Below are 556,721 nucleotides of genomic sequence, written 5' to 3' on the forward strand. Positions count from 1 at the left end.
CTACATTTCTATGCATGGGGGTTGACTAAATGAATTTATAGCATAGACGAAAGGCAGAATAGATGAGACTACTACAAAATGGAGCAGAGCTTCATGCACTGACTTGGAAATATCTGTAAGACATATGTTCTTTGAAAACTGAGGTCATGGAACATTGTATGGTGTGTGTTCTAGTTTGCTAGCTGCCAGAATGCAACACACCAGAAATGGAATGGTTTTTTTAAAAGGGAAATCTAATAAGTTACAAGTTTATAGTTCTAAGGCCATGCAAATGTCTCAATTAAAGCAAGTCCATAGACAATCACAGGCATCCAGGGAAAGATACCTTGATTGAAGAAGGCCGATGACGTTCAGGGTTTCTCTCTCAAGTGGAACGGCACATGGCAAACACGGCGTTGTCTGCTAGCTTCCTCTCCAGACCTCTTGTTTCATGAAGCATCCCCAGGGGCACTGTCCTTCCTCTCCAAAGGTCACTGGCTGGTGGACTCTGCCTCATGGTTCTTGTCATTGTGTCGTCCTTCTCTGCTCTTTCAGACTCTCCAAAGGTCACTGGCTGGTGAACTCTGTGGTTCCCAGTCTCACGCTCTGCTCAGCTCTGCTGTGACTTTCTCATTGTTCTCAAAAGGCATTCTCTTCAAAAAAAAAAAAGTCTCCTCTCTTATAGGATCCCAGTCAACTAATCGAGACCCACGCCTCCATCTAATCAAGTTTAATACCCACAGCTGATCGAATCACATCTCTGTGAAGATAACCTAATCAACTTTCCGACCTATAGTACTGAATGAGGATTAGAAGAAACCTTTGGTCCCACGAGATTGATTAGGATTAAAACATGGCTTTTCTAGGGTGCATACATCCTTTCAAACCAGCACAGCATGTGACTTTGTTTGTGCTTCTAAGCACACATGCACACTATAGGCATTGCACCACATTTCCCGGATGAAGAAACTGAATCCGCCGTCCGGTGTCTTTATGGAAGGAGGAGAGGACACGGAGGGACGCGGAAGAAGGTCACGGGGATGGAGGTGGAGACCAGAAACTAGGGACACCAGGGCCCCCAAGAAGCTGGAAGAGGCCGGAAAGAGCTTCCCCTGAAGCCTTCAGAGGGAGCTCGGCCCTGCCAGCCCCTTGATTTCGGACTTCTGACCTCCTTGGAAAATAAATTTCTGTTGTTTCAGGCCGCCAAGTGTGTGGAAACTTGTCACGGCAGCACTAGGAAACAAATGCAGATGGCAAATTGCTGCTGGCTGTTGGCTGAGAGCTCAGCAGGTGGGGGCCAGCTCCTCTCCCGAAGGCACTGGCCCTGCACTTCTCAGAGCTCCTCACGACACAGCTGCGCTCTCTGCACCAGCCACGGAAGCAGTACTGCCTTCTGTGACCTAGGCTCCAAAGCCACCGAGCATCACTCCCACCGTCATCACAAGCCTGGATACAGGGGGAGGGAAGGGAAACCCCACCTTTCAGCGGGAGTGTGGGGGTTCAGAGCTATGTGCCCCAGAAAAAGCATGTTCTTAAACTTAATCCACTCCTGTGGGTGTGACCCCATTGTAAGGAGGACCTTTTGATGGCATGCTTTGCTTAGGGTATGGTCCAGCCCAGGCAGGATGGCTCTTAATCCTATCACAGGAGTCCTTTATCAAGAGAATGAAATTTGGACAGTAATGTGAAATCCACAAAGAGAATAGCTAGAAGCTGACCATCAGTGGAACGCGGATGAGAAGGAGAGGCCACCCTATGCACTGCCATGTGACAGTAAAGCCAAGAGCAGGGGTCACCGGCAGAGGGCCCCAGAACGCCAATCTTCAGGAAGAAAGCATCGCCTTGAGGATACCTTGATTTGAATTTCAGCTAGCCTCATAACCATGAGCTCATAAATTCCCATTGATAAAGCCAACCCATCGCATGGGATTTGCTTTGGCAGCCAGAAAACTAAAACACGGAGGAAAGGTCGAATCTCATGTACCCAATGATAAGGAGAGGGTGTGGGTTGAAGATATTCCTGATGTCATCTTTGAACAATATGATCTACCATAAGGAGGATTTCTCTGGAATCTCTTTGCCTGTCCCTTTTTCTCAATCTCTCTTTTTGGCTTGATTTTAAATGTGGTTCATGGAAACAGCTTGATAGACTGATTATAGCTATGACCCCAATGCTCCATCTCATGGGGTATTCACACCCTATGCAATCGGCTGCATATCCTCCCATCGAGAGAGAGAATCTGCTTCCCACCCTTTGGATCTGGGCTGGCCTTATTACCTCGTTTTGACCAATAGAAGGAAGCCAAACTGATGAAATGCAACTAACAAAAGCATCAGCTTCAAGAGGGCTTGTGCATATCGCTTTCTATCTTAAAGCCCCTGACTCTAGCATGAAAAGAAGCCCCACTTAGCCTGCTGGAAAATCAGAGACCCTGGAGGGGAAAGCTCAGTTATCCCAGCCAACACCATCCTAAACCAGCCTACTGCCAGCCAGCCTCCAAAAAAACAAAAGATCAGCAGAGCTGCCTACCCAACCCACAGCAGGCCACAGATGCAGGAGTGAGCTCAGATGAGTTCAGAAGAACCATCCGGCTGACCTACAGATTCGTGAACAATAATAAATACAGGCTGTTTTAGGCCACTGAGTTATTTTTGTGGGGATTGGAGGTGGGGGTGGTTTGTTAGGCCATATTAGCTAACTAATACAAAAGTGTATCACTGGATTTTTTTTCTTAATCCCTATGGACTCTCGCTTCTTTTAATGAAAAAGTACAATCCATTGATAGGTAGTGTGACTAGTGATATATTTTATTTTAATCTTTCAATACTACTTTATGCTTGTTGTATGGTTTTCTTTTTTTTCATTTTTCCCTGATTTGACCAGATTTTTATTGACTTTTCCTTTCCAAGTGTCCATAAATAGGTTTCACTGCCATTCTATGGAAACAGGATGCCAATTCTTGCCCCCACTAAGATTCTTTCATTATTCCCTTGCCTGCCCTCCTCTTCCCAACAAGATGAGGCCTTTGGAATAGTCTCTCCACCTCTCTTTCACCACACTCCTAGTTTTGGTGAGAAATGTTTTCACTGGAACTACTAGAGCAATAAATTTGTAATTTACTATTGTCTCCAGTATCTTAGAGCAGCTAAATTCTAAAATTGAGGAATCGCAACCCATACCAAACTCTGAAACCTGTCCTACAACTAATTGTTGTGCTGTGTTTTGAAATTGATTGCTTTTTTGTATTTATGCTATTTTTCACCAAAAAAAAAGAAAAAAAAAGTTGAGTGTGATAATAAAAAAATATTGATTCCTTCTAGCTTCCAATGTTCTGGAGCAGCTAGAAGGAAAAACCTGAGATGATGGCATAGTAGCCATGACAAACTCTGGGATCTGTCCCATAACTGCTTGTTGAAGAGTGCTTTGGAAACTATTGCTTTTTGTTTTCTTTGCGTTGTATATATGTTATAGTATACGATTTTTTTTTTAATTGCTATTGATGTATGTGCCCAGGAAATTTGAGAAAATGGCCCTAACTTCTGGCTTAGCTGGATCCAGGTTCAAGTAATGTTACCAAGGCCCTGTATGTCTCCCTTCATCTCTTTTTTTGCCACTCGTATTTGTTTGCTTCTGGACAAACTTTATCTAGTAAACTCAAGGCAGCAATTCACAGCCCCAAGCCTATAGTCTACATACAGCTCTCAATGCCAGCTTAAGAGAAAGGATCTTCTTCAAAACCTCTACAAAAGATGTGGAAAGCCACCATCAGCCCCATTTTTAATAGATGCCCATTCCTCAACCAATCTACATGGCCAACCCTCTGATTGGACAAGCCTGAGCCATGTGACCATCCAAGTCAGAGAGAGCAGTTCCCCCAAGGAAGAGGTCCTGACCCATCCACTGAAACCAGTGGTCAACAAATGGTACCTGAGAATCCAAGACATCACAGGAGTTCTAAGAAGGTCACAAAGACTGATGCTCCAGGACACCAAAACTTCTAGGGAAGTGGCAAGGAAAGAGTACTCCTTAGCTTTTCTCAGCCAGGGATCCAAGAACTACAGTCAGGCCCAAATTCCGAAAGACAGCTAGGTGGGCTAATTGTTTGTGCTGATTTAGCAAAGATGGGAGCTCCAGGATCCTTTGCAAGGCTGGCAGATAAAGAATTGCATGGTTAAAACTCATTCTCAGATTTCACAGTCACGACAAACCCAGTTGTGGTCTCATAAATTGGGTATCAAGACGCAAGTCATCTTTCAGCAAGTTTGAAATCTCACCCGGTGTGTTTCTCTCAACTTTGCCACTAGACCTTCAAATTCAAACCGAAGTCTCTCCTGGGTTAGTGGGAAACTCAGGAATATTTCTTCCAGGGCCAATCCTTGTATTTCAGCTCCAGCTGTTTCTGGGAATGCAAGGTGATGCCTTATTGGGAAAATACTGCATTTGTCCTTTCCCGGACAAATCCAAAGTAAGAGAAATATGTCCCCTTCGCTCTATAGCCCAAGAAGAAAATAAAACAGCTTCTCACAAATAAGAGAAGGTTGAAGTGTGCTTGTTATTCTCGGCTTCGAGCTGCCTTGATTACTCCTAGACACAAAAAATTCCCATTTCTAATATACGGACACCCACATCAGATTGATATACTTGAATTTAAAGGAAGCCACGTAAAGTTATCTGTTCTTGTACCTGATTAACCTCAATACACAAAGCCCGCAAATCAATAGTTAATTAAAAATGTGGCAGTGCCTATGTAGTAAAGTTACCTCATCCTTCTGCAAACACGACTCATCTTGCATATTATTAAGCTAAAAGTCACACAGGCTTCCCTCTAGGGCTATATAGAATTTCAGACAAGAAAATATACAAAGTTCCAAGAAATATATTTTTACATGGAATGGCAAATATACTAATTTGGTCAGGTCTTAGGATCATTTCCTCCACGTACACAAGGTTTGTGAAGATGCTCCGTGGTGCTCTGAAGTGCTGGACTTTCATTTGAATTTTTCTGCAGGCTGAGAGCCTAAGAACTCACCCTCACCCTGATCTCCTATTTCCCATGCCTTCAGAACTACAAATAATCAAGAACAGCAGGGCGGAACTGATTTATTTGTCGTTTCGTGGTTTCCGGTGGCTCTTTGTGGGCTTCTATTTTTTAGCTTCACTCAGTTCTGCCATAGCAGGATCATATATTTTACTGATAAATGTATCGCTACACAGCCTCATTCCAAAGAGGAGTTGAAGTGGCTAAGAAAAGAGTGTGTTGGAAATGGCTTTGGCGGCATGGCCCGGAGTTCACAGTGATTCCTCCCCATGGTGACAGTGCCCCCAGCACCCGCCAACACACACACACACACACACACACACACACACACACACACACACACATACACACACACACACCGCCCCGCCCCATGTATAGAAAGGCTCCAGCTGGGCCAATCACGGCATCGCAAAGCTCTGGTCACATGATCTGTCCTAGGGTGGACATGTGACCTGAGAGGGCCAATCACAACGCTTTCCTGGGAGTTTTCCCCCTGGACCTGGGAAAGGGAAGTCAATTCATTGCTGGCCAGGAAGACAGGAGGATGAGTCTCTGAGAGATCTCTGCTAGGATCCCTAGCATGTATAAAACGCCTTTCCATAATGGAAGAAAAGAAAACAAGATATAAGGATGAGAGGTGGGGAGAAAGCTGGAAAGAGAGAGCCTCCCCATGGGCTGATTATGTCAGCCAATACATTTCCCTTTGCTGCTGGCATGCAGAGTCCTCAAAGAATGTCCCACGTAGAGGTAAAGGCAAGACACCCAGCACTCTGGCCTTTATTGAAGTCAGTGTTCACATTTTTTTAACAGATCTCCTGCACCCAACTGGCCGACAGACCTCCCTTCTCTCCTCTAGCTTTTCTCTTCCTGAGCACCAGATGTCCCAAAGAACACTCTAGCGTCCAAAAGACCAAGACTCACACCGACCAGTAGCAGAGGTCGAGGTCTGGAAACATGCTGTGGCACTTGGGCAATAGGGTAGCTGAAGAGAGGCAGCATCCTGGGATGCAGGCAAGCAAGCCAAGGATCCAAAGAGTCTAGGCAGAGGGAAAGGATCTGAGGATACTAGGAAAGGGGGTTTCAAAGAAGAGCAGGGGTGGAAGGGAGCCTAGAGGGACTGCCTGAGGAGATAGGAGTATGGCTGCAGCCATTTTCAAGACAGCTTGCAACCTCAGGCATAGGCACTGAAAACGTCAACCCACTTTGGACAAGCAAACTCAAGTGCACCTGCCAGTGTTTCCTAGAAGCCATCTTGCTGCTGTAAAATTATTCAAAGTGGTCTTGGGATAAGCTCCAAAGACCTGCCAGCATACCCACCAAGCCATAATTTCCTGAGTCTTTATTAACAATAGCTAATGTGTTTTGAACACCTTCTTATATAGAAATGTGCTAAGAGCTTTGTAAGCATTATATGATTTGATTCTTGTAATAATCTTATGAGGGATGGATTCAAATTTTATCCCCATGTTACAGATGCAAAAACTAAGATTCAAGGAAATCAAGCCATGATCACAAGGTGAGGGGCACAGCCAGAGTTCCAAGATGAGTTCTTTCTGAATCCAAAGCTACCCTGCCAGGATGCCCTTCTGTCTGGACACCTGGAAAGACTGGACTCTGTCTCCTACACTGTTTTAGTTTCCTTGTTGCTAAAGCAAATACCAAGCGATGGGCTGGCTTAAGCAACGGGAATTTATTCACAGCTTTGAGGTTAGGCGGAATCCAAACCAAGGCTATCTGTCATCAAGGTGACACTTTCTTCCGGGGCTGGCTGCGGCCATCCTTGGTTCTGGGCTCCTGTCGCACACAGTGGCCTCCCCCAGCCTCTCCCTTCTCTTCTGATTTCCACCGACCTTCAGCTTCTTGCCTCCTGCAGCCTTCTCTCTGTCTGAATTTCATTCTGCTTATAAAGGACTCCAGTAATAGAATTAAGATCCATCCTGGGTGGTGCAATTGTGGCTCAGTGGCAAGAATTCCTGTCGGCCAAGCTGGAGACCCAGGTTCGATTCCCAGAGCCTGCCGGTGCCAAACAAAAAGATGCATCCTGACTGAGGGGCATCGCACCTTAACTAACTTCCTTAAAAGGCCCTACTTACAATGGCTTCAGGCCCACAGGAATGAATTAAGCTGAAGAACATGTTTTCCCTGGGGTACATAGCTCCAAACCCCCACATACACCCATACCTTCAGGCACTACACGGCACCTTATCCCAATTCTCAGCTCACCAAAATGAGATCAAGGGTCAACACGCTTTCAAAACTGCAGCTGCTGGGCCACACGCTCACAACTGGACCACCAAAGCCAGCCCATCTCCTCCACGCCCTCTGCACTGCTTAGCCCTCACCCCCCCCACCCCCAGTCTCCTGCCCTTCCCCTTCAGCCCACCCCAGGGAGGTCCATGGTTTTGACAAAAGGGGTCACCCTCTCCCATCTCAAGTTCAGAGCCAAGGCCTGTGTGCTGAGCTCAAAGGAGAGCGCACTTTGGCTTAGTTCCGGTGCAATGAAAGTGCAGCGCAGAGGAGAAATGAGGAAGGTCAACACCGAGGCTGCACCACGTCCCATAAATGACAAATGCTGCACACGCGAGTCAGGAAGCCAAGGCTATAAAAGCAGCGAGTGAATCCGGATGAGGTCCAAAGCAGTGATGTCATGTGAGAACATCTTCATGGGGCCACTGCCTGGGAACGAGACTGGCATCCTCTGCCCCCCGCCTCCCCCCACCCCCACCCAAGAGTGCTCAGAACCCACTGGAGCTTCCCATCAGGAGAAGGTGGGAATGAAGCAGAAATGAATTCTGGAGTTGCTGCTTCTCTCACAGAAACCAGAGTGGCCAGGAAGTACAGCCACCCTCTTGTTACAAGGACGATGTGAGAGCAGACATTTGTCGGTCTGCTGCTGTCTAGAATCCTCTACAAAGCCTCATCCCTGTTAGATCCTACTCTGCCTTTGGGGAGAAGATGTCATTGCATGCACCCGTAGCAGGGGGCAAAGCCCAAGGCCCATTTCCCACTGCCAGTCCCATTCCCAGATACCCGTGTCACCAGAGGGACCAAATCCTTCCTGGTGCTGCAGGAGGTAACACCTGGGCTCAGCCACCCATTCACTTGCTCCCAAGGCTTTGCCTCCCGAGAAAGGGTTGCAGAGACACGAGTCAGCCACATCCCAATAGATAACTGCAGCTGGCCAGCCCTACCACTCCCGCATTCCTACCCTTTCCCCAAGCCTGGGCCTGCAGCTGGCTGTGGACTCTGTGAACCCCCCGGAGAACCTTCCAGTGAACTCCCTGCGGGCTTCGCAGGCAGGGTTAGTTGCCGCTGCTTGCAGCCAAGAATCCACATGTTAAGAGCAAATTCACTGTGCTTGTGTCCAGAGCCAGTGGGGGCTGATGCAATTCTATTCAGAGGAACCAGAAACCATTTAGATGCTTGCCAGGAAGAAGTGCTTACAGATGCTTCAGGAAAGAAAGATGCAAGAAAATGACATCTTCAGTGAGCCCTAGATTTGGGATCCAAGTTCTCTCTTTCCTGCCTCAGTGCCTTGGCACGTGCTTTTCCCTGGGCTTTCCATCTGGCTAATGTGCAACTCCCCATTCAGGCCTCAGCCTAAATGTCACTTGCTCATATGCCATCGCGTGTTTAGTTACTCTTTATTCGTTTAAGGTCAGTGTGCCCCCCTAGACTGTAAGCTGCCAGAGGACAGGGACAGGGCTATTTTCCTCACCACTCTCTCCCCAGTGCCTCCCATCGCCTGGCATGTAACTGGTATTCCATAAATATCTGTGCCAGAATTCACACCCATGGGACAGAATGCACCCAAGCCATTATTAAAGATAATCATTATTATCTTATAACCTCCTGACACCCGTAAAGTAGAGGGCATTATTATCACCTGTTTTTGCAGAGGAACAAGGAGGGAAAGGAATTTGCCATCAGTCACTGCATGATACAGGCTGGGTTTGAACCCAGGTGCTCTGACTCCAGGGTCCTCTTCATTGCTCCTGGGAGCAGGGGCTTGATGCGGAACAGGTGTTCTGGCTAGCTGCTGCTGCATACCGAGCCACCCCAAAATTTAGTGGCTTAGGAACAGAAGGACCTGTTCTGCTGACCGTCTGAATGTGGGCAGGGGTTCCAGGGACGGCTGGTCTCTGCCCTATGCAGGGGTAGCTGGGACGGTTCTCGCTGGGGGCTGGAGGAGCCACTTTCAGGACAGCTCGTTCACAGGCCTGGAGAGGGACAGCCGGCTGTGAGCTGGGGGCCCAGCCGGGGCTGTGGCCGTGTGGCCCCCGTCCCCGGGGCCACTGGGGCTTGCTGAGGCCTGGTGTGCGGGGAGAACCAGACCTAAGCTGAATGTGACACCAGGGTCACAGGGTCACTGGCCCTGCATCCTACAGGAGGACACGGTCTCGGCCTGCTCAGACTCTCGGGGAGGGAAAGTGTCCTCCGCAGCGAAGCGACGAGCCTCTAGAGAACCCCCAGATGGGCGCCACGTCGGGGCTGTCCTTGGAAACTTCATCCTGCCAGGGCGGACAGTAGACGGCTGGCATTGCAGGACGTCAGCCCCCTGGCCTAACCCACAAATACCCAACTTAAGAGCAGCTGCCCCCCAGGACCCCGCCGAGGCTAGAAGATCTGTGGAGGCCAAGAAAAGAAGCCAGGAAAAGTTAAAACCAGAAATTGGTGGGGGAACAGAGACTCTCCCCCCAGGCCCCAATATTTACATAGTTTCACTTCATTTCCTTACAATGCCTGAAGCTCTACTAATTAGAGACTCATTTGAGGTAACTGGAGACCAATTTAAACATGCAAACACCTCTGGGGCTAGCCAGAGTCCTCCAAACAGTAGGAAATTGGCTTCACCAAGGATTTCCTCCCCTCCACAACCCAGAGCCAGCTGCAAGGAGCCTGGGGGTGGCCCGGAGGGGACATGATCCTGGGAAACAGAATCGGCTCTGGCAGAGGACCCAGGAAGGTGAACTTATTTTTAAGCCTGAACAAGTGTGTCCCGGGTTTTGACTCTGCAAATATGGCCCCAACTACGCTATAAGATACGGCGGCTTTTCAAAAACCCCTTCCACACTGTGCAGGGCAGGCCAGCCCTAACAAACGCCCGCTGTCACCCGGCCCCCAGCCCCGGCTGTAGACACTTTGAATACCTGCAGCAGGGATCAGCAGGCGCTGCAGGGTGGGAACGTGCAGCTAGAAACAGGGTTGCACGGAGGCCCAGAAAACAAAATCTGGCTCTTGGCAGCCACCCATGAGAGGGCTGGCAGGCCTGGAAGCCACCCCCACCCCGACCCCCCTGCCCGGGCCGGTGGCTGCCTGCATGGGCCCATCCCCCTGCCTCGGCCCCGCTCCCCACCCCCGGGTCTGCTCCTCCCTCCAGTTCATCTCCGGCCTTCAGCAGCAGCAGCAGGGCTCTCAATGGACCTTTCCAAGCACCTTGGCTCTGAGCAGACCCCAATCCCGCCCCGCAAGCCCCCAGGTGGGCTGGACTGTAGAAGAGAAGGCAGGTGGGTGGGAGGGCTATTGCCCTGCGTCCTCCAAAAAGGTACATTCAAGTCCTAACCCCGTGAGTGGGGCCTTATTTGGAAACAGGGTGTTTGAGGATGCGATTAGCTAAGATGAGGCCACCCTGGAGTAGGATGCGGCCTGGCCCAACACGCCCGGTGTCCTTGGAAGGAGGAAGAACTAGACACAGACAGAGCCAGGGAGAAGGCCCGGGGGCGGGGGTGGAGGCCCCCCACTTCACCCGAGGCTGGAAGAGCCCAGGAGGGGCTCCCCGCAGGCATAGAGGGACCCTGGGTTTCGGACGTCTGCCCCCAGAGCTGTGAGATTATACATTTCTGTTGTTTTAAGCCACCCCTGGTTCGTGGTGCTTTGTTATGGCAGCTGCAGGAAACTAAGACAGGGTGAAGTCTTTTCCCAAGCTGGGGGGCTCAACCCTTGTTTCAGTTGCCAGGACCCCGGGGGCCAGGAACAAGGCCACGGCCAAGGGTGGCAGGTGGCAGGGGCTGCGCCGGAGGCCATGTGGGGTCATGCTCCCGGGAGCCCCAAGAGGTGGGTGCCCTCACACTTCCCACTTTTTATGGAAGTGGAAATAGAGCCCAGAGAAGTCATACAACTAACCCAAGGTCACAAAGCTGGCCAGCAGTGGAGCTGGGAGGGACACAAAACCATGCCCTCCTCCCCACAAAGCCAGTGCTCACAACCGCTGTGTGATGTCCTGCAGAGAGAAGCCACCCGGCCCTGGGGAAGCAAAGAGGAAATGCAGATTGAGGACCTCACAGGAGAAGGAGCAGGGGAGCGGGCAAATCTACCACAGCGAGGGCACGAGTGGCGATGGCAGCCGCGTCCTGTCTGCAAGAAGCAGCAGGGCCCTTCCCACCAAGAAAACGATGTGCTTGTAGGTGCATGGATTCAGATCAAGGCGTACCTTGAAGCAGCAGCGGTGCGGAAGCAAAGCAGAATCACAGGGCTGCCTGGGGCTGCGTCTTGTCCCCCAGGGCGCCCCGAAGGCAGAGAGGAAGCAGGAGCGAGCCTGGATGGCAGATGAGACATTCCCAGGCTGCATCCGGGCGCTCAGACTTTTGCATCAGAATTTCTATGAGACCAACTTCTTAAAAATGCTGATTTCTGGGTCTCGCCATCCATGTCACAGATGTTTACGGGATGGCCTCTGTGCCAAACTCTGCTCTGGATGCTGGAGATGCAGGAATGAACAAAGCAGATTTAAAAATCTCTGCTCTAGTACAGCTGACATGGTGGGGGTGTAGGGGACGGGTGATAAATATATATGATGTTTATACATTGGAGATAAAAGCGAAGGAGAGTACAGTATGTGGGTATGTCTCAATAAAATTGCATTTAAAAAAAGTGAAGAAGAAACACAAGGCCGTGCAAAGGGGTAAAGAGAGTTGGAGAAATTGTGGCTATTGCCGTTTTAGATGGGAAGGCCGGGAAGGGTGCACTGAGAAGGTGACATGTGAGCAGGGAGCTAAAGAGCAAGCCCTGTTCATGTCTGGGGAAGAGCATTCCAGGCAGAAAGAACAGCATGTGTCAAGGTCCTGAGGCAGGAGCAGGTCCCGGCATGATCAGGGAACACTGAAGAGGCCACTGAGCCCAGAATGGAGGGGTGAAGGGAGAGTGGAAGGAGACGAGCACAGAGGGGTAATGAACAACCAGTCCATGTAGCAACCATCCGGACTTTGGCCTCAACTCTGTGTGAGATGGGAGCCGCTGGAGATTTTGGAGCTTGGCTTCTGCCTTAAAAGGATCACTCTGGCCGCAGCTGGAGAGCGGATGACAGGAGGGCAAGCACGGAAGCAGGCGAGAGCTGACAGTGACTCAGAGCAGACGAGTGCTAAAGAGTAGCAGATTCCAGATGTATCGTGCTGACGAGGCAACTCACTGAGTCTTTAAGAGAGGGACCCAGGACCCTGCATTTGTAACAAGCTTCCCAGGGGATTCGAATACAGTCTGAAGTTGGAGAACTCCAGGTTTAAACTAACCTTCTGCGTCATACTTGGGAAGTAGCCTCTTGGATTTTCTCCACGCCAACTCAGAAGAGGTGCTAGAAAGGACACTGCACAGTGTGCAGCAGACCTTAGGAGGCACAGATCTAGGGCAGGCCTCAGGGAATATGGGAAATGCATGCTGTAAGTCAAGTGCCAGGTGCTGGAAGCAAAACAGTGAACAACCACGGGCCCTTCCCTCAATGAACCTTGCATTTGATGAGGGAAATATTTATTTTTTTAAGTGTTTGCAATGCAGAATGGTAAGTGCTATGAAAAGGGTGAGCACGGGACAGTGGAGGCGCATAGAAAAGGCACCCAGTTGAGTATAGGTGGTCACAAACACCTCCCCATCAGAGGGCCCCCTGAGTTGAAGACTAGAAGATGATTAGGAGATAGACAGGTGAGTGGGTGCAGGGGGAAGGCAGGTGAGAGAGGAACAATGTTCCAGATGGAGGGAGAAGCATGTGCAAAGACTGAGAGATGAGAGAGTGTTTGAAAAGCTAAAATAAGTTCATATGACTGGAAGAACCAGAGGTGAGGGGTGGAGAGGTGAGTGGGAGCCAACCACGTGATACAAGATGGGGGGCTACACCAGGGCTGTGGGATGTGATGGCGGGGGGCGGGTGAACTGACTCCATTCAAGAACGCAGGATGCCCCCAGATTCTTGGAAACTTGGAGGATGATGGTGTGAATCTGATCTGATGAGCCCAGGCAGAAGAGGAAACGGGGAGGGCAGGATAAGATGACAAAGTGCAAGAGGGACATCCCAGTGGAGATGACCAAAGCACAGAATGGGGCTATGCAGAGAGTTCTGGAATGGAAATAGAGATTTAAGGACCTTGGGAGTAGGCAAAACCCCAAATAGGGATTGAAGTATGCCCCCCCAAAAAAATATATATGTTTAAATCCAAACCTCCAATCACTCGAAATGTGACCTTATTTGGAAGTCAGGCCATTGAAGAAGGAATTATGCTAAAATGAGGTCACACTGGGAGAGGGCAGACCCCTTAATCCAGTGGGACTGGAGTCCTTGTAAGAAGAGAAGAAACAGACAAGAGAGAAGTCCCTGTGGAGGTGGTCGCCGAGCCTGGAGCGAAGCATTTACACGGCAAGGAACTCCAAGAATTACCAGCCAACACCAGAAGCTGGAAGAGGCAAGGAAGGGTTCTCCCTCACAGGTTTCAGAGGGAGCCCCGCCCTGCTGATACTTCGATTTTGCATTTCTGGCCTTCAGAACTGTGAGACAACACATTGCTATTGTTTGAAGCCACCCAGTTTGTGGTACTTGGTCACAACAGACACAGAAAACCAAGGCACCTCCTGAAGAAGTTGTGGATGAGTTAGAATAGAACCCAGGGGACAGATGAGGGGGAGAAATTCATGCTGAGAACCAACCAATCATCAGACATCCTCCAATAAAACATTGCCTGGCAGCATCCTCGGTATGAGTTATTCAGGACGATATCCAAAGATCACATTCAAATATAGCTGCTGGGAAGGTCTCAGTGAAAACACGTGATGCTGCTTTCAATAATTGAACGAATGAATAAAGAGCCCAGGTACTGCACATACCCAGGAGCAGTTTTTTAGCAAGTGTCTATCCAACAAGAATCTGATCCAGTTCGAGGGGCGTGTCATACCAAGGGTGAGAACCCAGGCCCTAATCCAGGGGAAGTGATTTTCAGTTGGTTGACAGGCTGGGAATATGCACACGGTTGGTTTCTGAGACCCCTCCCCTGGGTCCTGGGACCAGCTGTGAATAATTTTCGGCGTTGAAAGCTTCCCAACTGTCAAAATAAAAATGGCACTTGGTCACGGAGGAGGCAGATTGTAGGTCAGCCACCTTGATTCTTTTCTAACCGTGAGAGGTCACTCATGTTCCAAATGAAGCAAATCTGTTTGCATAACCAGATTTTTATAGGCTACTGGGAATAAAGGTTCTACTAAGTGGATGATTTGTACAACCATAACCTTTGGGTCTCTCATGCAACAGCTCTGATGAGGAAATGTTCCTTTAATTATGGGGAAGGCCAATTACCACGTTATAGCCACATTGTCTTGCAGATTGCATATAATTTCGCCATCTCCATAGCTTCGGCACTATAATTCTGGAGAAAATGCAGGCACCAAGAAGACACTGGAGGCACATTATACTGGAGATGAAGATGTTTTAGCAAATTCAATTTAAGCTACAACATTAAAGTTATTTTGTTGAATAAAACATAATGCAATAATGAGCTTGTGTATGTCAACTCTATAGCGGAGATAATCATAGCTAGAGAGCACGTCCCCTCTCCCCTTTTCATGCTCATTAGAATAATAGATAATGCTGTGGAGAGAACTTTTCTCTATCGTGTGCTTCATCTCAGGTTAAGTGTGTTTCCAGCAAACTGTGCTTCATTAAAAAAAAAGGTAGAGGGACTAATTTGGGAGCTACACACAGAAGTGCTCCCCACTTGATGTTTTTTACCCTCTGAGACTTCTTATTCCCAGAGCCAACTGGGAAAAGGTTTTCTTGAGGAGATCAGATTTATCACTATTTTTACGTCCTCAGCGCTGAATGGTTAATAGGGAAAAACTGAAGGAATCAGAAGAGCCAAGAACAAGGAAAAAGAACGTGAAGGAGGAAAGGTAAAGCTGTTGCAATGTTGGTCTGGATTCTGCCGCTAATTAGTGGGACGCCCCCTTTCTGGGACTCAGTTGATCTTGTCTGTAAAATGGGGGAGCAGGACAATCTTCAAGCACCCCTGAAAGTACTCACACTCTATGCTCCCAGCTATCCGTAAAACACTTTTTCATTTTTACTGACTGGAATCTTGACGTCTTTTCCAAGAAGATACAATAAACCCCAAACGGCATAACCTGGAGCTATATAAGCAGAAACTCAGAAAGTCCCATGGAAAGGCAGTTAAATCCCCAGTAAGAGGAAGCGATGTTTCCCACAAACTCAGGATGGCAGAAATAAGACGGCGTTCGCTACACAATCTCCCTTCCCGGGCAGAGGAAGATACACTTCCCAGGCCCCCTTGCAGTTGGGTTGGGGCCCGTGGTTGCATTTCTACCAACGGGGATGTAAGAAATGATATGCCCCTTCCAGCCCCAAGGAATTAAAAGCAAGTGTGAGTGCTCCATGTGCCCTCTCTTTCCCATCCACGTGGATAGGAGAGAAAAAAAGCCCTTCATGGAAACACTGCACAGGGGAAATATCCGAGATTTCCAAAATATTGTTGGAGAAGAAACACCAAGGAGAGTCCCATAACTGCAGTGGACTTGTCATGTGGGTAAAAAATAAACAGTTGTGTTAAATCACTGGGATTTCAGGGTTTATTTGTCACTGCAGCAATCTGTAGTCTACCCTGACTAATGTACTAAGGTACTGAGAGACCCAGCTGATACAAAAAAGAAGAAGTTAGATTTCGGTTATGCTGGTAACAAAGTTGATTATATACTTAAGAACTTCCTCCTACAAAACAGATCACCCACATTCCTTTCATGCACACCTGGCACATTAGCAAAAATTTGATCACATATTGGCCCATAGGGAAATCTCAACAAAATCCTTTATATAATTGACAGTTTACAGACTACATTCTCTGACCATAAAGCAACAAAATTAGAAATCAACAGCAAGGAGATAACTAAACCCAAGCCTATGTTTGAGAAATAAAAAACATCCTTCTGAAAGAAAAGGGAAAAAAATCCTTCTAAATAATCCATGAGTTAAAGGGGAGCTCGATAGAAATTACTTAATTATAACCGAATATGTAACAAACATTATATATATATATATGTATATATGTAATATAAAGTCTCTTTTCAGATGGATAGTTCAGCTGTTGTCATTCTGGAAGGGAGTGTTGCTTATTCCATCCCTTCCAGCTTTTATTACCACTTACAACCAGTGAGAACATAGCCCTTTCTTCCATAGAGCTCAACACTGAGAGATGATGCTCTGACACCACCACAGAAGGAAGACTGTGTGTAATAGGATTGGGCACGCACACACTTGCAAACTTGTGCAGTGACAGACACAGACAGCCATTTGGACAGCCCTTTCACTGTGCCAAGCAACAAATAGAAAACTCGGTGCTTCAATCTGATTTTAACTTTTGGCAGCAGGTGGCAACTCAGAGAAAGAAAATAAAGGGATGAAGACATAAGATAAACATACGGATGTGCGTAAGAGCCTGGAGTGAATATCTGTCTCTTTTTAGCTTCCCAGGATCTATTTCCCCCCTCTCCTCCAGAGTCCTTCATTTCCTCTTGTCCAGTGCGTAAGAGCCTGGAGTGAATATCTGTCTCTTTTTAGCTTCCCAGGATCTATTTCCCCCCTCTCCTCCAGAGTCCTTCATTTCCTCTTGTCCAGTGTTGTTGGGATGGAAAGTCCAGCTGCTGCCCCCAGTTCGCTATGGTGGGCTACGAAGTTCCTGGAGGCTCCATCCGCTGCATCCTTCTTGCGTTGGCCCCATGACCAAAGCTCAGCCGATTGCACTGTCTCCTGGACCTCTGAATCTTGAGCAAGGGGATTCAGGAGGGAGGAAATGATTGAAAACTTTCCATTCTGCAGTGGTGCTTGGGCTATAGGCTGTAAGTTACCAAGCCCTAACTTTGTCCCAGGCATTGTTCTAAGTGCTGTTGATAGATCAGCTCATTTAAAGCTCACAATAACTCTATAAGTGATAGCATCTCCATTGGACAGACAAGGAAGCTGAGGCAGGGAGCTGTTAAATAGCCAGTTAAAACCTGACTAATAGCTGGTATGTGGTGGAGTCAGAACTCAAGCCCAGGCAGCCCGGCTCTCGGACCTAACTTCCACCCTCCGCTGCCCTCCGGATCTCTGGAATTGCCTGACACCTGTCCGCTCCAAGCCTGGCACTCAGCAGGGCCTTATTTCTATGGGCTCCTTTTGCAGCAGCCTTCCAATAGACTCCCTTTTGCTTTTAAGACAAGCAGATTATTTTTCTGTTGCTTATATCCAAAGAAGTGTAAATGATTCAGTAAAGGAGAGTTAGACTGGATATTCTTAAGGACATGTGCTTATAAGTTTAACTTGAAAATTAAAGTAGAAACTAATTGCTCCCTAATCAACTACTAGTTGGTATATGTGTTCAAGTGAATAACAAAAGCTAGCTGCAACAACGAGCAGCCCTAACATCTCAGAGGCTTAGCTCAGTCAAGATGTGTTGCACATTCATGTCACAATCCAATGCAGCTGGTGGGGGAGGAGTGAAGGGGAGAGGTGAAGGGGAAGGGAGAGGGGGAGGGGGAGGGGGGCTGAAGGGGAGGGGAGAGCCCCACACTGCTCCATGCAGCACCTTGCAGCTCGGACCTCACAGTGGAAGTCTTTGAGGCTTTGAAAAAGGAGAGTGTAGGGAATCCTGCAAGAGAGCTGCTGACGGCCAAGACTAGAGGTAGCATTTGTTCCTCCCAACCCATATTCCACTGGTCAAAATTTAATCCTATGGTCCCCCCTGAGCGCAAGAGGGCTGGTAAATGTAACGGAGATTACCCAGTGGCCAAACAGAACAGATTTGGAAACAATAATATTGTCACTGCCTTAGTTTGTTGAGCAAGAAAAATGTATCAGATGCTTATCACAGGTCCAACACGATGCTAGGCACCAAGCAGAGGGTAGAAAAACCACCTCTGGATAAATTTATGATTTACTTGAAAATACAGAATATGCACTTGTGAAACAACATGATAATTACCAAGAGAGCAAATATACCCAAAAGGACACAGGGTCATAATAAGAGAAATTTCAATGAAAACAAGCAATCATCTTTTCATATATTAATATGCAAAGCATTTTTAGATAATACTAATTAATGTTGCCCTGGGTGAAGTGAAACTGATATATGTGATTGGTGAGAGTGCCAAATAGTGCAGCCCTGATAGAAAGCAATTCAGAAACTGCTTTAAGAGTCCCCAGGGCGCGTGTTTACACACTGACAAAATGATTCCCAACAAAGGGATTTAGCTCAATAAAATGAAAGAAAGAAAAAGTGACATGCAGGAAGATGCTCATTACTGCAAGAATCCAAATAACAAACCCTGGAAGCAATCTGTCGGTTCAACAGTAGGGAGATGGTTAAATAAATGATGCCATAGTCATTAAGTGAAACCAAATGCAGTTCCTTAAAGTCGCAATTGCGAAAACCATGTAGCACCCAGGAAAAACAAGTATTCCATTAAGTGAATAGGGGATTTAAAATTAGTAGTAGATGTAGATAGTTTGAGTGAACACCATAAGTACTTGGAATCTCAGGTAGGACATGAGATTTGTTGGTTTGTCCAGAGTGATGCCCCAATAAATCCCAGAGTGATTCGATCAGTGAGTGGAAAAGTATTTGCAAGCCCCCTTCGGGGAATGGTGAGAGTGGGGAAAAATTCAACTTCCCCAAGTTGAATTCTTGATATTCTCACAAGCAGTGTGGACAATCAAAGCTATAGGCTGAGCCCCCAGTCTTGGGGTTTGTTCGTATGAAACTTAACCCCACAAAGGATAAGTCAAGTCTACTTAAAATCTAGGCGTAAGAGTCACCCCCAAGAGAGCCTCTTTTGTTGCTCAGATGTGGCTTCTCTCTCCAGGCAACACGACAAACAGTCTCACCACCCTCCCCCTGTCTACGTGGGACATGACTCCCAGGGGTGTGGACCTTCCTGGCAACGTGGGACAGAGATCCAGGAATGAGCTGAGACTCAGCATCAAGGGATTGAGAAAAACCCTAGAATGAGCTGAGAATTAACATCAAGGGATTGAGAGAACCTTCTCAACCAAGGAAGAGTGAAATGAGACAAAGTGTCAATGGCTGAGAGATTCCAAGCAGAATCGAGAGGTTATCCTGGAGGTTATTCTTACGCATTAAATAGATATCACCTTGTTGTTCAAGATGTAGTGGAGAGGCTAGAGGGAACTGCCTGAAAATGTAGAGCTGTGTTCCAGTAGCCATGTTTCTTGATGATGATTGAACAATGATATAGCTTTCACAATGAGACTCTGTGAATGTGAAAACCTTGTGTCTGATGCTCCTTTTACCTACCATATCAACAGATGATCAGAACATACGGAATAAAAATAAATAATAGGGGGAACAAATGTTAAAATAAATTTAGTTTGAAATGCTAGTGATCAGTGAAAGTGAGAGGTAAGGGGTATGGTATGTATAATCTTTTTTTTTCTGTTATCGTTTTATTTCTTTTTCTGTTGTCTTTTTATTTCTTTTTCTAAATCGATGCAAATGGTCTAAGAAATGATGAATATGCAACTATGTGATGATATTGAGAATTGCTGATTGTATATGTAGAATGGAACGATATGTTAATTTTTTGTTTGCTTGTTGTTAATTTTTTAATTAATAAATATTTTTTTTAATTAGTAGTAGCCTTGGATGGTGGCTATGTCAAAGAGAAAAAAAGAATAAACAATAATAAAAATATTTTAGGTGGGAGGGAGGGGTCTCTGTTCAATATTTTTCAAATCTTTGCAACGATTTTATAGCGCCTTTAAATGAATTTTAAAGCTACAAGATGGTACCACTTGAACAAACAAGCAAAAGAACAACCAGGTTCAACTGTAGATGAAACCTCAGAGTTCAATGACACACGCAGGTGTGGGGTTCACACTGCCCTAGATGTATGTGTGCAACCGGGAGGAAAACACCTGCTACGTTTTCAAGCAAAGATGAATTAAAACAGAGTTTCTCAGTAGGTTCTTCTAAATCCTCAAAACCATAGCTTGTTTGTAGTTGGGAGCCCACTGAATTCCATAAATGAACTTGAGGTCTTCAGCGGCACAAGGCGGGGCACCTCCCGGGGGGAGTGGGGCGGATGGGGCAGGAGATGGCCCCATCAGCAGGGTCCATGGCCGGGCCTGGAGCTCACGGGCCCTGGGGTCAAGGTGAGGTTTCAGCTCCATCACCCACCAGCCGGGCAGCCCGGGGCAGGACCCCTGGACTGTCTCTCTGGGCCTCAGTTTCCCCATCTGCAAAGTAGGGATCATATCCCACCTACCCACAGGGCTGTGGGAGCAGCAGTGGGGTGGCAGGAGGCTCACCTACCCAGAGTGGCATCAACAACCCTGAGTGCTCGACAAATGGAGGGGGAGGGGGGTTGAGTGGCTTTGCCTCCTTTCCAGAAGCTTTATAGTGCGGGTCTGTAGCTTCTTATGAACACCTGTAAGGTGCAAGGTCACCTGTGAGGATGTTGGTGGCTCCTTCATAGATTCTTCGGGAGGATAAATGAGCGACTCCACGTAAGGCACTGGGCACAGAGCCTGCCACGTCGTATGTGCAAAATAAACGTCATTGTTCGCTATTTGGTTTTGATTGAGTGGGACTTAGAGGGTCCGATAAAGGGACCACAGGCCAGTCCCATCTAGCCCTCAGCCTCTGGCCTCCTGCAGGCCAAGCCGGGTCAGCTGCAGCAGGAGAAGTACTGCTAGCGGAAGGCATTGAGCTCTGCTGCGTCACCCAGGGTCTGCCTCGGGGCTGGGGCAGCAGGGACCAGCCTCTGCCCAGCTCGGGCTGAGCGTTCCTGGACCCAGGAGCCCGACAGCCAAGGAGGGGCCACCTCCTGGGAGACGGGGACACCTGTTACCTTTCTGCAGACCCGAAGGCACTTAAGAGCTCTCAGAGTCGGACAGGGTGAAAATTAGATAAAGATGAGAATGTCTTTGACTGGGTGACTTTCACTGCAAGTCGCAGGAACTGATTTCACTCAGGCCAAGTGAAAAGGACTTTTTTGGATGAACCACAGGGTGCCTTGTGGAGCTCGAGAGCGATGGGCAGGGTGACCAACTGTCCCGTTTAGCCAGGACTCCCAGGTCTGGCAGTGAAATGAAAGCACAGGGACGAAAGTCTTGCATCCCAGGAAACCTCTCAATCCAGGGACAGTAGATTGCTCCACAATCAGGCCTCTCAGGGGACTGGAACCCAGAGCCAGAGGGGGCCAGGCCCCGGGCCTCCCTGCTCCCACAGCATATCTCTTCCATCGTTCCCCTCGGTGCTCAGCTTTCCCACGTTCCCACGTGCCCTTTATAGGCAGCCCCATGGATTTTGCTCCCCCCTCGCCCTTAGATGTGCCCAGACTGGCTGAGAACCTCTCATCCCAGGCCCAGACACCCAGGAGAGAAGACGGTGTGCCACGCTGGGACTCGTGTCCACCCAGATCTCCATCGACTGTGGTTGAAAGAGGAACCCAGGGCGGGGAGTTGGGAGAGGCCCTTCTCCACCCCCACTCACACACCAGGCAGTCATAAAGCACCCACTATGTGCTGGGTTCTGCGCCAGGGTCTGGAGATATGGTGGTGAGCAAGAGCTGCAGGAAAATAGAAAAATAAGAAATGCTGTAAGAAACAAAACAGATTGAAGAAATCGGAGAGCTGGGATGAGGGAGCGGGGATGGACTTACCTAGGAGAAGCGTTTGGGTTTCCTGTGGCTTCTGCAACAAACGTCCACAAACTTACTGACCTAGACAATGCAAATCTATTATCTGATAGCCCTGGGGGTCAGAGACTGAAAAGGGTCTCTGTGGGCTAAAATGGAGGTGTCGGCACAGCTGTGCTCCTTTCTCCCTGGGGGATGATCTGTTCCGGGGCTTTCCAGCTTCTAGAGGCTGCCTGCATTCCTTGGCTTACGGTGCTTCCTCCATCTTCAAGGCCAGCAGTGGCCGGTCAAGTCTTTCTCCCTCAGCATCCCTCTGCCCTCCTCTTCTCCCTCCCATCTCCACAGTAAGGACCCTTGTGACTTCACTGGGCCCAATCAGATAACCTCCCTATTGTGAGGTCCGCCAATTAGCAACCTTAATTCCATTTGCAACAGTTATCATTCTTTGCCATGTAATGTAACCTATTCACACCTCCCAGCGATTAGGATGCCGAAGCTGCTGGCTGACCACTCGCCTGCCTACCCCCAGGTAATAGCTGAGCACAGGCTTAAGGACGAGAAGCCTGCCCTGAGAAGAGATAGTTCAAGGGCGACCACGTGGCCCATCCCTACAAGGGGCAGAAAGCAGAGCGCACACCTGGGGCACGCAGCCCGTCCTGAACCGCGCAGGTTTCTCCAAAGCTGTCACCGCGGGGAAAGCTAACATTCACCTCTACAGGAAACAGCAGGTGTCTTATGATATCCCAGGGCAAAGGGCAACTCGCTGCTGGGGTACAGCGCCCCAGACATTCCCCAGGCCACACTTCCTAACTCCACACCAGGAGCCCCGCCGCAGGGTGGGCACATGCCTGCAGGAGCTGAGGAGGGTGGCCACCTCCGGGTGGGGTGGGGTGGGGAGAGGCAGGGACTGGGGGCGCGGAGCACAGTGGCGCGGCAGTGGTTTGCTTCCGCGACGTGATGTATCTTAACACAGAAAAGATCAGGATTAAATATTGCACCATGTATGTTGTCACGTGGGGCCTATTGTGCTGTTTTTTTCATTATCTGCTCTTTTCTGCGTGTTTGAAATATCACCCAATTAAAAAGAAAAAAGGAATTATACATGAAATGAACTGAGCAGAACGACTACACCTCCCTTCCGGCGACGTCTGAACTGACTTCGAGGTCTCTGAAGGGCTGGAGGCGGCTGAGAGCAGATGGAGAAGGGAGAGGCCTCCAACGGGGGCTCCCGGGGTGACGCTGCACGCGGCGCCCCAGCCCTGCAGCACGGGCACTGGGCGCCCGGGAGGCCCGCCTGGCTGCAGTAAGCAGAGGCTTTGATTCTAGAACTAGTGTAACTCCAGGGGGTCTGGTTCGGCACGTGTTTATAAACTCCACGGTTGATACTGCTTCCCGTGTCAGGCTGGGAGATAAAGCCCAGTTCTGGAAGGTGGACCACAGCCACCCCTTCCACAAGGGGGGTTTCCGAGGAAGGCCCCTTAACCACTACCCCCACTCCTCCAGCTGCCCCTGCTCCGGCCTGGGTTGGGGGGAGCTGCCTGTTCTCCTCCCTGCATCAGCCCTGCGGGACTCTGAGCTTGAGGAGAGCCACCCTCTGGGCCACCTGGGGCCCCAGAGAAGCCCCCAACCCAGCTGCTGTCCCCTCTCTCGTCTGAAACGTCTGATGTCATCACAAATTTCAACTTGAATGGAACGTGTCAGTACAGGTGTTCTAATTCCAGTCTTAAAACGGGCCATGTGCTTACTCAGCACGTGGTTATTAAGCACCTACTGCATGCCAAACATTACTTCACACGCAGTAAACCAGACAGACAAAAATCATTGGTTTCCTGGAGGCTGGAGGCTGCAGGCTAGCTGGAGGAGACAGATGAAAACCAGGGTAGCATATTAATATGTGCCCTATGTGTAATGTCTTAATATATAGTTGAAGTTAAGTGATGTATAGTACTGCAATATAAATATGTAACTACATATTAGGATATTACATACATTATATATACATCTAGATGTTTATGCATTGCCCAACTAAAGCAAAAAATGAATTATGAGAAAAATGACCTTGGAGGTGGTGGGTGGTTAGTTCATTAGTTAGCTAGTTAGTTAGTTGTAAGTGCTAAGGGGAAAGGTAAAGCAAGGAAAGGTACCGAGGAGCGCCAGCGTGGGCTGCAGTCTCTGGGGTGGCAAGGGGAAGCTTCCCCTAAGGTGACCTTGGAGAGGGCCAGGGTCAGGCCTGCAGGCCTCCTGGGGAACAGCCGTCCTGGTGGAGGGAACGGCGAGTGAGGATGCGCAGAGGCAGGGGGCTGCTTGGCTTATTGGAGGAAAAGCGGGGAGCCAATGAGAGAGGGCAAAGCCACGGGAGATGGGAGCCCCTGGGGGCTTTGAGCGTGGCGGACACGGGAGCCGGCTGCAGCAGAAGGGAGAGGAATGGAAGTAGGAAGGACAGTTACAAGGCACCGTGGCTGCCTGGGGGAAGCAGAGGGCGGTAGCAGGGAAGCAGGAAAATGGTGGCTTCTGGGTACATTGTAATGACAGAGCCATTGGGAATGGCTGGTGAACGGCTGCTAGAATCATGAGATTTTTTTTTCCTTTTTCTTTTTTTGCCTTGTCCTTTCACATTTCGGCGCCTTCTTCCACTAACAGAGAGTAAAGTCCTTTGTCGAGTCCTGAATGGTGGGAAAAAACACCCCCTGCCCCAGCCAATCTCCCAAGAAAGTCCCTCCTCACTCGAATGCTTTTTTGTGTGTGTTATTCTCAGAAAGGTGGTGTGAAAATTTGATAAGGCAAGATATCAAAGTTCTAGTGTAGTCACAGAGCTGATAATGTGCAGATACAGCAGGTCAAAAAGTTCTTTTTTATTGCCTCGGGGCTCTCGCTCAGTACCAGAGTTCCAAAGCAGCTGGCTGAGTCAGCCGGTTCCTAAACAGTCACCCTTCCAGAGTATCATCTCCGAAGATCTGCAGGGCTGAGCCCTGAGGCCATGCTCCCCGGGGGCAGGGACCCCGCTTTCCTAGGAACACAGCCGTCTGGAATGTAACATCCTTGAAAGGCTCCCCTCTCAGTTCAGTCCTGCCACAAACATCTCATTCACAGGTGCTGCAGTGTTCAGGGATTTTTTAAATAACTCCCTTGGAATACAGGGTGTCAGGGTTTTGCTTTGAAATGACCCAGCCCTGGGGGGACATTTCATCTATGTCCAAAGGGGTATAGATGAAACAAGATTGGCTGTGAATTGACAATTGCTATTGTTAAACTTGAATGACAGGTATATGGTATTCATTGTACTATGCTGTCTGATATTAATATTTTTGAAGTTTTCTATAATAAAAACAAATCCTAGGCAGTGCGATGGTGGCTCAGTGGCAGAGTTCTCGCCTGCCATGCCAGACACCCGAGTTTGATTCCTGGTGCCTGCCCATGCAAAAAACAAAAAGGAGTCCTAACTACTCTCAAAGCAATTTGGCAATATCTAATAAAATGACAAATGTGCATACCCTTTGACTTAGCAATTCCACCTCTTAAATTCATCCTACAGATAGAGTAGCAAATGTGAAAATTAGCATGTTATTTATTGCAGCACTGGGTAAGAGCAAAAGATTAGAAGCGAGCTAAATGTTCATCAAGAGGGGATCGATTAAGTAAATTATGGTGCATTCCAATCATGGAATATAATGTTAGCAGCTGGAAAAAAAAAAAGGTAAGAATACTCTTTATGTCCTGACCTGGAACAACCTCCAAGATAGAATCATGGTGGGTAAAATGATGGTTCCCCAAAGACGTCCACATTCTAATTCCCAGAACCTACAAACGTTACCTTACATGGCAAAGGGGCTTTGCAGGTGTGGTTAAGGTGAGGGTCTTCCCCTGGGACATGCTCCTGATTTCCCCAGGTGGACCCTCATAAGTGGGAGGTGGGAGGTGGGAGGGTCAGAGGCAGAGAGAGTGAAAGACGCTATGCGGCTGGTTTTGATGGAGGAAGGAGCCATGAGCCAAGGAACGCCGGCAGCCCTGGAATCTGGAGAAGGCAGGGAAATGGAGCCTCTTCTCGAGCCTCCAATCAGGAACACGGCCCTGCCAACCCCCTGACTGTGGCCCAGTGAGACCCATTTCAAACTGTGACATCCAGAACAGTAAGATAATAAAGTTGTGTTGCTTTAAGCCACCAAGTTTGTGATCATTTCTTACAGCAGCAAGAGGAAATGAATACATCATTTAAGTGGAAAAAAGCAGTGTGCATAGTAAAGCTACTATTTATAGGAGATGGACAGGGCCTTGGTTTGCTAAGGCTGCCAGAATGCGACATACCAGAAATAGGTTGTCTTATACAGTAGGGATTTTCTAACTTACAATTTACTGTTCTTAGGCCATGAAAACGCCCAACTCAAGGCATCAGTAGGATGATACCTGGACTCTGAAGACAGGCTGCTGGCATCCGGGATACCTCTGTCACATGGGAAGCACACAGCCAGTGTCTGCTGGGCCTTCTCTCCTGGGTTTCATTGCTTTCAGCCTCTGGCGTCAGTGGCTTCCTCTCTGTTTTCTGAGGGTCATCTCTTCGTTTCTCCAGGACTTTTCTCTAAACATGTCTGGGTTTTTCCATCTTTTATCCCCTTAAAAAGGGCTCCAGTGAGAGAATTAAGTAAGACCCACCCTGGGCCAAGCCTCAACTGAAACAAACTAAAGGTCTCAGCTACAACAGGTCTGCACCCACAGGAATAGATTAAAGAGCATGATCCTTTCTGGATCATACAGCCCCCAAACTACCAAAGATCTACACACAGATATTATTCGGAAAGAGAGATTCTAGAAAGAGAAGCAAGAAACTGGTTAACACTGGCTGCTTCCAGGAAGGGGAACTCCGGTGGCCAGGGAAAGGAGTGGACGGTGACTTTTCAATGTGTACCAGCTACCACCTTCTGAATTTTGTACCATTTGAACTGCATGACTATTAAAAACAATTAATAAAATTTAAATGTATAAGACCTCCCTTCATTATGATGACATGCAGATTGGCCAGGTTCCAGTTATTTAAAACGTGTAAAACGAAGAAGCAGGTAAACTGAGTCATCACGACCAAGAGTGCCCCCGTGAGTCCTGGGTGCCTGAGAAAGAGAAACAGAAGTGACAGCAAAATCTTACCAGGTGTCCTGGGCTCCATGGCATCCTCCAACCCATTCCAGGCTGACTCAGGGAGGACATTTTTCCCAAATAATGTGCAACCCCATATCATAAATCTTTTCCAGTAACCTCTGGATTCCCTCCCCATCCCCCAGCACACCCCAAAGTGGCAAGAGGAACGAGTTCCAAAGCCATCTTGGCCTGGGGCCTGGTCTGTCCTTGGATGCTCCAAAGAGGCCACATGGTCTATGTAAAAAAAGAAAAAAATCCTCTGTTCCCTCCCTGTTTTGCCTCAACTAGGAGAGCAGAGGAAGAACCCAATAGCCCCAAGCAAAAATGCTTCTGGACCTAAAGTGATTAGCTTTGTGGAGTCCATTGTGCAAATGTATGGCCCTTCCAATGCCATTCAGCCTTGAGGAGCCCTAGCAGGGAAAGGGGAGTGAGATTCAAAAACTTTTTGATGATCCGAGTTCACCCCAAATTCAGCTTGAATATTAAAACTCCTCATGAGGACTATGTGACTCCTGTCCCACCAGATCTTGTTAAGCTTTACTTGTTCATATCATCCTCAAAATCAAGGCTGTTGAATAATTCAAAGTAGTGATAACACAGGAACAAAGGTTGGTCCCAGGGTCATCAATCCTCAGGGTTCTTTCTTCTCTCACCTTTGAACCTGGACCACAGTGCCAGCCTGAGCTTATCCTTTATCTCTTGGACAGCAGAGATGAGGCAGCCCAAGAGATTGGGCGCTTAGACACGCCCAAGCGCCAAGATGGGGAACCAGGGTCCAGATCAAGATCCATGATTGTGAAGAGAGAGACAGATAAATATTTACTGAGCATGTGCTGTCAGCCAGACACACTGCAGAATATAACATATGTATTAGCATCTGCTGTCAGACAGATACTTCAAAATATAGTATATGCATTAACTGATTTAATCCCACTAGCAACCTTACAAAATCGGTGCCGTAATTACCAACCACATCTGCCAAATGGGGAAACCGAGGCACGGCCCAGCCCTGGCAGAGCAGGGATGCAGTCCGGTGACTCAACCTCTCTGCCACGCTGCCTCCCAAGTCAACGTGTTTCCCCTATAAAGCATATAAAGCTGGGGATTTCTTTGATATGACTTGGAGGGACAAGGGCTGTCCCCGTAGGAAGGGATCCAAAATGGTGACCCCGGCAGTGGAAGGCCTGGCTTCCAACCTCCGCCCCACAGTGCCCCTCGTGTCACCATGGGCAGGACTCTTCTCATGGTTGAGGTTTTTTTGTTGTTTCTCCTCATTCACATTTTTATTCACATACCATAATATTCACCCTTTTAAAATGTACAGTTAGGTGGTTTTTGGTATATACACAGAGTTGTGCAATCATCACCATTATCTACTTCCGGAGCATTTTCTTCACCCCAAAGTAAACCCCAGACCCGTTAGCAGTCATCCCCACCTCTCTTGACCTCCAAACCCTGGCAACCACTCACCTACTTTCTGTCTCCTGGATTTTCCTCTTCTGGACATTTTATATCAATGGAATCATACAATATGTGGTCTTTGTGTCTGGCTTCTTAAGTTTCATCCATGTTGCAGCATGAATAGTGTTCTAGTTTGCTAGCTGCCAGAATGCAATATACCAGAAACAGAATGGCTTTTAAAAAGGGGAATTTAATCAGATGCTACTTTACAGTTCCAAGGCTGAGAAAATGTCCCAATTAAAACAAGTCTATGGAAATGTCCAATCAAAGGCATTCAGGGAAAGATACCTTGGTTCAGGAAGGCTGATGAAGTTCAGGGTCTCTCTCTCAAGTGAAAAGGCACATGGCGAACATGGCTAAAGTTTCTCTCTCATCTGGAAGGGCACATGATGAACACGGTGCCATCTGCTAGCTTCTCCTGGCTTCCTGTTTCATGAAGCTCCCTAGGAGACATTTTCTTTCTTCATCTCCAAAAGTTTCATCTCCAAAAGTCATTGGCTGGTGGACTCTGCTTCTCGTGGCTGTGTAATTCTGCTCTGCTCTCTCTGAATCTCTTTCATTCTCCAAAATGTTTCCTTTTTTATAGGACTCCAAAAACTTATCAAAACCCACCCAAATGGCTGGGGACATGTCGTCACCTAATCCAGCTTAATCATTCTTGATTAAATCACATCTCCAGGGAGATGATCTGATGACAATTTCAAACATACAGTATTGAATAGGGATTATTCTACCTTTATGAAATGGAATCTTGATTAAAACATGGCTTTTCTAGGGTACTCACATCCTTTCAAACCAGCACAAATAGATACTTCATTTATTTTTATTGCTCAATAATACCCCATTGTATGGAGATACCACATTTTGCTTATCCATTCATTCAGTGGGCATTAAGGTTGTTTCCACTTTTTGACTATTATGAATAATGCTGCTGTGAACCTTGGCGTACACATTTTTTATGTATGTACGTTTTCACTTCCCTCGAGTATTGTTTTAATTTGCTAAAGCTGACAAAATGCAATGCCAGAAAGGAGTTGGCTTTTACTATGGGGATTTATTACTCGTAAGTTTACAATTCTGAAGTGTAAGAATGTCCAAATTAAGGCATCATCAGGTAATATCTGGACCCCTGTGTCACACAGCAATGCACATGGCCCGCCTCTGCTGGTCCCTCTCTCCCGGGTTTCGTGGCTTCAGCTGTTGGCTTCGGTGGCTTCCTCCTGTTTCCTGTGTGTCCTCTCTCAGCTTCCCTGGGGCTTTTTTTTTTCTGTCTTTTATCCTCTTATAAATGACTCCAGCAAAAGGATTAAGATCCACCCCGAATGAGGAGGGTCACATCTCAATTGAAATAAATTAATCAAAAGTCCCACCTGCAATAGTTCTGGACCCACAGGAATGGATTAAAAGAACATGATCTTTTCTAGGGTACATGCAGCTTCAAACTATCACAGGTACATATCTGGGAATGAAATTGCTGGGCCATTAATACTTACTATTAATACTTAATACTTTGAGGAGCTGCCAGACTGTTTTCTACAGCAGCGGCATCATTTTGCATTCCTACCAGCAGTGAGTGAGAGTTCCGGTTTCTCTACATCCTCATCAGCACTTGTTATTATCTTTTTTATTATAGTCATCCTAGCGCAAGTGAATTGATATCTCATTGTGGATTTTAAAAATTGATGCATAGTTCACATACCATAAAGTTCATCCGTTTGAAGTGTACAATTGAGTAGTGCATTCAGAGTTGTGCAGCCATCACCATGGTCTAATTTCAGAACATTCTTCAACCCAAAAGGAGGCCTCGTTCTCTATTCCTCCCTCCCCCTTGCCCATCAGTGAATTCAATGCCCAGCACTGAATTGTGCTCCCACCCCCACCCTGCACCGCAAAAATTCACGTCCACCCAGAACCTGCACGTGTGACCTTATTTGAAGATAGGGTTTTTGGAAATGTAGGTAGCCAAGATGAGTCATACTGGATAGGGTAGGCCCTAAATCCACTGCCAGGTGTCCCTAAAAGAACAGGGAAATTTGGACACACCCACAGAGAGAAGATGGCCATGTGAAAATGAGGCAGGTGTTGGAGTGATGCTTCCACAAGCCGAGAACACCAAGGACAGCCATCACCCACAGGCAGGAACCAACCCTGCCAACACCTTGGTTTCAGAGTTCTGCCCTCCAGAATGCTAAGAAAATATCTGTTGTTTTAAGTCACCCAGTTTGTGGCATTCTGTTACAGCAGCCCTTGGAAACCAATGCAATCAGCAACTGCCCATCTGCTTCCTGATGGACAAGACTCTTCTCTCTTCCTCTATGCAGATGAGCTGGTGGAACTTGACAGTAGATTTAGAAAGTTCCTGCCTCTTCGGGTTGTGGTGAGGAGGAAAGGAGATGATGCACGTAAACACATAGAACCATGATGGGACATAGTATGTGCTCAAGAAACATTTGACCCAGATCTAAATCCAGGCACTGGGCTGACATCACCTCCTCCATTCTACTCCCCATCTGTTTTAGTTTCCTTTGCCTGCTCAAGCAAGTACCAGGCAGTGGATCAGCTTAAACAATGGGAATTTATCTCACTGTCTTGAAGCTAAATGACAGTGCAAATCAATGCATCAGCAAGGCAATGCTTTCTTCCCCAACCCCGAGGCATTCGGGGGCTGGCTGCTGGTGATCCTTGGTCCTTAGCTTGTTACATATAAGTGCACATGGCTGCCTCTCCTGGCCTCTCCTTTCTCTTCCAAGGTCCATTGATTTCAGCTTCTGGCTTCTCCCTCTGTGGCTTTCTCTCTCTCTCTCTCTGTCTCTCTCTGTCTCTCTCTCTGTCTCTCTCTCTCCCTGTCTCTCTGTCTCTCTGTCTCTCTGTCTCTCTCTCTCTCTCTCTCTCTCTCTCTCTCTCTCTCTCTATATATATATATATATATATATATATATATATGTCTGAATTTCATTCCACTTATAAAGGACACCAGTGTTAGGAATAAGACCCAGTCTGATTGAGATGGACCACACTTTAAATGAAGACCTCATCAAAAAGCCATACTTACATTCACAGGAATGGATTAAGTTTAAGAACATGTTTTTCTGGGGTACATACAGCTCCAAACCACCACACCATCCATCAAGAATGATGCGAAGCTCCAAAGCATATCTTGGAAATGCAGGAGATTGACCAGCACTTTCTCTGCTTTCCCTAAGGAATGATCCCTCTGAAAGGAATTTCGTGAGGGGTGCAAACCCTGCCTGATGAGTTCTGGATCCCCTACCCAGCAAGGGCTTGGATGTGACCGTCCCAAACTGGTCTGATCATGCCACTCCCTTTTTTCAGAGTTTCAAGGGTCCCCTCACCTAGCACAACACTCTTCAATCCAGATGCAACCTGCTTCTCCAACAACTAACTGCCTATTGTCAGAGTAATTCCAGTTACTCTGGAGAAGGTCTGTTGAATTCAGACAGACCCAAGTTCACTTCCAGGTTGCTCCTCTCCCTGCTATGTGGCCTTGGCAATGGCCTCACCATTCTGAGCCTGAAGTTCCTCACCTGTGAAGTGGGGTCATGACGTCCCCTTGCAGGACTGCCGTGATCTGTAAATGGGAAGGTGATTGAAGAGCAACTGGCGCAGCTCCTGGCGTACACCAGACCAGGGGTCTGCAGACCTTTTTTGCAAAGGGCAGTGCATTAGTTAGGGTTCTCCAGAGAAACATAACCAGCAGGCTTTATGTATGCATGTATGTATGTGTGTATGTGTGTATATAAAGAGATTTATTGTAAAGAATTGGCACATGTGATTGTGGGGGCTGGCAAGTCCAAATTCCATAGGGCAGGTCAGAGGCTGGAAATTCCAGGAGTGATGTTGATAGCCCAAGTCCTTAGCGAAAACCAGAGAGGAGTGGAGGATGTAATCTTCAGGCATAATTCCTTCTGATTCTGGAACTCTCAGTTCTTTGCTTTCTAAGGTCTCCAACTCATGGGTGAGGCCCACCCACACTACCAAGGAGTCTCCTTTACATAAAGTCAACTAGTTGTAGATGCAAATCTCGTCTACAAAATACTTCCTTAGGAACAACTAGACCCGTGCTTGACCAAACAATTGGACACCATAACTATGTTGACACATAAAATGAACCATCACAGCCAGAGAGTAAATACTTCAGACTTCGTAGATCAGACGGTGTCTGTCATGATGACTCAATTAAAACTTTATTTACGAACACAGGCTGCAAGTGACATTAGGCCCATGGGCTGTAGTTTGCCAACTCCTGCCCTAGTTGATAAATACCTTATGCCTGAGCCACACCCGACTCTTAGGGTTGCCCATACACAGCCCTGCACCCTCACTCCTCCATGCATTCATTCGTGCTAGCCCGTCCTCCCAGAATGCCCTGCAAGTACATCCCTCCTCTTCCAGCAAGGCTCTCCTGACTTCCCGTGCTCTGTGGCTCCAAAGCCCTTCCCCCTATCAGGGGACGTCCACAGCATCTCGTGAGCCATGGTTGATAATCCTCTCTTGCAAACGAGAAGGTGAGCCCCTATTGACCCTGCGTCCTCAGCACCTGGCACAGCACATCACGGGTGATCGGATGGTAATAGAATAAATAGGCAGTAATCTGAGAGCTCACACGATGAGGGAGTTTCACGGACAGGAGTTCTTACTGGAGGGTTTCAGTTATACAGACTTCAAGAATAAGCAAAACTGATCAGTGAAGATAGAAATCAGAATAGATGGTTAACTCGAGTGGGGAAGACGGGTATCATCTGGGAAGGAACAGAAGGGAATCTTCTGGGTGCTAGAAGCTTCTCTACCTGCAATTCCGTCGTGATTACTTATGCAAAAAGTCATCAAATTGCACATGTAAGATGAGTGCCCTTTACTGTATAAACATACCTCAATAAAAAGTAAGCAATAGCCAGCCATTCCCACGGCTCAGAACCAGAGAGAGTCAGAAATAATACCTGCACTTATTGAGAATGGAATTATTTTAAAAATTAAAAACGAAAAACCCTTTCCTCCCCCTACGGCATCAGAAACACACTCCTGCCCCATAAAATCGGCCAGGTGTCCTGGGATGTGCCCTTTCCAGAGGTTGGGGACAAGCTGGTGGCGAAGCTGCCGTCATTTCCAGAGCACAGCAGCTTCTAAATTAGCAGGACGAGGCAGCTGCTCACTTCCCACCCTCACGTACTGCACTTGGCAGACGAGAAGGAATTTTTAAAGACTGATTACACATTCTTTTTTATTGGTGCCATGTTTGTAGTATTTGTTGTCCCCAGCTGGTGCCACAGTAGGTGACATAAAAAGATGTATGAATAATGAATACAACAGCCCGAGAGTCATCAGAGAGGCTCTCTGCCAAGGCAGGGCAGGCACGGCGGGCGGAGATAATGGATTAGAGGGGGAAGCAGGAGAAATATGCATATTCCTGCTCGTTTTCCCTGAAAACCACGAGTTATGGGCAGCTCACACGTGAGCAAGGGGCATCTTCACAGGGCCCTGGAGAAAGCTCCCTCAAGAATGCAGGGCATATTTACAATGTAAATTCATTCCACGGTTGGTAGTCCAGCCTACCCAAATATGGTATTGGGTGTACAAATATCTGGGCACAAAAATGTTCATTTCAGCATTGCCTTAACTGGGAGCGGGGGGAGTCAGAGATCAAATCTACTGTTTTGATAGGATTTCTCAAACAAAAAACCCTCGAGGGCCTGAGCCCTCCATACCAATGCTGCCTTGTAATGAGATTGTCCCTGAAATTAGCAGAAGTACAGAGGTCTCGAGTCACAAACGAGGTGATATGACTTGGCTGCAGTGCAGGGATCTGGGCAGTGACATAGAAGAGCGTAGTGGATTGCTTCGTGATTCAATTGAGAGAGTTGGAGGGTTGTTCATTCATGAGTGAACAAAAAAAGATGCTTCCTTTCCCAGCTTGCCTTGCAGCTAGGGCAGCCATGTGACCTAGTCCTGGCCAATGGGACATAAAGGGAAGTCTCCTGGGACACTTCTGGGAAAGGTGTTCCCTCCCTCCCAGGAACACCAGTCTCACTCTCTCCCTCCCTCTCTCACACACGTATGCACACCTCCCTGGCCATCCCCCAACCCCCTCACTCATGCTTTATGCTTTTGGATGTAGCTTGGGGAAGATGTCATACCTGGACTGCAGCAGCCACCTTGCAACCATGAGGGAAAAGCAAGGTAATTGCAGGATCAGCAACCCAGAGCCCGGATAGCAAGGAGCTGCTGACCCAAAGCTGAAAACGAGCCTCCAGGTGTCTCGTTGACTGTCCAGCTCGCTCCCCCAGAGCTGAGTTCTCAGTTACTTGCAGCTGGATGTACCCCAGTTGCTCCAGGCTTAGCCGATGACTGTCTCGCTGCCATAGTTATACCCAATCAGCCTCAGAAAAGGAGGGAAGTGCTGGCATTTTGCCTGGAAGAACTGAAGGTCCCAGGATGCTCCCTCCAGGCTTCTCTGTGCCCCCTACATTTGCTGGAACACACTGGTGAAGTCTCTGTGCCTCCCTGGCCAGGTGGGCTTACCCGTGCTCCTCCTAAGACCTTCTCAGGCTATGGGTGCCTTAGTTCCCTGCGACTGCCATAACAGAGCACCGCAAATCTGGGGGCTTAAAGCAACAGAAATGCATTGTCTCACAGCTCTGGAGGCCAGAAGTCCGAAATCCAGGTATCAACAGGGCTGGATTCCCTTGGAAGTTTCTAGGGAGAGAATGCCTCCTTGTCTCTCCCAGCTTCTAGGATTTGCCTGCAACCCTTGGCTTGTAGATGCACCACTCCAACCTCCACCACCTCCCCCTTCGCCAATGTGTGTCCGTCTGTGTGTGAGTCCACATGTCCTCTTCTCACAAGGACACCAGGTCCCACGCTCATCCAGTGTGGCCTCATTTGAGTCACACCTTTGAAGACCCAATTTCCAAATAAGGTCATATTCATGAGACTGGGGGTGCGGATTTGGATGTCTTTGGGGGTCACAATTCAACTCATACTAGTGGGATGGCCACCCCCCACCCCCCAGCTCAGCTGCCTGGTCAGCGAACCTCACCCCTTCCCCTGGACCTGGAATCCCCGCCCTTGCCTCCCCACGGCACCCGGAATGGCTGGAGGCAGCAACAAAGGTTTTCTCTCACCCCAGCCTGGACAGTGCGTGTTCCCTGCATAAAGGGCTCCGCAGGGGGAAAAAAACTTTCATTTAGTTCCACATTTACAACTAGAATATGTGTCTTTACCCAGATTAAATGCAGCCAAAATGGCCATCCATAGAACACAGGATAAACATATTATGGTTTATTTATCAACAGCACATTCTACTACTTAGAAAGAATGAGGTATACTGAGAGATCTATAAATGCTGTCTCTGTCTGCTGCCTCGGATTTCCTTCATATTAATGGGGAAGGGGAGAAGCAGATGGGGGAGGGTGGAACAGGCAAAATTAAGTTTAGCTGGGAGTTGGGAATTGTAGAAGTTGGATAAAGGGGGATTCATCACACTCTTCTCTCTACTTTGGTATATGTTTGAAATTTTCTATCGTAAAGAGTTATTTTTTTAATGAGGTGGTCCTTACATACTACATTGGAAAGAAGTCCCTTATCCATTCCACAGTAAAAGAAACAGTAAGTTGAAGAATAATATGTACAATACAATCCCATTTATTACATATATCGGTGTTTTATATGAACATGAGCATAGAAAACAATCTGGAAGACTAGACAACAAACCAATAATGGTTATGAAATCAGGCCGCATGCTGTGAACACACGCCGACAGGCCCGAGCACGTTAATCACACTAGAAATATTTGCCAGGTGAATCTTCAACTTCACTCCTTCCAGCTGGGGAGCCCACGGAACTCTCCAGAGCTCGCCACGCGAACAAGTGGCTCTGGAAGTCAGCGCCATTCCAGAGCAGTTGATTATTTATTTATTTTTTCAAAAATAGAAATTCTACTCTTGGCTAAGAATGGCCTGTGGGCACAAGTGCAAAATCATAACCCGAAGGCAGACCCTGGAAACCACGGGGGCAGCGGCCAACGAGATGAGAGACTGGAAATCAATCAACGCAAAAACCCTCAAAGGTCGGCATTTCACCAGGAAACATCCATTCGGAAAGAAAAGGGTTTGGCGAGGCCCAGGGGTGGGCGGCGGGGGAGGGAAGGGGCCTGCAGTGAAAATGGGGGCTGTTGACAGAAAGTGAGGACACGAAGTGCAACGGAGGCCGCAGAGGATGTCAGAGGAGTCAACTCGGGGACCCCGGCAGAACACAATCACTTCGTGATGGCAAGTACCAATGTATTTTATAAGCAAGCAAATTACCCGAAGGTGCGTGGAATGACCCAGCTGGCTTGCAAGGAGAGGCCTCTCCCCGGGGACTCAGGCGCAGGTAGGCCCAGGACCACTTCTTGAGACACTCGGTTCTAAGTAAAGCCCGAAGGCAGCGGGGCGTAGCTGTCCAGCCTTCCCAGCCAGCGCCGGTGCGGGAATCCCAGGATTGCACACACGACCGACAGCACCAACAGATCAGGCTTGCGAAGCAAGCACACACGAGAGAATCAGGCAGACTCAAGAAGTTATCAAAGAATAATTTATAAGCTCTACCACCACTGCAAACACACCCCCCCACCCCAACCCCCAACCCCCCCAAAAAAAAAACTCTTGAGAAGGAGCCAAGGTCAAGGAGACTGGGGGTAACCTGCTGAGTACGTGCCAGCCACAAGTTAAAACCGCCTGAAGGCAGATTCGATTTATGGTCCAGTTCTTCCAGGGGTGCATTGAAAAATATTTGCACAGGTAGAGAAGCCAGATGCTGCGGGCCTGAGCCGGGGGTGTGGTGCTGGGGGTAGGGGGGCAGCAGGGTCTCACCAGGTCGCACTTGGAATTGAGTGGGAGGATGGCAGCTGGCTCCTCCTATGCTGTGGTTTCCTCTCCCTTGGCCTCACCCCTTTCCCACTCCATCTTTGGAGCAAAAGGCAGTAAGAGGGGGCTATCCCACAGCCTCTGCCTCCTCCCCGCTTCTAAAGGGACGGTAGCTCGGGTTCCCACCTCCCCATTCCCAGAGAGAGGGCAGCAAGTTAGGGTCGGTGAAGGCCAGAGCTGAGGGACTTCTCTTCCCATGTGCATAGGGCTCTCACTGGGGCTTTAAATCCTCACTGCTGCAGGTGGGCGCCTGGGTTTGCAGCCTCAGTATCGCTCAGGAACTTGTCAGAAATGCCGAATCTCAGGCCTACCCTGGCCCCGCTGAAACAGAACCATCCTAAGTACTATCTCCTCTCGGTAGCTGTGTGCACACACGAGAGGCAAAGTCCCCTCCCCGAGCAGAGATGCTGCCTTATGAAGTTTGAGGGTGGAAGAAATCGCCCCACACATGTCACCCCAGGAGACGGGGCTCAGAGCTTTACTTTACTAATTTCTTCCATGTTGATGGAAAATTGGCCGATTTTATATTGCATCAAAACCCACAGAACCGGGACTTCCGGAGAAGATGGCGGCTTAGTAAGACGCGCGGGTCTTAGTTCCTCCTCCAGAAAAGCAACTAAAGAAACAGAAACAATACGAAACAGCTCCCGGAGTCACAACAGAGACCAAAAAGACAGCGTACCCCATTCTGGAACAGCTGAACGGGCAGGGAGAATCCGCTGCGGTGAGATACCCGAGGGGCGCGCCTTTTCCCGGCCGGGGCGGCTGGCGACTGGGGTCCCCTCCACGCACGTGGCTCCCCGGTCTGACTGGGAACGTTGGATAGCGGGGCCCTCCCGTCACGCTTGGCGTTTCGGGCCAGCTGGGCAATTAGGACCGGCACTCTCCCAAGCCGCGGCGGCCAGCGACCCCCGCCTCCACGCGCGGTTTCCCGGGCCGACTGCCGTGCAGACAGACGAGCGCCACGAGCGCCACCTACTGGGCAGGAAAAGAAAAACAGAGCCCAGAGATTTCACAGAAAAAGCTTTCAACCAGCTGGGTCCCACACCCAGGGAAATCTGATCAAATGCCCAGACACCAGCAGAAAATAATGGATGACGCTCGGAAAATTGAAGATATGGCCCAGTCAAAGGAACAAACCAATAGTTCAAATGAGATACAGGAGCTGAGACAACTAATGCTGAATATACGAACAGAAATGGAAAAATTCTTCAAAAACCAAATCAGTAAATTGAGGGAGGACATGAAGAAGACATGGGCTGAACAAAAAGAAGAAATAGAAAATCTGAAAAAACAAATCACAGAACTTATGGGAGTGAAGGACAAAGAAGAAAAAATGGAAAAAACAATGGATACCTACAATGGTAGATCTAAAGAGACAGAAGCTACAATTAGTGAACTGGAGGATGGAACATCTGAATTCCAAAAAGAAACAGAAACTATAGGGAAAAGAATGGAAAAACTTGAGCAGGGGATCAGGGAACTGAATGACAACATGAAGCACACAAATATACGTGTTGTGGGTGTCCCAGAAGGAGAAGAGAAGGGAAAAGGAGGAGAAAAACTAATGGAAGAAATTATCACTGAAAATTTCCCAACTCTTATGAAAGACCTAAATTTACAGATCCAAGAAGTGCAGCGCACCCCAAAGAGAATAGACCCAAATAGGCGTTCTCCAAGACACTTACTAGTTAGAATGTCAGAGGTCAAAGAGAAAGAGAGGATCTTGAAAGCAGCAAGAGAAAAACAATCTGTCACATACAAGGGAAACCCAATAAGACTATGTGTAGATTTCTCAGCACAAACCATGGAAGCTAGAAGACAGTGGGATGATATATTTAAATTACTAAAAGAGAAAAACTGCCAACCAAGACTCCTATATCCAGCAAAATTGTCCTTCAAAAATGAAGGAGAAATTAAAACATTTATAGACAAAAAGTCACTGAGAGAATTTGTGGCCAAGAGACCAGCTCTGCAAGAAATACTAAAGGGAGCACTAGAGTCAGATATGAAAAGACAGAAGAGAGAGGTATGGAGTAAAGTGTAGAAAGAAGGAAAATCAGATATGATATATATAATACAAAAGCCAAAATGGTAGAGGAAAATATTATCCAAACTAATAATACTAAAAGTTAATGGACTGAATTTCCCAATCAAAAGACATAGAATGGCAGAATGGATTACGACCCAGCAATACCACTGCTAGGTATCTACTCAAGGGACTTAAGGGCAAAGACACAGACGGACATTTGCACACCAGTGTTTATAGCAGCATTATCTACAATTGCAAAGAGATGGAAACAGCCAAAATGTTCATCAACAGACGAGTGGCTAAACAAACTGTGGCGTATACCTACGATGGAATATTATGCAGCTTTAAGACAGACTAAACTTATGAAGCATGTAATAACATGGATGGACCTAGAGAACATTATGCTGAGTGAGTCTAGCCCAAAACTAAAGGACAAATACTGTATGGTCCCACTGATGTGAACCGACATTTGAGAATCAGCTTGGAATAATATCATTGGTAACAGAGACCAGCAGGAGTTAGAAACAGGGTAAGATAATGGGTAATTGGAGCTGAAGGGATACAGACTGTGCAACAGGATTAGATACAAAAACTCAAAAATGGACAGCACAATAATACCTAAGTGTAATGTAACTATGTTGGAACACCGAATGAAGCTGCACCTGAAATATGGTTTTTTGTTTGTTTGTGTGTTTGTATCTTTTGTTTTTGTTTTTTTTCTTTTTCCTTTTTATATATATATATATATTATTAGTATTATTATTTTAATTCTCTTCTCTATATTAACATTCTATATTTTTTTTCTGCTGTTTTGCTAGTTCTTTTCCTAAATCGATGCAAATGTACTAAGAAATGATCATACATCTATGTGATGATACTAAGAATTACTGAGTGCATTTGTAGAATGGAATGATTTCTAAATGTTGTGTTAATTTCTTTTCTTTTTTTTGATTAATAAAAAAATTAAAAAAAAAAAAAAAAAAAAAAAAAACCCACAGAACCAAGTTTGGCCATTTACATAGATGATTTCACACGCATTTTTTTTAAACTTTTATTGTTACACGCATGTAACATAAAGTCTGCCATCTTAACTGTGTTCAGTGTACGATTCCGGTGTGGTGCGCCAGCCCCCGCCATCCTCTCCCACTTTCTCCTCGCCCCAAGCGGAAGCTCGGCACCCACGAGGCAGTAACTTCCCACACCTCCCTCTCCTAAACCCCATGACATCCCATCTACTTTCTGTCTCTGGATTTCACATCCTGTTAAACTGCTCCCACGGGACGCCAAACCACCGGGCCACAGCTCAGATTAGGGCTGCAGATATGTCAGGCTTCGACCACACACTGTTTTTAAGTTCTTGTAGTTAATTGTCAATATTAAAAAAATAAAACAGGGTGGGCCACGGTGGCTCAGCAGGTAAGAGTGCTTACCTGCCATGCCTGAGGACCCGGGTTCAATTGCCGGTGACTGCCCATGTAAAAAAAAAAAAAAAACAACTCTGATTTCCACATTCTACTGAAAAATCCGAATGTGCCAGCCCAGGGCGCGGAAGCTGCCTTAGATGGAGCTGGGGTTTGCACCAGGCCCCTGCCACCTGCAGACTTCCCTCCCAGGAAACGGAGGAGTGGACGCCACCTTCCAGGTCCCCTGCCCCATTCCCGAGACTGCCAGGGCAAAGCGTCACAAGCGGGGGGCTGGACACAACACGGGTTTATTCTCTCGCAGTTCTGGACACAGGAAGGTGGAAATGGAGGTGGCAGCTGGCCCCGCTCCCTGTGCAAGTCTGGGGGGCCCTTTCCCGGCCTTCCAGGCCTTGGCTTGCAGGTGCATGGCCGCCTCCATCCTCCCAGGGCCTCCCCACCCCCACCTCCTTCTGTATGTGTGTGTCTGTCTGTCTGTCTGTCCGAATCCCCCTCCTGTGTCTTAGAAGGACACCAGGCGTTGGGTTGAGGCCCCACCCTAACCCCCGATGACCTCATCCTAACTTGATCACATCCGCAAACACTCTTTTTCCAAATAAGGTCACCTGCCCAGGCACCGGGGTTGGAGCCTTGCCTACAACTTGCGGGGGACACCGCTCAACCCGCGACACTCCCAGCCTGTGCTTCCTGCCACCTCCTTTTCGCACTCTTTTCCCCACACGCCTCCCACGCCCTCCGCACCACAACCCTCGGAGACGCCATTCTGTCGCCCCGCGGGCCCAGGCTTGGGCACGTCCAGTCCTTCCCAGGGATGCTTTCGGCTCTTCTGGTGACAGTCCCCTCCCGGCCCCCTGCGCCAGCCCCGCACCTCCTCTCCCTTCAGGCCAGCCTCCCCTGCCCGACCCCCACACTGGGGCCGGGTCTCTTCCCAGGTGCTACCCCCGACCTTGGAATGGCCTTTTAACACATCTCTCTGTCACCGCACGTAAGCGCCAAGGCGGAAGGGCTGTGCCCGCCTTGTCCACCTCTCGAGCCCGGCACCGTCTTGGATACATAACAGGCACTCAAATATTTGCTGAACGAATGATTGAACAAAGGGAAGAAGAAGGAAGGAAAGGAGGGAAGACGGGAAGGGGAAAAGAGCATCTGTGCTGGTTTGAAAGGCTGTATGGACCTAGAAACGCCATGTTTTCATCTAAATCCCATTTCGTAAAGGCAGAATAATCCCTACTCAATACTGTATGTCTGAATCTGTAATCAGATCATCTCCCTGGAGATGTAACCCAATCAAGAGGGTTGTTAGACTGGATTAGGGGAGATGTGTCTCCACCCACTTGGGTGGGTCTTGATTGGTTTACTAGAGTCCTATAAAAGAGGAAACATTTTGGAGGATGGGAGATTTCTGAGAGAGCAGAGAATGACATAGCCACAAGAAGGAGAATCTACTAGCCAGTGAATTTTGGAGATGAAGAAGGAAAACGCCTCCTAGGGAGCTTCATGAAACAGGAAGCCAGGAGAGAAGAAGCTAGCAGATGACGCCGTGCCCTTCCAGATGAGCGAGAAACCCTGACTGTGTTCACCATGTACCTTCTCATAGAGAGAGAAACCCTGAACTGCATTGGCCTTCTTGAACCAGGGTATCTTTCCCTGGATGTCTTTGATCGGACATTTCTATAGACTTGTTTTAATTGGGACATTTTCTTGGCCTTAGAACTGTAAACTAGCAACTTATTAAATTTCCCTTTTTAAAAGCCATTCTGTTTGTGGTATATTGCATTCTGGCAACTAGCAAACTGGAACAGCATCTATCACACCCACATGTATCAGGAAGTGTGCTACAGCCAGAGATGCTCTAAACAAAATGCAGCCGTCACCTCGGGTTGTCAGGAAGTGCTCAGAGAGCTGGTCTCCTCCCTTAATCAATACTGCCCAGTCTCAGCACTGGCCCCCGTATGGTTCACATTTATCAATAACGCACGGTGGTGCGTGTCTCGTGCAATCATCTACCGACCCTGCATTCCAGCCTATCCAGCCCCCCGCAGAGACCAGGGCCCCTTCGATCAGCACCCACAAGTGACCCTGGGCTTTTCAATAACATCCTAAACCCAGGCTGGCTGGAGCGCCCTCCCTTCTGGGAGCACCTAAATTCTAAGAACCCTTCATCATCCAAGCCGCCGCTCCACCTTACCCTATCGTGTCACCTTTTTGGTTGCCGGAAAAGGGTGCCTCCCTCCTCCACCCTGCCTGACTGCCAGCAAGTTGCATCCATTCCGAAGGGCGGATGCTGACAACCACTGACGCCTGCAGCAGGTGTGAGAGTGAGTGGGCCCGGGGCCTTCCTCGGGGGTTTCCTCTGGGGCAGACCCCTTGGGGGAGCTGGGGCAGCTGCCAGGATCCACCCCCCTGTCCCCAAGTCTGCCAAGGAATCAGGAGGACCCTGTTATACTCGAGGATTTGCTGACCTAGAGACCTCAGGGTTAGAGGCTTTTTGGTTTTGGCTGACCTCGACTTTCACCCCGCTTGTTACCAAGTGTACCCCATGCCCGGGTTGCCTGCAGAGGTGCACGGTAGGCTGGTTCCCTGCACACGCCCCCTGCATCTCCGGGCCTCCCACTGCAGGACTGAGACGGCACTCGTTTTGTTTCAAAGAGCCTCTGACATCCAGCAGGTTCTGCGCAAAGAAATGCCATCCTTTAAAACCTGTTTCCTTGATGGGTTTTATTTTATTGGAGGTTTGTCTTCATTTGCCTTCGGCTTGCAGAGCCATTGGAAAGAAGCACCCTGGGGGTCTCTTTGCCCCGTGATTCTTACCACCCACTGCTCCCCACGTCTCTGAGAGCAGCAGCTGCTGGGCCCAGCTCACCGCTGGTGGGTCTCGGGCCGGGAGACTGCAGGCGGCGTCTCGGGAGGAAGACAGACGAAGGACTGAAACTGCCTGGCCTTTCTTTAGCCCTGGCTGGTTGGGAAGAAACAGCTCCCCAACAAAAACCCAAAAGGGACCAAGTTTTTCAGGCTTATCCCTCAGGTGCCTCCAGCCTAGCCCCTCGCCAGGCACTCAGGGCCTTTCTGCTCTCATCTGTGACAATCCCTCGAGGAGGAAGCCACAGTTGAGAGAATTCTAAGACGCCCCCATGACCATGGTGCTCCGTATGGCCACACCCCCTTTCCCTAAGTGAGGGGAGGACCTGTCACTTGGTCACGTGGCAAAGGTGAAGGCTTGTACAGATGTCATTAAGGTCCCTGTCATGGTCAGGTTCATGTGTCAACTTGGCCAGGTGGTGGTACCTGTTTGTCTAGTTGAACAAGTGCTGGCCTGTCTTTTGCTGTAAGGGATATTTCATAGAATTAAATCATGATCACGTTGGCTGCATTCACTGCTGATTCCATCTGTAACCAGCCAAGGGGCGTGTCTTCTTTAATGAGTGATGCTTACTCTAATCACTGGGAGCCTTTTAAGGAGGACTCAGAAGAGACAGGCTCTCTTCCTGCTTCGGCCGGCAGGCCCCTCCTGTGGAGTTCATCCTATTCCATCAGAATCATTAGCTTCACAGCCTGCCCTGTGGATTTTGGACTCTACGTTCCCACAGTTACATGAGACACTTTTATAAATTTTATATCTATGAATATTTCCTGTTGATTCTGTTTCTCTAGGGAACCCTAACAAAATACAGTCCCTAATCAGTGCACTTTGAGTCCATGAGTGGGCCTGACCCTAATCAGGTGAGCAACTTTAAAAGGTGACATTTTGGCGAGAGCCAACCACTGGCTTCCAAGAGGAAGCAAACAAACTGGGCTCCACATGGAGAGGGACGGCCTCCAGGAGCCGGGGGCCAACAACCACAAGGAAACGAACCCTGCCAGCAGTCTCAATGCACTCGGGAGACAAACCTGAGCCTCAGATGAGATCCCAGCCCTGGCCAACACCTTGACTGATGCCTTTTAAGACCCGAGCAGAAGAAGGAGCAGCAAGACTGGGCCTGGACTCCTGGCCCGGAGACTGTGAGGTAACAAACACTGGTTGTTTTCACCAGCTAGGCTTGTGGTAGTTTATTATGCAGCAATAGAAAAACGAATGTAGAAGCAAACCAACACTTTTGGTCCCCAGTGGAAGTTACTTCTATCCCCCAAGTGGGCTGGCTGGGGGCTTGGAATCACTGTGCCTCGGCCTTGAAAGATGGAGGCTGTTGGCCCCATTTGTTACAGATTAGACTGAGGCCCAGGGGAGTGACGGGACCCAGCAAAGGCCACCCGAGGCTTGGCGGCCGAGCTAGAACTGACCCCACACCTTTAACCACCACACCACACTGCCCTCCAACAGAGCCCTGGAGTCCCACATGCTCAAATAAAATGGTGCCCAATAATAGCTTGGAAATACATACATCGTTCATGAGAGCTAATGGATTACAGTTTTCTCCAAAACCTGGGTGGGTCACAGATTAGTAAACTATACTTAAATGAGACCTCTCGTTTAAGTGCTGGGGGTAGTCGGTGAGTGTTGTAGTTTGCTAGCTGCTGGAATGCAACACACCAGAGACGGATTGGCTTTTAATAAAAGGGGATTTATTTCATTAGTTTTTCAGAGGAAAGGCAGCTAACTTTCAACTGAGGTTCTTTCTTATGTGGGAAGGCTCAGGGTAATCTCTGCTGGCCTCCTCTCCAGGCCTCTGGGTTCCAACAACGTTCCCAGGGTGATTTCTTTCTTCATCTCCAAGGGCCTGGGCTGAGCTGTGAGTGCTGAGATGAGGTATGCTGAGCTGCTTGGGCTGTGCTCCGTTGAGCTCTTTCATTTAAGCACCAGCCAATTAAATCAAACAGCATTCATTGCAGCAGGCATGCCTCCTAGCCGACTGCAGATGTCATCAGCAACAAATGAGGTTCACATGCCATTGGCTCATGTCCACAGCAATAGAACTAGGCACCTTCACCTGGCTAAGCTGACACCTGACCCTAATACCACAGTGAGGCTGTTCACAAATATTCCAGTTCTCCTTCCAGGCACGTGGAACTTGGACCTGGCCATGTGGCCCATTTGTGCAATGAAACATGAGCAGAAGTGGCCTTGTCACTTCCAGGTGGAAGTGTTAGAAGACCTGTGTGACCTGCCACACTCTCTTTCTCCTGCAAAGGTGATCCGGGAAATGCGCACCGATGGAGCTTCCATCATCTTGGATCCCAAGTGGAAGGTCACGATGCACAGACCCCCTGGCACGCGTCGGGCATGGGACGCAACCAAGAACAAACTTTGTTGTGTTAAGTCACTGAGATTTGGGGACTGTTGTTACCACGGCATAACCCAAACTTTCCTGACTAATTCACTAGCGTAATTAGGACTCCTTACCAAAGGCAAAAGCACTTTTAAAGTTAAAGACATTGTAAATAAAAGAGCGAATATCAATATAATCTGCCACTTTGTCAGGGTAACACAGCCAACAGCCATAAGTTAAAAGAAACAAATCATTGGGTTGGAAGCAAAAACTGTCAAAACAGTCACAACTGACTGATCTAGTGACTGGTGATAAACATCAGGCAAGACAGATGTTGTCATTGTCATCGTTTATGTTTGCCTAATTGTGCATAATGTCTGACTGAGAAAAATACCAAACAATTAGGTTCATTGTCTGTAATTCAGAGAAATATCTTGCCATTTATTTATCCATTCATTTAGACTTATTTATGGAGCCACTACTACATGTGGAGCACTGGTGATACACTGATGAGCAAGGCAGGCATGTCCTGCCCTCAAGGCACTTATGAGCTACTGGGAGTGAGGAATAGAAAGTCAGTGAGTCCCATGATGGGAAGAGCAAGAGGCTGAGAATAGCAAAAACAGGGAGGGTCTGCTTTAGAGAACAGGCAGGAAAGGTCTCTCTGTGGAGGTGAGGCGTAAGCTTAGTCCTAAAGGATGACAAGAAGCTTTGGGGAGGGGTAGAGGGAAATCATTCCAGGTTAGGGGATCAGCAAGTACAAAGGTAGAAAAAAGCTTGGTGGGTTCAAGGAACTAAAAGAAGGCCAAAGTGACTGAAGCAGAGGAGGCAAAGGTGAGAGGGAGAGAGAGGAGGTGGAGAGAGGCTGGGAGGAGACTCAGGGTGCCCCTTTTATTCCACTGGGGAATGGGAAGCCACAGCAGAGCTGAGAACCAATTTACACCTTGAGATCAGTCTGGTTGCCCATGGGAAATGGACTGCTGGGGGCTGAGAGCTGAAGCAGAAAGACCAGTTGGGAGGCTGGTGCAGTATTTCAGCTGAGATTCTAAGCCTTACCTCAAGTTGTCCACTTGAGATAAAGGCTTGCTGATGGGGGAGAAGGCCCCAGAGCAAGTGGATCCATGGTGTTGCCATTTAAGGAATGGGGAAGACGTGCGTAGCGTACAGACCGGGGCAGAGGGGGGAGACGAGAAATGAGAGTTTGGCTTTGGACATGGTTAAGTGTGAGATGTCCATGAGTGGAAAAAGCCGAGAAGAAAGGTGGATAATAAGTCCTGTGTTCAAAGGAAACGTCAGAGTCGGAGCTAAAGACAGATATTCAAATGCGGATGGCATCTGAAGCTATGGAAATGGATGGAACCGCCTAGAAAGCAATTCTAGAGAGACCAGAGAAGAAAGTCCAGGACTAGACTGTGGGAACAGTCCACATTTAAACAGTGATTGTGCTGGGCAAGGGAAGACCTGTTTGAATGCCAATCCTCTACCTCCCAAATCTCTGCATCGTACCAACAGCGGGCCCCGCTTCCAGTGACTGCCAGTGAATGCCCACACATCTCTTCTTCTTCTGAGACCTTCTCTAAAATTCCTGCCCCCTCAGACTCAGTGAAATGGTTCTCATCATGCTTACCTTTGTTTCCCCATCCGGTTTAAGCAAAACCTTTTGACTCTGAGGGGAATGTGGAACCATGTAATACAGGCCTACCTCGTTTTACTCTTCTTTGCTTTACTGCCCTTCACAGATCTTGCTCTTTTTTACAAATGGAGGTTTCACGGCAACCCTATGTCAAGCAAGTCCATGGACGCCATCCTTCCAGCAGCGCATGCTCACCTCGTGTCTCCGCGTCACATTTTAATGAAGATATGCACACTGTGCTTACAGACATACTCCTATTGCACACTCAACAGACCACAGTATAGAGTGAACATAACTTTTATATACCCTGGGAAACCAAAAAATGCATGTAACTCGCTTTATTGCGGTGCCCTGGAACCAAACCCGTAGTATCCCCAAGGCTACTTGTACCTGTTTTGTGCTGCTAATTCCATCAAAGACTTCTCATTACTCAGGGGCAGTAGTTTAATCTTCTTTTGCCTCCCTCAGGACAAGTAGTAACCTTAAATACTGACATTCTCACCTTCCTAACGCCACCTCTTGTCCTCCATCCCCATTCTCAGGGCGTCCAGCTCACAGAATCATCTGCTGGGTCCTCACCTGGGGAGAGTGCTTTTCTGTAGACGCATCTATCCATCTCATCCTACTGGGAAAGTCAGGGATCTCTGTGCATGAAATAATAAACTCAGGCTTAACAGATCAAGCTTCTGGCTTCTTTCCCCCTGGCCCGTGGATTAACAGGTCAACAACCAACCTGAAGAAGATTCACCAAATCTCTCTAGGCCTGCTTTGTTTCTCCTGCTCAAAATCAGAGAGCCTTTTACGTGGCTGGTAAATGCACGGCAGAGAGATGCAGCTGGTTTGAGGGCCACATTTTGATAGAGACGGACAAACTAATGGACACTCCATAAAACGGTTACCTCCAAGGAGAAGGTCAAAGCCACACTAAACCATCAAGGGTCAAAAGACTTAGAGATGTTCAAGCTGAAAAGAGCATCTGGAACAGGGGTCTGCAACCTATGGTCCTTGGGCCATATCCAGCCGACCATGTGCCTTTGTAAATAAAGTTTTATTGGAACACAGTCATGCCCACTCATTTGCACATTGCCTTGGCTGCTTTCACGTGACACCAGCAGAGTTGGGTAGTTGCAACAGATCTAAAGTATTTATTACCTGGCTACCTAACAGAAAAAGTTTGCCAACATCTGCTCTGGAAAGGAGAGGGAAAGAAAGAGGGAGAGAGGAAGAGAAGGAGGGAGGAGGAAGGGACAGAGGGGGAAAACATGGCTCTATCTAAACATCCATTGTAAGAAAGAAGAGTTAGACTTGTTCAGCATGGCCTGAGAGATGCAATGGGGCACAAGGAATTGGAGTTACAGGACAGGGTTTCAGCTGAATGTAAGGCTGAACCCTCCAGTGGGCACTGAATCCAGGACGGCTGCCATGGAGGAGGGAGGATGGTGTCACATCATCCACACACGGCAGGTTTAATTAAAGGTGGTGCTAAAGGTCACAAACAAGCTGACTAGGGGTTGGAAGGTAGGGTAAGGTTGGAGAGAGGGCAGTGGTTCGAGAGGGCTGAAAGGAGAAAATATGGGGAAGGGAAACAGACTGATGTGGCACAGGGTGAGGAAGGAGCTTTAGGAAAGAGGAAAGGTTTTCTGGGTGGGATGCAATGTAACCTCTTCTTCCATGCACCCCTAAACCCGTGAATGAAAGCAATATATTGTCAATGTTCCCAGGTTGTAGCTATGGGGGTTTTAGAGGAGAGTATGCAACATGGTGAGATCTGACTGATGGAAACAGCAGATCAGTCCAAAAAGACCTGGATTGGAGCAGTCCTCGTGACGACATCACAGAGCTAGGAGACCATTCCCATCCTGCCAGCACTCAGGCCATAAGAATCTTTGAACACATGATCCGGTTTCACCATGGCACCTAGTCTAATGCTAACCATGCACCTGGCCAAAGGGAAGCAATGCAAAACATTTTTTTTTTTAATTTTTCTTTCATTTCAGATCCTTCTTAGGAGTTCCTGAGGCTCAATCCCCAATGTGAAAGACTCCAGAAGGCAAAATGATTTCTGAGCTTTGAGGAACCCCTGAAATGGTCTGAGTCCATGAGAATTTTGTAGAAATGTCAAACAAGAAGGACACTGAGGACATGGGTCAGCACTGGGATCGATTCTGGGAGCCAAGGAGGAGCCGGGGAAGGCGCCCTCACCTCCAGGTTCACACCATCAGGGGCTGTTTCAATGGCATCCCAAAGCTGAGACATTTCAAATGACAGCAATCCGTTCTTTCTCATGATTCTGTGAGTGAGCTGGGCACTTTCTCTGCTGGTTTCACCTGGGCTCACTGGGGCCCGCCCTGCAGGCAGAGGCCTGGCTGTCCGGAAGGCAGCTGGTGCTGGCTGTTGGCCAGGAACTTGGTTACTCCAGGTGGCTGGCTTCTCACCCTCCAGGGCCCCTCTCCACACGGCCCTTTGCACAGGATAAGCCAGACTTCCACGGAGCTGCCTTCCAAGAGGGCAAAAGCGGAAGCTGCCAGGCTTCTTCAGGCCTGGAAGTCCCACGCCATCACCTGGATCACACTCTGTTGGGCAAAGCAAGTTGTAAGGCCAGTCCAAATTCAAGGGGAGGCAACTCTTAAGGAATGGATTGCACAGTCACATTGGGCATTTGCAGGATGTTGAACTCATCTCTGGAAATCTCCCACCCAACATACACACCCTTATATGCCACCTCCCCTCCAGGGGCATCAACTGTCGTCCAGAGCCTAAATTTGACATACTCCATGGAATAAAGAAAGCAGAGTGTCCAAAAAAGCAGCTCCTTTCTTGTTTAACTTCAGCCTCAACATAAACAAGCCCTAACAGAGTTTACCGCTTTTGAGAAGAAATATAATTGAACGTGGGTTTCAACTACAAATTTATCAGGATTTGGATCCACGGTAGCAGCCTGTGCCTAGGAAATATTCAGCTAATAGTAGGTTTTTCTTTTCTGCTCTGAGAGAACTACAATGAACCTTATATTCCAGAGAAAATAGAAAATTCCAATAACTAACAGGTCTAAGAGGCTGATTCTCTAAATCCTTTCCTTTCATCACAGACATCCATTGCTTTTTTCAGCTCAGGATCCCTCCCTTCTATTGAGACTTGCACATTTTCCTACTGCAGTCACGTGGCTCTAGTGGGAGCTGCCACGTTTTTACATGAGCCCACCCCCCTGACCACAGCCGGTTGGTCCAGGGATGGGCATGTGACCCAAACAGACCAATCAGAATTCTTCCCTTAGATTTTTTTTCTGATGGAAGGAGACAGAGGGGGATTGTAGCCTCTTTCCTCACCCGGTGGAGAAAACCATTCTTACCTGAAAGAAAAATTAAGCCAATATGCAGACGGCTGACACAGAGATGGAGAGAGACCTGGTGGTGTGTGAGTCACTGGTTCCTGGTGCCAGCTGCACTCTGCCCTTCTGCAGAATGGCCACTTAATCCTTACTTCAGCAGCATGGAAAATCATCCATCAAAGGCCTGGAGTCAATTCCCTGCCCTTGGCACTCATTATTCTAGGACGTGCTTCCTGATGCATGTTCCAAGGTTGTCCCCCTGCAGATTTTCTCAGAGTTTGGCACAGGGAAGGCCTGAAAAGCCAGAGAGCGGACACCCTGGGACAAGTCCAGCAGTGAACGGGAGGTGGGCTGCAGATGCCTCCTTGGCCTTCCTCCTGGTCCCCAGTGGAACTGAGCCCATTCCCCACCGGAATGAGTTCCTGCTCATTGAGGAACTCAGTGTTGGCCTCCTTCCCTCCTCTGAATCACTTCCCCACTCTCTCATGACTCTTCCCTGGGACCATTTTTTAAATAAACTGCACTCTCATCCTTGTTTCAGGGCCTGCTTCAGGGGAAACCAAACTAAAACAAGGTCCCTTTTCTTACCTACACTAGGAAGATTTGAGTTTCTGTCACCTGCATCCCAAAGTCTTGACTATTACCTCCTTCTGGAATGATTCCTAGAATGTGTTTGGAACTTTCCCATCCCAACCTCTAGTGACTACATCATAAATATGTAGATTTCTTTACCAAGTCTAATGGGACTCTTGGACCAACCTTAGGTTTCACAGATCACATGGCACTTCCATAAGTTCCCATTGCTGATGTGCCAGCCATGCAACAGAAGGTCAGGTCAGAGATGGCTCTAACAGACTTACAATTAGAGAGTCTTGTTCAGCATAGCATGGGGGGGAGATGCTTCCAGAACTTTGGGACTGTCAAGCCTGCACAGGAGTACTAGGACAGCTTGAAAAAAATAGAGGCATCTTTAAGTAAATAAAATGGAAGAGATTTACCTCCTCCCTCATACCTCATCCTCCTACTGGATCCAAAGTGCTCAGTAAATATTTGTTAAATGAATGATCTGTTTATTCCTTCCACTCCACAACTCACGAAAAGGAGACTAAGACCCACGTCGCAATGCTGTGACTATAAGCCTCACAGTGGCAATAATGAGGATTCTCTCAGCTGCTCACCTCCACTAAATCCCACCAGCTACACCGACCATTTCACTTTGGGGGATGTTTTAGTGACCATGGCAGGTTGCTGCATGATGCCTACCTGTGTTTCTGGGATATAAAGATATGTGTGGGTGGTCCCGAGCAAGGGCCCACCAGATTAGTATTCAATTCTCAAGGGGCAAGCCACTTAGTACAGGCATTCCCATCCTCTCCCCCCACCACCCCCCGAGAATCTGCCCACCAGGGACTCAAGGTTCTGTGCAGACCAGGAAGTGCCTGGCTTTGGTACAGTCGCAGTCATGGTCTCAACAGTCATTTCCTTTTGGACCTGGCTTTCTCAGCGCAGTATCTGTTGTTCATTGTCACCATGAATGTTCAGGGACACAAACTAAAGATAATGATCTTTTATCATCCCTCAGTCATCTGTCCCTCCCATGTGCCGGAAAGGGTACCAAGTTCAATTTGTCCAAGGACAAAATGGCAACATTAGCATCATGAGATCAGATAACAAAATTATCAGTGGTAATTCATTATTATACTAAAAGTAGCTTACATCTGTTTTGCACGTACCATTACTAAGGACCTATTGAAGTGCTTTGCATGCTGCGTTGGTCAGTTTAGACCAGGTTATGCTGCAGTAACAAATTAACCCAAAATCTCAGTGACTCAGCAAGACAGGCTGATTTTGTACATTCTGTGCCCCCTCTGTCTTGGTTGGGGATTATGCTCCAGGAGGGCACTCTGAGACCCAGAAGGATGGAAATTCCACCATCTCCGTGTGTGACCTCCACAATTATTGGAGCAGGGGATGACAGAGTGGAAAGGTTATGGATCATCCCTTGAAAGCTTCATCTGGAAGTGATGCATGTGACTTCTATGCACAGGGCATCGGGTATAATTAGTCCCATGCGGCTGGGAAAATGTTGGGCGGCATATGGACATCTCATGACCAGTGTGTCCCTGCCAACAGGGGTCATCTCATCTGAGCCCACGACCTCATAAAATATAGTGTTGTCCCTATTTTACAAAGAAGGAAACAGGGGCTAATGGAGGCTATGGGACTAGCTCCAAGTTGTCACAGACAGTAAGTGACAGAGCTGAGATGTGAACCCGGGCCTGGCAGGCTTCAAAACACTGTCAGCCACTATGCTGCAAGCTTATCACAAAATTAGACAAAATTACCTCATGTAGCAAAATGCCATGCTAATTAGCAGGATAAGCCAAGTTATGCAAATATAAAATGGAGCCTCCCCCCCAACACTCCACCTCCTCACCTCAAAGATTCAACCTAAGCAAATACTTACAATAGAATTCTTGGACAATTCAGCAAGGAAGAACTGAGGTCATCTCATCTGGGTCTGAAACCCAGCCTTCATTCTACCCATATAACCTGAAAATCCTGGCAGACTGTCTCCTCCTGTGACTGGAAAAGCCATTGGTGAATTGTGGCATCTTTACACAATTCACAGATCTTTCGAAAAGTGCAAAGGTGAATGCCATCCACCTCCCTAAAAATAGGGCAAGAGTCAGTATGCTTTTTCTATTGAGGACCAGACAGTAAATATTTTAGATTTCCAAATGACATTTCTTTTTCTTCCTTTCTTCCTTCCTTTCTTTTTTTTCTTTCTCTCCCTTTCTCTTACCTTTCTTTCTTTCTTTCCTTCCTTCCTTCTTTCTTTCTTTCCTTCTTTCTTTCATTCTTTCCTTCCTTCCTTCCTTTCTTTCTTTCTTTCTTTTTCTCCCTCTCTTTTTTCTTTCCTTCCTTCCTTCTTTCTTTCTTTCCTTCCTTCCTTTTTTCTTTCTTTCCTTCTTTCATTCTTTCCTTCCTTCTTTCTTTCTTTCCTTCTTTCTTTCATTCTCTCCATCCTTTCTTCTTTTCTTTCTCTTTCTTTTTCTCCCTCTCTCTCTTTTCTTTCCTTCTTTCTTTCCTTCCTTCCGTCTTTCTTTCTTTCCTTCTTTCATTCTTTCCTTCCTTCTTTCCTTTTTTCTTTCTGTTCCGCTCTCCCTCTCTCCTTCTTTCCAACCCTTAAATATGTAAAAACCACTCTTAATTCAAGGGGCATACAAAACAGGTTGCTGACAAAATTTGGCTCACAGCCTATAGTTTGCTGACCTCAAATTACTACTGTGATTCTGCACCACATTTGACAATGTGCATACGCATTTTTACCTACAGTATTTTATTTGATCTCTATAACAACCTTTGAGACAGGTCAAGATCATTATTCCCACTTTAAGAGGGTGACCCTGAGATTGGAAAGGATAGAGTGACTTGTCCAGTGTCAGGTTGCCAAGCCAGATCCTCAGTCTCTGGGTGAGTTCTTTCCTTTTCATGGAAATTCAGACTGCCACAGGGAGGCAGGTGGTCTAAATTGATGACACATCCGAATGCCTGAAAATTAAAAATAAATGCCAGGGTGATAACATTAAAAGCCATGCCTTTTAATACTACTAGAATGAGGAAATATCACATTACAAATATTAAGAGAAAAAAATCAAGATACAAACTCAGATCTGTATCATCTTTATTAAATATAATAGAAATAAAGTCTGGCAAGATTTACTCCCAGAATATTAGGAAAGCTTTATTTGAATAGTGGCACAATGGGTGATGCTTTTTCTTCATAATTTTCTCTAGGTTCCTAAGATGCACATGTATTATCTCTATAATCAAATAAAAAGTTATGGAATGCCATGGTCTTACTACATAAGCAGGTGCTTAGCCTAGACTAATTAAGCATTGCCCACAAATGTCCGTGGGCCAAGTTTTCCTGATGAGACAAGATGCCTGTAAACCCTTCTGGCCCACAGTGCAGGTGTGTTTCTTTCTGCCCGCATCTCTCACACCACCTTACCCCAGTATAAAACAATGCGGTGGTTCAATGGGTGCCTTGTGGTTGCCTCTGGCCATACAGGAGTGAGGAGGTGACCCAGGCCTCGCCCAGTGGAGTGTTCCCATCTCCCAACCACAGTGACGGAATCAGGGAAGGACACATGACCCAACTGAGCCAGAGTCTTCCCTGGGACTTTTCTCACGCCCTCGGGAAATGCACCCTTTCCCATAGGCTGGAACTCGCCACCGCAGGAGAGAGGCTTTGAGGATGGAGGCCATGCAGTGCTGAGAAACGGGGACAGCTGAGAAGCTGAGGATGGATCTGTTCCCCGTGGGCAGTGGGAAAGGATGAGGGACAGGGGTGCAGCAGGAGATCTCAAGACATCTGTATTCTGGCCAAATTCCCCTCAGACTTCCTGTTATATGAACAAACAATTCCATATTTTGCTTAACCAAGTTTTAATTGAGTTCCTTTTCCTTGTAGTCAAAACACGTGTTCTCCCTTGTACACCATCATGTGTTCACATCACATGCATTGATTGAGCTTTTACTACATGCCACAAACGTTGTAGACCCCGGAAATTCTGAAAATGATGTTTAACAACCATAGTGATAACACCAAAAATAATAATGATGAAAAATAGCAGCTAACCGCAGCCCTTTGTCATTAACTCAGTCAATCCCCAGGAAGAGGGTACTATCCTCAACCCCTTGTTAGAGCTTGGGGGACATAAGGGAAGAGGGTTGAGGAACTTGCCCAAGGCTGATACACGGTAGAGCTGGGATTCACCCCAGGAAGTCCACACACTCTTGCCCACTTCTCCAACCCCCAGATACCCTGACCCAGCTGAGCTCCACCTAAGGAGACTGACACATCAAAAATCACTTAAAAGCGGAGCTGCCCCCAATCTTGGGGTTTGTTCATATGAAACTTAACCCCACAAAGGATAGGTCAAGCCTACTTAAAATTAGGCCTAAGAGTCACCCCCAAGAGAACCTCTTTTGTTGGTCAGATGTGGCCTCTTTCTCCAGCCAACCCAATGAGCAACTCACCACCCTCCCCCTTTCTACATGGGACACGACTCCCAGGGGTGTGGACCTTCCTGGCAACGTGGGACAGAAATCCTAGAATGAGCTGAGACTCAGCATCAAGGGATTGAGAAAACCTTCTCGACCGAAAGGGAGAAGAGTGAAATGAGACAAAATGAAGTGTCAATGACTGAGAGATTCCAAGCAGAATCGAGAGGTTATCCTGGAGGTTATTCTTATGCATTAAATAGATATCACCTTGTTAGTCAAGATGAAATGGAGAGGCTGGAGGGAACTGCCTGAAAATGTGGAGCTGTATTCCAGTAGCCATGTTTCTTGAAGATGATTATATAATGATATAGCTTTCACAATGTGATTGTGTGATTGTGAAAACCTTGTGTCTGATGCTCTTTTCATCTACCTTATCAACAGATGAGTAAAACATATGGAATAAAAATAAATAATAGGGGGAACAAATGTTAAAATAAATTAAGATTGAAATGCTGGTGATCAATGAAAGGGAGGAATAAGGGGTATGGTATGTATGAATTTTCTTCTGTTGTCTTTTTCTGAATTGATGCAAATGTTCTAAGAAATGATCATGATGATGAATATGCAACTATGTGATGATATTGTGAATTACTGATTATATATGTAGAATGGAATGATCATAAGTTAAGAATGTTTGCGTTTGCTTATTCTATTTTTTTAAAAATTTAAAACTTAATTTAAAAAAAAACAAAGTGGGGCTGCCCAGTGCCTCCCTAAGTTCCACATGCCTGAGAACTCCTCAGAAGGCTTGTGACATGCAGGTTCTGATGCAGTCACTCTGCGGTGGGGCCCAATGTCCTTGTCTGCAGCGGGCTCCCCGGTGACACTGCTGCTGGAGGCATGCGGACGTTCTGTGAAGAGCACGGGGCCGTGGGAACCTGGGGAGCAGTCTCTGGGATGTGAGTCCCACAGGGCTGAGTCACAAAGGACCACAAACTGGGCTGCTGAACACAAATGATATGCGTTGTCTCCCAGTCCCAGAGCCAGAAGTCTGAATCGAGGTGGCCAAGGCCAAGGCTTCTTCTGAAGACTGCTGGGTCCTGGCAGTGGCTGGCCGGTGACTCATGGCCTTCCTTAGCTGGTGGCATAACTCAATCTCTGTTCCTGTTCCATGCCTTCATCTCTCCCTCTCTGGGGAGCACTCCAGCCATATTGGATCAGGGCTCTCCCAAACCTGGTCTGGCCTCATCTTAACTAATCACATCTTCAAAGACCATCCATTTTCCACATAGGGTCACACTCATGGAGGGGGATTATGGACTTGAACATGTCTTTTGGAGGGGACACAACTCCATCCATCATCAGGCCTGGGAAGTCCAGAGAAGCCCCATAGGCCAGGTCAAGTGTGAAGGATACCACCAGAGAGGAATGGGGACACGCATCCCAGGCAGAGAAATGACTCGAGCAAAGGTCCGGGAGCAGAAGTCCATCTGCAGATGGATGGGCCAAGCAACAATGTCCACCTATAGAAGACAATGTAATCCAGCCATGGAAAGGAACGGGGCATGCTACAACAGGAGCCAGACACAAAAGGACAAATATCGTATGATCCCATTTCTATGAAATATCTGGTATAGGCAAATCCACAGAGACAGACAGCATATTAGTGGTTGCCCGGGGCTGGGGAGGGAGGCAGGGGGAGTGACTGCTGAGGAGCACAAGGCTTCTGTTTGGGACGATGAAAATGTTTTCAAAATCGATAGTGATGATGGTCGCCCAACCTTGTGAATGAACTTCATGTCGCTGAATCAGACGCTCTCAGGTGGTTAAACTGATCATTTTTATGTTCTATGCATTTTATTACAATATTAAAAAGTGGAAATGCATGTCCTTTCTGCAGAATGGGGATCAGCATGGCAGGAAATGAGCCTGAAAGGGCAGTGAGACCGAACAGCCTCAAATGCCAGGCTTTTGGGACTTTTTTTCTGAAGCATGGAAGCCATCGGGGTTATCAGGGGAGGGAAATTTCTAAAAAGGTCTGATTGCCCCATGGGGAAAGAAGAGTAGGAAGGGCCAGAGGCAGGGCCATGGGTTAGGGAGCTACTGTCACATCTAAACACGGGGCTGAGTGAAGGTGCTTCCAACAGGCTAATTCTCTCTGGCCTCAAAACTGAAGTTGAGTGTGACCTCCTCCGAGAAGTCCTCCCTACCTGACTTCTCTGGGTTAGACCCTCCTCCTGTGCTCCCGAGTCACTTCCCATGGCCACCCCCAGCCAGGCCCTTCCAACAATTAGAACCCTTTACCCTTCTGCCTCTCTCCTGGTGTCTGAGCCACTCAGAAGCAACAATTGTAAAATGTGCTTCTGTATCTCCAGCAGCTAGCACATAGTGTGTGCTCAAAAGGTGATGATGGGACGGTGTTCTTGTTTGCTAGCTGCTGGAATGCAATATACCAGAAACAGAATGGCTTTTAACAAGGGGAATTTAATGAGTTGCTAGTTTACAGATCTAAGGCCAAGAAAATGTCCCAATTAAAACAAGTCTATAGAAATGTCCAATCAAAGGCATCCAGGGAAAGATACCTTGGTTCAAGAAGGCCGATGAAGTTCAGGGTTTCTCTCTCAAGTGAGACAGCACATGGTGAACACAGTCAGGGCTTCTCTCTCGGCTGGAAGGGCACATGGCGAATACGGTGTCATCTGCTAGCTTTGTCTCCTGGCTTCCTGTTTCATGAAGCTCCCCGGGAGGTGTTTTTCTTCTTCATCTCCAAAGCGCTGGCTGATGGACTCTCTGCTTCGTGGTGCTGCAGCATTCTCTGAATCTCTCTCTCCAAAATGTTTCCTCTTTTATAGGACTTCAGAAACTAATCAAGACCCACCCAAATGGGTGGGGACATGTCATCCCCCAATCCAGTTTAACAACCATTCTTGACTAAATCACATCAACCAGGGAGATGATCTCATTACAGTTTCATATATACAGTATTGAATAAAGATTATTTTACCTTTAAGAAATGGGATTTATATCAAAACGTGGCTTTTCTTAGGGGGCATATATCCTTTCAAACCAGCACAGACCGGCAGGTGCTTAAGTGTGTTCAAAGCAACTTTTTCCCTCTTGGAGAATTTAACATCCCTGCTCAACCTCAGTATGGCCTCAGTACCCAGAAAATGTACAGTCAAATATTAAAGCTGCACTGCTAGCTACACATGCGCTATGTGGCACTGGGGCAGTCACAAAGCTTCTCTGATCCTCTGTTAACTCAGCTGCAAAAGTAAAAGGGTTTAATATCCAGAATACATGAAGAAATCCCACAACTCGACAACAAAAAGACAAATAAAAACCCTTTAAAAAACAAGTAAAATGATTCTTTGTCATTGTTGCCCAGTGAAAACTGTCTAAGATTAAGAGTGTTGCTGATTGTACAACCAAGCAAGGACACTGTAAGACATGGTTTGTTTATTTTGGACATGATCCATGATGCTCAATGGATGGAGGAAACCAAAGGATACAATGACTGAGAAGCATAATGGCGAACGGTGACACATTTATATGATGGAATATGGTGCAGCTACAAAAAGGAAGGATGCCAAGAGGCACAACAGACTGAATAAACCTGGGGGACAATGTGTTGTGCAAAATAAGCCAGAGAAAAAAGAACAAATATGCTTAGGTCTCTTTGAGAAAATACTTATAAGACAACAGGGGCCTAGCTGGTAAGCCCTTAGAGCAGGCAGTTTGTCTCAAGTTGTAAATGAATTTCTTAATTCTGAGACACTGAGCTATGTGTGTATCAGCTGATATTTCCCTGAATTTTGAATAACTCCATTACACCTAAGACCCAGAATGGAGAGCTGCAGCTGTGAAAGTTAGCGTAGCTACATACAATAACAATTAAAGTAACCAAAAGAGAGCTCAGGCCTCAATTCGAGTCCAAAACAAAGCCAGTCTTGGCTGGGTGTAAGGTGAATTAGAATGCAGGGTAAAAGATGATTGTGTATGTACTCCAGACCTTCAGCTGCTGTGTGAGATCAAAGGCAGAGAGGTTTATTATGTCTAGAATCTAAATTTTCTGTAACACACACTCTAAGTCAACCTGTCTGGACAGCTCATTTAAACAACCCAAACTCCTGGAGTCCCAAATAGGAATGTGGCCTTGTAATTCTCTGTACCGTAATATAAAACCAGGATCCACCTCAGACCATGGTGGGCTGACAATCAAAAAGTATTAGTAGAGGGCGGGCCACGGTGACTCAGCAGAGTTCTCGCCTGCCATGCTGGAGACCCAGGGTCATTTCCCGGTGCCTGCCCATGCAAAAAAAAAAGTATTGATAGTGTCCCTTGAGGGTTCGAAGGTGGGGGGGGGGGGGGGCAGGGGGGCGGTGATTATATATATAAAACTATTAAACTTTACCATTTGGGAAACCTCGGGTACCCTCTCAACCATTGGGGACCCCCAAGAAAATAGGCCCAGCCCTCAATCCTGAGGCTTGCCTTTACGAAACTTATTTCTGTAGGGGAGAAGCTAAGACTACCCATAGCAAGGCCTAAGAGTTGCTTCCAGGAAGCCTCTTTGTTGCTCAGATGTGGCCTCTGTCTCTCTCTGTAAGGCCACCTCTGCAAGGGAAATCATTGTCCCCTCCCCACTACATGTATAAGCCATTCAGGGGTGAAAGTCTCCCTGACAACACAGGGTGTGACTCCCGGGGATCGGTCTGGTCCTGGCACGGTAGGATGGACAATGCTTTCCGGAGTAAAAGGGGGAAAAGAAGTGTAATAAAATAAGGTATCAGGGCCAAGAGAGATCAAAGAGAGTCAAGAGGCTGCTCTGAAAGCTACTCTTATGCAAGCTTCAGTTAGTGCTCATTGCCATGGTTTGTTAAATCCCAACCAACATCATTCTGGTTGACTCTTAAGAACACCTACAGCCCAAATTTAGACTCTATAAAGATTTGATGCACTAGGTTTGCCTTCCTGGAACATATCATTCCCAGAGGGTTCCTAGGTCAGATAAATCCTGAAACTCAGAGGGACCAACTTCTCCAAGTTTATCAGTTAATTTAATCTCACTATCCTGTCGTATGGACACCCCTTCTCAACATGAAAAATTCAGAACAGGCATTGTCCAAAGAGTCCTCTAGATTAGGAGAAGGATTAAAGGAGAAGGAGGAGGTATAACAGAAAGCATGGTATTTAACAGATGAGTATGGCTGCTAAACCACTATATTAATATTCCTTCTACCCGCTAGTGTTTTGAAGCAGCTAGAAGGAAACATCAGAGATGGTGGAATGGTAGTCCATGACAAACTGTCGGATCTGTTCTGTAACTTCTTGTTGAAGTGTGCTTTAAATATTATTACTTTTTTTCTTTCTTCACTTTGTATATATGTTATATTTTATGACAAAAAAAGTTAAAAAAAAATGGGCAAAAAACTTTTTTTTCTCCAAAGAAGATACACAAATGGCCAACAAGCACATGAAATGACTTTCAACATCTTTAGCCCTTAGAGAAACGTAGATAAAACCCAAATGAGATATAATTTCACACTCACTAGAATGGCTACTATTAAGGAAAAATAACAGAAAATTACAAGTTTTGGAGAAGATGTGGAGAAATGGGGACAGTCACTCACTCGTTGTTGGTGGGAATATGAAATGGTATAGACTCTGCGGAAAACAGTTTGTTGGTTCCTTAGAAAGTTAAGTATAGATTTACCATATGACCCAGCAATCCCACTTCTAGGAAGACCCAAAAGAACTGAAAGCAGCAACTAGAACAGACATTTGCACACCGATGTTCACAGCGGCTTCATGCACAATAGCCAAGAGATGGAAGCAACCCAAGTGTCCACCCATGGGTGAATGGATGAACACATTGTGCTCTGTCCATACAGTGGAATAGTATTCAGCTATAAAAAAGGAGAGAAGTTCTGACACGTGCTACAACACAAATGAACCTTGAAGACACCAGCCAGGCACGAAAGGGCAAATATTGTGTGATGTCACTGATATGAAATAATGAGAATAAGCACACTCATGGAGTCAGGAACTAGAATCCAGGTTACCAGGGGCTGGGTGGGGGTGGGGAAGGGGGAATTAACCCTCAAAGGGTGCTGCACCTCTATTCGGGGTGATAGAAAAGCTCGGGTAATGGATGGTGGTGATGGCAGCACAACATTGTGAATGCAACTAATACCCCTGAATTATATATTTGAAAATGGTTCAAACGGGAAATTTTAGGTTATATTACATAACACAAACAAACATGGAGTGTATAATGCAAACAGTCAACTCTAATGCAAGCTAAGGACCACAGCTAATAGTATAATTACAAGAACATTGCTGCATCAATTGTAACAAAAGAACCACACTAATGCAAAGTACTAATAATAGGGAAAATTTGGCGGGGGGGGGGGCATTGCATGGGTTCTCTGCATTTTCTGCATGATTTTTCTGTAAACGTACCACATATCTAGTAATTTAAAAATCACCAAATGTGATAACAGAATAAAAACATTTTTTTTAATTCATGGGACTACACTCCATAAAACTGAGCCCAAAGTTAAACCATGGGCTGCAGTTAATAGTTCAATCCTAACACTGCACAATCATCAATTGTACCAAATGCCCCATACCAAAGCATGAGGATAGCATGGGAATCCTGTATTTCATGCACGATTGTTCTATAGTCCCACAACTTCTCTAATAAAGGGGAAAAAAAAAAAAAGGTCAAGCAGACAATGTCCCCAGCCTTCAGGGCACCCAATCTGCAGCACCTATTTTAATGATCATGATGAGCAATATCCTAAGCATTCAATAAAAAGAGGCACGTGCCAACCTAGTTTATCCCCCAAGTATCCTCACGCGGCTTTAACGAGGGACAGATATGGCACGTGCCCTGACTTTTTAAAATCGCCGCATCTTGTTCGATTCCAGGCGTTTCCTTCCACAAAGGGCAGCTGGTTGCGGAATTATCAATGGACTTTGCTCCGGGTGCAGATATAAAAGGGGGAGCCGTGCGGGGCGAGCCGGGGCCTGCGGGAGCTGAGCGTGGGTGCCCGCGGCATGGCGCGGCCCGGCTGCACGGCGCTGCTGCTCGCCCTCCTGCTGGCCGGCGCCGGCGGCCACCCCCTCCCCGGGAGGAAGAGCGCCCATAAGCTGCTGCTCATCTCCTTCGACGGCTTCCGCTGGGACTACGACCAGGACGTGGACACCCCCTGGCTGGACCGGATGGCCAGGGAGGGCGTGAAGGCCAAATACCTCACGCCGCCCTTTGTCACCATGACCTCGCCCTCCCACTTCACCACCATCTCGGGTAAGTGGGGGCGGCCCCCCCCTCGGCCGGACCACGGGGGACGCCGAGGCAGCGCGGGAAGCCGGGGCCACGGCTGCAGGGAGCTCGGGCTGAGGGGGTCACGGCGCACTCAGGGCACTTCCCGGGACCCCAGCACGGAGGGATCCTGACAGCAGACTGGAACTCAGGACAGGCCCTGCGCCCCCGCCCCCACGTGGAGGGGTTTCTCCACTCCCCCAGCCCACCCTCCAACCTTCCTCCCAGCCATTATTTTTATTTATAAAAATGATGAAACATCAACATCTAAAGAATTCCGTTGAATCAGTTTGCTCCCTCAGCTTAAAACCTTCTAGGTGTCCTGTCGCTCCTAGAAGAGAATTCAAAATTTGTCTTTGGGTGGCCTAGAAGGTCCCGCCCATCCTAGCCCAGACCCCCTCTGCCAGCCTCTCCCCCTCCTCTCCCTCCCTCTTAGACTGGAATCCTTCTATTTATTTAGTGGCAACTGCATTCTGGAGTGGCCTGGCTCATTCCTGTCCCTGAGACTTTGCACATGCCGTTCTCTCTTCCCGGCACAGTTTTCTCTTCCCTTCGCTCACTTCTTTCCCCATCACAAAGGCCTCCTGCCCCAAGACCTTTGCATCTGCCTTTCTCGGTCTCCCCAGCTCGCCTGGAGTGTACAGCCCAGCAGAGGAGACAGACATCAGACAAGCAAAGAAATATTACTTACAGCTCAAAGAGGCACCAAGAAGGAAAAGGAGAGGCTGTCTGGGGAAGATGGCAGGGGCAAATCTACTTTGAATTAGAGAGACAGGGAACTGCTCTCTGAGGATGGGGCATCTGAGCTGAGAGCTGAAAGAGATCTCAGGAGACAAGAGCAAGGAAAAGCGTACCAGGAAGGGAGAGTGCCATGTGCAAGTCTCTGGGACAGGAAGGAGCCAGGCCACTCCAGAATCGCAGTTGCCACTAAATAAATAGAAGTATTCCAATCTAAGAGGGAGGGAGAGGAGGGGGGAGACAGGATGCAAAGGACTTGAGTATTGTAAGAATTGCAAGGGCTTCCCGTTCTCAAGCCACGTGGCTGGGTGTTAGAGCTAATACAATGCTGCAGAGCAGGTATTGGCCCCATTCTGCAGATGAGAAAACTAAGGATCAGGGCGCCAGCCTATCTGACCAGTCACTGGCCAGGAAGTGGGGTGTCCCCGGCCACATGGGAGCGTGGGTTCCGAGCCTGGAGCCCCGGGACCCCTCTCGCAGTCTCCTCGGACCCGGGAGGGCTGGGGGTGGAAGGGGGGCCGGGCGCCCGCACAGGAGCCTCACCCCGTCTGGAGAACCGCTGCCGCCGGGGCCCAGGACAGCTTCCAGGGGACTGGAACTAGAAGCAAACTGTAGGCACCTCTTCCTGGGGAAAGGAGGGTCATTGCTTCCATCAGCCTCTCCAAGGGAGTCCACCAATCAAAACCTTAAAAAATTAAGCTGAAGACCCACTGAGAGAGAGCCTTGCTGAGGAAGATTTCCCTGCCTGGAAACTCTCTGAGAGGCCGGTCATTGGGGAACAATTAGCGCCAGGAAGCAGGAACTAAATAGCCCTTTTCTGGAGAAAGAGGGTGCCATTTCCCAGCAACATCAACTTCACAGCACTTAAAAGATCTCCCCAGGCAGATTCCAGATCCCCGAGTGCTGAGAATGTGGAGGGGATAAAATATTATATCGTGCGCCCACGTTTTGTGTATTCCCAGAAGGTTCTGGATACAATATAAACAATGTGGACATGTTTTAAAAATTACAAAATCACCCCAACTCTCTCCCACATTCATCGCCAGCGGGGATGAAGAATGGAGACAGGTACCCAGCTTCAGCCTGGTGCGGGGGGAGGCGGGGTAAGTCGGCACCATCCGATAAAATCACAAAGGCACACACACTTTTTTATTGGGCAATTGCAGGTGGAGGACTTAATCCCACAGATATGTTTGCTCAGGGGAAAATGTTGTACATCCAAAATTATTCATTGCGTGAGTGTGTCCATCCGTGTTTGTACCAGCAAAGAAAAAATGAAACAACTGAAATATCCATCAAGAGGGGAGTGGCTGAATAAGATAATCTGTGCCTTACGTAGGGTGAAGAAACTCTTTGTGTACTCCTAGGAAACAAACTATCTCCAAAGTGGATTAAGTGGCAAAAGCAAGATGCAAAGAAAGTATATAGCAAATATATACCCACACACATGGGGGGGAATGTATGTGTGTATATACATGCATATAATTGCTTTTAGGATCTCTGGATAAATAAACAGGAAATTGGCAACAGTGGTGTCTCCAGGGAGGGGACTTGCTTAGCCAGGGAATGGCATGGGAGGGACCCTGATCTTGGATCCTGTGACCGCATTACTGATAAATAGCAAAATGTTATAACATAAACTAATCTTTTTAAATCCCCACTTGGCAAAATTCTGTCCCTTTGTCCCCTTTATTTATATACAGTTCTTTCATTTAGTGAGCCAGTGAGCGCTCGGTCTGTTTTGACTTTAAAACAGGATTCTCATCACGGCCAGTGTTGACAATTTGACAGCTGATTCTTGGGTGCTGGGGTAGTGGAGAGGCCGTCCCGTGCACTGCAGGGTATTTCGCAGCATCCCTGGCCTCCACCCACTAGAAGTGAGAAGACCCCTTCCCCCACCCAGCCATGACAACCAAAAACATCTCCAGACCTTGCCCAACGTCTCCTTGCGATATCTGGTTTGAAAAAAATGCTCACACACATCCTTCAGTTCTCTTAATGATGATATGAAATCAGAACCATTAACCGTCTCTGCAGATGAGAAAGTCCAGGCTCACCGAGTGTACCTGCCTTTCCTGGGAACAGACCTGCTGAGGCGCAGTAGAGGGCTCCAACTCAGAAATGCAATCCCTGCCCCCTAGCATGCTTATAGCCATAGATGTCTTTGATTTTAATTAAGTAATCAAATTTCCCATCTCTGGAGCTTCCAAGCAGCCCGTAGATGTCCCGAATATGTTCCATTAGTGAAACAGAGGCCACCCCAGACAAACCACTTGCCTTTGTCTTCATGAGCTGGCCTCGGGCTGACCTCTGTCTGACTCCAATACGGAAAAGAACCATCCGTAATAGGAAAAGTAATGGATAAAAAATTGGTTCTGCCAACGCCCAAACACCTCATCAGATTCCAGAGGATTGGCCAGACATAAACTATGATAAAAGGGGTTTTCTTGACTCAACTACTAATGAACCAGCTTTCTTATGGATTTCTCTTGGAATTTTAAAACAGGGGAGAGAGGAGATGAGGTAGAGCTTGTCTCACATTCACATCTCATGGCAGAATTACGATAAACAGCTCCAACGAGGGCTCCAGGTCAGAGAGCACACTTCCTAGACAGAGTCCAAGGGGGCTGGGAGCCGGGAGGTCCCAGGCAGGAGACGAGGCCCGGGGAGCCACCCCCAGACTCAAGGAGAGCCCCCCGATCTGCAGTGAGCTGACCCAGCTCCCGGAGCTAGAACAAGGGGCCACCTTGGGGCACGGTCCCCTCGGGAAAGCAGAGCGATGGACCTGCTGTGTGCTTGCAGAGCTGGGGGACACAGCACAGCGGGCAGAGGGCAACAAGCATGTACCAATGTCAGGGCCGGGACGCCATCTGGGACCCACCCCAAGGACAGGGTCTTTAACCCTCATCAGTTTGCCCTGTCTCTGGGGACAGGAAAAGTCTCACTGAGAGTTTTTAAAGGTGCATGCTGTGCTCATTCTTTCAGTCAACAAATGTGAGCACCTTTGTTGTGCAGAGCAGTGGGGACCTGAGTGGCAGGAGGCGTGGCTTAGCTGGGCTCTCAGCTCAGGGTCTCACTGAGCTGCACTGAACAGGTCGGCCAGGGTGCCGGAGTCTCATCTGAGGCTCGGGGTCCTCTCCCAAGCTCGAGGGGCTGTTGGCAGGATACATTTCCTTGCAGCTGAAACATTCATGGCAGATTGCTTCTTAAGGACAGCAGAAGAGGGGCTCTCACCCCTAAAACCTCAGTTACTAGCTCACCTGATTAGGTCAGGCCCACCCAGAAAAAAATCTTCCTTTTGAATAAGTAACTCAAAGTAAAACTGGTTTGGGATCTTCATCACATCTGCGAAATCCCTTCAGCTTTGCCATATTCGATCAGTTAGAAGCAAGTCACAGGTTCTGCCCACAATCCATAAGAAGGGATTATACAAGGCCTGTGCTCCAAGGGGCAGGACTCTCGGAGCCCATCTTAGAATTCGGCCCACCATAGAGCTCACGTAACATAAAGATCAGTATTTGTTTAAAGGCAACATGTTAAAGGGAATGGTGTCCCAGCTTGACTGTCTAGAAAGCCCCCGGAATTACAGTCTAATCCCTGAGCCCCAGGAGTCATTGCAAGGGAGAGAGTGAGTATCCATAGATACTGGGCTCTGCTGCCTTCTCCAGTTTCCAGAAACATCCCCTCCAAGCATACTTTGGCTTCACCCTTCTGGGTTCTTACTGCCAAGAAAATGTGGCATTCTACTGGCCAAACTAAAAGAGTGCTCCAAATATTTATTAGCCCCTTCTTGGTATTTTCTCTCCTAGAACCCCATTCTTTCCATCGTGTATTTTGCTTTGCAACTCAACATAAGCCGTGAGTGTCCGTTTGGTTTAATGTCTGTCTGTCTCCCTCTCTAGACTGTAAATTTTAAGAGGGCACAACCTCTGGTTTGTTCTTTGCATAATGAAGTGTTACAGAAGCTGAAAGCTGAAGGATGAGGTAGACTTCACCAGCTGTGGCGTGGGGGACACAGCAGACCAGGCAGAGGGCAACAGCCTGTACAAATGTCCTGGGGCAGGAAAGAGCTTGCCTGATGCAGCCATCATATATTGCTGCACAACAGATCATTCCAAATCTTAGCCACTTAAAACAACAAACTTCCATTATCTCACCCTCTCTGGGCGTCAGAGTCCAGGCACTGGGTGTCTCTGGCTCACGCTCTTTCATGGGCTGCCCTTTGTCAGCTGGGCTGCTGTCATCTGAAGGCTCAAGCAGGGGCTGGGGGTGGGAGGAAGTCCACTTCCAAGCTCATGCATGCGCTGGTGGCTTCCCCGAGGGCACCCACGATGGCAGCCACAGCCTTTTTATGACTTATCACTGCTGCCATATTATATCTGTTCAGAGCAAGTCGGCAAGTCCAGCCCACACCCACGGCCTGATTAATGAGGCAGGGGTCCCTGGGTGCCATCTTGGAAGCTGCCCATCGCAGCCAGAATGCCTGAGCCCACACAGCCCTCGGTGCCTGGGACTCCGTCTTGGCAGTCACCTCACCCGTGTCCATGAGGAGATCCCCAAAAAGAGGGCGGGCGTGCGTCCCGGACGCCTCCTCCCCCACTGGCCATCTTGCTGGATGAATGTCCATCCCAAGCCCTCCCCAGTACCTGGATAAGCTCAGTTAACCTCATAAGCAAATGCTGGGGGAACACTCTCTTGCCCAGGTTTTCCAGAAAAACAAAGATGTCCTGGCATGAAATGTTAAGAGGATGTTGGGGGTACACAGGCCACACTGGGGGCTTTGTTTATTCAGCATCCAGAGAAAGCAAAGGATGAGGCCTGCTGGCCTTGCTTATGGACAAAGCGAGGGAGGAAGGAAAGGACTGATGGAGAGGGGGAAGGAGGAAGGAGGAGGGGCAAGGGAGGGAAGGGAGATGGGGGGGCAGGATGGGGGAGAAAGCGCCCAGGCCAGGGGACCTGTGTGAGAGATATGGAAGAGTGAGGGGAAGGTACTCGCACCTAAAAATTCCACACCCCCACCACCAGGCTGTCACTGTGCCTGAAATGCCACCATTACTGATCTGTTCCCCGTGGTTAAAACTCGGCCAGAGTGTCATTAGAACCCTCAACATCATATACATGGGGAATCGGGCCAGGCATGGTGCTGTGGGTGCATTCACTCCTTTGGGCCTCACAACCACCCTGTGAGGAAGGAATTAGTATCCCCATTTAGGCCGTGAGGAAACTGAAGCACAGAGAGGTTAAGTAACTGGCCCAAAGTCACACAGCTGGGAAGCAGCAGAGCCTCTTTTGTTTAGTAATATATGGCTCCAGAAAGGGACAACACTTACCATTGTCATTGGCCATCACTGTTTTCTTTGTGGTGCTTCAAGTCAGATCCATTCTTTATTTGGGCTTCTAGGAGGAGGGGTGTGGGAGGAGGGGAGACTCGTGGGGAGGAGAAGGCAATGCCCTAGGAACATGGGCACTGAAGAGAGTGCTGCTGGGAGGGCGGGACTGGAATGCAAGGGCCGTGGGTATGCCTAAGGGCTGGCAAGTAAGAAGAAGCCAAGAGAGGCTCTGAGGAAGTAAACCGTGCTCGAATCACAGCTTCTCACCAAATCCAGGATTAGGCAGGACTCTTTCCGTTGCTTAGGCAAAAATGAAGAAGGAGGGAGGAGGAGAAGGAAGAGGGAGGGGAGAAGAGAAAGGAGGATGGAGGAGCAGGAGAAGGAAGAGGAGAGAAAGAGAAAGAGAAGCGAAGAGGAGTGTTTAGGTTTGCTAAAGCTGCCAGAATGCAATGTACCAGAAATGGGGTGGCTTTTACAATGGGGATTTATTAGCTTATAATTTACAGTTCTTAGACTATGAAAATGTCCAATTCAAGGCATTAACAGATGATACCTGGACTCTCAAGCAGGCTGCCTGCACCTGGGCCCCTCTGCCTCATGGGAAGGCACATGGCCGGCGCCTGCTGGTCCTTTGCTCCCAGGTTTCAAAGCTTTCAACTCCTGGTCCCAGTGACTTCCTCTCTGAACTTCCGTGGGTCCTCTCTCAGCTTCTCCAGGGTTTTTCTCTAAGCTCTCTGGGCTTTTTCTATCTTTTCTCTTCTCCTAAGTAGTCCAGTAAAAGGATTAAGACCCACCTTGAATTGGGTGGGTCACATCTCAATTGAAATAACCCAACCAAAAGGTCCTACCCACAATAGGTCTGCACCCACAGGAATGGATTAAAGGAACATGGCCTTTTCTGGGGTACATAACAGCTCCAAACCACCATAAGGGAGAAGAGGAAAACAAGGAGGAGGAAGAGAAGGAGAAGGAGGAAGAAGAGAAAGAAAAGAAGCAGAGAAGGAAAAAAAAAGAGGAAGAGAAGGAGAAAACTACAAGTTATGGCTAAGTCCTGGGCCTCAAATTACATCATTGGGACCTGCTCAGTCTCCCCATCTCTCTTTCCTAAGAGTGATCACAAAATTCCCAAGATGGACTCTCATTGGGCCAACTCGCTTCTCCCAGAACCAAACACAGTAGCCAGGGTGATGGAATGATGCTGAAGAATCAAGCTGGGACACGTGCCCACCCCCAGGTCAGGGAGGAGAGTGGCAAGCCCCATACAAACCATGTGGACTAAGAGTAGGGACTAGGGAGCCCCCAGTGGAGAATCAAGGGCTGCTACCAGGAAACGGAATGGAGGAAGGACTGGCAAAATCTGGTGCTGCCTCCCACACCAACGGAGTGCAATGGGGTTTGCAGTCTGGTGGCTCACTACCCAGTCCCAAGAAATCAAACTCCATGTATGGGGCTGCCCAAGGTGCCTGGGTTGGGGAACCACATGTGCAAACAGCCACCTTGCAGCCTGTCCCTCCAGCCTCCCTGAACTCGGAATTGCTAAAATGAAAAGGGATTCTCTCAGGGTTGGCAGCTCATTCTCCTGGTCTAAACCACCTGATTCGCTCTCATTCCAGAAGCCCATCCTTAGGGCCCCAGCGTGGATAATGACAATGAACATTTCTGCAATCTCAGTTTTTATTGCACAGTGACTGTGGCTCAGTAAGAATGAGTCATGCTACCGACACTACAGAAATCCCATCAAGCAGATGGAGTGTGGATAGAAAGGCTTATAGTGCAGCATATCTTGTCTCACCCTAATGAACCAGCTGAAAACAAGTCGCTCTCAAAGCCATGTTTCAGACAAAAGCTATCCAAGACGTAAGCCATGATGTCAACATTAGACTATTTCAGCTCTAATCAAATGGATATGGCCCAGGACTCTACAAGGCGCAAGAGTCATAAAAGCGACTCTGTCTCTGGTCAATGTTTCCTCCTCTCTAGGAAGGACACGACAATGCAAGCTCAGGCTCCCTGACACAATTGTGAGGGTGCCATTTTCGTAAATTCCGTGTGGGTGGTGCCCCCTGGAGGTGTGCAAACCCAGCCTTCACGAATCACCAATCTCTTAAATTCTACCCCAAAATTGATCTCTCAGAGGCAAAAACTTCCATAGGGCAGGCCACGGTGGCTCAGTAGGTAGAATTCTTGCCTGCCATGCCGGAGACCCGGGTTCAATTCCCGGTGCCTGCCTATGCAAAAAAAAAAAAAAAAAAAAAAAAAAACTTCCCATGGCTATAATCAGTCACAAGTTTGATTGCTAGAGAAGAGCAAAGAAGTCTGGCCAAATGTGCTTGGATGATCTTTAGGATCATACTGATCAAAATCGGGTATGCTGTGTGAATGAACCTACTTTTAAAAATAATAAAATAAATCAGGGTTTCTCAACAGTGGCGCTAGTGATGTTTGGAGTTGGATAACTCTGTTGTGCAGGGGTCTGTCCCGTGCGGAGGCATCGGGCGGCATCCCTGCCGTCTGCCTACAAAATGCCAGTAGCACCAGCCCCAGCCCCAATCTGGTGTCACCCAATTGTGACAACCGGCCAAATGCTCCCTGGTTGAGAAGCACTGGACGAGATGTGACACAAGCAGATCACATGTAAGTCAGAGCGCCTAAAGGTCACACACACAACACTCATCCAAGGACAAAGACGGAGTCTGAAAGAGTCTGAAAGGGAGCAAGGAAAGAGAAAGGAAATGAAAGTCCTGCGAGCCCAGCAGATGTTGGAACCTAGTTAGAAGACGCTGTGAAACATAAGCAGCTCCCAGCCTGCTTCCCCAGCCACAGCTCTCTGCTGAAAAAGTGCTAGAAGTCAACAAAGCCCCAAATACACACAAGCCAAGTAATGAAAACCACGATTTGGGATAAAAAATAAATAAATCCCTTAACTACCAGTCATTTCCATAAGGGGAAAAATTGGATTCATGAAGAAATTGAAAATAAAAAGACTGGGAAACTGAGATTTTTCTTAACTTTTCATTATAGAAATATCCAAAATCCCCAAAGTAGAGAGAGCTGCATAATGAACCCCCATCCACGCATCACCCAGCTGCAAGAATTATCAACGTTTTGCCAGTTTTGTTCCCTCATTCCCATGCAATATGCTCTCTTTTCTTTTCCTTTTCTTGCAGCCTTTAAAAGCAAATTCCAGACGTCCTGTCATATGTCTGTATACAGCTCTAACCCAGGGATTGTGGTTTATTTTTGCATAGCCTTCATGCCATTGCCACATTTTACAAATATAACATAAAGAAACCAAGATTCTTGTAGGAAAAGAAACAATCTACCATCTTAGAGTTCCTACTAGTGCTTGTCAAACCTGAATGTGTATAGGAATGAGGTGGGATTGTTGTAGAACGAAGACTCTGATTCAATAGATCTGGGACGAGGCAGGGATTCTACGCCGCAGCCCTGCAGTAGGCTGGGAGGTGGGACTGACATGGAATGAATGGATCAACTCGGTGTCACCAGCAAAAATTCACAAAACCTCGTGCGAAAAGAGAACCCGAGACCCTTGCCAGCGTTCTAACTGACAGTGGATATTGGTTCAGGATGTTATAAAATCAGCCCTGTCTGCTTTTGCCCAAGTAATGCGCTAGTAGGTTTGAAGACTTCAAAAAATTCATGGCAAACATTTACTCTTGCTTTCCATCCAGGTTCAAATGCCATCTCCTCTGTGAAGCTTTCAGTGACACCCTCTTTTCTGTGCTCCTTCTGTGGTTTGTTCAGCCTCTGTGAGAGCAGTCCATGTCAGGGAACAACGGTTGCAAGAAACAGAGATCCATTCAAGCCAGCTCAAGGAAGAGGGTCGCATTGTCAGGCAATGAGGGGCAGACTCATGGGCATAGGAATCAGATTAGAAACAACTAGAACAGGGGAACTGGAGCTGTAGAGACCAAGCCCCCTCTTTCTGGCTGTCAGAAGCCCAGTGGGCTCGCTCATCTCACTTGCAATCAGATTTCCTTTTTTTTCGTTCGTGGTACCTCACAGCAACCAGCCCAGAATCCATCACCAGCTGATTCATCACTGTATCTCTTGGTTCAAGTCTTGAGAAAGAGAGAACTTGTTTGGTTTCAGGCCAATCAATGGGTTATAGGGATGGGTGTCTCATGCGGTACAAATATGCCTCTAGAGCTGCCCCTCTAGCCGGGCCTTTAAGTTGGGAAACCTCAAGAGAAGGTACCTGTGAACATTGCAGCCACCCCAGAAGATGGCTCTATTCATAACTGTCTCTCCCCCCTGCCTTCTAGGCTGCGAACACCACGGGGCAATCTAGAATAGCTCATTGCTCACAAAATGTGAGAAAGGAAGGGAGCAGAGCGTGGGTTGGATCAAACACTGGACTTCATACTTTCCTAAATTCACTCTGCAAGTAGATGAGAAATAATGGAATGTTGGCGTCTGAGGGTAAAGAGAAAGGAGCTTGGTCCAGCTTGGTTTCTCAAATCTCAAATGCTTGACTGGGTGGATTTACCTGCACCCTGCCATGACTGCCATGGTGTGGGAGTATACATACATTGTGCCCCAGTCAAAGCATAATTTTAGCAAGCAGGAGGAATTGCATTCACTAAGAGAGGTCATCCTACTTCCTGTTTAACTTGCATAATTGCCTACCTGGCCGGATAATTAAATGACTTGGATGAGAGACCCCCAGAATGAGAGATCAGAAAGCCCCTTGGAAGTCATGAACCACTCTCATTTTACAGAAGGGGAAACAGAGGCGAGAGAGAGCGCAAGGGCCCAGACCAAACACAGGTGTTTCAAGTCTGACTCGACTTGCTTCAGAACCGCCCTGCAGGAGGAAAGCCTGCCCGGGCACGGGCGAAACCGGCTCCTCTGCAGCTGCTGGCATCCAGGCATGGCTAACAGTCTCACCCTCCTGTAGCTCGTCAAGCCAGTTCCCTCATCCTCCCCAGAGCAGAAAATGCTGACTGCTCTCGGGCAATTGAAGTGAAAATGCTATCGCTGTTCCCGGCAGTTGGTCACGTCTTAGCTTCTCCTCTGCCTTGTTTTTCCCACATTCAAGAATTGGCTCTTGGCCCATCATAAAGAGGGTTGAGCAGCATTGCGGGGGGGGGGGGGGAATAGAGGGTTTTCAAACCCAAGGAAAGAGGAACAGAAGGGCCGGTAGAAACCTCTGCCAGGCCATTAACTGGCCCCAGCCACTGGTTGGATGTAGAACGTTCCTTTAAGTGTCAGGGTGGATGTAGCCCAGACCCCGTGGAGAGAGTCCCATCTGGGCAGTGACTGGCTCTTGGAGCCCATCGGATGGAAGGGTCATGCTCCCTAGCTCACTTCTACGTCAGTTGTTTGAAACTAGGGTAATGGTGCATTGATTGGTTGGTTCACTCCCAGGCTGGTTGGCTTAACTACTGTGTTAGTCAGAGTCAGTTGTCAACTTGGCCACGTGAGCATACCTAATCTTGTTGCTGCGGACATAAGCCAACGGTATGTGAACTCATCTGTTGCTAATTACATCTGCAGTCAGCTAGGAGGCGTGTCTGCTGCAATGAGTGACATTTGACTTAATTGGCTGGTGCTTCAATGAGAGAGCGCAACGTAGCACAGCCTAGCAGCTGGGCATTCCTCATCTCAGCACTTGCAGCTCAGCCCAGGCCTTTGGAGATGCAGAAAGAAGTCACCCCGGGGAAAGTTGTTGGAACCCAGGGGCCTGGAGAGAAGACCAGCAGAGACCATCACTGTGCCTTCCACGTAAGAAAGAACCTCAGTGGAAAGTTAGCTGCCTTTCCTCTGAAGAACAAAAAAATAAACCCCCTTTTATTAAAAGCCAATCCGTCTCTGGTGTGTTGCATTCCGGCAGCTAGCAAACTAGAACAACTACTATAACAACTGACCTCTGAGACCCAGGGCGCGGAGGCGAGGGCCTGAAGGCACAGAGGAGGGACGTTTCTCTGTGTGGAAATGACCCGGACAAAATGTTTCAATTTCCTTGCTTGTAGCGTCCTTCATTTCCTCCAAAAAAAAAAAAAGCCATGGCCAGTCTAAGGGAGACCTCACCCACCTGCAGCCTGGCCCCAACCCCCACCCAGTGGAGGGCTCCCCCTTTCCATGGTCCCAGGGACATCAACTTTTGGTCCCTAAGTGCCTGCCTCAGTTTGCCTTGGACACAATGAGAAATAGTCTCCCAGGAGGAGGGAGGGAGGGGCACTCAGCTCTCCCCTTGGGGCTCTTAGCTCCCTCCTTCTCCTGCGGCTCCCAGGGACTCTCCCTTGCCCCAGGATAATGTAAGATCACAAATTTTTTTCTGTTCTTGTTTCCGTTCCTGTGTTTTCAGGAACAATCTAGCTTACTCACAGGTGCCTGCACCCACCTGCTCTCCAGCAGTGGAGAGAAATAAACATCCACCCTCTATGCCTAGAGACCCTTCCCAAATCCACGGGTTCCCTCCGACAGCACAGCCCATGAGAATTCTTGGAGAAAGGCTGGAATGGCTTTGAGAACTGGGCACTGGACGTTCAGTTTTGAATCTGAGCACCACACCAGAAGATGAGGTAAACATCCCACAGGGAGCCCCTGAATCCGGGCCCTCGGCTTTTGGATGCAGAGTAACTCGCAGGCCCTGACGTCCCTCCTTCCTGCTCTCCCATCACCCATCGGTTCCAGCCCACAGCCCGCTGCCCCTGGCTGCGAGGGCCCATCCGAGGGAGCACACCCCACCGGGCAGGGCCGAGGCGCGGGCCGCCCTGCCTCCTGGCTGCCAGGGTTCACACCTGCAGGAAAACCAGGTGAAGCCCCAGGGTGCCCACCCAAGGTGACCGCACCCTTGAAAAGGAGGCCCATCAGAAGGGCACTGGACGGGGGAGACAGGCTTAAGATTCAGCCTCTTCTGTGAAACTCCCAAACCCCACTGAAGCTGCATCCCACTCAGCCTAAACCTGTTCCCAGTCCTTCCAAGGGCAGGAGCCCAGGAATTTACTGCTGCGAAAAGGACTCCAAGTGCTGATCAGACAACGTGTCATTTATTTCGCAGCCCTCCCTCCTGTCCTCCAGCCTTCCTTTACTGGGATGTCTCTACACATTATCTGTGCCCTACCCTCCACATCGTGGGTCCCTGACGGCGGGCCTGTGACGTTCATTTTTCACACGTTTGGCGTCAAAAGTCACGCTGCCACACCATGATCTCGGCCCAACACTGCTTTACAAGAACGCCAGCCCAACACCCGAGCTTACAGAATGGAAGGCAAGTGGAACCAAAGTGCCGGGGCCAGGCCCCCTCTGAAGCAAGTAGGGTTCTGGCAGCGGCCTACCGGCAGTCCAGGGGTCTTTGGCTTGTGGCAAATGCAGTCCCTACCCCTATCTTTACATGGCCTTCTGCCCTGTGTCTGTCTGTGTCTGTGTGTCTGAATTTCCCCTTCTTTAAGGACACCAGTCGTAGTGGGTCAGGACCTGCCCAGTGTATTAGCTAGGGTTCTCTAGAGAAAGCGACTCAACAGGAGATATCTGTAAATATAAAATTTATAAAACTGTCTCACATAACCGTGGTGATGTAAGAGTTGAAGGCTGTAGGGCAGGCCACGAGCTGGCAGCGCCAATGCATGTCTGCAACAAACTCTCGGGAGAGGCTAGCCAGCTGAAGCAGGAAGAGAGCCTGTCTCTTCTGAATCCTCCTTAAAAGCCTTCTGGTGATTAGATTAAGCATCACTCATTGCCGAAGACACTCCCCTTAGCTGATTGCATTTGCACCCAACACGGTCATGATTTAAGTCCACGAAATGTCCTCATAGCAACAGATAGGCCAGCGCTTGCCCGGTCAGACAACCAGGCACCACCACCTGGCCAAGTTGACACATGAACCTGACCATGACACCCAGTTTGGTCATAACTAATCACATCTCAAAGACCCTATTTCCACCTAGGATCATGTTCACAGGACCAGGGGTTTAGGACTTGAACTTATCTTTTAGGTCTTGAACAATCCATAACAGGCAATTGGGGAAATTCGAACAATGACTAAACAGAAGATAGTGAGAAATTACTGTTAATGTTTAAAGTGTAGAATGGCATCAAGTTAGGTGGGCGGATTTTTTTTTAAAGTCCTTATGTGGGACTTCCACTGAAATATTTGTGAGTGAAATGTTAGGGTGTCTGACATTTGCTTCAAAATAATCCATAGGGTAACGAGTTGAAAGTTTTTGAACTATGAGAGTGCACTGTTGAATACGAACAAGCAGGAAGAATAAGATCTTTTCCATAATAACAAAATTGAAAGTAAAGATAAAATGCATTGAGGGGTAGGGTGCACGGGTGGTTCAGTGGTAGAAAGCTCGCCTTCCATGCGGGAGACCCAGGTTCGATTCCCAGATCGTGCACCTGCCCCCCCCCCAAAAAAAATGCATTGAGTGGGAGGAAAAAAAAATCTACAGTCTAACAGCGGCAGCTCAAGGGGCTCTCAGTGGCCAGACTGTCTGCCCAGACCAGGTGGGGGAGCAGGGCCTGTAGGGTGGCCGGGCACCCCAGCCGAGGGGTCCTGAGTCCCCATGGGCCCTTCCGACGTCCTCTCCCCACCTCAGCCAGGTTGTGTATCTACAACTTTGCCCGTTCCAGCAGAGACCTAAGCCTTGATATCACAATCCTGTGCTGATTTGACCAGGTTGAAGAAATGCCAAATCCATTTAAAACCACGTTTAGAAAGAACACCCGCCTTAAACTTGCTTTTCATCTAGCCAGCCTCCTCTGAAGTATACTGTCTGCAAGCCATGTCCGTGTCCACTGTTTGGATACCTTGTTTTGACAGTCCAGAGGCCTCAATCTCTCTCCCCCTCCCCACCCCTTTCTCTCTTCCTCTCTCCCCCCCCTCCCCCCACTCTCAGCAAGTTCCTTCCTTCTGGAGGGAATGAGGCTGGCCCCCTGGCTCAGAGGCAGGCAGTGCCTTCTCAGAAAAGGGCGCCAATCTCCGGTGAATGAAAAGCAATGAACACAGTAGATGTTTTCTTCCTATTATGAAACAGAGAGAAATTAGACCCCAGGGCTGTTGTAGCAGGGCTGCCTTCAAAGTTGGGGCTCATTTGCAGCAGACCCGTATAGAAAGAGAGCAGAGAGCAGAAACCCCTTCCAACCTTCTTAAAAGGATGCTGGGCAATCTCACTCTGAAAAAAACCCCGAGAGGATACAGATGTCAGCAAGAACCCCGGTGGCACAGGAAGCTGAATAAACCACGTGCTCAGTGGAGGCGCCCTCGTTAGAGGAGGGGCCTCAAGGGAGAGAGAGGTAACCGTGCAGTCTAACTAGAGAAGGGCAGCGGGAAGAAAGGACACCCGGGAGAGAGGAGACCCCAGCCTCAGGTACGGCAGCACCTGAGAAGGTAAGCGTCACAGCACAGGAAGCTGCGCTGCTGGCACATAAAGGGCAGGGTCATAACTAAGTCTATTAACAATGGCAGTGAGCTTTCAGGGGAATTGACTGTGTCCCAGACACTGAGCAAAGCTCTTCCTGACATGCCCTGTCTTGTTAAATCTTCCCAATCATCCCAAAGATCAGGATGATGATCATCGTGCCCATTTCACAGATGAAGAAACCAAGGCCCAAAGTCTTTTGACAGTTCCCGGTTCCTCTCATTCTCTTCGATTCCAGAGCCTGCCCTCTCCACCTCTACACCAGGCCCGGTGGGGAGAGCTGTACGCAGGTGAAAGTCCCCCGTGGACGGGCTGTCCAGCTGAGGACCGGCCTTGGACTTCATTGCCAAGTCAGTGGGAAGATGCCACAGGAATTTCTGAGCAGAGAAGCTCATGCTGGGGCTTGTGTTACATGACCGGAGGCCTGGAGGGAGGGAGGGAGGGAGGGAAAGATGCTGAGACTTTAGATTTCTACTCCAGTGATGGGGCGGGGGAGGGGCTGACCTGAGAACCTGGAGGGGCACACGGAGCAGAAGATGAGGGACAGAGGACACTGTGGTCGGAGACAGGGCAGGGCTGGGCTTCGCAGCCCCAAATGCCCAGGGACACAGAGGATCAAAAGGTAACAGATGCCAGGCCGAGGTGATGGTGTAAAGGCAGCAGAGGCTGGGTCACCCTCCCCAACCTCCCCCTGGGTACCTGAATGCATTCCAGGCCAGCTGCCACCTGCCAGCACTCACCTTTCTCTGCCCGAGGCCCTGCCCACCCAGGCGGCAGGCTAGAAGGGCCCAGCAGGGAACAGCCCCTGCGAACTGCCTTTGAAGGATGCGCTGGCTGCTCCCCTGTGTATCTGTGTGTCTGTGTCTCTACCTCTCCTCCCTCTTCTGGGGACACCAGACAGAGTCCAGGACAATCTAATCTGCAAAGACCCTTGTCATAGTCAGGTTCATGTGACAACTTGGCCAAGCGGTGGTACCTGTTTGTCTAGTTGGGCAAGTGCTGGCCTGTCTGTTGTGATGAGGACATTTCATAGAATTAAATCATGACCATGTCAGCTGCATCCACAGCTGATTCTATTTGTAATCAGCCAAGGGGAGTGTCTTCTTCAATGAGTGATGCTCAATATAATCACTGGAAGCCTTTTAAGGAGGATTCAGAGGAGACAGGCTCTCTTCCTGCTTCAGCTGGTAGGCCTCTCCTGTGGAGTCCATCCAGACCCTCCATCAGAGTCATCGGCTTCACAGCCTGCCCTGTGGATTTTGGACTCTGTGTTCCCGCAGTCACGTGAGACACTTTTATAAATTTTATATTTGCGAGTGTTCCCTGTTGATTCTGTTTCTCTAGAGAACCCTAACTAATACAGCCCTATTTCCAAACACGGTCACATGCACAGGTACGGGGTCAGGACTTGCCCGTGTCTGTCTGGGGGACATGCCCAGAACAGTCACCTATCTGAAACCCCCGTAGGCTTCCCCGCTCCCCCCAGCGACACTTTCTGAGCTGCTTTGCCTCCACAGATGCGACTTGCTCTTGAATTCTTATCTCAGGGTCTACTTCTAGAAGAGCCCAAAACTACCGCAAAATCCTTGCCATGGTTACAAGCCCCAGTAGGTCTGCCCCCTACCTCTCCCCAGCCCTCTCTCCCCCCAGCTTTCTCAGCTCTCACTCTGGCCTTCTCTCAGCTTTTTCAGACCCCCCCACACACACATATTCCTACAAGGCCTTCGTGCACGTGCTGATACCTTGGCTGGAATCTCCTCCCCCACAACCACCTCCACCCCCACCACTTCTCTCAAAGAGTTTCCTCCTACTCACTCCACTTATCCAAGCTTGTCCTCATCAGCCAAATTACATTAAGTCCCCCTTGTACTTTACTTCTGCACCACCGATCAAAGATGCAGTCCTGTTTTTATTTGTGTAACTATCTGATTAAGAGCTCTCGCCCATAGTTCATTGAGGACAGAAGGCTACTCTGACTTCTGACCTACCTCTGTATCTCTGAGACTAGCACAGTTGGGCACATAAGAGATACTCAGTAAAATGGTCATTGTTCTAGTTTGGTAGCTGCCGGAATGCAATATACCAGAAACAGGATGGCTTTTAAAAGAGGAATTTAATAAGTTGCTAGTTTACAGTTCTAAGGCCGAGAAAAATGTCCCAATTAAAACAAGTCTATAGAAGTGTCCAATCTAAGGCATCCAGGGAAAGATACCTTGATTCAAGAAGGCTGATGAAGTTCAGGGTTTCTCTCTCAAGTGGAAAGGCATATGACGAACACGGCGTCATCTGCTAGCTTCCTCTCCAGCTCCCTGGGAGGCGTTTTCCTTCTTCATCTCCCAAGGTCGCTGGCTGGTGGACTCTGCTTCTCGTGGTTGTGTCGTTCTGCTCTCTCTGAATCTCTCCGAATCTCCAAAATGTTTCCTCTTTTATAGGACTTCAGAAACTAATCAAGACCCACCCAAGTGGGTGGAGACATGCCTCCACCTAATCCAGTTTAACAACCACTCTTGATTAAATCACATCTCCAGAGAGATGATCTCATTACAGTTTCAAACATACAATACTGAATAAGGATTAGAAGAAATGGCTGCCTTTACAAAATGGGATTAGGATTAAAACATGGCTTTTCTAGGGTCCATGCATCATTTCAAACCAGCACAGTCATTGAAAATATTTTATTAAGGGGCAGCCAGAATGCCTGGTGTTTTCTTGAATGGATAGAAGGTGTTAGCAGTAAAGAGCAAAGCAAACACACTTTTTGCATTGGAAGAAAGACAAAGACGTGTAAATAATTATGGAAAAACTCTGAGGGAGAGGTTAGGTGGTGACTGGGAAGAGATCTATGGTCGGTTGGTTAAAAAAAACATAATTGGTACACCACGTAGAATTAAAAAATAAATTTCAGCTGTGCAATGCCTTGAAGTCTTTTTCACACTTCTGTCACATATTATCTATTTGATCTTCATGACAATTCCTTGGCATGGTCTGCACAGGCCACTCTGAATATCTGTTTTCCAGTGTATGTTAAAAGGAGGAAACTAAGTGACTTCTCAAAACAGCTAGTAAAGCCAGATCTTACACTCAAATTGAGGTTTCCTGAATTTCAATTCTGGTTTTCTTTTCTAAAAGTAGCAAGGAGTAGAAAAGATGACCAAGAATTCACGGACGAGGAGGGATCTCAAGGGCTGATGAAAAGATGGTGACGATGATTAGGAGAGGGAAACCTATGACATCACTTGGAGAAAAAGCTCGAGCATGCGAGCAACTAGTGGCTTAAAAGGACTCTGGAGACATGCTGAGCAGTGCCTCTGGGATCCGTTCCTTACATTAACAAGGACTGTGACTCGGTTGGGTGAATCTTCTTTCTCCAGGACATGCACTTTTCCCTCTCAGCAAACATTGCCTTTCCCAGGGCCCGCGAAGCGAGGGAAAGCATGCCCTGCAGGTGGCTGCCTTCTCCCATCTTTCCTCCAGCAGCTATTCATAATCCATGTCAACCTGGGCGCCCACAGATCCCCGTGTTTGGAGAGAATTCGAAGACAAGCAGACTCTCTCAGAAAAATGCAATAGGAAGGAATTCAAATAATTACCCGACCAACCCAACTCTGCCCCAGTTCTTTCTTTTATAAATATACATTGACTTAACTTCTCTAGACTCTCGAGTTTTCTCTTCACTTTGTCCATTGCCTGGTTTCTGCAGTGAGGTGCTGTCCTCCTCGTAATGCAAGGAGACTCCGGTGACACTGAGACTGCAAACTGATTATAATGTGGCATCTTTTCTTCCAACCCTTTCGGTCTCGTGTGCGATGAGAAAGGACGGGGCGCCCTCTACGACGGTGTAGGCTGCACCCTCACAGCACACCGGCCGCATTCCTGCCTCGAGGTTTCAATCCCTTTCCTCCTTTGTCCCCAAGGTCGCTGGATTGAAGACCACGGAGTGATTCACAACATGATGTTTGACACGGAGACGCTCTGGAAGCACTCCTACAAGGCCACTCAGAACAAGACCGAGTGGTGGGACAATGGCGTCCTCCCCCTCTGGATCACGGCCCAGAGGCAGGTACTGTCAGGGACCCTGGGTTGGCTTCCAAGGGCGTCTTCTCAGTCCTAGGCACGCGGGACTAGGGTTCGAGGCTGGGCTCAGTCACTTAGATGCTGTGTGACTTTGAGCAACTTGCTTCACCTCTTTCACCCCAAATGTGAAATAAGGATTGCAGTGACTTCGGCCTCTACTCAAAGTTAGGTCCGATTCACAGGGTAAGGACACAGCCCCCACAGACTGCCCTTGCTTCGGACGCCAGCCACAGGTTCGGGGGGGCTCTGGCCCACCCTCGCTTCTGACCAACTGGCTACAAGTCGCAGGGTTTCCCACACCCGTCAGAGTGGGGAGTTCACTACAGCAGCTCAGAACTCAGGAAAGCACTCATCTGATGATTATAGTTTTATGAGAGCAAAAAGGATACAAGTAAGAAGGAACCAAAAGGAGAGTCACACGGGGTGAGGGCTGAACATCAAATGCTAAGTTTTTGTGGAGTCAAACCCTCCTGGCACATCGGTCTCTATCACCAACGAGGAAAGCCCCTGGAGCTGCAGTGTCCAGAGTTCTTACGGGGGCTTCACTGCCTCCTCATGGGTGATTGAATCCATGACCAGGCAGTTGAACTGAATCTCTCGTCCCCCTCCCCAACTCCCCAGTCTCAGGGTTGGTGTGGCCAGCTCCCAACCCTAAGACCACCGGGCACGGCTGGCCCCAGTCTTGATGAGTACAGACTGTGAGATGAGGCATGGAAGTGGAGTCACTACTATCTCCTATCACTGGGGAAATTCCAAGCATGTGGGGGTTACACCCCACCCCCCCTTTGCCACAGGACAAGAACTGAGGCAACGGCTAGATCCCCTACTTGGAGGCCAACTTCCTTACAACCCAGGGATAATGGGAGTGCGCTTACTTCATAGATTTGACGTGAGGATTAAATGTGCTGTGTGGGAAAAGAATTGGCACCGAGCAAATGCTCAGCAGAAATGAGCCTTTAGGAATCGCGGGCCACGAAGGCAGGATCTGGCTTGTTCATGACTGCAGTTCCAGGACCTAGTAGGTCTTAAATCAGTATTTGTTTACGCACTTGCCTGGGACTGCATGGCATAAAGGCCCTTGGAATGAATGAAATTGGCCATTTCGCACATCTCTGGCCTGCGAAGAGCTATAACAAGAGCACGAGCTTGAGAGGAGTCTGGTGGACATTCATCACAGCTGCGAAAAGCTGCCATCAGAGCTACATTGAGTCATCGGCCAAGGGCTCAGCTCCCATCCCCAAGACCTGGTGCCAGCTTTGAGTTTTCTCCATGAGCTTCCAAAGCCGTCGTTTTAAAATATGACCTCCTTTTGCCTCCCCCAGACGCCCGCCAAGGAAACGCGTCTGCTCCCAAACCACCCGTGGAATCTGGCACTTCCTCTCCCCGCGCCAAGGCCACACCACGCGCGTGGCCCAGAGTGCAGGCCGTGGGGTGAGACTCCCGGCACAGGGTCCCAGCCGACCCCACGCTGTTCCCGAGCTGCAGGAACCTGGGCAATGAATGACCTGCCCTCAGGGCCTGGGTCTCCACGTCTGCGAAATGCAGGTTATCCTGGGACTGCCAGGAGGATTAGCCAAGATAACACATGTAGGGTACTTAGAACTAAGTGCTCAAAAACTGTTAGTCATTCCCCCGATGAAGCCGCAAGAATTTTAGCATTTCTCCAACTAAGCCAGGACTATCTATCGAACAGAACTTCTGGGATGATGGACTTGTTCTGTCCTTCACTGACCAATGGTAGCCACTAGCCATGTGTGGCAATTGATGGCTGGGAAACTGAATTTTGCATTTGATTGCATTTTAATTAATTTAAATTTCAACGTAAATACCACCTGTGGCTAGAGGCTATGACGGAATTAGTGGTGGTCAATGATCCTATTCATTTTTTTTTCCCATTGTCACATTTTTACCATTCAACTGAATTCTGTCCTTCCAAGAGAATAACATTTACAGCACTATGTGCCAGGCACCAACTTCAGTGCTTTAAATGTATGACTTTTTAACAACTCGGAGGCAGGTGCTACAATTATGCCCATTTCTCAAATGAGTAGACTGAGACACGGCGCACTCTCATGCCTTCTCAGAGTCACAGCAAGCGAGTGACTGTGCTGGGGTTTGAACTCACTCTGTTTCCAGTGACTGTACTCTTTAAGGGCATATGATCACTTCTGGGGCCAAAACAGTCCTGGATTTCAGGGGTAAGTCTTGCATTTGCCGGCCACCAGGGAGGTCTCTACAGCTTCCTCCACGCCCTATGCAGGGCCTGCAGCCGCCGTAGTCTCTGATGCTTCTTCACCTACACGAGGCTTCTGAGGGCATCCTCCTTTCCCGTCCCTCTTGTTATTCACACTTCTTGTCTTGCTGCCGTTTACTTACAGGACTTTATTTCCGTCGGCTCAATTCATAATTCCGCTGCTGAATTTGTAAGTGGTTGTGCTGAAAAAAAAAAAAAAGGTTCTGGCATAGGGGCCAAGCAATTGATGACATGCCACTCGTTTGGCAGGGGAATGCCACGGTGTGACATCTCACTCTGCCACTGGCAGCTCTGCAGAGCCATCAGTCAGCTCCTGCTGCCATCAGAGCAAACTGGTGGTCCCAGGTCAGCCCCCACCTCCACCCCCAAGAGCAGCGCTCCAGCCAGCCCCAAGTGGCCCTTAGAGGCACATCTGCCTTGTCCGGCAAGGCTGGAGGAGGGTAGCCCGCCTGAGAGCCACTGCGGGGAAAAATCTGTCATTTCCCAGAGCTTCTTCCAGGTGAGCTTTGCGGAGGTGGATGCATTAACCTTTAATATGGCTAAAATGTGTCCTTTCCGTTGCACTTAGTGCTGCCAAATCCCTGACATACCCAGGTGGATGAGGCTAAAAAGATGAGACCCTCGGCTGTCCACGGGGCCCACGAGGGCATCCACACTCCAGCAGAACGCAGGTGACAGGTCAGGATATAGGGGAGAGGGTCCATTCCCGGCAGCCTCGGCTCTTAAACAGGCGCCCTGGTGAACCTAACATGATCAGTGGCTGAGGTACTTCACCAAGTTTGGAAGTCCTGTGAGATCAGGAAAACCATAAAAACGTAAGGGCATGCTTCACCTCTCTCCAACTGAGCTGTGCAGAGGTTTGGAGAGAGAAAGGGCAGATGGGATGGTCTGAGGATGGGCTGGCGAGGGTCTGTGGCTGCTGTCACAGGGGATTGTAGGGAGTGTCAGGACAGCTACGCTTCAAAGTATAAGCCGAGTCTTCTAGAAAAAAGATTCCAAACTTGGGAGAGTGGTGAGCAAGGTAAGCCGGTCCCAGCTACTTTTAAATAGCAAGGTAATGCATCCCGCTATTGGTCTTAATTATGCACCACAAGGATCTGAAAAATACAAGCTAACTACCCAAAGGGGAGAGGAGGGAGAAGAAAACAGAATCGTGGCCAACTAGTGTCCTTCGGCCCAGTGGCTCTGCCGGAGCACCAAAAAAAAAGGAACAAAAAAGGTCAGAACCATACGTGACTCCCGAATTTCAAATATATGAATCCACCTCTTCCCTCTGGGCCATCCCCTGGAAAGAGCAGTTCACTTCTTTCCGGAACCACACACCCTTCCCACCAAATCAAAGCAGCTCTGCGATGGGCTGATCATGACCTGCCTAAAACAAGTATGCCTGGAGGCATCAACTCTGTCACCTAAAGTTAGAGACAGCACAAAACGCAAAACCAAAGGGAAATATTTCCTCCAAAGACTGGTTCTGAAGAGTCTGGTAGACTCCGTACAAAACCCAAGAGACAAGATGTGCCTGTAGAAAGTGCCAAGTCTTATTTCAAAGAAGCAACTTGAGAGTCGCCGTGATGCAATACTACACTAAGGGAGAAAAATGAACCTAATAAAACGAGCGAATTTTCTCTCTGCTATTGCTGCAGGAAACACTGATTATGCTAATTAAAGGGTAGAATAGTAAATACCTACTCTTATGCATCCAATTAAGCGCTCAGCCCCGGGCTGCTGGGGTTGGAGAGCAGTACGGCCACTTTCCAGGGAAGGCAGCACGGGCTCGGCCATGTGGCTAAGGACAGCTGTCCAGAGCATGGAGTGACTGTGAGTCATTAGCAGCCACCCTCAGAGAAGTGGGGTTTGGGTGCACTGGCCGTGGAGGAGATCCAGGTGGGGCATTCCCCTTCCAGTCACCCCCATTTCTCTTTCTCAAAGAGAACGTGGGAAGTTGGGGAATAATTCCTGGCTATGCTTTTCTCAGTCACTGGCCAAAAACACACAGCCAGGCGCTGGCATCCTATGGTTCCTCTCAGGAATCTACCCTCCACACCAAATTAGTATCACTACACACACACACACACACACACACACACACACACACACACACACCTCGGTCCTACTAAAGCCAATAAACTTGTGTGTTTTTCAGAAGAACTAAATCCTGGTTGATACAGAAAGTGTCCCAGATAACCCTCAAGTTAACATCTTAGCTGAGACAAAGGAAAATATTTGCTCCTCACTTAGGGAGATCATTCATTCTTGAGCCAATATCCATTAAGGGCCTCCACCATGCCAGGTCCTGACCGAGGAATGGCTTTACAACAGCGTAACCCCTTTAGGAAGACGCATCGATTCATTAACTCATGGTGCACAGACACACAATTATTTTATCATCCTGACAATTTTGTCACGCTTGTTAAACATCACCCACCACCTATCACCACCTTTCTGCAGGGGAGTCACTTAAGAATATTGTTGTGACTTTGCAATCACTTTTGTTGTTGAAACAGCCTCTCATTGCCTGTCTGAAGACTCAGTCCTGCGCGTGGTACAACCTTAATCTCATATCCAGATTCAAAGCCCTCGCACCGCCCCCACCTCCCCATCACCAGACCCTCTGGTGACCCCAGCAGCCCAGAGAAGGGGCGTGGTCTGTGTGCTGCTCTCTTGTGCAGACACCCCTGCCTCCTCCCTGGAAAGGCGGAGAGGGGAGCGAGCCTGAGAGGAGGGTGTGGCCCTTTGCTTGCTGGCTGATCTACACAGCAGGGAGAGGTTACCAGGCCCCACTGACAAAGGTCAGGGTCTTGAACAGCAACCCCAGGCCCCACAAGCCCCTTTTAAGAACTCGGCCCCATTTCGGAGCCGACCCACCCCATTCCCCGGACACAATGCCCCATGCTGCAGCTCCTTCTGCCGGGTCGGGAGTCCTCAATCTCATCTTCCCTCTGCAGTCCCCAACTCCAGGGTCCGCAGTCACCTTCCTGATCCAGTGTTGGTACTGCCCAGGAGACAGAAACCAGGAGAAATGATCCTTGCCCCCACTCCCCTGGACCAGGCCACCTCACTGGTGCTCCTACTTCCTCTCCAGGAAAAATGATAGTTAGGATTCCTAATGTGCCCCGCGAACATCTGGTCCTCACAACCTCCCCACTGGGTAGGCATTACCGTGCCCATTTACACATGTGATAAGTAAGAAGCCCGAGGCTACCCAGCATCTACATGGTAGAGAAAGAACGTAACCATGCAGTCTATTACCTAAGCATGTCTTCAAGGACCATATTATTCTGCCTCCAGGTAGGTCATCAAACCCAGGAGCTGAGCGGACATCTGCACAGGGAACAGGATGGCAGTGTCCTCTCCCTGCAACTACTATCAGAGATGGGAACCAGTCAAGCAGCCGTTCCCCTCCCCAACAGCCCCAGTAGCAGTCCCAAGATGGCACCTGTGGCTCTGATCAGGACATGTGGCCAAGGTTGAACCAACTGCCGTGACCAAAGGGTGCAGTGTCCTCAGACCGGTCAGGCCTGAGTCACATCCCACCCCTGAGCCTGCGGCGGGGTCAAGCCATCCTGAGCCACAGGGAAGGGCAGGGAGGAGAGCCTCCGGGGAAAGGGGGGCACAGGCTGGGCAGGCAAACGCAGTCACTGTCCACGACACATCTAGGAAGGTTTATGGCCGCTTCTTCTATGTGGAAGCAGATAAACGAGTGCCTACTCCAAGCCGAAACACAATGTTCGACCCTTTAAGTTATCTTGCTTAGTCATCACAAAAATCCTAATAACTTTTTGGCGTTTTACAAGTAGAAAAACTGAGGCACTAAGAAAGGAGAGAACTCACTCACCATCTCCAACCTATGCGCACCATTTTCTCTCCAGGCTAAGGCACTGGTTTTATTCTTTGTTTTCGTGTTTGTGGGTTTCATTTTGCCCTCTCTGAAATTTGGACACATCTTACAATCACTGGAGTGTCAAAGTTTAATCAGCAGTATTTTTCTTCTTAGTAGCATCTAAAATAATGGCACATCTTATAACTAACATTGTTTCAGATTCAGTCAGACCCCAGAGAGGCTGGAAACGAAACCCACCCTGCCTGACTCTGACGTCCGTGTGTGTTTTCTATTCCTCCTGACTGGGGCAGGGAGGGCTCTCAGTCATAATCATAGCAATCACTCGGGCTTTGCATATTGTGAAAAAGGGACGAGAGATGACCCTGATGGAATCTTTTCTTCTTGCACTTGTAGGGGAGAAAAACGGCCTCATTTCACTACCCCGGGGGAGGTGCCAGGTACAAAGGCGAGGCCGTCCAGCGCTCCCTGGTGGAGTCCTACACACATCCGGACAGCAACGAGACGGAGTGGAGGGAGAACATCGACATTGTCATGGGCTGGTTCACCAAGGAGGACTTTGACTTCGTGACTCTGTACTATGGAGAGCCGGATAACGTGGGACACAAAGTCGGGCCTGAGACCGAAAACCGGAGGGTGATTATTCGGCAAATCGACAGAACCATCGGGTACCTGGTGGACGCCATAGAGAGGCACGGCTTGACACGCCACCTCAACGTCATCATCACATCAGACCACGGCATGACCACGGTCAAGAAGCAGCCCAGTGTCACCGAGATCCTCCTGGCAAACCACATCAGCTTTAAGGACCTGGTTAAGTTTGACATCGTGGACTATGGAGGCTTTGGGATGATTCTCCCCAAACCAGGTCAAGAGGAGACCATTTACCAAGCACTAAAGAACGCGCATCCTCACCTCAATGTCTACAAGAAGGAGGAATTTCCGGAACGCTTTCATTTTGCTAAACATGAGCGTGTCCTGCCAATCCTGTTGTATGCCGACAACGGTTATAGCGTCAATGGGGTAAGTTGACTCTAAAATGAATTGTCATCTCGGATTTGGGAAACAGCCACTGGGGGGATGGTTCCAAAAGAAATTAAAACATAAGGGCATGCCTACCAGTTGCAGCCTACTGTTTTCTAAATTTCCCACCCCCAAGCCCCCACCCCACCCAACCAATCCTACGGGGCTTTACCATTATTCAATAATAATGACAAAAATCCCTGACGTCCCCCATGTGCCCAGCATTAGGCTAAAAACGTCACTTTTTTTTTTCTTTCTGACAACATCACAGATGCTCTGATTTCTCCCATTTTAATGCTGAAGAAACCAAAGCCTAGGGAGGAGTGACTTGGGATCAGGTGTGCAAAGCCGAGGTTTGAACCTGAGCCTGCATGCTCGATCATTATGCACAGGTTTCCAAGACAGCCACCGAAAATAACCACTCTGCTGATTCCCATTTGCCTGTATCAAAAAAATAATCAAGTCTATCTATGCAAAAACCTGTACGTTCACAGAAGTATTATTCTCCATAGTCAAAAAGTGGAAACAACCCAAATGTCCCTCAACTGATGAACGGCTAAACAAAATATGGGGTATCAGCACAGTGGCGTGTTATTTGGCCATAAACAGGAATGAAGTTCTGATACATACTACAACATGGGCAAACCCTGAAAACATGCTAAGTGAAAGAAGCCAGAAACAAAAGACCATACATTATATGATTCTGTTTTTATGAAATATCCAGAACATTACAACTCCAGAGTATAACAAATATGAGAAAACCAGTGGGGTTCTTGTTTACTGTGGTAGAAATATCCACAGTAAAAGGCAGCAATTTATTACCTAAAATATATTTTAATCCTCCAAGGTAGCCAAGAAAACTGAGACTACATGACTGCTGCGAAGGTCTCACCAAGGAGTCATTCCATAGTCAGCTGGTCTTTTCGTAAAGCTGGTTCATGATGTTTGTAACTGAACAGGTTGAAATTAGGGTTTGCTATGGAAAAAAGACATGTGTTTATTGGACAAGCACATCCTCAACTTGACTATTCGTTTCCCAGGGCTGCCATACCACAAGCTAGGTGGATTAAAACAGCAAAAATGCATTTCTGAAATCATGGTGTTGGCAGGGTGTTCCTTCTAGACACTGTAGGGGAGAAACGTCCTCGCCTCCTCCAGTTTTTCGCGGTGCTGGGAATTGTTGGTGTTCCTTGGCTTGTAGCTGCATCACTCCAATTTCTGCCTCCTCATCACATGGCCTTCTTTCCCAGGTATCTGTCTCTTGCCTTCCCAGAGCCATCATATATGGATCCCAATCATAGGATATAGGGCCCACCCTAATCCAGTATGACCTCATCTTAACTTAACTGATGGCATCTGCAAAGACTTTATTTCCTAATAAGGCCACACATTCAGATTCCAGGAAGGGCTTGAAATTTGGTGGGGGTTGAGGGAGATGCTATTCAACCCAGCTCAATGACCTGCAGAAGTTTCTACCACTTGGCAGAAAATCCTTTGGGCCCCACAGTCGCTCCCTGAATACACTTCTCAGAGCACCACCCACCTTCCTGCTGTAATGTGCAAGTAAAGTGGGCATTAGGTGTCTGCCCTCGGTAATTAAAGAGCTTTGCAAAGCACATAAAGGTCATCATTCAGGATATTTGTTAGTGATCTGCTGCCCGAGGGCCTCAGCGGGTATTTCATTGGCTTGTTCAGGGACAGCGAGGGAGCCCGGGCCGAGCAGACAGGCACCAGGGCAAATACTAGACCAAATTTGCAAGGTTCAGCACATCACGTTCCTTACACGTTGGACTATCTGTTGATGCTAGGAAGATAAAACAGCGTCGTCACTGACGCTGCTTAGTGTCTTCCTTTCCCTGCTGCTGTGAGAAATACCACAATGGATTCCCTTATTAGATAGTAGGAATATATTGTCTCAACGCGGCTAGACAGCTAACTTTCTTCCAAGGTCGGTAAAAGCTGAGTCTGGGAAGCCGGCACTCCCTCCGGACCTTGACTTTTCCGGTCACGAGGTGACGGCCTCCCTCTCACTTCCGGTTCCGGCTCCGCTGACTTCCGGTCCCTTCCCGCGGCTTCCTCTGCCTCGGGCTTCCCTGTCGTTTCCCTTTAAAAGGCCTCCAGGAAGCGGAATTAAGACCCACCGTCATTCCATTGGTCCACACCTTAACTAAAAATAGCAACTTCAAGATGTCCTATTTACGATGGGTTCCCGCTCTGAGACGCGATTAAGAACATGTATTTGTTGGGGTATATAATTCAACCTGCCATACTTAGTCACTTGAAAAGGGACAGAAAAAAGTTTCCTGGCTTTCATTAAATAACTAAGTCCCTCCTCCTTTCCCGCCCCTCCCTCCCTCAAAAAATATGTCTGTACTTTTGCACACTTTAGGTCTGGAACCAGACTGCCTGGGGTCACTTGCTACTGCGTGATTCAGAGCAGGCTCAGTATCTCTGTACCTCAGTTTACCCGTATGTAAAATGGGAATGATGATAGTGCTCTTGCCGGATTGCTATGAAGATACGAGGAGCTGATATATATTTATAAAGCATTCATAACAATTGCTGGGTACACAGTAGGTCCTATGTATTTTCGCTTAATAGCATAGTTTTCTGTCTCTTTCTAAGGAGTATGCTTTATTCTCTTTCTTAAAGATCTTTAAGTTCTTGCTATTGTATCTGCCACTGCAAAGAGCAGCGTCCTTGTAGTTTAAAATTTTTAAGGTTTCATGGATTTGACAAGCAAGACATTAACTAAGGGACAGTCTTCTTTCGGGGAACTGGAATCTTAAAAGACCTTTTTTAATGTATTGTTTTTCAGCGATTTATATTATATGTCAACAAAGGGGATCACGGCTTTGATAATGCCCACATGGACATGAAGACCATATTCAGAGCTTTTGGACCAGATTTCAAGAAGAATTACCTGGCTGAGCCTTTTGACAGCATCCACATCTACCCATTGATGTGTAAGCTCCTGGGAGTGACCCCCGAACCCCACAACGGCTCTCTGGCAGTCACCCAGGAAATGCTCCTGGACCCTTCTACCCAGCAGCATGGTGAGATACAAAAGCAACTGCCAGGAAACTGTCAGCAGAGTCTGTTCTGTCCTGAGAGAGATAAGATTCAAATAGGGTTCTCTTAGTGGGGAGGGGGCAGAATCGCAAATAGAACAATCCTGTTCCCCAGCTGCTTTGGAGTCCCCAGAGCAAGACAGACAGCTCTAAACAGATACAGGGGATTCCCCCGACCTGCTGGTGATAATTTTGCACAGTGCCTTTTGGGCAAAAGGAATGTGCTCCATAGAAAGTCAGGGAATAATCCGGATCCTCAGGATGTGGGGTACACAGTCTGCTCCCAAGATGTCCCTTCTAGATAGAACATCAGCCTTCTTCAGCCACAGAGTGCTTGCTGGTGCTTGCAAAAAACTGCTCATGGGGACTTAGCATCAAGGGATTGAGAAAACCTTCTCGACCAAAAGGGTGAAGAGTGAAATGAGACAAAGTGGCAATGGCTGAGAGATTCCAAACAGAGTGGAGAGGTTATCCTGGAGGTTATTCTTACGCATTAAGTAGTATCACCTTGTTATTCAAGATGTAATGGAGAGGCTGGAGGGAAGTGCCTGAAAATGTAGAGCTGTGCTCCAGTAGCCATGTTTCTTGATGATGATTGAATAATAATACAGCTTTCACATTGTGACTGTGTGATTGTGAAAACCTTCTGTCTGATGCTCCTTTTATCTACCTTGTCAACAAACGAGTAGAACATATGGAATAAAAATAAATAATAGGGGGAACAAATGCTAAAATAAATTTAGTTTGAAATGCTAGTGATCAATGAAAGCGAGGGGTAAGGGGTATGGTAGGTATAATCTTTTTTCTTCTCTGTTTTCGTTTTATTTTTTTCTATTTTTTTTGTTTCTTTTTCTGAATTGATGCAAATGTTCTAAGAAATGATGAATATGCAACTAGGTGATGATATTGTGAATTACTGATTATATATGTTGGTGTTTTGTTTGGCTTGTTAAATTTTTTTAAATAATAATTTTTTTAAAATAAAACTGCTCATGGCGAGGAGAACAAACCTTGCTGCAAAAAGGAGGAAGGCGGGGTGTCTGTAAATTAGGTAGGTAATTTGTAGGTTTCAAAGCCCTAAATCTATGCAGGTTTCTATGAACACTATAAAGGAAGAACAGAATGGCCTCTATGAGTTCAGCATCACTCTTCTTTAGTGGATTGTTAACAACACCAGCTATCTTTTCTTCTGCCAGGAGAGACTGTATAAAGATACAGTCCACTGATTGATGGAGTGCTTAAAATGATTACACCCAAAGAGGAGTTCAAAGCACGTTTCTGGCATCCTTTTCCCTTCTTCTGAGCCACTGCCTGCGATCTGCTTGTGAATTTACAGGAAGTAGGCCATTTTGCAGAAAACTAACTGCGTGACCAATCTGCCAAGTGACTGAGGTTCTGTAGTATTTTATTAGGTTTCAGAGTCTTGCCACAATTATTTCACCCCTGCCCTGTATCCCATCAGGAGGTTGGGTAAAGTGGGTGACTGTCACTTACTGATAAGCAGGATATTCCATGAACCGATTTTCAACAAATTGTGTTTTAGCAAATTGGCCATTAGGCAAATGGGTCATTTGGCGAATAGGTCATTTAGTAAATCGGCTTTCAATGACTTGCCCTATAACATTTCCCTACAGCGAACACTTCCTTGGGTTAAATGTGCATTTCATTTCCATAATTAATATTCACCAGTGCCTGCATGGGGAACTTCCCAGGCACCCATCAGCAGCCAGAACAGCCTCTTAATAATCTGACAATGAAAATCTCTTTGGTTTTTTGGGTTTTTTTTTTAACAGGACAGGAGAAACAGAGGGCACCTTTTCTCCAAAGCACAGGGCTGGGTCTCGGCATTGTCACAGGAGTTCTCGTGGTTCTATTTGTTTCCAGTGTCACATACACCGCCATTCGTCGGAAAAAGAAGTGAGTAGACTTTGGGTTATCTGCGGTTGACCAGCACACGTTGTAATTATCCACCTCAACCCCTTCCTGCCGCTGGATGGAATGTGGCACACTGAAAACCCAAGGCCAGGGTCGGCTTCATGGCATGTGACCTGTGCAGCCACTCAGGACCACCCAGCAGAAGGCCCTGAGCTTGGTTTAAAAATCTGTTCTCACCATAAAAAAAAAAATTAAAAAAAAAAATTTGCTCTCACCAACTTGAAATCCTTAATAAATTTCTGATCAAGGGATGCCACATTTTCACTTTCCCCAGGCCCCTGAACATTACAGGGCTGGTCCTGCCACCAGACAAAGCACTATTCGGCTCTGATACATCTCTTTGCACATCTTACTAGTTAGATTATTAGACTGAGCCTGTGAATTCCTTCTTATAACCAACCCTGACCATTTCTCTACTGGAATGCAGCCCCAGATATTTTCTCATGGCGGGGCGGGGGATGGGGGAGCTGAATGCTCTAAATGGCCTAAAGAAAGTTGGAACTTTACTTAGCCTTAAAGTCTTTACAAAATCCACATATAATGTAATTTATATTTGAACTATAAAAATTTTCTGTGATTTGAAACATGACCTATAAAGGTCCCTACACCCTGAAGCAATGTTTTAGAAAATCAATTGGTCCTTTTCCACAGAAACCATTAGCCATAGAAGATATAAAGGAAGATTTTCAATTTACTGATTCAACTACCATGCCTACAGCATAGTTTCTAACAGGCAACCATTCAATACAGTTAAAGTACATTGGTTTATTATTATTATAGAAAACTTTGAATCCAGAAGTTAAATCTTTCATATAGCATCTGCACATTCCTCAACAATCTTCTTGCCACTGGCAAAACAGTTCAGAAATATCCTAATGTTTCTCTTCTATAACACCCCTTAGAATGTTTACCTTTTCTTTTAGGCAGTAGATCAAATCTTCACTTTGCCTGGACACATCACACCTGTGAGACCCAAGTATCGTTAAAATCCCCTCACTGCCCGATCCTTCCAGAAATCAGATCTGAGATAGATGCCCCTGCATCCCTCCTGCGAGCCCACACACGGAGATAAAGGTTTTTTTGTGTGTGCTGCTCATTTTCCGGGCCATCCAGGATCCTTCTCCAGTCTCAGGCCCCAAAAAGGCTGGCCCAGCCTGGATTTATCAATATGTTAGTGGAGCATCACACAATACTACTTCCCATACTACATACTGCACGTGCACTTCCGCTCCTCAGAGGAGAGGTAGTGAATGCTAATAAATTAGCACCTATTATGTGTGCTGATGGCATAAGCCCAGCATTCATGGGTTGAGCTAACCTGTTCCCATTGGTTTGCATTGTCTTCTGCAGGCTGAGAGCTGAGGAAAACAGCAAAAGCCAACTGGAGCAGCAGGCCCAGTTCTGAAGCCTTTCTCCTTAACGACTGAGACCAGGCCTGGGCAAAGGCTCCCTGCCACACCTCAGGTGACCAAGGATACCATGGCAGAGTGGATTTATGCAACTTCATGGACCAGAGACAGTTAATTCCGTGTAAAAACACAACCACCACCACACGCCACCCTCTTTATTTAAATCGACAGTGTTCTGAAAGTAAAAGACAAACACCTTTTTTTGTCAGCTCCTGTGCTCACTTGTTTCTGGCAGAGGAGCAATTGATAGAATAATTGCATTCCATTAGAATTCATTCCCCTCTCCTGTTCTCATAGCTGAGTAGGGCTTAAGGACTTCCCATCTGAAAGAGGTGATAAAATTTAATTTGTCCCCTTCATCTACTTTCTGCAAGTATATTTAACAGATTAACTCTCGGGACTCTTTCAAGCGGAGTTTAAGAAAAATTTGCTAAGGTAAACAAACGTTTTAGATTTTGATTGGTACCCATAGGTTGCATTATCTTGGAATTCAACACACAAACAGAGAACGTTGACGTGAAAATACTAGTTTTTCTTTCCATCCCTCCCCATCCCCAGCTTTACACACATCACCCCAGGGGCCAATCCCTTCTCTTCCTTCGAATTCCTTTCCCTACATGGTCAAAACTCCTACAGTAAACCCTGATGGTTCCCTGTGCTGCCTTCACTGCCACTGTTCCCATATTTATTTGTATGACAATTGGTCGATGTCTGATTCCCACGCAAGACTGGACCCGCGGCAGCTAGGGATCACGCCTGAAGTGTCTCACTTACCACCTATCTCCCTAGCACCTGGCAGTGCCTGGCACAAAGCAGGTGCTTAATAAGTATGACGAAAGAAAAGACTTGTTGGGTTAGGGACAGACCCAAAGGTTCGGGGTGGGGCGGAGGAGGGTGCGGGTTCTGCCTTTATCTGATGCCCATTTCCAAGGGCAGAAGTGGGAGGTGGGGGCGGAGGGGGGGACGGCAGTGTCCCCTGGGCCTGAACGGGCCCCGCTCTGCACCCAATGACCAACCCCGGACGGTGAAGGTGGCAGACTCCCTCCTTCCCGCCGGACGCAGAGGAGTGGCAACGCACCCGCCCAAAGGCCCCTCCGGGAAGTCCAAGGGACTCAGGAATGACCAGGCAGGGCCACAGCCCGACCCGACACTCATAGCAAGCCTCGCCGCCCCGCCCCTGAGCCCCGCCCCCAAATCCCACCGCCCAGGCCCCAGCAGCTTCCCGCCCGTCTTGGGTCCCGCCCCAAGCACCGCCTCCCAGGTATTTGCCCACTCAGGCCCCACCCCCTACTGCTGCGCGCCCCGCCCCCTATCCCGGCACACCGCCTCGGCCCCGCCCCTTCCCGGCTCCGGCCCGCGGCCGCACCGTCACCCGGGCAACGCGGGGCGGGGTCACGCGCGCCATGACGCCTGAGGAGCACGCGGAGGCCCCGGGCCTGCTGCGGAGTTTCGAGCGCCGCTTCCTGGCGGGGCGCGTGCTGCGCTCCTTCCCGTGGCAGGTGGGCGGCGGGGTGTCCGGGGGGTAGGCTCGGGTCCCCGTCGGCCTCCGCGCCACGCGTTATCCTTGTGGTCGGGAATGGGAGGCGCTCGGTGCGTCCTGGAAGAGGAAAGCCCGCGCTGCGCCGCCTGCGCCCTCCCACCGCCGCGGCCCCCTCCGCGCTGGGCTCGGCCCCTCCCTCCGGCCCCCTCCGCGCTGGGCTCGGCCCCTCCCTCCGCCCCCCCCGCGCTGGGCTCGGCCCCTCCCTCCGGCCCCTCCCCGCGCTGGGCTCGGCCCCTCCCTCCGGCCCCTCCCCGCGCTGGGCTCGGCCCCTCCCTCCGGCCCCCCCCCCCCCCGCGCTGGGCTCGGCCCCTCTCTCCGCCCCCCCCCCCCGCGCTGGGCTCGGCTCCTCCCTCCGGCCCCCTCCCGCGCTGGGCTCGGCCCCTCCCTCCGGCCCCCCCCCGCGCTGGGCTCGGCCCCTCCCTCCGGCCCCCCCCCCGCGCTGGGCTCGGCCCCTCCCTCCGGCCTCCCCCGTGCTGGGTCCGGCCCTCCCCGGTCCGCTCCGCGATGGGCTTGGCGCCCTCCGGGCCCCCCCCGCGCTGGTTCGGCGTCCTCCGCGCTGGGTGCCGGCCCTGGGGACCCCCCACCCGGCCTTAGCCGACCGAGTCCCAAAAGTGGAAGGAATACGGGGTGTTCGCTCAGCTCCCTTTTTCAGTCTACTCACTGGTTCCTGTCTGGTTTTCGGGTGTCCTGGACAGTTCACAATCATTTTCATGGTTTATTTGTTTTAATATTGATAGCTGTAGAATGTATTTTATTTTGTTTGGGCTTTTTTTTTCTCTCTCTCTTTTTTAAACAACCTCTGGGTCGCTGCAGAACAGCCGCTGCCGCGGGTTCTAGGAAGTCAGCGCCCCCAGTACAGCCGGGAGCGCCGGGGACTTAGCTGGGTCGCACACCACGAACCTCACTTTTCTCATCCGTGCGACCAGGCGTTGGATTAAATCAGATCACAGGCGGCTCGAGGCTCTTTGCCTCTGATGGAAGAAAACTGAGGGTGGTTCAAAACCCGCCCAAAAAGAGATTGAGGGGGAGGACGCCTGTGCTGGGGACCTGCCTGCGGAGGGGCCCTTGGGGACGCCGCCTCCTTCAGAAATCTGCGCGGTGAGCTCGCCGGCATGACTCAGTTTGAATACCTGCTCCACGAGTCTGCCCGTGTGTTGGGGGGGGCGGTAGAGGGTTTTGTTGGTCATTTGTGTTGTTTCAAGGACTTAAAACGGGTAGCTTTCTCAGATTATTTCCTGCCAGGAAGGAACGTGTGCATCATTTAACCTAAAATCTGAACCTTGGTAATAGCGTTGTTCACATGAAATGAGTGCTTTCCGTGAGCCTGGCTAAATGCTAGCTTAGGCTTGCCCACAGTACCGGGAGGTAGGTGATACTGTCGTCCGCATTTGATAAGAAAAGAAGTAGAGTGCAGTGGTTCCAGGCTGGGGCCTGGGAGAAAGCTTGTCTGCGTTGGAATCCTGGCTTCAACACTTAGCAGCTGTGTGACCTTAGGCAAGTGGCTGCATGTCTCTGTGCCTTGGCTTTCTAATTGGTAAAATAGGAATACATGGGTACCTCAGCGGGCTGTTGTCAGGATTACATGATGACAAAGCACCTAGAGCAGTCTGGTGCCTGGTAAATGCCATTGGCTAGCATTTTTCCCCCATCAACAAATGTTTATTGAACGCCTTCTGTGAGCCAGGCACCGGACTCAGCTGTACACATTACAGAAAAGGCCCTGCCCAGGTGGGAGAGCCAGAGCAGGAACTAGGAGGCTCAGGTGATAAAAGTGGCTCTCCTATGGCAGTAAAACAGGGAAATGGGAATAGAGCAAGTAGGGGGAGATTCCTCCAAGCAGGGAAGTCAGGGAAGCCCACCAACGCCACCAAAGAGGTGGCATTTGAGCTGAGTGCAGAGTGGTGAATCTGCTGGCCATGGGATATCTTGGGGAGTAGTAAGCACAAAAGCCCTGCAGTGGGACCAAGCCTGTGTTGTTTGAGGAAAGAGGCCAGTGTGGCATGAGGAATGGCGTGGGGCTGTCAGGAGACAGGCCAGAGAGAGGGTCCTTCCAAGGCCTGGTAAGGAGCTCTGGGGAAATGAGTCATGTGTCACCTACCTACCTGGCACTGGGGCCTGAGTATGCTGCCAGACTCGAGTCCCCTGGGAGAGAGCACAGTGTAAGCTGGCATGCTCGTGTACACGCTTGCTGTGACTCATCCAGGTGTAACCCATGACATCTTCAAGGTTAGGCTTTGGCCGCCCATGGCTTCTACTTCCCGGCAGCTCCAGGTCCCAGGGGAGAGCTCACTTAGTACTCTGCCGGTATGGTCTGTGTGTGTGTAATGTTCCTGTGAAAATGCCCTTGACATTTCTCTTTCACCCTCTCTTTCTTTACACTCTCCTCCAAAAAGACTCTAGAAGAGAAGTTAAGGGGCTCATCAGATTCTGAACTGCTGCTGGATATTTTGCAGAAGGTAAGAATCCCAGAATATCTGAGGCCACAGCCCAGCCTCCTGACTTGCCCATGAACATATGGCAGGAGTGTAGTCAGTGCATTTGGATCCTTTAAAAACAGCTGCCTCGGGAGAAGCCATCAAAGTGGGCACTGGCTTTGGGTATCACCACCCCAGACGGCTCTGGCTCTTTTGTTTTCTTAGGTGAAGACATCAGAATATACAGAAATCTGCATGGGGTGGGGGCGACTTAAGGAATGTCTTTTAAACCCTCTGCAGTGGAAACAGATACAGATAACAGGAACATCTAGCATTTGATAGCTGCTCAGACAGAGGCTTTCATCTTTACATTTAAGGAGAAAATGAATAGGCAGGTCTTGCCCACTAGTCTCCTTCCTAGACATAGCCGGGCCCCCTGTGCACGTGGGATGTGGATTCTCAGATTCGCCTGGGTTCGGTTTAAAGGCAGAACAACCCCTCTGCCTGGTCTAACCCGACCCTGACCCTGGCCACATGGCCCATGTGCAGGTCATGCTGCCTCCTGGGTCTTAACCTTCTTAGGGTCACGAATGCTTTCAAAAACCAAAAGCCACGGATTTTCTTCCCAGAAAAAATGCACCAGAAGAAAACATTTTGCATATAAATTCAGGGGTATAACAAACATGCTCCTCCAAATACCAAGCCCATCCAAGGAGCCCATGTTAAGAATTCCCAAGCCAGAGGGTGAGCTACAGTGCTCCATATGACCTCCAGGTGGAAAAGGTGCCCCTGTAGAAAGATGTCATGGCCAAATGGTATCCCCCAAAAAGACACACCCAAGTCCTGACCCCTGATCCTGTGACTGTGACCTTATTTGGAAATAGGGTCATCTCTGAAGGTATGGTTAGTCAAGATGAGGCCAAACCAGAGTAGCGTGGGCCCTGATCAGTATGTCCAGTGTCCTTATAAAAGAAATTTGGCACAGGTAGACACAAGGGAGAAGACAGACATGTGAAGTTGGAGGCAGAGAGTGAAGTGAGCTAGGCATGGACCAAACCCTGGAGATACACAGTGATGAGTGTGCTCGGTTGGAGAAGGCAGAGACAGTGGTGTGAGGGGGCAGGGACCCTGGGACAGGGAGACTTCTGCTGACACCTGGAGAAGCAAAGGGCAGGGGAAGTGAATTCCAGGCAGAGGAGTGCCAGGAGCCACCAGGAGGTGGGAGAGGCAGGCAGGGAAGGACCCTCTCTAGAGCCTCCAGAGGCAGCATAGCCCTGCTCACACCTTGATTTTGGACTTGTGGCAAGGATAAGTTTCTGTTGTTTTAAGCCATTCAGCCTGTGGCTCTTTGTCCTGGCAGCCCCGGAAAGTTAAGACAGAAGGGAAGGATGTCCGAGCAACCCAGTAGTTCAGAACTGTGAACTTGGAAGTAACTGAGACCATCATCTTTCTCTGACTTTCACCCTGAGCACCCCTAGATGCTAGAGCATGAAATGTGGGGAGTGCCACCTCAAAACCTAACCCCAGCCCCTGAAAAGTCAAAAGGTCGGGTGGAGTATTTGTTGCCCTTGGGTAAAATGAGTGTCCTTCCCAGGACACAGGCTCTGCAACCGACCACCCTTCTCGCCAGGTTCATCCTTACCCACCGCCCTCCATCACAGCTTCTTCCTGCAACGCCAGAGCTTGCACAAGTACTCCCCTCTGCCTGGAACTCACTTCCCCTGCCCTTTGCTTCTCCAGGTGTCGGCTGAAGTGTCCCTGTCCCAGAGCCCCCGCACCTCACACCATTGTCTCCACCTCTGCTCCGGCTCTCGCCTCCATCCCCGCACTCACCGCCGTGGTTCTCACAGGCTTGGTCCGTGCGGAGCTCTGCAGAACGGCCAGGCCCCGAGTCTGCCTTGTTCCCCCCACCTGGGCTCTCACATCCGTGGGGGCAGATGCCACACCTTGACACACCTGATGACTGTCCTTGCCATAACTCACGTTCATGCTGGAGCCCTGAGAAGGAAATTAGCTTGAGCCCACATGCTCTGTGTTCCAGGCCAAAATAGGCATAGAAATCCCTTCAACAGTCTGTGCAGCTATAATGGAGAAGCAACATTTTTTTAAGAAAGTGCTTATCTTAAGACTTAATCTTTCAGATTAGGGATACCCGTGGCCCCATCGTTACCCCTAGTGGAGGGCTCAGGTGACTTTGGGGCTCACCCTTGTAATTTCCTGGGCCTCCCATAGCGAAGAGCCACAGCCTGGGTGGCTTAAAACAACATAAATTTATCCTTGCACAGTTCTGGAGACCACAAGTCTGACGTGAAAGTGACAGCCAATCATGCTGCCCCTGGAGGCTCTTGGGAGGGTCCTTCCCTGCCTCTCCTAGCTCCTGGTGGCCCCTGGCACACCACAGCTGTGGAGGCATCACTCCAGTCTCTGCCTCCATCTTCCCAGTCTCTGCCTCCATCTTCACATGTCCTTTTCCGTGTGTGTGTGCGTGCATGTGTGTGTGTCTCAAATCTCCCTCTCCTGCCAGCCACTGGTTTTAGGGCCACCCTACATCTAGGATGGTCTTATTTTTGGATCTTTAACTTAATTACATCCACAAAGACCCTCATTCCATAGCAGGTCACAACGTGAGGTTCTGGGTAGACATGACTTTTGGGGGACGCAGTTGAACTTCATCCCTACACCCACTTGATGCTTGAGGATCCTAGGAAACATAGGAGAGATTTCTCCAGTATTCTGTGTTTTGTCCTTTGTCATAGACTGTGAAACATCCTGTGTGTGTGAAGCATCCACCGTCAGTGAAGTATGTGCGATGCTTCCTCTCGGAGCTCATCAAAAAGGTCAGTGACAGGCAGGGTCTACCCAGTAGCCAGACAGCACCCAAGATCCCCAGGAATGGGCCTTGATCTGGGGGAGCTCAGGTCCACCCCATGCCCCCTGCCTGCTTTGGGAGCAGTGGAGGAAGGGAGAGGCTGCTTCCAGGATCGCCACAGCAGCTGCCCCACCCCCACCCCCGCCATGGTCCTGGCTCTCACAGTGCAGGCTCTGCTTCCTACCCTGACCCTGGAACCCCACTTCTCCCTCCGTTCTGCCAGTCTGGGAATTGTTATGTTTCCTACTGTTGCTGACTCCTGGATTGCTTTACTGCCCCCTTTGGGACATTTTAGCTCATCTAGTACCTTTGTACCCTTTTCCCCTTATTACCATCTCCCTATTGAACTACCTGGGGTGGGCGCCATCGCCAACTGGCTGCTGGACCGACACGGGATGGAGTTTAAGGAGGCCCTAAACTTGCTGGGTGTGTTGTCGGACTAGACCTCCCAGGGGCGATTCCACGGCAGCAGACCTAGTTCCAGCATCCTGGGCTCAGCAGGAGGAGTAACCCCCGCTTCTCTGTTGCTGACCCCCGCCAGCAGGTCTCAGCACTACCCAGGAGCGGCCTGACATGGCCTCAGAGGGACCCTGCTGCTGTTCCCCGTGACGCAGCAGGTGATGAAAACCACACCCTACGACCTGGAGGCCGTCCTCCTCATGCCTTTCGTCTGGGGCTCATTTCCAAGTGCCCTTAGTTTTCTCTAAAACATCTTGGTCTTCCCACTGTCACTCGGCAGCACTCATAGTACCCCAGTTTCTCCTGCCCTGGAGGGTAACCACACCCCGCTTTGAGGAACCCCCCAGGCCCCACCACCAAATGATTCTTTCCATACCATGGCCTAAATTAAATTAGTTCATCGCACATCCATCCTCCATATTTGGTGCAAATCCTCTAGCCATTTTTCTAAGCCAGGGTAAAGGCAGCAGGCAGAACTTTTGTTTTATTCATGAAGGTCAGCTTAATCCCTTGCCGTGTCCGCCCCCAGCACGAGGCTGTCCACGCGGAGCCTTTGGATGAGCTGTACGAGGCGTTGGCGGAGGTCCTAGCCGCTGAGGAGACCTCCCAGGCCCACCGGAGCTACTTGCTGGTATGAGCCCTGCGCCCTCCTCCCCCGCACAGACCGGACACGGATCCTTCAGGGTTAGCAGCGCCGGCTCAGCCTCTCCTGGGTCCACAGCCTGCCTCAGCAGCTCTGTATTCCTAGAGGTCATCAGCTTACCTCCCTTAGCCTCAGTTTCCTCATCTGGAAACTAAGCACTTCCACAGATAATGGCACCTATCTGATAAGGTTGCTGGGGGTGTGGTTAAATTAGATCACACACGTTAATTGAATGTCACAGGATTGTAGTCTCCTCTCACGTTCCCGCCCCACCCCCGTGGCTTACCGGACCAGTGCTGCAGCCTTCTGGCTGGTCGTTCTGGTCCCCACGAAAATCCATTCAGCAGCCAGAGGGACCTCAGTTTTGTTTTTTAATTTTTAACCTTCTATAGTAAAATGAAACGTGGTTACACAAAACCACACAAAAGAAATGTGCAGCTAATGAAACCATTGTAAGGTGCCACCATGGACACTGCCTCCCAGGCCAAGGGACAGAACTTCAGTGGCCAGGCCACAAGGCCCTCCATCTGACCAACCCTGACCTTGGCCCCCTAGTCCTGTGCCCCATAAAGTTACCACCCACTGCCTTTTATAGTAATCACTTGCTCGAGTCTCTTTCTTGGTGGGTCTACCACATGCGTGCACCTCTGGACCGTGGAGTTTAGTCTTGCACATTAACGAGGTGTGACTTAGTCTCTTTCCACTTGTGTGTTCCCTGCCAGTGGCCTTTTTTTCCGTGCAATGCATCTTGAACACCCTGGTGGGTTAGTCTGTCGTGCCTTTCCCTGCACATGCCTCCCAGCCTGCATGGTGGCCACATAACTGTCCTGCCTGCACAGTGGCTACCCACTGCTCGTTCCCTTGAGTCTGGCCTCCCTCCTCCACCTCTGCCCACGGCAGCTGGATCCAGACACTGGGTCAGAATGTCCTTTGACCCCTTTAGCAAGAACATATTGTAGGATTCTAGGGGCACATGCTGTCTGCTTTTTGCTCCTTTTAGATGCCGACAGTCATGGCTGCCAATGCTTAGGTCCACTAATTCACTGGGAGAGGTGAAAGGGTATTCTTCTGGTTCTGTCGTTTTGTTTTCACTTATTAGCTGGAATAGTTTTATAAGGTGATGTTTCCGCCCTCCATTATACGGTTACCCAGTGGTGCAGATCATATAGCAAAGGCAGGATAAAGGCTTGATCTCCTTTTCTTTACCCAGTTTGTCAGTGAGTGGTTCCTTATCCCTTGAAGGTATTCACCCATTGCAAACCTTAGCCCTACTGAAGCACAAAATGTCCTATTTTGGGCCACTTCAAGTCAACTCCCACATCCTTTTACATTACCCTAATAGTTTTTGCTTTATTTTATGTCCAACTTTTCCAGGCTCATTTTTTAAGTTTCTTCAAGCAGCCGTGGCTTCTTCTAGTGGGAAATGACCCTGCAAGTCCACCTCTGGGCTTTAGGGCCTTTCCAGGAATGGAGCTGGGGTGTGGGTGTAGAGAGAGGCATAGTTGTTAAGATAAAATACCTCATGAGTCCATGTTGAACTCAAACGCTGCTACATTAAGTCTATCTCTTCTTCTGCACTGAAAATCCTGGATCTCCAGAACACAGGATATTCCCCAGCTACCTCTCTGCTTTGTCCTGTGTTATTCCCATAGCCACCTAGAAAACAGTGCTGCTTATTAGAGCTCCTGAAAATGTTTAAAAAGAAAAAGTTACACATGTTGTCCCCATTCTGCCTCATTTTGTTTGTTTGACAGTTGTACTGTCACTACACATATCGTATAGCCATTACATACTGGGTTAGTTTTCTGTTGCTGTCAGAACAAATTGCCACAAACGTAGTGGCTTAAAACCACATACATGTGTTATCCTAAAGGGTTGTGGGTCGGGAGTCTGGTCGGCCCGGCTGGTTTCTCTTCTTTGGGTCTCAGGAGGTCAAAATCAGGGTGTCGGCAGGGCGGGGCTCTAGAGGAGGGTCTGCTTGCAGATCCTTCGTGCCGTTGGCAGAACTCAGTTCCCTGCAGCTGTAGGGCCAAGAGCTCCACGGGGTTGTTCTCAGTTTCCAGAAGCTGCCCAGGGGTCCCTCGTCACCATTGTCTTGAGGTTCATCACCCTGGGCCTGTAATCATGGGTGCAGTGTCTGTGCGCTTTCGACATTTAGTTCAAATCTTTTTTGGTTTTTTTCTAGAAAGGTTTCTAGAATTAGAACTTGGAGTATTTGTTCTATCATTTTCTCCCATATGTTGAATCTTCTTTGCCTATCTCCAGTCTTTGTCATTTTTTCTCAAATCCTGTGTAGTTCTTCATTTCTTCTCAGTTTTAAAATGTGTTTTCCTTTTCATCCCTTGTTTCTCCTAAGGGTCTGTTTGTTTGTTAATTTTTGTCACTCTTACATTTCTTCTGGTGTGGATTTCATTTCCGAAGTGATGCTTTCTGTTATAGTTCATTCTTTTTGAACAAAGCCACACATCTTTGAGTATTTCTGGTTGTGATGCAGGCCTTGCCTCTGGTCCCTTGCTCAGCTCCGTGGGATACCCCGTTCCTCCCCACGTTTACCACACAGTGTTGTATCTGCTGTGGATCACCCCTGTTTATATTTAGGGGTCCACAGAATACCTTGTCCCCTAGTTTTGTTGTAAGTGCTGTCTAGGCCTGGCTGCTCTGTCTGTTCTCATGTGGGGATTCAGGGACATTCAAAAACTATACTGTACCCACTGCCACCATCACTCGGGGTTGCCCGGAGTGATCTTTTTAAAGAGGTAAATCAGATGTCACTCCACTGCTCAGAACCTGCCAGAGGCTTACTTTCACATTTATTCTAAAATCCTAATTCCTTATCATAACCCACAAGCCCCTGCATGCTCCACCCCACCCACCTGGGCTCCAATCCCTTGGTCTGCTTTCTCTTCCTTTAACTTATCAACCTCAGTGCTGCCTCAGGGCCTTTGTACTTGCTCTGCCTGGGATGCTTTCCACCTAGAACCTCCCATGCCTCACTTCTCCTTTTCACCCAGATATCTGGTCACAGGTCACCTACTCAGAGAGTTCATCCCTGACCAGTCAGTCTCAGATAGAGCCTCCCAGTCTTCTCTTATCATATGACCCTTTCAATTCTCTTCATAGCACTGAATAATGATATGAAATTACCTTGTTTCTTTCTTAGGGCTTGTGGCCTTTGCTGGATGTAAGCTCCAGGAGCCCAGCAGCAGGGGTCATCTTGCTCTTGCCCGTTTCTCCAGCACCCTTAGCTGGTGCTCAGGAAAAGCGTGTTGAACAAATGTGCACAATACTTCTAGACCCAAACCCCCTCACAGGGCTTTATAGGATGCGTAAAACACCAGACCCAGCCAGGATCCGCCCTGGGTCGCTCTGTACTAGGGCTGCTATTCTAGAGGCCCTGCGGTTAGAGAACACTTTTCAGGAAAACATGTGAGGGGTCCTCCACCTGCTTTGGGGGCCACAGGAAACCCATGGAGGCCAGAGACTCCCGCAGCCCCAGGCATCAGGTTTAACACATGAAGGCCCAACTGAAGGTGCAGAGTTTGTACGCGCCAGTCATGGTGTCAGAGGGTTTGTGTTGTCATCAGTAATTGTAGATTTGCAGGAAATTATAAAAATAGTACAGAAAGGTCCCATATTCCCTTCACCCAGTTTCCCCAAGTAGTGACATACTAGGTCACCACCAGGAAATGGACATTGGCACAGCGTGTGTGCACATGCACGTGCGTGTGTGTGCATGCGTGTGCATGCAGTTACACCATTGTATCGCTGTAACCACCACAGCCAAGACACAGAACTATTCCACAGCCACAAAGATCTCCTTCCTGTTGTCCCTTTAGAGACACCCACTCCTCCCTCCACCCCTAAGCCCTGGCAAGCCCCAGTCCATCCTCCATCACTGGAACATTGTCCTTTTGAGAATGTTCTATCAGTGGAATCCTGACCTTTTGAAATTGGCTTTTTTTCACTCAGCATAATACCCTTAAGATCCACCTAAGTTGCTGCATGTATCAGTAATTTGTTCCTTTTTTATTTACCGCCTTGTGAAACAGCTACTGTTATCTTAGTGGCTAGATTAATTCCCTCTCCTTGTCTCTTGGTCCAGCCTTCTGGGGACACGGTCACACTCTGTGAGAGCACAGCCATCATCTCCCACGGGACTACCGGCCTGGTTACATGGAACGCTGCACTCTACCTCGTGGAATGGGCCATAGAGAACCCGGTGGCCTTCACCAGCAGGTGTCAGGGTGGGAGACACAGGGCAGGGTGCCAAGGCAGGTCTGCCCAGCACCATCGTGGTCACCCGGTCTGCTTCTCCCACCAGGACTGTCTTAGAGCTCGGTAGCGGAGCTGGCTTTGCGGGCCTGGCCATCTGCAAGGTCTGCCATCCCAGAACCTACATCTTCAGCGACTGTCACAGCCGTGTCCTCGAGCAGCTCCGAGGGAACATTCTTCTAAACGGCTTCTTGTTAGCACCTATGCAGCCCCCAGGACAGTGCCCGCTGGACTCAGAGAAACCCACAGTGAGGGTGGCCCAACTGGATTGGGATCTCGTGACGGGTCCCCAGCTCTCAGCCTTCCAGCCAGACACTGTCATCGCAGCAGGTACTGCCCAGCCAGGCTCGGGTGAAGGGGCAGCAGAAGTTGCCAGGTAGGAGAAGAAGGGGGCCTTGGAGGAGCCACCGGATGAAACCAACATGCAGACCTGTGCCTCCTGGGATGGCGTCTTACTTAGTCGGTGCCACACGTTTTGGTAGATCAGTGAACCCTGTTTTTTCCCAGTACAGCTGGAAATGAACAGAACAGGCCCCAGGGCACCCGACCAGTCTGACCTGTCCACAGCCTTGTTTCCCTCTCCAAAAGGGGTGGCCCCTCATATACACAGAGTCTTCACTTGGGGGATAGGAAGGGCCACCTCCTTGATTTTTCCAGAGCCACCAAACAGCCCAGTGTACCCAGGGTCTGTCTGACTCCTGTGCAGGTCCCCAGCGCCCAGCCCCCCAGGCCAGACACAGCGCACAGCAGTGGCTGAGCCAAGCCGGGCAGTGAGGACTCTGCTCCCATCTGCTCCTGCACAGCTGCTTAGTTCCGTGTGCTCCCTCCTTTGTGTGGCTCTGCCTAGGCCTGTCTCCATCTGACGGTCTTCCTGCCCAGAGAGAGGCATCCTAAGGGGGAACCACCCAGCCCTGGGCAAGAAGGTGTCCATAGGACAAGGTGGCATTTGTCCAGGCCCCCAACAGACCCCACACCTCTCACTCTGCCCCCCGCCTCACCAATACCCCCTTTTCTGGAACCTGCAAGCCCTCAGAGCTAGGAACTAGGAATGCAGACGCTGAGCAACCCACCCCGCCTTGGCTAGCATCAGCCCCTGCCCCCTCCTTGACAGCACCATCCCCCACTCTCCCCCATGCAGAGCCTACACCCCTCCCCCCATGTAACCAGCAAGTCTGCAGATCCCTGGAAACAAAACTGAAGGTGTAGAGTGAGGATTTGCTTCATTAAGCACCTTCTAAATAGCCTAATTGGTAAAGAATTGTTTTGTTTTCTTAAGGAACACCATTAAACCTTAGATTACATTTCATTTGTTGCAGTGTCTTTTCATGACCTGTTTTCTCTCTTACCTAGTAAGTTTCTTTGAGCCTCGTAATGCAAATCTGATGTCACTGCTGCTTTCCCAGCCCTCAGCTAACCCTAAAGGTCAGCAAAAGCCAGAGCCCCGTTTTGGGGTTTTGAGCTCTGCTGAGCAACCCATACAGTGACTGGTTTTTCCTCGCAGATGTGCTCTACTGCCCAGAAACCACCCACTCCCTGGTCAGGGTCCTGCGGGCACTCTCAGCGTGCCAGGAGGGCCGGCGGGCCCTGGACGCCATCGTGGCCTTCACCATCCGCAACCCGGAGACGAGCCAGCGCTTCACAGCCGAGCTGGGTAAGCCCCGGGCGCCGCACCCTGGTAGGGCGGGCAGCTGCCTCAGAGGACCCCAGGCCCCAGGCCCACGGATGCCTGGCAGGCAGAACTTAGAAGAATCAGCACAGTTAGGACGTCCGACCTGGGCCACTGGCTGGGCAAACGATCCACCCACCCCTGACCCTGTAAGGAGACCCAGAGCACCTGGGGCCCCCAGGGGGTAGAGGCGAGGGGTGGGGCTGGAGCACCAGCTGGGTGGCTGAGAGGCAGCACCGCGCAGGGTCTCACAGCAGCGTCCTGTGTGATTTAGGGTGGGGATTCTGGAGCCTTCTGGCCTCTATTTCCTTTTCTGTACAGGGGACGTGGCAAGTCTATTAGTTGGGGTCATGTTTGACCAGTGGTTGGTCTGCACGAGGCACGTCCCACCACCCAGCCCTGTGGGGCTGGTCCCCATCACTCACTGGGCCTGGCCTTCTGGGTAAAGGAGAGACCCCCTCTCAGGCGAAGGCGCACAGAGCAGCCCCAGCACACAGGAGCCGTCGGTGGATTGGAGGCCGTGGCTGTCGCCAGACTAGGCACTCAGTACCAGAGGAAGAGCAAGGGCCTGCTTTAGAGAAGGGGAACAGGGAGGCTACACACGGGCAGCACAGAGTTTCCCCCTAAGTCACCATCCTCTCACCCAAGAGGTTGGGGCGCAGGGAGGCAGAGCAACCACCTGTTTAAAAACAAGGGACCTTGGTCCTAGCCCTGAAGGCTGATTCTGGGTGACTGAGGTGGCATGCCCCCAGGCAGCATGTAAGCCCTGCACAGACCCGCAGGTCCTGCCCGGTCCCTGGGATGCCACCCTGAGATGCCCTTGCTGTCTCCAGACCAGGTCGGGATCCGCTGGGAAGCAGTGCCTCGTCACAGCCAGAAACTGTTCCCTTACGATGAGTACTCAGAGATGGCAATTCTGAAACTAACGCTGTAAATTCCACAAACTTATGTGGAAATGTCATCATCATGGAAGTTTTTATATGGGAAAGCTGATAAAACCTTCACTGGACTTGAGTTTTTTAAGAATATTACATTCTGAAACAGGAACCACTCTGTGTTCTAATAAAATACAAATGTTTATTTAAGTGTGCACGTGCCTCTTTCTGCCAATAGTTCTGATTATTAAGCAAACCACCATAAATGAGCAGTGGAGATCTCAATTCAAACACAAGCATTTCGTGTGTCCGAATGAAAATCTCTGCCTGTCAAGGCCGTTTTCCCACTAAGTCAAGTCTGTTTTATACCTCACCCGCCTTCCCCTCCCCAGGGCAGACGCTAATGCACCTGTCTCCAAGGCAGGACTCCAAATGTTAGCTCTGATGCCCAGATGGGGTCACAAGCAGATAAGAGAAAAGTAAGAAACTGGGAGAAACAGTTTCACGGAACAGTAGGAAAAAAGAAGTGTTTCGTAGTCTCTGAAGAAGAAACCTGGGTGAACCACAGTTCCTGGGCCTTAAACTCCTGGTTCTTCAGAGAACAACTTGATCGAGCAGGTGGAGTTCAGCACCGCCGCGCTTGGCCCCCGACCACCAGGTGGCGCTGCCTCTGAAGAGTCTGCCCAGGGACTCCGCCAGGGAGGCTCCAAGGAGAGCAGTCAGCCCCGTGGGGGCAGAGGGAGCTTAGCTGGGAGGGGGCCATCGGCGTGAGGGTCTCCGTCATCAGGGTGGGTGAAGCACATCTGCAGCGTCCAGCACAAAGTCCCACTCGGGGTTTTGTCTCTGGTCCTAGGGTCACCTGTCCATAATCAGGGGGAGCACAGTCTGCTCCCAGCTCTTATCCCAGCGAAGCTGCTTGGATTCCTGCAGGTTCTTCCGGAACCGGTGTAGTTTGCCAGCAGGATCAGGGAATTTTGAGAAGAGCATCTCCAAAAACAATAAAAACCCAGGCTTAACTCATCACCACTCCCCCAGTCTGCCCCATCCCAGTACGGCCCTTCCCTGATCGGCCAGGACTGCCGCCCCACCCCAGACTCCCATGGCACAGGTGACCACCTTAAACAACTCTGATCCCAAAGTTCTCACCCAGCAAAGTCACCTCCCACCTTCACCCCCTCCCCTCACATTCAAAACCCTTTATGCCCAGCCATGAGCTAACCCATCTTCCCCTTAACCGCTTCTCCTTGACCATTTGCTGCTCCCGTCCCAGCCAAGACACAAGGCTCCCATCTCCCAAACACACCCGCCAGGCTGATTCTTCCTCCCCCTCAGCTCCCCTAGCACGGTCCTACTCATCAACTGGCCACAGGGGATATCTAAATCAAAGTCAACAAACCACAGTTCATGTGCCAACTCAGCCCACCACCCTTCTGTAAAGAAAGTTTTACTGGCACACAGCCACATCCCTTTATTTACAGACTGTCTATGGCTGCTTTCACGATACAATGGCAACAGTGAGTTGAGTTGTGAAAGAGACTATAGGCCAAATCCTTTGTCTCTGAAGAAAGTTTGCTGACCCCTGACCTAAATGTCAAGGCTGACAATGGAATACTTTTGTAATAAGAACCCCACCCATCTTTTGAGGCTCCACCAGGAAGCTTCCTCCACCTCTTACCCTCTCTCTGCCTGATCATCCCTGGGGGCACCTCTCTAAAGGGCACTCACAGTGGCCTTGCTCTGCCATCATTTGTGGGGGAAGCTCCAAAAATCCAGGAGGGGGACAGGAGCCTGTCCTGATCCTCCCAGGGCCCAATCACCCCTCCAACCCCATGAAAGGCCAACAGTGAAGGAGACCCAGCCTCTTGGACTTCTGCTCCATCTGGATCCTACGTGATCCTGCCAGGGCTGCAGGAGCAAGGATTCAGGAAGTGCAGTCTCCAAAAAGCCCCAGAACCCTGGGGTGGTGCAAACATGCTACCTTCAGCTGAGCTGCTAGTTCCTCCCAGTCCTTGAAGACCAAGCCGTTCTCCTCATGTCTCACCAGCTCATGTAAACTGCAGAGAGAACCGGGGGGGGGGTGCTTGAGAGCCGCCTGGAGAAGAGCCTGGAACCCCGTGGTGGTGCCCACCCTGACCAGGACCCTCACCCCATCCACCCCACCCCCTCACCCACCCGCCTCAGGCTACGCCGGGTCAGGTGAATTGTAAGAAAACTACAGTTTCTTGCAGGGAGTCTTCCTAGATTTGGTATCCAAACAGAAAAAAAGATCTGCAAGGTCATACAGACCAGTGGGGTGAGGGGCAGTGATGAGGGGTTGGGCCTCCTGTGCTGTGTACCTTTTCAGTAAGAACCTATGTTCAGGGATCATTTCTGTATTTTCTTCACTCCATGCCAGAGAAACAAAGTAAAAGCAGCCCAGGGCAGGGTTAGGCAGGGTTAGGTTCAGGGGGCCCAGAGCCCAACCCCCATGTTCAACTCAGAGGCTGGTGCCTAAGCAGCCCCGAGCCCTCAGCCCACGCTGGGGCTGCTGGGTTAGAGCGGGTCCTAGCAGCGACCCGCCCAGACACCCCTATCCATTGGGCCCAGGGGCCACAGGTGCACACTCCTTGGACTGGTTCAAACAACAACGGGGGCTCGGCCAGAGAGGAAGAGCACAGAGTAAACTGCAGGTGGATCCAGCCACCAGTCCATGCTCAGGTGTGAAATCCTCGGATTCAAGACGCATGTTTTTTATGGGACTCCCACTCTAAACCAAAGCAGGGCTCTGCCAACCACAGAAACCGCCTGTGTGCAAAGAGGCGCCCTCCTCCTTGCGGTTCTGACTGCTCCTGGTCTCCCCCTCGCTGCAGGTTTGGGAACCTAGGCCCAGGAGACTCAGGCTCTGCTCCTACCACTCAAAGTTCACGGCGCACACAGGCAAGCAGCACCCAAACATGTCCACCACCTTCATGGGCAAGTCCAGGCCACTGGAAGACTTGTGCAGGCACACGCCTAGGTCCGCCGACCCTGCAGGCAAGGGACACCATCAGGCGAGGGCTGATCCAACGAGAGCTGTGAGCCGACACCCCCAGCGGGGAGTGCAATCGGAGAACACAACCCCACCTAGCCTGGGCAAGCCCCATGAAGGGCAGCCTGTACCTGGTGAGGGCATAAGACCCCAACTGCCACCCCTGCCCACAATGCCCCATGTGAAAACTACCTGCCAGAGGCTCACGGGCCATTTTTATTTGAACAATTTTGTCTACTTAAACACATCTTTTTTTTTTTTTTTTTTTGCATAGGTAGATACTGGGAATCGACCCGGGTCTGCGGCATGGCAGGTGAGAACTCTGCCTGCTGAGCTACCATGACCCACCCAACTGCATTTTATTAAAAGAACCCATAAGCCAATGCAACAGAAAACCAGCCATCAGATAAATAACATGACCAAATACTAGCTGGAAGCTCTGGCCTCCAAAGATGGGAGGCTGGAGACGAGATTTCCCTCCAGGAGAGACTGAGCAGAGACAGAAAAGGAACATTCTCGGCCGTGAGTCGGTGCTGCTCGATGCATCACCGCTGTGCCACCCAAGGCCAGCGCTTCCTACACCCGGAGATGGTGGGTTCCTCCTGGCTGGGACACGAGAGCAGGCCCAGATGGAGAGCATAGGAGCAGAGGCTTGGGGAGGGCAGGGCTCAGAGCACCACCCCCACGACCGCTCGGCAAACAGCACCCAGGCCACCGCCCAGAAAATGCCCGTCTCCTGGAGGTCAGCCAAAAGCTCGCCCCCAGGTTCCTCCACCCAGGGGCCCCTGGGATTTGTCTGCCTGTGTCCCTTGAGCTAAGGACATTGTCACATTTTTAAAAAATTACAAAACAAACAGTATGAGACTGAGACTGGTAAAATACGTACAATCTGGCCCGCGACAGAGATCGTCTGTCCACCCAGCCCCGAGTGTCCCCCTTCACCCCTTGGCCTCTCCCCGGAGGCCTCCTACGGCCAGGCACCCCCAGAAGTGAGGCTCACCTAGAAGCAAGGGGTAGTCCTCAGCCTCCAGCCACGGTGTGCACACTCGGACACGCTGGAAGCGCTGCTGGCTGATGAGGCGGGTGTAATGGTCCTTCAGAGGCCCTTTGCCTGCCCAGAGAAGCGGTGTCACCACACTGCCCCTCTGCCCTAGGCTGCAGGGCCTCTGGCTTGAGAAGCCCCATGGGACGTGAGCAGCCACTTTCCCAGAAATCCCCTACTCCAGGTGTCCCCAGGCGGCCCAAGCGGCCTCCACAGGGCCTCTTGTAGAAACAACCAGAAACACACCCCAACCGTTCAGGCCACAGCCCACCATGGGTGGCCAGAAGCCAGCAGGCCTCAGGCTGTGAATGTGACCAGGAGCAACCCTGACCCAGCCCTAGTGCCCACAGGGCACAGCTTCTCCACTGGCACAGCTTCTTCACCAGGAACAGCTTCTCCACGAGGCATAACTTCTCCACCAGGACTATGCTCAGGGGATACACGCTGAGCCCCATCCACCAGCCCCAGCACCCAGGCTCTGGGACCCTGCTCCCTCACCCACAGCCCTTCTGCAGTTCTCTCTCCACTTTCAAAGTAAGTTTAGGGCAGACAGTGGACTCTTGCATTTTAAAACAAGGCTTGAAAAGCCCAGGAAAAGTAGGATGCTCATTCTCTCTGAAATCATGCCATCTGGCACTCAAACCTCACCTCTGTGCCCTGCCATGTAAGAACTCAGGTGAGGCGCACCTCTGTGCCTCAGTTTCCCCTCGGTAGAGGGGTGTAGACAAGAAGGGGTGGTGAGCAAGGAGGCAGGGACCACCAAACAAACGCCTGGCACATGGAAGGGACACGATGGAGGCTGAGCCTTCCGCACTGCCCACCGTCCCCCAGTCAGGTGGAGGAAGCCCAGCGGCCCCTGGAGATACCTGTGATCACGCAGACGAGAGAAGGAAGGTCTTCTCCATCCACACTCAGCTGCTCAAACTCTGGGTTTAAGAATAGTAAAGGACAACCAGGACTGTGGAATGAGGTGAGGGAGAGGGGCTGGGGCTGGGCGAGAGGCATCACCCTCAAGACAGCATTTCAGGTGCTGTCCCTGACACCCCCAAGACAGCATTTCAGGTGCTGTCCCCCCTGACGTGGGGACTCGGAGCTGCCCTCCCCGCCCCCACCCGCCGTCCTCCAGTCCTCCCCCTGCCCCCACACCCCAAGGGCAAGAACAGGCCGCAGAGGACGCCACAGGCCCAGGAACACCTCGCCACCCACCAGCCCGAGGGACCCAGCGCCCCTGCTCACAGCCTCGCGCCTACTTTCTAAGGCCGCCAGCAAGATGGAGAAGTCTTCATCCTCTACGGGGCAGAGACGCAGTGTCAGGGTCCCGCTTCCAGATGCCTCCCGCCCCCTCCTCCTCCTCAGGGGCCCCGCGCCCCACGGTGGGCCCGACAGGGGATGAGGGGTCCCGGACACCTGTCCAGCTCGTGCTGCTGACCAGCAGGGCCGGCCGCCCCGGCCGATGCACGGCCTTCCCACTCCGAGGGTCCTGCTCCGTGAAGGCGGACCTCTCCAGGCTGGCGGGCTCCGAGCTGAAGGGGCAGATACACGGCCGTGAGGGGCGAGAGCAGGCCCATGGCCCCCCGACAGCCACCTCCCACCTCCCTGAGGCCCCTCCCCAGGGGCCTGTCGCTTTCTTCGGCGACAGTTACTTGTGGGCAGGTGCTGAGGTTACAACAGTGAACGGGCCCGGCGCGGTCCTGATGTTTGTTAAGAAGCGGGGGCCAGAGACCCACCCCGATGGCCACGCCAGGGACCCCAAAGGAGCCAGCACGCTACATGCAGGATACCCATCACCTAGGGAAGGGGCCAGCAAACACTTTCTTCAAGGGCCAGAGGGTAAATATGTGAGCCTCTGTGGGCCAGACGGGCTCCATCGCAGCCACCCCACTCTACCACTACCGGGTCACAGCCACCCCGCTCTGCCACTACAGGGTCACAGCCACCCCGCTCTGCCACTACAGGGTCACAGCCACCCCGTTCTGCTACTACAGGGTCACAGCCACCCTGCTCTGCCACTACAGGGTCACAGCCACCCCGTTCTGCTACTACAGGGTCACAGCCACCCAGCTCTGCCACTGTGGCATCACAGCTGCCCAGCTTTGCCACTGCAGTGTGGACCCAGTGGGCATAGCCAGCCCACAGCCATGGTTTGCCCAGCCCTGGTCCAATGGCCTCCCCAGGTCAGCAGTTAGAAGACAGGAAGCAGCTGGGACAGCAGCTAGCACAAGAGAAGGCGGCTGCGGGCGCTGAGGGTGGGGACCTACCAGTCCCTGAAGGCAGCGTGGGTGCGGGCCAGCTTCAGGAAGAGCTGGTGCTGCAGGTCCAGCGGCGTCTCCTTAAAGAAAGCTGCTGGCTTGTCGTGGACAGTCACAGCTCTGCAACAAGAGCAGTGAGGGCCTCCAGACGGGGGCAGAGAAAGGCCAAAGGAACAGAGGACCGAGGAGGACCCAGAAAAAGGAGGCGTTTGGGGAATCAAATCTCAGTGACAAGAACCTTCAGCGCCACCTGGGGAAGCACGGAGACACGTTCTCCCACCAACACTGCCCAGAGCGTCCGGCTCTCTGAGAAAGGAACTCCAGCCCCCACCCCCCGCCCCCCCGCTTCCCGAGGCCGGTCGCCACCTCCCAGCACCCCCCCCCCCCCCCCCCCCCCCGCCTCACCCGGGCCCTTATGAACCTGATGCTCCAGTTCCGGGCCAAGTCCTCCCTCATGGCGTGCGTCACACACAGGTTCAGGTGGGCCAGGCGTCCCCAGAGCTTCTCGTACCTGCAGAGGCGAATCCCTGCTCAGCCTGGAGCTGGGCTGCCCCCACCCACTACCATCCCTGTGACTCCACATCCTCTGGGACCAAGGAGACCGCACAGCTCGGGCCTCCCCAACTTCAGTCACTTCCTCGTGCTCACAGTGACTTCCACCTGTCCTGGAATCTCCTTCACCCCTTTCTTTAAATCCGATCACTTTTTAGCTTAAATGCACTGCAAGAAGAACGCGCATATACTACCTAAGCGAATATCTAGTCTCTGCTGCCCGCAGACCCTTCCTTCCTCTCCCCCTGTCTCGCGAACGGGAGCAGACGGTGCCTGTTTCCTCAGTTCCCATCTGGGGAGCTGCCGACGCACTCTGGCCATGTGGCCTGGGACCTCTGCTCTCGCGATGGAGCACTTGTCCCAAGCCCAAGACAACAGGGCACGGCATTCCTGGCCTCGGGGGCAGGACCAGGGGAAGGCGGGGGACCCGGATGAGCCCCTCAGAGAGGCTGGCTCCCCTGGCTAGCCGTGAAGCAGTGGGGATGCGAGCCAGGCAGTTCGCGGAATCCGAGGGACTAGAGAAAGGAGCAAGCGCCTAATGACGCCATCCTGAGCCCGGAAGCCAGGCATTTCTCTGGACTTTTTAGTCTCTTGAGCCCCAAAATGCCTGCCTTTGCTCAGGCCCGTTTCTTTCACTTGTAACCAGCGACCAGCCCAGTTCACCGGGCTTTTTCTTACCCCTGCCAGGCACACAGGAACCAGCGTCACCGTGTGCCTGCTCTGTCCCTCCCTCTCGCTCACCCCGATGCTGGTTTGGGGGCAGGCATGTGCACTCCCCCCCACCTCTAAGCCTCACCACTTGGCCAGCCAAACGAGCGGGTGGCTGGGGCCGTGCTCCAGGCCCATAATGGAGTAGCCATAGTTGTGCCAGTCGAGGACGAGCTTGCTTCCGCAGAGCCAGCTCACGCCCCAGCAGACGGCGATGGCGGGCAGGCCGGGGGGGTTCTGCAACAAGGCAGACTTGAATCACGACGGGCAGACCCAGATACCGTGGACAACAGACAGCGTGAAAACAGCTGCCACATACATGGGAAAGAGTCAGGTATCTTTGGAAAACTCTTGATCATCAATAAGCAGAAAGAAGACCCCTCCCCCCACCCCCAAAAAGTCATAAACAGAATGGACCAAACTGAAAAGTCCAAGATCATGAAAATCAGAGAGATGAAAAAGGCCATTTTTCACTTATCGGAATACAAAGCCTAACAGCACTAGTAAGGGTGAGAGTGAGGGTGCAGGGGATGAGGTAACCCCATGTGTTAGGGGATAACTTGGCCCAACCTTATTCTGGGGTGATCGGTAACATTCTATTACATTTTAAAGGTATAAAAGTTTTGACCAAGCAATTCCACAGCCAAGAATTTGTCCCACAGAAGAAACTTGACCCATGTATGTTCACAGATGCTCTTATCATGGCTATTTGCAAAAATTAAGAAGAACCTGAGTGCCATTAAGATGTGGTTGAATAATTACATTAGTGTATAGTACATACTGGAATGCAATGCAGCCAATTAAAAGGGGCATCTATATGTTCAAAATTGGTAGAGAGAAGATATTAAGAGCAGAAATCCAGAACCAGACTATCAACTTTGGTTTAAATACTGACTCTCTCCCTTCCTAGCCCCATGATGGAGGGCTAACTTTTAGAACCACTCTGGGACTAGAAGCCTTCATCTCTAAAATGCAGATAATGCAAGAACCTACTTTTTAGGGTTGTTGTAAGGATTAAGTGAATTAATGCGTGTGAAGCACATACAACACTGAGTAGTACATATAATAAGCGCGATGTAAGTGTCGGCTCTATCCACGACAACATGGAAAAACACTATGGATGGGTACCAGGAAAAGAATGGACACATACCACGGGTTCCTACAACACCTTTTTAAAAGTTAATCTATACACATGGACAGGCAATTTATGTATCAATCTGTTTGGGTATTCATTTCCAAAAAGCTGTAAAGTAAACTATCAATGGTGGTTCTCACAGAGGGAGGTGGAGGCTGACACGCACCTGCAGAAAGATGTAGGCTGATGGCGCCACCTTCACCACCAAAGCATACAGCAGCTGTGCTGACTGGAGGACAACTTTGACTCCGTACTGGAGAACACGGGGCCCAACTGCAAGTCAGAAAATGGCAGTCACTACTAAGCCAGTTCTCAGCAATCTGCAGGCTCCCTTCCACCCCCCAAATATTCAGAGGAGGGATCTAGAAGGTGATGTGCATCCTACCTGCGAGTCTAGGAAGTTCTTTCAACCCCGTAATCTGAATCCTGTTGCTTTGTAAGATCTCGCCGTAAGGTTTGGAGTCTGAAAAAGAGAATATCCCCTTTAAAGTCCCACCAGAAGTTCTGTATTGGTCTTGGGATGAAGTGATCTGATTTAACGTCAAATATTCTCCCTCCCAGCTCAGGCTGAATAGTGGAGAGGAGGAGTGCTTTGGAAAAATGAGACTTCTCAAAATCTCTCTCTGTTCTTCAGTAGCCAAAGCAGAGAACGTCCAGGTCCCACTAGGCTATCCACAGGACAAGGACCCAAATCATATCCACCTTTACTTAACTAATGCCTGGCCCATGGAAGTCACTGTATTAAACCGATATGGAGTCCCTTAGATGGCGGAATTATCCCGCCCAAGGAGACCCCTTAGAAGTCCAACTTCACCCCGTCACAGCGGGACAGCAGACTAACAGAGACCACAGACCACCGATGCTGTTCCTGCTTTTTCGAGACTGGGTTGAGCTACCCGCCAAAGATGTCAACATAAAGAAAAAGAGAGGGACAGAGACCCCTGCCTCTGCACACAGGGAGAAAAATCTAGACGTGGGGCACAAATGAAACACCTCCTGCCTATACAGCTCTGCGCGGGGTGATGAGGAATCAAACGAGCAAGAAAACACGGTGTCTGACGTGTAGCCTGACAAGAGTAGCCATATGGACATTTGGGTACTAGCACTGGCCCTGGAGGCAAACACACCAAGACTGCAGTGCCAGTCTCTCCACTTATTAGGACATTTAAGTGCAATTACGCAGTGAATGCGCTTAACACTGTACTGGCATATGGTAAGCGCTCGATTACGCTGGCTGTTCAGGGAGATCCACCCAGCAGAGGCTGGACAGAAGTCTGGAATCAGCCGCCCAAGGGGCTCGAGCAATCTCGAAGAGTTGCCCCAGGGAGAAGAGAGAAAAGGGGCGCCCCGGCCTCGGTCCCCCTGGTGCGGTCAAAGCAGGGGATCAAAGGCTGATCCGCGCCCGGGGACACTCACTGTAGAAACCCAGGAGGGTCACGAAGAAGCCGTGCTTGGCCAGCGACAGCGCGTGGTACTGCATGCGGGGGCTGCGACCCACGTCTCCCAGCACCACGACGGCCACGTGCGGGGCCGCGTGCCTCAGTCGCCAGCGCTTCCACCCTCCCAGCAGCAGCAACAGCAGCAGCGGTCCTACTAGGGTCAGCGCCGGCAGACCCTCAGCGGAGGCCGCCATCTTGGCTGCTGGCGGGAGTCACGTGACCACGCGTTCCACCGGCCGAGCGCGCTCTGCGCAGCCGCAGACCGAGCCTCCGAGGTGAGTTGGGCCGGGGCGGGGAGGAAGTGGACGTGTTCCCAAAGTGGGGACCCGCGGGACCGCCCCGGAACACCGGGAGGCCAGGAACGAGGGAGAGAGAGAGAGACGGAGAGAGAGACATGCTCTAGGTCTTGGGGAGCAAAAAAGAAAAAGAATCCTGCGCTTTTATTTATGAAGCACAGATGTAGATACAATACACAAACTGTAAGGGATCAGGAGCTCGACCCCAGCCGGGTGGAAAGCCCCCCCCAGACCCATGAAGAACACCCGGTAATGGGGTCAGGATGAGAGAATCACACAAACCTGTTTATGCAAAAGCTAATAGCACTCTTTGCTTCTGTAGATAAACTTGCTTGCTTACAGCTGCAAAACCAGGATGTGGGTCTGTGAAACAAACGCCACTTCTCTGCTTCTGTGAATAAGCTTGCAGTTTCAGCCTTTATAAGCCCACCCTGCAAGCCTCACGGTGCTGCTCTCTGAATCCTCCTTCTTGGGATTTCTGAGGCAGTCGCCGGCCGGCTAATAAAGACTCCTAATTGGCTTGCAATTTGATATTGTGTGGTCTTTCTGTTGGTGCACCCCACTACAAAACAAATATACAGTCTATCTGCAGTATTAAAATTTCATGGGCAGGTCCACATGAATATTGTACACTGACGTTCATAGCAGCATTATTCAATTAGCCGAATGTGGAAACAACCCACATTCTATCCGCTAAAGAATGGACGCACAAAATGTACCATCCATGCAGTGGAATAGTATTCAGACGGAAAAAGGGACAAAGATCTGATACATGCTACAACATGGATGAACCTAAAAAACGTGATGTTGAGTGAAATGTCAGACACAAAGGCCACACGTTGTGTGATTCCATGTATATGAAACAGCTAGAATAGGAAATCCACACAGACAAGAAGTAAGTTGACAGAAGTGTTCTGGACCCATCAGCTTTTCTTAAGCCAAGGTATTCCTTACTGGATGCCTTAATTTGGACGTTTTTATGGGCTTAGGACTGTAAACTTGGAATTTATTACATACCCCTTTTAAAAAGCCATTTCTGTTCTGGTATATCGCATTCCAAGCGCTTACTATCTAATGCAGGAGCAATTAGGAAAAAAATGTTTTAAAAGGCTCATTCAGTGTGATAATGAAATGAAAAGGTTGCAAAACCCCAATCTAGAGCCTGTCCTCAAGGATTCTCAAGGACACTGTTCTGTGGCATTTTTTATTGGGTTTTTTTTTTATTATTACTAATCTCTAATCTCTAAATTGTAACCCTTGAAGCCAGATGTGTACCTGAATTCAGCATTTGGGGGATTTTATAAAAGTTATATGGTGCATATACTCAAAACAGCACCAGCAAAGTTGGAACAACATCCCACAAACAAACATTCGAATTTCTACAAGGAAACCGAATGTGTTCACACACTAAGTGAACTAAGTAAGGGCTCTAACCCCACACTTCCAATATGGTACCTCGTGTGGCTGATCCAAGTTGAAATGTACCGTTCAGTAAAATGCACACTGACTCTCAAAGACTTCATGTGACAAAAGGATGTAAAAAAAGACTGTAAAAAATTAATTAATGGGATGTATGCACAACTATGTGATGATACATACTTGATTATATATTTTGGATGGTTTGTATGATGTACAACTATATCAATAAAATTGCAAACAAGACAAATTAATTAATTTTTTTCAAAAACAATTGTGTAAACTTATGTAGACAGCTTAATTGAACACCATAAGTACATGGAACCTTGAGTAGGACATGAGATTTTGTTAGTTTGTCCAGAGTGATGCCCCAATAAATCCAAGAGTGATTTGAACAGTGAATAAAAAAGTATTTGCAAAGTCCCCTTCGGGGAATAATGAGAAAGGGGGATAATTCAACTTCCCCAAGTTAAATTCTTGGTACTATCACAAGCAGTGCGGACAATCAAAGCTATAGGCTGAGCCCCCAATCTTGGGGGTTGTTCATATGAAACTTAACCCCACAAAGGATAGGTCAAAACTACTTAAAATTAGGCCTGAGTCACCCCCAAGAGAACCTCTTTTGTTGCTCAGATGTGGGCTCTCTCTCCAGCCAACACAACAAGCAAACTCACCACCTTCCCCTGTCTACGTGGGACATGACTCCCATGGGTGTGGACCTTCCTGGCAACATGGGACAGAAATCCTGGAATGAGCTGAGACTCAGCATCAAGAGATTGAGAAAACCCATAGAATGAGCTGAGACTCAGCATCAGGGGATTGAGAATACCTTCTCAACCAAAATGGGGAAGAGTAAAATGAGACAAAATAAAGTGTCATTAGCTGAGAGATTCCAAACAGAGACGAGAGGTTATCCTGGAGGTTATTCTTACACATTAAATAAATATCACCTTGTTAGTCAAGATGTAATGAAGAGACTGGAGGAAACTGCCTGAAGATGTGGAGCTGTGTTCCAGTAGCCATGTTTCTTGAAGATGATTGTATAATGATATAGCTTTCACAGTGTGACTGTGTGATTGTGAAAACCTTGTGCCTGATGCTCCTTTTATCTACCTTATCAACAGACGAAAAAAACATATGGAATAAAGATGAATAATAGGGGGAACAAATGTTAAAATAAATTTAGAGTGAAATGCTGGTGATCAGTGAGGGGGTGGGGTGGGGGGTATGGCATGTATGGATTTTTTTCTGTTTTCTCTTTATTTCTTTTTCTGAATAGATGTAAATGTTTCAAGAAATGATCGTGATGATGAATATGCAAAAAAGAGTTATATAAATTTAATACAAATACAAAGACAATTTGAAAAAAAATATTTCCAAAGATTAAAAGCAATTATGCTTCCCAGTTAAGGCCAGCTGGGCTATTTTTTTTTTTAACAGTCACAATTTACAAACATTCTCTCTCCTGATTTCTTTTAAGACTCTCTTTTTATTTCTTCTCTAATATAGGTAACTGGCTGGACAGTTTACATCCTCTTATTGACAATGAGTCAGAGTAAATGAGTCTGAAAGGTACAACAAAAAGCACAATTAATTTTCTCATGTATGTAGATCACCTTTTGCTTTGACAAGTGCTTTTTGTTTTATACAGCCTGCAAAATGGTACATCAAAACAGCATGCTGGGTCTTGCCTTCTTTCATACTGCCCTTGATTCCCGCTTACTTGTTGAAATGATAGTATTTTGGATATGTTGGGTTAAATAAAATAGATCAGTAAGATTCATTTCACGTGGTTCTCTTTGCTTCTTTCCCCTTCTTAATTTTTTATTGTGATAACATATTTACAACCCAAAATTTCCCATCATAACCACTTTCACGTGTACAATTCAGCAAAAATAATGACATTCACATTACTATGCTACGTTCACCATGATCTACTACCAAAATTTTTTCATCACCCCAAAGAAGAGTTTGACCTCCATTAAGATAAGATTCCCTTCCTCCACTGCAGCCCCTGACAACCTGCAATCTATTCTCAGTCTCTGTGAATTTGCTTATTCTAGGTATTTTGCATAAGTGGATCATACAACGTCTGTACTTTTATGTCCGGCTTATTTCACTCAACACATATCTCCAGAAGCTCATTCACGTGGTTGCATGCATCAGAATGTCATTTCTTTTTTACAGCTGAGTAATGTTCCATAGTAAAGTTATACACGTTTGCTTCTCCATTCATCTGTCAATGGGCACTTGGGTTGCTTCCACCTTTTGGCTGCTGGGAGGAACGCTGCAATGACCACTGCTGTGCAGGAGTCTGTTTGAGCCCCTGTTTTCAGTTCTTTAGGATATATATCTCTGTCTGCTTTTTGGGACGTGACCACAAAAATTTTTCAACTGACTGTGCAGCTCGCATTATACTTTTTTTTTTTTCCCCTGGGACAGTGTCCCAAGTGTGAGCTGTGGCATCAGGCCTAACTGGCTTCACTCCCACCTCTGCTACTTCCCCGCTTGGGTCATCACCTGGACCTCTCTGAGCTGCAGCTGCCCCCTCTCTACAACCTGTGTGGTGAAGATGAAATGAGATGCCGTGAGTAAGGGGTTCACCTCAGCAAGAAATGCAAAGTACTGCGGCTGATGTTATTATTTCCTAGAACCAAGAGTCTTTTCAGGCTGAAGACCAGCCCTTTCACCTGGTCTAGACCCTTGGGAGGGCCCTCCTCTCTCATGCCCTGACCTGTCCAGCCGGGTGTGTTCCCATCTCATTCCAGGAGACATGAGGAAGGCCCTTTGAGAGCTGACAGTCCACTCTTCCGAGGCAGCTCAGGCTCCACTCCTGACCTAGCCTTGGGGCAAATGCCAGCTGGGAGGAAGTGGACAAAGGCAGGAAAGGGTGTAGGGGCCTGTGGTGGTTTGAAGCTGTTGTGTAGCCCGGCAAAATGCCTTGTTCTTTTTTTTTTTTTTTTTTTTTATTATTATTTAACGGAAAAAAAGAAATTAACCCAACATTTAGAAATCATACCATTCTACATATGCAATCAGTAATTCTTAACATCATCACATAGATGCATGATCATCATTTCTTAGTACTTTGCATCGGTTTAGAAGACCTAGCAACACAACAGAAAAAGATATAGAATGTTAATATAGAGAAAAAAATAAAAGTAATAATAATAGTAAAAAAAAAAAAACAACAAAAACCTATAGCTCAGATGCAGCTTCATTCAGTGTTTTAACATGATTACTTTACAATTAGGTATTATTGTGCTGTCCATTTTTGAGTTTTTGTATCTAGTCCTGTTGCACAGTCTGTATCCCTTCCGCTCCAATTACCCATTATCTTACCCTGTTTCTAACTCCTGCTGGGCTCTGTTACCAATGACATATTCCAAGTTTATTCTCAAATGTCGGTTCACATCAGTGGGACCATACAGTATTTGTCCTTTAGTTTTTGGCTAGACTCACTCAGCATAATGTTCTCTAGGTCCATCCATGTTATTACATGCTTCATAAGTTTATCCTGTCTTAAAGCTGCATAATATTCCATCGTATGTATATACCACAGTTTGTTTAGCCACTCTTCTGTTGATGGACATTTTGGCTGTTTCCATCTCTTTGCAATTATAAATAACGCTGCTATAAACATTGGTGTGCAAATGTCCGTTTGTGTCTTTGCCCTTAAGTCCTTTGAGTAGATACCCAGCAATGGTATTGCTGGGTCGTATGGCAATTCTATATTCAGCTTTTTGAGGAACCGCCAAACTGCCTTCCACAGTGGTTGCACCATTTGACATTCCCACCAACAGTGGATAAGTGTGCCTCTTTCTCCGCATCCTCTCCAGCACTTGTCATTATACTTTTATTGGATGGTGCTGCTCCAAGGAGCTCCACATCAGCTCAGCGCACATGTCGCCATCAAATGAGTTTATTCCAAGCTTACTTAAAACAAACTAGCAAACAATACCCCTTTGCTTTTCAGTGCTTCCTAAGTGTAACTAAGGGATTGTAAAGCTGTACAAGAAGCCCAAAGATGTTGGCTGGGGACACGGAGAGAGAATCAGGGGTGAGGGAGAAAGTGGCTCAGGGGCCACTGGCTTGGTCCCTGGGGCCCTGGTGACCACTTTCTGTGTCCCTCTGCAGCTGTCCTTCCCACACCCTCTGCTCAGGGCCTGTTCCTGCCCAACCACCCCAGGCTCCTGGCTTAGCCCTGCCTTGGCCACTTGTCAGCAGGGCGGAGGGGAGGAGGGGGAGGAGGGGGAGGCGGGAGGAGGGCCTGCAGAGGCGGTGGGGAGAGCTCCCGGAGCTGCAGTTCGCCCAGCCGGAGCAGAAGAGGAGGATGTCTGGCCCAGGGCTGCTGCTCCTGCTCCTGCTGGCCGTGCTCCCGCTGCGGCCCTCCCTGCTGCCACAGCTGGACACCCCAGAGGGCAAGGCCAGGGTCGCCAGCCTGATCCTGTCTGCAGCGGAGAGGGCCACGGCCTTCCTGGAAGCCCGGCTGCCCGAGCTCAACCTGGACTGTGCGGTGGGGTTCCGGGTGCTGGAAGGTGGGTGCACTCACGGGCCCTGGGCTCAGCCTGTCACCCCCTGCTGTGAACTCCCGATGCCACCTCCTGGCATCCGAATACCTGAATTTGCTCCAGAGAAAGGGGATGGGGGTGCTGGCTCCTCCTGGGTTCCTGGGGCCTGGCTGTTATCAAATATTTTAGAGGAAGGATTTAGAGGCAACATGAGACATGATTAGGATTTACTATTTTCCTGGGAGGGTGGGAGGGTAAGTGGGTTGAGCCATTTTGCAGCCCCTGTGGCCAGGCCCTAACAGGGCAGCAAGGTGGGCTGTGGGAGTGTGCCCTTTTAATTGGCACCCACAGGGTGGCTGCACCCTTTGCACGGGGGGCGGCCCACGGACCAGTGCCCCCACCTCCTGCCAAAACCACCGGGAGGTTCTGAGAAAACAGGCAAGTGTTTGTTCAGCTTGGGGAGATATGAGCTCCTTGAGGAGTGGGCTGGAGATGCTCCAAGGCAAACAGGGAACCAGCCACCCCAGCCCCCCATCGTGGGTGGCTTTGAGCCCCTCCCCTCGGCCCCCTGAGGCTTGCTGTGGGTGTGGGCTTGGCTGGGCCCCTGGGGATGGGCTGTGGGTGTCTGTCCGAATCCCACTCGAAGTGTTGTCAGCACAGCTTTCCACCCACCCAGCAGCTCAGGAGCCCAGGATGTGCAGCTTTTCCTCCTTCCTGGAGTGTGCATGGCAATGTCACAGTCATGGGGCCTCCCCACACCCCTCATCTCCTGGAGAGCCCCCAGATCCTGCCCTGCCCACCACCACCACCACTAGGCCAACCCCCAGGCCAGGACTAGGATGAGGCAAGAGACACAAGCATGCAGTATAATTTAAAATCTGTTTTCATGGAGGAAGGAAGGGGCCCACCGAGGCAAAAAAGGCCCATGAAAGACAGGATGTGATGCCCCAAAACATGCATGGGGTCCCCTCCTCCCCCTTCCTGCCCCCCAGTAATCTGCAAAGCAGCCCAGGGAGAGGCAGTCTGTTCTCATTCTGCGGCTGAGGAAACTGAGGCACAGAGAGGCTACATAGCCCCCTGCAGTGCCTCACTGCTGAAAGGTGGCAGAGCTAGGATTCAGGCCCACCCTGGAGGTGGTGGGTTTCTCACTGGATTTTCCGTCCACTCTGGGTGCCAAGCTCAGCACGCAGCATCGGCTGGTCAGTAAGCATCCTGGAATGAATCAACAGAACCGAATCAGCAGCGGCCCCTGGTTCCTTTTAAAGAGGGATGGGAGGGGCTGGTGGCTCCCTGGGGAAGGGGGGTGAGCAGTGATTTCTAGGGTGCATGTGGAACCCAGATCCCAGGTCTTTTCCTCGCTAGCTGGGTAACACTGCATGAGTTTCCTGATCTCGCTGAGCCTCAGTTTCCTCATCTCCAGAACCCCGATGGGTTAATGGGAATATTCAATGAGATCACATATGTACATCCTCCTACATAGCGAGCTCCATCAACTTTCTATCATAGCACTGAGATTCCTCTACAAAAGGCTCATCTGTCTCCCTGCAAACTGTAGGCAGGGTCTACGGACGTTGTTGTCCCAGCACCTGCGGCAGGACGGGACCCTGTGGCATGCTCAGGGGCTGGCCCTGTCAGCACTCCCCAACTCAGAGAAGCCTATGACCCTGCAAGGTTTCCTCAGCATCCTCCTTAACCCTCGTCCACCTGCCCCCACAAAGTTCTCTATCTCAGAGTAGCTGCTGTCCCTCAGTCCTGCTAATGCTTTCTCTCACATCTCCCTCTTTCTAGCCACCTCTGGGCCTCCTCTTCCCCCCACCCCCGCTCCATTCTCTCCCACTCCCACATGGGCACTGCTAGCCCATCCAGCACTTTTGTGGGAAATTGAAAAAGGTGCTCCTTCTTTAAGCCATTTTAATGGTATCTGCTGGACAAGTGTCTTACTAGATATAAAAACTCAAACTCCTACACAGCCCTTGTGCAGTGTACAACCTGCCCAACTGTCCACCGTGGGCTCTCTACTGCTGCCATCTGGAGCTCTCAATTTTTCCCCAGTGTACAGCAAACCCTAAGTCTCCCTAACCGATACTAATGGCAAAACTTTATGAGGTGCTTACTTTGCCCTACAGACAGTGCTAAGTCCTCTCTGTGCATTAGCTCCCCTAATCCTTTCAATCACCCCCAAGAAGTAAGGACTTTCCTTACCCCCATTTTACAGATGAAGAAAAGTGAGGTGAAGAGAGCTTGACTTTCTGTGGTTCCCCAACAAGAGAGTGGTAGAATCGGGATTTGCAGCCAGTCCTCCTCCAGAAATCAAGTTCTTAGCCACTGCATTCCATCCCTCTGACACCCCCACCAGTACCCCCCTCATGCAACTCAGCCCCACAAAGGCTTGATCTCCAAATAGCTCAGAAAATCCTGCCCCCAGTCAGAAGCTGGGAGAAGCAGAGAGAGGCTCTAGGCAAGCATCGCAACTTGGTCTCTTTCTTTCCTGTCCGAGTCATTGGTCAACTGTGGAATGAATGACCCGTGTCCCCTCCCAGCGCTGCTCCGGGGCGTCCAGGAGGCGTGGGCACGGGAGCCCCTGCTGCAGCCGCTGGGCCTGCGCGCGGGGAAGCTGGCCGAGAAGCTGGCGGATCTCCTCCGCAGGTCCATCTTCTACCTCCAGCAGAGTGACCCCGAGTACCTAAGAGGTAACAGAGCCCTATTTCCTCGGGACGCAGTGTCCGGGGCAGTTTCCTGAAATAACCAAGCGCTGGCGCCGCTGGCTCCAGCTTCCCAGACCCGCTCGCACCCACGCGGAGGGCCGGGCAGCAGGGGGGCGCCTCCCTCACCTCTTCAGCTCAGCCCCCGCCTTGGGAGCTCCGGTCCCGGACCGGAGAGGAGCTGGAGCCTGACACCAGTTCCTGGCTCTGAGCCGCGGGGCCTGCGGGCGGGGGTGGCCGATGGGGCGGGAGGGCCTCGGGTGGCCCTGGCCCGCTGCTGGGCGGTAGCTGCCCCCGGAGCCTCCTCTCCGCAGAGTTCCAGCCCCTCGTCCAGCCCGGGTTCTGGAAGCCCCCTCGCGCCTGGACCCGCACCAACATCTCCCTGGTGTACCCCGAGTTCGAGCCCGAGGACCCCTTCTCCGAAGAACTCAGCGACTCCTGCTTGGTGCAGATGTTGGGGACAGGGTGGGTTTTGCCCAGCGCTCCCCTGCTTTCCGCAAACGCAGAAGTGCCCGCGGCCCAGGCCATCTCCAGGTCCCCGAGGCCGAACCTCACGGTCAAGGCCCCCCACCCAGCTCCGCTCCCCCAGCCCTGCCCGGGTCCCGCCACCACCCGCCCCGCTCCGCCCGCCTCTCCCAGCCGCTGCCTCCAGCTGCTCCCGCCACGTCTCCTCCCTCTGGACCGCGCCCCCTGCCCACCCAGCTTCCTCTCGGGGCACCCCGCTTCAGCTCCCACAATCTTTACTTAATAAGCTGCCTCTGAGCAGGATACCCCAGCGGCTTCCCACGGTGCACGGCCCCAGGCCCCTCCACCCCCCCCCCACACTCCCCCAGCCCCCCCCGCCCTCCTCTAAGTAGCCCCGCCCACCCAGGGGCCGGCCAACCCCCCACGCGCCTCAAGGCAAACCCCTCCCCCACCCCCACCCCCGCCGGGTCCTGGCGCCACGCCTGTCCTTCCCGCAGCCGCAGGTGCGATTTGCTTTTGGGTTCTGGGCCCCAGCCCAGGTCCGCTCATCACCGTCGCCTCCTATGCAGGGGGGGAGGGGGGTGGAGAGAACCCCCATGGCAGCCCTGCGTGGGGACCCACGGGCGGAAAGGGCGCGGCGCCCAGGCGCCCATTCCCTGGGCATCCTGCTCCTGCAGAGCTGTTTGGGCCAGGGTACAGCTGGGCTCCACGGAGGGGCACTCTTCCATTTTGCGGGGCATTTGGGATTTGAACCTCAAGCTCTCTGGGTTTGGGTATCCGCTGTTCAGGGCAGTCCCGGGAGAAATTTGTTTGGGGTCCCCACGCCCTGTGCCTAGGGGCCCAGATTTGACCAGTAGCGGCACGGGATGCCTGTGTTCTCTCTGGCAGCCCTACCTGTGCCCTCTTCCGAGCCTGGAACCTCTTGGGAACTCGAACAACTAGTGCGGGTGTCAGACCCAAGAGGGCACAGGGTGGGGACGGCCCACACCAACGTCCCCTAGCTCCCTTCAGGACACCCCCTTCACGGCCGGAACCGCCTCTCCGCAGGGCCGGGGGTGGTGCCCCCTGCAGTCTCTCAGCTTGGTGCAGGACCCTGATGGCCACACCCGGCTGCTCCGGCTACTGCCTGTCCCACCAGCTGCTCCTCTTCCTCACCGCCCGGCTGGTGAGTGGCCCCGACGGGCAGAGGCCGGGACAGGGGGCGCAAAGGGCCAAGGAGAAGGGGGTCGTGGCAGTGTGGTCGCACGGGTGACACCCCAGAAAACTGCGCGGCATTTTGGATGTGTGGCTCGGCCGTTGGGAGGGAGAAGGAACAGCTCCCCAGCACCCGATTGCTGTAAAGTTCAGGGACATGATGAGGGCGAAGATCTGAGAGCCTGATGGCGCGGCCAAGCAGATGACATCGCGCGCCGATCTGCAGGGCACAGCTGCAGAAGAGAGAGAGGGAAAGAGAAGGTGCAGGAAGAACTCGGCCAAAAAAACCACATCGAAAAAGACTTGGAACCAAGTGGCTGGATAGCAGTTTCCGGGAGCCCAAAGCAAGCCAGGGCGCGCGGGGGGGGGGGGGGGGGGGGGGGGGGGGGGGGGGGGCTTGCAGTTCTTTGTCCATAGTGGCAGCCAGTGGGGGGCGAAGAAGAGATTTGGGAGAGGAAGAGAAGCAGAGAGAGGCAGAAGCAGGAACTCATTCTTGCTTTGGTTACTGTGTCCTCCCTTGAATTTATGGACAATCTCTCTGAAAGGGCACGAGTTAGCTGGGTTGGAATAGCAAGGAGGAGGCTCAGCTTTGTACTGTCTGCTCCCTTGAGCTTCATTTTAAAAATAGGATTGAACTGCTTGGGGGAAAAATGGGGGAGGGGGTTAATGGTGTAAAACCACACGCTTCTGTTGTAGGCCCTTATGGCTTCCTCAGTGGGCTCAGGTGAGCTGGGTGCACAGCGCCCCCCCTAACTCCCCACCCTGTGCCCCCCACCCCAAGGCCTGGGAATGTTCTGGAACCATGCTGCAGAAGCCAGGGCTGTCCACAGGTCCTGGGAAACAAAGCGTGGGGGTCGTCCACCCTTATTCTCCCATGCTCAACGTGCCGGGCCCAAGAGCTCAAAACTTGCTGAATTATGATTACACATATTTAATTTCTTTACATAAGAAGTTAGGGCTCATTGTCTCTATCCAAAAATGTTGTTCAGTATCTAGAAGTTCTTAGAGAATTCTTAGAGAAGAAAAAACTTTGCTTTTTGGCTTCTAAATTTTATTGTGGTAACAGATGCACAACACAAAACTTCCCATTTTCGTATGTATATACAATTCAGTGATATTAATTATATTTGCAGTTTTGTGCTCCCATTAGCACTACCCATTACCAACACTTTTTTATCACCCGAAACAGAGACTCTGCACCCATTAAGCAATACTCCCCATTCTCCAAGCACCACCACCAAACCCAGCCCCTGGTAAGCTATCTGTATTCCACTTTCCGCCTGTGGATTTGCTTATTCCAGGTATTTTATTTAAGTGGAATCAGACAACAGCTGTTCTTTGTGTTGAGCTTATTTCACTCAACACGCCCTCCAGGCTCATCCATGTTGTAGGGTGTGCCAGCACTCTATTTCTCTTTTACAGCTAACTAATATTCCAAAGTATGGATGGACCCTAATTTATTTATTCATTCATCTCTTGATGGACACTTGGGTTTTTCCCACTTTTTGGCCGATGTAAATACTGCTGCTACGAACATCGGTGTACAAATGTCTGCCTGAATCCCTCTTTTCAATTCGTTTAGAAATATACCTAGGGGTGGCACTGCTGGGTCATATGGCAATTCCATTTAACTTTTTGTGGAATCACTGACTCTGTTTTTGTCCAGCAGTTTTTATTTTTAATTATTTATCTGAAAGCTATCGCACGCCATAGTTCTGTCAACTACAATGACTCTGGATTACGAGGAAAATTATTACGAGTGGATTTGACAGCTAGCACGTGACTCTGACGCGTGATGGTAGAAGTTTCTAAAGCCGACTTTCAGCTCTTGGCCTTCGTGGACTGGGGGCCAGGGAGCAGCCCAGGACTGGGGAGCCCTCTCTGCGCGGCCCTGAGGGTCGCCCCTGCTGGCATGGGTCAGGGTCAGCGCACAGGCCTGGCGGTTGTCCCAAATCCCGACTCAGGGTTCGAGAGCAGTCCTAGTACCGGAATCGTGTCCGGGGGTTTCTCAGGGATCAGCTGGGAACCCAGCCCCATTCTCCAGGGACAGCGCCCCAGGCAAGCTGGGAGAGTCGGTGGGGAAGAAATCCTGGGAAAAGGGACAAGACCTTCCCCAAATGTAGCCACTGGTGAAGCCCCCCCCCCCCCAGAACTGCGGTCCTTCCCCATACCAGTGGCAGCACGTGCGCCCTTGGTGCTGACTTCCTGGTCTCTGGGTGTTTGTCTCCCAGAAGGGCTGCAGGAGCGGTCTGTTCCAGCACAGCCAGCACTACACGGAGCTCTTCTGCGCCAACATGATGGACCTGAACCGGCGCACCGAGGCCCTCGGATATCCACACCCCACCCGGGACCTCTTCATGGAAAACAGTGGGCCGGCACCCCCTCTCGGGGCACGCACGCACGTGTACACACATGCACGTGTACACACACACACACACACACAGCAGGGGAGGAATGCCAGATGGAGCGATTAAAAATACTGGATTTCCAGTTAAATTGGAATTGCAGCTAAACTATAAATGTTGCCTGGGACATAGTTATGCTAAATACTGATGCACTCTGTACCTGAAGCCCCAGTTTCACTGGGCCCCCTTTATTTTATTGGGCAAGCTACTTACTGTAGAGGCTGCTTTGCCACTGGGTGGGCCCCACTCGCCCCCAGAGGCCTGAAGAGCTGAGTGACCAGATGAAAGGTGACCGGACCCCAAAAGACCTAGAGATGAGGCAGAAAGTGAGACCCAGTGACTGCTCCTTCTTGGGTGCCCAGAGCCCTCCACCAGGCTTGACTTTTTTTTTTCTTTTTTAATTTTGACCATCATTGTTTTACTCTGAAGGGAAGGAAACATTAGGGTCTCTCAAAGGTTATTACTTTGAGAGTTTGGTTAGATTATATCCATGCATTAATGGTAAAAAAAAAAACAATGCACTTTTGATAATGAACTTTTCCAATTTTTTTCTAAAGCACTAAAAATTGGATTTTGTGGTTCTACAATGTAGGGAAGGCTGATTCAATCCACATAAAGCCAAATAACTTTCAACTCATAGGAGGATCACTTATAATCTAATATTCCCTAACAGAGTATCATCTCTAATGAGAAAAGTACCAAAATCTTAGGGCTAATACTGAAACCTTAAAACAAATCTTACAAGTTAAAGACTAAATGTTGGTCGAGAGGAACAGGATGGGCCCATGAATCTTTCAGAGGGAAAATGAAACCCAACAGCAAGATCCAGCCCTGACCTGTGGAGAGACCCACGGGTGGCCTGAGTGGGTGGCAGGACACAGACATCGGGGTCCCTGGTCACTGCGGCAGGGCCTTGGGCTGCCTCCTTCCAGCCACCATGCTGGGTGCCCGCGGTGGGGGGAGGCAGGCGGCGCCCGGGTGGTGTCGGGGAGTGGGAGGAGGTGGGCCTGGGGGCCAGGCCTGCAGCGGGGCCCCCCGTCTTTGCTTCTAGTTATGCTCTGTGGAATCAGCGGCTTCTCCGACTTCTACCAGCTCCAGTGGCTGCAGGCCATCCTTGCCTGGCAGCAGCCTCGGGAAGGATGCTTCGGGGTGCCTGGTGAGCTGCGCTTGCACCTGGCTGGTAGTGGAGGGGGGCAGGGAGGGGGCTGGGCCAAGCTTTCTAGGCCAGGCCAGGAAGGGATGCAGTGGAGTTAGGGGCACAGAGAGAGCTGTGTAACACACGTGCACAGGCAGAGACGGGTTTGGGGTTTGGAGGCCGGAATAATTCAGGATGGGAGGCTGTCTTTCTGGAAGGCATTGGCCCCTTGGACCTGCAGTAGGCAAATTCATTCAATGAGTATTTATTAATACTGTTCTAGACTCTGGGGGTTTAGAGGGGAAGGAGACCCACAGCTCCCTACCCTTTTGGGGGCTGGGGGGGACAAAGACTCTGAGGAAAAGAGGCAGAAACTACCTAAACAGATCAATATGCTAAATAATCACAAGTTCTGATAAAAGGCTGTGAAGAAGAAGGAGGCCCTGGAAGATTCTTTAGGGGGCATGGTCAGGGAAGACCCAGAAGGGAGAAGGAGCAGACAAGCAGAGGGGAAGAGAGGCTGAGGCTGCGACCGCATACTAGATGTGACACTTGTTATTTGAGTTTCTTTAGACTGAGTCGCTTCTCCTCTCTGAGCCTCAATTTCCCCATCTGTAAACAAATGAATATAATATCCATGACCCTGTGCCATCCAGAGGAGTAGACATAATTTGCATGGAACCACCAAGCTCAGAGCCAGGCATAGGACACGTCTCCAGGAAATGCCAGTGTCCTAACCGAGAAGCTCAGGATGCTCAAAGAAGTAGAAGCTTTTGAAATGAGAATCTGTTTTAACACAGAGGAGTTGGTGAAGTGCAGATTTTAAGGCCCCAGGACCTAGCAGGTCGGGGGCCGGGCTGTAGGATCTGCATTTTTGACCAGCACCTCCAGTGGTGCTGATGTGGGAAGCTACAGGTGACACATTTAAGGGGAGGAAAAGAACTGCAGACCCGTCCAGGAGAAAACTGCAGGGAGGGTCCCCAGATGCAGCAGAAGACCTGGATCTCTTCAGGCGGTGTTGTGTCGGGGGTGGGGAATTGGAATAAAGCTAAAAGCTCCCCTTGAGAAGCTCACCACTCACTCCTTCCTCCATTCCCATCATCAGCTGCTGAGAATGAAGAATCCTCTGAAGCTGGCCAATATCAACAGCATATTTTAAGAAGAGTGAAGAGACGAGAGCAACTGTTTACAGGTAATGAGGACAGGGGTCTCTAGTACCCTCCTCTGAGAAAGTGGGGAGGGGTCCAGAGATATTGTCCCTAGTTACAGGGGCATAAAGGAGAAGTTTCGGCATATTAATGAAAGTTGCAGAGATAAGCATATCAGTCAGAGTCCAGACAGGAAAACAGAACCTGCATCAGGAACTTTTACAGCAGGAATTGAATACAGGGAGCTTGTTTTAGAGGTGTCAGCAGAGGTGGCTACAGAAAAGGTGAGAGAACCCGATTTTCACCACTGCAGGAAGTCTCTTGTCCCCCCAGAGCTGGAGGCACAGCTGGAGGGAGTGGCTTAGCAGAGAATGGGATTGGGGGCCACCGGGGGGGGGGGGGGCTGGACACGGAGGACACGTGGCGCCTCCAGAGAGAGAGGGAGAAATACTCTGACTTCTCTTTTCCCGTCTCCTGTTGGTTGTTGGTAAAGCCTAACCAGAAGCCAGTGGACAAAGAAGCCTGAAAATGTAGTTTGGAGGGTTCTCAGGATACTGGGATTGGAAAAGAAGGCAGAGGGAAAGGCCCACACTTCCTGCTTACCCGGGGGCTGCCCTGTTAGCACCTGCTGTCCTGGAGTGATCGTGAGTCGCAGCCCCTGCCCTTCAAAAGTGTCCTGGCTAAATGACAGGTCGTATGGTGTACCAGTGTTGAGAAGCTGAGGATAAAGATAGGACTTGCCAGCAAAGGAAGAAAGGCAGGTAATAATGTGGAAGAAGAGGGAAGAATGAAGGAAGGGGAGACCTTGACATTAGTCTTTGTTAATAAAAATACCACTGCAAGGCAAAAGGGAAAGGGGTGGGAGAGTCAGCTCACAGCGGAGACGCCTGTTTGGAAGTGAGTGATTCCAGGAAATCAGCGTCTCATCATCAGCCCCCACCTCGGCCAGACTTTGGCCTCATCCTCTATCTGCAGGTGGACGAAAGAAGGAAGTGGAAGCACAAATCCAGTGAGTCTTTTCTGTAGCTGCCACCAAAGGACAGACGGGGAAGGGAGTGGAGTTCTCAGGAAGCTTCCAGAAGCCCCTGCCCCGGTTTGTCCAACCCGGCGCAGAGGGGTTGGCGCCTCCCCTGGCCGTGTGGCTGGGGGCCTGCCGTGCACACCTGGAGAGCTGACCCTAAAGACTTTCGGGTTGATACTCGGACCATCCTCGGGGTCTGGAGAGGATGCTGACAAAACTCTGAAGCTCGAGAGAGCCTTTCAGTAGGTCTGGGGGTGGGGGTGGGGGCCTCCAGGTTGACCAGCAGCCTAGAAAACTACCCAGGAATGGCGTGCTCTATGTATAACAGGTATCCAGGGAGCAGGAGGCAGGAGGCGTGGAGATGAAGAGGGCAGGGTTTGGAGGCAGGCACTGTGGGTTTGGATCCTACGACTGTTCCTCACTCACTGCGGGAGTCGCTCAACCTTCCTAAGCCTCAGTTTCCTCATCTGAGAAATGGAAGCCAAATAGTACCTTATCCTCAGGGCTGCTGCACTAGACGCCAACTCACCATGCAAAGGGCTCACCTTAACATGGGGCACATGGTGAGAGACCGTTAAACATAAACTGCCAGTGTTGGTAAGGAGGCACCTCGAAATCTGCATCTCCCTGTCTCCAAGAGCCTGGCTGGGATCCTTCCTTCCTCAAACTCTGTGAGTGGGGAGGAAAGCCCTGGCTCCCTCAGACCTGCCAGATGTGTGGTGAGGCTAAAGGTAGACGGGCCACCTTGAGTTCTGACAAGGGGTGACTGTCCCAGGCAGGGACCTCTCAGACCTGAAACTCTGAATCCATGAATTGTGACATGGGCATGGAACAGGCCTAAGGCAGCAAAGAGGGTGGGGAAGTGAGCTGTGGGGTCATCAGCTACTGGGGAGTAGCAGCTGCTTTGGTGCCTGAGCCTCAGCTTCCCCATTTGTAAAGCAGGGGCAATAACACACTGGCTTAGGAGGTCAGGTTTCCTGGGCAGAGCTTCAGACAGGATTCAGACCCCTGTGGTTTTGGGGGGGAGGTTCATTTCTCTAGGAGCATGATGGAGGCAGGCCAAGGTGAGGAAGGAGCTGGAAAGGGGTATGGACTCAGGTCCAGTCTGCTTGGCCTGACTCCACAGGGGTCTCTGGAGCAGATCTGAGACAAGGGACAACTTCTGTCTGCCTGTGCTAAGTCATTTGGGGAGGGGTGTGACCTCACGGATGAGGAGCTTCCGTTGGCTGAAGACCATTCTCTGGAGGAGGGACGCTGTTAGCAGCCGACGCTCAGCAGCCGGAGGAGCCCTAGCTCAACAAAGGGGACCGACAGCGTCCACGCAGTGCTCACCAGCCAGCTGTGGGCACAGCGGAGCAGCACTTGCAATGGAGCCATGTTTAAGGCCCAAGGCTGCCACCGCCTGGAACTCATGGGGGGCATTCTCTCTCCACAGATGGCTGCTCTGCCCACAAGACAGCCATGGCAGCAGGAGCCCTGGGGGGCTTCCTCTACGCCCTGGCAGAACACCCCTCCACAAGTGGAAAGACTGTTCAGTCCTCATCATCCCCACCAAGCAGCTACTGAAATGATGGTTCCAAATGTGCTGCCTGGAAGATGAAACAGATCTGTTTAGTTCTTTCCTTCTTAGGTGCTGGGGGTCCTAGGGAAGCAGACGAGCAAGGTAACCCAGATGCATCATCTCGGGTTGCTGGGCAGGGCCAGGGAAGGTGGGAGCTGAGCTGGATCCAGGCGTGTGAACCCAGGACCCGCCCCAGCAAGGATCACATGGTTACTTCTCTTTCCCACTCGCCCAAGTCTGGAACTTCTAAGGCTGCTGCTCCACCCCATGGGGCTTGCAAAAGCTCAGGGCCACTGCTCATAATGGGCCTGCTGTGTCTCCCTTGGCTTGTAAAATCCAGATTAGCCCATGTCCTTCATGCCATGCTCTGCTGAGGTCCTTTGGTAAAAGCCTGTGCAATCCAACAACTATCTCCAGCTTGGGTTCCACCTCCACAAGGACCTCTGGATATCAGCCTTGTAGGAAGTTCTTGTCTAGATGATTAAATTTAGAATGGAATTGAGTTGGGAGTTGAGTCTTGTTTCTCAGCCTTTAGGATGACCTAGGATAGTCTCTTGGTTTCTCTTTCAACTCTTCAATCTTACTTAACACCAATTCTAGAGACCCACAAACTTAGTTCACTATTGCATCTCCCAAGTGGGAGGAGCAAGAATCTCTGAGCTCAAGTCATAAGCTCTAAAGTCCTAAGCTCAAATCATTACCTCGAACTGGAGACATTACCATGAAAGACGTGTGTACCAATTTTATACCCTGCACAAATAACTCAGCGGTATCATCAAGGCACATCATGTTATGGCCACATCATTTTACAGAATGCCATGTAACATCATGGTTAATTGTTCTCTGCTCAACTGCCACTTATTATCTCTGTGACTTTGGACAAGTCTTTTAACTTCTCTGTGCCTCAGTTTCCTCACTAGTAAATTTAGGCCATGGTAGCACTACCTCAGTATTCCCTCCACTGCTGCCAGAACTATGTTTACAGGGTACGGAGAACATTGCCTGCCACATATGAGGTGCTAGGTAAGTGTTACCTGCTGACACAATGGTGACAATGTCACATTGAGCAGGGACTTGTTCAGAAGCAGCAGAAAAGGATAGGGGAAGGGGCAGCTGGCATTTTTCATGTTACTTTCTTTCTGACATCACATCTCTCCCCTCATGTTGTGACTCAGTATAAGTCTAACTAAATGTGTTACCTGGAGCTCTGGCAGTAATTAGCGTTTGAGAAAATATCTTCCAGAGCCATATTTGGGGTTCAGATGCGTGTGTGGTGCCAATACAGGCTACGCACAGAAGGGTATCAAAATTAGGTTCCAAAGTAGAAAAAACAGACAATAACCTGGTCCTTGGGCTGTGTGGCAGTTTGTAGCTGTTATGTACCCCTGTAAAGCCATATTCTTTAAATCCATTCCTGTGGGTGAGACCTATTATAGATGGGACCTTTTGATTAGGTTATTTCAATTGAGATGGGATGAACCCCTTTCAAGGTGGGTCTAAATCCCCTTTCTGGAATCTTTATAAGAGGACACAGAAGCCAACAGATGAAATTAAGAGAAGCTCACAGAAAATAACCCAGAAAAGCTGAGAGAGGAAGTCACTGAAGCCAGAAGCTGAAAGCAATGAAACCTGGGAGAGAAGGACAAGCAGAGGCTGACCATGTGCCTTCCCACGTGACAGGGGTGTCCCAGATGCCAGCAGCCTTAGTGCAGGTGTGATCCTCCTGATGCTCTGAGTTGGACATTTTCATGGCCTAAAAATTGTAACTTGTAAGTTAATACCTACACATTGTAAAAGTCAACCATTTCTGGAATACTGCATTTTTTTGGGGGGGGCAGTGCATGGTCCAGAAATCAAACCCGGGTCTCCCACGTGAAAGGCGGGCATTCTGACCATTGAACCGCCCGTCCACCCTTGGAATATTGCATTTTGCCAGCTTTACCAAACCAAAGCATGCTGGAAATTTCTTTAAGGCCGTGATCCCATTGCTTTCAAGAACGAAAATAGAACTACACTGGAACTTGCCCCAATGGTAAAGTATGTGTTTCTCTTTCATGGCCCCACAACAAGACTCCACGAGGACCTGTAGAAAAGAATGCTGATGGTAATCTTTTTATCAGTAGACTCCCACCCCCCTCCCCGTTGCTTCATAATTTAAGCACCTTCTGCTTTGCCTCAAGGTGGAAAATAGCTACTGTGCTGGTTTGAAATGACGTATGTCCCCTAGAAAAGCCATGTTTTAATCCTAATCCCATTTTGTAAAGGCAGCCGTTTCTTCTAATCCCTATTCAGTACTGTGTGCTTGAAACTGTAATTAGATCATCTCCCTGGAGATGTGATGTAATCGAGAGAGGTTGTTAAAATGAGTTAGGTGGAGCTGTGTCTCCATCCATTTAGGTGGGTCTTGATTAGTTTCTGAAGTCCTATAAAAGAGGAAGCATTTTGGAGAAAGCAAGAGCTTTGCAGAGAGCAGAGAATGCTACAGCACCACGAAGCAGAGTCCACCAGCCAGCGACCTTTGGAAATGAAGAAGGAAAACGCCTCCTAGGGAGCTTCATGAAAGGAAGCCAGGAGAAGAAGCTAGCAGATGACACTGTGTTTGCCATGTGCCTTTCCAGATGAGAGAGAAGCCCTGACCATGTTCGCCATGTGCCTTCTCACTTGAGAGAGAAACCCTGAACTTCATCAGCCTTCTTGAATCAAGGTATGTTTCCCTGGATGCCTTAGATTGGACATTTCTATAGACTTGTAATTGGGACATTTTCTCAGCCTTGGAACTATAATCTAGAAACGTATTAAATTCCCTTTGAAAAAGCCATTCCGTTTCTGGTGTGTTGCATTCCGGTAGCTAGCAAACTACAACAGCTACTGACCATCCTTACAAAGCAACTTGGTCCTATTTCGGCATCAGCATTAAGATGTCCCTGCTCCTTCCGTGCCCAGCTGAATAACTCAAGGGCGTGAGCTTCTTCTAAACCTTTTCTTTTGGAGTCATTCTCCCTTCATCAACCCTCCTTTGCGCTGTCCCTTGAACGCTTTCCCGCAGTCTTTCTTAAGTTGCCAGGCCCAGAGGGTCATGCCTGGATTTCGGTGACAGGTTTGATTTGCTTTTAATGTTATTTTTCTGGGGAGAGGCTGGAATGTAATACCCACTTGGCATTCCATTACTTCAACCATTTCTTTGACATTAATATGAGTCAACAAAAATGTACTAAGATACCGTGCGACCTTAGAGAAGTCAGGCTGCCCGGGAATGGACTGGGCAGTTAGGCCCTGGTCCTTCCCAACCCTGGGGTGGATTAGTCCCGGGAACCCGACACCAATTCATTCTAGAAGTTACCAAACCATGTGGGGGAGACTACGGGAGAAGCCTGAGCTTGCAAGTCACTTTCACGAAAAGGAAATTGAGATCATCACTTCCCCCATAGGGTTACTCTTGCCCAGGGCACTGAAATGGGTAAAAAAAAAATATCAGGAGATGGATCTTTTAGCCTCTCCTGTCCTTCTCAGGCCTCTGTAGGTCTCAGGGAGACAAACTCAGAATTTCCCCCCTGGAGAGAAATCAGGTGAAAATTCAGCCTGATGTCACCTGGGGCTTCATTTCCTCGCTGCCAGATATGGACATTCTGTCACTCTTCATCGCCTCCCTAGAATAGTTCCTCAAAAGGCGGTTGTGGGGCGGTGACTTTTGGCTCAGTGGCAGAGTTCTTGCCTGCCATGCTGGAGACCCGGGTTTGATTCCCGGAGCCTGCTCATGTAAACAAAAAAAGCGGTTGTGAACACTGGCATCAGCTCACCTGGAGAATCTTGTTAAATACGCAGGTTCCTGGGCCCTGCCCCCAGGGATTCTCTCGACTGTTTAACAAGTTCCCAGGGGACATGACCAGGGTCTAATTCCTCAGAACCTGTGACTGGGACCTAAGGTAGAAATACAGTCTTGGGGGATTAGTTAGTTAAAACTGTCCATTCTGGGTTTGGGTGGACTTTAATTCAATATGACTGGTGGCCTTACAAGAAGAGGGACATTTGGACACAGGGGTAGACAGACATAGGGGGAAGATGGCCACATGGTTGGCTGGGGTCTTGAGGAAGAGAGCCTTGAAATGTAAGTGCAGTCCTGTCACCTTCCTGCTTAATGACACCCCCCGGGGCTGTGTGCAGTCACCCCCTCTACCCCCTAGCCTCACACCTGACAACCAGAAATCTGCTCTCTGTTACTCTAGATTCGCCTTTCCAGACATTTAACATAATGTCTTTAGCAAAATGTGATATATTTAATATACTTTAATGTCTATGGTTTGGGGGGTTATGAAAATGTTCTAAAACTGGGTTGTGATGATGCTGGCACATATCTGTGCATGCACAAAAAAGTCATTGAATTGTACATTTAAAACGAGGGAGTTTTATGGCAGGTAAACTATATCTCAATAAAACTGCTTAAAACAAACACACAGATTGTGAAAACCTTGTGTCTGATGCTCCTTTTATCTACCTTGTCAAGAAACGAGTAGAACATATGGGATAAAAATAAATAATAGGGCAAATGTTAAAATAAATTTAGTTTGAAATGCTAGTGATAAATGAAAGTGAGGGGTAAGGGGTATGGTATGTATAATCTTTTTTTTCTGTTATTGGTTTATTTCTTTTTCTGTTGTCTTTTTATTTCTTTTTCTGAATTGATGCAAATGTTCTAAGAAATGATGAATATGCAACTATGTGATGATATTGAGAATTACTGAATATATATATGTAGAACATAAAAAGAAAAAAAAACACAAATTAAAAAAAAAAAAAAAACAGGTAAAACTCCAGTGGCTTCTTTCTCACTTTGGCAGAAATCCAAACTCATTCCCTGAAGCCCTGCAGGGTGTGCTTTGGGCTGCCACCCCACCCCACACCCCGCTGGGTCCCTCCCCAGTGTCCCCCGGACCTCCTGCAGCCAGGCTGAACTTCCTGCTCAGTGAACCCGAGCTTTCTTACTGAAGGCCCTTGCACTCTCCTTGCCTGCTAGGCTCTGGCCCCTGCCTGGTCTCTGCTCGGCTATCCCTCCTGTTAGCCTTTATGTCTCCCTCAAAGTGGGCTTAGAAGAGGCCTTTCCTGCATCCCTGCAGCTCTGTTCTCTCTCACCTTGCTTGCATTCATTGCATGCCGTGGATTGTCTGTCTCCCCACTAAAATCAAGGCTCCATGAAGGTAGGGACTCGTCATTTTCAGGGTTGTTTCCTCAACATCCAACTCATTGTGGTGCCTGATTTGTTGAATAAACAAATGATGGAAGGACCTGGATGAGGGTGCTAAAAGCACTCAGAGGTATCCAGGCTGAAGAGTGGGTGTGAGTAAAAACTAACGCTCCTGTGTTAGTTAACCGGTTTGGCTAGAACTGTGGCTATGGGCTGCTCAATCCAAATGCGTGATTTCTCGGGCACCTGTTATATGCTTAGAACGACTTGGCAGAGAAGTGACAAACATCAGACTAGGGAGACCAAAAGTCAGAAATAGTCAGACTGCCTGCTGTCTTAGTTCCTGGTTGACAGAAAAGAGGGCTTCCCGGAGCCAGGGAAGTTCACGGCAGGCCCTGGATTGTGTGCTGACTGTTTATGGCAACCCGGATGCAAAGATCAGAAAGACGTAGTAATCCCTCCTTGCAGATGTATTTGTGCAGGTCTGCTTGTTTAACTCCCTGAGAGGACCAGTCCTCTTCACATCTTAGACTATAGTTACCGGAAGCCAACTAACCATGGTTTCCCCCACCAGCCTTAGAGCCATTCTTGAGGTCCATTCCCAGCGGTGCCCTTATACACCAGTTTTAAGGAACAGTGGCTCAAAGAAGGGCCTGATTTCAAGCACTAATGGTGTTGACCGTGGCTGGAAAGGACTTTGTCCGGGACCTGGGTACGTGAGGCACCAACAGCTCCTAACCCCAGAGGCTGCTCTGACACAAGAACCTTGAAGGAAAGTATCCTCTCCAAGGAAGCTGGAAGCACATGCTACAAAATAACTGGCCTGTACTCAGGGCTGGCTTCAGGTGCCGGCCACCTGTCCACTGCACAAGGTCCTGCTCAAGGGGCCCCATGCTCGCTCTCATGCTCCGATGTCTCCATCTTGAAATTCCTAGTTAGTTTTTAAAAAGGGCTTCCCCGCGTTTTTATTCTGCACTGAGCCTGCAAATGATGTAGCGGGTCCTGCGGGTATTCTACACACTAGTTTTCTAATTCGCTCTGTGGGTATGTAAGAAAATATCCTTGTTCTCAGAGGAAATATACAGGAAAAATACTTTATTGGGCTAAGGGATCATGATGTCTGCAACTTACTGTCAAGTCATTCAGAAAAAAGTATGTGTGAACATGAATAAAGCATAAATGATAGAGCAAATGGGGTGAAAAGTAGTGAATCTGAGTAAAAGAGTTTTTGGTATTGTTCGTGCAACTTCTTTCATACGTTTGAAATTACGTCAAGATAAAAAGTTACCCCTCTTCTCACCGGCGAAAGTCAGAAGCAAAACCAACCATCGCGAACGTGAGACCTTGGGATACCCGGAAGGGGCGAAGGTAGCTCAGACGGCTGAAAGCGGCTTCAGAAGGGCCGTGTCACGTGCGGCGAGCCCACGTGACCAGAAGCGAGCGCCCAACATGGCGGCCCCCATGGGTCACTGGCTTCTCGTCTTCCTCGTGCTCCTCCGCTCGCTGGGGGAAGCGTCCCGCAGCCTCGGCTCGGGGTGAGTGCAGCTCTCGGAGGGCAAGCCTGGCTCGGGGGTCCGGCCCTGCCCGGGGCGTGGCCCTCCGAGCTCACGGCCTCCCCGCCGCCCGGTCCCCGCAGGGCTTCCCGCGACGACGACCTGCTGCTGCCCTACCCTCGCGCGCGCGCGCGCCCCGTCCGGGACTGCACACGGGTGCGCGCCGGCCACCGCGAGCACGAGAGCTGGCCTCAGGCCCCCGCGGCCCCCGGCGGCCTGGAGGTGCGCACCTTCGTCTCGCACTTCGCGGGCCGCCCCGTGGCCGGCCACCTGACCCGGGCCGCCGAGCCCCTGCGCACCTTCTCGGTGCTGGAGCCTGGCGGGCCCGGCGGCTGCGCGTCCAAGCGCCGTGCCACCGTGGAGGAGACAGTGCGGGCGGCCGGTTGTCGCGCTGCCCAGAACGGCGGCTTCTTCCGCATGGAGACTGGCGAGTGCCTGGGGAACGTGGTGAGCGCCGGACAGCGGGTGAGCAGCTCCGGGGGACTGCAGAACGCGCAGTTTGGGATCCGCCGAGACGGGACCCTGGTCACCGGGTGAGGAGGAGGGGAGCCCCGTGGCTGTCAAGGGCAGTGGGCCAGAGATTTGGGTTGCAGCCTGGCCGCCTTGTTCAAATCATCTGACCAAGCTAACTTGGTCTTACCGTCTCCTCGTCCACAAAATGGGTAATAGGCAATAACTTCCTTGCAGAGTTTATCCCGTCAACCAATAGCACTGAGCACCTACTTTGCAGTGGGGATATAGCAGTAAAGGAGTACCCACAGTCTATGCCATTGCCGACCTCTCCATTACTAGGGGAAGTAAGAGTCATAAAAATAACCAAGGTGAATTCACGTTGTGTAAGTGCAACACAGCAATAAGCCAGGAGAGTAGAAAGTAAAACAGAGTATTGATTTCAAGGAGGGTGGTCAGGAAAGGGCTCTCCAAGAAGGTGAGCTTTGAGTTCAGACCTGAAGATTAATCATGAGTCAGCCAGAGTCAGAGCTGGAGGAAGAGCATATTACTATAAGGAATTGTAAGTGCAAAGGCTCAGAGGTGCAGGGGGCTTGGTGCGCTTGGGGACTGGAAGGAAAGAGCAGAGTGTCTGAGAATGAATGATAGGACTGGCTTTGATTATCTGAGTGCTTGCTCTAATCTGGGTGGAGAATAGGTTGGAGGGCCTGGAGTAGAAGCAAGGAGACCAGTTAAGAGGCAGGTACAGGCATCATGAGGTGGTAGTTAGGGCGATGGCAGGGAACATCGAGGATAATAGGTAGATTTGCGAGATGATAGGCAGTTGTTCAGATGAAATGATGCACAGACTGTGAAGTACTAAGCAGATTACAAGGGTGTGGGGAAGTACTGATAGACCCTTGCCCTTGGCTTCAGTTGTGGCAGCCCTGACTCTTTAACAACAGGGAGGCTTTAAAGAACGGCATGGCACCACTGTGCAGCCCAGACCAGGCAGGCTCCTGGGGCTCGAGGAGGAATAAGGCAGCCAAGCTGGAGGAAAGAGGGAGGCCAGGATGCTCCGCAACCCAAAGCCGCCCTGTCTGGTGAGTAAACCGCACACCTTCCCTGTGTCCAGGTACCTGTCTGAGGAGGAGGTGCTGGACACAGAGAATCCATTTGTCCAGCTGCTGAGTGGTGTCGTGTGGCTGATTCGCAATGGAAGCATCTACATCAACGAGAGCCAGGCAGTTGAATGCGACAAGACACAGGAGACAGGTGTTGGGGGAGGGGAGCTGGTGGCCACAGCCCTGTTGAGAACCAGGAACAGCGGGGTGCAGAACAAGAAGCTACATTGAAGACTTTCAACAGTTTGAGCCTTTGGGCCCAGCACTGTTCTCGAGGGACTGAAACAGATAAGGTTCCTGCTCTCGTGGAACCTTTAAGAAAGAAAACAGATGTGTAATATACTTAGAAGAAGTGGTTAGTGCTAAGCAAGGAAACTAGGCTTGAGGGGTGAGGAGGTCGATGGTGGGCAGGGAGCTTTGGGAAAGGGAGGAGAGTGCAGCAGCAGCTCCTTGTTAGAAAGACCGAACCTTAGGCCACACTTTGACCTCCTGAATCGGAATCCTGGGGTGAAGCCCAAAAGTCTGTGTGAATTCGATGGGCACTCTGGGATGGAGAATGCTGGGGCTGGGAGTGTCCTGGCCCCGGTATGGGGAGGGGATCTTTGAGACTGGGCAGTCAGGAAAGGCTGCACTGAAGTGACCTTAGATAAGAGGGAGCAAGCATAGGGGAGTGCGGGGTGGAGCACACTTCAGCCAGAGGTAGTGGAAAGAAAAGCCCTGAGGTAGAAAAAGGCTGCAGGGTGGCAGAGTAGAGAGCCTCAGTGGATAAGGTCTGAGAAGTAGGCAGGGGCTGGTAGCCTCAGAAGCCCTGTAAGGCATTTGAATTTTGTTCTGAGAGCAGCAGAAGCCATTCGAGGATTTTTACCAGGAGACTGAGGTCATTTGGCTTACATTTAAGAGTCCTCTGGCTACTACAGGGAGACTGGATTGGGGTGGGGCAGAGGGAGGCCCGGAGGCTGTTGCAGCATCAGGCAGTAGATATAGTGATGGTTTGGAGGTGGGGAGTGGCGCATGGACTGGTCAGAAGCCAGAGGCCCAAAGGGCCAGTGACCAGTGGCGGCTTCCCTTTCAGGTTCCTTTAGCAAATTTGTGAACGTGATCTCAGCCAGGACAGCCGTGGGCCATGATCGTCGGGGGCAGCTGGTGCTCTTCCATGCAGACGGGCAGACTGAGCAGCGCGGGTGAGTGCTGGGAGCTGGGCCTCTGGCGGGCTGGATCAGACTTAGAGGAAAATCGGCCCCGCGGCTAGCCATGTACCTGAGCCCCCACTCTGGGCACGTTCACACCCAGCTGTCCCCTTTCCAGGAACTCAACCTCTGCCACACACTTCTTCCCCACACACACACAGCCTCCCCAACTCTGACCTCATTCCTCCTGAACCCCAGTTGTTAAAGGTAAAAGATCCCAAATTTAGGAGGCGGGAGAAGACCTTGATTCCACTCCCACCTCAGCCATTTGCCAGCTCTGTGGCCAGAGACAGGTTACTCAACCTCTCTGAGCCAACATTTCTCTCCTCTGTAAAGTGAGTGTGTTTCCTAGCGCTGGGTAACAAATGATCTCAGACTTAGCGGCTTAAAATAACACCATTTATTAACTCAAAGCTCTGTAGGACAAAAGTCCAGGCTGTCTCAGTTGAGTTCTATGTCCAGAGTCTGCCTTGGACAAAAATCAAGATATTGGCCAGCTGAGCTTTTTTTTTTTTTTTTTCACATTGGGCAGGCACCGGGAATTGAACCTGGGTCCTCTGGTATGGCAGGCAAGCATTCTTGCCTGCTGAGCTTTTACCTGCAGGTTCCGGGAAAGAATCTGCTTTCAGAACCATCCTGGTCATGAGTAGAATCTATTTCCTCCCAGTTGTAGACTGAGGTGTGTGTTTCCTTGCTGGCTGCCAGCCGGGGCCTTTCAGCTCCTTCAGGCTGCCCCCTGCCCCTCTCCCATCTTTAAGCCCCCAAAGGTGCTTTGAACCCCACTCTAGGTGCTGCTTCTGCCACTGACCAGAGAAAGACTGCTGCTGCTAAGTGCTCATTCCAGATAATCCATTTTGGGTCCAGCCTGATTATCTAAGATCATTTCCCTCCCCAGGGTCAGCCGTGCCATGTAACATGACACAGTCATGGCAGGGTCTCTCATCACCCAGCTTCCAGAGCTCAGGATGGGGCATCATGGGGGGCCACTGTAGAAATTCGCTGATAACAGCAAGCTTAATGCTGTCCACTCTTGAAAGTAAGATAAGTTAAGCCAGCAACAGTGGGGAGCTCGGTCACAGGAGCTGCTTTTGTGTTGCAGCATTAACCTGTGGGAGATGGCGGAGTTCCTGCTGAAACAGGACGTGGTCAATGCCATCAACCTGGATGGGGGAGGGTCCGCCACCTTCGTGCTCAACGGGACCCTGGCCAGTTACCCATCGGACCACTGGTGAGCCCGCCCAAGCCCCCTTTTGTGCAGCCCAGCCAGGCCTGCCAAGACCCAGGGCTCACAGCCCCAGAGGGTGATCCCCTGCCCCTAACTGGCTCATTCAGCAAATATTGAGTGTCTGCCAAGTGCCAAGCCTGGGGATTCCTTAGGGGGCAGAGCAAGCTGCAATCCTGCCTCTCGCTACTTAGGGAATATGTAGCAAATTGTATGGAGCTTCCCAGGACTACCCAAAATGAGGGCTGAGGGGCCCGGAGAGACCACCTGAGGATTATGAAACACAAGCTGAGAGCTGAAAGATGGAGAGGCGACTTGAAGGGCATGGGTCGTCCAGGCAGTGGGAACGGCATATGCAAAGGCCCTGTGGTGGGAGGAAGGGGGAGGAGCATGAGGATCTGTAAAAGGTCAGAGAAGGGACAAGGGAGAGGGTGGCAGGGATGGCCAGCCCCCTGGCCTCTCCTCACACTGTGCTTCCACCCACAGCCAGGACAACATGTGGCGCTGTCCCCGCCACGTGTCCACTGTGGTGTGTTTGCACGAGCCCCGCTGCCAGCCACCTGACTGCAATGGCCACGGGACCTGCGTGCAGGGGACCTGCCAGTGCACGGGGCACTTCTGGGGGGGCGCTGCCTGCAGCAAGCTGGACTGTGGCCCCTCCAACTGCAGCCAGCACGGGCTTTGCACCGAGAGTGAGTGGGGTGTCTGGGGCGGTGGCTCCTGCCCTGGGGACTCCCGGTTCTCTCTGCCCCCAGCCCTGCCTGGGCCCTCACCTGGCCTTCTTGGTCTTATCCTGGCAGCCGGCTGCCGCTGTGAAGCTGGATGGACGGGGTCCAATTGCAGTGAAGGTAAAGGCCATCAGGGTGGCTCCCGGACACATGGGTGATGTGTGGCTGCTTTGAGCTCCCCCGCTGCCTTTGCACCCCTTGGGAAGGCGGGAACAGCATCCCCACCTTCTGATTTGAAAATACTTTGCCTCTCAATGGCATTTACATCACTGATTTAGTTTCCTGGGGCTAAACGGGGTGGCTTAAAACAACAGAAATTTATTCTTTAACTTCTGGAGACCAGAAGTCCAAATCAAGGTATCAGCAGGGCCTTGCTTGCCTCTTCTGGCTTCTGGAGGCTCCAGGCATTCCCTGGCTTGTGATCACATCCCTCCAATCCCTGCCTCTCTCTTTACGTGCCCTTCTCCCCGCTGTGTCTGTGTGCCCAGAACTCTCCTCTTTCTTGAAAGGACGCCAGTGATGGGATTTAGGACCCACCCGAAATCCAGGATGACCTTATCTCGAGATCCTTAAATAATTACATCCACAGACTTTCCCGATAAAGTCACGTCCACAGGTTCCAGGGAATTAGGGTTTAGACATGTTTTGGGGGGGCACAGCTCAACCCACGATAATCACCCAGAGCTTAACACCCTTCGGTGACTTCCTTTTGCAGTTAGTGAAAAATCCCAACCCCTGGGCGTGACCTGTGAGGCCCCCGGTGCCTGGCCCCGCTGCCGTGCCCGCCCAGCCCTACTGGCCTCTTCCAGCCTTCAGAATTCCCCACGGCTTCCCTCCTCTGCCTCCTAGATTGCTCCTCCCCCTCTCGGCTTGAATGTCACCTCCTCAGAGGGTCCTCCCCTCCCCTAGCCAAATGCCTCCCCTGACCCCCCACCCCTGGTACCTGCTGTTCATGTCTCCCATGCTTGTTGCCACTTACACACCAGTATTTGCCTGCCAGCGGGCTCCCCTCTACAGCGTGAGCTCCATGGACTTGGCAGGGCCTTGCATAATAATAAATTCTCAGTAACTACCTGTGGGGTGAATGCACGGGTCCCGGGGTGGGTGAGGTCCGCTGCAGTTGCTACAGGCTGTGAGAGTGCACAGGGCCAGCCTTTGCAGAGTCCCCTCCACCTCCCCCCCCCCGCCAGCCTGCACCAATGGTTCCTTCGGAGAAGACTGTGCCAAGAAGTGCCAGTGTCACAACGGAGCTGCCTGCGACCCAGTTCGAGGGACCTGCGCCTGCCCCCCTGGCTTCTTTGGAGACACCTGTGCTCATGGTAAGCCCAAGTCAGCAAGCCTGGAAGATGCCCCAGGGCACAGTGCAGGGGCTGGCGGGGGTCCCAGGGGCCCTCCCGCTCAGCCTCCCAGGAGGAGTCTCCCACCACCGGCTCTGCACACAGCTGGGGCCCAGCCTGTCAGTGCACAGAGCCAAAACCCTGCCACGGACGCCCTGACCTCTGTCCCCACCCCACCCCACCCCTCCGTCTCCTCTGCAGAGTGTCCCCTCGGCTGGCATGGGCCAGGCTGCCACAAGCCTTGTGAGTGTGAGCACCAGTGTCCTTGCGACCCCCAGACTGGCAACTGCAGCCTCGCCCGGGCGCCTACTCTGAGCAGCCTCTTCTCCCGAGGTACAGACCTTTCCCCGGATCCCAGGGTGGCGGGCAGGAGAGGACAGACCCCTCCTCGGCCCAGACCCCCAGCCCCTCTCTGCTATTTTACAGTGAAGCAGTGTCTTCCACCAGCCGAGGCCACACTGAGGGCAGAACAGCTCTCGTTTTTTACCGGGTAGGTTGGCTCCCTGCGAGTCTGGGCCTCTCCTCGGGACCGAGCTGGGCGAGCAGGTGGCATTGATAGTTCTGGGATGTAAGCACAGGTGTGGGTGCAACTGGGGCTCACAGCTGCCCGAGCAGTCCAGGCCCAGGAACGGGGTGTCGGGGATTGGGGTGAGGGGCCCGGGCCACCACCCCAGTGGGAGTCGCATGTGGAAGGCTGGGGATTTAATCCCCTTGGCCTTTAAGACTTATTTTCTCAGCTCCCAGTGCAGACACACAAAGACAGGAGTTGCTCATCTCTCAGGCATTGTGCAGGATGTTTTATATCTTCTAACAGTGTGCTCCTTAAATCTTCTTGGAGGGATCATTAAAAGGAGTTGGGGGCCCACCCCCAGCGTTACATTCAGCCAGACTGGGGTGGAGTGCGAGAACTTCTGCTTGCAGCACATTCCCAGGGGAACCTGATGCTGCTGGCCCAGGGACCCCACTTTGAGAACCCCCTTTCCAGTGGGCCCTACCTCTGATGGTGCAGTACTGATACCCGGGACCCACCCCGACTCTGGAGGTGGGGTCACGTGTGGGGGTGCCGTAAAAGTTCCCGCAGCGTCAAATGGTGCAGCCGCTGGGGAAGCCAGTGTGGCAGTCCCTTAGGAAGTTGCACACAGAGCTGCCCTATGACCCGTCAATTCCTCTCCTGGGTCTAGACCCCAAAGAATTGAAAATAGGGCTTCATGCTGACACTGTGCACCGGTGTCCATAGCTGCCTTATCCACACTAGCTGAAAGGTGGTAACAACCCAGGCAGCCATCAACAGATGAATAGATAAACAAAACGGGGTCTGTCCATGCGATGGAATATTATGCAGCTATAAAAAAGTGAAGTTCTGATCCGAGCTGCAAAATGATGAACCTGGAGGACATTATGTCAGTGAAGTAGGCCAGACACCAAAGGATGAAGATGGCATGAGTGTGCTTATAGGAACTACCTAGAAGGAACAAAATCACAGAGCAGAGCAAAAGAGTGGTTATCTGGCGCAGGGGTAGGGAACTTCTCGCTTAATGGGGACAGATTCTGTTTGGGGTGGTGAAAGTGTCGGTAACGGATGGTGGTGATGGTGGCATTACATGGATTTAATTAATGCCACTGAATTGTACACTTAAAAATGGTGAGCGTGGGAAATTTTTAGATGTTACCAAAATTAAAAAAATAAAGATAAAACCTCCTAGGCCCTGTCCTAGAGGATTTCCTGGGAGCTTATCCCAAGTGTAGGTCCCAGGCCCTCGCGGGGAACTGTGAGTTTAACAAAGTGCACGAGAAATTCTGGAGGCGCAGGAGTAGGCCTGGGGAGTGGCGGGGAGCTCCCAGCGCTCAGATCGGGCAGAGCAAGAGCTTTGGAGCCACCCTCCCCACCCCCTGCTCAGCAGACCCTGAACCCATTGGCAGCTGCCAGCGCAGGGAGGGGGGCTGCAGCCCGCCCCCTCTGAGAGCAGCTCTGCTGGTGTCTGCTTTTGTTTTAGGGGCTTCAGCCTAAGACCCATTTGATTGGGAAAAAAAGTCATTGAAGCACTCTGCATTTGTTTGCCAAGCTCCCTGCCCTGCAGGAAGGGGTGCTGGCTCTCTCTGCTGTATCTATTTTAAGGACCCTGGAGGGGGACCCAGAGCCTCTGAGAGCCCCCCCATCTTTACCATCCCCTGGGGTACAGAGTAGCACACACTGCTGCCTCTCGAGCCAGATTAACACCACGCCTGTGTTTTATTTGGCCCGCACAGTCTTTACATTTGCAAAAATTACTATTAACATCTAAAACTCAGGGGTGATCACATAGAAAACTGGGTTTCTTCAAGGCCGCTCGTGAAATGCCGGGAGCTGTGGTTCCCATGTGGGAAGGGAACCACTCCCTCAGTCTGCCCCGGTCCCTGGTGGACGTTACCCGTGTGGTCCTTGGGGGGGGGGGGGGGGGGCCCCGCCCTGTTCTGGGTTGGGGGAGGGAAGTCATCCCTCCCAGTGACTCCCCAGCTCCCCCATCCAGTGTTTCTCTCCTCCCAGGACCGCCTGGCTGGCCGTCACCCTGGCGCTGGTCTTCCTTCTGCTGGTCAGCACAGCGGCCAACATATCCTTGCTTCTGGGCTCGAGGGCGCAGAGGAAGCGGCACACCCGCGGAGACTACGTCTACCTCCCACTGCAGGAGCTGAACGGGGAGCTCCTGACTGCAGACAAGGAGCAGCTGGGAGATGCCTGCAGCCCCTTCAAGGACTGACACCTCCTGTCCTCGCCGTCCAGCTTCTGCAGGGGTAATTGCAAGGCTACCCACGTGGACGTGTCTGGGTAGCCTCGGCCCCAGCGCCACAGCCACGCGTCCTGCAGTGTCAGAGACCTGCAGCCCTCGCCTGCCTGCCTGCTTACCGGGGGACCCACAGCCCTCGCTGCCTGCCCGGAAACCCGCAGCCCTTGCCTGCCTGCCCGCCCGGGGACCCGCAGCCCTCTCCTGCCTTCCGGGGGACCTGCAGCCCTCACCTGCCTGCCGGGGTACCTGCAGCCCTCGCCTGCCTGCCCGGGGACCCGCAGCCCTCGCCTGCCTGCCCGGAGAACTGCAGCCCTTGCCTGCCTGCCCGGAGAACTGCAGCCCTTGCCTGCCTGCCCGGAGAACTGCAGCCCTTGCCTGCCTGCCCGGAGAACTGCAGCCCTGGAACCCAAGGGCCCCCAGGGATCCAGCCATGACCTCCCTCTTTTGCCTGCCTGTATCTGCTGCCCACGAGGCCTGGCCCCCGAGGGCCTGCTTCGGTGCCAAAGAGTCTCCATCTCCTGGAGAAAGCGCTTCCGGGGAACTGAGCTCACCCGGCCCAGACCATGACTAAATGGCAAACCCCGGCCAGCCCCCATAGACGGGGCTTGGTTAAAGAGCTGCACTCGGGCCCCCTGGCTTTCTCCAGACCTCATCACTGAATTTGCCCATCTAGAATTCTCTTTCCCATCACAGGACGTTCATCAGAAGGCAGGATGCAGGATTCAAACATCATGTTGACAGACTCTTTTCTGCCCTGCTGCCGAAAGGGTTTTCTATCACTGGAATAAATTGATGTAATAAAAGGCACCACCAGATGGTGTCAGCTCTGCATCCTGGAGTTCTGACAGGTGGGGCTTTTAGCTGAGTCCTGAAACTCCTACCTCCAAGCTCATATTCAGGCAGCCAGAGCCACGTTCAGTTCCCTGATGTATTCTGTCTAACCCAGTGCTTCCCAAACTGCAGTAGGAAGACAAATTACCTGGGGACTTGTGAAAATGTAGAGTGTGGTGGTGCGAGGGTAGTTCAGTGGTAGAATTCTTGTCTGCCATGAAGGAGAGCTGCCCTTCCCAAACAAACAAATGAAAAACAAAATTCAGCAGATGGTACAGTAATACGGGGATACTCACATGGAAAAATAATGAAATGTGACCCCTGCCATACAGCATACAAAAAAAAAAAAAGGCAGAGTCCGGGGTAGGGGGCCAGATACTGTGGGCTACTCACAAGCTTCCAGGTGAGGCCAAGGTTGCTGGCCTTGGGACCACACCTGGGTGGCAAAGGTTTAGTCTGTGCTGTCTTTTTATAATGTTTACATTAGTTACCACTGTTTTAAAATCAAGCGATTACCCAAAACTCCGATTTTTTTCTTGTTTCCCTTTAAAACAAAAGAGCAGTCAGGCAGCTAAGGTACAGCAACGAGTGGCTGCCCCTGAGGGCCGACAGCCAGCCGGTCCTGCCTGCACTTTGCAATCTTCCAGGGCCCCAGCAACCTGCCCCACCCCTGTGGGCCTCAGTGTGCAATGTGTGGCCCACTGAGGGTCTTCGGGAAGTACCCGGCTATGAGTATATCTCATAGGGTCTGTGGGCCTGTGGCTGCTCACTTCCCACATGGAACAGGAGAGTGAAGCCAATAGGGAAGTGGAAGGGGGCAGCAGCAGAGCTGGATCCAACCATACCTGAAGTTAGGCTTATACTTGGACTTCTGAAATACCTGGACCAGTTCATTCCCAGCTTTTGCTTGAGGCAGTAACCCCAAGAGGCCTGACAATGTTGCTGCAGCAGAGGCATGTTTTTGGAGTCAAGCACTGGCAGAGCTTAGATGGGACATAAAGCAGGAGGCACAGAAGTGTCCGAGATGCCAGCACCACCTTTGGTGGTGGGAGGGAGAGACAGATATACAAGAGCAAGAATCATCACTGCAGGAGGGCTGGTGGGAGATGGGTGGGGGTTAACACGGGCAATTCAGGACTTACGAGAACCCTCCCCCACCCCGCACAGAATGAGGACCCACAACCTCGGCCAGACTGGGGACCTGTCCTGGGCCTTTACTTGATGACACGCGCTGGGATGCTCTTCATTGAACTTTAGCATTGGGAGAGGCCCCAGGGAAAGGTGCCGAGCCTCTGGGTGGGCTTTCGAGGGTTCTCTGGAGCTCTGAAGTGGAAGTGGACGTGTGCGCACGCGTGGCTGTGCGTGCCTTTGCGTGTCCACAGCTTTCATCCGATTCCCGAAGGAGTCTGTGTCTCGGAAAAAATCTTGGCTGCCAGAAACCTAATTCGCAGGTTTCTAATGGTGCTTTTTGGGGACCCACACAGCAATGCCTGGGGAGGTGTGGGAGGGGTGGGGGGTGATGAGGGGGAGCTGCAAACCCCAGCCTTCTGCCCTCCCGGAGGGCCACCCAGCCGCTTCCAGACCCGACCGAGCCCCACGTGGCTGCCTCTGGGGCCCTAGGTCTGCCCAGCCTGGGAGTGGGACTAACCCCGGAGGCCGCCTCCGGGCCCCACTCCTAGGCATGTTGTGTCCTCTCTGGGCCCTGAGCCCCGGAGGCCCAGCGGGAGGCACTGGTGACCGCGACAGACGTCAGCTCTCGCCGGCCCAGGGAGCTCCTCTCCCTCCGACGAGACTGCTCGTTCTCAGGAAACCCCGCGCCACCCCCGGGCAGGCGGGCCTTCGGGAACCACCTGTCCCCAGTTAACGAGCTGCGGGGAAATGGACGGGAATGAAGGCAGCCAAGGGAGGCAGGTGGCTGGACATGGCAGGGTCAGACAGACGTGCAGACAAATGGCCCCAGCACCTTCATGCAAAGGACCCCCACCTCCTCTCCTCCCCCAGGTGGGGGTCCCAGGCCTGCAGCCCCGAGGCATGTGGCTGTGTCACAGCCAGCGCCCCACCCCCACCCAGGGCCTCGCCCCCTCTGACGTCAGACTCTGTCCTCGGGGACCAGGCTCCCGGCTTTGCTGAAACCCCAGGAGGACGCATGTCAACCGGCAGAGCCCTCACCTTCACCTGGACACCTGGAAAGAAGGTTCCAGAAATCCACTGCCAAGGTTCCCAGTCGGCAACACCGAATGGGCCCCCGGGACCTGCCTTTGGAACACGGGCCCCAAGGATTGTGACGCAGGCTGTCCACGCAGTCTGTTTGGGGGACACGGCTCCTGGCGGCTCTGGGGCCGCAGGTAGTCACAGAGGTCAGGGCGCCAGATTGCGGGGCAGTGACTCGAGGCAGACGCAATGAATAACTTACTCTAGAGCCGTGTTTCTCAGCCTTTTTTCCCCTTGATCAACCCTCTCCACACTCAAGGAAACTTTTTAACCTTTTCTTCCTATTCGCTTCCCCCCATGGATTGATTGTCTGTCTGTGTATGTTCCGTATGTGTATCTGTGCTTTACACATGAAAAAAGAGTTTTTCCACCCCCAGGAAGCAATTTTTGGCCCCTTGGGGGTGATATCACGCCTGCCAAGAACTCCCTCCTTTCTTATAATTGGCAGCTATCAATTTAACAAGTCCAAGGAAATCCAGGGTTTCAGGAAGCAGACAACAGGTATATCCAAATCTAAAATATTTAATGCTTCTGGTTGGAACGAATGTTTAGGAAAACAAGAACCACTGTTTTACTGGTTGCAGCAGACTTTATTGAAAAGAATTACACAGTTCTCATTGAACAGCTAACTTTACAGGGGAAGGAAAAATGCCAAAGGGTGCAAGGTAGAAAAAGCCTCACCCCGCCCCCCTTCTTTCAGTCTATCGAGACGTTCTTCAACTGATTGAGGGAAATGTCCCTCAGTATTATGCCCTTCCAGGTTAGTGCTTTTGCCCTGAATACACAAGCAGTTTCTAAAACAGAAGATGGCTGCCCACCCTGCCAAGAGGGAAATAAAATCTCGAGGCCACTATTCCATGGATCCATGTGGAGTTCTGAGTCTTTCTGTCAGACGGGAAGTAGCAATGGGCATCCTCGGAAGAAGCTGCAATCTTTGGATGAGAAGCATTAAATAATCGGAATAACCACTGGCGTTTATCAAATGCTTCCTGTGTGCTGTGCTACCCACTGCAACCAATGAGGTAGGCACTGCGATCCCCATTTCACAGATGAGGAAACTGAGGCACAGAGAGGTTGAGCCAGCTGCTCGACGGTACACAATCAGTGAAAGGAAGGTGGGGTTGAGCCCTACCCAGTCTGTCTAAATCCGAGACCCAGGCCCTGAAATACCACATTGCCTGGGAAGGGGGCTGTCCCTAGCAGACTGCTTCTGTCCTGGCCATAACGGATTAATGGACAAGAGGGAGAAACTCAATCCAAGGGACTTCTATCCCACAGGACTGGGAAAATCTGAAAGCTCAAAGCTTGGCAGTCCTTTATGTGAACTTTAATCCTGAGCCTCCCCAAGTGAGAAGACTAGCCATTTGACGAGGCTTCAATGGGAATCCCAGACACCTCAACATGTATCAGACGCCCAGTGGGCATCTGCTGGTTTTATGGCTCAGCATCCCTTGTCCACTGGGCGACTGGGCCCTCTCCCACCCCACTGTCACTTCTGGAGGGAATGCCAATCACAGGATTCCTAGCCCTTCTTGGCCAAGACAGTACAAAGGAGTGACTATGGGACTCCAGCAGGGCCAATGAGAGCCTTTCCCTGAGATTCAAGATGGGAAAGAGAGTGTCTCTCTGCCTTTGACATTATGACTCATTTGGCTGTAGCACTTAGGACTGCTGGCAGCCTCCAGGTGGAGGAGAGAATGAGGCCAACTTGCAAACAGATACAGAGGCCAGAGTCCTGCATGAGGAGGTGAAGCGAGCGTGAGCCCTGATGCATAGGACTCCTGGATCTAACCATACCTGAAGAAGCCAACCTTCAGTCATCCCTGTTACAGGAGTCATTGAATTCCCTTTTTTGCTGAAGGCAGTGTGAGAACTCCCAAGAGGAGAGCAGAGAGGGCCTGAGGCTCTCATCCCTGCTGTTAAGAGGACTGATAATGGCCGACCTTCCTTTATGGAATTGGCAGATGCAGAGAAAATCACAGAATGGAATTCCAAACACAGTGATTTCCCCAGCTCTCAAAAGATCATTTAATCCCAAATCAAGGAAATGTTTCTCTCTCCTCCCTGGGCCCTGGCTCTTGGCAATGAGTGCAATGAGACCAGCCCCTTGTCCCTGCCTTTGGGTCTCTGATTACAGATGACTACAGAGCCCCTGCTGCCATTAACACGATTCTTTCCAGTGCCCAGTCCAAGCAGGACCTCAGGGGGCTGCATAGCCAGCCCTAGCCCTCGCAGCCTCTGCCTGCCCACCCGTGGGGAGGGGAGACGTCTGGACATCCTGCCGGATTCCAGAAAGAGCTGACAGCGTTAGGGCAGTGCATCCAGGAGGACCCCCTGGGTTTCAGAGGCAGGCTAGACATTCACCCACAGAGCATTCGAACCATCGCAAAGTGCTCTCAGTGGTAAATGCATTGTGACCTGGTTCTGGAGACATCTCCCTCCAGTCCCACATGCACGTGTGAGATGCAGGGTGCAGAGTTAGGCATTTTGTTCCTGTACCTGAGAACCAAACAGAGAGCCAACAGGAAGTTGGATGAGACTCTAAAAAGAACGGCCCTTTCCCTCTGCACTGGGAGTCGGGTGCAGGTCGGAATGGAAGACCTCGCCCTCCCTGCCCAGTGAGGCCCCGCTGGGTTGAGGTGATGGTGCCTGGTTGTAAGCACCCCACCTTGGGCCAGGCCTGGTGGCCCTGGGTGTGGGCCACGGAGGCCCCCAACTCTAAGCGCAGGCTGCCTATGGAACCATTTCAGTGAGATTCTTCACAGGCAGACAATGGGGATGAGTGGCGTGGGCCGGGTGGGACTCATCACTGTGCTGGCTCTGTCCCAGAGGGCACTGCTGCTGGTAGGCCACAACTGGCTGCGTCCATGCAGTAACCGTGGCCCCCATTTTGCCAACTTATCCACGTGCTGGAGAGAAGCCAGAAACCCTGTCTTTTAAGTAAAAATTTCCAGTTTTTAAATCACGCAAACTAAAGGCAGGCAGGTCAGACTGCAGGCTGCCAGCGAGTGACCTCTGACCTGCTGCCTATTTAGGGGCCCAGAAAAGGAAGGAGAAAATGGTCCTTAGGCTCCAAGGAGACCCAAGATTCTCCCATCTTGGGTGGAAATTCTGATTGTTGCTGGAGCCAGCCCTGGGGGCTCAGCTCTGCCCCAGGGAAAAGACAGTGAGGTCCCAGCTGTCACCCTGCAGGGGGGCCCTGAGGCCGCATTTATCCAGCCTTATCCCCTGCCCCCGGACTGAACACGTGCCAAGGCAGAGTCATCCTTTTTGGTTTAGGCCCATGCTGGTGGGTGGGTGAAGGTGGCTGGTTTCTATGACCTCTAACCAGAAAAAATCACAATTCAACAGCTGCCGAGGGGCGAAAAGGCACCCCCTGGAGGGCTGGGGCAGTCTGGTCGCCCCCCTACTGCCTGGAACCCAGCCGTACCCCATGGCCTTCCCCACTTCAGGACACGGTGGTCGGGGTAAGGCCTTCCCAGAAGCACTGGGAAAATGGCTGTTCAGCCTACAGGAGGCAGAGCCTGATCCCGGGACCCAGGGCATCATCGCTGAAGCAGACACCCAGACCAGCAGCCGCCATTCCCGTCCACCCCGCAAGCTGTCCTGTAGCGCAGCCCAATATTCCCTGAGGCACCTCCTCCTGTCCTTCCCAGTCCAGTCGATTGGCTCCAGGGGCATGCACATGACCTAGGCTGGCCAATCACTGTGCCACCCCCAGTCCCAATGATTGGTCCATGTTGGACACATGACCCTGGCAGCAAATCAGCTCTTCTCATTGCCACGGCAATGGCTCCTGGGTCAAGAATTGGTGTGATGTCCAAGCAGGTTAAGACTCTGGGGTGACAGTCGGAACATTTTGGGGACACAGGTTCTCTCCTGCAGCTGAAGGAAGTAGGGGAACCAAATGCAATCGGGGTTCCCTGCATGGGGAAAGCCGGCCTGAAAATGAAGCTGACCCCAGGGAAAGCAGAGCTAGAAGTGTAGAGAGCAGGGCTGAGTCCTGAAGACATGGCGGCGGCCACAGCTGCAGGCAGACCTGCAGGTGGCCGGATGGGCCCCGGGCTTCTCCTGACACGAGCCGGAACTAGATGGCCCTGACTCGTGCTGCACACAGGCCACAGAGCTGGGTCAGTGCCGTGGCTCCTGACGGCCCCTGGAACGCACCTGGGCCCTGGCTTCACACCAACTCTGGTTTTTGGTCCTGGACACGGGAGGTGAGTGGGCTCCCGGCTATCTGGAGATGAGAGAGCTGCTGTGGGACTGGCTGGAGGAGGAAGAGGAGGTGGCAGCGCTGAGCTGGGAGAAGCCGCTGGTGCAGGATTCCAGGCTGGACATGGAACCCCTGGAGAGGAAAGAGGTCACACACCTTACCTTCTCACGGTGACATAGCCCTGGGGCTGAGACGCAGTGGAGGGAAAGCTGTTGATGCTGCAAATGAGGCCCCAGGGCTCCTTCCACAGGGCTGGTAACCACCCAGGGTCCCAGATCAAGTGCAGAGGGAAAAGCAAGAGAAGGCTGATGAGAGATGAAGTTCCAGCCCTTTCCCTAAACCCTGCCCTCTGCCCAGAGCCGCAGCCTGCTATTCAGGGGCACTCCCTGGCCTGGGAACCAAGCACAGCCCAGAAGGGCCTCTGGGGCCTTGGGAAGTTGCCAGCCCCCATTTCCAACCTCATTCCCTTTCACCCTTTGTAGTCAAGTCTCACTGGCCACCTTTCAGCTCCTTCACTGCCTGGCTTCCCTCAGGACCTTTGCACATGCAGCGCCTGCTCTCCGAAGCACTTTCCTTCCTCCCCACTTTGTCTAGTTAGCTCTCGCTCCTGTTTCCAACGTGCTAGCAACACCGTCCTGTAGAACTTTCTGTAACACATTCTATGCCTGCGCTATCCTACACAGCAGCCTCCAGCCATGTGAGCATTTGAAATGTGGCCAGGGCGGCTGAGGAACTGAATTTTTACTTGTATTCAATTCTGGTTGCTAAGTTTAAATCACTACATGTGGCCAACAGCCATCCGATTGGACTCGGGGTCCAAACGGGACATCTGCCCTGAGTCTCAGTTTTACTCCATGGTAAATAATTTAAAGAATTATCTGTAGACAAAAATGAACATGGCTATATCATGCAGAATGTGGCGAAAGCACATTTGTTTTTTTGGTTTTTTGCATGGGCAGGCCCCGGGAATCAAACCCAGGTCTCCAGCATGGCAGGCGAGAACTCTGCCTGCTCAGCCACTGTGGCCCAGCACATTCATTTTTTAAAGATAAAATATAAGGTCCTGAAAAAAGTGCCTGCTCCTCAGGGGTGCCAGCAAGCCCATCTCCGAACTCGCTGCTCCATTTTTGCTACAGGTGCTGCTGCCTGCGTGTCCAGCAGCGGCCAGCCCTGTACTATCATCTGCTCCCCCACTGGGTGGGCACTGTGGTGATGCCCGTTCAACACAGGGGTGCCAAGGCTCAGGGAGGGGACACAGTGACCAGGAGGCGCTGGAGCGTCTTAGCCACTACACTCCCCACCCTTTCCGACAGCGATACTTGGGGGGGGGGGTTGTCCACGAGGCACTGTTCCAGAAAATTCTAGAAGTATTCCAGACATGCTCTGTGGGCATCTCAGAGTGAGGGGAGGTCCAGACAGGCGAGAAGCCATTCCAGGCCCCTTGCAGGAATACGCCTTTCCAGGCTCTGCAGTGGGTTGTGGCATACCCCCCAGCCCCCCCCCCCATTCCTGTCCATTTGGAACCTCAGAATGTGAAATAGGAAATTTGGAAAGTGGGGTCTTTGCAGGTGAGATTAAGGTTAAAATGGAGATAAGGGTATAGTGGATTAGGATGAGTGTCCTTATCAGAAAGAGAAAGGAGAAGCCACAGACACACACACACAGAGAAGGCCACTTGAAGACAAAAGCAGAGACCGGAATGAGGCAGCAGCAAGCCAGGGGGGCACCAAGGATTGCCTGGGGGCACCAGAAGCTAGGAGGGACCAGGCAGATCCTCCCTCCGAGCCTCCAGAAGGAACCCATCCTGCCACCACCTCCACTCCCCACTGCCGGCCTAATTCCTCTTTTTTTTGAGTCCTCTGGTTGGGGTGACTGGTTATGGCAGCCCAGAGAAGTAGGACGGACCGAGTGGGCTGCGACCTTGGGCTTCTGTGCACGTTCCTTCGGGAGGGGAAGTTTGGCTGCTGAAAGCAGTGTCTGGGGGTCCCCTGTTCCCCGCTTTCTCCCACTAAGAGACTCATCGGGATCCCTGGGGACTTTTGACAATGTCGAAGCTGGGCAGGTTGGCACAGTAAGCCCAGAAGAGGGTGCAGACACCTGGACATCCCAGCAACAGTCCAGAAGGGTACTTGGGGGGTGGGTGCAGGCTGGGAGCCTCCTGGCCCAGAGGGCATCCTGGGGCCCCTCCTACCTGAAGTCCTCGGATGCCAGCACCTCGCAGTAGTAGAGAAGCTTGCACGTGGGGCCGGGACTATGCAGAGCTGTCAGGACATCGTCGACGCCAGGGAGGCTGCAGGCCACATTGCCAGGGGGGACGAGCATCTGCCACTGGAGCAGGTAGACACCAGGCCACCGTGCCACGTGGGAGCCCTAGAACACAGCAGCCACGTCCTGAGCCTTGGAGTCCTCTGGGCCCCAGGTTCTTTTTCCCTTCTGCCTCTTTCTCATTCCATCAGCCAAGCCTTCCTTCCAAGACTGCCCAGAGCCACACACACCCCCTACTCCCCACCCCACGGTCATCCCCACAGCCCTGGTAGCTGAGAGCCCCCTCTTAATCTGTGGGGTGTTCAAGGCTGCCTGGAGGCGGGTGGGGCGGCGTGTCAGCAGGAGGCAGGGGTGTGGGTTGGCCAAGGCTCTGGATTTTGTTGGGATTTTATTTGGCTGAACCAGATTTGCGAGGTGAGGGGACGTGGAGAGGGAGCTGGCTGGTGGTTAGAGTTTGTTGATTAGTGAGGAGAAAGGGAAGAGGCAGTTCTAAGGAGAGGCAGGGGTGAGATGTTAAATTGGGGGTGGGTGATCTACAAGACAGCCCTCTGCTCCTCCCACTGCAGAACCTCAGTAACACCCCCCCCCCTCCTCCCCGTGCTCCCCGTGGTCCTGCATGGTTGGAGGGGAAGGGGGAGGTGTGACCCGCAGGCACTGGTCTCTTTGGCGAATGTGGGGAGCCAGTAGGGGTGGCTCACGTTCAGGTTACACTTCAGAGTAAAAACCAGATCTACAATTTCTCTGTTGTATTGGTTCTGAAACTTGGGTGTGCATCAGAAATCACCGGGAAAGGGGAGGGGAAGGAGGAGGACCCCCACCCCCACCCCATGCTCAGGAATTCTCGTTTAGTCCACCTGGTGTGGGGCCTAGAAACCTGCATCTTTGACAAGGTCCTGGGTCTGCACCCGGAAGAAAAAGCAATGATTCCCCTAGGCCTGCTGACCACAGGGCCTTAGCACCTCCACACCCAGCCAGATAACTTCCTGTGCACCTCAAGCCCACTTGTCTGCTTCTTTAACTTTGCACTTGCTGTTCCACATGAAATATTACCTCTTCTCACCCTCTTCCAAACCCTGGCTGCCCTTTAAGTCCCTTGTCCATATGGAGCTTTCCTGCTGCTCCTACACATGCAGAGAACTCAGACTTCAAAACTCAACACATAAGCCCTCCTACCATCAGCACTTTCTGCCCAGAACGAGGCCCACAGGCATTCTCCCAATCGTGGACAATGATGGGGGCTGGCTGGCCTCCTGGGAGACCTGGGGGTGGGTCAAGTCCCCTAGGCCAGTCGGGGGCAGGGCAGCCACATCCCATATGGGGAGGGTCCGGATCACAAGTCAGGGCTGGAAAAGGGGGCACGTGGGACACCAGGAGCCAGACATTGAGGCCAACCTGGCCTTGGGCTGCTGCACGGAGGGCGGAGGGCGTAGGAGCATAAAGAAGAGCCATGCAAAATCACAGAGGGGAGCCCCACGATGGGGGCGTGGCATCTCCAAGACCAGGAAAAGGGGAGCCCAAGGAAACTCCAATTTTCAGAGTTCTCAAGAAGCCTCACCTGGGGAGGGCTGCAGTGGGGGAGGCTGCCGGGTCTACCCCCAGCTTCCCCTCCCTTCCACATCCACGTCATCTGCAGCCCCAGCTGCCAACCCTGGGGATTTCATCCTCACCAGCTCCCTTCTCCGCCAGGTCCCTCACAGCTCAGCGACCAGGGAGGTGGGCTTCCCAAACCGAGATCACTCACCGTCCTGGGTCTAAAATGCGTCCCACCTCCCACACCTGCGGCCTGGCCTGGGTACCCCTCAGTCCTTCTCTCACATGGTGTCCGATGACTCATTTTTGTTCCCCAGTTCTCCGCCCAGCCCAAGCCAGATGTCCTCTGACATCCGCATCTCATCGCAGCCCTTCCCTCGGCAGCTCCCTCCCGGTGGGGGGGTGGGGGGTCCGCGTGCGGCGGGAGGGGCCTCCTGTGTGCACTCAGCCAGGCTGCGGTGCCCAGCTGCTGGGTTGAGCAGGTGTTCTGTAGAGGTGGTGAGTTGACTTTCAGTAAAGGAGCTCACCCTCAATGACGGGGGGGTGGGGGCCCCACACAGCCCATTGGCGGCCTTAAGAGCAAAACCCAGGTTTTCCGGAGAAGGAATCCTGCCTGAGTTTCCAGCCTGCCCTAAGGATGGCAGATCCGCCGCCACCGCCATCACAAGAGCCAATTCCTTAATGTAAACAAACCTCTTTAAAAATACATGTACATATGCAGCTATATATCCATATACACTTCCGTGTGCATAAGCACACGCGGACACCTACCTAGCACCTGTTGGCCGTCTCGTGGGAGAGCCGTGACAGGCAGGGAGGCCGTGTCCCGGAACCTGCTCTTGCCCCCAGGAAAGGTGACCGTGGGCCTTAAAATGGCCTGAGTCCCTTAATTCCTGAATGTTGTCACAGCCAAGGAGGGCTCTCTGCCCTCCCCCACTCAAGTTATTTTCCCCTGGCACCCCGCAGCACATTTGTCCCTGCTCTCTGAATAAGAAGGTCCCAGAAAACTGCATCTTTCAGGACTTGAGATTGTGCCCCTTCCTTCCTGCGATACCCACCGCCTCCCCCAGCCCCTGACACGGTCCTGGGACGCTTCCACACAGCCCCGTGGGTGCCGGCCACGTTGCAACTTGGCTAAGCCTGAAACCTCTGCATGGGCTGAAGTGTCCCCCCCACCAATTTGCACCCACCTGCCACCTCAGAATGGGGCCTTATTTGGAAATAGGGTCTTTGCGGATATAATCAAGGAAGAGCCCTAAATCCAACCACTGGTGTCCCTACAAGAAGAGGGGTGTGAAGAGGGGGCTGGGCAGGGATGAGGCAGACAGGGGAGCCATGCAGCCACAAGCCAAGGGATGGACAGGCAGGGCCAGGAAGGGACCGTCCCCAGCCTAGGGGGAAGCCTGCGTTTCAGACGCGTGGCCTCCAGTAACAGGCGGTACTGTCGTGTCAAGCCCCCTACCTCCACCCCTGGCTTGCGATACCAGGGATGCCAGGTGCCTTAGGGGTCCCACTTCTCAGCCGGCCCCTGTGCCCGGGTTGGGGGTGGGGAGGGGGAGGGGTGGGGGAGACGGAGGGGGGCAAGTACCTGAATGCTGTCCCCTGCCCGGCAGACGAGGGGCGCCTCCACGCGGCTGTAGTCCATGCCCCGGCCCCGGCCTCTGGCCTCCAGCCGCCCGCTGGCCCCCGGCTCCTGGATGCCCGGCCCGAGCGCCCGCCGCGTGTGGTACAGGCTGAACACCACGTCCCCTTGCAGGACGTCGAAGTCCCAGGTGATGACAGACTCCCCTTCCGGAATCCCCACAGCCACCTGCAAGGACACAAGCACAATCCCAGGGTTCTGCAGAGCTGGTGGCGGGGGGGGGGGGGCTGCATCTCCCCCAAGAAAGAGCAGGGAGCTGGGGTAGGGAGGACCCACACCCACACCCACCTCATCTCCTGCGGGGGCCAGGCGCCCACCCCCCGCTGCTAAGTCCCTCGGCTGGTCCCGTGAGCTGCTGGGAGCTGGAAGTCCCACTCTCTGGACTGCTCCTGGGGTGGCCCACAGCCAATGCCTGGCTGCTGAAAGGGTCCTAAGCCTGCCCCTACCTCAAGGCAGGGCCGTGGGGGCTGGCCACACCCCAGGGCTGCCCCGGGCACAAGCAGGGGGAGGCTGCTTCCCGAAAGTCATCTCTGCCCGCCTGCCCCGGCCCCTTCTCTCAGGCCCCTCCCGAGACTCTCCCTCAACAAACAACTTGCACGAGAATCCCCATCTCAGGCTCTGCTCCCGGGGCCCTTCCCAGCCCAAGCCCCCGCACCTCGTGGGGGGCCCCCCGGAGCACACTGGCTGCCTGGTAGGTGTCCGCCCACTGCCGCAGCTCGTCTGCGTGCTCCAGCTCCTCTTCTGGCAGGTAGAGGGACTTGGGGACCAGCCCTCCTTCGGGGACATTGCACTGCGAGACAGAGAGCAAGGGAGGCAATCAGGGGTGCTCTGCGACCCTGACACACTAGGAACAGCCCGTCCTGGTGGAGCTGGCACCAGGCTCACGTGGCCACACGAAACCCCCAGCACTGACTGGGCGGGAACCGCTCACAAGGTGAACGGCTGCCTGCACTGGGCCAGGCCGGGGACCCCTTCCCGGGGAGGGGTTTTCCAGAAGACAAAAACAATTGATGGGCAGGGACTTTCCAAGCAAATGTAATGCACCCTACAGGGTTGCAGACCGGAACACCCAGTGATGAACCAGTTATGGCCCAGGAGAGAGAGCCTGCTAGAAGGGACAAGCGTGCACCTACTCCCCACTTGGTGAGACCCTCCAATGGAAAAGGAAAAAACTTCAGAAGAGGTCCTCTCTTGCTTCTGCCTTCGCCCTCTGTGAGCTGCCCTTCCCACCCCCTTGGTGGACCCCCTTTTACTCTGAATGGGATGCTGCCCAATTCGTGAGCCGCTTAACAAACCTAAACTGCATGAAGTTTTTATTTTGGCAGAACCATCCCTCTGCCCATTTCACAGAGGTGGAAAGAGAGTCTCAGAGAGGTCAGGCCATTTGCCCGAAGTCACACAGCAGAAAGTGGCTGAGCCGGGATGAATACCCAAGTGCATCAGAACCCCCAGGCCCACAGCCTTTACTACTGTGCCAGGGTGATGCCCAGGCATGGGGGCCACTCCACACTGCTCCCCACAGGGCCCCCTCACCCCTCAGCACGGAGGCGGAGCAGCCGCTGGGCAAGTCCACAGGCTGATGTCCCCAAACCAAAGGCCTCCTGGATCACCAGGCCCTCGGGAGAACCTCCGCTATCAACAGCCAGTGGTTCCCCCCTCTTTCACTTGAGAAAATACTGGTATTGACAAACCAAGGCAGCTGTCTACTGTCGTTAAATAAGACACTCCAAGAGCTGCAGCCTGTTTGCTAAACACAAATCATACATCTGTGTGGAAACCGGTTGACAAAATTTCTACAGATAGTCTTTCTCTACCCAGAAATGATGCGTGCTCGCTGTCGAGCGTTTCTGCTGTAGAACAGTCAGCCCATGACCGCCAGGCACCCGGGTCCCTGGGGGAGCGTGAAGGCGCACGGCTGTGGCTGGGGACGAATTCCTTAGGGCACGTGCGCTCCAGGGTGCAGGGCAGCTGGGACAGCAGAGACGCTGGGACAGCAGAGACGCCCGGCAGCAGGGGCGGGGCGAACAGGTAAACTCTGACCGCTGCCTAGCAACGCCCCATGACAGGAGGAAGCTCTCAGCAGCCCGGCCTCTTGCATCGTGTTTCAAAGAACCAGAGCAGGGCCCCAACCTCCAAAAGGAGTCAGCTCTCCAGGGGGCAACTTCTAAAACTGGTCCTGAGCCCCTGGGAGCCAGGATGGCCCTCCCCAGGAAGGAGAGCAGGTGGGGGCCCCAGCCCTCCGGGGGCCTCCCCAGGAACCCGCAACGCCGCCCCCTCCCCTCCACCTGCCAGCCCCGGCGCGGCGGGCACCTCACCACGCACTGTCCCCCCAGGAAGTCGGGGATCACGTCCTTCTCCAGGTAGTCCGCGAGGCCGCCGGGACCCTGGCAGTTGCTGCCGCTGTAGATGAGGAATTTCTGCCGGGTGGTGTCGTTGATGAAGGGACTGATCTGAAACGGGGGTGACGAGGCGAGATTTAATTGGGGAATAATTCATGTCCTATAAACGTAGCCATTGTAAAGGAAACAGCTCAGGGGTTCTTAGCATTTCACAACGCCAGGCAGCCATCCCCTCTAACATATCAGCACCCACGACCTCCTCTCGTTGGAACTGTCAGGGGGGATTCTGTTTCCAGCCACGACCCTGACACAGCCACGCAAACCCCCTACAGGTGAAGATACACATCTGTTTAGGAAATCTCCAATCAGCAAAGGCACTACACTTTCATGATGATGGGGAGATTTCAGGATAAGACACTCCAGCCGGTCCCTCTCCCACTTCCGCCCCGCAGCCTGGCTGGAACAGGTGATGCCAACGAGCCCGCAGTGGCCACAGAAACCAGAGGGAAACACCTGCCCCGGAAGTCTGCGCATGCTCTCCCCTGCTGGGAAACCTCTATGGCTCCCTACTGCCCCCGGACTCAGCAGGAGCTGCTCCCCGGACATCTTTCCAGCCTCCTCAGGGCCACTGACCGTCTTGCCCCAGCCAGCTGGACTTGACTTTCCAACTTCTCAAAAGCATCCAGCCTGGTCCCTTTGCCTGTGTGGCGCCATCTGGCCTGCCCCACTCTTCCTCCCGCCCTCCCTGCCAACTCCCTCTCCTTCCGGAGGTCCCAGCCTGGGGGTGGTCACTTCCTCGGGGGGATCGAAATCACGCCTCTCACCCTCTACCCCACCCAGATTAGTCCCGGAGAACCCGGAACTCTGTGCGCCTGCCAAGCCGCGTTTGTTCGTGGGGCCTCTCTCCCCATGGCCGGGCATCTGGCACAAGCAAAAACCTGACCGAATGCATTTAATTTTCAGTTCCCAGATCTCCACCTGATGGGTGTTCTCGCCGCGACTGACAGCCACACTTCTCAAACCCTGACTCCCTGGGGTAAAGATGCAGCTTGTGTAGCCCTGGGAGGGGCCTGAGACTCGGCTTTGCCCACGGAACCCCCCCAAGAGACAGCCTACAGCGAGTCCTGAAATCAGCTCAGCGGCTCGAGACTAGCACGTTTTAATGGAATGGAAGAGAAAGAGAATGGAAAAGAGAGCACTATGGAGTGTTAAGAGGAGCCTGGTTTGTGCACCTCATTTCAGGTTGTGTGTGTGTGTGTGTGTGCGTGTGTCTGTACGGTGGGTGCACACACTGGGTTGCAGCATAAAATACGTTTCTTATTGTAGGTTGTGAGCAAAGTAAATTGCATAGTCCCCACCCTCCGGCAGGAGTCCTGCCCCGCCTGGGAACCAGCTCACGGAGCCGGGGAGCAGGACACGGGAGTGACTCTCAGGACAGAGGAACAGGAGAAGGACTCAACGCAGTGAGTGCCATCCAGGCCACAGGGCGTTACTCGGCCATAAAAAGGAATGAAGTCCTGACACTGCTACGGGGGACACGAGGCCTGAAGACACGGGGCCAGGGCAGACCTGCCCTGTGGGATTCCACTTCTGCGAAATGCCCCGAACAGGTGAGACTGCAGAGACAGAGCAGGCTCGGGCTTCCAGGGCTGAGGGGCTTAGGGGAGAGAGTGGGGAGCGTGTGTGTTGGCTTAAAAGGATGTACGGATCCTAGAAAAGCCACGCTTTAATCCTAATCCCATTTTGTAAAGGCAGCCGTTTCTTCTAATCCCTATTCAGCACTGTATGTTTGAAACTCTTGATTGATGTGACTCAATCAAGAGTGGTTGTTAAATTGAATTAGGTGGAGACGTGTCTCCACCTAGTCTAGGTGGGTCTTGATTACTTTACTGGAATCCTATAAAAGAGGAAACATTTTGGAGAAAGCAGGAGATTCAGAGAGAGCAGAATGAAATAGCCACGAGAAGCAGAGTCTAACAGCCAGAGACCTTTGGAGATGAAGAAGGAAAATGCCTCCCGGGGAGCTTCATGAAACAGGAAGCCAGGAGAGAAAGCTAGAAGATGACGCTGTGTTCACCATGTGCCCTTCCAGATGAGAGAGAAACCCTAAACTTCATCATCCTTCTTGAACCAAGGTATCTTTTCCTGGATGCCTTTGACTGGACATTTCTATAGACTTGTTCTAACTGGCACATTTTCTCGGCCTGAGAACTGTAAATTAGCAACTTATTAAATTCCCCTTTTTAAAGGTCATTCGTTTCTGGTGCATTGCATTCCGACAGCTAGCAAACTAGAACAGTGTGCTCGTGGGTCTGGGCTCTCCCTTTGGGGTGATGCAAACGTCTTGGAATTGGCTAGCAACGGTGGTTGCACACCTCCGCAGAGACACTGAAAACCACAGAACGGAACGCCTTAAAAGGGTGGACCGGACAGTATACAAGTTATGTCACCAGCAAACCGTTCCTGGAAAAATGCAAGAGGAACATGGGGCAGCGCGGCTCGCAGAGGGACCCGGCCCGGTCTCGAGGCTCCCGCTCTCACCAACGTCCAGAGCACGGGGAAGACGCGGGGCGCCCGCACGATGAGCAGCCGGCCCAGGGTCTCGGGGTAGTTGTCCTCCACCACGGTGATCATGCGCAGCAGCGCGCGCACCCCCGGCCGCCACAGGTGCCGCATGTTCAGGCCCTCCAGGTCCACGAGGCAGGTCCAGGAGCTGCGGCAGAGACGGATGCTCGGCTCCCCTCGCTCTGCAGCCGCCCCCCAGGCCCCAGGCAGGGAGGGGCGGACCGGGCGACTCGGGAGGAGGGGGCTGGGGCCACAAAACACTCCCACTCTGTGGGAGGCAGTGACAGGCCCCACCTCAAGCAGGTGTTAGGACTAAATGTTGGGGGGCTGCCTGGCACTGAGCACGCACATGATAAAACCTACTTCTGATCACTAATCGTTATAAGAAAAGAGAGTAGAGGGGTGACACACCCCCACTCCAGGGCCAGAGGGCCCAGGTTCAAATCCCAGCTCTGCCGCTTGCTGTGTGGCTTTGGGCAAGTTCCTTAACCTCTCTGTGCCACTAATTTTACAAGTTCCGATGGGGAAAACGACATCCCCACTGCAATTGCGAGGTCCCTGGGAGCCTCTCCAGCCCCACTTGGCTCCCTCAGCCCCACCCCTGCCTGTGCCAGGTGATCCTTGATGGGTTCAGACCCCATCCCCACGCTGAAAGCTGAGTGACCCCGGGCGCACGTCACCAGCAAGCAGTCCCCAGCCTCTTTGTGAAAAACGACTGAGGTGACACTGAGCACCGGGCCTGGCCACCCCACCTGCTCCAGGAGCGTTCACCGCTTTTCCTACTCGGGTGTGTGGGGGGGGGGGGGGGTGCGCGCCCCAGCCCGGGATCTTGCCTGATGGGACGGCCAAACTGCTTGGTGTTCCCCTCGCACCTCTTCTGGCCTTCCTCGTTGACCGAAAGAACCTGCAAGTCAGAGCCGTGCGGCTCCCATGGGCGGTCCACGCGCAGGCCACGGGGCTGCGGCAAGCGGGGGCTGCGGCAAGTGGGGCTCCGAGGAGCAGGGGCTGCGGGAAGCGGGGGCTGCGGGGCTGCAGGACTGCGGGAAGCGGGGGCTGCGGCAAGCGGGGGCTGTGGGAAGCGGGGGTGGGGGGGCCCAGACTCACGTGCCGCAGCAGCGCCTCCTCCCCCACGGCCTTCATCAGGCCTTTCGTGTCCATCTGGCCCAGGCGCAGGATGTAGAGGGGGCGGCCGTCTGGGGGGGCAAGGAGAGAGAAGGGGTGGTTATCAACAGGAACGGAGACGAGGGGACGGCCGAAGCTGGGGACAAGAGCGCCACCCCTCAGAGGGTGAGACGTCCCATCTGTGCCGCCTGGCCCGCGGGCCCCGGGCCCCTCCGTTCATTTATCAGCGAGCCCCCGCCTGCGCCTCAAAGACGGCAGCCACAGAAGCGTCCAAGTAGGGATGAGCCCGGCCGCCCCGCCTCGGGCACCGAAAGCCGGGGTGCCCGCAGAGGCGGCACACCGAGGCTCCGGCGGTATTCTCCGCGATGGTCAAAAGCTGGAAGCCACCGCGTGTCCACCCGCGGATGAGTAGACCAAGACAACGTGGCCTGGCCATGCTATCCCTCCAGTACTACGCGGCCTAAGAAGGAAAGGACATGCTGGGACACGCGACAACTAGGCAGGAAGCCGGCGCAGCTCATCGGGAGGGGGAGCCTGGTCCCTGATCAAGGTGTACACGAGCCTGTCTATAAAGGACACTGAACCCCGTGGCGGGCACTTGCTTCCGTGGAAATTCGGTAAGACACCCGGAAAGGACAGGCACGTGGTCATTTCTTAAATGATCACAAGGACCCAAAGTGATGACTGTGGACCCAGCCTGGGCCAGGAACGTCTGGCCTCCAGCCCAGAGGTCAGTTCGAGCTCTGCCTTCTTGGGGGGCTGGGTCATCACCTCGATGGCACCTCCAGATGCCCAGAAGAGTCAAAGGGAGAAATCGTAAGAGGCCAGGATCAAGACTGATGGAGGCGTGCCACACACAGGAAAAGGGGCGCACCTATGTCCTGGTAGTGCCAGCCCCCCGCATAGAACTCCTCCAAGAGGGCGGGCGGCCGCCAGGTCTGAAGGAGCGAATCCACTTGGTGCTGCCTGCGCCAGCTCAGGGACTGCCGCAGCATTTCCCGGGCCTTCTCCAGGCGGAAGTCCCGCGCACGCAGGAACCGAAGGATGTGCTCATCTTTGGGAATCTGGGAGGGAAAAAAAAAAAAGGAGAAACCCTGTGGTGTTTTATTTTCAAACCCAGGAGATAAAAAAAAAAAGATAGCAAAGAAGTCTCGTCTCATCTGCAAATACTGAGCTGGAAGAAGGACCAAATTCTCCCCTAACCGCAAAGCAGGGAGGCGGTCAAGATGGATGGCAGGTGACAGCGCCCAAGACCGGGGCCCACCTGCGAGGGGCAGTTTCACGTTAGGGGGGATAGAGCTTAGAGGCTGGATCCCCAGGCGGTCAAAATTATCCTTGAAGCCATTAAATGTCTCAGAAAAGAACATCATCCATGGTTTTGAAAACATGGTGCTGTTCAGCAGTGGTTCTCGACCGACAGCAACCAGCTCCCCAGGGGACATTTGGAGACATTTTTGGTTGTCACAACCGAAAGCAGGGACCTACTGGCATCTGGTGGGGAGAGACCCAGGCTGCTACTCAGCATCCTACAGGACACAGGACGATTCCCCTTAAAGCAAAGAACCATCTGGCCCCAAATGGCCACAGTGCCAGGGTTGAAAACCTGGCCCATCTGTGGTGTGCACGGCGCCTAATTTTGGATGCATGAGATGGTACATTACAAAACTAAGGCAGATGTAAATGTCCAGTGGCGGTGATCCATCGGCTCACTTATCCACCCTCCTCCAGCCTCGGGCCCCTGGAACCGAGGGGCTGCTTACCAAGCCCCAGCCATGAACCCACCTTGCCCTCGTGGGTCTCCTGCAACCAGCGCCGAAGCTGCACCAGGCAGCTCTCCTGCAGGGGCGTGAGGTGGCCCAGACGCCTCTCAATGTAGGCCGCGTCCAGCTTGTCCCCTTGGAGGAGAAGAAAGAAGGGGGTGGGGGGTTCAGCACAGGAGGGAGACGCCCCATTTCTCTGCCAGGCAATTGACCCCTTACTGGCAGCCTCAGCCCCAAGACGTGGCTCCAAGCAAGGCTGCACCCCTCCACCTGACACGGCCCTGGGCTCCCCAGATCCAGGAATTCTCCCCAGCCAACCACGTCGCAGCCAGCCTGGCTCTCCTTGTGGCCCAGGTTCTCTCCTTTCTGATTCTCTGAAATAAAGCTGATGCCATCCCCACCCTCTGGAGCTTCTGAAGATTGGCAGCGAGACGAGCTGTGGTTCCCTGGGGGCTCAGGCCATGCTCGATGAATTTTTCCAGCACTCCCATGCAGCCCCCCAATATCTCCGGCCTCATAACTGTTCCCACTTTAGAGAAAACAAAACTGAGGTGGGAGAGGTCATGTAACATACATGAGAACACACCTAGAGCGTGCCCAGTGTCAAGGAGATTGTTACACCGTGGCCCCCCTTTGCCTTCCCACCTCTCCAGGCACACCCCCCACTTGGTTTTGAGTCTGGACCTCAGCCCTGCCGTCTCTTTAGGGGCCCAGGAGCCCCTGCTTCATTTCCCACCCTGCACCCCCATCTCGCACAGCTGGGCTGTCTGGGGTCAGCACGTGGCACCATGCCCCAGCCTGACCCGCAGCCCCCACTCTTCATTCTTTGGGTGGGAGATGCCAGCACCCCACAGCACCCCAGCGCCCCGCAGCACCCCAGCAGCCTGGCAGCAGGCAGAGACGTCACACAAAGCAGCAGCCCATCTGGGCATAACTGGGTCTTTGTGTATAGATGGCACAGCCAGAAAACGAAGGGAATATCTGCACTTCCGGCAGCTACAGATCCCCCAAACAGAGAAGCCCAGAGCTAGGAGTCACCCCAACTGTGCCAGAATGCATCTGGGTAAATAGAGGCAGGAGGGATGTTCAGGGGGGGCCTTCGACCAGAGACAGAGGCGCTGGCTGGAGATGGGTGGAGGAGAGAGGGGGATGGGGGAAGCATGAGGCAGAAGATGTCAGCTTCCTTCCGGCTCGAGGCCGATGTAAGGCCCCTTTCTACTGCCGAGCACAAAGGCTCAGTGATTCAGAGCAGGGCAGGAGGGCAGGACCGTGTCTTCCACAGGCCATCCTGCTCGCCCTGGCGGCTGGCGCCACAGACAAGCACCGATGGACAGGCAGACAAGGCCAGCATATGGAGCAGGGAAGGCCAGGCAGGGAAGCCACTGAGTGAGCACAGGAAGGGGCAGGAAAGATGTCTCGTGTTAAGAAAAACAAGTACACATAGGGCAGCAGACAGCGCAGGGTCGGTGTGGAATAAACGGTTGTCAAATGAAGGAATTTGGTTCTTCCTAAATGCAGCCCTAGCTGCATGGTGCTGTCACATGGCACTGTCACTCAGGTATCTAGGAGGCAGGAAGCCCCTCCACTTCCCGTGGCACCAAAGGAAATACTGAACCATTGTGAGCACACAAGCATATTTTCAAAAACTGGGTTCATGGTATATATACAGGTCTGTGAGCTAATTTTTAAAACGTCTCCTGTAATATTATACTGTTAACATTTCCCATGTCCAATCAAAGTCTGAAATAGGACACAGGCCTAACTGCCTTCTTATACAAAGAGCGCTTACCCAGCAATAAGACATTGGTGGACAAATAGGAAAATGGACAAGCGTTGAGAATAGGAATCCACCAAAAAGGAAGACAGAGGATCAATGATCATGAAAAAATATTTGACCTTGCTCATAATCAAAGAACTAAATACTAACCCACCAGGGATAACTCTTCAGCTTTCAGAAGTTTAAAACTCTCAATGTCAGTTTAGTGGGGAATGGGGAAAGAAGTTAGGAATAAACAGACACTTTTGATAGGGACATTAATTAGTACACCCTCCTTAGAAAGCAAATTGGTAATATCTACCCAAATTTTAATTGCACATAATCTTTGTCCCAGCAGTTCCACTTTGAAGTTTTTATGCTATGTATCCACTTATATAAATATATATATATATTTAAAAATACTTTTAAGTACAAAGATGTTCTGCATTGTTTGTATTAAAAAAAAAACAACCCGAAACAGCCTAAATGATGGGTCATTAGAAGACAAGCTCCATCAGTTACGCTGCAGCCACACCAGAGAATACTGTGGCATGCTAACAAAAAAAAAAAGGACACTGCACTGATATGGAAAGTTGTTCAAGAAACCTTAGTAAGTGAAAAAAAGCTAGTGGTCAAGTAGGATATTTAATATGCTCTCATTCGTTCAACTTACACGTGTGTGTTTACATATACATTTCTGTACCTATATATACCTCGTTATTTCCAGAAGCATAAAGAGAAAACTATTGCTAACTCTAGAAAGGGGAAGGGAGCCTGACGTCTTACTTGACACCTACCGAGCAGCTTGATTATTTTTCTACCATGATCAGGCATGACGCGTATAATTAAAAATAGGAATAAAACCGGAGAAAAGGGCAGTGCCAAGGCACCAGAGGTCAATTCCCAACCTAGAGAGATGCCAGGTCTGGGTGCTGGGCCAGGACAGGGAGCGCGAGAAGCAGCGGGGAAGGGGGGACGGCTGGGGGTTTCCAGGACCCAACCCCGACCCCAGGGGCCCCGCGGCTCTTCTCTGTCCACCCGCCTGCCCGCTGGCCGCAGTGACCTACCATCCGCCGCGAGGGTCTCCGGGATGGGGGCCGGGCTGCAGCTGGGGCGGCCGGCCTCCCGGGAGCCAGGGCCCCGCGTGTGCGCGAGCTCCTCGTGGGCAGGGCCCGGCGTCCACCGCGGCAGGTGAGAGACGCCCTGTGAGATGAGCTCTTGCAGGTAATATTCGATCACCTCCTTTCCCTGGAAGCCAGAGACCCAGGATGCATGAGCACAGGGGCAGGGCAGCTGGGGGGCCGCAGCGGCGTGGGGTGGCCTACACCCCCGGGGGGTCCATCTGGCCCCGACACGTGGCTGCACACCATTGAGACGGGGTGACCCGAATGGAGATGTGGTGCACACAGAAAATGCACGTTGGGTTTCCAAGACTTGATACGTGAAAGAGAATGGAAAACAGCTCAGTAATAATTTTTATGTTGATAACATGTGGTGTGAAATATTTTCTGGAAATGAATCCCACCGGTTTCATTGCACCTGGGGCTGAGCTGTCCACGCCAAGCTGCGAGCAATTTAACCAGGAAAAGGCACCGCGATGTCCCGTCACCGCCCGGGGGGCTCGCTCCCCAAGCACTGACGTCGGGGTGCCCTTGGGGGCCCATACTCTCCGCCCACTCTCACGGGACATGGTTATTACGGTTACCCCCATTTTACAGGGGAGGGGACTGAGGCCCGGATGGTGGAGGGGCTCGCCCAGCGTCGCACAATGGTGGGGAGACGGAATGCGCTGGGCCCAGGCGCGGGGGCTCGCAGGCGCCCCTCACCCTCCTGACGTTGGCCGTGTACTGCTTCATGGCGATCTTCTCCAAGGCACTTTCGAAGCCGAAGAAGGACCTGATGTCCAGGGAGGCAGACTGCTCGAAGCAGGTCCATTCCTCATTCTCGGGGTGGACCTGAGAAAGGGGGGCGAGGACAGAGCCATGGTGGGGGCATGCTGTGAAACCTCCCCCCTCCAACCCCCAGCATCTCGGGGTGCTGGTGGCCCGGCCAGAGCGAGGGGTGGCATGCCACAGTCTGACAAAATCGGGGGTGGGGGCGGCAGCTCCGGGGCACGCCCTGGAGAACCCTGCAATGCCCAAACCTCCTCGTGAGGGGCTGGGAGAGGGCAGGTCTGGCCGCTTGTGCCTGTGTCCTTAAAAAATTACATATACATAGTTACTATGTAAAGAATGCATTGAATGTTATATATATAACATATAAATAAAATTTACAAAACTATATATACACACAGAGCAAAATCAAACTTTGTTGACAGAGTTACCATGAAGATTCAGCTCAGCGCTCTTTAAACTTGTGTGAGCAGAAGCATCACCCGGGAGCCTGTTAAAATGCAGATTCCTAGTGCAGGGTACAGCCGGGGAATCTGCATTTCACAAGCTACCTCAATGATTTTGATTCACCCGCTGGAAGAACAGCACCGTAAAAAGATCTTTAAAAACCGACCACCCATAGGAACCCAATGAGGCAGGTTCCACCCACGTCCCCATTTTTCAGATATGGAAGGGGTGGCCCAGGGAGCCGAAGCCACCTGCTCAAGGTCCCTCAGCCAGACAGCGGCAGGGCTGGGTCCGCGCAGGCCTGGGTGACTGGGCCAGGCTCTGCCCACTTTCCATCTCTATCCCTCCCGGGCTCCACTCCCGAGGGAGCGCCCAGATGCTTCTTTCTCGGCCTACGTCGGCACGAGTCCCTGCCCTGGGTTCCACCCACGGAAACCCTCCAGACCCTCAGCGCAGCACCCCCGAGAGGAGCGGGACCCCCGGCCCTGGGCGCCTCCCCAGGGCTGCTCTCACCTGCCACTCACCCCTTAAAGGGCAGAGCCCCGAGGGGCCACTGGCGTCTGAGAAAGCGCCCTTCTTATTTTCCCAGTTCCACCTGCCAGGTTCCTTCTCAGCACCCGTGAGAAAGCTGTCAGTTTATATCATTTGGTTTGGTTTCTTTTCTGTGTCTCCCCCTAGAAACGAAGCTCCAGAGCGCAGCGGCCGGGCAGACTGGCGGTCAGTCAGGCCATAGTGGGGAATAGAAATTACTATCGATTATACTGAAAGGGAAGGTACAGGGCTTGGCCTGTGCTGGACACGGGTCTCAAGGTTTGGATATTTTACTTCATTTAAACTGCGCTCTGACCTGTATAGTGGGGTGGCCACTAATCCCATTTCAAGGATAAGGAACCTGAGACACAGTCTCATGAAGGAAGGGAAGGAGGGAGAGAATCGGGGTGCAGGATTTAGCAAGTAAACAAAACATGCCCCCCCCCCAGTCACATTTGAATTTCAGATCAGCAGCTCATACGTTTTAAGTATAAGTATGTCCCAGGCCATATAGGAGCCATACTTATACTCAAAAAAGCATCAGCTGGGGTCTGAACCGCGGTGTAGGTGGGTTCCCACATCTGATGTGGCAACCCTGGGAGGGAGGGAGGAGAGACCGCGGGGGACGCGGGGACAAGTTCTGGGCCCAGGGGGTGGCTGCCAGGGTCCCCGGGATGGCCGTGCCCGCCCCGCTCACCGCGTAGCTGCAGTTCTCGTTGACCACCACGCGGCTGGCAAACGTCTGGTTGTGCGCTTCGATGAGCAGCCGCCTCTCCTTCCAGTTCAAGACGTTTCTCTGCACGAAGACCACGTGCTCGACCCCTGCGATCTGCAAGAGACGGGGGGGTGGGGGGCGTGCAGGGCTCGGGGCTGGGCCCTCGGAGCCGGCGCACCCAGTCCTCCCAGGACAAACCCCCTCCCCCCGCCCCGCCGCCCCCAGCCCGGCCCCCTCCCGCACGCGCCCAGCCTCCCCCCGCCCCACCAGGACCCCAAGCCGGTGCCCTCCGGACCCAGGCCCCCCACCCCGCAACCCTGCCATCTGCAAAAAATTGATCCTTTTTTAGTGTAAGTATGTCTCAAATACGGCCTGGGACATACTTATACTAAAAAAGTAGGAATTGTTGATATGAAATTCAAATGTGACTGGGGGCCAGGGGGAGCGTGTTTCGTTTACTTGCTAAATCCTGCACCCGGTTCTCTCCCGTCTTCCCCTCCTTCATGAGACTGTGCCTCAGGTTCCTTATCCTTGAAATGGGGCCGCCCGGCCCCCCCACCCCCCGGAACCCTCAACCCCAATCTGGTCTGCGTGGACCGAGATGCCCGGAACCCCGGAGCCCCGGGTACCCCGTCGTCCCCCGCGCGGGGCTCCCTCCACCGCGTCGCTTCCCGCCCAACCCCGAGCGCCCCGAGCCCCCCTAGGCCCCCAAGCCCCCGAGCGCCCCGGGCCCCGCCCACCTTGCGCAGCAGCCGCGGCGCCTCCACTCGCAGCCGGCAGCTCCTCTCCACCACGTGCACGGCGCCGTCGGCGCTGCGGGACTCGCTCAGGACCTCGCTGCCCAGGAAGACCGGGATGTGCGGGCAGGTGGGGAAGCGCTTCTCGTAGGCCTGGGGGGCGGGCAGCCGTGAGCGTCGCGCGGTCCCGAGCGTCCTACCCCACCCCCACGCCCGGGCACGCTGCCCCAGTCGCCAGCCCCGGGTGCAAAGCCTAAAAGCTTCCCTGGGTCGTGGACAGAGCGGCCGCGCGGTTGCCGCTAATTCTAGAAATGACATGGTTTTTGCACCTTTAGGAGCGGAGCAGTAGAGTGGCCGGACAAGACTTGGCCAAAAGCTTTTTATTCCACCTTCCAATTTGCACCCTCAAAAGGAGAGCTGACTCACCTGCGTCATTTTAAAAGAGGGCATTTCTCCGAGAAAGCATTTGACAAAATTCAGCAGGACTTTGTGATTAAGAGCAACAGCAACGGCACTCAACGGACTCGGAAATGAAAGGAACTTCCTCAGCCCGATAAAGGGCATTTTCGGAAAACCCACCGCTGAGGTCATGCTTAATGGTGAAAAGACTGCACATTTGTCTTCCAAGACAGGAAGGAGATAAGGAGGCCTGCTTTCCCCAATTTTGTTTGATATTGAACTGGAGGCTCTAGCCAGGGCAAGTAGGCAAGAAAAAATAAATTAAAAGAACGACCGGGATTGGAAAGTAAAACTATATTTGTAGATAGCATGAATTTGTATATAGAAAATTCTAAGGAGTCTACCAAAAAAACTATTAGAGTTAGTAAACAAATTCAGCAATGTGACAGAATATAAGATTGATATACAAAAAAAATCAGTTGTATTTTTATACAGTAGCGATGAGAAAACCAGAAATAAAATTAAGAAAACAATCCCATTTACAATAGCATCAAAAAGAATAGAATACTCAGGAATTTAACAAAAGAACTTACACTTTGAAAATTACAAAACACAGTTGAAAGAAATGAAAGCAGGTCTAAATAATGGAAAGACGTCTCATGCTCACACATCAGAAGACCTAGCATTGTTAAGATCCAGCAAGATCCCTGTTGAAATCCCAATAGATTTCTTTTCAGAAATTAACAAGCCGATCCTAAAATTCATACACCAGGGACCCAGACAGCCAAATCAACCTTAAAAAAGAGGAACATTGGAGGGCTCCTATTTCTGACTTCAAAACAATGCACAACTACAGTCATCAAAACAGTGGTGTCCTGGCATAAAGTAGACATCAATGGAATAGAATTCAGAGTTCAGAAATAATTCGTCACATTTATGAACGATGGATTGTCAACAAGGGCACAAGAATTCAATAGGGAAAAAATAGTCTTTTCAACAAATAGTGCTGGGATAGATTCCTATCTCACACCTCGTTAAAAAAGTAACTCAAAATGGATCAGTGAGATTAATATAAGGGCTAAAACTCTTAGAAGAAAAATGTGAGAAAATCTACAAGACCTTAGGTTTTGGCAGTGGATTCTTAGATGCGACACCAAAAGCACAAGCTTTTGAAAAAATAGATAGATTGGACTTTATCAAAATTAAAAACTTTTGAGCATCCAAGGACATTATGAAGAAAGTAAAAAGACAACCTACAGAAAAGTGAGAAGATAGTTGCAAATCATATATCTTATAAGAGTTTAATGTCCAGAAAATATAAACTTCTACAACTCAGCAACAAAAAGGCAACCCAATTTAAAAGTGAGCAAAGAATTTGAATCGAGATTTATCTCAAGAAAATATGCAGATGGACAAAAAGCACATGGAAAGATACTCAGCATCATTAGTCATGAAACAATCGCCAATCAAAACCAGAATAGCCAACCAGTGATTACTTAAATAATGGAAAATAACAAGCATTAGCAAGGATTCAGATAAATTGGAACTCTCGAGCATTGTTGATGCTAAAATGTAAGATGGTGCAGTGGTTGTGGAAAACAGTCTGGCAATTCCTCAAATGGTTAAATGTAGAGTTAAAATCGGGTGTATACATCCAAGAGAATTGAAAACCTACGTTCACACAAAAACTTGTAGTGTAATATTCATCACAGTATCATTCATAATAGCTAAGAAGTGGAAACAACCCAAATGTCCATCAACTGATAAATAGATAAACAAAAACAAAATGTGGTCTGTCCATACAATGGAATATTACCTGGCTATAAAAAGGAAAGAAATTCTGATACATGCTACAACAAGGTTGAAATTTGAAAAGGTTTTGCTAGGTTAAAGAAACCATAAAAGGCCATGTATTATATGATTCCATTTATATGAAAGGTCCAGAAAAGTCTAATCTGTAGAGACAGGAAGTACGTTGTCTGCCAAGGACTGGGGGTAGGTGATGATAGCTAAGGGCTGGGGAGTTCCTTTTTGGGGTAATGAAAATGTTCTAAAATTGACGGTGCTGATGCATGCACAACTCTGTGAATTTACCTAAAGCCACTGAATTGTACGCTTCAAATGGGTGAATCATATGGTATGTAAATTATATCTCAATAAAGTTGTTTTAAAAAAGAAGAGTCTCGGGGGTGCAAGGGTAGTTCACTGGTTAGAATTCTCGCCTGCCAGGCGGGAGACCCGGGTTCAATTCCCAGCCCATGCACTTCCCAAAACACAAACAAACAAATGGAAAAGCAGAACAAACGAAAAACCAACCAAACAAAAATTCAACAAATGGTGCTGCAATAAGGAGATACTCACATGGAAAAGGAATGAAATATGACCCCCTCCATTCAGCATAAAAAAGTCTCTCTATTTGCGTATGTGTGTGTATGTATGTATACACACTTGTGTATGTGAGTGTTTTATGTGTGTGTGCGTATACACATATGTATCAAATATAAATAAATATGTATATTAAAATAGTTTTTGAGTTCATGTGAATGTATGAATTTGTGAATATATTTATATATAACATATATTAAAATTTATATACTATACATAATGTTTCATATGTGGTGTTATTATTTTATTAACACAGATAGAATGCAGGTAAATAATTTAAGTACCATGACAAACTCTGGGACATGTCCTGTAACTACTTGTCAAAGAGTGCTCTGAAAACTATTGTTTTTTTATTTCTTTGCTTTGTATCTATGTTACACTATACAATAAAAAAAGTTTAAAAAAATAATTTAAGTATAATGTGTGCATAAAGATGTGTACAAATAAATGGGTAGTTTAGCTATGGGTTTGTTTATTAATGAATATATTTATTCTATTTTACTGTATAGAGCAGATATATTATATTGCATTATGTTCCATTATATTGTATTGCAGTACATTGTATTTTATTGCACTGAATTGTAACCATCATATTACACTGTGTTGTCTGGGGTTATATTACACACTGATAGGCGCATCTACCCTGCATGCGTTTGCGGCGTGCTCAGCTGCGAGCACACCCTGAGTCCCCCGCGTGGGTGCAGACCTCCGCTCTGCCGCTTTGGAGCTGCGTGTCCTTGAGAAGATGCATTAACCTCTCAGTATCCGTGAGGCTCATGCACAGCCCTGCCCCAGGTTGTCGTGGGGGCTGAGCGAGCCGCTGTGGGTGCTGGGGAGACAGCGGTTGACCCCCCCCCCCCCCAGGGCTTCTCTGTGTCCCAGACAGGGCTCGGCGCTGAGTGCAGAAGCTTTCCAGGGTTCCCTGACACAGTGCCCTTTGGAAGGAGCGGCCTTGGGGGTTCGATGGGGTCCCCAGGCCCTGCTGCCTTGAGCCCCGGGTCAGCAGGGGCTCTGGACAGGCACTGGCTGCCTTCGACTGAGGCAGGGGTTTCTCCTAGGCGGGTGCAGAATCGGGTGAGGGTGGCAGGAGGGGAGTGCCACGCCCACAAAGGAGGGCCCAGGGAGAGCGAGTCTGTGCTCGGGTCTAGAAGTGCTGGGTGAGACTGGAGGGCGCCCGGCATGGTGCTGATGTGCTCAGAGCCGGTCGGCTCCAAGCGCCTGTCGCAGACACGTGCCCTGAAATCGGGATCAAGGTGACTTCAAAAATAGCGCTGGCATCTGAGGACAGATGCCTCCTCCTGCTTCCCCCCCAGTTCATGGGAGGAGAGGTGCCACCCACCCCACCCACAGGGGGCTGAGGGAGAAGCGGACTGTGCCCAGGTGCCCCTGATCTCAGCCCAGTGCCCACGAGGGCAGTCCAGCACCCCCCGCCCCTGCCCAGGGTGGAGAGGACAGAGCTGTCTCCTGGCACATCTCCAAGCGGCTGGCTATGAGAAAGACACTGCGTTAGAACTGGGGGTCCCCCAGGGGCGGAGACTCCTGCGGGCGGGGGGGGGTCGGAGTGCAGGCAAAGCGGTCCCCAGAGAACTGTATCCCCCTGCATATCTCAGGTCGCCCTGGCACCCTTGGAAAGGAACTCGCCTCTCCATCGAGGCAGTGGGTAAGGGCAGGGCGTGCGTTCAGCCAGCCCGGCTTTGACGCCCCCCCTCCACCCACACCCAGCTGAGACTTCCTTCCTCCAAGCCTGCCCCATCATCTGGGAAATGGGTCTACAACCAAGCTCATCTCCCAGAGGATGCCACTGGGTTGACTATTTCCCTCCAGGCTCAATGCATGGTAACACCCGGGATTGTGATTCTTTGGGCTCTCGCCCGGCGACAGGACTCAAACAGTGGCTCAGCACAGGTGTGCAAGGAATGAAAGGGGCCCCACCCGGTCCTTCCTGAGCTGTGAGCTGGGCCTGCACACAGTAGGCGCTCAGCAAATACAGGAAAGCAAGCAAGGGATAAGCGAGTTGAGACCAAAGTCCTTTGGTGGAACAAAGAATGTGCAGGGTCTGTCTTGGTCCCTGTCCTCGTTTATGCCCAGAGAGCCTCGTCCGGGTGGATACAGCCCCCAGCCCAGTGTCCCACACCCCCACCGACTCCTCCGCGCCAGGATGAGGCCCTGCAGGGAACAGAGCAGGGAAGGGAAAGGTAACGAGGCACGGAGGGGCTGCCTGCCTCCACGCCCAGAATCCTCCAGCCACGACCCATCTTTCTGAGAGGGGCACAGTCCCCAGAGACCCCGACACTTAGCCATCGCCAGGGCCCTCCTCCAGGTCAGCTGTGAACCCGCAGACTGCAGGACCCCCTGGGCGGGGTTTTCTCTGAAGCACCAGCCGTGCATGCATGTGCCTCAGAGCGCCTAGTAGGGGGAAGCTGTGCACCCACTAGACAGGTGGGGAGAGAGGGGATTTGAACCCAAGCAGTCTGACCCTGGGTCTGAGCACTCTGCTGGATGTAACGGATTCTTCACGTCCTCCCGTGATGGCGAAACCAATCCTGACCTCATTTTGAAGGATGATTGAAGGAAAAGCCCATTCTCAGGGTATGGTTGGATCCAGAGGAGGGGGAGAGAGGCAGCAGTCCTGGAGGGCTTCCTGGAGGAGGTGGGAGATGGAGGGACCTCATCCATGCCAGTCCCTCTCCTGGGACACCCTGTCCCCTTCCTCGGCACAGCTGCCTCCTCCCTTATTCTCCATTCTTTTGGCCCCTGGGTTTCCCTGCTCACACTTACCCCACCCTGCAAGGACTCTTGCTTGTGTGGGGCGTGTCTAAGGCCTGAGCTTTGAAGAATTGCTGCCTGGGTCCCGGCTGTGTCCTTGGCACACACAGTAAAGAGATGCCAGTGAGCAGAGAAGGAAGTCATATAAACTTCCTGATGGGCCACACAGCCCCAGGAAATGTGTCCAGATCAGGGAACAACAGGTCGTGGGTTCAGCACATGCAGCCAGCAGGGGGGCCCCGGGTCTCCCTGGACTCACTTCCCGCTGTGACGAAGCCTCGTGTTAGGACAGCCCCGTCTGGGGCTCCCAGAGAGCAGGGCCGGGGTGCGGCACTGGTCAGCTGCGGGGGGTGGGGGGGCGTTTGGTCAGCCAAAGAGGAGGTGCAGCCTTCATGGGCCAGTGGCTGCTCGACCAGCGGAGCCACCCCATGTGTGGGGGTACCTCGGAGTGCAGTGCCATCTTGGCTGGGCCCCGAAATAAAGAATTCTTCAAGGTCCACCCCAGCGCCGGTTCTCCAGGGCCAGCAGACTCAGCCCGGGGAGTCCCTGGGTTGTCCCATGGGGGACACTGTTCCAGCTGACACCCACTGAGCACAGGCTGCCTCGTGCCATCCTCCCAACTCCCCCACAAGATGGGACGTCAATGCAGATTCTTTGCACTGCAATGCAGAGATGGGACGTATGTGCAGATTTGCCTCCTTGCTGAAATGTATTTGGAGCCCCCAAATCAATACTCGCAGCGCCCTCGGGGTCATCTGCGGACATGCACGGAGTGGTGACACACCTTCCCAGCTGAGGGGCCGCGGACGACACGCTGTCTGCTTGCTTCAGCTCTCCGGCTGGGAACAAGCGTCCCTATTGCAGCACATGCAGTGCCACGGTTTAGCACTTCTGTGTGTTTTGGGGGTGGGGGGTGGGGGTTGCTGTTTAAAATGCCCCTTACTGCGCAGGTTGGAGCGGCGTCTGGGTTCTGAGCGCAGGAGGGCGCTGTGCTGGGTGGGTGCCTTCCAGCCTGTGCTGGGGCCGCGGCTTCCGTGGTGATGACCCAACCATGTGTATTACATAAAGGGGCGTTGAATAGAAACCCGCACACAAGGTTGCATATTGGCTGGTAGGGGAGGACGTTGGGACCCGAGGCCCTGGCTTTCCCTGGGGGCGGTGGCACTGAACTCGCTGATTCACGGCTCGCTGGGACTTTGCAGAACAAATCTACCCGAGGGTAAAAGACAACAGGGCACGAGCTCTAGACCTGCAGCTGCTGCATGACACCAAAGGCCGAGAGGCTAGTATGTCTAGAAGCTAAATTTTCTGTAACACGTGCTCTAAAGCAACCTGTCTGGACAGCTCAGTTAAACAACCCAAACCCCTAGAGTCCAGAATCAGAACAAGGACTTGGTGTCTCTCTATACCTTAATATAATACCTGGATACGTCTCACACTATGGTGGGCTGACGTGCTGGTTTGAAAGGCTGTATGGACCCTAGAAAAGCCATGTTTTAATCAAAATCCCATTTCGTAAAGGCAGAATAATCCCTATTCAATACTGTGTGTTTGAATTTGTAATTAGATCATCTCCCTGGAGATGTGACCCAAGCAAGAATGGTTGTTAAACTGGATTAGGTGATGACATGTCTCCACCCATCTGGGTGATAAGTTTGATAAGTTTCTGGAGTCCTATAAAAGAGGGAACATTTTGGAGAATGAGAGATTCGAAGAGAGCAGAGAATGCTGCAGCACCACGAGGCAGAGAGTCCACGAGCCAGCGACCTTTGGAGATGAAGGAAAACGCCTCCCGGGGAGCTTCATGAAACCAGAAGCCAGGAGAGAAAGCTAGCTGATGATGCTGTGCTCGCCATGTGCCCTTCCAGATGAGAGAGAAGCCCTGACCATGTTCGCCATGTGCCTTCTCACTTGAGAGAGAAACCCTGAACTTCATCGGCCTTCTTGAGCCAAGGTATCTTTCCCTGGATGGATGTCTTAGATTGGACATTTCTATAGACTTGATTTAATTGGGACATTTGCTTGGCCTTAGAACTGTAAACTAGCAACTTATTAAATTCCCTTTTTTTAAAAGCCATTCGTTCCTGGTATATTGCATTCTGGCAGCTAGCAAACTAGAACAGATGATAATTAAAAAGTATTGGTAGAGTCCCTTAAGGTTCCAAAGGGAAATATATAGATATATATATGGAACTATTAAACTCTCCCATCTGGGAAACCCAGGTACCCTCCCAACGATTGGAACTCCCAAGAAAATAGGCCAAGCTCTGGATTTTGAGGCCTTGTGAAACTTAATTCTGTAGCGAGAAGCTAAGACTCCCCATAACAAGGCCTAAGAGTTGCTTCCAGGAAGACTCTTTGTTGCTCAGATATAGCCTCTCTCTCTCTAAGCTCAACTCTGCAAGGAAAATCCTTGCCCTCCCTCTTACCTGGTATAAGCCATTCAGGGGTGGAAGTCTCCCTGACAACGTGAGGCATGACTCCCAGGGATGAGTCTGGCCCTGGCACCATGGGATCGACAACGCCTTCTTGACCAAAAGGGGGGAAAGAGGTGTAATAAAATAAGGCACCAGTGGCTAAGAGAGATCAGATGGACTCAAGAGGCTCTTGTGGAGGTTACTGTTACGCAAGCTGCAGCTAGACAGTGCTAATTGTCCTGGCGTGCTCAACCCCAATCAACATCACTCTTGTTGACTCCTAAGAACACCTAGGGCTCGAACTGAGACTCTAAAGATTTCATGCACTAGATGTGCCTTCCTGGAAATATCATTCCCAGAGAGTTCCTAGGTCAGATAAATCCTGAAACCCAGAGGGACCAGCTTCTTCAGAATTATCATTAACTACATCCCCCATCCGTTAGTGTGGACACCCCTTCTCAACATGAAACAGTCAGAACAGGCATTGTCCAAAGATCCCTATAAATTGGGAGAAGGATTAAAGGAGAAGGAGGCGCTTTAACAGAGAAAACATACTCAACATACGAGCATGGCTGCTGAAGCACTATATTGATATTCCTTCTGGCCTCCAGTGTTTTGGAGCAGCTAGGAGGAAAAATCTGAGATGGCGGAATGGTGGCCCATGACCAACTCTGGGATCTGTTCTGTGACTGCTTGTTGAAGTGTGCTTTCAAAACTATTGCTTTTTTCTTTATTTGCTTTGTATTTGTGTATTATTATATAATTTTTTTAAAAAGCTTAAAAAAGAAAACCCTGAAGACATCCCGACACCACGAAACAAAGCATGAGACAAAGAACTCAGTAAGCGATCTAGCTAACCTGAAAGGCCCTTAGAGTATTCCAAATATCTGCCAACCACAAACATCTTATGTCTTCTTCTTTTTTTTAAAAAAAACCTTGCCCAGGAGCACCAAGATAGGACAGGATTTGAGTCTCTACCTGAATCTGTGCTCCCTGAAATGCGATTCGAAGACCCTAAATAAATGACTTTGTTGCTTTGCCAAAAAAAACAACTAATGCGAGTAACAGGAATCCACTGTACTTTCTGCATTTTACAGAGGAGCAAGTGGAGGCTCAGCGAGGCCCGGCCTCTCCGCGATGGGACAGGAGGCCTGGTGGGCTGGCCCAGTCCCCAATCCCTGACCCGCCTGGTCCTGCCTCCGAAGACTCTGGCTACGTCACAGTGCCAGTGGTTTGGACCTGCTGAGTCTCAGTGACCCTGAGTTGGGGAGCTGGGAGGGGTGAGGATGGGGGGGTGGTAAGGAGGGCCGGAGGGGAGGTTGGCCTTTTCACCTGCCAGCAGGGTGGGGGTACGATGGTGGGAGTTTAACAGAACCAGGCCTCACCTTCCATGTGCTCCTCCCCAAACCTCATGCCCTTGCTGCCAGGGAGCAAGACAAACAGCTATAGCCAACCCCGGCGATTTCGGGGGACAATGCCTCATCTCCAGACCACAAGAGAAACTCCTTGCCTTCTCCCAGATGGTCGGGTAACTTCTTGACTCAGAGGTGCCGGGCGAGTATTAAAAGGCATCTGGGCAGTGTTTTGGGCTTCCAAAGACTAATCAACACAATGATGCTGGTAATAGCTGACACTCACATTTGGCTCCACTGTATACCTGATCCTGCTCTAAGCTCTTTACAGCTAAATCTTCCAGCCATCCAAGGAAGTAGATACCATTGTATCCTCCCTCTTTGACAAGTGGTGAAACCAAGGCTCAGAGAGGTTAAGTCACATGCCTGTGGTCACACAGCTCAGGGAGGGGCCAAACTGGGATTTGAACCCTGGCCTTCAGACCCCAGGGTTCCAGCACACTGTGTTGCCTCTTGAACATCCGAAGGACAGCCCAAAACCCAATTCATTCCCATGCCCAGGTGGGAAACTTGGAGGCTCTCGGGGTCACCTCAGCTGAGTCCCGGCCTTCCTCTGCCTTACTTCTCAGACAATCCCGGGGTCTTTAGAAATGTGTCTGTCTCCACAGCTGAATCAGAGCATTTCTGAGGGTCTGTCCCCTGCCTGTGCCTGGCTCGGGGCAGGCATTTAATAAACGCCGGTTGAATAAAGTACAAATGCTTGGCAGCGGGGTGGGGACTTTACCTGGAAGGAAACAGGGAGCTCCAGAAGGTTTGCAGGTCCCAGGTCCTACTGCAGCCATCACAGCAAACACATGCAAATGCAGCCACCCCCCAGTTTTCCATATATTACCCCATGAGAGCTGGGGGTAGCATAAGGACCCAACATAAGGATGCATTTGGTAGGCATTTAACTCCCCCCCTTTCTTGTATTCTTTCATATTCTGGAATTATTACATTTCCTTTCTTTCCCTCTTGAATGTGGCTGCGGCCCTCGAGAGGCTTGAACACCCCGGGCAGAAGGCCCCAGCCGAGGTTCCCCTTCCCTCGCCTGCAGCACGTCCCAGGATCTTGCGTGCCTGTGTGGGAAAGCAGCTCACCGTGGGTACTTTCACCCTTGCCTAGGGCCTGGTCACCCCACTCCTGTGCACAGCTGGCCTGCCCAGCGCTGGCCTTCCACAAATATGCCCCAGCCTCTTCCTGCTGAATAAACACATGGGTTGGCCCCCTCTGGGACACGAAGCCACTGAAGGATTTGGTTACAAGCCTCCTGCCAGGTAACCGGAGAGGGACACTCAAGCCCCAGGACCTACCCCTGCAGGGATATACCTGGGAAAGGAGGGACCAATGGACACCCCCACTGGCTGCTTCCCATGCCCCGACACCCCCATCCTGCAAAAATCCACACGGACACAGTCAGAATGCAGAGGTGGGAGGCTTTGCAAAATGCCTAGCCCAGAGTTGACACTCAACAGACATTTACATGATGAATGAATGAGTAATGAATGACAGCAGAACCGTTGAGAGCGCAGGCTCTGGACCCTGGGTGAAATTCCCTGCTCTGCCTCATAGCAGCTGCGTGACCTTGGATAAGTCATTTGCCTCCCCATCCTTTACTGCCCTCATTGGTAGAAAGGAGAATAATGAAAGCACCTACTTGATTGGGTTGTCAGGGGAATAAAGGAGTTTATTTCTGTGAAGTGCTTGGAGTCATGCCTGGTACATGGTTAGTTCCACATAAGCATTTAAGTAAATTTAAATTTTAAAAAAAGAATGAGAGTCTATAAAGGACAGAGAAGCTATTTCTGCTCATCAATTCGCTTGACAGCTGCTCGCTCCTTCCCTCCCTCCTTCCTTCCTGCTCTTTCCAACCAAATCCAAAGGAAGCTGGAACACAGCTCACCCCAAACCTCCCACGGCTAGCGGGGGGAAGACTCTCCAAACCACACCCCCAGATCCCAGCTCAATCCTTCCCCTTCCCTTTTCCACCCTGCAGTGGGATTCGGGGTGCTGGCCACTGGGTGACCAGGCACCAGGCTGTCTCGGGGCTCTCCCTCATCAGCCCTCCACTTTCCCCCTGTGAGCCTGGACAGGCTGACATTTCAATTCTCCCCTAACTCTTATTTTCCAAATACAGTTCACCCTTTAAATGTGTACAATTCAGTGGTTTTTTCATCTACTCACATGGTTGTGCTGCCGTCACTACTAATTCCAGAACATTTTCAGCACCCTCCAAAGGAAACCCTGTACCCATTGGCAGTCACTCCCTGGGCTGGTTTGACTCTGTTCTGCACCCCAGAAAAGCCATGTTCTTTTAATCCAATCTCGTGGGGCGAGAGCTATTGCTGGGTGGGGCCATTTGATGAGGTTGTTTCCTGGAGATGTGACCTCACCCTTTCAAGGTAAATCTTAATCTGCTTGCTGGGGTTCTTGAAGAGAGCCAAGAGCGTTCAGAGAAGCTAAGAATGAAAATGCTCCAGTAGAAGCCAGAAGGACCCACGGAGGCAGAGAGAGCCATTTTTGAAACCAAAGCAGGAGTGAAGGGCCAGCAGATGTTGCCATGTGCCTCCCCACGAGAGAGGAACCCAGATGCAATCAGCCTTTCTTCAGTGAAGGTATCTTGTTGATTCCTTAATTTGGACATTTTCATGGCCTAGAATTGTAACTCATAGCTTAATAAATCCCCTTTGCAAAACCTGACCCATATCCTTTATATTGCATTCGGGCAGCTTTAGCAAATCCAAATGTTCCCCATTCCTTTCCCTCAGCCCTCCCCAAGTCCTAGGAAACTTCTAATATATTCTCTGTCACTGTGCATTTGCCTCTTATGGACATTTCATAGAAGTGGAATCACACAATATTGGTCTTTTGCATCTGGGCTCTTTCACTTCAGCATCATGTTTCCAAGGTTCGTCCCCGCTGCAGCCTGGATCAGGACTCCATGGCTTTTTCATGGCTGAATAATATTTCATCGTGGGGACCCCCCCTCCCACCACCACCATTGGTGAAGTGTTCAGCCAGACCTTGGTGAATGAGTAACCAGCCTCCCAACTGATGAAGAGAAGGAGGCATGTAAGAAACCGACCTTATCCTGAAAGCCCTTTGAGGTTTTTGAGCCTCTTCCTGCCGAACAAACGCATGGGCTGGTCCCTCGGGGACACGAGCACAAAATCTGTAACAGCAGCTATGCCCAGGTGGCCTTGTAGCTGCCATTCCAGCCAGAGCCAGCTCGGGAGACTCCGAAGGCAGAAACAGAGGGTCAGAAGGCACCTATAGCCAGGGCACCCCAAAGCAGCACGAGGACAAGCCTGGGGTGCAGCGTGGCAGAAGTGGAAAGTGTGGGGTTCAGGCCCCCCTCCGCCTCTTTGCAGCTGTGGGCCCTTGACATAACCCCTCGGAGGCTCAATTTGCTCAGAAAAAAATGGAGATGATGATGATGATGATAACAAAAACAGTACCTACTTCCCGTGTGCTGTTGTGAAGATGAAAAGAAGATAATACATGTATGGAACTTAGCAACGCGCCAGAGAGCATACAGTAGTTTTCAAAAAAAAAAAAAAAAAAGGACCCCCCCCCCAAATGGACAAGGGTAAAGCAACCCCTTGGAGGGTTAGAACCCAACAGCAGCATTTCTCATGAACTTGGAATAGGATTTTATGCGTGCGTTTGGGATTTTATAACCTCAATGCCACCGTCACCAAGTCGGTTTCATTCGCCATTGAATTCCCCAGCGCCCTGTGTCGCACCTGGGACGCGGCAGACATGCGGCTAATATGCAGCAGCGCCGGCTGCCATCTCCCGGGTGGGCGAGGCGGCCAGGATCGCTGTGGCCTGCTGTTAACCGCTTCCCGGGTCTGCGGCTGCAGCCAGGGGGCCATCGGCCAGGGCTGAGTTATTATGCCTTCCTGCTTCTGTCCCCACATGAGGCGGCCTCCCCTGGGGCTGGGTCCCCACGTCTCGTCCACATAAGGCCCCCCGTCCTAGCGCCTGGCCCCTGGTCACCCAGAGAACATGCCCACTTGGCCCCGGCCGGGGACGCTGGGGACGCCAGGGTCGCCTGGTGCCCTGATGGTTCAGGGGGGGACGAGGAGGCAGCGAGGCCAGCCCGGAACGTCACGATGCTCACTCACAATCTTGGTCGGTGGGGCAAAGCTACATCGGCCTTTCGGGGGGCCTTGAGAATGCATCCCTGGCCTCCCACCTGCTAGCAGCTTCCGGAATGTTCTCCAGCACAGAGGACATTAGTCCAAAGTCTGGACAAGATGAAAATGGCTCTTTCCCACCGGCCCCTGCCAGCCTGGCCAAACAGTTCCTAACTTTCATTTCTTCAGAGGGTCAAGTTCTGACCCCATGGTTCTTGGCATTTGCTGCTCCCTCCCTGGGCGATTCTCAGCCTGGGCTGACTTAAATGACCCTCAGATAGCCACCTGCGGGCCCCTTCTCTCTGTTCCTACCACGCCCTGCTCTGGCCCCCGTTAGGAACGGATCAGCCCAGTGGCATTTGCCCAGCTGCTTGTCTGTAGCTCCCCCACCCCCCGCCCGCTGCACACACACGTGGAAGTTCTAAGTCAGGAGGGAAGGTGAGAAAGACAGACAGGGTCCCTGCCTTAGGGAACTCCCTTGAATGGAAATGACCCATATAAACAAGTAAACAAGCAAATTGACAGAAAAAAAAATGATTCATCCCCAGAAGGGCTAGGAGGCGATTATTTTGTAGCCCCAGCAGCTTGCACAGTGCTTGGCACAGAGTGGGATTCCAGTCAGTATATGTGGACAGCCAGAATGCACGCATGCCCTAAGTTCATTTCAGGGCTGGCTGAAAGCGGTGAGGTTATTCTGCCGGGCAGTGAGTAACCTCTATTCTCCCAGCTCAAATCAGAGCGCACTCAAGGCCCTGTAAACTACCCCGGGGTGGAAAACATTGCTTCCTTTAATCCGTTAGCAACCGCATCAGGTGACAGGCTCCAGGGGACTAATTTAAACGCATTTAAATTAGGCCCCTGCTGCTTTATTAAAACTCCATCCCTAACAACAATTCCAACCGTAACCGCCTTTGGCCTGGGCTGCAAGAATTCGCCTGCCACAGCTGCTCCTTATTAACGACCCATTTGCTAAATTACAAGCTGTTTATCAATACAAACAGGGCTGGCCTTTAAATATTTTAACACTTAATTGCCGAGCCCCGTCCTTACCTCTACAACCTTTCCTCCACATGAAAGCATTATTGCTTGGGAAACTCTACGCCATGCCATCTTTAGGGGCAGAAAAGCAGAGGTGATCTGAAACCACAGGGCTTTTGAGTCCCCGGGGGTGTCTGGGCAGTCCCTGGGCAGGTATTGTGGCTGGGGGCGTTGTGGGGAGGGGGGTTGCAAATTCTAGCTCTGCCATTTACTGACTCTGCCCTGTGACTGTTTCCTTAGCCTTTCTAAGACCCAGTTTCCTTGGCTGCTGCAGGTGAGGCTGCTGTAATAGTACCTGCCCCTGGGATGGTTAAAGGGAGGTAAAGTGGGGTCCACTCAGCACCCCCAGGCTTGTTGGCATCACCTGCCCTCCAGGTGGCCGGGATCTGTGGGCTCTGGCTGTGTTCCTTCGTGGGAGCCTGAAGGGGCACGTGCGTCCTGGGAAAAGGTCACTGGTGGTCACTGCCCCCGAGGAACCACCGGCTCTGCCCAGACACCCCCCACCCCCGCCGGGAATTCCCAGCCCTCAACCCAGCTCCGAGAACCAGCAGAGCTGCTGGGGGTGGGGACGTAAGTTCCAGGGTGGAGTTGCCTGGGTCTCAGGCCCAACCGACCGCATGTTGGCTTGGTGACTCCGGGTAATCAGTGCTTCCCTTCCGTGCCTCAGTTTCCTAATCTGTAGAATGGGCCACTCACAGAACCACATCCGATGGAGTGTTTGTGAGCAGCTCCTGAGTTTAGTATTCGAACAGTCTCAGAATCGGGACCTGATACATGGATGTGTTTGTTAAATAAAGCAAATTTAAAATGCACTCTGCTCAAACCCACTAAAGGGCCACCATTAGGGGAAGGAGTCCATGATCCAGAATAGAGACCACGGGCTGTAGGTTGACCGGGGACTGGTGTGCGGGACTCGAGACCTTTTGACCCTCGGTCCAAGATGCCCTTTTGCGTCCTACACTCAGGCATCTCAGACCAAGATCACGGCCTCCTCTGGGCCAGGCTCAAAGGAATCAGGAGCCTCTCCAGCCTCCATCGTTTCCGTTGTACTGCTCTGTCTACAAAGATTCTACAAGCTCAGTGTCTGGAATCAAATAATACAGAAGGCTGGCAGGAAAGAAGAAAGCAAAGGTCCCCTGGAGTCCCAGTGGTTGGAGACAGAATTCATGTGAAAGGATGTGGCCCAGCGAGAGAGATGCCCATTCATTTGATTGGATAAAAATGTCGAAAGTGAAAGAGAGAGAGAGAAAAAAAACTTTAAAAAAAATGTCTTAAGCAGGACCAAAAAAAAAAAAAAAATCTTTTAAGCATGGTCTACAAAGGTGACCTAAAAGTGGTATTTTACAACTGATTCCTTGAGCCCATTTTCGATTGCGTATGCCACCCCTCGTGGACTTTTGAAGCAGCTAAAGACACGTTGAGTCTCAAGTCAGTTTTGATGACCAGGAGAAACAAAAGGCAAACTCATCCGATGACTCGGATGCAAGGAAAATAGCCGAGTTCATCCGAAACTTCCCCGGCATCTAACCCAAACTGAGGGCAAGTGTTTCACCGAGGAACAAAAGCAGACATTTAAGGGCAGAAAAAGCCTTTTGTGCCTGCACAGCGCACAACTTATGCTGAGTTATGCAGCTATTTTAGGAACAATGATGTTTTGTAAACAGTTGGCAAAGTGGCTTTGTGGGCTGGGCTGCGGTTGGGGACCATTTCGCCCACAAGGACTGCATGAAGATAAGGTGACAGGGTCATCGTGGTCCCTTGAAAACTACAGACAACTCAAATTAGTGCAGATACAGATAATGAATGCTTGAAAACCTTTTTTTTTTTATGACTGTACCCACAGCCTCTGTGCATCAGTGTCCAGAGACACTTAGCAATGTGGGGTAAACTGAGTCCTGTCTTCCTTCACTGAGCGCAGAGCTTAAAAATATGTTTAATATATTCCAGTAAAGGCAAGGCGAGAACATAAGCTATTCTATTAATAGGGTCTGAAGTGCTACGTTAGTGGGCATGTTTTATTTTTAAGTGCAAAGATTATGAATATTTTTGAGAACCCTAAACATGCCAAACAAAGTTTACATTTATTAAGCCTGTGCAATAGTGACTTTTCCTTTCTGTTATTATGTGGGTTTTTCCACTTCACAGTAGAGAGCTGTGGGTCCCTGGACCGTTCCAGAAGGGTGGGCATGGTGTCTCCCTTCTATTGAATGAATGAATGAATGAACAAATGAGTCCTGGGGTCTTAGAATCAGAGAGCTACCAGGGGCTATAGACAGAGGGCAGCTATCCACATGTAGCTACCATCCATTGTCTGCTTACTATGGACAAGGCCCCGTGCTGGGCACAGCACACACTCACACTCACACTCATGCACACATGCACTCACATACATTACCATATTTTATCCTCATGACAACCCCATGAGGTTCCTATAATCATCTCCATTTCAGAGGGAGAAATGGAAGCTCAGAGAAGTTCAATGATTTTGCAAAGACACACAGCCAGGACACAGTGGTGCAGTAGCAGGGACACAGCGCTTCTGACTCCACATCCTCAGGTCTGCTCACTACAAATAGGAAAACTACAGGGACACCAGCCACAAAAGCCACAATAGCTCACACTCACTGAGCACCTCATCTGTGCCACAGACAGTGCAAGGAGCTTTACAGATATTGACTCATTGCAGCCACAGCACAACGCCCAGATTGGAAAGCCAGGTGATCCCTGCTGTACAGATGACAGAGTGGAGGCTCAGAGAGGTTAAATAACTTGCCCAAGGTCACCCAGCCAGTTACACCATGGAGCATAATGAGTCCTGCACTTGCATACGTCATGCCCTTGCTCTCTGATCCGGAACTATCTCCGTGTTAGAGACAATGCATATGACCATCCCAGGGGTGCTTTTTAAATCCTTGATGCAACTACAAGCACACATGTATGTCATAGAATAAGTTCGGGCAGGACACACACATGCAGACATAGCCACCAGCTGATGCGCATGTCCTTAATGTGAGGGGGTCAGGGTTAAGCAGCAGAGGTGGGGAGCGGGGTGGGGCTTGGATTCCAGCATTTCTTACCCTTTCAGTACACTCATTGATAAGACTATGTGGTGTCATAGCAGCAGCAGCATTTAGTGGGCACCTACTGCATCCCTCATCTCTTGTACTCCTAACTACAAACTGTGGCACTGCCCCAGTTTACCGTGAAGAGAGGTGCAACCCCAAAAGATGATCATGGAGTGAAGAGGGAAGCCCAGGCGGGTCCGGCTCCCAGCCTGTCCCACGGTGCCCAGACCACCTACCCGGGCAGCTGAGAGCCTAGAGTCAGTTCCAGACCCCAACTGACTCACGGCATGGCCCTGAGTGGGGCACATGGACACTGGGAGTCCACCCTGAAAACCACTCAGCATATTGATTGGTTTCCAAACCACGCTCAGACATAGTCAGGGCCTATACTTGGGGCCACCCAGGGCCTGTTCAACCCCCCACATGTCTCAGGAACTGCCCAGGGCCTGGACCTCCAGGTTGGGACTGTCCTGCTAGGGTGGCAGCTGCCCCGATCCTATCTGCCCACTCACCCCCTCTCTACTGCCCTCAGCTACTGGCAGAGCATCCTTGAATGGGAGTGTGGGGGGGGGGGTTGTGAGTGGAAGGAGGACCCTCAAGGAAGTCATGGTTGGAATCGAGGCTCTGGATTCCCTCTGCATGGATTGAGCCATGGCTCCATCTCGTCCTAGCCTCAGACCCTGGCGCCATCACTTCACCTTTCCAAACCTCAGCTAAGGGTGGCAAAATGGGAATAACGAGAGCTACTGGGAATTAACTGAAACAACATGGAAAGACTCAGCAGTGTAAATGTTCAATAGATGGTGTGAATACTCATCATCATTTTATTTACTATTAATTATCATTACACAAACTGACAGCTGTGGCTCGGACCCTGATATTGTTTCCTGCAGGAAATCTGAGGTGAGCTAACAGGTAAGCTTTGACAAGGGGAATAAAGAAAGGACCTGTATTGTGGTCACCAGGCAAGGATCCCAGACATTCTGGTGAAAGACGGAAGGGAGGGCCGGGGACGGGTCACTGGTCAGAAATCTGACCTGCCAACTCAGCCAAGTGGTGTGGTTTGGCTGATACAGGTTCAAGAATTTCTCTCTGATCTGAGGGTCTGAGTGGTCCCCTCTCCTTCCCACCACAGCTGAACTTCTTTGCCCCTCCAGCCGTCACCTGAGGGGCCTGAGAACTAGGGGTCACTCACCGCCATGACCAGCTCGAATGGGTACTTGTAGATGCGGACAGGAGACTGGTACTTCTGCACCATGTTCCCGCAGGAGCTGGGGGGAGCCACCAGTCGTGGGATGAGCACTCAGAACCTGGGGTGAGGGGCCGCTGTGAGGTGGCAGCTCCCTCAAGTGAAGGAGGGAGAGTGCCTGCTGCCCCCGTATATGGGGCGGGTCCAGGCCCCCTGGCCCCACCCACACATATCCCCAGTCCTGTTGGGATGGGGTCCCCAAAGCACACCCGACCAGGTCCCAAACACCTGCCTGTGCGTGTACCAGAACCCCAGACCCCTCTCCCCTCCAAGAGCAGCCAGCACCCCCAAACCTTCCCCATCCCCCACCTCTTCACTTTGAGGGCCCCCCAAAATTGAATACACACTCAACCACAATTCACTTTGCATGCGCCCCACAACCAGCCTGAGGCTCTACCCCCAAGGCCCTCGCACCTGCCCTTCCGTCTTCCTCCAAGACACCCTGATGTGCACACGCAGCCCTCACCAAATCTCATGCGCACGCTCTCTCACACACACATTCACACACGAATCCCCTCCCACGCGCGACCGCCCTAGCGCACGCACGCAACTTTCTGCGCACACATACTCACCTTCCCTGGCACACGCACTGCCCAACTCCACGCACACACAGTTGCCCTGGTGCACACAGGCGTACGCACACACATGCACACACATGCACGGGTACGTACACACCCATGCACGCACAGGACCCCCAAGCCACACTCACCCTTGCCCTTGAAGCCTCCGAGAACGCAGTCCTGGGGCAGTGCCCTGAACGCCTGTGCGGGCCAGGAGCTGAGCCCACCGGGCCCCCAGCGACCGCCCGGCCCCGAGCGCAACGCCTGGGCCGAGGCCCGACCTCAGTCACCCGGCCTGGGGCGCCCGGCTCCGCACCCTCTGCGCCCGGGCGGGTGGGGAGGGGCCGGCGGGGCAGGAGCGAGACCTGGAGGACCGGAGCGCTCCAGGACCTGGGACAGCGGAGATTCCGCGCGAGCCCCGCCCCCGGACCGGCTCCGCCCACGCCTCCCGGCCAGGGCCACGCCCCAGACCTACCCTGCTTTCTGACTGGTCGCACCCTGGCCCCGCCCCAGCCTAACTCCGCCCCAGGTTTACCCTGCCCCCTTACTCGTCCCTCTCCAGCTTTGCCCCGCCCCCATCCGGGCCCCACCTCAGTATTAGCTCCGCCCCCACTACATAAGCCCCTTTGGTTCCGCCCCCAGCCAGATTCTTCGTCTTGATTGGCCACTATTCCGGCAGGCTCCTCCCCCAATCTCACCTACCCACCAACTCCCTACCCGCCCCACGCCTGTCCCGGCGCCCCCTCGTGGTCGCGGCCCTACAGTGCCTGAAGACCCACCTACAGTGCCCCAAGATGCCAGGCCCATCTAGCCCTGGCGGGGGTGGACCCTGTGCGCCCGGCAGTTTACGTTCAGCCCCTTCCCTATCTGGGATCAGCCTCACCTCAAGCCCCTGCACCTGGGCTCTAAGCCCCGCCGCTCACCTGGCCGCGCCCCGGAGCCGGTCCCGCCCGCGTGCCAATCCCAGCCCACGCAGTCATTCACTCAGGCGGCAGGTGCTGACAGAGCGCCAGCCTCCCTCCCGGGGACCTCCTCTTTCTGCTCGCGGTCTGCTAGGACCTGAAAGAGCCGACCACAGCCAAGAGACCAACTCTGGACTGGGTTGTGTTCCCTTAGCGTTCCCTGAGCCCCGACCGCGTGGGATACCTGGATGGGTCTCCCGGATGTGCCTGCCCTCGCGTGACCAACAGTCCTGGGGGGTGGAGAGGAGGGCGGGGAGACAGCCCACGCTCCAGTTAGCAAGGACATCATTGCACCCTGGGAGAACCAGCGCCTGTGTGTTTGCTTCCTGGAGCGTATCACACTAATTATTTTATGTAATCGTTTGTCTATGGGTCACTGTGTTTCCCCGGAGACGGTAGGCTCCGTGAGGGCAGGGACCGTGTCTGTCTGATTCATCTGCCCCTGTCGGCTGCGGTCCTGGAACACTGTTCTGCGTGTTTTCCTTAATGTCATCGAGGATGGAAAAGTGGCGCGAAGTTCCACTTGCGGCCACAAGGTGGCAGCAAACGACAGCCCACGGCTGGTGGGCTGGGGAGCGCAAAGAGGGCGCAGAAGAGGGGGCAGGCAGGGCCAGAGTTTGCTGAGGGGGAGCTGAGAGGGGCAGCGAAGAGGGCCTGAGGCTGCCGGGCGTGGGGTGCAGAGGTCTCCTGCCTCCCAACCTTGAGAGGACATGTCTGTGGGTGGAAGGAACGGGAACCACAGCTGGCTGGGTACAGAGAGCCCAGAGTGGAACAGGCCCAGGGGTCATGAGAATCAGGTTCCCTCTTCTTTCACCCCCAGGGATGTGAATTAATGACACTCACTTGCCACCCACTCTGTGCCACCTGCCCTGTGTTACCTGTTGGGCACTGATCTCTTGCTAAATGCTCCTACCATCTATTACTCTTCAAGGCTCCCGTTCTGCAGGCTTAGCAAATATCAGTACTTTAATCCTCAAAACAACTCCGATAAACTCGAAACTATTTTAATCCTCATTTATCAGAGGTTAAGTAACGTGGCCAAGGTCGCGCTGATTGTGGCTGATTGCTGTGCTGAAGAGCTCTGTGTCCAGCCTTGTGCTGGATGCCCATGGAGTCCTATGAGATGTGAACTGTTATTAACCCCTTTGGAGATGAGGAAACGGAAGCTTAGAGAGGTTAATTAACTTGCCCAAGGTCACACCGCTAGTAAGGGTTAGTCCTGGAACTCGAACCCAGGACACTCTGGTTATCCAATGTCTTCTTTGCCCAGGGCTGCAGCTGAAAGGTCCAGAAGGTGTGGAATCCCAGGCTGAGCTGCAAAATATCCAGGTACCCTGGACTCAGACTTGGGAGGTTCTGGAAGGATGATTGGTCTGACGGGAACACTGGGAACATGAAGTCGGTCCCAGGGGCAGGACCTGCAGCCTCTGGCCATTTCCTCCCTGTCCAGCTGGAATGACCCAGTCAAAACTGCTCTGTGATTTTGAGGATCCCAGAAACCACCCTATGCCCCTGAATATCTTTCCCACATATGGACCCCTACTACAGATAATTCAACCATTAGCAATGCATTTATTTGACTACAACAATGGACCCAATCCAGATGCAATTGCTGAAAGGCATCCTGTAGGAAAATGTCCCCTCTTTGATAGCTTAATGTGACACCAAGAACAGACAGGGTGAGTGTTCTAGTTTGCTAGCTGCTGGAATGCAACACACCAGAGACGGATTGGCTTTTAATAAAAGGGGATTTATTTTGTTGGTTCTTCAGAGGAAAGGCAGCTAACTTTCCACTGAGGTTCTTTCTTACGTGGAAGGCACAGGATGGTCTCTGCTGGTCTTCTCTCCAGGCCCCTGGGTTCCAGCAACTTTCCCCGGGGTGACTTCTTTCTGCATCTCCAAAGGCCTGGGCTGAGCTGCTAGTGCTGAGATGAGGAATGCCAAGCTGCTAGCAGTGCTATGTTGTAATCTCTCATTTAAGCACCAGCCAATTAAGTCAAATGTCACTCATTGCAGCAGACACGCCTCCTAGCTGACTGCAGATGTAATTGGCAACAGATGAGGTTCACACACCATTGGCTTATGTCCTCAGCAACAAGACTAGGTATGCTCACCTGGTCAAGTTGACAACTGAATCTAACTAACACAGTGAGGAAAAGGGTTGGGAGTGAAGGGCCCAGAATCTGGAGTCTTAGGCAACACTGATGTCCAGACACTTGGGGTGGGGTGAGGGTGGGGGATGAGAGGCTTGGATTTGGGACCTGGAATACATAAGGGCCCTGGGATGGAAACTGAAGCTGAAGAGAGCGAGGGCACACAGGGCAGACAGGATGATGTCTCCATTATTTTTTTATTGTATTCAAATACATATAAAGTTTACCATTTTAACTACTTTAAAGTGTACAATTCAGTGGCATTTAGTGCCTTCATGTTGTTGTGCAACCACCGTCTCTATCTAGTTCCAGAAGGAACGTCAAGGTAAAGGGAAAGGCTGTCCCCACTAGCATCCAGCCCCCCAGCCCCCAGCCCCTGGCACCCACCAGTCTATACTTTCTGGATGGCTGTTTGTGCTCTTCCTACCCCCTCTTCTCTGAGTGGAGCTCAGAGGCCTCCTGGATTTGGGGAGCACGAGGTCATGGGGTGACGGCAGGGTCATGAAGTCTAGGTGTGCGGGTTGTATCTACTCAGCTCTCTGCGGCTGTGCTGGTCACGGGGGTGGCTTTGACTACATAGTTCAAATCTGGGAGAGCCTACCCAGAGGGGCTGCCCCCACCCCAGCCTGGCCCCCCAAGTCCAGCCAATTCCACAAACACTCCAGGCCTCCCCCAGGCGCTGTACCTGGAGGCTTGGTCCGCAGGTGAGTAGCAGGTAGCCAGTCCTGCACCTGAGGAGCTCTCAGAAAGGGGGTGCAGGGGATAGCGTGGGGCTGGGCGCAGGGGCCAGGGAGCAGAGGGGAGTGGGTGGGCACTGGCCTGGCTCCCTTCCTGCTATACGGCTGCAGCGTCCCCTCCTCTAAGGGGGGCTGGATATTAGAGACACCATCCACCTCGGCTATCCTGAATGCTGGCAGAGAGCCTGGGAGGAAGGTCACTGCTGGGGCCTAAGCATAAACATTTATGTTCTTAAACCAGCTTGGAGGGAGCTGCCACCTCCAGGGAGAACTCCTGGCATAGGAGATGGCAGGTAGCAGGTAGGAAAGGGAGAACTCTGTTTTTAAACGAGTGACAGCTTTATCGAGATGTAATTCACATTCTAGACAATTCTCCTATTTAAAACCAGAACTCTTGGGACCGGTTTCCTTCTGCTGCTGTAACAAATTCTCACAACTTAATGGCTTAAACTAACACGTTTATTTTCGGGCAGTTCCGAAGGTGGGAGGTCTGAAATCAGTTTCCCTGGGCTCGAGTGAAGGGGTTTCAGGGCTGGTTCCTTTCTAGAGGCTCCAGGCGAGAGTCCATTCCAGGACGTTTCCTGCTTCTAGAGGCCACCTGCCTCCCTTAGCTCATGGCCCCTTCTTCATCTTCAAAGGGCTCTCTCCAGTTTCTGTTTCCATCGTCTTGACCCCTCCCCTTCCGTCCATCACGTCCCCTCCCCCTCTGTCAATCATGCCCCTCCCCCTCTGTCCTTCACGTCCACTCCCCCTCTGTCCGTCGTGGTCACATCACCGTCCCCATTCCGAAGTGAAGTCTCTCTCCTAGAAGGACTCTTGTGATTACATCCCCCCCAACCCGGGTAGTCCAGGATAATCTCGCCATCTTGAGGTCCTCTAAAACCACTTTTGCCATTGGTTATGGGTTGAATTGTGTCCTTTCCCCCCTCCAAAAAAAAAAAAAAGACACTTTCAAGTCCCAACTTCCAGTTCCATGAATGTGGATTTTATTTGGAAACGGTCTTTGAAGATGTGATTGTTAAGCTCAAGCCACTCACAGCGGCGCCTCCTGCCCCCGCAGCCCCGGAGGTGGCGCCTCTCCTTAGGGACCCTGTCCCGGGGCCGCTGCTCCACCCCGCGCCCTGCACCCTGGGGGACCTGCGGGCACCACTGGGGCAGAGGGAGCGCTGTCCCTCCCCACTCACGGCTGACTCAGAGACGCCGCCCCCTCGCTGGGGCAGGTGCTCGGGAAGCCGCCTCGGAACTTGGCAAGCAGGAGGCTCACGGGGGCGCACAGCACCCACAGGGACAGAGGGGGGAGCTGGGCGGGGAGGTGAATGGGGGTGGGGAGGTCGGGGGGGGGGAGGGGGCAGGGGGCAGGGGAGAGGCCGAGTGGGAGGGAGGCCGGGCAGGGGGAGGACTGTCGAGGAGGTGGGGGGTAGGCGACGCAGTGGGAAGGCCAGGTGGGGGGGGGGGGTGGGGGGTGTGGGGGGGGAGGCCGGGCATAGCCTCAGTAGGCCCACAGGGTCGCTGGGGGCCTGTGTGTCCCGCCCTGACCCGCACCCACCATCGGGGTGGGGCGGGGCCACAGGCAAGCGGGTTCTCAGGAGGCCCATGCAGGGGGAGCCATGCCCGGAGCTTCAGTGGCCCCGCTGCCAGCCTCTGGGGTGCAAACATCTCCACGTGCAGGGAACCTGGGCGCACACCCAGCCGCCCAGTAGTTGGGGGGGGGGTCGTGCAGGAACTTTTGGGAAGTGGAAGTTCAGCCTGTGTCGAGGGGTCTCCTCCAAGGCCGAGCACCTGAGCCCCCAGTCCCTGCAGCAGAAGGAGAGGCAGGGTGCTGCGTCTGGCACATGAGGGGTGGGGTGGGGTCCGGGGACCCAGCGCCCGGGGACAAGCCTCCCTAGGATACCATGTCACCATTCAGTGCAAAATTGTTTGGTGGCGCCATGGGGCCAGGCAGTGTCCCGGGTGCAGGGGTGTTGCAGTGAACCAAAAAACAAGGACAAAGCCCTGCCCGGGTGGAGCTTACTTCTAGAGAAGAGATGCGCACGTAATAAATAAGTAGGTGCTGCCCATGCCAGCGTGCACCAGGGGACGATGCAGGGACATCACAGGGCGGACAGGTTGTTTGCGGGGGGCCTCATGGAGAAGGTGACAAGAGCAGACCCGGGTGGGGGCAGGCAGTGGGGAAGAGGCTACTGCAGCAGTCCGGGAGCGAGGGGGAGGTAGACGGGCAGGGGGCTGGGGAGCGGGCGGGAGTCTGGCCCTGTCCTCCAGGGCAGCGCTGCGGATGCCGGAGACGAGGCTGGTGCTCTCTGTGGGGAATGAGCCTCTGGAAAAGGGGAGAAAGGGAAGCCAGGTGAGCTCATCCCTCAGTCCCCAGGGCCCCAGCCCCTCAGAGCTGAGAAGCCAGGCTCTGGGACATGCCTCTCCAGGCCCATATCCAGGTGGGCTCCAGAGCTGCCCAATGAGCCAGCCGTGAAATACAATTGAAACTTCAGCTCCCGGGTCACATAGCCCCATTCTAAATGCTCTGTAGCCACATGTGGCCAATGGCCATGCTAGAGAGAGAACACATCCATCGTTTCGGAAAGTTCTGTTGGCCAGCCCTGCCTGGAGACTTCCCCAGAGCAGCCGAGGCTGGAACTTTCAAGGGAAACAGGATGGGCAGGGTTGGGGGTCAGGGTGGAGCAGGGACCCTGGGCTGGGAGGAGGGGGTGTTTGTCCAGAACCGGCCAGCACTGACTCATGCATCCCTGAGGGGCCCGGGCGGGGATAAAGCCTGAGCCCGTGGCCAGAGAATGTCCTGGAAGGGCAGCTGATGGGGGCTTGGCTGCCCCAGTCCTAGGCAGGAATGTTTGAGCTCAGCAGAGAGAGTGGACAAAAGGGCCGGGGAAACCCAGACAGCAGCGGGCAGGCAGGGAACCCCCAGGGACCCAGGGACAAAAGTAACACCTGATGGTAGCAAACTTCCTTTTCTCACTTTCTACCTGCCGGGCTTCCCACCTCCCTGCTGCTGCCCACAACAATCCCATGGTGGCTTCGTCCTTGAAAGACTATTCCCATTTTTTTTTAATGTGGCTCTCTGTTTGCTTTTCTATCCCCCACTTCCCAGACAGAGGACCCCTGAATGTGGGGGGCTGGGTCTTGCCTGCTGCTGTGTCGCCACGGCATACAGTAGGTGCTCAATCATTGGATGAATGAATGTGTGGGAGAACAAATTCATCGAAGAATGCAATCGTGGAGAATGACCGCACAGCCCTCTGCCCTTCGATCGTATTTCTGACTCAGACCCTAATAACCCTTCCTTGGTCCTTCCCTTATTCATGCATTCCTTCATTCATTCATTCACTCATTCATTCATTCACTCCACAATGGCATCGAGCCCCTCCTCCGGGCCAGGCACCCTCCTGCATGCTGGCAGAGGAGGGGACAAGGGCCCTGGCTCAGATTGCCAGGCTTCGATCCCGACACCCCATCATTCCGATGCTGTCCTGACACCCCCACCTGGGGCAGACGCGTGGCGTCCCTGAGCCCATCTCCTCCCCTGAGAAACGGGGGCCGAGAAGGAGCCTCCGTCCATGACGTGGGTTGTACACTCAGCAACCTGCACTGATTGGATGCCCGTGGCACCTCAGGAAAAAGAGCTGGGAAAATGTGTTTTTTGGCACACACGAAACACAAAAAACGTTGTTATCCTTTGTCATTATCCCCTGCCTTACTTCACGGGGTCCTTTCAAGACCCTTTGGGGCAGAGGCCAGGGCTTCCCATTTCACAGGTGGGGAAACTGAGGCTTGGAGGGGTGAAGACGCCTGCCCGTGGTCACGCAGGTGGGGAGCGGGGAGGCGGGATGTGACTGGAGTTCCGCCGTGTGCCCTGGCCCATCCATCACTCGGGGCCCTGAACTTCTGACCTGGGCAGTCCCCGGGGGCCGAGTCACACCCAGACACTGCTCCCAGAAATGCAGCCCCACCAGTCTGGGCGGCGGAGCTGTGGCAGGGCCCTGCGAGGCAGGCGGGCCGAACGGAAGCGGGAGCGGCACGGGGCAGGAGGGCACGCTGGGGCTGGGCGGGCTGGGTAGCCCGTTCTGCAGGGATCCTGGGCCTGGCAGAGCCTGTCTGGCTCCACCCAGTTCCTCTCTCTGTCCTGGCAGTGCCACCTCCTCCCGGATGGTCCCATAGCCTGGTGGGAGAGGGGGACAGGAGGTGTCCAGTGATGTGTCGCAGATTGTGCAGGAAAGCCACCCAGGGTTTGAGACAGGGCAAGATGTCTGCAGCCCCAGAGGCATCCGGGAGTCAGCCGACGGGGGGTGGGGGTGGGGGGGGGGTGGGGGGGGTGGGGGGGTGGGGGGGTGGGGGGGTGGGGGGGTGGGGGGTGGGGGGGTGGGGGGGTGGGGGGTGGGGTGGGGGGGTGGGGGGGGGTGGCCCAGCTCAGCCCTGTGCTGAGTTGAGGGTTTAACTCCTTGGTGGCTGGTCCTGGGGGAAGGGCCAGGGCGACTGGGGACCCCGGAGGCCCAGAGCAGCCACTATCCAGCCACGGCTTGGAGGTGGCTCAGTGTTCTGACAACAGACACGGTCGTGGGCTGCACACCTGCAGCTGGGAACACTGGGAGGGGCTCGTCAAGCATCGGCTCCCCAGGGCGGGTCTGGGGGGGCAGCCTGCCAGGGGACCGGGGCTGGTGGAGGCCTGTGGCGCATTCTCGGGGGATGACTCAGGAACCCCCCCTGTTCCTGCTGCCAGAGCCCGGCCTCCCCGCTGGCCCCAGGAGGGCTGTGGGGAGCTCCCGGGGCCCCCTCCCTGCCCACGGCTGAGTGTGAGTCAGTTCATCTGAACTTGGAGAGCCAGGAAGATTTTCCATCTCTCACATTGTCCTGTGAAAAAAGTAAATAAATGTTACAAAACATGGGGTGAAGTGGGGCCAGCCCCGTCCCGTGTCCTTGGAGCAAGTGAGAAGAGGGGCCTCCGGGCCGGCACTCTGTACTCATCACAGCTCACTGGCTCGTCCCCATTTTGCAGATGGGGGAAAAAGAAGCTCAGAGAGGTTAAGCCACCTGCGCAAGGTCACACAGTTGGGTGCATGGCCAAGCTGGGATGCAAACCCAGGCTCTGAGTCTGTCCCTCATGTTTGTATTTCTCAGGGTGGCAGAGGTGGGGAATGGAGAATGGCTGTCCCCGGGAGGTGGCCACCCAGCCATGGGCACAAGAAGGCTGTAGAGCCCGTCCCCCGGTGAGGACCAGGCCTCCCCCTCCCCCGCCTGCACAGCCCTCTAGCCCCGGGCCGGGGGAATGCTGCCTGTCTTGTTCCAAACCGGTTCACATGCGAACACCGAACACCCCGAGTGCCACTCCAGCTGCTGGGGAATGGGCGGGGGAGGCCCCTCCGGAGCACTGAAGCCTCCTGCGAGCCCGCGGGGAGACCCAGCTGCACACAGCGGGCTGGCTGCCAGGGACCTGGACGGCCCTGCAGGTGCCATCTCCCAGGGGTTGACCTTAAGCCAGCCCCACCCCCTCCCCGAGCCCCCAGGAGCAGGCAGGCCCCCACCCCGCGGCAGGAGAGGGAATGAATCACTTGGCACAAGAGGGCTCCTTGGAACCGAACAAATCCCATCTGCCCAGAGGCGGATGCATGGGGCAGCAACAGAGCCCCCACCCCGTCCGGCCTGCCCACCTCCAGACGTGTGCGTGCTCACGTGTAAACACATGTGCACACACAGGGCCTGCCTCACCCAGCCCGTGGTTGCCCCGAGCCCCTTTTTCAGAGACTGCAGTGGGGAGGGATGGAGAAGGACAACTGGCATTCCTTCCTAAATCTGCTCATTGTCTCCGCCTCTTCTGGGCTGGGCCCAGCTGAGTCAGCCGGAGCCTGGCCCAGCTGCCCTGAACAGAGGGTGCAGGCATAGGGGGGGTCCCTGGTCAGCCCGGGTCCCAGCCTCGCTCGTCACTGCACCCTGCAGTGCCTCACTTTGCTTCTCTGGAAAGTGAGGCCAGATGGTGGCTACCTCCCGGGCGGGAGGGTTGCTGGCCTCACCCAGGTGGGGCACGGGGAGAACCCTATGCTGAGGCTTCTTGGGTGCACGCCATGTTGGCTGGCACAGAGGTGGCCCCAAGAAACGAAAAAAAGACATCCAGTTTCCAATGCTGTTTGCCGCCGCTCAGCAGCTGAGCTGTACGCCTGCTAGCCGGAGACCCCCGGTCCAGTGCCCTCCTGAAGCCCGCCTTCGCCCTCCTAGGAGGTGTGGCAAGGGGGGGATTTGGAAGTGTGGAGAAGTCCAGAGTTTTGACACAGTTTGGAGCTCCCGTTGTTGCTAGAACCACTCACAGCCACAAAGCTCAGGCTCGAGACACAGATACTTCTCTGTGGTTGAACTCTTGATAAACGCCAGGGGCTGTACTAAGTGCTTACTTAACACGCCAGATAGCACCCATTTCACAGACGAGGAAAACTGAGGCTCAGAGAGGCAAATAACTCACCCGTGCTGGCCCAGCTGAAAGGGGTTGTGTGGGAATTCAGACCAGGTCCAGCCAGGCTGCCCACCCTCCTCCCCACCATTGGAACCCTGGCAGGGCACTCTTATCCCTGTCCCAGCTGAGTAGTGGCATCTTTGTCTCTGGCTCTGGACTGGTGGCAATTCCAGGGCAGGAAGACTTCCTTACTCAGCTTGGGTCCTGGTCCCCTAAATTGCCTTATTTCCCATCTTTGGTGATCCTTTATCATCCAGTGTTTCCCAAGCCAGTAAGAGAGGGGCTGCTCGCAGAGAGGGCCATGGGTCTGGGTGGGCAGACGGACCCCAGCAGGGGGAAGGGATGCAGAGGAGGGGCCCCTCACCCAGTGAAGCAGGGCAACAGGAGAGGCTCTGGGAAGAGGCAATCCCAGATTTGGGTCTTTTCTAAAAGATTTTTTAAAAAATAACTGCCAAAAAGGCAATTCAATCATGATAAAAGAATAAAATCCAAATAGTATAAAAGGGTGCGCAATGAAAATTTAGATTTCCCACGTGTCTCTCCTAAGGGATGTCATAGCCAAAGGCTTTTTGTGGAACCTTCTAGAAGCTCTCTATGCATGTGCAACTGTACATACATGCATGTAGTCTTTTTTTCCCCCCTTTAAACACAAGCCGGAGACTCCTATGCACTCTTATTACCCTAAACTTTTAATTTTGAAATAATTTCAAATTTACAAGATAACTGTAAAAATAACACAAAACCCATACAGAGAACTCCAACTTACACCCCCACCCCACCCCAGACACCTAGATCCACCAGTGTTAACATCTTGCAGCCATATTGTATGCTCTCTCTTCTGCACTTTGCTTCTTGCACTTGACTTGCTGTGTCTCCGGGAGCCTTGCACACCAACCTCTGCTTTTTTTTCACCTGCAGGATCTTTGCAGGTGTGGATGTGCCTGGGTTATTTAATCAACCCCCTCCTGAAGGCTGGCAGGTTGTTTCCAGGGCTTCCTTGTTAGCAACTGCTGCTGCAGGAGCCCCCTGCAAATCTCTTAGCACCCAGGTGACAGCTGTAGGGGAGGTTAATCCAGGAGGAAGAAGTTGGGTCGGGGGACACAGTGTGGGCAGAGGCAAGGGGACAAGCAAGATTCCTTCCCAAGCCCCTCTCTGTGGTCCACGTGGGGTGCTGGAGAAAGGGTCCGTGGGTAACGTGCACGTCCCAGATGGGCTCCCCCTGCCACACCTGTGCCTTGGAACCCTGGCTCATCTCCAACACCTGCTCCCAGTGTCAGCTGGCTGCGTGCACCTTCCAGCCCTTCGATCTCCGGGGAAGGGAAGTCACTTCCGGTGGAGGGAGTTGCTTAAGCCCTTACCAGCTCAGTGAGGAGCTCCCCAGCCCGGGGCCTGCACAGCTGAGAGGAGCCAGGCTAAGTCAAGTTTGGAGGGGAAAAGACCAGGTGGGTTTGGCAGGAAGCTCCGCCCAGGGCTCCAGGCAGCCTGAGAGCTGGGGGCTGCGGACAAGATCATCCCCCACTCCCTGCTTCCCCCGGGAGGCTGGGCGACTTGTCAACAATTCACATTCCTGGACGCCCCCTCTGCAGACTTCCCTAGTGGGACCTGGGGAAGCCAGGGCCTGGGAATCTGCATTTTACAAACTCTGCTGGGGATTCTGTTGCACTTCAGAACCACCCCCTCCTGCAGGGTCTTTATCATCTTTAGGTCTCCAGACCCCTTTGCAAAGTTAGCCATTTGAGTGGGTTTTTAAATTAATGTGCCCCCCAAGTTCCTCTGGAGAAAGACCCTTTTTCTGGATCTGGGGGGGATTTTCTCCCCTTTTCTCATCCATTTACCTTGTAAGCAGAGCCAGGTACACGGAGGTGGGAAGTGTGTGTAAGTATCTGTTGAACTAGTGGGTGGGTGGATCCCTTGGAAGTAACAGACCCTTCCCCAGAAAAATACACCCACGGACTCATATTTTGCAAGCGCCTTTAGTGGGGTTCACAGACCCCTCGAGACCACCCATCGATGCCCCCTGAGAATAAGGTCTTCACAGAGTCCCTGCTAACACCCCAAAACCTCGGTCCTTTGGTGGCAGGGACAAGACATGGCTGGAGGAGCAATTGGCCATCCTTGGCCATCCTGAGATCTGGGGCGAGAGTGAACTAACTTCCTTAGTTCACAAATCCAACTCAGCAGGGAAGAGACTGGACTCTGGGTGCCCAGTCCAGGACTCCTGCCCACCCTCACCCCCCCCCACCCCCCACACACACATTTACCCCCAGACCCGAACAGCCCGCTTGCTTCCCATTCCAGCCCTAGGCACTCTCGGGCCACAACTTGTCTGGCTGCCTCTGGCATTTTCCCTAGAGACCATCGCTCCTCCTTCCCAGCTGAGCCCCCCCCAACCCCCCCCCCCGGCGCTGCACCAAGTCCTCTAGCTGTTGGGGTCCCCTCGGACTCTATGGGAAACTGGGTGCACTCTGCTCACTGCAGGCTCTCTGCTGGCCCACGGCCTAACCCGGGACTCACTGGCACAAGATCTAACCTGGGAACACACTGGCCCAGTGGGAGAATTGTGCAATGTGGCCATTCTCATCCCAAACGAAGCAGCTTCTAAGACCAGCCATGAAGGACTTCTCTCATGCCAGGGCCCCGGGTTAGTAAATTTTCAAAGGCTGTTTTATGTGTCCGAGATGGAACGATGATAGTGACAGCTGAGCTCCCTGCCCGAGAATGGCGGACCAGGCCCTCTGCTAAGCCCTTTGTGGGGTCACATAAAGGAACCTCCTCACGCCCATTTGGATGGGAACAGTTGTCACCGTTTGACAAGTAAGGAAATTGAGGCTCAGATTGGTTAAAAATCCCTGTGGAAGAGTGTCAACCAGCCAGGTGCATGCGACAGAAGCCAGAGCCCCTTTTCCTCAACTGCATCTGCACTGCTACCACCTGAGTGTCATTCACTCCCCAGGGCAGAGACCCTTCCTGCCTCTACCCCACCTGTGTGTGTCCCACCCGGGACTCAGCCAAGGCAGGGACTGCAAGTAACCCGGGCAGGGCAAAGCCAGGGGCGGCCCCAGGCCTGGGGTGGGGAGGGGCCGCGTGGGCTCGGGAAAGCCGACCCCGGGGCTGGGGGTCGGGAGGTGGGGGGCTCCGGCCGAGACCCCGTTTCCTCCGCCGGGCTCCCTCGCGGTCCGGACCGGGGCAGGGGGCGGGCACGTGCGCCCGGAGGCCCCGCCCGCCGGCGGCCCCGCCCGGGGGAAGGTAAGCACCACCTTCTCCCGGGCGCCCCGCCCCCGCGGGTAGAGACCTGGCGCCGCGGCCGCGCGCCACTCGGGGCTCCCTCGGCCGCCGCTCGCTCACCTGCGCCCGCCGCCTCCTTGCGCGCCGGGGCCGCCTCCGCCCAGGGCCCAGGGCCCAGCCCCGCGCCGCGATGAACTCGCTCTTCAGGAAGAAAAACAAAGGCAAATACAGCCCCAAGGTGCAGACCCGGAGGTGAGCGCGCGCCGGGCAGCTCCGCGGGGGGCCGGGGGGGGGCGCGGTGGCCGAGCCGGGGGCGCGCGGGCGGCGCGGGGGGCACGAGGGCCGACAGCCGGGGCTTCTCCGAGCATCGCCCTCCACCGCCACCCCGGGGAGCACTGCCTCGGACCGGGCCGCCGGGATCGGGGCGGAGTGTCCGGAGGTCACCGTTCCCCGGGCCGGGCGCCCCGGGAGCAGGAAGCGTGGTCTCGGGGACGCCCCGGGGGCCGGGGAGCTGAGCTGGGGCGCTCCTTGGAAAGCGCACGGGACCTCCCGGTGAGAGGTGGGGGCGGCGCGGGCCGAGGTGTGGGGGGGAGCCACCTGCCGCACCCCTGCCCGGCACCTGCCACCCTGTGCTCCAGAGCCGCGCCCTGAGAAGCCGGGTGGGCGCGGGGTCGGGTGCGGGGCGCGGGCTGAGGCTCCTCCCGTCCCGCCGGGGAGCCGGGCCCGCGGTCGGGGTGCCGGGCGGCGTCGGGGCCTCCTCCCCGCGGCCGGACCTCTCAGGGGCGTGGCTCCTCCTCCACCACCCCCCCCCCCGCCCTCCCCCAGTTCCGAAACTGGCGGCGTCTCAGAGCCGCGGGTTCCCAGGACCGCCCGGGAAGGGAATGACATGTCTCGATGTGTTTGTCTGGAGACGGGCAGCCCACGTCCCGTTTCGATAAGCGCTAAGGTAGTCACTTAATAACCAGTTTGGAGCGGGAGCCTTGTGGAGATGCTGAGATTGAGGGGGGGGGCGGCATTTGGGTCCCCCTCCGGCGGGGAAGGTGGGGTGGGAGCCCCTGGCTGGGTGGAAAGGTCTTCGCCAGCTCCATAGAGAAGGGAATTAAGCCTTCCTGGGTTGACAGTACCGCCCCCCCCAAGCCACCTTCACTGTGTGGCCCCCACTGTACACCCCCCCCCCGCAGTGCCCTGCCCCCTCCCAGTCTCCAGGTGAAGGCGACAAGAAGCCTCCTGCCCCACCCGTGGGATCCAGCCCAGGCCGACCTTACAGGTGCAGGTGAACCTGGCATCCGCACCTGCCTTTCCTTAGCTCCAGCCGTTTAGGCAGCCCCCTGGCCTGTGGGACCCACTGCCCACTTCTCCCATCTGGGCTGTTTGGGGCTCAGAAGCCCTTGTCCCCTCCCCTTTGTGTCCCCCTCCACAGCCACCCCCGCTGGTCTTTCACAACCCCGGCTGCTCTGGGGCTGGCTCCAGCTGGCTCTCCAACCAGCCTGGGGTCGGGTCCAGCCCCTGTGCTGTCCTCTGCGGTTGCACAACTAGACTGGCTGTGCCAGCCCCGGACCACTGTCTCCTCCCCCCAACCCAGGCCCCTCAAGCCCTTCACACTCATACTCACCCACGCGATGGCCTCTCCCGTGTCTCCCAGCTCTCTGTCCTCCCCCAAAGGCCTGGACTTGGGCCTCACACAAGTTTATCAGGGACCCAGGGAAGGTCGGGGGATGCGGGGCGGGAAGGAATGCCTCCCACTGCCTTGGACCTGGGGTGCTGGGGATGCCGTGCCCTGGCCCCCACCCTCCCTGGACTTCTGGCCCAAGGCTGTTTCCCTTGCCTGATCTCCACCCATCCCAGATCTCAGGCTAGAGAAATCTCTTTCTCCAGGAAGCCTGCCCTGATTGCTCTGCCCAGGATGGGGTGAGAGGCCCTTCCTTTGGGCTCCTGTGACCTCCTTGTTACTCCCACACCAGCACCAAGAGTGGGTGCAGTCACCTCCCAGCATGGTCTCGCCCGGCCCTCTTGCTAGCCCTTACATCCGTTTGCCCCTTTTCCTTGATGCGAGAAGAGTGTGACCCAGTTGTAGGATGGAGGGCAGCATTTTGTTCCATTCTCCAACAAGAATCTCTTGAGCATGTTTCACTTGCCCAGCCCTGTACCAAGCACCACAGGAGGTACTTGTGTGGGTCTTGGGAGCTGGCCCCCAACTTATCCTTTGGCCCTGAGTTTTCCGAGGGTCCCCTCCCTTGTCTGGGACGGGATGGGGTTGCCAGTGATAGTCTGCCGTAGGACCGGAATGCCTTGCTTCTGATCCCAGTTTTGCCGCATCTGCTTGTGGGCAAGTCACGGAACCTCTCTGAACTTCAGTCTCCTCCTCTGCAAAGCGGGGATGGTAACAAGAAGTTTCTCCTGTGTGGGGTTGCAGGGAGGAGCAAATGTGATGGTGGAACGACTGTCTCCAGCACAGAGGAAGTGCCTGGATGGAGGGCAGCCTCACCGTCTTGAGCCGAGAGACCCAGGAGCCAGGAGCTGTGGTTTTGGCACCCAGGCAGCTAGAGGGCTTTGGTTTGCTAAGTGCCGAATCAGTGAATGGGGTGGCATGATGTGGGTGAGCCGGGCTGGGAAAACCACCCCTCCCTGTATGGCAGCTACAACTGGAGAGGGCCGGGACCAGGGCGTGAGCCCCACTGTGCCCGTCTGCCCAGTTCCTAATGACAGGTGTGGGAGCTGATGTTCACACCTGAATTAATGACAGGGCCAGGGCCTGGCGGACAGGTGGGTCATGGGAGGGCAGCAGCCAGCCTGCAGGAAGGGCCTGGTGGCGGGAACCAGTTCCCACCCTCCTTGGAGGCAGCAGAGAGCCAGGGCTGAGGGTGCTGCCTAGGCTGCGCTTCCTGGCTGTGCTACCTTGGGCCAGTTGCTTGGGCTCTCTGTGCCTCTGTTTTGTCACCTGAAAAGCAGGGATAAGCACAGCGCCTGCCTTGGAATGTTATTGGCATGAGGGTTAAATGAGAGGATGCAGGGAAAGGGCAGAGAGTGTAGGAGGCCTCGATCCACACGCTGTGCCACTGGTGGTGATGATTGGACAGATGTGGATAAGGCACCCCCCTCCCCCGCCCCTATACCCAGGGTCGAGCTACACAGTGTGACAGACTGGCTGTGCACTGCACCCATCCAGGGCACCATTCCGTGGTCGTAGGTCTAGGAGGGGTGGGGGTGGCTGCAGAGGAGACGATGACACTCTCCCTGCACTCCAGTCTCCGGCAGTCACAGGAGATAAGATGGAGTTGTGCTTAAATGCATGTCTGCTTATGCGACTGCTGCATGGGCCGTGGGACAGAGAGCTGGACAGACAGTTGGTGTCTCCTGCCCCACCTGGTTCTGAGCGCTGCCCGGGTGGGAGCGGAGGTCCTGGGGCTCCCTGGGGTGGTGGCTGACCTGTCTGGAGGGAGTAGAGTGGTTAACCTCAAGCTCTGCAGCACAGAAAATGCTTATGATAATGCAGAGTGAAAAAAGCAAAAACCAAAAGTATATCCAGACTGTTTACTACTTGCAAATACTATGTATGCAGGTGGACAAAAAGTGGAAGGTAAAACAGAAACGGAAACGGTTCGCTCTCTTGTGTGATGGGATTACTGGCTTCTGTGAATGTGCTTATGTTCAGATAATAAATAGTGTTTTAAAATATAAAAAACAATAAGCACCTCATTTAAGGATAAAAAGAAAAAAAATCCATCTCTGGAGTCAGACTTCATTTTTGCGTGTTTGACCTTGCGGAAGGAAGCTTGGCATCCACCTCCTGGTCTGTAAAATGCCTCTCCCCCAAGGCCTGGTCCCAGTTAGGCACCCGGTGACCCAGCCTTGCCCCCTGGCCTCACCTCCCAACCTTGGCCTGGGCAGAGCAGGGCAGGAGCTGCTGCCAAGTGACCCAGCTGCCTGGGAGGCAGGGCCCAAGACTTTGGAGCAGGGAGGGTAGTGAAAGGGCGCAGTGCCCTTCTGGAAGCTTCCTGGGGTACCCTGACCTCTTGGTGATGAACTGCACAGCTTGACGTGGGCCACATATAAGTTCAAGCACCCGGTCTGCCTCCCCCAAGCTGTGTGACCTTGGGCAGGTCACTTAACTTCTCTGGGCTCTGGTTTCCTCATCTGGGAAATGGGGTGATGACAGCAGTCCCCAGCTACTGAGGTTGCCGGGTGGATTAAGTGAGATTACACGTGTGGCCCAGCCTGAAACGTAGCTCAGAGTAGTGGCAGGTAAGTCACAGCAGCTGATGTGAGCTCTCACACCTGTTGAGATCGTCTGTTGTCCTGTATATTCATAGCTGTGGAGCTGCAGCTGGGTGGGCAAGAATCACTGACGCTAGCCCGTTTCCCTTGCCCTCAAATGGATACTCCCTTTCTCCCTGGGGCTTCCAAGACAAAGTACCATAGACGAGGAAGGGGCTTAAAACGACCGAAGTCCAGTGTCTCACATATTGGAGGTCAGCAGTCTAGAATCGGGGTATTTGCAGGGCCCGGCGCCCCCTGAAGCCTGCCGGGAGAATCCTTCCGGCATCTTCCAGCTTCTGAGGGGAGCCGTCCTCAGTGCTCCTTGTCATGTCAAAGCCTCACTCCAGTGTCTGCCCCCGTCCTCCTGTGTCCCCTCTGGGTGTGTGTCTCTGTGTGTCCTCTTCTCATAGGGACACCAGTCATTGGATTTAGGAGCCACCCCAGTGCAGTCTGACCTCATATTACCTGGGTGACATTGGCAAAGACCCTGTTTCCAAATAAAGTCACATGCACAGGGGCCAGGGATGGGACTTAGCATGTATTTCAGCCCACTGCATTGATGAGTGACAGCTGGGAAGCTGGAAGATCTGGGGAGGCCCCGTTGGCACTGGCAAAGCCCCTTCTGCTGGGCTGGCATAAGCCACCCCAGCCACTTGTGGGGGCCTCCCGTGTGCCCATGCAGCCATGGATGCGACACCGTCTCTTTCTGACAATGTGCCCAGGCGGTGGTGTCCCATTTCACAGAGGGCAGCCCTGAGGCTGAGGGTAAAGTTACTCATTTTTGGTTCACAGCTCACAGAGGGTAAAGGCTGGGGGTCCAGGGACCCCTGGGGAGGGAAACTCAGTCTCTGTACCGCCCGTTGCTGGGGCTGACAGCAGCTCCGGGACAGCCAGGGGGGTGGGGGTAGGGCTGGGGTGTGTGGTTTGTGGCTCCGCCCCAGTCACCTTTCCCACCCCGCCTCCCTGGGGCTTTGCCCCCACTCGCCCAGCCCTGCTCTTGGCAGGAGGAGCTGCCCTGATAAAGGAGATTCCAGCTGAGCCTCACCCAAAGGGTGGCTGCTAATGATGGCATTTGGGAAGGTGTCAGGGGCAGGAGTTTGAAGACTGGCTTTTCCGGGAGAGGCAGGACTCAATTCACATCCTTTGGGCAGCACCCTCAGGTGGGAGGGGGGCCGTCGGGAGGGCCCTGGGGGCTGCCTTGACTGCATTTCCAAGCTCCTTGTCAAGCAAGTAGCTGCTCTGTGCTCCAGGTAGGGCCTTGTGGGGAGGGAGGCGCCTGCTCACCTGCCCCCGCCAGCCTGCCTGCCCAGGCCTGTCTTGGAGCTGGAAGAGGGAAGTGGCCCCTGGTCTCTGTTGTCTCTGCTTTGCACAGGGGCTTCTGTGTTATAGCCTTGGGGCCTGGGGAAGGCCGCCCGGGGCAGCTTTCTGCCTCCAGGTGGGACCGAGCTAAGACTAGCCCCTGTTTGTCCCGTAAAAGTGACCTCCATTTCCCTCGGCCCCCAGTGGCGGCAGCCCCGGCCGCTCTGGCAGCCCTGGACACTGGTTCCTGCCTGCACCTTGAGCACCCCGGTCCGTTTTCCTGTGCAGCTGGGGAGCTCTTGGCCCCCTGCTTAGCCCCCACCCCTGGCTCCCCTTTGCTCCAGCTGCGTGGGAACTGCCGCCCTGCACGCCCAGGCCATCTCTCCTGTCTGGAAAGCTGCTCCCAGCTCCTTGGCCGGCATCTCTCCCCCTGTTGTGGCTAGCTGGGTCAATGAAGCCCGTCCCGGCCTCTCTGCTTGCAGGTCCGCCCCTTCTGCTGTCCCGCATGCTCCTATATGGCTCTTACCTCAGTGACCATTTTACCCCATGTGGTGACCAGATGGGAGATGAGTGACCGTCTTCCCCAGAGACCATGGCTAGCATGGCCACATGGCGAATGAATGAATGACTAAGGGTGAGGCTGGTAAGATTCTCTCCCTCCCTTACAACCCCACCCGGGGGTCGGCTGAACCAAAAAGGTGGGGTGGGGTGGAGTGGGCGGGTGGGGCTTCTCTCTAGTGGAAAGGAATGCGAGGCTCTGAGCAGAGAATGCCCCCCCGCCCATGCCTGGTCACGTACTACCTGCCTTCTATGTGCGGGGAGGTGAGCAAATACCTGGTGATGATGAGTCCTGCAGCAGAGGAGGCTGGGGAGTGCAGGAGTGCAGAGAGCAGGGGCCCCTGCCCAGCCAGGTGGGCTTCCTGGAGGAGGGGATATCAGAGCAGCTGGACCAGCAGGACCAGGTGGACGGACAAGGCAATGAGGCAAGGGAGGTCTGAATACACGTGTGTAAATCTGGAAAAGCATCCTATTGGGCGAACAAAGCAAACTAAGGAAGGCTGCAAAGACTGATATCTTTACATACCTTTTAAAAACATGCAAAGCAGTTCCACATGTTTCAGTGCACAGATGTGCACATGTCCAAAGTATAAAACAGGCGCAGGAAGAAGCCAGCAACTCTGGGACCGGGCTAGTGCCGAGGAGGGGCTGAAAGGATGATTACAGGAAGATAACTTTCCTTTGATTATTATTTTTTTGAATAAATGTATGGCAAAATGAGAGTATCAGCTAAATCCTGGGAATGGGAACATGGATGAGTGATTTTTTTCACAACCTTTCTGGATGTTTGAAATAGGTCATGACTTTTTAAAAATTGTTTTGAGAGGTGAGGGGATAGGAGAAGGAGTGTGGCAGAGGGGGCGCCCCAAAGTCCTGCGGGTCGGAGGCCAGGCTGTAGGAAGAGGAGGGATCCCAGGAGGGGAAGGGGACCCAGTCTGGGGAGCGAAAATGGAGGGAAGGCAGGCACGTGCCAGACACAAATAGGTGTTAGGCTGCAGGGAAGTGGGAGGGGAGGGAAGGGGGTGGGACCTGGGGAGGGGGTGGGTTCAGGAGGAGACCTCAAGGTTGGTCCCTGGCTCAGGACAGTAGCCCTAAATTAGGGTTATGTTATTATGAGGCATTGTGTGTCTCTCTTAGATGAATACGGGTACCATCACCATTTTCCAGGTGTGGAAACTGAGAGGCTCAGAGGGTTACAATGACTTGCCCAAGGACACTCAGTTGCTTGAACCATGCAGAGCTGTACAGAGCCGGCTGGTGGGGCTTCTGAGCTGGCTGCCCGGCTCATCCTTTTCTGGGTACACACTGCACTGTGCTCCTCCTTCTCTGGGCAGAGGATTTTTGTCAAGTCTTGTAAGATGGACACATACCGGGCTGTTTGCTTGCTGAGAGCACCACCTGCGCAGGGCTGTAGGAGAACAGTTTGCAGAATTCTTTGCTGCTGTAGCTGCTTGGGCTTGAATTTTGGGCTACTAATTCTTAAGGATTTCACCTTCTCTATCTTGGGTGCAGGGACCTCTAGTTTCCAGTTGAAGGTTGAGGAAGGGCTCTGAGGTTGTGCTGCCCAGATCAGAGAGAGATGGGGCCCTACTCACCTAGATGAAGAGCCTGACTCTTCCCAACTATAAAATGTGCAACAATGCCCTCCTGTTACCTATGGGGAAACTGGGGCCCATGGACAGAGACTGAGGGTGTGGTCGATAGAATGAAAAGATACTGGGCATTGCAGCTTCTGGGTCACTCAGGCCACTTTCATCACTACTAGAGTGTCAGTAAGCTTCATCAGGAAAGGGACTTAGCATGCTGAAGGTTTACCATATACCTCCCGCACGTTGCCTGGCGCATAGTAGGCGCGCAGTAAATAGTGATTGAAGGTCTGTTTTGAATCTGCAAACTGGAGGCATTTAGGATGATAGAGAGGACTTAAAGATGATGTGTGCAAAATATTGGGCATGTAGTAGGTGCTTAAAAACTGGAGGCTGATACTGTTGTTCACAAATCCTGAACCTAGAGTGAAGTCCTAGTACACACCGGTACTGAGGTTGGCTGGCCCTATTGAAATCTTTCAAAATTTTTCAAGATATGTCCTGGTGTTACTTAGGGCAGCTTGACCTTCTGGGTGTGCCCGTAATAAGAGTCCGAAAGCACATGCCTGACACAGGGCCCTTCACCCCACTCAAAGGCCTGGAGGTGGGGCAGCCTTCCCTGGACAAAAACAGATTAGGCTTCAAAACAGAGCCGTAGTAACTCCTACACCAACAACCCTCCCAGCTTAATATATACTTCCCAAGGATTAATAGCTGGGTGTGGGAGAATTTACTGTGTAATTACCATGGAAGTTTCCAGTGAGAAGAGTATTAGTTAATTGACCAATCAATCTGGTATTGTATATGCTATGCACCTACTGTATACTGCTTTCTCACAAGATTTCCTTCCTATAAAGAGCTAGGGATTCTCCCTCATTCCACTCCTTTTTGACTCTCTTAACACTTTGCTGTGGTTCGTTCCCCTTCTCAGCTCTGGCGCACATTAGAATCATCTGAGGAGTTTTAAAATAGATATCTGGGGCCTATCCTAGACTAAATTAAGTAAAAAAAAAAAAAACTCTGGGCGGGCCGCGGTGGCTCAGCGGGCAAGAGTGCTTGCCTGCCGTGCCGGAGGACCCCGGTTCGATTCCCGGCCCCAGCCCATGTAAAAAACAAGCAAAACAAACAAAATATAATAAAACAAGAAAATGTTTAAAATGTTTCCCTTTCTTCCTCCCTTCTTTCCTTCCATCCTTTCTTCCTTCTCTGTCTTTCCTTCCTTTAAAAAAAAAAAAAAAAAACTCTGGAGTGGGGCCCAGATATCAGTTTTTTGATATACAACCAGGAGTTGGACCCATATATTTACACTGATTGCCTGCTCTATCTTGTATTATAGTTACATGGGCCATGTTTTCCTTTTTCAGTAACGGTTGCCTGGTGTGATGCATTCCATCTGATTTTTCTCAAACCTCCTGTATCATTTAGTCTCAGGCATGTGTCTTATTAAACGGCACGTAACTAGATTTTGTTTTGTTTTTGTATTCTCATCTGAGAATACATAATAATCTTATCTTTTTAAAAGGTAAATTTAACTCATTTATGTTTATTGTAAAGACTAATATGTTTGCACCTACTCCCACCTTATTATTTTGTATTTCCTACTCATCATGCTTTTCCTTTTTGCTCTTTTTTTGCTTTTTATTGGATTTGACTGTATTTTCACAGTGAAAACTTGGACCTAAGGTCTAAATGGGACAGAATGGATGAAAAGACCCTGACCTAGGCAATCTGGAATCTTCATAATTATAGTTACTGGGTGCTTTCTAAACCCTACCTATTAGGCTATAAACTTCTGGACAATAAGGATTTATTCACCTTTTTGGAGGGCCCTTCTATATCCCTGAATTCCAGGCCTCTCATTAGGGCTCATTAAATGGGTATTGAATCAAACAAGCATTTTGTGGCCCTTCAATGACTCATATCTCCAGGGCTGGTTGATGGAGAAGGGTCTGTTTCCAGGGTCTGTAAGAGGGGTGGAAAGATGACAAGGAGTTGACGGGTAGGGGTGGAAATTTATTCAGAAATTATTGAACATCCAGGAAACATCCAGCTGAGGCTGCACCCATTACAAACATAGACGTTCCCCAACTCTGTGACTCAGGGCAAGTGGCCCCTCCTCCCTGAGGCTCAGTTTCCTCATCTGACATGGGAGTATAATAGTGCTTTCCTTGATAGATTGTCATGAGGATTCAAGTGTGTGTGTCAGGCACTGGGGCAATGTGTGGCCCAGGAAGTGGTTCACTGAATGCCAGGTCCCTTCTTCCTGAAAGTCCTGTTCAGAGGAACAAGCTGAGATCCCTTGTGGTGGCATCTTAGGAGAATAACTCAGCCTCAGTTTACAACCACTGAGTGTTCCCTGGCCACTATGATTAATTGTACTGATGAATATGCCAACAAGACATCAATCCCTTTGCCGCATTGCACCATCTGCCCCCTGCCTCCCCACTGCTTTGTCTGGTAGGGTTGGTGGCTCAGCATTGTCTCCCTCCCTTTACTGGAGAGGTGACTGCAGCCAGACTGCTTGGGTTCACATCCTGCTTCCACCACTTCCCAGCTGGGTGTCCTTGGGCTGTGTGCTGGTTTGCAGCTGTATGTACCCCAGAAAAACATATTTTTCAACCTAATCCATTCCTGTGGGTGTGACCCTTTTGATGAGGTATGGCCCAATTCACTCAGGATGGGTTTTTATCCTATCACAGAGTCCTTTATAAAAGAAAGAAAATTCAAGGTGAAAAAGCCTCAGCAAGGAGCTGAGCATGAAGCGAACCTGGAACAGAAGGGAGAGGTCAGGAGATGCCACCATACCCCTTGCCATGCGACAGGCTGAGGGCCAAGGATCACCCACATCAGCCCCAGAGTGCCATATCCTTGAGGGAGAAAGCAGAGTGCTTATGGATTTGGGCTTTTTCCTAACCTCAAAACTGAGCCATTAAGTTCCCATTGTTTAAGGCGAACCATTGTATGGCATTTGCTAGAGCAGCTGAGGGAACTAAAGCAGGCAGGTTCTGACCCCTCTGAGTCAGGTTACCTTCCCCTGGAAAATGGGGAGATGTGAGTTGTCAATGTGCTAGAAATATCTGCTCGATGCAACACTGACATACTGAGTGCCAAACTCATGCAACGTCTGGAATTCAGGGCTACAGGTGGGCCTTCCAAGAGATGAGTAACTCCTTATTGTTCAGCTGTTTCAAGTCTAATAAGTAGGTTAAGGAAAGCACCCCAATAACCGAGGGTGCCTGGGTAGCCTCTAGCCTTTTGCTCTCTCAGCCAGGCAGTGTTTAAAGAAGGTGGGGAGCTACACAGCACTGGAGGTGAGCCTCCCATGAGGCCTGGAGGTCCCTAGGAAGCCGCTGAGGCCCCCAGTGGCTCTGGAGGTGGGCGGGGCTAGCAGGGAGGCTGGCCCCTGCTCTGGGAGGGGACGAGGCCAGGCCTTGTGGAGGGGTGTGCATTCCAGACATTCCAGCGTTTAATGCCTCCCCCCACCCCCGCCCTGCTCCCCGCCTGTCTGCCTCACTGCACACCTACTGAGGCAGAATTAATCCCAAAGCGGAGGGAGTGTAGGCGTGATCAGGGACCGAAACATGGGGGCCTGACTCAAGCCTAGGAGGCGAGTGGCCGCGGCACGCCCTGCGTCCACCCTCTCCCAGCCCCACACACGGAAACAGAGCAAGTGGGGCTGGTACCCGACGGGGCGATGGCAGTTCTGGGAGCAGCTGGGTCAGGGGGCTCCCGTTTAGCTGGTCGCTGGGGGTGTGTGATCTGTTCCCTGGAGCAGGCGGTCAGCTGGAGAGCAAGCCAAGCGCCCAGCTCTGTCCAGTGGCCTGAGGGCGGGTGACTGCAGCCCACAGGGGCCCAGGACAGAGGGCTGGATGGCGGGCTGCTCGTCCAGGCACTCCGCTCCTGGGCAGGCCTGGGCATAGCTGGGAGCCTGGGGTTGCCTTGAAGTCGGGAGCCACAGATCCGGTAGAGAGATCCTGGCCATGGGGGCAGGTGCCTGCCCAGCTGTGTGGTCTGCTAGGGGGTCCAGGGAGGGACGGGGAAAGTCTATTATTAAGCACCCCCAGGAACCAGGCACCCAGCGCAGCAAATAGACGCCGTCTGAGTATCCACTGGCTCTATTACAGCAGAGCTAAAGGGGTGGCAGACCCTGTGGGCTGGGGGCAAAGCAGGACCAGGGACCCCAGAATCGTTTCAAACTGCACCGTTCTCTCCTGTCCCCGCCAGCCACACGGAACGTGCTTAGAACCAAGTTAGAAGTGCTGTGTGTGTCACCCACACCCTGGATTTTGAAGACTTAATATAAAAAAGACAATGATGCCCACCTATCATTTGGAATATATTAAGCTAAATAAGATAGAGTGTTCAAATGAAGTCCACCCATTTCTCCCCGCCTTTTCCACGTGGCTACTGGAAAACTCTTGGTTACATGCGTGGGGCACATCTGGTTTCTCTTGGGCAGCGCTGGCCTTGCACACGAAGCCACTCGATGCGGTCCCCGCCTCAGGAACACCTCCCGCTTCCCCAGTGCCTCTGGGTTTGCACTGCGGCCGGCAGACCTGATGCCCCCATCTGATGGAGGGGACAGTGAGGCTGGGGCAGGTGGCATCACACGTGCCGATGCTCTACGCAGCCAGTTGCGGACACCGCAGTGGACAAACAGACCCAGAGCCCTGTCCTCGCAGGACCCACATGTCAGCGATGACGGGGGGTGGGGGGAGAAGGATGGAAGCCAGCAGTCCTGCGCCCTCACTGTGTGCCAGAGCGCTTCGCAAGGATTTCCTCCTTGAATCTTCTCAGTGCTGTGCGTGGAAGCTGTTCTCACCCGCACTTCCCAGAGGGGGAAGCTGAGGCACCTCTGCGTGGAAGCTGTTCTCACCCGCACTTCCAAGAGGGGGAAACTGAGGCACAGAGAGGTTCAGGAGCCCCCCGAGACTGGCACCCAGGTCCGAGCGACTCCACGCCTACATGGTGGCGGGCTGTGAGAGGCTGCCTCGGTTTCTCTCCCTGCGTCAGGTGGTACAATGCAACTTGGATGGGGAGAGCTGAGCACGCCAAGGGTGGCTCTTGCAACCACCCCCCACAAGGCCCCCCTCCTGGGTGGCTGCAACCTGGGGGATTGGCATCTGTGGTGCCCCACAAAGGCCCTGGGAGCAGGTCTTTCTGGGAGCTCCTGAAGGCAGGGGTCCATGTCTCAGCCAGGGTGAAGGGGGTGTCCCCTGAGCAGAGACCCATGTACTGGGGTGGGGTGGGGCGTCTGGGCAAAACACACCTGCGGGAGGTGGAGCTGGTGCAGGGGCTATGGGCGGGAAGGAGCGTCACCCACCTGAGGGAGTGTGCATGGGCCGAGGGAGTGTGTGTGGGGGCCGAGGGCATGGGGGTGGGCAGCGGCAGGAGAGGGCGGTCTGGGCCAGGCAGAGGTATTCCCCGCCCCCCCACCCCCCACCCCACCCCCGCGCTCCTTGCTGAGACCCGCGGGGAGCAGGAGCAGGTTCTAAGCTGGAGAGTGGTGCCATCTGGTTGCAGCCTAGGCAGGCGCTTCTGACAAATGCGGGGACCCCGGCTGGAGGCAGCGAGAAGCGGGGAGCAGGAGAGGGTGGGGACCACTGTGGCATCAGTCCGAGTGAGAGGTGGTGCTCTCGATTGAGATGGCAGCCATAGGGCAGACAGGGAAGGAGGATGGGTGGGAGGTCTAGCCAAGGAGGTGGAACTAGGGGAGGGAGAGGCGGGGATCTGGGACAATTCTTGGGGTTCTGCTTGAACGACCGGGTAGACCAGTTGCCCCCACCCTTCCCTGCTGCAGTTTCCCTCCGAGAGACAAAAGAGGGTTCTCAGAGCAGCAGAAACCTCACAGGGGAAGCACCTGCTACCCCCTGGGGTCCGTAGCCCAAACCCAGGACTCCTGAAGTGGGCTCAGGATAAAGTGCTCTCCTGCAGTCTGGTAACCATTCCCGAGCCACGTGCAGATATTGCAGGAGACCTTTCCAAATATTGATGTCACCAGGGCAAGGCGACATCCGCAACATGAAGCCAGAGCAAGTTTCGGCTTGCAGGAAGCATGGTGGCAGTGGGTGGCATGGTGGCATGGGTCTTTTTTTAGCTCCTTGGTGGGGCCCCAGCTGCTGGCTTTCGTCACCTCTTTATAAGGAGCCTCCGTTCCTCCCTGCAGGTAAGCACAGGTTGAGGCAGAAAGCCTGGGCTCCCTCCCGAGGCAGTGTTTTTATCAGCTCTCTCAGTTAATCCTCACCCTGGCCTGGGGCAGGCGTACTGCAGTCCACAATGTAGAAACTGAGGCCCAGAGAGGCTACTAAATCATAGCTGATAAGGACAGCCCCAGGATTCAAACCCAGGCCATCTGCCCCGGATAGCCATCCACTTTACCGCCCCTCCAGCTGCAGGGAAGGACAAGAAAGTGATGCTTGCACAAAGGTCAAGGGAGCCAGGTGACCAGCAGGGTAGGGAACGGGACGCCTGTGTCCCCGACCTTTGTGCACGCAGAGATTGGTGTGCTGCCTGCGTAACCCGGTCCAACCGTGTCCCGGCTTCTCTGCTCACCACCCCTGCTGCCCATGCGGCCACAGCCAGGTTGCCCTGAGCCCTGCTTGGGTTCAAATCCCAGCATCCTCTCCTGGCCCCTGCCCTTGGCTGTGAGTGTGGACGGCAAATGCGAGCAACAGGCGAGGGCTGTGGTTCCCAAGTTTCCAGCTCTTGGTGCCAGAGCAGGCGTGCCCGGTGCCCTCTGCCCTCTGGGGCTCCCAGGCCTGCCCCCTGCAGCTCTTCCTTTCCAAATACGCCCTGGGATGAAGGAGGAGCCCCTTCCAGGCTCGGCCCAGAAAGCCTGGGGCTCTTCGGAGGTGGTGGGCAGCCTCCCGACTGCGCTGGGGCCCCCTTCTCCCTCCGTCCACTGGGAATCTCATATGCACACCAAGCCCAGTAAACAGGGTTCCCTGAAGCCTCAGTGACCCCACACTGGATCCGTGCCTGACTCCAGTTTCCCCAGCCTGGGAGAGGGAAAACAAGGCCAGTTCTGGGGAGAAACAGCCCCACGTGCCTGCCGTGACCACCACCAGGCTTGTGGAACTTGCCCCAGCACCCTCACCCGCAGGCTGGGCTGGGCTAAGAGGCCGCTTTGGGGGTCAGCCAAGTCCTGGCCCCACCCCATCGGCTCCTCTCAGCCTGAGGCCTCACACTGGCCCTCCCTGTCCGGACACCCATCAGCACGTGCGGCCTCGGCTCCCCGTGGGGCTGGCCAGGAACCTGGCAATTAGAAGGACCCAGTTTTTCTTTTCTTTTCTTTTTAAACTAAACTATAGGTTTTTTTTGTTTTTTTTTCAGATTCCACTAGTTTTTTTCCCTAATGTCCTTTTTTGGTCCCAGCATCCCTTCCAGGATCTCATATTCCATCTCTGGCCATTGTGTGCCTCAGTTTCCCAGGTTTTCTTTGTCTTTCACGACCTTATGCTTTGGAGGAGCCCTGATCAGGGGGTTCACAGACCGTCCCTCAATAGGGATCTGTCTGCCGGTTTCTCGGGGTGCACAGCTGGGAAGATCCCGCAGCAGTGATGGCGTGCCCTCAGCATGTCATGCCAGGAGGTACGTGACTCGATGTGTCTCAGCCCCCATCTCTCGGTTAAGGGGTGACTGCCAGGTCTCCTCACCGTGACGTTATTACTCTTTAGAGGAAACCTGTGCTGCAGGACTCAGTACCACCAGCAAGTGGGGCCCCAGGGAGAGACGGGGTGGTCTATGAACGGGACCTCACGTACAGTTTAGGGAGCAGTGCTGTTAACGGCGGGGAGTGGAAGATCAGCGAGTGCTGGGTATGCAAATAAACGATCCTTGTTGTCCTTTATTAAGGCCCTACTATGTGCTGGGTAATTCTCATTCCTAACACACATTTCTTACGTGCTTACTGTGTGCTGGGGAACCCAACAGGAATGCCTGCCTGTCCCTGGGTGCTTAGATTATCTCTGATCTGCTTTGGGGCCCTCGGTTGCTACTCTCAAGCTCCAGCTCAATTCTTGAGCCCCAAGTGGTTTTTCTTTAAATTAATTTTACTTTAAAATTTCCAAAATTTCAAAATACTCTATATCCACTGTTTTAGTTTGTTAAAGCTGTCAGAATGCAATATACCAGAAATGAAACGGCTTTTGAAAAAGGAATTTATTAAGTGCAAGTTTACAGTTCTAAGGCCGTGAAAATGTCCTGATTAAAGCAAGTCTTTAAAAACGTCCACCCACAAGTGGTTACCATCACTCAAGATAGGCTGATGCCTTCTGGAACACCTCTGTTTGCTGGGAAGGCACATGGTGACATCTGCTAGCTCTCTCTTATTTTATGAGGCTTCCCCAGGGGCGTTTTCCTTCTGCATCTCCAGAAGTCTCTGGTTGTGTGGGCTCTGAAGCTTTTCCAAAAATGATTCTCTCTAAAAGGACACTAGTGAGTGAATTAAGACCTACCTTGAATGGGTGGAGACACAGCTCCAAAGAAATCATCTAATCAAAAGTTACCACCCACGATTGGGTGGGTCACATTTCCATAAAAGCAATCAAAAAGCTCCCACCTAGCAACATTGAATGAGGATTAAAGAACATGGCTTTTCTGGGGTACACTACACTTTTAAACAGGCACACCCCACCAAGTCAAAACTCCCCCTTCTTTCTTCTCCTCCCCCTACTAACCTTCCAATCTACCTTTTGCCTCTACAAATTTGCCTAGATATTTCATATAAGTGGAATCATACAATATATGTCCTTTTTTGTTGGGCTTATTTGATTTGGCGTCACGTTTTCAAGATTCATCTGTGTTGCTGCATGTCTCAGAATTTCATTCCCTTTTACGGCTGAATGGTATTCCACCATCTAGATGTGCCACATTTTGTATATCTGTTTCTCTGTTGGACTCTTGAGTTGTTTCCACCAAAGTTGTCTTTGAAACTCAGTTTGGGTGCTTCCAGAAGTGACCCTGACCCCACCCCCAGCTCACCCACCTAGCTAGGCAGGACTTTCTATTCCCATTTTACAGATGATGAAACTGAGGTTCAGAAGATACAAAGCAGCTCCCCCAAGGTCACACTGCTGGTTGGTGGAGTCGGGATTTGAACCCGGTCTTCTGGCCCCAGGTGCTGCAGTCTTTCCCCTACGCTGCCCCCCGCCCCCCCGTGTGACTGGGGACGGTCTTCACTGCCCGGTGACTTCCCAGGCCGCTGACCGCAGGCCCATGTCCATTGCAAACCTCTGGGTAGGCTCCGTGCCTCCGGGGTAACTTCCCTGCTATAGGGTGGTGGGGGGCCTCTCGCCTTTCTGGCCTGGGCGATGGGGTGCATGCATGGGTGGGACCAGGTGGGGGCTCTAAGGAAGGGCTGGATCTTGGCCTCCACCATGGCCGATAACCTGTGATGTCCGTCTGGCCACCCGGGGGGACTGCTGAGCCCCTTCCCAGCCCTTCTGGGACCTGCGCCCCTCCCTGCGAGTTCCCAGCACCCCATGTTCCTGGGCCTCTGGGCTAGGGCCCCACGGTGCTCAGGGCGGCCTGGAAGGGTGCTCCCTGTCAGACAATGGGAGGGACACCAGAGCTTCCGGCGGAGAGGTGCTCTCTTTCGGGACCCCCAAACCCAGAGGGCAGAGGCCCACACCTGTGATTGGGCTTGAGTCCTGGGGCTGGGCGGTCAGGAGCCTGGCCTCAAATCCCAGCACGGCCCTGCCTCCTGGCCTAGGCATCAAAGCACCCCGTGCCTCAGTTTCCCCATCCGTAAAGTGGTGAGGACAATGCTCTCTACTTCGGAGGGGGTGGGGTTAAATGAGGTCACACGTCCTGCGTGTTAGCTTGCACCCCCCAGTGTCATTCCTGGGGCTGCCCCTGCCACCCTGGGAAATGGAGACTAAAAGGAGAGGGGGGATACTGAGCTCCCACCCCTTACAATACACTTGCCGGTTTCTGTGGTGACAGCTCAAGTGAGATATGATTCCTGTTCCATGTAGTTCGTCCATTTAAAGTGTAGGATTCAATGGCCTTTGTATGTTTACAGTCAGACAGCTACCACCACACTCGACTTGAGAACATTTTCATCACCTCCCAATATAGCCCTGCGCGTTCACAGCTGCTCCCCATTTCCCCCACACCTCCCCCGCCCCAGCCCCCGGCGGCCCCCACCTTTCTCAGAGGATTTTGCCTGTTCTGGAGGCTTCACGGACACGGAGTCACGCGGTGCGTGGCCTTCCGTGGCTGGCTTCCATCATGCAGCGTGATGGTTTCGGGGTTCATCTGTGGCGTAGGGGGCGCCGGACCTCATTCCTTTATGGCTGAGCGCCCTCCGCACCCCGTACCCCGCACCCCACTCGGGGCTGCAGCACGTCGAGTTTAAAGGCTCATCTGCTGACGGACCCCGGTTGTTCCCACCCCTGGGCTGTTATGAAAACTGCTGCTGAGAACACCCCTGAGCAAGCGGCCTTGTGTTTTCAGTTCTCCCGGGTCTAAACCTAGGAAGGGAATTGCTTGCGGGGTCATTTGGCGGCTCCAGTTTGCGGAAGCGGCGGGCCTCGTTTCACTCTCCCAGCAGCAGCGGGCGGGGCACGGGGAGCACTCCTCTTGCCGCATCCTTGCCAACACTTGTTGTTGTCTGCCTTTTTTTTATCCCTGATGGGTGTGAAGTGGTGTCTCCCTGTGGCTTTGGGCACAGGGCATTTAAAGAACCTAAGGGCTCACTGTGAATTAGATCTCGATTCAAAATATATGAAAACTTGGCTGATTGACAAAGTAGATGTGTTAGAGCGGATGGTGTGTGGGGGTGACCGTACCCCCTTCCCACCTCCCCCTGCAGGGCGCTGCCTCCTCTCTGTGGCTTTAGGGGCGTAGTATCCCCGTGGGGACAGCCAGCTGGGCGGACAGCCCTGGGGGGGGCCAGGGACAGCCCCGGGGGTCCGGGCATGGGTACTGGAAGCAGCCCTGCCCCCGGACTTCTGGGCCCATCTGCCGGCTCTCTCCCCACAGCATCTCCAACAAGGAGCTGTCAGAGCTCATCGAGCAGCTGCAGAAAAATGCCGACCAGGTGGAGAGGAACATCGTGGACCTGGAGGCCAAGCTGCAGAGCGTGAGTGCCCCGTCCCGCCCCCGCCTACCGCCTCTGGTGGTCCTTGGCTCAGAGATGCTTCCCGTGTCTTCCGAGGGCCTCACCCCTCGTCCCCTGGCCGCTGCCTCCCTCCTCTCCTCTCTTCTTCTAAGGTGTGTTAGACTCGGGCCCACCTAGCCTGGTTTGGCTTTAGGTCACATCATGTCTTCAATTTCCAATGTTCTGTTTCCAAAGAAGGTCACCCTCCCGGGATGGGAGGTGAGACTTGAACTTGTCTCTGTGGGGGACGCGACTCAACCCAAACCCGAGGTGAGGGCCGCTGAGGCTCTAGAGGCAGAGGCTGGGCTGCTGCCCAATGTGCCGCGAAGCACAGGATGGCCCCGCCCGAGAGAGTGACGCGGCCACAGATGTCACCATGTGTGGCCCCCGCGATGGGGACAGGCACCTGCCTGCCGGGGTCAAGCCTGCACCTCCCCGGACAGGGCTCCCGCCGGGTACCAAGCCCTCCCCTACTTGGTGGGGGGGGGGAAGCGCCCCCAGGAGCCAGGTCCTCGGTTAGGATCCAGCTCTGCCACTTACCGTGTGACCTTGAGCACGGTGGCATCACCTCCAGGGGTGTCGCGGGTTAGGATGTGCGCCCACCTCCCCGGACCGCGTGAAGGCCGGATGGGGCGGGCACAGTGCAGGGCTCCAGGGCATTAGGGGTTGGGGTGAGTGACTTGTCTCTGCTGGTCTCACTACCGGCCCCGCCTGCCACCCCCTCCATGCTGCCCACCACCCTCCTCCCGCCTCTTTTGGAGGAATCGCTTTTCCTCTCTGTGCCTCAGTTTCCTCTTCTGTATCGTGGGGTGATGCCACCCTGAGCTTGGAGGGCGTCGTAGGGGTGGGACGGCACGTGGGCTCGGCCTCCTGCCCCGTCACGGTTATGCTTGCTTTGTGGCTGGAGAAACTGAGGTTCAGAGAGAGCTGGGGTGATGCCCTAGAAGCCCCCCAGGAGTGGGGTTACCAGATTTAGCAAATAAAACCATAGGGCGGCCAGTTAAATTTGAAGTTTAGAACACAAAATAAATTGTTAGTGTAAGTATGTCCCATGCCCTCGCTGGGATATACTTATACTACAGAATTATTTGTTGTTTATCTGAAATTCAAATGATAACTGGGTGTTCTGTTTTTGCATCTGGCAGTCCTCCCCGGGGGGTGACTAAGAGTCGGGTTAGAAGAGTGGGGGGCCCCCCCGGCTCCACTGCTCAGCCTGGCCCGCCCCTGCCTCCCCTCCCTCCATGGCCGCCCCCGACAGCCCGGATGTCCCTCACCCAAGGGCCCGCCCACAGGCATCCCAGAGATGGGGTGGGGGGCCGTACAAGGAGGGCTGGCACAGCTGGGGCAAGGGACACAGAGTCTATGAGAAATGGGGCCCCGGGGAGAACTGTGGGATTCAGTGCATTAAAGAAACTCTCTCTCTGCCACAAGCTGGTCCCTGCAGGGGCTCAGGAGTCAGCCTCCTCCCTCCCCCCTCCCCGCTGCCTGAGACCCTCCCCTCCCTCTCCTGCCTGTCCCCCACCTGTCCCCGGCCTCCCCCTTCCCTGCCGTAATGCCCCCACCCCTTCCCCTCCAGCTGCACACAGCCCCCAGCTCCTTTAGTGACTCCGCAGCATTCTCTCCTCTCCTGGCCCCAGTGGCCATGTTTTTTTTCCTCTCCTAAGTGAAAACAGTTTTGTGGGGCGTGCCTCTTTTTTTGTCAATAATAAAAGTAATATGGGTTCAGTACAAACATTTTAGGGCAGAAAAACAAGTATAACAAAACAAATGAAAATTATGCATAATTCGGTTCCCAGAGATTTCAATGAACAGTTTGGTGTATATCTTTTCAACCTTTTCTCATTTTATATACACATATGTACGTATATATGTGTATGTGTGCCTGTGTATGTGTGTGTATATGTATGTTGGTGCGTGTGTGTGTGCTTTCCCGCTCCCCCAGTGGAATTATACTCTGCCTTGCATTAAGGAACAGCATCTCTGACCTAACAGTGTATTGTGGCCAAGTGAATCAAGAGTTACAGCATCCTTTTTTGGGGGTTTGGGGGTGCATGGTCTAGGAATTGAACCCAGGTCTCCTGCAGGGAAGGTGAATATTCTACCACTCAACCACTCATCCACCCTACAGCATCCTTTTTTAAACTTCTTATTTTAAAATAATTTCAGACTTAGAGAAAAGTTGCAGAAAAAGCGCAGAGAATTTCCTATACACTCCACTCAGCTTCCCCTAATGTTTACAAACCTCGTGACTATAGTACAACTTAACAAACCCAGGAGATTAGCACTGAGGCAGTAAAATTAGCTGAAGTGCTGTTTTCCTGCTAATGACCTCTTTTGGGTCCAGCACCCCACGTCTCCTTGGTGTCCTCCCATCTGTGACAGTTCCCCAATCTTTTCTGGTGTTTGGTGACCTTGAACCTTTTGAAGGATGTGGGTCGGTTGTTTTGGAGGATGCCCCTCTGTTTGGGTTTATCTAAGGGTTTCTCCTGATTAGATGGGGTTATGCATTGGGGCAGGAAAATCACGGAAGTCATTCGTGCCCTTCTCAAATGTATCATATCAGAAGGTGTGTGACGTTGGTACGTCATGGTATTAGTGACGACTTTTCCTTTTTCATGGCTGCATAGTACTCCCCCACATGATGGACCATTAGCTAACCCCCTGCTGGTCAGCATAAAGGCACAATGCAGTGTCACAAGCAGAGCCCATGTGGTGCTTGCCATGGACCTGGAGCACCGTCCCCACAGCCACCCCGTGAGAGAGGTTTTCATCTTCGTACCTGTTGTTTGGATGAAACTGGGGCACGGGAAGGTCAGGTGACTGGCCCAAGGTCACACCGCTTCCCAGGCTGAGAGCACACTGCCACCCTGACTTGTCGCATCTTTTACCATTGGACATTGTATGTTCATCCTTTTTCCTGTATCTTGACAACCGAGTTTCACTCATCCCTTGGGCCTGTGGGATCGACTGGCTGAGTGGCCGAGGATTTGAGCTCAGGGATTGGCCTTCCCAGGATTAAACCCCAGCCCCAGCACTTACTAGCTTCTGTGAATTTAGGCAGCTTAGCAAGTTGCAACCTCAGACTTCTCACCGGCTAGTAAGGGGACCTTAGGGGGCCTACTTTCTGGGGAGAAAGTATGCAGAAGGGGTTCTGCCTGGCTGGGGGTGCAGCGACCCCTCCCCTCCTAAAGGGTCCTTCCTGCGAGCAGACACCCCAGGCACAGGGCTGGGAGAGTGTCCCTGCCCCCAACACTTTATTATCCAGCTTTTTAAACGTGCAGAGAAGTGGAAAGAACTGTGATCCCACCCTCCAGATTCTACAGTAACATTTTGCTTTTTTATTTTTTACTTATCTGTCCATGGGTGGGCCCTCTTCCATTTTGCATTTTGCTAGGTAGTTCAGTCCCCAGGTTTTGTTTGTTTTTTTAAGTTTACATTTAAAAACTTGCTTGTTGAGGTGTGGCTCATGTACAGTGCGTATAAAGTGTACGCGTTTTAAGAGTTCAGTTCAGGGAGTTTTTGCGTAAGGAGAAACTCGTGCAAATGCTGCTGGGGTCAAGATAGAAAGTGTTTCTCACAAAGCGCCCTCACAACCCTGCCGGATGCCTGTCCCCTGAGGTCACCACGCGCTGACCTCCCTCACCGACCTGCTCTTTCACATCTTAGCCGCCACCCCGGGGAGGATTGCATTTCACCACCGCCCGCCAGGTACACTGGGCAGTGATTAATTTAGTCCCTCCTTTTCCAAAATTAACGTTTGACACTGGATCTGTTCAGAAGAGCTTCGGATCCCCCACTGAGGGCGGTGTGCAGAGAATTCCACCTGAGCCAAGACCGTAATGTTTTGCTGTCACAGAGTGGCCGGGGTTGTGCGGTTGTCCCAGCTCCGCCGGCCCCTTGCCGAGCTCGGCCGAGTCCCCAAGCCTCCTCCGCCCCCTAGAGTTGGGGTCCACCCCTTTTTGTTTCTTCCGAGACCCTTTCCCATTTGTGCCCACGTCACTCCCCTTCACTTTTTTCTTTTGCCATTTTTAAAGCAAATGTGTTGAGCCATAATTTATGTATCATAAAATACTCCCGTTTCAAGTGTATAATTCAGTGATTTTTAGTCCCTTTGCCAAAAAGTGCAGCCAGTGCCATAAATCGGTTTTAGAACGTGCTCGTCTCAATCCAACCCCTTGCGCTCCTGAATTGTTAAGCCCCGCCCTCCCCTCCCCTCCAAGCCCCAGACGACCACGACCACTCGTCTACTTTCCCTGCCTGTGGATTTGCCTATAAATGGGACCCTACGACCCAGGGTCATGTGTGTCTGGTGCTTCCCCTCCGTGTGACATTTTCAAGGCTGGTTACCCCCATGGTTACCCCCACTCCCTGCACTGGGGGTCCCTTAGGAACCTGTCACTGTGCCATCCCCAGGGCGTGGGCAGCGTCTGATGCACGGCAAGCTGCACAGGTGATGGCTGGGTGGGATGGGCTTAGAAGCCAGCTCTCCTGGCCGCTGCCCCTTGTCTCACCCCAAACAGAAAGCAGGGCTCATCAGCAAAAACATTATCGATCATCCCTTGCAGTTATCGCCCCATTTCCATGGGTGCCCCCTGCAGCTCTCAGCTGCGTGCTGCCGCAGATGGCTGCCTGCTCCCCCAGCTTGCACCCTTGGCGCCTGCATCCCCTCTCGACCTAGGGCCGCTGTGGGGTCCCTCCTCAGAGCCACCCTGTGTGCTTCCCAGGGCTCTGGAGGTGGCACCCAGACCCCACCCCACTCCCACCTCTCCCATTTGCTCTCCCATCTCTGCCACAGTGGCCTTCTCACCATGCCTCAACCATGGCATGCTTTCTCCTGCCCCAGGACCTTTGCACGGGCTGCCCCTGCTGCCTGACGCACTCTCCCTTCTCCTTCTGGCCGGGACGTTTGCATCCTTCGTTCTTAGCTTGTGTCACCACCCCAGGGAGCCTTCCCTGACCAATGGAGCTAACATACGCCCCCTCGTTCTCCCCTGGATCATTTCCTTCAGAAGCACCAACTTGTGCGGACTGGCAGTCGCCCCTGGGGCGCCTTTCCAGCCGCCTTCCCCTGAACTGTGAGCTCCAGGAGGCCAGGGCCGTGTCAGTCTAATCAACAGCCGTGTCATGGCAGGGGCTTGGGCACTGTTGGCTGGAAATGCACACACGGCCCTGGACCCCCGGTGGAGAGCCTGGGTGGGGCAGTGGGGTGCGCTGAGACCACGCTGAGCCCCTGCCCACTGTCCTTGGCCCACCCAGGATGTGGCCCGGCTCCAGGAGGGCCGGCAGCCGGAGCACCGCGACGTGGCCCTGCAGAAGGTGTCGGAGTCGGAGAAGCTGCTGTATGCGCTGGAGGCCGACGCGGCCATCGCCAAGCACATGAAGCACCCCCAGGGGGACATGATCGCCGAGGAGTAGGTCCCCCACCCCACATCCGGGGTCCGGGCAGGAGGGCCGGGGGAGGGTGGTAGTCACAGCCCGCTCGGCCTCCAGGAGCGGCCCCGAGTCGGGGAGGCTTTTCTTAAGGGCTGGCCACATGCTGGGCACATGCCCAGTGCGCCACACTGGCCTCCTAACAGCCCATTCTGCAGTTGAGGACACTGAGGCTCAGAAAGCTGATGTCCTGTGTTCTGGTCACAGCTCCCTGAGCTCACCATGCCAGACCGACCCCCTTGCTTTTTTCCTTTTTTTTTTTTGGTTTTCAAAGATCTCATTCAATAAGTAGTTACAGGAGAGATCCCAGAGTCTGTCATGGGCTACCATACCATCATTTCAGATTTTTTTCCTTCTAGATGCTGCAGAACATTAGAGGCTAGAAGGAATTAATGTTTTTTTTTTATCATTACAATCAACTTTTTTTTTCTTTTTTGTGAAAAATAACGTGTATGCGAAAGAGCAATACATTTCAGAGCACATTGTAACAATTAGTTGTAGAGCAGATGTCAGAGTTTGGTATGGGTTACCGTTCCACAATTTTAGGTTTTTTACTTCTAGCTGCTCTAAGACACTTTTAGCTGCTTTAAGACACTGGAGACTAAAAAATTATCAATTTAATGTTTCAGCAATCATACTCATTTGTTAAATCCTCCCTCCTCTGTGTAACTCCACCACCACCTTTGATCTTTCCATCCCTCTCTTTAGGGGTGTTTGGGCTATGCCCATTCTAACTTTTTCATGTTGGAAGGGTCTGTCACTAATATGGGGTAGGGAGATGGAACTATCTGATGTTCTGGAGAGGCTGGGCCCTCTAGGTTTCAGGACTTAGCTGGTCCAGGGACCTATCTGGAGGTTGCAGGTTTCTGGATGACCCCATAGCTTTTGAGCAAGCTCTTCTTACTTCCTTGGGGGACCCTCTGCCCCCAGCTTCCCATGCTCATTGCTCAGGCCTCTGCTTGGATGTGGACAAAGCAGCATCCGCGCCCCCTCGCTGGCCCAGGCAGGGTCTAGGGTCTCTGGGGACCCCACAACGCCCTCACACTTGCCCCTGGCATGGCACATAGTCTCCCTTGTGTCCTTGGCTGAGTTTTGAGTCTGGCTGCCTCCCGCAGTAGACAGTGAGTTCCAGAGACCCTGTCCGGCTCTTCCAGAACCTTCTGTGGTTGTAGGCACATAGTAGGCCCTCGGATAACTCTGATGGGGGAGGAAAGGATGAAGGGGGTGGTATAAGGGAAAGTGGGCAGCAGGAGGGGTGAGAGTGATTGTCTGGAACCCAAGGCCACTGTCCCCCATCCTTCCAGGCCACGGAGCAGAAAGCCCGAGGCCAGGCCTGGGGTTGGGGGTCCCCGACAGGCCCTGCTAACCTGGGTGCTCCCTCTCCCCACTCAGCATCCGGCAGCTGAGGGAGCGTGTGGCCAACCTGCGTGGGAAACACACGCAGATCTACAGCCTGGCGGTGAAGGAGGTGGACCCACAGGTCAACTGGGCCATGCTGGTGGAGGAGAAGCTGGTACGGCCCAGGCAGGGCTGCGGCTCCAGGGCCTCCACTGGGGAGGGGGTTCTCATTCCCGATGTGCCCATGAGACAGAACAAGGCTCAGAGAGGGTTGGCACCAAGCCCAAGGTCACACAGCAGGAGGTGGAGATGAGGCCCTGCTCCCTGCCAACCATTCCACGCTGATTGCTCCAGGATTTCTCAGTAGGGTCGGGGCAGGGCAGGGGCTACTGGCCCACCCTTGCCCTTCCTGTGCCCTATCCAGCCCATCTCCATGGCAGATAAGAGCATGGCTGCTGGAGCCAGGCTTCCTGGGTTTGAGTCTTGGCTCCCCCATTTTTGGTAGGGAAACCGGGCACCTGAGTTCCCTTCTATAACCGTACAGGCCTGGGAGGAGTTGTGAAGACTAAGTGTGATGGTGTGAGGGTTAAATAGTGAGCGGCACTGCAGAGTTGAAGGCTGAAGATAGGACACCTCCCCCCCACCCCGGCTCTCACGGGCCAGGCCACCGCATTTACCTCTCTCCTGGGAGGGGAGAGCACCCACCCCTACCCTCTTAGCGTCCTGGGGCCTCCCGTACAAAGTACCATAAACTGGGGGGCTTAGAACAGCAGTACTTTATTGGTTCACATTCTGGAGGCAGAAGCCCAACATCAAGGGGTCAGCAGGGTCCCTTGCAGGGAGGACGCCTCCCGCTGCCCCTTGCAGCCCACGGCTGGTAGCTGCGTCCCTCCAGCCTGGGTGTTGGTGTGGCACCCGTCTCTCCCCGTCTCCCTGTGAGGACCCAGTCATCAGATCCAGGCCCTGCCCTAAGCCCATGGGATCCTAACCCCATTACCTCTGCCATGACCCTATTTCCAAATAAGGTCACTTTTGTGGGTACCGGGGGTCAGGACTTCAGCGTACCTTTTGGGGAGATCTGGTTCGGCCCCAGCACCCGCAGTGTGAGAGCTGAGGCTCCCAGAGGAGGAGGGGGTGGCCCAGCCCCCGCCCACCCTTCCCATGCCATCTGCCACCCCAGGACCAGCTGAACAGCCAGGGCTTCGGGACGGACCTGCCGCTGGTCGGTCAGCAGGTAGAGCAGCACAGCATCTTCCACAACGAAGTCAAGGCCATTGGGCCCCACCTGGCCAAGGATGGGGACAAGGTGGGTGCACAGGGGGAGGGGAGGGAGCCGGGAGGGGGGGGGACAAGGTGGGTGCACAGGGGGAGGGGAGGGAGCCGGGAGGGTGGGGGGACCAGGTGGGTGCACAGGGGGAGGGGAGGGAGCTGGGAGGGGGGGGGGACCAGGTGGGTGCACAGGGGGAGGGGAGGGGGCCAGGAGAGGGCGGGACCAGGTGGGGCACATGGTGGGAGGGGGGGACCCAGGGAGGTAGGGGGTCACGGTGGGCGCGGGGAAGGAGGTGCTTCCCACCTGCACCCTGACACCCCCCCCCCCCCCCCCCCCCCGTGTCCTGGGCTCTGTCCGCAGGAGCAGAACAGTGAGCTCCAGGCCAAGTACCAGAAACTGCTGGTGAGGATTTTCCCTGGGGGAAAGGGTGTCATCCGAGAAGGGAAGGGACGGGAGCCTGGGGTTGTGGGGACAAGAAGCATCTCTTGATTTTATTAACTTATTCTGTTATAAATGACAGAGGCGTGTAGGAAAATTTTCAAACAGAACAGAAGGGGATGAAGTGAGAAGAGGCAGCCCCGTAGCGTGCATACATCCTGTGCCTACAACCTGTTTTCCCCTTCTTTATGCAGCACCTACCGTGTCCATGGCTGTGCCACATGCTTTATGTGCAAGCTTCTCTTTCCCTTGTTACAACTTTTAAAAAATGCATTTAGAAAAAATTAACAGACGTTATCTTAGAGCAGTTTTCGGTTTGCAGAAAAATGGAGCAGAAAGTAGAATATTCCCATACCTCCCCCTCCTGCTACACCCACAGGTTCTCCCTATTATTAGTATCTTCCTATTATTAATATCTTCCTATTATTAATATCTTGCATCAGGTGGGGTGCATTTACTACAGTTGACAACCAATGTCGATATGTTGTTATTAGCAAAGCCCCACCGTTTCCATTAAGGCCTCACTCCTTGTGGTAATTTCAGTGGGTTTTGACCAACATGCGACATCACCCATCCACCGTTATTCAAAATAGTTTTACTGCCCCAAAAATGCCACATATCTGTGCCCCTCCCTGCCGAGGGAGGCAGCCTCCGATCTCTTTCCTGTCTGGAGAATTTGACCTTTTCCAGAACATCGTATGGTTGGACTCATGCAACAGTGAAGCCTTCTCAGACCACCATCTTTCATTTACCAAGATGCATTTAAGGTTCCTCTGTGTCTTTTAGTGCCGTGAGCACTCATTTCTTTTTATTGCTGGATAATGTTTGTATGGAGGGACAAAAGGCATTCTTTTTAAAAAAATTACATAAGTAAAGCATGGATGGTTTCTTGTTGCAAACATTTCAAACACTGCAGACATGAGGCTGGGACCCGGAGCCAACTGCCTGGGTTTGAATCCCACTTCACCACGTGGTGGTGGAGCCGCCAGTGAGTGCCTCAGTTTCCTCATCTGTACAGGACAGTGACCACACTTCCTCTCCTTGAAGATGGAATTAGGTGATGTCGGGGAAGTCCTTAGCATAGAGCCTGCCACACAGTGGGGCCTATACAGAGCAAAATGCAAACACCTCTCCTGCCTTCCCCCTACCTCCCCAGCCCCCCACCAGCCGCCCCTTCTCAGGTGGAAACGGGTAGCAGGTGGCCACTTTCCTTCAGGCCCTCTAGGAGATGGTCGTGATAAAGGTCAAAGTGGAAGCTATAGCTGCTAACATATACCAAGCACTTACTATATGCCAGCCTCTGGGCCTTATGTGGCCAAGGTTGTCATTATCCATTTTACAGATGGGTAAACTGAGGCTCCCCGGCAGTGTGAGTTCCTTGAGGGTTTTGTCTGTCTCTGGTTCCTGCTGCACTCCCAGTGCCTGTGAGGATACCTGGCACTTAGTAGATGCTCATTAAACGCTGGGTAAATAAATGAATGAATAAGGCTCAGAGGGACATTTGGCCTGTCCAAATGCACCCTGGCCCAGGTGTGGCTGAGGTGGGTTTGTGGCGTGTGGCCTGGCTGAGGTCCCGGCACCATCCTTGCTCCTCGCGCTGCAGGCGGTCTCGCAGGCACGGCAGCAGCACCTGAGCTCGCTGCAGGACTACATGCAGCGCTGCACCAATGAGCTGTACTGGCTGGACCAGCAGGCCAAGGGCCGCATGCAGTACGACTGGAGCGACCGCAACCTCGACTACCCCAGCCGCCGGCGCCAATATGAGGTGGGTGCTGGGAGCACGGAGCCCTGGGGGGTCAGGGGAGGGCTGGAGAGGGAGCGCGGGCTGCTGGGCTGGGTGCCAAGACACTTTCCTGATGCCCACTGCAGAATTTCATCCACCGGAACCTGGAGGCCAAAGAGGAGAGGATCAACAAGCTGCACAGTGAGGGGGACCAGCTGCTTGCGGCTGAGCACCCCGGGAGGAACTCTATCGAGGTATGTGCATAGGGGAATTAGGGGGATGCCTCTTCCAGGCTGACCTCAGGGCTGCCTCTGTCTGTGGATCATTTGGAGCTTGGTCACCAGAGTTAGTGGTCCTACAGGTGGCATCCTGTATGTATCTGTCTGTCTCCACCCCTCTTCATCACCCCTGCCCCATCTTCCCTCTCTATCCTGCTTTGTCTGACCCTTTCCTTCTTTTTCCCTTCTATCTCATTCCTTTGCTACATCCTGCCCCTGGCCCAAGATTTCCGGAGCTGGTACCGTGCCTTTGTGAGCGTTTCAAGCAGGTGCACCTTTGTCTGAGCAGACACAGCCCCATTTGCCCTGTGTGCATGGCACAGCCTGAGCACCGCACGGGGCAGTACTGCTGGGCTCTTCGACCTGCTCCCCTTGCTTCCTTCCCCTCCTGGCCTCCCTTCCCAGGGGGACAATTTCCAGCCTCTGGGGAGGAGCTGAATGCCACTGCGGGAGCCAAGTCCAGGCCGGGGTCCACAGGCTGAGCTCCCGCCTGCCCTTCCCTGACAGCCCCTCCTCCCCCGCAGGCGCACATGGAGGCCGTGCACGCAGACTGGAAGGAGTACCTGAACCTGCTCATCTGTGAGGAGAGCCACCTGAAGTACATGGAGGACTACCACCAGGTGTGCCGCCTCCGTCTGCCTCCCTCCTCCCTCCTGGCTCCGGGCTGCGGGCACCGAGCCAGCACCCTGGGTGTCCTACCTTCTTAGGGCTGCCATGACGAGGCTCCACAAACTGGGGGCTTAACACTCTCTTCTGGAGGCCAGAGGTCCCAAGTCCCTAAATCCAGCAAATCCGAAGGTGTCAGCAAATCCCCTTCGTTCTCTCAAAGGCTTTGGGGAGACTCTTTGCTTTCTTCCAGCTTCTGGTAGTCCCAGCATTCCCTGGCTTGTGGCAGCATCACTCCATCTCTGCTCCCCACCCCCCACACATGCCACATCGCCTTTTTCCCCCTCGCATATGTCCTCCCTGTTCCAGCACGGCCTCATCTTAACTGATGGCCAAGCCCCCATTTCCAGAGCAGGCCATGCTCTGAGGTTCGGGTGAACGTAAGGTTTGGGAGGACACCATTCAACTCAGCACATGGCGGTGCTTGAGAGTGCTTATTACCTACTTGCCTCTTGAGCTCCTTCCTCCAGAAGCTTCCCAGCACTGCTTCCCCAGGCTTTGGAGCAGCCTCACTTCCAATGGCTTCTGGGCGTCTTTGAACCTGCCTGGTCCTTACATGCTTTCAGCTGGGGGTCCCAGGACTGATTTGGCAGGTCAGGTTGGGGCTCAGGCGGTTTGGGGGGCTTGAGCTGAGCTGGTGCTTGTGCTATAGCTGGCTCGATGCCTGAGTCTCATTGGGCCGTGAATAGGACTTTCACTTAGAGTGAAAGTGTATGATTCTGACAGTCTGGTCCTGGCACCAAGAATGGAATAGAAAGGAGAACCCCACACTTACTGGCATATAGATGACAAGTGGACGTGCAATAGAGGTGGCATCAGATGGAGTGGGGAGGGGACCCAGCTGTCCCCTGAAGCTCCCTGGGAAGCTGGGTTGGGGGCAAGTCTGTCCCCAACAGAGGAGCCTTGGTCAGGAGAAGCCCCCGGTACTTCTAGTGGTTTCTGCCTGTAATGGGGCCGCCTGGTCTGTCCCTAGTTCCGCAGAGACGTGAAGGACGCCCAGGAGCTGCTGTGCAAAGTGGACTCCGATCTGAACCAGAAGTACAGCCCTGACTTCAAGGACCGATACCAGATCGAGCTGCTGCTACGGGAGCTGGACGTGAGTGTCGGGTCCGAGCCCAGCTGGCCTTGGGGAGGGCACCTGTCTGTACCCCACCACCCCCAGTCCTGGGCAGTTTTCACCGGTGCCCCCATCCCGCCCTGTTCAGGACCAGGAGAAGGCTCTGGACAAGTATGAGGACGTGGTGCGTGGTCTGCAGAAGCGAGGGCAGCAAGTGGTGCCCCTCAAATACCGCCGGGAGACGCCACTCAAGCCCATCCCTGTGGAGGCCCTCTGTGATTTTGAGGGTGACCAGGTGGGCCACTGCTTGGGTCCCCCTGGGTGCCCTAGGCGGGCTGGGCCCAGGCACCCAAGAGTCTCCATGGAAATATGGCTGGATCTAGGGTCTTGAGGGATGTTTTCAGGAACCTGTGTCCCCTCTTCCAACCCTCCCCCTTGGGGATGGTGGACGTTGCAGCTTACCGCAGTGCCACCCCCGCCCCAGCCGCCTTCCCCTGGAATCTGTCAGCCTGACTGCCCCAGCCATTCCAGCCTAAGTCCCTAGGGAGGGTGTGAGTGGCCAGGTCTGCATCAGGTGTCCATTTAAACCAGTCGTGGTGACTGGGGATGCCATTTCCTCATCGGCTAGGCTTGAGTTATGTGTTGACCCAGAGTTGTCATGGAGGGGAATGGGGAAGGGACAAGACCATGTGGGCCAGAAGTAGGGAAGGATGGAGAGGGATGGTTCCCCTAAAAGGAAATCGAGACAGGTTGCTGGGCCAGCAGACCCAATAGACACCCTCTTCGCAAGGGCCCCCCATCTCTCTGTATGGCCCCGGAGACAGGCGAGGAGTCCCTAGGCCTGAGAGTGGGGGGACGGAGTGCAATGCACGGGCTCCAGGCCCGTCGGCCGAGGCAGGTCTGTCTGGGTGCTCTGACTGGGTGGCCTCCCCTGCCAGGGCCTGATCTCACGGGGCTACAGCTACACCCTGCAGAAGAACAACGGGGTGAGCTGGGAGCTCACGGACAGTGCCGGCAGCAAGCTGAGTGCCCCGGCCGTCTGCTTTATGATCCCTCCGACCGACCCCGAGGCCCTGGCCCTGGCTGACAGGTATGAGGGCAGAGGAGGGAACCGGGAACCTCCTGGGCATCCTGATGTGCCGCAGGTGAATGTTCGGCTGTGGGGATAGCTCAGCGAGTAGTTTCTCTAGAAGTGCCTCTGGGCCTTGGCGTGTGCTGTTCTCTCCACCTGGAGGTCTTCTCCTGGCCGCTCCCTCACTCCCCACCCTGGCTCCAGGATAGGCGTGGCCTCTCCTTTGCTCCCAAGCACCTTCTTTCATTGCCTGCAGTACTTTTTTTTTTTTTCTTTAACATGGGCAGGCCCCGGGAATCGAACCCGGGTCCTCTGGCATGGCAGGCAAGCATTCTTGCCTGCTGAGCCACCGTGGCCCGCCCGCCTGCAGTACTTTTTACTAAGACTATCTGTGCTTGGGTGTCACCTTTGCTGGTGAGCTCTCTGGAGTTTCTGTTTCATCTCTGGGGCCTAGCTCAGTTACTGGTGCTAGTCAGTACTCACGAACTCTGTATGAATGATTCATTCATTCATTCAGAAAATATTTATCAAATAAGACAGACAAATGAGCAAACAAGATGATTTTAGGTAGTGATGTGTGCTCTGAAGAAAAGGTTGAGGACTGAAGAATGAATGAATGAACAAGTTGAAGCAGGCCGTCTGAGCCAAGGAGCAGAGAACAACCAGTGTTGGAGCAAACCCTTTTTATTTGCACCGTGTTTTTAGCTTCTCAAAGCACCTCACTGAACCCCAGCCTGAGCCCAGGGATGCTGCCTCTGTGGGTGGAGGGGGTGGGTGGCCACCTTCCCTGGGCCCCCAGCTCTATGCTTTTGTGCTCACAGCTTGGCCAGCCAGTACCGGAGTGTGCGGCAGAAGGCAGCTGGCAGCAAGAGTGCGCTCCAGCAGCGGCACGAGGTGCTCAAGACAGAGCACCCTGGAGGTGGGGGCAGGTCCACCCGCCCAAAGCTTGGGGAGGATCAGGGGCTGGGCCGTGGGCCAGGCTGCAGGATTGGTAGGGGAGGTGGTGGGCCTTGTGACTGCAGCTGCCACCCTGACAGTGTTTCATGCCCTCCCACCTGCCCCGACAGATGCCTCTGACCTGCAGGGGCGGCTGCTGCTGGCTGACTTGGACAAGGTGGCCAATGACCTGGACCGACAGGAGAAGGCGATCACGGGAATCCTGCGGCCACCGCTAGAACAGGGCCGGGCTGTGCAGGACAGTGCTGAGAGGGCCAAGGGCCTCAAGGTACCCGTAGCCAGGACCTGGGGAAGCTCTCTGGGGTCCTTGCTCATGTCCTCCCCACCTTGGGGTCTTGGACATTCATGGCAGCTGCCCCTGCGATATGTGCCAGGAAGTCTTGGACAGAGAAGGGACAGCTGAAGGACAACACCAACTGTTCAATCACAGACTAGTTATATAAGTTTCCTCAGTCAAATGTGCTGGTCCCCAGTGGCAGGGCCATGGGGATGGAGGAAGACGGCGTGAAGGCTTGGCAGGTGCCCGGCCCACACATACCCTTTCTCTTACACACTCAAGTGCTCTGAGCCCCTGGTCGGCCCTCGCTGTCGGGACCATAGTTCCCTTTTTATGGAGGACACTTCTGAGATGTGCAGTGGCCCTGACAGGGAAGCGTGGGTGACAAGGCCTGGGGCATGGTCTCACCCCCTCCTTCAGCAGCTTCCCAACCGCTGGGCACTCAGGGTCCCCCCAGGCACGGGGCGAATCACAGTGCCTAAATGGAGGGCTAGACAGGTGCAGTGCTGAGAGCCACAGGCTGAGAACCACCACCTGTCGTGGTCATCGCTGGTGTGGTTCCCCCCCCCTGCCCCCCCCCCGCCCTCTCCCCGCACCAGGATTCCCTGGAAGGGAAGGTCATCAGCAGTGCAGACCCCATGGCACTCCCTGGCGATGGCCATGCATCTGCATTTTAAGCCACCTCCCCTCCTAGTGAGGGTGGCAAGTGAGTGCTCGACGGCCGTGGGGTGCTGGAGGGGATGCCCCCGGCTGACACTGAGGGGTCCCGGCCCCCACAGAACATCACCGCCGAGCTGCTGCGCATTGAGCCTGACAAAGCGCGGAGCACCACGGCCTGCGATGCATTCATGGGGGCGCTCCCGGGCGGCGGCTGCGTGCCCTTGCTGAGGACCCGTGTGGAGGACACCAACAGCAAATACACACGCCTGCTGCAGCTGCTGGACTCGGCCCAGGAGAAGTGGGTGGCGGGTGACAGTGGGAGGTCGGTTGGGGGGCAAGGGGCCAGCTGGGCACCCCCCCCACTCCTGCCCTGGCCCTCAGGCTCGGCGTGGCCAACCGCCTGGAGAAGGCCCTGCAGCAGGGCCGGGAGCTGCTGGCCGAGTACGAGGAGCAGCTGGCCCGCGACGACATGGTGCCTGAGAGCAGCTGTGCCCTGGACGACAAGAGGCAGGAGCTGTCCGTGAGTCTGGGGACCCTGAGCCTCGGGGAGCTTCTCTCTGAACCGTGAGTGGCCTTTAGGCACATCCCCTTCCACCATCAGATACCACAGCAGTAAGCACCTCCGCCTCTGGAATACCTACAGCGTGCCAAGTGGAGGCCTAGAGCATGAAGGCCAGCTGCTCCTCTGGCTGGTGTGGCCTGCAGAATTTCAAGTGTAGTTTAAAATCAAGGATCACATAAACAACCAAGTTTCCAGTATCTCTGGGAGCATCCTGGCCCTGGCTGTGTGCCCACCACTGGCCTGGGCACTTCCTGCCTGCCTGGCTGCTGTGGTCCTCCCTCTGGGTTTGGCCCTGACAGTCCCTCATTCATGCCCCATCTCTACTGGGATCCCGTATCAGACAAAGGAACGAGCTGAAGGTTGGAAAGCAGCCCGGCTCCAGTCCAGGCTGGACTGTCACAGGGCACGCAGGCACCCCCCACCCACCCCCAGCAGGGTCTTTGCCAGGTTCTGGTCATTATAGCAAAATGGGCCCTTGCAGAAATGAGAGAGGCCTGGAGGCAAAGGCCCTTTCCATCCTGGAGCAGGGCTTCCCAGATGTTCCCGGCAGGGTCTGCCTTGGGTTCCTGGCAGCCCTGGCCACAGTGTCATCCATCCCCTCCACCCTGGCAGGCCATGGCCTCTGAGCTGCAGGCCAGAAAACCCCTCCTTCGTGAGGCTGAGCAGCATCTACAGGTGGCCAAGCGGTGCTCGAGCACGCTGGCCAGCCGCTTCCAGGAGCACTGCCCCGACCTCGAGCGCCAGGAGGCCGAGGTCCACAAGCTCGGCCAGCGCTTCGACCACCTCTGCCAGCAGCTTGACCACAGGTGAGGGGGCAGCAGCCTTGGGCCTAGCTAGGCTGTTGTGAAGTAATCCTCCGCAGAAATCCATGTAGACTGCTTTGTCTTCTAAATAATTTCTTCCTTTTGAAAAAAGCAGTACACATACAAAGTGAAAAAGTCAAGCAATGATAATGATCACTGCCCACCCAGCCCTGCAGGAGAGGCACTGTCACCAGTTTCTTGTGTGGGCTTTCAAAAATGCAGAGACGAGGGAAGGAGGGGTAACAGCATGAGTGTCAGCACACTGTGTATATGTGTCTTAGCTGTCCAGTCATATAGTGTGCTGGACTCGAGTCGGCAAGTGTTCCCTCCTCTTTTTTCTGGAGGAGTTTGTACAGAACTAGTACTATTTCTTCCATAAATGATTGGTAGAATTCGCCCGTGAAGCCAAATGGCTCTGTAGATTTTTTTTTAGGGGGACAATTTTTCAAACTACAAACACAATCTCTTTAAAATATAGAGAACTATTTGAGTTATTTAATTCTCGAGTTAACTTTGGGAGTTATCTTTCAAGCATCCTGTCCATTTCACCGAAGTTGTTGAATTTACTGGCATAAAGTTGTTCACAAATGTCCTCTTGTGATCTTTTTCACGTCCATAAGCATGAGGTGATGTCCCCTCTCTCATTCCTGTTGGATCTTATTTTTTGTTGTATTTGAATCTTCTCTTGTTCCTTGAGAAGTTATTCTGAGATTTGTCAATTTTGTTTTCCATTGCATCAATTTCTGCTCCTTATTTCCTTCCTGCTGCTTACATTGGGTTTAACCTGTTATTTTTCTTTAAGTAGAAGCTTAGATTGTTCGCTTGAGAGTTCTTTTCTAACATAAGCATTTTAGTGCTATATATTTTCCTCTTAGCTGCAAGACACATTTTGATGTTTTTATTTTCAATTAATTCAAGAGATTTCCTAACCTCCCTTTGCAGTTTCTCCTTTGATTCATGGGTTATTTAGATTCTAAAATCTTTGCAAGTCAGTACAAATAAACCTATCTCATTCTTTACAGTATGGTTCTCTGGCTTAACAGTCCGTAGTTTAGTCCCTTTTTGGTAAATGTTTAGGTTATTTCTAGTTAAATTCCATTTATTTTGTTTTGTTTTCCTTTTTTTTTTTAAATGAGGACAGGTGACTTCTTAAAAAGGGATCAAAGACAGCTCCCAGTGGGGCATCTGCTCCCCATGGCAGAGGCCTGACCGGCTTTTCTCTTGCAGGTCCCAGAGTCTACAGGATGCCAAGGTGGCTTATGACGAGTACCGCAGTGGCCATGAGCATGTCTCTCACTTCCTGTCCAGCATCCCCAGTTACGAGCCCCAAGAGACAGATAGTTGCAGCCAGGTGGAGACCAAGCTGAAGAACCAGAAGGTAAGATAGTCTTGCTTTTCCAGGCCTGTGGTGCCAAGGGAGGGCCTGATGCCAACAAGCCCTTCTGTGGTGGGGAGCAGGTAGTGGCCAGCTGCTGGCAGAATTGTCCTCACTGCTCCTGGAGGCACCTACTTCTCTGAGAATAAGAATCACGTCTCACTCCTCTCTCCTTCCTCTACGCCAGCACTGGCTGGGCCTGAGGTGGACACGCAGTGCAGGCTGACTAAAGAACAAAGACTAGCCCTCATGTGGTAAATCCCCATTCCAAAGTTCAGAGTCCTGCCTGCTCAGAAGGCAACCCTGTCCTGGGCTGGGGCTGAGGAGCCCAGACTCAGATCCACGGCCTGTGGACAAGTTCCCTAACCTATTGAGCCTCAGTTTCCTCTTTCATAAAATGGCAATAATAACAGTGCTGACTGCTTAAGATTCTTTGAAAGTTACATGAGATAATTCAAGTAAAGATGTAAGAATAGTGCCTGGCATTTCAAAGCATTCAAGATAATTCTCTTCTCGGCCATTCTTCACAGTACCTTAGTATTGCCGTTTTAAATGAACAGATGTACACAAGGAAGCCATTCATTATACTTCATACCATGGAAGAGTAATTTCAGGATCTAAGGAATCCAGTTACCTTATCAAAAGAATTTTTTATTTTTTAAAATTTCTGTTATTTTACAGAACCTGCTAGATGAAATAGCAAGTTGGGATCAGGAAGTACAGAAAGTCTATGCCAATTCTCAGCAGTACCAGCAAGCGGTAAAGGTAAGACACAACTTCTGCCCAAAATATAAAACAGCAGTACACCCAGTACACGAGAAGGAGGAGCACTGGCCCTGGCAGTTTGATGAGTAACTGGTTATACTCGCACATGGTTGGGGCAGACTCAACCAGCACAGCCCTTTTGGAAAACAATATGGTACTAGGTTGAAAACTATAAAAGGATTCATACTCAGAACCAGTAAACTCTATGGGGAGGATTCACCCTAAATGAGGAATAATTCAAGATAAACAAAAACGTTGTTACTACATTATTTACAATAGCAAAGCAAACAGATAAAATAGAAATATCTTAAATGTCCAACTGCAGAGGAATGGGTAGGTAAATTATCATATCTACTTTATGGATTTTAAGGTTAGCAAACTGGAAACATGAAGATTAGGTGATGTAATGAAGAAAGCAGAATGTCAGAGTCCCTGGGCTCTGGGAAAGGCCCAGATGGGGACACTAAAATAGCTTGATTCTGAGGATGTAGGGGAGTTTTTTCTTTTTCTTGTATATTGTTCAGTGATGTAGCTGTGCAGTTTTGATATTTAAGTAGCTTTCAAAATCTTCTGGCAGCTAATAAAGGGCCCAGCTGTGAGAAGGGCCTGTGCAGATTAGAAAAATCAGCACCAGCTTAAAGACTTGGGTGCTACTCCATGCTCAGGGCAAGGGGAAAGGGACATGACAATGCTGGATCTCTTCTCAGCTGCTCTTGTCTGTGTTGTGCAATGTCTCTTGCATCCCCCAGGACTATGAGCTGGAAGCAGAGAAAATGAAGTCCCTTCTTGATTTGGAGAATGGCAGCCACGTGAGCAAGAGAGCCAGGCTCCAGTCTCCCGCGGCCAAAGTGAAGGAAGAAGTAAGCTCTGTGGCATCCTGGGGGGAGGTACAGGGTAAATCCCTGGCTCTCTGGGGAGTGCTGATACACAATAGGGACACTGGTCCAGAGAGCCCGTGAGGTACAAACCAGTTTGACAGAAGAGGATGAGCTTGTTTTGGACACTGACACTGATGCCTAGAAAGACACCCTGGTGGAAGTATCTAGATTGGCCAGACCTGTGGATTTGGGCAGTTTATCAAATATGCAGGGAGGGCCAACATTTTCTGTTCCTTGAAGAGGTAACATAGCTTGCCTATGTTACTGGGGCCAGAACTCAAACCTGGGTCTTCAGGCTCTAAACCCAATTCTCCCTCCACCAGCTAAGACTCTAGTATAATTCCAGGTGTGAATGGGCAAGAGTCTGTCCCTCTAGTACCTGAATGCCAAGACTCTTCAAAGACTGTGTCCAAGCTTTCAGCCCTTTCTCACTTTGCCTGTGGAGTACATTTTGCCGACGCTCTTCTAAAATTCTTCTCTGTAGGAAGCTGCTCTTGCTGCCAAGTTCACTGAAGTTAATGCTATCAACAGACAGAGGCTGCAGAATCTGGAGTTTGCGCTGAATCTCCTAAGCCAGGTAATCAAGCTTAGTGAGAACCTGCATTTAAAACTTTTCTAACCAGCACATGAGAAATCAAAGGAACAGCCTGAAGCTGTGTGGGGTGGCCCTTGCTGGCATTCTCCAGCAGCAGCAGTGCAAATGCTGGCCCAAGCCAATGCTTCTACTGACTCAGGCACAAAGTATGTGCTCAGTTCAATAAATCTTTACTAGGTACTCAGATTCAGTAAAGGTTGTTTGTAGGAGCAAGAAACTGGAAGCCACAGAATATTTTTTCACCAGCAATGGGTCAGTTAAATATATGGCACAGGCTGAACACACATTGCTTGTACATGCACAGAAAAGGTCTCAGAGGATGACATGATAGCCCGAGGGGCAGGACCTGAGGTAGGAGACAGCTGTTCCACTCCACTCTATTCTTTTCTAGTTTTAAAACATTTTACCAGATGCATTTTAAAACTCTAGTTGCTTTACCATTTTTAAACCTAGAACTTGACAACTATGAAATGGGCTCCAAGGGAGTCCTTTCGGGATCACAGGACAACCAGTCCGACTTGTTCCCAGTGACCCAGGTCAGCTGTGACCAGGTCAGGAGCAGCCTGTGCAAGAGTCTGCTTTTAACCATGTCTGGTCTTCTCTACCCTAGCAGCCAGAAGGAGAGACGACCCATGAAACCCTGCATGGGGACAAGCCACACTCCAGAGAGGAGGAGACATGGAGGATTAAGGAGGAGCTGGATGAGGAGCTCCAGCGGAGACAGCAACTGGAGAATGAGGTCAAGAGTGCCCAGGAGGAAATCCTGATTCTGCAGAGTCAGAAGCCCCAGGAATCAGTGGTGAGGAAGGAAGTGCTGAAGAAGGTGCCGGACCCCGCGCTGGAGGAAAGCCTCCAGCAGATGCAGCAGACTCTAGCCGAGGAGCAACATAAGAACCAGCTGCTGCAGGAGGAGCTGGAGGCGCTACGGCTGCGCACGCTGGAGCATGCAAGCAGGACAGGGGGGCAGGAGTACGTGGTGAAGGAGGTCCTGCGCATCGAGCCGGATCGAGTGCAGGCAGAGGAGGTCCTGCAGCTCAGGGAGGAGCTAGAGGAGCTGAGAAGGCAGAAGGGCACCCGGGAAGCAGAGGTGGTCCTGCTGCAGCAGCGCATCGCTGCTGTGGCTGAGGAAAGGAGGAGGGCACAGGAGAAGGTCACAGAGAAGGAGGTGGTGAAACTGCAGAATGATCCCCAGCTGGAAGCAGAGTACCGGCAGCTGCAGGAGGACCAGCAGCAGGAGGGCATGCTCAAAGAGAAGCAAGAGGAGGAGCTGAGCTTCCTGCAGGACAAGCTTAAGAGGCTGGAGAAGGAGCGGGCCATGGCCGAGGGGAAAATCACTGTCAAAGAGGTGCTCAAGGTAGAAAAGGATCAGGCCACAGAAAGGGAGGTTGCCGACCTGAAACGCCAGTATGAGGATGAGGCCTCCAAGGCTCGTGCCACCCAGAGGGAGAAAAATGAGCTCCTCCGAAAAATATGGGCCTTAGAAGAGGAAAACGCCAAAGTGGTGGTGCAAGAGAAAGTGCGGGAGATCATCCGGCCAGACCCCAAAGCAGAGAGCGAAGGGGCCAACCTGCGCCTGGAGCTCATAGAGCAGGAGAGGAAGTACAGGGCAGCCGAGGAGCAGCTGAGGAGCTACCAGAGTGAGCTGGAGGCACTCAGAAAGCGGGGACCCCAGGTAGAAGTCAAGGAAGTGACAAAAGAGGTAATAAAGTATAAGACTGATCCTGAGGTGGAGAAGGAGCTTCAGCGGCTCAGGGAGGAGATCGTCAACAAAACCAGGCTGATTGAAAGATGTGACTTGGAGATCTACCAGCTAAAACAAGAGATCCAGGCCTTGAAGGACACCAAGCCCCAGATACAGACCAAGGAGGTAGTCCAGGAGATCCTCCAATTCCAGGAAGATCCCCAAACAAAAGAGGAAGTGGAATCTTTGAGGGCAAAGCTATCGGAAGAACAGAAGAAACAAGTGGATCTTGAGAGGGAGAGGGCTTTCCAGGAAGAGAAAATCAAACAGAAAGAAGAAGAGCTTTCCCAGGTGAGGGAAAAGGTGGTCCAGCATGAGGTGGTCAGGTACGAGGAGGACCCTGGGCTGCGGGCTGAGGTGAACTCCTTCACTGAGAGCATTGACACTGAACTCAGGCAGATTGATCACCTCCGTGGGGAGCTGCGCAGGCTACAGCGGCGGCGGGGGGAGCTGGAGCGTCAGCTGGAGGAGCTAGAGTGCGAACGGCAGGCGCGGAGGGAGGCTGAGCTGGAGGTGCAGCGCCTGAAGCATCGGCTGGCTGAGCTGGAGAAGGAGGAGGGGGAAGCCCGAGAGAAGGTGACCCTCAAGCAGAAAGTGGTCCTACAGCAGGACCCCCAGCAGGCCAGGGAACACTCCCTGCTTAAGCTCCAGCTGGAGGAAGAAAAGCACCGGCGACAGGTCTTGGAGAGCGAGCTTGAGACCTTGAGAAAGAAGCTCCTCAACTTGGAGAAGATGGAGGTCAAGGAAAAGGTGGTCTTCTCTGAAAGTGTCCAGGTGGAGAAAGGTGACACCGAGCAGGAGATTCAGAGACTCAAGAGCAGCCTGGAGGAGGAAAGCCGGAGCAAGAGGGAGCTAGATGCAGAGGTGAGCCGGCTAGAAGCCAAGTTATCAGAACTGGAATTCCACAACTCCAAGTCGTCCAAAGAACTGGACTTCCTACGGGAAGAAAACCACAAGTTGCAGCTGGAGCGGCAAAATCTGCAGCTGGAGACCAGAAGACTCCACTCAGAAATTGAAATGGCAGCAGCGGAAACACGAGACCTAAGAAACATGACCCCAGTGGACTCAGGGAAGAACCTGGACTCGAGGCTGTGGTCCCTGGAAAGAGAACTGGATGACCTCAAGAGGCTCTCCAAGGACAAAGATCTCGAGATTGACGAGCTGCAGCGGCGCCTGGGCTCTGTGGCCGTCAAGAGAGAGCAGCGAGAGAACCACCTGCGGCGCTCCATTGTGGTCATCGACCCTGACACGGGCCGGGAGCTGTCCCCGGAGGAAGCCCACCGTGCTGGTCTCATCGACTGGAACATGTTTGTGAAACTCAGAAACCAGGAATGCGACTGGGAGGAAATATCAGTGAAGGGTCCGAATGGGGAATCTTCAGTGATACATGACAGGAAGTCAGGCAAAAAGTTCTCCATTGAAGAGGCCTTAAAGAATGGGAGGCTGACCCCTGCTCAATACGATCGTTATGTCAACAAGGACATGTCCATCCAGGAGCTGGCGGTCTTGGTTTCTGGGCAGAAATAGGCAAAGCACTTCTACCAGTCTTCTCTGGGAAGTAGATGGCTGGCTCTCTCTTATCCAAAGACTTCCTGGGTGTCTCCTCCCTCGCCCTTGTGCGGGCTTCTCATCTGTGCAGAGCTAAGCATTTTATCTGTGCCTTCACTGTTAGGCTCCTCAGAGTCCCTAACATACAAGTGGAGCAGGCACTGGTTGAACAATGAGTGATTCCACAACTGCAATGCCCTTTTCTCTTTTTTCCCTGCACACTCCTGTCAACAGATTCCTCATACACCTGGGAATAATCCAAAACCACCAAAAACCTAAGACGACCAAGGCAAACAGACCCACTCATTGCAGCATGGACCTTCTGTGCTAGATGGCGAAATTCTAGGGCAAAAGGGCCTTCGTTCCACAAACCTTTCTGTTCATCAAGAGACTGAACCCATGGGGGCCACCAACCTGCATGCATGCTCCCCTGGGTTTCCATCAGAGAGGCCTCTTCAGTAGGTGCCCTACTCGTGAGACAGATCTGGGCTGTATGCCAAAAAAGGCTCAACAAAACCAACCCAGGATCCGATCCTCACTGTTAGGGTGAAGGCCAGACGTCCCAGGAAGACGTACCATCCAAATGTTTCATGGTTCTGAAACTAAAGTTTTTTTAATAGTGGATTGTATTGCTGTTAACCTAGTTTCATTCAGTGCCTTAAAAGTCTTACTTATCTCATTACTATTTAGGTATACAAAGCAGTTGATTTTCACCAAATGAATTTCTGGTTCTCATTATATGCAAGAAAATGGGAAGTAATGGGGAACTTTATTTATAGCATGATAATAAAAACCTGGTGGCTACAATCTCATTTCAAGGTAGCGTGTTTCTTTCCAAAACAACTCTTCCGTGTGAGGATTATGTCCCTACTCAATCTTGGCTTTAAGCCAAAATGATTATTACATATACCAGCTCCTATGGGATAAAGAATTACTTGCAAGTATGGTAAAAAGACAAGGATGAGAAAAAATGTTTTGGAAACGTCAAAACAATTTATTGAGTTGCTTTATACAAGATTTAACAGTTTCCACACCATCCCCAACACCAACATAGTAGCTGCACAAAAGCCACAGCTCCTTTCACACCTAAGAAACGGCCATGCTCCCATAAGTGCTCAGAGACTCTGCTGCACCAAGGAAACCCCTGCAGCTGCTGCAGCCCCCAGGCCCCGGAGCCCCCTCTGCCCCACCTTCTGCTGCAGCCTGTAGTTCTGCCTTGCCATGGCTGTTTAGTCATTCACTCTCTCGTGACCACAAATAAAGCATAAACAAGAAAAAAATCTCAACTCCCCGTCAAAGAAACATTTCCCTGAGGCAAGAGGCATCACTAGATTCTTAAAAATGAGGGTATCTGCTCCAGCTGCACACTCAGTGGTAGGTAGAAAGAGGGAGCACTGTGGGGAAAGGAGAGGGACTGGACTGGTACCTGGGATGCTCACAGGCAGAGAAGCCTGGGGAGTTCCCACTGCTCAGCACTCAAGGATGGCCCCGCTCAGCTTTATGCTCAGCAATACAAATCTCTTCTTTGGCTCTTTTGCTACTACCTAAGACTATTCTGTAAACAAACTGGAAATCCAAGTTGCAAAAAATATAGAGAATAAAGGGATAAGGAATCCACTTAGTTCAATGTGAAACACATATTGGTTCTTACATAAAGAAGAGCAGGGGCCTGGCCAAAAGCTGACACAGTCTTACTCCTCTAGAGGGAAATGGGGAAGGCTGGCAAACCTCTTACACGAATTGAGTTACTGAGCATAGTACCCTGCGAGTCAGAAACCAAAAGAGCTGTTAGTGTCTTCACACAGGTATATATTCTGAGGAGGCTGGTAACTTTTTTCATATTTGAAAAAATTTAGCTGGAGCAGCCAGTTTAAGCACACCTTGTGGCACACACTTGACAGGAGTGGGCAAACACTCTGAAGTCCTGGAGAAATAGCTGAGTGTGAGCAGCTTGGTGATTCGCGAGCTCTGGTATAATCCTCCCAGTCAGTCTTCAATCTATGTTCCAAGCTTGTCTGCATCTCACCCTAAGTTAACACAGAGCCGTGTGGCCTGGAGAGCACCTGGGCTTCAAGGCCTGTTTGTATTTAAAGGCGCTTCACAGAGGCCTGCTGCTGCAGCTCTATGATTTCTCAAAGAACAGAACAAACTAGAATGTCTATCCATGACCTGGAACCCCTCAGATCCTCTGCCCACAAACAGATGAAAAAAGGGCTTTGGGGCTCTGAGTTCACCTGCATGAATTCTGGAAAAACAAAACTGGGGTCCTGGCTGGCTTGGGAACTGGGCCTTCAGGGCCCAGATGACCCTCTGGTCAGGACGGCACAGGTTATAATGCACAACCATAAAAAACTCAAAACTGGCTATGTCTTAAATACAGACATATCTTTAAAAAAGGTCTTCCTCTGAGACACTCAGAGGGCTGAAACAGACATGTGTTGCCTAATGCTGCTCCACCATAAAGGCACTGGAATTATGTCTTCCTATAACATGACGTGCGAAGAACAGTCCCACTCTATCCAATGCGTTTAATGGTAATGATGAAAACTGAGCCAAAAATATGTGTTTTTAAAAATCCTATCACAATTGTTGAATCTACAAAGATCTCTTCCCTAAAAGAGCTTCATTGTCATGTTCAGAGGATAAACTGGCCCCCCACAATGAACAAACATTAGGTATTCTTGGTATTTTTCCAAGGGACAAGGTTGGTCTCCCAGCTGTGGCTTGAACCCGAGTTTTTGTCCTGGGTACACAGTTGAGGGTGGCACAGATGCCGTGACCAGCCCAGTGTCCCACTGTGGCCAGAAGGGCCATGAGGTACTCTGACCAGATGCCAAAGGGTCAAGCAGATATAAAACACAGGGATACGTGCTGTTCTGCATGCCACTGGAGCTGGGGACATATATGCTGGACCCCTCACTGCCCAAGGCCCAGTGTCCCCATCCCAGGAACCGCCCCTCTGACGATTGTCCAGCAACAGAGCCACAAGGCCCAGAGCACCAGGTAAGGAAGTGCTTCCCGAGAAGCACCAGGCTGCTCCCTAATTGGAGGTACTTCAGAAGTGTCAAGAAACGCTCCACTTAGACTCACATCTTCTCCAGAAGAAAGCCAACTGGCTGAAAGAACACAGTGAAGATCAATCTCCAAGGCCTCCACCCGGACCTAAGTCAGTCGAGCATTTCCTCCAAAGGGGTCACAATTTCCGTGGTACACTGGGCCCTTTTCCGTGAAGCTGAGAAGCATCTGGAAAAAAATAAACAAAAACAGGTCACAAGTCTTTTAGGATCTCAGATTCCCTTAAGGCAGCAATAACCAAGCCTCAAGGGGATCACTTCTTAAATAGTAAAAGCCCTTGAGCACTGAGTTCTGAGACTCAAGCCAAAGAACTTTTGACTGCTTATTTGAGCACCCTGCTACATGTAGCTGACTTCAACGTACATGGGGCACATTAAGCATTGTGAAGGCAGGTGGCTGCTGAGTACAATATTCCTGGGAAGTGACTCTGCTATGCAACTTGGGCTACTCTGTTCAGCCACAAGTACCATCCCACAGCAGGCTGGGACTCCATAAGCAGGCCTGCTGATGCACTGAGCTCAATGTAGCAGTGACTGCTTTCCCCGCAAAGGGCCTTAGGCACTATATAAACAAGGCTGTAAACGCACTAGCATTCCAAGTCTATATAGGAGCGAAAGGAAAGCAGACACACATCACATGGGCTGAAATGAGCAGACAGCTTTTCGTTTACAAGCACTTGATTTAATCCTACAACCTGAAATCTTTCTAAAGAAGAGAAGAACAGCTTACTCGGAAAGCCTGTTTTAGCATCTTCTTTTCTGATAGCCTTTTAGCACACAGAGGAAAAACAGGAAAGAAACAGTACAACAGTCGTCTTCTCTTTGAATTTTTGTGCTGTAAATAGCACAGATCCATAGCCAGGTTTCTCTGCCTGAAAGAGCCACATTCCCCAAAGCAAGTACATGCAGCACACTCTCTCTTTCAAAAAACACTAGAGGGTGCACCCGTAAGTAGTTCAGTGGTTAGAATGCCTGCCTTTCATGCGGGAGACCGGGGTTCAATTCCTGGACCATGCACCCCACCCCTCCCCCCCAAAGAACACAACAATACGAGTTCTCACCTAGGTGGCTCTGCAGTCCCCTAAATTAAACTACAGCGGTAGCCATGAATTAGTGGAGTAAGCCCACTGCATTTTACTGCTTCTCTGGAGAAAAGAGGAGTAACTATTCATACAGGCTGGAGCCCATAAGTTTACTTTTATGAAGAAGCAAAATTTCCATCTAGGATTTACAGGCCCATTCTCACCCAACAGGGAGGGAGTCACCAAGATGGCCTCTCTCATCCACTACAAGCACTTCAGCCCCAGACCTGTGCTGCAAGAAGCCCACGCCAAATAAGGAGACTAACACAGACCTTAGAAAAGGTATAGCTACCACACGTGAACGTGCAGCCCTTTCATCCCCAACCGGTACCAGAGGTCCCTAGGGCTACCCAAGGGCCAGCTTCCTTGCCAGCATCTCTACCCTGACCAATGTGGCCTCCGTGGTCAGTTTTGGAGCAGGTCTAGGGTAGTAAGGAGAGCAGCAGGTCAAAACCAAGAACCATGAGGCTTAGCACCACAGTTCCATCAGGGGAAGTGTCAACACAAGAATCGAGGCCCTAGGGCAAGGTGAATCGACTCAACATAGAGGTGCCAGCCTGGGGCATCTGTGCCCTCCTCTTACATGTGTCAAAATACCCTCAAGTCCAGAGGCTCCCTATTCCTCAAAGCCACTGGTCCAGAGAGGAAAAACAAGAGAAAAAAGGGAGCACTGACCAAATCCCAGCTGGGCTCCCAAATCTCATCTGAACTGAATTTAAACCTGCTCTTCCTTGGGATATATGCTAACATCAGAGTCAAGATGTCCTGCCTTAAAGCCTACTGCTGTAATCATTCTGTTTTTTGGATTTTCTCTTATTTAAACCAAGTTTGGAGAGCCTCCCTAAACTGTTACTATTTGGAGGGGATACCAGCACGAATTTAAAGGCTTTGCAGTATTCCAGCTAGCCTTGGAAAAGACAGACATACCTCCCCCACCCTCCGTTTTTCAATTAAAGTGAAAAGGAAAAGCGGAGTGATGGCATGGGAGCTCCTGCCTCTTATACAGGCCACGACCTCTTCCTGTACCAGCAATATCTGATCATAAAGGGTAACAACCTGAAGAAATAAGGCTGACCCAGTGGAGTCCCAAAAATTTGGAGCCAGGGGAAATTTCTAAGTGGCAGAACCTTTTATCATTCTCTCTGTACACACACAAAACCAGAGACTCAAAGGACAAGCCAAGAAGAACACACAGCGATGACAAGTTGAAGGCACTGAAATATCTGGCACCAGACAAGGCATCTAATGGGTGCAGGGGAAGTGACGCAGGGTGCAGGTGACAGACTGGTCATTGGACAATTACCTGGCAGACTCTGTGGAATATGGGTAGACAAGGCAGCGTGTGGGAGAGGCGCTGCATGGTGCGGGCTGGAATGCAAGCCAGCCAGAAGACCTAAGAAAGAAACAGAGAAAGGAGGGGGAGAAAAGAACAAAACACACACATTGAGGACAGGAACACGAGAGCAGCTTGGCAGTCAACAGTCCCCGACAACCTACTGGACCAGTCTGGTTTAAAAAGCCCAAAGGGGAGGGGACTCGGCATGATTCCCAGAAAATGTCTCCATGGTCACACAGCAGACACACAAACACATGAACTGCAGCACACATGACAGAAGAACCCATCAGCCAGGGCTTAGAGGCGCACCTCTGGGATGACAAGAGGAAGGAGAAAAGCACTTACTGTGGCTGAGGCCATGGTGGAAAGTTCCAGGGGCAGGTCCCGTGACGATGGCATCCTTGGAGACCCCTGCTTTGGCAGAGGAGTCGGCACTGAAGGAGAGCACGTGGAGAGGAAATGGGACAGGGGCTATAATGCCCAAAGAGTTCGAGTTCATGGCCCCGGGCAGCTTTGGGCTGCTGGACTTGTAGGAAGGAGATAGCAGGTTTAAGGGAGAGGAGCTGGTTAGCAGCACAGCCCCACTCGTTCCTTTCTGGGGAGGAAACACAGCAAAGGGGTCAGAGCTCCAGAACTGTTCATGACTCACAAAGCAAACCTATTATTACCCATGATGGGGACATAGCACATATGCATCGAATTCCTCTTCTTGAGGCACCCTCCTACTCTGCAGCCAAAGAAAGGAATTGAGGACAGTTCCTATGAACTAACACAGAATGGTTTCTGGGATACACTGTTCATTTTAAAAGCAGGATATTAAACATCACTGTTTTGTGTAAGAAAGAGAGAATATTATATACAGATGTATACAAATTACATATATACACACGTGAATGTACACATTTATAAGTGGACATGTATACACATGCATAAGATACATATTTGTAAGTATTAATCTTTGCTTTAAAAGAGGAAAAGGAAAAATAAACTTAAAACTAATGTGAAAATAGTTATGTACATGGGTCGTAGGAATATGGTAAAGGGAATTATACCTTTCAATAGTTTTTTTTCTTTGCAACCATTTAGTTATTTTACATATTGGGGGGAAAAAAAAGGAAGAGAGAACAGGCTGGCTTCCATTTTCCCCAAACTTCTGGTAATCAGCCATAGGCCAGACTCATTAACTGCTGGCCTGTCAGATCACCTCTGTATGACCTGCAGATTCCTTCAAAACCCAACCACAAAATGGATGGTGGTGATGGTAGCACACTGTGAACGCAACTAGCACTGAAATACATATCTGAATATGATTAAAAGGGGAAATGTAAATTGTATTTGTGGTAATAGCAAATTAAAAAAAGAAAATCCATGGACCTACACTGCATAAACAGTGAACCGAAGTTAAACCATGGACCTCCATTAATAGTATAATTATAAAAATTTGCTATCATGAATTGTAACAGATGTTTCACACCAATGCAACCTGTTGGTAGTGGGGTGGTGTATGAGAATCCTACATTTTATACATGATTCTTCTGTAAACCCAATACTTCTCTAATAAAGGAGAAAAAAAAGTCATAAGAATTACTCTTAGAAGGTGATGCTATTTCAGAGGTGTGAAAGTCTCCACCTAAGTAATGATCTTACAGGTAATAAAATTTTCTTTTCACTTATTTGTAGAGGTGGACAGGTAAGAGGTTCCGAAAGAAAGTTCTGTGGTTCACTCGATGATGTACAGACTAGCCCCTCCCTACAGATACAGGTGCTGCCTAGTCCTTCCACTCTGCTCTTCATTTAAAGGGTCTCTTAGGATTCCTATCACTGGAAAAATAGGGACCTGAAAACAGAGAGCCCAGTCCTGTTCCTGATTTCTGAGCTCACTGCTCCTACTTGACCTTCATTTTCAGATCTCTTTCTTGAGTCAGGGTGACTTAAGCAGCCCTGTTCCTGAGTCCCCTTAGGGCACTGCTCCACTGGGGTACTCACTGGCAAGGAGGTAGACGATGTCACACTGCTAACTGCGGTGGGCTTCAGGGAGGAGGTCAGTAACTTTGCCACTCCCTGGGTTCCCCCACCAGAATCTCCATTTGGACCACCCGGAGGTGCCACCAGCGTCAGTTTCTGGGAAACAGGTGGCTTTTTCACTGCTGAGCTTAGGACAGGCCGGTTGGCGGGCTGTCCTGTGGAGGGAGGCTGCATGCCTGGGAGCAGGTTCCCGGAAGCAGAGCTCTGGACTGGCATCCCTCCAGAGGAAGAGCTGCCAGAAGCCCCGTGTTTGGAGAGTGAACTGGCAAAGGGACTGTTCCTGTAAGGTGGTCCTGAAGAACTGGCCACATGCTGTTTTGCTCCGTGGCTCAGGGAGGTGGAAGGTGAAGATGGGTTCTTATGGGAACTGCTGCTGGGCGCTGGTGTCGCCCCTGAAGAAGCTGATGTGGAGGGATGGAAGTTGTGGCCTTTGGTCGCCGTCTTTACCAGCTGAAGGAGGGAACGATGACACTGGGGGGTGGGAGCCTTGGGGCCTTGGAGCTTACTGGCAAGAGGGGTTGGGGTGGTAAAGCTCTTCTGCTGCTGAGTGCTTGTGTGAAGGCCTTTAACTTGGGGGCCAGGTGCTGGAGCTGCCACCTGGGGTCCATGAGATGTCCGTTGCAAGCTGTGGTGCTTTGCCTTGGGCTGGTGCACCTCTGGCAGGCTTTTGCTGATGGGAGCCTGACAGGACAACTCTTTGTAGCCACCAGAATTCTCTGTTTTTTTCTCCTGAGAGGACTGCCCCAGTGCGAGAGCCTGTTCAGCTAGAAAATTGAGGGGTGACTGCAAAGAGTTAGACGGTGGTGGAGCAGAAGGGCTGGGCTTCTGAAAGTTCCTTTTTTCTTCTGTACATGTAACACCTGCAGCTTTTTCCACAGGAGTTTTTGAGGGTGCAGACAAAGCGAATTCAGAGTTTCCACTTGCTCTGCTATTCAATACAGCCAGTTCCTTGGACACAGCTTCCAATGAGGGGGCTGAATTATGGATTAAGTCTTCATCCAACGAGTCTTCCAGGTTGATAGCAGGATTAGCAAGGTTGCCAGGTGCCTGGGATGAGAACTCCCTGTTTGCAGCCCCAGTGCTCAGGCTTCCTCCCTGATGTTCTGAAGGCAAAGCAATGGGGCCACTGATCTGGCCTGATGGGATAGGAACCTTTTTATCAAGCTTAGTGGATGATTCCTAAAGGAAAGCAGAAATGCTGATGTTTAGACATGCCCACAGATGCCACCCTTGGCCCTGCTGTGGGGACATAAATGTGAGAAAAACAAGGATTCCCCAGAATTGGGCCTTCCTGTATACTTAGGCCTGCTTTGACTTCCCAAATGCTACAACTTATACCTCCCCCTCTCCCACATGCCTGTCCAGCTGGCTGGAACTAGAAGACCACAGCACTTTGTTTCTAAGTACACATGCACCCACAGGGAACTTTTCCTGTGTCTGAAAATGCACAAGGCTCTAGCAAAGAGCTGCTCTGCCTATTCAAACTCTTAGGGTGCTTCTAGGTGTAAGCAGGGAATGATGTGCAGCCTGGGAACTGTCCTTAATTAACTTTTTCTCCTCAGTTTTCTCCAGCACTGTCTCCTCAGTCTGGGTTCAAAACAAAAATTCTTTCCATGGGAGGGGAGCTCATGTATCTGGTCACTGCTATATCCCAAGTGCTGCATGTACAGTGATTGAGACACGGGATGAACTCGAAAGAAACTTAAAAATAAATGACCCATGACTCTATTCCCCCAGACACTGCTTTTTTTTTTGTATACTGTATGATGGGGGTCACATTTAATTTTTTTTCCATGTGCATATCCCATTACTGCAGCACAATTTATTGAATTTTTGCTTGTGTCTCTGTTTGCTTGTTTGTTTTCCAGGAAGTACATGGGCCAGGAATCGAACCCAGATCTCTCACATGGCAAGTGAGAATTCTACCACTGAACTACCCTTGCACCCTGCAGACTCTGCTTTTATGTGCCATTAAGGGCACCAGTGAGCCTCATGAACTGGTAAACACTTTGGTGAAAGAGCCATTTCTATCACCTTGAGAGGTTTAAGTAGATCTAATGATGGTTTTCAGCCTCTACCTGCATCCCCAGTCATCCCCAGTCACTGCACTTTTAATTTCACCACATAAACTCAACAAAGCAACCTTTTCTTTCCACTGTAGCTACAGACTAATTCCAATGGGCAGGAGTGAACTGTTTTCTTAAAAAGACTATCACACCAGAGTAATAGTTTCACATTGACGGGGGCTCTTCATTCCCAAAGAGCTGTCACAAAGACCTCACTGTATCTCCACAATAACCCCAGGCACTGTACCAGGTGGGCACTACTCTGTAGATCTGGGGCTGGAGAGGGCTAGGTGGCCCAGCTCAGGTCTCTATCCTGCCATGCCCAGGGCCTGGGTTCTGCAGTAGGCCAGGTTGCCTTATGGGGCAACTTAAAGAGCACCATCCTGAAAAGCTGTGCTCCAGACCCAGCAAAGCTCAGGAGCTCATGAGCAAAGCTCATGTCACTCAAAAGGTTTCATATGCCAGGCTAGAGAGAGAGGAGGGACTACAAATGGCATACATGAGTTAGAACTGAGTGGGCTAACTCACCTTCACTTTGATTTTAGAAGGGACCATCACTTTCTTCTTGGTCCTGTTCAAAAGAAGGAACAGAGAAAAGGTTTAGATACTATCCAGGAGGAAATAAAACAAGTATAGTCCCAAAAAGTGAAAACACAAAGACACTCACAGGATTGATGTCAGATGCCCATGGCCTCGTCTGCTCTCCTTGAACAGAGTCCTGAAAGAAACAGAGAACACTGGCCAATTAGCGCAGGCCCCTGAAGGCAGGGACTACTTCTAGAGCTTCTTTACCATCCCCAGTACTCAGTGGCTAACACCCATTAAGTGTCAATTGCCTAATCAGCCTAATTACTTGGGAGAAGACTGAAAGGGCTGCACTGACAACCCACAAGCCAAGAGGTAAGTATTTATCAAGAAAAGCCAGGGCTCTGCACCCAAATGTATCACTGCATATTTGCTTGTTTGTTTGTTTGTTTTCCTAAAGGCAACTGCACTTTCCTCATTGCCCATTTCTCATCCCTTCCTATAAGTACAATGTGAAGTAATCCCATAGCATATTTTTTCCCAGAGAAACTTTATACTCTTCACCACATAATTTTAGGAGCCCAAACTCTGAAAGAGAAAAAAGCAATTCCATTTTAAGGGACACTGAGACAAGAAAAGGCTCTCTGATTTGTCCAAACAGGTCCAATCAAGAAAATCAGCTTAAGCAAATTTCCCTGTCCTGTGTACTACAGACATCATTTATTTGTGGAAAGCTACATAATACAAAGTAGCCTCCTAGACAGAAGTCCTACTGTACTTAACTTCACTAAGGACCTACCTGCAAATAACAATTCTATGGGAACATTAAGACAAAATTCTCAAGGGGAATCTGTCCCTCAACTTCTACTAGGAACCATGATTCCAAATAAGGAAGTGCAGATCAAGATGGGAAGAGCAAATCAAGGTGGGAAGAACATGCAGCCAACCCCGAATTGAAGCAGGTCAAAGAATGACAAAGACAAAATTCAACAAAAATTTCTCCTCTTCTCAAAGCAAAAACCCCTTCACAGGTACCTCTCAGTATGTTCCCAAATTACTCAGATGGGCGCAGAGTCTCATCTATTAGGCAGTATGTCCCTGAGGGCAGGGACCCTTATGGCTGGCACCAAAGCAGCACTCAAATCCTCCCCAAGTACATGAACGACCCAGCTCCTCAGCATGCCCCATCCAGGACCCAGCTGCTTGCCACCCTTACCTGGCCTGCATCCAGCCTTTGGGCCAGAGAGGTTTGACTTCAGCATCTAGAAATCCCTTCACGTAGTCCTCCAAAGGCTGGGCCTTGCTTCTCTCCAGATCGTAGTTCTCCAGTTTTATCTTCACCACTTGGCAGAGCAGCTCCCTGAGGAAGAAGCAGAAATCAGAAACTTCAAACTACCCAAATGCTTTTTCAAGGTTTCAATCATGTGCTTTCAGCAGCCCCAATTAAAATAAATGATTCTAACCTTCAATAGAAATATGGGGATCTGCTCAGACACTGGCCCCACAAACCCTCCAATGAGGCAAGGTCCCAGTTTGGGCACACCTGATTTCATCATTCCACTGGAATTTCTTCCGGGGTCCCATGATCCGCCTGCCCCCCTTTTCTTCATCTTCTTCCTCATCAGAACAAATCCGTTCTCTCTGCTCCTTATCTTTCTCCTCTTCCAGCATCCTACAGGGCAGAGAGAATTAAGTGGGACCTTAAGGTCTACAAAAGAATTGTTTCTTTTCCACCACCTCCCAATAACTGAATCTTCAGGGATGAGGAGGCAAAAATGATAAAGAAAATCCAAGAGTATCATTTGGAAATGTAAGGCTGAGAAGCGTAAAGAGAAGAGAGGAGAACAAGATAATGCCAGCAAGAGCTATGAGAAGCACTTACTTAGCAACCTTTGCTTGTGTGTGTGCCTGGCAATCATCCTGGTACTTGGCCATCTGCTCTGGCATCGCCCTGCCAATGGCTTCTTTCAGCTTCTGGAGAGGTTCCTTTAGACGCCCGCCCTGCAGAGAACATTATATACCACAAGTCTGGTTTATACACCAATATTCATCTTAAAGACACACGGTAAGATTACCAGCTGAGGCAGAGCTGCAGCAGGTGTGGCATCTATGCAGACTTAGTTACTACCTCAGGTGGCCACCAGGGCCAAAATGTTCCACTCTGAAACTGCCCACCTGCTCATAGAGATGAAGTTTCCGAGCCCGTTTGACCAGGGTGTCCTTGCTGCAGGGCAGGAACGAAGCAAGATAGGCATATACCCCAGAACGGATTTGGCTGCTCAGCTCCCGAGTCTGTACCTCTATGCTGAAGAAGAGAACAGAGTCAGCAAACAGCCTGCAGCTCCTTGCAGCATTTCTCATCGTTAGGCCATCTGACCATGTAGAGGAAAGGCAGAAGCCAAAGCAGGTCAAACCTCACCTGGTGGGTCACACACAATGCAACAGTCCTTCAGCAAACAACAAACAAACAGAACTCCCAAATCTGATGAGCTTGGCTGAGTGAAGTATGTCAAAACTCTCTCACGTGAAACACAAGACCAAGTAATAGGGAAGGCAAGAAAACAGAGCCCAAGAGAACAAGCTCTGAAGTACTAAATTTCATAAGTAAAAAAGCCTTAAAAATGGAAAGTAAGGATTTATTTGAGGACACAGGAAATACTTTCTACCATCTTTTTTTCCCCCGTTTCCAGTTCTATTCATGACTATGAAGTTGGGAAATCCTTACCAGTTTTCTTATTAAGACAAGAAGAAAAATATTTATCTTTAATCTCTGAGCTTTCCATATCTGGCACTCTCAAGCAAGTTCTTTGCTGACGCAAACCTCTCATCTTTGCTTATCCTCAGGAACTCTCCACAGCCTATGCTTCCTTATCCAAGGGGCCCATACAGACCCTTGCCAAGTGAGATCATATGCTAGAATATTCATGACCTTTGATGAGGGTTCTTCATATGCAAAATCCTCAGTTATTGAGCAACAAGCTTCCTCCGCAGATTAGTACAACTGGGAGAAAACCTAGCAAAGCTGGAAAGCCAGATACAAGGTACAGCTCAGAGGTTTAAGGTGTTTGGGAGAAGTGCTACAGGATGGTGCACACTGACAGAAGGAGCAGGAGTGAAAGTACGAGAATGACCATGGACCCTGAGGGAGCCCCAGAGGACAGCAGACCTCCGAGGTTGCAGAGACAGACACACAACACCTTCCTTCTCTTCTTGTCTCTTACTTGCCCAGAGGCCCTCTCTCAGCAAGCAGGCCCTGATGGTTGCAATGCCCAGTGCTGAGACTAATACAGGTTTTCATTTCTGGAGACAAATATTTAGTGGCCCTTTTTAAAAAAAATACAATGAAAACACACTAGATTCTTCTGTAATCTCTTTAGCTGTTCACCTTTATGTCATTTGATTTGTTACTTTCCACCCAGTCTACATCCCTACTCCCAGCCTCCCCTGGCCTGCTCAAACCAGGCATGGTGACAGTGGACACAAACAAAAAAGATACTCACTCAAACAGGAGGCCATTAATACCCTGGGTGAAGAACTTCTGTGTGCTCTCTCCCTCTGCAGCTCGGGCGGCCTGGGTCACATCAGAGAGAATGACCATTAATGCACTGACACTCCCACACCCTCACACTCACCCACAGGCCCAAGAGTAATCAGCCCAGAAACACCTGTCAATAAAACCCCTCACCCCAATCTCCCTTACTCAGCCCTTGGCCCAGATTAATTTCACCTGTGATCAATATTCTCTAGCCATAGTACATCAAGCTCTTTCCAAATGCTGCAGAAGCATCTATGGCCTGTCTGTGTTCATCCCAGGATTTAAAACAACAGTCACATAAGAGGAAATCTGAGTCAAAGCAGTCATGATGCGTCTGGCACAGAGGTCAATTCAGCTGGTTCATTACTATGCCCAGCACTCAACTAAACCATGAAACGGAATTTCCATATATATATACACACACACACATATATACATACACAGTACAAAAGGGTCAACAAGCCTGTAAGATTTGAAGGCCTTTCTACACACACAAATACACACACTAAATCTGCACATAATTGTGTGTATTTATTTCAAAGACACTGGTGACTCGACTGGCAGAGAGTTAAGACCTACTAATCTAAACTCCAGAGTTACTCATCTGGATGCTTTAACCAAAATAAAGTTTCTGAAGTCAGAGTTGACATACAAAAATGATGGCAGACAAGGGCTACAAAGTGATCCTCCTAAGCCGAGTCTCGAACGCAAACTCCTCCAGCATTTAGAGTCCTCCAGGGTCTGGCCCCAGCCTTCCACTTCCCACCACATTCCAACAACTCCTCAGCTCAGCGCCCTGGCTTACCATAACCATCTGGGGGTGGGGGTGGGGCACAACTCTGCTGCCTCCAGTCCAATTCCTACGTACCCCCCCAGAGTTTCTCTCTTACCTAAATCTGTCTGTCCATCTGACCATCTAGTTGGCCATCCAAACATCACAGAGCTTATCAATATGATAAGGCAGCTACTTAGTCCTAGAATCAGCTGTTTACATGTCTGTCAGTCCCACTTACATAATAAGCTCGTGGAACATAAGAACCAAATTATTCATTAGTACACTTCCCACAGCTGCTATCACATACATAATTAGTAAATGCTGGCTAAGGGAACGAATCAATGAATGAAGGAACAAATGAAGAGAAATCACTGAAAAAACACAAATTTCAAGGGAAGAAAAGCTTAATACCGAGCAATCAAAAATAACTTGGAGAAAATAAGCACAACTTGCACTAGAGGAGAACCCAGAGGCCTGAGACAGAAAGGGGTTGGAGCAGATGAGTAATGGGAAACAGGAAATGGCATGACATTTTAACCCACTGGCCTGTCAATTTCTTGTTTTCAGAAGCATTCAGAAATCTACCTAAGCATTTAAAAATATATTTTTATTGAGAAATCTTCACACACCATACAGTCCACCCAAAGCATATAATCAGTAGCTCACCATATCATTACATAGCTGTGTATTCACCACCATTATCATTTTTAGAACATCTGCATCACTCCACAGAAAGAAATAGAGAAAAAAGAAAAGAAAAGCATACATCCCATACCGCTCACCCCTCCCTCACTGACCACTAGTATTGCAATCTATTTAATTTTTTAGCCCCTTACCCCCCCCATTATTTATTTTTTTGTCCTTATTTTTCACTCATCTGTCCACTGCCTAGATAAAGGGAGCATCAGCCACAAGGTTTTCACAATCACATAGTTATATTGCAAAAGCTATATAGTTATAAAATCATCTTCAAGAATCAAGGCTACTGGAATACAGTTCAACAGTTCCAGATACTTCCCTCTAGCTGCTCCAATATACCACAAACTAAAAAGGGATATCCACATAATAATAATAAGAACCTCCAGGATAACCTCTAGACTCTGCAATCTCTCAGCCACTGAAATTTTGTCTCATTTCTCTCTTACCCATTTTGGTCAAGAAGGATTTCTCAATCCCATGATGCCAGGTCCTGGCTCATCCCCAGGAGTCATGTCCCACATTCCCAGAGTTTACACCCCGCTTGGAGTCATGTACCATGTAGGGAGGAAGAGCAGTGAGTTCACCTGCCCCGCTGGCTAAGAGAGATCTACTTATGCACTTCTAGTGTATAGGAATTATGATTTTAATTTGAGAGGAAATAAAATTGAGTGATTCTTCTGCTTAAGCTCACACTGCTAAGTTATAAGATCCAGAAGCACATTCACATTAATTCACCTAACAACTTTAACATATATTTCAGCCACCTACTATATACGTCAGACCCAGCAATAGCTTTAAGTTTCAAATAAAATTTTTTAGATAGCCATTTCTTCAATACTTCAGAAGCTTTCTGTCTATGTAATCTTTTAAAAGATCATTTTTTCTGAAGTCTTCTGAATTGTGTAGGCAATATCTCTGAGGGTCTTGTTTTATACTGAAGATAATCAAGCACTGCTTTAAAAAAAGTATCTATTAAGTACACAACTGGATATACATCTGAAAGTAAGTGAGGTCCTTCAGTCCTAAGAAGATGCTCTTGTCTCAGAAGTTGTAGAAATCGATCAATCCTAAATTAACTAGGAAAAGACCTAAACCAAACACCCTGATCAGACTGACTGACAACAGTTGCAACAGCCTTTTAATGAGCTGCTTTATTTGTTACAGAAATGCCACTTAACCTTTCAGCACCTACATACTGTACCTGTTTTTGTAGAACAGAATAAAATCTGGCACGCTTTTCTTTTTTTATAAAGGTCAAACAGGTTGTTTCTTTTCCCTACCTTAATCTTTTTGGATTCATCCCCTTTTCTGAAGCCTTCTGGGATGCAGGAGTTCTAGCTCTACAGAAGGGTAAGCAGTGCGGAGACAGAGGACTGGGTGACATGGGGGTCTTTTTCTTTTCTGTTCTTAGTATCACTCCCATTCAACCCTGACTGAAGAGGACCAAAACAGACCTGTACGGACAAGGCTAAGAAGCTGACAAGCTACATCTAGACAAAAACTCAAAAGAGGTACAAATCTGAGCTTTCTCAGTGCCTGCACATTCCAACCATGAAGACAAAAGACCCAAGCAATGCAAACTAAGAGAAGGCGAGGGGAGTCCATCAAGTCTAATCACTGGATTCCTTGAGACCCATACAAATGTACCATATGAGGGGGAAAGAAACAAAGCAGGGGCTAACATAAAAAGAAAACCATAAACACTTAATAGTCTTAGGAAGTAAATTTAATTTTTACTTTCTACAAAGAACATGATTTTCCCAAGGGGATTGGAACACATTAGATGATAATCAGCTCAGGTACCGTGGAACCACCAACTCCTTCCCAGTACATGCACTGCCCCTCGGAGTGCACCCTCTAGTTTCCCAACCCTTGGGTATGGCCTGCTCTGCGACTCCCTTTGACTGGGAGAAGGTTGTGGAAGGGACATTATACATAAAACCTCCAAGGCTAGACCTTAAGGGCCGCAGGCTTCCACCTCTGCCCTCTTGAGATGCCCTGAAGCAGCCCAGTAAGAAAGATAGGTGGGGGGAGAAGCCCTGAGGTCCCAGAGCCCCACCCACCTGCCAGCTGAATGTAGCATGAAGGAGGCCAGGTAGTTCCAGAAAAGGGACTGCCCAGCCAACCCACAAAATTAGGAGAAACAGAAGAAATGCTATTTTAAGTCTTTAAACTTTTGGGGTGATTTCTCAGACAGCAGAAGAAACTGATACTTGAACTATTTAATAGGGCCAAGATTTGAAGTCTAACCAATATTATTATAAAAACAAAGGAAATAGGGAGGAAGAAAAATAAAGTGAGAAACACATAACATGCTAATATTACAGTTACAAACATCAAGTTTAAGTTTTAAAAATGCAATGTCCATTCAAGACCTAGGACAGGGTCCCTTATTAAGGATGCAAATATCTATGCCTGACTTACGAAATTATATGCAAGTTTTTGTGTACATAAGCATTTTTTTCCCCAGGGAATAATATCTTTCCCAGAAGATTCTCAAAAGGGTCTGGGTAGGGTAACCTGTATAAATCTGAGAAGAAGCGTTATATGGGAGGATCCAGATACCCCGAGCACAAAGTCCTGGATGGAATGGAGCACCAGGGGATCTACTGGTACAGCACTGAATAACTCTCTAAAATAAGTCTTTTTGATGCAACCGTTAAAAATAATGAGGACTTCAAAATGATATCTACTCGGTGAAAAGAACATCAAACAATTACTTATAACTGTAATTAGAACTATATAAAAACATGTACACAAAGGCTAGAAAAGAATATAAAAATTGAAAACAGCTTTTAGATTGGAGGAATGATAGATAATTTCCACACACTTTCCTCACCCCATTTTCCAACGTTTCTTAAGGTTATTATAGGAGAAGGGCCAGGTAATGACAAAAGTAACAATTTCACACTCCAGTGTTATATTTTCAAACTAGTACCTCAATCTCTCCTGGGTGCCACCTAACCAACCACCAGGATCCTGAAGCCTATCTCTACCAAAGATAATCAAGACAGCATAATTAAAGAAGGTCGGCTTGCTAACCATTTGTCCATTATGTGGACTCTAAGAAGTGAGGGTTTCTTGGATCACATCTAACACTGCTTTATATTTCCACCAAGTTTGCCCATATCTTTCCCAAGAAAGTGAAATAATGAGTATTAGTTATCAGACTAGAATGGAACCTATGTGGGGGCAGGAGAGACATTCAAGAATTCTCTTTTGACTATCCTCTCTAAAAAGCAATGGATACTGATACCTAGACCTTTCATAACTTATCTAACAAGACTTTCGGAAGCTACAAAACAATTTGAAAAGAACAGGGAGTAATGTTATTTTTAAATGGATACTGAGAGCAAATACAGCACAGCATGCGCAAACATGCCAAGTTCAGATTCAACTCCTTCCACCTTAATATCATATTAAGATATACTCTGAATCACTGACATAACACAAAACGCTGAAATCATTATACTTAAAATAGAATACTCGTGTCCAACGCTGCACAAAGGCTAACAAGGAAGGGCTGAATATTTAAATAAGATGTTTTATTTACTTCATACAGTCAAATATTTTTTGGAAGTGAGAAAATAATTTGTAGCAGTGCTTACAATTTTATGCCGCCCTAAAACACAGGGATATTACATATTACACATAATGGCAATTCTGAAATACTATGAGAAGCACGTTAAAACTTACAACTAGAATATAAGTGCCACTGGAGATGCACTGTAAGTCACGACACTTCAGGTAAAATGTTTACTTGTTATTTTAACTAAATGTTATTTTAATGTTATCCTAACTAGTGATCCATGCTTGGTTTACAGTTAGTAATATTTTACTGAATATCAATCAATTCTCAGCTCCATAGGGATCATTTCCCAATCTCTGGGAGAAACAGCACAATGGCTGCTATGTTCTAAAGGTTGCTGCTGTTGGTTTTAATGGAGCATGGACAGCATTTAAAATTAAGCATTTTATTTATCACAATCCAGGTATTCCTGATCATCTTCCTAACAGTGATGATATGTGAAGTGAGGCAGTAACTAAAACCTAGTGGCAGTTAAGTATATACTTTATATGTACCTTACATGTTTGCAAAGCTTTATGAATTTTTAAGACATTCAAAAGAATGCTAAACAGTTGAATCTTTGCCTCAGCTGCCTGTTGCCAACATTAGCATCAGTCTACAGCAAAAAAAGGAAAGACAGTATGTGGGAAAAGAACTGACAGGCAGAAAATGAAAGGAGAGAATCTCCTCAGAAGACATAAATTCTCCAGGAATGAAGGAACCAGGAATGGCCTAAAGATGGTACTTGACCAGCAAAGCTTATGCTGCTTTCTCACTCGGGAATGAGAACAGAGCTTGGGAAAAGCTTACACTTCGACTGCCCACTCACTAAGGGTCTCTCTGGGCATGGAGTTCCAGACAGTGCAGAACTAGCACTTCCAGGAAAGCCCAGTCCCATCGTGCCACCATACCTGAGCCAGTTCCTTAATGCGTTTCTCCAGTGGTGCTGTCAGGCCTTCGGGGAGGGAAGAGGGCGGCCTGAATTCCTGGTCCAATCCCACCCCAAGGGAGTCACTTTCATCATCCATGTCGCAGAAGGGGCTTCCTTCTGGAGACTCACTGAGCAGCTGCTCCAAGTCCAAATCAGTCAGCGAATCCATGGCAGTGGCCGCCTGAAGCAAGTCATTGTCAGAAGTGGAGCCAAAGAGCGAAAGCAAGGGATCGGAGGTCCCTTCCAATTCCCGCAGGCCCTGTGCTTCTGCGGATGAGGCCACTACAGGCTTATGCTCCTCATCCCTCTTTTTCTGGGCCTCTTTCTCCTTCTGAAATTTCTTTAACATCTCTTTAACGCTTAAAGCCCCAGAATATTTCTTTTTCTTCTTCTCCTTACTGGCATTGAGGGCTGTGAAGCTGCAAGCAAGGGGGATATCGGTTACTAAGACTGCAGGACACCTCACAAGGGAAATCCAGAGGGCCTCACCCTGCTCCCAGCGCCATGGTCCCCAGGAGGACCGCACAGTCACAAGTTCGCCCTCCTCCTGGCACATGGAGCTCGTTCTTGCTGAGACCAAAGCTTGAGATTTAATACAGGTTAGCAAAACAAGGTCACATAACGCTAAATATCCGATGGGCTTTTTAAAACCACGGCCAGGCTGAAATAAAAGGTTGCAAAATAAAAAGGGAGGGCAAGAAAAATATTTAAAGCAAGAAAGCAGGAGCAGCAGAGAGCAGCAGCAACTTGAGGAGCAGCTGGGGTAGACTGAGCAAGGAAAAGGAAGCGTGACCACAGCAGACAAAGGAGAACAGAGACGGAGAAAGAACTAGGGCAAACAGAGGTGCCCAAGAGAACGAGAAACATCAGCAATCAAACATTGACAGAAAGAGCTGCCAACACTGACAGTGGTAGAGAGGCAACTCTGGATATCTGACACACAGAGACAGGAGAGCACTAACTGCGCCCAGGATGGAACTGTGAGAAGCAGGAGGGAGACGGGAAGGCCAGGCCCCGCTGCCTCTCCTGAAACTGTGGGCAGGAGGGTGAGTCAGCTCCCAGGTGTCCCGCCCTAGCAGTTCAGATCGGATCCTAGCAAAGAAGCTGCTGCCTCTCACCCGGCTTTGGAAAACTTGGACTTTTTCGATTTCTTCTCCTTGTCATAAGTGTCATCTTTTTTCTTCTTCTTTATCTTCTCACCACCTTCCTTCAACTTCCGCTTCTGAGAATTAAAGACAAGGCACAGTTACACGGCTCCCTAACTCAGGGAGCAAGTGCACTACACAGCACTGGCCTTGCTCTGCCTGGGGTACATTCTGAAACCTGTCTTATTTCCTTCATGAATGAGAATGTTCAGTTCAGTACCCGACATGGAGCCACAAAACCACAAACCCGCAGCATTTCAATACTGCACTCCCACTGGCAGGGCCTCCTGGAAACACCTGGGGCTGAGGCAACAGTGGGCCCTTCTTCAGCCTGAGAGGAAACCTTTCCAGTTTGAAACGTGCTTCCAAAAAGCAGAGGGTGTAAACAAGCCATGTGTATGTGGGTCGTACCTCTCGTTTTAAACACACAGGCAGTGGCAGATATGCTTTTAAATAAACGTGATCTTCAAGTTAGTGTTCACTGGGTTGGCAGCCCTGGGAACCGAAGTCCTCTGCACGTCCACAGCCTGCTTGGTGCACATTTCCCTCACTCCACAAACTTCCCTGACCTCGTCCCCGCCCGGAGGCCCTCGAGAAACTAATCCCTGCTGATGCCAGGTCACCAGTGTGATATAACCATCATGGCAAGAGCTGAACAGAGCCCTTCAACCTCCCATCAACTCATCATGGTGCAGAGGTGAGAAGTGAACCATCTGCCTTGGCAGGAGGGGCATAGCTCATTCTTTCTCACCGGTCTCCTGAGCCATCCTAAGCCATCGCATATTCTGGAGGGTCACCTACAGACCTCACATGGTCACATGAAAAAGCATTTCTAAAAACCAAAAGCAAGCAATGTTCTAACCTTTGGGGACTTTTTCTTCTTTTCTTTAATGAAGTCATCCTCAGACTCTGATGCTTGTCTAAACTGCAGGGTTCCTGAGTTAATGTAAAATCCTCCATACTTTGTAGTCAAAGAAGCAGGAACAAGCTCATCATACTGAAGAGGGGAAAACAAACTGTCAGTCCCAAGTTCTGGTGCTGTATTTCCAAGTGCAAAGCTGGTCTTTAGAGAACAGATGATACTGTGTTTTCTGCTAACATTCCAGACAGCATGCTAAATCATCCTTTCTGGTCAATCATGAATGTCAAAAGCTAGGTGGGTTTTTTTTTTTTTACAGATCTGGTCACCATTTTACAGATGAGGGAACTAAGGCTCAGATAAAGGATGTTGTTTCCTCTCGCCTCAGCGCTGCTCTTTCCTCATGTTAAGAGGAGGTCACAACCCTTCTGACCTCACCCCCAGACTCCCGATCATTATCAGTAAGAGCTTAAAGGTGGCATTTCTAATAGCGCATATTCAATAAATACTTACTGCCTCAGAGTTATCGATGAAGGAATCGGATTCATCATAACCATACCCCATGTCAATCAAGTCCTGTATTCGGTCTTTTCTACGCTTCTTCCCACCCTAAAACGTAAAAGGAATAGCTTTTTTTGTATAAAGCATTGAAACCAGTCACGTACATACCATAAAACCTCTTCCCTGGGGCGGGCCGCGGTGGCTCAGCGGGCAAAGTGCTTGCCTGCTATGCCGGAGGACCTCGGTTCGATTCCCGGCCCCAGCCCATGTAACAAAAACGGAGAAACAGAATACAATAAAACAAGAAAATGTTTAAAAGATGTTTCCCTTTCTTCCTGCCTTCCTTCCTTCTCTCTGTCTTTCCTTAAAAAAAAAAAAAAAAAAAAAAAAACCTCTTCCCTGAAGACCTTTTAAAACAGAACAGACTTCTATCTGCATAAAATGGTTTAAGACAGAAAAATGAGCTACATGGCTTCAAATGTTTCATACCGAAACATTTATTCTAAGGAAGGGTAAAAGCGCCCTCTTGTCCACTGGTCCATTAAACTACACACAGTATTTCCTACCAGGTGCATTTTTGTACATTAATGCATTTATTTAATAATTGTATTCTGTTCTTTCCAAGCTCTACACTTGCTTCCCATTCAGTACTGATTTAGATAACAGTCCACTAAAAGAATACGGCAATGTCTGGAAACATCTCCCCCATCAGTGAGGTGTTTTGCAGCTCAAGAGAGAAATCTTACATATTTTTCTTCAAATTTCCGGGCAAGGGCCTCCACTTTATGCCTTTCCTTTTCTTCATCATTGAAAGGATCCAAGAGGTCTTTCTTCTGTAAAGAGACCATTCCCACAAAAAATATGAGTCATGAAAAACTCCCACAATCCTATCACACACCCTTCACTAACTACTCCACACCTATAGACTACATAATAAAAGCAACTGTTTTTCAGAAAAGACAAGGTAGAATACATGGTACTATTCCACCAGTATGTATCCTAGTTAAGAGAGAAAAGTTCTATTCATGTAACATAACAAAACTTCATTAAATGCCTCCAGTTTACCCACCAGAGCATTACATTCTGCTGGGTTCCAAATAAGGGCACAACCTGTATGGAACCGGTTTTTTTTTTAAAAGTGACATATATTTCATATTCACATACCATATAATCATCCAAAGTATATAATCAATGGTTCACAATATCATACAGCTGTGTATTTATCATCACAATCAACTTTGTGTGTGTGTTTGAGAAATAGCATATATACAAAAAAAGTAGTAAATTTCAAAGCACATTACAACAATTAATTGTATAACTGATTTCACAGTTTGGCATGGGTTACAATTCCACAATTTTAGGTTTTTACTTCTAGCTGCTTTAAGATACTGGAGCAGTCATACTCATTTGTTAAACCCTACCCTCTGTATAACTCCACCATCATCTTTGATCTTTCTACTACTTTTTAAGGGTATTTGGGTTATGCCCATTTTAGCTTTTTCACGTTGGAAGGAGTTGTCAATATGGGATAGGGGGATAGAACCACTTGATGTTCTGGAGAGGCTGGTCCCTCTGTATTACAGGACTCATCTGGACCAGGGACACATCTGGAGGTTGTAGGTTTCTGGAGTCACCCTAGTACACGGAATTTTTGTAGAATCTTATGTAATGTCCTAGGTGTTCTTTAGGATTGGCAGGATAGGTTTTGTTTTGGAGTTGGTGAGCTATGATAAGTAGCAATATATAACTGCAGCTTGTGTAAGAGTGACCTCAGAGTAGCCTCTTGACTATCTGAACTCTCAGCCACTGATACCTTAGGGAACTGTGTTTTGATATGGTCATTTCATTTGTAAACCTAAAAATTATTTCATGCATTTAAAAGCACTTTTATAAGAAGGGGTCCACAGGCTTTAACCAGACTTCCAAAGTGGACAACGGCTCAAAAAGGTTAAGAACCCCTGAATATGGTGTATGTTCCTGATAATTATTTGGGAACCAGGCTCTCTACAGTAGTGTTTAGAAGAATGGTCTGAATTTTAACTTCGCTCCGTGATGCTGAAAGTTAAACCCATCTTCAGGTGCAGAGAACTCCTCCTTGGAAGTCTACCTTTAAGATTAGTAATTTGATCTTATGCTTTCGATGTCAATACTCACTCCAAATATTTTCTCGTGGTCTTCGGAAGTTTATTTCTACTTCATAAACTACTTTCATTTTTCTCTAATAAACAAAATTTCCCGAGTTGGACCTTATGCTTCTTGCACAAGAAATCTTAGTTTGAAAAGACTAATGTGCCAAGTACACCTAAGACTTCACAGTAGATCAAAAACTCTAAATGTTGGATGCTTACTCGAAAACTATTTTATCCCACCCTCCCATCTCTGACTACTGAAAGTCCTCCCATCCACAAACAATTGGTTAAGTAATTTATGGTATATTCATATAATGAAATATTATGGAACATATATAATGTTTGTACCACAAATGGGTGGCCTTTAAAATATGCAGTTATCTGTATCTTCTAATTTTTCTACAATGATCACATATAACTTAAGTGATTAAAATAATTTTAAGAAACCCCATCAATTTTGAGCAGTGTTGGGTACTCCTAATGTCTTCCAATAACTGTTTCCTCAATGTAGGAAGGCCCAACCCTGTTGAAATTCAGCATGCTGGATGCAAGCTCTGCTCAGCCCAAGCCCCTAAGGGCCTGGATTCGTACCAGATGTAAACAGTTACCACACTGTAATTTCACCTTTGTTGGTACCATTCTCCTAAAACATCTACAAGATTCTAAGTTGCTCCGAAGCTAGGATGGTGCCTTCTCTACATTTATATAGTCCTCAGGATCCAACACAGTACCTTCACATCATAAGGAATAAATGCTAAATGAGATAAGAAATTAATGTGTCCAATTATATTGTACTTTTAATATCGCAGAGTAGTCACACAGAGATTCAGGAAATCCTAACCTGTGATTCAGGAATAAATTCCCTGAAACTAGAGCCAAAATTCTCTGGGTGTTAGTGCTCCATGCTTTTTCTGCAATGGAGAAGGATATTTGGGACTCAAAAGGTGAAATCAGAGTACTGGGGGTACTAATTCCTGATAACTGACTGACTTTGGTTTGAGTTTATAAATAAATACCTTAATCAATCCCTGCTACTCTCTCTTCCTCTTCAGAGAGAAGACACCATGGCTACTTTAGAAAAGGGATTGCAAATGGACATGAAATGGTGTTTCCTCATCCTAACTGGTCCTCATACAACAGACTCACTGGCTTCCATTTAAGTAAACAAATTCCTATCTGAGCAAAGTGGATGATCCTTTTAACCAAACGTGCTCACCTCACCCAGCACAACTGCGGATTTAATTAACTGAGCACTTGCCACTGAGACACCTCACCCTGATAGAAACTTTACCCATGTGATCTTATTTCACCCTCAAACACCCTAGGAGCAGGTACCAAGATTCCCTTTAGAGACAAAAATGTTGCAGGTGAGGGACTCTACTTATTTTTTCCTCAGAGATAGAATAGCATGTGATATACAGTAAGTGCTTAAAATGCTCTTCACCTAACTCCTACTCATAGTGTATCACTCCATTTACATGAAATACAAAAACATGTAAAATAGACTTAGCTACTAGAAATCAGTATAGGGTTACCTCTGAGGGTAGAGGTGGTACCTTAGGAAGGTACAAGGAAGGTTTCTGGTGTCCAGGTAAATGTTTTATTTCTTGATCCAGGTGCAGGTTACATGGGTGTGTTGAGATTGTGAAACCTCATAAAGCTGTACATTTATCATATGTATACTTGCCTTATATACTTAATTCAATAAAATATTTTTTAATTTAAAAAAATGTTACTGATTTGCCAAAATATTAACAGTCGAAGTGGGGTGATGGGTATGCGGGGGCTTATTATACTTATTCTCTTTACTTTTGTGCATGTTTGAAAACGTCCATACTAAAAAGTAAAACAAATCTGTCAAGAAAACAAATGGAACATTTAAAAACTCTTAGGAAATCAACTTGATTTTTAAAAACAAAACAAATAAACCCTAAAGGCTACAACCCAATTCTGGCAAAAGAAAACAAAAAGTAAAAATTTCAAAAAGCCAAAAAATAGGTTTCTGTCCATCCAGGCAAAGAAACTATCAAGTACTACTGTGTTTAGAAGAGATGAACAGTTTGTCTTTTCTGGTTTGGCAAGAAAGGCAGAGTAAGAATCCCTCAGAAAAGAAAAACACCAGCATGGATCAGGCTCCTTCACTGGAACAGTCAGGGACTGGTCCCACTTACGTATAATACTTACAGACTTGGCATGAAAAATTTGTGGTTCCTTTTATTTACATTAATTAGCCATAATTCCAATTAGCCATGGATGTGCCACACCTTTTTCACTAACATAAATTCTATCCCTTCACGCCTAGAGGCAAAATCATCAAGCCTGGTTCTTGTGCCCTGGGATGGGTAACTTGACCTTGGGACAGTCAAAGACTCTCCAGTCTTGCTTCCACCCTAAGGGACCCGCATTTGCACACAGTGACACCCATGCCTCAGATCTGCAGTGACGCTGAGGTGTACCTTGTCTCCAGGTTGAAGGCCTTTCACTTTCCCTCGTATATTTTTCACTAGTTCTGGGTAGAAGAACTCTGGGCAACGCTTGTGATCTGGTTCAAAGAGGGTGAGTGTGATCCGAACGGCTGCTGCGGCCGGCTCAGAGTCCTGATGCTGTTCTGCTCCCCCAGCCTCTTCTTTCCGGGATTTCTTCAAAAATGCTGGACTCAGAGAACCTGGGAGAGATGTGAACTGGACTCTGTGGGGCTCCGACATGGCTACCAACAAGTCGGTGGTTGTCACTGCATGGCTTCTGTTAACATTGGAAAAAAGGGCTGGGTCAAATCAAGATGAAAAAAAATAATGACTTCTCTGCTCAATTACAAGTTTTAAAAAATTTCATTACGGGGAAGAATCCCTTGTTAAAATTCAACTGCCATTAACTGTACTTCTCTGTTTAATATTCTTTCTAAATATATTTTTTTCATATGTAACATATGAAAACCCAAATCTTATCAGAGATAATCAGTGTTTCACATACTTCCTTTCCAGTCTTTTTCTACAAATATATAGCCGATCCTTGACATTAGAGAACCCATGATGACAAATCCTTAAGAATTCCCAAAATTGCAACTACTACTACAAAATACTGCTTTCTTCTTAACTTATCCAACACTTTTCTTCCCCCCAACAGAGAACAGCCACTTTAAGAGCTCTTTATGTTCATCACCAGTAGTTTACTTTCATTTGGGGCCAATGCTCACAATGAAAGTTTTCATCACATCATGGAAGTTATTACCTAGCCTGGAATAAGCAAAAAATCAGCATCTCAGTGATGTATGTATGGCTAAACTTATTTTTCTAACAAAGTCACTGGCACTTGACCACCAGCCCTCTCCCCATTCAAACGTGGGCCTTAACAAAGTGACAAATGATCACATGCCAAAGAACTACACAATTGTGTGGGAACGTCCAACATAGATTTGGAATCTAAGAATTCCAAGGGTTTAGAGAACATAAATATGCAAACATACATTATGTACTTTTTTGTGCTACAGGAATAATTGTATCCTATTTTTACAAACTTACACCCTAATGTGAACTTTTATTTCAATAAAGTTATTCATTGTAACCTTGTTTACATAGGGGAAAATGGTGGAAACAACCCACATGTCCAGTGATAAAGGAACAGTTGAATAAATTGTAGATTTTAAATTGATTTGTGAGGCTCCTTGATATATTACAGATAAATATCCCTTTGCCTCATCACATAAATCATTATTATAAATCATTTAATCTCTCACAAGTACTCTTCCTGGCTTATTCCCTATTTAAATTTTACTTAGAATGAGGCAAGCTGAAAACTTTCTATGCCCTCAAAATTTTTTTTCCCTTGTGACTTCTCCTGTTTCTTCCATGCTTAAAATGTACTTCTCCAACCAGATCTCACATAAGAATTTATCTACACAGTCTTTTATATACTTTTCACATTTAACTATTTAACCCAAGTGGAATATATTATGCTATAAGCTATGGCGTGAGGTCCTAACTTGATTCTTCCCAGTATCAATCACTAAATAATCCCTCTTATCCCTGCCAATTTGGCATACATCATCTAGTAAAATCCCATGTTTCTTATGGTCTATTACTGAAATCCATCCTGCTGTATGAATGTAGTAGTTAAGATTTTTTTTAACTAATACCATACTGTTTTGAAGTTATACGGAATATTTTAAAATCTTGAACTGAAAGCTCTTATCACTCTTTAAAAATACCACTACCACTCCAGCCTACTTATTATTTCAGAACTTTAGAAACATTTTGTTGAGTTCTCCCAAAGGGGCTGTCAGTTTTTATTGTAACTGAATCATAAGTGAGAGTTGTCAAGAAGATGCTATTTCTCATATATATCTCTTATAAATCCATATATGTATATGCATTTGTATATATCCAATACTTATTTTCCATTATGACACAAAACCTGGGACATACTGATTCACAAGGTTGTCAAATTACATCTCAGTTGAAAGGAAAAGTTTAAAGGTCCCTTCTAATAGAGCAGACAAATACTCTAAGAAGAGAATCAAGTTAATCAATGGGATGCAAGAAGGTCATTCCGGGAGTGGCAACCAGGCAAATGCTAGTGTCCCTGTCCAGTAAGAGATTTTAAAATGTAGCCTTATCTTGGTCTGTTTTACACATCGTAACTTCAACCCACCTAAACTTCAACCACTTCTTCGTTGAAGCCTGAGAAGCCAATGGTATAGAAACAGAATTAGAGGATAAAGCAAATCAAAGATATAGCAGATTAAGACTCATGGGTTAGATTTTGGGTGAAGTTTTGTAATCATCATACTGTATTATTGTTTTTTATTAGGCCATCTGAAACATTCAAGAGAACTGGACATTAATGAGTGTTGTGAGATTTACAATTTTAATTTGAGATGCTTAAGAAAATATAATTAAGTGTGAAAGTGTTTGCACTTTTTTTTTTGAGTGGGCAGGCACCGGGAATCAGGTCTCCTCCAGCATGCCAGGCAAAAATTCTGCCACTATACCACCATTGCCTGCCCTGTACTTTCTTTCAAAAAGAACCAGATTTCCATTTATAAGTTTATTAGACTTAATGACAATTGCTTAAGTCCTCAGAAACATTTATGTTAGGTTTCTAAGTTTACTTTTTTAGACGTCTGAAGTATCTACAAGAATCAAGCATCTAAAATTTTAATTACAGAGTAATATGCTAAAGAAAATTGAACTTTGTAAAAAGAGTTATTTAGGGAAATTTGATATGTTAAACTGGTTTCTTACTTGAACTTTTGTCAAAGATCAAGTATTTTTATTTAAAAAGTCCTGTTATTTATAAATAATACAAAATGAGTAAAATTCTATCTGCAAAATCATCCCTCTTAAAAAACCTCAACTGAAATTAAACAAGAATGGCACTTTCATCTATTTCCTCACGCCTCCTTTTGTATCTCAGATTATTCCCAGGAGCTTTTCGTTGTTGTCATTGTAAACAGAACCCATTAACCAGAAAACTGAACTTTGTCGATTTTGCAGTTAGTTTTTCTTAACTCTAATTTTACTGGTTTTCCTCGACTATTCATTTCTTCAAAATATGCAATTCTATCATCCCGGGAAATGAGTAGTTTGTCTTCCCCTTCCTGAAAAATTATATTTCTTATTTTTTGTTTCATGCCTTATTGCATTGGCTAAAACTTCCAGGCTAACATAAGACAAATATTCTTAGCCATGATTATAACCTTAATGGCAATGCTTCTAGAGCCTGCATGACAGTAATTTAAAAGGCATCTATCTCTTTTATCAAGTTATTAAATATCCTTCAATTCTTCAAATTATAAGACTTTGTAAATTACGAATGCGTTTAATTTTATCAGACTGTTTCCTGGAATCCTAAATACGCTTTAAATAACCAGTTTACCTTTAAAACAAAACAATAAATGACACTTCCTGAAACTGGCTCACGGTACTTCAGAGAAACTGATCTAAGAAACCCGGCGTTGAGGCCAACTCAGCAAGCTAAAATAAAAACCCACTTACCAAGTCTGGATATGACAAAACACATACGCGAAATGCGCGCGTGGACCTCGCACCTTTTCCAGGAAATCGCTAACTCCGGAAAACTCCGGTTCTAAATCAAGCGCTAAAATCACTCCTCGGAGTCTGAAACCGGGACTGGGAGCTTTTCGAAAATTCTATTTGTTTCTACCAGGTACCCTGGAGTTTGGGCAGGCGCTGTGCCGAACTGCCACTGAGAGTCTCCCTTTAACGGTTTAACTTTCATGCGTCGACACCACGCTTGGCATCTGACTCCCTGTGGGCACAACCGCCTGATCCCAACTTCTTCCAAAGTGTCAAACTACAACGAGGCTTACGTGAGCGTCCGGTCCGTACACGGACACGCACCTTCGTCCCCCGCGCCGGCGCAGGCTACGGCCCCGCGGGCCGCACGCGTCCCCCCGCGGCTGTCCTCATGCCGGCCAGGGGCCCCAAGCGGCGGCGCGGCTAGCGGCCGGCTTCCGAGGCATGGCTCCCGGCGGGCGGCCGGCCGGCGCTGCGGCCCATGACCGGGTCCACGCGCGCCCGGGACAGCCGCGTCGGCCGTGCCGCGAGCCGGCCAAGAAGAAAGCGCAGAAGTGCCGCCTCGAGGTCCGCGGAGCAACTCGGGGGGCGGCGGAGCAGGCTGCCAGCGGGCGCCCCGGGAGAACTTGCTGCGCCGGACCCGCACCCGAACCGCTGGCCGCGCGAAAGTCGGCCGCGAGAGCGCGCCAAGGCACCCGGACGGCGGCGGGACGGACCCCCTCGCCCGCAAACAAGCGCGGCGTTCGGAGCCCCCGGGAGCTCGGGGCGCGGAGACGAGGGGGGACCCGGGCTGAGGCCAAGCAGAGCCCACCGGTCGCGGGACCCTTGGCTCCGGTTTCCAGGCCGCGCCGAGGTCCGTCAGGGGAGCTCCCGGGTGCAGCGACGAGGCCGGCCGGCGCCTCAGGCTCGGGAATGGCCCCGGGGCCCGCGCGGAACTAACGGCCGAAACGGAAGCGCCGAAGGGGGGAGGGGGCTGGAGTCCAGGGCCCCGGGAGGCGGGGCGGGCCTCAAGGCCGGCTCCCTCACGCGCTCGGCCAGCCGCACGTCGTCGCTTCCGCCGCTGCCTCAGACCGCGGGCGCTTCGTTGTCACGAGCCGAGGAGGTGGGGCGGGGGGGAAGGCGGGGAAGGAGCCGGGAGTCTAGGGTCTTCGGCTAGCGGAGACCGCGGCGCCCGAATCACGTGCCGCTCGACCGGCTAATGAGAGATAGAGGGCGCAGTGACGTCAGAGCAGCGGCGTGGCCGATGACAGCCGGCCCTCATCACGTGGTCCTCCTCACTCCAATGGGCGGTGTCGAGGCGACCTGATGTTCCCGGCGGCCTGTGCGGCGGTGGTGGTTGGGTGGTAAGATGGCGGCTGTGAGTCTGCGGCTCGGCGACTTGGTATGGTGAGTCCGGGCGGCCGGGGGCAAGCGAGGTGCTGGGGTGCTGCTCTCTGGGTACGGGGTTCACAGTCAGCCCCGGAGCTGCCCTTCTCTGCGCTTTAGGCGGCGAAGAGAGGGGAAAACTAAGTGCCAGCGCTGGGAGCGACGCCGGGCGGAAGGGGCAGTTCGGCCCCGGGGGACTGAGGCCGAGGGTAGCCGCGGTGAGCTCGACTCTGAGCCCCGAAGCCGCCCGAGGGAGGCCTGTGCACAGGTCCCAGACTTAGGCGGCCACGGTACAGGGAGCATTCGGCCGCCACACGGCTCCCACGGCTGGGGTCTTGGTGGGGCTCCCCGAAAAGCAGGACAGCTGGGGAGCCCGTGAGGCCAGTTTACCGGGCAGGCGGATCAAAACCTCCGCGTTGCGATGGATCCGACTTGTGCTGGCGGTTCGACCCGGGATGTCGAAACCGGACCACTGGCGCTGCTCGGTGAAGAAATGGAGGGGTACTTCTCCTTTACAAGCGAAGGCTTGGCAGTGAACAGTGAATGCCTTCTTGGGTATCTTTCGTGGTCTGCGTCTGTGTCCCAGACAACCGCTCGAACTAAGACTGACTGTCGCCGCCTCCCTGGAGCTGCGTAGCTCGTTTCTCGATTCCCCGGAAGAATTTCGTTAGCATTTGTCAAAGCCGGCTTGGTCTCGTGGTGAATTAAACCAGATTTTGGAAGGGGAAGTCTGTGTTTACGGAAGAAACTGCCCTCCATCCGCGAGTGTCCAGGAGACTGGACAAGTCTCATGGTTTTTCTCTGTTCCTTGTCATCAGAGGAATGCACCTAGCTCTTCGTGCACATATGTATATAATTTTGTATCTATTTCTGAGGGTTTGGGGCCATCTCAGGCCCATTGTGGAAGTCAAATTAAGAACTCCAGTTTGCCAGCTTTTTTCTGGCTCTTGAGAGTGCCGGCCGAGATTTAGAAAAGTAAATTGCAGGTTGCGTGGGCTGAAGGAGATGGACTGGCTTTCCCAAGGCAAGTGCCTGACTCTTTGTGTTTTCTCTAGGGGGAAACTCGGCAGGTATCCTCCTTGGCCAGGAAAGGTGAGTGTCTTTTGCTTCTAAAGGAAGATATCTGAAGTTGTGTTTGGGTATGTGGGGAATGTAAAATCCATTCCTCCTGGTTTCTAGCATTAATTTGAGTAAAACTCGGCCCATTTAAATAACATTTATTCTGAATTTTTAACGTTTGTTCACAATTTTTTTTCTGAGCTGTCAGTTCATTTAGAAAAGAAAATATAAGCCATGTCATTTAATCTGCAGCACTTATTTCTTGATTCATAGCTGATTTGTGTTGGTCTTTTTTGTTTTAACTCTGAAAACCAATTCTAATTGGAATTTACCTTTTTACTTAAATTTAATCACAAACAGCAATTATCCAGGAAGAGAGAAATCTAAATGTAGGTTAGTTAAAAAGTCAAAGTATTTTTGTGCTAACGAAGTTTAAGTCTTCTTTTCATTTTACCATGTGTGCTTGCTCCCATGCATCTTTGCAAAAGTTGACATTCTAGCTTCTGCACACACAAGTCAGTCCATCATAGCTCTCCAACGTTCTGTCTTTACTTTCTTGTTAGCAGTCCAGTAAATATCTTTGGACTGTCTCTTTGGAATGTGGCATTTTCAGTGCCTCTTATCCTTTGTTTTCACTGTTACCTGCCTCATGAACTCCACCTGCACAAGAAGTATTTTTAAGAGTGTCCTCAGCATTACTTCATTGATGAGACAGGATCACTTTGGGGAGGAAAAGATGTGGATTTTAGTTTGAGCTGTTTTTAAAATGGAGCCATGGCAGTGAAACGGGATATGGGGTCTGCTGAATTCAGTGCCATATGTTAGGTAGAGGACACCTGCAGAATATTTGCACATTTCCACACATCTCAATAGAAAAGTGCCAGATTTGGATATGTATTAGGCCCTAGGGTTCCTTTTTTAAATACATATTCCTCATTTATTTATTTTTTCTTACCAGTTTAGAGCTGTGGAAAATTACTTTGTAGTGAACTATATTGCCATCAAACCTCTTCTTTTTATTGCCCAGATTGTTAATCCACCCAAGGACTTGAAGAAACCACGTGGAAAGAAATGCTTCTTTGTGAAGTTTTTTGGAACAGAAGATCAGTGAGTAATGTTCATCACGAGTTTCACTTTGCCTTTGTTTGGATGTTACCCTGGGCCTGAGCTGCTCTGAGAACATTCTAGGATCTTGGTTCAGTTTTATCCTGTAGTTTGTAAGAGTAGCATATCATCCTGGCTTCATACCTAAACGAAAGGTGCTGTTCTTACTGCATAGAAATTGTCGTGGGCACCTATCCTGGTGCTGATGACTATTTCAATCAGGTAAGAACCTTCTAAATAAACTAGTCCATTCAGTTAGCTTGTCACATCTGTCTGTCTACATCCACGGGCACTTCCTTTTATAAGAGCCATGTTTGGTTCTCTTTTAATGGCTGCATACCATTGTAGTTCATGCATCACACATACAGTGAAAACTGAAATGTTTTTTATCTTAATAAAAGTAATTTTAATTTTAAGTCTTGTTCTCTTCTGTAAAACTAGGTCATTTGCCCTGACAGTGTAACAGTAAAGCTTTTTTTTTCGCATGCGCAGGCACTGGGAATCAAACCCAGGTCTTCAGCAAGGCAGGCAAGAACTCTGCCTGCTGAGCCACCGTGGCCTGCCCTAGTAAAGCTCTTTAACCAGATATGTCCTAGAGTTGAGAAAACTAGGGCCATTAATTTGAGATTGAAATCCTTTTACCTCACTCTCCAGGGCCATATAAGAAGCCACAATGAGGGAAAGAGTATATATTACATGAGTTTTCTGTGATTTGTTTAGCTTTCTCTTCACTACATCCAGGTGATTAACTGGATTTAGTAAATGGTTTGCACTCTAGGTAGTTATGTTTCTTTTTATGATTCTTGAAGGAAAATGTGGTTTTAGGTTTGGAAAATGTCTAATTTTTCCAATAAATCTGATGTTGGAGTGTTAAAATATACACTCCTAGAAAGCAATATAGTAAATGTGAAAACCCCTTATAAGTAATGTTCTTGGCTCATTCAGGATTTGTTTATCAGAGTATTTTTTTGACTTAGTATTTGTGTGTTTCCATTTGTGTGTGTCTCCCTCAACCACACAAATATATCGACATACCCAGCACTCAGTTCTCTCACAAACCAACTTAACTGATCTGTGGTGGGGATACTTCAAGGGAGTCACTGGTCAGAGACCCTTTAGAAGAGATAAAGCCACGAATTCCATAAGAAAGACCATCCTATGCACAAAACAAGTGTTCATTGTTAATCCTTACACTGCATTGCTCCATTCTAAAGGGAGTTCCCAGGAAAGCAAGCTTTGTGGTCCCAGCCTTCCAGGAGCTCCTTAGGTAGTAAAGACATAAACATTCAGGTAGGATTATGTGTAGATGAGTGCAGAGGTAATTACGAAAGGATTCTAGAAGAGGAAGAGATCAGTGGAGACAGTGAAGTCAAAGAAGGCCTGAAGGAAGAGATGGGATTTGAATCAAGCTCTGAAGAATGGATAGAATTTAGATGGACAGGTATGATAAAAGCATTCCAGGCAGTGGGGATACCATGAACAAGGCTGCATTCAGCCATTGTCAGCAGGGAGAGGCTCCCTGCTTGGAGTGAAAAATTTGTGCTTGGGAATAACAGAAGCAATATGGGTTGGCCCAAACTCAGTTAACTAAATGAAGAATTATTCAAGTCTAAAACAAAAATGGAAATGCACAGAAAGTGGGAGTTAATCAACTTATAGGGAACCTAAAAGCCATTATTTTCGTGATGGTTAAAAAAAATGCAGGAAGGCTAGAAAAATGAACTGTGGCCCCTGTGTTAACAAAATGCTAGCATTAGGTCATAGGAGATTGGAATTGAGTGAAGTTCAGCACTTACCAGGTTCATGGAACGTGAATATAACCTGGAGGTGTCAGCAGTGGGGACGAGGCAGTGATGTGATTTCTACCGAGGAAGTTCTCTGAGTTTTCTTAAGCAGGTGGATACAGAGTGACTACTAGGTAAGTCTGTAAGCCTTTTACACTCCCTTGCTAGAGGTCCCCTTAAAAAGCTGTTTAAAATTAAATCACCACAGAGCTAACATACTACCTTTTGTGAATAGGCAGTTAACTTAGAGAAAGGAAACAAAGGCTCACTTAAGGGAGATGGGTTCCTTAGTGATCAGTTTTAAAGCGAATTTTATTTAGTATCTTTATGCTTTCTGTAATTGGACAAGTGGCATGGAATTGCTTTGGGGCAGGGGCTCTGGATTTGTTTCTAGCCTGATGTGCCTTTGTTCTCCTGTACTGTGGGAATAGTACCTCTTCCTCGTAGTAGTGAAGAAATAGGATCACTTAAGTATAGTGTGGTTTGGTGCATAGCAGATGCTTAACAAATATCGGGTGAAAGTGTATATCTGTTACCAAATGGGAGAAAGGTGTTGAATTTTAACAGAAGCAGAAGCTTTTAAGGAAAAGTGAGAGACTGTGCCCGTGAGGGTATGTGTTTATGTATGGGTGTGTGTATGTGTATTGGAAAAGAGAGGAATCTGAGAATTGGAGATTCTAAGGAGTAAGGCTTTGAACACAAAACAGTATATTATTCCACCTTTAAGTTAAACCGTGATGTGCTTCTCCAGGAATACTACATGCGGTTTGTTTCATGCTTCCAAAAGGATCTGAGAGATCTAGTCAAGATCCAGAGAATGGAACCGAGTCAGACAAAAGAGTAGGGTTCTTTCAGGTGCAAAAGCAGGTGGCAACTGGAAAACAAGTTTAACTGGAATTCACAAAGTCATGAGTGGCCTTAAGGAGGTAAAAACTGACTTGCTCATAAACCCTCAGACATTTCAGTGAGGGGCACCTTGAGTAGAATAGAAGAATGTGCAGGACAAGTGCAGGGAATATGATAGAAAGCAGACATTTAAGAGCTGGTACAGCCAGGAAATACAAGAGAATTTTTTAAGAATGAGAACTGATTTGTGACAGGTAATGCCATAGTGATTACAGAAGAAGCTAGACTCGAAAAGCACGCGCTCCTGGCATGTCCTAGGGTGGGAAACTCTGAGCTGAGTGGATAAGGTCTGAGAGGTTCAGCTTGGCTGTTCCTGTGTTCTTAAGACAATTTCATCAGGAATGTTCAATTTCAGAACCTACATACTACTTACAGGAAAAAAAATAATTTTTTTCTATCAAGAAGACCCTTTATTAAAGAGTGAAAAGGATAGCTATTAAGACAGGATATATGATGATTTCAGTCTTACAGAAAACTTCTCTCCCCATCTCTACCAAAATGTAACACATTGTGATGGTGTTGAATCCCACTGTTAGGATCAGACTTTTCCAAGGAGGTGGGGAGGCCTGGGTAGGGGATGGATAGACTTAGTTGTATTCTGCTCTCAGAGCCCTGGCAGCCAAGCAGGAAGAGTAACTTCAGCTTAATTTTGCCAGCTCCACCAGGTGACCACATCCAAAGATTAATTTTGTTAATTTGTTTGTTACCCAGGGGTCTGTCTACTTTGAGGGCGGTCACCTATTTAGTAGAAACTGCGCTTAGAGTTCAAAAGCTTCATTCGTGGCTATGGATGGCAAGATGGAGGGAGTGTTTATTAGCTTTCAGGTGCTGGGCAAACGAGGGGTTGATCCCAAATGACTGCCTGAGAGCTCTCTTGACAGCCCGTAGGAAATGGTTAACTTCGTTGGTCTGGACCTCCTTTTCTAACAGAGACACTGAGAGGAAGGCGATTTCAGGATTTAAGTACTACGATGTCCAGATTCCCAGCCCAGGGTACTTGTTACACCAAGCCATCTTCCAGAGAAAAGGTGGGAAAGTTCTGGCTGAGTGTGAGGTGTCTGAGTCAGTCCTAAGGGAACACTCCTAGAAAAATCTACCACGGTTCATAACTAGAAGCAAAGCAAGTTGAAACTACAGAAGCATCTCTTTTTATTTTCACCCTGTGTTTGCCACCATGTAATAGCTGGAGAACTGAGCCAAGTGGATAGAGAGGGTCACTGTTGCAGAGTGTTTGGACTAAGGCAACAGTGCCCCTACACTGGGTTGGTCAGTGGCTGTTCTGGTGAGCTGAGTAGTTTCTTTCCAGCAGCAACTGTTGTCCTAGTGGTGCCTCTCTTTGTGGCTGACAGGTGGAACGAACTTTTAGAATCTGGCACAAAGATAAGTTGCAGGCAGTGTTGACATAGGTAGTGGAGCTTGAAAGTCTCATCCTGCTTGGGGAAATCTGTATCCTGTATCCTTGAAAAGTTTTCAAATTTTGGAAACAAAATCTTCTACGTTTGTCTGATCTGTAGGTCTTTGTTAATAGTATGGCAATTGTTGCTTGGAATTAACTAAGAAATTCTGAATTTTTTTATTTTTCTGGTACTTTTATATCTGAGTAGGTTAGACTTGAAATTATAATACCTCAATAATTCTCAGCATTTTTCAATGGTTTAAAAAAGAGGCCTAGAAATTATTTACCAGGCTCTACTCACCAAATCCAGATGGAGAGGCAAACCCACATCTGTGACCTGGGTCCTTGGCCTCCCTTTGGACTTTATGCTTGCCTCCCTCACCCTCTCCCTCCCAGCCGCTCTCTGCTAGCTTGAGGGCTTCTGCCCAGGTCGTTGTTTCTGTGGAAAGTGAGGCACACATGAGGGTATTTGAGATTGTTCACAGACTGACATCCTTAGTTTGTTAGCTACATGTATGATTTTAATTTAAGGGGAAAGCTGATGAGACATACAGAAGTTTTTGAAAATGTGGGGATTTTAGTTCAGTTTGCATGATGTGAGTAATCTGAGGGCTGCTTGGTGGAAGTTCTGTATTAGCAAGTGAAAAGAATTTGTAGTAAGTGTATCTGGGATTCAGGCAAGCGTGCTGCGCTGGGCTGTGTTGCCAGTGCAGGAGTTGCCCGCCTGGAGCACACCGACAGCAGGGAGGTCACAGGCAGAAATCCCCTGAGCCAGGAGAGCAGCCTGTTTTAACCGCTGAGGCCTTTATTACTGATATGTTGGGGTTCTTTAAAAGTAATACCTGGTAACTGTTTCAAAGAGTGTATATCAAACAGTAAGCAATAAAACATCTCCATTTGTCCCAGTTCCTCGATGCTTAGATCCCCACCCCACATGCCTCCTCTTCCACTAATTTCTTGGGTGCCCCCTCAGGCGATCCTGTTTGCATGATCAAGAAGTTACACATTCTTTTCGCCTCACTTTTATACAAATGGTGGCAGAGTACATAGGCCTCTGCATCTTGCTTTCCCATTTATCCGGATATCTCAAGAGACCTTCCATTTCATTCTTTGTATAGGCCTCACAAAATCCCATTGTTCTTGAGGGCGCTGTAATTTGACTAGGCCCCCACCGATTCCCAGTTGGCTTCTTTTCAGGCTCTTACTCCTACAAACAGTGTGTAATTAACCTCCTTCTACATAAAAGCGAATCCTCTTACTTTAGACACAACTTCAAGCTTCGTTTTTCTGACTTCCCAGCCTACCATATCTGGTCGTTTAAAGGTACATCTCCAGCCCATCATGGTGAGGGGGTTGTGAGGAAATCACAAGTTCACATCTCTTATCAAGGAAAGAAAAGAAAACCAGTCGGTTTAAAAGCAAATAACGGAGAAACCTAAAATCTTACAAAGCAGAGGGTTTTGTAGGTATCTTTTAACAGGTGGGCCAGCCACACACACCCAAGCCTTACCTGGAAGATATCACTTACTCTGATTATTTATTGAGTGATGGTTGTATGCCAAGGCAGCCGCTGGGCTTCGGTGGATTGCAGGGTGTTGTATTATATTATTTTTTTTTTTATTTTTTATTTTTTACATGGGCAGGCACCGGGAATCAAACCCGGGTCCTTGGGCATGGCAGGTAAGCACTCTTACCTGCTGAGCCACCGTGGCCCGCCCGGGTGTTGTATTATTGATGCTCAGGCTGAAAAGTGTACCCTTTAAGAAAGGGCAGAGTTTTGCTGTCAGCCTTAGAAAGAAAACGTTTCTATTTAGGCAGTCAAAATGATGTAAGTTTCAAGAGGTGATCCTCTCAGGGTTCTGTTGGACTGGTGTTTTTACTTTTTCTGATGTGACAGGATGCTTCTCTAACAACAGGTTGATTTCTTAAGTGGGTTGACATTTCTTGCAGTTATCCCCTTGATTTTGTTTAGCAAAGCATTTTGATTTTTCCAAACTGGTAATATAGAGAAAATTTCATTTTAGTATCTCAAATTCCAATCTTTTAAGGGGAGTGGAATTTTGGCGTAACTGTTCCTGTTTACAGAAATTAGTAATCCACATACATGCTGAAGCCAAACTGGCATCCAGTTATTGGTGCTTCCTCCACAAATGTCCTCACATTTCCATTTATTCTGAATTGGAGATCCCTGTGAGTTTAAGGGGGTGGGAGGCAGAGATGGTAGTAGCTAGGCAGAGCGGGGGTGAGATTTGTTATTCTTGGAGTTTTCGGAACCATCTCACATATTCACCCCATTGATCTTATACTGGGACCTTGTGCAGTACTCAGCTTCTGACTTGAAGCTCCTGGAAGGTTGAAGTCTGTCCTGAGGTCATGTAAGCTTCAGCACTGATACTGGGAGTCATCTCACAGCCACCAGTTAATATGGCAGCTTAATTTGCCTTTAGAGGAGGTCTGGCTTTGCATCTAATTGCCTCTCCTCTGTCCTTTGGAAGCACTGTAAAGGCAGGGAGAGGCAAGAAGGTCAGTTCAGTGATCTATTTGCCAGAAAATACGGGGTCAAAATTTAATTCCATTTTTTCCTCCCTGTATGATTGGACCCATTGAATTTATCATGTCAAATTTCAAACTTTAGAAGTTGTCTTTAGGGTGTACGGGTGGTTCAGTGGTAAAATGCTTACCTGCCATGAGAGAGAACGGGTTGGATTCCTGGCCCACGCACCCCTCCCCCCCAAAAAAAAAAGTTGTAACTAAAAAGATATCTGCTTAACTCACTTGGAGTTATGCCAATGAGACCAAGGTCTGTGTCCCTTTTCATTGTTTTGTTTAACCATTGATAGCATGCTTAGTTCTGGTTTGCAGGCTTATGGTCCCAGGGCTGTTGTGTTCGCGCAGAGACATCATTACCACCTTTGGCACAACACTGAAGAGAACAGGCAGCTGTTGGTGGGTTGGTAGCATTATTTGTATGAACACAGGTTAGCACTTTTACCATGGTTAACAGATACCCCCTAGCCTTGTTGAAAGGAAAGAGCTCTAAGTCAGTGTCATAGCCAGTTCCATTATCTTTAACCTGATCCACCTTTTCTTAAGGTTATAGAAGGAAACCTATGAGTAGTGCAGGGTAAAGCATATATAAATTAACCAATACTTTGCCAGGGCTATCAAATTCTCTCTTTTTTATTTGAAGTCTGTAAGCCGTATATCATAGGGAAACCCCACAAAGCCAGCTGTGGCAGATTGTATTGGCAGGTTGGTAGGGTAGGCCAGATCGTCCGGAATTGAAAACTGACAGCATTTTTCACCATGTGTTTGACATCGATTGTAGAAATTGAAAATTAAATATCAGAACAGTATATTTGTCTATCTCAAATCTCAAGACATTTGGTTTTAAAATCTTCCTTTTGTGACTGTTGTCCTCATTCCAAGCCATGTGTCACATATTTTGTGTGGTTTAGTAGCCATGGATATAATTGTTTATGAATAAGTTTAGGCTCAGTGGCTTCACATATCTATTAGAGCAATGTTTTCTGGATGTTGCATTTTTTTTTTTTAACCCTGGGAGCATTCCTTATTCTCAGTTGATTTGGCAGATCGTAAATCTGGTTCAAGTTGTTGGCAGGCAGCTAATGATGCTACAGGTAGTGCCACAATAATGCTTCTAGGTGTCTTGATTCCCAGGGGTTTTGTGAGTAGCCGTTTTTTTGTACTGTGAGGTGAGAAGCAAAGGGTTGAATGTGGCTGGACATTGAAGGCTGGTGAATGGGAGCAAAAATAAACAGCCTGAAACTATGAAAGGTTTCATTTGTGTTTGTTGCTGTTGAAGTGCTTGACTTGTTTCGGGAAAAAACAATTTTAGATGCAAGAGTTTGGAGTAGTTGATGGTATATTTTGGAAAAAAAAAATGGCAGGTCTGTTTTCGGAGTTCAGTTAAATAAATCAAATGAATATTGCGTTCTTCTCAAGTGGAGTCTTTGCTAATTTTGGTATATACGTGTGGATGATACCTTTTTCTGTATTTGTTTTCTGCTAGTGCCTGGATCAAAGTGGAACAGCTAAAACCATACCATGCTCATAAAGAGGAAATGATAAAAATTAATAAGGGTAAAAGATTCCAGCAAGCTGTGGATGCAGTAGAAGAGTTCCTAAGACGAGCCAAAGGGAAAGACCAGGTGAGACACTAAGCAGTTTTCATTTTATTCCAATGTCAAACTTGTTATTTTTACATAGTAACTAATAGATTAAATGTCACTTGATCCCAAGACTTCATTCTTATGAAATGCCAAGAAAGAGAGGGCTACTTCTGTTGTAAGGGATCAACATTTTCCTAATCACCTTGTCTCCATGCATGTGACTCACCTTTCTTGAAAAAAATGTTGCTCTTAGGAAAGTTGCTTGGACCCAGGAGAAGTATCTTGGCTTTGGGATGGAGCACAGGCCATTTCTCCCTTTTGTAGTTCACAGATTAGGAGCACAGCCTCTGGATATACTGCCTGGGTTTAAACCCTGCTTCCTAGCTTTGGGACCTTTGGCAGGTGGCTTGATTTCGCTTTATCAAGTGCAGGGGACGGCAGTACCTGTGTCATACGATTGCTGTGAGGCAAAGTCATACCAAGTTGTTACAGCGGTGCCTGGCGGCACATGTCAGTGGCAGCTGCTGTGGTTACCATTATTATTATTAAACTTTCAGACCTCATCCCACAATTCTGCTGATGACAAGAGTCGGCGTAATTCCAGTGAGGAAAGAAGTAGGCCAAACTCAGGTGACGAGAAGCGCAGACTGGGCCTCTCTGAAGGGAAAGTGAAGAAGAATATGGGAGAAGGAAAGAAGAGGGTATCTTCGGGCTCTTCAGAGAGAGGCTCCAAATCCCCTCTGAAAAGAGCCCAGGAGCAAAGTCCCCGGAAGCGGGGTCGGCCCCCAAAGGATGAGAAGGTTTGTTTTACCTCTGCACTTCCGGAATTAGTGACTTCTGTATAAGCTAAAGTTGAGCGCTGCAGTCTGTCTTGGCTCACTGAGTGGATGTTGGGTCCTGTGCTAAAGGCTGCTGCCCTTAAGAATCTTAGTGGACTAACTTGAGAGACATTGATGGATGCCTGGGCATTAACTAGGAACACAAGGCAGTAAATGATCGTGTGTTCAAGTCGATGGTTGAGATAGGACAAAGACCAGAGTACAAGGACTGGCAAGGGACGCCTAGTGAGAAAGAACTGAAGGCATTCCAAAAATGGAGAACACTACCTGTGAGAGGCTTGATATTGGAAGTGGATAGTCTTAGTACATTTAGAGGACAGTAAAGAGAGTGGATGGAGAAGAGTAGGTTGCAGCTGGATTGTAGAGGACCTCAGTGGTCTAGTTACGCAGCATGCGGGTATTGTCATAGAGTCATCGGGGACCTTTAGGGTTTTGAGCTGAACGTTGTGATCCAAGCTTTTGTTAGTAAGATGAAGCTGCAGTCATTGAGGGCAAAGAAGAAAGGCTCGAAGCCAATTAAAAGGCTAACCCCAGGTGTCTATTCATAAGGAGCTCTGCTAAGGGCATGATTGCCAATATTAGAAGGAAATGGGTGAGCGTCACTTCAAAGGAACAGTTTATAAGATTTGTCAGCTGGTTATATAAGGAATGTATGAGAAAAGAGAACTGAAAATGATACCAAGCTAGCTTCATGCCTGAGAAATGGTGCTGCTTTTCTTAATAGCTGAGGAGTCAGGAAATAGAGCTGGTTTACAGGGAAAGAGGGAGGTCTGTTCTGAATGTGATAAATTCGAAGTATGTCTAGACAGACTAAGAGGCCTGGGATTACATCAAGAGTGGAAATTTTGCTCGGTAACCAAATAGGTAGAAAGGGTAGTTGAATCCATGAGATTGGATGAGGTTTGTCTTGTGAGAATAAGGAGGGAGTAAAGCTAAGATTAGAAGGTCGCTTTGCAGGAAGAGGTCTGAAGAAGTTAGAAGAGCCAGCAATATGGAATAAAGTAGAAACAATGTATCCTTATTTTCTTCCTGAAAAGATTTGGATCAACAGTCTTATAAGTGAAGGAGGGAGAATATTGAGATAAAGGTGGCAGTACACAGGATGTCAGGCGGGCAGGGAATGGACACGAGGCTGCTGACAGATATAAGCAGCACAGGGGAAGATCATTGCAGCCAGTTAAAGAGAAATAGAAGCCAGATGGCTGAGAGCAGTTGGACCTTGAAGCTGCAGATGAAGCTCTAGACATCAAACCAAGGCTCACATACTCAGACACCAATGAGATGGGCAGGGAGTGGGCACAAGGGCTGCTAGCAGATGTAAGCAGCGACAGGGCTCCATTGTGGAGCATGGCAACCCCCCTTGGTGCTGAGGGAGCAGCAGGTTGGCCAGGCAGGCAGACTTGGGAGGTTATGCTCTGTCTTCGGGGTTAAAGTCAGCTGTTGCCAGATTATTTCTTTTTCCTTCTTTAAGAGAAGCAGTATATAAAGATTTTTATGTGAAATGATGTTCTGATTTTAAATGTTAGGAGCTAATTAAAAATTTAAAAACACTACACATCCAAAAAATATATCTGGGCTAGAGAACATAGTGATGGTAACAGCCCTATGTAACCATGAGTGCAGGAAAGCAGCAGCCCAAAAGGCAGAAGAGTCAGAAAAACTGCCAGTTTCAGTACACAGAGAATTTTCCAGGGAGTGTGAGCTGATTTGATTCACACACAAAAAAGGTAATGTGACTTTTTAGGTTTATTTTCTGGGGATCCAAAAGGAATCTGGGCTACCAGGTTTTACACTATTTTCCAACCTTATACTACCTCTTAAGACCTCAGTGTCACCCACTCCTTCTCTGCCTGCTCTGGAGAGAAAGTACTTCATTTTGGAGGGAGGGAAATGTAAAGAAGAAGTTAGGACCAAGGGCCCAAAGTTGAATCATGACTCCATAGCTTGCTGCAGCTCTGCAACCTTGGTAAACCACTTTTGCCTCAGTTTCCTCAACTGATCATAGGAAATAATAATCATGCATACCTCATACATTCCTTGAATTAAATGAGAAAGACAGAAAAAATACTTATAACAGTGCTGGGACATACTAAACATTTGATCCATCTAAGTTACATTTGTTATTTTACAAACAGTGAGAACTGAACAGTTCTGATGCAAACGCAGAGGCTGCTGCCAGGCTTACTACTAGGGAGCTCTCTCAAAACCTCCAGTAAAATTCAGTGTGCCCTTGAGTTTGAATTATTAGTTTGGGGAATGGTAATATTTCTCCTTCTGTTGCTTAGAACCACCTTTCAACCCAGGATCTCTACCTGCTTGCCTCTTGAAGGTTCCTTTCTACATGGTTTTCATACTTGACCTGACATATTGTGAAAGGATTCATCAGCAGGAGAGGAAGGTACTGGCTAGTGGTGTTTACCTGGAAGCAGTACAGATAGAGTCCTTTCCATTCAGACTGTTAGGCTTAAGCACCTTCAGTGATAAAGGGCATCATTCCCTTGGCTTTGGAATTCTGGCATGTCTTCCAGTCTGATGTGTCCTGTGGTCTGAAGAAAGTGTGTTGCTCTGGTGATTGTCATTGGCTGGTGTGCTCCTCTTAGAGCCAGGGAGGAGTGGCATAGGCTGACCATCAGGCGGAGCTCCAGGTAATTATCATTTTCAGGGTGTGATCTCTTCCCTGTGGAGGTGGCAAAAGCTGGGCAGCACCTAGGCTTTCATAGAAGAGCCAAGCCGAGCAGTGCTCACCCTCCCTTGGTTCACGTTCCCTAGTCCTCCCTTGGTTCACGTTCCCTAGTCTTGACTGCAGCTCAGCACAAGCTGTCCTGACAAGAGCAGTTTTGTCAGTCCAGTAGTTGTCTTCAAAGTCCATGCTGGTACCGACAGCCAGGGTTTGGGAGGCAAGAACTTGAGTTACCACTGCACCTCGACCTGTGATGTTCCTCCTTCTCGCATTCTGTCATTACAACCTTAGGCGAGTCGCGAGCCACACTGTTCCATACAGCTGTGTGGCATTGCTGCTAGCCTTGTGAGGCCATTTACATTAAAATTAATTTAATTAAATTAATAATTCACACTAGCCACATTTCAGGGGCTTGATGTGGCATGTGACTAATGAATGACTGCTGTATTGGACAGTGTAAAGAGAGAACTTTTCCATTGTTGCAGAAAGTTCTTTTGGACAGCACTGTATCAGGCTTCCTTTCTTTTTTTAACAAGACTCCTTTCTTTGAGAAAGCTTTGTGGAGCAGCTCTACCCTAGCCCAGATGTCTAGAGTTAAGGTAGTGTGAAAAAGTAGAGGATGTCCCTCTCATGCTGGTTTCAGTAAAAGTTCAACACCTCCTCTGTGCCTGGCATAGCTCCTAGCATTGGGGTACGGAGTAAAGGAAATTGGCAAAATTCTTGCTTACATAGAACTTACCTATAACAGTGTAGATCCTGGAGCCAATATTCCTGATTTGGCTGATTTGCACTAATTCCCTCCTCTGTGACCTTGGGCAAGGCTACTTAAGCTCTCTGTGCCTCAGCTTCATCTTTGTAAAATGAGGATAATAGTTTAGCTCATGAAGTCATAAGAATGAAATTAAAAGATACATATAAAGTACTTATAATAATGTCTGCACATAGTGAGCCCTGTAAAAAGCATTTAATGTCATCATAATCATTATCGTATTCTAATGAGAAGAGATGAAGTGAGGTGTTGGATAAAGCCACTCTGGCAAGGTAATATTTAAACAGAGGTCTAAACTGAAAGGGCAAACTAAGTAGATATCTGCTGTAAGAGCGTTCTCAGTGGAGGGAATGAAAAGTGCAAAGACACTGGAGAACTTTGTTCAAATTCTTGGTGTGTTTGGGTAATGAGGTGGAGGGCCTAGAGAGTGATGAATCGGAGGCATGGAATAGAACATGAGGTCTGAAATGAGTGTGGGGTGGGGGTGGTAGAACATGTAGTGGCTTGGAGGCCAGGATAAAACCCTCAGCTTTCCTCTGTGAGATAGAAAGCCAAGGAGGGTTTCTTGGTCCAGCTTTATTTTTTAAAAGATCACTCTGGCTGCTATATAGAGACTAGATTGGGTCAAGGGTAGGAGCAGGAAGGTTCTTTATTGAGGTGAAATCACATCACATAAAATTAACCATTTTAAAGGTACAATTCAGTAGCTTTAATATGTTCACATGGTTGTGTAACCATCACCTCCAAAGGAGACCCTCTGCCCTTTAGCGTGAGCTTGGGTATGTGGCAGGAGGGTGAGAAGCAGCAGTTGAATATATATGTAACTGTAAAGTCATCATCATTTGCTGATGAAGTAAATGAGAGAGGTGAGTGGAACCAAGGATGACACCAAAGCTCTTGTCCTGGTGGAAGGGAGAGACCATTTTCTAAGATTGGAAAACTCAGGAGAAACAATTTAGGCAGAGGACATCAAAAGTTCATTGGGGGCGGGCCACAGTGGCTCAGTCGCAGAGTTCTCGCCTGCCATGCCAGAGACCTGGGTTCAATTCTTGGTGCCTGCCCATGCAAAAAAAAAAAAAAATGTTCTTTGGGGACATGTTAAATCTCCCATTAGACAGACAAAGAATTGGCTGGAAGGCCATTGTGGCTGGAAAGTGGCAAGTGGGAAAAGGGGATGTGAGGTAAAAATCAACGTGGTAAGAACCAAAGCAGAATATTTTAAAACTAAAATAGTAATCCCTTTGCCCAGGTGGGGTGTGGATACGTTGGAGAGAATTGGCTCTGTTTAGCTGGGCCCTGTCCTTGAATCATTCTCAGGAGATAGGCTTCTGGGATTCCTTCTGAAGCCTGTAGTGTTTCTTCTCTTCATTCAAAAAAATATTTTTTTCTATATTTAGTCGCCATCATTGTCCACTCTAGGCATTTCTGAATTCTCAGTCTTTACCCTCTATCTTTCCTTTCTGGTTTCTCCAGCCCTTCTCATGCTATCATACTCACATTAAGGGTCATTCGAGTACTATTTTCTTAATATTCATTATTGCCATAAGGAATTTTCTCTGTCATTTGTGGAAACACCCTGGAATATAGTTGGGCTTTCTGTCACCATCCTTTTGAAAATTTAGGCATAATAATACATTTTATTATTCAAGAAGGGAAAAGACTCCCTTTTTGTTGATGGCAGTAAACTGCCCTGTTTCTCGGAAAGGATGTCAGTTGGAAGTTGGTCTAGGACCTTGGCCTGAACTCAGACTTAGGCTGTGGAGCTTGTCAGGGGGTTAGTTCATTGTTGAGTGTGACTTAACAAAAGCAAAGCACTGAAGAGGCTCTCCCTGATTTGGGACCGGGAGACATCTGTTACTGAGATGATTGCCATGTTCCTCACAGTGTGACCTTTCCTTCTGTAGGATCTCACTATCCCTGAGTCTAGCACTGTGAAGGGGGTGATGGCTGGACCCATGGCCGCGTTTAAATGGCAACCGACAGCGAGTGAGGTAATGAGCACACCTGCAGTCCAAGACAAGCCACGGTTTTAGAGCTGGTTTCCTGGAGTTACCATGTGATGTGCCTTTTGTCCCTGTTTTCTTATGATGAGACTATGCTTCCCTTCCCCACACTACAGAAGTATATGAGATAAAAAGTGAAGCCTCCACCCTCTGGAGTGATCACTAAGTTTGCTTAGCCTATGCCAGACCTTTTGGTGTCCCTGGTCGGTCACCCACTTGAGACTGCGTACCCACATGTAACATTGCTGTGGAGGGTAGTGTTGCTCATCACAAAAGTGAGATCATTCTACGAGTGTTTTTCACTTAATGTTTTGCAAATATCCTTTCATTGTCCCTATATAGAACTTTGGTGTTTGAATGGAAAGAAAGGGGATAGGTATGGACATAGCAGTCCGCTGTTGCTGGGTGTACTTATGGACAGCCCTTGGGAACTCCACAGTTGTAAAACTTTATCTGATAATCTGCAAGTTTCGATCTTCGGTGAGATTAGACACACATAGACCAAAACCCTAAAATTGGAAAAGAGTCTTAGAAATTGAAAAAGAGTCTGCTGAATTATCTGCAGTCACCAGGGAATACTAAATTTTAAAAATATTAGTGTATTTTTAATATTTCTTTCACAATGCTGGAATAATTCATAGACTTAACCTTGTAGAAACCTCTCTTCTTTTACCCTCGAAGCAAGTTTTAGTCTAACTGGAATGGGGGTCATTTGTAAGAGGCACAAACCAACAGAGGGAAACGAGTTTCCACATCCCAGAGGAATTTCAGCCAGAGGAGAGTAGTTATCAGACAAAAAGAAGTGACCTTTTGTGGAAGATAACTTCTTTTATTTAATCATTTTCTGGTTCCAGCCTGTTAAAGATGCAGACCCTCATTTCCATCACTTCCTGCTCAGCCAAACAGAGAAGGTGAGTTTTTCTTTTAGGTTGTGGATCCATGGTCAGATGGTGGCCTGAAGGGAAAGTGCTATTGCCTGGGCCCCTCCCCTACTGAATGGAGAATGAAGGCTCTGCCTGTAGTGCTCCCAGCAACCCGTGAAAAGTCAGATAGAGGACCACTAGTGAATCAGGTGTTGTCAAGATTTAAAAAAAAAAAAAATGCTTTCAAAACCCAACCAACTGTGTCACTGAGGAATTTGCCATTATCTGCAGCATCTAGGGCTTTTGAGCTGCCACCCCCCATGCTGCTCAGTGGATACTTTTGAGTCTTCCTGCTCAGGATAGTCCCAGGAGCCCTGGAGATATGGAGGAAATGTTTCCCTGCATGTCTGCAAGGCCACAGATTATGTTGAGCCTTGACAGCCTTCACTGGTACACTTGGTGGCTTTGGAGTCAGGCCCAGTTTTACACTAACTAGCCATGTGACCCTGAGCATCTAACTTAGCTATCTCCGACTCTCAGTATCCTCATTGGCAAAAGAACATTGCAGAGTTCTGTGGAAAATTAAATCTAGATGATTGTGTAAATTTCTAATATATCGTTTGGAGTTCAGTAAAATTGGGGGCATGCAAGGGCAGTTCAGTAGTAGAATTTTCGCCTGCCATGTGGAAGACCCAGGTTGGATTCCTAGTCCATGCACTTCCCAAAAAACAAACAACAAACAAAAATTCAACAAATAGTGTTGCAATAATGGAATACTCACATGGAAAAATAATAAAATTTGACCCCGCCATACAGCATACAAAAAAAATAATAAAATTGGATACCACATTATCATTCAATGTTAACTTCCCACTTTAGACCTGAGCTTTTAGGCAAATGTGCTTTCCTCAGGAAATTACTTTGAGGGAACTTACGATGGAGGTTGATTAAAAGTTCAGTTTAATAGGTGGTCTTTTTTCTCCCTCTTTATTAGCCAGCTGTCTGTTACCAGGCAATCACAAAGAAGTTAAAAATATGTGAAGAGGTACGTAGATCACACCCCTCCTGTTTTTGTTTCTCACCTGGGGCCTTACAGTGGGCAGACTGACTTGATGATTTGTGATTCCTCCCCCAGGAGACTGGTTCCACCTCCATCCAAGCAGCAGACAGCACGGCAGTAAATGGCAGCATAACACCCACAGATAAAAAGTATGACCTTAATGAAAATGTCTCCTGGGGCCCAGGTTCTGCTGGGCTGGGTGAGCCCAAACAAGCTCTTCAGAAATTGCTTCCCTGCCATTGCTGGGGTTGAATGGAAAGAAAGGGAATAGTTATAAATCTTACTGATACTGATTTGTCTGGGAGTCATTTGACTTGTAGAAGACAGAGGTTGTCATATACATCTTCAGTGGGTTCTCTCTTCAGTCCAAGTGGGGTGTTGACTTCATATCTCACAGATGAGCCTCTAAGCAGATATCGCCTGTTACTCATATTGAACTCTGCACCAGATTGACCTGGGTGGTGCCTTGTAAAATACACATTGCAGAGCTCCAATCCCCAGGGTTTCAGCATCAGTAAGTCAGGAGCAGACCCTGAGAATTTGTATTTTAACAAATTACCAGATGTGCTGATGCTGCTAGTCTGAGGTCCACACTGAGAACTATGCCTTAGAACTATGATGAAAATCCTTGAGATTAGTGGGGGTGTGGTGGGGGTGAAGACATTTGAAAGCTGGCCAGCCTGTATCCCTGGCTTTCTTTACTATCCCCTCCTGGTCCTTCCCCTGTACCTGCCTGAGCAGATGGGTTAGTTTGGGGCTTGGACTGAAAACCTTATCTTATCCTTAAAAGTGCATTTGCTTTGACTCTGGTCCAGCTGTGCTTGTAGAGTCTTACTAGTTAAAAGAGTTTCTTAGCTAAGGAATATTCTGAGGAAGACAACCAAGACTGAAATTCCAGTTTGTATCCTCCATACAGTTCTTCCTCAGATCAAAAACAGTATACCTGTTTCTTTATAATTTCTTGTACTCTAAATCACTGACTCTACAAATTATTTTTAGTGAACTTCCCTTTCTAGAGTGGAGGCAACAGGGGCATGTTATGGCCTATAAAAGGGAGATAGGGTATCATCCATTAATTTAGGAGGACTAGGGTGGGACTAAACACAACCTGAGACTTTATGGCCTATTGGTCACAACAAAAGTTAACTTCGTACTTATTAGCCTTGACTTGAAACATAGAGGGAAAATGCCTATTTTCGTAAGGAAAGTCGTGTTTCATTTTCAGCATTTGATTCAAATGATTTAATGATAAGATAGAGTGTGAGGAGCTGGTATTCTAGCAGAGATGAGGGCAACCTCTGAGTATAAGGGTACTTTGAAAGACTACAGATATGATTCCCAGGAGACTGTCAATCCTGTAAGGATCACATGGGGTCAAAGTAGAACCCCCCAGGGAAAACCAGAGCTGAAAACTAAAATGAAGGAACAGAAATTGTTAAGCGGTGTCACATGCAATGAAAGATAAGGAAAATGAAAGAGCTAAGAGGTGATATTTGGGCAAGATAAAATCATCTGTTAAAGCATGTAGAAACAGCCAGCAGTGGTGGAGCTGTAGCAATAGCCCCCAAGTTGGAGGAATGACAGGACTGCGTGGGCTCTAGGAAATGAGGGTAAGCAGGGCACACTGTTCCTTGGAGTCCCAGAGGATCATAATAGACCTTTTATCAGAGGTTGTGGAAGAGAGGAGAGAAGGAAGAGCCAGGGGAGAGCAGCGTTTGGGAGAGGTTCAAAAAGGCAGCCACAGGTAGGATATGTGCGCCCAGGAGAAATGGGTTCTAACACTCATGCAAAGGAGAAGCGCTTTGGACATGGTCCAGCTCTGTTGACAGCAGGACAAATGAAAAGGTGGTGTAAGGGCATAGAGCTGGGGAAAATAAAAGCCAGGAAAGATAATTGAAAATTGGGGTCCTTAATGCCCACATTTGAGAAAGCTGCCTGGCTAATTGACTACATGGTTTTGAAAACATGCTTCAGTTAACTTGTGGTTCCTGTTACTCTTAAATGGCATTCGAAAGTCTAGCACAGGAGGTCACTCATCAGGAAACTGGCTCAAGGGCTGATGAGGAATGTGTGGTTTCTCTGGATAATTTATAAGCTCAGTGCTCTACTAAAGCAGAAGAGAAACCAGACTTGAAGACTTGCCCTAAATCATAGCAAGTCCTACTTCTTTGTATAGCAGTTGAAGGTTTAGAAATGCCCATTTAAATTTAGGGACGCTTTGAAACAATGGCACAATGAGAAAAGGCCCAATCTAGATGCATCCCCTCTGGCTCTGTAAGCCTAGTATCAGTTTGCTGAGCAGCGCTGGAGGCTGGAAGTCTCCCCTGGGGTTGGGGGGCACTCTCTGGCCATAGTTAGCACCCACCCTGTCCCTCCTACTCTGCCCAAAACTGATCAGTCTCTTGTCTTTTTTCAGGATAGGATTTTTGGGCCTTGGCCTCATGGGAAGTGGCATCGTTTCCAATTTGCTAAAAATGGGCCACACAGTGACCGTCTGGAACCGGACTGCAGAGAAAGTAAGCATTTCTGGGAGCTTAATGATCTTGGTGGTCTGTCTCTTCCTGTCTTCTCTCCTTAGTGCTCTGCATGCAGAGTAGGAAAAGCCAAGCAGTTAGTTCAGGGATGAAGAAAGGTAGATATTATAATCTTTGAATTTAATCATTGAAACTGAGATTTCAGAATAGCCAGGGGTATAATATGAAGTGAAATTTCTCCATTCCCTGCCAGGTTGCATTCCATCATTATCCTTCTCTTTTCCATGCATGTAACTGTGTGTGCATATCCACTGTCATAGACTATGATTGTCACTATCATTTGCTCTGAATGCATAGAGGCAGGTCTGCTTTGTTCTTTATCGTGACTGCTGTCATTTGGATTACATTCAGCAGTGCTGTCCAGTAGAGCATACATGTGATGGACATGCTCTGAGTTGCCACTGTCTGCCATGGTGGCCACTAGCCACGTGTAGCTATTGAACACTTGCAAGGTGGCTAGCACAGCTGAAGTATTGAATTTTTAATTTTAGTAATTTTAGAGCTGTATGTGGTTAGTGACTTAGAAGATCTTAACCTCAGGTGGTCCATGGCTTCTAGGAGGCTGTGTGTGCCCTGAAATGGAATTCCAAATTTAGAAACATGCACCTTTTTTAATGGAGCACAGCCATAGCTTTCATCAAGTTCCCACCTAAGAAAAAGTGAATGTCCATAGTCTGAGTACCAGTAAGAGAAAGCACCATGCTTCTTGCTAGAAATAAAGGAGGCAGGAGTTTTTAAAATGTACCAACTTCTTGAGAAATATGATGTGGCTGCAGATGTATTTGTGAATGGGTTTGCATCCCACATGTGCACAGCAAAGCGTCACTGATGGTCCAGTGAATGAGACAACAGTAGGGAGAGCTGAAATGAGGTGTGATTGCTGAAGTAGTGCTGGAGCAGATGAATGTGAATGAACAAAAATATTTTCTAGGCAAAGTAAAACATTCACTTTGCTGGAACAGTGTTTTTCAAAAAGATCAAGGAAGTGTTTGGAGATTGAAAAGAGGCTCTAGGCGCTGGTTATTGGTAGGCTTGCAGATACCTCAGCTGTGAGTGAGGATAGTCACTCCCCCACCAGCAGGATACTTTGTGATTCAAAGGTCCTACTGTTGCTGAAAGCTAGGGTCACCAGAAAATCTAGGCATTCACCAATTTCAGGAATGTCAGGAGAATCCGAGGATTGTGATGGAGTGCTGTCCCTTTTGACAAAAGTGCCTTGGGTCATCCTGTTTTCTTGATTGGAAAATTAAGTATTATAAACATGGCCATTCTTTCAGACTAATTTATGGGGAGGCAAAGCAGTTAAGAATTTGGGGTTGGGGTCAGTAGATCTGAATCCTGCTGCCAACCTTGAGCAAGATACCTCCTTGTTCTAATTTGAAAGCTGCTGGAATGCAAGATACCAGTAATAGAATGGTTTTTAAAGAGGGGAATTTATTAAGTTGCAAGTTTAAAGTAAGGCTGTGAAAATATCCAGATTAAAATAGGGCTATAAAAATGCCCAATCTAAGGCATCCAGGGAAAGATACTTCGATTAAGAAGGGGATGACATTCAGGGTTTCTCTGTGAGCTGGAAAGGCACATGGCAACATCTTGTAGCTTTCTCTCCTCATTTCATAAGGCATCTTCAGCGGCTTCCCCTGGGCTCTGTTAGTTTTGTTGGCTCTGATGACTCTGAAGCTTTTTCCAAAATGGTTCCCTCTTAAAGAGCTCCAGTAAGTAACCCCACCTTGAATGGGTGGAGACACATCTCCATAGAAGCCTTCTAATCAAATGTCACCACCCACAATTGGGTGTCACATCTCCATGGAAGCAATCAAAAAGCTCCCACCCAGCAGCACTGAATGAGAATTAAAGAATTTGCCTTTTCTGAGGTACACAACAGATTCAAACCAGCATACTACCTAAGCCTCAGAGTCCTCATTTATGAAAATGGTGGTAGTGAAAGCACCTCCTTCTGAGGGTGGAGGACAGAGAGGTTATCAAATTATTTAGTATATATTTTATTTGAAAAGCCATTTAGTGGAATTCTTATGCTAGATCCCATTGAATTTTTTTTACTTTTTTTTTTTTTTTTTTACATGGGCAGGCACCAGAAATCGAACCTGGGTTCTCTGGCATGACAGGCAAGTATTCTTGCCTGCTGAGCCACCGTGGCCCGCCCCCCATTGAATTTTTTTAAAAGATCTTGATAAAAATGATTCTTTGTTTCTTCTGAAATAATAAATAAGAAACACTTTTAAGTTTTCAGCAAAGGAAGAGTAATGAGCAAAATGCTCTCAAGCAAAAGAGTGTGTTTACTATGTTACTATAAAGCTATAGTACTGAAAGTCTGTGATACTGCTAAAATAATTAAACATAGATCCATAAAAGTTGAATAGATATCTCAGGACTTACTCTGAAAGATAGCATCATTGTAAATCAGTGAGGCAGCCTGAAGGTTTGGTCAGTAAACTATGTTGGGGACAACAGATGAGAAATTTGGGAAAATATTCATTTCATTGTTGACCACGTACTAAAATATATTCCCAACAGATTGCTGAGTTAATATTTTCAAAAGGAAAAAACAGAAGAAAATAAAATTAAATATTAACATTGGTCTTTCTAAGCCTAGAAGCAACCAGAATCACTAAAGAGAAAGATCATCACTTTTTAATGAGTCCTCTGACAAAAAGTGAACAAAATTGAAGGTGTATCAACTACAAGTGCAGGCGCTTGCAGCAAGAGCTTTAAAATATTTGGAACTTGTTTTATTCTAGTATTGGAGACCTAAATTTGAAGCAGTAAGAAAGTATTATACATAAAGATGTTTGTTGGGGTCAGTTATAGTTAAAAATTTGAGACCAGACTAAATATCAAACTATAGGGGAGCCATTAGGTAAGTTAAAGTGTCTTTCTCGATGAAATGTTTTGCATCCAACCATTATAAATTATAATTATGAAAGATTGCAACAATATAGATGAATGTAAATCATAGAAAATAAACATTAGATGCAAAATTATTCCAACTACTTTTTAAAATGCTTATGGGAAAAGTAAATAGGCTAAAATATTCATGATGTGTTTTGCCATGGGTGCTCTGGCAATTTTAACTCTCAGAGAGGAGAAGTTAGTACCCTTAGGATCCCCAAGTCTTCACCTGGGCATCGTGTTAGAACAGAAGTTCAATGAGGAGCCTCAGCCAAGATGGAAGCCCCTGACCCCCAGACCTGAGTCCCACGCAGACTGTCGATAACGCAGGACACTGGGGTGGATTTTGTCATAGTCAAGGCAACCACAGAGGGGCTGGGGACAGGTACTGTTCGACATCCTGTTCTTCAAACAGGAAACCATCAGCAAGCACTTGTTTTGTGCTTACTGTGAAGTAGAACATCGTTCTAGGTACCAGGTATGCAGAAACGCGGACAGTCCTCAAGAGGCCCTGTCCACTTCCCTCAAAGAAGTTTTACCACCAGCTCTCGTGTCCAGGCTCCTAGGCCCAGCCCACCCTGCCTTGGGAGGCCAGCGAGGAGGACCAATTAACCACATCTCTGGCCTGGCCAGCGTGTTTGTTGTGCACTGCCTGCAGCTCATGTTGGGGTCTGTGACTTTTGCAGTGTGATTTGTTCATCCAGGAGGGGGCCCGCCTAGGAAGAACCCCCGCTGAAGTCGTTTCAACTTGTGACATCACCTTCGCCTGCGTGTCGGATCCAAAGGCGGCCAAGGATGTAAGGATCCCCTCCCTCCCCTCAGCATCTCAGGTTGTAGCCAGGGAAGCTGGCTGGCCTCTTCCCCTTCTCCCCTGCACACAGAGTGAGTGTCAGCATGTGGGAATTAAATTTCCCATCCTGGGGCCTTCATCTGTTGGGAAGGGTATTTGCAGAAATTGAACACAGACTTCCTTTAATTCAGAGCAGTGCATGAAAGCCACCAGGGTCCCAGAGGTCTGAATGTAAATGGTGCCTGAGCCGGTTCCACATTCTTGTTTGGGGCCAAGTGAGCATTTGGTCTTTGTGCCAGGTTCCCGTGTTTAACCATCACTGTATTTGTGTGTTTTAAACTTTCAAATGGCAGTAATCATCTTAGTAAACTGGTGACTAACCTACTCTAAGTAAATCCAAAGAAGCCAAAAAATAAATACTAAGGTTCCTATTTTTAATTAGGGGATTTTTAAATAAAAAGATATACAACATACCCTTTTTAAAATAAATGAGAACATACTGATAATACATTTCTGTCCTTTGCTTTATTGCTGTTTCCTTTTTAGTCTTAATAATTAGCTCCTAATCAGAAAATGTATCAAAAAAGCAACAGGAGTCTGACTGAACTTGGGTATAAAGGGTTCTTGAGGCACCTTGCTGGGAGCCTGGGCTATTGCTTCTCCCTTGTGTCCCCACAGCTGGTGCTAGGCCCCAGTGGTGTGCTGCAAGGGATCCGCCCTGGGAAATGCTATGTGGACATGTCAACGGTGGATGCAGACACAGTCACCGAGCTGGCCCAGGTAGCGACCTCACTCAGGCTGGCACCCCAGCATTCTTTCATTTGGAGCCCAAGACCCACAGGGACCATGCCCAAAGCCAGAAAGCGAGGAGAGGAGCCCAGTAACCTTGGGGCTAGTCAGAACAGCCATGGGAGAGTACTGCCCAGCTGGAATGGGACTTGGGTCCTGTAGCTTGCCAGTCTTAGGATATGAGACAGTTCAGGCTTCCAGCATGGCATTTTGGGTTTAAACGGCTATCAGCAGTTTACAGAATAGGAAAGCTTCCTCCTCTCTCAACTTCTGGGCCCACATGAGGGAGTGGTGACTTCTGGGTCACTTGTATGGTCTGAGGGTAGTTGAAGTCAAAAGGGAAGTGTCTAGAGGGAAGGTGTATCTGCCCAAACTGTTAGATGGTGATGTCTACTTGTATGAGTAAATGGGAGCCTTTGAGAGACCCCAGCTTCTCTCTTTTTATTGTCAGGTGATGTATGCATCTTTTGGAGGCTGTTTTGTTGGAGGATGGTCTGTCTAACCCTTCCACCACAACAGTGTCACACCTTGACAGAGATCTCAGGCCCTGGAGCCTCTGCTCAGGTGGCCAGATGGTCACACCCCTTAGCTGTGTAAGGGCATAGCAGGAAGACATACCCTCAGGGATGAGAGGCCACCCACCAGAGGACTTCCTTTGCTCCTTGCGCCTTCTGCTCCCTGCCTGGAGGCCTCTCGAAGCTGTGACTTTCCTTTCTAGGTGATTGTGTCCAGGGGGGGCCGCTTTCTCGAAGCGCCAGTCTCAGGGAATCAGCAGCTGTCTAATGATGGGATGTTGGTGATCTTAGCAGCCGGAGACAGGGGCTTATATGAGGACTGCAGCAGCTGCTTCCAGGCAATGGGGAAGACCTCCTTCTTTCTAGGTAACATGCCTGCCCACCCGTCGTGCCCTGGGTGGGCCACATCCCCTGTAGACGGCCCTGATGACAGCGTCAACCCCGCACAGCCTCTCTGCCTGGGGCCCCCAGGGGAAGGTTTCCTTTGACTTGCACAATCAGTGCCTGGAAGAAGGAAGAGCCAGAAGGGTCAGAGCCATTCTGTCGGGGGCAGGTGAATGGGGCCTCCCTGGGTATAGAGGTGGGTCCAGGGGTTTGGTTGGGGGTGGTCCAAGCAGGGATGAGGGCAGGGCAGAGAGTTCCTGCCTGCAGGATTCTTGTGACTTAACTGTGACTTTTTGCCCATCCAGGTGAGGTTGGCAACGCAGCCAAGATGATGCTGATTGTGAACATGGTCCAGGGGAGCTTCATGGCCACCATCGCCGAGGGGCTCACCCTGGCCCAAGTGACAGGCCAGTCCCAGCAGACACTCTTGGACATCCTCAATCAGGGACAGTTGGCCAGCATCTTCCTGGACCAGAAGTGCCAAAGTAAAGTTGCCTTTGGCCTCACGTCTTGCATTTTATTTCCTCGTTATGTCTGGAGAACTGGGTCAGACAGGCAGCCGCTTTCTGCTATAGAACGGTTCTTTTTTAGGAGCTTTTTTAGGTGGCTGAGGATGTGGGGGGCTGCCGACAGGGTTATGCTGGTTGGGAGTGGGAGACATTCAGCCCTCCTGCTACTGCAGATGGCTTCTTACTGACTGAGGGTCCTTTTATTTCTTTTGATAAGTGGTTTTCCCTCCTCAGATATCCTGCAAGGAAACTTTAAGCCTGATTTCTACCTGAAATACATCCAGAAGGATCTCCGCTTAGCCATTGCACTGGGCGATGCTGTCAACCACCCCACGCCCATGGCGGCTGCGGCTAATGAGGTAGCGCCACGGGTTCTTTTGTAATTTCCTGCTTTTTATTCACTTTGAGGTTTCTTTTTTTTCTTCTCTGAGTTCTCAAAGTGGGATCTTAGGCTCTTGATATTAGACACATGCTCTTATATGAGCATTTAAAACTGTAAATTGCCTTCATAACCAGGCTAACTTCCCTCATGACTTCTTCTTTGACCATGGATCACTTAAAAGTTTGATTTCCAAATATTTGGGGGTTTCTTAGATATCTTAAAGCTGACCCAGACTTCCTTTAGGGCCCAGCATATGGTCTAACTTGGTGGACATTTTGTGTGTACTTAAAAAGGAGGGGTTCTACAGTTGTTGGGTGTAGTGTTCTGCAGTTATCAATCAGTAAGGTCAAGGTTGTTGATAGTGTTTGTCAGACCATCTTTGCTGAATTTTTATCTGGTTCTATAAATTTCTGAGAGAGGGCTGCTAAAATCTGCAGATATGATTATGGGATCATCTATGTCTCCCTTTAATTCTGCCCATTTTTGCTTGATGTGTTTGAAACTCTTGTTAGGTTCACAGACATTTTGTGATCATTCTTACGTCTTCCTGATGAAGTTATCATAGTATATAATTAGATCTATCATTTGTATACATTCTGACAATATTTGCCTGTCACTTGGGGTGTTTAGTCCATTAACATTCTTTTTTAATTTTTGAATTAAGCTACCTATGCATTAGATTTTTGAAGATAAATTTTTAAAGTAGAAGTTTAGCATTCCTGGGTCAACCTGATAGAAATTTAACCTGGAAAAAAAAAGAATATAGTCTTTCCCATTTAAGTACAATAAAAAACTGTATTTTATACTATGTATGCATACATACATACACAAAACACACAGATTTGTTTATTTTAGGTGCTATAAGCATAATACTCATTTTCATTCAGGTAAATACTTAGAGGTCCAGCAAAGAAAAACTTAAAGAAACCAAAAGAAAAAAAGAAAAAGTACTACTGTTTTTGTTTTTGTTCCTTTTCCAGACTTGCCTTTCATAGTTTATTATCTCGTGTTCCTGGTGTATGCATTCTATTCCTTCCTTGTTTGCTGTAACATTTCAGAGTACTGGGCAGGCCACAGTGGCTCAGCAGGCAAGAATGCTTGCCTGCCATGCCAGAGGACCTGGGTTCGATTCCCAGTGCCTGCCCATGTAAAAAAAAAACATTTCAGAGTATTTATTTTTTGACTCTTTCAGATTGCAATACTATTTGAAATTCCTCCTATTCGTTCTACCTGTGGATTCCAAGTAGAATTCATGTATTTTGAACTTTTTGTTGATGAGCTCATCTTTAATTATAGTTATTTCTGAAGGCTTCCAAGTGTGGCCTGAGATCAAAAGCATCTTTTTGACTTGGTTTCTGAATTGCCTCTGCCCTGGCTCTACTTCATTCATTGGCTTGGAAACGTTTTTTTGGTTAATTTTCAACAAAGCATGGAGGTTCCTGAAGCATTTGGATAGTGTGACTTCAGACTCTGCACGTCTGTGAACCATGACTTAGAGTTCAGGACCTCGTAGTTAACTCAGTCCATCACTATTTCATGTCCTTAGTGATGCAGTTGGGTTTGGGCGCTAACCCTTTCATCATGTGATTTCTCTTTATCCCCTCTGTCTTCTGTTTGTTTTCTCTTTTCTGCCTTCTTTTGGGTAATTTTAATATTTTTTAGAATTTAACATTAATTTATCGGCCTTTTAACTACCTCTTTTTTTTTTCCTCCTGCTTTTAGTGGTTGTTCTAGGAATTAAAATTTATATTCTTAACCTTCACGGCTTACTTAGAGTTAATGTTGTACCACTTCCCATAGAACGAAGAAACCTGCAACTGTGTCTTTCCCTTTACCGCCCCCTCCCCAATCCTTATAGGTGGGGTTCTCATCCTTGACATGTTCTTGTGGGGACTAGCCTATGCATTGCATGATGGTTAGCCATATCCCTGGCCCATATCCACTGGACACCAATAACACTCCCTTAATTGTGACGATCAAAAATGTCCCCCAGAGGCCAAATGCCCTGGTTGAGAACCACTGCTTTAAGGTATAGGTGTCTGAGTGTTATACCTAAGTATATTTCAAACCCACCAGATAGTGCTGTAATTTTTTGCTTTGTCAGCATATTTTTTTTATCTTTTTTTAATTATGAAATATAACATATATACAAAAACAATAAATTTGCAAGTACGTTTTAACAAGTAGTTATAGAACAGACTTTAAAATTTGGTATGGGTTACATTTCCATGATTTTTCTTCTAGTTGCTCCATGATACTGGAGACCAAAAGAAATATCAATATAATGATTCAGCAGTCATACTCATTTGCTAAATCCTATGTACTCTGTTATACTCTTCTTTTTGTGTGTGTGAAAAATTACATATATACAGAAAAATTTTTGTGTGTATTTTAAAGATGTTAGGACAAAAAAAATTATTTCTCTAGATTTATCATTTCCAGCACTCCTCATTCCTGCCTGAAGAGCAGAGTATCTATCTGGAAGAATTTTCATTAACATTTGTTGTAATTCATATGTGCTGGTGAGGAATTCATTGACTCTTCTTTGATCTGAATAGGTCTCTATTGGGCCTTGCTTCTGAGCTGAAGTTGGAGGTGTGGTTTGCTTTGACTCTCATCGCCATCCTCTGCCTTCCCTGGTTTCCCTGGAGAAGCCCTCAGCACTCACGTACTTGCTCGCTGAATGTGCTGGGTCATTTTTTTTTTCTGGTAGCTTTCCAGATTCTCTATTTTTGGTTTTCAACAGTAAATTATTTCAGTACTGTAATTTTTCAGTTTTAGAACGCCTGTCTTTTTTTTACATAATTTCTGACTCTGTGTTGAGTTTTTCTAATATTTTCCCTCATTACAAACATGTTTTCTTTATGTGCTTGGGCATAACTACTGTTCTGTAGTTCTGACATAGGGTCTTCTCAGGGTCAGTCTCCATCAATTGCCTTTTTTTGTGAGAATGAGTCACATTGTCCTATTTCTTCATATGTTGATTAATTTTGGACATTGTGATGGTTACATTATATATTTTATTCCAACAAGATTGTCAGTTTTTGTTCTTGAGGTTTTAGCAAGCTGTTAACCTAGTTGTACTCAAACTGCACACTCTGTCTCTGGCAACGAATCAAGTATTTTTCTTTTAGCCTCAGTCAGGCCCTTGAACCCCATCCTGTGTACTAAGGGTTCAGGGGTCAGCCGGAGGTTTGGACACAGTTTATGTATAGAATTTAGGATTCCCCCTCTCTGGTTGGCTGCTATCTAGAATTCTGCCCCATCAGTTTCCAGTGGCTGTGGTTGCCCCAATCTCTGTCCTCTGGTTTTTCGGGCCAGGAAGACAGCAGGTTTAGCCGTCCTGCTTGATGCAGACTGCAGCCTACCTGTAGCCAAACAAGAACTCAGCCAGTACAGTTTATTTCCTCCGAGTGTTGATTTCCCTTCAGAATCTGTCTGCTTTAGTTACTGTGGTACCTTCAGATAGTTCTTTATGGTTATTATTGGCAGGAAGATGGATATAATAAAAGCTTCCTTGTTCCCTCCAAGCTTTTAGGCTTTCCTAGCCTTTTTGCTACAAAATAAATGCCTTTCTTGATGCTGTGCTATGAGAAAGAAATGAGAGACCGCGTTGCTGTGTCCCCTGGGATGATGTAAGGGGCTTTGCTGAAAGCAGATGTTCTCTTTCATGCACCCTCTTCCCCAAGCATGGCTTCCTCTGACGGTCTCAGCCCAGGTCGAGCAGACATTCTTGACTCTTATCTGGTACGATTAGGTCCTGATCTAATGAAGGACGGCATGATAGAACACCCCAGAGAGGCAGGGGCTTGGCTGATGACTCTCCTCAGCCCTGTGCCTGCTTCCTCAGATCCATTTCAGAGGCTCAAGGAATGCTAGGGCCTAAAGAACTCAGGTTCTAGGTTCTGCCAGTTTTTATGCCTGGACTGTGTTTTTAAAAAAAACAAAACCTACAGCCAGCCATGTGACAGGCCTTTGTGTCCAGCCACCTTTGGACACAAGCATCCAAAGAGCATGCTGGATATTAATTGGCCTTCTTGAGCAATGGTTTTTTAATTCTTGTCAAGCTCTTTGATTTACCCTACTGTCTCTTGGATGTCAGGTCACTTAGTTGCCAGGCACTGCTCTAGGCTCTGGGAACACATTGGTGTACTACTCCTTCCCTTCCTTATAGACCTGGCATTTTAATAGAAGGAGACACAAAATAAGTGCATACATTTAAACAAGTAAGAGATTTCAGAGGTTAAGACATGAGAATAAACTGCAACAGAGAAAAGACATTGAGTTGAAGGATGAAGTGGTGCTGCTGCTGCCTTACCTGGCTGGTCAGGGAAGATACCCACTGTCCTGAGGGAGGAGCATTCCTGGCATGGGGAATGGCAAGATCAAAGGCAAAGAGTTGGAGGCCCTTGAGGAGGGCGTGAGCAGGAGGGGACATGTTAAATCATCAACAAACTGGCCTTTGCTGGGCACTGACTGTGCTGCCTCTCAGAGCACTTCGTGTGCCTTACCATGTTTAACCCTCCTGTGAAGGTGGGTACTGTTACCTTCACCATACCAAGAAGTGACGTCTGGAGCACAGAGAATCTTAAGTGTCTCACCCATGGTCAAGCCAGTAAGTGGGGGGTCAGGGACTCAGGCTCAGACAGTCTCAACATCTAGAGCTGCCTTGCCAGTGATTAACACTCTCTCTTTTTTTCCAGGTGTACAAAAGAGCCAAGGCACTGGACCAGTCTGACAATGACATGTCTGCTGTGTACCGAGCCTATATACACTAAACCGTCAGCACCCAGCCCCTCCAATATTCCCTCTGACCCTGTTCCTCACATGGGGTCAGTGTCCTGGGACTTAACTCTGGACCAGTCCACCTGTCTCCATTTCCTTTTATACAGACTTTGAGACTTGCCATTAGCGCAGCACATGGCATTGCTCCTCCCCAGAGGTCCTGGGGAGGCGGGGGTATTAGCAGGATTGGCTTGTGGAAATGCTCTTGAGGTGGGCACTGGCTCCTGGACTAGGTGGCTATGTATTCTCTATCTCCCCCCCCTCCTTCCCTCCTTCCCTCCCTCCCTTTCTCTCTCCCTCTCTATCTCTCTCTCTCCCTCCCGCCTCTTTGTTCCATCCCCCCCACCTCCCCGACACACATATACACACACATACACAGGGGTTCTCATCCCAGGATAGAAGCTGCCCAAAAACTGCTGCCTGGCTTTTTTCTTCTGAGCTTGTCTTATCTCAACTCCCTTCCATCTGCGGAATTAGAATCAGCAGAATTGGAAGGCTTTCCCCCAGCTTCCCTCATTATGAAGAGGCTGTGGTCATGTCCAGTGGGATCTCCTGTAGGGAGAGGCCCTGGGCCATGGGAGCCAGCACAGACTCCAGAGAGCGGGGCCCACAGGACCTCCAACCTCAGGTGAACAGCTGATGAAGATTTTCATGTTTAAGCTACCAGTGTGCAACCAACTCTTCCATCAATGCCTTTGTGAACTGAAAAGAGATTGGCACAGTCCAGCAAAGGCAGAGCTACACAACAGCCAGCTCTCGGTGAGCCTGGTGGCAGCCCCGATCTCGTCACTACTTTTCAGCACCCCACCCCTCAAGTCGCTGTCACTGCGGAGCTCTAGGCTGGGATCAGAGCTCCTAGCTTCAGTGTAACGGGGGCTCTCACCAGGCTGTTGAAGTATTCACACTTGCATTCCAGCCCTTGGGAATGGGGTTCCTGAGGGCCACCAGTGAGGAGTGAATCCTGAGGGGGGAGGTGGGCCTCTTCCTGTTTCCGTTATGCCACAGACTCCGAGGAGCCACCTGACCTGGGCCCCTCATGGTGGCCTCACGTTTTCTAGCCCTTGCACAGGTTCCCTGCGTGCCCCTCCTCTCCTCCCTTCCCCTTTCCTTCCAGAAAGATAGCATTTCTTTCTGTCCTTCTGTCCCTTGTTTGGTTCAGACCTACCCTGGCCAACGATGACCATTTTTTAGGCTCAGCTCTTGATACAGGATTGAGTGTCCTCCAGCCAGCATAATGAGCTTTGGTGCTTCCCAGGCCCCAGGGTTCTTTCGGGCAGGGAAGAGGAGAAGCAGGCCTGGTCTAACCTAAACAACCTCAGGGGTGGATTGGAGACATCCTGGAGGTCCTGGCTTTTCTCCTTGGATAGGGGACCAGAAGGGGGTTGGAATGTGCATGAGAACAAGGAGAAGTCACCTAGAGGATGTCCGTCTACTTTCTCTCTCTCTGCATAGGTTGGTTTTTCCAAAGTCTGAATTTGCAGAAAAACAGCATTATAGTGAAATAAATATATGAATATGGCCATGTGGGTGTGAGGCCCTCCCTCAGTAGTTTGGCCTTTTTTCACTGATTATACGCCTAGGTTAGAGGGTCGGTCTTAAAGGATATTGGGGGAATGCAGGGGTCATGCCTGTGGGGAGCTTTGGGCACAGTTGGTTTCACTGGGATTTTGAACTTATTTTCGTCTGAACACAAAGCCTGTTCTAGTCCTGGCCGGACTCGGGGTAAGGTAAAGGGGTGGGGGGGAGATGCTGTAATGAAACTGGTTAGTTGATGTTGTCTTAATATTGTTGACAATTCTGTAAAGTTCCTTTTTATGAATATTTCTGTTTAAGCTATTTCACCTTTGTTTTGGAGTCCTTCCCTTTTAAGGAGAAAATGTGACACTTGTGAAAAGCTTGTAAGAAAAGTTCCCTCTTCCCTCACCCCCGTTTTTTCCTTTAAACCTTCTTTAAATGACAAATCTAGGTAATTAAGGTTGTGAATTTTTATTTTTGCTTTGTTTTTAATGAACATTTGTCTTTCAGAATAGGATTGTGTGGTAATGTTTAAATGGCAAAAAACAAAACATGATTTTGTGCAATTAACAAAGCTACTGCAAGAGAAATAAAACATTCTTGGTAACATAGCTGTGGCACACCAGTCTCGTTATTTTCGCTGGCACTGTTCTGAACCGTGACTAGGCTTCCTGGTGACCTGGAGCTCTGGGATCTTTGTGTGGGGAGAGGAAGGATGCGGAAAAGTGGCAGGAAGGCGACAGAGGGATCGATGGAGGCCACAGCACCCCTTCCCTAGCTGCCGGCCCGGGGATAGAGGTGGAGGGCCCCACAGGGATAGGGAGCTGACGTGCAGGACAGTGGGGCAGGGAAGGAGAGTGGGTTCCATCCTGACCGCCGCCTGAATGTGTCCTTCCGGGTTTCTTTTACAATTCTGGAAGAAGTCGAGTCCGGGACGCGAGAGGCTAGGGAGGCCGGCACTGCGAAGCCCGGAGGCTAACCTGGGCCTGGCGGGCCAATGGGCGGGAAGCAGGCTGCCCCGCCGGCCAATCGGCGAGCGCAGCGAGGGCCAACCATCCTACCCGCCAGTCACGAGCGCAAGTGGAGCACGGCGCCCTATCAGAACCGGGGATAGGCGGGACCAGCGGCCCCAGCTCCCCGGTTCGGAGAATCCGCGTAAACACTGCACCAGATCTCGGCGGCCCCGAAAGGCACCGGCCAATCGCGGGCGCGGAGACGGAGCGGAGGTGGGGTAGGCTCCCTCTCAGCCAATCGGCGGCAGAGAGGGGGGCGGGGCGCGGCGAGGGAGCGGGCAGGCTGCGGGGCTGGCTGGCAGCTGCTGGGCAGGCGGCCGGCGATGGCGACGGCGATGGCAGCGACGGCGGCGGAGCGCGCGGTGCTGGTGAGGCCGCGGCGGACCGGGCGGCCGGGCCCCCGACCCGCCAGCGGCGGCTGAGCGCAGCCTTGTCCCCGCAGGAGGAGGAGTTCCGCTGGCTGCTGCAGGACGAGGTGCACGCCGTGCTCCGGCAGCTGCAGGACATCCTCAAGGTGAGCGCCGTGCGGGCCACTCCCCCACTTGGTCCCCAGCTCCGGTCCCGGGCGCCCACTGCGAGCTGGACGCCGCGCTGTCTTCCGGCAGCGCCCCCACCCGCGACGGCCTGGGGGGCCAACGGTAGCCCCAGGCCCCCCACTGCACAATAGCACCGGCAGAGGGCGGCGGGCGCGGGCCTGAAGACGCCTGGGCCGGGGGAGGCTTCCTCCTCGGAAGGATCCGCCTCGGCCTAGCAGTTACTCTAGTTATTCAATCCCTCAATCCCTCGGGGCCTTGGTTTTCTCACTTGCGAAAAAAGGAGATAACAGCACTCTCCCGGCTGGTGTGGAGATTAATGAGCCGATCGCCTCCCGAAAGCGCCCAGCGCAGGCTTAGGGTGGGGGACAGTTACCGGGAACCGCGGCTGCTGGCCTTATCTCCTGACCCTGCCTTCCCCACCGGTGCCCCTCCACCGGGCTGGGAGGCCTCAGCTCTCTGGGTTCTGGACTCCTCGAGTTTGGCTCAATGATGTGGAGTGAGCAGGCGGGACTGGAAACTCAGGCCGTGGGCAATTGAAAGGTGCCTTGGGTACCAACATCCCGCCCAGCCCGCGGGACCCCCTGGGAGGCCCACCTCACTCCTCCCCTAGCAACCCTGGAAAGAGGAGTTTCTGTAGGGAGCGTCTGCCGGTGACCATTTCCCCCTGCCCTGCAGGAGGCCTCTCTCCGCTTCACTCTGCCGGGCATGGGCACCGAGGGGCCAGCCAAGCAGGAGAACTTCATCCTGGGCAGCTGTGGGTGAGCCTGGGCTGGGTGGAAACCAGGGAGCTGGGGGACTCCCGAGGTGCTGTCTGAGGGCCAGAGGCATGAGTGATTTCAGCTTCATTGTCCCCAGGCTGTGCAGTGGGACAGGCAAAGCTGCTTTTCCATAGTGGGCTGTCTGCTGGGAGGGCAGGGTGGGCACGCTGCAGGGGGTGGGTGGGTAGCAGCTGCGCTCTGACCCACCCCGTGTGTTGCAGCACAGACCAGGTGAAGGGTGTGCTGACTCTCCAAGGGGACGCACTGAGCCAGGCGGTGAGTCTCTGGCCCCTCTCCCCGGTCCATCTTGCCAGGCCAGTGGGGAGGTGGGAGGGGGTGCACTTTGTGATTCTCAGCTCTGCCTGCAGCCAGGGGGTAGCTCTGGCAGGGCCTTTGGCCTCCCCTGGGCTTTGGTGTCCTCGATGGTCTGCACCTCCTCGGGACTCGGTATGCGGGTTCACTGAGGGGGTGCAGGAAGGGGTTTGCTTTGAGCACGGCCTGGCCCAGCATCGAGGCGTGGGGGATAGGCTGGCACCAGATCCAGGTTGAATCAGCCGGCATCTGAGCTCTGCTCTGCAGCTGGCGGTGTGCCAGGTGCCAAGGCTGGGGCCGGTCCCCCTTCTTCCCCAGCCTTCTGCTGCTCGGCCTTAAGCTGCTGCTCCCCATGGGCCCTCAGTTGCTCTCCCCCAAGGCGGAGGCCATTGTCCTCTTTCCCTTAGCCTTTCCCTTTCTCAGCCTCGTCCCTTTTGTTCCTTTGTGGCTCCTCTGGGTCCAAGTTCCTGTTTCCTGAGCTCCTTGGGTAACCCCCAAATGGCCACAGCTTTCGGGGGGACCCTCTGCCCCGTGGGGTGGCTGGGGCCTGAGCCACTATATCCCCTCCCTCGTCCACCCCGGCCCAAGGGCCCAGCATATCTGACAGCAGGTGGGCAGCCCTCCGCCCGCCTTACCCCTCTCCTCTCCCCCAGGACGTGAATCTGAAGATGCCCCGGAACAACCAGCTGCTGCACTTTGCCTTCCGGGAGGACAAGCAGTGGAAGCTGCAGCAGGTGGGCCGCAGGGGCGAGCAGGGACAGGCCCAGCACCGCTCCGGGGCCTCCGTGGGGCTGGCCGTGGGGAGCGGGCCTGGCCGTGGGGATTTGTGGCGCAGCAAGCCTGGGAGATGCTTCCTAGCAGCGAGGCGAGGTCGGACAGTGCCTGGGGCCTCGGGGCCTATGTCACCGAGATGTAGAGAGCCTGCCCTGTCTGTAGAGCCCGGTAGCAATCACAGGGGTACCCACTGCTCACAGCAGCTGCAGGGACCCTTCAGGACCCCCCTCAACAAGTCACTCCCCTGCCCGAGCCTCCGGGGACTTCCATGACTCCTAGATGAAACCCACGCTCTGTGCCAGGCGGCCCCGGCCCCCGCCCCCACTGCCCAGCTGCGCCCCGCCTCGGGCCTCTGCCTGGGGTCGGCTCCCCGACCTCAGTTCCCTTCCACCATCCTGTGGGTTTCCTTCCGCGAGCCGCGGTCTGTGGTTATCTCACGCAGCGACTCAGCTACCGCCCAGCTCTGGCTTTGGGAGGTGAGCTGTGCAGGGTGGGGTCCACACCCCCCTGGGCTGGCGTGAGCCCCCGAGCTACCCTCCAAGGGCCACCTGGGCACAGAGGCGACAGCTCCCCCCCACACCCATCCCGAGGCCCAGCCCAGTGAGCGCCCCGGGCTGTGTGCAGATCCAGGATGCCCGGAACCACGTGAGCCACGCTGTCCACCTCCTCGCCAACCGCAACGAGAGCTACCAGTTCAAGACGGGAGCCGAGGTCCTCAAGGTGGGTGGGCAGCACTCTCGGATGCAGTGCAGGCCCCACCCAGCCTGGACCCCTGCCCGCAGCCCTCAGGGCCCTGTGCGCTCCGCCTGGGCCCACCTCCTCAGGCTTGCTGGCAGCGACCCCTCACCTCCCCACCAGCGTGTGCCCCGCGGCCGTCCCTGCCCAGGCTCTGGAATGAAACCTGGGTTCCACCCCATGGCCTCCACTGAGAACTGTGCAACCTCAGGTTACTTACTTAGCCACCCTGTGCCTGTTTCCTCACCTATAACAGCGTATAGTGACAATTAAATGTAATATTTCAGATAAAGGGTCCTCTAGTAAGCTCTTACTAGAGTAAGTGCTGGTAGCAGTCGTAGTAACAGGGAAAAGCCTGTAAAGTTCATTACGAAATGAGGGGATGGCATGGTGGAGGTGCTGAGACCCAGGCCTCTGGGCTCACACTCCTGCTCAGCCCTGACTTGCTGTGTGTCCTCGGGTGGTTTGTCCCCCCTCTCTGGGCCTCACATGAACTGGAACCAAGTGGTCTCAAGTTCCTTTCAGAACTACACCCACCCTATGGGGATGGGAGTTGCAGCCCCCTTGCCTCCAGCCAACTCTGGGGCCAGGTCCCCTTGGCACCCACAGCAGCAGCTGGATGTTGTCCCTGAAGCAGCAGAGGCCGGGGCTCTGCTCCATGGCTCCGGGAGGCCTCTGGGTGGTTCCTTTGTTACATAGCTGTGTGACCCTGGGCTTACCCTTTTGGAGCCTCAGTTTCCTCACCTGTAAAAATGGGGCTACTCATTATCCCCAGTAGTCAAAGAGTAGAAGCAACACAAGTGTCCCTCAGCAAGATGAGTGGATAAGCGAGTTGTGGACCATGCATGAGCTGCAATATTATTCAGCCCTAAAAAGGAACAAAGCTCTGATCCCTGCTACCACAGGGATGAACCTCGAAAATGTTATGCCACATGTAAGAAGCCAGACCCAAAAAGATGAATGTGGTATCATTGTCCTTGTATGAGATATCTGGAATAGGTCAACTTGTAGTGACAAAAAGTAGATTCGAGATTGGGGGGGGGTGGTGATAGTTATTGCTTAATGAGGACAGAATTTCTGTTTTGGGGTGATAATTTTTTTTTAATGAGGTTGCTGCCTCTCTTCAGGACACATCTCAGCCATCCCATCACCTCCAGGAAGCCCCCCTGTTCCCCTGCACCCACCCTGAATTAAGGACCCTTTTTCCAAGCTCCTTCCCTTCCAAGTTCCTTCCCTCCCACCCGAAAAGCACTTACTCCCCTGGGGCAGAATTGTCAGGGCGCTTCCGTCTCTCGTCAGACCAATATCCAAGGTCCATGCAAGTATCCTGCTCCCACCCTACCCCCCAGCTGTCCACCTCCCCCTGTGAGTTCAGGACCTGAGATCTGAGACCACCAAGGCAGGAACTGCAAGCTGCCTTAACTCTGTCGCTGGAGCCCAGCCCTCATGCTCTGGGAGGGAGGGGGGGGCACTGCCCACTTGTGGCCGCTTGTGACCCCCCACTCCCCCCAGCTGATGGACGCCGTGATGCTGCAGCTGACCCGAGCCCGCAACCGGCTCACGACCCCGGCCACTCTCACCCTGCCCGAGATTGCTGCCAGTGGCCTCACGGTCAGTGCCCCAGTCCGCCTCAGCCCTGGGAGAGGGGTTTTCCTCTGAGTGCCCCAGCATGCCCCAAAGCCGGGGTCCCAGAGCCCCCAAATTGTAGTGGGTCAGCATTCCGTCCAGCACCAGGTTTCTGGGATGGAGTCCTTGGCTTCCATCCTGCACCCCCCAGATGTGTTACCCTGCTCTGGGGTGGTGCTCATTCCTGGAGGTACAGCAAGGGGCCTGGGGCACCTGGAGAAAGGATGGGGGCTGGGATCCCTGGGGATTCTGGAGGCACTTTGTAGATTCCTTGAGTGACTGAGTGGCTCTGCTCTGTCCAGCTTGGGGGCAGGGGGCGGGATGGGGGCCGACCTGCAGCCGCTCTGCTGAACCCACCTGCCTGCCCCCCCCCCCTCAGCGCATGTTTGCCCCCGCCCTGCCCGCCGACCTGCTGGTGAACGTCTACATCAACCTCAACAAGCTCTGCCTGACCGTGTACCAGCTGCACGTCCTGCAGCCCAATTCCACCAAGGTCAGCGGGGACACCTCCCCCCCAGCAGCCCCCAGCCCCAGCCCTGCAGATGGGTTGGGGGCTAACGCCTCTGCCTGCTGCTCTGCCTAGAATTTCCGCCCAGCGGGGGGCTCAGTGCTCCACAGCCCAGGCGCCATGTTGTGAGTATTGGGGGGGAGGGGGACAGCCGGGAGGAGGGGGCCTGGAGGGAGGGCCCCGCGGCTGCCCCTGGGGCGGGCAGGCCTGCACCCTCAGGGACCCTGTCACCTGCCCTCAGCGAGTGGGGCTCGCAGCGTATGGAGGTGAGCCACGTGCACAAGGTGGAGTGCGTGATCCCCTGGCTCAACGACGCCCTCGTCTTCTTCACTGTCTCCCTGCAGCTTTGCCAGCAGCTCAAGGACAAGGTAGAGCTGGGTGGGGGTGGGGGGTCCAAGGGCTCCTGTCACACTCTCAATGTGCTTCCAGATCTTCAGGCCCATTGTAAACACACACACACACACACAGCAGACAGGTGGGCTCCGGGGTCTCCTCTCCCCTTGGATGACCTTGACATTGCCCCTGGCCCCATTCAGGGGGCCCCCAGCCCCACCTCTGACCCCGGCTCACCCTCCCCCAGATCTCCGTGTTCTCCAGCTACTGGAGCTACAGACCCTTCTGAGCAGAGCGTTCCCGGAGCCTGTCTCTTGGGAAGGTGGCCAAGCAGGTGGCCTGTCCCCTTCCCTTCATCACCGTGGAGTGCCGGGCAGAGCTGGGGCCTGGGCGCTGGGCGCTGTTTGCCTCCTTGCGCCACGCTGGCACAGATGGCAATGAGCTTGGGCCCGCCAGCCTGGCCTGGGCTTTTCCCAGGAAGGAGTCCGGAAGGCAGCCACAGCCACGGCCCCGGGGCCGGCCCGGGGCTCCGCCCTCCTCCCCTCCTCCTGTGCCCAGCCGCCCCCTTGCCACCGCTGGAGAAGATGGGGGCAGGAGGGCAAGGGGGTGGGCTGAGGCCGCCCTTCCCGAGCTGGGAGCCGCTGACTGCGTGTCCCCTCTCACCACCTCTAAGAAATAAAGGTCATCACACTTGGCCTGGAGCTCCCGTGTCTGTGCCTGTCTGGATGGGTCCCAGGTTTGGGGTCCCTGACGGTGGAGGTCCGGCAGCCTCCCCCTCCCATGCACAGCCCCAGCTTCCCCTCCCCGCGCCCGGCCGGCCAGGGCAGGACCTCAGGCGTCCCGCGCTGCCAGGGACCGAGGGGGCGTGCGGGCCTCTGAATCCGGGCCCTCTTCCCACTCGCCGGCGACCCCTAGGCTGAAGCCTAGAGGCCAGGAGGGCATCTGCAGGGAGCCCCTGCCCTGCTCGCTGTGCCCCGAGGCTCGACACACACTCGGCACGCGGATTCTGGGCAAACACCGGGCGTGTTGCTGTAGCGGGAGGGCACGCGGGCGGGGGCGGGGCCACGGGGGTGGGCGGGGACGGGGCACGGGGTGGGCGGGGCCGCGGGGGTGGGCGGGGCACGGGGTGGGCGGGGCCTCAGGGCTCCAGGGCCAGGTTGTCCACTCCTTTGCGGCTCCGCTGCAGGGACACACAGGGCCGCGGCGTTAGCACCCCTGAGGGCCGCAGCCGCCCCCAGGGCCGGCCCACCCGGGCGGGGCTCACCTTGGCGGGGCTCACCTTCCGGGGCCCGGGCGCGGCGCGGCAGCAGCAGCGGCAGCAGCAGTGAGCGAGCGCCAGGAGCAGCAGGAGCAGCACGGTGCCTGCGGGCGGGTCCACATTTGGCCCTTGACCTCGCGGGGCCTAGCCGGGGAGACCCGCGGGGGCCCCGAGGCCGCGGCCACACTCACCCACGAAGGTGAGGAAGACGATGAAGGCGGCCGTGTCCCACTCGGACTGGAACAGCTGGCGGCTCCGGAGCCTCCCCAGCACCTCCTGCTCCGTGGCCTCCAGCTCCCGCCGCAGGTCCTCGGCCGACGCAGCCATCTCGGCGGGGACGCCTGCGTGCCCACCCACCCGGACCCGCCACGGCCGCCTCAGGCCCTGCGCAACCCAGGCTCCTGGGCCGCCCCCGCCCTCCTGCCCCGGCCCTCACCCCACAACCCGTCTCTCCTTCTGTTCCCACCCCCGCCCACCCCCAGCCCCTGCCCCCAGCTCAGCCGTGGCCCAGCCCCTCTTCCTCACCTATCCTTGCCCAGACCTTGTCTTGGTCCCGACCCTCGCCCCATGGCAGCCCTCTCCCCAGCCCCCACCTGTGTCCTCCCCCCAGCAGCCCCATCTTCAAGCCCCTACCTGTCTCTGGGAAGCGGCCCAGCTCCCCCAGCCCCGCAGGTACGGGTCCGGGTTGCACAGACTGCTTCCTGCTTCCGGAAACTCAGCCACCTGAGGCCTTGGCAACCAGCCGCGCCCTCCCCAGGGCCAGCCAGGTGCTGCCAGAGCTCGAGGGAGGGACGGCAGGCCTGCCCCGCCCCACTGGTGTGCTCTGCCCCCCACCCCACAGGTGTGCCCTTTGCCCCCTATACCCTACAGGTGTGCCCTGCTCCCTCCACACCTCACAGGTGTGCCCTATCCCCACATCAATGGTATTCCCCTGCCAGTCACCCCCACCCCACAGGTGTGCTCTGCCGCCCACAGGTGTGCTAAGGGACCCAGGGAAGGGGGCCCAGACTTGTCTGCTTCTTCCTTCCAGGGAGTGTCAATGTCGCTGACAGGTGGGGGAGCGCAGTGGGCTCTTAGCACCATTCACTCTGAACAAAAACGAAAGAAGGAAGGAGGGAGGGAGAAAGCTAACTTCAACTACGTGGGCAGGGCTCTTTCAGGCCTCCCAGTAGCCCCTGCGGGTGGGCCCCCCCGACCTTGACCTTCACCTCCAACGCCCCCCAGCAGGGCCGGCCCCACAAGGCTCTGGGGACAGGAGAGCCAGGGGGCGCGCGTCCTTGGTCTTGAGATACGCCAGGCCGAGCTGGTCACAGACCCCATCTAAGGAGCCTGTGCCCGCGCCCCCGATGGCCTCCTCCCCGGGCACCCCGCACGCATGTCAGCGCATCCCCATCGTTCAGAGGCCGAGGCCGCGGGCAGGGAGGCCACCAGCCCAGCACGCTCCTGGGGTCTGAGCTTCCTGTGGCTGCCGAGACACGGGGCCACAGTTGTCCACGCACAGTCCAGGGGCCAGGAGCCTTGGCTGGGGGATCCGTTCCTAAAGGAGGCTCAGGGGCGAAGCCACGGCCCTGGCTCCGTGCTGGCCACCACACGCCACCTCTGTTGCAGCCGTCTCGGTGCCTTCTCAGTCCCCGGCCTTCCTGCCTCCCTTTATTTTGTTTGTTTTTACTACAATTTTATTGACATACACTCACATCATACAAACCATCTGAAGTGCACAATCACTGCTCACAGTGTCATCACATAGTTGTGCGTACATCCCCACGATCAATTTCAGAACGTTATCATTACTCCAGAAAGGAAAAAAAATAAAAAACAAAACCCAAATCCTCCCATAAGAGATGGATACACGGGGAAAATGCACCTATTGGAAACTATGCATAGTGATTAACAGTAATATTTTAATATTTTTTCATTAGCAGTTTACAAATGGACAACACCAATACTATGGGTCAGTGGGTAGGGGGTGGGGGGGGTGGGAAAAGGGCCAACGCCCACAGCTCTACAGTTTCAGGCAGTTCCCTCCAGCCTCTCTAATACACCATAAACTAAAAAGGGGATATCTATATAATGTGTAAGAATAACCTCCAGGGTAACCTCTCAACTCTGTTTGAAATATCTCAGCCACTGACACTTTATTTTGTCTCATTTCTCTCCTCTCCCTTTCAGTCGAGAAGGTTGTCTTAATCCTTTGATGCTGAGTCCCAGCTCATTCTAGGATTTCTGTCCCATGTTGCCAGGAAGGTCCACACCCCTGGAAGTCATGTCCCACATAGACAGGCGGAGGGCAGTGAGTTCACCTGGCAAGCTGGCTGAGAGAGAGAGGCCACAAATGAGCAACAAAAGAGGTTCTCTGGGGGTGACTGTCCCACCTCCCTCTTGATTACATGAAGGCCCACCCAGTCACCCAGGAGAGTCTCCCATCTCAAGAGCCTTCATTTAACCCCCATCGCCTGCGGCTGGCCTCCGGCACACTCCCTGACCCCTCTCTGCCGCAGTGTCCTCAGCTGTAACGTAGAATAGGGACAGTCTATGACTGGGGTTGTCGTGAGGACTGAGAGAACAGTCAACGGAAAAGCTTTCTTAGCACAATGCCTGGCCCACAGAAATGCGTGATAAAAGGCTGTATCTTCCCATTCCCTGGCGTTCAGGCGGAACTCCCTGCACCTTTTATTCTTTGGGTCCACTTGGGCCGCCTGCCCACGTCTCTTCCCCTCGGCTTTTCCTGCTCAGCTCAGTGCAGACGGGACCACCTTGCAAATTCCAGTGCTTCCTGCAAACTTGATCCTAAAGGCCACTGGAAGGCTACCCTCGGAAGGCGCCGGCCTTGGACAGTCCCTCCTGGGGACCACCTGGTGCCCCCTCCCCCACCCCTTACCCCTGGTGTCTCAAAATTATGCATTACCCACATGCGGCAATTTTCCTGGAGAATGCTTTTATTTCTTCTGTGCAAAGAGGCTTCCAGAAGTAGAATCTGCTTTGGTTCCGGGTCAGCCCAGCCACCACCCCCTTCCCTAACTGGCTTTTTTGCTTTTCTGAGGAAATGTGACTTGCCGAATCCCTGTTGAAATGGGTCTATTCTCCAGGGTCAGCCCACCCAGAGCCCACCCGCCCTGGCCCCAGCGCCTCGCCCCCCAAGCCTGCAAAGGGATACCTCTACTGTCAGACTCGGAGAAGGGGGGGCAGTCGCCAGAGGGAAGGACAGGGAGACAGAGCAGTGGATAGAGGAGGAAGGGAGGCTGGCCAGGGCCCAGGATAGCTGGGGTCGCGGGTCTGAGGGCTGGGGTGGGGTGGGTACACCTATTCGGTGGAGTGTGCCAAGCTCGCCTGGGCCCTGCATTTCTGCATTGTCTACAGTGACCTTCGGGCTACAGGGGCAGAGTCTAGTTGTTGCCACAAAGACCCTATGGCCCCCCAAAACCTAAAATAACTACTCTGTGGCCCTTTGCAGGAAACATGTGCCTGTCCCAGAACCAGAGGATGGCTCAGGGTTTGCAAACTCAGGGACCCAGCAAACAGATAGATAGGAAATGGCCAGGTCAGCTGGGCTTGGCATAGAAAATGTCTCATCGGAGAGACTATAGGGATGGGTGAGGACTAGGGCAGGCCGTGGCCCGTCGGGAGGAGGCAGTGCGTGTTAGCCATGAGACAGCTGTGACATTGGCCCCGGAGTCGCCAGCACTTACAAGCTTTCAGGCCTCCTGGGAAATCGAGGTATTTACGTAGGAGGGAAAAGTGGCAGGTGGTTGGGCAGGAGGACTAGAGCTGTGGGCGTTGGCCTCGGGCTCCTGGCCCTGGGGTGGAACCGTGCGTCCCGAGGCCACAGTGAGTGGGGCAGGACACAGGCAATGCTAGCAGGAGACAGCCAACCCCTTCCTGGCTCCCACCCCTCGGCGTTCCAGACCCTTCCCCACCAGAAGGGGCCTTGTGGCTCACATTCTAAGGCTAACTGTCACCTCCCCTCCTGCTTGCCGCGCACACCGAGGCCTGCCTGGCCAGGGACAGCTCCTCGAAGCTCGCACAGGGACCCAGTGCACAGGTGCCCCACGGGGCTGCTTCCCTCCCTCCCTTCCTCTACCCGGCCCCCAGCTCCAGGCACCCCTGCCCTGCTTCCCTGGGAGGCCAGCTCCCCTGCCCGCCCTCCCCTCTCATCTCTGTCACCAGCTATCTCTCACTCTCCATCTCTGTCAATTCTGCTCTCATGTCCCCTCAAGCAAGTGGGGGTTCCTGGCTAGACCCCCTCCCCAAGTTCCCTGCTATTTCCCCCAGACTCTGTTTGGGGAAGTGTCTGTGCAAGGAGCGGCCTAAGCTGGGAGCCCCTAGGTGGGCCACGGCGGGGGTGGGGGGCTGAAACTGAGTTGGGGGAGGGCAGATGTCTCAGGTTGGGGATTCAGTCCCCTCCGGGAAGTAGCAACCTGCAGGAACCCCTCATCATACCCCTTGGACCATGAGGATTTGAGGGACAAGAGTGGAGGTTGGGGGGAGGGGGCAAATCATGGGGGGTGCTGGAGGTGGAGCACGGACTTGGGGCTCACAGTGAGGACTCAGGGCACCCCCTCCACAGCCCTGGCGACGCGGCACCACCCCACCCCCAGTCCCTGGTGACAGGCATCGTCGCGCCCTCGCCCCATGGAACCCAGGAGGCGGTCCCCATCCCCCTGCTCCCCAAGGCCCGCCAGCCCCAGGACGCCCCCGCCCTGCGAGATGCTCGGCTACGTGGGCATCGAGGCAGTGCTGGACCAGCTGAAGATCAAGGCCATGAAGACGGGGTTTGAGTTCAACATCATGGTGGTGGGTGAGTGCGGGCAGGGGCGCGCGGGCCAGCCCAGGGCCTGGGGTGCCGCCTGCCCCGTCTCTCCGTCAGTTAAGCAGGAGTCAAAGGTCAGAGAAACGCAGAGTTATGAAAAGGCAAGAATCACCCAGAAAGCCCCACCCAGGGGCCACGCAGCCCGAGAGTGGTGGGACAAGGGCAGGCAGTGGTCCCGGCCGGTCAGACCCCAGACCCAGGCCCAGCCCTGGTTCCAGCCCCTGAGGCTCAATCCCCACCTGTGTGAGGCCTGGGCATGCTCCCTGAGCCCTCTGTGCCTCAGTTTCCTCGTCTGACTCAGCACAGTGCCTGGTGCTTGGCAGGAGTCCGTGCATCAGTTTCCACGGAATTGCATTTGTGTGTGCTGAATTAATTTCATAGGTCAAAACCACACCTTTCAACAATTTTATTGTAGTAACATGTATATTTATAACATAAAATATGTCATTTTAACCTTTTTTGGGGGGGGGTGTGTTTGGGTGGGGAATTGAACCTGGATCTCCCACCTGGCAGGCGAGCATTCTACCACCAAATCACCCATGCACCCCATTTTAACCTTTTTTAAGTGTGCGATTTAATGGCATGAATTACATTCACAATCTTGTCCTACCATCACCACCATCCATTACGAAAACTTTATCTTCAGCCCCCATAGAAACTGTGTACCCTTAAAAAAGCACACCTTTGTGCTTTTTTATAAGGTATAATATCCTTATAAGGTATATAATATCCTATAAAGTTTTTGTGCTTTTTTATAAGGTATATAATATCCTTATAAGGTATATAATATCCTATAAATTTTTTATATTATAAGGTATATAATATCCTTATATTCTAAGGATAGAATATAAAATTTCAGCGTGCATGGCACAAAGTAAGGGTGTCCTTCTAATGCCGTGCTGTCCAGTACAAAGTGAGCCACATACCGAAGTTTAAATTTCCTAATAGCCACCATTAAAAATGTAGTAAGGGATAGGTGAGATTAATTTGAATCATCTGTTTGATTGAACTCAGTATATCCAAAATGTTATCAGTTTGTCATGTAATCCATATAAGAAATTATTCACGGAACGTTGACTATTTAGCCATCTACGTCTGTGAAATCGGCTGCAACTTATGGTGACGGCTCCTCTCAGCCCCGCTGGCTGTGCCACTGGCCACGGTGGCTCTGGCATCGGACACGGAGGCTCTGAGAGAAATGTGTCATCTACCCAGTGTCCTGGATGTTCTCTCGGTGGGGTGTGATTGCCCACGTGGTGCACAAAAGATGCCCATGAAACTCCCAAAATGATGTTGAGCGAAGGAAGACATGAAAGAGCATCCGCTGCATGATTGGGTTTATGTCAAGGTCAAATGCAGTGATGCCAGAGCCCCCGGGAGTGCTCAGAGAGGTGGAGACTCAACCAGGGGTTGGTGCGCTGAGGGGTCCTGACTCAGTTGCAGGAAAGGACTTGAGGACTAGTCAGTGTGCACAGCCGAAGAAGCCAAGGACTGGTCAGTGTGCACAGCCAGAAAGTTTAATGGGTAGCAAAAGTACACGCTAGAAGGGGGTGAGCACAGGGTGTTCTCCGAGAAGTGCTCTGAGGCTGGGATTCTTGCATTCTAAGGACTTGGGGGGCCCTTCCCCTCTGGCTATGCTAATAAGGGATTGATGAGCTGTACTTTTCATTGGTTCTTTTCTGGTGCCGACCTGAGTGAGGAACCTTTTCTGTGATGGGTCTCAGGGTCACCTCCCCTCCCCTCCTTCCTGCATTCCTGCCTCAGCAGGAAAACCAGGCAAGGGCGATGGAAGTGGGAATGGTGCTCACCCGCGGGAGTCTGGGGACAACTTGTTGAAATGGCGTGAGAGGGGCGTGTGGGTGCTGCTGCTTACAGGGGTGCGTTTGTTTGTGAAAGTGCATTGAGCTGGACGTGCATTGCAGCATGTCCTTTCCCATAGTTTTCTACTTCAAAAACAGTTTGATTTTTAAAAATGCACGTACGGCGCCTCATCCCAGCCAAGATTGTGGGTGAGATGCTTTGGGGCTCTGTTGCCCCAAAAGAACCAGCAAGAACTGACAGCAACATCTTTCTCAAAGTTTCAGAAAATGCTTAAAGATAATGCCCTGCAGTTATCAAGACAGAGGCCACTTCAAAGCGCTAGGATCTTATGGCGCCCTGGCTGCACCCCAGGGGAAGCTGTTTGAAACCAGGAGCCAAAGGACCAGCAGATGCCAGCCACGTGCCTTCCCAGAGTAGGCTTTCTTGAGTCAAGTTATCTTTATCTGGATGCCTTACTTTGGGCATTTTTTATAGCCTTAGAACTGTAAACTTGTAACTTGATAAATTCCCTTTACAAAAGCCAACCCATTTCTGGTATATTGCATTTCTGGAAGCATTAACAAACTGATATAAATTTTGGTACCAGAGAAGTGGGGTGCTACAGTTTGCAAAACAAAACTTATTGGAACAGGCATTTTAAATGGAAAGGGGAAGATTCTGGAAGAGTTGTGAGGAGCTTGATAGAAAAGGTCTAGAATGCTTTGAATAGACTGTTGGTAGAAATGTGGACTCTAAAGATACTTCTGATAAGGCCTTAGACAGAAACGATACATGTGTTATTGCAAACTGGAAGGAAACCAATCCTTGTTTTAAAGTGGCAGAGAATTTGGCAAAATCAACTACTGGTATTGATTGAACGGAAGGCAGAATTTAAAAGCCATGAGCTGAAGAGATTGCCAGATTTACTTGTGGAAATGGTGGCCTTGTTTGTCCTTGCAGCTTATAGCGAAATGTGACAAGAAAGAGATAAGCTGAGAACTGAACTCTTGGCTACAAAGAAACCAGAAATTGATGGTCTGGCAAATTCTGGGCTTCCAGAAAGGGAGACCCCAGAGAATAGTGCCCCACATGAGGATTTAACCAAATGTGGAACAAGTCAGCCATTATATGACAAGCCAGGTTTAGAGTTGGAGTTATCCAGAAAGGATTTGTGCAAAGTCCTATTGTCTGATGAGGTATGATCCCTGTATATAGCATAGGAAACCATCAAGAGTGTTGTGGGATCTGTATAAACAGAACCATTGCTAGTCTGGATTAAAAGGGACAGAAACAGGACAAATTGAAGGGAAAATAACTCCAAAAGCAGAATGATGGAAGCCATGGTCTGGAGCCGAGAAAACTTGGGTCTGGAGAGCAGACCCACCCATGCACATGGAGATGGTGAGTTTGCCCCAAAGGGTTTGCCCGCCCTCTGCCTCAATGTTCAGGAAGAATTTTGGTGGCCCAGGCTTCAGAGAGGATGGAGCCCATCCCTTGGGGATTGGGGAGAGCCTTGTGGCCACCCCATTGTTCTGAGAGGGTTGAGCGTGCACCCCAGACATGGCAGAGAGCCTAGGTGATGCCCTGATACTTGGAGAAGGTGGAGTCGAGAAATAGGCGGTCTCCCCAAAGTTCCCCAAGGTTGCAACCCTCACCCCAGTGTTTGGAGAGAACAGGACCACTGCATAGGCCCTTGGTAGGGGTGGGACTGCCGCTTTATCAAGCCCCAAGGATAAATAACTCTCAGACTAATGGAATTTGCCCTGCAGGTTTTCAGAACTGTTTGGGTCTGTTTCCATTGCCTTCCAATCTCCCACTATGGCAATGGAACCGTCTATCCTTTGACTGACCCTCCTTTGTATAATGGCAGCAGATAACTTGTTCTGAGTTTTACAGATCCAGAACCAGAGGAGAGTTTTGCCTTAGGTTAGATCATGCCTGTAACTGACTTTGATGCGATTTTGTACTGGTTTTGACTTTGTATTCTATTTGTGTTGTTACTGAAATGGTTTAAGGCTTTGTGACAATTGTAACGGAATGAATGTATTCTGTATATAGAAACAGCATGCCTTTTTAGGGTCCAGCGAGTGGACTGTGCCTGTTTGAAACTGTTGTGTACCTCAGAAAAGCCATGTTCTTTAATCCTGATTCAATATTGTTGAGTGGGATCTGTTTTATTAAGTTGTTTCCATGGAGATGTGACCCACCCAGATGTGGGTGCCTTTGGATTAGGTAGTTTCCGTGGAGACGTGTCTCCACTCATTCAAGGTGGGTCACTTTCTGGAGTCCTTTAAGGGGGAATTGTTTTGGAAAAAGCCTCAGAGCTGACACAGACAGAGACATTTGTAGATGCAGAAAGGAAAAACTCACCCGGGGAAGTTGTTTGAAACCAGGCTACAAAGGACCAACAGATGCCAGCTACGTGCCTTCCCAGAGCAGCCTTTCTTGAGTCAAGGCATCTTTCTCTGCATGCCTTAGTTTGGGCATTTTTATGACCTTAGAACTACACATTTGTAGCCTAATAAATTCCCTTTATAAAAGAAAAAAAAAGAGGGAGATATCAAGACAGTTTCAGATTTGGAGGGCAAATGAATCGATAAATGGGTTTGGACTCATAATGTATAAATATATAGTATGTGACAAGAACTGCATAAAGGTGGGGAGACAGAGAGGTACAGGAGCAGAGCGTTTATATACCACTGAAGTTAAGTTGATATCAAAGAAAACGAGATTGCTGTGGATTTAGGATGCTAAATTTAAGCCCCATGGTGACTACGATGAAAATATCGGAGAATATGCTAGTTCACAGAGGCAAAAAGTAGAGTCCAGGTTACCAGGGGTGGGGAGCAGGACAGTGGGAGCTAATGCAAAATGACTGCAGGGTTCTGATTGGGGTGAAGGGAAACTTCTAGTAATGGATGGTGGTGAGGGGACTGCCCATGCTGAAGGTGATCAATCCCACTGAGGGGCATGCTTGGGAGAGCTTGCGGGGAGGAAGATTTATGTTGTCTGTATGCTTCCATAATAAAAGAAGAAAGAGAAACTGAGGTGATAATGACAATTTAATGGGGCAATACATGATGGGGCTTAGGTCCCAGATGGGACCTAAAAATGAATGGAGGAGAAGAGACTCAAAAGGACATTACTGGAACATGAGAAAAAAATTGGAACATAGACCGTAAGCTTTATATCACTGCTAAATTTCTTGAACATGTTAATTGCACTTAAGGTGATGACATAAGTGAACATCCTTGCCAGTAGGAAATGTACATGGAAATATTATGTGTTTGAGGAATAGACTGTGTGCAACCTCCTCTGCAATGTTCAGACCATGAACAGATGATAGATAAATAGGTAGATAGATAGATGACAGCAGGTTAGGTAGGTAGGTAGATAGCTAGATACAAATATAGGTATTTAGATATAGATAGAAAGACAGATAAATGATAGGTGCAGACATGGTTAGATAAAGTAGAAAGAAAGATCAATAAATAAATGGATGATAGATGATAGTAAGTGATGACAGATATAGATGATTAATAGATAAATAGAATGAGATGGCAAAGGTGACAACATGTTAAATTCGGTGCTTCTCAGAGTCACGGGGGGGTGGGGGCTGGTCTGCTGGAGCTCTCTGTGTGGGGTCTGTAGTACTTTTGCAAGAGTCCTCTGGGTTTGAAATTACTGCAAAGCAGAAAGCAAAACCCGGCATGCTCGGTAGTCTGAGGAGGCGCCCAGTGATGCCCATCTTCTCCCCGCACCATGTCGCCCCCAGGGCAGAGCGGGCTGGGCAAGTCCACCATGGTGAACACCCTGTTCAAGTCCAAAGTGTGGCAGTCGAGCCCGCCGGCCTGCGGGGGCCCCGTGCCGCAGACGCTGCAGCTGCACTCGGTGACCCATGGTGAGTGGGTGCCCCCCCGCGCCCCCACCCCACCTCCCCGGCCCGGTCCAACCTCATCCCCTCCCCTGTCCCTCCTCTGTCCGTCTTCAGTCATCGAGGAGAAGGGCGTGAAGCTGAAGCTGACGGTGACTGACACGCCCGGCTTCGGGGACCAGATCAATAATGATAAATGGTGAGTCATCTGGGTGGGCACTGAGCCCCTTGCCCTCCGGCCTCTGGGAAGCACCCCGGCCCTGAAGCTACCTGGAGGCTTCATGTTTGAGCCTCAGCTTCCTCATCTGTGTAATGGATGTGCTCCATGCCACCACCATGAGTACAGAGAGGTCTGGGCTTGGCACACAGTAAGCGCTCAATAAAGGTGGGGGCACAGCTGGGGGTTAGGAACCCTCGTTCCAGAATCAGGTCCTCGGGCTAGGCCCCTTTCCAACTATGTAGCCTGGGATGGGTCATGTAAGTTCTCTAAGCCTCAGTTTCCCTCACTGTAAACTGGGGAGGATGACACCCCCCTTGCAGAGTTGTAGAAATTCAGTGAGAGCCTAAGGCAGTGACACACACACATACACACACACACACACACACACACGCATAAGCATACAGTTGGGACCAGCTACATAATATGGGGAACCCTGTGCAATGAAAACGCAGGGCCCATTGTTTGGCAGTTAAGAATTTTAAGATGACAACAGAGCATTCAACCTTATGGGGGAGCCAGGGTCCCTAAGAGACCACCCATGAAGCTGGCCCTGCACCCAGTGCTTGACTTAACACCTAGTGTGCGCCAAGTTCTGTTCCAGGCACAAATGGAGAAAACAACCACAACCTTGCCTGTGTGGAACTCACATTGCCATAGCAGTGGAGAAACAGTGAGCAGAGCCACTCTATTATGCAGAGGGAGAACGAAAGAATGAAGAAAGAGAAAGAGAAGAGAGAGAGGAAGCTGAGGTCTATTCCAAACAGGACGTTTTTGACAGGGAAAGGGTAAAAACTGCTGATAATTACACTGCAGCATCAGGGGGAAACCAGGGCTATCCCAGGCAGATGTGAGGGATGTTCACCCAGGAAGAAAGTTTGCTAGAATGTGCAGAGTGCTAATGAAAAATAAGGCAGGAGTAAAGTGCAAAGGCCATAGGGGTTGCAATTTTCAGTTGGGTGATCACGCATGACCTCACTGAGAAGGCGACATTTGGGCAAATCTTTGAAGTTGGTGAGAAAATGAGCCATGTGGATATTCGGGGAACAGTGTTTCAGGGAGAGGGAACAGTAAATGCAAAGACCCTGAGGGGATAGGCCTGGTGTCTGCAGGGAACAGCATGGCAGGTAGGTGGAAGGGCATGAACGAGGAGGGAGGAGAGGAGGAGATGGAGACAGGGAGGAAAATAATGTGGGAACTGCATGGTAGGAGTTTTAGCTTTTTCTCAGGCATTGGAGGTTAAGCAGGAAAGGGCTGTGATCTTACTCCTTTTTAAAAGGACCCTTGAGCTGCTGTGTTGACAGTAGATGGGAGTAGCAGGGACACAGGGAGAGGAGGCAGAACCCTCTGCAACAATCCAGGCGAGAGTCAGTGGCGGTTGGAAGCAGGCTGGCTGCAGTTTATCTCCTTTCATCTCCTCACCTGCATAATTGCTGTCATGGCCCCATTTCACAGATGGGGAAGCTGAGCCTCAGCTGGAAATGGTGAGGGTGGGGTGGGGGGCGGGTAAGAGGATGACCAACAGGCTCAATTGATTGAATGACTGACTGATGTGGGACTGAAAGTTGTGGGTGAATGGAGCAGGCTGGGCTCCCTGGGTCTGGCTGTGATGGAGGGCCCGTCTTCCCTGTGCCCCAGCTGGGAGCCCATCCTGAGCTACATCAATGAACAGTACGAGCGGTACCTTCAGGAAGAGATCCTCATCACTCGCCAGAGACACATCCCTGACACACGGGTGCACTGCTGCGTGTACTTCGTGCCCCCCACCGGGCACTGGTGAGGGGGCAGCACGGGTGGGGCAAGAGTTTGAGGCGGGGTCACGATGGGGACTGTGTGCCAGGACGTCCCTTCCTCAATCCCTCGCCACCCCCTGCAGCCTGCGGCCCCTGGACATCGAGTTCCTGCAGCGGCTGTGCAGGACTGTGAACGTGGTGCCCGTGATCGCCCGGGCGGACAGCCTGACCATCGAGGAACGGGAGGCCTTCAGGCACAGGGTGATCTGGGCAACCAGGGCCCGGGGCCGAGCTGGGGTCTGGGGGTGGGGGACAGATGCTGTGGACGGAGCAGGCTGAGGTCACTCGTGTGTGATCCCAGATCCAGCAAAACCTGAAGACCCACTGCCTGGATGTGTACCCACAGAGGTGCTTCGATGAGGACGTCAATGACAGGGTTCTCAATAGCAAGATCCGGGTAAGGGGCTGGGGGCGGGCGGGGCTGCAGGGATGCATGTTGCACTATTCTTCCCCTCTAAACCTCCTTTCCATCCGAAGATTCAGCTCTGTACAACTTGGAGAAATGCTTGAGGTCTCTAGCAGATAAGAATCCTGAAACACAAACTCAAGGGTAGCAAGAAGCAGCTGACAGCGGTAACCCCAGAAGGGGAGAAAATATTTGAAAAACTTGTGCCCAGAATATATTAAGGACCCCGAAAACTCAAAAATTAAAAAGAGGCAAACAACCCAATTAAAATTGGACAAAGGATCTAAATAGACATTTCTACAAAGAAGATGCACAAGTGGCCAGAAAGCCCATGAAAAGATACTCAACATCATTAGCCACTAGGGAAATGCAAACCAAAAGCCACAGTGAAATCCCACTCCCTACCTCCAGAAGGGCTATAGCCAAGAAGACAATCACAAGCACTGGTGAGATTGTGGAGAAACTGGAGCCCTCAGACATTGCTGGGATATAAAAGGGCACAACTGTTTTTGAAACAATCTCACTGTTCTTCAAAAGGTAAAGGAGTTGCCAGATGACCCAATTCTAGGTACATACCCAAGAGAAAGGAAAATCTCAGTCCACACCAAAGCATGTGCATCAGTGTTCATAGCGGCAGCATTCACAATAGTCAAAAAGGGGAAACTCAGGTTCGATTCCTGGTACTTGCCCATGAAAAACAAACAAAAAAAGCAGGTAGGAACAACCCAACCTCCCACCAACCGACAAATGGTTAAAGCGTGGCGTAGCTGCAACGGAATATCATTGAGCCATGAAAAGAAAGGAAATGCTGATACAAGCTATGATGTGGATGAACCTTGAAGACACTAAGCTAAATGGAAGAAGCCAAGCACAAAAGACCATATATTGAATGATTCCTTGTACATGAGATGTCAAGAATAGACACGTCTGTAGGAAAAGGAAATGAATTAGTGGTTGCCAGGAGCTCAGGGGAGGGAAGGAATGGAGAGTGACTGTTTAATGGTACAAGTTTCCTTTTGGGGTGATGAGAATGTTCAGGGACTAGGTGGTGGCGATGGTCAGACAGCCTTGTGAGTGCACCTCATGCTGCTGTGTTGTCCACTTTGAAAGGGTCAGGTTTATGGTATCTGAATTACATGCCTGTTATTAAAAAAGAGAGTCCTCAGAAGGTTAAACACACAATTGCCATATGACCTGGCAATCCCACTTCTAGGTTTCTATCCCAAAGACCTGAGAGCAGGGACTCGAACAGATATGTATACCTCAAAGCTCATCGCAGTGTTATTCACAATAGCCCAAATGTGGAAGCAATCCCAGTGTCTGTCAACGGAAGAATGGATAAACACGAAGGGGTCCATCCGTGCGGTGGAATGTTCCAGAAAAAGGAACGAAGTCCTGAAGCATGCAAGGACATGCATGCGCCTTGAAGACATTGTGTTGAGTGAGATAAGCCAACCACAAAACTACAGATATTGTATGATTTCGTCTTACATGAAATATTTAGAAACAAATTCATAGAGGCAGGAAGCAGACTAGGAGTTACCAGGGGTGGGGGTGGGGGGTGGTTATTGCTCAATGGGCATGAGTTTCTGTTTGGGGTGATGCAATGTTCTGGGAGTAGTGGTGAAAATTACACAATATTGTCCCAAAGTACTTAATGTCACTGAATTGTTCGCTTAAAAATGTTAAAATGTTTTTATGGTATACGTAACTTGCTGTAATAAAAGTTCAAAGAGAGATAGTGCACATCTTTATTTTCTCTGAATCGACTGCTGTCCCTGTGGCATGTTCAACATCAGTCCACCTCGGGTCCTGTAAACAAACTGGGTGATGCTTGGAATTTATGATCCCGTAGATCCCAGGCCTCCGCGCCTCGCCCAGAGTCTGCCAGCCTCGCCTGCTACCTCTGCATGGATCAGAAAAGGGCAGTGCTTCCTTCACAAATGGGGCCCTGCTTGGGGCTTCAGCCCCACACAGTGCTATGGCCAGTGGCATCTGTGCAGTGTGCGAACCCCACATCTGTACATGGAGGACCTGCTTCTCATCTGGGGCCCAATTCCCCTCTTTACTCCCCTCTTTTGCGTCACCACTGGAGCAATGAACATGATTTCCTGTGAAAGATTCAAAGACACTCTGGCCACCTTCAGCTTCTGCTTTCTCTCCGGAGGCAGCCCTGGCCACAGCCGGAACACATCTGGGGGAACTAAAAGGAGGGCATGCCCGAGCTAATATCTCAGTATATTATCTGAACACATTACTTTTATTGTCGGTTTACTATGGGCCAGTGCATAATAAATATGCAATAAATAGTTCATATATTTAGCGTCAACACACCAAATTAACTTCAAAAGATAAACAAAAACCCAACAAGAGAAATACAAAAGAAAAGCAATTAAAAATGGGCCAAGGACTTGAATAGACATCTCTCTAAAGAAGAAATACATGTGACCAATGAGCACCCGAAAAGATGCTTCAGCATCATTTGCCATTAGAGAAATGCAAAGCAAAACCACAGGGAGATGGCACTTCACACCCCTATAACTCCTGTTAGTAAAGAATGGAAACCAGGATGTGGAGAAACAGGCACAGTCATTCCTTGTTGGTGGGAACATAAGACGGTGGCGCAGCTGCTGTGGAAGACAGTTCGGCAGTTCCTCAGAAAGTTAAATACGGAATCACCATATGACCCAGCAATCCACTTTGGGCAAATACCTCAAAGAACTGAAAGCAGAGCTTTGGACTAACATTTGTAACCAATGCCCATGGCAGCATTATTCACAACAGCGAAAAGGTAGGAGCATCTCAGTGTCCATCAACCAATGGATGGAGAAAGCTGTGGTATATATAATACATGTGATATGTATATAATAGTCCATCATATTCCATATATGAGATGGAATGGAATTCAGCTGTAAGAAGGAAGGAAGTCCTGAAGCATGCGACAACATGTATGAACCTTGCAGACTACATGTTGAGTGAAATGAGCTAAATGCCAAAGGACAAATATTGTATGGTCTCACCTATATGAAACACTTAGAATATACACTTCTGTAGAGACAGAAAGTAGATTGTAGCCTACCAGGGGAATGGAAGATTAATGCTTAATTGGTAGTGAGTTTCCGCTTGGCATGATGGAAAAATTTCAGTAACGGATGGCGGTGATGGCAGCACAATATTGTGAATGAATTAACACTATTGAATTAGATACTTGAAAGTGGTTAAAATAGGAAATTATGTAGTACATACGCTAGCAAGACAAAATTGTTTAAAAAATAATGAACAAGCTCATAGACAGTCCTTTGGAATTTACAAATTTGATCTTCTGTGTCTAACCATCCATAAATTAAAAAATACATAGTAATAGGTCTCAGCAAACTTTCCTGTAAAGGACCAGCCAGTAAATATTTTTGGCTTTGCAGACCATACTTCCTCTGTCACCTCCTCTATTGTAGCATGAAAGCAGCCTTAGCTAAGAGTGACACATGAGCATGGCTGTGTGCCAATAAACCTTTATTTACAAAAACAAGCAGTGGGCCAGATTTGGCCCCTAGACTTTAAATTGCCAATCCCTGGTTTACAAAGTCCTTTTATCCCTCTCCTGTTGAAGGTAATTACTGTACTATCTTTTTAAAGCTAAGAGTCTTGGCATTAGCGAGATTACAATACAGTGTGGTTACCAACACCGCTATAGCTTCCAAGGGTTCATCTGCTAACCCATAACTATGCTTACCACTTAGCAAACATTCACAAAGCCCTGTTATGGTGATTATTATTTTGGGGGGAGGTTGCATGGTCCAGGAATCAGACCCGGGTCTCCTGCGTGGCAGGCGAGAATTCTACCACTGAGCCACGCTTGCACACACCCCCCACAAAACCCTACTATTATCTAGTACTTTTATTTTACTGCTATGACTACCCTGTTTTATAGATGAGGAAATGGGGACACGAGTGAGAATTTGTGCCACCTGACGCCTTAGGTGTTTAGTGCTCCTTTTACCACTTTCTCACTCCCCTCAAAGGGCAGAGCCGACACTCCCCGCGGTGCCCCCCTTTCCCAGCACGGCCTCCCCTCCCCCCGCTGCAGGACCGCATCCCCTTCGCCGTGGTGGGGGCCGACCGCGAGCACCTGGTGAACGGGCGGTGCGTGCTGGGCCGCAAGACCAAGTGGGGCATCATCGAAGGTCAGTGCGGGGTGGGGGGGGGGGGGGGGACCCCGCGCGGGGGTGGGGTGGGGGAGGCAGGCCCGGCCCTGCTGGGCCCCCACCCCGGGGCCCGCGGGCAGGGCACAGGCAGGGCTGGATCCAGGGTCCCGGCTGTCTGCCCCCACCCAACCCGCATCCACGCGGCGCCCGGTCGGGCTGCGGAGAGAGGGGCCTTGGCGAGCCCCGTGCGTGCCACCCGCGCCCAGAAACTGCCACGGGCCTTGCGCAGTGCCGAGTGCACCCTGAAAGCAGGACCGCCCTGGGCCCTGTCCCCAGAGAGCTCGGTTCAGGCAGCCCCGCGGGGGAGGCGTCGGACAACCCCAAAGACGCGATGATGGCCTGGGGGAGAAGCACAGTGAGGGAGACTCGGGGAGCCGCGGCCTCCGGGAGCCAGGAAAGGCCGGGCTGTGGGGAGACTGCGGCTGAGAAGGGCAAGCGGGAGCCTCAGCCCACTATCACCCTAATTATTAAAGTGCCAACACTGGCCTAATATATTTATTGAAGCTATAATATACGCTATCATAGAACAGGATATATATATATATGCTACAGTAATTACAATCGTGAAATGTAAAATAAGAAGTGATGGGAGCATTCACTGATTCAACAGCCATGTGTAGGAGCCGCCTGTGACGATGAATGAGGGAAGGAATGAATGAATGAATGGGAAGTGGGATAAGACGCCTGGGAGGGCGGTGGGCACCCGGGGGTGCTGCCCGCGTGCAGTGGGCGCCCAACCAGTGCTCAGCGCCCGCCGGGGCTTGCGGGGTGTCTTGCAGTAGAGAACATGGCGCACTGCGAGTTCCCTCTCCTGAGAGATCTGCTCATACGGTGAGGGGCGGGGTGGGGGGTGGGGGGCCCCGAGGTGCGGGGGTGAGGGCTGGGGGGCGCTGCCCAGGCCGCGCTGACCCCCTGCCGGCCCCCAGCTCCCACCTGCAGGACCTGAAGGACATCACCCACAACGTGCACTACGAGAACTATCGCGTGCGCAGGCTCAACGCCAGCCACGTGCTGCCCCGCGGGCCTGGCTGGGTGGACCTGAGCCCCGTGCCCCCCGCCCACGCGCCCCTGGCCGGGTCCCCCAAGGGCCGCAAGCGGGCCCCGGACTCCGCCGCCACCGACGAGCGATGCTGAGTCCCCGTCGCCCCCCTCCCCACTCCTGTGCACTAGAGCTTCTATTAAAGGTGGAGTTGCTTTTTACCAAAAGCTGTGCTTTCAGAACAGCACCTGTGATCTTGTGAGTCGCTTCTTTGAGCAATTCTCAGCTAAAAGAATGGCTCTTTTTAAAGTAAGAATGGGCGAGACCCAAGGCCCTGGGATTCTAGAAGCCCAGGGAGGACATCCCTTGGGCCACCAGCCCACCTCCTGTGCCCTGGACCAGGCCCCAGTTATGAAGCAGGAATAGCCACCACCCCCCCCCCCCCCCACACACCCACCCAATCCTGTCCATGCCAGCCCCTCACTCCAGGCCCAGGGCGAGGCCCATCCACCTAAGAGAAACACAAACGCCCAGTCTTCCGCCCTCTGACCTTTGTCTATCTCCTCGGAACTCAGCAGCCCCCGCCTCCTGCTCCCTCCTTTCCCCGCCCCAGCAGCACAGCATTTTGGGAAAACAGTGCCAACTCTGGAGTCTGCAAAGCCATTCCTGGCTGTGCCACTGACGAGGGACGTTACCTTGGGTGAGCTGCTTTTTTCTCTCTGCACCACAGTTTCCTCATCTGGAAAGTGGCTTTGGCAGTGCCACTCCCGTAGCATCCTGCGGATGGAAAGGAATAATCCGTGGAACATGCCAGCCATGGCATGGGAAGATACAAGAGGTGACAGGAAGAGGATGGGACATTGGTTCAGGGCGGGAAGATGTAGGCACTCTCCCAGGATTCTCCCGAACCCTCCAAACTAAGAAGATGTCACATAGTCCCATGTGGCGGAAGGGGGTGGAGGGGCGCTGAAGCTAAGGTCATTTGGGAGTAAAAGGAAGAGTGACCCTCCTATATGTAGTTTAGAGGGCTGAGGGAATATCCAAGTTGAGAAGAGATTACATATCAAGTGTTCAATAAATGGCAACAGTGAGTAATATTATCCAGGCTAAAAGTTGCCTCCTCCATGAAGTTCTCCTGGACTTCTCCAGGCTTGTTTCTGGTCGGTCTCCCCCATTAGATGGGATACTCTGCGAGGGCAGAGACCTGTCTTGTTCATCCCTGTGTCGGACTCCTCAGGACCCGGATGTTGAATGAATGAACCCTGCAGTGCCTGTGCCATAGCTCTTTATTGGCAGCATTCAGAACCCTGTCCCTGCACTCCCATTCCAGGTAGGCGCCAGCCTGGAGAGCTCCCACGGCCTGTGAGCTCACGACATCCACAACCAACCCCTTGGAGCTGACGTGCCACTATGTGGGGACCGAGACACTGTACTGTGTCACTGCGGATTCCCAAGGTTAAGGAATGACACCACCTACATGTCAAAAGCACACGCCCTCTGGCTTAGCAATTGAACTTCTGGGAATTTTATCATAAAGCTAGACCAGAGGTTCTCCAGCTCAACACTCCTGACACTTAGGGCTGGGGCATCGTTTGCTGTGGGGCTGTACTGGATGTGGTAGGAGGTTTTGCAACATCCGTTCCCTCTTTTCATACCCAAAGACATCTTCAGACATTGAAAAACATCCTTTGGGGTGGGGTGGGGGGTATTCTAGTTTGCTAGCTGCCGGCATGCAATATACCAGAAATGGAATGACTTTTAAAAAGGGGAATTTATTAAGTTTGCTAGTTTAGAGTTCTGAGGCTGTGGAAATGTCCATAGTAAAGCAAGTCTATAAACATGTCCAAATTAAGGCACCAACAAGAGGTTACCTTCATTCAAGAAAGGTTGATAAAGTTCAGGGTTTCTCTCTCAACTGGACCAGCACGTGGCAATGTCTGCCAGCTTTCTCTCCAGGCTTCTTGTTTCCTGAAGCTCCCCCGGGGGTGTTTTCCTTCTTCATCTCCAAAGGTCTCTGGCTGCGTGGGGCTCTGGGGCTCTCGTGGTTCTCTTGTGGCTCTGTCATCATTCTCCAAAATGTTTCTTCTAAAGGATTCGGGTAAGCTAATCAAGATGCACCTAGAATGGGTAGGGTCACATCTGCCTCTAATGATTAACCACAATTTGGTGAGCCACATCTCCGTGGGAATAATCTAATCAAGTTCCCGTGCCACAGAACTGAATAGGATTTAAAAGGAATGGCTGCCTCCATGAGATGGAGTAGGATTAAAACATGGCTTTTCTAGGGTACACAATCCTTTCAAACCAGCACAGGGGGCATGACAGCCCTTGGTTAAGGACTCCTGGCACAGACATGCACATGTGCACATGGTGACTGTACAATGGGATCCAGCAGAGTAAGGAATGGGAAATGGGGCTCTAGGAGTAAACCGGAAAATAAATTGCAGGACATTGATACCATATATAAAAGTACCTTATAGCCGCTGCCACAAATTAGTCCAAACTTGGGAGCTTAAAACAACACCCATGAATTCTCTCTTTTTTTAAACATTTTAATTGTGGTAACAAATGTGCATAAAATTCCCCATTTTAACCACTTTCAAGTATATAATTCAGTGTGTTAATTACATTCACGGTGTTGTCCTACCATCACCATCATCTATTACCAAAATTTGCCCATCGCCCCAAACAGAAAACCTGTACCAATTACTTTTCTGGCAGTTCCGGAAGTCAGAAGGCTGAAATGAGATCCACCAAGACAGAAAACAAGGCATGGTCAGGGCCTGTCTGGCCCCCCTCCCCCCAATCCCACCCCAAGCAGGAGGCTCTAGGGGAAAAGCTGTTCCTTGTATCTCCCAGCTTCTAGAACTGCATTCCTTCTACCCCTTGGCTGGTGGTTGCCCCTGTCTCCACTGCTAATGTTCATTAAAGCATAGCATCTTGCTTCAATCATCGCCATCTTCTTCTGAAGTCAAATCCCTCCTCCTTCTGATAGCTGGAAAATATGCTTATTAAAAATTACAGGAATAAGATAACAGCCTCAAGAGTACCTTATAGCCTGGTGAATCAGTGACTTCCTCCTCAAAGGACAAGAGTTTGACATTCCTGAGCAGTCAGCTAAGAAAAGAGCCGTGAAGACCCTGCTCATAAAAGCTTGCACATCAATATTTGAATCTAATCACAGAAATTGGAGCAACAAGACGTGCTTGAGACAATGCAAGATTGAAAAATTTCCCCAAGACTTCCTTACAAATCCAACGTCATGGCTGACCTACAAGAATGAATCATGGAGCCATTACTTGGCTTTTGATCCTCACAAGCTATATTAGCTAGGGTTCTCTAGAAAAACAGAATCAGCAGGAGCTATCTGTAGATATAAAATTTATAAAAGTGTCAGACGTAACCATGGGAATGTAGAGTCCAAGGTCTGTAGGCCAGGCCATAAGCTGATAACTCCAATGAAGGTCCTCAACGAACTCTCAAGAGAGGCTGGCTGGGCAACCGTGGGAATGGAGGCCCAAAATTTGTAGAGCAGGCTATGAAGCTGGCGACTCTGATGAAGGGAGAGGCTGGCCGGCTAAAGTAGGAAAAGTGTCTCTTCTGGATCCTCCTTAAAAGCCTTCTGGTGATTAGATTAAGCATCACACATTGCAGAAGACACGCCCCATAGCTGATTACAAATGCAGTCATCTGTGGATGCAGTCAATGTAATCATGATTTAAGTCCATGAAATGTCCTCATCGTAGCAGACAGGCCAGTGCTTGCCTGACCAAATGACTGGGCACCACCACCACCTGGCCAAGTTGATGCATGAACCTGACCATGACACCAACCTTAAAGTAGGAGCTTCGTTAGCAGAGCTGGGACTGATGGATGTCAGCCCTTTTTGCTGCTGAGCTGAGCTGGCTGTGGAGCCAGGGTAGCGGCTTCTGTGTGCAGCTTGTCCAGCCCCAGAGCTCCCAGCTCCAAATGATTTTATCTTCTCTCCATAAAGCCCAGAAATTTTTCTCTTTCCAGTGTTTCCCTGAGGTACACGGGAGAAACAGGTCTGGCCCCAAGGCCCACGGGAAATGGTGGTTACAGCCTCTATCCGGCTCCCACCACCTCTGGGGCAGGGGCAAGTCCAGATGGTGAAACTGGGGGAACTTCTGCAGGGAAGAGGGGCCCTCCCTGGAGGGGAAGACCCCACCCCAAGTCCTTCCACCAGGTCTCCTGGCTGTTCTTTTACCAGAAGGTGGCTGGGCACCTTGACGAGCTGCAGCCCAGGAAACAGGCAGTGGGTGCAGTGGGGGCATTTGGGCTCAGAGCTGAGAAAACAGGCTTCTGAGGTCTGCAACTCAGAGGGTCCGTGGGCTCTGGAGCTGCGGCCAGCCTGGGTCATGGGAAGACCAGGGCCTGCCCGGACTTTGAGGATAAGGCGGCACCTGCAAAATGCTTCTCAGCCTCGGCTGGCGGGTGGACAGATCAGCTGCATAGAGCCCCATCGTGAGCTGAGCGAGAGCTGACTGCGTCGTTAACCCTGTCCCAGCATTACCAGGCACCAGTTGACGGGAGAGAGGCCAGAGACTACAGAGTCTTGGAACTTGAAGAGACCCCCACGTGGGGAAGGGGAGCACCCTGGTCAGACCCCTCCATGTTCCCCAATTTCTCTAAAGCTGTGCCATCCAATCTGGTAGCCACTGCTGCATGCTGCTTTTTTTTTTAAAAAACTTTTTTTTTTAATGTATAATATAGCATATATACAAAGCAAAGAGAGAGAAAAGCAATAGTTTCCAAAGCACTCTTCAACAGGTAGTTAGAAGACAGATGCCAGGGTCTGTCATGGACTACCATACCATCCTCTCAGATTTTTCCTTCTAACTGCTCCAGAACATTGGAGGCTAGGAGGAATAAACATTTTTTTCTTTTTTGTGTGAAGAATACCATATATACAAAAAAGCAATAAATTTCAAAGCACAGCACAACAACTAGCTATAGAACAGATTTCAGAATTTGGCATGGGTTACAATTTGCCAATTTTAGGTTTTTACTTCTAGCTACTCTAAGGTACTGGAGACTAAAAGAAATATCCATTTAATGATTCAGCCATCATAGTCGTTTGTTAAATCTGACCTTCTCTGTATCGCTCCACCATCACCTTTGATCTTTCTATCCCTCTCTTTAGGAGTGTTTGAGCTATGGCCATTCTAACTTTTTCATGTTGGAAGGGGCAGTTAATAAGATGGGTGTGGGAGATGGAACTAGCTGATGTTCTGGAGAGGCTGGGCCCTCTAGGTTTCAGGACTTATCTGGTCTGGGGACCCATCTGGAGGTTGTAGGTTTCTGGAAAGTTACACTAGTGCATGGAACCTTTGTGGAATCTTATATATTGCCCTAGGTGTTCTTTAGGATTGGCTGGAATGGTCCTGGTTGGGGGTTGGCAGGTTATGAGAGGTAGCAAGGTCTGCCTGAAGCTTGCATAAGTGCAACCTCCACTGTAGCCTCTTGATTCTATTTGAATTCTCTCTGCCACTGATAATTTATTAGTTGCAGGAATTGTTGATCCCACGGAGCCAGGTCTGGATTCATCCATGGGTGTCATCTCCCATGCCACCAGGGAGACTTTCACCCCTGGATATCATGTCCCACGTAGGGGGGAGGGCAATGATTTCACTTGCAGAGTTGGGCTTAGAGAGAGTGAGGCCACATCTGAGCAACAACAGAGGTCTGCCAGAAGTAACCCTCAGGCATATCTATAGGTAGTCTAAGTTTCTCTGCTACCTACACAAGCTTCACAAGAGTAAGCATCCTGATCAAGGGCATGGCCTATTGATTTGGGTGTCCCTAAAGTTTGACACAGTATCAGGGCATTCCCTGATGGTGAAGTTTGATATTTCACATTTTTTCTCCCATCCCATTTTCTTCCCATTGGCAGGGGAATTTGCCAATACTTTTGATTACCTATTTCGGGCTGGCTTTTTAAATTAAAATGAAGTAAAATCTAAAATGTCATTCCTCAGTTGCACTGGTGACATTTTAAGCGCTCCGTCAGCACGCCTGGCTCGGAGCTACCGCACTGCATAGTGCAAAGACGAAACACTTCCATCACGTTTGCAGAGACAGCGCCGCTGCACAGCTCACTCCCACTCTTTCCAGCCAGATTGGGAGAGAGTGGGAAGGCCTACAAATTCCTCCTGCTTTATTTGTAGTCCCTCAACAACTTGAGTTTAAAAAAAGAAAAAAAAAATCATGCCACCTGCTCGTTTAAATTCTTTGGGTGCCTTGCCCATGCAGGGCGCTCGGCCCAGGCCACCCGGGGCTCTGGCTGTGCCTTCGGCTGTGCACTGCTCGTTTGTGTCCCGCAGGATCACCCGGGCCCCAGGCTTGGCGACAGCGTGAACTGACGGTGGTGCAAGCGCAGCCATGTGGCGCCCCTAAGGCGCTCTGACATCCGTCCTTAGGCGGCCTCTTCTCTCCCAGATGGCTCACCTTGGCATTTGGGGTTCGTGTGGTGGCTGCACACACCCTCCCCCTGTGTGTGTACCTTGTGGCCATCACGGAGCAGAGGGGCAGGCCCTGGGCTCCAAGGGGTCAGGCTCATTTTAGAGGTGTGGAATGTTGGAAAGAGGGAATGGTGGTGGTCAGGGTTTTTCAGAGAAGCAGAACCAACGGTATACGTGTGTGTGCACACGTGTGCAATAAGGAATTGGGTTGCGGGGCTCTGCAAATCCAAATTCATAGGCTGGGCCACAAGCTCGAAAGTCTACTGAGAGGGATGCTGAATTCTTGAGTGCAGATTTCTTAGTCTGGAGATTCAAGCGGGGAGCAAAGGGCGTGGTCTGGAGCCAGGGTTCCTTCGGATTTCCCGGACTGTCCTCACCCTCTCCAGCCCAGCCCCACTGTGGCAGGTCCTCTCCTTCCCTCCAGCTCACTGACCACAGGTGCCGAGCCCATTTGTGCAATAGTGCCCTCCGCCCCACCCCCAGGAACGCCCAGGCCCGGGTTCAACTAAACACCCTCGAAACCCCAACCCAGCCTAGTTCCAGAGCCTGAGACGCCCTGCGCTGCTTTTGGGTTTCTCTGGGGAAGTTCTTGGCCCCAGCACTGCTGCAGGGCTTGGAGAACCCTGAGACCCAAGCTGATCCAATATACTTTCTTTGGGATTGGGAAATAGATGACCCCAAGGGCATGGCTCAAACTTCATGCACAAGGAGCGGTGGGTGGGAGGTGTGGGGGAGCGGGGAGGGGGGACGGAGGAGGGAGCAGAGGGGGGTGCGGGGGGTGGGTGCAGGCAGCCAGCGAGGCTGCTGGCTGCCAATGTGTGTGTGTGCATGTGTATGTCTGGGGCTGAGCCGGGGAACAGCAGGAGGGCTTGGGGACCCCTTGGGGTTTCTCCTTCTGAGCCTCTGGGCCCAGGAGGGCAGACCCCCGTCTGTGCTCTGGGCCTGGAGGGGCTCTTGGAGGAGGTGGCGCCCGGGAGGGGAGCGGGAACACTCCTGACAACTCCAGCAGACACCCAGGCAGACGAGCCACCAGGAAGGAAGGGGCTGGGTGCAGCAGGCCCTTTAGAGGAGTGGCCTCTGACCCCAGAGGGGCCACGGGGCTTGGCCAGAGAAAGGTGAATGGCCACTCCTCTAAAGGACAGAGAAGCATCACAGGGGAGGGAAACGAGAGGAGCAGGGCCTCTGGACGCCTGGGGGAGCAGGCAGGAACTCCGCAGGGGTCAAGCGGAGGTGCAGGACACCAGGAACCCCTTTGTTGGCACCTGTGGGTGTGGGATGGGGGCCCCTGGTGAGCTGGGGGGCTCCACCAGCGAGTCCGCTCCTCCTCCCCCACCGCCCCCTCCCTTGCTTCAGCCTGGTCCCAGGTGAGCAGGGCGGGCCCTGGCCTGCAGCTTCCCCACCTTTGGCCGAGCCCGGGCATCAGGTGCCCGTCAAGGGGACCTGTCCCTCCCATGCTGGACCGCGATTCCAGCACAGCTCACACCTGCGTTGCTTCCCTTTGCCCTGAGCCTTACCTCCCAGAAGTCTCGCCTTCTCTCAGCTGCCTCCGGAGGATTAGGCAACTCTGGGAAGGTTCTGGGACCCAGCTGCCAACCAGGGCAACTTCAAACCCACTGGGGTTGGTGTCTCTTGGGACTCAGTAGCAAAGGATTTCTCCCACAGTGCTGGTCTGCAACGAGAGTCGCCTTTCTCTTAAAACATTTTTTATGGTGAAATGTAACATATATATACAAAAAAGCAGTATATTTCAAAGTACATTTTAATGAGTAGTTTTAGAACAAAATCTTAAGTGTGGTATGGGTTGCAGTTCCACCACTTCAGGTGTTTCCCTCTAGCTGCTCTGAGACACTGGAGATTAAAAGGAAATATCAATACAATAATTCAGCAGTCATACTCATCTGTTAAATCCTATTTTCTCTGTGATGACGCCTCCTTCTCTTTTGATCCTTCTCCCAATCTTTAGGGGTATTTGGGCAATGCTCATTCTAACTTCTTCATGTTGGAAGGGGTGTCGGCATTATGGGGCAGGGGGATGGAACTGGTTGATGCTGGCTCCTCTGGGGTTTAGGACTTATCTGGCCTAGGAACTATCTGGAAGTTTTAGGTTTCTGAAAAAGAAACTCAGTGAGTGAAACTTTTATAGAGACTCAGATAGAGCCCTAATTCTTTAGGGTTCACAGGAAGTGATGTTCGTTGGGGCTCAGCATGCCACAACCGCCTTTGGTTTTGCTTGTTTGCTTGCTTGTATTTCTTGTTTTAATAACTGCTTTATTGAGATGGAATTCCCGCGTCATTTAAAGATTCCGTTCACCCATTTAAAGCTTACAATTCAAGGGTTTTCGGTGTATTTGGAGAGTTGTACAGTCATCACCACGGGCTGTTCTATTTTATTCATTCCCTCATTTATTTGTTGGTCACAGTCTGTTTGCTTGGTCCTCCCCGCTTCCCAGGATGTCCTGCAGCAGTCTCTCCCTGCCCCTCGTCCTCCCCCCGCAGTCCTAATGTCCTGTCTGTGGACCTGCCCATTCTGGTTGGCGTCTGCTTGGCTTTTAGTCATGCTCCCAGGTCAGTCTGGTGCTCGGTTTGGGCACTGCTGGCCCCTGAGGTGCCTGAGGTGCCCCACTGGAGCCCTGGGCTGAGGCAGGGACTGGGGCAGGGGCTGCCAGGCCGTCTCCCCAAGGGGCGTGGGCCGTGGGCTGAGCCCGTGGGAAGCAGAAATGGGTCCCTCCCATGGCCCCGAGGCAGCCACAGAGGGACCCCCAAAGACGAGGTCTAGGAGGAGGGGCGGAGGGCCACAAGGTGGGGGGAACATGGGGGGAGCATGGAGAGGGGAGAGGCAGCGGGAGGCGAGCAGAACAGAGGGAAGGGGTGGCCCGGCCTGAAGGAGCTGCAAGAGCATGGGTTTGGGGTTAGTGCATTGGACGGGTGATGAGGGGTGCTGCTCAGAGGCGGGCCGGGGCTGAGTGGGGAGCCCCAGCAGGTGCAGGGGTACCTGTCCCAGGAGGAGGCGGGTTCCTGGACTCAGCCTAGCAGGACGGTGGCTCAGGCTGGAGAAGGAGGCTGCCAGGCCCCTGCGGGGGGACTCTGGGAGATTCCAACCCGAAGCTGTGCCATGGGTCTCTGCTGTTTCCAGAGACTCAGTCTCAGGAGGGCGGTGGTTTGGAGCTGTTATGTACCCCAAAAAAGGCCACGTTCTTTTAATCCATTCCTGAGGGTGCAGACTCATTGTGGGTGGGAACTTTGGATTAGGTTGTTCTAATTGAGATGTGACCCACCCAATTAAGGGTGAGTCTTTTCTAGAGGATAAAAGATAGAAAAAACCCAGGGAGCTAAGAGATGAAACCAAGAGACACTCACAGAAAAAGCCCCAGAAGAGCTGAGAGAGGAAACCACTGAAGCCAGAAGCCAGAAGCATGAAACTTGGGGGCAAAGTACAGCAAGCACCGGCCACGTGCCTTTCCATGTGACAGAGGACGCCCAGATGCCAGCAGCCCCTCTTCAGAGTCCAGGTATCGTCCTGATGATGCTCCGAGTTGGACATTTTCATGGCCTTACAACTATAAACGCGTAAGCTAACAAATCTCCACTGTAAAACCCAACCCACGTCTCACAATGTTGTGTTCCATAGCTTTAGCAAACCAAAATGAAGAGTCGCTTGCCCAGGCCACCTTCCCCGGCTCAGTGCCTTTCCCCGGCTCTCCACCACTGCCAGGAACCAGCCCAGTGGTTCTCAAACTTCAGTGTCCCGAGGAGTCACCTGGGGAGCAGGTTAAAAATAGGGACTCCCAGGCCCCCCACCAGGGTTGGTCTGCCGAGTCTGCAGCCAGCCAGAGTTGCTGGTGTCCATAAAGGGCCCCAACTGCAGGGGGCACCTGGCCATGGTCCAGCCAGAGGCCCCCAAGCTGTCTCTGACTCCGTGCTCTTGCACTCCTGCTGCCCCCGCTGTGGGTCCAGCATCACTTCAGCTTCTGGGCCACCCACGGCCTCCCCGGGCAGAGCCGGTTCGGGCAGCAGCCAGGCTGTCCACTCTCCTCGCCCCTGGGCCACCACCACATCCCACTCTGTCCCTCTACGTGAGAACTCTTCCTACTTCTTTCAGTGCCCACCTACCCCCTGTAAACTTTTTCTACAGGAATTGGGATGCCACTTTCATTTATACACTCATTTCCCCCCATCTAATTATCTACTGAATGAATGAAAATCAAAACACCTGTACTGCCACGCAGACGGCAAATGTAATCTGCTGCTTGTGTGGTTGCTGGGCCCCTGCTTGGCTCTGGCTCTGGACCCGTGTCTCCCACTGGCCTTGGGATGCCCAGCGTGAACGAGGAAACCTGACCCCTCCTGGGCATCACAGGTTCCCTCGCAGAGCCGCTGAGCCCTTGGGCATTGCAGAGGGAGCGTTGCTGGCCCTGTTTTCTCACCTCCTCCCCTTCAGAGGAGACAGAGCCTGCCCAGAAGCAGCACGCACTTCCCACGCCTGTCCTCTGAGCACCTTGCTTTTCCATAGCTCTTCCAGCCCCTCGCCTCCTGAGGAAGTAGATGCTGCAGCCCACCAGTTCCGGCCCAGCGCATACTCGTGTCCCTGCTCCCCTCTCCCTTTGCAGAACTCGCCATCCCCAGGCCCAGTCGGCCTGCCCAGCTGGAGTGAGCGAAGGCCTGAAGCACCTGCGGGGGCAGCTCTGTGCTGGCTCAGGTGAATCAGTGAGGCGGGACAGGGAGTCCCGGATCGGACTCTCCCTCTCCTGGGAGTTTAGATTTTGGTGACTGTGATTGTCAATTTCTCTTCTGGGGAGAGAAGTTCAAGGATCCAGAGCAAGGGTTGGTAGGTTTTTTCTGTAAAGGGCCAGATAATAAACATTGTGGGTTTTACAGCCACGTGGTCCACACATGGTCAACTCTGCCATGGTAAATGAATAGCGTGGCTGTTCCAACAAATTCTATTTACAAAAACACAGGTGGTGGCTCCTCAAAATTAAACACTTTTGTGCATCAAAGAACTTCATCAAGAAAGTAGAAAGACAGCCTACACAATGGGAGATAATATTTGGAAATGACATATCAGATAAAGGTCTAGTATCCAGAATTTATAAAGAGATTGTTCAACTCAACAACAAAAATACAGCCAACCCAATTACAAAATGGGAAAAAGACTTGAACAGACACCTACCAGAAGAGGAAATACAAATGGCCAAGAGGCACATGAAGAGATGCTCAATGTTCCTGGCCATTAGAGAAATGCAAATCAAAACCACAATGAGATATCATCTCACACCCACCAGAATGGCCATTATCAACAAAACAGAAAATGACAAGTGCTGGAGAGGATGCGGAGAAAGAGGCACACTTATCCACTGTTGGTGGGAATGTCAAAGGGTGCAACCACTGTGGAAGGCAGTTTGGCGGTTCCTCAAAAAGCTGAATATAGAATTGCCATACAACCCAGCAATACCATTGCTAGGTATCTACTCAAAGGACTTAAGGGCAAAGACACAAACGGACATTTGCACACCAATGTTTAGCAGCATTATTTACAATTGCAAAGAGATGGAAACAGCCAAAATCTCCATCAACAGAAGAGTGGCTAAACAAACTGTGGTATATACATACGATGGAATAGTATGCAGCTTTAAGACAAGATAAACTTATGAACCGTGTAATAACATGGATGGACCTAGAGAATATTATGCTGAGTGAATCCAGCCAAAAACTAAAGGACAAATACTGTATGGTCCCACTAATGTGAACGGACATTCGAGAATAAATTTGGAATATGTCATTGGTAACAGAGTCCAGCAGGAGGTAGAAACAGGGTAAGATAATGGACAATTGGAGCTGAAGGGATACAGACTGTGCAACAGGACTAGATACAAAAACTCAAAAATGGACAGCACAATAATATCTAATTGTAAAGTAATCATGTTAAAACACTGAATGAAGCTGCATCTGAGCTATAGGTTTTTGTTTTGTTTTGTTTTGTTTTGTTTTTACTATTATTACTTTTATTTTTTTCTCTATATTAACATTCTATATCTTTTTCGGTTGTGTTGCTAGTTCTTCTAAACCGATGCAAATGTACTAAGAAACGATGATCATGCATCTATGTGATGATGTTAAGAATTACTGATTGCATATGTAGAATGGTATGATTTCTAAATGTTGGGTTAATTTCATTTTTCTGTTAATTAAAAAAAAAAAGAGAAGAGGTAATTGGAGCTGAAGGGATACAGACTGTGCAACAGGACTGGATATAAAAACCCAGAAATGGACAGCACAATACTACCTAATTGTAATGCAATTATGTTAAAACATTGAATGAAGCTGCATGTGAGGTATAGGTTTTTTTTTTCTCTCTATTATCGTTTTAATTCTTATTCTGTTGTCTTTTTATTTCTTTTTCTAAATCGATGCAAATGTACTAAGAAATGATGAATATGCAACTATGTGATGATATTAAAGAATTACTGATTGTACATGTAGAATGGAATGATTTCTAAATGTTTTGTTAATTTTTTTTAATTAATAAAAAAAAAAAAAAACACAGGTGGTGGGCCAGATTTGGCCTGTGGGCCATGGTTTGCCAAACCCTGTCTAAAGGGCAAGGGAAATAGAGGACCTTCAGGAAGGTTTGGAGCTCCAGAAAAAATTATCAACAGAAAATCAAGTTGGAACAAAGTACTCATTCTAGTTTGTTAACTGCCAGAATGCAATATACCAGAAACAGAATGGCTTTTTAAAAGGGGGATTTAATGAGTTGCTAGTTTACAGTTCTAAGGCCAAGAAAATGTCCCAATTAAAACAAGTCTATAGAAATGTCCAATCTAAGGCATCCAGGGAAAGATACCTTGGTTCAAGAAGGCCGATAAAGTTCAGGGCTTCTTTCTCAAGTGGAAGGGCACATGGCAAACACGGCGTCATCTGCTAGCTTTCTCTCCTGGCTTCCAGTTTCATGAAGCTCCCCAGGAAGCATCTTCCTTCTTCATCTCCAAAGGTTGCTGGCTCGTGGACTCTCTGCTTCGTGGTGCTGCAGCATTCTCTGCTCTCTCTGAATCTCCTTCATTCTCCAAAATGTTTCCTCTTTTATAGGACTCCAAAAACTTATCAAGACCCACCCAAATGGGTAGAGACATGTCGTCACCTAATCCAGCTTAACAACCACTCTTGATTAAATCACATCTCCAGGGAGATGATCTGATTACAGTTTCAAACATACAATGTTGAATAAGGATTATTCTGCCTTTCTGAAATGGGATTTTGATTAAAACATGGCTTTTCTAGGGTCCATACATCCTTTCGAACCAGCACAGTACTGAACCCAGTATGAAACGGAAACTAGTCCTGAAAAGAGAAATGAAGGCAAGGACGCAAGACCCAGCCAGGGCACAGCCGAGGTGAGATGGCAGGGGCCTGAACAGAAGAGCCCCCCAGGAGAGGCCAGATGCTGTTGGGGAGCTCCCGGGGGCTGGCCCCGACTTCCGTGCGGGGGCCTGGCTCGCAAGACCAGGCCCGAGCTGCACTGAGGCTGCTCCGCAGTGGACGGTGGGGGCCCCGTGGGGTTGAACAGCCCACAGAAGCCCCGTGTCTGGGAAAGACTTCAGGAAATCATCCCACCTGACCACACACCAGCAGACGCACGCGGGCGATGGGCCCCACCAGTGCCAGCTCCGGCCTCGCCGCCCACTGCAGGACGCACACTGGGGCACAGGCACCGGACTTCAGCAGCAGCTCCCACTTCAGCGCCCATGCTGGGATGACACAGGCGGGAAGCATGTGCACGTGTGCACGCATGTATGCACGCATGGCAGCAGGGGCTTCTACCCGGCCAGCGACCTCCGCCAGCACCAGGGGGTCCACACCGAGAGAGCCCTTTCCAGGCACAGCCTGCAGACTCAGCTTCCTCCGCGAGCATCGGCACATGGGCAGCCCTGGCACAGACTCCACTTCCCGGAAGTCCCAGGGGCCAGGGCCAGACCAGGACACACGAACCCCGTTTGTATGACTCTTTGCAGAATCTCACAGCCACAGAATTCAGGAAGCTCCTGGAAGCCCCAGTGTTCAAGCGTCTGCAGACCAGACTGCTGTGGTCGCTGGTGGCGTCATGGGCACCTAGCCTTCCTTGGGCCTGGTCTCGGGCCCTCTCCTCCATTCTCGCCAGGCTATTGCAATGGAGCTTGTAGGGGCATTTCCCAGTGTTACAGAGGGGTCAGTGGGGAAGCAGAATTTGCTTTCTGTCACTTTTGTGGATCCACGTCTGTTGTGCACCAGGTATAGGGACCCTTCCCTGGGACCCTGTCTCGGTGACCTCCCCAGCAGGTGAGGGAGCCTGGGAATTTGCTGGGCTTGGCAGCTCTGCCAAGGTCGGAGTCCAGGACTCCCACCTGTGTCTCGGGCATGCAGGTACCTTCTAGCTTTCGTCTGGACTCGTCCAGCATATGTGCCCCCACATGTGTTCATATCTATGGCCAGGGGCATAGAGTCCCTGTTTGGTTTGTCATCGATGAAGTCATGGGGCAGCTGCTGAAACTTGGGTTGTGGGTGGGGTGTTCTGGAACATTCCACCCTGCGGTGGGGCAGCCTTGGCCCTCTGGCCACCCGTGATGCCCCGTTCCATTTTGCTGGCTACCCAACCCCTGTCTGTACTTTCACATGCTCACCTTTCAACACATGCCAGGCCCCAGGGTGTGCCCTGCTCCCTCCTTATTCCCTTTATCACGTCGACCCATTTCCTGGCTTTGATTTGCTCTGGGTGTTTTCTGGACGGTGGGGCCTCCTGGTTTAAGGATGATTTTCACCTCTGGACCAGCTTCCAGAGTTCTCTTGGGGCACACAGGGACCCAGCAGATCCATGCTTGCCAGCCCTGTCACAGCCCCGCTGGAGGCCAAGGTCGTACTGGAGGTGGCTTCCTGGGGACCCATTATGAAACATTCCGAATGAACTTACTGCCTTCAAAGGGGGGTAGAAATAGGAGAAAACAGGATTAAAGGAAAACAAACGTTTTCTCCTCTTGGCATCTAAGCTGGCTGCAGCCAACGGTGTCAGGCTGGCCAGCAGACGGGTGGATTAGGGCCCTGCCTCGGCTGCACTGCCCTGCTTCCAGCCCTGACCTGAGCCACCAGCATCCCATTGCCGTGGCAGGGAGGAGGCTCCTGCAGGTGCGTGGGGGCCTGGGACCCAGATGATGGCAGCTGTCCCTGGTCCTGGAAGAAGAGGCCTTTCCCCAGCTTCCTGTGGCCTTCAGGAAGCCCGTTTCACACTTGCCTGCTAATGAAGACTGCCTCATTGGACATGGGGGTTGCTGGGGGGACCCCAGGACCAGAGCAGAGAGTCTGGAGGGCAGGGATCGGGGCCCCCATCTGGCTGCCTGAGGCTGGTAAGTTCGTGAAGGATCTGGGGCCGGGGCTGGGGGCTGGGCAGGTCCTGCCTCGCCCAAGCAGGTCCTGATGGGAGAAGCCCACTGCCCACCCCCACTGGGCTAGCAGCTGGCGGGGGCCCCAGCCGAACCCTGGACCACTTGTCCAAGGGCCAGCTACCCTGCTGTGCTGCCCGAGCCCTGGCCCGGCGGGACCCGAGATGCTTCCTCTGCTCTTTCCCTGGAGGTCTAGAAAGTGTCCTGGAAACAAACTCGTGAGTCCTGTGGGGCAGGAGTACAGAGGTGCCACAGATACGGCTCCACACTGCTAGGGAGAGGCAGGGATGAGAACGAGCAGTCACCAAGGGGCTATTTGTGGCAGTGGCAGGTTGGAAGATAATGCTTAGAGTGACAGAATCAGTCTGGGGCGGGGGGCCTGGCCCCTCCTGGGGAGTGTGGGGCATGGACATCCCGAGGGACCGGGGAGCACAGCTGCTGCCAGCAGCCGCTGGTTCTCAACAAGGGTGGGTGCTGCTCTGTCCCTTGCAGGGACAGAGTTTCCCGTGTTGAAGCTTTCAGCGTTTCATCAGGAGTGTAAGGATAGGAACCACCTGGAATTGTGTGCCCTCGTGTCTTGGCCAAAGAAAAAAATAGAGGAAGCAAATTTCAATCTTTACCCCAAAGTTTGTTTGGTCTTAGTTTCCTGTGTGTGTGTGTGTGAGGGGGGTAGGGGGGGCTTAAATGTGAATTTAGACACACAAAGTAGCAGGTATTCAGGGCCCCAGAAAATCAGGCTGACTTCTCCTTCAACTCTGAAAGTAAACAGTTTTCACTTTTTTTTTTTATTTAAATGTTATCGTTTTAAGAAAAGAACTCGTATGTTGGACATGAGAGATGCCAAAATGGAAAACAACAAAGAAGATCTGCCCTCTCAGAATGAAACCACCATGGCCACGCTGTTTCTTTCTGGCCTCTTTGCAGAGCCTTGGGGCTCTGTCCCCAAGGGTTCTGAACCTACTAAGTGTACACAGGTGTATTTGCATCTTTGCTCCAAGTACACGAAAACGCTCCGGCTGAACTCTAACAGAGGACCAGGTGGTGAATCCAGGCTTTAAGTTTGGTCTCTTGCAAACCACCTCCTGATGGGAGCATATGGCCCAGGACCCCAGAGACCCCAGGTCAGATGGCCCACCGGCCTCACTTAGGTCCTGTGACCTGAGGGTCTATGGTTGGCCCAGCGGAGGCACAAGGGCCTCCCCTGATGTCCCGGGTACCCCGGCTCTGGTGCTTCCTCCTGGAGGTCTGGCCTGGATGCTTTGCCCCGCAGCCCAGAGCTTCACGTGCGGCTCCTTCCCAGGTCCTGATGTGGCCAGATCTTCCCTCTTCGGGCAGCCAGGACCCAAGCCGACAGACAGCTGGGGCTGGGCTGATGCCTTCCGAAATGCCCTGAGCTGCTGGAGAAGCTGACTTTTCCCGGTACGGTCCCTGAAACAGTGAAAGCAACCTCAGTCCGTGTGGGGTGGGGTCAAAGCTCCCAGCACCTCCCTGCTGAAATGGGGGGAGCAGGTTCATTCCAGCTCCTGTTTCAACATCAATTCATAGGGAAGGAAGATAAGGACGTGATCCAGGAACCTCTGCCAACTGCAGGAACCCAGCTGGAAAACAAGGGTGGGTAAGTGATGCTCATGGCTCCCCCATCCTGGGCAGTGGACCTACAGGACCTGCCCACATGGAGGCGAGCATTTGCCCCCCAAGAGCAGCTCTGGAGGCCCCGAGAGGATCCCCACCCAGGAGGTGGGGCAACTAGAAAAATGTCCCCTCTGCCTTTTCTGAGTTTCATCTCCAAGTGTAAGGCTAAACCCAACCACTAGATAATTCTAGAAGATGATGTAGAAAGGGTCAGAGGTGTCCTTATCAAAGGAGCTCTCCAGCAGAGCTGGGTTAATTTCCCTGGCAGCACTGGAGGGGACATCCCGGCTGCCTCAAAATCCGGACCAACAAACTGTCTGCCATTGGCTGAACTCTTCCTGGGCACCTTCATGTGAACCCTTTGGGGGAGCTCTAAAATCAACCCCCATTTACAGATCAAGACACCCGTACTGGAGGACAGCAGCTGTTGGCGGAGGTCACTGGGTGGTAAGCTGATTTGAGCCCAGGTTGGTCAACTCCAAAGCTGAGGGTAGTGCAGTGGGGGCTCGTGACACCCCGTGTCGGTGGACGCCAGCGTGGTTCACTCCTTAGACAAGAAGTGCCTGCTGTTCAAACACACTAACCCTGACTGCAGTCCCGAGAAGCTCAGAGATCGTTGCTGAGGGGTGGTACTGAGAGCAGGAAAAAAAGACGCTTGGATGGCCTGTCACCAGACCCAACACACACACAACTGGCATGTCTGAGAAGCATGTTCCTTTGCTCTTGAGATGCTCAATAAAAAGCTGTGCCATGGCCATGCATATCAGCTTCTTAAAGGCTTCAGAGGAGAAACTGGCTTAATATTGCTCAACCCCACCTTTTCTTCCCCTGTTTCCACCTACAATGTCAGGAGCTGCGTTTGGGGGAAAGCTGCAATGGACCCCTGAGGTTCACAAGGCAGGATCTGCAAGCTTTGCAGGTGAGCCTACAGTTGGCCCCATGGCCGCAGGGTGGGGCCTCTCCCGTGTCGAGACTGGAGCCTCCTCTGAATTTGATGTTTTACTTTTCAATTTACCCAAACCTTCTCATTCCTGGCTAACAACTTCCACCCCCAAGCTTTCTCTTCACTGCCATTGCCATCACGTACAGGGAGCAAAATAAATGCACTCCCCTCTTGAAAGTGAGCTAGGGACTTCCTGGAAGATGGCGGCTTAGTAAGACGCGCGGATCTTAGTTTCTTCTCCAGGACACCTACTAGGGGAGTAGAAACGATACAGAAAGCGCCCAAAGCCACAACAGAGATAAAAAAGACAGCGTACCCCATCCTGGAACGGCTGGCTGGCTGAGAGAAGCAGCTCGGGTGAGATCGCCGAGGCGCGCGGGCCTTACCGGGCGGGGTGGCAAGCGGCCGGAGTTACTCCCTTCCCCCTTCCCGGGCCGGCTGGGAGAATTGGAGAGGTGGTCCCCTGAAACCAAGGCGACTGGCGCCCACACCACGCGCAGCCCCCGGACCAACTGAGAGAATTGGATCGGAAACCCCCAGGCCGCGGAGAACGGTGACCCCGTGACTCCCGGGGAACGTGCACTCTCTCGGGTGGGCTGCTGCCGCTGGCGCCCTCCCGCCACGCTTGTTGCCCAGGGCCGACTAGGAAATTCGGACGGGCTCTTTCCCTGGCTGCAGCGACCAGCAACCCTCCCTGCGTTCGGACACCCTCCCTGCTTTCGGACCCCGGGCCGGCTCAAGCCGCTTCGGCTAGCGAACCCCCAGGACGGCGAGAGTTTTCCAAAGTTTAAGGTCCCACAGCACCTTTTACTGGTGGGACCCGCAGACAAACGTGTGCCACGAGCGCCACCTACTGGGCAGGATAAGAAAAACAGAACCCAGAGATTTCACAGAAAAATATTACAACCTTGCTGGGTCCAACACCAAGAGAAATCTGAATAAATGCCCAGACGCCAGCAGCAGAAGATAACTGTCCACGCTCAAAAGATTGAGAATATGGCTCAGTCAAAGGAACAAACCAATAGCTCAAATGAGACACAAGAGCTGAGACAACTAATGCTGAATATACGAACAGAAATGGAAAACCTCTTCAAAAATGAAATCGATAAATTGAGGGAGGACATGAAGAGGACATGGGCTGAACATAAAGAAGAAATAGAAAAACTGAAAAAACAAATCGCAGAACTTATGGAAGTGAAGGATAAAGTAGCAAACATAGAAAAAATAATGGATAGCTACAATGATAGATTTAAAGAGACAGAAGATAGAATTAGTGATTTGGAGGATGGAACATCTGAATTCCAAAAAGAAACAGAAACTATAGGGAAAAGAATGGAAAAATTTGAACAGGGTATCAGGGAACTCAAGGACAATATGAACCGCACAAATATACGTGTTGTGGGTGTCCCAGAAGGAGAAGAGAAGGGAAAAGGAGGAGAAAAACTAATGGAAGAAATTATCACTGAAAATTTCCCAACTCTTATGAAAGACCTAAATTTACAGATCCAAGAAGTGCAGCGCACCCCAAAGAGATTAGACCCAAATAGGCGTTCTCCAAGACACTTACTAGTTAGAATGTCAGAGGTCAAAGAGAAAGAGAAGATCTTGAAAGCAGCAAGAGAAAAACAATCCATCACATACAAGGGAAACCCAATAAGACTTTGTGTAGATTTCTCAGCAGAAACCATGGAAGCTAGAAGACAGTGGGATGATATATTTAAAATACTAAAAGAGAAAAACTGCCAACCAAGACTCCTATATCCAGCAAAATTATCCTTCAAAAATGAGGGAGAAATTAAAACATTCTCAGACAAAAAGTCACTGAAAGAATTTGTGACCAAGAGACCAGCTCTGCAAGAAATACTAAAGGGAGCACTAGAGTCAGATACAAAAAGACAGAAGAGAGAGATATGGAAAAGAGTGTAGAAAGAAGGAAAATCAGATATGATATATATAATACAAAAGGCAAAATGTTAGAGGAAAATATTATCCAAACAGTAATAACACTAAATGTCAATGGACTGAATTCCCCAATCAAAAGACATAGAATGGCAGAATGGATTAAAAAACAGGATCCTTCTATATGCTGTCTACAGGAAACACATCTTAGACCCAAAGATAAACATAGGTTGAAAGTGAAAGGTTGGGAAAAGATATTTCATGCAAATAACAACCAGAAAAGAGCAGGAGTGGCTATACTAATATCCAACAAATTAGACTTCAAATGTAAAACAGTTAAAAGAGACAAAGAAGGACACTATATACTAATAAAAGGAACAATTAAACAAGAAGACATAACAATCATAAATATTTACGCACCGAATCAGAATGCCCCAAAATACGTGAGGAATATACTGCAAACACTGAAAAGGGAAATAGACTCATATACCATAATAGTTGGAGACTTCAACTCACCACTCTCATCAAGGGACAGAACATCTAGACAGAGGATCAACAAAGAAATAGAGAATCTGAATATTACTATAAATGAACTAGACTTAATAGACATTTATAGGACATTACATCCCACAACAGCAGGATACACCTTTTTCTCAAGTGCTCATGGATCATTCTCAAAGATAGACCATATGCTGGGTCACAAAGCAAGTCTTAACAAATTTAAAAAGATTGAAATCTTACACAACACTTTCTCGGACCATAAAGGAATGAGGTTGGAAATCAATAATAGGCAGAGTGCCAGAAAATTCACAAATACGTGGAGGCTCAACAACACACTCCTAAACAACGACTGGGTCAAAGAAGAAATTGCAAGAGAAATTAGCAAATACCTTGAGGCGAATGAAAATGAAAACACAACATATCAAAACTTATGGGACGCAGCAAAGGCAGTGCTAAGAGGGAAATTTATTGCTCTAAATGCCTATATCAGAAAAGAAGAAAAGGCAAAAATTCAGGAATTAACTATCCATTTGGAAGAACTGGAGAAAGAACAGCAAGCTAACCCCAAAGCAAGCAAAAGGAAAGAAATAACAAAGATTAGAGCACAAATAAATGAAATTGAAAACATGAAAACAATAGAAAAAATCAATAAGGCCAGAAGTTGGTTCTATGAGAAAATCAATAAGATTGATGGGCCCTTAGCAAGATTGACAAAAAGAAGAAGAGAGAGGATGCAAATAAATAAGATCAGAAATGGAAGAGGAGACATAACTACTGACCTCACAGAAATAAAGGAGGTAATAACAGGATACTATGAACAACTTTACGCTAATAAATACAACAATTTAGAGGAAATGGACGGGTTCCTGGAAAGACATGAACAACCAACTTTGACTCAAGAAGACATAGATGACCTCAACAAACCAATCACAAGTAAAGAAATTGAATTAGTCATTCAAAAGCTTCCTAAAAAGAAAAGTCCAGGACCAGATGGCTTCACATGTGAATTCTACCAAACGTTCCAGAAAGAATTAGTACCAATTCTCTTCAAACTCTTCAAAAAAATCAAAGTGGAGGGAAAACTACCTAATTCATTCTATGAAGCCAACATCACCCTCATACCAAAACCAGGCAAAGATATTACAAAAAAAGAAAACTACAGACCAATCTCTCTAATGAATACAGATGCAAAAATCCTCAATAAAATTCTAGCAAATCGTATCCAACAACACATTAAAAGAATTATACATCATGACCAAGTAGGATTCATCCCAGGTATGCAAGGATGGTTCAACATAAGAAAATCAATTAATGTAATACACCATATCAACAAATCAAAGCAGAAAAATCACATGATCATCTCAATTGATGCAGAGAAGGCATTCGACAAGATTCAACATCCTTTCCTGCTGAAAACACTTCAAAAGATAGGAATACAAGGGAACTTCCTTAAAATGATAGAGGGAATATATGAAAAACCCACAGCTAATATCATCCTCAATGGGGAAAAATTGAAAACTTTCCCCCTAAGATCAGGAACAAGACAAGGATGTCCACTATCACCACTATTATTCAACATTGTGTTGGAGGTTCTAGCCAGAGCAATTAGACAAGAAAAAGAAATACAAGGCATCAAAATTGGAAAGGAAGAAGTAAAACTATCACTGTTTGCAGACGATATGATACTATACGTCGAAAACCCGGAAAAATCCACAACAAAACTACTAGAGCTAATAAATGAGTACAGCAAAGTAGCAGGTTACAAGATCAACATTCAAAAATCTGTAGCATTTCTATACACTAGTAATGAACAAGCTGAGGGGGAAATCAAGAAACGAATCCCATTTACAATTGCAACTAAAAGAATAAAATACCTAGGAATAAATTTAACTAAAGAGACAAAAAACCTATATAAAGAAAACTACAAAAAACTGCTAAAAGAAATCACAGAAGACCTAAATAGATGGAAGGGCATACCGTGTTCATGGATTGGAAGACTAAATATAGTTAAGATGTCAATCCTACCTAAATTGATTTACAGATTCAATGCAATACCAATCAAAATCCCAACAACTTATTTTTCAGAAATAGAAAAACCAATAAGCAAATTTATCTGGAAGGGCAGGGTGCCCCGAATTGCTAAAAACATCTTGAGGAAACAAAACGAAGCTGGAGGTCTCGCGCTGCCTGACTTTAAGGCATATTATGAAGCCACAGTGGTCAAAACAGCATGGTATTGGCATAAAGATAGATATATCGACCAATGGAATCGAATAGAGTGCTCAGATATAGACCCTCTCATCTATGGACATTTGATCTTTGATAAGGCAGTCAAGCCAACTCACCTGGGACAGAGCAGTCTCTTCAATAAATGGTGCCTAGAGAACTGGATATCCATATGCAAAAGAACGAAAGAAGACCCATCTCTCACACCCTATACAAAAGTTAACTCAAAATGGATCAAAGATCTAAACATTAGGTCTAAGACCATAAAACAGTTAGAGGAAAATGTTGGGAGATATCTTATGGATCTTACAACTGGAGGTGGTTTTATGGACCTTAAACCTAAAGCAAGAGCACTGAAGAAGGAAATAAATAAATGGGAACTCCTCAAAATTAAACACTTTTGTGCATCAAAGAACTTCATCAAGAAAGTAGAAAGACAGCCTTCACAATGGGAGACAATATTTGGAAATGATATATCAGATAAAGGTCTAGTATCCAGAATTTATAAAGAGATTGTTCATCTCAACAACAAAAAGACAGCCAACCCAATTACAAAATGGGAAAAAGACTTGAACAGACACCTCTCAGAAGAGGAAATACGGATGGCCAAGAGGCACATGAAGAGATGCTCAATGTCCCTGGCCATTAGAGAAATGCAAATCAAAACCACAATGAGATATCATCTCACACCCACCAGAATGGCCATTATCAACAAAACAGAAAATGACAAGTGCTGGAGAGGATGCGGAGAAAGAGGCACACTTATCCACTGTTGGTGGGAATGTCAAAGGGTGCAACCACTGTGGAAGGCAGTTTGGCGGTTCCTCAAAAAGCTGAATATAGAATTGCCATACGACCCAGCAATACCATTGCTAGGTATCTACTCAAAGGACTTAAGGGCAAAGACACAAACGGACATTTGCACACCAATGTTTATAGCAGCATTATTTACAATTGCAAAGAGATGGAAACAGCCAAAATCTCCATCAACAGAAGAGTGGCTAAACAAACTGTGGTATATACATACGATGGAATATTATGCAGCTTTAAGACAAGATAAACTTATGAACCATGTAATAACATGGATGGACCTAGAGAATATTATGCTGAGTGAATCCAGCCAAAAACTAAAGGACAAATACTGTATGGTCCCACTGATGTGAACGGACATTCGAGAATAAACTTGAAATATGTCATTGGTAACAGAGTTCAGCAGGAGTTAGAAACAGGGTAAGACAATGGGTAATTGAAGCTGAAGGGATACACACTGTGCAACAGGACTAGATACAAAAACTCAAAAATGGACAGCACAATAATACCTAATTGTAAAGTAATCATGTTAAAACACTGAATGAAGCTGCATCTGAGCTATAGGTTTTTGTTTTGTTTTGTTTTGTTTTGTTTTGATTTTACTATTATTACTTTTATTTTTTTCTCTATATTAACATTCTATATCTTTTTCGGTTATGTTGCTAGTTCTTCTAAACCAATGCAAATGTACTAAGAAATGATGATCATGCATCTATATGATGATGTTAAGAATTAATGATTGCATGTATAGAATGGTATGATCTCTAAATGTTGGGTTAATTTCTTTTTTTCCATTAATTAAAAAAAAGAGAAGGGATAATTGGAGATGAAGGGATACAGACTGTACAATGGGACTGGATATAAAAACTCAGAAATGGACAGCACAATACTACCCAATTGTAATGCAATTATGTTAAAACACTGAATGAAGCTGCATGTGAGGTATAGGTTTTTTGTTTTTGTTTTTTTTGTTTTATTTCTTTCTATTATTGTTTTAATTCTTATTCTGTTGTCTTTTTATTTCTTTTTCTAAATCGATGCAAATGTACTAAGAAATGATGAATATGCAACTATGTGATGTTATTAAGAATTACTGATTGTACATGTAGATTGGAATGATTTCTAATTGTTTTGTTAATTCTTTTTTTAATTAATAAAAAAAAAATCATAAAAAAAAAAAAAAAAAAAAGAAAGTGAGCTAGGGTGTCTTTGATGATGGCCAGAGAATGGCAGGCCAGGCTGGGAGATGGAGGCTGGCCACAGTGGGCTCCCCGCCCACCCTTACCTCCCAGCCCCTACCCCCCACCCCACCCCCACCCCGACCCGACAAGACACAGCTGCAAGTGCAAACAATCACCATGCCAGGTCAAGGGCTTGTGGTGGAAGCAGAGACAGAGCACCCCAGGACGGTAGGGGACTGGGTGCAATCAGATGGGCCCGTGCGGTCACCTTCGATGCTGGGAGGAAGGACACGCCCTCTCCACTGGGCCCTGCTGGGACCCTGAAACCACCAGCATCTCCTTCCCTTTCTCCTCCTCCTCCTCCTCCTCTTCCTCTTCCTCCTTGCTGTCAGAGGAGCTGCAGGTGGAGCTGGGGAGGAGAGGAAATGGGGGTTTGCTGATGTGCCCCAGGCCACTCCAGCCAGGCCTGGCTTCCCAGCAGGGACCTGGAGGACTCAAGCCTCTTGGCCACCCACGGCGGACAGTTGAGGGGTCACGTAGCCCAGCCCAGATGGAGTCTGCTCAGAGCCGCCTTTAAGGAAGCCCGTGCTCTGGGTCTGCTTCTGCCCTCCTGCTGACGGAACCAGGACTGCTGGCCCGGGTGAGTTCTGGGCTAAAAGCATTTCTCAACTGAGCAGGTCCCCAGCACTCTCCCACGCCCAGGGGTCATCCTGCCCTCTGCGGTCCCTGGTCTACCCCGCGGACAACTGCAAGTTCACCGAGGGCTTCCGCGGCCCCCCGTACCTCTCTGAGGACCACTGCGCTGGGGGCTCGGTCTGCCGCAGGTCAATGAAGACAGTGGGAGGCTCCGCCGGGCCCTGCAGCCTCAGGGCCCCCGCCAGCCCCCAGCCCGGCTTGGCCGACGTGCACCTGCGGAGAGAAAGCAGAGCCCGAGAGCTCCCACGGGCCAGGCACCGTGTGGGCACCTGAGGCCCAGCTGCTCTCCCCACTTCAGAACAACCCTTGAGACGGAGACCGGCGCCACCCGCCGGAGCTTTCCACAACGTGGACATGTCCTCTACCTGCGCTGTCCAACGTGGTGACCGCCTGCCTGGGTGGCTATTTCAATTCATGTTTCATCGAGTTGATTCCAAATTAATAAAATAGAGTATATCCAGCTCCTCAGGCCCACTGGTCACACTTCCTGGGCCGTCACCATGTGTGGCCAGTGGTCACTGTATTGGACGGTGCAGGTGTAGGCGTGTGGATCCTACTCTTTTGGTGGCTTGGGCAAAAAGGGGAACCCACTGGCTCTCAGGTTCCTGGAAAGTGCAGGAAGAGCAGCACTACTGCAGGGCCTTAAGGGATCCCCCAGGACCCCACTTCCACCTCCGCCTGCCCCAGCCCCTCTCTCTCACCACAGCCTGCCCTTCTCCACACGGCAGAAAACGTGGCTACCAAAAGCCCTTCCACCCACACAGAGACACGGAGCTTGAAACCCCCCACGGAGGGGTTCAGCTGTCTGTGCCTGTGGACCATTCAATGTGGCCAGGGGAAGCGAGGTGACGTAACAACCCTGCTCGCCTCAGGGAGGCTGTGTGACAGTGGGGGGAGGGTCCCCCAAGGTCTAGGGGAACAGCAGGTGCTTTAAGGCTTGAGGCCCAGCCCTGCCACCTACAGCCTGGGCAAGTCAGCTTCCCCATCTATAAAATGGGGATACCAGTAGCACCCACCTGATCAGAGTCTTGAGTTGAAATGAGTAAATGCACGGCAAGTGCCCCACCCCCAGCAAGTTCACTAACTGTTGTGAGACTTGAGGTCAGTTCCAAAGAGACAACAGAGCGTGGGCGATGCCTGGTGAGAAGTCCCACCTGCTCCCGGCCTCTGGATCCTTGGCGTCTTGGGGCCCGTCAGCGGGCACCTTCCTGGCAGAGGAAGGCACCCTGGCCTGTGCGGCACTCAGGAGAGAAAGCTGTTCCATGAGTCTGTCCTGGGCACCTGGTGCAGTGAGGCCTGGGGATGGCCAAAGAGAGGAGACTGTGGGTCGGGACGTAGGGCCCCTGTTTGGCTACAGCAGCTCGAGGCTCAGGACATCCTCGTGTGGACCCCTCACCCCCAAGGTGACAGCACTTTGCCGGGACCTGTCTCCAGCTCAGCAGGACTGATGCTCCCCAAAGCGAGTGACTTACTAGTAACAGTTTACCCCACCTCCCCACTCCCCAATCCTACTTATCAGAGGTCAACATATCAGAGGTTCTGTTATGGATATTTTTGATAGTAACTTACCAATTATCACTGATTTTACCTGGTAATATACCCAGATTTCCCTCACTGAGCTGTCGAGCATTCCATCGTATAATTGATTTAGCTAGGTCCCATTAAATGGGGGTTGTTTCGGGTTTTTCACAATTATAAACAATGTCGTATGGACATCCTTGAATGAACATCTTTGCCGCCTCAGGTGAGTGTGTCTGGGGATAGCTTTTAGAAGGGGAATAGCTTGGTCAAAGGGTTATGTGTCTTAAAAATACAGAATAGACTCTGCACTACCACCCTGCAAAAGGGTGTAGCAGTTGCACCCACACCGACAGGAAAGTCAGCTTCCCCAACCCTGCTCAAAGGGTTAAGATGCAAACAAGCAAACACTACGAGGTTGAAAATATCACAAGCGCTGAACAGCTCTCTCTAGAGGCCAGAACCCCGGACCTGCCTCTCCCGTTCCCCTTTGTGAGAGGGGGTGCGGGCATACCCCAGAGCAAGGCCCCGGGTACGGTGTCAGGGGAGAGTGGCAGCAGGACTGCATTTAAGAGCTGGAAGGTGGGATTTACTTTGCCCACAGAAAGGAGAGGGAGAGGGGGAAAAAGGACGAGTGGGCGGGGATGGAGAAGGTGTGGTTGAAGTAGGGGCCGGGTCTGCAGGGTGATTTCTTGTAACCCCAGGTTCTGACCTACATAGTAGGCCCTCACCACAGGTTGGATGCATGGATGCATGGATGGACAGGTGGGTGGGTGGGTGGATGGATGGATGGACGGACGGGTGGGTGGGTGGGTGGATGGATGGATGGATGGGTGGATGGACAGGTGGGTGGACAGATGTATGGACTGATGGGTGGGTGGATGGATGGATGGATGGGTGGATGGATGGATGGATGAGTGGATGGATGGATGGATGGACGGGTGGGTGGATAGATGGATGGATGGATGGACGGACGGGTGGGTGGATGGATGGACAGGTGGGTGGACAGATGGATGGACTGACGGGTGGGTGGATAGATGGATGGATGGATGGGTGGGTGGACGGATGGATGGATGGATGGATGGATGAGTGGATGGATAGATGGATGGATAGATGGATGAATGGAGGCCTTTCATGGACTGACCACATCAGTGGGCTGGAGTACGAGGGGCCGAGCAGGGACAGAGGAAATGTCTGGGCCACAGGGAGCCCATGCCCAGCACATGCCCCATTTCCTGAGAGGCCCTGGAAGGAGATGCCGGTGGGGATTGGCCTGGGCTCCGTGTTCACGGTCAGACCTGGGCCTTGGGGGCGGTGGGCAGTCCACCACGGGGCAGCAGGCGCTCCATCTCCCTGCTCTTCTCCTGGCGCCGTCAGACCTTGAAGGATGTAATCCAAATCCCACTCTTCAAGTTGCTGAAAAGATGAAAGTAGTGACTCATAAGGCTGTCGGGCGGGCCCGGGTCCCTGATTCCAGAACTGCTGTGGCCAAGGGAGAATCACCATGGGATGCTGTAGGTGAAAATCAGGGCTCACACGGGCGCCAACGCCTACCAGAGGCCTGGCGGATTGCCGAAGGATCCGCCTGGTTAAGGGGGGATTTGCATTTCTTGCCACCTCCTTCCTACCCAGTTTTGGCAATATTTCTTTATTTCTGGCACAAAAGACCTTGACCCGAAAGAAATCCAGTGTCATTTTAAAACCGTTAGGTTCATTCAGGGTCAAAATGTTTGGAGGGTAAAAAGTTTTGCTCTTATTTTAACAAGCTGCTCTAGGCAGGGCGTGACAATGGGTGTTTTGGGGCCTGGCGAGCACCAGAAAAGGGAGAGAGGAAATTAATCAAGAATTAAGGTTTTCTGATTTATGGTCTTTCCTACACCTTTCAGCTCTGTAAGTGAATGAAAATAAAATCTCAGATGGGCAAGTAGAAAGGAAAGCACAGTTTATTTAAGCAGCAATTGATAAGAATGGGATTGGTGAAAAAAGATTACCATTTACAGCTTGTTGCCTGTTTTCTTTACATTGTTACAAAAGATTATCTAAAATTTGCACCAAAGGCAAAAAGAGAACTACAAGAAGGTCTGGAGGGAGTATTTTCTATCAACCCCACCTCTCTAGGGGAAGGTAACTTCGCACAATTGACCAGGGACGAGTTATTTTACAGCATTGTAAGGCTGAGAAGGTAAGATGGTTTTCTCTTCTGCCCAACAGAAGATAACCCCAGAGTTAATGGGTGTTTTTCCCCTATAGGATCCTGACCAATTTCGTACTTAATGTAGCAATTTTATCTCTGTATTTCTTTCTTTTCTCCCAGTGTCTTACAAAGTCCCAGATTCTCATAAGCCTTGTCATCGCGCTGGGTCCTCGTTACTAAAGCTGAATATGACTTGCACAGGTGCTGCCATGTGTGTGAAGATGAGGGTGTGAACATTTCGAGCCTTAGGCTTTTACAAAAGCTTGTCCTGCATTTTATACATGCTTGTATGTATTTATAAGCATGTGCTTGGAATTGGTAATCTTTTTTTTCTCTTAAGAAAACATCTCCATGTCTTCTTCCTTCTCACTGACTGGACCTGAGGAGTTCTGTCTGCCGGGACCACACACCTGCTGGACAGGTGGGTGCCGCCACTCACCTGCCCATGAACCTAGAGCCAAGGGCCTCTGGCCATCTGCTCCAGCTGGCCTGATTCCCTGAACCCACCCTTGGGGGGTGGCCCTGTGGGGTGCAGACTCGAGGAGGTACAGGACATGGGGGTAGTTTACCTGGAGGGAGAGCACAGGCGGCCCTTCGCGAGGGTGCTCCAGGGGCACGTCTGGGCTGGGGCCTGCTGGCTCTTGCACTTGGAAGCAGCCCCCAGAGGCTGCATCCGGGGCGTCCCGGGTGACTTTGCGGAGAATGTCCTTCTCGATCATCTTCCTCCTTTCCCTCCGGAGGGCGCTGAGGTTCGCGGAATCCCAGCCTTGCTGGGGCGCGAGGGTGGTGCCTGCAGCCTCCATCTTCAGGTGGGCTTCCCAGGCGGGGACGGCGGCTCCTCCCTGCAGCCCCCAGGGAGCACTCTGTGGTTCTTTGGTGTTGCAGGGGACACTCTCAAGGTTGCCTTCCTGTCCCCTGGGGGTCTCCTCCAGCAGCCTAAGAGAGCTGGTCTCAGCACAGCTCTGTAAAGGCCCGGGGGAGTCCCCTCCTTCCAGAAAGGCCGAATCCTCTGCCCTTGCCTTCCACTTGCTTCCAAGTTCTGCAGTGAATTCCACAGGCACCAGAACTGGCTGTGGAAAAAACAGGTGTCCACAGTTAGTGTCCTCAGAAATGCCACTTGGGGATGGGCTTTTTCCTTATTGTTTTTTGTTTTTGCATTGTTAATCTTTATATTTAGAGCAGTTTCAGATTAACAGAAAAAGTGCACAGAAAGTACAGAGTTTCCATATACTGGCTTACAGAATTTACTTCTTTCCTCTAATGCTTTAGAACTTTTCTCCCAGAGCAGGGAGTCACGCTGAATTTATATGCCATAGAAGCAGGCTCGGACTACTTCTGTGCCTCTGAGCTGTAACAAAGCATTGCCTGGACATGAAACAATTGAAGAGGCAGCTCTGGGGGAACCCAACAGGCACGATCATGTTTCAGAGAGAGCATTAGAAAGCTGCCATGAAAACCTGCACTGGTTCTCAGGGACAACCCACAGGCAGCCTGCTTTTTACATAGAAGACTCAAGTGGAACTTACTGATACAGCAAAGGGGCAATATTTAAATTATCAATAATGGTAATAGCTACAATTTATCACAGCCCCAGGAGGTGAGTCCTGTCACTCTCCCCACTTTACAGATGAAGAAACTGAGGCTCAGAAGCGTTGAGCATATTGTCTGAGGTCACACAGCTTCTCAAGTAGCAGACAGGATGAAACCCAGGCTCTATGGCTCCCAGAAGCCCATGATCTCAACCTCACAGGTTGGTATAGACTTTCCCATTCCAGAAAAATTAAAAACCTCCAGAAGAGTGTCCAAGAAACAAAGACAACACAAAAAATAAAGTCACATGGAAACTGTTGCACCTGCTGCAAAGAGCGGTTTTACCAGCCCTGGGGATTCTCCTGTCTGGGGTTATTTCAGGCATGTTCTAGGCATGGCTGGGAGGTGGGTGATTTCTGCCATGGTGGTGGAGAGTGGATAAGTCTTGGGACTACAAGGTGAAACCATTTTGGGGCCATTTTGGGTTCATCACCTGGGTGATGAACGACAGCTAGCTGCTCGGGTGCCAAACTAGGCTGAGCTGAGGGTCCTGAATCTGGAGTGAGCCCCAGTTTCCTGGAACATTTGCCCCCTCCCCTTTAGAAGTGAGTTAGAACCTCTGAAATGTTTTCATTTAAAACCAGAAATTTTGTTTTTATATTCATCATCATGATCATTTCTTGGAACATCTGCATCAATTCAGAAAAAGCAATAAAAAGAAACCAGAAAAAAATTCATACATACCATACCCCTTACCCCTTCCCTTCACTGATTACCAGCATTTCAATCTACTAAATTTATTTTAACATTTGTTCCCCCTATTATTTATTTTTAATCCATATGTTTTACTTGTCCGTCGATAAGGCAGACAAAAGGAGCATCAAACACAAGGCTCTCACAAACACAGTCACATTGCGACAGCCATATCATCATACAATTATCTTGAAGAAACATGGCCACCGGAGCGCAGTTCCACATTTTCAGGCAGTTCCCTCCAGCCTCTCCATTACACCTTAACTAAACAGGTAATAATCTATTTAACACGTAAGCATAACCTCCAGGATAACCTCTTGACTCTGGAATCTCTCAGCCACTGACACTTTATTCTGTCTCATTTCGCTCTTCCCCCTTTTGATCAAGAAGGTTTTCTCAATCCCTTGATGCTGAGTCCCAGCTCATTCTAGGATTTCTGTCCCACATTGCCAGGAAGGTCCACACCCTTGGGAGTCATGTCCCACGTAGAAAGGGAAAGGGCAGTGAGTTCACCTGGCAAGTTGGCTGACAGAGAGAGGCCACATCTGAGCAACAGAAGAGGTTCTCTTGGGGGTGACTCTTACGCCTAATTTTAAGCAAGCTTAGCCTATCCTTTGCGGGATTAAGTAAAACCAGAAATTTAACCACAGCCACATCCAGGGAACAGACTGGGTTTGCCCAGTGGAGGACCTGGTTCTCTGCCAGGCAAGGAAGGCTGACAGATGAGATCTGGAAAGGCAGCAGTAAATGTTAATCATCAAGCCATCTGCTTGCCTGGAGCCCTGGGAAGAGGGCAGACTCCCTCTGACCCTAGAACCAGCTGTGACTACCACACCCGGCAGGGTGTCCCATGGCACCTTCTAAGGGTTCCTGAGCCTCCATCTTTCCTCCCAGCCAGGGGCTCAGCCTGCTCGCTTGTTCAGGCTTTCCTGCTTGTTCAGGTATTCCCGCAGCACCTACTCTCCGCATCTCCGCTGTGGCATTTATTGATTTAACAGACATTGAGGGAGTGCCTGCTAACATGCCGGGGTTGCTCTGGTGACCAGCCAGGCAGCTTTGAGCCCAGGGGGGCTAAAGGAGGTACACTTGTGGGACCAGGCTATGGCAAGGCTCTGCTAGAGGGCTCAGGGGCAGCAGAAGAAAACAAGACAGGAGGGGTGTGTGTGAGCGTGAGGGTATGAGGTGTGAATGTGAAAGTCTGTGAGAATGTGGAAGTGCATGTGTGTGTGTGATTGTATGATTGTGAAAGTATCAGTGCGAGAGAATGTGTGAGTGTGAGTGTGGAAAAGTGTGACAGGGTATCGTATAAGTGTATGTGTGTGTGAATGCGCATAGATGTGGATGTGTGTGTGTGTGTTGCAGGAGGCAGAATCCAACAGGGAATCGAGTGGGTACAATGGCCCTGGAGACTGCGGGGCTGCGGGGCTGCCGGGACGCCCGGCCCACGCTGGCGCCGCACAGACCTCGCGAGGGGGCCCACCGTAAGCCCCGGACCAGCTTTCCGGTGCTGCGGGGTCCTGGGCCGGTTCCTCGCCCAGCAGCTCCGATAGGTCTGGGACCAGGGCGCTTTCCTCTCGCTGGAAGATGAACAGCTCCCCATCCTCGCTGTCTGACTCCTCATCCTCACTGTCCGACTGTGGACAAAGGAGAGGGCATTCGGGTTAGATGGCAGTGGGCAGGGCCTCGTCCAGCGGAAACCCCAGGAGCCCCGGGCCCGCCCCGCCCAGCCTGGCCGCCCACTGCGATGGCTCCCGCCGGCCACCTAGACGTGGGCTCAGCAGCGCCACCGCGCAGCAGGGAGAAGGCGCTCCCGGTTCCGCAGACACCGCCTCCCTCAGGACAAGGCAGCAGGTGGCAGGTGAGGGACAGAAGGCAGCCCACACCCCTGAGCCACCACCTCAAAGCTGGGAACTCGGGGTGTCAGCTCTAAAATGAGGGTGCTACCACCTGCTCTGCCACCTCCCAAGGCTGTTCTGAAGACAAGATCCAAGGAGACTGGAGAGGTGAAAACGCACCCTGAGGTGCTGGGGCTCTGTTGGCCTCAGTGTGACTGGGTGACCCGGGAACCCCAAGGACCAGAAAGCTCTCTCGTGTTCGTCTTTGCAGGTGCCCCCGTTGGACCCAAACCTGGTCATTCCCTTCTAAAACCCTGGCCCCCAGCTCATGGTGCCAGGAGAGGCCAACCGGGCACTGTCACAGCAGGGAGTCACTGTTGCATCTTACATGTGCACGTTCAACATCGCAGCCAGGGAGAAGCCAGTGCAGTGCATTTAAACCTGAGCTCAGCCTCACTCTTCCTCTCGGAATATCCTTTTACGCAGTAGTTACATGACCAGTGGGGCAAGGCTGAGTCTGTCACAGGGTATAATGTGGCAAAGGGCCCCTCCCTCTGGAAAAGGCTGAGCTGTCTCCCTGAATGTTCATGGAACACATGGTGCGATCAGTGACAGCAGTTATTCTGTACTGAACATTCACTGCATGCCGGGTTCGGCACTCAAACACGGATCACTTTTATCTTTGCAGCAACCCTGTGAGGAGGGTGTGCAGGTTTGAAACTGTCATGTACCCCAGAAAATTCATGCTCTTGAGTCTTCATCAGTACTGTTGGGTGGGATCTTTTTCATTGTTTCCATGGAGATGTGACCCACCCAATTGTGGGTGGTAACTTTTGATTAGATGGTTTCCATTCAAGGTGGGGTTGTTTACTGGAACCCTTTAAGAGGAAACCATTTTGGCAAAAGCTGAGAGCAGACAGAGCCCACATGACTAGAGACCTTTGGAGATGTAGAAGGACAATGCCCCCGGGGAAGTCTTATGAAATGAGGAGAGAAAACTAGCAGACATCGCCATGTGCTCTCCCAGCTGAGAGAGAAACCCCGAACGTCACTGGCCCTTTCTTTGGAGTTTATCTTTCTCTGGACATTTTCATGGCCTTAGAACTGTAAACTTGCAACTTAATAAATTCCCGTTTTTAAAGCTGTTCCATTTCTGGTATATTACATTCTGGCAGCTTACAAACTAAAACAGAGGGTAATGTTCTCCCAACATCAGAGGAGAGAAAATAGGCTTAGAGGGTCTCTGGAACTTGCTTTACAGTCAGACAAGTGGTGAACAGCAGAGCTGGGCTTTACACCCAGGCATGGAGCGTCTGTCCCTAACCCTTACACAGGACTCCTGGCTGCGTCCTCCACAAAGCCACCGGGGGCACCTTCCAGAACAGGGAATCTGCCAGGATATGAAAGATTTTGTTAACTCTATTTATTGAGACCTAGGACCAGGTACTGTACATACAGGATCCCAAGTTACTACTATGTTTTGTGCTGAGAAAACTGAGGCTATACTTGGTGTGGCGACCTCCCCCAGATTCTGTGACAAGTTAGGACCTGTGCAAGGATGTGAACTGGACCTGCACCTTCGGCTCTGATGCTGTGCTGACCCTGACCTTCTGTTGGGCCAGGATGCCACCCCGTGTGGCCACAGTCTCCGTGCACAGCCATGAGCACTTGGAGGGATTCATTGGCCATGGTTTTGGGGACACAGAAGTGGCCTGCACAGAAGCTGGGCATCCATGAATGTATTCAGAGAACAAAAGCAGAGACAATAGTAAACCCTGAAGAAAGGATAAAGAAGGAAATTGGAACCCAGAGAAGAAAAGCTTTAAGTATGGTGGATGATTGAGAGCAAAATAAAGACAGAGTCCATCAGCTTCAAAGCTTGTTACTAAAAGTCAGAGGGAGAAGTCTCAGAGAGGAGGCCTCCAAAGCTGTCCTTTTAGGGGGTGCCTATCCGGGGAGGAGAGAGTGGGGCCTCAGGAGGACACTCTGGCTTACTGAGGAGGAATCCGAGTCCAGAGACGGGAGCTGCCCCCTGACGGCCTCGAAGATGGCGTCCCAGGGCCCCTGTGGGGAGATCCACAGAGAGCTCTGCCCGGCCACCTCGTCCTTGTCTTTGGATGCCATCTCAGCACACTGTCATGCCAGGAGTCCTGGGGAGGACATGGGATGAGGTGAGAAGGGTCTGAGCAGCCAAGGGTCAGGCAATTGGGGTGCCTTTTCAAAGCACCCACCACCCCGGAGGAGACAAAAACAGATTCTCAGACCTCCTGCCCTGTTTCCCTTCTGGTTCTACAAATTCCTGTAACCACACGCAGCAATGTGTGTGTGTGTGTGTGTGTGTGTGTGTGTGTGTGTGTGTAATACTATGTGGAGCCTCTGCATATATATGCTAGATCTATATGAAGATGTATATGCTGTACAGATTTGTTTGTGATATATAATGATATATGCAGATATTGTATATAAGTATAAAATTATACCTGTAATGATACATAGAAATACATACATGATATGTAATATGTATATGGTATAAAATGATATGTGTATATGGTATGTGTGTGATATGTAGATAAATGGCATGTATAATGATCTGTAGTATATGTATAATAATAGCACTATCATTAGCTTCAGTTTACAGTCTCCAAAAGGGTAAGTAGTTAGTGAAGGGCAAAGATAGAATTTAAACCAAAGTGAGGGTAGATTTCAACACCCACTACCCTTTACTGCTATCTACAGAGGAAGGGACTGGAGACTTTTTGGAGTCCCCAAGAGATTATTTTTGGAGTCCCCCTTAAACTGGTTCCTGGTGCTCAGGCATGAGCCAGCCCCACTACGCCCACCTTCCATCAGGCTCTCGATTGGGAATTGGAGCTCGGCGTTTTGGAGGAGAGAGCCCCCTCCTCTGTACTGTATCCCCACCTCTGCCAGCACCCAGGACCCCTCCTATGTGCCTCTCCTAATGTTCACTGCCTGGTGCCCTTCAGACCAGTGCTGCCCAATAGAAATATATCTGCTTCATCTGCAATTTAAATTACTCTAGTATCCACATTAAACAAAGGGAAAAGAATAGGTGAAATTAATTTTAATGATAATGAAATATTACTATATAAATTTTATTGAATCAAATATATTCAAAATAGTATTTTCACATGTAATCAATATATAACTATTCACGGGATATTTTGCTTTCCTCCAGCATATATTGTGCACCTACAGCTTATCTTGATTTGGACTCGCCACATTCCGAGAGCACAGGAGCCACATGTGGCTACTGGGCGTACAGTGGGTGCTTAGTACGTGCTCGACGAATGGATGAGACAGTCCACTTTACTCAAAGATTTTGTAATTCTGATCCTTGAAGCAAATGAGGGGACTATGTGTGTCGCCCACATCTCACTCAATCCTCTGAGCAGCCTGTTGTTATCTCCACTTCATAGATAAGGACCCGGAGGCTCAGGCATTAGGATGTGACTTGCCCAAGGTCTCACAATCCTAAGCAGTGGAGCCAAGCTGGAATCCAGGCAGACAGACTTAGAACAAAGCCCAGACTCTGGGCCATTCTTCTCTACAGGGTCCTCACGGCTTTAAAGTGCTGCCCAGTAAAATGCCACATGCTCTTGAGAGGGAGGCAACTGGAAACAAGGGTTCTCAACCTCATGGCAAAGGTGTCACCAGCCCCCATTCCCAGTTCTGACTAGGCCTTCCTTCTCTAGGCATCTAGCTAGTCTGGCAGGGGGGCGAGCTGTCCTCCCCCTGCCTGAGGGGAGGGAACCCCTGGCAGAGGCTGAGAGTGACCACAATCTCAGCCCTGGGGGTTCCCCAGCCCCAGCAGTTACTCAGTAAATGCTTCTGGAAGTGAGTTTGCAATGCCTGCCAGGGCTTTTTTTTATGGGGATGGAGGAACACAGAGTGCTGCTGCTTGGTAAACTGCAAAGTACTTGCAGACCTAGTGTGAGCTTTGTCCGTTGCCCCTGTCAGAGGGTGAACTTGAGGCTTCTTTATTTTGTGTGTCTGTCCCAGTGACGACTACCAGAAGAGTCCCTTTGGTCACCTTTAACGGGCAAAAACTCGCCAGTAGGACCCCCGTCCCCAGGCAAAGACAGGCGTTTAGAATTTTTCAGAGACTAGCTCCTGCGGGAAACCGCAGGAGAGTGGAGGAGGGACTTCGTTTACTTTTTCTGTGCTTATGGAGGGGGTGGGTGTTTGATGCGCTCTTGTTTGTACCTTGAACTCATCTATCAAGGAGTGTTCTTTGGAACGAGGGCTCTGCTTGGCAATTCAGATCGCAGAACTTCACTGGACATCAGAATCGCAGAGGTGAAGAGGGCAACCAGAGACTCTGACAAGGAGTTTGCAGGTGGACAGGCCAGTAGGGGAAAGAAAGCATGACTGCTATAGGGAAGAGCATGTATGGTGGCTTTAAATGCCCAACGTTTTTTTTTTTTTTTTTTTTACATGGGCAGGCACCGGGAATCGAACCCGGGTACTCTGGCATGGCAGGCAAGCATTCTTGCCTGCTGAGCCACCGTGAATGCCCAACGTTTTTAAAGAAGGTGCCCATTGCTAGAAATGGGCCAGATGGTGAAGGGATATGAACGCCAGGTTGAAGAGCTAGGCCTATGTAGAGGTAGGTCAAATGCCACTGACCGAAAAGCTGCTCAGTCTCCTTTGAATGCTGACTTCATGTCGAGTCTGTCTCTCGGATGCAGCCCGTTGGCCCCGCCCCCGAGCCCCGCCTGCCCGGAGGCGGCCGGTTGTCATGACAACTAGACGCCAAAGGCCTCCCGGGTTGAGATTTTAAAGTTTTAAAACTGGGAAACAGGAAAACACATTGCTCTTTTTCCTACCCACCCCCAGTCCCTGGCTTCCAGCTGTCCTGTCAAAGTCCCGACATTGGTCTCTGCAGCTGCAGCAGGCCCGAGTCCACTCACCTCAGGTTTTAGACTCCGCCTCCCCTGCACTGTCCTGGCAGGGATATAAACAGTCACCAACGCTCCACTTTAGTCGCGTTCCCTCCCCTCGAGCCGGGGCGCAGTTACTGAAGCTGGCACCCTCTTCGAAGTCCCCTCCCTCAGGAAAGTCTTACGTTGCTGCATTTACAACCCCTTTTCCCCTAGCCCTCTTCCGAGACCTGGAGCGTCCTGCCTATCTTGCAAGGGGATTGGTTCGCCAGGGCAGTGGAGGGGCGGGGCAGGGCGATCTCCCGTTGTTCATTGGCTACCGAGGACGTCACTCCTTGAGACGGGCGAGCCGACCGGAAGGTCCGGGTGCTGGGCGAGCCAATTCATCTCCGCGCCCGGGAGCTGCCCCGCCGGGTCCCGCCAGCGTCCAGACGTGCTCCGCGCCCTTGCGCAACCACTTCCGGGGCGGGAGCCGGCCGGGGTTGCTGCTGGCCGTGGCGGCGTTGGGGTCGCGGGGTCGTCGGCGGCAAGCGGCCGGACAGCGGCCTGAGGCCCGAGGCCCAGCGCAGGTAGGCTCCGCGGCACCTGCTGCCCGTCCGCGAGGCCCGGCGGCCCCGCCCTGCCGCTCGGCCGCGGCGCACCCTCCAGCTCGGCGCTCCGCTTCTCCAGCCGTGCGGTGGGGGCAGGTTTACCCCGGGGCGTGCGTGCGAGGCGGCGGCGAGCGCCGGTCGCTTCAGGTGCGCGGGTTGTGAGCTCCGGGCCCAGCCCGCGGCCTGCCCGGGAGGTGTGCGCGCCCCGGTGCCCCGGCCCCGCGGAAGCTGCCCGGGGTCGCCTCAGCTCCCCACGCCCGGGGAGGGTCGCCTTAGGGGCTCCCCCCGAGCCCTTTCCCGGTGGGCGTGGCAGTGGGTCCCCAACATCGTATTTTGTAAGCTACAAACAGTTTGTCATTTGTTTTAAAAGTAACTGATACAATTTAGAAAAAAAGAGAAAAAAAAAAAAGCGAAGGGTCGAGTGACAATGAAAAGGTCCCTTCGGTAGTTCGACGTCCGGGAGCTACGTTCTGGAAGAAACAGGCAAAAAAATATTCTACGTGTGTCCAAATGTATGCATGAACGTTATCCCCATCCCGTTAGTGATTTATCCCGCATCCATTGTAGCGGAACGTCCTGTGGCAGCATGGTAAAGAAAATATGAGAGGGGCTCCGTGGCCCCCTGGCCTCGCTCCTCCTCTGTAGTTTCCTTGGGCGGGGGTCTGGTTTTGCTCGTCCCTCTGTGCTCCGCGGGCTGTCAGACTCGTGATTGGCCAATAAATGGGGAGCCCCACCTAGGAACAGACGAATGGAGTAGAAGAGACCTCCAAAGAAGGCTCGAGATGTGTACTGAAAAGAGCCCTGAAGTGCGGACCCACGTGTTTGTTTTCTTACGCGGCCCTGTTGCCAGGACTGCGGAGGGCAGGGTGTCTTATCTGCGAAGTGAGGGGGCCGGGTGAATTCTGGCCCCTGCCAGAATGAAGACATCTTGATTCTGGGAAGTAAGCCCCTAGCACAGAAACTAGAATGTAGTTAGTGCTCAGCTAATGTCAACTTATGCGTCCCCTGGAAGTAGAAAAGACTCAGGGGTTTGCTCGGAACATGCCATGTTACATGTACACATAATCTCGCTAAGGGACTGCAGACTCTTTGTTCTTCATATGGGTCGCTTGTCAGTCTTGGTGGGACCTGGGGCTTGGAAGCATTCCTTAGGAGAGACTGAAGTCCTTATGGCAGCTGTGAGCTTGCAGTGGGGACTTTAGGCTGTCTGAAAGTGACGTTACTGTCTTTGTTTTTCACACTTGCTTCCTTTTTCTTTTCCACACAGAATAGATAGAACACAGATGTCTCTTAGTACCTAAGGTTTCCAACTAGGGAGTTAATGAGACTTGGCCTTGATTTGGTGAGGATTTTTAGAATGAGAGCTGGTCATCTTGAAACTCATCCTGCATCCTGGCTTGCGGTAAACTTACCAGCCTCCCCCTGAGTCATTTCTACTTCCAGGGGACACATAGGTTGACATTAGCTGTGCTAGGGGCTTACTTCCCAGGTTTTTTTGTTTTGTTTTTAAGATTTATGGACAGCAAAATTCACTCATTTTTGTGTTCAGTTCTATGAATTTTGACACATGCACAGAGTCGTGTATCTACTACCACAATCAAGTTACAGAGCAGATCAGTCACCCTAAAAAATTCCATGGGCTGCCCCTTTGTGGTTGACTTCTCCATCTCTCCCTAATGCACCTGGTACCACTGAATTGTCCTCCAACTTTCTAGCTTTTCCTTTTCCTGAAGGTCATACAAATGGATTCATGCAACAAGTAGGTATTTGAATCTGGCTTCTTCCATTTAATGTAATGCATGTGAGATACATTTGTGTCTTGTGTCAGTGGCTCTTTCCTCCCTTTTATTGCTGACTAGCATTCCATCATATGGATGTACCACAGTTTGTTCATCCATTCTTCCCATGTTTGTTTTTTTTTCCCCCTTCCTGTGAGTGTGAGATGGATGAGTGTCCTCTCTCGGCAGTGCTGGGGCCTTGGAGATGCTTGGTAGCAGAGCTAAGTGTTGATCTGACCCCAACTCCATGGTTTCCACCACATCCAATAGCTGATTTGATCAATCTTGCATTGTCATGCTCACTGAGCGTTTTAGAGCCTCATACTCAAAAGCTCATGCTTTGTAGAACCTGGGGCCTGTGGATTGACAAAGGAAAGTATACCCTACTGTATGTGACTCACCATATATGCTCCTCTTTCTCTGTCTGTGGTAAGAAGCTTACCAGTATTAGTGCATTGGAACTGCCTAAGCCATATGACGTTACTGGTTTGGGGTGCTTCTCACAGAGGTACCTATTATTATTTTGTCATACAAAAGTCACTTTATTCATTTCACTTAAGTGTATTGGTTTCTTAGAGCTGCCACAACAAATTATCACAAACTGGGTAGCCTAAAAGAACAGAAATTTATTCGCTCAATTTTGGAGGCTAGAAGTCGAAATCCAAGTGTTGGCAGGGCCTTGCTCCCTCCAGAAGCTCTAAGGGAGACTCTGTTCTCTGCCCCTTCCAGCTTCAGGTGGTTCCAGATGCACCTGGGCTGATGACAGCGTAACTCCAGTGTCTGCCTCTGTCTTCACAAAGCCTTCTCTCTGCCTGTCTGTCTGCTTGTGTTTTTTTTTTTATGACACTAGTCATTGGATTAGGGCCCACTGCATCTGAATTTAACTAATTACATCTGCAGACACCCTCTTTCCAAATACAACAGTCTGGGTTTCTGGGTAGACACAGATTGTGGAGGACACTATTCACCCCCTGCAGTAAGTTAGTCCCAGGAGTCGACTGCCCTCAGTGTTAGCCAGTGGGGCAGGGCCATACCATCCTCCTGTGGGCAGGAGTATGAGCATGTCGTTCCATTCCCTGGGAAAACCTAACCCTGTGCCTCCCTCCGCAGCGATGTCCGAGCTCAGCGATGAAGCCAGTGAGCCGGAGCTCCTGAACCACAGCCTGTCCATGTGGCACGGGCTCGGCACGCAGGTCGGCCGGGAGGAGCTGGACGTGCCTTTGGATCTCCACACAGCCGCTTCCATCGGCCAGTACGAGGTGGTCAAGGAATGCGCTCAGCGGTGAGGAAGCTCGGGAAGTGCACATTCTGCTTACTGTTTAGTACTGCTTCAGTTACTTACGATACCATGAAAAACATCAGTAACTGACTGTGGCTTTGCCGACAATTATGAGCAATTAATCCAGAAGGGGTAAATCAGCTCCCATTTTTCTTGGGCAGTTGGCAGCAATGATTTATGTTGGACATTACTAAGGAAGGCAGTTTTTATTCCTAAAATGAAAAGGAACGGCTTAAACTTTTTTTTTCAGAGATTTATAAACATTTCATACTTGCTTTAGCCGAGTAGTTTTATGGTTTTTGCTAATTACTTACAGAAATCTTTAAAAAAAAAAAAAAAAAGAAAGGCAGAAATTGATAACCCTGTGGTCTTTTCTTGGAAGTTTTCAACTTAACCCCTCCTCCCTGCTCCTGTCTCTAGCTTCTGCCACAGGGGAGAAGAGAGGCAGGGGTTCTTATCTCACCACATGGAGGGTTGCCACCTGAGCTGACTGCCCATCTGCTCTTCTTACTGATCTGTATATGTATATCAAGTTTCAGTATCACAAAAAAGCTCTCACCAGTGGCTTTCAGTTCTGTCTTGTTCTTAGAAGAATATGATACTTGATGTAAATTTTGGAAGATAAGTTGTCTCACTTCTCCCCCCATATTTTTGCGTTTATTCCATTTCCCATTTCTTGTTCAGTAACTTGGGGAAGTGGCCTGCATCCACACCTGGATGATTCCTGCCTGTGCCTCTTCCACTTTCTGCTGCGCTAAAGCAAAGCCTCACTGATGCCCCACATCTCCAGTTCTCGTGTTGTGGCTACCACTTATAAACACTGGCTAATCGAGCACCAGTTTACCTTACTAAAAAATGATCTAGGGTACACTTTCTGCAAGTGTCACATCAGCTCACCCTCTCATACGATTACAAACTCCCAACTGTAATTCAGCTCCTTTGGAATTCTCAGACTTGTAGGATTTTGGGTGTCCTGTTACGATGCAGGGCAGGGCGCAGTTTTAAGCCTTTGTTGGCCGCAATTCTGTGGAGCAAAGGAGGGGAAGTGTTTGTGTGTGATGAAAATTTTGACATTAGCCAAGATGGAGGCTTCTTCACAGTAAGTGCAGACCAGAGTTCCTCAGGCAGCTAGGGGCATGAGAAGAGAAAATGTGATCAAAGTGAGGTGGGAGGGTGCAGAGAGACCCTTTGCAGGGGTCAGGCTCCCCCTTTCAAAAGAAATCAGATACTTCATACATGAAGGCAGTGCAATAAGGATGAACTGGATCCACCCTAGTTCTGTTCCCAAAGGCATCTCTGTCCGGTACTCCAGGCAGTGATGGCAGCTGTGCTCCTGGATTCCAGACTTTCAGAATGGCACTCTGGGCACGCAAGGCTCAGGAGCAAGAGTTGATTCTAGTCTGTGATTGTCTGATAAAGCTTAATGGGCATATACCCATGAGAGCCACAGATTATGTGGATGGGCTGTCAGCTGTTCCTCCATTGGAGACAGGAATTGTGGAAGGACAAAGGCCTGTGGGGACATTAACTGTGTAGGCTACTCTGGAAGGGGGTGTTATTTAAAATGCAATTCCCATACCCCAACCCCGTACTGCAGATTGAGATATCTACATTTTTGTGTGCGTGTGTGAGAAAATGCATTTCCAGAATTTTAACAGAAATCAGTGAGAAAGAGGATTCTTTGGTTATGGAGCTTCCCAGACTGTTTCTGTAGGGTGAAGTGAGAAAGGAAGGCTCTGTTGTAGTGGGACTCGTCAGTTGTCTGAGTCACCTTCCTCTCTCCTTATTGCCCCTCTCTGCCCAGCTCTGGACAAGGGGTCCAGTCGTTTTGGGAAACAGATTAGGGCTCTAGGTCAGGGTTTCTGAATCTTAGCATGACTGTGGGCTGGATCATTCCTTTTTGTGGGGTGAGGGGTCTGTCTGGTACATTTAGACTTTTAGCAGCAATCCCTTCCTCTACCCACTAGATACCAGTAGCTCTCCTCTTCTGGTTGTGACAACCCAAAATGTCTGCAGACATTGCCAGATGTACCCTGGAGGTATAGTTGCCCCAGCTGAAAACTGTCTGTCTAACTGGTCTTCGGATAGGAGAGGCAGGTGAAAATATGAAATCAGAAAAGGGAGCCAAATGCTGAGGACTGTAGCCTTTCCCAAGGCAGTCTTGTAAGCAGATGCGCACATTTCCCTGTCTGCCTTTCTCTAGACCATGTCCAAGATGGGAGATAACTTCTGTTTCCAGGCTACTCTGTCCCATCTTTCTCTCGGCCCGGCCTTGCTACTGGCCCTGGTAAGCCCCCGTGGGCAGTGGCACACAACTAGCCTGTCTCATGTTTGTTTAGGAGGGAGTTAGACCTGAATAAGAAGAATGGTGGTGGTTGGACCCCGCTGATGTACGCCTCCTACATTGGCCACGATACCATCGTGCACTTGCTGCTGGAGGCAGGGGTGAGTGTGAACGTGCCGACCCCAGAGGGGCAGACGCCCCTGATGCTGGCTTCCAGCTGCGGCAACGAGAGCATCGCCTACTTCCTCCTTCAGGTGAGCCACCAGGTGACTCAGGCCAGAAGTCCACTTGGGCAGAGATGTGGCCATGGTGTACGTGTGTGTGCATGTGTGTGCACATGCTTGTGTCACGCTCTGTTTCAGCACATCAGCCTGAGGTGCACCCACCTCGAGCAGAGCCCCTGAGGCAGTAACGTGCATTCCCTTTTGAAGCAAGGTGCTGAGCTGGAGATGAAAGATATTCAAGGCTGGACTGCCCTCTTCCACTGCACCAGTGCTGGGCACCCGCAGATGGTCAAGTTCCTTTTGGACAGCGGAGCAAATGCCAATGTGAGGTGAGAACAAAACCTCAGATGGCCGTAGGAGGAGGCTTGCTCACATCTGTCTGTAAGGAGGCAGCTATAGGCACCACTAAGCCGAGCTCTGAACACCCCCTCCCTTGGTATGAGAGCTCAAGACTAAAGGGCAGAGTGGCAAGAGTCCTGCCATGGCTGATGGCCGTCAGATAAGCTCTTTGACCTCATTTCCTTCATCTGAAAACTGGGGGTAGCTATTCCCATATCATAGAGTTTTTAGAAGGCTTCTGTACCCTCTGATATGCCAGGGGCCTGCCACAGAGCATGGCATTTAATTGGCATGTAGCAAATACTTATTTTTTTCTCCTACTTGCCTTTTGTATATATCAGATGAGGTGATGCTTTGAAAAAAAAGCCTGAGTTTTATAAAGGGGAAATTGTATTGTTGTCTAAAGCATGTAAGGATAATCCACATTCAACACAGCAAGTACCACCACCGCCACCTGCCTGTACATGCACTCCTGCAACCAATGGTGTCCATCATAAGACACCCCGTAATTTTATGTGCCACTAAGAAAGAAAAAAATGTAGCCATTTAAAATTCAACTCACCTGTTGATTGAAAGCCACATTCACACTTCAGAGATGTTAAAAGGTAAAAATGTGTCATAGAATGGATGAAAAACAGTGTTTAGCTTGGTTTCTGTCTTCTAGAGCAGCATGTTTTGTGAAGCACTCTGAAGATAGCACTAAATTATAATCAGGCAGAAAGAATAAGCATAATGCACTAAGTGCAGTAAAGACACGTTAGATTTGTGGTGCCAGAGCTCTTAGGAAGGGTTCATGAAGGGCACTGGACTCAACAGGTAGGATTGACACAGCTGGTTAAGGAGGCGCTCAGCTATCTATAAGCAAGCAACAGCAATAGCCGTTTTTTGAGCATGATTATTGTGGAGATATGAATTAAGTGGAAACAGCTTAGATACAGGGAAGATAGGGAGACAGATTTGTCTTTTGTACAGAAGACCAGAGCTGGGGATAGAGACCAGAAGCTGATTATTCATAGTAACTTTTCTTGTTCTCACCATGTTAATTCTCGTGAGCAAGAGAGATACCTCTATGCTTAGGGATGGGACTTCTTGTGTGTTGGCAGGAAAGCTTTTTCCAGGGCAGAACTTCTCTTTTTTTTGTTCCTAACATGTTTTGTTGTGAAATATGTACAGAAAAGTGAGAAATTTCAAAGTTCAGTTTAACATGTAGTTGGTAGAGCAAATTTCAATGTGTGGCATGGGTTATTATTTTACAATTTCAGGTATTTCCTTCTAGTTGTTCTAAAACACTAGAGTCAACAAAAAATATCAATATAGTGATTTAGGAGTCACAGTCATTTGTTAGATCCTATCTTCTCTGTTACAATTCCTCCCTCTCCTTTGATCCTTCTCCCAATTTTCAGGGATATTTGGGCAATGACTGTTCTGACTTCTTCATGTTGAGAAGAGGTGTTAACATTATGGGGAAGGGAGATGCAACTAGTTGATGTTTTTGGAGAGATTGGTGTCTCTGGGTTTCAGGTGAACTTCCCTTTTTTAATCGTCTGACTTGGGTCTCTGTCTTACAGAGAACCGATATGTGGATTTACTCCTTTGATGGAAGCAGCTGCTGCTGGTCATGAGATAATCGTGCAATATTTTCTCAATCACGTAAGTGATCTACCCCGTTTATTAGCTTATAATTTAGCCATGGCAAGTGAAAAACCATGTCACTAAAGTGTGTACTATAACAGAATTATCTTCTTAAATAAAAATAACTGCTCTTCATTTATTCAACACATCTTCATTGAGTGTCTGTTGATACCAAGAGTTCAGTGTGTTAGGCATTAGGGGTACCGTGGTGATTAAAAAAAGGAAAAAAGGTACCTATTACTGAACTAATTTTGAAAATATTTTATTTGAAAAATGTGAAAAAAACTATTTTAAAAGTGAATAGGGTGAGCCACAGTGGCTGAGCAGGCACAGTTCTTGCCTGCCATGCCGGAGACCTGGGTTCGTTTCCCGGTGCCTGCCCATGCAAAAAAAAAGTAAGTAGCACTCATAATCCAATCACTTAAAAATTACATAGAATAAGAAGACAAAGATCATTTTCCCTTTTCCAACCACCCTCTCCCTTTCCCAAGATACCCACTTTTTGGTTTGGTGCAGAGCTTTCCCAGGAATTTTCTTCTGCTTATACAGGCATATTTCTGTAAACCGACAAACACGTTGATTTAGTTTTGAACAAAATGGGATTCTACTATATATATTCTGCAACTTATAAAAAATCATTTAAATACCATAGAAATTTTATCAGGTTAGTATATATCATTATGTGGTATTCCGTGTGTATGTTCCATAATTAATTTAACTGGTTTCTTATTAATAGACACCTAGGTGTCCAGCATTTTGTTTTAATAAACAGAACCCCAGGGCAGGTCCTTGAACACACAGCTTTAGCTCACATGAGATTATTTCTGTGTGCTGTATTTCTATGAGAGGGAGCATTAGTGTTCACATTAGAAATTTTAGTAGGTCCTAATAAAAAGCCAAATGTCCCAGTTAAACCATGGGCAAAGGATCTGTATAGACCTCCAGAGAAGCTGTACAAATGGCCAATAAACCCATGAAAAGATGCTCAGTATCATTAGTCATCCAGAAAATGCAAATGAAAAGCACATGCTGCATCACACCTAGGGTGGGTGCAATTTAAAAAGGACTGAAATCCTAAGTGTTGACAAGAATATGAAGAAATTGGAGCCTTCACATGCTGCTGTGGGAATGTAAAATGGAGGAGCTGTTGTGGAAAAGTCTGGTAGTTCCTCAAAATGTTAAGCATAGAATTACCATATGGTCCAGCAATTCCCCTCCTAGGTGGATACCCAAGAGAAACAAAAACGTAAGTCTACACAAAAACCTGTACCTAAATGTTCATAGCACCTTTATTCATAATAGCTAAAAAGTTGAAACAACCTAGATGCCCATCAAATGATAGATGTATAAACAACATATGGTATATTCGTGTATATTCGTACAATGAAATATCATTTGGAAATAAAAAGGAATTAAGTACTAATATGTGCTACAACCAGGGTGAACCTTAAATATTCTGCTAAGTGAAACTAGCCAGACACAGGACCATGTATTGTATGATTCGTTTATATGAAATGTCCAGAATAGGTAAGTCTGTAGGGAAAGAAGGTAGATTAGTGGGAGTGGTGGAAAGATTAGGAATGCTATGATGGCTAAGTGGTACAGAGTTTCTGTTAGGGGTAATGAGAAAAATCCTAATATTGATTGTGGTGATGTTTGTACAACTCTGCGAATCTACTAAAAGGCATTGAATTGTATACTTTTAATGGGTGAATTGTGTGGTATGGGAATTATATCTCAATAAAGCTGTTAAAAAATCCAGTGTTGTACAAATTTAGTATTCCTCACATTTGTTCTTGTCCTTCCCACCAGTACTGTATGGAGGTGCCCAGTTTCTCTCTCCTCACAGCACTGGGTGCTACCAGTCTTCAAAGTTTTTGCTCATCTGGTAGGGGAAAGGTGGCACACCATTTTGGGTTACAGTTCTTTAGTTATTAGTAAGGTTGAGCCTTTTAAAATGTATTTATTGACCGTCTGTATTTTTTCTATGCATTATCTCTTTATTTTTGGTCCAATTTATTATTGGATTGGTTGTTCTTAACAAATTGGTAGGAACTTTTTATTTTTAATGCAGTTTTATTGAGATATATTCACACAGGTAGGAACTTTTTGAATGATGAATTTTAACAGGCTATCTATTTTTAAAAAAGAATTTGGGGACAGTAAATGCAAGTGGTAAACAATGCAGATGAGACAGAAGGAAATACACGTGAAGTTAGTACCCGTATTTGACAGATGCTAACAATATACTTTGGTTCAGCTCTTCTCCTTTGTTGTTTTTAAAGGAAAAATAATCCGAGTCCCCTTTTTGCCCCTTTTCAACCCCATTCACTGCCCTCCTTCCCCAGAGATAACCTCTGTTTGGTCTTGGTGTGTACTTTTCCTGTCCATAATTTTCTTTCATCACATACTGTGTATCCTTAAGAAGTGTTTAGAATAGTTTTGTATATCTTAAAGATATATATTAATAATGTTTCAGACTATGTGACATTTAGCAGAATATTGATACATGTGTATGTAGTTGACTTGTCAACAGCTGTGTGTTTCCCTAATGTGTGAACATATTACGTTTGTCCTTTTCTGTGTGAGTGGATGTTTAAATTGTGGTCCATTTTTTGCCACAGGGCTTCAGTTAGCATTCTCTGTGTCTTCTTGAGCGTATGTGCAGAAATTAGCTCAGGAGTTTAGGATGTATTCTTCCAAGGAGAACTTCTGGTGTGTGGGGTATGCATCTTTGTCTTGACTGAGATGGTGTCAAATTGCTTTCCTCGCCAGTTGTACCAGTTCACACTCTTCCCAGTAGTGCTTGAAAGTTCTTGTCTCCCTACATCCTTACTAACACTTGGTAACTGGCATCACCAGACTCAATTTTTCTTTTGTAATTTGGTTGAAATTACAAGTTGTCACCTGTTGGCTTTTTGCTTTCCTGGGTTTATGGTGTGGTTTCATATGTTTATTGGCCATTTATGTTTCTTTTTCTGCAAATAATTATTCTTTGAAAGTGATTTTGCTAATACGTTCTAGGTGTCTTCAAGACATCAAGAGCAGATAGGTAATTGCCCAGAACCATAAAAAGAAAAACCTCTGCTTTAAGTTTAGAGCCTGATTTAAGATAAGGTAGAGGCAATTATTCTTCCAATTTTTTAAAAGGAAAAACCTATTGGAAAATCAGACTTAGGATCATTTATCTACTTTGCATGATTATCATGAGACCCCCCCCCTCGTAGGGTCTCTGCACTCTCAGATTATGTCAGGACAATTTACAGATAAGGGAGAACAACTTGTATTGGAAAATTTTTTTAATTTTGTACTTTAAAATAATTGCAGATATAAAGAAAAGTTGCAAAATTGTATAAAGGATTTGCATGCCTTCACCTAGATTCCCCAAACCTTAACATTTGACTCATCTTCTTAATCAGTCTGTATACCTGTACGTTATTTTTTTTGGAACCATTTGAGAGTATGTTGCAGGCATAATGCCTCTTTGCCCCTAAATATTTGGCGTATTTTTCCTAAAAACAAGAATATTCTCTTTCATAATTGCATACAATGATCAAGATCAGGAAGTTAACATTGTGATCTTCCTCCAGTGCTCTGGTTGATGGCAGGTGACTGCTTTCCGGCTGGGGTGGAGGGCCCCTGCATGATGGACGGGGTAGGGTGGGGTGGTCAGGAGAACCCTGGGGGAAGCGCTCATCTGTCTCCCAGCAGACTTCCTCCTGCCCAGTTATCTATAGACCATAGGGAATGGGCCCAGCAGTACCTGCCAGGTCTCCTGCTCTCTCCAGAGCCAGGCTCCATTGTGTCGCGCGTGGCCTGGACTTGCTAGGGGTGGGAAGAGCTGTGGCTGCATTCCCAGTGACCTAGTTCCCTTCCCCCCAGTGGGCCAGGCACCAGCACCTCAGCCAAGAAATGGTTACATAGGCATGCTTGGGCCTTTCCCTTAAGGAGATAGCTAGGAATTGACGGTGTGATCTCCAGACTATGGTACTCCCAGGATAATCTTGTTCCATGGTCTCCAGACTTTTTTGATCCCACATCCCTATTAGTTAAAATCAGTTTTGATCATATACTTCTTTAGTGATATGTTATGTACATTATAAAATGGGGAAAAAATTAAAGGATAAAGTAAATAGGTAGAAATTCTAATATTTATTTCCCTCACTCCAGGAACCTTCTTGTTCTTGGTTCTATTTTCCCCCTCATTTCTCACTCACTAAGGACTAATATTGCTGGTTTTTTTTCTGTTGAGTATAATCTGAGCTTGAAGTCTTCCAGGCTTAAAAACAGATGTTAGAAAAACCCTGTAGTAAAGATGGGTTGGGGCCTCTGGGTTCCTTCTGTCAAACTAGAAATTATCCTTTAAGGATGAAAGTTTGACGACTTATTTCTAACCAGAGCTCCAGAAAGTGGGGAGCAGTAGAATTGAATCTAGAAAGTAAAACTCTTTGGGTTCTTGTAAAAATCTAGTTTTTTTCTTGACTAGAGAGATGCGTAGTAATCAGTTTCTGTATTGGCTCTGAGACCATTTCTGTATTGGCTCTGAGACTGTTGGTTGATCATACTTTTAAAAAAGGAAAAAAAACCCCATAGGTAAGTGATATAATTTGCTATACAAGAACTAGAAAATAGAGTTAAACAGAGATGAAGCAAAAGTCACTCGTGATCCCCTCATCTAGAGCTAGCACACGTTAACATGTTGATAAGGTTTTTCTATGGCTTTATATTTTTATCCAAAATGGAATCTTACTGTACAAGGTGTTATATAAGGTGCTTTTCTTCCGAGTGATGTCTTGTGCATATCTGCCCATGCCAGTGCCCAAACTCTTCTGCTCTTCCCTTTAGAAGGTGTCGGTGCCCACTGGACAGACAAGCTCCCACTTCTCTGACCAGCCCCCTGCCTCTGCTTGTTTCCAAGCCTCACTGTGCTAACAGCTGCAGCCAAGACTCTGCATCTTTGTGCATGTCGATTATTTCCGTGAGTTACATTCCTTGAGGTGCTGGGACAAAGGGTGTGCACATTGTATAAAAATCCATGTGTTTTGAATTGTCGTAAAATATACATAGCATAAAGTAATTTTAACCATTTTAAGTGGACAATTTTTTGACATTAAGTACATTGGCAAGAGTATGTAACTTTCACCTATTTTCATCATCCCAAACCAAAATTCAAACTCATTTGGCAGTGTTTGCCATTCCCCTCTCCCCTGACTCTTGGCAATCACTATTCCACTTTCTGTCCCTGTGAATTTGCTTATTCTAAGTCTTTCGTACAAGAGAAATCATACAGTATTTGTCCCTGTGTGTCTGGCTTATTTTACTCAACATGATGTTTTTAAGGTTCATCTGTGTTGTAGCATGGACTAGCCCTTCACTTCTTTTTACAGCTGAATAATAGACTGAGTCATATTTTGTTTATCCATTCAACTGTGGATGGGCTCTGGGGTTGCTTCTACCTTTTGACTGTTGTGAATAATACTGTGATTAACAATGATGTACAAATATCTGCCATATTCAGAATTCTAGAATTGCTTTCAATTCTTTGGGGTTTATACCTGGGAAGGTATATGAGGGTTCTTTAGGGAAACAACCACAGGAGATATGTACATATATATGTATTTATCATGTAAATATTATGAGAGCTATTATAGGAATTGGTTCACGTGACTGGGGATGGGCAAGTCCAAATTCTGTAGGGCATGTCATGAGCTGGGAACTCTGTTGAAGGTCCTTGATGAAATCCCCAGGAGAAGCTGACTGGCTGAAGTAGAGATGAAAATTCTCCCCTCTGACTGCTGAAATGCTCACTTCTCCTTTTAAAGCCTTTAGCTGGTTGGATGATACTTCTGTCATGCCTGAAGGCAATCTGCTCAATTGAACGTAGGTGAAATCAGCCACTGATGCAATCATTTACTGATTAAGCCCATGAAATGTCCAATCAGACCAGTACTTGCTTGACCAAACAACTTAGCCAGGATGACACATGAACTTAACTGTCACAGAGAAGGATTGTCGGGTCATGTGCTAATTCTGTGTTTACCTTTCTGAGGAACTGCCAGACTGTTGCATGATGGCTTACCATTTTCATTCCCATCAACAATGTACAATGTCCTGCTTCCCCGCATCCTACCAACACTTGTTATTTTCAATTTTTTTAGTAATAGTCTTCATAGTGGGTGTGAAATGGTATCGTGTAGTTTTAATTTCATTTCTTTAATGGCTAATGACATTGAGCTTCTTTTCACATACTTACTGGCCATTTGAATATCTTCTTTGGAGAAATGTCTATCCAAATCCTTGGCCCATTTTTAAATTGGGTTGTTTCTTTTTTTGTTGGGCTGCAGGAGTTCTTCATATATGCTGGATAGTAAACCCTTATTATATATATATATATATATAGTTTCCGAATATTTTCTCCCATTCTGTAGATTGTCTTTTTGTTCTTTTTTTCCTCTTTTCTGTTCTTTTTTTATTCTAATTAAAAAGCCAAATAATTAAAAACACACAAACAAAAACAATCTTAAAGTTCATACAGTAGTAAGTGAAACTACTGCTGGAGTCCACGAATGGACCTGGGACACATTCCTCATAGTGAGGTGGGGTCCTGGTGCCGGGCTGTGAACAGGCGGGGCTGTGGCCAGGAAGGACAGGGCAGAGGAACCGCCCCAGGAGCTTCTTATCAGCATTCCCGCAGCACCCTGCTCTTTGCCTCTGTATCTCGTATGGTTCTACGTGCAGCTGAACTTGTGGTGATTGCTTGGTCCTCTTTCCTGGCTTTTCATCATCTTCAGACTTTCTGGAGACTGAAGAAACATTCAGGCCGCATCATTGAGCTCTTTCCTGTAACTTGTCCAGGTTAACCGCAGGTTTGGAATGCTCAGTGCCGGGGCAGCTTCCCTACTCTGCAGGCTCACAGGTACACAGAATCGCTCCCCTCTGTGTTCTCACAGTCTGTGATATTTTCGATGTAATTTTCACTGTTTTCCTTCTCGGCTGACACATCAGCCGTTTCTTCAGGGGCATCTTTGTCTGTGACAGGCAGTCCCATGGGCTGTGGTTCTTCCTGTTTCCTCCCCTGGCACCTCTTCTCCATTTGCCTCTTCCTTAGCACGCTCTGCAAGATATGTCTGGAGCCTGTGATGAGGACTTCTTTTATTCCCTTGGTTTCCACTGCAAGCACAACATTCCTGCTTTAATTCAGCAAGCTCCAGCCTGCGGAGCTCCACCGTCTCCGCCTTCTTACCCTTCCACTTTGCTATCTTTTCACTTTCTTGATAGTGACCTTTGATGTACAAAATTTTGATGAAGTCCGTTTTACCTTTTCTTTCCTTTTTGCTGCTTGAGCTTTTGTTATAAAATCCTAAACTCCACTGCGTACTACAATGTCCGGAAGGTATTTTCCTACGTTTTCTTGTAGGAGTTTTATGCTATTAGCTCATATATTTAGGTCATTGATCCATTTTGAATTATTTTTTTTTATAGTGAAAGGTAGGAACCCATAGGGAATCTTTTTTTTAATTATTATTATTATTAAAGAAGTTGTAAGTTTACCAAAAAATCATGCAGAAAATTTTGAGTTCCTATATACCCCTTTCATGTACAGTTTTCCCTATTTTTAACACTTTGTGTTATTATAGCTTTGTTACAGTTGATGAAACGATATTATAATTATACCATTAATTGTAGTCCATAGTTTACATTAGGGTTCACTATTTATGTTATATAGCTGTTTGTGTTTTGTTTTGTTTTTTAAGTTTTTATTCTGGTAAAATATATCCATCCTAAAACTGCCCATTTTAGCCACTCTCAAGTATACAATTCACTGGAGTTAATTACATACACAATATCATGCTACCATCACCACATCCATCACCAAAACTTTTCCATCACCCCGAACAAAAGCTCTCTACCAATTCAGCATTATCTCTTCATTCCCTCCCCCTACCCAGCCCTTGATAACCTATATTCGTTCTGATTGTGAATTTGCATATTCTGATTATTTCATATAAGTGAGATCATACTGTATTCAGATTCATTCTTTTGCATATGGATTTCCAGTTGTCCCAGCACCATTTATTGAAGAGATTATTCTTTCCCCCAGTGATTGGACTTGGCACCCTTGTGGAAAATCAACTGGCCAGAGATGTGTGGATTTATCTCTGGACTCTTAAGTTCTATTCTGTTGGTCTATATATTTATTTCTTATGCCAGCACCATACTGTTTTAATTACTGTAGCTTTTGTAGTAAGTTTTGAAATCAGCAAGTGTGAGTCCTCCAACTTTGTTCTTGTTTTTCAAGATTGTTATGGCAATTTGGAGCCCTTTGCAATTCCATATAAATAAAAGGATGATCTTTTCCATTTCTGCCAAAAAGCTTCTGGCATTTTGATAGGGATTATGCTGAATTTGTAGATTGCTTTAGCCTGTATTGACATTTTAATAATGTTAAGTCTTCTAATCCCTGAACATAGGATATCTTTCCAATATTTAGGTCTTCTTTAATTTCTTTCAGCAGTGTTTTGTAGTTTTCATTGTATAAGCTTTCACCTCCTTGGCGAAATTTATTCCTGGGTATAATGTTATACCTATTATAAATGGAATTTTCCTTAATTTCCTGTTCAGGTTGTTCATTATTGATATATAGAAATCCAACTGACTTCTACATGTTCATCTTATATCCTGCAACTTTAGATTTAACATTTATATCCTGCAACTTTGGATATAAAATTTACTTTGGATAGAACATTTATTAGTTCTAGTAGCTTGCTTGCAGATTCTTTGGTATTTTCAGTATATAGGAGCATGTCATCTTGTGTCTAGGGATAATTTGACTTCTTCCTTTCCAATTTGAATGCTTTTTAATTCTTTTTCCTGCCTGATTGCTTTGGCTTGAACTTCCAGTATGATGTAAAATAACAGTGGTGACAGTGGGTATCTTATCTTGTTCCTGATTTTAGGGAGAAAACTTCCAGTCTTTCACCATCGAGTATGTTATTTGCTGTGGGTTTTTCATAAATGACTTTTAGCATGTTGGAAATGTTCCCTTCTATTCTTAGTTGTCTGAGTGTTTTTATAAAGAAAAGATGTTGGATTTTGTCACATCTGAAATGATCATGTGGTTTTTTTCCTTCATTCTATTAATCTTGTGTATTATATTGATTGATTTCTGTATGTTGAACCATCCTTGAATTTCTAGAATAAATTCTACCTGGTTGCTATGCATAATCCTTTTAATATATTGTTGGATTGTTTGCCAGTATTTTGTTGAGGAATTTTGCATCTGTATTGATAAGGGATATTGGCCTGTAGTGTTCTTTTTTTGTGCTGTCTTTGTTATTAGGGTAATGCTATCCTCATAGAATGAGCTAGGAAGTAATCACTCCTCTTTATTTTGAGGGATGGTTTGAGGATTGGTATTAAATCTTCTTAAACATTTGGTAAATTCAGCAGTGAAATCATCCAGTCCTAGACTCTTCTTCATTGGATGACTTTAAATTACAGATTCAACACCTATACCTAAAGTGAGTCACTCTTGGACATGTATAGATGGATCCTGCTTTTTCATCCATTCTGACCACCTCTGCCTTTTAATAGGGGAACTTAATCATTGATATTTAAGGTAATAATTGAGAAGAAAGAATTCACTTCTGCCCTTTATCTATTTGGGTTTTTTATGCTTTTTTGTTCCTCAATTACTCCTACTATTTCACAAGCAGTGAGGACAACAAATTCCATAGACCAAGCCCTGAATCTTGGCCTTCACCCCTATGAAACTTACTCCTGCAAAGGAGAGGCTAAGCCTACTTATAGTTATGCCTAGGAGTCACTCCTAGCGAACCTCTTTTGTTGCTCAGATGTGGCCTCTCTAAGCCAACTCAGCAGTTGAACTCACACCCTCTCCCTTACATGGGACATGATTCCTGGGGCTGTGAGTCTCCTTGGCAATGTGGGACGTGACTCCTGGGGATGAGCATCATGGGTTTGAGAAAGTCTTCTTGACCAAAAGGGGAAAGAGAGAAATAAGACGAAGTTTCAGTGGCTGAGAGGTTTCACTCAAGAGGTTATCCTGAAGGTTATTTTTATGCAGTATATAGAGTGATGGATTGGAGTGGCTAGAGGGAAATACCTGAACAGTTGAACTGTGTTCCAGCAGTCTTGATTCTTGGGGATGATTGTATAACTATATAGCTTTTACATTGTGACTGATTTTGACAATGGTTGTGGCTGATGCTTCCTTTATCCAGGGTATAGACAGATGAGCAAAAAGAAATAAGGACAGAAAATAATTAAATAATAGGGGGAAGGATAAGGAGTAAAAAACAAATTGGGTAGATTGAAAAACTAGTGGTCAATGAGAGAGGGGTGAGGGGTATAGGATATATGGGTTTTTTTTTTTTCATTTCTTTTTCTGGAGTGATGTAAATGTTCTAAAAATGATCGTGGTGATGAATACATAACTATGTGATGATAAAAGAAAACGATATGGTGATGGACTATGTGATAAAAAAATTACTGCCTTTTAAAAATTTTAGTTGCTTTTCTTTTCTTCTTTCCTTTTTTTTATATATTTTTAGTTATTTTCTGTGTTACCTCGTAATTATAATCAATATCCTAAACTAATAACAACTAGTTTGATTAGTACCAGCAAAGTTTCAGTGTTGTACAAACTGTCTTCTTCCATCTATTTCCATCCCTCCCCCTTTATATTTGTATTGTCTTGGATTACATCTTTATGCATTATATACCTGTTAACATTTAAAAAATTTTTTTATTGTATAGTAAAACATATATACAAAGCAAAGAAATAAAAAAGCAATAGTTTTCAAAGTACTCTTCAACAAGTGGTTACTGGACAAATCCCAGAGTTTATCATGGGCTAACATATGATCCCCTCGTATTTTTCCTTCTAGCTGCTCAGAATAGGAGGCTAGAGGGCTTAAATATGTTTTTATCATCACAATTGAATTTTTTCCCTTCCTTTTTTATGACAACACATAAACAAAAAAGCTATACATTTCAAAGCCGAGCACCACAATTAGTTGTAGAACATATTTCAGAATTTGACATGGGTTACAGTTTCACAATTTTAGGTATTTACATCTAGCTGCTCTAAAATACTTGTGACTAAAAGAGATATCAATTTAATGATTCAACATTCATATTTATTTGTTAAGTCCTATCTTCTGTGTATAATTTCACCATCACCTTTGATCTTTCCATACCTCTCATTGGGGTTGTTTGGTCTATGCAATTCTAAATTTTTGATATTGGAAGGGTCTGTCACTAATATGGGGTAGGGAGATGGAACTATCTGATGTTCTGGAGAGGCTGGGCCCTCTAGGTTTCAGGACTTATCTGGACCAGGGTCCCATCTGGAGGTTGTAGGTTTCTGGCAAGTTACTCTAGTGCCTGGAACCCTTGTGAAACCTTATATATTGCCTTAGGTGTTCTTTAGGATTGGCTGGAATGGTCCGGGTTGGGGGTTGGCAGGTTATGAATAGGTAGCAAGGTCTACCTGAAGCTTGAGTAAGTCCAACCTCCAGAATAGCCTCTCGACTCTGTTTGAACTCTCTCTGCCACTGATACTTTATTAATTACACTTCTTTTCCCCCTTTTGGTCAGGTTGGAATTGTTGATCTCACGGTGCCAGGTCTGGATTCATCCCTGGGCTTCCTTTCTCACATCAACAGGGAGACTTTCACCCCTGAATGTCATGTCCCATGTAGGGGGAAGGGCAATGATTTCACTTGCAGAGTTGGGCTTAGAGAGACTGAGGCCACATCTGAGCAACAGCAGAGGTCCTCCAGAAGTAACTCTTAGGTATGCCTTAGGTAGTCTAAGCTTCTCCGCTACCTACATAAGCTTCATAAGAGTAAACCTCATAATCGAGGGCATGGCCTGTTGATTTGGGTGTCCCTAAAGTTTGGTACAGTATCAGGGGATTCTCTGATGGGAATACTTCCATATTCTTTCTCCCATCCCTCAGGGGACTTTGCAATATTTTTTGATTATCTGCTTAATATACTCTAGGATGTTTCCAGGCATTACAATAATCTATACAGAATTAAAAGACCTCTTTCTTATTGTGCACTTCCAGTGTTTCAGTTGTTCAAATGAACTAAACAGGTAGGTTGGATTAGATTATGCACTACAGAAAATTTCAGTTCCGTATCAAATAAGCCTTTCTTCCATTGGTCTCAAAGAGTATGTGTGTCTCTAAAATATAGACACTGTCTTCCTTACCCCTATGTTCTGAATTACTTTAACCCCAACCAGTTCGACTTCGTTCTTACCTCTAAATATCAGGTTATATATATAAAACAGCCTCTCACAATCCAGAAATAATAATCACCACTCCAGACGTAAAGTGTCTGCTCTAAAAGCTTACAGTCTAGGCCCCTGTTTTCTTATAAGCATTTTCTAAAGGTGACCATACCATTGTTGTTTTTTTGTTTCTGATTATTTTGTCTCACCAAATGTCTCACATGTTCATTCACATTGTTGCGTCCCTCACAACATTGTTCCTTTTTGTAGTAGCACAGCCTTCTTTCATAAGTATACACCATGGTTCGCCAATCTGCTTCCCCATCAGTGCATTTTCAGCCACCTGCACTCACCGGGCATTGTGTAGAAGGCCCAAAGTCCACAGTCCATCAACATTCTCAATTTTAGATAATTTCATTGTTCCCGGGAGACAGAAAACCAATAAACACATCCTCGCCAAATAGGTAATCTAAACCTCCTTATAGCTTTTGTCCCTCCCCCCATTATTTCTTCTGTTGCTGTGGCAGTGCTGATGGTTTCCTTTTGAACATATGTCATAGGATGCAATAGCAGTTTTCTCCCTGTACCCTGTACTTAAACACTTTTATATAAGAAAATCATATCTTTGAAGTCATTCTTACGAGAACTCATTCATATTTCTAGTGTGAATCAGTGGGACATGTAGATCTATACAACCCCTTTCAATCTTATTCATCTTTAATATGGTAATATTACTTCTAGACCCACTAGAGAATCACCTTCACTCCTATCTATTTCCTTATATTGGAGTCCAACCTTATTAGCTAATGGTTCACCCATCTGTAGCTTCTCTGTATCTCTAAGTCCCCTATATTCTGTATTATAAGCCTCTGATTATACCTTTATGCTGGTCATAAAAGTGGAATCATACAGTGTCTGTCCTTTTGTGTCTGGCTAATTTTGCTCAGCATTATGACCTCAAGGCTGATCCATCTTGTCATGTGCTTCAGGATGTCATTTTGTCTTAGTGCTGCATAATATTCCATCATATATATGTACCACATTTTGTTGATCCACTCGTCTGTTGATGGGCATTTGGTTTGTTTCCATCTTTTGGCGATTGTGAATAATGCTGCTCTGAACATCAGTGTGCAGATGTCTGTTTATGTTGTTGCTTTCAGCTCTTCTGGGTGTATACCAAGTAGTGCTATTGCTGGGTCATAGGGCAACTTGATATTTAGTTTCCTAAAGAACCGCCAAACAGTCTTCCACAGTGGCTGCATCATTATACATTCCCACCAGCAGTGCATAAGTGTCCCAGTTTCTCCACATCCTCTCCAACGTTTATACTTCCCTGTTTGTTTAATAGCAGCCATTCTTAGAGGTGTGAGGTAGTATCTCAATGAAAATAAGCATCTCTTCATGTGTTTTTGAGCCATCTGTATTTGCTCTTCAGAAAAATTCCTATTCATATCTTTAGTCCATTTTATAATTGGATTGTTTGTTCTTTTGTTGTTGAGTTGTATGATGTTCTAGTTTGCTAGCTGCTAGAATGCAATATACCAGAAACAGAATGGCTTTTAAAAAGGGAAATTTAATAAGTTGCTAGTTTATAGTTCTAAGGCCGAGGAAATATCCCAATTAAAACAAGTCTATAGAAATGTTCAATCTAAGGCATCCAGGGAAAGATACCTTGGTTCAAGAAGGCTGATGAAGTTCAGGGTCCCTCTCTCAAGTGAAAGGGTACGAGGCAAACACAGTCAGAGTTTCTCTCTCATCTGGAGGGGCACATGGCGAACAAGGCATCGTCTGCTAACTTCTTCTCCTGACTTCCTGTTTCATAAAACTCCCTGGGAAGCATTTTCCTTCTTCATCTCCAAAGGTCGCTGGCTGGTGGACTCTGCTTCTCGTGGCTTTGTCTTTCTGCTCTGCTCTCTGTGACTCTCTCGCTGTCTCCAAAATGTTTCCTCTTTTATAGGATTCCAGTAAACTAATCAAGACCCACCCAAATGGGTAGAGATATGGCTCCACCTAATCCAGCTTAACAACCACTCTTTTATTTTTTTTATTTTTATTTATTAATTAAAAAAATTAACAAACAAAACATTAACATACCATTCCATTCTACATATATAATCAGTAAGTCTTAATATCATCACATAGTTGCATTTTCATCATTTCTTAGAACATTTGCATCGATATAGAGAAAGAAGTAAAAAGACAACAGAAAAAGAAATAAAATGATAACAGAAAATAAAAAGTTATACATACCATACCCCTTACCCCTCACTTTCATTTACCACTAGCATTTCAAACTAAATTTATTTTAATATTTGTTCCCCCTATTATTTATTTTTATTCCATATATTCTACTCGTCTGTTGATATGGTAGATAAAAGGAGCATCAGACACAAGGTTTTCACAATCACACAGTCACATTGTGAAAGCTGTACCATTGTTCAATCATCATCAAGAAACATGGCTACTGGAACACAGCTCTACATTTTCAGGCAGTTCCCTCCAGCCTCTCCACTACATCTTGAACAACAAGGTGATATCTACTTAATGCGTAAGAATAACCTCCAGGATAACCTCTCAAGTCTGTTTGGAATCTCTCAGCCATTGACACTTAGTCTCAATTCACTCTTCCCCCTTTTGGTCGAGATGGTTCTCTCAATCCCTTGATGTTAATTCTCAGCTCATTCTAGGGTTTTTCTCAATCCCTTGATGCTGAGTCTCAGCTCATTCCAGGATCTCTGTCCCAGGTTGCCAGGAAGGTCCACACCCATGGGAGTCATGTCCCACATGAAATGGGGGAGGAGGGTGGTGAGTTTGCTTGTTGTGTTGGCTGGAGAGAGAGACCACATCTGAGCAACAAAAGAGGCTCTCTTGGGGGTGACTCTTAGGCCTAAATTTTAAGTAGACTTGACCTATCCTTTGTGGGGTTAAGTTTCATATGAACAAACCTCAAGACTGGGGGCTCAGCCTATAGCTTTGGTTGTCCACACTGCTTGTGAGGATATCAAGAATTCAACTTGGGGAAGTTGAATTTCTCCCCGTTCTCACCATTCCCTGAAGCGGGCTTTGCAAATACTTTTTCACTCACGGATCAAATCACTCTGGGATTCATCGGGGCATCACTCTGGACAAACCAACAAAATTTCATGTCCTACCTGAGATTCCAATTAACAACCACTCTTGATTAAATCATGTCTCCAGGGAGATGATCTAATTACAGTTTCAAACATACAATACTGAATAGGGATTAGAAGAAAGAGCTGCCTTTACAAAATGGGATTAGGATTGAAATATGGTTTTTCTAGGGTACATACATCATTTCAAACCAGCACATATGATTTCTTTGTATATACAGGAAATCAAACCTTTGTCTGATATGTGATTTCCAAATATTTTCTCCCATTGAGTTGGCTTCCTCTTCACCTTTTTGACAAATTTTGAGGTGCAGAAGCATTTGATTTTGATGAGGAGTTCCCATTTATCTATTTTTTTCTTTTGTTGCTTGTACTTTGAGTGTAAAGTTTAGGAATCTACCTCCTATTTACTAAGTCTTGAAGGTATTTCCCTGCATTTTCTTCTAGAAGCTTTATGGTGCTAGTTCTTATATTCCCATTGTAATCAGAGAAAGTGCTCTGAATAATTTCAATTTTTAAAACTTTATAAAGACTGGTTTTGTGCCCCAGCATATGATCGATCCTGGAGAATGTTCCTTGCACACTAGAGAAGAATATATAACCTTATGCTTTGGGGTTCAATGACCTATATGTGTCTGTTAGGTCTAATTCATTTATCAAGTTATTTAACTTCTCTGTTTCCTTGTTGATCTTCTGTCTGGTTGTTCTGTCTATAGAGGAGAGTGGTTTATTGAAGTCTCCTACTATTATTGCTGAAATATCTATCACTCCCTTCAGTTTTGCCAGTCTTTCTCATGTACTTTGGAGCTCCTTGATTGGGAGCATAAACATTTATGATTGTTATATCTTCTTGGTGAATTGACCCTTTAAATAGTATATAGTGTCCTTTGTCTCTTATGATATGTTTACATTTAAAATCTATTTTGTCTGATATTAGTATAGCTACTCCTGCTTTCTTTTGGTTATGACTTTTGTGGAAAATCTTTTTCTATCCTTTTACTTTCAATCTATTTGTATCCTTGTGTCTAAGATGAGTCTCTTGTAAACAGTATATAGCTGGATTATGTTTCTTAATCCATTCTAGGAGGCATAACCCTGGTGTGCTCTGGTCTAAGGCATGGGGTCGTTTGTTCACATGTGTAGAGCTGTGGCAGCAGGTTGGCATTATGCCTTCATGGACTGGGGGAAGATGTGACCCGGCTGTGCAGGTCAGCATTTTCTCAGAGCTGGGAAGTGAGGCTGAGGACTGTGTACATGCGTGATTCTAGAACTGCTGTAAAGTGTGGTTCCCAGAGTTGAATGATGTGATTGGGGGCCTGTGCGCGTGCGTGGGCCTGGGAGTGCCGTAAATGGATGCACTGAGCTAAGGGAGGGTGGAGTAATGCTGTGGGACACTATGGGTGGTGGGCAGGGGAAGCCTAGGTGTGGAGGTTAGTGCCTGCAACATTTATGTGCTGGCAGCAGCCTGCAGGGAACAGGGAGGGGAAGGTAGTACTCGGGAGGGGGTCAGAAGAGGTGGGTTGGGCTACACTTGGGGTGGGAGTTTGGGGCAGGTATGTGCATGGGGGGCTGGTGGGGTGGGGGCGCCTGCAACATAGGGAGTGGGAGCAGGTGATGGGGTTCAGATGTGTGGGGTATGGGGTGAGTCGCTGGTCATGGGGCTGCACTGGTCAGGGTAACATGCCCAAGTAACTCAGCCTGGCTTACTTCCTAGTCCCACATTCCTGTCCGTGCACTCCTGCCGGCTCCACACCTCTGCGCCTGGCTCCACCTTTCTGCCTCTCAGTTCCTCGGCCTCTGCAACCAGGGCTGCTGCATATGGTGCAGAAGGCTCTCCCAGGTCAGCCACACTCCGGAATTGCCACCTCAGCCGCCCTCCTGTCCCTTCTCTAACTTTTCCGTGGAGCAAACTAATATTGAACTGTTCTAGTCGGCCATCTTCCTGGAAGCTATACCTATTCACATTTTAAATACTATTTTACACATTTGCCTATTAAGGCCTTTAGCAGGGAAAAGTAGTTACAAACCAAAAGTACAATATTACAGGGTTTACCCACAGTTACCTTTACAGTGTTCTTTCTGTGTCCTTGTGGCTTTTAGTCACTGTCTGTGGCCTTTTACCTCAGCCTGAAGGACTCCCTTCAGCATTTCTGGCAGGGCAGCCCTTCTAGTAGGTAATTAACATTATTAATATTTTAAATTCACATTGCTGATTTGCCCTCCAGAACATGGTATGCCAGTTTATCCTCCCACCACGTAGGAGACTGCATGTTTGTAGCTTTTAAAACATAAAATGTAGTGGTCTTTTCCAATTATAATAGAAATAAGAATAGTCTTATAGTAGTAAGTTTAGACAAAATAGAAAATTAGAACAAGAAAAATCCCCATCATCTCATTGCTTAGAAATAATATTAATAATGCAAATGCAAAAAAAATAATATTAAAAAGTTTGGATGTGTTTCCTTCCAGTATTTTTTTCTCTATATGTTTCTGTTTTCTTTTATTTTAATATGGCTGCAATTGTAATGTATTTGCAGTTTGTATGATGATCCTTTTTTAAACCTAATTATGCCAATTATTTATAAATATCATTTATGGCTAGAACATATCCTATCTAGGGACAGTAACATAACTCACTGTCCTCTCCCTCATGTGCATTTAAGTTGTTTCCAGTTTTCCATTATTATAGAAAAACTGTGGTAAATATATTTGTGCATAAAAACTTTCTCTGAATTTAGGGCTATTTTCTTAGGATAGAGTCACAGAAGTGGGGTTATTGTGCTGGGGACTATAAGTGCTTTCAGAGCTTTGGATGAAAGTTGCCAGATGCTGTTTCTAAAAGGTGGTCGTGTCTGGTTATGGTTTTAAAGGGATGTTTCTCTAGTTAACGTGCTGTTTTCAGTTTCCTCTGCCTCAAGAGTAATGAAGAAAGTAGTTCAAAAGCAGAATGGAAAGGAACAGGCTGGCTATCTCCCACATAGCGTACCTCCTGCTTGTTCCCCCACCACCTGACTCCATATGTGCTCTCCCTGCCTCAAAGGGTGGCTGGAAACCAGATGAGATAATGAGCTTGGCAGTGCTTTGGGGACTGAGAGGTGATTTGAGGATTTCTCCTTTGTACCAGGAACTACCCAGCCCCTCCCCAGATCCATAGCTGTTTTGGTTACCTTTCCTTCACCCCTTAGATGAGGGAGAGATTTCCATTCCGGAGCTGTGGGGATGGCCAAATACATGATGCCCAACACTGGACAGATAAGATCCACAGCAGTTTATTAGTCACATATACTCACAGCACAGGAGAGGACATCACCTCCCATGCAGGGCCATACAGGGACTGCACTCGGGGACAGAGTGAACACACAGAGGCTGTGAGAGGCAGGCTTTGTAGTATCAAGAGGGCAGGGTGTCCCCTGATTTTCAAGGGAGGATGCATTTGACTTGTTTGAGTAATTCCATGGGCTGGTGAGGAACTGAAACCAGCTATCGAGGGATAAACAAGCAGGAACAGGGACTGGTCCCCTCAATAAAGAGGGCTCTTTGGCTCAGCACCTCATCCACGGAAGCAGAGTGGGGAGGGGCACTTATGGTCAGGCCATTTGAGGGTCCCCCCCATGGAGTAAACCTCATTTACTCTTGTCATTATGAAGAGAATAAGAGCAAAACGTGGGGCTTTCAACCAAACCAACCTCCAGCACTTTCTCACTTGGTCTTGGCATTTCGGAAGCCCTAGAGAGCTGACCCTCCCAGGTGTGGAGCTCAGGCCTGGTACCGCCTCTTCTCACCCAGGAACAGCAACCTGTGATAGGAGGTTCTTTTGAAAGGGTTGTTCTTAATTCTCTTTCTGTCACAAACTTTCAAAGGGAGTCAAAGTGGACACGAGAGACCACCATGGAGCCACCGCCCGCATGCTCGCCAAGCAGTATGGACACATGAAGATTGTGGGGTTGATAGACACCCACTCACCTTCACTTCCCAAGACCCTCTACCGGAGCCCAGGTACCTGTGTCTGCTGACCTTGGGTTCTGTGTTGCCTGTTTGCCCTAAACCTGGGTCTGTGTGAGAGAAGTAAGACCTTCTTTCCTGGCTCTCACCTGCTCTGCTTAGATTTGGCTCCAGTGTCCCTACCAGCCTCTGCTGGCTGATTCCACTGTGCAGTGAGAGAGAGACAAGCCAGGCAGAGTAGAGAGGTTCCTGCAGACTGTCCATGGCTCACAGAATCATCACATAGTTGTACATTTAATCTTTTTCTCTCATTTGTTCATTTCTAATGGTGCCCTTTGACTTCTGCCTTTTGCCGCTGTAAACATGCAGTGGACTTATTTTTCTTTCATCTTCCTTTCACCTCCCATTTGCATTTATGCTGTGACGGAATATATAGAACACTTACACATTATTTTTCCAGCCTCCTGTCTGCATTGCAGTCTGACATCTATAGTTACATCTATTAAATGCTTACTACCATCAGTGTGGTATAAACAAATTTTCTTATGTTGTTTTAAATATTAGTTCTATTACATTGTTTTATTTTTCTTTTTCCAGGGACACAATTACACGTAATGAGTTTTCTTTGCCTGCCTTACATTTAAATAGTATTTTTTCTGACTTTTCTTTCAAAACTTCGGATTGATTGTTTATTCATATCAGTTATTTAGGTATCTTGTAATATAGCCATTTTATAATTGTTAAAAATAACATATATTAAGCAATAAATTTCAAAGCACACTGGAACAATTTGTTGTAGAACAGATTTCAGAGTTTGGTATGCATTACAATTCCACAATTTTAGGTTTTTACTTCTAGCTGCTTTGGGACACTGGAGACTAAGAGAAAATCAGTTTAATGATCCAGCAATCAGACTCATTTGTTAAACCCTTTCTTCTCTGTTATAACTCCTCCTCCTCCTTTGATCCTACTCCCAATCTATAGGAATCTTTGGACTATGCCCACTCTAACTTTCTCATATTGGAAGGGCCTGTCGAGAATATGGGATGGGGGATGAAACTAGTTGATGTTCTGGAGAGACTGACCCTTCTGGGTTTCAGGACTTTTCTGGCCTCGGAACCCATCTGGAGGTTGTAGATTTCTGGAAAGTAATCATAGTGCATGGAACCTTTGTAGAATGTCAGATAAAGTCCTAGTTGTTCTTTAGGGTTGGCAGGAATGGTTTTGGTTGGAGTTTGGCAAACTATGATAGGTAGCAATGTCTAGCTGAAGCTTGTGTAAGAGTAGCTCCCAGAATAGCTTCTCAACTCTATTTGAACTCTCTTAGCCACTGATACCTTATTTGTGACACTTCTTTTCCTCTTTTTGGTCAGGATGGCATTGTTAATCCCCCAGTGTCAGGGCCAGACTCATCCCTGGGAGACATATCCCATGTTGCCAGGAAGACATTCACTTCTGGATGTCAGGTCCCACATAGAGGGGAGGGCAATGATTTCACTTACAGAGTTGGGCGTAGAGAAAGAGATATAGCCTTCATTTTGTAATTGTATTTCCTGAGTTCAGCCAATTTACTGTTTTTTTTTTTTTTTTTACATGGGCAGGCACCGGGAATCGAACCCGGGTCCTCTGGCATGGCAGGCAAGCATTCTTGCCTGCTGAGCCACTGTGGCCTGCCCTTGTTTTTTTTTTTTAACATTTTTGTGAAATAAAACATACATACAGGGTAGGCCATGGTGTCTCAGCAGGCAGAGTTCTCGCCTGCCATGCTGGAGACCTGGGTTCAATTCCCGGTGCCTGCCTATGCAAAAAAAAAAATTTTAATTAAAAAAATAACAAAACATATGTACAAAAAAAGAATAATGCAATAATTTTAAAAGTACATTTTAACAAGCATTTACAGACCAGATTTCAACATTTGGTATGGGGTACTATTCCATATTTTTAGGTTTTTCCTTCTAGCTGCTCTAAAACATTGGAATCTAAAATAAATATCATTATAGAGATTCAGCAGTCATACTCGTTTGTTAAATCCTGTCTTTTCTCTTAGGACTTCTTTGATCCTACTCCCAGTCTATAGGGATCTTTGGGCTATGCCCATTCTAACTTTTTCATGCTGAAAAGGGCAAAAGGGTAGGGGATGGAACTAGTTGATATTCTTGGAGAGGCTGGTCCCTCTGGGTTTCAGGACTTCCCTGACCTAGGAACCCTGTGGAGATAACAAGTTTCAGGAAAGTAAATTTAGTGCATGAAACTTTTGTAGAGTCTCAGAACCCCGTTGCTCCCTAGAGTTAACAGGAATGATGTTATTTGGGGTATTGCCAACGATGGCAATTAGCAATATCTAGCTGAGCCTTGCTTAAAACTATCTTCCAGAATAGCCTCCTGACTCTACTTGAACTCTCTTGGCCACTGATACTTCATTTATTTATTTGTACACCCATGTTTGTAGCAACTTTATTGACAATAGCCAAAAGGTAGAAGCAACCCCCATCAGCAGTAGATCATTTGATAAACAAAATGTTGTCAACACATGCAATGGAATATTATTCAGCCATAGAAAGGAATGCCATGTTGAGTGAAATAAGCCAGACACAAAAAGATAATTATTGTATGGCTGTATGATCTCATTTATATGAAATACATATAATAAGCAAATGTCATAGACAGATAGATTACAGGTTACCAGCGGCCATGGTGGTGGGGAGGAGTTACTAGGTGTGGCAAAGGGAGAGTTATTGCTTAATACAATTTCTGTTTGAGATGATGAAAAAGATGAGGTATGGATACTAGTGCTGGTAGCAGAATATTGTGAATAGAATTAATGCCACTGGATTGTACACTTGAAAGTGGTAAAAAATGAGAAATTTTGAGTTGTGTATTTGGTACTACAACAAACAGTATTAAAAAAAATTAAAGTAAAGAAACAGTTCTATCGTTGATTTTCCACCTCTCTTCCTAAGAGGTAACTAGTGGGAGATGGAGGAGGTACAACTGAGAAACTAGGATTTAACAGAATGGCTGTGGCTGCTGCCTCATTATATAGATGTTTCTTTTTAGTGTCTAATGTTTTAGAATAGCCTGAGGGAAATATTTGAGGTTGTTGAACTGTAACCCAGTCACTAGCCCTGATCTTTGATAATGATTGTGTAACTATATTGAGGAACAAGTCAGTTGCCCGTGTTTGTATGGATGTGCTTCTGGATGTTTTGTTCTGTTAACTCACACTGTCTTAGTCAGCTCTACCGTAAGTCTGAAAATTGGGTGCAGTGCAATACTAGTGGTCAGTAAGAGGGAGGGGTAAGGGATATGGGATGTTTGAGGTTTTCTTTTTGTTTTTTTTTCTAGAGTAATGCTGATGTTCCAAAAATGATCAGGTGATGAATGCACAACTATATGAACCGTTGGTTGTTGTGTACTTTGGATGGATTGTGTAGTGTGTGAATATATCTCAGTAAAATCACATTTATAAAAAAAGAGATAAATTATGTTACCAGTTTCTTGAACATCTTTGGAGAGAAATTTTAGGCATAACCAGGTCTCTGAATTTGTGTCATTCCCCACACAAATGGTGGCATATTCTAAATATAGAAGATAACTCTTCAGGAGACTTCCTGAGTAAGCATACTATCTCCATCGTTACTGCAGTTGTTCAGTCCATTGTTGAAAAGGATAGGTCTGTTCCTTTGTAGAATGTCACTTAGTTTTGCTTGTCTGGTGTTTCCTCATGATTAAATTAAGCATGTGCACTTTTGCAGTAATACCACAGAAGGGATGTTGTATCTTTTTTTAGATACTTCATGTCAGAAGGCACCTCACCTCAGTCCGTGTTATTGTTGATAAAGCAAATTTCGAGCACTTGGTTGAGGCGCAGTTTCTCAGGTTTCACCAGTACAAATTTACCAATTTTCCTTTTATAATTAATAAAGAATCCATGGGTAGATTCTTTAAGATAATATGTATCTTGTTCTTTATAAAACTGTCATTTTGAGAGTTTTACATCCACTGATGATTTTTGTCTGAACCAATTCTTACTGTGATGATTAAAAATGATATGTATTAGTTTTATTTTCACGGTCCTCAAACTCTGTTGAACTCTAGATCCAGGCTGGGTGAGTAGTGCTGTGGTGTGCCTCTTGGATCTGTCCCTGCCTCCTGAAGTCTTGTTTACCATTTCTAGAATGCTCTACCTGCACTCTCAGGGAAAGAGTATATTTCCAGGAAGAGCGAATTAAGATTTGGGGCTCACATGTTTCTTGAGGATGATTGAATAATGATACAGCTGTCACAATGTGACTGTGTGATTGTGAAAACCTTGTGTCTGATGCTCCTTTTATCTACCTTGTCAACAAAGGAGTAGAACATATGGAATAAAAATAAATAATAGGGGGAACAAATGCTAAAATAAATTTAGTTTAAATGATCAATGACAGCAAGAGGTAAGGGGTATGGTATGTATAACTTTTTTTCTCTGTTATCGTTTTATTTCTTTTTCTGTTATCTTTTTATTTCTTTTTCTAAATTGATGCAAATGTTCTAAGAAATGATGAATATGCAACTAAGTGATGATATTGTGAATTACTGATTATGTATGTTGTTTTATTTTGTTTCTTTATTTTTTTAATTAATAAATAAATTAAAAAAAAAAAGATTTGGGGCTCAGGATGATGATATTTGACACACTGAACTTGTTTCTATGCCCTCTCATTCTGGTTCCAGAGAAATAAAAACAGTTGCTTAGTGAGGTTGGTGATATTTTGTGCAGCTTCTGTGCCTTAAACTCTCTCTTCTCGGAGACCTTGTGCCTTGTCTAGTATTTGTTCTTGGATCTCACCAGGTTCTCTTTTTCTTTGGTCATAGAATCTAGATCTTTGGTTTGGAAACCAAATTTGGACTCTGGACTCTGAAACCCCAATTTCTTTAGCAGGTCATTCTCTGGAACCAGTCCCAGGGTAAGGGCTTTTCTTGACTGCCTTGGTGAGAGCACATAATAGGGGAGAGGTATGGAGGTCTAGCACTGTCAGGCTTCGCTAACTGGAGTCTCTGCAGGGGACCTTGCCTGTGGGCTTGGCTTGATCCCAAGGCCTGCTCTGGTTCTGTCCTCTGGAATGAGCGTCTAGCGCTTCAATTCTGAAACCAAATCTGGGTTCTAGACACTTCGGTGTTAATTTCTAAAGCAAGTTTTTATTTAGTAGCATAACCTGGGTAAGACTTTTGGTTGAACGTGTCTATGAGGACTTTCACCTGATCTGCTGTGAATTTGTTGTGACTGCGTCTCTGACATGTAGAGATTTCATTTGCGGAGTTTTTCTGGGCCATGTCGAAAGAGATTCTTGGTATCTCAAACACATGAGTAGAGTCAATACTTTATTTTGTAACATTTCTTTTCCCACTTTTGGTCCAGAAGGCATTGTCGATCCCATGGTACCAGGGCCAAACTCATCCCCAGGAGTCATGCCCCATTTTGTCAGAGAGCCTGTCACCCCTGAATGTTATGTTCCATGTAGGGGGGGAGGGTAATGATTTTCCTTGCAGAATTGGGCTTAGAGAGGCCACATCTGAGCAACAAAAGACATTTCCTGGAAGTAAATCTTAGGCTTAGTTGTAGGTAGTCTTAAATGCTCCACTACAGAAATAAGTTTCATAAGGGCAAGCCTTAAAATCAAGGGCTTGGGCTATTTTCTTATGAGTTCCTAATGTTTGAGAGAGTACGAAGGATTTCTCAGATAGGAAAATTTCATATTTCCATATTTTTCCTCCACTCCCTCAGGGGACTCTACCACTACATTTTTTAAAATTTATTTAATTTACTTTATTTTTTCACCACATAACTGTGTATTCATCACCATAACCATCTTTTAGACATTTGGGTCACTCCAGAAAAAGAAATGAAAAGAAAAATGAAAAAACTCATACATTCCATATGCCGTACCCTTCCCTCTCATTGACCACTAATATTTCCATCTACCCAATTTATTTTATTTATTTATTTATTTAGTATGCAGTATGGCAGGAGTCCCATTTCATTCTTTTTCCATGTAAGTGTCCCCTTATTTGCCCAATTTATTTTAACCTTTGTCCCCCCTATTATTTCTTTATTTATTTATCCATATTTTTTTATTCATCTGTCCATACCCTAGATAAAAGGAGCATCAGATACCCCGATAAATCCCAGAGTGATTTGAACAGTGAATAAAAAAGTATTTACGAAGTCCCCTTAGGGGAACGGTAAGAAAGGGGGAAAATTCAGCTTCCACAAGTGGAGAATTCATGATATTCTCACAAGCAGTGAGGACAACCAAAGCAATAGGCTAAGCCCTCAATCTTGGTGTTTATTCATATGAAATTTAACCCCGCAAAGGACAGGCTAAGCCAAATTAAAATTAGGCATAAGAGTCACCCTCAGAGAACCTCTTTTGTTGTGCAGATGTGGCCTCTCTCTCTCAGCTAACACCGACAAGCAAGCTCACTGCCCTCCCCCTCTCTATGTGGGACATGACTCCCAGGGGTGTGGACCTTCCTGGCAATGTGGGACAGAAATCCTAGAATGAGCTGGGACTCAGCATCGAGGAATCGAGAAAACCTTCTCGACCAAAAGGGGGAGGAGAGAAATGAGACAAAATGAAGTGTCAGTGGCTGAGAGATTTCAGAGTTGAAAGGTGACCCTGGAAGTTATTCTTACGCATAATATAGATATCACCTTTTTAGTTAAGGTATAATAGAGAGGCTGGAGGGAACTGCCTGAAAATGTAGAGCTGTGTTCCAGTAGCCATGTTTCTTGAAGATGATTTATAATGATATAGCTTTCACAATGTGACTGTGTGATTGTGAAAACCTTGTATCTGATGTTTCTTTTTATCTACCTTATTGGCAGATGAGTAAGACATATAGATTAAAAATAAATAAATAATAGGGGGAACAAATGTTAAAATAAATTTAGTAGATTGAAACACTAGTGATCAGTGAAAGGGAGGGGTAAGGGGTATGGTATGTATGAATTTTTTTCTGTTTTCTTTTTGTTTCTTTTTCAATTGAATTGGTGCAAATGTTCTAAGAAATGATCATGATGATGAATATACAACTATGTGATGATATTGTGAATTACTGATTATATATGTAAAATGGAATACAGCTATGTGATGATATTGTGAATTATTGATTATATATGTAAAATGGAATATCATATGGTAAGAATGTGTTTATATGTTGGTATGTTTAATAAATAAAATTTTTTAAAAAGCATCAGATTCAAGATTTTCACAATCACACAGTCACATTGTAAAAGTTTTATCTTTATACAATCATCATCAAGAATCAAGGCTCCTGGAACACAGCTCAACAGTTTCAGGGACTTCCCACCAGCCACTATGATAAACAATAAACTAAAAAGAGATATCTATATAATGCATAAGAATGACCTCCAGGATATCTTCTCGACTCTGTTTAAAATCTCTCAGTTACTGAAACTTGGTTTTGTCTCATTTTTCTCTTCCCCCTTTTGGTCAAGAAGGCTTTCTCAATCACTTGATGCCAGGTCCTGCCCTATCCCGGGATTTCTGTCCCATGTTACCAGGGAGATTTACATCCCTGGGAGTCATGTCCCATGTAGGGGGAGGGCAGTGAATTTACCTGCCAAGTTGGCTTAGAGAGAGAGGCCACATCTGAGCAACAAAAGAGTTCCCTTGGGGTGACTCTCAGGCCTAATTTTTTTTTTTCAACCACAGGTATATTTTTACTACTAACCATGCTCCCATTACAAGTATACAGTAATGTATGAGTTGTCTATTGCTGTGTAACAAATTACTCCAAAACTTTGTACCATAAAACAACAAATATATACTCTTTCACAGTTTCTGTGGGTTAGGAACCTAGGAGCAGCTTAGCTGGGTGCTTCTTGCTCAAGTTCTCTCATGAGGTGGTTTAGTCAAGCTGTTGTTTGGTGCCACAGTCATTGAAGACTTGATTGGGGCTGAAGGATCTGCTTCTAAACTTGAATATGTGGTTGTTGGCAAGTTTTAATTCCTCATGTGCTGTTGAACTGAGATCCACAGTTCCTTCCTGCGCCATCTGGGCCTCTCCATAGAGCTTCTTGTAACAGCTGCTGGTTTCTCCAGCATGAGTGATCCAAGAAAGGGCAAGCCCAAGGTGGAAGTCACGGGACTTATATAAAACAACCTTTTATGTCACAGCCCTCCACTTTTACCATTTACTCTATTCATTAGAAGTGAGTAAGTCCAGCCCATGCTTAAGAGGAAATCATTACACAAGGGTGTGAATACCAAGAGGTGTGGTTCATTGGGGGTGATTTTAGAGGCTGCCTATCATAAGTAATTTTTGGTTAGGTCAATATTCAGTGCTTATATTATTATGACTATATATATCTTTACAGGGTAGCCATGTACTAAAATTACATTTATCTTATAATTTTCTCCTGAGAATTAATTATCTTATTTTTTCTTATCTATCACCAATTCACCATCAACTATACTGCCAGAATTACTGCTTTTCAGTATATTCATATACATCATTTCATACATTTCATTCTTTCGGAGTAGTCTCTCTGCTACAGTGCTCTTAATTAGTCCTAATTTTTTTTTCTTTATTAATTTTAAAATTTTTAAAAAAATATGACAAAGAAGAAACACAAACATTCTTAACATGATCATTCTGTTCTACATATAAAATCAGTAATTCACAATATCATCACATAGTTGCATATTCTTCATCATGATCATTTCTTAGAACATTTGAATCAATTCAAAAAAAGAAATAAAAAGACAACAGAAAAAAATTCATACATACCATACCCTTTACCCCTCCCTTTCACTGAAAACTAGCATTTCAATCTGGGTTTATTTTAACCTTTGTTCCCCTATTATTTATTTATTTATTTTAACTTTTTTTTATTAATTAAAAAAATTAACAAAACATTTAGATAGCATTCCATTCTACATATATAATCAGTAATTCTTAATATCATCACATAGTTGCATATTCATCATTTCTTAGTACATTTACATCGATTTAGAAAAAGAAATAAAAAGACAACAGAAAAAGAAATAAAATGATAATAGGGGAAAAAAAACTATACGTACCATACCCCTTACCCCTCGCTTTCATTTACCACTATTTCAGACTGAATTTATTTTAACATTTGTTCCCCCTATTATTTATTTTTATTCCATATGTTCTACTCTTCTGTTGATATAGTAGCTAAAAGGAGCATCAGACATAAGGTTTTCACATTCACAGTCTCATTGTGAAAGTTATATCATTGTTCAGTCATCATCAAGAAACATGGCTACTGGAACACAGCACTACATTTTCAGGCAATTCCCTCTAGCCTCTCCACTACATCTTAAACAACAAGGTGATATCTACTTAATGCATAAGAATAACCTCCAAGATAACCTCTCGACTCTGTTTGGAATCTCTCAGCCATTGACACTTTGTCTCATTTCACTCTTCCCCCTTTTGGTCGAGAAGGTTCTCTCAATCCCTTGATGTTAATTCTCAGCTCATTCTAGGGTTTTTCTCAGTCCTTTGATGCTGAGTCTCAGCTTATTCCAGGATCTTTGTCCCACGTTGCCAGGAAGGTCCACACCCCCGGGAGTCATGTCCCACGCAGAGAGGGGGAGGGTGGTGAGACTGCTCATCATATTGGCTGGAGAGAGAGGCCACATCTGAGGAACAAAAGAGGCTCTCTTGGGGGTGACTCTTAGGCCTAAATTTTAAGTAGACTTGACCTATCCTTTGTGGGGTTAAGTTTCATGTGAACAAACCCCAAGACTGGGGGCTCAGCCTATAGCTTTGGTTGTCCACACTGCTTGTGAGAATATCAAGAATTCAACTTGGGGAAGTTGAATTTCTCCCCACTCTCACCATTTCCCAAAGGGGGCTTGCAGATACTTTTCCAGTCACTGATCAAATCATTCTGGGCTATTATTTATTTATTTATTATTATTATTTTTTTATTAACGGAAAGAAAAAAAAAGAAATTAACCCAACATTTAGAAATCATACCATTCTACATATGCAATCAGTAATTCTTAACATCATCACATAGATGCATGATCATCGTTTCTTAGTACATTTGCATCGGTTTAGAGGAACTAGCAACACAACATAAAAAGATATAAAATGTTAATATAGAGAAAAGAAATAAAAGTAGTAATAATAGTAAAAAAAAAAAAACCCTATAGCTCAGATGCAGCTTCATTCAGTGTTTTAACATGATTACTTTACAATTAGATATTATTGTGCTGTCCATTTTTGAGTTTTTGTATCTAGTCCTGTTGCACAGTCTGTATCCCTTCAGCTTCAATTACCCATTATCTTACCCTGTTTCTAACTCCTGCTGGACTCTGTTACCAATGACATATTTCAAGTTTATTCTCGAATGTCCGTTCACATCAGTGGGACCATACAGTATTTGTCCTTTAGTTTTTGGCTGGACTCACTCAGCATAATATTCTCTAGGTCCATCCATGTTATTACATGCTTCATAAGTTTGTCTTGTCTTAAAGCTGCATAATATTCCATCGTATGTATATACCACAGTTTGTTTAGCCATTCTTCTCTTGATGGACATTTTGGCTGTTTCCATCTCTTTGCAATTGTAAATATTGCTGCTATAAACATTGGTGTGCAAATGTCCGTTTGTGTCTTTGCCCTTAAGTCCTTTGAGTAGATACCTAGCAATGGTATTGCTTGGTCGTATGGCAATTCTATATTCAGCTTTTTGAGGAACCGCCAAACTGCCTTCCACAGTGGTTGCACCATTTGACATTCCCACCAACAGTGGATAAGTGTGCCTCTTTCTCCGCATCCTCTCCAGCACTTGTCATTTTCTGTTTTGTTGATAATGGCCGTTTTGGTGGGTGTGAGATGATATCTCATTGTGGTTTTGATTTGCATTTCTCTAATGGCCATATTATTTATTTTTAATCCATATGTTTTACTCATCTGTTGATAAGGTAGATGAAAGGAGCATCAGACACAAGGTTTTCACAATCACACAGTCACATTGTGAAAGCTATATTATGCAGTCATCTTCATTAAACATGGCTACTGGAATACAGTAGCTTGGGAGAATATCAGAAATTCTCCAAATGGGGAAGTTGAATATTTCCTCCTACATGTTGAGGAAGTTCCCTCCAGCCTCTGTGTTACACCTTAACTAACAAGGTGTTATCTATATAATGTGTAAGAATACCTCCAGGATAACCTCTTGATTCTGTCTGAAATCTCTTGGCCACTGACACTTTATTTTGTTTCATTTCTCTCTTCCCCCTTTTGGTCAAGAAGATTTTCTCAATCCCTTGATGCTGAGTCCCAGCTCATTCTAGGATTTCTGTCCCACGTTGCCAGGGAGATCCACATCCCTGGGAGTCATGTCCCACATAGAGAGGGGAGAGGGCACTGAGTTTGCTTGTCATGTTAGCTGAGAGAGAGAGAGGCCACATCTGCACAACAAAAGAGGTTCTCTGAGGGTGACCTTAGGCCTAATTTTAATTTGGTTTAGCCTGTCCTTCCCGGGGTTAAGTTTCATAAGAACAAACCACCCCCCCACCCACCCCCAATTGAGGGCTCCGCCTATTGCTTTGGTTTGCTGTGGTTGTCCCCACTGCTTGTAAGAAAAAAGTTTTTCAACTTTTTAAATAGTTCCTGTATGGGGGTACTGCTGACTTTCATAGCTTCAGAGCTCTAACGCTGAATCTCAGGTGTCACATAAATACCTAATTTCTGGGCAAGACCATGTTATTGCCCAGAAATTTTTTTTGTATATATGCCCAGAAATTTTTTTTGTATATATGTTATATACAAGCAGCTCAGTATCTCAGAATTTAGAAATAACGGTTATACCTCCTGAATATATGCGACTGCTGTAAGAGTTTACAATCTAGGACCTTTTACAATAGGCCCCAACCTGATAACCCATGCTCTCGACTTTAGTTCACCAAATTTTTATATAATAGTTAGTCCATATGATTGAGGCATGATAATATTTGTCTTTTTGTTCCTGATATTTCGTTCAACATACAGCTCTTAAGGTTATTTCGTCTAGTTGCATGCCTCACAACTTCATTCCTTCCCATGGCCACTCAGTAGCCAGTTGCATGTATATACCATAGTTGCCCCTTCCATTCCTCAGTTTTACCCTTAGACTACTTCCGTTCATCCTGGATCATGAACACTGCCACCAGAAGAAGCACCACTGTGCAAATGTCCATTCGTGTCCCCACACTCAGTTCCTCCAGGTTTACCTTGAGCAATGGAGTTTCAGGATCATATGGCAACCTCACCCCTAGCCTCCTGTGGAACCACCACACTGCCTTCCAGGGGCTAACCTCTTATTTCCCTACCAATCGTGAATAGGTACATCTCTCTAGCACTTGTTTCTCTCTGTATTTTTATTATTATTTTTTTAACATGGGCAGGCTCTGGGAATCGAACCCGAGTCTCCAGTACAACAGGCAAGAATTCTGCCACTGAGCCACTGGTGCACCACCCTCTCTGTTCATTTTTAAAGTTTTATTCACACATCATACAATCCAGCCTAACTGTATAAACATACCTTTGCCACCATACTCTATATGAAGACATTTCCTTTCCTTCCACGAAGAACCCACTACCCTTTTCCCAATCCCTCCACCTGTTGACATTCAGTTTTGGCATAATTCCGTTGTTACATTCAGTGGAAGCATATTACAATATTACTGATGACACTAGACCATAGCTTACATTAATTGTACTTCTTCCCATAAAAGGTCTGCTTTCAACACCCTGCAATACTGACATTCATTTGTTCTCCCTCATGCAAAAATATTTTTTAATTTGTATATTTAATCACCATCATTGTATACTCTAGGCTTTCCTAAATTAGACCATCTCAGTCTTTATCCTCTGTGTTTTCTTCTGGTTTCATACGTGCCCCCAGCCCTTCTCCCTCTATCATACTTACACTCAGCTTCATTCATTGTACTTATATTAATGTGCTACAATCAGGTTGTATTGTGCTATCCCTTTCTGAATTTTTACAGTCAATCCTGTTGCACAATCTATATTCCTTCACAGTAGTTGCCCAATCTCTATCCTATTTCTGTCTCTTTTTTTTTTTTTTAACAAACAAAAAACTATATTTCAGGTGCAGCTTCATTCAGTGTTCCAACATAGTTACATTACACTTATGTATTATTGTGCTGTCCATTTTTGAGTTTTTGTACCTAGTCCTGTTGCACAGTCTGTATCCCTTCAGCTCCAATTACCCATTATCTTACCCTGTTTCTAACTCCTGCTGGTCTCTGTTACCAATGATATATTCCAAGCTGATTCTCGAATGTCGGTTCACATCAGAGGGACCATACAGTATTTGTCCTTTAGTTTTTGGCTAGACTCACTCAGCATAATGTTCTCTAGGTCCATCCATGTTATTACATGCTTCATAAGTTTAGTCTGTCTTAAAGCTGCATAATATTCCATCGTAGGTATACGCCACAGTTTGTTTAGCCGCTCGTCTGTTGACGGACATTTTGGCTGTTTCCATCTCTTTGCAATTGTAGATAATGCTGCTATAAACACTGGTGTGCAAATGTCCGTCTGTGTCTTTGCCCTTAAGTCCTTTGAGTAGATACTTAGCAGTGGTATTGCTGGGTCGTAATCCATTCTGCCATTCTATGTCTTTTGATTGGGAAATTCAGTCCATTAACTTTTAGTGTTATTACTGTTTGGATAATATTTTCCTCTACCATTTTGGCTTTTGTATTATATATATCATATCTGATTTTCCTTCTTTCTGCACTTTACTCCATACCTCTCTCTTCTGTCTTTTCGTATCTGACTCTAGTGCTCCCTTTAGTATTTCTTGCAGAGCTAGTCTCTTGGTCACAAATTCTCTCAGTCACTTTTTGTCTATAAATGTTTTAATTTCTCCTTCATTTTTGAAGGACAATTTTGCTGGATATAGAAGTCTTGGTTGGCAGTTTTTCTCTTTTAGTAATTTAAATATATCATCCCACTGTCTTCTAGCTTCCATGGTTTCTGCTGAGAAATCTACACATAGTCTTATTGGGTTTCCCTTGTATGTGACAGATTGTTTTTCTCTTGCTGCTTTCAAGATCCTCTCTTTCTCTTTGACCTCTTACATTCTAACTAGTAAGTGTCTTGGAAAATGCCTATTTGGGTCTATTCTCTTTGGGGTGCGCTGCACTTCTTGGATCTGTAAATTTAGGTCTTTCATAAGAGTTGGGAAATTTTCAGTGATAATTTCTTCCATTAGTTTTTCTCCTCCTTTTCCCTTCTCTTCTCCTTCTGGGACACCCACAACACGTATATTTGTGCGCTTCATATTGTCATTCAGTTCCCTGATCCCCTGCTCAAGTTTTTCCATTCTTTTCCCTATAGTTTCTGTTTCTTTTTGGAATTCAGATGTTCCATCCTCCAGTTCACTAATTGTAGCTTCTGTCTCTTTAGATCTACCATTGTAGGTATCCATTGTTTTTTCCATTTTTTCTTCTTTGTCCTTCACTCCCACAAGTTCTGTGATTTGTTTTTTCAGATTTTCTATTTCTTCTTTTTGTTCAGCCCATGTCTTCTTCATGTCCTCCCTCAATTTATTGATTTGGTTTTTGAAGGGTTTTTCCATTTCTGTTTGTATATTCAGCATTAGTTGTCTCAGCTCCTGTATCTCATTTGAACTATTAGTTTGTTCCTTTGACTGGGCCATATCTTCAATTTTCTGAGCGTCATCCATTATTTTCTGCTGGTGTCTGGGCATTTGATCAGATTTCCCTGGGTGTGGGACCCGGCTGGTTGAAAGGTTTTTCTGTGAAATCTCTGGGCTCTGTTTTTCTTTTCCTGCCCAGTAGGTGGCGCTCATGGCGCTCGTCTGTCTGCAGGTCCCACCAGTAAAAGATGCTGTGGCTCCTTTAACTTGCCAATCCGAATCTCGCAGTCGGCCCGGGAAACCGCGCGTGGAGGGGGGGTCGCCGGCCGCGGCTTGGGGGAGTGCTGGTCCAAATTGCCCAGCTGGCCCGAGACGCCAAGCGTGGCGGGAGGGCCCCGCTATCCAACGTTCCCAGTCAGACCGGGGAGCCACGTGCGTGGAGGGGACCCCAGTCGCCAGCCGCCCCGACTGGGAAAACGCGCGCCCCTCGGGTATCTCACGCAGCGGATTCTCCCTGCCCGTTCAGCCGTTCCAGAATGGGGTACGCTGTCTTTTTGGTTTCTGTCGTGGCTCCGGGAGCTGTTTCGTATTGTTTCTGTTTCTTTAGTTGCTTTTCTGGAGGAGGAACTAAGACCCGCGTGTCTTACTAAGCCGCCATCTTCTCCGGACGTCTCCTATTTCTGTCTCTTGATAACCTGTGTCCTTAGCTTCAGTTCTCCAAGTTCACTCATTAATGTTAGTTCATATTAGTGAGACCATATAATATTTGTCCTTTTGTTTCTGGCTAATTTCACTCAGCATAATGTCGTCAAGGTCCATCCATATTGTTACATCTTCATGACTTTATTCTGTCTCACAACTGTGTAATATTCCACTGTGTGTATATACCACAGCTTGTTTAGCCACTCATTCATTGATGGACATTTGGGCTGTTATGCTACCATAAACATTGGCTTGCAGATATCTCTTTGTGTCCTTGCCCTCCTGTCCTCTGAATAGATAACCTAGCGATGGGATTCCTGGATCATATGGTGATTCTATATTTAGCTTCCTGAGGAACTGCCAAACTGCCTTCCAGAGCAGTTGTACCATTTTACATTCCCACAACAGTGGATAAGAGTGCCTCTTTCTCCACATCCTCTCCAGCACTTATCATTTTCTTTTTTTTTTTTTAATGGCCATTTTAGTGGTGTTAGATAAGTGACTACGTCTTTTGCCCATTTTTTAATTGGTTGTTTGTCTTTTTGCTGTTGAGTTGAAGAGTCGCTTTATATATTCTGGATACTAAACCCTTATCTGATACATGGAATAAATCCCGCTTGGTCTTGGTGTATAATTTTTTAATGTGCTGCTGGATTTTATTTGCAAGTATTTTGTTGATAATTTTTGCATCTATATTCATTAGAGAGATTGGTCTGTAATTTTCTTTTCTCATAGTATCTTTCTCTGGTTTTGATATGAGGGTGATGTTGGCTTCATAGAATGAGTTAGGTAGCTTTCCCTATTCAGTTTTTTTGAAGAGTTTGAGCAGGATCGGTACTAATTCTTTAGCAGAATTCACATGTAAAGCCATCTGGTCCTGGGTTTTCTTTTTTGGGAGCTTCTAGATGACTGATTCACTCTTTTTACTTGTGATAGGTTTGTTGAGGTCGTCTGTTTCTTCTTGAGTCAGTGTTGATTGTTCATTCCTTTCTAGGAAGTTGTCCATTTCATCTGCATTGTCTCATTTATTAGCATATAGTTGCTCATAGTATCCTCTCATTACCTCCTTTATTTCTGTGGGGTCAGTGGTTATGTCTCCTCTTCTATTTCTGATTTTATTTATTTGCACCCTCTCTCTTTTTCTTTTTGTCAATCTAGCTAAGGGTCCATCGATATTTCTCAAAGAACCAGCTTCAACCGGTTTTGTTGATTTTCTTGATAGTTTTCATGTTCTCAATTTCATTTCTTTATGCTCTAATATTCATTATTTCTTTCCTTTTGTTTGCTTTGGGGGTTAGTTCGCTATTCTTTCTCTAGGTTTTCCAAGTGAACAGTTAATTCCTCAATTTTTGCTCTTTCTTCTTTTTTAATATAGGCATTTAAGGCAATAAATTTGCCTTTGGGGTGGTACGATGGTGGCTCAGTGGCAGAATTCTTGTCTGCCATGTCAGAGACCCAGGTTTGTCTCCTGTTGCCTGCCCATGTTCACACACAAAAAACTGCCCTAGCTGCATCCTATAAATTTTGATATGTTGTGTTTCCATTTTTATTTGCCTTGAGATATTTACTGACTTCTCTTGTACTTTCTTTCCTGACCCACTGGTTGTTTAAGAGTGTTTTTAGCTGCCATATATTTGTGAACTTTCTGGCTCTCTGCCTGTTATTGATTTCCAACTTCATTCCTTTATGATCTGAGAAAGTGTTTTGTATTATTTCAGTCTTTTTTGAATTGTTGAGGCTTGCTTTGTGACCCAGCATATCGCCTATTCTTGAGAATGATCTGTGAACACTTGAGAAAAATGTGCATTCTGCTGTTGTGGGGTGTAATGTTCTATAAATGTCTGTTCAGTCTAGTTCATTTATCATATTATTCAAATTCTGTTTCTTTATTGATACTCTCGCTACATGTTCTATCCATTGATGAGAGTGGGGAATTGAAGTCTCCAACTATTGTGGTAGAGGTGTCTTTCTCCCTTCGGTGTTGTCAGTGTTTGCCTCATGTATTTTGAAGCACTGTGGCTTGATGCATAAATATTTACAATTGTTATGTCTTCTTGTTAAATTATTTTTTATTAATGCATAGTGTCCTTCTTTGTCTCTTTTATTTGTTTTACATTTGAAGTCTAATATATCAGATATTAGTATAGCTATACTGATCTTTTCTGTGTGTTGTTTGCATGAATTCTTTCCCCAGCCTTTCACTTTCAGCCTATTTTTGTCCTTGGGTCTAAAATGAGTCTCCTATAGACAGCATATAGATGTGTTTCAATCCATTCTGCCAGTCTGTGTCTTTTGATTGGGGAGTTTAATCCATTAACATTTAGTGTTATTAGTATAAAAGCAGTAGTTTCTTCTACCATTTTGTCTTTTGGATTTTATGTATCATATCTAATTTTTTTCTCTTTTTGCCTTTACTGATATTCTTCATTTCTACACCCTTCTCCAGGCCTCTCTCCCCTGCCTTTTCCTATCTGCCTGTAGTTCTCCCTTTAGTATTTCTTGCAGAGCTGGTCTCTTGGTCATAAATTCTCTCAGTGATTTTTTGTCTGAAAATGTTTTTATCTCCCCATCATTATTTATTTATTTATTTTGCATGGGCAGGCACCCTGGAAATTGAACCCAGGTCTCCGGCATGGCAGGAGAGAACTCTGTCTGCTGAGCCACTGTGGCCCGCTCTCTCCCCCTCATTTTTTTTTTTTTAAATTTTTTTAAAAATTTTTTTTATTAACGGAAAGAAAAAAAAAAAATTAACACAACATTTAGAAATCATACCGTTCTACATATGCACTCAGTAATTCTTAACATCATCACATAGATGCATGATCATTGTTTCTTAGTACATTTGCATCGGTTTAGAGGAACTAGCAACACAACAGAAAAAGATATAAAATGTTAATATAAAGAAAAGAAATAAAAGTAGTAATAATAGTAAAAAACAACAACAACAAACAAACAAACAAGCAAACAAAAACAAAAAAAACCCTATAGCTCAGATGCAGCTTCATTCAGTGTTTTAACATGATTACTTTACAATTAGGTATTATTGTGCTGTCCATTTTTGAGTTTTTGTATCTAGTCCTGTTGCACAGTCTGTATCCCTTCAGCTTCAATTACCCATTGTCTTACCCTGTTTCTAACTTCTGCTGAACTCTGTTACCAATGACATATTTCAAGTTTATTCTCGAATGTCCGTTCACATCAGTGGGACCATACAGTATTTGTCCTTTAGTTTTTGGCTGGATTCACTCAGCATAATATTCTCTAGGTCCATCCATGTGTACATGGTTCATAAGTTTATCTTGTCTTAAAGCTGCATAATATTCCATCGTATGTATATACCACAGTTTGTTTAGCCACTCTTCTGTTGATGGAGATTTTGGCTGTTTCCATCTCTTTGCAATTGTAAATATTGCTGCTATAAACATTGGTGTGCAAATGTCCGTTTGTGTCTTTGCCCTTAAGTCCTTTGAGTAGATACCTAGCAATGGTATTGCTTGGTCGTATGGCAATTCTATATTCAGCTTTTTGAGGAACCGCCAAACTGCCTTCCACAGTGGTTGCACCCTTTGACATTCCCACCAACAGTGGATAAGTGTGCCTCTTTCTCCGCATCCTCTCCAGCACTTGTCATTTTCTGTTTTGTTGATAATGGCCATTCTGGTGGGTGTGAGATGATATCTCATTGTGGTTTTGATTTGCATTTCTCTAATGGCCAGGGACATTGAGCATCTCTTCATGTGCCTCTTGGCCATCCGTATTTCTTCTTCTGGTAGGTGTCTGTTCAAGTCTTTTTCCCATTTTGTAATTGGGTTGGCTGTCTTTTTGTTGTTGAGTTGAACAATCTCTTTATATATTCTGGATACTAGACCTTTATCTGATATGTCGTTTCCAAATATTGTCTCCCATTGTGTAGGCTGTCTTTCTACTTTTTTGATGAAGTTCTTTGATGCACAAAAGTGTTTAATTTTGAGGAGCTCCCATTTATTTATTTCTTTCTTCAGTGCTCTTGCTTTAGGTTTAAGGTCCATAAAATCACCTCCAGTTGTAAGATTTGTAAGATATCTCCCTACATTTTCCTCTAACTGTTTTATGGTCTTAGACCTAATGTTTAGATCTTTGATCAATTTTGAGTTAATTTTTGTATAAGGTGTGAGATACGGGTCTTCTTTCATTCTTTTACTTATGGATATCCAGTTCTCTAGGCACCATTTATTGAAGAGACTGTTCTGTCCCAGGTGAGTTGGCTTGACTGCCTTATCAAAGATCAAATGTCCATAGATGAGAGGGTCTATATCTGAGCACTCTATTCGATTCCATTGGTCGATATATCTATCTTTATGCCAATACCATGCTGTTTTGACCACTGTGGCTTCATAATATGCCTTAAAGTCCGGCATCGCTAGACCTCCAGCTTCGTTTTTTTTCCTCAAGATGTTTTTAGCAATTCAGGGCAACCTGCCCTTCCAGATAAATTTGCTTATTGGTCTTTCTATTTCTGAAAAATAAGTTGTTGGGGTTTTGATTGGTATTGCATTGAATCTGTAGATGAGTTTAGGTAGGATTGACATCTTAATTATATTTAGTCTTCCAATCCATGAACACGGTATGCCCTTCCATCTATTTAGGTCTTCTGTGATTTCTTTTAGCAGTTTTTTGTAGTTTTCTTTATATAGGTTTTTTGTCTCTTTGGTTAAATTTATTCCTAGGTATTTTATTCTTTTAGTTGCGATTGTAAATGGGATTCGTTTCTTGATTTCCGCCTCAGCTTGTTCATTACTAGTGTATAGAAAAGCTACAGATTTTTTAATCTCCCCCTCATTTTTGAAGGACAGTTTTGCTGGATATAGAACTCTTATTGGCAATTTTTCTCTTTTAGAATCTTAAATATATCATACCACTGCTTTCTCACCTCCATGGTTTCTGCTGAGAAATCCACACATAGTCTTTTGGGCTTCCCTTGTATGTGATGGATTGCTTTTCTCTTGCTGCTTTCAAAATTCTCTTTCTCTTTGACATCTGGCAGTCTGATTAGTCTGTGTCTTGGAGTATGTCCATTTGGATCTATTCTGTTTGGGATATGCTGTACTTCTGGGATCTGTAATTTTTTTGTCTTTCATAAGAGATGGGAAATTTTCAGTGACTATTTCCTCCATTAGTCTTTATCCTCCTTTTCCCTTCTCTTCTCCTTCTAGGACACCTAAAACATGTATATTCATGTGCTTCATGTTGTCATTCAAGTCCCTGAAAACCTGCTAATATTTTTCCATTCTTTTCACTGTATTTTCTTTTGTGTGTTGGATTTCAGATTTCCAGTCTCTAGTTCACTAATCCTTCCTTCTGCCTCTTCATATTTGTTGTTGTAGGTTTCCAATGTTTTTTTTTTTCCTCTCTTCTGTGCCTTTTATTCCAATAAGTTCTGTGGTTTGTTTTTAGAAACTTTCATTTATTCTTTTTGTTCACTCAATGCCTTCTTTATATTCTTCTTAACCCATTGATTTGATTTTTGATGAGATTTTCCTTGTCTGTTCGAATATCCAGAATTAGTCATTTCAACTCCTGTATCTCATTTGAATTGTTGGTTTGTTCCTTTGACTGGGCCATATCTTTGATTTTCCTAGTCTGACTCATTATTTTTTGCTGGTGTCTTGGCATTTGATTTCCTTAATTAGTTTATTCTGGAGGTTGTTTTCACTCTTTCACCTCGGATTTTCTTGCTGGATGGCTTTGTTCTCTAGCTGTTCTTTGATGTTTAATTTGACTTATTCTAGACCTCTAGCATAGGTTCTGTTTAACTGATCAGAAGTTTTCAGTTCTTATTTTTCTGTTCCTGCCCATACGGAGCCCTTTTTTTTTTTTTTTTTTGGAGGAGGGTCTCAGATCTTTCCCTGAGTGGGCTAGCCTATGTCTCAGGAGGAAAGAGTCACCAGCCTCAGTTCTCCCTGAGGGTAAGACCCAGCAGGTTGCCTGGCTTTCCTATGAAGCCTCTAGACTGTGTGTTTTTCCTGTCGTGCCCAGCTTGAGGCACTTGTCTGCCTGTGGCTTCCCATAAGTGTAAAATGGTGTGGTGCCTTTAATTTCAGCAGACTCTCCCTGCCAGGGGTGTGGTTGAGACAGAGGAGAAGTTGTAGATTGGAGGTAATTGTTTTAGTCTTCAAGTCCCTGGGGCCTGAATTCCTTGAAGGAGGAATTCACTTGAGCTGGGTCCTATTTTTTACAGCCTTTAAGAATTAACTCCTTTTACCTGACTAGTAACTTTGTTTCTCAGAAGAGATTAATTGTGTCCTTGCCTAGTGGCAGAGCTGGTGCCTGAGAAGGCTTCCAGTTCTATCTAATGAGCTGTTAAGTAGTAGAAACCAAACAGGAGAAAAAGCATCTGTTCTAGAGCAGGGCTTCTACTCCTTGGATTTGTCAGTCAAGATCTTAAGTTGGTAGTGGTGCTATGTATCTCCAGACTCTATGTGCCCCCCCCCCTTTTATTTTTTTAGGGTCCAGTCCTTTTCCAGTATTTTGTGCAGTCCGACTCATAAAGCCTCAGATTTTTTCTTTTTTCTGTCAGCCCCATCCCCTCTCTGCAGGACAAAAACTTCTAGTATCCTTATTGCTTATTCCAGGTTTTTCTGTGCTGGGGGCCTATTTTCAGTAGTCATAATTTGTTAATTCCACAAGTGGAGCATGGTTGAGCTCAGCCCTTGCTGCAGTAAAGTCTTGTTTCCTTTCCCCTCAGGCGGAACCAGGCTGTTGTGCCCTTGGGGGAGGGGTGTTGGCCTCCAAGGCTTGGGGGACTTAAAGTTCTGTGTGGGATCTCAGCCAGTCCACCTTGTCCAGACTGAGGTACGCTGTGCGTCCGGTCACTGATGTAGCCCCAGCAATTGTTCTGTACTATTCCTGGCTGTTTACTAGCTGCTCTGGAGGTTGAACTAAATTCCACACCTCATTAAACTGTCATCTTGCCCCCTCCTGTTTTCTTTTGATTACAGCTTTCATAGAACATCTTTTGCCATCCTTTTACTTTCAATCTATTTGTATCCTTGAATCTAAGACATGTCTCTTATAAACACCATATTGACAGATCATATTTTTTATCTGTTCTGCCCATCTGCATCTTTTAATTGTTGAGTTTAGTCCATTAATATTCAAAGTTATTACTATAAAAGCAGCACTTGAATCTACCGTCTTATTCTTTCGTTTTCATTTGTCATATCTATATTTTCTTCTCTTTTTCTTTCTTGAATTACCCTTACTGATACTATTCAGTTCTGTGCCCTCCTCCAGCCCTGCCTCTCCTGTCATTTTTCTCTCAACCAATAGAACTCCCTTTCATATTTTAGTAGGGCAGGTCTCTCGTTGACTAGTTCTCTCAGTCTTTGTCTTTGGAGATTTTAATCTCTCCCCCCACCTTAAAGGACAATTTGGCTGGATAAAGAATTCTTGGCCAGAAGTCTTTCTCATTCAGGATCTTAAATGTATCATACCACTCCTTCTCGCGTCCATGGTGCCTGTTGAGTAGTCCAAACTCAGTCTTATGTGATTTCCCTTGCATGTAGTAGATCACTTTTCTCATGCAGCTTTCAGGATTTTCTGCTTCTCATCAGCGTTTGACAGTCTGATTAGTATGTACCTTGGGATAGGCCTATTTCAATTTATTCTGTTTGGGGGTTATTGGGCCACTTTGGTTTATATATTTGTATCTTTTATAAGGGCTGGGAAGTTTTCTCCATTATTTCTGTAGCTAACCTCCCCAGCCCTTTTCTCTTCTCTTCTCCATCTAAGACACCAGTGATTCTCTTCTCCTTTTGAGACACCAGTATTGTGCCCCTTTTGTTGCCCATCATTTCCCTGAGATCCAGTTCCATTTTTCCCATCTTTCTTGCCATTTGTTCTTTTTTTTTTTGGTGTTTTTTTTTTTCAAAAAAAAAAAATGCCATTTGTTCTTTTGTGCGCTTGAGTTCAATTTTCCTGTCATCTAGTTTGCTTTTTCTTTTCTCCACCTCTTAACCCACTGTTGTATGTCTCTAATATATTTTTAATTTGTTCTATGATATCTTTCATCTCTGTGATATCTGCTAATTTTCTATTTAATCTTTTGAGTTCTTCTTTATGCTCTTCTAGTGTCTTCTTGATATCCTTTATTTCTTTATAGGTATCCTTGAGTAGTTGTTCCATAGTCTGTGTACCCTCCAATGTTTTGATTTAGTCATTTAGCTGGGCCATTTCCACCTGGATCTTCACATGCTTTCTGATTTTCTGTTGATTCTGGGGCATTTGATTACTGTTTTTTGTTTTGTTTTGTTTTGTTTTTGTATGGGCAGGTACAGGGAAATGAACCCGGGTCTCTGACATGGCAGGTGAGAATTCTGCCACTGAGCCACCATCACACCGCCCTGATTATCTTTTAATAAGGTTATTTTGCAAGGTGGTTTCCTTCACTCATTTAAAATTTTGTATTTACTTGGGTTTGTGCTGAAGGTCCCCTTTTGCACGTGGTTTGTCAGTAATTCCCTGCCAGGCCAAGGCCCAGATCTCATGTACAGGTGCAGTTCTACTTCTGGGTCTAATAAAACCTAGGCAGAAAAGATGCAAGGATGATTCAGCGGCAGAATGCCAGCCTGTTACACAGGAGACTCCTGGGCCATGCACTAAAAAAAAAAAAGAGAGAAAAAAATGTGTTTTGTTAAAAACTAGGCAGAAAGGGGGCAATAGAAAGGTGGTTCAGCAATAGAAAGCCCGCTAGTCATGTAAGAGACCCAGGTTCAACTTGCAACCCTTCTACCAGAGGGGACAAAAAAATAGATGGCAGCATGCAGCTCTGCTGGCCTCTTTGGCCCTGCCTGTCTGTGCATGCCTAAGATCCCCAGGCCTCCGTGGGTAAAGGGGAATGGGATTGGGACCCTACAAGCCTCCCTTGCCAGTCAGCCAACAGCTTGGTTCCACTCCCTGTCCACTTCCACCCCCCAGTGGATCGCCCTGGTCTCCACCAAAACCTGGAACCCATCCCTGCCTCCATGGGGGTGGGGAGCAGGCAGCATGCACACAGAGAAGCAAGTCTACTGCCCTTGGGGCTCCCTGCAGGACATACCAGCCATGGGGCTGTGCAGGAAGACCTCCCAAGCTTGCTGTGGGGACTGAGGAATTCACCGCTCGCTTGGGACCACACCCTGCCCCTGTGCATAGCCCAACCCCAGTGAGCTCACTGTTCGGGACATGCACCCCCTCTGTCTGTCTAGTTTCTCTGCTTCGGTTGCAGTTCCGGTTGTTTATTTCTTTATTTTTTCACCCTGTTCTTGTTGTGTGGAGCTTGGGTAAGGTGAGGTCAGCCCACCCTACTTTGCCACCTTCACCCCCATTTACTTTTCTTTCCATTTGTGTGTGTGTGTGTGTGTGTGTTTGCATGTATGTGTGTTTCTCTTTTTGTTCTCAGTGTTTGCAATTTCTGATTCAAGGTCCTTTTACCTACCCTCAAGTGCTTGTTTGGGGGTATATCAGTGCACAGCATTATGTTAAAGTTTTCTTCTACTTATTGGTTTTTTTTTTGGGAAAAGGGTATTTTCATCAACTGAAAAGTTTGATTTTAATCTTTTGCTTTCTGCTTATGGTAGCTTTGTATAGAGGAATTTTGTGCTTTTTCATTCATGGACCGGGCTTATGGGCTGGGTGGTCTGTTAGGTTCTTAGACCAGGAGTTTCCTCTGTCCATGTAGCAAGGACAGTTTCCTTACTGAATGGCTCTTTTTTTGGTTGTTGGGGGATATGTTTAGGCCAACGATTATATGTCCTCTGATACTTTTTTTGTTTTGCCAGGTTCACAGTTTCCCTTTCTTGTCTTTCCCCTCTTCACTGCAGTTTCCAAAGGTGTCTCTCCACAAATGATAGGAGTGAGAGATTGAGAAAAATCTCTGCTAGAAATTGGTGTTTTTCTCTCTACTTACAGGTAATTTGAAGTTTGCAGCACTCTCTGTCTTCTAGGTTATGCTGAACGTATGGGATTTGTGTGGTTTTATTTGTTCTTGCTCATTTGATTGGTTTCAGACGATATGTTAGGATGTTCAGATTCACATACCACCTTTACCTCAGTTACTCCCTCCCCTGTACCTTTATTTCGTATAACTTCCTCCTGCTTCTGCTTGGATGAAACCAGAGTCTACTTCTGCTGGTGTAGATCCTTGAGCATATGGGAGTTGTTTAATGGTAAAAGGAGAGAGGGTCCCCTTGGAGTCATGGGCTGATGTTTAGAGTGCAGTCTAACATGCTGGCTTGCTGGGCAGATGGCCGAATTGTGCCATCAGTCAACGTCCAGGTGAGCCACCTTAACTTCACAGGGTCAGGCTCAGCCCAGCTCTCTTCCTGGTGACCTGTTTATTTTTAAATAAACACTAATTTGTTTGGTGAGACAATAATTATAATGTGAAAGATTTCTCCTGTGTGTCCCACTTCACCAACTCCAAAATGAGATCTTATCAGCAACTTGTTTAAACACCTTGTCTGTCTCTTAAAGTAGAATCAGATGGGAGCCTTAAATTTAAATAAATTCCTGAATTTTGCCTTACAGGTAAGCTATATATGGTAAAGGCTACTGGCATGTTGAACTCTTGCATGCAAATGGGAAATGAGGTTTGAAATCCTTTATAAAACTCTGGATACCAACATGGTATTCATTTCCCAGGAAGTTGTTCAGGCTGAGCATGTAAAATTGCTTAAGAAGTTATGACTGATATTACCATATTTTCATGAAAAAATAATACTTCTCATCATAACAAAATCTATTTCTGACTATAAACTTATTACATGCTTTATTATTTAAAAAATGAAAGGCACAAAGAGAAGACTGAGAGCTGAGCTCCTCCATTATGGCTTTTCCAGCCCAGCTTCTCACTAAGCAAGACGGCCACCCCCACAATGCCCCCATGGTCTCCCCGAGCAATGGGCCAGCCCTCGTGCATTTCTTACAGATTAAGTTCTTGGGAACACACTTTTGTTGTTTCATCTTGAGAAAACCAGTTGTGATTATTTTCTGCCAGTTTACTAGAAGTTGCTAGTAAATTAGTTCATCACTAAACAAATGTCTTCCTATTGGTGTTTGACTCACAGAAAAATACGAGGATCTAAGTTCATCAGACGAATCCTGCCCGGTTCCTCCAAGACAGAGGCCCTGTCGAAAGAAGGGCCTCAGCATCCATGAGGGGCCGCGAGCTCTGGCCAGGATCACGGCTATTGGCCTTGGACGGAAGACCTTGCAGCCCTGTTATGGTGAGCATGCGACCTCTCCTGATGGCTCTTTGCTGCTTCAGTCCAAGGTTCTGTGTTGACAGAGAACAGACAGTTCTCAGGCTTCAGACTGCGGGCGGCTGGGCCTGCACCTGCAGTGGGAGCAGGTCGTGGTGCCTCCTGTGCTAAAGAATTGAGACTCCAAGTTGATTATAGTTATGAAGTATATCAGTTATTGGCTGGCCCTTTGGATTTGGTTCATCTCCTTGATTTTCCTTTCCTTCGATTAAAATTACAAATTTAACTTTCTCTTCTGCAGCACAGATGTTAGCTTGGCTCATATTTCATTCATCACTGGTCAGTCAGCTGGAGCAGAGAGAGTGCAAGATTGAAGTGTCCCATCTTGATACCTGCACACATCAACTGGGCAGAAGCCCAAGGGGCGGCTCAGCTCTTATTCTGTTTTCATGAGTTAATGGACTTGATGCTCAGACCTTTCTCAGACGTGTCAGATGGTTTGCTCAGTTGGTTCAGATCCTAGACCCTGAGTTTACAGAACTGCTGTGTGCTGAGGGCTGTGACTGTGGAGTGCTGGAGTGCCCAGCCATTCTTTGGGTTGGTCCTTTTGGTCTGGCTTAGAGTTACATCCTGCTTTGATGACTGTAGCCCATCAATGGCCAGGCCAAGGCTACTGATGTTGTGGGCTGGTGCACAGGCCTTTCTCATGAACAAGAATCCCTCTGAAGCCTGGGCTTGGAAGAGACTGACTTTCCCAGCCAGAGAGGGCCATATTTTAGTTAAGAGTATATGAATAACTTCATTTCCTTGTAAGACCCTCAGGAGTCATGGCACTGGATTAGGAATTACAGACTGACTTTCTCCTGCATCCTTGGAAGGATGGCAGGCTGGGCCAGTGGGGAACGCTTTCCCCTAAGCTGCTGGTGAGCTCCCACAATAAGGCGCTGGGTCCAGGCTCATACCTGTGTGGCTTCTGAGCACATAGCTTTGGGACATGTGGCTGAGTTGTTGTTTTTTAAATGGCTGAACCTTTTCCTTCTGAGGAGCCCCCTGCCACCCATCCTACCCCGAGGTATGGTGAGAGATGGGAAGAAGGGGTTTTATCCCTGGGATTTGTGTGTGTGTGTGTGTGTGTGTGTGTGAGAGAGAGAGAGACTCATCTGTATAGTCACACACAGATTTTAAAATGAAACACTTTCCAGTTACCAAAATAATGTATGACCAAAGCCCATTTACACACAATTATTTTTCTGTATAGAGAAGTCTAGAAAAACACTGAAGTAATGATGGTGGTTGTCTCTCAACTGTGTCATTTCAGGGGATTTCTGGTTTTTCCTCTTATACCCTGTGTTAGTATTTGAGTTTTTGATAAACATATATATTCCCTTTCCTATCAACTAAAAAAAAAAAAACATTGAATGAGCAATAGCATGTGCTAATTATAAAAACACTTTGTAACTACATGAAAATATAAAGAAGAAAATAGGTGACCTATAATCCCAGCCCATCTTTTTCTATGCAAAGAAACGTACTTTTGGGGGGGACTGGGGACAAATGTAGAATTATATTCTCTTGTTTCGTGTTCTGCCTTTTCTCCTTGTTTCTTATAGGCAGAGAGGTTTAAAGGTCACTTAATTTTGAATTATTGCTGTTAATTTTTAGCCTAGGGCTTTTACCTTACTATTCAGCCAGGTCACATTTTGGTGCGGGTTGACTGACCCTGGAGAACTGGCTCTAAATGCCTCTGTTTAAAAGTCACCGGGAAGAAAAGCCTGGGGATGGGAGGAGATGAGTGGTTTCCAGCTAATTTCCTCCCTTTTAGCTGGAAAAACAACAGCTTGGTGTAAGGGAGAGAACACTGCGCTTGAATTGCACTCCGTCCTGGCTCTGCCATATGCTTGCTGGGTAGCACTGACTGGTCTCTGTGCCCCGAGCCTCTGTTCACCTGCTGACTGCAAACCGTGACGTCCAGGTTACTGTGAAGAATAGCTGGAATTGTAGCCAGGAAAGTACGAGATTCCTTCCTCCCACCTCAAGCCCTGTCTTCTCTCATACTGAGAAGACTGGACACATCTGGGATGGGGACCATGCCTTCCTTTCTCTGTTCACTCAGATTTTCCTGCTCCTTTCTGTCCACAGAGCAGAAGCCTCCACGGGGCTACGTCACCTTCAACCGCAGTGATGAGAACCCCCTGGAAGTGGGGAGCCTCTGCTATAGGGATGTCACCTCCCCCATCAACGACCGGGATGTGGAGAGCAGCAGCAGCAGCAGCCGGGGTACGCACAACCCCTCAAAGTTCCCAGACCCACTGTCGAGCTCAGCTAGGCCCCTAGGCTTGCCCTTCGCTCAGTCCTCCTGGTCTGGGACTCCCTGCATGCCGTCTCCGTACCTCCAGAGCTCAGCCCCATGATGAGTCCATCCAGTAGGTGAAGAATAAGAGGGTGAAGGACATAGCAGGCCCTGGTTATAAGGAGGAAAATCAAAGACTGTGACGGGGTGCAGGTGGGGAGGGGTTTCCAGTGTAGGGTCTCCAGATGGGAGTAGCGGGAGATCATTTCTGACCCACAGGATTAGCATCTTATTTTAGGCCCTCAGAGGCTTTCATGACAACCTTCTTGGCAGGAAATGCCTTTATTATAATTATACATTTTCATACATTCAATAGTTATTTACTGAGTGCTCACTGTGTGTCAAGAATTGATTTATCAGTGAACAAAAGAGACAAGCTGCCCTTGTATGTGCAGAAGGGAGGATGGGGGACAGGCAGGGGAACAGAATAAAACATTAACCTGTTTAAGAAGTTGATGAGTGCTGTGGAGAACCTGCTCAGCCTCAGGGGCCTGGGGTGTGCCCATTCTGCATTCACCTCAAGTGAGGCCTGTAGTCAGATGTCCTTGTTTCATTATTATCAGAAGAACATGCCTTCTGTGCCAATCTTGGGACTGTCCGGAGCAGCAGCAGCAGTGAGGGGCTGACGAGACCCCACCGAATCAGCAGCGAGGCCTCGTTGGAGAGCAATGAGGTGAAGATTCTCTTTTTCCCTCGATTTTCCATCTTCCATCCCTTTTTTTGTATTGTGGGTGATGCCTGACAGTTAGTTTGACATAAGCAAGTCTGGTGACATGTAGCTACATAGAAATCACTGAGAAGGCCTCTGAGTGGTGGGCAAGGAGAGATTTCATGAAGGGTTTCAAGTTTTACCTACCTCGTGAGGGAAGTGGCACAAATCAAGCTGTGGAAGATAGAATCAAGGGGCAGGGAACAGAGTTCAGACACAGCTGTGTCAGCTGCGAGACCGTCAGTGTCACTATTTTAATTTAAACACCCATCTCTTGCCACAGGATTCAGATCATGCACGTAAAAGCTCAGTTCGCAAGCAAACTAAAAGTTATATGAAGACCAAGAGTCGCTACCATAACAGTGACGGCCAGTGGCCTCCCAGCATTGGGGCTCCGGGGGCAGCCTGTTCCTCAGGATGCATTCCCCAAAGCGAGGGATCCCCCTACTCAGGACCCCAGGTGAGACCATCTGTGGAATTGGTGCTTATGCTGTTAGGAGGAGGCACTGCTCATGATTTGAGAGACTCTTATTGTGTACTTACGGTGGGCCAGGTAGAGCAGGGTGGTGGTGGTTTCTTCCCAAATGCTCTGCCGTGAGGACAGAGGCCAGCTGAAGCTTTGTGGTCTTCCCCTTGGTTTCTGTACTTAGCTGGCTTCCCTGAGCTTGGAGAGAAGGAAAGACAGGAATGAACTCAGTGCTCCTTACAGGAGTAAATAACAAGATGTATGGAAAAAAAAAATTAACTGATACATAGTCACTAGTATTCTCTTAACAATGATCGCCATTGCTTGCATGTTTCCATTGCAGGTTGCTTGGGCTGAGCAATTTCTTAGGGATTACAGGGGGTGGTCCAGCTACTCAGCTGATAATGTTTATTGAGTTCTGCCCTGTGCTGGCATAAGATGAAAGACAGAAAGGTCATTATTTGCCAGTTATTTGTTCAAACAGTAGCTCTGCTGTTCACCGATGGCCTATGACTGTAAGAATAGGATTTTGCTGTCTTTGTGCAGCCCCTCCAGGAAGCCCTCAGGACCTGTGTCCCAGGCTCGTTGAGTAGGGTGCACCTCTTGATTCCATGACTGTGCTGATTGGAGGGTTTGTGGTGCTGAGGGTGGAGTCATAAAGCTGTTTTAGAAAGTAGATGGGGAGATACGACAGTGTATGGACCTCCGAGAAGTGCTCCTCCACAAAACCAACAGAAAAACTGGCAAAAAAAATTGTTAGAATCACCTTTTTTGAAACTCTGGAAATTAGCCAAAAGATTGCAGCAACCTGATTGTTTATTCAAGGAAAACAGCCAACTCTCAGTAAGAACAAACATTTGTCTACCAAGAATTCTGTATCTGGCAAATCTGTTTTAAAAATGAGAATGAGATTAAGACATTTCCAGATAAATGAAAGTTGAGTTTGTCACCACTAAGCCAACCCTGCGGGAGATGCTAAACAGAGTTCTGTAGGTTGAAAGGAAAGGACACTAGATAGTAGAGCAAAGCTGCATGAAGAAATAAGGGTAATGATGTGGATAAATGTAAATGCCAGTACTATGGTATTTTTGGTTTGTAACTGTACTTTTTACTTCCTGCAGGATCCAAAAGGCAAATACATAAAATATAATGATAAATCAATGTTTGGGATTCATAATTTTTTATTTTTTTGACAAGAACTACAAAAGATGGGGTGAGGGAAGAAAAGGGTGTAGGAACATACATTATTGTATACCATTGAAGTTAAGTTGGTATCTAGGCAAATGAGTGTGTTGTAGATTTAGGATGTTAAATTTAAGCCCCATCGTAACTACCAAGAATATTCAAGGTCACAGAGACAGACATAGAGTATAGTCTGCCTGGGGCATAGGGGGAATGGGAAGTTAATATGTAGTGGGTATAGGGTTTCTGTTTGGAGAGATGGGAAAGTTTTAGTGTTGGGGTTTGGTGAGGGCTATACCCTCATTGTGGTATCACAGTGTTATTGTGAATGTGATTAATGTGTTGAGGGATATGCTTGGGAGTGGTTGAGATGGGGAAATTAAGTTTTATATATGTTCTCACAATTAAAAAAAAAGAGGAACTAAAGTGACAGTGACCATTACTAATAATGAAGGAGAAAAGGTCTAAGAGGATATTTTGGCATGTATGAGAATATTGGAATATAGACTATAAGATTCATGTCAGTCTTAAATTTCTTGAACTTGGTAACTGAACTTAAGGTGGTAACGTAAGTGAATATCCTTGTTTTTAGGAAATATAAATGGCAGTATTAAGTGTTCAAGGAGAATAAATATATACATTCTGCACTCCAGTGTTCAGAAAATGGATTGATAGATACCTAGATAGATAAAATGATATAGCATAATCCTAAAGAATAACTATGGCAATATATAAGATTCTACAAAGGTTCCATGCACTAGAATAACTTTCCAGAAACCTACAAATCCCAGATGGGTTCCTGTACCACGTAAGTCCTGAAAGCTAGTGGGCCCAGCCTCTTCAGAACATCAGCTAGTTCCATCTCCCTACCCCATATTATCGACAGCCCCTTCCAACATGAAAAAGTTAGAATGGGCACAGCCCAAATACCCCTAAAGAATGGGATTGAAAGATCAAAGGTGACGGTGGAGTTATACAGAGAAGGTACGGTTTAACAAACGAATATGATTGCTGAATGATTAAATTGATATTTCTTTTAGTCTCCAGTATCGTAGAGCATCTAGAAGTAAAAACCTAAAATAATGGAATTGTAACCCATACCAAACTCTGAAATCTGTTCTGCAACTAATTGTTGCAATGTGCTTTGAAACTTACTGCTTTTTGATATATGTTATTTTTCACAAAAAAAGAAAAACGTTGATTGTAATGATTAAAAAAATCATTTATTCCTTCTAGCCTACTATATTTTGGAGCAGCCTGGAGAAAAAAATCTGAGAGGATAGTATGGTAGCCCATGACAGACTGGGATCTGTCCTGTAACTATTTGTTGAAGAGTGCTTTGAAAACTCTTGCTTTTTTCTTTCTTTGTTTTGATATATATTATACAAAAACAAAAAAGTTTAAAAAACTGATATGGCATATATGGTAAAATGTTAAAATTGCTGGATCTGGGTCCTAGGCGGATAGGAGTATGTTGGAGTTCTCTGCATTGGGTTTGTATTATGTTCCTAAATATCTCATAAGTTTGAAAATATTTCAAGATAAAAAGTTTTAAAAAAATATGAGTTCTGGAGTTGAAAAGTATAGTAATTGAAATGAATTCACTAGAGGGACTCAGCAACACGTTTCAGCAGGCAGAAGAAAAAACTAGAGGACTTGAAGAAAGGTCAATTGATATTACGCAGCCTGAGAAACAGAGAAAAGAGAATGAAGGAAAATGAAGAGAGACTCAGAGACTGGTGAGACATCATCAAGCAGAATAGCATACACATAATGAGAGTCACAGAAGGAGAGGAGAGAGAGAAAGAAGCAACAAGAATATTTGACAAAATAATGGCTGTAACTTCCCAAATTTGATGCGAGACCTCAATCTGCATTTACAAGAAAATAAATTCCAAGTAGGATAAACTCAAAGAGATCCACAGGTAGAAAAATCATAATCAAACTGTTGAAAGACAAAGACAAAGTAAGAGAAATGGCTCATCATATATAAGGGTTCCTTAAATTAACAGCTAATTTTTCGTCAAACAGTAGAGGAGAGAAGGCAGTTGGAAGCCATATTCAAAGTGCTGAAACAAAAAGAAAACTGTCCACCAAGAATGCTATATCCAGGACTTCTAGGAATATGGTAGAATAAGGAATAGCAGAACTCACTTCCCCACCGAAAACACCTAGAGAACAGACAGAAACAGTTCAAAGCAGCTGTTCTGGAGCTCAGGAGACCAGGGTAGGACTATGCAATGTATAGCAAAGAGGTGGATGTAGATACGGAGCAACTGTGATGGAGACCCAGTGAATGACTCACTCACCTGTGGCTCCTGACACTTATTCCCACCCTGGAGGCCAGCAGCATCTAGTTGGACTGGTTTCTGCTTAGCAGGTTGCTGTAGACTGGAAGAGTCAGGAAGCCCTCTCCCCACCCCCAGAAACAGACTGGTGTGGCACAGTTCTTATCCAGTTGTTGGTTGGTGAAATTGGACCTCTGGGTCCAACAGCATTAGACCATTTCTAGACAGGTGCCTGCAGTGACTGCGGTACCATTATTTCCACCAGCTTCAGAAATAGGAGAGGCAGAGGGCTAAAAAATAATATATCATTGTAAGGCCGTGGAGAATATGCTGCTGAAGAGCACTGTCTGCTGGGTAGGCTGGGAAAGTGCGCTATTAGGAAGCTGCTTTTCTGACACTCTTCCTGAGACCCTTTGGAGACCCTGCATGGGACCCTGTTTGAGTTGGAAAATACTGACAAATCAAGTGCCAAAGAAACACTTTAACATGAACCCAATCAACAACAAAATCTTTGAGAGGGAAACTGACTTTCAGAATAATTTCAAAATAATCAGGTGCCCAGATATCTGCAAAAATTTAGAAGACATACTAAGAAAAAAGAAGATATGGCCCAGCCAAAGGAACAACTTGAAATGTCAGAGGAGATATAGAATTTGGAGCTGTTAAAGATGTTCAGGGAAATCTAAAAAAAAATCAAATTCAACAACATGACTAAAGAGATAAAAGATACAAAGACAGGTGAGCATAAAGAAGAACTTGAAAACATACAAAGAAAAATAACATCTAATGGGAATGAAAGATAGTAAATGAAATAAAAATTACACTAGAGACATACAACAGCAGATTTGAAGAGACAGAAGAATCAGTGAGCTAGAAGACAAACTACATTCAAACAGACAACAGATGGGAAAAGAATGGAAGTATTTGAGCAGAGTATCAGGGAAATGATTGAGAATACAAAGCATACAAACATACACATCATGGGAGTTCTAGCAGCAGAAAAGAAGGGGAAAGGGCCAGGAAGTATATTTGAGGAAGTAATGGCTGAAAATTTCCCAGCTCTTATAAAATACATAAATATGCAAATCCAAGAAGCCCAACATACTCCAAACAGAATAAACCCTAATAGACCCACTCTGAGACCCTATTAATCAGATTGCCAGCTGCCAGATATAAAGAGAATTCTGAAAACACCAAGAGAAAAGTGATTCATCACTCACAAGGGAACCATGACAAGATTAACTGCCAACTTCTCATCAAAAATCATGGAGGTGAGAAGGCAGTGGTATAAGGTACTGAAAGAGAAAAACTGTCAGCCAAGAATTCTTTACTGGCAAAACTGCCCTTCAAAAATGAGGGAGAGTTTAAAACATTCAAGATAAACAAGCTGCAAGAATTCATTAACAAGAGTCCTGCTATACAGGAAATACTAAGTTGAATTCTGCAGGCTGAAAAGAAAAGATGGAGAGAGAGACTTGGAAGAGATTGCAGAAATGAAGATTATCAGTAAGAATAACAAAGGTTAAGAAACTAGACAAAAATAAGATATGACATATAAAACCCAAAGGTTAAATGGTTGAAGTAGGTACTGCCTTTACAATATTAACACTAAATTTTAATTAATTAAATTCTCTAATATAAAAGACAGAAATTAGTAGAATGGATAAAAAAAATATGATCTACCTATGTGCTGTTCACAAGTGACTCACCTCAGACCCATGGATACAAATAGGTTGAAAGTGAAAGGCTGGAAGGAGATATTCCACACAAACAAACCAAAAAAAAAGCTGGGGTAGCTATACTAATATTGGACAAGGTATACTTTAAATATAAAAATGGTATGAGAGAAAAGGAAGGACATTATATATTAATAAAATGGACAATCCACCAAGATTGTATAAATATTTATGCAGTTAGCCAAGGTGTGCCAAAATACATGAAGAAAACGCTGGTAAAACTAAAGAGAGAAATAGATGTCTCTATAGTAGTTGGAGACACCACTCTTATCAATATATAGACCATCCAGACAGAGCAATAACAAAATAGAGAACTTGAATAAAATGGTAAATGAACTAGACCTAACAGATACATACAGAACATTACATCCCCAAATAGCAGGATACACATTCTTCTTAAATGCCCACGGATCATTTTCCAGGATAGACCACATATTGGGCCACAAAACAAGTCTCGATAAATTTTAAAAGATTGAACTTATACAAAGGACTTTCTCTGATCATAATGGAATGAAGCTGGAAATCAGTAACAGATGGCGAACAGGAGATTCACAAATATATGGAGGTTAAACAACCAATGGGTCAAAGAAAAAATTATAAGAGAAATCACTAAATATCTTGAGACAAATGAAAATGAGAACTCAACATATCAAAACTTATGGGATGAGAAAATAAAAACTTATGAGATTCAGCAAAGACAGTGCTGATAGGGAAATTTATGGCCCTAAATGCCTACATTAAAAAGAAAGAAAGAGCTAAAACCAAAGGAGGAATTGGAAAAAGAAAAAAAGACCATTTCTAAGCAAGCAGAGAAAAGAAATAAGTTGAGAGCAGAATAAACGAAATTGAGAACAGAAAAATTTATTGGTTCTTTGAAAATACCAATAAAACTAACAAACCCTTAGCTAGGCTGACAAAAAAAAAAAAAAGAGAGAGATGTGTGCTGGTTTGAATCTGTTATGTGCCCCAGAAAAGCCATGTTCTTTTAATCCATTCTTGTAGGAGCAGACCTATTGTGGTTGGGACATTTTGGTTAGGCTGTTTCCAGGTAGATGTGACCGCAGCCCATTCAAGATGGGTCTTATCCCTTTCTGAGAGGATAAAAGACAGATGACACTCAGAGAACCAGAAGAGAAGCTAAGAGAGAAAGAAATGCCCAGAGACATTTTGCAATCAGCTATTGAAACCAGAACAAGTAGAGAAGGGCCAGCAGATGTCACCATATATAGCACTGGGTACCACCTGCCTTTCCACAAAGAAAATATCTTACTCTTGATCCCTTAATTTGGACATTTTCACAGCCTCAGAACTGTACATTTGTAACCTAATAAATTTCCATTGAAAAAACCAACCCATTTCTGGTACATTGCATTCCAGCACATTTAACTGAAACAAGATGCAAATAAATCAGAAATGAGAGGTGGGACATTACTACTGACCCCACAGAAATAAAAAAGATAATGAGAGGGTATTATGAACATCTGTATGCCAACAAATTAGACAATGTAGACGAAATATACAACCTTCTAGAAACACATGAACAACCTACACTGGCTATAGAAAAAACAGAAGACCTCAACAATCCAATCACACATAAAGTGATTGAATTAGTTATCAAAAAACTCCCAACAAAAGAAGCCCAGGACCAAATGACTTCACAGGTGAATTCTATTCATTCCAAGAAGTATTAATAGCAGTCCTGCTCATACCCTTTCAAAAACTCAAAAGGAGAAAGCATTACAACTCATTCTATGAAGCTAATCACCCTAATACCAAAGCCAGATAAGGATACTACAAGAAAAGAAAATTACACACCAGTCTCTCTAATGGATATAGATGCAAAAAATCTCAACAGAATACTTGCAACTTGAATGCAATAGCACCTTAAAAGAATCACACCAGTTTAAAAAACTGAAGGGGAACCAGAGTCACAAGAGAGATCCATGAGAGCTGAGAGCCTACATAGCCAGAGACCTTTGGAGACAAAGAAGGAAAACGCCCCTGGGGGAGCTTCATGAAAAAAGAAGCCTGGAGAGAAAGCTAGCAGGTGTTGCCATGTTCACCGTGTACCTTTCCAGTTGAGAGAGAAACCCTGAACTTCATCGGCTTTTCTTGAGTGTCCTTGGCCCTGCTCACAAAAGCTGAAGAACTGAAACATAGACAACTGGAGACCATTCAGCTGGTTCTAACAGCCTAATCTGCCCCATTTCAAATGGAAGACCTCAGGAGTGCATGGATGGGGAGACAGGGACTAAGGAGTAAACCAAGCTGCGTTCCTTGAATGTGTTACCCTAGCTGGCACAGCCCCACGACCCATGGCTCATCTCATACCCCATGTACCTAAACACCATCACCTGCCCCCCTGCATTCTAAACACCCCCACCCACACCACACCCTCAACCCAAGCACACACACACCTGCCCCAGCCAACCCACCTCCTGTGCAAGTGCAGTCTCGCCACACTCCTCCCGATACTCACCTCCCCCTCCCTGTCCCCTGCAGGTGGTTGCCAGTGCATAAAGGCTTTGGGTGCTTACCTTAATATCCAGGCTGCACCCACCCCAGCCAATACAGTCCCACAACCCACCCCCACTCCTGAGCTCTGCACATGTGTACATCAGTTTATAGCCCTTCCAGATTCGCATATGTGCACAGCCCCCAGTCACACCCCCAAGCTCTGGGCAAGTGCTGACCCGTGCAGCTGGGCCACACCTGCCCCCAGCCTACGCATGTGCACACAAGGGCCCTGCCCCTTTGACAAGCACACAGAAGGGCCCCACCCCCCAAGCCCATGTACCTGCACAGCTGCATCCTCTCCACTGCCTGGTGCCCATGTATTCATGCATTGACTTCTTGATCTCAAAGCATCACTGCACTGTTGTTTCCCACCCCTCGCTCCGCATCCTGTTCCACATCCATCCTGCAAATACAAAGCTTTAGACCACTGAAGGAAATCAACTTCCAAAGTAAACCAATCAAGATATTTACATGCGATGAAGACAACACAAGATCACTAAGCATATCATCTTGTAGACAGATATAATCCAGCCTAATGACCAAATTAAAACACCAGAGGAGACACAGACTTTGGAATAACTAATCAAAGATGTTCCTAAAACTCTACTAAATAAAATAAATGGAATGGCTAACGATGTTGTTCTAGTTTGCTAGCTGCCAGAATGCAACACACCAGAGATGGATTGGCTTCCAATGAAAGGGATTTAATTAGTTTAAAAAAAAGTATAGTCCTTCAGAAGAAAGGCAGCTAACTTTCCACTGAGGTTCTTGCTTACGTGGAAGTCACAGGATGGTCTCTGCTGGTCTTCTCTCCAGGCCCCTGGGTTCCAACAACTTTCCCCGGGGTGACTTCTTTCTGCATCTCCAAAGGCCTGGGCTGAGCTGCAAGTGCTGAGATGAGGAATGCCAAGCTGCTTAGGCTGTGCTACATTGCGTTCTCTCATTTAAGTACCAGCCAATTAAGTCAAACGTCACTCATTGCAGCAGACACGCCTCCTAACTGACTGCAGATGTAATTGGCAACAGATGAGGTTCATGTACCATTGGCTTATGTCCGCAGCAACAAGATTAGGTATGCTCACCTGGCCAAGTTGACAACTGAATCTAACTAACACAGACGTAAAGGAGATCAAGAATACACTAGAAGAGCATAAAGACGAATATGAAAAAATAAATTTAAAAATAGCAGATATCACAGCAATTAAAGATGCTGTAGACCAAATAAAAAATATACTAGAGACACAACAGAATATTTGAAGAGGCAGAAGAAAGAGTACGTGAACTAGAGGACGGACAACTGATTTTGAACACTCAGCAATTGGCTAAACAGATTAAATGGCAATTGCCTAAAAAGGTTAAAAATTTTGAATTGGACCACAGGGAAACAATGGACAAAACAAAGTGTACAAATCTAAGAATCACTGATGTCACAGAAAGGAGAAGAGTAAAGGGCTAGGAAGATTAGCTGAGGATTAATGAGGGAAAACTCCCCAACCCTTACAGAGGACATGAATATGCAAATCAAAGAAGCCCAATGAACTCCAAACATAATAAATCCAAATAGGCCTTCCCAAGACACATACTAATCAGTCTGTCAAATGTTGAAGAGAAGCAGAAAATCCTGAAGGTGGCCAGAGTAAAACAATCTACCACATACAAGGGAAATCACATAAGATTGAGTTCAGACTACTCAACTGACACTGTGGGGGCGAGAAGGCAGTGGTATGATATATTTAAGATCCTGAAAGAGAAAGACTTCCAGCCAAGAATTCTGTACCCAGCCAAACTGTCCTTCAAAACTGACTGACAGGGACTAATGGGAAGATGGCGGACTAGAGTAGCTCAAGATTAGCCCTGCTCCACAGAAAAACTAGAGAAAGGAAAGGAGAACAACTGGGGTGGCTGACCTGGGAAAGCCTTCTGTACCACATCTGGCAGCTCTGGTTGCAGAAGACAAGGAACTAAGAGGCAGAAAGCTAGAACCTGGAGGGGAGGTGTGGAGGTGACAGAAGTGCACAGACAGGATCGCGGGACTAGGAAGCGTCCTAGAACCGCACATGCGCACAGTCCTCAGCTTCACTTCCCAGCTCTGAGAAAGTGCCAACCTACACAGCTGGGTCACATCTGCCCCCAATCCAAGAAGGCATAATGCCGACCTGCTGCCACAGCTCTAGACATGTGCGCAAAGGGCCCCATGCCTTAGACCAGCACACACTAGTGTTACACCCCCCAGACTGATGCACCCACACAGCTCCATCCTCCCTGACTGCTGGGCACCCACATTCACAAGCATCAGTGTAACATCTCCAACCTGCACCCATACCTGCACTGAAACAAATCACCATACTGAGTGCTCCACCCCGTGCCCTGCTCCCTGCTGTATAAGCATTCCGCAGACACAAGGCCTTAGACTACTGAAAGAAATCAACTCCTGAAGTAAATCAGTCAAGATATTTACATGCCATGAAGACAATGGAAGATCACTAAGCATATCACAGTGCAGACAGATATAGCCCTACCTAATAACCAAATTAAAATACCAGAGGAGACACAGATGTTGGAACAACTAATCAAAGATGTTCATACAACTCTATTTAATAAAATAAGTAGGATAGCAAATGACAAGAAGACAAGATCAAGAAGAGAAGAGAAAATCAAGAGAAGACAAGATGAAGAAGAGAAAGTAAAATCAAGAAGAGATCAAGAAGAGAGTAGAAGAGCACAAAGAGGAATTTGAGAGAATAAATTTAAAAATAGCAGCTTTCACAGAGATTAAAGATACTATTGACTAAAGAAAAAATATACTAGAGGCACACAATGTCAGATTTGAAGAGACAGAAGAAAGAATAAGTGATATAGAGGATAGGATAATTGACTTCAAAGACTCAAAACAGCAAATGGCAAAAAAGATGGAAAAAATTCATCAGGGAAATTATACACAAAACAAAGCTCACAAATACAAGAATCACTGGTGTCCCAGAAGGAGAAGAGAGGAGTAAAGGGCTAGGAAGAGCAGTTGAGGATATAATGGGGGAAAACTTCCCAACCCTCATAAAGGACATAAATATGCAAGTCAAAGAAGCCCAAAGAACTCCAAACAGAATAAATCCAAATAGGCCTTCCCCAGTGCACATACTAATCAGTCTGTCCAGTGTTGAAGAGAAGCAGAAAATCCTGAAAGCAGCAAGAGAAAAGCAATCTACTATATACAAGGGAAATCAAATAAGACTGAGTTCAGACTACTCAACTAGCACGATAGAGGGGAGAAGGCAGTGAATGGTATGATATATTCAAGATTCTGAAAGGGTGAGAAGGTGCCAATATGGCGGCTTAGCAAGGTGTGGGGTTTAGTTCATCCTCCAGAACAGCTACTAAATCACCAGGAACAGTACAGAACAGCTCCTGGGGCCACATCAGGACGGGGCATACAGCGTACCTCAGTTTGGGCCAGCTGGACCGGCTGCGAGCTCCCCTAGAACTGTGAGTTCCCCAAGCTGTGGCGGCTGGCATCCCTCCCCCCACAGGTTGCTTCCCAGAGCGGAAAGGAAAGAGCGTTTACCAACAACAGGAGCCGAGTGCAACTAAGCTTCAAGTGTGTAATTAATTAACAAATTCTGACTACTAAAATTAGGCCTCCAGCTCAGGCGAACCTGGTCAAAGCAAAGGTTGCTGATTTTTGCCCCGGAGCCAAGGGGGCAGGGCTGACAGAAAAAGAAAAAAAAGAAACAGGTTTTTGTGGCTGTGTTTCCACAAGGGCTTGACTGCCTTTGGATACAGTGGCAGGGCTTCTGAGGCTGCAGCTGCCCCAGGCATAGACAGAAACAAGCTTGTGTGAGAGTTTGTCTGGAGCTGATGCCTTCCCCAGGGAAGGGGTGAGGCCCAACTCAGGTGGAATCCCTCCCTCAAGGAATTCAGACCTCAGGGCTTGGTAATGTGAAGTCATTAAAACCAGCCTACAACCTCTCCTCTGTCTCCACTAACCCCCCAGCAGGGAGAGTCTGCCAACATTAAAGGTACTGCATCATCTTATTCTGGTGGGACCTGCAGGCAGACAAGTGCCACATACTGGGCAGGATAAGAAAGACAGAGTCCAGAGACTTCACAGGAAAGTCTTTCAACCTGCTGGGTCTCACCCTCAGGGAAAACTGATGCAGGTGACTCTTTCCTCCTGACCAGAGGCCAGTTTGGTCAGGGAAAATCCAGCTGGGGTCTATAATACCTAAGTAGACCCTCCTAAATGTGGGAGGGGAAGGACACCATACAGGCAGGGCAAGAAAACAAGAACTGAAAAATTTTCTACAAGAAAACAAGAACTGAAAAATTCTCCTCTATTAAACAAAACCTAAGCCAGTGTTTCAGAATAAGCTGAACTGAATGTCAAAGAGCAGACAAAAAAATTCTTACAGCAAGAAAACTCACTTTTAAGAAGTGAAAACAATTTCCAGAATAAACTAATTAAGGTAATTAAATGTCTAGACACCAGCAAAAAATAACAAATCACACTAGGAAAACGGAAGATATGGGCCAGTCAAAGAAACAAACCAACAATTCAAGTGAGATACAGGAGTTGAAACAATTAATTCAGAATGTACAAACAGACATGGAAAACCTCATGAAAAACCAAATCAATGAATTGAGGGAGGATATAAAGAAAGCAAGGAAAGAACAAACATAAGAAATCAAAAGTCTGAAAAAACAAATCACAGAACTTAGGGGAATGAAGGTTATGGTAGAAGAGATGAAAATAACAACGGAAACCTACAATGTTAGATTTCAAGAGGCAGAAGATAGGATTAGTGAACTGGAAGACAGAACATCTGAAATCTGACAAGCAAAAGAAAATATAGGGAAAAAAATGGAAAAATATGAGCAGGGACTCGGGGAATTGAATGACAATATGAAGCGCACAAATATATGTGTTGTGGGTGTCCCAGCAGCAGAAGAGAAGGGGAAAGGAGGAGAAAAAATAATGGAGGAAATTATCACTGAAAATTTCCCAACTCTCATGAAAGACTTGAAATTACAGATCCAAGAACCTTCTCGACCAAAGGGGGAAGAGTGAAATGAGACTAAGTGTCAATGGCTGAGAGATTCCAAACAGAGTTGAGAGGTTATCCTGGAGGTTATTCTTATGCATTAAGTAGATATCACCTTGTTGTTCAAGATGTAGCGGAGAGGCTGGAGGGAACTGCCTGAAAATGTAGAGCTGTGTTCTAGCAGCCATGTTTCTTGATGATGATTGAACAATGATATAGCTTTCACAATGAGACTCTGTGAATGTGAAAACCTTGTGTCTGATGCTCCTTTTAGCTACTATATCAACAGAAGAGTAGAACATATGGAATAAAAATAAATAATAGGGGGAACAAATGTTAAAATAAATTTAGTTTGACATGCTAGTGGTAAATGAAAGTGAGGGGTAAGGGGTATGGTATGTATAATCTTTTTTTTTTCTCTGTTATCATTTTATTTCTTTTTCTGTTGTCTTTTTCTTTTTCTAAATTGAGGCAAATGTTCTAAGAAATGATGAAAATGCAACTATGTGATGATATTAAGAATTACTGATTGTATATGTAGAATGGAATGATATCTTAATGTTTTGTTTGTTAATTTTGTTTTAATTAATAAGAAAAGTTAAAAAAAAATTACAGATCCAAGAAGTACAGCATACCCCAAAGAGAATAGATCCAAATAGACGTACTCCGAGACACTTACTAATCAGAATGTCAGAGGTCAAAGAGAAAGAGAGAATCTTGAAAGCAGCAAGAGGAACGCAATCCATCACATACAAGGGAAGCCCAAGAAGACTATGTGTAGATGTCTCAGCAGAAACCATGGAGGCGAGAGGACAGTGGGATGATATATTTAAATTACTAAAAGAGAAAAACTGCCAACCAAGAATTCTATCTCCAGCAAAACTGTCCTTCAAAAATGAGGAAGAAATTAAAACATTTTCAGACAAAAAAAAACAGAGAATTTGTGACCAAGAGACCGGCTCTGCAAGAAATACTAAAGGGAGTGCTAGAAGCAGATACAGAAAGACAGGAGAGAGAGGTGTGGAGAAGAGTGTAGAAAGAAAGACTATCAGTAAAGGTAAAAAGAAGAAAAATTAGATATGACATATAAAATCCAAAAGGCAAAAAGGTAGAATAAAGTACTACCCGTACAGTAATAATACTAAATGTTATTGCATTAAACTCGCCAATCAAAAGATATAGACTGGCAGAATGGATTAAAAAAACAAACCCATCTATATGCTCTCTCTACTCAAAGGACATGAGGCCAAGGACACAAATGGATATTTACACACCAATGTTTATAGCAGCATTATTAACAATTACCAAGAGATGGAAACAGCCAAAGTGTCCATCAACAGACAGTTGGCTAAACAAACTGTGCCATTTACATAAGATGGAATATTATGCAGCTGTAAGACAGAATAAAGTTATGAAGTATGTAACAACATGAATGGACCTTAAGGACATTATGCTGAGTATGATTAGCCAGAAACAAAAGGACAAATACTGTATGGTCTCACTGATATGAACTGACATTAGTGAATAAACTTGGGATATTTTCTTGATAACAGAGGCCATCAGGAGATAAAAATAGGGTAAGATATTGGGTAATTGGAGCTGAAGGGATACAGATTGTGCAACAGGACTGAATGTAAAAACTCAGAAATGGACAGCACAATATTACCTAACTGTAATACAATTATGTTAAAACACTGAATGAAGCTGCATATGAGAATGATAGAGGGAGGAGGGCTGGGGCATGAATGAAATCACAAAGAAAGATAGACGATAAAGATTGAGATGGTGTAATCTAGGAATGCCTAGAGTGTATAATGATAGTGACTAAATGTACAAATTTAAAAAATGCTTTTGCATGAGGAAGAACAAAAGAATGTCATTACTGCAGTGTGCTGAAAATTGATGGTACTTAATATTTTAAATATTCAACCAATGTGTGAGACTAAAGCAAAAAATGTTTCTTTGGTACAAATCTATACTTTGACTAGTGCATCTCCTAATATAACTTATGCAGATAGTTGATTGAACACCTTAAGTACATGGAACTTTGTATAGGACATGAGATTTTGTTGGTTTGTCCAGGTGATGCCCTGATGAATCCCAGAGTGATTTTATCAGTGAGTGGAAAAGTATTTGCAAAGTCCCCTTTGGGGAATGGTGAGAACGGGGGAAAACTCAACTTCCCCAAGTTGAATTCTTGATATTCTCACAAGGTGTGGACAACCAAAGCTATAGGCTGAGCCCCCAGTCTTGGGGTTTGTTCATATGAAACTTAACCCCACATGGGAAAGGTCAAGCCTACTTAAAATTAAGCCTAAGAGTCACCCCCAAGAGAACCTCTTTTGTTGCTCTGATGTGGCCTCTCTCCAGCCAACGCAGCAGGCAGACTCACCACCCTCCCCCTATCTACGTGGGACATGACTACCAGGGGTGTGGATCTTCCTGGCAGCGTGGGACAGAAATCCCAGAATGAGCTGAGATTCAGCATCAAAGGATTGAGAAAAACTCTAGAATGAGCTGACATCCAGCATCAAGGGATTGAGAAAACCTTCTCGACCAAAAGGGGGAAGAGTGAAATGAGACAAAGTGTCAATGGCTGAGATATTCCAAACAGAGTCGAGAGGTTACCTGGAGGTTATTCTTATGCATTAAGTAGATATCACCTTGTTGTTCAAGATGTAGCGGAGAGGCTGGAGGGAACTGCCTGAAAATGTAGAGATGTGTCCCAGTAGCCATGTTTCTTGATGATAATTGTATAATGATATAGCTTTCACAATGTGACTGTGTTATTGTGAAAACCTTGTGTCTGATGTTCCTTTTATCTACCTTGTCAACAGATGAGAGGAACATATGGAATAAAAATAAGTAATGGGGGAACAAATGTTCAAATAGATTTAGTTTGAAATGCTAGTGATCAATGAAAGGGATCAGTAAGGGGTATGGCTTGTAAAATTTTTTTTTTCTGTTTGTTATATTTTTCTGTTGTCTTTTTATTTCTGTTCTGGGAAATGATTATGATGATGAATATGCAACTATGTGATATTGTGAATTGCTGAGTGTATGTGTTGGGAATGTTTCTTGCAATTTCTTTTAATTAATAAAATTTAAAAAAGTAAGGTGTAATTCACATACCATAAAATTTACGATTTTAAAGTATATTTTGGTTTTTATTAGATTCACAAGGTTAGGCAACCATCACCAATATCTAATTCCAGAATATTTTCATCTTCCCAGATACTCTCCAGATAACTCCCAGATACCATCTATTTTTACATTTTACAACATTTGCCATATTATTCTATCTATCCAACAACCTATCAGTCCATCTGTCTGTTTGCTGTCTGTTTATCAATTCCTTATACTTCTCGAATACTTAATACTTACATGTACATTTCCTAAGAACAAAGATATTCATTTATGTATCCACTTTACACTGATATAAAGCTCACAGTCTGTATTCCAGTGTTTTTCATATATCCCAGTAATGCCCTTTTGAGCCTTCTCTCCTCCCTTATTAGAGCCTGTCCAGGATTATGTATCTCCTTATTAGATACTACCCAGGATCATGTATCTGGCTACTCTTATTATTATAATTTTTATTGTAGGAGCATCTACACAACATAAAATCTCCCATCTCAACCACTCCCAAGCATACCATTACTGGGATTAATCAAATTCAGTTTGTTTCAGTACCCTCACCACCTTCCAATACCAAAACTTTACCATCTCCCCAAATAGAAAACTTACACCCATTTTGCATTAACTGTCCATTCCCCCATCCAATCCCCCACCACTGGCAAACTGTACTCTAATTTCTGTCTCTAAGAGCTTGTATATTCTGCAATATTTTTTTGTAGTTACCATGGGGGCTTAAATTTAACATCCTAAGTCTGTAACAGTCTCATTTGTTTGATACCAACTTAAAAAACTTCAATAGTACAGACAACCTATGTTCCTAAAACCCTCTATCCCTCATCTTTATATATTTCTTGTCACATATTACATGTTAATATATTATGAACCCAAAACCACTGATTTCTCATCACATTCTATTAACTTGCCTTTTAGATACTGTAAGAAATAAACAGGGGAGTTTCAACCATACCAAACTTTAAAATCTGTTCTATAACTATTTGTTAAAGTGTACTTGGAGTCCTGAAATGCAGAGGGGCCAACCTTTCCAGAACATCAACTAGTTCATCCCCCATCCCATATTATTGACAGCCTCTTCCAACATGAAAAAGTCAGAATGGGACATAGCCCAAATACCCCTAAAGAGTGGGAGAAAGATCAAAGGGGATGGTGGAGTTATACAGAGAAGTTAGGATTTAGCGAATAATATGAGTGCTAAATCATTATACTGATATTTTTAGCCTCCAGTAGATTAGAGCAGTTAAAAATAAAAACCTAAAATAGTGGAATTTTAACCCATACCAAACTCTAAATACTCTTCTACAATTAATTATTGTGATGTACCTTGAAATGTATTGCTTTTACGTATATATGTTATTTAAAGAGAAGGAGGAGTATAACAGAGAAGATAGGATTTAACAAATGAGTGTGACTGCTGAATCATATTGATATTTCTGTTTGTCTCTAGTGTCTTGTAGCAGATGGAAGAAAAAATGAAAAATCATGGAACTGTAACCCATACCAAATTTAAAAATCTGTTCTATAACTATTTGTTAAAATGTACTTGGAAATTTATTGTTTTTATATATATGTTATATTTTACAATAAAAAATGATTTAAAAAAAAATTGAAGAGGAGGGAAAGCTACCTAACTCGTTCTACGAAGCCAACATCACTCTCATACCAAAGCCAGACAAAGATATTATAAAAAAAAAAACTACAGACCGATCTCTCTAATGAATATAGATGCAAAAATGCTCAACAAAATTCTAGGAAATCAAATCCAGCAACACATTAAAAGAATTATACAGCATGACCAAGTAGGATTCATCCCAGGTATGCAAGGATAGTTCAACATAAGAAAATCAATTAAAGTAGTACACCATATCAGCAAATCAAAGCAGAAAAACCACATGATCATCTCAATTGATGCAGAAAGGGCATTTGACAAAATTCAATATCCTTTCCTTTTGAAAACACATCAAAGGTTAGGAATAGAAGGGAACTTCCTCAACATGATAAAGGGAATATATGAAAAACACACAGCAAACATCATCCTCAATGGGGAAACACTGAAAACTTTCCCCCTAAGATCAGGAACAAGACAAGGATGTCCGCTATCACCTCTGTTATTCAACATTGTGTTGGAAGTTGTAGCCATAGCAATTAGACAAGAAAAAGAAATACAAGGCATCAAAATTGGAAAGGAAGAAGTAAAACTCTCACTGTTTGCAGATGAAATGATACTACATGTCGAAAACTCTGAAAAATCCACAGCAAAACTACTAGAGCTAATAAATGAGTACAGCAAAGTGGCAGGTTACAAGATCAACAGTCAAAAATCTGTAGTGTTTCTATACACTAGTAATGAACAATCTGAGGGAAAAATCAAGAAAACAATTCCATTTACAGTTGCAACCAAAAGAATAAAATATTTAGGAATAAATTTAACTAAAGAGACAAAAGACCTTTACAAAGAAAACGACAAGAAACTGTTAAAAGAAATCACAGAATACCTAAATAGATGGAAGGGCATACCATGTTCATGAATTGGAAGACTAAATATAGTTAAGATGTCAGTTCTACCTAAATTGATTTACAGATTCAATGCAATACGAATTAAAATCCCAAAAACTTACTTTTCAATAATAGAAAAACCAATAACCAAATTTATCTGGAAGGGCAGGGTGCCCCAAATAGCTAAAGGTATCCTGAGAAAAAAAAAAAAGAGAAAGGAAGTCAGAGGTCTCATGCTACCTGACTTTAGGGTGTATTACGAAGCTACAGTGGTCACAACAGCATGGTACTGGCATAAAGATAGATATACTGACCAATGAAATAGAATAGATGTTCAGATATAGACCCTCTCATCTATGGACAGTTGATCTTTGATAAGGCAGTCAAGCCAATTCATCTGAGACAGAACAGTCTCTTCAATAAATGGTGCCTAGAGAACTGGATATCCATATGCAAAAGAATGAAAGGATCCATATCTGACACCCTATTCAAAACTTAACTCAAAATGGATCAAAGACCTAAACATTAGATCTAAGACCATAAAACTGTTAGAAGAGAAGGTAGGGAAATATCTTATAAATCTTATACTAGGAGGCGGTTTCCTAGACCTTACACCCAAAGCAAGAGCATTGAATAAAGAAAGAAAGAAATGGGAACTCCTCAAAATTAAACACTTTTGTGCATCAAAGAACTTCATCAAGAAAGTAAAACAACAGCCTACACAATGGGAGACAATATTTGGAAACGATATATCAGATAAAGGTCTAGTATCCAGAATTTATAAAGAGATTGTTCAACTCAACAAAAAAAAGACAGACAACCCAATTACAAAATGGGCAACAGACTTGAACAAACACTTCTCAGAAGAGGAAATACAAATGGCCCTAAGGCACATGAAAAGATGCTCAACTTCCCTGGCTATTAGAGAAATGCAAATCAAAACCACAATGAGATGTTATCTCACACCCACCAGAATGGCCATTATCAATAAAACAGAAAATGACAAATGCTGGAGAGGATGTGGAGAAAGAGGCACACTTATCCACTGGAGATGGGAATGTAAAATGGTACAACTGCTTTGGAAGGCAGTTTGCTGGTTCCTTAGAAAACTAAGTATAGAATTGCCATATGACCCAGCAATACCATTGCTAGGTATCTACTCAGAGGACATGAGGGCAAGGACACAAACGGACATTTGCACACCAATATTTATAGCAGCATTATTTATAGTTCCAAAGAGATGGAAACAGCCAAAATGTCCATCAACAGATGAGTGGCCAAACAAACTGTGGTATATACATATGATGAATATTATGCAGCTGTAAGACAGAATAAAGTTATGAAGTATGTAACAACATGGATGGACCTTAAAGACATTATGCTGAGTGAGATTAGCCAGAAACAAAAGGACAAATACTGTATGGTCTCATGGATATGAACTGACATTAGTGAATAAACTTGGAGAATTTCACTGGTAACAGAGATCATCAGGAGATAGAAATAGGGTAAGATATTGGGTAATTGGAGCTGAAGGGATACAGATTGTGTAACAGGACTGAATGTAAAAACTCAGAAATGGATAGCACAATACTGCCTAACTGTAATACAATTCTGTTAAAACACTGTATGAAGCTGAATGTGAGAATGATAGAGGGAGGAGGGCTGAGGGCACAAATGAAATCAGAAAGAAAGATAGACAGTAAAGACTGAGCAGGTATAATCTAGGAATGCCTAGAGTATATAATGATAGTGACTAAATGTAGAAATTTTAAAAATGTTTTTGCATGAGGAAGAACAAAGGAATGTCATTACTGCAGGATGCTGAAAATAGATGGTAATTAATATTTTAAAATTTTAACTTACATGTGAGACTAAAGCAAAAAATGTTTATTTGGTATAAAATTTATATTTTGACTAGTGCCTTTCCTAATATTAACTTATGTAGACAGCTTAATTGAACACCATAAGTACATAGAACCTTGAGTAGGGCATGAGGTTTTGTTGGTTTGTCCAGAGTGATTTGAACAGTGAATAAAAAAGTATTCGCTAAGTCCCCTTCAGGAAATAGTGAGAAAGAGGGAAAATTCAACTTCTCCAAGTTGAGTTCTTGATATTCTCACAAGCAGTGCAGACAACCAAAGCTATAGGCTGAGCCCCCAATCATGGGGTTTGTTCATATGAAACTTAACCCCACAAAGGATAGGTCAGGCCTACTTAAAATTAGGCCTAAGAGTCACCCCCAAGAGAACCTCTTTTGTTGCTCACATGTGGCCTCTCTCTCCAGCCAATATAACAACCCCTATCTACATGGGACATGACTCCCAGGGGTGTGGACCTTCCTGGCAATGTGGGACAGAAATCCTAGAATGAGCTGAGACTCATTCTAGGGATTGAGAAAACCATAGAATGAGCTGAGACTCAGCATCAAGGGATTGAGAAAACCTTCTTGACCAAAAGAGGGAAGAGAGAGATGAGACAAAATGAAGTGTCAATGGCTGAGAGATTCCAGAGTCGAGAGGTTATCCTGGAGGTTACTCTTACGCATTAAATAGATAACACCTTGTTAGTCAAGATGTAATGGAGAGGCTGGAGGGAACTGCCTGAAAATGTAGAGCTGTGTTCCAGTAGCCATGTTTCTTGAAGATGATTGTATAATGATATAGCTTTCACAATGTGACAGTGTGATTGTGAAAACCTTGTGGCTGATGCTCCTTTTATCTACCTTATCAACAGACAAGTAAAACATATGGAATAAAGATGAATAATAGGGGGAACAAATGTTAAAATAAATTTAGATTGAAGTGCTAGTAGTCAGTGAAACAGAGGGGTAAAAGGTATGGTATGTATGAATTTTTTTCTGTTTTCATTTCCTTTTTCTAAATAGATGCAAATGTTTCAAGAAGTGATCATGATGATGACTATGCAACTATGCGATGATATTGTGAATTACTGATTATATATGCAGAACAAAATGATCAAAAGTTAATGTTTGCATTTCTTTGTATTTTTTTTTAATTAAAAAAATTAAAAAAAAAAAGATCCTGAAAGAGAAAGATTTCCAGCCAAGAATTCTGTACCCAGCCAAACTGTCCTTCAAAAGTGAGGGAGAGATTCAAGTTTTCACAGACAAAGAAGTCCTGAACGAATTTGTCAACGAGAGACTGGCCCTTCAAGAAATACTAAAAGGAGTTCTGCCCGTTGAAAAAAAAATGACAGGAGAGGGAGGTCTGGAGGAGGGCACAGAATTGAAGAGTAAAAACTAAGGGTAATTTAAAGAATATAAAGAGAAAGAGGGAAAAGAATATATAGATCTGACATAAAATTAGAAAGATAAGATGATGGAACCAAGAAATGCCTTTTCAGTATTAACTTTGAATGTTAAGGTACTAAACTTACCAATTAAAAGATGCAGATTGGCAGAATGGATTACAAAACCTAATCCAGCTATGTGCTGCTTACAAAAGAGTCATCTTAGACACAAGGATGGAAATAGATTGAAAGTGAAAGGATGGAAAAAGATTTTCCACACAACTTGTAACCAGAAGAAAGCAGGAGTAGGTATACCAAATTGGACAAAATAGTCTTTAAATGTAAAGACATCATAAGAGACAAAGAAGGATACTATATACTAATTAAAGAGTCAATTCACCAGAAGATATAACAATCATAAATATTTATGCTCCCAATCAAGGTGCACCGAAGTAAACGAGACAGACGTTGGCAAAACTGAAGGGAGTGATATATGTTTCAACAATAATAGCAGGACACTTCAATACACCACTCTCCTCTATAGATAGAACAGCCAGACAGTAGATCAACAAGGAAATAGAGAAGTTAAGTAACTTGATAAAATACAAGGAAACATTCTCCAGGATAGATCATATGTGGGGGGCACAAAATAGGTCGTTATAAATTTTAAAAAATTGAAATCTATTCAGAGCACTTTCTCTGATTACAACGGGATCAAACTGGATCTCAATACCACCAAAGACTGAGAACATTCACAAATATATGGAGATTAAGTGACACACTCTTAAACAAACAGTGGGTAAAAGAAGAAATTGCTAGAGAAATCAGTAGCTATCTCAACATGAATGAAAATGAGAATACAACTTATCAGAACTTATGGGATGTGGCAAAGGCTGTGCTGAGAAGGAAATTTATTGCCCTAAATGCCTATATTAAACAAACAAACAAACAATAAAAGAGCAAAAATCAAGGACTTAACAGCATGCCTGGAAGAACTTGAGAAAGAACAGCAAACTAACCCCAAAGCTAATAGGAGAAATGAAATAACAAAGATTAAAGCAGAGATAAATGAATGGGAGAACAAAAGAACAATAGAAAGAATCAGTAAAACCAAAAGTTGGTTCTTTGAAAAAAATCAATAAAATTGATGGGCCATTAGCAAGACTGACAAAGAAAAAAGAGAGAGGATGCAAATAAACAATCAGAAATGAGAAAGGGTCTGTTACCCAAGACCCTGAAGAAATAAATCATAAGAGGATACTATGAACAAGTATATGCCAACAAACTAGACAACTTAGATGAAATGGACAAATTCCTGGAGACACACAGACAAGCTAAACTGACTCAGGAAGAAAGAGAAGATCTCAACAAACCAATCACAAGTAAAGAAATTCAATCAGTCATCAAAAATCGTCCTACTAAGTAAAGCCCAGGCCCAGATGGCTTCACAGGGGAATTTTATCAAACATTCCAGAAAGAACTGACAATAATCCTGCTGAAACTGTTTCAAGAAATTGAGGAAAAAGGAACTCTACCTAACTCATTTTATAAAGCTAATGTCATTTTATTACCAAAACCGGGTAAAGATGCTATAAGAAAGGAAAATATAGGCCAGTCTCCCTAATGAGCATAGATGCAGAAATTCTCAGTAAAATATTAGCAAATCAAATCCAACAGCATGTTAAAAGAATTATACACCATGGCCAAGTGAGGTTTACACCCAGAATGCAAGGATGGTACAACACAAGAAAATCAATGTCATACAGCCCATTAACAAATCAAAAGGGAAAAATCACATGATCATCTTGACTGATGCTGAAAAAGCATTCGACAAAATTCAGCATCCTTTTCTGATAAAAAGATTCCAATAGATAGGAATCAAAGGTAACTACCTCGATATGATAAAGGGAATATATGAAAAACTGATAGCCAACATCATACTCAATGGAGAGAGACTGAAAGCTTTCCCTCTAAGATCAGGTACAAGACAAAGATGCCCACTGTCACCACTATTATTCAACATTCTGCTAGAACTTCTAGCTAGAGCAATCAGGAAGGACAAAGAAATAAAAGGTATCCAAATTGGAAAAGAAGAAGTAAAATTCTCATAATTTCCAGATGATATGATACTATACTTGGAAGATCCTGAGAAATCTACAGCAAAGTTACTTGAGCTAATAAATAAATTCAGCAAAGTGGCGGGATATAAAATTAATGTGCAAAAATCGGTAATATTTCTATATACAAGCAATGAGCTAGCTGAGGAGTTGGTTAAGAAAAAATTCCATTCAAAATAGCAAATAAAAGAAAGGTACTTAGGAATGAACCTAACTAGGGATGTAAAGGACTTCTACACAGAAGTACATAACATTGCTAAAAGAAATCAAAGGAGATCTAAATAGGTGGAAAGACATTCCCTGCTCATGGATAGGAAGGCCAAATATAGTTAAGATGTCAGTTCTCCCCAAATTGATCTACAGATTCAACACAGTACCAATAAAAATTCCAGCAACCTACTTTGAAGATTTGGAAAAGCTGACTACCAAATTCATCTGGAAGGGAAGGAGACCCCAAATAGCTAAAAGCATGTTAAAAAAGAATGAAGTGGGAGGATTAACACTCCCTGACTTTAAAACCTATTATAAAGTCACATTGGCCAGGTCAGCATGGTACTGCACAAAGATAGAAGCATTGTCTAGTGGAATCGAATTGAGAGTGTAGAAATAGACCACCAAATCTATGGTCAACTGATTTTTGACAAGATCCCCAAATCCAGTGAACTGGGACAAAATAGTCTTGTCAATAATTGAGCATTGAAGAACTGGATATCAATAGCCAAACGAATGAAAGAGGACCCCTGTCTTACACCCCACACAAAAATGAACTCAAAGTAGATCAAACACCTAAACATAACAACTAGCACCATAAAGCTTCTAGAAGAAAATGTAGGGAAACATCTTCAAGATCTAGTAATAGGAGGTAGTTTCCTAAACTTTACACCCAAAGCACAAGCAACAAAAGAAAAAATAAATGGAAACTCCTCAAAATCAAATGCTTCTGTACTTCAAAATATTTTGTCAAAAATTGTGAAAAGGCAGCCAACTCAATGGGAGAAAATATTTGGAAATCACATATTGGACAAAGTTTGATTTCCTGTATATACAAAGAAATCATACAACTCAACAACAAAAGAACAAACAACCCAATTATAAAATGGGCTAAAGATCTGCATCGGCGTTTTTCTGAAGAGCAAATATACATGGCTGAAAAGCACAAGAAGAAATGCTTATTTTTCTCTAGCTACAAGGGAATTGCAGATCAAAACTACAATGAGATACCACCTCATGCCTATAAGAATGGCTGCTATTCAACAAGAGGAAACTACAAATGTTGGACAGGGTGTAGAGAAACGGGGACATCTATGCACTGCTGGTGGGAATGTATAATTGTACACCTGCTATAGAAGACAGTTTGCGGTTCCTTAGGAAACTAAAAATCGAGTTGCCCTGTGACCTGGCAATAGCACTCACTACTCGGTATATACCCAGAAGAGCTGAAAGCAATAACACAAACATTTGTACATCGATGTCCATAGCAGCATTATTCATAATTGCCAAAAAATGGAAATAATCCAAGTGCCCATCAACAGACGAGTGGATCAACAAAATATGGTATATTATGGAATATTATGCAGCGGTAAAACAAAATGACATCCTGAACCACATGACAAGATGAATGAGCCTTGAGGACATAATGCTGAGTAACCCAGCCACAAAAAAGGATAGATACTGTGTGACTCCACTTTTATGACCATGTCAAAGGTAAGATTCTAGGCTTATAATACAGAATATAGTGGACTTAGAGATACATAGATATTAGAGATGGGTGAATGGTTTGCTAATGAGATTGAACTCAAATGTAAGGGAAAAGGTAGAAGTGAAGGTAGTTCACTTGTGGGTCTATAAGCAATATTACCATATTGAAGGTGAACATGATTGTAAGGGTTTATATAGACCTATGTGTCCCACTGACTAACATTATAAATATAAATAAGTTTTTTCATGGAGAAAAAATTTGAAGGGGAAAAAAACACATGACCCAGATCAGTTGTCACAGAAAAAGATTTGGTAAAAACAATTTGAAAGATAGGAATAGTAGGAAACTTCCTCAACTTTATAAAGTGCATATGTGAAAACCCCATAGCTATCATTGTACTCAGTGATGAAGACAAAGATCGGGAACAAAACAAGGATGCCCATTGTCACCACTATTACTCAACATTGCATTAGAAGTCCTAGCTAAAGCAATTAGAAGAAGTAAAACTTTCACTATTTGCAGACGATATGGTCCTTTATTTAGAAAGTCCTGAGAATCTGCAACAAAGCTACTAGAGCTAATAAACAAGTCTAGCAAAGTGGTGGGATACCAGATAAACACAGAAAAATCAATAGCGTTTTTATATACTAATAATGAACACTCAGGAAGAAATCAAGAAAATTCCATTTACAGTAGCAACTAGAAGAATCAAACATCTAGGACAAATTTAACCAACAATGTAAAAGACCTATATTCAGAAACTACAAAATATTACTAAAAAAAATTCAAGAAGATCAAGTGAAAGGACATTCCATGTTCATGGGTTGGACAATTAATATAGCGAAGATGTCAGTTCTACCCAAATTGATTTTTCAGATTCAATACAATCCCAATCAAAATTCTAATGGCCTACTTTGAAGAAATGGGAAAGCCAATCTTCAAATTTATTTGGAAGGGCAGGGGCCTCAAATACCCAAAAACATTTTGAAAAATAAGAATGAAGGTAGAGGGCTCACACTTCCCATCTTTAAAGCATATTATAAAGCTCCAGTAGTCAAAATAGCATAGTGTTATAAAGATAGACATATTGATCAGTGGAATCAAATTGAGGGTTCAGAAATAGACCTGCACATTTATGGTCAATTGATTTTTGACAAGGCTGCCAAGTCCACTCAACTGGGACAGGACGGTGTCTTCAAGAAATGGTGCTGGGAGAACTGGATATCCAGAACCCAAATTAACTCACACCTTATACAAAAATTAACTCAAATTGGACCAAATACCTAACCATATAACTCCTAGAAGAGAGTGTAGGAAAGTATTTTCAAGATCTTATGTATGTGGTGGTTTCTTAGACCTGACACACAAGGCAAAACTATGAAAGAATGAATGGATAAATGGGACATCCTCAAAACTGAATAATTTTGTGCATTAAATGACTTTTCAAAAGGTGAAATTCAATGGGAGAAAATATTTGGAAACTTTACTAATATGATAAGTGTTTAATATCCAGGATATATAAAGAGGTCCTACAACTGAACGATAAAAAGACAACCCAGCTAAAAAAAAATACACAAAAGACTTGAATAGACATTTTTACAAATTGGAAATACAAATAGCTAAAAAGCACATGAAAATATGTTTGACATCACTAGCTATCAGGGAAATGTAAACTAAAACCACAATGAGATATCATTTCTTACCTGTTAGAATGGCTGCTATTAAACAGAAAACTACCAGTGTTGGAGAGGATGTGGAGAAATAGGAACACTTATTCACCACTCATGGGAATGTAAAATGGTACAGCCACCATGGACGATGGTTTGATGGTTCCTTAGTGTGTTAGTTTACTAGCTGCCAGAATGCAATACATCAGACCTGGAATGGCTTTTACAAAAGTGGAATTTAGTAGGTTATAAGTTTACAGTTCTAAGGAAGTGAGTGTCCAAATTAAGGTAAAAATAAGAGGTTACCTTCACTTCAGAAAGGCTGATGGGTCAGGAACACCTCTGTTAGCTGGGAGTTACATGACTGGCATCTGCTGGTCCTTTCCTCCTGGGCTCCATTGATTTCAGCCTCTGTTCCTGTGGAGGTTCCTCCCTCTATTTGTCCAGGGCTGGCTTTCATCTCTTGGCTTCTCTTGGCTCTCTCCAGGTTCTGGCTTGCTTAACATCTCATGGTGATATCTGCTGGGCTCCAAGCATCTCCAAACATCTGTGTCTCTTTTCTCTACGTGTTGGCATCTGTGTCAGCTCTGCTCTGAAGTTTCTGATGGTTTTTTTCTTTCTGAGGCTTCTGTCATTTCTGACTCACTCCAAAATGTTCCCCCTTTTAAAGGATTCCAGTAAGCTAATCAAGACCTACCTGGAATGGGTGGAGTCACATCTCCATCTAATCAAAGGCCACACCCACAAGTGGGTGTACCACATCTCTGTGGGATTGATCTAATCAAGCTTCCAACCTACAGAACTGAATATGAATCAAAAGAAACAGTTGCTCCCACAAGACTGGATCAGGATTAAAACATGGCTTTTATGGGGTACATAATTTTCAAACTAGCACACTCAGGAAGCTTAAGTATAGAACTGCCATATGACCTGGCAATCCTGCTACTAGCTATATACTCAGAAGAACTGAAAGCAAGGATGCAAACAGACATTTGCACAGCAATGTTCACAGTGGTATTATTCATAATTGCCCAAAGATGGAAGTAACCCAAGTGTCCCTCAACCCACAAATGGTTGATACCACCAAAATGTATACATACAACATACACTGGAATATTATTCAGCAGTAAGGAAAGAAGTCCTGAAGCGTGCAACAACTTGGATGAACCTTGAAAACATTATGTTGAGTGAAATATGTCGGACACAAAAGGACAAACATTCTGTGATCTTCCTAATATGAGCTAATTATAATAAGTAAACTTATAGAGTTAAAATCTAGAATATAGGTTATCAGGAGATAGAATGATAGTATAAAATGGAGAGTGGATGCTTGATGTGCACAGTATTTTTAACCAGGTTGAATTTAAATGTTAGGAAATGGACAGAGTGATGGCAGCACATTATGGTGAGTATAATTAACAGCACTGAATTAAGAGTGTGACTGTGGTTTGAAGTGGAAGTTTAGAGTTGTGTATGTCACTAGAAGGAAAGATAGAGGATAAAACATGGGACTGTATAATAGTGAGTTCTGTGGTGGATAATGACATTGATTAGTAGTTTAAATATAAAAGTGTCCTTTCATGAACTTGAACAAAAATACATCACTATTTCAAGGAGTTAGGAATAGAGTGTATGTAGGGGAAAGTGCACTTATTGCAAACCATGGACCATAGTTAACAATAATATTTTGATATTCTTTCATCCACAGTAACAAATATAGAACACTAATAATAGCGGGGGAAAGGGGTAGGGAATTTTTTTTTTTTTGAGTAATGAAAATGTCCTAAAATTGATTGCAGTGATAAAAGTACAACTATGTGACAATACTGTGAACCATTGATTATGTACTTTGAATATATATCAGTAAAACTGCTTTTTTTTTTAAGAAAAGAATGCTACATCCAGCAAAATTATCCCTCAATAAATGAAGGAGAAATTAAAATACTTTGTCACTCGCAGACCTGCCCTACAACAAGTACTAGTAAAAGGACACTAGATTCAAAGACATAAGATGGTTGAAAATAAAGGGATGGGAACAAAATACACCATGTAAACAAACCAAAAGAGAACTGGAGTGGCTCTACTAATATCAGGCCAGATGAACTTTAAGACAGAAACTGTTATTAGAGACAAAGAAAGATGTTGTATAATGATAAAAGTATCCGTCCATCTAGAAGATATAACAACTATAAACATATATGCACCTAACAAGAGAACACCAAAATATATGAAGCAAAAATGGAGAAAATTAATAGGACAAATAGTTGACAATAATAGCTGGAGTCTTCAACACCTTATATCAATAACGGGTAGACCTAAGCAGATCAACAAGAAAACGTAAGTTTTGAGCTACACTATTAGCCAGTTAGAACAGGCATCTAAAGAACACACCACCCAACAACAGGAATGCATATCCCTAAGTCATAGAGAACATTCTCTAGGATAGATGTTTTGTTAGGTCATAAAACAAGTCTCCATAAATGTAAAAGGACTGAAATCATACAAGTATGATTTCCAACCACAATGGAGTGAAACTACAAATCACCAACAGAGGGAATCAGGGAATTCACATATGGGAAATAAAACACATTCCTGAATAGCCAATGTGTCAAAGAAGTAGTCATGAAATAAATTAGAATATACCTTGAGATGAATAAAAATTTAAAAAACAGCATATCAAAACATCATTATGGGATGCAGTCACATCCATACCCAGAGGGAACTTTATAGTTGTAAATGCTTGTATTAAAAAAGATCTCAAATAGATAACCTATCTGTATGCTTTAAAGAACTAGTAAAAGAAGAGGAAATTAAACCAAAGCTAGAAGAATGAAGAAAATAATGAAGATTAGAGTGGAAATAAAAGAAAGAGACTAGAAAATCATTAGAGAAAAATTAATGAAACAAGCTTTTGGGGTCTTTAAAAAGATCAGCAAAATTGCTAAATCTTTAGCTAGATGGACAAAGAAAAGAGAAAAGATGCAAATTACTGAAATCAGTAATTAGGAGAACAGTTTGGCATCCTGGGTTACATAGAGCTACCATATGATCTGGCAGTTCCACTCTTACATGTATACCCCAAAAAACTGAAAGCAGATACTCAGACACTTGGACACCAATTTTTGGAGCAGTATTATTCACAATAGCCAAACAATGTAAACAGCCCAAATGAACATTGATGGATGAAAGGATATACAAAATGTGCTGTATCCAAATAGGGGGCAACTATTCAGCAATAAAAAGAATGAAATTGTCATACATGCTGCAACATGGATGGATTTTGAGAACACCATGCTCAGTGGAATAAGGTAGGCACAAAAAAGACAAATTCTGAATGATCTCATATAAAATAGAGACAGAAAAATCAGACAATATGAGGGATGGATTAAGAGGAAAAGGGGAGTTACTGTTGAAAGAATAATGAGTTTCTATTTCCTTCCTTCTTTTTTTCCTTTTTTTTTCCTTCTTATTTATTTTTCAGACTGAGGAATAAGAGAACTTGATTTCTAGAGTCATCACAAAAAATTACAAAGCAATACAAGGAAAGAGGAATGCATGTTCCAGTGACAGGAAAAAAAAGAGTTCAACAGAAACTATTCTGGAGGAAGCTTAGTCTCTAGAATTACTATTGTAAATCAACACTCTCAAACAGAATTAATGAACTAAAGGAAAACAAGGGCAGAGAACTAAAGCAAATCAAGAAAACAACATATAAACAAAATAATTTTAATGATATAAAATTACAAAAAACAAATGGAGATTATAGAGATGAAAAGTACAACAACTAAAATGAAAGGTTGAATAGAGGGGTTCAGTAGCAGATTAGAGGAAGCAGAAAACAGGATCAGTGAATTAGAAGATAAGACAATTTAAATTGTTCAGTCTGAGTAACAGAAAGAAATAAGAACAAAAAAATTGAACAGAGCCTGAGGAACCTGTGGGACACCATCCAGCAATGCCAATAAAAACATCATTGGAATCCCAGCAGGCAACGAGATAATGGGACAGGAAAATTACTTGAAGACATAATGGCTGAAAGCTTCCCAAATCTGATGAAGGATGAAAGTACAAATCCAAAAGCTATTGAACAGCTAGCAAGATGACCTCACGTAGATCTATACCGAGACATTATAATCATACTGTCCAAAGACAGAACTTGAAAACAGAAAGAGAGGAATGACGCATCATATTCCAGGATTCTTAATAACACTAACATCTGATTTCTCATGAGAAACCATGATAGCCAGAAGGCAGTGAGAAAAATATTTACAGTGCTGAAACAAAAAACTTGTTATCCAAGAATAGTGTATCTGGCAAAACTGACCTTCAGAAATGAGGAAGTAATTAAGATATTTCTGGGTAAATAAAAGCTGAGGGTGTTCATTACCACCAACCCTGTCTTACAGAAAATGCTAAAGGGAGCTAAAAGGAAAGGTTGCTAGACAGTAACTTGAAATTATATGAATAAAGAAAACTTCTTGTATAAGTAGCTCTGTAGGTAAACATAATTGCCAGTATTACTGTACTTTTCATTTGTAATGCTATCTTTATTTCTTATGTATATGACTTCAAAAGCAAATGCATAAAAACAATCACAAACCTTTGTTACTGGGCACAGTGTATAAAGATATAATTCATAAGAACAATGTAAAGATGAGGGATATAGGGACAGAGTATGTGTAAGTTATTAAAGAGATGTTGGTAGCAATACTAATTAAATTGTAATAGATTTAGGATATTAAATGTAATCCCCATGGTAACCACAAAAACTACACAAATGGAAATTAGAAGTGATTCAGAATGGCGCATTATAAAAGATTAAGGGGGAAAAAAGGCAGTAATGGAAGAAAGGATGGATGAAAAACGGTATAAGGTGTAGAAAAAACAATTAGCAAATGGCAAAGGTCTTGCCTTATCAGTAATTAACTTAAATGTAAATGGGAAACACTGTTAAATGAAAAGGCAGAGATTGGCAGAATGGATAAAGAAGCATGATGCAACACTCTGCCTTTTACAAGAGACTCATCTTAGATCCAAGCAGGTTGAAAGTGAAAGGATGGAATACATATTTCATATAAACATATAATTCATATAATTAAATGAGAACTGGGCTGGCTCTGCTACAAGATACAAAGAAAGATTATATATCAATAAAAGGGTCAAAATTCAACAAGAAATTATAAACACGCATCTAACAATGCTATCAAATATAAAAATATATGAAGCAAATATCAACAGAATTTCAAGGGTGAATACACAGCTTTACAGTAATAGTGGGACATTTCAATAACCACTCTGAATACTGACTAGAACATCTAAACAGAAGATCAGCAAGGAAACATAGGACCTGAACAACAGTATAAACCAAGTAGGTCTGAAGACATACATAGAATACTTCACCCAACTAAAGCAGAATATTCATTTCTTTCAAATGCACTTGATCATTCTCCAGGATAGGCCATATGTCAGGGCACAAGAGAAGTCTCAATACATTTAAAAATAGTGGAACCGCAAAAAGGAACTTCTCCAAACATGATAGAATGAAGCTAGAGATCAATTACAGAAGGAAAACTGGAAAAATGACAAATATATTGAAATTAAATAGCACACTCTCAACCAATATTGAGGTTAAAGAAAAAAAGTACAAGGCTAATTAGATTGTACTTAGAGACCAATGACAACAAAAACACAATATACCAAAACTTAGAGGGAAATGTATAGTTATGCAGGTCTATATTTAAAAAGAAGGATCAAATTAACAATCAGATTTACATCTTGAGGAACTAGAAAAAGAAGAGGAAAGTAAGCCCAAAGTTAGCAGAAGGAAGGAAATAGAGATAAATGAAATAGATAAAAGTTGGTTCTTTGTAGAAAAAATAAATAAAATTGACAAGCCTTTAGCCAGATTGACAGAAAAAAAGAGAAAAGCCATATTTCAAATAACTGAACAAGAAATGAAAATGATGAAATCATTACCAACCCTATAGAAATAAAAATAAGTATTTAAAAGAATATTATGAACAATTGTACACCATCAAATTAGATAATCTAGAAGAAATGGAAAATTCCTAGTAATACCAAATTACCTAATTTAACTCAAGAAGAAATAGTAAACCTCAATGAAATTATAAGTACAGAGATTGAATGAATAATAAAAAAACTTCCAACAAAGAAAAGCCCAGCAACAAATGGCTTCACTGGTGAATTCTACCAAATATTTAAAGAATTAACATGAATCCCCCCTCTCATACATTTTCAGAGAATTCAGGAGGGAATACTTCCTAATTCTTTCTATGAGGACAGCATTACTTTGATACTTAAGTCTGATATAAACATTACAAGAAAAGAAAATTACCAATTTGCTTTATGCATCTGGATGCAAAAATTCTTAACAAAATTTCCCAAAAACAAACTAACAAGCAAACAAACAAAAAAAATTTCAACAAATGGTGCTAACGGGATACTCACATGGAAAAAGTGAAATGTGACCCCGTCATACAACATACACACACACACAAAAAGAATCTTAACAAAATACTAGTTACCAACTCTGATAGCATATTTAAAAAGATTATTCATCATGACCAAGAGAGATTTATCCCAGGAATGCAGAGGTGGTTCAACATATGAAGTACACCATAAAAGTAGAAAGGAAAAAATCATGACTAACTTGATAAGACACAGGAAAGGCATATGATAAAATCCAGCACCTTTCCTTGAAAATAAAAAAAAAAGAAGGAAAACTAGGAATAGAAGGGAACTTCCTCAGCATGATCAAGGCCATTTATGAAAACCCACAGCTAACATCTTGCTAAATGGTAAAAGGCTTAAAACCTTCCCTTTAAGGTAAGGAGGCTCACTTTTCACCAGTACTACCCTATATTGTGCTAGACATTCTGGATAGAGCAGTTAGGCAAAAAAAGAAATGAAGTATCCAAGTTGGGAAGGAAAAAAATAAAACTATTTGCAGATGACATGATCTCTTATATATTAAAAATCCAAAGAAACCTACAAGGAAACTACCAGAGCTAATAAACAAGCTCAGCAAAGTGGCAGGATACAAGATTAACACACAGAAATTAGTTGTGTGTGTATACACTAGCAATGAACAATCCAGAGAGGAAATTAATATAACAATTCAGTTTATAAATAACATCTAAAAGAATAAAATATCGAAGAACAAATCTATCCAAAGATATGAAAGACTTCAACATTGAAAACTACAAACACTGCTGAAAGAAATTAAAGACTTAAAAAATGGCAGGACATCCATGTTCATGAATTGGAAAACTTAATATTGTAAAGATGTCAGTATTACCCAAAACATTCTATAAATTCAGTGCAATACCTATACAAATTCCAGCAGCCTTTCTTTCCTTTTTTTTTTCAAAAATGGAAAAACATATCCTCAAACTCACATGGAACCATGAATAGCCAAAACAGTTTTGCAGAGAACAAAGTTGAAGATCTTAAACTTCCCAATTTCAAATTGTACTGCAAAGGTACAGTAATTAAAATAGTGTGAGACTGCTATAAAGATAGACATATAGACCACTGGAACAGAACTGAAAGTCCAGAAACAGACCCACAATTTATGGACAGTAGATCTTCAACAAGGGTGCTAAATACACGCAGTGGGGAGAGAAGAGTCTCCTGAACAAATGGTTTTTAGAAAACTGGATATCCACATGCAAAAAAACAAAAACCCCTAACTGATACCACATACAAAACTCAAAATCGGTTGAGGGCCTATATATAAGGGCTAAAATTATAAAATTCGTAGAAGATAAAATAGTGACAAATCTTCATCACTTGGGACTTGACAATGGATTCTTAGTTGTGACACCAAGAATATGAGCAATGAAAGAAATAAATTTGACTTCATCAAAATTTTTAAAACTTTTGTGCATCAAAGGACATTATCAAGAACATGAAAGACAGCCGACAAAATGGGAGAAAGTAACTGCAAACCATATATGTGGTAAGGGTTTAATATCCAGACTATATAAAGAACTTTTGCCGCACAACAGCAAAATGACAAATACCTTGCTTAAAAAATGGCCAAGGGATTGAATAGATATTTTTCCAAAGAAAGTATATAAATGGCCAATAAGCACATGAAAAGATGCTCAACAGCAATAGTCATTAGGGAAATTCAAATCAAAACCACAGTGAGATACTGCTTCATACCACAAGGATGGCTATTATTAAAAAATGGAAAATACCAAGTGTTGGAGCAAATGCTGAGAAATTGAACTCTAGTGCTTAGTTGATGGGAATGTAAAATGGTGCAGCCACTGTGGAAAGCAACATAGTGGTTCTTCAGCAAGGTACATGTAGAATTACAATTAAATATAGAAATATAAAGAATTCAACTCCTTGGTTTATATCCAGAGAATGAAAACACATATTCACACAAAAACTTGTAGACAAATGTTCAGAGCAGCATTATTCACAGTGATCCTCAAGTGGAAACAACCCAATGCCACCCACTTCTGAATGGCGTAAAGAAATATATCATATATCCACAGCACAGAATATTATTTGGCCACAAAAAAGATGGAAATACTGATTCGTGCTATCACATGGATGAACCTTGAAAATATCAGGCTAAATGAAAGAAGCCAGACATGAATGATTACATATTGTACAATTCCTTTTTCATGAACTATCCAGAACAGCCAACTCTATAGAGGCAGAAAAATGAATCATTTCCAGAGGCCGGGGGAAGAGGGGCAAAGGAACTGACTGATTCATGGGTACAGGGTTCCTTTCTGTGGCAATGAAAATATCTGGAATTAGATAGTGATGATGGTTGTACAATCTTGTTAAATAGACAACTATATTTAAATATTATATACTTAAAATCATTGAATTGTACAATTAAAAAAAAAAAAAGCAGACGGGCCACGGTGACTCAGCAGGCAGAGTTCTCACCTGCCATGCTGGAGACCCGGGATCAATTCCTAGTGCCTGCCCATGCAAAAAAAGAAAAGAGGAAAAGAAATACAAAGAAAGTAGTTGCAGACGGAAACCTGAAGCCATAACTGGATCTCAAGTTTTATTTTTGTCCGACTTGCGGTCCCTGTGGAAATTGGGGGCAGACCTGAAAGCTAGAGGGTACTTTCACATTTACCAGGTCTGGGCCAGCGGTGCCACAAATGGTCACTTGCTTCATTTAACCTCCTTTTATAGAACTGAGCCTGGTAAAGAAGAGGAGTCCAGCTTCCAGTGGCATATATAAGGCTAGGTAGTAGACGTAGAAAAGGGGGCCCCTCAGTCTCCTCTGCATCCCAGGACCCCTGCGCTCCCTGAGTGCACAGCAGGTAGTCGGGGTCCCTGCCCACAGACCAGTCACTCTCCTGGAGTTTGGGCGGCTTGGAGTGGGACAAGACTTAAGGAACCACCCAAGTTTAGCAAGGGGAAGCAAGCTGCTGCCTTGCAGTTCATGCCTTTCCTTGCCCCCACCCGCCCCACCGCTCTGCTCTGCTCGCCCTGTAGGACCTCGCCGCGCTGCTGGAGCAGATAGGGTGTCGCAAGTACCTGCAGGTGTTCGAGGAGCAGGACGTGGACCTCCGCATCTTCCTGACCCTCACCGAGAGTGACCTGAAGGAAATCGGCATCACGTGAGTGGGGAGGGACTGCTTGTTTAGGGACCTCAACAAGCGAGCGGGATGCCTCGTCCTGTCCAGAAAGTGGCTGTTTTCCTTCCGACTCAGCTTCCCTACCTTCCCTCTTGCAGCCTGCCCAGCTAATGGCCTGGCCCGCTGCACTCAGGGGCACTGAGGCCTGGACTTGTGGCTAATGTCAGAGGCTGCCAGTGCCCTGGGAGGCGTTGGGGAGGCAGGCACGGTCAGGCCCCCACTTCTCTTACAACCCTTTGTTTCTGTCCTCTTGCCCCAGGACCCAGGGGGTGCTCTTCATGCCCACAGCGGTACCCATCTGCTGCCTTCTGACTTATCCTGCAGGTTGTTCGGGCCCAAGAGGAAGATGACCTCTGCCATCGCCCGCTGGCACAGCAATGCCCGCCCCCCCAGTGATGCCCTTGAGCTGGCCTATGCCGACCGGCTGGAGGCTGAGATGCAGGAGCTTGCCATCCAGCTGCACAGGGTGAGCGCAGAGAGCAGGCGCCCCCGGTGGCGCTCAGGGTGGGCCCTTGAGACGCACAGCTGGGGAAAAGGCACAGTGGAGACAGATGGAGCGGGGCAGAGACCCCCTCCATGGGGCGGGGGGAGTGGCAGGAGGCGCAGATGAGCAGTGGGAGAGAGGCTTCCACCCCTACCCAGAGCCAGGAGAGTCCCATGGCACCCCCCGACACCAGGGAGAAGGCTCGGGCAGATTGGGACAGTGGGAGGGGGGTGAGGTCAGATGGAGACAAAGGAGAGAGAGGGATCAGGCCAGGGCCAGTGAGGCCCCACAGGGAACAGCCCCGGGGCCAGGGAGGTAAGAGTCAGCATGTCAGAGACAGAGCAGACAGCTCACGGCCCCAGGGGGGAGGGTGCAGGCCCAGCTCACAGCCCCCCCTGGCCCTGCAGCGCAGCGAGGAGGTGGAGGTCCTGCGGGGCCTGGTGTCGCAGGAACGGGAGCTGCGGGCCGTGGTGGAGAGCTGCCTCCTGGAGCAGGAGCAGGACGGCGCCCACAAGGACGGCCACGCCCAGCTGCAGGAGACCTGGGCCCTGGCCCGGGATGCGACACTCGTGCTGGACCAGCTGCGGTGAGTGGGCACTGCCCAGGAGCTCCTTCAGGCAGCCCCTCGTGATCAGCGAAGGAGATGTGTCCATTTGCTCGGCCAGTTCATGGGTCAGCCTCCACGGGCTCCCAGCTCTGAGCCATTGTTTCCTCCCGATTCTGTAAGCAAGGGGTTGTTTTCAGGGTCTGGGGCCACCTCTCTGGTACCTGATTTCATTCTGGCTGCCTCCCTACAGGGCAGCCTGTGGTTGCAGGTGTGTCGGTGGGAGTGCTCCAAGTGCAGGCTTTGGGGCCGGGTAGAGGCAGCACGTGCTGCCTGGGCCTCTCCCTCACCTGCTCTCGGCCTTGTGTCCACCAGAGCTTGTCAAGCTGAGCTGGCAGCCCGCGTGAGGCAAGACCAGCCCCCAGGAGGGGTAGCCTCAGCCCTACCTCCATCTGGTAAGAGCAGTGTCCTGGCTGTCTGCACCGCAGGGTGGGAGGACAGGGAGGCCCCAAGTCTGGTGTTACCCAGTTGTCACCAGACCATGGGCACCACACAGCTCCCAGACTGCAGAGGTATCTCCAGGCCAAGTCCATGTCCACCTGCGTATTGGAGGGGAGGCACCCTGCCCTTCCAGGCTGTGGGAGGCTTATGCCTGGCTAGGAGCCCTGGGGACTGTGCGGCCTGCAGCTGGGACCCTGCAGCATGGGTCCTCATGCTCTCCCCTGGGGCTCAGCCCTGAGCAGCTGTTAGTGCTTCTGTCAACAAGCCCAGGGGAAAGCCTGGAATTCTTTCCAGCTGTGCTTGCACAGCTGGGGAGGAGCACACAGGGGTGGCCCAGAAGCCCAGGACATCCTGGGCCCCCAGCATCTGCCTCCAGGGGCTTGGTCACAGGTGGTGGGATGGGGAGTTACTAGTCTCCAGAGCTCCCTGGCCACAGTGGCCTGTTCTCTGTAGATTCCAAAGGCTGGCAAGCTTCCCTGCAGGCCATGAGCCTCCCTGAGCTGACGGGGGCACTGGAAGACCGGGTCCAGGAGATGGGTGAGTCTCCACCAGGCAGTGAGTGAGCCTCGCCTCTCTCCAAGGACGTGGGTGAACACAAGAGCTCTTTTTGTTCTGGGGGGAGGGCAGATTGGACTTCCTCTTCTTGGCTTCCCCTGGCAGGCTGCCTCTGAGGATGGTGGGTGCTGGGCTGAATTCTCAGCCGTGGTGGGGGGCCCTGCCAGCCCCCTCCCTGCAGACCCATGACTCTGCTCCCCTCTGCAGGGCAAGCACTGGGCTCCATGACCCAGAGCCTGGAGAAGCTGCGAGCACTGAACGGGAGGCAGAGCTGGCGGGACCCATAGCCAGAGGGGCGGTGAGCACCAGCCCAGGGCCTGCAGCTGGGGCAAGCTGGAGCCCCAGGGGTGGTCTGAGGCTGCAGAGGGGCGCCCTCTTCCTCCAGCCTTCCCTTTCCTTTCTCACGAGGGCTTTGCCTTTCCAGAATCTGACCTTGGGTGACTGATCCACCCTGAAGTTATGTACCAGGGAGACGGGGCAGTGAGCAGCAGCCGCGGCAGCCCGGCCCCCGGGCCGACGATTGGGCCCACGGAACAGAGGCAGAGGCAGGAGGGGCTGCAGTCTGGCGAGGGCAGCATGGGGCAGGGCACGGCCTCACTCCCAACGTGGCGGCCAGGCCCGTGGCTCTGGGCAGTGTGGCCCAGACTAGGCGGGGCCTGAAGGGAGAGCACCCCACACCCCACAGAGACAGGCCTGACCTTTGGTGAGGCCCAGGGCGCCTGGTCAGCATATATCATTTGCTGGAAAATAAAATTAAGATAAACTCTTACTTCGTTACCAAAAACTTCTACAGCTTTCAACAGCTTCTGACGGCAGCAGCAAAGACTGCAGTAACTCAGTCGATTCCATCCCACGCTCACTCCTGGGAGCTGGGCCTGACCCTGTGGGGTAAGGGGCTGTCACCAGCTGCAAACTCGGGGCCCAGGCCATCCATGCTCCTGACCCACTGCCCACTCCCAGGTTCGATAATTCACTGGAACAACTCACAGAACTCACCTCAAAGTGCCATACTTAGAATTTCGTTGTGTTGTAGTAAAAGGACGTAAATAAGGAGCCAAAAGATGCAGAGTGCGGCCTGTGGTGGGGCTGGGGAGTCGTGTCTCTAAACACAAGTTTCGAGGTCTTCGCGTGGCGTTGAGTTACCCTCCCGGCTCAGCAGTGACATTTTCTCTACCATGGCAGCCCCTCGTGCTCTGCGTGGCCATGTCTGTCCATGCAGGGTCTCGCTGTGCCGGCATGACTGAGGGACTCCTCATACCCTCAAGCCACCTGGTGGGTCTTTTTGGTGGCCCCTCCATCCTAAGGCTGCAGGTGCTGCTGGCCCCTCCCTGTTGCCTCATTAGCATGACCTAGCAGGGATAGCCTTGAAAAAGACACTCCTACAAATTACAAAGATGCCAAATCTGTCCCCAGCTGGGGAGGGCTGAGTTCTGATTTTATGACATGTACCAGTGGCTGACACCAAAGCAGGGCCAGCCTGAGATCCCCAGTCTCAGTGGTCCCAGACCCAGAGAACTCTGCTCAGAGCCAGACCCAGTTAAGTACAGGGGCAACATCTGCCCCAGGAGCCCAAGGGATTCCACAGACACTACTGCTCCTCCTGGGCACGTCCCCAAGCCCCTGGAAAGTAGGAGCAAGTGTGGTGCAGTTTTACATTTCCGCAGCCCGGTGGCCTCTCCCATGCCATACAGTTCTTCCTCCATGGTGGGTGGAGCTAGAAGCCTGGGCTGGGCCCTGACTGTGGGAATGTCCCACTCGAACCACGGAGGGGTCTTTTGGCAGGATCCAGCCCTTCCCAAGTCACAGGAGCCTGCCAGGCTGCCTTTCTCCCCAGCCCAGGTGGCTCTGCCAGTTGGCATTTTGCATCCTCACCTGTGCTTCCCAAGCAGCCCCTGGAGCAGCCTGCAGTGTGTTGGGAAGGGAGGAAGGGAGGCTTCCCAAGGAGCAGCTCAGCCCAGGTGCAGCCAGAGCCGTGGGACCAGGAGGGAGCCTGACTTGTGCCCAGGGACCCAGAAGCCCTCTGGTCCTGGCTCAGCACCCAGGAAGAGGATGCCTCCAGTTGCTGGAGGTGTCTGGGGAACCCATCTCTAGGTCAGCCCAGGCCTCTGGTCAGGACCAAAGAACACACCGAGAGCAGCTGCAGGGCTACTTTATTTTCCTTTTTCCTTCTCAACAACTCCATACCCAGCTGGGCCCTGTGGCCTGACTTTCCTCTGGGACCGAGCCCACAGTGGGATAAAGCCACTTTAAAGCCTTACCCAAAGTCCGTACCCCGTGGAAGAAAAATCTAACCAAGTAAATCCAACAACAACCAAAATAGGACAATAGCGTACCCCCATCCCGGCTTTGGCCAGGGCCTGGGGCTGGCTCGGGGAGGACGCAGGAATGAATCAACCCAGGTGACAAAGGCCCCCTCGTGGGAATAAACCACCTGAAAGGCCCCATGTGTGCTCAACCACACACTGGGAACCAGCCATCCCTGGGGCCCACAGCCTGCATTAGCCCAGGACAAGACACACACAGGAGGGTGTGAGCCAGGTGAGGGGTGGGGGTGTGTGAGAACATCCCGAACCTGGAGGGCCAGGCCTGGTGGTCCAGACCGCCCAGTTCCAGCCCTGAGAAACCCGAGGTGGGCTGGGTTCCAGCTGGCCCAGCCACTGCCAACGATGAGATGCCCACTGGCCCCAGGAAGTCCAAAGGGGATGCACACAGACACGCTAGAAGACACACTTCCACGGGGGTTCCAGGGTCAAGCCTCAGCCCGTGAGCACAGAGGGCCAGGGGGTGGGTAGCCGACAGAGCTGCCCAGGAGTGAGCTCAGGAGGACGCTGGGAGCAGCTTCTCCAAGGCCTTCTTCTGCTTCTCCGTGGCAGCAGCCAAGGCCTCCGCCAGTTTCTCCTCGGGCATCATGTTGAGCACCTTGAGGGCAAAAAGGAGCTGGTACTTGGCAGTGCTGATGAAGGCATTGCTGAGGAAGTTGGGGAAGCCTCCAACTCGGTCCTTCTGGGTGTACAGTGGGACCCTCACGAGCCCCAGCACCTGCAGGGAGAGGTGATCAGTGTCAGAAGGAGGCCCCCTGGCCAGAGCATGCCCTCCAAGCTACTGGGCCAGGGGTAAGCAGCTAGTTTTGCCAAGGACATAACGGGAGACCCAGGCAGGGTCTGGTGAGGCAGAGCCAGCCAGCTCCCCTTGGAGTAGTGCAGTTCCCCCCGCCCCCCTCAGCAAGCAAGTTTCAAGGACAACCCCATGCTCTTTCTGGTCCTCACCCTCAAGCCTTGCCTGCCACCCCTCCCAGCCCACATCCCAAGCTCACCCTTCCATCTGGTGAATCTCCAACACCCCAAGTCACACCCAACCCTTCAGATCCATTAAAACCAAAGACCCCCCCAAACCCCAAGCATCCACCAAGTAAATCTCCAACTTCCCTCCCAGCCCAGGAACCCACACCCCAAGCCCCTTGCTCTTCAGTCTCCCATCTCCCCAAGCAAGCAAATCCCCCTTTACTCCCAACCCTCCCCCCATAAAAATCCTCCCCCCACACCCGATCCCACTCCCCACTCCCAGGATTGGCAATGGCAGGCAGCAAGGCAGATGTAACACAGCCCTGAGGGAGCCCCAGTCCCCGTCCCTTCTCTCCCGGACTCCCGACCCCAAGCCCCTCTCCCCAGCCCGTTCGTGGAGACAAGGACACCCCACCAACCCGGCCAGGGGGCCCTCAGGGGGACGTGTTACCCATCGGTGCCTTCCGCGGGGCCAGAGCCAAACCCCGGGGCGGGGGGCGGGGGGCGGGGCCCGGGCGGCGGCCCCACCTCCAGACCGTGGTCGCGCGAGTGCACCGCGCTGATCTCCACGGCGTGCAGCTGCTCCAGCGTCAGCTGCCGCGCGTACAGGTGCGCCACGACGCGGTGCGGGCCCTCGGTCAGGTGCGAGCTCAGGTAGTCGGCCTCGGTGAGGCGCAGACAGCCCAGGCCGAGGCCCAGCACCCGGTTCAGTCCGTCCTCCAGCGACCAGAAGCGCCGGTCCACGAAGCCCCCGGGGAAGCCCAGCAGCCCGTCGAAGCGCATCTGCATCTGCCAGGGGAGCGCCAGGTCAGGGGCCGGGGCCCGAAGAGGCCCGCGGCGGCGAGGTCGGGGCACAGGCTCCAGCCCCGACCCGGCCCCGGCCCCCGCCCGCCCCCGTCCTCACCAGGACCGAGAAGCGCATGGGGATGCGGCCGAAGAGCTGCCCGGGGTTGGCCGCGTAGAGCATGGCGTGGCATGAGTGGCTCCAGCCCGGCCCCAGGCGCATCGCCTCCACCCGGCTGATCTGCTTCAGCTCCGGAACCGCCGTCGTCGACATCTTGCCGCTGCCCTCAGCAACCGGGCGCCGGGCCCTTAAGAGCATGCGCAGGCCCGCCCCCGCCGCACCCCGCCAATCCGCGGGCCCACCCCCGCCGCGCCCCGCCCATCCGCGGGCAGCTGCCCCACCCCCGGGCCCCGCCCCTCCCTGCGAATCGCTGTCGCGCTCCGGGACAGAACCAATTGGAAGGGGGCGGCTTGCGGAAGGGGGGGGGACACGCCTCAGCTGTGACCCAATAGCCGCGCAGCCCGAGACCCACGGGCCCTCAAAAACTACATTTCCCAAGATGCAATGCCCGGAGCGCAGCGCGGACTTCCGCGTCCTTAAGCTGTCGGCGCCTGCAGGAGCCTCGGGGTTGCCGAGACCGCCTTCCCCAGCCCCGGTTTCTGCTCTGCGAGCCCGATCGGGCCTCCGCGGCCCCGTCCACTGGCCACACACCACCGAATGCGCCTCGAGGCTTTATAATTGCTGGTTCCTGCTCGCCCCTGATAGCCCTCGCTGCGGAGACCAGAGCGGGTCAAGCTGCTCTGCCACGCACGGCAGCTCTCCCGGCGCCCACCACCTGCCACGCCCCGAAGTCAACTTGTCCGAGGTCCGGGTGCTGGTGAGGCCAGGAACCCAAACCAGGTCGATCTGATTCTAGAAGAGCAAGCGGGGCCTGGTAATGCTCCAACTGTCCCCAACAGGAGTCCTGGCGGCGGGTGGGGAAACCCCTGGGGCGCTTCTGGATCTGGCCTGGAGAGCAAGAAAAGGCTGGGAGGTGGGGAGGGCAGCCCAACGTTGTGAATGTAATTAACACCGCTGAATTGTATACTTGAAAATGGTTAAAATGGGAAACGTTATTTTGTATATATGTTACCACAGTAACAAAAGAAATCCAGGGGCTGCTGAGCTTCCCTGTCTCTGCAGACATCCTCTAGGCCAGATACGGCTCCATGTGCCAGGGACACCTGAGGAAGTAGTGTTCCCCAGTTCACAGACAGGGGGACAATACTTGCCTAAAGGAACCTGGCAGCTGGTTACAGCTTCAGGATCCCATCCCAGGCTCCCACCCCAGTATCCACAGTAGAAAGCAGGGGAGAGCCTGAGCTACTCACCACATGTTCCGACTGGAGAAGGAAGTCTTCTTGGACTCGAGCACTAGAAACTCCCATCCAAGGGACTTGGATCTACTGTCTCCCCCAGGGGGGCATGGATTTGTAGAATGAACACCCCTGGCACTCGGAGGATGGGTGCCCACGGCCATGAGTCAGCCCAAGCTCCTTGGCACAGGGAAGGCTGCCCTGAGTGGACTGACCAATGGAAAGGGGCAAAGGATGGGCAAGGGTTGGCAGGATCTCTGGAAATTCACTGGCATGCTTGGTTGGTGGCAGCCAGGCACTGTTTATCAGAAGGCGTTGGGGGGGAGATCCTATGAGGGCAAGGAAGGGGACCCCACTGTAGACAGCTGATCACAGCCAGAGGAAAGGCTTCCTCCTTCCAACTCCACCCCACAGCAGACATGAACAAAGGGCTGGGGTTGTTTGGGGTTGTGGAGGGGATTCAATTCAGCTCTTCGTCCCGCCCACTGCGACCAGACCTCACAACTGCTGGGCTGTGGGTGGCAGGCCTCCCCCAGGAACGGGCTGGCAGTCTTGAAAATACTTATTCCACCCTCCACCTTCCTAGGTGTGAGTCACAGAAGCATGAACTGTGTTTGGAAAGAAAGGCCTGGCCAGGGCAGGCTGCAGAAGCTGCTTGGAGCCTGCAGTTCAGGCAGGGGGCACTTGGGTCCAGGCACATGCTGGGAAGTCCTCAGGGCACACAGCGAATGGCCTGAGTAGGGAGCTGGGCAGGCGCCAGCCTCGAGGCCCACCCCATCTCCTGGTGGCCACCTGCGCCCCTCCAATCCATGCCCCACTCAACAGCAAGAGTGGTCACTCCCCTGCTCACAGCCTCTGACGGACCCCACTGTCCTTATAACAAAACTCAAACCCCAACTGCCCCAAGAGGTCTCGTGGGTCAGGCCCCTTCACTCGTGATCCTCTGTCCACACTGGTCTCTCCCCAGTCTGCTGACATGCTGCTCACTGGGCCTGGGCACCTGCTGGGCCCTCTGCCAGGCACTGCCCTGGGCTGCTCTGTCACTGTACAGAGCTCAAGGCAGCGCCAGCTCCTCAGAAAAGCCCTGAGCACCGCCACCTGGTTCAGTCAAGTCACCCACGTGATTCTGCCCCATCACACCATTTACTTTCCTCCAAACGGTAGCCAGACCTTGAAAGCTTTTGATTAATTTGTTCAGTGACTCCCTGAGTAGAGGGGTGGCCCCTGGGGGTACCAGGACACAGTCGTTGAGCAGGCGTCTGTGGGGCAAGGCTGGGGACAGCTGGGGAGCACAGCAGCTGCCCGCCCGACCGCTCAGACAGTGCCGAGTCCCTGCACTGATTGTCTCATCAGGATTCACCAATGACAATGACAGCCACATGACCACAGCTCACACACCCACTGCCAGCCACCAGCTACGGGCCAGCCATCAGCCTCCTGCCCTCATACGGGCTGAGGGGCTCCCAAGCCGCCCCTGAGACCTGCCCTCCCGCCAGGAACGAGCAGCGTGGCAGGGGGCAGAGGCCGGCCGTGTGTGGACACGCAGGAAGGAGCGGCCAGGATATTGCTGCATGATTTTATTACTATAAATATACAGTAAAAACAAACAAAAACCTAGCCAATCAGAGTACATCAAATGATAGCACAAGTCAGCCCGAGACGGGCATGTCTGCCCCCAACCATCAGAAAAAGCACTGGTGCCAACGGTGAGAGGCCAGGCCGTGGTGGGGTGGGAGAGGAGAGGAGATGGGTGCTGGGAGGGCACAGCCAGCCTGCGCACAGGTGTGTGCATTGTGTGTGTGGTGTCCACGCAGCCTGCGGTGGGTGGCAGGGAAGGCTGGCCTGGGGTGCAGTGAGCTGTGCAAGAACGAGCGGCTCCCCTCCTAGGCTCAGCCTGGAGAACAGGATGTGCCCAGATGTGGGAGCCCAGCCGGGGCCTCTCGTCCTTCCCGGGGGTGGGAGGTGGGATGGCCGCGTCACTGGCCAAGGGGAAGCCCCTCTGCAGCAGGCCAACCTGACAACTCGTGTAAAGCTAGGCCCTGTGGGCATCTATGCTCCCGGCAGCCCAGAGCGCCTGCGCCAAGCGGCAGGGAGGGCCCAGAGGCAGCCCTGCACCAAGGGGCCTGAGCGGGGATGAGGCAGCAGCGGGAATGGCACCAGGACCTCACCAGGGAGGGTGGCAGGCAGCCCGGCTGGGGCCACCATGGAAAAGGTGCTGGACAAGACCTGGACCCGGTTCCCTTCCCCGAACCCAGCAATAAGCCCCTCAAACGCCAGTGAAGACAGCCCCGCACGGTGCAGCCAAGTCCCTTCTGCCAGTGGCTGGGGGTGGGATGAAGTCAATGCTGGGGACACGTGGGCAGGTGTGTGGCTCTCCCAGGGGCTGCGCTATCAACAGGACACTCGGGAAATGGGGTAAAAAGTTGCTGTCCTTCATCTTGTACCATTTACAAATATATCGACCGTAGAAAAAGGGAGGTGTCAGAGGGATAGTCCACTGTGCTCTGTGAACACGTTGCCCCGGCCCCCACGAGCCCGGGCCTTGGCCGTGCAGAGAGGAGGGCCAGGGGTGGCACTGGTCGGGAAGGCCCCTCAGCAGCCCGGGGAGCCGAGGGTTCCTGCTACAGCCTGACCTGGTACTCAGAGCAGGGTCAGCTCAGTGGCCACGAGGTTGGGACTGGGGCTGCCCAGCACAGGCTGGGGGGGGGCCCTGGGGGCCGAGGCTGTGGGGCGTCTCCAGGGAGGTGGAGCATCCTGCGGGCAGGAAGCAGAAGGAGGAAGGTTACGGCTGGCACAGACCCGCCGGCTCCCGTTCCCACCACTGGCCGTGAGCCCCAAGGGCTAGGCCCCCCAACACCCAGCAGCTTCCACTGTGTAACATGGTATGAACAAAGGGTCCTCTGGGTTGGGGCCACACAGGGCCCTGGGGACTCCCAGTGCTGGCTTAGCAAGCAGGGTCTCTCTGCCCGGCCCACCTGAGGATGTGGGGCCAGGAGGCACTGGCTGCACTGGCCACAGGCTCCCCTGGCCCCGTCCCCACTGTCTTGACAGGGCTGCACCTCTGGACTGGGAGGGACTCCAGAAGTGCCCAGGCCAGCGCCAGTGGACCGCAGAGCAAGCGGTGCCCAGGGAGCCCCAGCAGGCAAGGGGCCTTGGGCCGCACCCACTGTCAGCGGCTTCCTCTGCTCACTTCCCGGCATTGCTCAGTGCTACAAGGGGCTGTCCCCGGGCCATGTGCTCTCCCCAACCAGTCTGGCCTGGCCACAGCCTGCTGGGAACCCTCTCTCAGGCCACAGGGTGCACTGCCCCTGCCCACCCCAACACTTAGGCTCCAGGCGTCTTCAAACAGCAGCAGCATTTCCACAGAATGAGATGCTGCCTTCAGGGCTGTGGCTTGGTGCAGGAACTCGGCTGGCCCAGCCCATGCCACCTCTGTGGGGGGAAGGGGTCTGCCTGGGCCTCCTACTTCTGGAACTTTCACCTCTATCGCAATACTCAACCATGCACAAGGTGGGAGCTGGGGCCAACTTGCTGAGAACATTGGGCCTATTTCAACAGAGTGACAGGATTTGCCAAGAAACATTCCAGGAGGACAGGAAAGGTTTGTGTTGGAACCAAGAAAAGCCACCAAGTAACTGAAGACACACCCAAGGCAGTTTCATGTTGGTGGAGCTGAGCAGAGCAAAGCAGCACAGCTCAGAGCCCCTCCCTCACAGCCCTGGGAGGGCAAGGCCACCGGAGGGGGGTGGTGCGGGGGGGTGTTCCACACCTGCCCGAGCTGTGGACGCTGTGCACTGGGAATCTCCCGGAAGAGAAGTGGGTCCCAAATGCCTCTGCCTGTGGGGTGGAGGCACTCTGGAGCTGCCTTTTGTAAAATGTGCATTTGGATCACCCTGGTGGAGGCACCTCCCTGACAGGCGGGGAGTCAGCTTCCACGGCCTCCTAGCAGACTTCGTTCAGAGTGTGCTGGTGTTCTGGTTCCAGACGCAGGGGGACAGAGTGAGGTTAGGCAGCAGCACCAGGGGTAGGGTATGGCAGAAAGGCCAGGCTGACAGCGAAGGAGGGAGCCCAGGAACCATGGTCACGTGGGTGGCCACCCTCTGTGCAGGAGACAGGACAGTCTCCATGACCTGTGACCACAGTAACAAGGGCAGACTCCTGTGAATTGTTACTAAAAGCAACAGTTGCAAGAAAGCAGCTTAACAAACTTGAATTTCCCAGCACTTCCACTGTGAGACCAACGTATGCAATGGGCAACAAGCCCACACCGAGGTCTCTCTGGCATGTCTGGTGGCCCAGTACCCTCCTGGAGGGCTCGCATCGCCATCTCCTGCTGGGGGAGGGGGCCCATGCTCACCTGCGCCACACCACTATTCCTGGGACCCTAAAGGCTGAAAGATCCCAACTGGTCTTTCTAGTCTACATGGGAAAACCTCTGGCTCCAAAATCCAGGTGTTGCCAAGACCCCAAGAGCGCATCTTTTGGGGTAAAGGAGCCAGCGATGTTGAAAGCTCGGGTACAGAATCTAGCCCCCAGGTGAAGCCAACCAGAAAATCTGCAACTCCCATGGGGGTGGGCAGGGGAGGGAGGCAGGCTCCTCTCTCCACTATCTGCCAAGGATGTCCCCTCTGTCCCCCTGAAAGGCGTATGAAAGGAGGTCACATACCAGCTTACTCCTCTATACCAATAGAGCAGGAGTCGGGACCCAGGGCTGCACAGAGAGGAAGGAGACAGATGGAAGCTCAGTTAGCAAAGCACTCGCAAAAGACCAGCACATTCCATAGCAACTAGGCTGACCTTAGAACAAGAAGCTGGGGGAGGAGGGCAGTGTCTGGAAACAAGGGCCCTTTCGCCCGTTCGTGAGAGAACAGCAGACACCTGCTGGCAAATAGAGTGCCTGAAACACAGCACATCTGGGCCAAATTTTAAATGCCGAGAAGTCCAGGCAGCTGTACAACTTCCCACCTGCCTGCTCCAACTGCCGGCAGCCGACCGGAGGGAAGAGCCTGCCTGTGCACGGAAGCTGCACGGAGGCTGCAGTTTGTGGGTTTTAAAAGTGTGGGCCTCTGGTGGGGGGACCTGGGGCTGACAGGGCCGACCGGGGTGCTTACTTAAAGCCAGAAGGCGGGGCCTGGTGAGGGCGCATCACCATTTTGCACATTTGCCCCAGCCAGCCAGCTCTTTTTCCATTAACAAGGGATACTTCAAGTCACACCATGCTGCCTCCATCTGAGGGTTGATCGAGTGTGTGAACGAGGACATCTGTGTGTGTGTGTGGTCACATTCGTGCACACGCTAAAAGAGGTGAAACAGCAAGAGCAGAACAGCGGGCAGCAGCATGGGAACAGAGAATGTGCACACACGCACAAGGGCTGCACACACATGCCAGCACATGCACGAGGGCTGCTCACCCATGCCAACACATCCATGCCAGCTACACACATGCAAACACTCATGCTCAATGGCTGTGCACACACATGTAAAGTGTGTGTGCTGGCCATGCACACGCAAGGACTACGGTTCTCTCCAAAACGCTACTACTCAATCAGTGGTGCCCACATCATACGTCGGTGCTCAGGGCAAGGATGGGCAAGGGAGGCTTTGCAGGCAGCGACTAGTGGGGCAGAAGTCACAGAGACCCTGGCGGAGCCCTGAGAGGGGTGGGGGGTGGCTGGGAGGAGCTTGCTCTCCTTTCCAGCTTCCTCCACCTGTGCTGCTGGCATAGAAGTCACCCCTAATCCAGAAAGTGGCAAGGGAGAGTAGGGAGGCCCGGATCCCCACAGCTCCGCAAAGTGCTCTCCTGCTGCTGAGGGAGCAGATTCTGACCTCTCCTTTTCTGCCTCCACCAATGGCTGTCTCCTATCCCCATCGATGGAGCTGAAGGGGGCCTGAGACCTGTCTAGGGACAAGGGGCAGTACCTAAGTTGCTGCATTTGGTCAAGGCATCCCCTACACCCAGACAGGGTCACAGCTCAGGGCCGCCCTCCAGAACAGAAATCACACTCATGGGCTCTGGGAAGCTCAAATCCTTCTCCTGCCCACCTCTCCCTGTCTCCCCAAAGTTTTTGATAGCAATGAAATTCTGAGGTCATTTGAAAGAACTTAACTTCAATTCCCTTGTTATTTAAAATGTGTTGATTCTAACACAGCCTTTGCATGTGCCTTTGGCTTTTGGGAGGGCCCTTATGCACTGGTAAAATCCCACCACCACCCTGCTTCCTTGTTTCTGCTTATCTTGGCCTTTGCACAGGCTTTGCATATGGAAACCAGCTCAGGAGACAAAGCACATCATGGCCACCCTGCAGACCTGCGTCATGTGCAACCCTGGGGGACAAAGCAGCGGTGGGTCTGGAGAACTAGAAGGCTGGAGAGTGTGAGGCTGACAGGGCAGAGGGGAAGAAGGCTGAGCCTTATGGGGATGGGGAGAGGCACCCCAACCTGTCTTCCAGAGCCCCACCCACCCGGGCACCTGGAACCTCGTCAGCCCCTTGGGTGGCACTGTCCTCTGGCAGGTGGCCCCTCAGGCATGGGGCAGTGGAGGCCACGCCTCTACCCTGGGTAGCCCAGAGCCCACTGCCCTGCCCTCTCTGGCCTGGAATTGCCACCCCCTGACATATACCATGTATTTGCTGTCTTGTTCTCTGCCTATAGCTCCCACCGGACAGTGGTGCCCCAAGGGCGGAGACCTTGCCTGCGGATGCGCCTGGCACGGTGCCTGCCCACAGTGAGGTCTCAGTCAGTGCTGCTGCTTGGATGAAGGGACAGAAGGGCGGTGCCAGCCAGCACAATCTGCCCACTGGGTCCAGGGCAGGAGACAGAAGGGCTTTGACAAAGTGCCTGTTCTCACCTTCCCACATGGAGACAGCCCCAGCCTGGACTGTGCTTGGGGCCCCTGGGAGGAGGGTGGGTTCAGAGCCACGGGAGAGAAGCCCAGGTGCCCCCTAGGCCAGCTCCTCCTGCTATGCCAGAGTGCCCTGTCCAGTCAGAGGACCCACACTCTAGGGGACAGAATCCTGGCACCACCCTGTCCTGGGCAGGGTCTCTGCAGCCCCATAGGGCAACAGAGCAGGTGTTATTACCTGGCAGGTAGATGTCGGCGGGCGGGTCCGGTTGGCCGAGGCGGCGGAGCTCGGGACTACTGTCCTGCAGGACATTCTCGATGGATGGTGCCCGGCTCACTGCAGCAGGGGAGGGAGCAGGGGCAGGGACAGCACAAGGAGGACCCAAGTCCAGGCAAGCCCCTCACCAAAGGCACCAGAGCCCATCTCTCCCCACTGAGGGCTCTGGGGCCGCTGGGTCCCAGACCCTGAGCTCCAGCCCCATACTCTACCCCGATGTCCTGCTTGTGCTCTCTGGGGACCCCAAAGGTGGACATCTCCTTTTCTCCTCTTCCCCTCCGATCCTGCCCCCTATCCCCAACCTCTGGGCTTTGATATAAAAGTAACATGTGCCCATGTTAAAGAAAGAGGTATGGTGACAGATGTTTCAGCCTCTTGGTTATCCTTCCAGAAAGGCAAGCACAGCACCTGCCCTACGGAGCAGCATGGGGCCCTGCAGCCTGGGGGGCACAGGCCCCGTTAGGGCAGGGTCACTGGGGCCATTCATACGCAATTCAAAAAGAGGACACTCCAGGCAGCTGTGCCCAGGAGGCACAAGGCCCACTGGCCTCCACGGGTGACAGGGACCAGCAGATCCCAGCCTCAGTCTGTCCAGGGCCCAAGGCCCCGACAGGAGCCCGAGAGCCTCCAGGCAGGAAGGTGGAAGCATGCTGCAGGAGGAGGCCAGTAAGAGGCACCGCGAGGCCACAGGGAGGGCTGGCCAACAGCCCCGAGCCCCCGCTGGACACAGGAAAGGCGCTGTGGCATGAGATGACATCACTGCCGCTCGCGGGCGCTGGGCTTCAGAGGAAAAGCCCAGAGCAGCAAAGGGCTGCTGAGGGCCAATCGTGGGAGGGGGACATGGGAGGGTATGTGCACGAGAGGACTCCGGGGCCACAGCTATCGGGCAGCACAAGGCTCACCTTGCTTGAGTGATGACATGTCATCAACATCTTCCGTTATGAAACTCTAGGAAACAAAAGATCACAGGCCGCCTGGAGCTCTGGTGCCGAGAACCCGGGGCCTGAGCAGAGCTGGCTGAGAGCAGGCGGCAGGTGGTCAGGGGAAAGGTCACGGCTGGCACCCGAGTGGGCCCCACTGCCTGCAGCATCTCACACAATCTTCACAGCCAGGCCACGACCCTGCACCCGGCTCCCGGACGGGGACACGGAGGCTCGGGCAGGCACGCAGCGGGGCCGAGACCGCCCGGCCAGCGAGGAGCGGGGCTGCGCCCGGGGGGTGCCTGCGAGGCCTGGGGCCGGCCGACGCACCTCGGGGAGACTGCTCTCCTGCGCTGCCAGCTCCGCGCCACTCAGCGGTGGGGGGGCGTCGGAGTCCTCGGAGAGCTTCTCCTCGTCCTCTTCGTGGATGGGGGATGATGGGGACCGCAGGGGGCTGTGGGTGGAGGAGACGGGGTGGGGTGGGAGACAGCCAGACAAGAAGCCCCAGCGCCTCTGAAGCCGCTCTAGGGCCGGCAGGTCCTCAGGACACCCATTGGGACCTGGCGAATGCCCACCCGGACTCCGGACCACGGAACCCACAGGGGAGGTGACCCCCTGCAGACGCCGGCACCAAGCAAGTCTCCGGGAGCCAGGGCATGGCCACAGAGAACTGTTCTCACAGAAGGGCTGCATGCCCGCACAGGTCTCTTCTCTTTGTCCCCAGAAGGGAAAAGCAACCACGCATCTCCTGGGGTAGGAGGACTGGGGTGAGGGGAGGCACCAGGAGAGGCTTCCACTTTCTTTTTGCCCCCTGGGAGCTGTTCTGCCCGCATATGAATCCCGGGGCTTGTGGGTGGTGGCTTACAGAACAGGTGGAAACCTGACTCGAATGAGAGAGCCACCGTGGAGGTCCGGTGCTCCTCCCGCGGGGCCCCGAGGGAACCGCGACGACTCGAGGCCTACTCCTGGGAACTGGACCCGTGGAGGGTTCTCCGTGGTGGCGCCCATGGCTCAGCACCCACGCCACCCTGGCCCTCCAGGTCTGCTGCGCACAAACGCCACGACCGATGACGGCTGCTGTGTCCACGGCCGCGAACAGGGTTTCAGCTGCCACGGGTCGTCGCGCAGCAGGGCTGGCCTACGTGACCAGCCCCCGTGAGGTGGCTCCCTCTTAAATTAGGGCTCCAGCAAGCAACCCCACCATGAGTGGGTGGAGACCCATCTCCATGGAAACCATCGAATCAAAAGTTAATACCCACAATTGGGTTGGCCACATCTCCATGGAAACGATCAAAGAGATCCTACCCAGCAATATGGAACGAGGATTAAAGAACTTGGCTTTTCTGGGGGACTCAGTGGATTCCAACGAGCACATTCTACCCTGAGATCCACCCCACACGTGTCTGTGCTGTTGTTGCTCTCCTGTATGGCCAGGGATGAGGAGAGACAGCAGAAGCCTCTTGGGACCCCACCAGCGTGCATCTCCTCTTACTGCTTTGCCCTGTATCTCCTGCTGAAACACCCCTTAGCTGTGAGCATAACCTGCTATGGGGTTTTGTGAGTCCTGGCAAATCACAGAATAAACATGTCATAAAATTATTTAAGTCGCACACTTTCTCTCCTGCCTTGCCGTTTTTACACATGCCCCATCTCCCTCACGGCAGCCGTGCTGGGTCCCCACAGCCCACCCGAAAGGGACGGCAGGCAGCCCAGACTCACCTGTCGGGAGACTTGTTCCGTGGCTTGCCCTTGTGATGGCTGCTTTCCATGATCCGGTCAATCCCAGCGAGTGGACAACTGGCCTGGGACAGGCCATCCGAGACCCCTGAGTAGGTGATTTCCTCATAAAGGGGGGCAGAAGGGATGGCTGGGGAGGTGGCCCGAAGGCCATTGAGCGCCTCAAGCAGGGAGATGGGCTCATAGCCTGGCGGGATGCTGTCGGAGCTCTGTGGGGACAAGGCAGGTGAGGAGGGGCTGGCTAGGCCCCCTGCCCCTGCCCTGGAACCCAAAGCCCTGGACACTGGGCTGGCAGCCCCACAGCCCTCCTACGCCCAGATGCTTTTCTGACAGTTTCTTGTCTGCTCCACGTTCCGGAGACTTCAATTCCCACCTCCCTCCTAAGAGTTTTCTAGAACTCCTGAGCAGCTGTGAAGACAGCCCCTGCCCAGGGATCCCTCAGCTGGCTGCGAGGAGCCCTGTTAGATAGAAGGCACAGACTCCCAAGCTCCAGGCCACTGAGGTGGAAAGCCAGCCCCCTGCCCCCCAAAGAATGACACAGCTGGGACCAGACTGTCCCCAGTCACGCCGACCCCAGCCCTGGACACCCAAGGCCCCCTGTCAGAGCCCGGGATGAGGAAAAAGACAGGTGTACCCCCGCCTTGGCCTTCCTCCCCCTTCCTGGTTTCTGTTCCTGCCTTGGCATGGAGCAGACTGTCAGAGAGGTTAGTGCAGAGGCAACTCAGGAGCAGGTAAGGAGCAAAGCCATGCCGGAGGAGAGGAACCCATCGGAGACACATGGGAGCTCTGGGCCTGGGTGAGCCTGGCCCTCCGGGGGTGCCCAACGCAGGTGCCCAGCACAGCTCCAGAGAGGCCTTCCTGGGTCTGGGGTGGGGGCCTGCAGGGTGGGCGGCATGCACTCTGGGTGATTTTAATGGATGCCCCTGGGTGTCTCTACCCCTTTCTTAGAGGGAATCGAATCAATAAGACCACATCTCGCTTTGGGGTGAAGGGTGACAGGAGGAGGGGAAGACCCAGGTACTGGGAGGGGATTGGTCTGGCTGCTGAGGAGTGGGGGGTGCCGCCAGGGCCACACTGGAGGGGAAGATGTGCAGAGCAGCTGCCACCTTCATTTTTATTAATAAGGACAAAATGCTCACAGGTGCTCCCAACCTGAGCCCCCGCCCATGGTTGACCAGCCTGCTTGGCAATGTGTGGGGAGAGCTGCCTTTCAGGTGGCCATGGAGCACCTAGGGGAGCACGGGGGAGCCCCTGCCCTCAGCAAGCACCTCCCTGGTCATCGGTCAAGAGGCAGAGGCGCCTTACAGACCTCATCTACCCTGTGTCAGCTTTGCTCCCACACCCGACTTAGCTTAGAGGTAAATAAATCCTCTGAATTCCTTTGTCCCTCCCATAAAGGAGAAACCCTAGCTACAGGCTGAATGTCAAGTGGTGGCCCCTCTCTGCCACACTGCGGGGCTGCTGGCTCAATCAGTTCTGCGGGGCGGGGAGGGGGCCAGCCGCCCTGGGGGCCTGCGTGGAGGTCCGGCGGCCCCAGGCCTGGGTGCCCTGACCTGCTCCCTGGGCTACAGGAAAGGAAGAGAACCCAAGTCCCACAGCCCAAGGGGCCGAGAGCAGGGGAGGCAGGAGAGACAGACAGGTTTGAGGCGTGAGGAGTGCTGTTTGCAAAATGAGCAGCCACACTGGTTCCATCCTCCACATTCATTCCACTGCCAGCAAGAAAACAAAGGGCAACGCGAGCATCTGGGGAACCGGCAGGGCCAAGGCAAAGCAGGCAAGAAGAGGCAGTGCCCGAGGCCGCAGACGGGACCCGGCATCGCTGGCTTGTCGCCTACAGCCTTTCGCAGGAAACTCCCTTCCTGGGCAGGGATGCTGGGATTGGGGTGAATGGATTTGATAGCTGTATTAACCAAATGCATCAGCTTGGGGTGAAAACCACTTCCCCCACTTGACATTGGTTTAAAAATCAGGGCTCGGGACAAAATCGGGGCCCAGATACACTTACTGTTTCCCTTTTAGGTTTCTTGCTGGCCAGTGAGGCGGGGTGCGACTTTGATTTTTTAAAGGGACACTGTCAAGATAAAAACCAGATGTTGTACCACTACTGCCACCTTGCAAAGCGCCAGAGCTGGCTCAGCAGTGTCTCCCTGGTTCGCTCACTCCAGGAACTCTGCATGCGGATCCCCGAGGTGCTGGGGCGTGTGGGTTCTGGCCTGGGGGTCTGGAGGGGGTAGTGCCTTCCCCTGCCCAAAGCCCCTACCCATGATGTGGTGGCCCTGGAAGGCGCAGGTCTAACCCAGGAGGCAAGTGTGAGGAGGCTGGTCCCCCAGGCCGGCTCCCTGCCGCCAGGTCAGGGCACAGTGGGGCGCAGGGCAGTGTCACAGGGCCACCCATCAAGACCCAGCCACTAGCACCCTGCATCTGCCTCACAGGTGTATGGCCAACGACGTGGGACTCCTAAAGCCAGCCGTGGCATCAGCTCACATGCTCCGCAGGTATCTCTAAGGGCTTTTCCTACTGCAAATGCCAAATGTGGGCTGTGGGTGGAACTACGTGGAAATCGCCCCACCTGGCAGGACAACAGACCCACTTACCGGCGACCCAGACCTGCGGGAGGGGTAAGTGGTAGCCCCCGGAGGCACTGGCCCTTTGGGGGAGGGGAAAGGTTAGGGCCCGCCTGGCCGAAAGGTGGCAACTCTCAGCCCAGAAGGGAGCAAATGCCTGGCCAGCCTGAGCCCAACATGAGGAGAGGGCAAAAGGTGAGCGAGCTCGAGGTCAGCTGTCACCTGCACCTTGACCCCTTCCCGAGCTGGTAAGACCCCTCCTTCACAAGGCAGGTCGCACCAGGTGTCCTCTCTCTCCCAACCTCTGTATGGCTGGAGAAGGTGAAATGCCAAGGCCGGCTGTGGGTCAGACCCCCTCACGCCTATGGGGACCAGCAGACCACACAGACGAGTCGAAGGTTCCCAGATGGGAAACGGGTGAACAAGGGCCTCCCTCTGGGAAGCAGCTGCACCTCTGCTCAGCTTGGAGAGTACAACCTTAGACTTTGAAGGAGAAGCCAAAATCAGGGTTTTAAGGGAAATGTTCAGACTTACATGTTGGCCCAATTTTTAGAAACATCGGGCAACACACGTCAGCCCTGCTGCCTGGACTTCCCTGCCCCAGCTCAGGGCCCCAGGTAAAGGATTCTTACAAGGACCTTCACAAAGCAGAGTCATCGTCTCGTGGATTTATCGACCCAGCGGTGCTGGGTTTTTAAGAGCTGGTGGGGCCATTAAGAATCACTTGGTCCAAACGACCTCATTCCACCACCACGGAAAGGGCTGTGGCCGAGTGGGGACACAGGGGACCCAGCCCCCTATTTCCCCGTGCCACTGAGCCAGCCCTCATGAGCTCTCCTTCCTACCCCCACCTCCATCTTTGTCTCTGTCTCTTCAGCTCTGCATGTCTGTCTCTTTAGGTCCCTAGAGCCAGATTTTCACCTCCTCTGTTTGCCTGAAGCTGGGACCATCCCTGTGAGGCAGAGGGGGACCAACCTGGCTCCCGTTTTCTAAGGTCCCCTCTGGTCCACCAAGGCGGGGGAAGAAGTTGGCAGGGTGGGCAGGGGAGGAAAGCATTACAGCCACCCTCTAAAAAAGGTGAAATGGCATTTGTCATCATTAACAACCATGGAAGGATGGTGAGAAATACAACTGTCCACAGCAAAGGGCCACTTGCCAGAGGCAGGCGCTTGCTGCGGGCAGGACCAGCAACAAGCCCAGCGGCTGGTGGTCCCTGGGCCCGGCACGGACCCCACCCCCCATTTAAGCTTCACAGGGACCACGCCTCCCCCATCTGACAGGTGAGGGTGCGGAGGCCCAGGAAGCCGGCAGTGCTGGGGCTGCTCAGGAGCCAGGCTGCTGCACTGGTGCCATCCTGCGGGCAGAGGGGGCTCAGTCCCTTTCCTGGCCACACCACCATGGCCACCACCATGGCTACCACCGGCAAGTCTCTGCCACCACGGCCACCACCATGCAGGCCTCTTGACCAAGCCCTCCACAGGATCCGAACACCATCCTTACACAAAGGCGGTCCCGGGCGTGCTCAGAGGCATCGGCAGTGGGGAGTGGCTTCCCTCCAGATCCCACCTCTCTCTCCCCCGCTGCTCCCCCGCACACCGTAGCAGCAGGAGGCACTTACAGAGTGCTCGTCGTGGTCCAGGCTCTGGGCCAAGGCGGGGCTGAACGAGATGGGGGACAGGGCTCCTGGCTTCTTCCGCACGGCTCGGATCTGCAGAAGGGCCCGGAAGGCTGTGGTAGGAGGGAGGGGGTTTGGGTTAGGTCAGAGGCAGCCATTTCTAGCACCACTGGGAACCTGCAAGTTCTGGGGAAACTACCTACCCTGCTACCCGACGCAGCAGCCTTCCTGGGAAAATCACCTGTCCCCAAGTCCCAGGCAGAACAAAGTCTTAACAGAACAACCCAGGGCCAGGAAAGGAGGCAGCTACTGAGCTGCCCCCGTGGGGAGGGGTGGGGCAGTTTCACAGGGCAGGAGGGCAAGACGCACCCAAGAACCCACAGAACTGCAACCAGAGGGTGACTGCCACTGGAGCCACTGACCTGGAAGACACTGGTTCTCTCCCTAGGGACACTGGGAATGACTCCCGGACGCTGGCATGGATACCACCACCGCCTCATACACCCTTTCTGCTAAGGCAAGCAGCCCACCAGGCCACCGCATCAAGCAATGTCAAAGAAACACCCAATGACCTAGGGACGTGCTTGTGAATGCATCATTATGTGGAACACACAGGCCCAAATATTCGAAAAACCAGTCAAAGAACAGTACCAGTCAAAAAGTCAGACACGACACGAGAAACGCCTCCACGCTGCTGGGTGGCCCGGCGGCGGCCCCGCGGGCCTTCCTTCCTGAGGCACACTTCCCAGGACGGCAAAGCGCTGCCCACAGAGCACAGGGTCTGACATGAGATGAGGACAGGGCCAAGGTCCCTGTCGGACAGAGGAGGACTCAGACTCGGAGCCAGCCCAAGGCCCCGCGTGAGGCTGATGGCTCCGAACCTTAGCCCTTTCCATGCCTGACAGTCTCGAGCTTGGCCAGCAGTCGAGACACCACAGCGGTCGCTTCAAACCCATTTGGCTCCAGCACTCCTGGCCTACGCAAAGTCCATGCCTGCTGGCCCTGCTCTCAGGGCAGTGCTGGCCTCCTCCCCGTGCAGACCACGCTCAGAGCTCGGCCCTGGCCCCAAGGATGTCTCAGGCGGCCAGAAAGAGCCTGGGGAGGTGGGGGTCAGCTGTAGCACAGGGCTCCTGCTGCATATGGGGAACAGCTGAAGGGGGCTGAGCTCTGTAGGGAGCCCTTGGTAAAACCCCTAGCAGCTTGGTTCTTAAAGGACTCGGGAAGGAGCAAACAAATGGGGTACAGGGTCTTGACACAGTTCCCCCAGGAAATACCCCAGTGTACCCAGCCTACTCCACTGCCTGGTGCAACCCTCAGATCGCTGGCCCCTCCAGCACTACCTACTTGGCACACAAGAAAACCTTCACCCACGGCACCTCTGCCCGATTTCACGCCATCCTGATCTCAGGTTAACCCCGTGCAGGCCCCAGCATACTGCCCTCCTGCAGCCTACCCCTCCCAGCCCTCCCTGCTAGAGCTAGGGCTTCCTCCTGGGCTCTGGAACCCCTAGACTAATGGCCTCATCCTCTTTGTCCCCTACCCCAAGCTGCACTGCTGTCCCTGAAGAACCACTGCTGCTCACACACGCACATACACACACACATGCACATTCACACTTGGCCAACCCTCATGACATCTGGGGTCTGTAGCTGCAGCCTGTGGGGCCAGGAACATAGGCTTTGGGCCAGACCCCAGTCTACCCACCCGGCCACATGACCATGAGGCCCTGCGCCCCAGCTGGGGAGTAGCATGCCCTTCAGACTGAGTGGTGACGCCAGGTGTTCCCACCTTACGAGCAGTTCCACATCTTGGCCAGGAGGCTCAGGGTGAAGCATCAGGTGCTCTAGCCATGCCCCAGGGATGCCGACCTGCACCCCGAGGTGCATAATAGCAGGAAGTCTTTTGTACAGCCATTCACCCACTAAACGGAAACGAAGGCAGCATGGTCCCGCAGCTCTCAAAGGCAGCCCTGCCCGCCTCTAGAGGGGCAGGAACACGGTGGGGACCACGACCGGGGACCCACCAGCTCCCTGCTTGTCCTGACCCAGGGGTTTTCACTCTAAGAATGCTCTGACTCCCTAAATGTGAAGACAATTATTTTATTCAGAATGATGCCCAGCTTGATGACTTCTCACTGAGAACATTCCCAGAATGGTCCATGAAACTAAATGGAATTCCTAGATCCATTTTCCACCCAGACCATTTTTCCATCTACAATTTTAGCGTAATTTTTTATTTAAATTCTTTTCAGGGTGACATCATCAACATGGCAACATAGGACATCCCCTGAAAATACTTTCCTAGAGATTCAGTGAAAAAAAAAGGGACAAATCTGACTTCCTTACAACTCTGGAGGAAGGCAGGATGGAGAAGGACCCACACATGCTGAATCAATGAAAGAAAAGTATCGGGTAGGAAACTTCAACCGGTTAGTCCTCTTCTGCCCCCCAGGGGCAGCAGCCAGGATCCCTCCCACCTCCGACCAGGGACGCAGACGATAAAAACTGTCACAGTAAACAATGCACGGGTGGCTCAGTGGGAGAAATGCGTGCCTTCCATGCGGGAGACCGGGATTCAATTTCCGGACCACGCACCCAACAAAACCCCTGTCACAGTAGTGAGCTGGAATTCTACCCACGCCCAGACACAGGGACCCACGTCCACAGAGCTCCAGGGTGGAACACAAGCTGCAGAGCAGGGCTGAATACAAAAGGGCCCTGAGGAGGAGCCTCCAATGGAGGGTTAGGGAGGGAACGACAGAACCTCTCTCCCAAAAGCAGCAAGCAGCGGGGCAGAAACTGTTTGAACCTGCTGTCTGGGGATGTGGGGGGCAGGGCAGTACAGTACAATCAGGGAAAAGCAGGACGAGGAGACTGAGCGACAATGATCAGAGACTGTGGGTAATTCCATCTGCAGCTCCCAGCTCCCGGCCCAACCTCCAGGGGAGCAGCAGGTGGCCCGGGGCGGCTGTGGACTGGGGAGGCTACAGGAGTCCCCAGTCCTGAGAACAAAGCGGGTCAGTGCCCAACACTGAGCTAGATATTGGGCTGGCAAAGTGAGAACACAGAATCCCCAGTTTCAGCCCCTCCTGGTCAGGCACCACTGGGCACTACTGTTTCAGCCACTTCAGACGTGAATTCGGCAAACAGGCACACAACCGTGCCTTAGCAGGCGGTGGGGAACAAGTACCTGAGGATCGCCATCTGCTGGGCAGGCCAGAAAGTGCAGAGAAGTGAAGGACTTTTAGGAGTCTTTCCACTCTCCAGGTCTCTGGTCTACACCTCTGCAGGTACCCAGCCCTGTCTGGGCTGAGAAATACCAACCAACCAACTATCAAAGAAGAGCCCTAATATAAATCCAATCAACAACAAAATCCTAGATGCAAGAAACCGACCCTCAGAATAAACACATCAAGATAGCCAGATGACCAGATATCAGCACACTAAAACACAGGAAGATATGGCTCAGTCATAGGAACAAATTAAAAAATTGGAGAAGACAGCGAATTTGGAACTAATCAAAGACACTCAAACAAATGTAAACAAATTCAATAAGATGGCTAAAGAGATAAAGGATATTAAGAAGACAAAGGTGGAACATAAAGAAAATTTTGAAAGAATGCACAGAAAACAACAGACCTTATGGAAAGTAAAAGCATTTTATATTAAATTAACAGAACACTAGAGATGAGTTCTGAGAAGATGGCGGGTTCACCCCAGCTCCAAGGAACAGCTAGAGAAGTGGCAGAAAAACAACTGGGACAGCAATACCGGTGTGTAAGTGACCTGGGAGGGTCTTCCACACCACATAGGGAGGCCCTGGTTGCAAATAGCCTAACGTTCCCTCCTTCAATAAGCTACACCCATGTAGGCCAACCTCAGTGCGCAAACTGTCTGCACATCCCATGCACCTGAACCCCATCGTCTGCCCCTCACACTGTGCCCCAAACACCCCCGCCCCACCCACACCCCCACCCAACCCCACCCCATGCATGTGCACACACCTACCCCAGCCCAACCGGTCTCTTCAGCACAAGCACACAGCTTCACCCCACCCCTCCCGAGACCCACGCACCTGTACCCAGCCCCTCAACCCCCATCTCACCCACCCATGCCCCCTGCAGGTACTCATCTTCACATCCAGGCCACACCCGCTCCCAGCCCTTACAATTGGGCAACCCGAACCTGCCACCCTTGACCTCTATGCACACATACATCTTAATCCGGCCCCTCCCCCCAGACTCTAGCAAGCATGCACCCCCCATGACCACACCCCCAGCTCTGGGCAAGCACTGAGCTTCGTATCTGGGCCACACCCACCCCCAGCCCACCAGGCTCAATCCTGCTCCCCTGCCCGTGCTCTGTAATATGCACACCAGGGACCTGGCCCCCAGACCCGCACACACTAGGGCCCTGCCTGGCCCCCACACCCACACACACTAGGGCCCTGCCTGGCCCCCACACCCACACACACACACAGTCACACCCTTCCCACCGGGCACCCATGCATCCATGCACCGACCTCTTGACCGTTGTATCCCACCTCACGCACATGCACGCTCTTGCCCCACCTCACTCCCACACAAGCGCCCTGCTCCCACACCTGGCAGGTGCTCATCTGCACATCTGTACTACATGACCTCACCCTGCACACGCGGGCACCCCTGCCTCAACTACCCTGAACCTGTGCATCCGCACCACCAGACACCACCCGCAACTCCAGCGACCTGTACCCCGCCCTGCGCATTCGTGCACCTGCACCCTGGCCCCCCAGACACTTTCCCCTGCGCAAGGTCACACCCACACCCTGCCCTCCCTGTGCCCTACCCTCCCTGCACCCTATCTCTATGCCCTGTACCCCACACCCTGATACACACAACCCCCACGCTCCACACAGCCTTCCACATCCTGCCTGCACACCAGCCCCCGTGCAGCTGCACAGCACCCCCATCCGCTTCCTGCCATACCCTACCTCTGTCCCCCACACTCTGCAGGGCTCCTGTGCTCCAAGGCCTGTCTGAGTTGAAAACCGCCCCCGCACCCCATGCTCACAGGCACAGCACAGCATCTCCAACTTGTGCCTATGTCTGAGCCACAACGCATCACCGCACTGTTAGCACTGCATCCTGCCCCACATCCACCCCGCAAATACAAAGCTTTAGACTACTGAAGGAAATCAACTTCCATAGTAACCCTATCAAGATATTTACAGACTCGAAGGCAGCACAAGATCACTAAGCATATTGCGATGTAAACAGATACAGTCCAGCTTACTGACAAATTAAAACACCAGAAGAGACACAGACTTTGGAACAACTAATCAAAGATGTCATATAACTCTACTAAATAAAACCAATGAGATGGTTAATGACATAAAGGAGATCAAGAAGACAATAAATTCCTGAAATCAAAAATTTGAAGGCAAAAACAGACACTAGAAGAGCATAAAGAGGAATCTGAAAGAATAAATAGAAAAATAGCAGATATCGCAAAGATTAAAGATGCTATAGACCAAATCAAAAAATACTAGACACAGAACAGCAGATCTGAAGAGGCAGAAGAAAGAACAAGTAAACTAGAGGACAGGACAACTGATTTTGAACACACAAAAGAACAAATGGAAAAATCTGAATTGGATATCAGAGAAATGATGGACAAAACAAAACACACAAATATAAGAATCACTGATGTCCCAGGAGGAGAAGAAAAGAGCAAAGGGCTAGGAAGATTAGCTGAGGATATAATGGGGGAAAACTTTTCAACCCTTATAAAGGACATAAATATGCAAATCAAAGAAACCCAACAAACTCTAAATAGAATAAATCCAGATACACCTTTCCCAACACATACTAATCAGTCTGTCAAATTTTGAAAAGAAGCAGAAAATCCTGAAAGCAGCAAGAGAAAAACAATCTACTACAAACAAGGGAAACCACATAAGACTGAGTTCGGACTACTCAGTTGGCCCTATGGGGGCAAGCAGGCGGTGGTATGAGATATTTAAGATCTTGAAAGAGAAAGACTTCTGGCCAAGAATTCTGTACTGAGCAAATTGTCCTTCAAACTTGAGGGAGGGTGCACGGGTGGTTCAGTGGTTAGAGTGCCCGCCTTTCATGAAGGAGACCCAAGGTTCAAGTCCCGGACCATGCACCCAAAAAAACAAAAAATTGAGGGAGATTCTGGATGATGATGCAATGCTTTATTTTGTTTTGTTTTTTCTCCTTTCTACTTTCTGGTATTTTCCAAAAAAATTTAATAATATAGTTCACTGTCAAAATAAATATGCTTAACTTATAAAAAAAAAACAGAGATTAAAATTTTTACAGACAAACAAATGCTGAGAGAATTTGTCAACAAGAGGCCAACCCTACAAGAAATACTAGAGGGAGTACTGCCGGCTGAAAAAAATAAAAAGACAGGAGAGGGAGATCGGAGGATAGCACAGAATTGAAGAGTATCTAGTAAGGGTAACTTAAAGGATAAGATAAGAAAAAAGGAAAAGAATATATAGATCAACGAATAAAATCCAAAGGATAAGATGGTAGATTCAAGAAATGCCTCTATAGTAATAACTTTTAATGTTAACAGACTAAACTTACCAATTAAAACATACAGATTGGCAGAATGGATTAAGAAATATGATCCAGCTACATCCTGCTTACAAGAGACTCATCTTAGACCCAAGGATACTAATAGATTGAAAATGAAGGGATGGGAAAAGATGTTCCATACAAGCTATAACCAAAAGAAAGCAGGAGTAGCTATACTAATATCAGACAAAATTGACTTTAAATGTAAAGACATCATAAGAGACAAAGAAGGACACTATATATTGATAAAAGGAACAATTCACCAAGAAGAAATAACAATCATGAATGTTTATGCTCCAAATCAAGGGCTCCAAAGTACATGAGACAGACATTGGCAAAACTGAAGGGAGTGATAGACGTTTCAACGATTAATAATAGGACACTTCAATACACCACTCTCCTCTATAGATAGAACAACCAGAGAGAGAATCAACAAGGAAAGCGAGAACTCAAATAATTGATAAATGAATTAGACCTAACAGACATATACAGGGCATTATACCCCACAATATCAGGATATACATTATTCTTTGGTGCTCATGGAACATTCTCCAGGATAGATCATATGCTGGGGCACAAAACGGGTCTTTGTAAATTTTAAAACATTGAAATTACTCAATGCACTTTCTCTGATCACAATGGAATGAAGCTGGAAATCAATAACCACCAAAGTAACGAGAACTTTCACAAATATATGGAGATTAAACAGCATACTCTTAAACAACCAGTGGGTCAAAGAAGAAACTGCTAGAGAAATCAGTAGCTACCAAGAAGCGAATGAAAATGAGAATACAACATATCAGAACTTATGGGATGTGGCAAAGCCAGTGCTGAGAGGAAAATTTATTGCCCTGAATGCCTGTATTTAAAAAGAAGAAAGAGCAAAACTGGAGGATTTAACAACTCACCTGGAGGAACTCAAGAAAGAACAGCAAACTAACCCAAAGCAAACAGAAGAATAGAAATAACGAAGATTAAAGCAGAGTTAAATGAATGGAAGAACAACAGAAAGACTCAATAAAACCAAAAGTTGGGGGAGCTGGGGTTGTTCAGTGGTAGGATTCTCGCCTGCCATATGGGAGACCCGAGTTCAATTCCTGACCCATGCACTTTCCAAAAACAAACAAACAAACAAAAGAAAGAAAAAACAAAAATTCAACAAATGGTGCTGCAATAATGGGATACTCACATGGAAAAAGAATGAAATGTGACCCCCGCCATACAGCATACCAAAAAAAGAAGCTGGTTCTTTGAGATAATGAATACAATCGATAGATCACTAGCAAGACTGACAAAGAAAAAGAGAGAGGATGCAAACAAACACAATCAGAAATGAGAGGGGGGTGGTTACCACAGACCCTGAAGAAATAATAAAAATCATAAGACAACACTATGAACACCTATATGCCAACAAACTAAACAACTTAGATGAAACGGACAAATTCCTAGAAACACACAAACAAGCCACACTAACTTAAAAAGAAATAGAAGATCTCAACAAACCAATCACAAGTAAAGAAATTTAATCAGTCATAAAAAATCTTCACAAAAAGAAAAGCCCAAGGCCAGATGGCTTCACAGAGCAATTTTTTTTTAATTAAAAAAAATTTAACAAACTAATATGTGATCATTCCGTTCTACATATATAATCAGTAATTCACAATATCATCACTTAGTTGCATATTCATCATTTCTTAGAACATTTGCATCAATTTAGGAAAATAAATAAAAAGACAAGAGAAAAAAAAAAGATTATACATACCATACCCCTTATCCCTTTGCTTTCATTGATCACTAACATTTCAAACTAAATTTATTTTAACCTTTGTTCCCCCTATTATTTTTATTCCATTATGTTCTACTCGTCTGTTGACAAGGTAGATAAAAGGAGCATCAGATACAAGGTTTTTCCAATTACACAGTCACATTGTGAAAGCTGTATCATTATACAATCATCTTCAGTAAACATGGCTACTGGAACACAGCTCTACATTTTCAGGCAGTTCCCTCCAGCCTCTCCCTTACATCTTGAATAACAAGGTGATATCTACTTAATGCGTAAGAATAACCTCCAGGATAACCTCTCGACTCTGTTTGGAATCTCTCAGCCATTGATACTTTGTCTCATTTCCCTCTTTCCCCTTTTGGTTGAGAAGGTTTTCTCAATCCCTTGATGCTGAGTCTCAGCTCATTCTAGGATTTCTGACCCACGTTGCCAGTCACAGGGCAATTTTATCAAAGGTTCCAAAAAGAACTAACACAAATATTGCTCAAACTTTTCCAAAAAACTGAGGAAAACAAAACACTACCTAACTCATTTTATGACGCTAACATCACCTTAATACCAAAACCTGGTAATACTACAAGAAAGGAAAACTACAGGCCAATCTCCCTAATTAATATAAATGAAAAAGTTCTCAACAAAATACTACCAAATCGAATCCAACAACACATTAAAAAAATTATACACCATGACCAAGTGGGACTTATACCAGGAATGCAAGGATGGGTCAACACAAGAAAATCAATTACAAAATTCAACACCCTTTTCTGATAAAAACACTTCAAAAGACAGGAATCAATTGTAACTTCCTCAATATGATAAAGGGCATATATGAAAAAACGATAGATAGCCAGCATCGTACTTAATGGTGAGAGACTGAAAGCCTTTCCCCTAAGACTGGGAACAAGACAAGGATGCCTTCTGTCACCACTATTATTCAAAATTGTACTAGAAGTTCTAGTGAGAATAATCAGGCATGAAAAAGAAATAAAATCCATCCAAATTGGAAGGGAAGAAGTAAAACTTTGATTATTTACAGATGACAGGATAACAAACATGGAAAATCCTGAGAAATCTACAACAAAGTTACTTGAGCTAATAAATTCAGCAAGGTGGCAGGATATAAAATTAATGTGCAAAAATCAGTAATGTTTCTATACACAGGCAATGACTTAACTAAGGAGTCAATTCAGGAAAAAAATCCATTCAAAATAGGAACTAAAAGAATCAAGCACTTAAGAATGAACTTAGCCACGGATGTGAAGGATTTACACACAGAAAACTACACAACGTTTCTAAAAGAAATCAAAGATCTAAACAGTTGCAAAGATGTTTCCTGCTCACGGATAGGAAAGTTAAACGTAGTTAAGATGTCAATTCTAGCACAAAGATTTATGAAGTTGGGGATTAGCGTAGATGAGGAAGATGAGGAGGACATTCGCACAGAGAGCCACTGTGTAAAGCACAATGATGGCAGAGAAAACAACAAGAGTAGCTGAACTGTGGGCAAAGATGACCAAGAGACCAAAATCCTCTGTGGATGACAGGTTAAACCATGTCCCCATGGCTGAGTTTCCTGGTCACCAGAGAATATGGACAAAAAAATTATTGGATTGACTGGCATTTCCTTATTCAACACTGCATTCTACTTTTTTTAGCTAGCTGTTTTCTTTGTAATTTATCATGTTTCAACAACATATCCCCATGAGCAAAATGGGCTCTCTTGGCTCACAGAACTGGATTACACATTTATATTTACATGTATCCATACCAAGCAGAGTAGACACTGGGTTAATTTATGTGTCACAGGATCTTTGGACAATACTTCTCCAGTAAAATTTTAGCTTTGCTTTTGCTGTAGAGCTTTATAAAAGTTCCAATTAATTTATTTGGGACCTGTTAATGAAAAGGGATTTCCTGTGTTCTTTGATCAATATTTTTTTTCTAAATACCTTACTATGGAGGTGAAGCAGAGATATGCTTGATTTCACATGGACAGAAGCCATAGCAAGAAAAGTCATGCAAAGTAAAAAAAGAAAAAAGAAAAAAAAAAAAAAGATGTCAATTCTACCCAAACTGGTCTGCAGTTTCAACAAAGTACCAATCAAAATTTCATCAACCTACTTTGAAGACTTGGAAAAGCTAACTACCAAATTCATCTGGAAGGGAAAGATAGCCCAAATAGCCAAAAGCATCCTACAAAAGAAGGAAGTGGGAAGATTAACACTTCCTAACTTTAAAACATATTATAAAGCCACAGTGTCAAACAGCATGATACTGGCACAAAGATAGAAGCACTGGCCAATGGAAATGAATTCGAGACTGCAGAAATAGACACCAAATCTGTGGTCAACTGATCTTCAACAAGGCCCCCAAATCCACTGAACTGGGACAAAACAGTCTTTTCAATAAATGGGCATGGGAGAACTGGATATCAATAGTCAAAAGAATGAAAGAGGACCCTTATCTTACACCCAATACAAAAGTTAACTCAAATTAGATCAAACACCTAGTACCATAAGAACTAGTACCATAAAGATCCTGGAAGAAAATGTAAGGAAACATCTTTAAGATCTAGTAATAGGAAGTAGCTTCTTAAACTTTACACCTAAAGCACAAGCAACAAAAAGAAAACATAGATAAATGGGAACTCCTCAAAATCAAATGCTTTTGTGCCTCGGAAGACTTCTGTCAAAAAGATGAAGAGGCAACCAATTCATTGGAAGAAAATATTTGGAGATCATACATCAGATAAAGGGTGATATCCTGTATGCATAAAGAAATCAAACAACAACAAAGACCACACAACTCAATTATAAAATAGGCTAAATATATGAATAGACATTTTTTCTAAAGAGATAATACAGATGGTTAAACAGTATAAGAAGAGATGCTCATTTTCATTAGCTATAAGAGAAATGCAGATCAAGACTACAGTGAAATGGCACCTCTCACCTGTAAGAATGGCTGCTATTAAATAAACAGGAAACTATAGATGTTGGAGAAGATATGGAGAAATTAGAACACTTAACATGCTGCTGGTGGAAGTGTATAATGGTACAGCCATTATGGAAGACAGTTTGGTGGTTCTTAGGAAACTAAATACTGAGTTGCCCTATGATCCGACAATACCACTACTCGGTCTATACCCAGAAAGGCTGAAAGTAGTGACATAAACAGACATTTGCACGTCGATGTTCATAGCAGCATTATTCCCAATTGTCAGAAGATGGAAACAGTCCAAGTGTCCATCAACAGACGAGTGTAATAAAATGTGATATAAACATACAATGGAATGTTATGAAGCAGTAAGACGAAATGATGTCCTGAACCACACAACAAGGGGATGAGCCTTGAGGACATAATGATGAGTGAAATAAGCCAGACACAAAAGGATAGATACTGTCTGATTCCACTTTTATGATCATGGTAAAGGTAAAATCAGAGGCTTATAATACAGAATATACGGGACTTAGAGATACATAGAAGGTAGAAATGGGTGAATGGTTAGCTAATGAGGCTGAACTTAAATATAAGGGAATAGACAGAAGTGAAGGTGGTTCACTAGTGGGTCTATGGGTAATATTCTCATACTGAAGGTGAACATGATTGAAATGGGTTGTATAGACCCATGTGTCCCACTGATTAACACTACCAATATAAATAAGTTCTTGCATTAACTACTGCAAAGGTGTGAATTTTGTACAAACATGTATAAGTGCGGGGTATGGGGGGAAACTGCCATTGCATGCTATGGGCTATGTTCAATAGGGAAACCTCAACAGTAACAAAGCAACACCAGGAGTACACAATGGGGGAAAGGACAAGAGTTAAGGGGAGATTTGGATTTCCTATTTGGCGAGGCTGTGTTTATAGGTTATCTTTACCTTGGGAACAATAAAATTATCTAAAATTGAGAGTGCTGGTGGATTGCTGACTTTGGACATTACATATGATGCCCCTTGAACGGAGGTGGCTAAAAGATGCACTGACTAAGAAGTAGATTGGTGAACAATGGTGCATACATATGATCAAATATTGTGCTGCTACAAAAAGATACAAAGTTGTGAGGTATATGATGCTGTAAATGAACTTGTGGGACAGTTGGTGAGGCAAAAAAGTCAGAAACAAAAGAACAAACATTGTATGGTCTCATAGAGAAAATACTCACAGGAAAACAAGGGCCTAGACTGTACGCTCTTATAGCAGTCACATTTAGTCCAGAGTGGTAATTGTTATTTCTGGATTTTGAGAGGCTGTTTTTTATATATATAACCTGGTATTCAGAGATAAGAACGAAGCCGATCAGGTCAGGATTAAGGTAATTCAGGATACAGAGGTAAGGAAGACATTGTCTATATTTTAGAACATCTACTCTTTGAGACCAAAGGAAGAAAGGGCCTTTAATCCCGTATAGCTTAATGTAATGCCTAGATAAAACCCAGAGTATATTAAGCAGATAATCAAAAAGTATTGGCAAAGGACAAATACTGTATGTTCTCACTAATATTTGCTAACATTAATGAGCAAATTTGGGATTGAAGTTAAGAACACAGATTATCAGAGATAGAAGCAGGGTAGAGATTGGGCAACTGGTGCAGAAGGAATACAGATTGTGCAACAGGAATGACTGTAAAAATTCAGAAATGGGCCTTTTGGCTGGAACTGCCATCTTATAGTAATTCGCCAAAATGACAAATACGAAGGGAAAGAGGATAGGCCCTGCTATACGTTTTCTAGGCCTTTCAGAAAACATGGAGTTGTTCCTCTGGCCACATACATGCAAATCTCCAAGAAAGGCGATATTGCAGACATCAAGGGAATGGGGACTGTTCAAAAAGGAATGTCCTACAAATATTACCACGGCCAAACTGGAAGGGTCTATAATGCTACCCAGCATGCTGCTGGTATTGTTATAAACAAACAAGTGAAGGGCGAGATTCTTGCCAAGAGAATTAATGTGCGTATTAAGCATATTAAGCCCTCTAAGAGTCGAGATAGCTTCCTGAAGTGTGCAAAGGAAAACAATCAGAAAAAAAAAGGAAGCCAAAGAGAAAGGCATCTGGTTCAACTGCAGTACCAGCCTGGTTCCCCAGAGAAGCACACTTTGTGGGAACCAATGGAAAGGAGCCTGAGCCTCTCGAACCTATTCCCTATGAATTCATGGCAAAAATTAAATATTTGTGGTTTGATAAAAAAAAAAAAATTTCAGAAATGGACAGCACAATACTACCTGATTATAGCACAGAAGTACTACATGAAGCTGAATGTGAATATGATAGAGGGAGAAGGGCTGGGGGCACGTATGAAACCAGAAGGAAAGATAGAGGATAAAGACTGAGATAGTATAATTTAGGAATGCCTAGAGTGGATAATGATGGTGATTAAATATACAAATAAAAAAAAAGTTTCTGCATGAGGGAGAACAAATGAATGTCAATTTTGCAGGATGCTGAAAATAGATGGTATATAGGAAAAAGTACAATCAATGCAAGCTAGGGTCTATAGTCAACGTAACACTGTAACATGCTTCCACTGAACGTAACAAAGGCATTATGCCAAAACTAAATGTCAACGTGCAGGGGTCATGGGGAAGGAGTATGGATTCTTAGTGGAAGAAAAGGAAATGTCTTCAGATAGAGTATGGTAGTGAAGGCATGTGTATATACTTGGGTTGGATTGTATGATGTGTGAACAAAACTGTTTAAAAATGAACAGAGAAACAAGTGCTAGAGAAAATGTGGAGAAAGAGATGTACCTATTCACTGTCAGTAGGGAAATGAGAGGTGCAGCCCCCTGGAGGACAGTGAGGTGGTTCAGCTGGAGGCTAGGGGTGGGGTTGCCACATAATCCTGAAACCCCACTGCTCAGTGTAAACCCGGACGAGCTTAGGGTAGGGACATGAATGGGTATTTACACACTGGTATCTATGGCAGCAGTGTTCACAATCCACAACGGATGGAGGTGCCCTAAGGGTACAACTGAGGAACGGAAGAGGAAACCATGATGTGTACGTACAACGGCTTACTGAGAGGCAGCAAGAAGGAACGAAGTTGTGAGGCAGGCAACTAGATAACGAACCCTAAGAGCTGTATATTGAATAAAGTGTCAGAAAGAAAAAGATAAATGTTATCATACCTCACTCATATGGTCTAACAATAATATAAAAACTCGGTGAATTGAAGTCGAGAGCAAGGGTTATCAGGCTGGGACCTCTTGGAAAGGGTCCTAGATTGTAAGCTGTTACAATAGCAATCACACATATTCAGGAGCTGTAACTGTTATTTCTAAATTCTGAGATACTGAGCTGTTTATATATAACCTAGTCATTCCTAGGAACTTCGGGAATTTGTGTGACACCTGAGACTCAGATTTAGAGCTCTGAAGCTATGAAAGTCAGCAGTACCCCAAACAGGAACAGTTTAAAAAGTTGAAAAAGGGATCAGACTTTGACCAGAGACATGAAGGAAGCTGAACTGGATAGGACTGGGGCAGATCAGAATACAGGGTAAAGGATACCATCCATATTTTAAAACTTCAACCTTTGTGTGAGACCAAAAGGAGAGATGCTTATTTGGTGAAAATTTTTATGTTGGGTAGTGCATTTCCTAATTTCACTTGTATGGCCAGTTTAGCTGAACACCATAAGTACATGGAATCTTGAATAGGGCACGGGACTTTGTTGGTTTGTCCAGGTTAGTGTGATGCCCCAATAAATCCCAGAGTAATCTGGGCAATGATAAAAAGTATTTGCCCCCTTGGAGCACTGGAGAAAGGAGGAAATATTTAACTTCCCCACTGGGAGAATTCTTGGTGTTCTTATAAGCAGTGGAGACATCCAAACTAATAGGCTGAGCTCTCGATCTTGGGATTCACCCCTACGAAATTTACTCCTGCAAGGGATAGGCTAAGCCTACTTAATATTATGCCTAAGATTCACCCCCAGAGAACCTCTTTTTTTTTTAATTTATTTTTTATTTTTTTTATTTTTTTAAAAAAATTTTATTAATTAAAAAAATATATAAGAAACAAACATTCCCAACACATACACTCAGCAAAATCTTTTTTTTTTTTTTTTCTTTTTTACAAGGGCAGGCACCAGGAATCGAACCTGGGTCCTCTCGCATGGCAGGCAAGCATTCTTGCCTGCTGAGCCACCGTGAATGCCCGCCAGAGAACCTCTTTTGTTGCTAATACATGGCCTCTCTCTCTAAGCCAACATGACAAGAAAACTCACTGTCCACCCCCCTACTGGGATATGACTCCCAGGGGTATAAATCCCCCTGGCAAGGTGGGAAAGACATCCCGGAATGAGCTAGGACCTGGCTTCAAGGGATTGAGAAAATCTTCTTGACCAAAAGGAGAAAGACAAACGAAAAAAAAATAAAGTTTCAGGGACTGAGAGATTTCAAACAGAGTCAAGAGGTTGTCCTGGAGGTTATTCCTTTGCATTATATAGATATTCCCTTTTTAGTTTAAGGTACATTAGAGAGGCTAGAGGGAAGTGCCTGAAACTGTAGAGCTGTGCTCCAGTAGCCTTGTTTCTTGAAGATGACTGTATAATGTTAGAGCTTTTACAATGTGACTGTGTGATTGTAAAAACCTTGTGTTTGATGCTCCTTTTATCTAGGGTATGGATAGATGAATAAAAAAATAATCAAATAACGGGGGACAAAGGTTAAAATAAATTGGGTAGATGGAAATATTATTTAGTCAATGAGAGGGAAGGGTAAGGAGTATGGTAAGTATGAGATTTTTTTTTTTTTTTATTTCTTTTTCTGGAGTGATGCAAATGTCCTGAAAAAGGATCATGGTGATGAACGCACAACTATGAGATGATACTGTGAGCTACTGATTCTACACTGTGAACCACTGATTCTACACCACGTATGGAACGTTTGTATGTTAAGAATGTGTGTATGTTAAGATTTATCAATAAAAATCTTAAACATATTTAATGTATTCAAATCTATATAAATATATTATTTATACACACACACACACACACACACACACACACACAAAAGAAAAAAGAATGTATTGGCAAAGTCCCTTGAGGGGTAGGAGAAAAAAATATGGAACTATTAAACTTTACCACCAGAGAGACCCCTGATACTGTGTCAGACATTACGGACACCCAAATCAATAGGCCAAGCCCCTGATCTTGAAGCTTGCTCTTATGAAGCTTATGTATGTAGCAGAGAAGCTTCGCCTAAGAGTGACTTCTGGAGGACCACCTTTGTTGCTCAGATGTGGCCTCTTTCTCTCCAAGCCCAAGTCTGCAAGTGAAATCTCTGCCCTCCCCACCACATGGGACATAACTCCAGGGGTGTAAATCTCCCTGGCAGCATGGGAGATGACCCCCAGGGATGAGCCTGGCCCTGGCACTGTGGGATCGACAATGCCATCTTGGCCAAAAAGGGGAAAATAAGTGTAATAAATAAGGTGTCAGTGGCTGAGAGAGTTCAAATAAACTCTAAAGGCTATTCTGGAGGTCACTCTTATGCAAGCTTCAGTTAGACATTGCTACCTATCACAGCTTGCTAAACCCCAACCAAAACCATTCCTGCTAATCCTAAAGAATACCTAGGGCAATATATAAGATTCTACAAAGGTTCCACGCACTAGGGGAAATTTCCAGACACCTACAATCTCCAGATAAGTCCCTGGACCAGGTAAGTCCGGAAATGCAGAGAGGCCAGTCTCTTTAGAAATCAACTAGTTCCATCCTGCTATTCCATATTATCGACAGCCCCCTTTCAATATGAAAAAGTTAGAATGGGCATAGCCCAAACACGTGATCATATTGATTAAAGGAGAAAAGACATCTGACAAAATCCAGCAACCTTTTTTTTCCTATAAATTATTTTATTTATTTATTTTTATTAATTAAAAAAAAAGATTAGCTAACACAACATTTAGAAATCATTCCATTCTACATATGCAATCAGTAATTCTTAATATCATCACATAGATGTATGATCATCATTTCTTAGTACATTTGCATTGATTTAGAAAAAGAAATAGCAAGACAACAGAAAAAGAAATAAAATGATAATATAGAGAAAAAAATAAAAATAAAAAATAAAAAATATATATATAAAAAAACACACAAACAAACAAAAAAAACTATAGCTCAGATGCAGCTTCATTCAGTGTTTTAACATAATTGCATTACAATTAGGTAGTATTGTGCTGTCCACTTTTGAGTTTTTGTATCTAGTCCTGTTGCACAGTCTGTATCCCTTCAGCTCCAATTACCCATTATCTTACCCTGTTTCTAACTCCTGATGGTCTCTGTTACCAATGACATATTCCAAGTTTATTCTCGAATGTCCGTTCACATCAGTGAGACCATACAGTATGTGTCCTTTAGTTTTTGGCTAGTCTCACTCAGCATAATGTTCTCTAGGTCCATCCATGTTATTACATGCTTCATAAGTTTATTCTGTCTTAAAGCTGCATAATATTCTATCATATGTATATACCACAGTTTGTTTAGCCACTCGTCTGTTGATGGACATTTTGGCTGTTTCCATCTCTTTGCAATTGTAAATAACGCCGCTATAAACATTGGTGTGCAAATGGCCGTTTGTATCTTTGCCCTTAAGTCCTCTGAGCAGATACCTAGCAATGGTATTGCTGGGTCATATGGCAATTCTATATTCAGTTTTTTGAGGAACCGCCAAACTGCCTTCCACAGTGGTTGCACCATTTGACATTCCCACCAACAGTGGATAAGTGTGCCTCTTTCTCCGCATCCTCTCCAGCACTTGTCATTTTCTGTTTTGTTGATAATGGCCATTCTGGTGGGTGTGAGATGATATCTCATTGTGGTTTTGATTTGCATTTCTCTAATGGCCAGGGACATTGAGCATCTCTTCATGTGCCTTTTGGCCATTTGTATTTCCTCTTCTGAGAGGTGTCTGTTCAAGTCTTTTTCCCATTTTGTAATTGGGTTGGCTGTCTTTTTGTTGTTGAGTTAAACAATCTCTTCATAAATTCTGGATACTAGACCATTATCTGATATGTCGTTTCCAAATACTGTCTCCCATTGTGTAGGCTGTCTGAAGTTCTTTGACGCACGAAGTGTTTAATTTTGAGGAGCTCCCATTTATTTATTTCTTTCTTCAGTGCTCTTGCTTTAGGTTTAAGGTCCATAAAACCGCCTCCAATTGTAAGTTTCATAAGATATCTCCCTACATTTTCCTCTAACTATTTTATGGTCTTAGACCTAATGTTTAGAACTTTGATCCATTTTGAGTTAACTTTTGTATAGGGTGTGAGATACGGGTCCTCTTTCATTCTTTTGCATATGGATATCCAGTTCTCTAGGCACCATTTATTGAAGAGACTGTTCTGTCCCAGGTGAATTGGCTTGACTGCCTTATCAAAGATCAAATGACCATAGATGAGAGGGTCTATATCTGAGCACTCTATTCAATTCTATTGGTCGATAGATCTATCTTTATGCCAATACCATGCTGTTTTGACCACTGTGGCTTCATAATATGCCTTAAAGTCTGGCAGCTTGAGACCTCCAGCTTCGTTTTTTTCCTCAAGATACTTTTAGCAATTTGGGGCACCTTACCCTTCCAGATAAATTTGCTTATTGGTTTTCTATTTCTGAAAATTTGTTGGGATTTTGATTTGTATTGCAGTGAATCTGTAAATCAATTTAGGTAGGATTGACATCTTAACTATATTTAGTCTTCCAATCCATGAACACGGTATGCCCTTCCATCTATTTAGGTCTTCTGTGATTTCTTTTAACAGTTTTTCGTAGTTTTCTTTGTATAGGTCTTTTGTCTCTTTAGTTAAATTTATTCCTAAGTACTTTATTCTTTTAGTTGCAATTGTAAATGGAATTCGTTTCTTGATTTCCCCCTCAGCTTGTTCATTGCTAGTGTACAGAAACGCTACGGATTTTTGAATGTTGATCTTATAACCTGCCACTTTGCTGTACACATTTATTAGCTCTAGTAGTTTTGTTGTGGATTTTTCCAGGTTTTCAACGTATAGTATCATATCGTCTGCAAACAGTGATAGTTTTATTTCTTCCTTTCCAATTTTGATGCCTTGTATTTCTTTTTCTTGTCTAATTGCTCTGGCTAGAACCTCCAACACGATGTTGAATAATAGTGGTGATAATGGACATCCTTGTCTCGTTCCTGATCTTAGGGGGAAAGTTTTCAATTTTTCCCCATTGAGGATGATATTAGCTGCGGGTTTTTCATATATTCCCTCTATCATTTTAAGGAAGTTCCCTTGTATTCCTATCCTTTGAAGTGTTTTCAACAGGAAAGGATGTTGAATCTTGTCAAATGCCTTCTCTGCGTCAATTGAGATGATCATGTAATTTTTCTGCTTTGATGTGTTGATATGGTGTATTACATTAATTGATTTTCTTATGTTGAACCATCCTTGCATACCTGGGATGAATCCTACTTGGTCATGATGTATAATTCTTTTAATGTGTTGCTGGATTTGATTTGCTAGAATTTTGTTGAGGATTTTTGCGTCTATATTCATTAGAGAGATTGGTCTGTAGTTTTCTTTTTTTGTAATATCTTTGCCTGGTTTTGGTATGAGGGTGATGTTGGCTTCATAGAATGAATTAGGTAGCTTTCCCTCCTCATCAATTTTTTTGAAGATTTTGAGCAGAGTTGGTACTAATTCTTTCTGGAATGTTTGGTAGAATTCACATGTGAAGCCGTCTGGTCCTGGACTTTTCTTTTTGGGAAGCTTTTGAATGACTGATTCGATTTCTTTACTCGTGATTGGTTTGTTGAGGTCTATTTCTTCTTGAGTCAAAGTTGGTTGTTCATGCCTTTCTAGGAAGTTGTCCATTTCATCTACATTGTTGTATTTATTAGCGTAAAGTTGTTCATAGTATCCTCTTATTACCTTCTTTATTTCTGTGAGGTCAGTGGTTATGTCTCCTCTTCCACTTCTGATCTTATTTATTTGCATCCTCTCTCTTCTTCTTTTTGTCAATCTTGATAAGCGCCCATCAATCTTATTGATTTTCTCATAGAACCAACTTCTGGTCTTACTGATTTTCTCTATTGTTTTCATGTTCTCAATTTCATTTATTTCTGCTCTAATCTTTGTTATTTCTTTCCTTTTGCTTGCTTTGGGGTTAGTTTGCTGTTCTTTCTCCAGTTCTTCCAAGTGGACAGTTAATTCCTGCATTTTTGCCTTTTCTTCTTTTCTGATATAGGCATTTAGGGAAATAAATTTCCCTCTTAGCACTGCCTTTGCTGCGTCCCATAGGTTTTGATATGTTGTGTTTTCATTTTCATTCGCCTCGAGATATTTACTAATTTCTCTTGTAATTTCTTCCTTGACCCACTGGTTGTTTAAGAGTGTGTTGTTGAGCCTCCAGGTATCTGTGAATTTTCTGGCACTCTGCCTATTATTGATTTCCAACTTCATTCCTTTATGATCCGAGAAAGTGTTGTGTATGATTTCAATCTTTTTAAATTTGTTGAGATTTGCTTTGTGACCCAGCATATGGTCTATCTTTGAGAATGATCCATGAGCACTTGAGAAAAAGGTGTATCCTGCTGTTGTGGGGTGTAATGTCCTATAAATGTCTGTTAAGTCTAGCTCATTTATTGTCATATTCAAATTCTCTGTTTCTTTATTGATCCTCTGTCTAGATGTTCTGTCCATTGATGAGAGTGGCGAATTGAAGTCTCCAACTATTATGGTAGATGTGTCTATTTCCCTTTTCAGTGATTGCAGTGTATTCCTCACGTATTTTGGGGCATTCTGATTTGGTGCATAAATATTTAAGATTGTTATGTCTTCTTGTTGAATTGTTCCTTTTATTAGTAGATAGTATCCTTCTTTGTCTCTTTTAACTGTTTTACATTTGAAGTCTAATTTGTTGGATATTAGTATAGCTACTCCTGCTCTTTTCTGGTTGTTATTTGCATGAAATATCTTTTCCCAACCTTTCACTTTCAACCTATGTTTATCTTTGGGTCTAAGATGTGTTTCCTGTAGACAGCATGTAGAAGGATCCTGTTTTTTAATCCATTCTGCCAGTCTATGTCTTTTGATTGGGGAATTCAGTCCATTAACATTTAGTGTTATTACTGTTTGGGTAATACTTTCCTCTACCATTTTGCCTTTTGTATTATATATATCATATTTGATTTTCCTTCTTTCTACACTCTTCTCCATACCTCTCTCTTCTGTCTTTTCGTATCTGACTCTAGTGCTTCCTTTAGTATTTCTTGCAGAGCTGGTCTCTTGGTCACAAATTCTCTCAGTGACTTTTTGTCTGAGAATGTTTTAATTTCTCCCTCATTTTTGAAGGATAATTTTGCTGGATATAGAATTCTTGGTTGGCAGTTGTTCTCTTTTAGTAATTTAAATATATCATCCCACTGTCTTCTAGCTTCCATGGTTTCTGCTGAGAAATCTACACACAGTCTTATTGGGTTTCCCTTGTATGTGATGGATTGTTTTTCTCTTGCTGCTTTCAAGATCCTCTCTTTCTCTTTGACCTCTGACATTCTGATTAGTAAGTGTCTTGGAGAACGCCTATTTGGGTCTATCCTCTTTGGGGTGCGCTGCACTTCTTGGATCTGTAATTTTAGGTCTTTCATAAGAGTTGGGAAATTTTCAGTGATAATTTCTTCCATTAGTTTTTCTCCTCCTTTTCCCTTCTCTTCTCCTTCTGGGACACCCACAACACGTATATTTGTGCACTTCATATTATCATTCAATTCCCTGAGCCCCTGCTCAAATTTTTCCATTCTTTTCCCTATAGTTTCTGTTTCTTTTTGGATTTCAGATGTTCCATCCTCCAGTTCACTAATTCTATCCTCTGTCTCTTTAAATCTACCATTGTAGGTTTCCATTGTTTTTTTCATCTCTTCTATTGTGTCTTTCAATCCTATAAGTTCTGTGATTTGCTTTTTCAGACTTTCCATTTCTTCTTTTTGTTGATCCTATACCTTCTTCATGCCCTCCCTCAATTTATCGATTTGGTTTTTGAAGAGGTTTTCCATTTTTGTTCGTATATTCAGAATTAGTTGTCTCAGCTCCTATATCTCATTTGAGCTATTGGTTTGTTCCTTTGACTGGGCCATATCTTCAATTTTCCTGGTGTGATTTGTTATTTTTTGCTGGCGTCTGGGCATTTAATCAGATTTCCCTGAGTGTGGGACCCAGCAGGTTGAAAGACTTTCCTGTGAGGTCTCTGGGCTGTTTTTCTGATCCTGCCCAGTATGTGGTGCTTGTCTGTCTGCAGGTCCCACCAGCAAAAGATGTTGTGGCTCCTTTAACTTTGGAAGACTCTCGCTGCTGGGTGTATGGTGGTGACAGAGGAGAGGTTGTAGGATGGTTTTAATGGCTTCGAATTGTGAGGTCCTGGGATCTGAGTTCCTTGAGAGAGGAATTCCACCTGAGTTGTGTTTCACCCCTCCCGCGGGGAAGATTCAGGTGGTAGAGAGCCCTGAAAGCAGCCTGTTTCTGTGTTCGGGGCAGTTGTAACCTATGCAATCCCAGCGCTGAGCCCAGAGGCAACGAAGCCTCCGTAGAAACAGCTGCAGAAGGCTCTGTTTCGCCCCCTTTCCTCTTTTTCAGTTAGCCCAATCGGCGATTTCCGCCTTGATCAGTTTCGCCTGAGCTGAGGGTCTATTTTTAGTAGTCAGAAGGTGTTCATTAATGCGACTATTGGTGTTAGGTTGGGCTCAGTCTCTACTACTGTTGGAGACTCTTTCCTTTCCCTCCGGGAAGTCACCTATCGGGGAGGGGCGCCAGCCGCCGCGGCTTGGGGAACCGCTGTTCGGATGCTCCCAGCTGGCCCGGGAAGCCGCGTGTGTGGAAGGGGCTCCGGTCGCCGGCCACCATGGGTTGGGGGACCACCGCTCCAAGGCTCCCAGCTGGCCCGAGAAGCCACGCGTGGGGAGGGGCGCTGGCCGCCGCAGCTTGGGGAACCCGATCCAAAGCTCCCAGCCAGCCCGGGAAGAAGGGAGGGAGCTCCGGCCACCAGCCGCCATGGCCCGGGGAAGCATGCGCCTCTTGGGGACCTCACCGCAGCGGAGACTCTTAGCCGGTGCAGCCGTTCCAGAATGGGGTACGCTGTGTGTTTGGTCTCTGTCGTGGTTCTGGGAGCTGTTCTGTACTGTTTCTAGTTCTTTAGTAGTTGTTCTGGAGGAGGAACTAAGACCCGCGCGCCTTACTAAGCCACCATCTTCTCCGGAAGTCTCCAGCAACCTTTCTTGATAAAACTTTTTGAAAGGTAGGAATCAAAGAAAACTTCCTCAACATGATCAAGGACATACATGAAAAACCTACAGCTAACATCATACTCAATGGTAAGAGACTGAAAGCTTTCCCTCCAAGATCAGGAACAAGACAAGGATACCCACTGTCACCACTGTTATTCAACACTGTGCTACAAGTTCTAACTAGAGCAATTAGGGAACAAAAGAAACAGGGTCCTCAAAATCAGAAAGGAAGAAGTAAAACTTTCACTATTTGCAGATATGATCCTATATTTAGAAAAAACTATGACAAAGCTACCTGAGCTAATAAACGAGTCAAGCTAAGTTTCTATATGCTAATAATGAGCCATCTGAGAAGGAAATCAAGAAAAATAATTCATTTACAAATAGCAACTAAAAGAATCAAATAACTAAGATATTAAGATGTAAAAATACTTAATATCCTGGTTAAGTAAACTTAACCAAGGACGTGAAGGATCTGTACACAGAAAATGACAAAACATTTCTAAAAGAGATCAAAAAAGATCTAAATAAATTGAAGGACATTCTGTGTACATAGATTAGAAGGCTAAATGTCGCTACAATATCAAATCTATCCAAATTGATCCATAGATTCAATGCAATACCAATCGAAATTCCAACTGTCTACTTTGCAGAAATAGAAAATCTAATCATCAAACTTATTTGGAAGGGTAAGGGGCCTCGAATAGATAAAAACATCTTGAAAAAGAAAGAAATGGAAGGACTCATGCTTTCTGATTTTAAAGCATATTGTAAAGCCACAGTGGTGAAAATAACATGTTACTGGCATAAAGATAAACATATTGATCAGTGGAATCAAATCGAGAGTTCAGTAGATCAGATCTATAGTCAACTGAATTTTTTTGTTTTATTTTTATTGATAAAACAACGTACAAGCACATATATTCTTAACATACAAAGGTTCCATACATGGTGTACAATCAGTGGCTCACAATGTCATCACACAGTTGTGTATTCATCACCATGATCATGTTTTAGAACATCTGTATCACTCCAAAAGAAGAAATGAAAAGAAAAACCTCATACATACCGTTCCCCTTACCCCTCCCTCTCATTGACAACTAATATTTCCATCTACCCAACATATGTATTTTTTTATTTTAACATTTGTTCCCCCTATTATTTATTTTTAAACCATATGTTTTACTCGTCTGTCCATTCTGTAGATAAAAGGAGCATCAGACACAAGGTTTTCACTCAGTCACATTAGGAAAGCAATGCAACCAGACAATCATCTTCAAGAAACATGGCTACTGGAACACAGCTCTACAATTTCAGGCACTTCCCTCCAGCCTCTCTAATACACCTTAAACTAAAAAGGGGATATCTATATAATGCGTAAGAATAACATCCTGGATAACCTCTCAACTCTGTTTCAATACAGTCAACTAAATTTTGACAAAGGTACCAAGTCCACTCAACTAGGATGGAACAGCCTCTTCAATAATGGTGCTAGAAGAACTGGATATTCATATCCAAAAGAATGAAAGACACCCTACACAAAAATTTACTCAAAATAGATCAAAGAACTAAATACAAAAGCCAGTATCATAAAACTCCTAGAAGAAAATGTAGGGAAACATCTTAAAGATTTAGTGATAGGCAGTAGTTTCTTAGGCCTTACACCCAAAGCAAAGCAACAAAAGGAAAAATAGATAAATGTGACTGTCTCAAAACTAATTACTTCTGTGCCTCAAAGGACTTTGTCAAAAGGACGAAAAGGCAACCGACTCACTGGGAGAAAATATTTGGAAATCACGTATCTGATAAGGATTTGATACCTAAAACATAAAGAAATCCTACAACGTAATACTAAAAAGACAAAATGACCCAATTTAAAAACGGGCAAGAAACATGAATAGATATTTTTCCAAAGTGGAAATAGAAATGGCTGAAAAACACATGTCCAGCTTCACTAGCTACTAGGGAAATGCAAATCAAAATGAGAATGAAACATCATTTCACACCTACTAGAATGGCCACTGTTAAACAAACAGGAAACTACAAGTGTTGGAAAGTACGTGGAGAAATAGAAACACTTATTCACTACTGGTGGGAATGCAAAATGGCACAGCCGCTATGGAGGACCATTTGGCATTTCCTCAGGAAGCTAAGTATAGAACTGCCATATGATCTGGCAATATGGTTAAAAGGTATATAAAAGCAGAGACGTGAACAGATATTTACACACCAATGTTCAATTATTCACAATTGCCAAAAGACAGAAACAACCTAAGTGCCCAGCAACAGAATAATGGATAAATAAAATCCGTATGTATGGTAGATACATATGATGGAATATTATTCATTAAGAAGGAATGAAGACCTGAAGCATGCAACAACATGGATGAACCTTGAACACAATATGTTGAGTGAAATAAGGCAGACACAGAAGGACGAATATTGTTTGATCTCACTAATATGAACTAATTATAACATGTAAACTCACAAACATAAAATCTGGAATTTAGGCTACCAGGAGATAGAATGAGACTAGAGAATGGAGAACAGCTGCTTAACATAAGCAAAAATTTTAACCAGGTTGGATTTAAATGTTTGGAAATGGACAGAAATGATGGTTGCACATTATTGTGAGTGTAGCAGGAGATGTTTAGAGTCATGGAAAGCCAGAAGTTAACACACAGGACTGTGTAACAGAGTGAATCTTGTGGGAGATGATGTACAAATATCTAAAAATTTCCTCCATGTTCTAGAACAAATGTGCATCACTACTACAAGGAGTTAATAGAGTGGTATGCAGGAAAAGAATGTACCTATTGCAAACTATGGTCTGTAGTAAATAGTAATATCCTAATATTCTTTCATCAACAGTAACAGGTGTACCTCACCAATGCTAGGGGTCAATAATAGAGGGGCATAAGGGGTATGGGAGTGTACTGGTTTGAAACTTTTATGTACCCCAGAAAATGTCATGTTCATTTACTCCATTCTGGGCGGGCCACGGTGGCTCAGCAGGCAGGAATGCTTGCCTGAGATGCCAGAGGACCCGGGTTCGATTTCCGGTGCCTGACCATGTAAAAAAAAAAAAAAAAAAGTAACTTACTCCATTCTTTTGAGTGCAGACCTATTATGGGTGGGACCTTTTGATCAGGTTGTTTCCATGGAGACGTGACCCACCCAATTCAGGGTGGGTTTTAATCCTTTACTGGAGTCCTTTATGAGAAGCCACAGAGAGCTCAGGGACATAGGAGAAGCTAAGAGAGAAATGCCTTGGAAATGCAGAGAGAGGACCCACGAGAGCTGAGAGAAAGCCACTGAAAGCAGAAGATAAACCTAGGGAGCAAAGGACTGGCAGGCGCTGGCCATGTGCCTTCACATGTCACAGAGGAACCCCCAATGCCTGCAGTCTTTCCTCAGAGAAGGAATCCTCTTCTTGATCCTTTAATTTGCACATTTTCAAGGCCTCAGAATCATAAATTTGTGAACTAATAAATCCCCATTGAAAAAGCCAACCCATTTCTGAAAAATTGCATTCCAGCAGCTTTAGCAAATTGAAACTGGGAAGATTTGGGTTTTCTTTTCTTTTCTGAGTAATGAAAAGGTTCTATAATTGATTGTGGTGATGAATGCATAACTATGTGATAATACTGTGAGCCATTGATAACATAGTCTGGACTATATGGTGTGTGAATATATATTTAAAAAACTGCATTAAAACCAAATAAATTCATTTCAGGTAAGCATTCAAATAAAGACTGATGACTTTTTGTTTAGTTCAGACTTCACAGAAAACCTATACCCTGGAAGCCTTCTTCCACGGTTGTCATTTTTTTTTTACATAGGCAGGCACCGGGAATCAAACCCGGGTCCTCTGGCATGGCAGGCAAGCATTTTTGCCTGCTGAGCCACCGTGGCCCGCCCCACGGCTGTTATTTTTGAAAAGCCTGATTTTCCCACAGGTGGATTCTGAAGACTAAATTATAACCACGTGCTACTGGTATCATTAATGTGTTTTGGTTGGCCAAGAACTGATCAAAGGGCTGACAAACTTTATTTCTTAGCCAACACAGAAACCATGGCTCTGAGACCCTCCGGCCTAGGTCTGCTATGATGTGGACCACCCCTAGTCTCCAGAAGCTTCCACCCAGCCTGCACTGTCCCTGCGTGGTGAAGGGGCTGCACGTGGGGAGGTGGGCACTCACGCAGCCGGCAGATGGGGCAGTTGTTGGCCTGGTAGCGCAGCGTGTCGGCGCAGGAATTGCAGAGGCACAGGTGGCGGCAGGGCAGGATGAGTGTGTCACGCAGGTCCGACAGGCACACCACACACTCGCTGCTGTTGTCTCCGTTCTCGTCGTCTGGGGGCTATGGGACAGGGGCCAGGGTTGGCCAGGGGCAGGCAGAGGGGCCTGAGGACGAGGACGATGAGTCCCACAGCCCATGAGTAAGCTCCTGGTTAGCAGGAGGGAACCGGGTACAGTAAAGGGGAAGAGTGCAGGCTCTAGGGTGAGACAAGTCTGGGGGGCCGACCTCAGCCCTGGGCAACACAGGCAGCCGTGCACCTGTCTGGGCCTCAGTCTCCCCGTCTGTCGAATGGGGTGTGGTATATGGAGGACTGGGGGGGGTACGTGCAAAGCCCTGAGCATGGGAATCTGTGCATGCTTCCCACTGCCAGCGGCACTGGGAGGACAGCTCTGTCCTCTCGCCACCTTCTGGAGGGTCACACACCTACAACCTCAAAATGACCAAGGTGTCTTCAGGAGAAAAACTCTCGGCACTGGATTAGCCTGCCAATTCTCAACACAGGCCAGGATGGGCAGCAGGAGGTCCAACCCTGAGCCCACACCGTCCATTGCCCGGCCTCAGGGTGGGGAAGCCAGCCCGGGGTCAGTGCGGGTGGGAGTGTCACGGGGACCCCTGCATCCATAACAGAAAGTGAGAGAAGGCAAAGGCTGGGGGAGAACTCAGGTGTGGAGGCCAGCATCCTTCCCACAAATGGCCAGGGCCCACCCATGCAGGGTCGTGGGCCCAACAAGGAGGTGAATCCCTTCAGGAGCCACACAAGGTGGGTCCGTTCTGGAGTTGTCGAGGCCCTAGGAGCCTGCCTGAGACACAGCCCGCATCAGAGGGACAATCTGTGCCCCTCATATCCCCCAACTCAAGAGCACTCAGGCCTGTTTCTCAGGACAAGGGGTACACATGCAAAGCTGCACCTTAACGAGCATCAGAGGGCACCATTGGTTTGGTTTTAAAAAAAATTTCAATTTACTTGAAATGTTCTCATTAAATCAGGGCAGCTTCTGGAAACTAAAATTAGTGTCTGGATCCAAAGAAAATAACAGTTTAAAAAGGGGTCTGCAAACTACGGCCTACCACCTGTTTTTGTAAGTAAAGTTTTACTGGAACACAGCCACGCCCCATGCGCTCACACTACAGAGGACCATCTCCGCCTCCACGCTACAGCGCCATCCACCGGGAGGTGCAACAGGGACTGTGCCGCCTGCAAAGCTGAAAAAGTCTTTGCAGAAAAAGTCTGCCAACATCTGGTCTAAACCACGGAACACGGGCAGACAGCTCTTTGTCTGGGGCTACTTCCTGTAAGGCTATGGCCTGGCCAGACCACTGCCCCTCCCGGGCGGCTCCTAGCCAGTTCCAGCTGTCCTGGATCCAGGCGTCAGAGTGAAGCTGGGGGTGGGAGACTTCCAGAGTCTAAGACAGAGGCTGCAGTTTCATTCATGGCAGGATGCCTTTAATGTAAGACAATGATAAAGGCAACTGTGGGTCAATTTCTTTTACTGCAGCTCTGTTTCTGGCCATGCTAGACCACTGGAACTCAACAATCAAGACTTTTATCAGGGACCACAGCTTCTCTCTCTCTCTTTTTTTTTGTTCTGTATGCTGTATGGCGGGGGTCACATTCCACTTTTTCTATGTGCGTATCCTGTTATTGTAGCACCATTTGTTGAAGTTTTGTTTTTGTTTGTTTTTTTGGGAAGTGCGTGGGCCAGGCCAAGCATCGAACCCAGGTCTCTGGCATGGTAGGAGAGAATTCTATCGCTGAACTACCCTTGCACTCCCACCACTGCTTCTTTAACAGACGCCTGCAATGGGCAAGGCTCCGCCAGGTAACTGCGTTGAGGGTGTGGGTGGGTGGGCAACTGGCAGGGGTCAGTGTCGGCCACCCGCTGATCCCAGGGTTGCAAGGCAAAGGCCACGTAGCTCGGCCCAGTGGCCCGAACCACCCTGGCAGAACTGATAGGCATCTGCGTGTAACGAGTCAGTGGATTTGCTGAAAAAAAAGTCAAAGTGTTCTACAAACTCCATCAGTTTAAGAAAAAAAAAAAAGAAAAAGGATGGCGTCTGGAAGTGGCCCAGGAGCTCCAAGTGAGGCTCATCTACCGTTGAGCCCAGGCAGTGGCCTGGGTCAGATGCGCCCCCTCCCCAGGCTGGCTTCTGCAAGGGCAGGAGGAAGACACCAGGACCGGCTGGCTTGGAGCCCACCACGGGCCCAGGGCCCTACCTTCGTGTCCTGGTTGTTCTTGTTCTCGATGCCATAGATCTCCTGTAGCAGGTAGCTGACCCGGTCCACCTGAAGGAAACAGAACCGCTGGGCATTTCCCAGGCCTGCCCATTCAGTGCCTACTTGAGACCCAGGGTAGGTGTGGCTGGGAATCCCGGTGGGCCCTTGGGGGGTGCCAGCCCCATGGTACTAGGAGGGGCCCAGGAAGAATTTGTCCCCTGCCCGGCCCACCCAGCAGCCCAGGGTTTTGCCCACCACAGAGGACCTGGAGCCACGTCCCGTGTGGGCCCAGTACACATGATGCCCACCCGGGAAGGATGACTCTGGTCCTACCTGTCGCAGCCCCACAAGACTGACTGGAGCTGACACCTGAAGCTGAGGCAGCTGCTGACACATTCTAAAGTCTGCGTCCACAAGACATGAAGGCACCTCTGGCCTCGGACACCAAACCCAGGTTCGCACAGGGCATCCTGCCCGGCTGCCTGCTCCCAGCCTGAAGGCCTCTCACTGGCCCCTCTCGCCATGGCCCGAGTGGCAGGATTTTCTACTCCCTGAAGGCCGCCGCGTGCCACAGACCTCAGGCCTTCCAGAGAACCAGGACTGCTTCACCCAGGACCCGCGCCTCACCCACCCCCAGGGCCGCCCGCCTCCCGGTGGCTCTGCCTTTGTTCCTTCCCCTGCTCTGACAAACCTAAAACACCATTCGCAGGCCACGGTGTGGCAGAGGCCTGGCTTCCGGGGCAGGCCTACACATGGAAAGTATCCCATTGTTAAAATCAGCCTCAAAACCAAAATCTGATGGGCTCTGTTTAGGGGATCCCAACCTCTAAATCCCCAAGTCCCAAGTGGGAAGGCTTCAGAAGCAGCTCTTCAGCCCTCATGTGCAGGGCCACAGAACTCCCCAAATGGGAGGAGGAGCTCTGGGTCTGAGGGCCGGTCTACAGACCCCATTGTTCTAAGATATCACATTCTTCCTCTCAAATGCAAAGGCAACCCAAGTCTTTGACCAAAACTGAGGTATTTTCAGCAATTTGTAAGAAAGAGAAGAAATTGCAGCCTTTCTATTTCCTGTTTCCTTCCTTCCTCCATCCACTCATTCAGGAAATATTTACTCAGTGCTCAATACTAGGCCAGGGCCCAAGACTTGAAAGACACAGGTCCTGTGATGGTCACTGCCGGGACAGGCCAGCACACATGACACACCCAGACCCCGTCCCTGGCACTCCGGGGCTTGGCCCATGGCAGGAACAGGCCAACTGACAGGCCACCGCCGTGCCACTCCAGCGGCAGCCGCGGTGCCCAGGAACAGCCAGACTCCCTGTGTGCACGTGTCTTTGAAATAGAAAAGAGTCACAGTATTTCATCTGACAACTTACGATCTGCTTCTGCTTTAAGGGTTTCACAGAGAAGCTGCCATCCATGTGCTGCAGGGGAGAGAAACAAGAGGTTACCTTGGGCAGGCTGCTGCCTCCGCCCGCTCCCTGCTCAGCCAGCTGAAAGGCCCTTCCTCAGCCAACCCGCACCCACGGCTGGAAAAAGGAGCACCTCATGAAGACCAAAGAGCCAGGACAGGGCTTCTCCAGACATGCCCTCCACACCTGGAGCACATTCTAAAATGCAGACTCCCAGGCCTCACCCCGACCTATGCAGCTGGGTGCTTCTTGAGCACACACGACCAGGTTCTGATGATGGGCCCCAACATCCAGGAAAAGCACCTGGATGGCAAAGAATAAGACAAGCCAGCTCTTGCTCTTGGAGAGCTAGATTTCGTTGGGAAGACAGCACAGGAAGACACGCCGAAAAGCTCAAAGCTCTAAAATCTACAAGAACAAATTAATACAGAGCAAACCATGCTCAGCAGTATCCAGAGAAAGGCCCTCCTGGGAGTTCAACAAGGTTAGTGAAGAGTGTTGGATCTGCAATCTTGTGAAACACCAATTATCCCTTCGGTGTCAATTAACTAAGACTAGCACACAGGATTTCCTGGTATGGCTAGTGGGTTCTAAAGGAAATTTCCAGCATGTTGGACTCCAAGATGAAGCAGTTTCTCATCAAGCTCTAAACTGGAAGCACAGAATGGAATGTTTGCCAGAGATGGCACAACTGCCTCGCCAGGGAAGGCAGACATGTAAATAGCCTCCATTTCTTCCCATGAGACCGAGCCTGGTGGGCACAGATGGCAAGTGCTGAAGGAGGTGGCAGCCAACCTCCGCCAGGGTCCTCAGTGCCTCTGTGGTCTGCACCCTGGCTCCAAACCACCATTCTGCCCTTGAGAGGCCAGAGAGCACACAGACCCAACCTCGCCAGGAGTAGTGGACCAGGAAGCCTCGGACAAGCGGCTCTGACTTCCCTAGGATGCTTTGGCAAGACCCAGATCCCAGGAAAGAGCCTGGGCCCTGAACTTCAAGCTCCCAGGTGCTGCAGCCACAGGCCTGGGCCGAGCAAGCCTGGAGTTAGCAGGACACCTGGGGAAGACCAAGCCCACAACAAGCAGTTGGAGCCCCAGACTCCATCACCCTCAGGCAAGGGGTGCAGGGAACAGGGATCCTGTCCCAACATAGCTGGTCACTCACTCAGTGCATGGCCAGGACCAGCAGTGACCGAGTCTAATTGTCCCAACCCCTGGAATCCACAGGCCCCTGACGCAGAGACTTGGGAAAGCTGACAGTCTTCACTGCCAAAGCCAAAGCCCACCCCCTAAACACACCCCAGGATGCAAACACACGAGGAGTGAGGGCACACGGGTCTAGGGGAAGGTAGGAGCAAATGCCTCATTTTGCACGCATGTAGTGACAATGGCAGTATTTGAATGAATCCTTCCACACCAATGGCCCGGTTCCTGGGTGGGACACTGCTCCCCTGCACGGGACGGAGAGCTAGTCCAGGCAGTGACAGACACACATCCACCCTCCGTGTTCAGGACACGCTGCGCTCAGCTGTGGTTCTGCCCCCACGGACTCTGCCCAGTCAGTCCACAAGTGCTGGCCCAAGAGGCTTGGAAAGGACAGAGCATGTGCAAGGACAGGAGCCGCTCGACATCGGATACTCTGTGTCCGGCGGGGGGAGGTGGATGGCCAGGACTGAGAAGCAATAAACAAGTTTGCTGGGTGTTCTCCATGTGGGTGGCAAGCTCTAGAGAGTTCTAAAGGGCTGGCCTCAATCTAGCAACTCCCCCTCACCACACCCCCAAGGCTCTTTACAGAGCCTCTGATGGTAACACTTGGCTGCGAGGCCCAGTGTTTTCCCAGGAAGCACTGACCTCCCAGGAGCCCAGGACACTGGGCATCTCCTGCCCTGCCTTGGGTGGCTGCAAGGAACCCATGCCCTGACCCCCAGGATCAGACTCTAGTCTCAAAAGGAGGCCCCTCTGCCAACAGCTCCCAGGTCTGGGGGACCAGTGACAGGCTGGATGGCACTTACCTTTTCGAAGGCTGCCAGCAGCACATGGGCATGGCCAGTCACTTCCACAACTGCCCAGGAGAGAGAGAGGGGAAGACAGAGTCAGAGCCAGCCTCGGCCCTTCTGTCCCACAGTCAGCTCTCTTCCTCTCAGGACAGCTCACGGGCTTTCTCTCACCTGTCTCTCTCTGCTGGGGGCCCCCAACCTCCCCCACCCTGCAGGCTGCCCGAGGCTGCTCCTGCATCTGCCACTCCCCTCTGCACAAGTAGGGACGCTTCGGCCAGGACTGATAGGAGCCAGGCCCGGGCCCCACAGACCCTGGTGCCACCCAGACGTGCAGAGAACCCAGTGTCCTCAGCCTAAAACTGGGGAGTCCACTGCCTCTGGGGATCCCCAGACCCCAGTAGTGACTGGGGAGATGTCAGGCAAAGTTGGCAGAAGGCAGAAACCAGTTTGGCCGGGTCAGCCAACAGTGAGTAGCCCGGGAGAAGCTGGCCTGTGCCCGTCCCTGTCCCCTTCCAGGTATGCTTACTAAGACACAATTCTTTAGGCACAAGAAACAACAGTCCTCTCTCCAGCCGCGGCTACGTGACAGAGCCGGCTCTACCACAAGTACCTGCCACTGGGGGTAAATAAACCGTGGGTTCCTGGGGGGTTCCTGGGTTGGGGGAAACTGGAGAGACCCCCAGGGAGGGGGAAGGTGCTAAGTGAGCTCTGGAGAGCAGAACCACCCCCAGAGAAGAGATGGAGAGTTCTATGCTTGTTACCCAAGGCCCTAAACAGCTAACTGACTGCGCTCACATCTCTGACCTGAATCTAGAACAAACTCATCACTGGTGGCTTCTTCCCCGAGGGGACCCCGTGCTTAGGAGGAAGGGTGACTGGAGAGAAGAGGGAAAGCCCAGAAGCTCACCGTCTCCTTCGTCCACCACGGCCTGGATGACCACAGGGAACACACCCCGGTCCAGGTCGAAGTTCAGCTGAGGGAGAACAGGAAGCAAGAACGGTCAGACCCAGCAGGCACCCCGCAAGTCCCAGACAGAGACCCAGCTGCAGACCACAAGTCCAGGTTAGAGACCCAGCTGGCAGGAGAAGACGCAGCGAGCTGGAGGCATGAGGGAGGCAGTGGAGGGGGGAGGCACTGCTAGGCCCCCCGAGAGACGAGAAGGGAGGGGAGAAGGGGACTCTGCAAATTGTCCGAGCCCAGGGAGAACTCTCCCTTTCCTTTTCGTCATCCTCCAGGCTTAAATCTTTCAGCGGCCCCTCTCAGGCTAAGGGCCTCCCACCCCCACCCCACAAAGCCCTGCCTGGTAGGCTCTTGAGCCCACAGTCCATTGCTTGGCTTCAGCCCAATCCACTCGCCCCTCCAGCCAGCCAGGCCCCTTCCATCGCTGGCAGGTGACCCGTTCCTCCGATCCCACCTGCTCCCTCCATCCCCCCACCCCCACCCCCGGCAAGATGTTCCCAGATCTCTCTTGGTCAACTCCTACTCTGGGTCCCAGGAAAGACTTCCCTGGAAGCCCCCAACACGGGAAGCCCCCCCTTTCTCTGATCACTTATAATGGAGCACAGCACTGCGTGAGGAGAGTGGCCATGCAGCCCTGGGAATGAGCAAGCTCCAAGCCCGGGGGGTGGACCTGCCTATCTCATTCACACACATCCAAGCATCAGCACAGAGGACACACAGGACATGTGACTTTTTTTTTTTTTTTTAACTTTTTGTAGTTTTATTTCACACAAATAAAACTTGCACAAGAGCTACGTATTTGTTTTTTCCCCTACGCAGCCAGGCATTGGGGTTGGTGACTCTGATGGCCAGCTGGCTGCTTGTTCCACAACAGCTTTGCGGTTCTTGGATGAAACATTGTGAGCAACCTCAGCACAGTGAGACTTGTTGCACATCAGCAGCACTTCCAGCTCCTTGTCATTGTGGGCCAGGAACTTTCAGAAGCCACTGGGCAGCGCGTGCTTCGGGTTTTTGTTGCTCCCGTAACCGATGTTGGGCATCAAGATCTGGCCCTTGAATCTTCTCTGTACCCTATTGTCGATGTCTCTGGGTTTCCGCCAGTTACACTTAATTTTGACATATCGGTCTCACTGGTGCTGGATGAACTTGGTCTTCTTTTTGACAATCTTGGGTGTCACGAGGGTCTAAGGGCAGCTGTGACACCAGGTAGCAGACAGCTGCCACCACCGTGGGCAGTGCCGAGGAAGAGAGAGGACATGTGGCTTTTATTCTAAAAAAATCAGTATTTAGCTCTCAGTAAAAAATCGCTGAAAGGACAAATGAAAGCTGCACCACTCTGAATTGTGCACTTTAAATGGGCAAGCCATATGGTATGTGAACTATGTATCCCAGTAAAGCTATTAGAAATACATATTTTTTTAAATAAAAGGAATGATCCTTTAACATTATAGTTTACTCTGTTCTCCTCTATTTCCCTAACATATTCTTCCGAGTCTACAGGTTTCTTTGTAATTAATATAGCGAGCAAATTATTACATCATTCTATTTTGTTCCCAACATTCCAGAGCCCCCAGATGGGATCTATGTTGTATAAGTTAATGTGGTTCTCTAGCTTGATGCTTGGGTTGAAAGGCAAAAAGATAAATAAATAAGGAAAGAATGGATGAAACACGATAGAGAAAGGATGGGGTGGCCCCAGGGACCCCAGGCCCCACAAGGAGCTCCTGGGGCCTCCAGGAGAGGGGTGCAAAGGTGGGGCACAGCCGCGGACCCCCTGGGGAGGGCAGGAGCAGAGCACAAGGACTCTGCCCTCAGCTCAGAACAGCACGCTGAACAGAGACAAAACGTCCGTGGGTGAGAAAGCAGAGAGTCAGTCTGTCTGCAGACCTGTCCTTGGGAAGTATCCTGGTAGAGCTGCCCCTGCCTGAACTTCTGGAACCCTGAGCCCCAAGGCTAAACACACCCATGGATGCACAGATCTAGAGACACTGAAATCAACCGTATCTGAAAATGCACCTTCAGCAGAGCCCAGGTTTGAGTTCTTTCCCGAGTCAGGCTGGGTGAGCAGGGAGCAGGGAATGCCCAGGGGATGCCCCATCTCCAGAAATCCCATCCAGAAGCAGGCAGTGGAAGTAGAGCTCAGACAGACACAGCCCTTCACCGTTGCCACCCAGGAGGCACGGCATGACTTCCAAGCCAAGTCTCTCTGCCTCCCTGAGCCTCGGTTTCCTGCTCAATAAAATAGTAATTATCACACCAATTTCATGGATTTCACTGACATGGTGTAAATCAAGTCCTTCCACAAGGCCAAGCTATTATTATTATCAATTAGGGAACAGAAGGAAATGTTTCACCATAAGGTTTGTCAACACAAGGAATTTGCTACCAAAAATATGAGGAGAAAAGAGCCACAACAGACAACAGAGAATAAGCAGAGAAGAGGAGGGAACCTGGAGAAATGCCACACAAACAAGAACCAGATGCCTGTGAGTGCTGAGAGGCTCACGCGGATGCACACACACCCACATGGGAAGACCAGAGCGGCACAGGCTTCCACCCACCTGCAAGACACTTGTACTACTCGTCTCACAGCAGCTGGCCAGAGGTTGCCTCCAGGGTGGCCCACCATGCTGGCCCCACCTGGCTTACTCTGGCCTACTCGAAGAGATATGCTCCCAGTTATCCTTTCCAGGCTTAAAGTCCTGGGAAAGCAGCCATCAGCTGAGCAAACCCTAAATCCTTAAACCCAAGTGTCAACAGGTGTAACCTCCACGCTGGTGTAGGAACGGGGATCATGGGTCAGGCTGTGTGTCACACTGCGAGTCCCCGGGGAAGGGAGCAGCCAGGGCAGATGCCCACACTACATGGGTGGGGAGGGTGGCTAGGAGGAGGCTGGGCACTGGGCAGAGGTTTAGAGGATGCGAGTCTGGCTCCTGCCCTTTCACTGTACACCAGCTGTGGACCTGTGCCTCAGTTTTCTCATCTGCATAAAGGGCATAAAACTTGCGCCAGCGATTAGGAGAGCATATGCTCCACGCCAGCAACTAGGAGGGCTACCTCCTAGGCAAAGGGGAGTGAAGGAGAGCTTCTGAACAGGGGATCCTCATTTGAACTGGTGGTCCCAGGGTGTGGGGGGCAGGGGAGTCCTGGGAGGCTGGTTTGCCCACCCAACCATACAGTGCCCTGCAGGAGGCTGCATGCCCAGGGACTGCCCACACTCACACATGCCCATCTCCAGGCAGAACGGCAATGCCATGAGCACCAGTGCCAGAGGGGGGCCACGCCATGTCCCTCCTCCCTTGCTCTGCAGGAACCTGCAAGGTGGGGTCCTGCACTCTCGGCCTTGGGTTTCTCCTCCCGCCAGTCCCTCTCCTCAGGACAAGGGCCCTCTGCTGCTTCTTCCTTCCCTCCCCATCCCAAGCCACACGCACAGGGAGTGAGCTTGCTGCCAACCTTCCCAAAGCTCCCCCGCAATGACAAAGCCGAATGTGACGCTCAGCCACTGCCCTTTCCGAGCTCGGTGATTAAGCCCTAGAAGGGGAGTTGGCACACTGGCAGCCGCTCATTTCAATGACAGTAGGATGGGGAAAGTGTGGGTTTGGGGAGAAGGGGCCACGCCACCCCCGTGCTCGGCTCAGCTGGTTCGGGATACTATGTGAGCACCCAGGATCTCAGCACCGATGCAGGTGACTTCTTGCTAAGAGGAAGCTCAGCGCTATTTGTAATTTTTTTTTTCTCATTTTCACACTAAACTGACTGTTCAGCATCAGTTTACAGCTCTGTTTGGCTGATGTTGAACTAAACACAAAACTGGCCTCAAGACAGGTTTGTGCATTTGTCCTCCCCACAGGCAGTCGCTGTCCTGTTCTCTCCTCTTCTCTGGCTGGCCTGAGGGGGCTGATGACAGGTGCCCCATGCTAGGCACTTGTCTGGTTCCAGGTGGCCCTCACAGGCACCCTGGGCAGGTGGGACAGTGGCTCTCTCCAGGTTGTAGGTGGGGAGAGCAGGGCTCAGAAAGCAGTAACCTGCCCGGGGCTCCTCAGCAGGAGGGTGGCCCCAGGCTGGCTCCCCCTGCCTCTTACCTGTGTCTTCCCAGTATTGGAGAAAAGCCACTGGGTGCTGCCCTGGACACCCCTAGACTTCTGTCCTCATGACTCTGCTCTTATCAGACTCAACCTGTCTAGAGCCTCCTTCCCCCAACCTGCCCAAATCCCACAGGAGAGGTACAGGCAGCTGTTGTCTTCCCCTGCATAGTACCACTTCGGGTGCTACCAAATTTCCTTCAGGAACCATCCTCCTGGGTCCATTTGGCCTGGTGCGCTAATGACTCAAATCTGGCCCTGTTCCCAAGCGGGGTGGGTCACAGAGGGAGGGTACACAGCCTGGACAGCCTTATCTGAGCACTCCGGGCCTGGCCGGGGCTGTGTCTTCCATGGGCCTGCAGGAGTGGCCCCAGGTGCCAAGCATCGGACTAAGGGCAAAGCCAGCTCCACGGCCAGCAGAGTCGAGGACAGAGAAGGCCCATCCTGATGGCACCACTCGAGTCCCTGGAAGACACTTTTTTCCGTCCAGCACAGGAAACTTCTCTGCTTTGGGGCTGCCCATTCCACATAAGCCCCTGGGCAAGGGTCACATAGAAAAAGGTAAAAAGCAAAGGAAGGTGACAGGGCTTTGCCCAAAATAAACATGCCCCTAGGACAAGGTCTGGGAGGGGAAATTATCAAAAAAGCCACCCGCTGTGAATGTGAAAACCTTGTGTCTGATGCTCCTTTTAGCTACTATATCAACAGAAGAGTAGAACATATGGAATAAAAATAAATAATAGGGGGAACAAACGCTAAAATAAATTTCATTTGAAATGCTAGTGGTAAATGAAAGCGAGGGGTAAGGGGTATGGTATGTATAATCTTTTTTTTTTCTCTGTTATTTCTTTTTCTGTTGTCTTTTTATTTCTTTTTCTAAATCGATGCAAATGTTCTAAGAAATGATGAATATGCAACTATGTGATGATATTAAGAATTACGGATTGTATACGTAGAATGGAATGATATCTTAATGTTTTGTTTATCATTTTTTTAATTAATGAAAAAAAGTTAAAAAAAAAAAAAAAGCCACCCGACCCACAGCCTACGAAAAACCCAGAATATCTGAGGACTGGTGCAAAAAGACGTCCATAAGCTAATGTAGTTAAAAAATAAAATTAAAAACCAAGCTGTACCCAAAAGAAATGAAAATATATGCCTGCACAAAGTTTGTATACAAATGTTCGTGAGAGTTGTATTTGTAACAGTCACAAAGTGGAAATAACACAAATTTCATCAGCTGATGAACGGATAAATAAAAGGTGGTATATCCACACAATGGAGTATTATTTGGCCAGACAAAAAAATGAAGTTCTGCTCCAAGCTATGATGATGAATCTTGAAAACCTGAGGTTAAGTGAAAGAAGGTGATCACAAAACACCACATTATTGCAGGATTCTATTTATATGAAATGCCCAGAACAGGTAAATTCAGAGGGACAGAAAGTGGTTTCCAGGGATATGAGGAGGAAGAGGAATGGGCAGTGACTGCCAGGGGTATGGGTTTTCCTTTCGGGCTCACAAAAATGTTTTAAACTTGACTGTGGTGATACCTGAATAAGTGTGAGTATACTAAAAACCACTGAATTCCACACTTTAAAAGGGTGAATTGTATGGTAGATGTAATCTCAACAGAGCTGTTTTCTTAGAGCAAGTTGCAGAATAATATTTGCACAGTGTGTTCGCATTTTTGTAAAAACAAACACATGCACACAGGAAAAGTCTGGAATAGATACTCTAATGGGAATGGTCAGAAGTGGTCACCTTTAGAGAAGAAGACAGAACTGAGGGGTAGCTTGCTTTGCAAAATTCAGTATAATACATCTTTTACAATAAGAACACATACTGCTGTAAGCAGAAAAATGGCAAATCTGGAAAAAATGGCTAAGAGAAGGGAGGAGACCCAGTCTCAGACAACGTGACTTCTGCAGCCCAGAACATACCCAGCACAGGCTCTGGGGCATGAGCTGGGATGTTAAGGAACAGAGCCCGCCAGCAAGAAAGTCACTCCCTGTGGGGGCTTCTCACCTGATGGCAAGGGTGCTTCTCAGAGGACACTGGACACTGTATGGAGATAGTTTTGGAAGTCTACGGGGTAGAAACCAGGATGCTACTTAGGCTGTTCAAAGCAAATACCATGAAACAGGTCAGGTTAAACAATGGGAATTCATTTGCTCACAGTTTTGAGGCTGGGAAAATGTCCAAATCAAGGTATTATCAAGGCAATACTTTCTTCCCAAAGTCTGGCTGCCTGGGATCCTTAGCTCCTCTGTCACAAGGCAAGACACATGGTGGTGTCTGCTGATCTCTTCCTTCTCTTCTGGGTTTTGCTGATTTCAGCTTCTTGCTTTGTGGCTTTCTCTCAGTATGAATTTCATTGTCTCATGAAGGACTCCGAAATGGTATTACGACCCATCCTAACTGAGGTGGGTCATACCTCAATTGAAATAGCCTGTTCTGGAAGTAGACCACGGAGATGGTTACACAATCTTTACCTGATGGCGAATTTCCTTATGTGTTTACTACCACCACGACAAGAAATACAATTAGGAAAACTGTTGATTCAAACAAGAAAATATTAGTCCACGTGAAATGGGATAAGACAGAGATGAGGAAGGGGATTCTGGAAAGACAGCACTGGAGAGGCACAGAGCAGCCACCTCCCAAGCCACAAACAAGCGGAAGAGATGGGCAGTGGGGATATTGGTTCTCTGATGCTCTGAGGGTGGAAAGGGGGTGCTCTTGCATGGCTCCTGAGACTGCTGTACAAGCCAAGTATGTCCCCAGGATAAATGTGTTCACTAGGAGTCTAGAACCCAAACCACCAGTCTGACTCAGCATATCTGCAAGGGAACAAGCGATCCATCCGTGTGGTAGTTAGATTCAGTTGTCAACTTGGCCAGGTGAGTGTACCTAGTTTTGTTGCTGCGGACATGAGCCAATGGTACGTGAACCTCATCTGTTGCTGATTTACATCTGCAGTCGGCTAGGAGGCGTGCCTGCTGCAGTGAAGGACATTTGACTTAATTGGCTTGTGCTTAAATGAGAGACTGCAATGTAGCACAGTCTAAGCAGCTCAGCATACCTCATCTCAGCACTCGCAGCTCAGCCCAGGCCTTTGGAGGTGCAGAAAGAAATCACCCCAGGGAAGGTTGTTGGAACCCAGGGGCCTGGAGAGAAGATTAGCAGAAACCATCCTGTGCCTCCCCACGTAAGAAAGAACCTCAATGGAAAGTTAGCTGCCTTTCCTCTGAAGAACTAACAAAATAAATCCCCTTTTATTAAAAGCCAATCCGTCTCTGGTGTGTTGCATTCCAGCAGCTAGCAAACTAGAACGATCCGCCTCCAAGCCCGAATGCTAAGGGCCTGGACTACAACAGAGGCCATTAATCCACTCAGTCAAGCCGTGAGGGGCAGCCCCATGTGGCATCTGCCCAGCCCCTTTCTGCCCTCCCTCTCCTTTGGGGTGCTGCCTTGCCCTTGCCATAGCACCTGTTCTCCTCCTCCTCATTTACAAGGTAGCTAGACAGGAAACTCAAGCTCGCAGACCAGGGGCATCCCGCTTGGGTATGTGAGTTGGCACCTACATGCACAGGGCTGGAACCTTCCATCTGGACTACGGGAGACCATGGTGCCTTCGTGCTGGCTCCCAGCTATTGGCTGTTCAGTTCATCCTGTAACCACCCCTGCTACTTTCAAAACACCTAGTTTTTACACTTAACTGTTTCAGAGCAGCAACTGGTGCCATGAGAGAGCCCTGGCTGGCAAGTAGGCCCATGGGGGAGACCAAATCCCAGGGAGTGGTCTTCACCATCTCCATACCCCCGATTCTGGAAACTCCCCAGCCAATCCCTACAGCACCACCCGCCCTGCTGTCTTCCTTTCTCACCTCGTAGTTTTAATAACACAGCACATGAACACTGTCTTTTAAAATGCTATATAACCTGGCTGTGTGGAAGAAGGCAGACACAGAAGGCCACATGTTATATGGTTTCATTTATATGAAACACCCAGAAAAGCAGACTAGTGGGTGCCAGGAGCTGGGGACAGGAAGGGGATAACTGCGAACAGGCAGGTGACATAGTACTGGGATGACGGAAATGTTCACAACTGAACAGCGGGGACAGTTGTACAACTCATAAATTTACTAAAAATCCTGAAATTCATTGAACTGTATATTTAAAAATGGGTGAATTATATGTTATGTAAATTATACCTCAATAAATTGCTAAAAAAAAGCACTAAGTTCAGAAGTACAGACAGTATTGATACACTCTGTGTGTGTGTGCACATGTGTGTGATGTAACTACCTTCCTTATCTCTGCAGAGATAACCTTCAGTTCAATCGATCTCTCATCTAGTCTTTTCCTCAGTTTAGAAAACAACATATGCACCTATAGAAAATGGTTTACTGTGCATTTTTACTGTTATTACCTAAATGAAATTAACACTGTGTCTCTTACAGTAATGCTTCCCCAATTCCCCAAATGCCCAGGAAGGCGTTCCCCATCGGCATGTATTTCTCTCTTTCACTGGCGTGCAGGCTGCATTCCACTTCATGATATAAAGGGACTACAGTTCAAGCAACCCCCTGTTGGCGGACAGATAGGCTATTTCCAACTTTTTGCTATTACAAACAAAGCTGCAATAAACATCCCTTGTGCTCACGTAAAGCAGCATCCGTAGCTGTGAACTGTTAGGTTGAAGGTGCCTGCCCTCCAGTATCACAGCCCACCAAGCAGCTGTCCTGTGGCCCAGCTGGAGGAGAGCCCCGTCTCTTCCCCAAAAGCCCTTATTATCTCAACCTTTTCAATTGCTGCTATCTGGCTCAGCCAACACTCAAGTGCTCAAACCTACCCTCAGAGGGAGTGGATTCACTAAAGGGGGCAAGGGGTAAACAGGGGCTCCGCCGAAGAGAAATACCTCATCATCCTTCCATTCGGAGAAGTTGATCTTGAAGGAGGGCAAGGAAAACTGCTGGCTCACCCCTCTCTTATAGTGAACTGTCTCGGACTGCAGAGAGGGGTTCTTGGGGCTGTACCTGGAGGGGCAGCAGAAGAGAAAGGGGGTGAAACTGCTGCAGAGAACACGCTCCTCCAGTCCCATCCTTCATATCTGTCAGCCTCCCAAGAGCTCCCAATGGCACAGACCAGCCAACAGTGGAGGCTCGCAGCCATTTCTCTTCTGGGGACCAGGTAGAAGCCTCTGGGCTGCAGCTCACGGCTCTCCCCCAGTGAGGAGTGAGCCCAGCCTCCCGGGCCGTGTGGCGCTCGTTCCGAAAGCCCCTCTGCCGCGTGCCCACCTCCCTTTGCTGGTCAACCTGCCCACCCGGGCTGTGATCCTGCCAGGGCCCATGGCCTTCCCAGACTGGACCTCCTTTCCATTTGGTTTGTTCAGCCAGTCTACTTTTTTGAATTAACATGGTACAAAATTCAAAAGTACACAGTGTTCACGGTGCAAAATGCCCCCACCCCCTACCTTGCTCCCAGCCACGGGCTTCTAGAGGCAGCCTATGAATCACTCCTGGTGGAGCTGATGCATATTCATGCCTGTGGGCAAATGTTTCCTTTTTTACACACAATTACAGCCTACCTACACTCTGCTCTCCACCCTGTCCTTTTCATATATCGATAAATTCTGCCGCCTTCCCTAATCAGTTCTCTGGACACAGGCAGGCAGGGCCCCACTGCAGCTGCAGAGCTTCGCTCAGAGTCAGTCAGTCCCACTGGGGGACATGGAGGGATCTCCAATGACTTGCTCTACCAAGCACTAGGAGGCCCATCCTTCTGCACCAGCCTAGCTCCCACATGCAAGCATACTCCCAAAAAACCTCCACAAGAGAAACAGTTGGATCAACGGGCACATGCACTCTAAATTCTGACAGCCACCTTCTCTTCACCCACCTTCCTCTGCCCCATCCCTGCACGTTGTCCCCAGGGGACTCTCTGGGTCTCCTGGACAAAGGACACACTTACAAGAGTCGTGACACATCTTGCCTGAGGGACTGGTGGCCAGAAAACAGGGTGTTTTTGTCCTCACAGCTGCGGCAGATCCACCCATGGGACCCAGGGGCAGAGGACCCCCCGCTCCTCCACAAGTGCCACAGGGAACGGCGTGGGGCCTGTGTGGAGGAGCACCAACCGCAGGCCAGAGCTGAGCCTGTGGCCAAGAGCACAGCCTTGGGCATGCACTCACACAGACCTGGTCCAAGCTCCAGTGAGATGGGGGACCTCAGGCCTGCCCCATTTCCTCTCTGAGCCTTGGTTTCCTCGTCAGGAAGCAGGAGAGGGGTTGGGGAACAGACAAGAGGGTCACCAGCCCTGCAGTGCAAATGGAAATAGTTTCCAGCCTGGGTGCCTAGGCACAGCCTTCCAGGTTCTCCTGGACCACTCCTGCTTCTCTCTTTGTTCTAGTGACTTCTGTGCTCATACCACTTAAGTCCAACCAACTGGGAGGTCAGGTAGGAGGTACATATGGTGTTCCTACAGCTGCCTGCTGTCCCATGTCAGGAAGGGAAATGTGACATTTCTCTTGGCACTCAGGCCTGAGGAGGGAGTCCGTGAAATGCAGGGGCCCCCAGCCATGGGTGCAACGCACCACCTCTCATGGTGCCTGATGCCCAGGCATGCAGGGACATCTGCTCTGCGTTCCCAACTCACGGGTAGCGACAGACCCCTCTCCTCAAGCATATCTTACACAGAAGCCCAAGGCCTGAAACAGAAGTAGAGCTACCTCGGTTGGCGAGGGGTGCGTGTGGACAGGTGGGAGGGCCCGTCATCCACACTGTGGCAGCCCCCAGCTGTATCCCTGGACCCAGGCTCCTCCCTGGGACACACAGAACCTGCATTCCAGGTGAGGCAGTGCCCCAGCACCTCCCACTGCCTCTTCCCTCCTGGTTGGGGACCAGAGCCAACACACATGCCGAAGGACATGGTCAGGGTAACAGGGTCATGCTGGAAAAAGCCAGCATGGCGCCAGAGCGCAGGCCTCAGTGAGGGCTGGAAACCAGATGCAGACACCAAACCTGGTGTGCGGACACCGGGAGGCAGCAATGGGTCACAGCGCTGGCCTCCACAGATGCAGGCAGGAGCAGATGCTTTTCCCTCCAAATGTGTACTTCTGTATTATATGCTGAATCCCTTGTTTATAAGAACACATTCATGAATTGCTTGTGTAATTAAAAGAGGAATCAAGGTTTGGGTCAACACAAAGCCTCCAAAAGAAAGTACAGAAAGTGGGACTTAGTTTCTCTGGTGAGTGCCAGCCAGCTGCCAGGCAGGCAAGCCCCCTGCCCAGTGGGAGGTTCTAGGCAGCACAGGCAGGACCCCCACAGCAGCACGCGCTCTGACCAAGGCTTTATGGGCATTCACCATGTGGGAAGAGCTGTGCCTGGAGTGCAGCGTTCAATGCCCACACTAGGCCTGGGGGAGAAGCTCCAGCCACCAAGGGGTGTGTGCTAGGCCACCCAGCAGGGGTAGAGCTGCGCCTCAAAACCCAAGTGGTTTTGTCCAACGCATACCCTTCTGCTGCCCCGTAAGGGTCATGCCGAGCAGAGCCTGGCCTTGGAGACCTGGGGCAGCTCCACCAGGCTCACGCTGAGGTTGCAGATTTGAAACTTTTTGGCCAGCAGGAGCCTTATTTCACATTATCTTGTCTCCCAAGGCTTAATATATAATACAGATAGACGCAGTGCTGCTCGGGGCCCAGGCCACCCCCCACACTCCCTGCCAGGGGAGCCCGAGGTGCCCTCCCAGGGCTGGGTCAGGACACTGGTACCCGCAGGCACTCACACGGCCATGCCATTCAGGAACTCCTCCACCGCCTGGCAGTAGATGGTGATGGCCACCCGGGCATCGGCATCGAAGGTGAACTCCAGGCTATAGAGGACCCGGGGCTTCTCACCCTCGTCCAAGGGACTGTCAGCATCGTCCTTATACCTGCCCGAGGAAGGTGAGGGAAGGGGCATCAGTGGGCAAAAGCCACCATGCAGCATGCACTGTCCATCCAGGGCAGCTGCTGTTTGAACACAGCCTACTTTCCTACCAAAAACCAAATGCCCATTTTCCATTTGGATGAGGTCCCAACAATCCAGAGTTCTCCTTTGCGATCTTTCCGCCCATGGAAAAGGGAAACGTATGGTCTAGAAATGGCCCCAGTGTCTCAACCTCAGCTCTACTGACACTTGGGGCCAGGGAATTCTCTGCTGTGGGGGCTGTCCTGTGCCTTGCAGGATGCAGAGCAGCCGCCCTGGCCTCTGTCCTCAGAGGCCAGCAGCACCCTTCCCCCCATCCCGACAACCAGCCACGTCTCCAGGTGCTGCATTGTCCCCTGGGTGAGAACCACAGGGTTCAAGGATCCAGTTCCGTCCAGCTCCACCACTGCCCTCCTCTCCCCATGTATCTGGCAGGAGCCCAAGATTCAAGAGGGAAGGGAGCAGAGACCAGGTGGACCCCACTCAGGACACCCCCCCTGCCTAAGCACTGGCCCTCCACGCGGCCGGGGCACCCCAGAGCTCCAGGCCGACGGTTACCTGACGAGCCGCAGGGAGTCCTTCCGGATGTTCACCAGGCTCCGCAGCGTCTTCACCGGCTCGTGGGGGGCGGGAGTGGCATACGGAAACTAGGAGGGAAAGACCCAAAGCCATCCCAGGTACTCCAGGGAGCGGCAGGGGACAGGGAACTGGGCCCCTGGAACAATAGCCCCAGCATGACCAGGACTTCTGGTTCCAAGTGGGAGGCGCAGTGCTAAATGCTGCCCTGTCACCCTTCTGTTACACTGGAGGAAGGAGGCAACCCGGCAGCATGGGGGCGGGAAAGCCAGGACACCACCCTGATGGATTCCAGAAGCCTCAGTCACTGCCACCCAGGCGTGATCCTCCAATCCACAAGGAACCCTCAGCCACCTCACCCTGGCTGGAAGGCACTTTAAGCTACATCCCCGACGGCGGGCACCCTGCACAAGACAGTGGCCTCTACACTGACCTCGGGCAGGACGCGTGAAGGCCTATGGGAACTGGGCCCTGGGCAGGAGCTGGGACTATGAAGACCTGGGAGACGAACCCTCGTTCTTGTTCTCGCAGATGGCTCAACACGGGGACCACTGCTGGTCCCCAGCAGGACTCTGGGCCCAGCCCCTCTGCTCCAATCCATTTTGTGGATTAAGGTTTCATGTCAACAGGCTGTTCTGAGGCTAAAACAGCCTGAAAACCCTGACCCAGAAGGACCTTCTCCAGGCCCCTCTCAGTCCAGCGTTCTGCAGCCATAAGGACCTGCCAACGTCCAATGTCTTCTACACAGAGGCGTCCTGTCTACCCCTCGCCAACACTGAGATCATCGTTTGCAAGCACAAACTCAAACCCCTGTGCAGGAAAGAAATGAATCTCACCCAAAGAGAGGCCTGGCCTTTGCCCTAGGCTCCTGGAAGGTATTCTCCAAGCCCTGGGATGTCCTGCCTGAGGGGCAGGCCACAGACCATGCCGGAGAGTGACCATGTGACTTAGGGTGGGGGCTCTGGGTACACGGTGTCATCCACTTCTGGGGACTGATGCCAGCCGCCCACCAGGCCTCCGTGTGGAGACCCAGGAAAGACCGACAGCCCAAGGCTTGGGCGAGCTTCCCTGGACGGCAGCACTCCGTGTGGACGGTCACAAATTAATTTCAGGAAAGGAGTGCTGCCCTGATGCCACAGAAGCCGCGCTACGGGACTCCTGGATCTTACCCCCAGCACCTCTTCCCTCGCTGATGGTAAATGTGCTTTTCTTTGTCATAAACAGTGGCTGTGTGCACAACAGCTCTGCGTGAGCTCTGGGGGTCCCCTAGCAAATCATCGGGCCTGAGGAGCGCTTGGGACCCCTGAACCTGTGACTGGTGTCAGAAGTCAGGGTGCTCTTGTGGAGGACTGTGCACCCCGTTCAGCATTTTCCCCTCCATGGAACACCCCCCGCCCCCATTATTTTCCTGGTGATCCTGCCCAGGCCCAGCCTCCAGCCCCATCGGGATCCCCAGACAGGACCCCCACCCCTTTCCCTGGCCTCCCCACTTTGGCCAGTGGCTCCAAGGAATGGCAGCCCCTACCCAGGCCGGGACCCCGCATCCTCACTGATTCCCACAAACACAACCTCTGGCATGGCTGTGTATCTGCGACAGGAGCGTATCTGGTTCTCCTCCCTACGCCCTGTCTCACCCCAGACCAAGCCTTCATCACCTCTCGTGGGCTCACTGCAAGGACCCACTTGGACACCCTGCTCCCACACTCACCCCACCACAGCCCAGTCCCACTCAGCTCCTCCCCTGCTCTGGGGGGGGGGGGAGCGGGCAGGTTTCACTGCAGACAGCAGGGCCCTGCCACCCCTCGGGCTCACTTCCTGCCACACCCCCTCACATGGCAGTCCTGCCTTCCCACCCTCACAGTGAGCCAGGCCTGCTCCTGCCTTGCACTCCTGCTGGTGGGTGGTGGAACCCTACCATCTATCTGCACAGCAAGCGCCTTCCCCACACCACTTCAGGGGGGCCTCCTGGGCCCCTTCCGTCCCACTCTCTCATACTTCCCCATTTGTCTTCCTGTCAGTGCCCCTTCAGGCAATGCTTTCCTCCTTGTTGTCAGCATCCCCAAGGGGGATGGATGAGTCCCAGGCGCTGAGCAGGCACCTGACATCCTTGCAAAGGCCCCTCCCTGATGGCCAGGAAGGCACTATCCAAACACATCCACTGGCCTTTGCCTTCCTCCCGCCCATCACGTCTCCTGCCCACTGACTGAGGGGAATGAGGGAGTTCTTGGCCTAGAATCAAATCTACAAAGGACATAGAGCTCTTCCCACACCGCACAGGGCCTGGAGGCACTGGATTAGATAAAGGCTGTTTGGTCCCTCGGGGACCTGGGCCCATGAGTCTCAGGGTACAGCGCCCAGCGTTCCCCAATCCACACCACTTACTACTTCTTGCCCAACTGCACGGACCTGTGGGAGGATGTCGGCTCGCCCCGCTGGGGTGACCCGGTGCCTGCCCAGCCTCACAGCTGGGACAAGGCCAGCTGGAGCAGGAACCGCCTCTGCCACCACCTCCTCATTCCGACTCCCACAGTGCCTTGGCTGGCCGCCTGCCGGGACTCACCTGGACCGGGCGATTGCCCAAGAAGTTCAAGTCCATGTTCTCTCCGAAGAGGTAACCTTCAGGATGGGGGGTGTCGAACTTCTCGCCTCCCATGAAGAAGTGTGAGGCAAAGTAGTTTCCTGTGTCAGAGAGAAAACAGAGCTGTCAATGAAGAGGCACAACGCAGCCCTAAGGGAGTACACGAGAGAGGAGAGGCCCAAGGAGAGCTCCATCTTGGGAGAAGCGGGCCGTGCCAGGCCCTCCCACGGCTCTCTGCTCCAACCACCCCCGCCTTGGCCCTTCCGCTGGCCTTGCCTGCCTCCATGCTCCCCCTTGCCTGAGCTGCTCATCCCTACTTCCCCGCTCACAGCCGCTCCACTTTCTGCTCCCAGCTCCAATATCACTTTCTTGGGAAGTCTTCCCTGACCCCCAGACTAAAGCAGCTCCTTCCACCCCAAATCTAACTCAGCTCTCACCACGGCTTAGAACTCTCTGTAGACCTGGCCTATGACTGCATTCTGGGCCTCCCCCAGGAGCCCTGAGGCTGTATCTGCTTCCTCCTTAGTCCCCCACCCCAGTTAGGCACTGAATCAGAATTTCTCATATAAGTAAAAGGATGAAAGCCCTCAGAAACCAATCTGCGACAAACAACTGAGCTCTTTATTGTATATAACCTGGTCATTCCCAGAAACCTTGGGTATTTATGTGACACCTGAGACTCGGAGTTAGAGCTCTGAAGCTATGAAAGTCAGCAGTACCCCATACAGGAATTGTTTAAAAAACTGAAAAATGGATCAGACTTCGACTAGAGATATGAATGAAGTTGATCTGGACAGAACTGGGGTAGATCAGAATACAGGGTAAAGGTTGATAATGTCCATACTTTAAAACTTCAACTTCTATGCAAGACAAAAGAAATTTAGTTAGGGCAAAACATATTTTAGGGGCGGGCCACAGTGGCTCAGCAGGCAGAGTTCTTGCCTGCTGTCATGGTTAGGGACAGGTGTCAACTTGGCCAAGTTGTGGTACCTGTTCATCTGATTGGGCAAGCGCTGGCCTGTCTGTTGCAATGAGGACATTTCATAGGATTAGGTCATGATCACATCAGCTACATCCACAGCTGATTCCATTTGTAATCAGCTAAAGGGGAGTGTCTTCTGCAATTAGTGATGCTAAATGCAATCATGGGAAGCCTTTTAAGGAGGACTCAGAAGAGACAGGTTTCATTTCTGCTTTGGCTGGTGAGCCTCTCCTGTGGAGTTCATCCAGGCCATCCATCAGAGTCATCGGCTTCGCAGCCTGCCCTGTGGATTTTGGACTCTGCGTTCCTATGGTCACGTGAGACACTTTCATAAATTTTATATTTGCAAGTGTTCCCTGTTGATTCTGTTTCTCTAGAGAACCCTAACTAATACACCTGCCATGCTGGATACCCAGGTTCGCTTCCCAGTGCCTGCCCACGCAAAAAGAAAAAAAAAATTCATATTTTGGGTAGCGCATTACCTAATTTAACCTGTATGGTCAGTTTAGTTGAATACCATAAGTATATGGACTCTTGAATAGGGTGTGAGATCTTGTTGGTTATCCAGCTTAGTGAGATGTCCCGATAAATCCCAGAGTAATTTGGGCAGTAAATAAAGAAATATTTGCAAAGTCCCCTTGGAGGAATGGGGAGAAAGGAGGTAATAGTCAATTTCCCCATGTGGAGAATTTCTGATATTCTCACAAGCTGTAGGGACAAGCAAATCAATAGTCTGAGCCCTTTGAGGCTAACCCTATGAAACTCATTCCTGCAAAGATAGGCTAAGCCTACTTAAAATAATCTTAATCCCCAGAGAACCTCCTTTGTTGCTCAGATGTGGCCTCTCTCTCTAAGCCAAGTCAACAGACGAACTCACTGCCCTCCTACATGGGACATGACTCCCAGGGGTATAAATCTCCCTGGCAACATGGGGCAGAACTCCTGGGATGTGCTAGACCAAAAGGGAAAGAGAGAAATGAGACAAAATAACCTTTACAATGTGACTAGGTGATTATGAAAATCTTTTGTCTGATGCTTTTATCCAGGTTATGGACAGATAAGTAAAAGAATAAAGCTGTGGGTAGAGGCAGTGGGGACAAAAGACCAAACCTCCTGTTCCACTTTAGCTCTCTTCTGGGAACACGCACTCGTGAGGTTTTTAAGTTGGTAAAAATAAGAGTTAAGGCACAGCCACTGTGGAAAACAATTTAGAGGTTTCTCAAAAAGTTAACAATAGAATTACATATGACCACAATCTACTTTAGGCTGTACCTAAAAGAACAGAAAGCAGGGACTCAAATAGTGACCAATGCTCACAGCAGCACTAGTCACTGAAGTTGAAAGGTGGGAGCAACCCAGTGTCCAGGGTCAGAGGAGCAGAGAAACAAAATGTGGTGGTCTATCCATGCGATGGGGTATTATTCAGCTGTAAAAAGAAATGCTGTGCTGGTCACTGTCACAACATGGATAGCCTTGAAGACATCACGTTGAGTGAAATAAGCCAGACACAAAGGACAAATATTGCATTATTTCACTTACATGGAATATCCAGAATAGGCAAATTAATAGAGACAGAAAACAGATAAGAGGTTACCAGAGGCTGGGGGAGGGAGGAAGGGGGGGTTATTGCTTAATGGGGACAGAGTTTCTATTTGAGGTGGTGAACAAGTTTGGAAATAGATAGGGGTAATGGTTGCACAACTTTGTGAAGGCCAATGAATTGCACACTTAAATATGGTTAATTACCATTTAGTAATTTTTACGTTATACATTTTTTACCACAGTAAAAAATGATAAAAATTGAAATAGAGGTGACCACAAAATGCCTTTCCAAGTAAATTACTAATTATATATGTTGATGTTTTATTTGGTTTGTTAATTTTTTTAATTAATAAATAATTTTTTTTTAAATGCCTTTCCAAATCATGCTGCTTTACATGCCAGGGCACTGAAAGCATAGTGCGCTCCAACACACAAAGACTTTGAAGGTGGCATTCTCACAACACGTGGGTGAGGGTGGGTGTGGCTTCCAGGCCACAGCAGAGCTGGCCCAACCTGGAGCCTGAAGCTCAGTGCAGGTGAGAGGGGCCTTAGCCTTCAGGATCCGGGCGACCCCAGCTCAGCCCTACAGAGAGGTCCACGTGGCAAGAGCCAACACCACCCCCGCCTGGTGAGTGAGCCATCTTGGAGGTAGTGAGCCTTTGGGGACTGCAGATTTCCTCATGAGACCCTGAGCCAGAACTACCCAGCCTAGCTCCTCCCAAATTCCTGACCCACAGAAACCATGTGAGATAGTAAGCATTTATTGTTGCTTTAAACTACTAGATTTTGCAGTAATTTGTAGAGCACACACTAATACAACGGGCTTCTGAAACCCAGGCTGGGTGACCCCTATCTTTCTCTCTCTAGGCTCCTGAGTCTAACAGACTGAGAGAGATGATTTCAGCGGTCACCTCTCTGGCCAAAGCACAGCATCTCCTGCCTGCATTAATACAGTCAATTCTTGTTATTGGAGGTTGTTATATTCTATAAAATCGCTGGAGACACTGAGTCAGCAATACTTGACCACGCTCCTAGGAGGTACATACAGGGTTAGCTTTGTGATCTTCTGGCCACGTTTCCATCAACTGATCAATAGCCTTGTTGTATATGTGCTTCTGTTTAGAAGCACCTTATTAATATGTATTGTTGCCTCATCAAACTGAACTCACAGCCAACAGCCATAAACTCATGTGTGAACGAACCTGATTATATCTAACACTATATCTAACACACGTTTTCTCCTTAAGGTACATCAAACTCTGGTGCTGGGAGCAGCAACATGAGGGCATCTTAAACAGAGAGAAATCCCAAGAAAAAGCACAAGAAGGGGAAAATGTGGTAGTACTGAACCATGAGCACAGCACTTGTTTAGCAACAGGAAAGACCTCAGTAGGCAGCACGTGCAAGGGTGACTCAAAAGTTCTCACCACATCCACAGTGCAATGGCGCTGCAAGTAATGATTTTAAGTTTACAATTAAATTTTAGCAGGAGGTGAATTCACAAATACAGAACGCAAATAATGAGATCAATTGTGTTTCCAATGGCCCCAAACTAGAAGAAAAATTCTCATGTAGAGTTATGGCTATGTAAAATTTAAAACTTTTTAATCTCAATTTCCATACATGTTTTAGCTGCACAGACATATGTTGATCAATAAAGACCACTCTAGCATTAAAAAAGACAAAACTGGAATCAACGAATACATTTGTCGACAAAGAGATGGATAAACAGATAGCGGCACATTCATGAAATGGAACAAACACTACCTAAAAGCTAAGCTGTAAGCAAGGTCTCTGCATCTTAACATGGAACAGATGCAAATGACTACGACAAAGTGAGTTACTGGAGAACATGCAGGAGATGATACAGGATAAGGAATGGGAAATGCATCTCAAGCAGTCCCATACGCATCTGTGGAAGAAGCACATACAGAAAGGAGCAAATCCCAGACAGGAAGGAAATGTACCAAGCCCGGGATGGAGCAAGAGGTGGCGGTGGGACATGGGGAAAGTGCTCAGGAAGATACCATTCGTTAAAGTGTACTTGTGTGTTGTGTGTATAGGTGTGCACGGGTATATGGTGTGTATCTGTGTGTGCATTTATGTGTGTACGGTGTACTTGTGTGCTGTGTACACACACAATTATACAGGTGTTTGTGTGTATTTATGTGTGAAAAGGTGTATTTGTGTGTTGTGTGTACATGTGTAAGTGTGCACTTTAGGACCAAGAGAAGCAGGCAGAGTCATGAAGGTTGAGAGGGAAGGGTAGAACAGAGAAGAGAAGTATTGAAAGGAAAAAAAGAAGGGAAACATGAAGATGAAGAAACGGCGATGTTAATAGCTTTGCTGGGACCTCTCCACGCCGCTGCAGTACGTGCCTTAGCATCATTTTCCATGGACCAGAGAGTACCCCATTTTCCAGGTGGGAATCTGAGCTAGAGATGCTCAC

The 556,721-nt window shown here is 48.8% G+C and overlaps 16 protein-coding genes, 2 long non-coding RNA genes and 4 pseudogenes across 50 annotated transcripts in view; 11 read left to right on the forward strand and 11 right to left on the reverse strand.

Moving 5' to 3' along the window:
• Positions 1 to 63,125: 63,125 nt before the first annotated feature.
• LOC143666777 (ectonucleotide pyrophosphatase/phosphodiesterase family member 7-like) lies at positions 63,126 to 97,101 on the forward strand. The gene is made up of 6 exons (XM_077140318.1): positions 63,126 to 63,375; positions 82,762 to 82,907; positions 89,410 to 90,036; positions 92,855 to 93,092; positions 94,901 to 95,024; positions 96,393 to 97,101. Exons 1-6 carry the CDS (start codon positions 63,126 to 63,128, stop codon positions 96,445 to 96,447), a joined length of 1,440 nt encoding a protein of 479 aa, XP_076996433.1. The 3' UTR covers positions 96,448 to 97,101.
• A 745-nt stretch (positions 97,102 to 97,846) lies between these two features.
• On the forward strand, positions 97,847 to 111,399 carry EEF2KMT (eukaryotic elongation factor 2 lysine methyltransferase). Of its 4 annotated transcripts, XM_077141888.1 has the most exons (9): positions 97,847 to 97,950; positions 100,385 to 100,447; positions 103,162 to 103,242; positions 104,263 to 104,364; positions 108,479 to 108,612; positions 108,698 to 108,978; positions 109,999 to 110,070; positions 110,150 to 110,299; positions 111,148 to 111,399. In XM_077141888.1, the coding sequence occupies exons 1-9, from the start codon at positions 97,855 to 97,857 to the stop codon at positions 111,246 to 111,248; spliced, it is 1,080 nt and encodes a 359-aa protein (XP_076998003.1). In that variant the 5' UTR covers positions 97,847 to 97,854; the 3' UTR covers positions 111,249 to 111,399. The 4 variants fall into 4 exon arrangements, 3 of the variants coding, with proteins under 3 accessions (XP_076998003.1, XP_076998004.1, XP_076998005.1); XM_077141889.1 differs by lacking the exon at positions 109,999 to 110,070 and having other exon boundaries at positions 108,698 to 109,024; XM_077141890.1 differs by lacking the exon at positions 109,999 to 110,070.
• Positions 111,318 to 121,545, reverse strand: ALG1 (ALG1 chitobiosyldiphosphodolichol beta-mannosyltransferase). The gene is made up of 13 exons (XM_077141886.1): positions 121,299 to 121,545; positions 120,268 to 120,345; positions 120,049 to 120,155; positions 118,836 to 118,984; positions 117,909 to 117,998; positions 117,497 to 117,607; positions 116,646 to 116,761; positions 116,489 to 116,527; positions 116,105 to 116,164; positions 115,197 to 115,307; positions 114,081 to 114,195; positions 113,168 to 113,243; positions 111,318 to 112,176 (listed from the first exon to the last, which is right to left on the reverse strand). The coding sequence occupies exons 1-13, from the start codon at positions 121,513 to 121,515 to the stop codon at positions 112,045 to 112,047; spliced, it is 1,401 nt and encodes a 466-aa protein (XP_076998001.1). The 5' UTR covers positions 121,516 to 121,545; the 3' UTR covers positions 111,318 to 112,044.
• Positions 121,546 to 127,322: 5,777 nt separating this feature from the next.
• On the forward strand, positions 127,323 to 139,677 carry C23H16orf89 (chromosome 23 C16orf89 homolog). Its single transcript, XM_077141891.1, has 8 exons — positions 127,323 to 127,571; positions 130,085 to 130,234; positions 130,561 to 130,711; positions 131,759 to 131,876; positions 134,137 to 134,272; positions 135,362 to 135,466; positions 136,551 to 136,637; positions 139,050 to 139,677. The coding sequence occupies exons 1-8, from the start codon at positions 127,367 to 127,369 to the stop codon at positions 139,178 to 139,180; spliced, it is 1,083 nt and encodes a 360-aa protein (XP_076998006.1). The 5' UTR covers positions 127,323 to 127,366; the 3' UTR covers positions 139,181 to 139,677.
• A 6,126-nt stretch (positions 139,678 to 145,803) lies between these two features.
• NAGPA (N-acetylglucosamine-1-phosphodiester alpha-N-acetylglucosaminidase) lies at positions 145,804 to 155,527 on the forward strand. The gene is made up of 11 exons (XM_077141892.1): positions 145,804 to 145,889; positions 145,991 to 146,440; positions 147,472 to 147,611; positions 148,533 to 148,641; positions 149,747 to 149,875; positions 150,356 to 150,561; positions 150,670 to 150,717; positions 151,788 to 151,916; positions 152,136 to 152,267; positions 152,361 to 152,424; positions 154,459 to 155,527. The coding sequence occupies exons 1-11, from the start codon at positions 145,804 to 145,806 to the stop codon at positions 154,667 to 154,669; spliced, it is 1,704 nt and encodes a 567-aa protein (XP_076998007.1). The 3' UTR covers positions 154,670 to 155,527.
• Positions 155,528 to 160,467: 4,940 nt separating this feature from the next.
• SEC14L5 (SEC14 like lipid binding 5) lies at positions 160,468 to 200,113 on the reverse strand. The gene is made up of 15 exons (XM_077141893.1): positions 200,051 to 200,113; positions 181,256 to 181,405; positions 180,498 to 180,629; positions 178,757 to 178,885; positions 177,998 to 178,178; positions 175,197 to 175,309; positions 174,289 to 174,478; positions 173,397 to 173,485; positions 173,126 to 173,196; positions 172,269 to 172,440; positions 169,704 to 169,838; positions 168,044 to 168,178; positions 167,335 to 167,556; positions 164,143 to 164,321; positions 160,468 to 162,083 (listed from the first exon to the last, which is right to left on the reverse strand). The coding sequence occupies exons 1-15, from the start codon at positions 200,111 to 200,113 to the stop codon at positions 161,972 to 161,974; spliced, it is 2,073 nt and encodes a 690-aa protein (XP_076998008.1). The 3' UTR covers positions 160,468 to 161,971.
• A 3,264-nt stretch (positions 200,114 to 203,377) lies between these two features.
• LOC143667568 (uncharacterized) lies at positions 203,378 to 454,319 on the reverse strand. 3 transcript variants are annotated; one of them, XR_013168099.1, is made up of 4 exons: positions 452,292 to 454,319; positions 451,796 to 451,918; positions 443,870 to 443,990; positions 441,400 to 443,500 (listed from the first exon to the last, which is right to left on the reverse strand). It is a non-coding gene; the product is annotated as an uncharacterized LOC143667568 (long non-coding RNA). The 3 variants fall into 3 exon arrangements; XR_013168100.1 differs by lacking the exons at positions 441,400 to 443,500; positions 443,870 to 443,990 and adding an exon at positions 203,378 to 203,551 and having other exon boundaries at positions 452,292 to 454,314; XR_013168098.1 differs by lacking the exon at positions 441,400 to 443,500 and having other exon boundaries at positions 443,528 to 443,990; positions 452,292 to 454,310.
• Positions 214,319 to 257,230, forward strand: PPL (periplakin). Its single transcript, XM_077141894.1, has 22 exons — positions 214,319 to 214,438; positions 232,873 to 232,972; positions 238,247 to 238,401; positions 239,813 to 239,933; positions 240,939 to 241,064; positions 241,389 to 241,430; positions 243,070 to 243,231; positions 243,336 to 243,443; positions 243,992 to 244,087; positions 245,107 to 245,229; positions 245,339 to 245,485; positions 246,129 to 246,280; positions 247,084 to 247,181; positions 247,330 to 247,487; positions 248,276 to 248,454; positions 248,538 to 248,676; positions 249,331 to 249,524; positions 250,749 to 250,899; positions 251,578 to 251,661; positions 252,411 to 252,521; positions 253,024 to 253,116; positions 253,745 to 257,230. Exons 1-22 carry the CDS (start codon positions 214,377 to 214,379, stop codon positions 256,400 to 256,402), a joined length of 5,259 nt encoding a protein of 1,752 aa, XP_076998009.1. The 5' UTR covers positions 214,319 to 214,376; the 3' UTR covers positions 256,403 to 257,230.
• UBN1 (ubinuclein 1) lies at positions 257,397 to 287,125 on the reverse strand. 4 transcript variants are annotated; one of them, XM_077141896.1, is made up of 18 exons: positions 287,033 to 287,125; positions 283,130 to 283,415; positions 279,291 to 279,377; positions 278,557 to 278,652; positions 278,047 to 278,181; positions 277,158 to 277,261; positions 276,020 to 276,458; positions 270,032 to 270,102; positions 268,707 to 268,836; positions 268,414 to 268,532; positions 268,075 to 268,203; positions 267,748 to 267,891; positions 266,674 to 266,724; positions 266,535 to 266,577; positions 263,902 to 265,119; positions 262,261 to 262,510; positions 261,883 to 261,972; positions 257,397 to 259,666 (listed from the first exon to the last, which is right to left on the reverse strand). In XM_077141896.1, exons 2-18 carry the CDS (start codon positions 283,376 to 283,378, stop codon positions 259,617 to 259,619), a joined length of 3,405 nt encoding a protein of 1,134 aa, XP_076998011.1. In that variant the 5' UTR covers positions 283,379 to 283,415; positions 287,033 to 287,125; the 3' UTR covers positions 257,397 to 259,616. The 4 variants fall into 4 exon arrangements, with proteins under 4 accessions (XP_076998011.1, XP_076998010.1, XP_076998012.1 ...); XM_077141895.1 differs by having other exon boundaries at positions 287,002 to 287,115; XM_077141897.1 differs by lacking the exon at positions 287,033 to 287,125 and adding an exon at positions 286,667 to 286,970.
• On the forward strand, positions 287,450 to 322,393 carry GLYR1 (glyoxylate reductase 1 homolog). Of its 5 annotated transcripts, none has more exons than XM_077141903.1 (16): positions 287,450 to 287,561; positions 289,129 to 289,165; positions 290,160 to 290,239; positions 298,356 to 298,494; positions 299,013 to 299,255; positions 304,648 to 304,734; positions 305,601 to 305,657; positions 306,604 to 306,654; positions 306,745 to 306,818; positions 309,086 to 309,185; positions 312,800 to 312,910; positions 313,582 to 313,683; positions 314,411 to 314,573; positions 314,897 to 315,076; positions 315,335 to 315,459; positions 320,186 to 322,393. In XM_077141903.1, exons 4-16 carry the CDS (start codon positions 298,408 to 298,410, stop codon positions 320,258 to 320,260), a joined length of 1,455 nt encoding a protein of 484 aa, XP_076998018.1. In that variant the 5' UTR covers positions 287,450 to 287,561; positions 289,129 to 289,165; positions 290,160 to 290,239; positions 298,356 to 298,407; the 3' UTR covers positions 320,261 to 322,393. The 5 variants fall into 5 exon arrangements, with proteins under 5 accessions (XP_076998018.1, XP_076998017.1, XP_076998014.1 ...); XM_077141902.1 differs by lacking the exon at positions 287,450 to 287,561 and adding an exon at positions 287,962 to 288,094; XM_077141899.1 differs by lacking the exon at positions 287,450 to 287,561 and adding an exon at positions 288,001 to 288,094 and having other exon boundaries at positions 313,585 to 313,683.
• On the forward strand, positions 323,073 to 328,796 carry ROGDI (rogdi atypical leucine zipper). 2 transcript variants are annotated; one of them, XM_077141904.1, is made up of 11 exons: positions 323,073 to 323,163; positions 323,238 to 323,309; positions 324,007 to 324,089; positions 324,311 to 324,365; positions 325,055 to 325,135; positions 325,800 to 325,895; positions 327,423 to 327,521; positions 327,916 to 328,029; positions 328,120 to 328,169; positions 328,286 to 328,412; positions 328,625 to 328,796. In XM_077141904.1, exons 1-11 carry the CDS (start codon positions 323,119 to 323,121, stop codon positions 328,664 to 328,666), a joined length of 864 nt encoding a protein of 287 aa, XP_076998019.1. In that variant the 5' UTR covers positions 323,073 to 323,118; the 3' UTR covers positions 328,667 to 328,796. The 2 variants fall into 2 exon arrangements, with proteins under 2 accessions (XP_076998019.1, XP_076998020.1); XM_077141905.1 differs by lacking the exon at positions 325,800 to 325,895.
• Positions 329,452 to 330,377, reverse strand: SMIM22 (small integral membrane protein 22). 2 transcript variants are annotated; one of them, XM_077140336.1, is made up of 4 exons: positions 330,269 to 330,377; positions 329,827 to 329,976; positions 329,657 to 329,739; positions 329,452 to 329,557 (listed from the first exon to the last, which is right to left on the reverse strand). In XM_077140336.1, the coding sequence occupies exons 2-4, from the start codon at positions 329,960 to 329,962 to the stop codon at positions 329,516 to 329,518; spliced, it is 261 nt and encodes an 86-aa protein (XP_076996451.1). In that variant the 5' UTR covers positions 329,963 to 329,976; positions 330,269 to 330,377; the 3' UTR covers positions 329,452 to 329,515. The 2 variants fall into 2 exon arrangements, with proteins under 2 accessions (XP_076996451.1, XP_076996450.1); XM_077140335.1 differs by having other exon boundaries at positions 329,456 to 329,557; positions 329,642 to 329,739.
• Positions 333,565 to 347,961, forward strand: SEPTIN12 (septin 12). Its single transcript, XM_077140337.1, has 10 exons — positions 333,565 to 333,674; positions 334,200 to 334,430; positions 340,018 to 340,143; positions 340,234 to 340,315; positions 341,972 to 342,109; positions 342,210 to 342,327; positions 342,428 to 342,523; positions 346,617 to 346,713; positions 347,514 to 347,565; positions 347,661 to 347,961. The coding sequence occupies exons 2-10, from the start codon at positions 334,265 to 334,267 to the stop codon at positions 347,866 to 347,868; spliced, it is 1,083 nt and encodes a 360-aa protein (XP_076996452.1). The 5' UTR covers positions 333,565 to 333,674; positions 334,200 to 334,264; the 3' UTR covers positions 347,869 to 347,961.
• On the reverse strand, positions 364,359 to 386,691 carry DNAAF8 (dynein axonemal assembly factor 8). Of its 4 annotated transcripts, none has more exons than XM_077141925.1 (9): positions 386,252 to 386,688; positions 383,316 to 383,470; positions 380,949 to 381,119; positions 377,772 to 378,272; positions 376,307 to 376,424; positions 374,645 to 374,786; positions 373,578 to 373,703; positions 373,063 to 373,203; positions 364,359 to 365,030 (listed from the first exon to the last, which is right to left on the reverse strand). In XM_077141925.1, the coding sequence occupies exons 2-9, from the start codon at positions 383,442 to 383,444 to the stop codon at positions 364,769 to 364,771; spliced, it is 1,590 nt and encodes a 529-aa protein (XP_076998040.1). In that variant the 5' UTR covers positions 383,445 to 383,470; positions 386,252 to 386,688; the 3' UTR covers positions 364,359 to 364,768. The 4 variants fall into 4 exon arrangements, with proteins under 4 accessions (XP_076998040.1, XP_076998038.1, XP_076998041.1 ...); XM_077141923.1 differs by lacking the exon at positions 386,252 to 386,688 and adding an exon at positions 385,968 to 386,230 and having other exon boundaries at positions 380,966 to 381,119; XM_077141926.1 differs by lacking the exon at positions 386,252 to 386,688 and adding an exon at positions 385,968 to 386,066.
• On the forward strand, positions 377,121 to 379,386 carry LOC143667569 (uncharacterized). 2 transcript variants are annotated; one of them, XR_013168101.1, is made up of 3 exons: positions 377,121 to 377,190; positions 377,543 to 377,623; positions 378,830 to 379,386. It is a non-coding gene; the product is annotated as an uncharacterized LOC143667569 (long non-coding RNA). The 2 variants fall into 2 exon arrangements; XR_013168102.1 differs by lacking the exon at positions 377,121 to 377,190 and adding an exon at positions 377,374 to 377,403.
• On the forward strand, positions 386,580 to 485,886 carry ANKS3 (ankyrin repeat and sterile alpha motif domain containing 3). Of its 4 annotated transcripts, XM_077141908.1 has the most exons (16): positions 388,285 to 389,871; positions 392,208 to 392,406; positions 392,584 to 392,705; positions 394,284 to 394,365; positions 413,603 to 413,738; positions 440,133 to 440,291; positions 442,407 to 442,544; positions 443,181 to 443,290; positions 443,610 to 443,786; positions 480,434 to 480,558; positions 480,901 to 481,042; positions 481,468 to 481,646; positions 481,980 to 482,059; positions 482,559 to 482,642; positions 482,868 to 482,958; positions 483,085 to 485,886. In XM_077141908.1, exons 1-15 carry the CDS (start codon positions 389,645 to 389,647, stop codon positions 482,945 to 482,947), a joined length of 2,040 nt encoding a protein of 679 aa, XP_076998023.1. In that variant the 5' UTR covers positions 388,285 to 389,644; the 3' UTR covers positions 482,948 to 482,958; positions 483,085 to 485,886. The 4 variants fall into 4 exon arrangements, with proteins under 4 accessions (XP_076998022.1, XP_076998021.1, XP_076998023.1 ...); XM_077141907.1 differs by lacking the exons at positions 482,559 to 482,642; positions 482,868 to 482,958; positions 483,085 to 485,886 and adding an exon at positions 386,580 to 386,790 and having other exon boundaries at positions 389,700 to 389,871; positions 481,980 to 482,396; XM_077141906.1 differs by lacking the exons at positions 482,559 to 482,642; positions 482,868 to 482,958; positions 483,085 to 485,886 and having other exon boundaries at positions 387,086 to 389,871; positions 481,980 to 482,396.
• LOC143667815 (SAP domain-containing ribonucleoprotein pseudogene) lies at positions 400,934 to 406,971 on the reverse strand (annotated as a pseudogene).
• Positions 418,423 to 419,859, reverse strand: LOC143667567 (double homeobox protein A-like; annotated as a pseudogene).
• On the reverse strand, positions 484,796 to 487,041 carry NUDT16L1 (nudix hydrolase 16 like 1). The gene is made up of 3 exons (XM_077141928.1): positions 486,846 to 487,041; positions 486,470 to 486,730; positions 484,796 to 485,699 (listed from the first exon to the last, which is right to left on the reverse strand). The coding sequence occupies exons 1-3, from the start codon at positions 486,996 to 486,998 to the stop codon at positions 485,478 to 485,480; spliced, it is 636 nt and encodes a 211-aa protein (XP_076998043.1). The 5' UTR covers positions 486,999 to 487,041; the 3' UTR covers positions 484,796 to 485,477.
• Positions 487,042 to 489,642: 2,601 nt separating this feature from the next.
• The window catches only part of MGRN1 (mahogunin ring finger 1), an 85,059-nt gene continuing 17,980 nt past the window's right edge, over positions 489,643 to 556,721 (reverse strand). For 4 of the 12 annotated variants that reach the window (XM_077141915.1, XM_077141910.1, XM_077141916.1 and 1 more), the window contains exons 2-17: positions 551,731 to 551,849; positions 549,153 to 549,241; positions 548,413 to 548,559; positions 545,546 to 545,663; positions 536,487 to 536,553; positions 535,595 to 535,644; positions 533,551 to 533,598; positions 532,175 to 532,243; positions 529,860 to 530,019; positions 502,038 to 502,147; positions 499,861 to 499,926; positions 497,838 to 498,064; positions 496,449 to 496,572; positions 496,101 to 496,146; positions 495,160 to 495,258; positions 492,802 to 493,979 (exon numbers count right to left, since the gene is read on the reverse strand). In XM_077141915.1, coding sequence (XP_076998030.1) covers positions 493,618 to 493,979; positions 495,160 to 495,258; positions 496,101 to 496,146; positions 496,449 to 496,572; positions 497,838 to 498,064; positions 499,861 to 499,926; positions 502,038 to 502,147; positions 529,860 to 530,019; positions 532,175 to 532,243; positions 533,551 to 533,598; positions 535,595 to 535,644; positions 536,487 to 536,553; positions 545,546 to 545,663; positions 548,413 to 548,559; positions 549,153 to 549,241; positions 551,731 to 551,823 — 1,875 coding nt within the window. In that variant the 5' untranslated portion in view covers positions 551,824 to 551,849 and the 3' untranslated portion in view covers positions 492,802 to 493,617. The other 8 variants (XM_077141919.1, XM_077141920.1, XM_077141921.1 and 5 more) reach the window with 8 other exon arrangements.
• LOC143667816 (large ribosomal subunit protein eL21 pseudogene) lies at positions 515,098 to 516,298 on the forward strand (annotated as a pseudogene).
• Positions 536,563 to 539,169, reverse strand: LOC143667817 (large ribosomal subunit protein eL32 pseudogene; annotated as a pseudogene).

This window comes from Tamandua tetradactyla, chromosome 23, assembly GCF_023851605.1.
Source record: "Tamandua tetradactyla isolate mTamTet1 chromosome 23, mTamTet1.pri, whole genome shotgun sequence".
Lineage (NCBI taxonomy): Eukaryota > Metazoa > Chordata > Mammalia > Pilosa > Myrmecophagidae > Tamandua > Tamandua tetradactyla.

Excerpts from the sequence above, each read along its gene's own strand:
- ALG1 (XM_077141886.1), bottom strand. The coding sequence starts at position 121,515 with ATGGCGGCCTCCGCTGAGGGTCTGCCGGCGCTGACCCTAGTAGGACCG. Across the intron at positions 120,156-120,267 it reads AGAACTTCCTAGACTCGCAG|TTGGGCCCCGTGTTCTCCAG; the intron begins GTAGGATGCACA and ends TCTGACTTGCAG. Across the intron at positions 116,528-116,645 it reads CAGCAGCACGAGCTGGACAG|AGGATGAAGACTTCTCCATC; the intron begins GTGTCCGGGACC and ends TCTGCCCCGTAG.
- GLYR1 (XM_077141902.1), top strand. The coding sequence starts at position 288,057 with ATGGCGGCTGTGAGTCTGCGGCTCGGCGACTTGGTATG. Across the intron at positions 290,240-298,355 it reads TTTTTTGGAACAGAAGATCA|TGCCTGGATCAAAGTGGAAC; the intron begins GTGAGTAATGTT and ends GTTTTCTGCTAG. Across the intron at positions 315,460-320,185 it reads TGGCGGCTGCGGCTAATGAG|GTGTACAAAAGAGCCAAGGC; the intron begins GTAGCGCCACGG and ends CTTTTTTTCCAG.
- SEPTIN12 (XM_077140337.1), top strand. The coding sequence starts at position 334,265 with ATGGAACCCAGGAGGCGGTCCCCATCCCCCTGCTCCCCAAGGCCCGCC. Across the intron at positions 340,144-340,233 it reads GCTGCACTCGGTGACCCATG|TCATCGAGGAGAAGGGCGTG; the intron begins GTGAGTGGGTGC and ends GTCCGTCTTCAG. Across the intron at positions 342,524-346,616 it reads TTCTCAATAGCAAGATCCGG|GACCGCATCCCCTTCGCCGT; the intron begins GTAAGGGGCTGG and ends CCCCCGCTGCAG.
- DNAAF8 (XM_077141923.1), bottom strand. The coding sequence starts at position 386,081 with ATGACAACCGGCCGCCTCCGGGCAGGCGGGGCTCGGGGGCGGGGCCAA. Across the intron at positions 383,471-385,967 it reads GGAGACTGAGCAGCTTTTCG|GACTCCTGGCATGACAGTGT; the intron begins GTCAGTGGCATT and ends TGTCCTCCCCAG. Across the intron at positions 376,425-377,771 it reads CGCCTGTGCTCTCCCTCCAG|CAACTTGAAGAGTGGGATTT; the intron begins GTAAACTACCCC and ends TCATCTTTTCAG.
- NUDT16L1 (XM_077141928.1), bottom strand. The coding sequence starts at position 486,998 with ATGTCGACGACGGCGGTTCCGGAGCTGAAGCAGATCAGCCGGGTGGAG. Across the intron at positions 486,731-486,845 it reads CCATGCGCTTCTCGGTCCTG|ATGCAGATGCGCTTCGACGG; the intron begins GTGAGGACGGGG and ends CTCCCCTGGCAG. Across the intron at positions 485,700-486,469 it reads CGCGCGACCACGGTCTGGAG|GTGCTGGGGCTCGTGAGGGT; the intron begins GTGGGGCCGCCG and ends CTCTCCCTGCAG.
- EEF2KMT (XM_077141888.1), top strand. The coding sequence starts at position 97,855 with ATGACGCCTGAGGAGCACGCGGAGGCCCCGGGCCTGCTGCGGAGTTTC. Across the intron at positions 103,243-104,262 it reads TCTCGGAGCTCATCAAAAAG|CACGAGGCTGTCCACGCGGA; the intron begins GTCAGTGACAGG and ends GTCCGCCCCCAG. Across the intron at positions 110,300-111,147 it reads GCGCTTCACAGCCGAGCTGG|ACCAGGTCGGGATCCGCTGG; the intron begins GTAAGCCCCGGG and ends TGCTGTCTCCAG.
- ANKS3 (XM_077141906.1), top strand. The coding sequence starts at position 389,645 with ATGAGCATGTCGTTCCATTCCCTGGGAAAACCTAACCCTGTGCCTCCC. Across the intron at positions 413,739-440,132 it reads GACCCTCTACCGGAGCCCAG|AAAAATACGAGGATCTAAGT; the intron begins GTACCTGTGTCT and ends TTTGACTCACAG. Across the intron at positions 481,043-481,467 it reads TTGCCATCCAGCTGCACAGG|CGCAGCGAGGAGGTGGAGGT; the intron begins GTGAGCGCAGAG and ends CTGGCCCTGCAG.
- UBN1 (XM_077141896.1), bottom strand. The coding sequence starts at position 283,378 with ATGTCGGAGCCCCACAGAGTCCAGTTCACATCTCTCCCAGGTTCTCTG. Across the intron at positions 278,653-279,290 it reads GGAAATTTGAAGAAAAATAT|GGTGGGAAGAAGCGTAGAAA; the intron begins GTAAGATTTCTC and ends TTTACGTTTTAG. Across the intron at positions 276,459-277,157 it reads TCCAAGTTTTCCAAAGCCGG|CTTCACAGCCCTCAATGCCA; the intron begins GTGAGAGGCAGC and ends CCTTGCTTGCAG.
- PPL (XM_077141894.1), top strand. The coding sequence starts at position 214,377 with ATGAACTCGCTCTTCAGGAAGAAAAACAAAGGCAAATACAGCCCCAAG. Across the intron at positions 243,232-243,335 it reads GCCGCCGGCGCCAATATGAG|AATTTCATCCACCGGAACCT; the intron begins GTGGGTGCTGGG and ends TGCCCACTGCAG. Across the intron at positions 252,522-253,023 it reads CGGCCAAAGTGAAGGAAGAA|GAAGCTGCTCTTGCTGCCAA; the intron begins GTAAGCTCTGTG and ends TCTTCTCTGTAG.
- SEC14L5 (XM_077141893.1), bottom strand. The coding sequence starts at position 200,113 with ATGGTGCAGAAGTACCAGTCTCCTGTCCGCATCTACAAGTACCCATTC. Across the intron at positions 181,406-200,050 it reads CATTCGAGCTGGTCATGGCG|GCCTACGAGAAGCGCTTCCC; the intron begins GTGAGTGACCCC and ends CCCGCCCCCCAG. Across the intron at positions 178,886-180,497 it reads ACGAGAACTGCAGCTACGCG|GTCCACCCCGAGAATGAGGA; the intron begins GTGAGCGGGGCG and ends CCCCTTTCTCAG.
- SMIM22 (XM_077140335.1), bottom strand. The coding sequence starts at position 329,962 with ATGGCTGCGTCGGCCGAGGACCTGCGGCGGGAGCTGGAGGCCACGGAG. Across the intron at positions 329,740-329,826 it reads CGTCTTCCTCACCTTCGTGG|GCACCGTGCTGCTCCTGCTG; the intron begins GTGAGTGTGGCC and ends ACCCGCCCGCAG. Across the intron at positions 329,558-329,641 it reads GGAAGGTGAGCCCCGCCAAG|CGGAGCCGCAAAGGAGTGGA; the intron begins GTGAGCCCCGCC and ends GTGTCCCTGCAG.
- LOC143666777 (XM_077140318.1), top strand. The coding sequence starts at position 63,126 with ATGGCGCGGCCCGGCTGCACGGCGCTGCTGCTCGCCCTCCTGCTGGCC. Across the intron at positions 63,376-82,761 it reads CCACTTCACCACCATCTCGG|GTCGCTGGATTGAAGACCAC; the intron begins GTAAGTGGGGGC and ends TTTGTCCCCAAG. Across the intron at positions 82,908-89,409 it reads GGATCACGGCCCAGAGGCAG|GGGAGAAAAACGGCCTCATT; the intron begins GTACTGTCAGGG and ends TTGCACTTGTAG.
- C23H16orf89 (XM_077141891.1), top strand. The coding sequence starts at position 127,367 with ATGTCTGGCCCAGGGCTGCTGCTCCTGCTCCTGCTGGCCGTGCTCCCG. Across the intron at positions 135,467-136,550 it reads AGGATGCTTCGGGGTGCCTG|CTGCTGAGAATGAAGAATCC; the intron begins GTGAGCTGCGCT and ends TCCCATCATCAG. Across the intron at positions 136,638-139,049 it reads ACGAGAGCAACTGTTTACAG|ATGGCTGCTCTGCCCACAAG; the intron begins GTAATGAGGACA and ends CTCTCTCCACAG.
- NAGPA (XM_077141892.1), top strand. The coding sequence starts at position 145,804 with ATGGCGGCCCCCATGGGTCACTGGCTTCTCGTCTTCCTCGTGCTCCTC. Across the intron at positions 151,917-152,135 it reads TGGAGACACCTGTGCTCATG|AGTGTCCCCTCGGCTGGCAT; the intron begins GTAAGCCCAAGT and ends TCTCCTCTGCAG. Across the intron at positions 152,268-152,360 it reads GAGCAGCCTCTTCTCCCGAG|TGAAGCAGTGTCTTCCACCA; the intron begins GTACAGACCTTT and ends GCTATTTTACAG.
- ROGDI (XM_077141904.1), top strand. The coding sequence starts at position 323,119 with ATGGCGACGGCGATGGCAGCGACGGCGGCGGAGCGCGCGGTGCTG. Across the intron at positions 323,164-323,237 it reads CGGCGGAGCGCGCGGTGCTG|GAGGAGGAGTTCCGCTGGCT; the intron begins GTGAGGCCGCGG and ends TTGTCCCCGCAG. Across the intron at positions 328,030-328,119 it reads TGCAGCCCAATTCCACCAAG|AATTTCCGCCCAGCGGGGGG; the intron begins GTCAGCGGGGAC and ends TGCTCTGCCTAG.